This window comes from Ambystoma mexicanum, chromosome 6p (genome assembly GCF_040938575.1).
Source record: "Ambystoma mexicanum isolate Mex_15411 chromosome 6p, UKY_AmexF1_1, whole genome shotgun sequence".
Lineage (NCBI taxonomy): Eukaryota > Metazoa > Chordata > Amphibia > Caudata > Ambystomatidae > Ambystoma > Ambystoma mexicanum.
The window spans coordinates 804627327-805204042 of record NC_090935.1 but is presented as its reverse complement, the minus strand read 5'-3'; positions in this window follow the sequence as shown (position 1 = coordinate 805204042).

The window sequence follows — 576716 nt, the reverse complement described above, 5'->3', positions numbered from 1 at the left end:
GTGTGCGAGGTGTTAAGGTCAGACAATGGCCCACATTTCGCAAACGAAATGTTCCAGCACATCACATCCTTGCTGAACATCAAGCATAAATTTGCATGTGCATACCACCCACAGGCCAACGGTTTATGTGAACGCCTGAATGGCCTATTAAAGGAGGCAATTGCAAAGATACAGCAAACAACAAAGAAGAGTTGGTTATATTGCCTTCCATTAGCCCTATTTGAGCTAAGGAATAGACCAGGGTCCGACCACCACCTCACCCCTCACGAGGTGGTTACCGGACGTCAAATGCGCCTTCCCCTAACGCCAACATCAAGAGCATTTACCGACCACGAGAGTACTGCGAGTGTTCTTGGTGATGAAATGTACCAATATGTGTCTTCTTTGATTACTAGTGTAGTGTTTGTGTCTCAACAGCTCGAGCGCACACGGGGCGGGTCTAACAGCAATCAACAAGAAGACGTGGATAAAGAATTGGAAAAGGAAAGACTGTGTAAAGTTGCTAAAGGTGACCACGTACTACTTTGTAATTTCAACAGGAAATGGAACAGTCCACGATTCACTGGCCCCCATCTGGTAGAGGAGGTATCAACGACAGCAGTAAAGCTACAGGACAAGCGTGCCTGGAACCACCTACACGATGTAAAGATCTACAAACTCCAGACCCGCCCCAGCGCCACCGACAGGTCCATTGGGAGAACAACAACAACATCACCAACGGAGGAAGAGAGTTCTACCACAGCTAACGGCCTAAGTGTTCCCATACCCTGTCACTCCCCAGATTCCCCAGAGACAACAACTGAAGAAGAAAGGGGTGATCCCCATACTGCCCACCCCATGGTCACACGCTCAAAGAGTAAAGATACTTCCGCCAGTTGAGCCCCAAACCCCCTGCCCATTGACCCCTACCCCCACTGCAGTAATAACTGAACTGAAGGACATTGTTTGCACACGTACACATGTAAACACGTGAATGCTCTCTTTTCTTTTCTCTCGCACATGCAGGAACTGCGTATTATTGTACTGCTAAGAAAATAGATAACTAACAAATTCACTGCCCAGGAGTAGATGGTACCCTCAGACGATAACTACCCAGAAGAATTGTCACACCAATTTGTATATGAAATAAAAAGGCCAACGTACCTGAAAAGAAGAAGGGTACGTGTCTACTACACAGCATTCCTCTTGGCCATAGAATATTCAATGCCCCACCTCCACCCATACTTGCCTGTCCTAAGAGATAGATCGCTTAGATTAGCGTGGGAACAGCTCTTCGCCTGGGCACTGAATGACTATTTGATAGGGAGAGCTTAAAAAACAACAACTAACATTTAATAACCAGCATATTGAGAATTTTCAGGCGGGCAACTTTAACGTCGCAAGAATACGCTGCCGGACTGCAGCAAGGTAAGAGCAAAATGCCGGTGAAATTAGCATGTGTAATAAAAATAATAGGGATTTTGATGATCACCGGGTTCTTGGCTGCCTCTGTATGGCAGTACAGCTATGCTATCAATCTTATTGCTGTACCCAAACCTAATACACCCCCATCCCCAGCTGCAACAGGTATTACGTCAGGTGATACTAGTAAAATCGCACACAAGCAAAATAGAGTTCACCGCAGCACATACTCAGATAATAAAGGTATTGACAATTATATACAAGATTCAGCACACATCTCAAACAACATATGGTACCAACACATGACCCGCATCGGTAAGCAGACAACAGAAGACAGCTGCTACGTTTGCTCATTAATACCATACGCCATGAGCGCTTCTCGAACATTCGTTGCCACAGAAATAGATGAAAAGACAGCACGATGCATAATATACTTGGCACTGTTCCAAACGAAAGGAAGATTTCAAGGGACAGTGGTGCATCTGGTGTGGAAAACACGAGACTCATACCCATATGAAAACAATTTCCTCAAGACTTATTTGAGTTACCACAAGAGCAGTTTACATGCTGAAGCATACTGATACATAACAAGTGGTCCTGAAAAAGGGGAAACAAAGAAAGTAACACTGCAGTATTTACCATGTGATTGGTACGCCACTGAAGTTCCTGGTAAACCAGGATGTTGGGAGAGGCCACTGGTGACGATAACGGGGAAGGTGTACATGGACAACAAATGGGAGATAGGAGTGATTGGCAGCAACATGGTAACAAAAGAAACTATTTTAACTATCGATGCACACAACCACAGATGTTGGACGACTTGGATCAAGTACGTGCCCATGCTCACGTGGATAGAGACGGATGAAGACCCAATAACAATACTGCCGCTGACTGCGCCTAAGGTATGCTACCAACATAAAGGAGAGGTGGACGTAGGATACAACACCAACTGTGCAAGCGTGATGGAGTTACCTGAGGGGGGAGCAGGAACAGCAGTGATAATGGACCATTACTGGGCCTGTGGAGAAAAGGCATACCACACACTGCCCCCTCTGTGGAATGGGGTATGCATGATGGTGCACGTCAATGTACCATCACTAGTGGTACCCCAGAAGCATGTGAATGTGGCGAACTTTCCCAAAATGGATGAAGGGGACAAGAGGAAGAAGAGATCTGCACCACCTCAGGAGGGGCCAGGGAACAGGAACAACGGCAATAATACTGTCCTAAATAGAAGAAAAAGACAAGGAGAACCTCTGACAGGAAATTACCTATGGGGAAGGTCGGAAACGGCACTCACTTCAATTCCGCCAGAACACAGACTATTCAGCAGAGCAGCAATGTTCTTCTCCTCAATAATACATCCGGGACTGCAGGCTTACGCAAACGCAAAATGGCTCCAGATAACTAGATGGGAACTAATGATGACCATCAATTCTACAGTAAATGGATTTAACGCAATAAAAGAGGAGCTGCGAGCTATAAGGATGGTAGCACTTCAGAACAGATATGTATTGGACCTCCTCACAGCCATGGAAGGAGGAGTCTGCGCAAAGATAGGACAATCATGCTGCACGTTCATTCCTGCCAACGATGCTGACAACGGTACACTGACAGAAGCAGTTTCACAATTGGCCCAGATGCACTCCAAAATGATGGATGAAAGTAAAGGTGTGAAAAAGGATGAGAGCTGGTTTTCAATATTATGGTCATGGATGCCATCTTGGCTTTCAGATGGACTGAAAATTATAGTTGGTTGTACTATTTTGGCTGGAGCTACACTGATCATAATAAGATTTTGGAAGGCCCGGAAGGCACGCACCACTGACGAGTTGCTTGAAATGGTCGGTATGCACCCCTTGATGCCAGCAGATGACGGCCAACACACAGGCACAATCATACAAGAGAGAGAGAAGTTGCGCAACCAGATCATCACCAACCACCTGGACCCACCATCTGGGAAGATCGAGAACCCAAGAAACCCCAGGAGTTACATAGGGAAATGGGTATACTGTACTCCTGGAGGAACCTGTGAATATATGTATTGGTCATTTGAAGATCATGTGAACCACTATGGACATTTAGGAGGAATAACTAAGATATGGAGAGTAAGAGGAGATAACGAAAAAGGATATGTTTGTGGTCGACAAGTCGACCAGAGGGGAGACTGAAGTGGGAGAATGGAAGACCAGGCTCCCGTCCTTCCCCTCTCGCGCCTGGCCTAAAGGATCACGGCCCAGGCACCCGCCACGAGAAGAGTTTGCCCATCTACCAGACGACCAAATACCCTGGTACAGGAACATACGGATGTGTCCATCTGCCTGCCCAGCAGCCCGCCCTGTCCATGCCGACACCTGCGGCACGGATCAACTAGACTAAAACCTACACGTCGTTAGAGATGCCATGACGACCTAGCCAACGGTCAGCACACCTGTGCAAATATACACACCGGACACTCCCGCACCAATCTACACGAAGAATATACTCAGTGCTATGACGTAGGCGACAGACATACTCACGGACGTGCATCTTTATTATTTTCCACATAGGCTCTCAAAATGCAGAAACTCAAGACGCTTCATGAACCCATCTAAAGAGCTTGCTTACGCTTCTCCTAAAACCAGGTGCCATAATGAGAAATATAACGAAGACACGATACTGGGGATAAGACAATATGATACTATAACCTAAAGCGCCTGTGCACCAAACGGTTCCACCTATACACCAGGCCTAAGTAGGCCGCAAGCAAGAGCTTCCATGGACGTTAAAAGAACAAGAGTCAGGTTGCTGATCCTGCAGAATGAGCCCGGCGAAAGCAGACAGCCAAGGTCGCAATGTTGCAAACCCACATTCCGAAAGCGGACAATCAAGGGCACGATGTTGCAACCTTGCACGCCGCATACCAACGTCAAAGTCACACCTGCAAATTAAACCAGGCACACAGTGGAAAAACAATATTAATTGTGCAGAATTCTGCCTCAAACACGGTCCCACCTCACGTGACCAAGCCGAACCTGACAGGATGCCAAGGCCAGAAAAGGCGTCTGGATCCCTCGTTACAAGACACAGGCAGATACAATTAAAAGGCTCAATGGACATCTGCGACAGTGGGAGTAGTCGGCCTTCCAGCTTATGAATAAGTCCTCACATTGTCTGCACGTACTCATAGTGAAACATTGTTGCAAATGACAGGTGCACCGAGAGCTGGGAACAGCGATGGTCCCAGACTGGGAGGCTCGCGAGCGCACCAATCAGAACATGGGGCTCTTATCACTGACGCCATTAACATTAACCAATCATCAGGGGTCTTCATGTAACAATTCTCATGTATCTAATTGTAGGGACAACCCAGATCTATCACCTGACTAACCCTTGACCACTAACATTGTTCTCTATACGTATGCTATACTAACCCTACCACTCGAGCAACCAATTAAGAGTGGCGATAGGTTTTTTGCTAACTTTCCAAGGTGACGCAAGTAGCGTGTCATACTAAGGTAAAAAGGGCCTGCGAGCCCCACGATTGTGTGTGTGTCAGGACGGACGCGTACGATCCTTGACCCATCCCTGCCGTTTTTGTCTAATAAACAGCAGAGTCACCTTGCTTCTTGCGTGTGTCTCATACTCTATCTCTTTTGGGATATACGGGAGGAGTTGGGGCCTCCCTGCCCGGAGGTCTGCGGACGGCCCGGCCGACCCCGGCAGAATTTCCCCCCCGACAAGTGGGTGGCCAGGTAACCAGTGCAGTTGCTGTTACAACCAGGTGGTCAGCAGAGGAGAGGAGGAGAAAAGGCAGAAGCAAAGAGAAAGGTTTTGAGGTGCATCCGGAACCGGAGATGGTTCTCGTCAAGTTTCAGGGAGTCAGGGAGGCTGTTCCAGAGGGAGCGCCCAGCTTAAGAAAGAGATCTACCACCAACACTTTGCTTGGAGAAGCCACTGACCCTGAGGGAGTTGGACGCGGATGAGCGAAGAGCTCGAGTAGGAAGATATTTACGAAGATAGAGATGAAGATATTGAGCCCCCCAGCCCCCGAAGGCCTTCTAGACAATGCAAATGGTTTTGAACTTAATCCTCGCAGCCACTGGGAGCCAGTGCAGAGATTTCAGTCCTGGGGAGATAGGATCCCTGGGCTTGAGGCCAAGGACAAGTCTCACAGTCCTGTTTTGGATGAGTTGCAGAGGGCAGAGAGTAGAGGCAGGCAGATTTAGAAAGAGTCTGTTGCAATAGTCCAGCCTAGAGAGAACCAGAGCTCTGGAGACAGTGATCTTCTTGGGAAGGAGAAAAGAGGAAGAATACCTCTGAGGAGGTGGGGTTGGTAGTGTGACTTCTTAGAGACGTCAGAGATGTGAAGAGAGTGTGGAGTCGAAGATGACCCCGAGGTTTTTAGCTTCACAGGTCGGACCAGGAGGAGGGCCAAGGGAGGCCGGCCAGAGTGTGATAGAGCCGACCATTGACTCAGAATGCTCCCATAATTCTCCTTTTTCACAAATCTCTCAAACCATGTGCTTTTCACCAACACCTGACCAACGACTAATCCAACCCGCAGTACTGTGCCACTGTTCAAATATTGCAGCCCAAATGCTGGCTACACACACCCTGCACAGCACTCTGCTTCTCTCAAGCTGCATCTGCCCTTTAAATACCTAAATAAAAATAAAAAGCACACAAACACTAAATAAAATACGACCCCACCCTGGTGTCTGCATCTTTTAGCTACTAATTTCCCTCAGGTGAGGAGCCACTTAGCGCTTGCAGCCGGGCCCTGATTGGTCCTAGAGCTACACAGGAGTGCCTTATCAAGTTTTGTTTTTGTCTTTTTTGGTTACATCTATGGCAGGGTTTAGGCCCGTGTTTGCTACAGCCTCAAAGAGTCAGGACTGCGACGTGGTAGACAGAGGAGGAAGTAATGGTCCAATGACTTTGTAATAATCTTCATTATTCCGATAGAAAGTCCTCCTCTTCACATTCCTTGAGTTCCGTCGGTCTGAGACCCAGTGTGATTTTAAAGTACTTGGGAACCAAACAGGAAGTCCCGGTGAGCCAGAGGGGCCTATAGATCCAGCTGAGAGGAGTTTGTTTGGTTAAAAAAGAAACAATTGAGCATAAACAGTATAATTGGTTGTAAAGCACCTGTGTGTCCAGGTGAGGACTCAACTCATAGAGAAAGGGCTGTGAACAGGAAAACTAGTAATGAAAGTTACCAGTAAGTAAACCGGCCATCTCTGACGATGACGCTGAGGGCCTGGAGCAGGTCACGGGGGACACGACAGGCTCTGGGAGGGCCCACAGGGAGGAGCAGGGCACCACACCTGCATGAGGCGACATGACAGTCCTCACAAGCCCATTTTCCATACTATCCAAAATGAAAGGGAACCAAAGTGCATTCCCTTCTCGCTAGGACAAATCATTATCAAGATAAAAGCGACATTGCCCCTACCTCAGAGAAACAGTCCCATGCATAATAGTGCACTGGTTCAAGTTATACATACAGAAAACACGAAAAGGCTTTTGATCAGGCTGTTGGAGTTTTATGATCAAAAGAATCAGCTTTGGCTGGTAGGGGCCCGCCCACCTGTCACCTCGGTAGACATTGTGTGCTTAGTAGTGGAGCAACTGTTCTTTTCCTTAGCACACTTTCCTTCCCTGCACACGTGGGAATGCATTAAGGCCCACCTGCTTTTGGAAATGATATTTGTATTCATGTGTGATGTGATGTGTCATATGGCGAGTCCCTATTATCACATAGTTTCCTGAAACTCAAGGGCCTATCTCTCCCAGGCACTGAGTTGATTCCCATTACTGTTACCATTCTTTAGGATAAAAAATAAATGTCCGTAGTTTGACATCCCATATAATTGCAGGTCATGCTTAATTTGATGTTATTGGTGTGAGGAGAGGCCCAGACCCAGGTCGGGATCACCTGACATAGCTTTTCACACGACGCGGACCAAGGGGTGGGGGTCACCCCACCCGCTCCGGATCACCAGAGCGACCCACGTGGCTGGGGGCACCCAGCACACTGCGGCCCCGGCTCTGGGGGCACCCATGCGGGGGTCGTACTGGCAACCATGATCACATGGCCCTGCAGCAGAAAAGGGCGGCGTTGCCCAGCAGGGGCACCGACCTCATGGAGGGCCCCGTCCCTGGGCCTACTCCACGTGGTGGTGCAGCGAAAGAACGACACCCGAGCCAAGTTCGGAGTGACTGATAAACCAGAAGCGGCTCACATCTTTTATTAAGTTAGTCACGCCATTACAACATCATGGGAGCTACCATGCTCCCAGGAGGGGTGCCATGCAACAGGCATCATTGGATTTGCGATTCACAGGTATTTCTGCAGCAGGTGTCTTCTCATTTAATAGTTTATTTAATGCCTTCTTGGTCTCTGGGTCTCCCTCTCACGCGCTGCCTCTCTTTCTCCCTATCTCTCTCATTCTCGCTCTCCTTGTTCCTTCCTACGTCACATTTACTTAGCTACGAGAGTGCTTAAATTGGTCTGACTTTAGACTGTAGCCGTGTAGATGTTTTTTCTAAGAAAATGCCACTGTTGAATCACTACCACGAAGAACCAGCAAATTGGAGGAAACAATTAGCAACAAAGAGCGCTTGAAAAGAGTCGAGTGCATTTCTAACAAAAGAGCAAGCGCTCAACTCCCAGAAGCCCAAAGATTAACAGTTTAACGAAATCTGCTTCAGTTTTAGTCACCTTTATGTCTTGCTATTCATTTGATATCTCCCAACTGGGTATAGCCTCCATAGCGGCTCTGAGATTTTCTCTAATTAGGGCTTCGATCACTTCCCGCAAAAATCAATACTTCCCGCAATAAACAAGGCATGCATGCGCTGCTAAAAAGGATGAACTCGATGCATTTAATGTGCAATTTGTGATTCAGTCTGCAGAAATGTCTGTCACTGCTTCTCTACTTCTCAATCAATCCCAGATTATGATGCTTACTCATGTTTAGATGTTTCTTACTGCAGGGAAGCTTTCGACCATTTTTATTCATTCCAGTCTTTTGAATAAAGATCACCTTGTTAGGCAGTACGAAGCCCTTTAAAGTCATAAAGCAGCTGCCTCCTTCTCATTAACTGGCATCGCAGGAAGTCAGGGTTCCACGAGTTCAGCCCTCCAGAGTCCCACTAAAAGCAGGTTTTGAGGATAAATGAGAATACATTTTGGTACTGAACCAAATTCTTCCCGCCGGGACTCTCTCAGCGGCGAGGACTGTCTGGATGTGCCCTGCTTTGGATATCCTGACCATAGACTGTGGCGGAAAAGGCAAAGGGTGGAAGATGAGGACGAGGAGGGAAAAGCGGCGACAGGTGAATACGAACACCAGTTGGAGAGAGAGATTCTAGGAGAAGTAGGGGTTTGGTATATTGGATATGTATAGACTCAGCACAGATGGTTCAGAAGAGAAGTGCAGAAAAAAAGGATGGCCATTCCAGAGTTCCTATACCTAGTTGCAAACATTTTGTGAGAGCAGTTTTCTGGTGCTTAGTTGATAGTATTTGCAGTATGTCTGTGGCTTCTTGCTGGGATTGAGATGTTCTCAAGTGTTCCTTTGAAGCATGGAGTCTTCTTTGCAAAGATTGTGTTTTACTGCCCAAAGGCAACCCACAGGATCCTAATCTGAGGACTGACAAACCGAACAATCAGGGAGGACAGAGTCAAGGACTGACTGGAAAACGTGAATGCTGCAGTCAGCAGGAAGCATAAGGAGGGTAGGCATAGCAGGAGTCAGAATGGGAGCCCTATTGTGGGCCATAGCTGCGTATCCACATAGAGCTTGGTGATTGTTATTGTGTTTGAAGCATGTTAGGCAAGATTGTATGCAGTAACCCTGTGGGAGACTATGCCAATCTTCTCCTCTCGGTATTAGGTAACCCACCTATTGGTATAGGTCTGTACTACACAAGTTGGTAGAGTGACTGAGCAGCCAGACTTATCTCAAGAGGGGTAAGTGTGAGCTGTAGCATTGAAATCCACACATACAAGTATACGAATAACACTTAGGGCCTCATTACACGGATGGCGGTGGACCAAGGTGCTTTTAGCACCTTGGTCCATGCAGGTAAAATACCGGCACCGCCTTGATGGAAAGGGGAATTACCGCCCTATTCCAAGGTTGGCAGCGCGGTAATTCCCCTTTCCCCCATTGCCCTTCCCCATTCCCATTTTTGCCCCATAGGGCTCTATGGGAATGGGGAAGGCGCTAATTACGGTGCCGCAAATTGAGGTACCGTAATTAGCTCCCTGGTCCCTTTGCGGGTTGGTTTTTAACGCCTGCAAAAGCAGGTGTTAAATTCTTCAACCCGCAAAGGGACCTCGTAGTAAGGCGGTAAGGATTTACCGGTACCGGTAAAATACCGGTACCGGTAAACCCTTACCGCCTACCGTGTAATGAGGCCCTTACACTCAAGGTTTTCTAGTAAAATAATTATTTATTTATTTAACAGGCAGTTGTAAATAAGCCTTCTTTAAAAAGGGCAATGTGCGTCAATAAAAATACACTTCACAACAGGTTCTCAGAATCAAGATAAGCCAGTAAATACTCTTTAGAGAGGCTTCATACACACTTCCTACACCCTGAGGTGACTTCAATATTAGGACAGTATTGGCATTTATATATTACTTTTTGCACTTGGTAAAATTCTGAGGTTGTGGAAAAGGCAAAGGTTTTGAGAAAAAGGAAAAAGGTTAACAGGTTCTCAGAGCATGTGAGCACTTTTCAATCTCCATATGAAGAATAGATAGAATCTTTCCCATCAATATTAGTTAAACCAATGTATCACCAGTGAGGGACAGTTAGAATCAAAGTCAATAGGTCAAAAGAGTCTACAAGGAGCCAGGACAGCCAAAGTCAATTTGAACAATGTCTATATAACTGAGGCCCTTCTTAGATAGCACAAACATCTTGCACAAAGTTAAAGAGTTTGTAGAAAATCACTGTTGGGCCACAAGCTGTTAGCCTTGTGAAAGGTAGAGCTGAAATCAACTCTTCAAAATGCAGCTACTGCAAGTTTTAAGTGAGATAATGCAAGCTACAGACAAAAGAGGTAAGTACCCCTCAGTCAGCACAGTACCTTAGGTTTGAAGAAGAGGATGCAGCTGGCTTCTGTTCTGGTTGCAGTCTTGCAGATCCTGGGTTCCAGGGCCTAAGTCATGGGGACAAGAGGGAGGACGTCTGGAGGACTCCTGCACTGCAGTTCGAAGGTCAGTGGAGGCTACGGGCTCTTTTCAAATCAGCAGCACTTCGCGGTTTCAGCTACCGGAAAATAGCACCACTGCAGATGCTGGACACTTGACGGGCTTCCTTCACTCCTTGAGTCCAGCACTCTGGTGAGGTGACTCGAGATTGGGTCGTCCTGCTTCGGGAGGGTCCCCAGGATCTTCCTGAAGCTTTGGTCCGGCTTAAAGACAATGTACTCGACTACAGATTTCTCAACCCCTGGCACTCGGTTCCAGCAGCAGCAAAGAAGTACAGCCAGTTAGGGAAGGTCTTCCAGCAAAGTTCGTCTTTGGGTTGGTTGGTCCCACCAACCCAAGGGAAGAAGTCATCCTTTGCGGAGCTTCTCTAGTCGATTCGGAAAAGCAGTTTCAGCACAGCAGCAGGACTTCACCGGGCAGTTCAATGGACCAGGAGGATGCAGCAAGCTTCTCTTCACGATTCCTTCATCGGACGTTTCGTCCAGTGGTCGACTCTGTCATCAGTTCAAGAAGCCTTGCCTTTTATGCAGGTTTCTCCCATTCATGCACAGCCTAGCTGTCACTCACACAGCACGGTTGCTGTCCTGCAAGGACAGCCAGACAGCCAATCAGCACTGGGTGCATTCAGGTAGCCATGGAGATGAAGGACAGGGGGTTTTGGTCACCTCCCTCACTTCCTGCCCTGTCAGACACACTGGAGCCAGAGGCAGGTTTCAGTAATGAAGCCAGCCAAAGGCAAAATGAACAAAAGGGTTAAACCTGGTTTGGTGCACAGAGTAAAACCCAAGAAAGAACTCACAAACAAGAAATGGCGACAAAAGAAGACTGGGGCCATTTTGGCACAATGGTCACCCCTGGGTGCTCTACTGCAGCTGGGGATTCAGCCAGCGGTAGAAAAGCACAATGGTAGGAAAACTAAACTACTGCCATCAGCCACTAAAAGTAGTGAGGGTAACATAAAAAATGTTATATGAGTAAGTAGGAAAAGGGGCTACTGAGTAACCTCCCAGCATAACATGGTGTGTGCTGGACCTACATAGGAAAAAGGTAAACAAAGTCAGTGTCACTTTACTGCTCTTGGGAACAGTAGTTCACCCAAGAGGAGGTATTTAAACCTTATAAGAGATCCAAAGGACTTCTCTGTGACACTGCACTGACGGTGATGTGTGTCACCATACCAAAAGTAGATACGTATGGAGTTTGTCAGACTCCAAAAACAAAGGAAATACAGAATCCAAATCATTCAAAATACATGAGGGAGTCAGAAAAGGGTCTCACTCACTCCAGGATAAAAATTAAAAGTCCTAAAGTCCAGCAAAAAAGCTGGGGGCTCTCTACGGTTGAAGGGAATGAGCACGGAAATTAGGATTCTCCCTAACAAAGAATACAAACTGTAATTACAGAAATTCATTAAATAGGTTAATTGCATTTTGAGCACAAACATGTTGGCATATCTATACATGTAAAAAGGGGCACACTCAATATATATGTATTACAGGACCTGCGGTAGCAGCCCTGTAGTTATGGTTTAGTTGCTCAACCCATAGGAAGAGCACTTGTTGGCCGGCTTTTAATGTTAATGGATAATGAGTAGGAATAGGTGTAGGAGCTGTGCAAGGGAAATTCTGAAGTTGAAAGTTCCTAGATCAGTAGAAAATGCAGTTGTGATCGGTACGCGAAGCACATATTTTATTGTGAAATGTGGATGGGTTTTCAGACACTTCCTCATGCCGCGTGCCAGAGTATGGTCATGTGGCACTGTCCGTAAGGTCTACAATGAAGTCAGAAGTTCGTAGACGTCTACGGATGCAAAACTAGTTGAAATAGTTGCAAAAAGTGTATGAAGTGTTAAAAATGATTCTAGAAGCTGGGAAATGGCAGAGTTTTAAGGTGACACTTTGTAAATTGGGCACAAATATTGCTATATTGGGTAAGTATGATATTAGTAAATTGTAGGAAAATAGCATGCGCTGGTAAAAACCCACGAAATTCACAGAACAAAATTTGTTAAAGGGACGTTATGGTTAAGTTGCACTAATAAAAACCTATGCAATTCAATGAAAAAACTTTGTTAAGCGGACGTGATGGTTAAGTTGCACTAATAAAAACCTACGAAATTCAATGAAAAAAGTTAGTAAAAGGGACATTATGGTTACAGGTCAAACTGGAAAAACCCAGAAATTTGCCAGTTATGGTAAGCTAAACAACCATAACTCACGCCACCACTATGCACTGCTATGACTAACACCCAGGACATCAAAGGTGACATCACAAATGTCATTGATGACATCACATGTGAAATACATTTTGATAAAAAGTCCCTACACGGAGTTGTGTTTATATTGTTGGTAACAAGATGTCAGGGGTGATCGAGAGACCTATCATGAACTACTTAACCTATTAAAGAATGTACTCATCTAAAATCATTGTATTGCAGTGTTGTTGTTAATACAGAAACCTTATCATATATAAACATAGGCAATGACTGCAGCATGCACCATAGAAGTACACTATTTATAATCTTGTAATTTTGGATAGTACAATAATGAATGCTACCTTATCAGAGTTTTGAGTAATGTTAAACATGTAATAACTAGCTAACAATTCAAAACTTACAATACTTGTGCTGGTACAAACAATACATTTGAAGAACCGCAATGCATACAAATCAGAGGCACATACAGGCACAGTAAGGAAGAAAGAAACAGCATCATCAGAAAACGTTAATAACATTAAAGTTTATCTTCATGTATAAAAATGAATTGTGTGTTTGAGGCCTGCTCATTTCCCCATGTATGTGCACCATGAGCTGAGACCAAACCCTAAGGAAAGTACTTAAATAACATATGACAAGGTTATCGTCTATATATGTGGCACCTTTTCACTTTTAATATTCTGACTGTCAGTGAACAAAACCACCAGGCCTATAGATGTCAGTGAACAAAAACAAGTGGCTCAGATATGTGATATCATCAGTGATGTCATCAATGACATTTGTGATGTCATCTTTGATGTGCTGGGTGTTAGTTTTAGCAGTGCACGGTGGTGGCACGAATTATGCTTGCTTAGCTTACCATAACTGGTGAATTGCTGGGGGTTTTCGGTTTTACTTGGAACCATAACGTCCCTTTAACTAAGTTTTTCATTGAATATATAGATAATATTTGGCAAAAATCCATACAGCGGTTTGGGCTGTAGAGTTTTTCTCCATTCAGTCTATGGAAAAAAAGACATTTTGGGACCCCCCTATATTTTTGCCCCCCATTGACGAAACTGCACCAAACTTTGCAAAAGAATTCAAAGCATGCCATATACTTTTTTTAGCAAAGTTTGGTGAGGATTCATCCAGAGGGAGCGATGTTGTAAGCCGCCCAAAAAGTGCTCTTCCTATGGGTTTAGCAACTTAACCATAACTACACGCCCGCTACCGCAGGCTGTGTCATATATATTACAGGGCCTGCAGTAGCGGCCCTGTAGTTATGGTTAAGATGCTCAAGCCATAGTAAGAACACTTTTTGGGCGGCTTACAGCTTTGTCCCCCCACTGGACCAATTCTCACGAAACTTTGCAAAGAAAGTATATGGCCCTGTCACATCGATTTTGCAAATTTTGGTGAGGTTTGTCAGAGGGGGGCGGGATATTATAATGCGGTCTGAAAATGTGTGGTTTTTCCCATAGACGCAATGGGAAAAAAAATGTGCTCACTTCTAGAGCCCAAACTGCTGTATAGATTTTCACCAAATTTGCAGCAGGAGCAGCAGCTTGGTCCTGAAAGCATTCTTTTGCAAATTTGGTGTAAATCAGTCCAGTAGTATTTTATAAAATGACCAAAACGTAGGTAAAGGAAATATTACAATATCTGGGTTCGGTCCGCGGACTCGGTTCCCTGTTCGATCCGCGGATGGGCCTCCAATTGGCCCAGGGGCCAACATGTGGTCCACGGACATCGGACACGTCCGCTGATTGGATGGTGAAAAGCGTGACGTGCGTCAGATTTTTGGAAACGCCCACCATGTTGGATTCGCAGACAGGTGTCGGTGTCCGTGAAAATCACAGTAAAAACATTGCACTTATCAAACTTATCAAACAATCTCTGAGGAGCTGAGGGGTAATGAGGATGGGATATGGCCTTAAAAAGCCAAAAAATGGGTGTGTTTCTCCTCCAATGTCTGCGAACAGTGCGTGGCAGTCCTGTGATGTCTGTGAATAACTTTTATGTCCGGGGACATCTATGCTTATTTGTGCATTACAGAGTTGGTGAAAAGCAGTTTTTGGCTGGCTTATAACTTTGGCGCCACTCAATGAAACTGCATGAAATTATGGAATTACATTCTAGACCTGATTGAGAATGGTGTTGGAAAGTGTGTTGCTGTTTTGTCAAAAGGGAACAAAATTGGAGGCGGGTTCCCAAAATATTGTAAAGGCTTATAAATGTGGTGCCATCTGACGAATGTGCACAAAAGCTTGCAAAAAGATTTTAGATATAAATGTTTCTGCAAGTTTGGTGGAGTATTGTCAAGAGGGAGCTTAATTAGAGTGGGGTCTCAACATTTTTATGTGGCTTATAACTTTGTTGCCTTTTGACGAATGTAGACAAAGGTTTTCAGAAAGATTAGAGATCTAACCTTGAATGTTTGTGCAAAGTCTGAATGGATTTTGTCAAGTGGGGGCTAAGTTATATTACTATTGTATGTATGTGCATTTTGACACTTTTGAAAAAAAAACATCGGCAGATTTCCAGCAAATTCTTGTAAGGAGCATTGGCAAGGACCTGAAAGCATGGTTTTGCAAATGTGTCTGTGTTTTATTTGTTGTAGATACAAACAATAGTGATATACCTTTAGTGGCTGAGGTATAGCATGTGGCTATGTGCAGTGGCAAGATGGTCTGGGTCATGGCATAAAGTCATGACCCGGACAATCTGGCTATTGGCGATGACAACGAGGGATGACAAATGGGGATAAATTGGCCATGTCTGCCAGGAACTGGCTGTGTGGTAAAGGTTTTTGAACTTGGGATAGATTTGAAAGGGAAAATAAAATGTGCTTGTGGTAATATGGTCATAGGGTTCTCTCTTTGCCTTCTGCAGGCTGCCATGGAAAGGGAAGAGGGGCTTTGTATGGAGCCCTGCCTTCCCTTTCCATGTTGGCCATCTTGGAAAAGGATTTTCCTTCCTACAGCGGGATATTTTGTCAAGAGGGGTTTACATTAGAGGGGGGGTCTCAACATTTTTAGATAGCTTATAACTTTATTGCTGTTTGACAAATGTTGACAAAGGTTTTTAGAAAGATTAGAGCGCCAACCTTGAATGTTTGTGCAAAGTCTGAATGGATTTTATCAAGTCGGGGCTGAGTTATATGACTATTGTATTTATGTGCATTTTGACAAATGTAGACAAAAGTCGCCATTTTGGAAAAGGATGTTCCTGGTTTAATTATTATTATTATTATTATTCCTACAGTGGGACGCAGCGTGCGTCCCGGTGTAGGAAGAAAAATCCTTTTTTTTAGCACCCTGGATTACCGCTCGCTGCCCTTTGGCTATGGCCAGTGGCCATGGTCTTGGGCTATGCCTCCTGTTTATTTTACCACATTAAGGAGTCATTAGTCATGGCCTTAGGCCGTGTCCACTGTATATTTAAAAAAACTAACAAACCACTAGCCATTGCATTTGGCTATGGCCAGTGGCCAAGGCCTTCGTTGGTGCCCACTATATATTTTACAACCCTAACTGGACAGTATCCGTGGGCATTGGCCATGCCCAATGTATAGGTTAACACATTAAGGGGCCACTAACTATGGACTTCATTCATGGCTAGTGGCACTGGCCTTTGGCCGTGCTCACTGCATATTTCACAATACTGACCAGCCACTAGCCCTTGATTTCAGCCGTAACCCTGGTATATTTTAACACATTAAGGGGCAGTAGTCATGGATTTCAGACATGGTCAATGGCCAAGGCCTTCAGCCATGCTTACTGTACATTCTCAAGCACTAAAGGATCCCTAGCCATGGCCTTCAACCATCTGCCCATGCCCACTGTATATTTTACAACACTGACAGGCCAGTAGCCATGGCCTTTACTCATAGCTAGTGGTCACAGCCTTTGTCCGTGCACACTGTATATTTTAACACATAAAAGGGCCACTATCTATGACCTTTAGCCATGGCCAGTGGCATGGCCTTGCGCCATGGCCATTCTATGTTGTACAATACTAACTAGCCACTAGCCATAGCCAAGACAAAGGCCACGGCTAAGGCCACAACATACATTGTTATTTAGTTAATCAAAGCTATTATTAGCTAAGTCATGAATTATGTTATGCCTGATGTCATCACTGATGTATTCAGTGTTATCAAGATGACATAATTAGTGATGTCACCAGTGATGTCATAAGTGATGTCATCAGGGATGTCATCTGTGGGGCGCAAAGTTAAGGTGGCCTTAGCTGAATTTCAGGGTTTATTTTCATTAAGTTCTCACCTTAACGTCCCTTCAACTAAAGGGTGTTCCTTGAATTTCATTTTTTTTACCATGTATTGCTCACCTTAACGTCCCTGCAACTAAAGTTAATTTCACTGAAGTTCAAGGGTTTTGTTATTCTATAGATTTGTTCCGAGCCACTGACCATGTCCTTCGGCTATGGCCAGTGGCCACAGCCTTCAGAAGTGCACACTGTATATTTTAGAACACTACCAGGCCACTAGCCATGACCTTCAGCCCGGCCTTCACTGTGAGCACTGTCTATTTTAGAGCACTGCCAGAACACCAGCCATGCCCTTTGGCTGGGCCCACTGTATTTTTTTAAATCACTACCAGACCACTAGGCACTGTATTTTTTTAAATCACTACCAGACTACTAGCCACTGTATTTTTTTCAATCACTAGCAATGGCCCACTGTCCATCGTAGAGCACTCCAGACCACTAACCATGGGCTTCGGTCATGGGCAGTGGGCACAAACTTCGGACGTGCCCACTGTCCATTTTAAAACACTACGAGACCACTGTGCCACAGTATTTTTTAAATCACTATGTCGTCACTAGCCATGGCCTTCGGCGGTGCCCACTGTCCATTTTAAAACACTACCAGACCACCATGCTCACTGCATTATTTAAATCACTATCTGGTCACCAGCCATGATCTTCTACAATGCCCACTGTCCATTTTAAATCACTACCAGACCTCTAGCCATGGCCAGTGCGCACAGCCTTTGGCTGAGCCCACTGTATTTTTAAATCACTTCCTGATCACTGTATTTTTTAAATCAATACCTGATCTCTAGCTGTGGCCTTTGGCCATGGGCAGTGTGCCTGGCCTTTGCCCGGGCCCACTGTCGGTTTTAGAACACTACCAGACAACAAGCCATGGCCTACGGCCTTGGCCAGTTGGCACTATCTTCGACCATGCCCACTGTCCATTTTGAAACACTACCAGACCAATAGCCATGGCCAGTGACTTTCACCCCAACCTCACTGTATTTGTTAAAATTACTAAAAACATGTTGTATAATTTTTTGCCATAGCCAGGGGTATAATTATAATTAGGATTTCCTCTTTACAGAGTTTTCTTCTTACTTATGGGTGTTTTTCCAGTGTTTTCAAAAATGTTCAGGATCTGTGTTTATCAGTGTTTTCCTGTATGCCCCTTTCAAATCACGAATAACTGTTTTGTTTTCCAGTGTAAACACCAAATATTATTTTATTGTATCATTGCGTGCGTACGTAGGGTAATATCTCTCATGACCAGCTGCAAGAATAACATATGCCCAGGTTTGAGAGGTTAGCCTCAAAACCCACCCTAATGCAACAAGCAGTCAAAGACGTTCATCAACCACAGACTGATTTGACCTGTTTTGACAGTGGTATTGTTATGTATAAAAGATGGCAGGCTTTGAGAACTCACCATTTGTTTAGGCAGTGCACAGTGAGTTTAAATTTAAATATTTGCCAAGGATAAAACACTTTGGTTAAGCAGCGTGTTACAAGCCCCATGTTTTATTTCCGGTCTCTTAGTGACTGTTGTGATACATCGCATGACCCCAACTAACCGCATTAAAGCAAACCCGGATGCCTTGTTTAATATGGACTACAGATAGCTGCGAGTATATGTAGTTTTATAGCCACCAGGAAAGAAAATGCTTTTTTGTCCCCCCAGGCTCTCCAAGTGCCCCTGCTCATCTGTGCCAGCTCCCCCACTCACCTGAAGGCCTCCTCACCTCCCCTACCCTCTCCCATTCCCACCACAGCTCTCGATGTTTCTGTGACACAGTTTACTATGAAATGTCAGCTAATCGCGGCTATTCTGTCCAATAGCCGTGGTTACAGAAAAGCTTTGTGTTGCAAATTCAGTCACTAGAACCCTCCAACTCCCCAATTTCACTTGGTGTCCACTTGCCTCCCCACCACCTCTAGCCTGATGGCATTTGCATATTTTTTGACCTGCAAAAGCCTTTTTCTGCATTTCTTTTTTCTGATACCCTAGGCAATAACCGCGGCTATCTCTCACATTGAGAAAAGAAAAGATGGTGGCTGTTTCATTTATAAACACCCAGTTTCTTGGCAATTTACTCAAGCTATAGCTATCTATTTTGGAGAAGGGGCGCCCTTTTTCCATCAAATATTTAAAAAACCTACTGGACAGAATAACCCCAAACCAGAAAAGGATTGCGAGTCAATGCTTCGTGCCCAACTTGTTTCGGATCTGGTCCAAATTCATACAGCACTTTGGGCTCTGCGGTCTGACAAAAATTGACCTTTCTTGTCTATGAGAAAATAAATAGGGAGTAAGCCGAAACTGCGTTCTTTTGTTTTCGTTATAACTTTCTTTATTTTTTAATGAATCTTTCCCAAAATTGCTGCTGCCCTATGCTATATAGATGTGATTATTACAAGTGGAAAAATTATGAGTGAGGGTGGGATTTGATTTGTAAGTTGAGGCAGCCAGATGTTAACACATGCAATGTTAACACGTGCACCGGTCAAGAGGCATTGGCAATCTCAAACCATGGGTATTATCAGTATAGGGGTAATGGCCTAAAAAATGTTAATGGCACCAACTTATCCCCTGCATGCAATTTTAAACAAATTCAGAATATAGTTTAAAAGCGGTGAGCAAAAGTAGGCAAAATGTCCTTTACGCTTCACTTTTACTATCGGTTTTGTAAAAACTGGAAATGCTGCCTACGAATTACGATTTCCAGATGTCATTTCCAATGGATTTCTATGGAATCTGCAAGGTGTTAGTTGTAGGCAGATCCCATTGGAGCCCATTGGAGCCCATTGGTTAAACACCAGCATGCAAATCTAATGATTTTACCTGACCTGACAAACATTCCTGTTTTTGGTTTAATGAGGAACTTGTAGCCTTAAGACGCACAAAAAGATCACTTGAACACCTCCATAAGAAAAACAATACCCCAGAATCAGCATTAGCCCTTGCTGAAGCCAACAAAACATACAAATCAGCAATAATCACCCAAAAAGCCAATGCCTTTAACCTCTGTATTACTAATGTGTCCTCAGACAGCAAAGAACTGTTTACCATCCTTAGAGAGCTTGAAAACCCCTGTCAAACCTCAGCACCTACCAACTCTAGTAAAGACTGGTGCACCACTATACAAAACGCCCTCTCATCCAAAATATCCAAAATCATCCTACTGCAAAACAAAATCGATAGTAAAAAAACACTCCTAGCTGACAAAACTCCACCCACCATATCAATGACCACATCAAATATCACTCCTGGCCCCCCATTTCAATTCACACCAGTCTCTAACAAAGAAGTATTTGACACCATAACGAAACTCAAAGCCTCCAACCGTAAAGAAGACCAATTCCCTTCCCACCTAGTGAAACTCTGCGCCCCCACCCTTACACCTATCATCACCAAATTCGTCAATGCCTCTTCCCTCACAAACACAGTCCCCACCAGTATCAAAAAAGCTTGGGTGACACAACTTCTAAAAAAAACATCCCTGGACCCGTCAATACCCACCAACTAGCGAACTATTACAACGGTCCCATTTCTCCTAAAAATAATTGATAAAATAGCCTACTGCCAAATTCAGAACCATCTGGAACACCATCAACTGTTAGGAGACCGTCAGTCAGGATTCCGTCCCAACCATAGCACAGGGACAGCCCTCCTTGATCTGAAGATCCAAATGGATGCCACTAGAGAAGCAGGTAAACTCTGTCTACTAATGCTCCTGGACCTCTCAGCGGCTTTTCATCTGGTTGACCACGATAAACTCTGTAACACTCTAGCGAACAATTTCAACCTAGCTCAGAACGCCACCAACTGGATCTAATCATTCTTGGCAGACAGGACCTCCAGAGTATCCATCGGCAAAGAATCAGCAGACCCGGTGCCAGTCCCTGCAGGTGTGCCGCAAGTCTCCTGCCTATCCCCCACTCTGTATAATGCCTATAATAAGCTACTATTCGCAGCTTTGGATGCCATGGGTGTCAGCTATACTAACTTCACCGATGACACCCAAATCCTCATTCCACTCTCAGGTAATCACGAACAAGACTCACTCCTGGTCAACCAAATCTACTCACTCATTCAAAACTGGATGGCCAATAATAGCCTTTGTCTCAATGACGACAAAACCAAGCTCCTCATACTAGGCTCCTCCAGCAAAATCGATACCCTTGAGCCCGCTTTCAAATCATTCACCATCGATGGCACCATAATCCTCGTTCTTAAACAAGTCAAGACCCTTGGCGTTTACTTAGATGCAACACTATCAATGTCTAAACAAGTATACACATTAGCCTCCTCCACCTTTTACACTTCCAAACTCATCTCCCTTAGCCGCAAATTCCTATCAGCCAATAACTGCGTTACTCTAGCCAGAGCACTCATACTGTCCAGGCTAGACTATTGTAATATCCTTTTCCTTGGCACCTCCAAAGCCAATTTAGCCAACCTTCAACTCATGCAGAACAAGGCCCTCAGAGCAGCCCTAGGCATAAAAAAATCTGAACATATCTCTAACACCAGAAGAGACCACCACTGGCTCCCTATACAAGCTAGAATAGTATTCAAAACCTTGAGCATCACTCACAAATGCATGGCCAACAAAGCACCTAAATAACTCAACAACATAGTCATGAAGAAGCCCCAGACCAGACTCCTCAGATCCAACAAAAACGCATACCTTGAAACCCCTAGATACAAAAGAGAGAAAGCGGGGGGTAGTAGCTTCAAATTACTGGCTCCCAGACATTGGAACGCTCTACCCACCCACATTATGAACGAAACATCCTTCCCAAAATTCAAAAGCTCTTTGAAGACTTGGCTATTCAACAAGTACTAACTGAACCAGAGCACCAATCCACTCCAATTAACTGTACATAGCTGACTATTTTGTATATTGTTGTATATTATTGACTGTTATTCCTGTGTATTTCTGTGTTCGCATTTAAGATTGCATTCTCCCATTGTCTGTAACTACGCCGTGATACCCCAGGGTCTGGGCGTATAACAAATGTAATAAAATAAATAAATAAATAAAATAGAACGTGCTCTTTGAAGTCAGAGAAGGAAAGCACATCAACCATCTTAATTCCATCGTTTGCTTCTTCTCTGCCTCCATATGGCACTAAAATGTCCTGGAGTCTGAAAAAAGACATAAAATGGCTTGCCTTTACACCTTACCTTTCCACTCCACGGCTTGTAAAATGACTCCCCTATGGAGCACATGCCAGTTATAGCGTACTATAAAATGCATGCTTATTTTCCGATTGCCATGGTTGTGTATTGTGGATAAAATATTATAAAGACATAATTTTTTAAAATGCATGCATGCAAATTGTATGCCTGATTTTTAACAACGCCTTGTTTTGATTATTTGTATCATGCAGAGGGGGGCACAGAACGGAATTTCAGTTTCTCCCACCCCAATGCTCTGCGCCATACAAATGGAGCAGCATTTATGCCAGCATTGCTTTTTCATGCTGGCGTAAATTCTGTGTATCACAGGGAGTGATGTCATTTGACACAACCCCAAAGTGACATCACAGGAAGCAAAAGGTACACAACCTTTCGCCCCTTGGCAAAACAGGAAGGGGCATCAAATAGCATTGTTCCTAGATACACAACTAAAAATATGAATAAGAATTGATCACCATATCTATCGTTAATATCAGTTTGTTTAGGCCCATATTTCCACATTATTCTGAATGCAAGCAGATATCCAAGGCCAAATTAAAATGATGTGTTATTATAAAACACTTACACATAAGCGTATTATAAAGCACTTACACTTAAGCACTTTATATTGAACAAATATACATACAATATCACACAACCAGTATTGGTACTGATTTATTAACCTCAGAAGGATGAAAGTCTGAGTTGAGGTGTTTAAGAACAGACTAAGTCAGGGACTCACCGCCTGAAATACACCTTTAATTAGTCTAGCAATTATTGTATAGAATTCCAGAAAAACAAATTATTTGTCATTCCTATTCTTTCTTATTTAGGGTCACTGCTCAAAGTGCAACCTCCTGTTTTTTTTAAGAGGCCTTAACAAGAAAGCCAGCCACCCCAGAAACAAAGAGCCACATGGCACTGACCACAGCCAGCCCAGGGGTTTACATTTAAAAAAAGACACTTCGGCACTACAGCACTTGCCAGACTCTGCCGTAGTGGTATTAACTGTCCAGTGATGGCAGCAGGTGCAAACTGGTACTTGTCAAATGCCTAATACATATACAGAAGCCAAACGGTTGGCTTTGTCACTGCTTGTTTTTAACAACACTTCAGTGAAGGACACACATAGTACTTATAAATTGAGTGGCTGAAAGCAACCCTGATTAAGACATTTCTATTACACCAGTGCCCCGTTTACTGCTCCAATTAAGCCATTAACTCTCAGAAAAATGCTTTGAAGAACACTGCAGGGCACTTCGGGTGCAAAGTTGGATGGTAGGTCTTGTTTAAAACAAGCTCAAAGACTCACGAGGCAGTGTTTTGGGTGGAAAGGGGCAGAAACTGGGTGGGAATGGCCATAGGGATTATCATGGCCATGAGCAGTCAATGGACGGGCAAATAAGCAAACAACTCCAACAAGCATTGTGCCCATCCTTATATGACATTTCTTCCTATCTGTGCTCTAATGGAATAGTTTTGGTTTTTAGGTTGGCCAAACTAAAAATGTCTCACCCAATACCCTGAAGAGGGATGGGGAAGCCACCCACCCTAGCCAGAAAGCAACGCGATCACCCATTCTATTTCGGACGAATTCCCAACTGACCCATGATTGATAAGTATGGCGAGAGGTAGGCCTCAGCCAGCCATACCAATCAAAGGACATACAGATCTATCAATGTGTGGATGAAGTGCCACTGAACATGATTAAAGACACCTGTATGGACAGCTTGGACAAAACATCACAAAGCCATGTTGCTGACTTCATTAGAGACTCCACGATATAGCAGCATTAGACATGAAGCGCATGTGCCTTCCGCACTTCGGGACACAAACAAGTACTCGAATACATGAAGAACATAAACGTACAGTTCTATAGTTAGAGGACAGATCCATAGACATACTGTCATTTGCTTTTGTTATTTTGCCATTAGATAAACGCAGCAACACAGAAACCGCAAGAGACAAGAGATCCTGAGCAGAGCTTTCATATGCTCACACGCGAATAACCCTATGGAACTGCAGGAGCACCTATATGGCCTGACAGAGCCAAGTGTGATTAACCTATGAAAATGTAGTTTAGCATGGACATTGTAGAAACCGCATTATAAGGTTTAGGAAAATTACAACAGGCCTCAGGCCTATGAACAAGAGATGAGCTGAGCTAGTTCAGACTGGACATAGAGCAAGATGTGTGAAACAGGACTAGCAGCCAAGGTCAAAGGGATCAGCTGCAAACAATACTAATAAATCCTCATAATTCAGAGCTGCACAGCTCAAATTCATGGTCTCTGAACACGTGACGTGACCGAAGAAGACAATGGACAGCGATCAGCGGTGAGAAAGGAGAGCTGGTCCCAGGCCGCCAGACACAGACAGCGACAAGTATGCAACAATATGCAACAAGTGTTGTGCCCATCAGGAGAGCACTCTCATAAGCTAAGGTGGTACACACAAGTTACAATGCAGACACATAGTCACTCTTATTACCTTGAAGCGGTACACAGTGAGCTGAGAACCCTTGCGGATCCCAGGCCTGGGGACATCAGCTCTAGTCAATCACAGTTTAGTACTCTAAGGGTGGGGAGCAACCGGCAAGAACCAATGGTAAGTCCACTACACTGCAACAATGTTATAGTTAGTAACTTGGGGATAGAACAGGCCAGCCACCTGGCATGTGAGGGCCAGTAGAATAACATCTATAATATTCACTATAGATGGTAGAATACTCACTACCCAATCCCTTGGTCTGACAGGTCTTCTGGAGAAGGGCCCAGGTTGTGACATCATGCTGACGCCATGTGGAAGTAAAACCGGCCTGCGAGCCGAAGAAGAGCGAGATGTCCATGGATATTCTCTGTTCCTGTGCTCATCCCTGTTGGTTTTGCCTGTAATAAACCATACTTTGAACTTGTCGTTGACTGAGTCCTCCGTGTATCCTGGGGGAGGGAGTTGGGCCCTCCAAGTCTGCAGATTTCCAGTGTCCCTCTGGCATACATGGGGATCCTCCCCAACAAGTTGTTAGCAGATGCAATGGTTGGCTGCACCAGCATGGCACCAGGTCGTCTCCTTCACTGCCGAACTTGAGAGGCTACAGGACCCTTGCATATTTCAAGAAGACGGTGAAAATGATTGCCCATGTAAAGGTCATCAGGAGCCCCTTGTAAATCATCCTGCCCGAAGTCAGCAAGTAGGCAGACAAGGACGGGGAAGTGAGCGCCTTGAGGAGGAGTCGGCAGCCGAGCAGCACCAGCAGACCACGGAGTGTATGTATTGACCCAGTCTAACAGCAACTGTGGGTGAGGGGGAGGGTTTGGATATTGTTTAGTATCGTCAAGTATTGTCAAAGTATTGTCTAGTATTGTCAAAGTTAGTAGGGACTGGAGTGCAGGTAGAGTCCTTCTTCTATGTGTAAGGCTCAATCGGTCTTAGAGGTAAAAGGTTCTGGTGAATAACCTAGACTGTAGACTCGAGTGCACGGATGATGGAAGATATGTAAATAGGGGTATTCCTGTGGGTTGGGCATTTTAGCTTGTGTTATCGATGATGGTATCCCCATATGGGTTAGCAAGATAGCTGGCCTAGATTGCAGAAGGTGAGTCGACTGGTTAAGTCTCCTGGAGTGAGACTTTTCACATTCTAGGCGACGCAGCGGGTGCAGTTCGACCACAAGAGAATATTGGTATACTCTGCCTGGAGGCGGGAAGACAGCAGTGGGGGTTTTGTGTGATTTGGGAGTAACAGGCTATTATAGTGTGCACGCAGTATTCATTTTGCACAACCTTTTTTTAGTTTGGTGGCGTCACCCATTGGTTTGCACATGGGAAACAGAGAGCATGAGACAGTGAGGAGCTAGTATTGGAAACATGAAATTGACAGACGAGGTGAAACAGTGGTGGTGCGCAGAAGGCGCATGTGCAAGATTGTGGGTGTGCCTAAGGAGACAGTGATTGTGAAGGAGGGGCAGTGCACGGAGCATGCCTGATAAGTTGTGGAGCCAGAGAGGCCCATAGAAACTGAAAAGTATTGTGATTATATTGTGCCTTGTTCCCTAAACAGCGGACTATCGAAACTCTCGACTTGAGGTCAGGTAAAGTAACTGACTATGTATAAGGGGAAGTGCGGGGGGGATACACCCTCTAAGCACCTGAGTAAGACACTACCACCTTATCGGGAGACCATTTTCAAGTATAGCAGAGAATGGTCCAAAAGTACGAAAGGTAAGTTAACTAAAATAAGGCCACCTTGTGGAAGTTTCTCCAAAGACGTGCATAAATCACAACTGACACACATACAGGTACCTATGTGGGGAAGAAGCCGACAAAACGCATGGCCACATTTGAGTTGTGGTGCATGTTTCAGGAGGATGAGGAGGATGCCGTGAGGCGTCAGTGGAAGCGGAGCCAGCAGGAGGTGAAGGAGCCAGGGACTCATCCGTCCACACCTTCCCATGTCCTTCAGAGTGTAGCATCCGATGACCCACACAATGAGCAAGGGATATACCCAATGTGAGAATTAAGGGCAGCAGAGGGGTACTCAAATCCAAAATAGAAGTCACCACCATACACTAAGGAGGAAAAGCCAATAGGCACAGGACAGCAGGCCATTGAGCGAGAGGCAACCAGTGAGGCACAGGAAGGCGCGAAGGAGGAGCTTGGGGGCATTGCCATGAACTAATGGATGGCAGGGCAAATACTACTGAAACTGCAGGGGAAAACCAATGGAGAAGCCCAAGGGGTGACTAGGGCAATGGAGGGTCTGAAGAGAAGCAGCAAAGCAACAGACTGGGCAGAGATAATAGACAAGGAGGACAGGGAGGAGAAGAAATGAGAGGGGGAACTCTAGAGGGAGGAGAAGCAGAAGAGAGGAGAAGCTGGAGACGGTGGATAGGGAACAAAGGAAGGAGGAGAAGAAGGAGCGCATAGAAAGAGAAAGGCAGGAGAGCATCGAAAGAGACCTCAAGGAAAGGAAGAGAGGCGAGCAAGAGAGCAGGCTAAGGGGACAAGGGAAGTGGAAGAGATCGAAAGGCTAAAAGCAGTAGCAGAGCGAGAAAAATGCAAGTTACCTGAGTGGGAACAGAGAAAGTTACAGCTGGATAGGCTGGCAAGGGAGCAAGCATGCAGAGAGGAGGACAAGCGAGCAATAAGAGCAGTAAAGACACAAGGAGTCCTAGAGAAGGGAGGTGACAGACTCGAGGAGGACAGATGGATGTACATGATTTGTCTGTGGCGGAAAAATCTGCGACGGAAATGTTTGCATGATAAATGTACCCACCCCAAAGGTTCATACATTTCCTATGCAAACATTTCCATCACAAATCTGTACATGCATACACCCCCACCCACACCCACATAACACCGACAACACACCCTCACCCACACCTCCAAAATACCCCCACTTACCTTTCCTTCCTTTGCGTTGTCTCCCTGAGGCGCCGGTTCCCTTTCATTTCCATGATTCGGGACTGGCGCCGCAGGGTCCTTTTCTTTTTTTTTCTTCTTTTTTTTGTGCAGCTGCAGGGGTTTCCCCCGCAACCCCTGCTCAATATACTGTATGGTAAAGTGAGTGGGGTGTTGCGGGCAACAGCCCCGCAGCCCTTGTTATTTTTTTATTTTTTTTTCTTGGGTGAGCTGCAGGGGTGTCTCCCACAACCCGCGCTCACTATACTGTGCAGTGTAGTGAGCGGGATGTTGCGGGGGACACCGCCGCTCAGTATACTGTACAGTTTAGTGAGCGGGGTGTTGCAGGGGACACCCCTACAGCCCCCCGCTTTTTTTCTTGTATTGGTGGGTGCCTGGTAGGTAGGTCGAACATTTAGAAGTTAGAACTTTTGGGTCATAGATTTTTTGTAAAGTCAGACTTTTGGATTCAGTAATTTCTTGCTATTCCGGACAGATGGACAGAACTAGACAGCACAAGCTCACAAGGCAGGAGCACAATAGACAAGGAAGGAGCAAGTCTGGGGTCCTGGGGAGATGGAAGCAGGTACGATTTAAGGGATATCGACCTCAGCACCAGGCCCAACGCAGACTCAACATCAAGGAGGCTGAATTTCGCAGATAATTTTTGCAGTAACATGGATACAGAGTGTGATAATGAGGACAGGTACAGTGGGGACGAGAGGGGGGAGCAGTCCCAGCCCCAGTCAACGGGGATGGGGACAAACAAGCGGGTGGCTTGGGAGTTTAGGACGCACACACAGGGAGAAGGAGGGGTGGCTTGGGTGAGCAGACACGACTGGTGAATGACTTACACACCCTATATCACACCACTACATATATCAATAGGCTTAGAGATCTCCCAGGATGAAGGAAAGGGGAGACAGCAATGGCGTGTTCAAGGCGATAGTTAACAAGGAGATAGGACGACAGTACCAGACTACTAATACTAGAGGCAATAGATGTATGCACAGGCATTGAGAACGAGAGAGGGGACCAACAAGTCAGACTGACTAGAAGGACGCATGAGGAGGAGGCAACGTTCACGTAGAAGCCCTTATTGGAGAGAGGAGGGGTGTGACCTCAGTATGTACCATGGAAGCACACAGACAAGGAGAATGTGAACTGTAGGTTACCATTGTTGAGTACAGGGGCTGGGAAATGGATCTATGAGATGGAGAAGATGACAGCGGGACAGAGGTTAGCTGTGGGCGATGTAAAAGGACTCTTAGGGCCTCATTACATGGTAGGCGGAGAACCATGGCGCTATTAGCGCCATGGTTCATGCCGGTAAAATACCGGCACCGCCTTGTTGGAAAGGGGAATTACCGCCCTATTCCAAGGTTGGCGGGGCGGTAATTCCCCCTTCCACCATTGTCCTTCCCCATTCCCATTTTTGCCCCATAGGGCTCAATGGGAATGGGGAAGGCGCTAATTACGGTACCGCAAATTGCGGTACTGTAATTAGCTCCACTGGTCCCTTTGCGGGTTGGTTTTTAACGCCTGCAAAAAGCAGGCGTTAAATTCCCCAACCCGCAAAGGGACCTCGTAGTAAGGCGATAAGGATTTACCGGTACCGGTAAAATACCGGTACCGGTAAACCCTTACCGCCTACCGTGTAATGAGGCCCTTAGTGTCAATTTTAGGAGATGCAGCTGATGATTTATGGAAAAGGGCGAGGTTCCTGGGGTGATGACACAAAACGCAGCACACAATGGTTTGCCGTTTGCAAACTGCAGGACGGCAGTATGACAAGCACTGAGGACACAATACCCAGACATGTCAGACATTGAGGTGATTACGTCACGAAAAATGAGGGAAGACGAAGACCCTCTGCAGTACATTCAGGAGATTCAAGAGCTTTAACGCCTTGAAACTCGAGAACCTTGGGACTAAACAGTCGCAATATCTTATCACATATTAGTAGAGGGGCTACCATAGCCAGTACAGAAAGGTTTAAGGAAATTGGTAGGGATGGAGGCGAAAGGATTTCCAGAGATACAGCTCACAATAGTTCATCACTGTAGGCTATGGCAGGAGAAGATTAAGAAGAAGGCAGAGGATAGGAAGATGGACGAAGCAAAACTAGTACAGAGAAAACTATCAAAGTACACGATGGAAGGGGTGGTCATAAACAGCAACTGCAGCAGTAGCCACAGCCACAACAGTTCGCACCACCATGGGGGGAGGGTTCATGGGGCGGGCGGGCAGCCCACAGCAAGGGTTCTGAGGAAGGGGAGGCCAACATAGAGAAGTGGCTTCGGACCACAGATGCATCACAACCGAGGGGGCTTTCCAGGGGGTTTCGAGGATATGGCCAACAGATGCAGCAGAACCCAGTTTTTTTTGCGGGGTTTCCAAGTGCAAGGGAGGGAGCCACCACAGTGTTGGACATGTGGGCAGACAGGACACATTTCAAGAGTGTGTACGTACAGGGGTATGCAGAGGAAGTGGGGAGGGCAGAGGCCAACAGCCCTACCCAAGGGATCAAGATGATTATTATGCACAAGACAAAGGCAGGGCACCCATCAACAAATGCCACAGGCACAAGTATAAGCCCCACAAGCACAAATGCAAGCACTGCAGATGCCAGCACTGGTACCACAGTATGCACCAGCACCACAGGTTCGAAGGAACACATAGCATATAGCACAGATACAGAACAATGGCACAGACTCAATGGCTACAGTTCCAATCAGGCAACTAGGAGGAATTACCATAGTAGGGAGCAACCCCTTTACAGGGAATGGGATGTCCCTGTACCCTCAATAGGACAGCCTACAGATGAACTTGGTGTGTCCCATCCTGTCAATCACAGCCAACCCTGCGGAGGAACCTCGCATAGGGGCGGCGATAGGTGACAAAACTTTTTCCTTTTCTTGACACAGGGGCGACAAAGTCCTGCATTAGGGAAGGAGCATTTACATTGTCAGGTGATGCCATGATCACTCAAGGATTCTCTGGGGCTTGGGAAGTGGTTCCTTTCACAGACAATATCTCACTTTCTATAGGAGATCACAATCTATCTCTGCCTTTGCTTTACTCTCAACAGACACGTGTAAACATTCTGGGACGAGACATTATGAGCAGACTGAACATGACCATCTCTTTCACAGACAAGGGAATAGTGTGCTCCACACTAGGAATATACATGCTCAACATAAGACAGATTGTCCAAGCATACTGTGGACGAAAGATGCAGAGGGGGGTGCCAGTGGACCCAGAGATGCTCCAGTATGGAATTGACATTGCCATTGCACAGCTTCCAGGAATTGCAGGGAATATGTGGTGAGTTCCAAACGAGTACCTATTCAGGCCAGAACTATCAACGGACGAGGATGAGGGGACCATAGTGTAAATAGAAATAGAGGTAGTGGTTGCAAGAGAGGATTGGATTGCAGTACATGCAATGGATGATACAGGAAGGGCATAGAGAGCAGTGATTGGAGTGGCAGAAGGATGCCGGTTGTCCACAGTGACAGACAAGGAGCTTTTCAGGGAAGTGTAATGCTCACCTGGTATCCACGGGTACGTCACTCAGCCTGTTCTGACCTCTTACGACCTCAAACCCTTCCCTGGAGGCTATTCAACTGGAGACTGGGCCTGAAACACAGGATTGGTAGAGTTTAACTCCCTATTGTCTCTGTCTGCTTGAACCCCTTCTTCCCAGGGGTCCAACCCTTCCCTTTGATCCACAGCTCACCTTGTTTTCTTGGATAGTGTGCTCTCCATCCTGCCTTCAACGTAGAGGCACGTTGAATGATGCGGGCTCGTTGCTGCCTAGTTACTTCACTGGCAAGAGTCCGACAGGTAAGTATAATGAGTCTTTTGAACAGTTCTCTAACTTCGTTCCTTTCCTTCCTTAGATGATGGCCGGCTTTCGGGGATTGTGGCATGCTGCTGAGATGAGTAGCGCTGAAGGTGTGTGAGAGCATGATGCGCGATGCACCCCTTTCTTATTTGCATTGAACTGAGTTCTTTTTCTGTGTGTTTTAGGTGCTGCGACGTTTTCAGCATGGATGCCGGTTATGAAGAACAAATGCGGTTGGTAAGCGCGGTATGCAGCGCCTCTAGATTTTTCCACGCTAACCTGAAGTGTCTTTTCCCTCTTGCAGATGGATGAGAAGTTCCGGAGACAGAGTTCCCCCAGAGCGGCTGGGATTCAGGTAAGCGTTTGAAGCTCGTACAGTATTTAAAAATAAGCAAAGATTTGCAGAATGCTTACTAATGCCTTTTTTCTGTTCTTTTCCCTTTTCCTTATGAAGCGGCATGCCGGGATGAAAATGACACCGCCGAAGATGCCCGCAGAACAGAAGGAGCGATGACTGATGGGCAGAAGCGCTGCAAGGTAAGGCTGTTCGTAACGGTGTTCTTATTCTTGCAGGAGCTGAGCGCAGAAGAAAGATGCAGGCCTACTGGAGACCGATCAGAACACGGTGAGTGTCACGCTGCAGGTGCAGAAAACGCAAAGCATGTTTCTCAGCCTGGGTGTGGCTTAAATAGTCTCAGGGTATCCCAGGTGCCTCTGGGCTGAACCACACCCAAAAGACTAGGCCGCACATGCAGTTCTGGGAACCGAAATATGTGGGCGCATCCATCTTGTCCCCATCAATGCACTACAAGTCCAATCCCCAATGTTATCCTATGGGAGTGAGTGAGTCTGGTGCCACAAGCGCCAAGTCTGACTCCAAGTGGGTCTTTGGAGGGATGGATAGGCCCTTGAGGGCCATGTAGGTGATTGTGGCCTGGCTCCAGCCTGACATCTTGGAGGGCTGGGGACATGAGGGGCAGGAATCATGACAGCACTCCCCCCAAAGCCCTTCTCAAGGTGGCTCTTCTGTCTGGTCCTGGTTTGGTTGGATGGTTTTGATGAAATCGTCTAAGCAAGCGAGGTGCATGGATGTACTCACAAGGCTCCCATGTCCTGTCTTGTGGACCATACCCCTTCCAGTCTACTAAGTAGTATAATTTGGATCTGACGTACTTTGAATCTAGGATGTGGCCCGATCCCTGGACGGTGAGCATGCGGTCTGATTCAGCATCTTGACGAGGGTTTTGCAATCCTCAGTATTCACTCTAAGTGATATTGATCTGTTATTTCCTGTACTCCTGCCTGTTGATTTGTGGAAACAGAGTAACAAAGCAAAACTCCAAAACACTGTTTGACAGGCGCTCCACAGTCAATGTTTAATTAGTCTTTTTGTTGCAGAAAGTCTGTATTTTTTGTACATAATCAAAGAAAAAAAGTTGTTGCCCTCTACACGTGTTTCACCACTTTAAATTCAGTGGCTCTTCAGGAGGTATACATCTATGTCAAATGATCAGTGATCTTTCTCAAACTGTTGTGAACAAGAAGGGAAAAGGAGGGGGGGGGGAAAAATGGAAAGAGAATTTCAAAATTGTTTTATCAAGGGTATGGATAACCCATATAATGCTTATTGCCCAAGTATTAAAACAGAACAATCAATTGAATTTTTTTTTTGTTAGGATAGAAATAAGTGCCATCAATAATAAACATTCTATATATCTAAGATGTACATTATTATTATTCTGTTACACATACCATTTTTGTCCCAAAGAGTAAACTCTAAATTAAACAGGCGAGATTCCAAAGATAATAAAAACGGATATTTTTATATGTCAAAAAGAGAGTCTTACTCATCAGTGATCTTTCTTGTGGTTTGAAGTTAGTAGTTTAGTGGTTGGTTTCCTGTATCATTTTGGTAGGTAGATAGGTCTTGAATTGTTGAAGTGTTACATCTCGTTTGGTACTGGCCAGTCCCTATTTGATTTTAAAGAGAGAGACTAAGTTTGTCAATGAATATGGATAATCCATCCTTAGATTTAATAAATAGACTTGCTATGCTTAAGAAAGTCACCTTAGCATTCATTCTGCACCTCAGTGTTCTCACCTCGATTTCTCTGGTGCTGCGATTATGGCAGATTCAAGTCGGTATGTGGAGCTGCTCAATTTGGTCATCTAAGATGACCGCTATTTGAGTGCGTGAAGCGGCGTCGTGATGTCATACGTACAATCATGTGATGTACGCTATCACGTTTCAACGCCATTTTGAAGTGGCAATAGCCTCTGTAGTGCTGTTTGTTTGAAAGCTAAACATGGAAAAATGTTGTTTTAGCTTGGTAGGGGTACATCAAAGGAAAAATGTAGCTCTTTGAAATAACGAGGAGTATTCAGTCATGTGATGCATGCGGTCGCCTTTCCACGCCATATTGTAGTGGCGATAGAAGTCATATTTTGTGTGTCTGAAAGCTAAACAAGGCAAAATGTTGTTTTAGCTTGATGTGCTTAATGTGTTTAGGGGTACATCCGAGGAATAATGTAGCTCTTCGAATTAATGAGGAGTATTCAGTCGCGTGATGAATGCAGTCACGTTTCCATGCCAAAATGTGGTGGCGATAGAAATCATATTGATGCGTTATGTGTTATCAATTTCACCTTGTAAAAGAATGACCTTAATTACGTTACGGCTGCCATTTTCAAGCTTGTTATTTGTGACTTACAAGGTCACGCTGCCATGTCAGAAAAAAATTTGTTTGCTTTGTAAAGCACAACTGTATGAAGCACTATACATTGGAAGGTGGTGAGTATCATATATATCTTGTCAATGAACTCTCATAAATATTTGGGTGATGATCCTTTTGCATACTAATATTAGATTACCAAACCTGTTTGCAGAAACCATCTGGATAATCAAGCATTACTGTTCATTGCATAAGTTGTTAGCTGCTTGTTTAGATTAACATATATTAAGACAGGATATACCGAATATACATGATTCTATGTGTACACAAATCTGAAAGAAAAATGGATTATTATAAAAAGTGACAGAGTTCATGGTCCGTATTTAGGCCTCTGTTAGTGCTGTCCATAGAAAAAATCCAATATGCTTCCATTTTGCGTAGTTGCTTTTCTCTGTTTCACCTCTTTCCGAGAGGGATACTTGTTCGATGCCAAAGAATCTTATCATGGTGATGTCATCTGGTTTGTGGCTATCAAGGAAGTGCTTGCTCAGAGGATAACGTATATCACGTAGTTTAATTGTCCGGATGTGTTCGTATATCCTTATCTTGAGAGGTCTGATTGTACTTCCTATGTAGGTTTTTGCACAGGCGCATTTGATGACATAGACTGTAAATTTAGAGTTACAATTTAGAAAATCCTTAATTTTGTAAGTTCAGCCGTCTGCTTTTGAGCATTCCTTGAGTCCATTTGTGGCAAAGTTGCACATATTACAGTTGCCGCATTTGTAGAAGCCTTGTAGGTTATCTGTTACCCACAATTGTTGTTGCCCTTTGGTTTTCTTGTGTTCTAGGAAATGAGATGGACACAAGATATTTTTCAAATTCTGCGCCTTTCTGTAAGTGAGGCATGGAGATTTAGGTAGGTGCGGTTTTAAATCCTCATCTGTGGTCGGTATGTTCCAATGCTTGTTTAGAATTTGTCTCAGAGAGGTTGCCTCAGTGTTATAGGTTGTTATAAATCTTATTGTTTGTATTTTTGCATTGCCCATCTTGATTTGTTTCAGAGATTTGTCACTCGATAGATCCATTCTGTTTCGTTCCTGGCTTTTGTTTGTGGCTCTACTTAAAAGATCCCTTTTGTAGCCTCTTGTTAAGAATTTGTTTTTAGCTGTTGTAAGATGTTTATGCATTTCTTGATTGTCAGTGCAGTTCCGTTTGAACCTCAAAAATTCCCCATATGGGATGTTGTTCTTAATATGGGGTGGATGATGGCTTGCTGCATGCAGGATGCTGTTGCCTGCTGTTGGTTTAGTGTATAACGTAGTATTGATTTTGTTATTGTTAATATATAATTCTAAATCCAAAAAGTGGATTTTCTTGACACTTTCTTCCATCATTAGTTTTAAGTTATATTGGTTGTTGTTTAGAAAATGGTGGTATTCACTTAGTGATTGTTTGTCACCTTTCCATCTAACTAAGATATCATCTATGAATCTGCTCCAATAGACGATCTGGTTAAGTTCGCTGAAAGATGGGTGTTGCCATGCATGGTGTAGTTTGAAAGCGCCCATATGTAGATTGGCATAAGCCGGTGCAAATTTTGCCCCCATGGCTGTACCTCGATTTTTTGCTTATAGATGTCTCCATTGAATAAAAAGATGTTATTTGTGAGTTTAAAGTTTAACATCTCCAGTATCATTTCATTTTGATTCCTGTATGAGATAGATCTTGTATCCAGAAATTCTTTTGTTGTTTCCATTCCCTTTTGATGAAGAATGCTGGTGTAAAGACTAGTCACGTCAAAAGTTACTAATCTGTAGTCTTGTTCCCATTCTATTGATTCCAATTGATTAATGATGTCTGTTGTATCTTTGATAAAGGAGGCAAGGTTGGCTGCCAAAGGTTGTAAATGTTTATCAATATATGATGAGATGGGTTCTGTTAGAGAACCAATACTGTTAATTATTGGTCTGCTCGATGGAAGTTGTTGATACTCTTTATGGATTTTAGGTAAAAAATAAATACTTGCAAGTATTGGGTGTTGATTGTTCATATAGTTGTATTCATCTTCCATTAGTAGTTGTTCTTCCAAATAGTGTCTATTGAGTTGATGCCATTCCGTAATGAGGTTTGAGAGTGGATTGTTAGCGAGTTTCTCATAGGTTTGTTTATCACTCAGATGTTTTGCAGCCATTTTGATGTAATCTGCTGTATTTAATAGAACAATTTTTCCTCCTTTGTCTGCTTGTTTTGTTATCATGGTTTCATCCGTTTGCAGTTCAATTAGGGATTCTCTTTCCTTTGTTGTGAGATTGTAGTGGATGTTTTTAGGTTTTTATGATTTCAGATACCATGCTCTTAGGTCCTCTGATACTGCTTTTTCAAATAAGTCTATACGTTGTCACTGTATAGATGTGGATAAAAGGTTGATTTGGGTTTCAAATTTGTAGCTTCACTAAGATCCATGGTGATGCCCAGATCATCTGTGAAAGTTTCTAAAGTATGAACATTTTCTTCTTCCGGAAGATTTAAAAGGTTAACTGTTTGTATTGAGTGAGAGATAAATCTGAAGGGATAGGTTCCTCTTCTGGTCTAGTTTTAGGTGGTTTGAAGCTGGTAGCAAAATATTTTTTCAGTTTTAAATTTCTGCTGAACTTGAATAAATCCACTCTTGTTTGGAAGTGGTCCATTTTATGTGTGGGACAGGAGGAGAGACCTTTCTTTAAAGCAGAGTATAATGTTGTTGAGCATGCTTTGTTGGATAGATTTAAAATCAGGTCTTCCTTTTCCTTTGTTCTTTTAATCTTGTTTTGACCCTGTTTGATAATTCTTCTTCTCCTGATGCTACCTCTGCCTCGTCTACCTCTTTTGATGGGCCTCCATTTGTGGAAACATTTGTTTTGCTTAGAGGATAGTTTGTTTTCCATTGCTTGTGCTTGCGATACTCTTCTAAAAAAGGTCTAGTTTCTGAAGTTTCTGATTCGCTGGATGTATGAGGTAGGTTTTGTTCTTCTTCGCTACTCTGTTCAGTTTCAGAGGATTGTGATGACTCAGTATTTTTCGCTGTTTGTGAATTCGTTGTTTTGTCAGCTCGGGGGGTAAATCTTTTGGTTTCCTATTGGGTTGTTTCTGGAATGTATATACTCTTTTAAACTTATGATCCATCTCATCCCGATGGAAGGTTTGTTGTTTACGTCTTTTAATGTCTTGTTCAAATTTATCTAAATATTCATCAAGAATTTGATAGTTTTTGAAGGTAGCTTCTGGTACATTGAGGTCTTTAATTTTGGTTTTTATGTCATCTATTTCCTGTGTTAACTTGTCATGTGATCTTTTGGTATTGTTAATAATCCTAATCATTATTTCTTTTGAAGTATTCTTGAGAAGTTCTTCCCAATCCTTTAATTCATCCAAGTCTTTCCCATCAAAAGAGGGAAAAATGCAAATTCATAGTCCTCTTGGGATTCTTTCCACTTGTTAATAATTTTCTAAAGTTGTGAATTCCCACCATTTGGACAATCCCTTTTTCTTTTTTGATAAATGTTCAAGAATTTCTAAAACGTGTTTTAATGATTTGCTTTCTGTGTTTTGTTTATTTTGTTGTTGGGTTGGTAAACCAGAGAAGATTTGCTTAGCTTCTTGTTCACAAGCTTTATATTTATCGGTCATTGTCTTGGTACTTAGGTTGGTTGTTGTTGAATAGAAAATACTCCAACTCAGCCGAATCAAGACTCCTTTTTCCTAACCCATAGTAGTGCAAAATCAGCCTTAATATGGAGTGGACCAGGCGAGTAATAGGAAATGTGTTGAATTTGTTTGATTCTATATCTTGTTGGTGCTGCCTATATCTGTGTTTGGTAGCTCCCAAGGCTGGAGAGAGCTTAAAACATAGTAACAAAGAAAAACTCCAAAACACTGTTTGACAGGCGCTCCACAGTCAATGTTTAATTAGTCTTTGTTAGGGAGAATTCTATCTTTAGGCTGAATTTCCTAACCTAGTGAGTCCCCCAGCAGCTTTGCTGGATTTCTGGAGTTTTGTTTTTTCCTCCTGCCAAGTGTGAGACTCTTTTTCTCCCACTCTTGGACATGATTTATGGTGTTCCTTTGACTGGTAATGTGTTTTATGGGCTATGGGGTCCTTTGCTCCATAGGGTCTCATGTGTTTTTATTATGTGTGTTACACAGCACCCTCCGTGCAGTAACACAGGGTTGTCATAGTGACACCCCACCATAGACTCCATACCTTGGGACTGACTACTGTCTCCCAGGGCATGTAAAGTCACCATTGGCTTTACTAGTCCCAAATTATTAACAGAAACCAGTACAGACCATCATATTGTGGACGTACTGGTCGGGACAATTCGATTGCCCCGGGGTCTGTTAGTCGAGGGGGCACGTCTCCGTCTCCCCTAATCGAGTTTTGGCTGGTGGCAGTGGAAACTACTTGTTATATTCGACCGCAAATATTTTCCAATGGGATTTTCCCATTGTTTGAGGCTACCAACTTTAATTATTTAATTCTCATTGCCTCGAACATACCGCCGGTTTATTTAATTAATATTAATTTGCTGGTTGGTATTATTTGCCAGGACTCAATTCTAAAATGGCGTCTGTGTTCTCTTCTGTGACTCCAACCCAAGTCGAGCCCTTTGTTCCACTTTTTGGCGGGCTTCTCCACAGAAGCCTCCAAAAGTGGTGCCACTCTGTCTGGGTACCACAGGGGGTGTGGGAGGGGGTTTAGGCACCCTGGACTGAGTTACCTTAGTAACTCAAGTCGCACTCTTGTGTGATTGGCCCAAGTGGTGAGCCGTCCGGCTCACCACTTAGCATGTTTGATTGACAGCTAGGCTGAGTGAATGGGGGTATGCTGCATAAAAGCAGGGCTTTGGGGACTGTAACTTCAGAAGTCACCACAGGACCTGAGAATCCGATGAGGGAGAAGCTGAGCCGACCTACCACGACGACTCCACCGGTGGAGCCCTGCGGAACCGACTCACCACTTCCTGACGACAGAGAAGATCTCCCAGCTGGAGAGGCTTCATCCCCTGACTGGTGGGCACAACCAGTTTTACCTTCTTTCTTCGCACCCCAGACCGGTTTGTGGTTGAACTGCCCGTGCCAATCACCCCGGCGGCCGGATAGCCACTTACCACTGAACTGCGAATCAACGGACTGCTCCTTGTACCTGAGAAACTCTGCGGCTGGTTTCTTCCCTGGCAGTGCAACGGACTCCTGTCTTCCTCCACGACGAGCTCCTCTCTTCCCCCGGACGAAGCACCGACTTGCATCCGCTGCCAGGAACAACTGCCCCCGCTGGAGTGTTCTCACCACTTTAAGGTACCGTGTCCGCCAGGCCTCCCTTTCTAAAGATTGCTACAAGGTAATAATAACCCCTTGACCTTCTGGACTGGGCTGGCCGCCTTGACCCTCTAACTGGTCCCTTTCTTTGGTCCAACTCCTTTTTGAACCATTACAAGACTTTTTGTGTACTGCAACCATGTGACCTTGGACACATTTTGTTTCGATCATCTTAAAGCGGATCCAGCCTGACTCTGAATTCACGGTTTTACTTTGCCTTCCTCTCTTGTTATGTTCTTGTAAAAGTGTTGGGATCTGTTCCAATTTGGTCTCTGCTTTTCTCTCCCTTTTTAAAACGAACTATTAGAGTGCCATCTACGTTAAGCGCTCACCGCTGTCTGAAAATAAGTGGGGCTGTACTTAAGACTTGTCTAATATTCTTTTAAGGGAGTATATATCTTTTAGTGACCGTGTTTTTGAATTGCTTACTATTAGTGCTTGTATGTTTTTCTAGATGTGGTTTTAAATAAATAATGATATCTCTTTTACACCAAGCCCTGGTCAGTGTTTACTTGTTCTATTGTGTGCTCTTGACCTATTGTGAATGCTCTGTATACTGCCTAACTCTTCTTGAGGGAAGTCTGACTGCTCAGCCACAGCTACCAAGTGAATCTGTGTGGTACAGACTGCTACCAAGTGGGTTTACTGCCAAACACCTGTAGTCTTAAATCTTTTGCAGTGGTCCCAGAGGGAACATCACAGGTTTCTGCCTAACACTGGTGTACAGCGGTGGGATTTGTATTGAGTGTACACTTTAGAGTGCTTGTTGAACACTTTAGGACAACTAAGCACAGAGCTTAGCACTAAAAAGCTTATTTTCTAACTATGTCTGCTATGGAGAGTTATACCCTAGAATCATTGTCTGCCAAAACTGCTGATTGCTTACAAGTATTGTGTAGACATAAGAATCTCTTTGAGAAGGGCAAGAAAATGGAACTTATAGAAAGATTGTTAGAAAAGCAAAGTCTGAGTGGCACAGAGGAATCTATCCCCCCAGCAAATGTAGAAAACAGTGATGGTATTGATCTGAATCAAAGTCTTGATAATGAGTCAGAAGAGGAAAGTGAACCTAATGAAGTTAGCCACTCTGAGCATCTGTCTGCCTTACCTACTGTACGTACTGGGCCTATACCAGGTCCTACATGTAACCCTGCTTATTTTGAACTTGAAAAAATGAGGCTTGAATTAGAGTACAAACGTTTTATTGCTCAATCTGAAAGAAACCAAGAGCTAGAGTTCAGAAGAATGAATGCCCAGGCTGAGCAGAAGCAAGCTGAGTTAAGACTCAGAGAAATAGAGCTTAATCATGAATTAGAAATGAAAAAGTTGTCTGTGTAAAATGCTTCTCTCTCCTCTGGTTCGTCTAGGAGTTCCAGTCCCAAAAGACCCCGGATGCCTAAAGAATTAGTGGGTATGTATGAACCTAGACTAGATTGGATGTGTTGGATTGGTTGAAAATGTTTGAGTATAATCATGGGCTCCAGGACATCACAGGGAATGAGTTACTTCCCTGGTTTTTCTCTAGGCTTCCCCCTGTTGCAACTGATGTGGTAATGGAGTTGGGGGAGGTGGATAAGAAGGATTATGAATGCGTGAAACTAGCTTTGATAGCTAGATTTGGGAAGACCCCTTCCCAGTACCTTAAGAGGTTTAGGACCGTCAAAAAGCATGATGGTACCCCTTGGGCTACCTGGGTGAGTGAAAGTTTGAAAAACTTAGAGGGATGGATTAAGGGTTACAGGGTTAACACTTATGAAGGAATGAAGAATCTTGTAATGTTGGAGTCAATTTATGATGCCTGCTCTCCTGGGGTCAAACAGCACTTGGCTGATTCAAAGGAATTGGATTCCAGGAAGTTAGCTAAGGCTGCTGACTTGTGGGTTGCCAACAGGGCCACTCACAAGGATTCTGGGGCTACTCAGAAAAAGGATGAGGGAAAACAGCCGAAAAAGGACTCCAAAGAGAATTCGAATAATTCCAATTCCAAAGACGGCCCCAAACAGAACCAAAAGGGTAAGCCACCAGGTAAACCACAACAGGCTAGTGTACCTTCTGGTCACAAACCAGAAGGAGGTCAGGCCAAGCCACCCTTCCAGAGAGCATTTGGAACATGCTATCTCTGTGGGGCAACTGACCACATCAAAGGAGATCGCAGATGTAAGAGTAAACCTGCAGGGATCAGCACAATCTCCTTAGCCTTCACTCCTGAGGAGGAAGTCCAAATGGCTAGTGCTCACTTTGAAGTCTTTGCTGAAGAACCTTTGGGTCTTCAAGCAAGTGTAACAGTAGAATCCATGGGTCTGGTTAGTGATCAGAATAGGAGTGTGTACAACTCCATACCAGAAAACTCTAAAGTTTATTATATGGACAGTGTTCTTGTCAATGGCCAGGATACTCCTGCCAGGCGAGACTCTGGGGCCAGCAGAACAGTAGTGGATGAAAGCTTTTTCAGACCTGAGGATGTTGGTAAGGCACCCAAGGGTCCCACTAAGATGTCTGGAGGCCCTGTCCAAATGGTTCCAATTCTACCAGCCCTCATTCAGTGTAATGACATGACAGTGTTGATTCCTGTCAGTGTTCAGACTGAGATGCCTGGGAGAGTCCTGTTGGGGAATGATCTAAGAACTCTAGGAGTAGTATCCAGTACCCCCAGCCTCCCAGTATTGAGACCCAGAACCAAACCAAATTGGCTAGAGAGGCCACCTTAAGGAACCACTCTAAGCCTTTGGGAACCTCTACTGAGACCCCCACTACAAGCCCTTGTGTTGGTAAGTTGACCTCTAACCCAGGCAAATTTCAGGCTAACATGTTAGGGAAATGGGAGCCCCAACCAAGCTCCATCATTGTTCCCCCAGTTATAGAGTCTGTGACTCCCCCTGCTTCTGAGGAAGAGGTGGATAGACCTACTGGAACCCTAACTAGGCCTAAGAGAACTGGTAATTCTCAGTGCTGGTGGAAAACCAGAAAAGAAAAGTCTAAGGACAAAAACCTTCAGACTGTTGGGCCTTCCACAGAAGACTCCAACCCAATTCCTATACTTAAGGGGGAAACTCCTAAAGTAGGTAAAGGTAGATCTAAGAGGAAGGAGAAGCATGTACCTTGCTTATCTCCATCCCCTCCAACCAAGAGGCCTAAGACCCAACCTTCTCCCAACAGAGAGGTGGTGAGGACCTCTCGAGGCCCCTCTAGATCTAAGGGAATCCTTTATAAGGACCCCTTGAAAAAGCCTAACACAGGTTCAGAAGTTGTACCAACTTCTGAGGGACTGGTCAACCAGATCCCCTATAACTTTAAAAAGACTGATGTTCCTCAAACGGTTTGTAGGTCATACAGCTTACAAAGGAAACCCTTTGATTTGACCCTAGAACATAGGTCAGGGTGTCACCACCAAAATGCTGATGGTCTCTCTAGGATGTATGTCATCGACTAGAGGTATGAGATTCATCCAGGAGTGGATTAAATCCTCCTGTCCCTTAGTCTGGGGGGGGGGGGGCGAGTGTTAGGGAGAATTCTCTCTTTAGGCTGAATTTCCTAACCTAGTGAGTCCCCCAGCAGCTTTGCTGGATTTCTGGAGTTTTGTTTTTTCCTCCTGCCAAGAGTGAGACTCTTTTTCTCCCACTCTTGGACATGATTTAAGGTGTTCCTTTGACTGGTAATGTGTTTTATGGGCTATGGGGTCCGTTGTGTTTCTCCATAGGGTCTCGTGTTTTTACTATGTGTGTTACACAGCACCCTCCGTGCAGTAACACAGGGGTGTCATAGTGACACCCCACCATAGACTCCATACCCTGGGACTGACTGCTGTCTCCCAGGGCATGTAAAGTCACCATTGGCTTTACTAGTCCCAAATTATTAACAGAAACCAGTACAAACCATCATATTGTGGACGTACTGGTCGGGGCAATTCGATTGCCCCAGGGTCTGTTAGTCGAGGGGGCACGTCTCCGTCCCCCTGATCGAGTTTTGGCTGGTGGCAGTGGAAACTACTTGTTATATTCGACCGCAAATATTTTCCAATGGGATTTTCCCATTGTTCGAGGCTACCAACTTTAATTTTTTAATTCTCATAGCCTCAAACATACCGCTGGTTTATTTAATTAATATTAATTCACCGGTTGGTATTTTTTGCCAGGACTCGATTCTAAAATGGCGTCTGTGTTCTCTTCGGTGACTCCAACCAAAGTCGAGCCCTTTGTTCCACTTTTTGGTGGCAGGCTTCTCCACAGAAGCCTCCAAAAGTGGTGCCACTCTGTCTGGGTACCACAGGGGGTGTGGGAGGGGGTTTAGGCACCCTGGACTGAGTTACCTTAGTAACTCAAGTCGCCATTCTTGTGTGATTGACCCAAGTGGTGAGCCGGCCGGCTCACCACTTAGCATGTTTGATTGACAGCTAGGCTGAGTGAATGGGGGTATGCTGCATAAAAGCAGGGCTTTGGGGACTGGAACTTCAGAAGTTACCACAGGACCTGAGAATCCGACGAGGGAGAAGCTGAGCCGACCTACCACGATGACACCACCGGTGGAGCCCTGCGGAACCGACTCACCACTTCCCAACGACAGAGAAGATCTCCCAGCTGGAGAGGCTTCTTCCCCTGACTGGTGGCCACAACCAGTTTTACCTTCTTTCTTCGTACCCCAGGCCAGTTTGTGGTCGAACTGCCCGTGCCAAGCAATCCGGCGGCCGGATAGCCACTCACCACTGAACCGCGAATCAACGGACCGCTCCTTGTACCTGAGAAACTCCGCAGCTGGTTTCTTCCCTGGCAGTGCAACGGACTCCTGTCTTCCTCCACGATGAGATCCTCTCTTCCCCCGGACGAAGCACCGACTTGCATCCGCTGCCAGGAACAACTGCCCCCGCTGGAATGTCCTCACCACTTTAAGGTGCCGTGTCCGCCAGGCCTCCCTTTCTAAAGATTGCTACAAGGTAATAATAACCCCTTAACCTTCTGGACTGGGCTGGCCGCCTTGACCCTCTAACTGGTCCCTTTCTTTGGTCCAACTCCTTTTTGAACCATTACAAGACTTTTTGTGCACTGCAACCGTGTGACCTTGGACACATTTCGTTTGGATCCTCTTAAAGCGGATCCAGCCTACTGACTCTGAATTCACGGTTTTACTTTGCCTTCCTCTCTTGTTATGTTCTTGTTAAAGTGTTGGGATCTGTTCCAATTTGTTCTCTGCTTTTCTCTCCCTTTTTAAAACAAACTATTAGAGTGCCATCTACGTTAAGCGCTCACTGCTGTCTGAAAATAAGTGGGGCTGTACTTAAGACTTGTCTGATATTATTTTAAGGGAGTGTATATCTTTGAGTGACCGTGTTTTTGAATTGCTTACTATTAGTGCCTGTGTGTTTTTCTAGATGTGGTTTTAAATAAATAATTATATCTCTTTTACACCAAGCCCTGGTCAGTGTTTACTTGTTCTATTGTGTGCTCTTGACCTATTGCGAATACTCTGTATACTGCTTAACTCTTCTTGAGGGAAGTCTGACTGCTCAGCCACAGCTACCAAGTGAATCTGTGCGGTACAGACTGCTACCAAGTGGGTTTACTGCGAAACACCTGTAGTCTTAAATCTTTTGCAGTGGTCCCAGAGGGAACTGCACAGGTTTCTGCCTAACAGTCTTGTTGTAGCAGAAAGTCTTTATTTTTTGTACATAATCAAAGAAAAAAAGTTGCTGCCCTCTACACGTGTTTCACCACTTTAAATTCAGTCAAATGTCAAATGATCAGTGATCTTTCTCAAACTATACAATAACAATAAGGGAAAAGGAGGGGGGGGGAAGAGAATTTCAGATTTTTTTTTATCAAGGGTGTAGACAACCCATTTAATGCTTATTGCCCAAGTATTAAAACAGAACAATCAAATGAAATTATTTTTTTGTTAGGACAGAAAAAAGTGCCATCAATAATAAACATTCTATATATCTAGGATGTACATTATTATCATTCTGTTACACAAACCATTTTTGTCACAAAGAGTAAACTCTAATTAAACAGGCGAGATTCCAAAGAAAATAAAAACTGATATTTTTATATGTCAAAAAGAGAGTCTTACTCATCAGTGATCTTTCTTGTGGTTTGAAGTTAGTAGTTTAGTTGTTGGTTTCCTTTATTATTTTGGTAGGTAGATAGGTCTTGAATTGTTGAAGTGTTACATCTCGTTTGGTACTGGCCAGTCCCTATTTGATTTTAAAGAGAGAGACTGAGTTTGTCAATGAATATGGATAATCCATCCTTAGATTTAATAAATAGACTTGCTATGCTTAAGAAAGTCACCTTAGCATTCATTCTGCACCTCAGTATTCTCACCTTGATTTCTCTGGTGCTGCGATTACGGCGGATACAAGTCGGTGTGTGGAGCTGCTCAATTTGGTCATCTAAAATGGCCGCTATTTGAGTGCGTGAAGCGGCATTGTGACGTCATATGTACAATCATGTGATGTACGCTATCATGTTTTGACGCCATTTTGAAGTGGCAATAGCCTCCGTAGTGCTGTTTGTTTGAAAGCTAAACAAAGAAAAATGTTGTTTTAGCTTGGTAGGGGTACATCAAAGGAAAAATGTAGCTCTTTGAATTAACAAGGAGTATTCAGTCATGTGATGAATGCGGTTGCGTTTCCACACCATATTGTAGTGGCGATAGAAGTCATATTTTCTGTGTCTGAAAGCTAAACAAGGCAAAATGTTGTTTTAGCTTGATGTGCGTAATGTGGTTAGGGGTACATCTGAGGAATAATGTAGCTCTTCGAATTAATGAGGAGTATTCAGTCGCGATTTGTGGAAACAGGTTAGAACTATAGGCGATGTACCAGGGCTAGGAGATACATGGACTAACATAATTAGACTCGATGGAGAAAGGCCAGCTGGCGAAAGACCGCCTCAGGTGATACTAACTTTACCTGACAGAATAGTTGCGAAATTGAAAACTATAATTCCCGAAAAGAGAATTATTTGGGACAAGCTTACTGCCTGTTTCCAAGGGAAGTCTGAGGGTGCTACCGAGTTCTTTAATCGGTTCGAACAGGTATTTTCAGATTTCAGTGGACAAGAATTAGGCATAGAGTCTGGGTAGAGATTATTTGTAGACAAATTTGTGTGTGCATTGCTGCCTGACATCCAGTAGCAAATTATGTCTCCTGAGAGCGCTTGGCAAGCGAAGTCTCAATCAGAAGTACTGCACATGGCTCAGTACTACGAGAATCGTGTCAATCATGAAAAGGAAAGAGTCGAAAAGAGGAAATGTGATTTGAAGACAAAAGTATTATTGCAGCAAATTGTTAGAGGCCCTAGAGGGGGTAATTCACAATTTAGAGCTCAGTATGTTCCACAAGGTAATGCGCCCTTGGGTCCTGTAAACATTAACCAGTGAAGAGGGTCATTGGCGTGCACAATGCCCGATCCTCCGACAGAGGTCAAATAACACATTTGGGAATATGGGTAGACAATCCAGAGGTCGCCCGGGTGTAGGGGGCCCTGGTAGAGGTCAGTTTTCACAGGATTCACAGCAACCTTTTTCACAGGACAATCAGGCATCAAGTGTGGATACTATAAACATTTTTGACCATCCTTCTCGCTTACCTCTCTGAAGAACTTCCTTTCAACGACATTCTGTTTCGCTAGGATTGCCCGAAGCAGGATTTGGAACCAACGCCTATTCCCGTTAATCAGAAAGGTCCCTACGTTGAAATGATAGTGGGAAACAGGAAGCATCTATTCTTGATAGATACAGGGGCACAGAAGTGTTGCATTGATCATTCTCGGGTTCCAAACATTCCACTGTCAGGGCAAACTAACATTTCTGTAGGGTTTTCTGGCACACCAGTTGTCTGTCCGGTTTCTTCACCGGTACCTATTTCTTTGGGTCCATTTATAGACCATTGTCCATTCCTTTTGACTTCGAATTGTGGAGAGAATTTGTTGGGGTTGAATCTGTTGAAGGACTTAAATGCGGTAATTCATTGTTCTTCTGATGGAGTGCGTTTCGGTTGATGGTGAGCAAGCTTTGAAATGCATCGTCTCCGATGTTGTGCATCGAGGGGTGATTGAGGAGATTGCAGGTAGTTTGGGCAATAGTCAGATTTTGCCCATGTACAAAAAAGGCGATAATTCAATTTCTTTTTGTTTTATAATTGATCTGCGTGCCATCAACAAGATCGTCGCTCCACAATTTGCAATTGTGCCTGATGTGACAACGATATTAACTATGATCCCGGCTTCAGCTACTCACTTTAGTGTTGTGGATCTAATGAGCACTTTCTTTCATATTCCCATACACACAGACAGTAGATACTTGTTCGCGTTCACCTTAGGAGGACGTTTGTTTACCTTCACTCGTGCACCACAAGGTTACACGGAAAGTCCTAGCATTTATAGTAGGGCTTTGAAAGAGCAGCTCGATACCCTTGAGCTGCCCTCTACTTGTACACTGCTTCAATATGTTGATGACTTGCTTTTAGCTGCTGACTCAGAGAGCGCTTGTAAGGAGGGCACTGTGTTGTTACTTATTCACCTGGCTAAACATGGACATAAAGCTTCGCTTAAGAAATGTCAACACTGTTGTCAGGAGGTCGCCTATTTAGGCTATCTCCTGTCAAAGGAGGGAAGAAGGTTGACGCCTGAACGGATAAAACTAATTTCTAGCATATCTGTCTCAAATACACAGAAGGAAGTTAGAGCCTTGATAGGAATGGCTTCTTACTGTAGGCAGTGGATCCCCAACTTTTCACTAGTGATTAAGCCGATGTTGGCTCTGACGATGAAGGGCATTTCTTCGCCATTGCTGTGGAACATGGAGCACCAGCGTGCATTTGATTTGCTCAAGACTGCATTGTGCTCGGCACCAGTTTTGGGCACACCAAATTATGAAAAGGCCTTTGTGTTGTTTGTGCATGAATGTGATGGATATGCTTTGGCTATATTAACGCAGGAACATGGAGGGAAGAATAGGCCGTGCGGCTACTTTTCTTCCACTCTTGATCCTGTAGCAGGCGCTTTGCCAAGATTTTTGCAAGCTGTCGCTGCTGCTGCATCCGTAAAACAGAGTGAGGGAATGGTCCTAGGCCATGCTTTAACCCTAATGGTACCTCACTCTGTGGATGTTCTATTAAACAGAACTCAAACGGCCCACCTCACTTCCGCACGGTTAACGAGATATGAATTGATCTTGTTTGCACCACACATACAAATTAAGAGGTGTTGTGTTCTTAATCCAGCTGAACTCTTACCTTTCCCGCAAGGTACTGCTTGCAGTGACGAATGGTCACATGATTGCCTTTACACTACCGAACAAGAGACAAAGGGTAGATTCTATCTGAAAGATACTCCTTTGAACAATCCACAAGGGGAGCTGTTTTGCGATGGCTCCTGCTTCAAACTTTCGGATGGTACATCCACAGCTGCTTATGCAATCACTACATTGAGCACAGTCGTGGAAACCAAGAGAATCACGCATAACTCTGCGCAGGCCACAGAGATTATAGCATTGACCCGAGCCTGTGAACTTCCTGACGGGCTTACCGTGAATATATACACTGACAGTCAGTATGCCTTTGGGGTGGTTCACAACTTTGAGAGACTTTGGTCAGAAAGAGGGTTCTTGACCACACATGGTACAAAAATCCAGCATGGCTCCTTGATAGTACGGCTACTCTCAGCGCTCGCACTCCCTACTCAGCTAGCTATCGTAAAATGTGCAGCGCATCAAAAGAACGTAGATGATGCAGGAAAAGGGAACGCTTTTGCTGATCAGATAGCTAAACAGACTGCCACTGATCTCTCTTCAGACATGTATACTTCAAGGGAAGCCACAAATGCCTGTACTATGGATGAGGGTATTGATTCCATAAGGGATATCCAAGCCGATGCCACGTTAGAAGAATCTAAGAAATGGACTGAGGGCTTGGGGAAACTTGATGATGATGGGTGTTGGGTGGACAGAGTTGAAGGGAAGTGGCTACTTCCCGACGCGTAAATTATGATGATGGTTATTATGGCTCATGGTCCCACACACATATGTGCTCGTAAAATCACTAAAATGTTGGAAAAAGTATGGGTAAATGATAAAATCTCTAAAGTAGCTGAACGCTTTGTTCAGGAATGTATGATTTGTTTGCAGCATAATGTAGGAAGGGGCACATCAACTCCTAGGGGTAGTTTTGGTCCACCTTCTGTTCCCTTCAATGTCATCCATTTTGATTTTATTGAGATGGAACGTTGCAATAATCTAAAGTATGTGTTAGTCGTCATCTGTGCTTTCAGCAAATGGGTTGAGGCTTTTCCTGTTAAAGACGCTACAGCCATGACTACTGGAAAGACTATGTTAAAAGAGTACTTCCCGAGATTCGGGCTACCAAGAGTCATCTGGTCGGACAATGGTCCACATTTTATCGCTGCTGTAATTCTGCAGATATGTGCGGGATTGCAGATCGATAAACGGTTCCATTCGGCCAGACACGCTCAGAGTGCTGGATTAGTAGAAAGACACAACGGCATCATCAAAAACAAGCTTGCTAAGATGTGTGCCGGCACCAAACTAAAATGGCCGGACGCCTTACCGATCGTGTTGTTATCAATGCGAAGAACCCCTCAAACTAAGACTGGGCTCTCTCTCTTTGAGGTGGTTATGGGGAGGCCTGCTAATATTTGGAACATTCCAAAATATCACTCTTTGCGAGATGTTGAAAATGTACTTCTTTCAGATTACTGTAGCCAGTTGACTAAAAACTTGTATTGGATTTATCACCAGGTGCGAGAGGCTTTACCTGTAAGATACGAGGGTCCTGGTCACAGCATACGACCCGGGGATTGGATCCTCGTAAAAGTCTTTGACCCATCTTCTTGCCTCGTACCTCATTGGCGGGGCCCCTTCCAAGTCCTGCCATCACACAGACAGCGGTGCGGATGGCAGGCCGGAAAAATTGGATCCATGCGACGCACACCTAGAAGATTCCACACCCAGTGCCACACGATATAGAAGAAACAGAACCCCTCACCAATGCTGCAACCAACGATCCTGAAGCAGTAAACGGCATCGAAAGTGTGTCAGTGATTCTCCCAGATCCTGTGAGGTCTGGGGAAACAGCCATTTCATCCCCACACTCTCCAACCATTTTGTTTCCGGAAGCGATACCCAATTGTGCCTCTGACTTTGCTTCTGCTCATTCACCGCTTCCAGTGGGAAGTGACAACATGTTGTTCACGGATCAATCAGTACCAGGGATCACAAAGTATGATCTGCGTCCAAGGAAATAGACTTACGGCACGATTCGGCGGTGCGCTCAGAGAAGAAAAAGTCATCAAGGGCTTGCCTTTTTGGCCCGATCAATTGTTCATAAGGGGATTTTGTTGGCTAGGGTTTGTGGAAGGACTAAGAAGACGCTCGGCCTGGAGGTCGCCAGCTAAAAACACTGATCCGTTTGTTTGAAGAATACAATATCTGCAACCGTTTCCGCTCGTATGGAAAAGGGAAAAGACTGTATGACCAGCTAGGAAAATTAACATTTAACTGTTTGGGCCCGAAAAGGTACTGCTGCCTTGTGATTATGTTAATTGGTTTTATAATGGTTATTGTTTTAGGCTTCTGGTATCTAGAAGAAGTACATCCGCTTGAGAATTTGTTGCCGACTGAAAATGCACCTACTGTTTCTACTCCTTTCGTGCATCTGCACACTCTATCTCCTAGAGACTCTCAGCACAGACAGAGATATCATAATAATACACTATTACTCATTATGAATGCTACACATGCCATCTTTAACAAATCTAATTGTTGGGTCTGTTCCCATTTACTGCAACACGGGGATAAGGGGCTAGGTTAGTATATTCATCCTCTACCTTTGACAACTGCATGCAATGCTTCTCTTAGAGCACTATTCTTTGGTCATTTGAATGATAGCATCTCAGGGAACTTCGATGGGACTAATTTGAACCAGTTTGAGAAACGTGTTCTGACTCCCTTGGGATGCTCGCTCTTTGCAAACAGGAGTAAATTCAATGTTGCTTCTATTAGGCCTTCCGATATACTGTCCCGTCCTTTTCAATCTTTGATCTCTTTCAAGATGGCTCCTATAGGCAATAAGGACGCCACGCCTCCTTCTTACACTGTTAACCATAGCCCCGATTCAGTTTCTTTCTGCATACAGAGGAATGGTACTCAGTCAATGGGTGATTTTAAAGGTTGCGCCAACATTGCGAATTTGACTGGTGAGGACAGACCTTTGTATGTAGGCAAACCTGTCTACTTTGTTTGCGGTAATGTGGCATTTCCATGGTTACCCAGGGATTGGCAGGGAACTTGTTACTTAGGAATCCTGTTACCCCGGAGTATTCATAGCCAGTACTGTAGAGATTTCAAAGGCTTGTCCGCGGCGTGAATGGTGACACTTCAGCACAGATTCTGGATGATGTAGCTAAATCCTTTGGGGACAAATAATGAATTCTGAAGATATCAGGAGACTAGCGAGAGTACTGGAGAGTACCATCAACCGGACCACTGACATACTCTATAATATGACCCTAGAACAGAAAGCAATAAGGTTAGTGGTGCTTCAGAGTACCGGATGGCATTAGATGTCATCCTGGCTAAACGTGGAGGGGTATGTTAATTAGTGGGGTCCGCTTGCTGTGTTTTCATGCCAGATTCTTCCCCAACTATTTTCAAGCTAATACAGAATCTGCATGTCCTGAGTTCAGAAGTGCATGTTCCCGAGGGAAACTGGGATCTTAGAGCTTGGTTCTGGGACTTCTTGCGATCTTGGGGTTGGAAGCTACTTTCGGTCTTGCTGATCATTCTAGGAATTATGCTTTTTCTTTGTTGTTGTATACAATGGCCCTCATTACGATACTGGCGCTAAACCATGGCGCTATTAGCACCATGGTTGGTGCCGGTATCGTAACGAGTCCGCCAATGTTCAATGGGGAATTACCACCCCATTCCAGGGTTGGCGGGGCGGTAATTCCCCATTGAACATTGGCCCTTCCCCATTCCCATTTTTGCCCCATAGGGCTCAATGGGACTGGGGAAGGCGCTAAGTACGGTACCGCAAAGTGCGGTACCGTACTTAGCACCAAGGTCCCTTTGCGGGTCCCTACTTTAACGGCTGGTCTAGACCAGTCGTTCAGGTCGGGTCCCGCAAAGGGACCTCCTAGTAAGGCGCTAATGGGTTAACGGCGCCGCAGCCTTTTACGGCGCCGTGAACCCATTAGTGCCAGGGTCGTAATGAGGCTGAATGTCTTCCTGGTATATGTTCGATGTTAGGAGGATGTTGCGTACAGGCGATGGGTACATTAGGACGCAAGGTATACGCCCTAGACAAGAACTCCAATGAATATGTGCTGAAAGAAATCCTACTGACCGATCTTATGGCAATTGATATTTCTGATAGTGATTCAGGGTGTATGGACGTTGAGACGTGGAGTTGTTCGTAAAGCGACTGGAAGTAGTTTAGAGCTTGGCCTAGGCCAAAAGGAGGCTTTGTCAAACGGAAAATCATATTGTGCCTCCTATATTGTATGTATTGGCCTAAGCCAAGTTGCTCTGCGAAGAAATCTGCGTAGCAAGGTCCTGACCTTAGATCAGTTTTAGCCACTATTTTAGGTTCATCCGCCATTTTGATTCTCACTCCAAAGTCACCCTGTGTTCTAAGATGGTGGACAGTGTTGTTCTGTTTGTAACATGGCCGTTTCGACCTAAACTGCCTGCAGGCAAAATGTTAGGGTCATGTAATGAGACCTTGTCCTTCGTTGACCTGTGGATAGAGGATTACCTGTGCAAACGATACTAATCCATGAATATATATTATGCACAATACTGTTCGAGCATCTAAGATGAACACTTGTTTGACTATATTGTACAAGATATGTACGAAGGCTCAATGTAGAATCCAAAGACACACTGTTGCTATTGTAACCTATTGGAGTAAGTATTAAGGATAATCCATAAATGTATAGATGCATAAATTAGGAACAAACTCGGCATGAACCCCTAGCCCGAGAGAAATGGTTAACCCGCAAATGGGCTGGACATCAGATTATATATTGTACAAAAGGCACGAACATTCTGATGTACAGTCCCATTCACTTCACACACCGAACAGGATTGGTATTCGCTGTGTTGTACTGAGGGCCTGATAGCTATTTGTTACTTTGTCCTTTGAAAACTGTTCAGTTTTAGAATAAAGATCTGTGTATCTTTGTAAACCCATGTTGGTGTATTTCCTTTTGGGGTACTCAGCCTCAATATCTTCTTTTTGCTTTCGCAGGAGAGGTGAACTATCTGGTGGATTTAGGCAATCCTAAGGAGGCACCTAGAGTCTTTCACATCAACCGTCTAAAAACGTATGTCTCGAGAACAGAACTGGGAGCTTTGCTTCTAGCTTCAACTCAAGAGGAGGAGGAGAGTGAACCTCTGCCTGACCTCCTCAGAGGCAAACCTTTAGATTAGAAAATAGAAGGAGTTCATCTCTCTTCTAATCTGACACCTGAGCAACAGGAGGAGTGCAAAGTTTTGTTGAATCAATTTGCCTCCCTGTTTTCTCTAGCACCAGGCTTAACCCCTTGGGGCCAGCATGATATCCAAACTGGTGACTGTTTACCTGTCAAAATCAGGGGCTACAGGATGTCAGAAAATGTAAGAACCCACATCAAAGGAGAGATCAACAAGATGCTTGATCTCGGGGTAATAGAGCCCTCCACTAGGCCGTGGTCTAGCCCAGTCGTGTTAGTACCAAAGGCAGGATCCAAGGAGTTGAGATTCTGTGTGGACTATAGAGCTCTAAATGCAGTCACTAAGACTGATGCCCATCATTTGCCAAAGACAGATGAGCTGGTGGATAAACTTGGTTCAGCCAAGTTCCTCAGCACATTTGATCTCACGTCAGGCTATTGGCAAATAGCCCTGACTGACCATGCCAAGGAGAAAACTGCATTCTCCACCCCAGTTAGCTTATATGTATGTAAGGTTATGCCTTTTGAATTAAAGAATGCACCTGCTACATTCCAAAGGATGGTTAATCAGGTTCTGAATGGGATGGAGGACTTCTGCATGGCATACTTGGATGACATTGGAGTGTTCAGCCCTTCTTAGAAAGAACATGTTGACCACCTAGGATATGTTTTGCAGGCTCTTGAGCAAGCTCATCTGACCATAAAGGCAAGCAAATGCCAAATTGGTCAGAGTAAAGTAGTCTACCTTGGGCATGAGGTAGGAGGTGGAGAAATAAGACCTTTGCTCAGCAAGATTGAAGCTGTGCAAAATTGGACAACCCATTCTACTCAGACCCAGGTGAGAGCCTTCCTAGGCCTCACTGGGTATTACAGGAATTTCATTGAGAACTATAGATCCATAGCTTCTCCACTGAATATAATATCTTCTCCTAAGTTCCCTAAAAAGATCAAATGGAATGAGGAGTGCAATCAGGCCTTTGAAAGCCTGAAGAAAGCCCTTTGTCAAGCTCCAGTTCTCAGAGCCCCTGACTACCACCAACCCTTAATTGTACAAACAGATGCTTCCAATATAGGTATAGGTGCAGTACTCAGTCAACTGGATGAGAAAGGTAGGGAACACCCCATTTGCTTCATCAGTAGGAAACTGGAGGAACCTGAAACAAGGTGGGCAACTATTGAGAGAGAATGTTTTGCCACTGTGTGGGCTTTGAAGAAGTTTAGACCATACTTGTATGGATCTACTTTCATCATTCAAACAGACCACCAACCCTTGAGATGGTTAATGCAAATGAAAGGGGAAAACCCCAAACTGCTAGGATGGTCCAATCTGCCTCCAAGAGTTTGATTTTACCATTGAGCACAGGTCAGGATGTCACCACCAAAATGCTGATGGTCTCTCTAGGATGTTTATAACCGACTAGAGGTAAGAGACACATCCAGGAGTGGATTAGATCCTCCTGTCCCTTAGTCTGGGGGGGGGGAGGGGGCGAGTGTTAGGGAGAATTCTCATTTTATGGCTAATTTCCCTTACCTATAGAGTCCCCAAGCAGTTTTGCTGGATTTGAAGGGTTTGTTTCTTTTTACCTGCTAAGAGTGAGACTCTTTTTCCCACTCTTAGGCATTTTTGTTATGTGTGTTCTAGGCTATTTGTGTGTTTAATGCTTCTGGGACCTTTCTCTGCCCCAAAGGAACCATTTTTATTCACATGTGTTACACAGCACCCTCCGTGCAGTGACACAGGGGTGTCGTAGTGACCCCCAAACATAGACTCCATACCCTTGGACTGACTACTGTCTCCCAGGGCATGTAAAGTCCCCATTGACTTTACTAGTCAAATCCTATGAACTAAACCAGTACAACCCATCTTACAATGGACGTACTGGAAGGGGTTAATAGTTTTTCCCCTATGTTCATTTTCGACGGGGTACCGTACAGTCGCTCTCTCAAAGGTTTCTGGCTGGTGGCAGTGGTTACTACCATAAATAATCGACCGCAAATATTTCTCTATGGGATTTTCCCATTGATCGAGTCTACCACGTTTTCTGACAGCCTCTAACAAACCGCCGGTGTATTTTAATATTAACTTTACTCCGGTAGGTTTTATTTGCCGGAACTTAAATATAACTTCTTTCTCGTGTCTTTCTCTAAACTCCTAACCCAGGTCGGGGATCCTTTGTTCGTCCGTTTGGCAGGCTTCTGCCGAGAAGCCCTCCTTTCGGGGCCACTGAGTCTGGGGTGGGTCCATTGTGTGGGAGGGGGAGTAGGACCCCTGGACTGGGTTGCCTCAGCAACCCATGTCGTACTCTTTCCTGATAGGCTGGAGGGCGTCCCGCCAAGATGACCACTCCACTGTGTGAGTGACAGCTAGGCTGTATGAATGGGGATCTTTTTGCATAAAAGCAGGGTCCTGAGGACTGGAAGGGCAAGACGTTGCCACTGGAACTAAGAAGCCGAAGAGGAGAGAAGCCAAAGGCATCTGCAATGACTGAACCAACGGTGAAGCCTTGCTGCAGCGTCTCACCACTTTTCTCCACACGACGAGAGAAGATCTTCACCTGCAAGAGCCTTCTTCCCTTGAACTGGTGGGGCCAACCAGTTTGCCAATCACCTTCCCAGCCCTGCCGTGGTCGAATCTCCCGTACCCTGTATTTGGAGGCCAGATAGCCAGGCACCAGTCCACCTGGAGCGCGATTTAAAGGAGCGTACCTTTTATTCGTCGGGCAGCACCGCGACTGGTTTCATCCCTGGGTAGTGCAGTAACTCGAACCTTCCTCCACAACGAGAGCCTCTTTTCCTCTGCTGGATCACCCGAACTGCAGGAACTAGCAGGAACAACCGCCACCGCAGGAGCCACTTCTCCATATTAAGTTACATTGTTCCGCCAGGCCGCCCTTTCTTCGCGATAGTGCTAAAGGTGTTTTAAATCCTTTACCTACCTGTTGGGTTGGCTGCCCCCTCTCTTAACATTGTCTTTTCAACTTCTACAACCACCTTTTCAAATTCGTTAACCAAAGACTTGACTGCAGCTACAAGAACATTTTTCTCCTGGGCCCTTGCCCTGTACCACTGACTCTGGCACAGGCCTACTGGCTCTGGTCCCATTTGTTAGATCTGCTTTCTTTAGATTGATTCTCACTGAGAACTGTGTGGTGCACCTATTTCTTTCAACTACCCTTTCCTTCCCATTCTTAAACCTTGTGAAATGCCATTTTGCTCAGTTTTCATTTTAAGTATTGCCTATACTGATGCACTGTCTTGCTGAACTGGTTCACAAACTAAGGGGAAGTGTTGCTAGGGTGTAGGAGAAACTATTTCTTTATAACTTGTGCTTTCCCTCCATTGTGAGGAATTGTTAGAGGATCCCTTGTGTGTAGTCACTGTGCCATTTTGCTCAGTTTTCGCTCTGGTTCACATGGTCTACAATTTAACTTGGGAGTGTGTATATTTTTCCTTTGACTTAATTTAACTTGCTTGATGACTGTGATACATGTGTTTTCTTAGAAGTGTATAAAATAAATATATGACTATTTTTTTAATACCAAGCATAAGTCAGTGTTTCCTTGTGCCATGGTACAGTAGACCTATTGTGTAAACCCTGAATACTGCTCATCTCCCTCTTGAGATAAGTCTCACTGCTCAGCCACAGCTACCAACTAAATCTTTGCGGTACAGACTGATACCAAAGGGGATTTATTGCTCTTCTTGTAGTCCTAATCTGGTGTAGTGCTCCCTAAGGGAACTGCACTGGATTCTGCCTAACACACATTGGGCAACTTTGAGGACAACGAGATTAGGGCCCAAATAATATATAGCTGCAGTGCAGTCAAATTGAGGAAGAAGGTCCTCAGGGAGCATGGTTTCACCTTGGAAAGGATCATGTCATTGGGACAGTCCCAGGAGATAGCAGAGGTACGAGCATCCACCCTGTACATGTCCAGGCAGCAGATGAAACTAGAGGAGGTGTGCACCATTGGTAAGTGACAAGGTAGTAATCCGGCGACAAAAGGGGAGTGGCCATAGCAGGAGACAGGCACAATGCAATGCCGACAGAGTGGATGGGGCCTGCTACTCGCACATGAGGGCCTGACCAAAGGCCACACATGCGAGAAAGAAGACCATTTCACAAGGGTCTACCCAGCCCCATTGCCAGCTGGCCCAATTGCACCAGCAGTAGGGACTGCTGTGATGCTGGAAATGCATTGGAGGGACAGGGCCTCCATGCCCCTGTCCTATACTCCTTTTGTCATGTGTTATTTTCTGCACAGGAGTCCATGTGGGACTCCTGGCAGTGCAGCTCTTCCTCTTTAAGGGTTGTTTGAACAGACCCTTGGGATACCCTTATGGCACCCATGGGCAGGGGTAAAACCATGTACCCCTAGTGTATGTTTTTAGGGCACCTATGTGTGGCCCACGGAGCAAGGTATGGGCTAGTGGCAGCCCCATGCTGAATTTGACAGTTGCTCTGAGTACCCTCCATTTTAGGATACCCAGGCCCTGCTATTGGAATCAGTTAATTCCTGATAGGAGACAAGATGGCCCCTGTGGTCTCTTGCTTTCTATTGCCTGTTACCTTGTTTTCCCAAAGTCCTGGGAAGACCTGACTCTGTCCCTTCCCCTGACTGGCTGTTGGGTGGAAGTCCCATATATGATATTGTGGGGAACTCCAGGCCACACTGGCTGGAGCCTTCCCAATGACTGTATGTTGTGGGTAAGCCCATGGGGTCGGACCTGGTTGAATGGAGTGTGTGACCAATATATACTTCATATTATGGGTGTCTGGCTTCTAGTATGTGACACAATGAATGAGACAGCCCTACCCGAAACTGATATGAATGCAGTGTGGAGTGCTGAATGGTTGGGTACTTGCCCCAATCCACATTCCTTGTTGTGAGTGTCTGGATGGAGGAGAATGGCCTGAATGCACTGTGAGTCTAATTGGATGCCTGCCTGCCTGAATGCCCTTCTGAATGATTTGTTGCCTGAGTGTGACCCAGCAGAGTGAATGAGAGACCAAACAGTATATCTGGGGACCTCTCACTGATGGAAATCGTTCAGAAGCTGAAGTCGAAACTTGATGCTTACCTTGAAGTCCAGCTAGAAGAAGGCTTTGCTGCTGCTTTCCTTTGACACAGTCCGAAAGCTGTCGTGTCTCAAAGAACTGATACAAAAACCTGGTAGGAGACCTCTTCCCGAGCTACGAGGGAACATTGTATACCAGCTAACCTTTACCAAGGCTCCCTAGAAGTCAGTCCTTGAAAGGCTGCTGACTGGAGATGGGAACTGCTGAGGAATCTGAAGCAAAGCACCCGGACATTGAAGTCCATCACTGTCGACGACCATCATCGCCGACTGGAGCCGCAGCCCTCCATTGCCTCAGACATTTGAATCAAGGACTCCCTTGCTCATCACCGTCGACCACTTTGTCCCGCCAGAGAAAGTCAAGGTCGCTGACAAACTGAGGAGAATCTGCAGGTGGGTTTCCCGCAACCCGATGTCCTCAAAGACACTGACGAAGACCCGAAAGCCAGCCATGGTCGAGTCCCGATCGCAGACGTCAAACGCAGACAACCCGACGCCCTTGCTGGGCCTGCGTTGTTCATTGACTATTTTGCAGCAACAAACTATCGTCCTCGAGGTGCACCGCACGCCTCATCTTCGCAAGACATTCACGACTGATCATCGTCGAGCACCGCAAGAACCAAAGCTGCTGCCTCGATGCCATTGTTCAACTTTTCTTCGAGGGATGTTGACGAACCATGGCTCTTGCCTTAAAGGGAGTTCACCCAAGAAGGATCCATCGACGACCTGACTTCAAAGTCTGCTTAACCAGGTACATTAGGTGTGGGATGTTTTCACCCACGCATCCGAGCCCTACAACATCACTGTGCGTTGCTGATAGCATAAAAAGCAATGCTGCCCACTAGAAAAAGCGCAGTGAAAACCTGACAGATAAGCCACCATCCACTTTTGACAATTCGCAGACCCATCCTTTGGTTGCACCCAGAGCTGTTCAAAAATTAGTTTTATTAATGTCAAAAATTCCTAAGATCATGGGCACGAAACCACCAAACAAAAATCCAACTCTGGTTGAGTGTTCTACTTTACTCTAATGCAGATCCACATCAATGTCATGTCAAGTAAGGATCATATACTATCAAGTAAAATCCTTTCTTTTTGAAATGTATTAATTCAAGACAGCTTCCAAAAATAGGTGCAGTACCGGCATTGGACACTAACCAGCGCTAGCGGTCTAAACTCTGACAGGAGAACTGTATTTCAGTAGCTGACAAAGGAGCCTGAGGCAGCCTGGACTTCAAAGCCTTGCTGGTTAATGAAAATTCTTAACACCTGCTGTTCCCAGAAGACAGCCTGATTCAATTAACAGTCCAAGAGGCTGGGAAGCCTTCACACCTCAGAACTCCACACAAGAAGGCAGGAAATCACAGGTTTCTGTTAACCAAATCAGGGGTGTTGCTAGGTCTGGAAAAGACCCGGGGCTAAGCTGATGTCAGTACTGTTGGGACTCGGGGCTAGCTAGTCTTTTGGCTGTAGCTCCTGAGATTCTATCCGGGGCTACAACCAAAAGATCAGGGGCTATAGCCCCTTCAGCCCCCCCCTAGCAACGCCCCTGAACCAAATGCAGAGTGGCCCCCTGGTTTGCTGACCTCAGTCAACACAATAGACTCTTTCCATTGAATAGAATATGCTGATTTGAGCTGTGACTGTAAACAGTGCTCTGGGGGAAGGAGAGACATTTGATCTCTGACTCACCAAGTTCCTGGGGGCGGACCCAGACTGGATTGTGGATTTCATATTGCACCAAATGTATGTTTGATTAAATTGCTTATAAAATATTGTATTAAGCTCACAGAAATGTACAATTTGGGGATCCTTAAAATGAAAAATGCCCTCAAAATTTGAGACCAAACTCCATTCCGTATGATTTTCTGAGACCGAACCCCGCTATTTATTAATATTGCAGACACGGGGTTTGTGCTAGAGACATAGTAAATTACTGTAATATGCCCAGAAGGGGGGTGTACCTCTGTGTAAATTTGGGTAAAAGTCCAATATTGGAAAACCAACCAAAAAGCGCAAAATGTTGTCATTTCTTAACCCAAGCTCTTAGAAACATCAGAGTTGGAACAGAGACCTACCCGAAGTAATATATGTTGTGTATATGTAATTTCAACAAACTGTGTATCTGGGAAATATGTGTTTTGGGTCAAATTGATTTTTCTAAGTGAAACCAAAGGGGAGGATCTTCTGACCCATAAAACATACCTCATCACGATGACACTCCATTCCTTCCTCCAATCAAGGGAGAGAGGAGGACTTGGCCAATGATAAGTTGTGAGGGGCAGGCTTAGTTATGCCCACGCACACACCCATTTTCAAAACACATAAAAAGAGACTGCTTTGAACAGGCAAGGATTCACTTTCCACTTTCTTGTGAAGCATTTTACCGGACGACTTCAGATCCAGAACTTAACTCCAAATAGATCCAGAACCAAGCTAGAACCTAAAGCAGGGGCCAATCCACAAGCTGAATCCTCTTCAGCAGGCCTCCAAATCTTTTGCAACCAAACTATTCAACAGCCGGGCGAGCTGTTGGATTCTTCTCCAAGAACTTTTGCAGAACCGCTAGCAGACCCAGACCAGACCGCTGTGAGCAGAACCAGTACTAGAAACCGCCAGAAGTCCAGTCCAACCTGTTGACCAGATCTGTGACGAGGCCCATTCCTTCCAAAATTAGGAGTGAGTATCCTGAGGCCTGTGCAGAACCCATCTCTTAGTTTAAAATAATCTGATTCAAAACATTTGAACCTGTCCAGAACTGCATCATAGGAATCGTGTGTTCATTCTGTCATTTCAAAGCTGTATAAGTGTAATTTTGTCATTCTGAAGTTTACTTTAATTTCGAGAAACTTCCTCCACAAAATCGTCCGTATCTTTTGATCTGGGCGTGCTAGGAACGAGATTTAACTTTCATTTTAAAGCTAAGAATCTAAGCTTTCAAGCAAGCCTAAACCGACTCCTTATACCTTTTCCGTAATCGCGCTCGACGAACGTGGCTAAATTGCCGCGAATTGAAAAATTAGCTCCTGTCAAAAATAGCCGTCTTTTGCTCGCAACTGCTGAAATCGGTTTTCCCTCTGATAATCATTCCTGAATCATTGCCAGCGTGACTTGAACTAATCTTAAATAGCTATCACCTACCTTGAACCTCCTACAGGGAATTAAAATCATTTTTAGCATATTTTTCCCTTCTTTGCATACCACATTTAAAAGTACTTTTGCCTGTGTTTAAAACCATCCCTGTTTCTCTAAGCTTGCTAGGGGGGAACTGAAATTTGTATTGTATTGTGATTGTATTCCTGAAAACTGTGTGCTTTACTTCCATCTCCTTATATTGCATAGGGGGGGAGTGAATTGCCACAAGGGGAAAAGTGAACATATTATTTCTTGTGAAACCCGATCAGTTTTTTTCTGTACTGCATTTTTATTCATCATTGCATTTCCTTGAAATCATAAAAGTATTCTCAGCTACCTTATCCTCCCTATACTAACTCCTAAGTAATTAAATCAATGTGCTAGTGTAACATCATCCATTGTTGATCACTGTCATATGCCTAAGTGTGCTATCAAATATTAATTTATTCATAAAAGTGTGATATATATATATATATATTGTTTACTTTCTCAATAAACCTTTTAAATTGCAAAACAAACCTACTTCTTGGCTCAGTGAGGTCAGGGGGATTCAAAGAGAGGGGCGTTATACAAGGGTTTATCATCCAGATTATAACTTGTCATAAAAATATATAAATAAGGGCTTCCCTTGGGCATCCCAGACAAAGGCATTGACTTAGTGGGAGTGCAGAATTTAAGTCATTAACATGGGGTAGTAGAACATTTGTAGAAGGAAATAAGATTCTGCTTAACAATATATGGACGGGCTTGTGAGTATATCTTTATTTACAGGTTGCCCAGGTGGGGGGATCTTCACACAGAACTGTGCATAGTGGTAGGGGCCCAGTAGTCTGCCAATTGTTTAACCAATTTGTTTTCCTCCCATGTCTATGGTTGATACCTGTTGCTATTGATTTGTATGCCACTTGAAACTGTCACTGTTATTGTATGTGTATATAACTTGAACCTTAGTTATATAAAGAACATTGTTATCACTAACATAGTGTGTGGACATTCCTTTGTGGGGGCTTGGGGACTACACTGTACTTAAAAAACAGCCCCCATCACCTCCTGAGAGCTAAGCCTTGATTGCTCGTCTATTGCTACCAACAATAGAGAATCTTGGCTGGGGTGCTCTGTGCTTCTACTCTGCCATATAGAGGGCACGGGTACAGATAACTCCCCTCCAGTCTTTACACTTGTGGCATCGGTGGGATGCTTATGGTTTTAAGAATCAGTGTGTAACCTTACCACTTACAAAATATACACACTTTGTGAATTTGAGGTTTAGTTGTGTACTAGATAACTACATTACAAACAATGGAATCTATTGCAAATGGTACATTGACATGGATGAACTTAGAGGCTCTCCAGAGTGCTTGTGAAGCCAGGGAGTTGGACTTTGAAGATAAGTCTAGGGCTGAGCTGATAGCTGCCCCAGTGCACTACCAGACTGATTGTGAAGCTCTTAATGAAGTGGGGGGGCTTGCAACCACTGAGGACCCTCCCCCTTGTGGTTGTTACTGGATCTGTTGCTGGGAGTGCTACCACTGCTACTGCCTCTATTCCAAAACCCAGCAATGTTTCTTCAGGGAATGCCTTGGAACTTTAATTATTTAGCATGAAATTAGACTTTGAATATAAAAAGTTGGAAACTGAAGCTGAACTTAAGAAGGAGGAGTTGGCACAGCAAGTGATACTCAGAAAAATAGGCATCTTGAACTCAAAAACAGGGACCTTGAACTTAAGAACAAGGACACAGAGGCCCTCATTCCAAGATGGGCAGTAAGGGATACCGGGCACCGGTAAGGAGACCGGTGCCGATAATCCCTTACCGCCCTACTACAAGGTCCCTTAGCGGGTCCCTCCATTAACGGCTGGTCTGACTAGCTGTTGTGGACGGGACCCGTTAAGGGACCAGGGCGCAAATAACGGGCTTGACATTCGCGAGCCCGTTATTGGCGCCCTGGTCCCTTCAGCAAAACCAGTTGAGAGTTGCAGGTCCCCTGCTACCAAGTTTATGATACATTTGGTTGGTATGTATGTGGAGGGTTATGATATCCTCCAATGGATTGAAGCATTTGAAATGGCTTGTGGAATCCATGATGTTGCTAAAAGAGATTGGGCTATGTGTTTGTTAAGCAAAGTGCCTCAGACTGGGTATGACTGTATTCTGAAACTGAGTGTGGAATAAAGGGGTCAGTATAAGTGCATTAAGTCTGCTTTGATTGCCAAGTTTGGCAAGACACCTACCCAATACCTTAAATGGTTCAGGGAATATAAGAAAAGAGAGAATGTGTCTTGGATTGACTTGGTGAGTGCTGCACATATGAACATGATGGGTAGGATTTATGGTTACAACATGAAAACATTTGTTGAATCTTCACACCTTTTTGTTTTGTGAACATTTTTCTGAAGCCTGTTCACCAGAGCTACATCAGTATGTTACTGACCAGAACATTTTAGATCCCTTTAAGATGGCCAGGCTGGCTGACAAATGGGTCTCCCACCGGGTGTCCCCTAAGGAATGCAGTGGGAAGGACAAGGATAAAGAAAAGGGGACCTCTCAGAAGTATGAGGGGTCCCAGAAGCAATCACAGTCGGGTAAACCAAAACCTTCCTCTCCTAAGACCCAAAAATCTAGTGGGGATAAGTCCTATGTGGGTGGGAGTAAGAGTAGCGGCCCACCTGCTGCAAAGCAGGCTCCCAGTGGCTCCAATACCGTACCCTGCATTCCTGGCACTTGTTGGAACTGTGGGGCTCTGGACCACAAGATGGGTAACCCCAAGTGTAAAGGTAAGGCTCTTGGAGTCCAGGCTGTCAGCCTGACCTACCCTTACCCCATATCTGAGTTGGAGGTCACTGTCCTCCCCTCCTCTACAAGAATCAACTTTGGTGCGCCTGTAGAGATTTCCCTAGTGTCCCCTGGGGCCTGAGACGAGTATGGAGAAGTACTGGCTACAATCCCACAGAACACCTGTAGGTTTTTGAGAAGTGTCCTCTTGAATGGTCAGCCTTCTACTGGTTTGAGAGACACTGGGGCAAGCATGACAGTGGTGGACAGGACCCTGCTCAGGACAGAGGAATATGTAGGTGCTCCTCTGAGAACCACCAGGTTAGCTGGTGGGCCTCTCAAATTATCTCCTGTAGCCCTAGTCACAATCATGATTGGATACAAGACAGCAAACCTTCCTGTCCTGGTTCAAGACAATGTACCCGCTAACATGTTGTTAGGCAATGAACTAGTGGAGTTGGGGTTGATCTCTGATGGTCTCCTCCTTACTGCTGCTGCAGTCACTAGGTCACAGGTAACACCGGGTCTGCTTGCGAGTTAGGTACCCAAGCCGAAGGGGAAACCCAAGGCAAGAAGGAAGAGCAATAAGGCCACCTCTGTGAAGGGGGCTTCCTCTCTTTCTGCTTCTTCAGCAGCCCCCACTGGGATTCATGCTCTGGACAGGCTGGGTCCAGTGGTAAACTCAAACTCAATTCCTGAGGGAGAAGAGCCAGAAGACCCTCCTGCGGGAGAGGTGCTCAACTCATAGGATCACCTTGACCTTCCATGCCTGCTGGCTCTCTCTCTGGGACTCTCTCTGTCCCTTAGAGACGTCTCCCCTAGAGGGCCCCTCTAGGGGAGACGTCTCTAAGGGACAGAGAGAGTGCCACTCTCTCAAGGGTCTGAAGAAACAGGTCCTGGCCCTGTCATGGCCACAGGCCCCAGAACACAAACACCACACCACCTAGTGATGGGGGCAATGGGTCACTTGACTCACGTATGTCCCTTTGGGACCCATAAACACAGGGGCCCTGGCTGGACTCAGTCCTGGCGCCTTTGGCACCAGGCTCATATAGAGATGTGAGCAGGAACACTTTATTTCAGTGCAGGAGTGTTTTTACCTTATTTCAGTGCAGGAGTGCTTTTATTTTACAAGAATTTTCCAGGAGCTGAAAGCCTTTATTCCAGAGAACATCCTCATGTGCTGACTCATCGGGTGTGGCTCCATAGGCCTGGTCTTCATGTGCTGACTCATCGGTTGTGGCAGGGTGCGGCAGGCAGGCTGAACCTGGTGGGTGTGGCTTCCGAAGCTCAGCTATATAAGCTGCTCCATCCTTAAGGCTGGTGCTTCGTGTAACTTTGCACTTGCGTGCAACGTGACGCTCGCCGCCGCTTGGGCCAGTTTACTTACCTTTGAAACCAGGCGTTCTCCTGCATACTCACCTCCAGGAAACCGGTGCGTCATTGCTTCATCTGCAGACTCATCTCCTGACATCCAGTGTTCTTGATCCCGACGCTGCAGCACCGCACTCCGCATCCACGAACTCGGACACAATGAAGAAGAAGAAAGACAAGGTTAGGCTAGGGCCGTGCCGCATTTGAACCCTGCGTGCCCCCTAGTTAACAATTTACCAGCTACTGTACTGCTGCAGCTTCGTTCATCATTCCCTACGGCTGCCGCCTTGAGCTCTGCAGCTTCTGCCGGGTCGGCAACATCACCTGCAAGAGAAGAAAGCAAAAGAACAAACATCAAAAGTGGAACAGACAGCAATACAAGACAACAAACTTTACAATACAACAAAAGCAGATGAGGAAAAACAAAGGCAAACAGGAACACTTACCTGAGGTATAGTGGCTTAGTCGCAGCAGGACTGGACTACAACATGCAAGGGGCCAGTGAAGGAACTCCGTCCAGATCATACAAGCGACCCTGCCAGAAGCAGCAGGACGGAGTGCTCGCCAAAAATAATCAACAGGTGAGCTTTCCAGGGACAGCGCATCCCACGGTACCACGGTTTGGGAGAAGGGGTCTGGAAGGGGATTAGGCGCACAAGCTGGCATACTCATGCCCCCTATTCCCCAAGCAGGAGCAGTCCTGAGAAACATAACCTATTACCACCAGTCATCCCATAAGTGCAGAGGGCGAAGTCGGACCCGAGCGACCTCACCCCAGGAGGGCTGCAACCGTGCCCCAATGTCTCTGAAGAGACCAGGTGAGCTTAACAGAGCCCAAAGCCTCTTTGAATCTCTGCCTGGGCATTATGGAAACTTCTGAAGCGGACCAGTTGGCCTGATTACTGGGAGAGTTACAAGCTGAAGTTCATGCTTCAAGACAGGAAACCAATGTCCTAGGAGGGATCTAATTGTGAACCGGGAGCGGACAGATGAACTAGCAAGGCAAATGCTCTAGGCACAAGCAGGCAAGCTATGCCCCTCCTGCCTCGCCGCCACAGCCCACACCAGTACAGGTGGTTCTTCCAGGGGGGGGTTCTCCTGGCCCCACCAGAACGCTTCACAGGCGATCCGAATAAGTACGCCATCTTTATGAATCAATGTCGCCTACATTTCTTGTGCAGACCTGGGGCATTCCCCAACGATCGAGCGAGAGTGGCATTTGTACTCTCATATTTGGGAGGTAGTGCAGCGGACTGGTCAATACCCTTGGTAAACCAGGATGATCCTTTGCTTTGAGACTTCAGAGGTTTCCAGCGTGAAATGGAGAAACTATTTGCTCGGCATACTCAAGGGCGGGCTCTGGGCCATGAACTGTTATCACTACGGCAGGGTAATCAAAACTTACTAACATATATCACTTCCTTCAATCGTCTAATAGCACAAACCAACTGGTCAGAGGAGAAAAGAACTACGCTCTTTTACAGAGGCTTGCGAGGGGAACTTAAGGACGTATTAGCCCAAGTAGTAAATCCCCCGGAAAGATGTGCTGAATACATTGACCTGACTGTGCAGCTCGATCACAGATTGGAGGATCGGAAGATGGATCAGGCCAAGGCCAAGGGGCGGTCGGTCTACGTGCGACCCCGTGAGAATCAAACCACATCACACGATCAGTCCGAGCCAATGCAAATTGGAGGCTTACGGGGCCCACTCACCAAGGCAGAAAGGGAGAAAAGGAGACAGCAGCAGCTTTGTACTGTGATAACGCAGGTCACTATCTCCGAGAATGCCCAGTGAAACCACCCAGGAAAGCAGTTGGAGCAACTCATAAGGGTGAAGAAGAACAGGACTCTGGAAACTCCAATGCCCAGCAAGCGTAGGGGTCCACTTGTCGAGCGGTGAAAAGGAACCTATACAGACCTCACATCCAGTCATCCCTGTGCTCCTGGTAAACCACAAACAACCGTCGAAATTACATGCCTTGGAGGCATACATTGACAGTGGGGCTGTGGGAAATTACATGGACCAAGTTCTGACTACCCGGATAGGCCATCCTCTCTGACAGAAGCAGGTTTCAGAAAACGTCACAGCAGTGGATGGATCTCAGCTATCATCCGGGCCAGTGATGCATTACACCGAGAAGGTCACGCTTCTGTGCCAAGACGGTCAACAAGAGGACATCACCTTAAATCTCATCGGCGCTCCTCAGTTTCAGATGATATAGTGAATGCCCTGGCTGGAGACCCACAATCCCAGGATTGACTGGTGTAAACGAATTCTGAACTTTCGCCAAGACTGTACCGACACCTCTTATAGCAAGGGATTCTCATTAAAAGGTCTTACCAACCCAGGTTTGTCAAAGAAAGAAACCATACTGGGCCTCACCAGTTCATTACCACCTGAATACCTGGGTTACCAAGATATCTTTCAAAAAGAGCAAGCAAACACCCTACCTCCGCACAGACCGTATGACTGCCAAATTGATCTGGTACCTGGAGCTCAAGTTCCCTGTAGCCGGATTTACGCCCTAAAAGAACAGGAAAACCAGCATCTAAAAACCTACCTCGATCAGTATCTGGCAAATGGCTTCATTCGTCCGTCCAAGTCCCCTGCATCCTCGCCCCTCTTTTTTGTGTGAAAAAAGGAGGGAGACCTGAGAACTTGCATTTACGACAGAGCACTTAACCAGATCATGGTAAACAACCGGTACACATTACCGCTTATCCCCAAAACAGGAGACGAATGGAAGACGGCCTTTTGCACGAAATATGGCCTTTATGAATATCAGGTTATACCCTTTGGACTATGCATGACCCAGGGGCATTCCAATTTTTCATGAATGACGTGCTCCGCAAACTGTTGGACGTCTGCGCTCTTGTCTATGTTGATAACATTATTATCTATTCGACCACCAAGGAGGACCACGTCAACCATGTCTGAGCAGTTTTGGAGAAACTGTGGCAACACTGGCTATATGCCAAATTGGAGAAATGCTTCTTTCATGTAACAGAGGTAGAATTCCTCGGCTTTATTCTTACACCACGGGGCGTACGCATGCACACGAACAAGGTAGATGCTATCCTTAACTTGCCCTCACTGACATCTATAAAGGGAGTACAGTGTGTACTCGGGTTCACCAACTTTTATCGCCGGTTCATTCTCGGGTTCTCCCAGATCTTCCACCCATTAAGGACGGTGTTTCGCGTTACTGTGCACTCGCGTGCAACATGATGCTCACTGTCGCTTGGACCAGTTTACTTACCTTTGAAACCAGGCGTTCTCCTGCATACTCACCTCCAGGAAACCGGTGCTTCATCGCTTCATCTGCAGACTCATCTCCTGACATCCAGTGATCTTGATCCCGACACCACAGCACCGCACCCTACATCCACGTACTTGGACACTGTGAAGAAGAAGAAAGACAAGGTTAGAAAATCCATCCTAGGGCCATGCCACATTTGAACCTTGCGCACCCCCTAGTTAACAATTTACCAGCTACTGTACCACTGCAGCTCCGTTCCTCATTCGCTCCGGCTGCCGCCTAGAGCAATGCAAGACAACAAACTTTACAATACAACAAAAGCAGACAAGGAAAAACAAAGGCAAACAGGAACACTTACCTGAAGTATAGTGGCTTAGTCGCAGCAGGACTGGACTACCACGTGCAAGGGACCAGTGAAAGAACTCAGTCCAGATCATACAAGCGCCCCTACCAGAAGCAGCAGGATGGAGTGCTTGCCAACACTAATCAACAGGTGATCTTTCCAGGGCCAGCACATCCCACGGGTACCACGGTTTGGGAGAAGGGGTCTGGAAGGGGATCAGGCACTCAAGCTGGCATACTCACGCCCCCTATTCTCCACTCAGGAGCAGTCCCGAGCAGCATCACCTATTACCACCAGTCACCACATAAGTGCAGAAGGCGAAGTTGGACCCAAGCAACCTCACCCCCGAGAGGGCTGCAACCGTGCCCCAATGCCTCCGCACAGACCAGGTGATCATAACAGGCCCAGGCACAAGGTGAAGTCCCTAGGTCATTCCAGATTTATTGGGTGGGTGAGCTCATTTGTAGTGAGCCCACTAAGCCTGAACCTGGTGCCCTCAAGAGGTTGGTGGTACCCCATTTTGACAGGCCCTTCCTACTGCAGTTGGCACAGGAAGTGCCTTTGGTTGGTCATCTTGGGACCAAGAAGACAAAGCAAAGGCTCTCTGCAGATTTCTACTGGCGTGGATGGGAGTAGAAGTGTCCCACTGCAGGACCTGCCCAACTTGTCAGTTGTCTGGCAAGACTGGAGGCAGTGTCATTGCCCCACTGCAGTCATTGCCAGTGGTGGAAATACCATTTGAGAGGGTGGGCATCGACCTTGTCGGTCCCCTTGACCCTGCCTCTTCAGGTGGATTTCGGTCAATCCTGGTCTTGGTAGATCATGCCACCAGGTACCCTGAGGCTGTACCGCTTCGGACTGTTATTGCAAAGGTGTTTTCCAGGGCTCTCATGGGCATTTTTAGCAGGGTTGGATTCCCTAAGGAGGTAGTCTCTGACAGAGGATCCAACTTAATTTCGAGTTACATGAAAACTATGTGGAAAGAGTGTGGAGTAACCTACAAGTTCTCCACCTCCTACCATCCCCAGACAATGGTCTGGTTGAGAGATTTCATAAAACTCTCAAGGGCATGCTGGGTGCTTTGGAAGAGACCCTAAGGAGGAAATGAGATCTCCATCTGCCATGCCTGCTGTTCACTTACAGAGAGGTACCTCAAGAGAGTGTTGGTTTCAGCTCCTTTGAGTTGCTCTTTGGACATCCTGTGAGGGGACCCCTGGCCTTGATCAGAGAAGGTTTGAAAGCCACCCCTACAGGTCCTGCCAAGCAAGTGGAGGACTATGTGTTAGGCCTCAGATGGAGGATGACACAGATGATGGGCCAGGTGACAGCGAACCTTAAGGTAAGCCAGGAATTGAACACATTTTGGCATTACCTTAAAGCATCACAAGGGGATTGGACTCCAGAACAGGAGATCCTTATGATGGAGCCTACCAAGCCTCGAGCTTTGGCTGATAAGTGGACTGGACCCTTCAGGATTATCTCCAAGATGGGCAAAGTCAATGATCTGGTTGACATGGGAGTCCCTGGGGTAGTCCCTCAGGTATTCCATGTCCACAGGCTCAAGCCTTTCCATAGGAGAACAGAAGACTCATGTCTCTTGCTAGCTCCAGAGCAAGAAGGGGATGAGAGTGAACCCCTTCCTGATTTGCTGCATAGCAACCCTCATGATGCCTCAGTGGAGAAAGGGGAGGGAGTGCATCTCTCTCCAGATCTGACACTAGAGCAGCAGAGGGTCTGCAGGGCTTTGCTCCGGCAGTATGCCCCTCTGTTTTCACTGACACCAGGCCTCACCCCGTTGTGTAGGCACAAAATTGACACTGGTGCTACCGAATGTCAGACACGGTAAAGAACCACATCCAGGCTGAGGTCACCAAGATGTTGGATCTGGGTGTTATTGAACCCTCAACCAGTCCCTGGTCCCGTCCAGTGGTCCTTGCCCCCAAGGCAAGTTCCCAGGCAGGTACCAAGGATTGGTGGTTCTGTGTGGACTATAGAGGGGTCAATGCTGTCATCAAAACTGATGTGCACCCATTGCCCAGGGCTGATGAGCTTGTGAACACCATAGGTGCTGCCAAATTTGTGAGCACTTCTGTCCTTACCTCAGTCAATTTGCAAATAGCTCTGTCGGACCATGCCAAGGAAAAGACTGTGTTCTCAACACCTCAGGACGTTTACCAGTTTAGAGTCATGCCTTTTGGGTTCATGAATGCACCTGCCACCTTCCAAAGATTAGTCAACCATGCGCTCAGTGGACTGGAGGCCTTTTGAGTAGCCTACTTAGACGACATTGCTGTCTACAGTTCCACCTGGGAAGAGCATGTGACTCATTTGGATAAGGTGTTGCAGGCCTTGAAAAGGGCTAACCTCACTATCAAGGCCACCAAGAGCCAGATAGCTCAGGGGAAAGTCATGTATCTTGGTTATGAGCTAGGAGGGGGTCGAATCCAACCTCTCCCCAGTAAGGTACAGGACGTACATGACTGGGAGACTTCCACTACTCAAACCCAGGTGAGAGCCTTTTTGGGCCTCACTTGGTATTACCGTAACTTTCTGCCGGACTATGGAACCATAGATGCCCCTCTGACAGCTCTGACTTCGCCCAAACAACTGAGGAAGGTTAATTGGACAGAAGACTGTACAAGGGCCTTTATTGGGTTGGAGGAAAGTCTGTGTAGGGCACCTGTGTTGTGTGCGCCTGATTAGAGCAAGCCTTTTATCGTTCAGACTGATGCCTGCGACACCGGAATTGGAGCGGTCTTGTCCCAGTTAGACGACAACGGGAGGGAACATCCTGTCATATTCATCAGTAGACAACTCAAGGGTACAGAACTTAGGTGGGGTACTGTTGCAAAGGAATGTTTTAGTATAGTTTGGAGCCTTAAGCGGTTTAGGCCCTACCTTACGGTTTCTACCTTTATGGTCCAAACCGGCCATAAACCCTTAAAATGGCTTACACAGATGAAGTGTGAAAACCTGAAACTGCATTGGAGGTACAGGGCCTCCAAGTCTTTGTCCTGTACTCCTTTTATCATGTGTGCTCTGTGTTATTTTCTGCACAGGAGTCCATATGGGACTCCTGGCAGTGCATCTCTTCCTCTTTTCAGTTTGGTGAACAGACCTTTTGGATACCCTTATGGCACCCATGGGTGGGGGTACAACCCTGTACTCCTAGTGTATGTTTAAGGGCACCTGTGTGTGGCCCACATAGCAAGGTATGGGCTGGTGGCAGCTCCATGCTGAATTTGACAGGTACTCTGAGTATCCTCCATTTTGGGATACCCAGGCCCTGCCATTGGAATCAGTTCATTCCTGACAGGAGACAAGGCCCCTATGGCCTCTTGCTTTCTATTGCCTGTTACCTTGTTTTCCCAAAGTCCTGGGAAGCCCTGACTCTGTTCCTTCCCCTGACTGGCTGTTGGGTGGAAGTTCCATATATGGTATTGTGGGTACGTCCAGGCCAGCCTGGCTGGAACCTTCCCAATGACTGTATGTTGTGGGTACGCCCATGTGGTGGTACCTGAGTGAATGGAGTGTGTGACCAATATACACTTCGTGTTATGGGTGTCTGGTTCTCTAATTGTGACACAATGAATGAGACTACCCTGCCCGAAACTGGTATGAATGCAGTGTGGAGTGCTGAATGGCTATGTACTTGTCCCAAACCACATTCCTTCTTGTGAGTGTCTGGATGGAGAAGAATGGCCTGAATGCACTGTGAGTGTGACCCAGCAGAGTGAATGAGAGACCAAACAGTATATCTGGGGACCTCTCACTGATGGAAATTGTTCAGAAGCTGCAGTCGAAACTTGATGCTTACCTTGAAGCCCAGCTAGAAGAATAAGGTTTTGCTGCTGCTTTCCTTCGACACAATCCAAAAGCTGTTGTGTCTCCAAGAACTGATCCAAGAAAGGACCTCACTAGGAGACCTCTTCCCGAGCTACGAGGGAACATCGTGCATCAGCTAACCTTCACCAAGGCACCCTAGAAGTCAGTCCTCAAAAGCCTGCTGACCGGAGATGGGAACTGCCGAGAAATCTGAAGCGAAGCGCCCGGACATTCAAGTCCATCACCGTCGATGACCACCATCGCCGACCGGAGTCGCAACACTCCATTGCCTAAAACATTTGAATCAAGGACTCCCTTGCTCATCACCGTCGACTGCTTTGTCCCGCCGGAGAAAGTCATGGTCGCTGATGAACCGAGGAGAAACCGCTGTTTGGTTTCCCGCCATCCAAAGTCCTCAAAGATGCTGACAAAGAACCGAAAGCCAGCTGTGGCCGAGTCCCGATCTCAGACACCAAACGCTGATGACCCGACACCCTTGCTGGGCCTACGTTCTACATTGACTCTTTTGTGGCAACAAACTATCATTGTCGAGGTGCACTGCACACCTCATCTTTGCAGGACGTCCACGACCGATCATTCATGAACACCGCAAGAAACGAAGCTGCTGCCTCAACTCCATTGTTCACCTTTTCCTCGAGGGATCACAGAGATACGTGGCTCCTGCCTTAAAGGGAGTTCACCCAAGAAGGATTCGTGGACGACCCAATGTCGAAGTCTGCTAAACCAGGTACATTGGGGAAATAGAACATGTGTAGAAGGAAATAAGTCTCTGCTAAACAATTTATGGACTGGGCTTGTCGGTATATCTTTATTTACAAGTTGCCCAGGTGGGGGGATCCTCACACAGAACTGTGCCTAATGGTAGGGGCCCATTATTCTGCCAATTGTTTAACCAACTTGCTTTCCTCCCAAGTCTATGGTTGACACCTGTTGCTATTGATTTGTATGCCATTTGAAACTGTTAGCAGTTGGTGCATGTTAATGGAGTCAAAAAGTAATTGTGGTGCCAAATAGAAATTGTACATTTATCATTATAGAATTGCCTGAGCAGAAAGTGTGTTATTGTATGTGTATATAACTTGAACTTATATAAATAACTGTGTTATCACTAACATAGGGTATGGACATTCCTTTGTGAGGGCTTGGGGACTACACTTTACTTAAGAACCAGCCTGCATCACCTCCTGAGAACTAAGCCTTGATTGCTCGTCCATTGCTACTAACAATAGAGAATCTTGGCCAGGGTGCTCTGTACTTCTACTCTGCCATATAGAGGGCAGATAACCCCCCTCCAGTCTTTACAACTGCCCCAAAGGAAGACACTAGGCAAGCAGCGGGAAGGAGACCACCCAGACAGCCGTGGCCCAGCTGGCGGAACCAGAGTGAGGACACCCTATTTGTTTAGGTGAGGACGAGGGTGTGTTTTTCTTGTCCTGGCCCCAAAGAAGTGCCCAGGGGCGTCTCCAGCAAGTGTAGGAGGACTGTAACATGATTCCCCGTGACAAATAGTTTGATCCTGGAATCTAGGATCGCCGGCTGCTGAATGGGCCACCTGCATCCAATAACATAATGGATGTTGCGGACTGGAATACACCAGATGTTGTGCTTAGTTACATGGTTAATATTGTTGGTGGGAGGACTGGAATGCACCAATGTTAGTTGCCTCAGTTACATGGCTAATAGGGTTGTTATTGTTCTTTGGTCATAGAAAAGCAGGAGTGTGGTGTGGGCCCTTTAACATAAATGTGTTGCCCATTTAAGAACATGAGTCATGCCCTCGTCATGAAAGCAGTTAATAAAAGGGACCTCTCTGTGCACGTGCGGCATTGCAGCAGCAGACGACTCAAGAAGTGATCAGCTGGTATCCGTGCCAGATGCATTATGGTCTGCCGTGTGACCACGGACTGTATGAATGCCCTAGGCCACATGCCCATGGAGCCAGAGACTGTACAGTGGGTGATCCCACCATCATTTTTTGACCAGGTGAACCTGGTCACGCTGTGGTGCCCCCCGCACTCTCTAGCTGCATGATTGCAGCATCCACTGTCTTGCTGGGTGCCCCAGCAACAGTACGCCTAGACCCTGTGCCTGGGGATCCAGGCATAACACTAAGGTATATGGAGAACTGTACAGAATGATACAAAATATAAAACGCTTTACTGATACAACTAAAATGAAAACAATAATCTAATCAATACTAAAAAGATAGCAGCTGTACGTCCGTGCTTCTTTTGGTCTAGGGATGTTTACAAGGAGCAAGACCTGTCTTGTGTTTCAGATGATTTTGCTTCAAGGATATAGAATTGTATAGTGACTATCAGCGACAAGGAAATGTCTGATAGACAACGAGATAAGATAGAATTGTTTCTGATGTGACTCTGAACACAGAGGTGTATTATTTCCCCTTCATTTAAAGTCACCTATATACAATTTTATGTTGTACATGGGTGTTTTTCAACCCACTTCAACACTCTTAGAGGAAAGGTAGGGAACTTTTCTCTAATAGGGCATAACTTCCTGTTTCGGCACAGCAAGGGGTGCTGAAAGGAGCCAGCGGGGAGCAGCATGACTTGAGCGCGGTGTAGCAAGGAAGGTGTGGAGAGGTGTGACGTCACGTCAGCATGGCAAATCATGGTGTTTAGATTCTGGTATAGCTGCTAATCCATATACAACAAGTATGTTGTGGAGGAAATGGTTTTATAAGCTGGGCAATTTAAGTTAAATTGATGTAAGCCTTCAAAAGGAAGCCAGTGGAATCTGGCTAGAATCGGGGAATCATGATCAAACTTTTTTCCACCACCTACCAGGCGAACATCAGCATGAAAAACACATTGAAGAGAGCGCAGGGTACATTGTGAAACCGGCATCAACATGTTTTGCCACATTAACATGGGAGAAGACTAGTTCCTGCAGAATAGACTGAAATAATTCTGCAAGCAAATCAGGTTCAAATGCACACAATGCAGGCAAATGAACAGTTAGTGTTAGGGAGAATTCTCAAAATGTGCTAATTTCCCTTAACTTTTGAGACCCCCAGCAACGGTGCTGGATTTCTAGTATTTGATTTTTTACCTGGGAAGAGTGTGGGCCTTTTTTTCCACTCTTCCATGTATTTTGATGTGTGTTTTACTTTTGTGTTCTTTGGTTATGGAGTTGTAACACACCTCCATAGGAATCATCTTGTTCTGTGCGTCATACAGCACTTTCAGTGCAGTGACACAGGGATGTCTTTCAGACTTCCCAAGGTTTAAATACCTTCTCTGGGACTGACTACTGTCTACCAGAGCATGCAAAGTTAAATTGACTTTACTAGTTTCTTTAAATTTACAGACCCACCACACACTATCTTCCTATAGAGTGCTGGAGGGGTTGCCTAGCTTCCCCTGAGTCAAAACACACATGGAACAGTCAAATGTTACCCTTTCCTACTTTAAATGGCTGGTGGCAGTGGTTGAGATCAAACTACCATGATTTTTTCCGACCGCAAACAACGGTAGCTAAAAATCGGTTCAGCCATGTTTTTCAATATGGCACCCAAGACCTATCTGTAAAATCAGACTCAGGTCAACTTTTTTGCCATTTTTTTTAGGAAAGGTCCTTCTTGTGTTTGTCTATGCACGCCAAACCAGGTTTGGTCCCTTTGTTCTTTGGCCTTTGGCGGGTTTCAGTGCTGAAGCCCTCCTCTGGCGCCTGAGTGTCTGGGGTGGACAGGATTTGAGGGAGGTGCCCGAAACTTCCTGTGCTTAGTATCCTAGGAGAGCTGAATGCACTCTGGCGTAATTGGCCAGCTGGCTGTTCGGCAAAGACAGCCACCCTGCTGTGTGAGTGACAGCCAGGCTGGAATGAATGGGGGAAAACTGTTTAAAAGCAGGTCTCTGGGACATGGAAAGCAGAGTCACCACTGGAACTAAAGAACCGAAGACGAGCTGAAGGAAGAGGACTGCTGCAACTCCTGGATGACCAGTGAGGCCCTGCTGCAGGTCCAAATTGCCTGCAATTCTATCAACAGAGAAACCCTTCATGGTTAACTTCTTCCCTTGAGTTTGTTGGGAACAATCAACTCGCAAGCCACCTGGATGCCGTCCCCATCCTGGTCGAATATTCTTCGGAGTGCTGTTTAAAACCGGATAGCCAGGGGGAAGGAACCAGCTCGTGGACTTTAAGGCACTCACACCTTAAACTGACATTTTGCTACGCTTGTGGCCTCATCCCTGGGCAGTGCAGAAACCTCCCGACATCCTCCTTCTTGTCCCCAAGACTGAAGCTTAGGACCTGCGGGATCTGCTCGAACTGCCAGGACCAACTGCCTCAGCTACAGCTCTTCTTCACTTTAAAGGTACTGTGCAAACGCGGTCCAGAAATCTTTTCGGCCATGGAGAAAGTTTTTGAAACTCTCCCGACTTCGAAGGCTTTTCCTTCCCTAAACCTTTGTCTAACTTTTCGCCTAGCCAATTTCTCCTAAGAACCGTGGCAAAGACACACAGGCCGATTCATGGAATAATTAGCGCGGCGCAAGTGGGCAAAAACGTGCGAATCGCAGTGGAATAGCGAAAATCGCAGTGCAAGTGCGAAAATCACACGAAAAGCAGCGCACGTCGATTCATGGAAGGCCGTGCGCGAGAAAACCAGCGGATGTGCGATAAAAAAGTGCGCGGCGCACGTTGGCGCACAGGCCATCTAACAGCGTGCGCCAGGTCACAGCGAAAATCGCACAGGCCACAGCGAAATTCGCACATAGCGCGGCGCATGCAACAAAAGTAGGCGGAACACGGGCGTAACACTCGGAATGGGGAACAACTTGCCAAAACGTGGGCGTCACGGGGGAAGTACAGGGCACAAGTGCGCGGAAGGCCCACACGCTCGCCTACAACACGTATTCATGGAATAGAATAGGGGAAAAAAGCGCACGCTCAAACCAGCGCACAGGCACAAACACGACCGCCACAAGAAAGCAGGCGGTAGCGTCTCTGCGGCTGTAAGAAATGTGCGCCAAAAGGTGCGCCAACAAATAGCACCTATATACTGCCATGATGAATGTCCCATACTGTGGCCCTGCAGGAAAAATGACGTGCAAAGGGGTACCCACAAACACGGACACCCGCTGACAAAAAATACGTGTGCGTGTATACCGGGGTGCGCGGGAAGTCTCACACGCGATTTCAGCAGGGTACGTGCATCACAGGGGTTCACGTGAAGTTATTCACGCGATCGGGCCTGGGGGAGCGGGCTACGTGTATTTCAGGGGTTCGCGTGAAGTTTCTCACGCGATCGGGCCTGGGGGAGCGTGCTACGTGTATTTCAGGGGTTTGCGTGAAGTTTCACACGCGATCGGGCCTGGGGGAGCAGGCTATGTGTATTACAGGGGTTCGCGTGAAGTTCCTCACGCGATCGGGCCTGGGGGAGCGTGCTACGTGTATTTCAGGGGTTCGCGTGAAGTTTCACACGCGATCGGGCCTGGGGGAGCGGGCTACGTGTATTACAGGGGTTCGCGTGAAGTTCCTCACGCGATCGGGCCTGGGGGAGTGGGCTACGTGTATTCCAGGGGTGCGCGGGAAGTTCCACACGCGAATAGCCTGGGCGCGTGTATTTGAGGGGTGCGCGGGAAGTTCCACAAGCGAATAGCCTGGGCGCGTGTATTTCAGGGGTGCGCGGGAAGTTCCACACGCGAATAGCCTGGGCGCGTGTATTTCAGGGGTGCGCGGGGAGTTCCACACGCGAATAGCCTGGGTGCGTGTATTTCAGGGGTGCGCGGGAAGTTCCACACGCGAATAGCCTGGGCGCGTGTATTTCAGGGGTGCGCGGGAAGTTCCACACGCGAATAGCCTGGGCGCGTGTATTTCAGGGGTGCGCGGGAAGTTCCACACGCGAATAGCCTGGGCGCGTGTATTTCAGGGGTGCGCGGGAAGTTCCACACGCGAATAGCCTGGGCGCGTGTATTTCAGGGGTGCGCGGGAAGTTCCACACGCGAATAGCCTGGGCGCGTGTATTTCAGGGGTGCGCGGGAAGTTTTACACGCGAATAGCCTGGGCGCGTGTATTTCAGGGGTGCGCGGGAAGTTCCACACGCGAATAGCCTGGGTGCGTGTATTTCAGGGGTGCGCGGGAAGTTTTACACGCGATTTCTGCACGGTACGTGTATTTCAGGGGTGCCGGGGAGTCCCACATGTGATTTGACAGTGTGGGTCCTCCCAGGTGTACCCTGTACACCCTCCACGGCCCCTGCAGGCAGCCCACACCACAGGGGACTACCCTGCATCCCTGGTCATGTCCCGCAGGCAGCCCACCCAACATGGGCATGCCCCCCAGCAAAGGCACATGTCTCCTTGAACTAATGAACACCAACTCATGTCCCCTTGCACCCCCACCCCCCAGCACTGTGGGGCACCTGCCAGCAGGCCCCCACCCATGTCCAACTCATGTCCCCCACCACCCCCACCCCCCAGCACTGTGGGGCACCTGCCAGCAGGCCCCCACCCATGTCCAACTCATGTCTCCCACCACCCCCACCCCCCAGCCACCAGGGTCACCCTCCACCAGGCCCCCACTCATGTCACCCACCACCCCCACCCCCCAGCCACCAGGGTCACCCTCCACCAGGCCCCCACCCATGTCTCCCACCACCCCCACCCCCCAGCCACCAGGGGCACCCTCCACCAGGCCCCCACTCATGTCTCCCACCACCCCCACACCCCAGCAGTGCAGGGGCACCCTCCACCAGGCCCCCACCCATGTCTCCCACCACCCCCACCCCCCAGCCACCAGGGTCACCCTCCACCAGGCCCCCACTCATGTCACCCACCACCCCCACCCCCCAGCCACCAGGGTCACCCTCCACCAGACCCCCACTCATGTCTCCCACCACCCCCACACCCCAGCAGTGCAGGGGCACCCTCCACCAGGCCCCCACTCATGTCTCCCACCACCCCCACACCCCAGCAGTGCAGGGGCAGCCTCCACCAGGCCCCCACTCATGTCACCCACCACCCCCACACCCCAGCCACCAGGGGCACCCTCCACCAGGCCCCCACTCATGTCACCCACCACCCCCACCCCCCAGCCACCAGGGTCACCCTCCACCAGGCCCCCACTCATGTCTCCCACCACCCCCACACCCCAGCAGTGCAGGGGCAGCCTCCACCAGGCCCCCACTCATGTCACCCACCACCCCCACCCCCCAGCCACCAGGGTCACCCTCCACCAGGCCCCCACCCATGTCTCCCACCACCCCCACCCCCCAGCCACCAGGGGCACCCTCCACCAGGCCCCCACTCATGTCACCCACCACCCCCACCCCCCAGCCACCAGGGTCACCCTCCACCAGGCCCCCACCCATGTCTCCCACCACCCCCAGCCACCAGGGGCACCCTCCACCAGGCCCCCACTCATGTCTCCCACCACCCCCACACCCCAGCAGTGCAGGGGCACCCTCCACCAGGCCCCCACCCATGTCTCCCACCACCCCCACCCCCCAGCCACCAGGGTCACCCTCCACCAGGCCCCCACTCATGTCACCCACCACCCCCACACCCCAGCAGTGCAGGGGCACCCTCCACCAGGCCCCCACTCATGTCACCCACCACCCCCACCCCCCAGCCACCAGGGGCACCCTCCACCAGGCCCCCACTCATGTCTCCCACCACCCCCACACCCCAGCAGTGCAGGGGCACCCTCCACCAGGCACCCACACATGTCTAAATGCCCCCAGGTCCTGACGATACTCAATCATGGCAGTAATGGGCAGCATACCCAGCACAAACACCCAGGCAAGGATTGCATCCACCCACATAGTGAATGCAATTACATGATACAACCCCAATGGCAAGTCTGTAAATGAACACATGTCCGTCACACACGCATACACAATGGGTGCAAGTCAATGTCAAAACCCATATCATGACATGTATGAAACCAATGAGAAAATACCACAAGTGAAAGTTAAAAAGAACATGTATTAAAGATGAAAAATAAGTAAAAAATCAAACATACAACAATGGGGATAACAAAATAAATGGTCCATGTCCGAGAACAAATGTAAAAATAAAAAAAACAAAGTAATCCAAAAACAAATGTTGTCCAAAGCAAAATCATGTGGAAGTAAAATAATGAGAAACCATTTCCTCATGGTGAACACAATAATTAATAAAAAAAATGTTTCTTCAAAAAGCAAACTATATACACGAAAATTCCAGGGTCCATGAGCCCAACACCATAAATGAAACCTACTACTACCTAATGAAAATAAATATACAAAAAAGTGGCCATTGTCCGAGCGGTCCAAAAAAACAAAAATTAATAAAGGAAACCTAACACTAACTAACTAAATAACTATATACAAAGGCAGCGGGCAAGTCCTGCGGCTCACTCGGTGATGTTGCTGGCCAGGGCATCATCGAACTCCATGTCGATGTCCTGGAGGCGGGACTCTGTCCTGGCCCCGCGGTCTCGCAGGGATAACCCCATGTCCAGCTCAAACTCCCTGCGAGCTTCCTCGAGGCACTCAGCCCGCCTCAACGCCCGACGCATGGAGAACTCCGCCCTGACCATGGTGAGCCGCTCCTCTTCCGCCCGCTGCCGCTCCGCACCTATCCGCTGGACCAACTGCTCCCACACGGAAGACACCACCATCCCAGGGTTGCCCTGCCCTCCGGCCGATGCCTGCCCCTCTGATCTTGAAGGCCCCAAGCCATGATGCCTCCCACGTCGAGCCTGCTGCTGCCTCCGACGCCACTGCCTCTGCCAGCACGACGGCATCCAGGCTGATGGAAACCACCGACGCCGTCGTGCACGTGCCCTGCCTGATGATGCTGTCACATCTTCCACCTGCTGGGGTCCAGTTGCTGTGTTGTCCACCCCTGCTGGACCTCCGACTCCCAACTGTGGCAGGGATGGGATCCCCACCGAGCTGGCTGCATTGGTCGGGGCAGGTCCACAGGGGGCCCTGGTGGCATCTGGGCCGGAAGACGGCAAGGAGAACGACTGGTGTATAGCCTGCACAGAGGAGGAGAGGGCCGCCAGATTGGACAACACATGCAGAAAACCCCCGAACATGGCCGATCCCAATTGGGCCACGTCGGCACGGTGCACTTCGTGATGACGTGCGTCGTCCTCCCGGGAAGCACGCACGGCATCACGAATCACAGCCGTGCGCATCGCGACCCCAATCAGGACCTTCTCCACACGGCCAGGGGTTCCCACGTCCGCAGGTGGAGGGGAGTCAGGTGACATGGACATCCCCTCTACCTGCGGACGGGCCTGCGACGGGGCATCCCTGCTGGTGCATGGTGGTGCACTCACAGGGTCAGGGACAGCGACATGCACAGGCCCCTCCACGGTGACCTGTGCTGCCTCCTGCCCCTGGCCCTGGACTGCACCACTTGCACCAGCAGGGATGCCCCCACCAGGCCCCATGTGTGCCCCAGTGGCGGCCTCCTCCTCCTCTGTGCAAACCATCAACCTGGATGGCTCCTCACCGTCTCCCACCGTAGCAGGCCCCTGTGGGGGCTCACCCACCCCTTCCGCTGCAGCTGTGGGGGCATCCCCGCCGCCTTGCTCCACAGCGCCGTCTCGGCCCTATTCTTCACTAGCCGCTGCGTAGAGGGAGACAAAGAACACAAGCATCAGGGCACTGTACAATGGTCCCCTAGACAGGAAGCAATAGCAGATGAGCACCACTGTCAAAGTACACTTCCATCATGTCCCTCCAGAACACATGGGTCAGTCCAGGCAAAACACACACAGTAACAGGCATGGTGCATGCCATGGACATTTCCATGCATGTCCAATGGACTCTTGAAACATTCAATGATATGTAACTCACATGCATCATGGCTCATGCCTATCACATGCACACACTTCACCTCAATCACATCCATCTGGCCCCAAACACACCAAACACAGCGGATACAAGGGTAATTTGGCTGCTTCACTGAATCTGTGCATTGTCACACACATGTGTCATGCATCCATGGCATGCACAAGTCACAGACACGCAGGTCAGGCACACAGATATGGCTACCATATATGTACCTGGCATCAGCACCCATCCCTCACCCCCACCCATGTCCAGGTACAGAGACTGGCATGCTCTCATGTTCAAAATCTGCATAGGGCTCCCCATGCGGCATTTGAACACATGCAACAACCATGTGGGTCACACATCACTGGTCGCACATGCATTACCATGATGTCCCTGCACACATACATGCATACATGGCCTATGGCACACATACAGGCAAGTATCATAGAACCAGCACACCGCAACATGCCCTGTCTCACACAGTAATGCTTGGACACTTACCGCTCAACTCCAGACGGGCCTCCCTCTCAAGGATCTGGGCGTGGAGCGCTGGGCGTACGCGTTCCAGGACCCTCATCTGGATGGAACTCATGCGGCCCCGGCCCCCCTCCACGAGGCGCCGGGCCTTCACAAGGGTCATGGACCTCAAGTCCTCCCAGCGCTTCTTGATCTTCAGGACGTTGCGGGTTGCCACCCCCTCCGCGTTGATGGCAACCACACAGTCGGCCCAGATCCTCTCCCGTCCTTCCTTGCTGGCGCGGGACGATCCAAAGAGGGCATCATACTGCCCCAGGACATGCTCCACCAGGACACCAACTTCGGTGGCAGTGAAGCTGGTGCCCCTCTGCCCCTCTGGCCTGGGGTTGCCACTGGTGCCAGATGTGGAAGTGCCCGACATGGCAACCCCAGAGGCAGGTGTGGGTGGGCAACTGGGTCCTGGGGCTGGGCTGTGGAGCGATGTAATCCCAGTCAGGAGTCTTCAGTTCCAGCAGGGGTGGACACAGCAACTGGACCCCTGCAGATGGCTGATGTGCAGGCACCAAATGGCAGGGTACGGTGGCAGCAGGCAGGCAGACAGGCAGCAGCAGATGGCACGTGGGAGGCTGCTCGGGGCACTGGGGGGCAGTAACTCGGCCTTCTGGGCAGGAGCGTGGTCTTCCGTGTGTTTTCGCGTGGCCAGCTTGATACGGAGTGATTTGGCACGTGAAAATCCTGCACGTCAGCATGAAATCCGAGGAAAGGCCCTTAGCGCGTAAGCGCGTCAGCACGCATACGCGATTCTATTGGACCAGAGTCCCTCAGCGCGTAAGCGCGTCTGTGACGTGACCCGCACGGGTGTTCCCCACTCAGCACGTGATGACGGGGCACACGTGGAAATACTGCACGTCAGAGTGTCATCGCGTGTAATTGGACAAAAGTGCGCGTACACGCGATTGGCCTATGTACGTGTATTTCATGGGTGCGCGGCCACTTACACACGCAAGTACGTCAGCGAACCTGTATCCCGTGGTGCGTGTGAATTTCCACACGCTATTGGACTGGGAACTGGATTCCAGGGGTGCGCGGGTCACACGCTCGCCTAGAACACGCGCAAAGCATAAATTTGCGCACTTTAACAATAACAAGCTCAGACGCCAGGATGAACATACCGTTCCTAGCAGCAGTGGCAGTGGGCTACCAAAGGAGGAGGAGGAGGATAGTCAGGGCCAGAATATTCACACCCAGAACCAGCCTTTTCGGGATGCCTGATGACCAGGTGTATGGGAGGTACAGGTTTCCACCACACATTATACTGGACCTGGTGAGTGAGTGGGAGGATGACCTCACATCACCCACCCTGTGCTCCCAAGCACTCAGCCCCCTGGAGAAGGTCCTCAATGTACTGCACTTCTTAGCCACTGGATCATTTCAGCGGACAAGTGCCATAGTGGGTGGGGTGTCACAGGCCACCCAGTCACGCTGCCTACACCAGGTCTTGAACATCATGACTGCACGCCCATCAGTCCGCAGGCACATATACCTGCCCAGAACACATGCAGAAAGGCATGCTGCCGCCCTGGATTTTTACGGTGTGGCACGATTCCCCAAAGTGCTAGGTGCCATCGACTGCACCCATGTGGCTCTACGTCCCCCCAGGGCATCTGAGCACATCTATAGGAACCGCAAGCACTGGCATTCCATCAACGTGCAGGTAGCATGTAATGCCAAGGGAATCATCACCTCAGTATATGCCAACTATCCCGGCTCCACCCACGACAGCTTCATTTACCGAATGTCCACCCTAAGCCGGGACCTAGAAGCTGGGCGGCATGGCGATACATGGCTGCTTGGTGAGTATGTATGCCACTGCACATGCATGCATGTTGGATACTGAGCAAGGTCACAACCCCACCAATGATACCAATCACCACCTCCACAGGGGACAGTGCCTACCCTCTCAGCCCCCACATGATGACGCCAATTCGGAACCCCACCACGCCACCCGAGGTAAGATATAACACAGCCCACATTACGACCCGGGGCATAGTGGAGCGCACATTCGGAGTGCTAAAGTCACGCTTTCGCTCCCTTGACCGTTCTGGCGGGCAGCTGTTATACGCTCCCCCAGTAGTGTGCAGGATCATAGTGGCAGCATGTGTCCTGCACAACGTTGCAACACGCCGGGGCCTGGCCATGGACATGGTGGTGGCCCCACATCCCCAACCACATGCACAGCCGCTGCGCATGGGAGGGGAAAGGGCACGGGGGGAGGCAGCCCGTACACAGCTAGTGGCTAATTACTTCACATAGAAATCACACTGCTGTGGAGTGCACACTGCCCTGGCACATTCCATCTGACAATCAATGATGACTCAACCTGACACTGATCCTGAATGTCTGGAGAATGAACCGTGAATACCATATCAGCCTGAGATTGTTCACCTGGAAGTGTCACAATGTGTGCATCCCTACCCACACAGACACCACCAATGCAGTTTTGTGAAGTTACACATTCAAGCAGCTAAAATGAATACCCACTTGCAAAATGCAACAAGAGGACAGTGCCATGTCAGCCAACCCAACCCCAGCACCGCCACACGACACACCGTGCCATGTCATGCTAATTTCAGGTAAACAAAGTAATCCCCACAACATGACACTAGTCTCACTATGTACAGTGTCCCTATTAGAAACCTGCAACTCCTGAAATGCTCACAGCAATGCCAGACCAACAACATACTTGAGCACGTAGTACCATTAACATGACATCACAAATGTTACATATTAGTAGTCTCACCACCTGGAAATGCCTGCACTCCCACCACTACCAACTGTGCAGTGTTGGCGCCATGTAGAGTTGTAGGTGCACTGCTGCCAACATGGACCCCATCTCCAGACTAGAGGTCCTTGTGTAGACATGAGGAAGGGACCTGCAAATTGGGAGGTAGACACAGAAGAAGAGTTACACATCAATGCAACATGCAGTGTACAACACAACAGCAATATGCACTAGGAATGTATACACAGTATTGACTACAGACTGCCCACACAGCTCATGGGAGTCCAACGTCACTGTGTAATTCACTGTCACTTGGGCACACCCTTTGCAAGCCCATGGAAACGGGAAGCAGGAGGGGTGTGTGTGACTCAAACCCAAGCATCTGAACCAAATACATTACAAGCCTGCATGTGCCCAGCCACAATGCAGCGTATGCCCACAGGAACCACGGAAGCCAACAAATCGTCCCAAAAAAATTGGGAATAAAAAAAATAAAAATAAAAATAAAAATAAGAAACAATCAAAAATGGCCATTGATGGGCCCGGGGGGGTTGGGGAGGCCACCCAGGAGGTCCGAGGACAGGATGCACACCAGAATCCACCTGCGTGGATCCTGGGAAGATAAAACACCTCCATGGGCTCATGGCCCACACGGCTACCCTATTGTGGGAGTATCACTGCTGTCGCTATTATCACCCTGTGCAGCTGCATCCGGAGGTGGTTGCACTATGGGAGGCAGCCCACGCAAGGCCCTAGTCTGCTCCTCCATGGCTGCAAGCATGCGGGTGTGGTAGGTCTGGTTCTGGAGGATGAGTGTGCGGAGGTCCCCATGCAACAACTCACGGGATGCCCGGACCTCCGCCCTCGTTGCCTGCATCTCACCTGAGAGCGTACGGGTGAGACGCTCCAGCTGCTGTTCTGTCCTTTGGTGTGTTGAAGCCTCAAGCTCAACAAGAGTCGTCCTGAGGTGAAGGAGCTCCTGCCTCAGGGCTTCCCTGTGGCCCTGGGACTCAATGGAGATGGCCTCCTGCAGAGTCGCCAGTGCCGCCCGCCTGTCCCTGTTGGACCCCAACATGTCCTCCCTGTGTGACTGGCAGATGGAGTCGGTTGCCTGCTCTAGTCGCTCCATCAGCCTTTCTGGGGGGACAATGGAAGTGGCCACCCTATCCATGGCCTGAGGCATCATCTCGGATGATGCAGCCTGTTGGGTTGCCATACCGTAAATGGATTGCTCCCATGCGGTATTGGCGGTGGCGTACGGCCACCACGTCGGCGGGCACCACACCTGTCTGGGGCAAGGCGAACTGCGCCTTGCTGTGCCGGCACTGCCTGAGGCTGCAGGACTGCATTCCCCCTCTGATCTGCTGGCCCAGGAACAGGATCAGATGTCGCGGAGTGTGACCCTGCATCCGTAACCACCGAAGGCGTAGCTGCCAACACTGACATCCCCATGGAGGGTTCTGACCCTGGTGCAGGTGGGTGAGACAGAACAGAATCCCTCCCTGGAACACTCACCTGCGACGGCACGTAGGTCTCATCCGAATCAACACCTGATTACAGCTCGGGGGAGGTGCAGCCAGAGACACCCCTTGAGAGCACGACCTGCAGCACTTGTGGGTTCTCCCCCACCACCACACCACGTCCCTCACTGGTGGTTGGTCGGCCCTCGGACCCCTCCTGGGTCTGCACCATCTCCCCAACCCCAGCAGTATCAGGTGCGTCTTCCCCTGCAAAGACATGAAAACAAAGAAATGGAAACAGGCATTAGCACCATGGCACACAATGAGGGCTGAGAAGCAAGAGAACCAGTACTTGATTGACACATGTCCCACATGACTGAAACCCTCCCATGCATGCACCCTCACTGCGTATGAAGTGCAGGCAAATGGCACACACTGATGACACCAAGATGGAAGATGAACACATTTTCTGCATGCTGCCTGGCTGTGGCATCACACATTGGCCTGTGATTGCCAGGTGATACACACATGCCATCACACAGATGGCATGTACCATTGCTATTGAGTGAAGATGGAGAGGAGGGCAGCACCTATTCATTCAGTCCAGTTCCCGCATGTAATCGCTTTTCTAATTCTAACAGGTCAGATTTTTCACCTGGAGCTGCCAGTCTGAAATGGTCCAATTGCACAGGGACATGTGTGTACAAATGATATCCAGGTAACAAAGTCACTCCACTTTACCATAGCCATGTCAGACATGTGACTAGTGGACAGCGACATGCCTAGTGAAAGTGGTGGAATGCAAACAAACTGACTGAATGAACAGTGAAAAATAAGCAACTATGTTGTGGCAAGGTGACACTTCAAGGGCAACTGGCGTGCAGTTGGGCTAGATGTCTACTGTTGGCAGAAGGGATACTGCTATGGCCAAATGCAGCTGCGCAGGAAGTATTGCATGAAGCACATGGCTGACCCATACGACTCAGGCGCACACACTCTCACCTGGCACACAAACAGAAGCCCTCACACACACACCATGCACATGGATGACACACACATGCATGTGCACTCACCGGACAATGCCTCGTAATCAGCCAGATCTCCCACGCCTTGGATCTGTTCCTCCGTGACGTAGGTCCCAGCGACTGACTGATGTGGAGTGAGTTCCATGTCTACTACTGGAGACCCACCTCCAGTCACTAGAGTTGCGGCATGACTTGAGGCCAGCTTACTCTTTGCCCTGCGCTTTAGGTCATTCCAGCGCTTATAGCAATCATTGGCTGTGCGCCTCACGATTCCAAGGGCACTTACGATGTCCGCAACGGTCTGCCAGTGTGCCTGGCGTTGTGCAGGTGTGGTCTTGGATCCTGCAACAATGACCATCTCGTTGTCATGTCCGGACACATACTCGACAAGTGCATTCAGTTCGTCATCCGTGAAGCTGGGCTTCCTGGATGGGCCGGACTGTGTAGCCGTGTCTGGGGCATCAGCCTGTGCCGGACGAGCACTCTTCCTCTTCCGCTTGGAAGGTGGTGGTGATCCTGAGTGTCCTGCGCCGCTCTGGACACTAGGGGCAGGAGCCCTGGTGGACTCTGTATCAGGAGTGTGGGATTGCACACTCAGCATGGGAGTTGGTGCAGGCATTGGCTCTAGTGTGATGGTGTCAGGGGGAATGTCAGCAGCATGGACTAGGACCGACACTGTCCTGGCTGGGTGTGTGAGGGCTGGGGTGGATGGAGCCGCAGCTGCCCCTGCAGCCTCTCCGCCCTGCCTCCTTGGTGCAGCAGATGACCTTGCTGGCCCAGATGCACGTGGCATGGTGACATCAACGTGCACCAGCGCACGTGTCATAGGCCTGCTGACCTGGAAGTCAGCCATGGAGTCAGCCAGATCTGGTGCCACAATGGGCTGGTCCAACAAGGGCTGAGCATGGATGGTGTCAGCCACATCAGCCTCAACGGGAGGGGGGGGGGGGATTATGGGTGCCCTTGACTGGTCCTCCACACATGGGGGGACAGGCTCACCCTGCAAGTAACGACCACGTCCCCTACCGGATCCACCACGGCCACCACTTGTGGCTCTTCCACCTTTGCCACCCTTACGGAATCCTCGCCTCCCAGCCATGGCACTGATGTAAATGTGCGTATGGGAGTGGCTGGAAACTATTGTCCTGGGCAATTGGGGGTCAAAGGGGTTGGGTACCAGATGGTAATTGTACCCTAGTGCTCTTGCAAGGCTGATTGTAACCCCTGGGGAAAGATGACGGGTCACGCTATGCACAGGAGCCCCAAAAAAGGGAGATGACGTGCACGCAACCCCTCCTAGACCACGTGTGCAGAAAGAAAAACCTGCACTACGCTGTGGCACCCAGTGACACAAGAATGAACGTATGCGTGTCACACGCAGCCTAGAATGACCTCTGAAGGGGTAGGCTACACACGGGGCAAGCACAGATGTTAGATACGTGCGTGACTCACCGTCTGCCTGGTAAACGAGCGTGTAAAAGGAGCACGTTTGGTTGGCAACACCCCCGCCAAAAGAAGATTTGTACGCTGTCTGAGGAGACAGGACAACAGTAGAAGGGAACACTGTTTGAGGGAACAGGCCCAGGTAAACCAGTAAAAGCGAAAAAAGAGAAAAAGCTGTCAGAGGTAACAGGGAATACGAACTTGAAACGCCGTGAAGTAAATCGCGTGTGAAACGACAAGAAGTACAGAATTCACCCACTCGCTCTCCACGAAAAGCACGTACAAGGAAAACGTGTTCTACACATACCTTTTATACAGGGCCACACGTCCAGCGTCACTTACGCGGCGTGTACGCGCTAGGGCCATTTCCACCAATTACACGCTTTGTCACTTCTGCGTGTAGGGACATTTCCACCAATTACACACTTTGTCACTTCTGCGTGTAGGGCCATTTCCACCAATTACACGCTTTGTCAATTCTGCGTGTAGGGCCATTTCCACCAATCACACGCAATTACACTCTGATGTGCAGTCTTTCCACGTGTGCTCTGTCATCACGTGCTGTGTGGGAAACACCCGTGCGGGTCGCGTCACAGACGCGCTTACGCGCTGAGGGCCTTTCCTCGGTTTTCACGCTGACGTGCAGGATTTTCACGTGCAAAATCACTCCGTACCAAGCTGGCCACGCCTACGCACACGGAATACCACGCTCCTGCCCGGAAGGCCGAACTACTGCCCCCCAGAGCCCCGAGCACGCTCCCACCTGCTGCTGCCTGACTGCCTGCTGCCCCTGCACTGCTGGGGGGTGGGGGTGATAGGGGACATGGGTGGGGGCCTGGTGGAGGGTGACCCTGCACTGCTGGGGTGTGGGGGTGGTGGGAGACATGAGTGGGGGCCTGGTGGAGGGTGACCCTGGTGGCTGGGGGGTGGGGGTGGTGGGTGACATGAGTGGGGGCCTGGTGGAGGGTGCCCCTGCACTGCTGGGGTGTGGGGGTGGTGGGAGACATGAGTGGGGGCCTGGTGGAGGGTGACCCTGGTGGCTGGGGGGTGGGGGTGGTGGGTGACATGAGTGGGGGCCTGGTGGAGGCTGCCCCTGCACTGCTGGGGTGTGGGGGTGGTGGGAGACATGAGTGGGGGCCTGGTGGAGGGTGACCCTGCACTGCTGGGGTGTGGGGGTGGTTGGAGACATGAGTGGGGGCCTGGTGGAGGGTGACCCTGGTGGCTGCGGGGTGGGGGTGGTGGGTGACATGAGTGGGGGCCTGGTGGAGGGTGCCCCTGCACTGCTGGGGGGTGGGGGTGATAGGGGACATGAGTGGGGGCCTGGTGGAGGGTGACCCTGGTGGCTGGGGGGTGGGGGTGGTGGGTGACATGAGTGGGGACCTGGTGGAGGCTGCCCCTGCACTGCTGGGGTGTGGGGGTGGTGGGAGACATGAGTGGGGGCCTGGTGGAGGGTGACCCTGCACTGCTGGGGTGTGGGGGTGGTGGGAGACATGAGTCGGGGCCTGGTGGAGGGTGACCCTGGTGGCTGGGGGGTGGGGGTGGTGGGTGACATGAGTGGGGGCCTGGTGGAGGGTGCCCCTGCACTGCTGGGGGGTGGGGGTGATAGGGGACATGGGTGGGGGCCTGGTGGAGGGTGCCCCTGGATGCTGGTGGGTGGGGGTGTTGGGAGACATGGGTGGGGGCCTGGTGGAGGGTGCCCCTGGATGCTGGGGGGTGGGGGTTTTGGGAGACATGGGTGGGTGCCTGGTGGAGGGTGCCCCTGGTGGCGGGGGGGTGGGTGTGATAGGGGACATGGGTGGGGGCCTGGTGGAGGGTGCCCCTGGTGGCTGGGGGGTGGGGGTGTTGGGAGACATGGGTGGGGGCCTGGTGGAGGGTGCCCCTGGATGCTTGGGGGTGGGGGTGTTGGGAGACATGGGTGGGTGCCTGGTGGAGGGTGCCCCTGGTGGCGGGGGGGTGGGTGTGATAGGGGACATGGGTGGGGGCCTGGTGGAGGGTGCCCCTGGATGCTGGGGGGTGGGGGTGTTGGGAGACATGGGTGGGGGCCTGGTGGAGGGTGCCCCTGGATGCTGGGGGGTGGGGGTGTTGGGAGACATGGGTGGGTGCCTGGTGGAGGGTGCCCCTGGTGGCGGGGGGGTGGGTGTGATAGGGGACATGGGTGGGGGCCTGGTGGAGGGTGCCCCTGGTGGCTGGGGGGTGGGGGTGATAGGGGACATGGGTGGGGGCCTGGTGGAGGGTGCCCCTGGTGGCTGGGGGGTGGGGGTGATAGGGGACATGGGTGGGGGCCTGGTGGAGGGTGCCCCTGCACTGCTGGGGGGTGGGGGTGATAGGGGACATGGGTGGGGGCCTGGTGGAGGGTGCCCCTGCACTGCTGAGGGGTGGGGGTGTTGGGAGGCATGGGTGGGGGCCTGGTGGAGGGTGCCCCTGGTGGCTGGGGGGTGGGGGTGATAGGGGACATGGGTGGGGGCCTGGTGGAGGGTGCCCCTGGTGGCTGGGGGGTGGGGGTGATAGGGGACATGGGTGGGGGCCTGGTGGAGGGTGCCCCTGCACTGCTGGGGGGTGGGGGTGATAGGGGACATGGGTGGGGGCCTGGTGGAGGGTGCCCCTGCACTGCTGGGGGGTGGGGGTGTTGGGAGACATGGGTGGGGGCCTGGTGGAGGGTGCCCCTGGTGGCTGGGGGGTGGGGGTGATAGGGGACATGGGTGGGGGCCTGGTGGAGGGTGCCCCTGGTGGCTGGGGGGTGGGGGTGATAGGGGACATGGGTGGGGGCCTGGTGGAGGGTGCCCCTGGTGGCTGGGGGGTGGGGGTGGTGGGAGACATGAGTGGGGGCCTGGTGGAGGGTGCCCCTGGATGCTGGGGGGTGGGGGTGTTGGGAGACATGGGTGGGGGCCTGGTGGAGGGTGCCCCTGGTGGCTGGGGGGTGGGGGTGATAGGGGACATGGGTGGGGGCCTGGTGGAGGGTGCCCCTGCACTGCTTGGGGGTGGGGGTGATAGGGGACATGGGTGGGGGCCTGGTGGAGGGTGCCCCTGGTGGCTGGGGGGTGGGGGTGGTGGGAGACATGAGTGGGGGCCTGGTGGAGGGTGCCCCTGCACTGCTGGGGGGTGGGGGTGTTGGGAGACATGGGTGGGGGCCTGGTGGAGGGTGCCCCTGGTGGCTGGGGGGTGGGGGTGATAGGGGACATGGGTGGGGGCCTGGTGGAGGGTGCCCCTGCACTGCTGGGTGGTGGGGGTGATAGGGGACATGGGTGGGGGCCTGGTGGAGGGTGCCCCTGGATGCTGGGGGGTGGGGGTGTTGGGAGACATGGGTGGGGGCCTGGTGGAGGGTGCCCCTGGTGGCGGGGGGGTGGGTGTGATAGGGGACATGGGTGGGGGCCTGGTGGAGGGTGCCCCTGGATGCTGGGGGGTGGGGGTGTTGGGAGACATGGGTGGGGGCCTGGTGGAGGGTGCCCCTGGATGCTGGGGGGTGGGGGTGTTGGGAGACATGGGTGGGTGCCTGGTGGAGGGTGCCCCTGGTGGCGGGGGGGTGGGTGTGATAGGGGACATGGGTGGGGGCCTGGTGGAGGGTGCCCCTGGTGGCGGGGGGGTGGGGGTGATAGGGGACATGGGTGGGGGCCTGGTGGAGGGTGCCCCTGGATGCTGGGGGGTGGGGGTGTTGGGAGACATGGGTGGGGGCCTGGTGGAGGGTGTCCCTGGTGGCTGGGGGGTGGGGGTGATAGGGGACATGGGTGGGGGCCTGGTGGAGGGTGTCCCTGCACTGCTGGGGGGTGGGGGTGCAGGGGGACATGAGCAGGTGTGCAGGGTAGTCCCCTGTTTTGTGGGCTGCCTGCAGGGGCAGTGGAGGGTGTACAGGGAACACCTGTGAGGACCCACCCAGCCTAATTGCGTGTGATAATTCCGACACACCCCAGTAATACACGTACCTGGCCAAATCGCGTGTGATAATTCCCGCGCACCCCTGTAATACACGTACCTGGCCAAATCGCATGTGAGAATTCCCGCGCACCCCTGTAATACACGTACCCTGGCCAATCGCGTGTAGAACTTCCCACGTACCCCTGTAATACACGTACCAGGCCAAATCGCATGTGATAATTCCCGCGCACCCCTGTAATACACGTACCTGGCCAAATCGCATGTGAGAATTACCGCGCACCCCTGTAATACACGTACCCAGCCGAATCGCGTGTAGAACTTCCCGCACACCCCTGTAATACACGTACCCTGGCCAACCGCGTGTAGTACTTCCCGCGTACCCCTGTAGTACACGTACCCTGGCTAATCGCGTGTATGACTTCACGCGTACCCCTGATATGCACGTTACCCGCTTTGCGTTCCTTGTTTGGCAGCCCTGTAGACTGGTCCAGGGTTAGCGCAGCCCTTTGCGATGATTTAGCGATTTTGATGGCTTTTCCTTGCGCGAGGGCGTTCTTGGGGGCGTTACTGGCGCTGCTGCAGGGTCGCTGCGATACTCTGCGCCACTGCTGGTTTGGGAGCCTGAAATCCATGAATACGCTGTGCGCGGAAATCGGTTTTAGCGCACGTGCCTGGCGCAGACAATCGCACGCGGACACTCTGCGCCAGCCGCTTGCGACACTTTTCTGCAAAATTCTATGAATTACCCTGACAACTGTTTACTACCAGAACTGTGCTATCCTATACAAAGACTCTGAACCATTGACTTTGGCCCAGGCCTACGAACTGAATTGCACGTTGTAGTTAACTGGAACGCTATGCCCTGCCTATGAAAATATTTGTGCTGTTGAGTCTTATAACCTTGTCTTTTTACCCCTCTTAAAAGTATCTGAAGTGCCATTTTGCTCCCACTTCAGGGGAGCTGAACTTGTTCAGTAACTTATTGGTTGTGTATTTGTAGTATATTAGTATATGACATTGAGCTGCTCTCGCTAGTGTAATGTTTTCAAACTGACTGTGTAAAGAAATGTATATTCTTTTACCAAGAAACCTTGAGTAAGTGTTTGTTTGAACCACTGTATTTGCTGGTCCTTTGTGTAACTTGTTCTACTGCTCACACAATGCTTGAGATAAGTCTGGCTGCTCAGCCACTGCTACCACATAACTGTGTAGTACAGGCTTGTACCAAAGGTGAAATTGTACTGACACTTGTAGCCTTAATAGAATGTAGTGTTTCCAAAGGGTACTGCATGTGATTCTGCCTAACACTGGTGGCAGCAGTAGGATAAAGTATACTTGTTACATTTAGAATACTGCTTTTACCTTTGTTCAAATAACCCTCACAAGACTAAGCAACACTAGAGAAGCAATTGTTTTATCGTGACTGATATGGAAAGCTACAGACAGGAGACCCTAGTCACTTTAACAGTGGATCAATTGAGAGATATGTGTAAAGCTAGCAATCTCACTGTAAAAGGCAAAAGGTTGAATTGATAGAAAATTTGTTGGAATACCAAAGTCTGAGGAGCGGGTCTGAAACCCCTACCCCTGCAGCAAATGTGGAAAATGTTGAAGAGGATGATAATATGTCAGAGCCCAGCTCTAATATTATGGATGAGTTAGATGAGGCAGAAGAGTTTCCAAATGTAGGCCCTGTCTTACCTCTACCTGCTCATAGGTCTCAACCTTTGACCACAGGGACCCCATCAGGTCCAACACTAAGTCCTGGATTTGTCTCTTTGGAAAGAATGAGACTTGAGTTAGAATGTAAAAGAATACAAGCTCAAACTGAAAGCAAACATCAAGAACTTAAACTCAGAGAAATGGAGTTGAATCATGCACATGAAATGAAAAAGTTGTCTCTTGAAACTGGTTCTCTCCCAGAGTCCTCTAGGTCCTCCAGTCCTAAGAGGTTTGCATGCCCAAAGATGCAGTAAGTATGTATTATGTGTTAAGCTTGATATTTTGGATTGGTTGGTTGCTTTTGAATATGACCATGGGATTCAAGACATTAGAGGGAATCATCTGATTCCTTAGCTTTTTTCTAGGCTACCCCCTGTCGCAACTGATGTATATGATATGACATTTGTAACGCGCCTATACACAAGTGTTTCAAGGCACGACGAGGCAGGGAGGGGGGAACAAGGGGAAGACAGACAACGATCCTACTAGGCCAGGTGTCATTCAGACCGCGCAAGTGCAGGGGTAGGGGGAAGGGAAAAGTGCAAGGGGAAGGGGAGGGGGGAAGTGCAGTACAAGTAAGTAGAATAAGTAAATAAATAGGGCCAGCTGGTGGCAAGTGCAAGGTAAGTGCAAACAAGTGCTGGGAAAGGGGGTGCTGTAGGGATACAGAGACAGTCCCTCAGTGCAGGGGTTGCCAGGGAGGCAGTGCAAGTGGAGAGTGGCTGGGACCAGGACCGAGGTCGGTGAGAGTGGCCCAGTTGCAGATTCGGTGCAGATTCAGTCGAGACTTTAGCAGGGGAGAGGGAGAGAGAAAGCAGAAGCAAAGAGGAAGGTTTTGAGGTGCTTCCGTAGTAGTAATGGAGTTGGGGGATATAGACAGAAAAGAGTATGAAAATGTGAAGCTAGCTTTGATAGCTAGATTTGGGAAGTCCCCTTCTCAGTATCTTAAGAGGTTTAGGACCCTCAAAAAGCATGATGGCATCCCTTGGGCTACCTGGGTTACTGAATGTTTGAAAAACTTAGATGGATGGATGGGTTGAGGGTTACAGAGTTAACACTTATGAAGGTATGGGAAATCTGTTCATGTTGGAATCTATTTATGATGCCTGCTCTCCTGCACAGCTGAGACAGCAATTGGCTGACTCTAAGCAAATTGATCCAAAGAAGTTAGCAGAGGTGGCTGACTTGTGGGTTGCCAACAGGGCTACACACAAGGATTCTGGGGTAACTCAAAGGATGAGGGGAAGTAGCACAAGAAAGATACCAAAGAGAATTCCAATAACTCCACTCCAATAGAGGGCCCCAAACATAACAAGGTTAAGCCACCAGGGAAACCGAATCAGGATTGTGTACCTCCTGGTGCCAAACCAGGAGGAGGTCAGAACAAACCCCCATTCATAAAGACATTTGGAACATGTTATGCTTGTGGTTCAACTGACCATGTGAAAGGGGTCCCTGAGGTAAGGGTAAACCTTCAGGGATCCACACTGTTTCCTTAGCCTTCTTCCCAGAGAATGAAGTACCAATGGCAAGTGGAAGCTTTCACTTACTGGCTGAGGAACCCATGAAAGTCTCAGCCAGTGTTTCTTTAGTATCCCTGGGTCTGTAGGAACAGCTGAACTTAGATGTTTACAATTCCATTCCAGACAATACTAAAGAGTATTACAAAGACAGTGTTCTTGTGAATGGTCAGGAGACCCCTGCCATCAGAGACACTGGGGCCAGTATTACTGTAGTTGATGAATCATTTGTCAAGGTAGAGGACGTTGCTAAGGCACCTAAGTACCTAACTAGTTGCCTTCTCCAAATGCTTCTACAGTTGCCAGCTCTCATCCAGTGCAATGACATGACTGTCAAGATACCTGTAAGTGTTCAGAGTGAAGAACCTGGGAGATTCCTGTTGGGGAATGACTTAAAAACTCTTTGAGTTGTATCAAGCACCCCCAGGCCTCCCAGCAAAAGGAAACAGGAGCAGACTAGGGAGGCCAGAGAGAGTACCTTAAAAGGCTCTCAGGAGGAGATTACAGAGGAAACTATAACTCCCAGTCCACAGAACATACTGACTGCAATTTCAAAGAAGAAGGAGGCAAAGGGGAAACCTAAAACCTCCAGGAAGAAACCAGCTGTTAGGAAAGATTTCATAATTGTAGGTAATTTTCCTTCCATCTGGCAACCCCCAAACTTTATGCTGTTGTTTTACACCCTGATCTAGACTTTGCCAGAGAAGCGCAGCCTTACGCCGCACTCCTGTGGGCTTTCGCTCAATTCCTACGGGGAAACTGACATGCCCTTAAAACAGTCAATACCGGGAGACTTTGTTTCCCTTAGTCCTTTCCTCATGTTGCAGCTTTTGAGCAACATGAAACAAGAGTGCACCGTAACTTACATTACCGTGCTCTGGTCTCTAGTCATTCCAAAGGCCCTAGAAACTCTCGCTGGACTTATTCTGAAATGTGCAAGTGTGTCACAGATGGGACTGGTGGCAGCTATTGTTTCTTTGTGTTTTGAACCCCTTTTTGCCATGTTAACCGTGCTTCCCGCGTTGGGCCCAAATGGGTGGCCTGGCCTCCAAAATGGCCATGCCACGAGGTTCTTTGTCCTGTCCGCTGACCGTCTTGCCCCTTCACCTTCACCCAGGGCGAGCCGACCCGGGGCAGTCCTTATTTGGTCATACACTTTCCTGCAAAACACAACGCTTTCGCGGGCTTCTGCATGCCTTGTGTGTGCCTCCAGGATGTGGGCTGGGATGTCTGTTCCCAATACACATCCTGGGTGCCAGAGAGTCTAGAGTGTCCTGAATGCCTGGGACCACCGTGGTCCATGATAGGTCCACGTATGGTGTGAGTGTTTGTGAGCGGATCTCCCATTGGGCCCTCTCTGTTTTGTTTGGCGTGAAGGGAACTTTTAATAAGAGGAGGCTAAAAACACCACTACCATGTCGATCTCCTGAGTTCTCACAAACAAAGGATAAGGAGCCAAGTATCCTGCAACTAAGAAGCTGAGTCGAGGAATCGCTGGTGACCCGGTGAAGGTTTGGCACCCTGCACTGCTGTCGTCCTGCGAGACCACTCAGCCTCTCATCGAACGAGAAGGTCTGCAAAGGCGCTTCGACCCTTTAGAATAGTGGGAACAACTATTCTCGGCATCTTCACCAAATCCTGTACGTAAGCCTTCGGAAGCGTCCCTGGGCCATCCAGTGGACTGACCAGCCTAAACAAGAACCTTGCTGTGTCACCGTCATCTGGCTTACTGCTAATCCCGTGTCCTCGGCACTCTCACATGATTCGTACACTTGACGTTCCCAGGTCTGAAGTGAGACGTGTGCTTTGGGACCGGAATACACGCGGTTGCCGAGTTGCCATGCTGTGGTAACAACCCTGTGCATGTTCGCTGCATCGGGGACACCCTCGACCCTGACTCCTGCTGTCACGGAATCTACACGGCATTGAGACGTCCCTCTGATTGCATCCGAACCTGCCAGTACCGAAACTGAACCAGAGAAGCCTGGGTCTGCCTGCATCGGGTACCGGTGAGTAGTCAATAACCTAACTGGTCGCCTTACCGCAGGAGCCTGTGGCTTTCCATCGCTGTTTTAAACAGCAACCCTTTCCCGCACTCACGCCCTGCTTCTGCCCCCAAGTGGAGGCCTTGCCTGAGTCACAGGGATTTGTTCACCATCTTTTCGTCCACCTTTCTGAAAAGTCTGATTTCCCTGAAGAGGCTCTCCTTTACCCGTTGGCACCCGTCTGTGCAGGTACTTTTGAGCACAAGGCTCCACTCTTTGTAGGGCTCGGACTTCCTTCTAGTTAGGTGGCCTCTGATGTCGAACTGGGTCTAACGATTACTTGCACTGCCTGTTTTCCTCCCCATCTAGGTGGTCTGCATATTTCGTGCTTCTAACTCTTTAGACCCCTCGGTCTTGTATATATAACTGTATTGATTGTGATGTATTGGTTTACTGGAGTTTTACCGTGATTCTTTACTATGGTCGATGTTACAAAGGCCTTGTAATAAATGTGTCTATATTTTTAATATAACACCTGTCTGGAGTAATTTGTAAGCGTCCTTGCTTTGGGTGCTCATTGCGGGCTTTCAGTCACCCTCACCCCTCTTGAGACATAGTTATGACCGCCGCCATCGCTACCCTGATTGGTCTGGCTTGTCCAGAGGTTACCCTGTTCCAAGAAACTAGGCTGGCCTTCTGAACCTCTGCCCTTCCAGGACAGAGTTCAGAAATCCATCTTAACACCAGCCAGCACTCCTGTACTACCAACAAGGACATCCCCGAGAGGACTGTCCAAAGTCACACCTGTGGCTCCTCCACCAGCTGAGGCTGAGTGTGTGGAACAACCTTGTGTGGATGAATCAGCTGCTGAGGAATCAGAGCTGGAACAAGACCTTCCCCGTGTTGGAGATCTGGATCCTGCAGACCATCCTGAGCTGCATTCTTTAATGGCTGAAGGTGGACCCTGTAGGGCAGACTTCAGCAGAAGTTAAAGAGAGTGTCCTACTCTTGAAGGTCTTTGCCAACAGGTAGCTTCCCAGCTGGATAGGCAAGAGCCAGGGAAGCATAGGTTGCACTAGGAAGATGGCCTTTTCTGCAGTGAACCAACTGCGTCTATCCCAGGGAGGGGACTACAGAAGACATGTAGTGCCTCTTGAAAGCAGACTCCAGTTCCTACAGTTAGCCCATGAGATACCTTTGGCTGGTCACTTAAGTTTTAAGAAGACCAAGGAAAGGCTCTCTTTATATTTCTACTGGCATAGGTTGGGGTCTTATGTAGATAAATTCTGTAGGAGCTCTCACACTTGCCAAACCTCTGGCAAGAGTGGAGCCAAGAATGTGGCACCCTGGTGCCTCTCCCAGTGGTGGGAGTCCCTTTTGAGAGGGCAGGAATCAACATTGTCGGTCCCTTAGACTCTCCAACATTTTCAAGAAACAGGTTTATCCTGGTTGTAGTAGACCATGCTACTAGGTATCCTGAAGCCATACCTCAGAGAACTGTTACAGCTCAGGCTGTGGCTAAGGTCCTACTTGGTATTTTTACCAGGGTAGGTTTTCCTAAGGAAGTTATCTCTGAAAGGGAATCAAATTTTATGTCCCACTACATGCAGGCCATGTGGAAAAACTGGGGAGTAACTTACAAGTTCTCAACTGCCTACCATCCTCAGACAAATGGATTGGTAGAGAGGTTCAATGGTACAATGAAGAGCATGATAGGTGTTTTAGAGAACCCCCTTAGAAGAAAGTGGGACCTTCTACTGCCATGTCTTCTCTTTGCTTATAGAGAAGTCCCTCGGGAGAGAGTTGGATTTAGTCCCTTTGAACTTCTCTATGGCCATCCAGTTAGAGGCCCCTTGGCCTTAATTAAGGAGGGGTTGGAGAGTGTTCCTTCCCCCAAGCCGGTGAAGGTCACTGACCATGTGATAGGTCTCCGGAGGAGAATGTCACACATGATGGCAGAAGTATCAAATAACTTGAAAACAGGTCAGGCTCTGGTGAAGCATTGGCATGACCAGAAGGCCAACATGGTTGAGTTTTCTCAAGACCAGCTAGTTTTAGTTATGGTACCTACAAGGCATAGGCCCTTACAGGACAAATGGATAGGACCCTTCAAGGTTGTGTGTAAACTTGGAATGGTCAACTATCTGGTGGACTTAGGCAATCCTAATAAGCCCCCAGATTCTTTCACACCAACCGTCTAAAAGCTTACGTCTCAAGACCAGAAGTAGGAGCTTTCCTTCTAGCTTCAGCTCAAGAGGAGGTGGAGAGTGAACCTCTACTTGACCTACTCCAAGGCCAGCCTTTAGATGAGAAAATAGGAGTTAATCTCTCTTCTAATTTGGCACCTGAACAACAGGATGAGTGCAAGTTTCTGTTAAATCAGTTTGGCTCCCTGTTTTCACTATCACCAGGCTTGACCCCTTGGGGCCAGCATGATATTCTCACTGGTGACTGTTTACCTGTCAAAAACAGATGTTACAGGATGTCAGATCATGTAAGAGCCCACATAAAGGAGGAGGTCAGCAAGATGCTTGATCTCTGGGTAATAGAGCCCTCTACCAGTCCATGGTCTAGTCCAGTTGTTCTAGTACCAAAGGCAGGATCCAAGGAGTTGAGATTCTGTGTGGACTATAGAGCTCTTAATGCAGTCACCAAGACTAATGCCCACCCTTTACCCAGGACAGATGAACTGGTTGACAAACTTTGTTCGGCCAAGTACTTTAGTACATTTTATCTCACTTCAGGCTATTGGCAAATAGCACTGACAGACCATGCCAAGGAGAAAACTGCATTCTCAACCGCAGCAGGCTTCTACCAGTTTAAGGTAATGCCTTTTGGACTAAAGAATGCACCTGCTACATTCCAAAGGATGGTTAACCAGGTTCTGAATGGGATGGAGGACTTCTGCATGGCATACTTGGATGACATTGCAGTGTTCATCCCTACCTGGAAAGAACATGTTGATCACTTAGGATATGTTTTGCAGGCTCTTGGACAGGCCCACCTGACCATAAAGGCAAGTAAATGTCAAATTGGTCAGAGTAAAGTGGTCTACCATGGACATGAGGTAGGAGGAGGTGAAATCAGGGCATTGCCTAGCAAAGTACAAGCTGTACAAAACTGGGTCACATCTACTACTCAAACCCAAGTGAGAGCCCTCCTAGGCCTCACTGGTTACTATAGGAACTGGATAGAGAACTATGGGACCATAGCTTCTCCCTTGAAGGTTGTCTCATCTCCCAAATTCCCTAAAAAGGTCAGGTTCAATGAGGGCTACAGTCAAGCATTTGAAGGCCTAAAGCAAGCCCTTTGTGAAGCTCCAGTCCTAAGAGCTCCTTACTACAACCAAACCTTCATTGTGCAGACAGATGCTTCATATACAGGTATCGATGCAGTTCTGAGTCAGCTGGGTGAGAAAGGTAGGGAGCACCCCATTTGCTTCATCATCAGAAAGCTGAAGGAACCTGAAACAAGGTGGGCAACCATTGAAAGAGAATGTTTTGCTATTGTGCGGTAACTGAAGAACTTTAGACCATACTTGTATGGATCTACTTTTGTGATTCAGACTGACCACCAACCCTTTAGATGGTTGATACAAATGAAAGGGGAAAACCCTATACTACTGAGATGGTCAATCAGCCTGCAAGGGTTTCATTTTACCATTGAACACAGGTCTGGGTGTCACCACCAAAATAGTGATGGTCTGTCCAGGATGTTTGACCGACTGGAGTAAGGAGATTCATCCAGGAGTGGATTAAATGCTCCTGTCCCTTAGTCTGGGAGGACAAATGGTAGGGAGAATTCTCAAAATGTGCTAATTTCCCTTACCTTTTGAGACCCCCGGCAACTTTGCTGGATTTCTAGGATTTGATGTTAGTGTGAGCCTTTTTTCCCCCACTCTTCAGTGTATTTTGATGTGTGTTTTACTTTTATGTTCTTTGGTTATGGAGTTTTAACACAACTCCATAGGCCACATCTTTTTCTGTGTGTCACACAGCACCTTCAGTGCAGTGACACAGGGATGTCTTTCAGACTTCCCAAGGTTTAAATACCTTCTCTGGGACTGACTACTGTCTCCCAGAGCATGTAAAGTTAAACTGACTTTACTAGTCTCTTTAAATTTACAGACCCAGCACACACTATCTTCCTATAGAGTGCTCAAGGGGTTGCCTAGCTTCCCCTAAGTCAAAACACTCATGGAACAGTCCAATGTTACCCTTTCCTACTTTAAATGGCTGGTGGCAGTGGTTTAGATCGTACCGCGAACAACGGTAGCTAAAAATGGGTCAGCCATGTTTTTCAATATGGCGCCCAAGACATATTTATAAAAATAGACTCTGGTCAACTTTTTTTGCCATTTCTTTTAGGAAAGGTCCTTCTTGTGTTTGTCTCTGTGCACCAAACCAGGTTTGGTCCCTTTGTTCGTTGGCCTTTGGCGGGCTTCAGTGCTGAAGCCCTTCTCTGGCGCCTGAGTGTCTGGGATGGACAGGATGTGAGGGATGTGCCCGAAACTCCCTGTACTTAGTCACCTAGGAGACCTGAATGCACTCTGGCATGATTTACCAGCTGGCTGTCCGGCAAGGACAGACCCCCTGCTTCGTGATTGACAGCCAGGCTGGAATGAATAGGGGAAAACTGTTTAAAAACAGGTCTCTGGGACTTGGAAAGCAGAGTCGACCACTAGAACGAAAGAACCGAAGACGAGAGGAAAGAAGAGGACTGCGGCAGCTCCTGGAAGACCAGTGAAGCCCTGCTGCAGGTCCAAATCTCCTGAAACTCCATTGAGAGAGAAGCCCTCAAGGTTAACTTCTTCCCTTGAGTTTGGTGGGAACAACCAACTCACAAGCCACGTGGACACCGTCCCCATCCTGGTCGGACACCAGCTCGTGGACTTTAAGGCACTCACACCTTAAACCAACGTTTTACTATGCTTGTGGCCTCATCCCTGGGCAGTGCAGGAAGCTCCCGATGTCTTCCTTCTTGTCCCCACGACTGAAGCACAGGAACCGCAAGATCTGCTTGAACTGCCAGGAACAACTGCCTCAGCTACAGCTCTTCTTCACTTTAAAGGTACTGTGCAAATGCAGTCCGGAAATCTTTTCGGCCACAGAGAAATTTTGTGAAACCTTCCCAACTTCGAAGGCTTGTCCATCCCTAAACATTCGTCGAACTTTTCGCCTAGCCAAATTCTCCTAAGAACTGTGGCACAGACTTAACGGTTTACTACCAGAACTGTGCTATCCTATACAAAGACTGTGAACCACTGACTTTGGCCCAGGCCTATGAACTGAATTGCTGGTCGTAGTTAACAGAAGCCCTTTGCCCTGCCTATGAAAATATGTGTGCTGTTGATTCTTATAACCTTGCCTTTTTACCCTTTTAAAAGTATCTGAAGTGCCATTTTGCTCCCACTTCAGGGGATTTGAACTTGTTCAGTAATTTATTGGTTGTGTATTTGTAGTATATTAGCATATGATATTGAGCTGTTCTTGCTAGTGTAATGTTTTCAAACTGACTGTGTAAATAAATGTATATTCTTCTACCAAGAAACCTTGAGTAAGTGTTTGTTTGAACCACTGTATTTGTTGGTCCTTTCTGTAACTTGTTCTACTGCTCAATCAACTCTTGAGATAGCTCAGGCTGCTCAGTCACTGCTACCACATAACTGTGTAGTACAGGTTTGGACCAAAGGTGAAATTGTACCGACACTTGTAGTCTTAATTGCATGTAGTGTACCCAAAGGGTACTGCAGGTGATTCTGCCTAATTGTTAGGCATTGAAAGCCCCAGGTAAAAGCAAAAGCTGGTGTCTGAAAGTCGATAATTCAAATGTTTTATCATGTGGAGGGCTCAGTCCTAAACCGTCTGTGGTCTGCTTCAGACCAGGCTAATAGGGTCGAAGGTGCAATAGATGGCAAGGTGCCTACTAGAAAAAACAGTTGCTGGAGAAGGCCTTGCTGAAAGAATACGTAGAGTTGCCAGCAATAAACTTGAACCCCTCGTCTTCATTGTCTCTAAGGCACCCAATGCAGATGGCTAGCAGAGAAGGAGAGCTCACTGCAGTGCCCGAGAATCAGTGGCTGCAAATGCAAGTAATAAGGCTTGAGGAACTGTGTCCCGGTATGTGTGCCCCCAGCTCTCAAACCCTTTCACTTTGAAACGGCTTAATCTCCCTTCCTTAAACACATGGTGCCAGATCACAGAAACTTTGCACCAGTGCAAGTGCAAAATTGCACGATATTAGCACTAGGGCAATATCTTTTTTGCCCAAGGGCAATTTTTGTCCTCGTGCTAATACCATGCCAAACTGCACTTGTCATGGTGAAATAGTTTTCTTATATGTCCCAGTGTTTTTAGAAATAGCTAATGCCGTGCAACTTTGCACTTGCGCTGGTGCAAAGTTTCTATAATCTGGCACCACAAGGCCTGCAAAAACCTGTAAAAAGCCCCAGAATCTCTACGATTTGTACCTATCTCTCCGGAGACCAAAGTAGAAGGTTTGCGTGGATACAGTAGATGTTTTTATTTGCTCATTTATAGTTTTTTGAATTTGTTCACATCTATTGTGCAATTAAAACACATGCAAGAGCTGTCACATTGTCACAGCAGTTACAATCAGGCTCATTACGAGTGTGCCGGTCCGGAAAAAATGCCAGTAATTCCAGCTCCAGCATTTTTTCCGGACTGGCACTCTTCAAGTTTGCCAGTGGAGTGCACAGATCTCCCAATAGGCCTGACCTGCTGGGAGTTCAGGCCCCTACCAGCAAATAAATGCCTGAATCGCCGGCCCCTTTGGTAACGAGCCGGTGATTCAGGAAATCCCATCCCATGGAGTCTTATCGGACTTCATGGGAGCGGACTTCATGGGAATGGGAACTTACTGGCACTCCTCTGCCCGTAGTATTCTGGTAATACCAGGTTATCAGGTGGCAGAGACGATAAGGGCAGTTTCCTGGTATCCTACCAGAATTACCGGTGGGGTACGGGGAAACTCTTAATGAGGCCCAAATGTATACTTAGTGAAAAAAACTTTAGTTAAAACAGAGTTAAGAACACATGAATCGACAGGTGTGGGTAGCAGCCAGAATTTTAATTCAGAGTCCACCCCATTTCTGGCTGCACTACCAATGTTTGTTGCTTTTATTATTTATTTATTTTATTTTATAATTTATCTTTATTTTTATTCATTTTATTCCTTTGCTCAGCACTTTCCATTTTCTCCCCCTCCCATGCATGCTCCCCTTTTCTTCTCCCATGCACTTGCACGGTTCTCAATGTCAATGAGCCTAGTACGATCATTGTTTTGTTCTCCCTTGTTCCCCTCTCTTGCCTGTGAAACACGTGTGTACGAGCGCGATAAAAATAAAATATCAATGAATCAATCAATAGCTGTCACCCCTAATGTGATTTTTGATCTCCTTGTTGATTCCTGCTGTGATCTCATCTATGTGCTCATGGGCTGATCAACGGGGTGGGCCCTGAGGTAAGATTCTTGTTGTTAAGCAGAAACCTGTGCAGTTCCCTCTGGGACCACTGCAAATGATTTAGGCCTACAGGTGTTTGGCAGTAAACCCAGTTGGCAGCCGTCTGTACCACACAGATTCACTTGGTAGCTGTGGCTGATCAGTCAGACTTCTCTCAAGAAAAGTTAGGCAGTATGTGGAGTATACAAAATAGGGCAATTTACACAGCAGAACAAGCAGACACGGAACAGAGCTTGGGTGTAAAGATATATAATTATTTATTTTTAAAAACACATCTATGAAAAACACACTGACACTATTACGGCAAACAACTTCAATCACAATTACTATAAGTATATCAATCCCCTAACAATATTTCGACAAATCTAGGTTCAACGGCACCACTTATTTGCAGACAGAGGTGAATGCTTTAACCTAGATGGCACTCTAATATTCGTTAGAACGGGAGAGAAAAGGCAGGGTATGAAACCAACTCGGTACCAACACTTTTACGAAGCAAATGCAAGGCAAGTAAGGCAGGGTCTACTGTGGATCACAAAGTTCAGAGGCCAGGCCCACTCGGAGAGAGGCAAGGCGATATGTCCCAAAAAGTATCACAGTGGAAATGCACTTCGAGTCTTTGTAGCAAATTGTCACAGAAAGGTTGGACCAGTTTAGAACAAAAAGTTAAGAAGGTCTGGAGGCGACCCAAGGGAAAGGTAGGGATTAAGACACCCCACGCTAACCGTCACAAGGGAAGCCAGGCGGACACAGTATCTTGTAAGTGCAGAGACAGCTCCGGCGGGGGCAGTTGTTCCTGGTGGTGGATGCAAGTCGGGGCTTTGCCAAGAGATGAGATGGTCTCATCGTCGAAGGAAAGTTGAAGATCGTTGCACCACCAGGGAAGAGACCAGCCGCGGAGTGCTCTGTCACAAGGCACCACCTTTCGGTCACGGTACGGGCTAGTGGCTATCCGGTTGCCGGGGTGCTCAGCATGGGCAATTCGACCACTACGCCCTGGAAGTCAAGAAAAAGCAAAAGAACTGGTTGTTCCCACCAGTCAGGGGAAGAAGACTCTCCAGCCGGGAGATCTCCTCTGTCGTTGGGAAGTGGTGAGACGGTTCAGCAGGGCTCCACCGGAGGTGTCGTCGTTGCAGGTCGGCTCAGCTTTACCCTCGTCAGATTCTTAGGTCCTGTGGCGACTTCTGAAGATCCAGTCGCAAAAGCCCTGCTTTTATGCAGAAAACCCCCATTCATTCAGCCTGCTGTCAATCAAAACACGCTAAGTGGTGAGCGGGGTGGCTCACCACTTCGGCCAATCACACCAGAGTGCGACTTGAGTTGGCAAGGCAACTCAGTCCAGGGTGCCTAAACCCCCTCCCACACCCCCTGTGGTACCCAGACAGAATGGCACCACTTTGGAGGGCTTCTCTGCAGAAGCCCGCCAAAAGTGGAACAAAGGGCCATTTTAAAAACCGAGTTCTGGCAGAAAATACCAACCGGTAGATTTATTTAAGACAAATAAACCGGCGGTATGTTAGAGACTAACGGGAAAAAGTATTAGCCTCCAACAATGGGAAGAATCCCATAGAAGTATATTCGGGGTCGAATATAACAAGTAGTTTCCACTGCCACCAGCCAAAACTCGACGAGGGGGTACGGGACAGTGCCCCCTCGAACAACAGACCCAGGGGTAATCGAATTACCCCTACCAGTACGTCCACAATAGGATGGTTTTTACTAGTTCTGTTAGTAAATTTAGGTCTAGTAAAGCCAATGGTGACTTTACATGCCCGGGGAGACAGTAGTCAGTCCCAGGGTATGGAGTCTATGGTGGGGATCCTCTAGGACACCTCAGTGTTACGGCACGGAGGGTGCGGTGTAACACACATAGCAAAAACACATGAGACCCTATGGAGTAAAAGACCCCATAGCCCATAGAACACATTGACATTCAAAGGAATTAACCACATTCATGTCCAAGAGTGGGAGAAAAGAGTCTCACTCTTGGCAGGATGGAAAAAAAAAAACTCCAGAAATCCAGCAAAGCTGCTGGGGGACTCACTAGGTTAGGAAATTCAGCCTAAACAGAGAATTCTCCCTAACACTTGTCACTTCCAACACCCAGTGAATTTAATGGGCTTTGTTTCAGTTCATCTGTTTACCATCACTCTGTCTTATCTAAAGTTGTTTCACTAAATGTGAAAGGTTTTGTTAGTCCATAGCTCAGGCCCTCTCTGCAGCAATTAGGATAAAACACTGTTCGGCCCATGACCGCGACCCATCTCCACCTCACTAGTAAAGAACCAGGTACAACCGACCGTGGCCTTCAGCCATGGCGAGTGGCCATGTTCTTTGACCCTATCCATTGTATTTGTTGCACCAATCATGCTAAATGACCATGGCCAACAGGCCATGTCCTATGGCCATGGCCCATATCCCTCTTTCTAGTAGACGTGGGCAAGCCAAGAAATGTATAAGGAGAGTCAAGTCAGAGCTACGCTGGACGTTTGGCTTAGCCCTAAGAGCCAAAACACGAGACGAACCATTGGAGAAAAAAAATTAGTACATTAGGCATCCTAATATTTTTGAAATAACACAAGTGATATTATAAAACTTGACGCATTTATCATCCCCAGGATATATTATAAATAGAAAGTTGTTTTTTCTTTGTCTCCAAGCAACACTGAGCTAACATGTGTCTCAAGATCGAATCTCACATCATTATCATCATCCACTTGCACTGAAAAAGCATTCAAGTATTTTGCAGTTTTATAATTCTGCTGAAGGTTGTTTGTGGAAATTGTATTTATGTTAACACAATGTATGTCTTGGGCAGTGGGAGGGGTGCCCGTCGCCACTCTTCAATCATCCCAGGTTGCATACATTCATATCTATGAAATCATTCACTAACAAATCTCAAAGTGAGGCAAATCCAAAACTTCCCAGGGGTAGGCAATGGATTGAAGGAATATTTTGGGGGTCGGGGGGTGGGGGCTGTGGAGGTTGCAGGAAAAGAAAAGGGTAAGTGGAGAGTCATTTAATTAAAGATACATCAATGTTCATTGGACCCTTGACAAATGGGTAATTTAAGGACTGTAGTCAGAGGATCCTCATTTCAACTTCGATTGGTTGAGATATAGGCAGAAACCTGAGGTAGCCGAGGCATTGAAAACAAACATTGGCAATGCCAGTAGTTTTGGCGTTTAGTGTTTTTCTTTGCATTGTGCATTTTTAGGCACCAGAGTACAAGGAGGGGCATGCAAAGTTTTAAAGGAGGATGCATAAGAGGCACAGGTGTGCAAGAGAATGAGAAGGAAGGAGAATAGAGCAAGGGAGGAAATGAGTAAGAGCAATGATAGAAGTGTACCAAAAAATTAGGTGAACTGTGACTCTGGAAGGGGAAAGAGTAGGAAGGAAGATAGCTACGTACAACACATGTTTCAAAGGTTGTAGTTATGCTGGTGGACATCCGATTGAGTTGAAACAGATTTGAGATTATCTGTAACTGATATTCGTAGTAAAATGGAGAAGTGTGATTTAACTTCACAAAGAACAGTTCTGGAATGGTGAAGATGGTTACAAAAAGTAGTGGAGCTGTTAATAGTCAAACATAAAAGTAGTGCAATACTGTTCCCGGCCGTTCCCACTCACTTCATCCACTAATAAGAGAGGATGCCATCGATGATGAACAAGAGGTAATATGAGTGAGAGGGTGGGAAATAAAGCAAGTGGGAGAATCGGGTAGAGAGTGGGGGTAGGGTGGGGTAGAGAGAGAGAGTGGGGGTAGGGTTGGGGTAGAGAGAGAGTGGTGGCCTGGGGAGTGTAGAGAGAGTGGGTGGGGGTAGGGTGGGTGAGTGTAGAGAGAGTGGTGGTAGGTGGGTGGGGGTAGAGAGTGTGGTGGGAGGGTGGGTGGGTGTGGATAGAGAGAGTGGTGGTAGGGTGGGTGGGTGGGGGGTAGAGAGAGTGGTGGTAGGGTGGGTGGTGGTAGAGAAAATGGTGGTAGGGTAGGTGGGGTAGAGAGAGTGGGGGTAGGGTGGTTGGGAGTGGAGTCTGTGATGGTAGGTTGGGTGGGGGTAGAAGGATTATGAATCGATGATGAACAAGAGGTAATATGAGTGAGAAAGGTTGAGAGGGAGAGGGTAAGAAATAAAGCAAGTGGGAGATTCGGGTAGAGAGTGGGGGTAGGGTGGGGTATAGAGTGGGGTTAGGGTGGGGTTGTGGGGGTAGAGAGAGTGAGGTAGTGGAGGTAGGGTGTGGATAGTGAGAGAGTGGGGGTGGGGGTTGGGGTAGAGAGAGTGCAGGCCCGGGGAGTGTAGGGAGAGTGGGTGGGGGTAGGGTAGGTGGGTGTAGAGAGTGGTGGTAGGGGGCTGGGGTAGAGAGTGTAGTGGTAGGGAGGGTGGGTAGAGAGAGTGGTGGTAGGGTGGTTGGGGTAGAGAGAGTGGTGGTAGGGAGGGTGGGTGGTGGTAGAGAGAGTGGTGGTAGGGCAGGTAGGGGTAGAGAGAGTGGGGGTAGTGTGGTTGGGGGTGGATAGTGTGATGGTAGCATGGGTGGGGGTAGAAGGAGTGGTGGTAGGGTTGGTGGGGGTACAAAGTTTGGTGATAGGGTGGGTGGGGCTAGAGAAAGTGGTAGTAGGGTGGGTGGGTGGTGGTCAAGAGAATGGTGGTAGGTTGGGGGTAGAGAGAGTGGTGGTAGGGTGGGTGGGGGTAGAGTGTGCTGGTAGGGTGGGTGGGGGTAGAGAGAGTGGTGGTAGGGTTGGTGGGGGTAGAGAGAGTGGTGGTAGGGTGGGTGGGGGTAAAGAAAATGGTGGTAGGGTGGGTGGGTGTAGAGGTAGTAGTGGTGGAAGGGTGGGTCAGTGGGGGTAGAGAGAGTGGTAGGGTGGGTGGGGTAGAGAGAGTGGTGGTAGGGCAGGTGAGGGTAGAGAGAGTGGGGGTAGGGTGGTTGGGGGTGGAGAGTGTGATGGTAGGGTGGGTGGGGGTAGAAGGAGTGGTGGTAAGGTGGGTGGGGGTAGAGAGTGTGGTGGTAGGGTGGGTGGGGTTAGAGAAAGTGGTGGTAGGGTGGGTGGGGGTAGAGAATGGTGGTAGGTTGGGGTAGAGAGAGTGGTGGTAGGGTTGGTGGGGGTAGAGAGTCGTGGTAGGGTGGGTGGGGTAGAGAGAGTGGTGTAGGGTGGGTGGGGGTAAAGAAAATGGTGGTATGGTGGGTGGGTGTAGAGGTAGTAGTGGTGGTAGGGTGGGTTGTGGGGGTAGAGAGAGTGGTAGGGTGGGTGGGGGTAGAGAAAGTGGTGGTAGGTTTGGTGGGGGTAGAGAGATTGGTGGGGGTGGGGTAGAGAAACTGGTGGTAGGTTTAGTGGGGGTAGAGAGATTGGTGGTAGGGTGGGGGTAGAGAGAGTAGTGGTAGGTTGGAGGTAGAGAGAGTGGTGGTAGAGTGGGTGGGGGTAGAGAGAGATTGGGTAGAGTGGGTGGGGTGGACAGTGTGATAGTAGGGTGGGTGGGGGTAGAAGGGGTGGTGGTAGGGTGGGTGGGGGTAGAGAGAGATTGGGTAGGGTGGGTGGGGGTGGACAGTGTGATAGTAGGGTGGGTGGGGGTAGAAGGGGTGGTGGTAGGGTGGGTGGGGTTAGAGAAAGTGGTAGTAGGGTGGGTGGGGGTAAAGAAAATGGTGGGAGGTTGGGTGGGGGTAGAGGGAGTGGTGGTATGGTTGGTCAGTGGGGGTAGAGAGAGTGGTGGTAGCGTGGGTGGGGGTAGAGAAAGTGGTAGTAGAGTGGGTGGGGGTAGAGAGAGTGGTGGTAGGGTGGGGGTAGAGAGAGTGGTGGTAGGGTGGGTGGGGGTAGAGAGAGTGGGGATTGTTAGGGAGAGTTCTCAAAATGTGCTAATGTCCCTTAAATTTTGAGATCCCCAGCAACTTTGCTGGATTTCTAGGATTTTATTTTTTACCTGTGAAGAATGTGAGCCTTTTTTTCCCACTCTTCCATGTATTTTGATGTGTGTTTTACATATGTGTTCTTTGGTTATAGAGTTTTAACATAACTCCATAGGCATCATCTTTTTCTTTGTGCCACACCGCACCTTCAGTGCAGTGGCACAGGGATGTCTTTCAGACTTCCCAAGGTTTAAAAACCTTCTCTGGGACTGACTAGTGTCTCCCAGAGCATGTAAAGTTAAATTGACTTTACTAATCTCCTTAAATGTACTGACCCAGCACACACTATCTTACTAAAGAGTGCTGGAGGGGATGGCTAGCTTCCCCTATGTCAAAACACTCATGTAACAGTCAAATGTTACCTTTTCCTACTGTAAATGGCTGGTGGCAGTGGTTTAGATCAAACTACCATGGTTTTTCCCGACCACTAACAACGATAGCTAAAATTCAGGTAAGCGATGTTTTTCAATATGGCGCCCCAGACCTGTCTGTAAAAACAGACTGCGGTCATCTTATTTCGCCATTTCTTTTAAGAAAAGTCCTTCTTGTGTTTTTCTCTGCGCGCCAAACCAGGTTTGGTCCCTTTGTTCGTTGGCCATTGGCGGGTTTCAGTGCTGAAGCCCTCCTCTGGCGCCTGAGTGTCTGGGGTGGACAGGATTTGAGGGAGGTGCCCTAAACTCCCTGTGCTTAGTCTCCTAGGAGAGATGAATGCGCTCTGGTGTGATTGGCCGGCTGGCTGTCTGGCAATGACAGCCACCCTGCTGTGTGAGTGACAGCCAGGCTAGAATGAATGGGCGAAAACTGTTTAATAGCAGGTCTCTGGGACTTGGAAAGCAGAGTGGACCACTGGAACGAAAGAACCGAATACGAACTGAAGAAAGAGGACTGCTGCAACTCCTGGATGACCAGTGAAGCCCTGCTGCTGGTCCGAATTGCCTGAAACTCCGTCGACAGAGAAGCCCTTCAAGGTTAACTTCTTCCCTTGAGTTTGGTGGCAACAACCAACTCGCAAACCACCTGGACACCATCCCCATCCTGGTCAAATTTTCACAGAGTGCTGTTGAAAACCACATAGCCAAGGGGAAGGAAACCAGCTTGTGGACTTTAAGGCATTCACACCTTAAATCGACATCTTGCTAAGCTTTTGGCCTCATCCCTGGGCAATGGAGGAACCTACTGAGGTCCTCCTTCTTGCCCCCATGACAGGAACAACTGCCTCAGCTACAGCTTTTCTTCATTAACAAGGTACTGTGCAAACGTGGTCTGGAAATCTTTTCGGCCATCGCAAAAGTTTGTGGAACTTTCCTCAACTTCGAAGGCTTGTCCTTCCCTAATCATTTGTCACGCTTTTCACCTAGCCAACTTCTTCTAAACTCTGTGGCAAAGACTTAACTGTTATCTACCAGAACTGTGCTATCCTATACAAAGACTCTGAACCATTGACTTTGGCCCAGGCCTACGAATTGAATTGCTGGTTGTAGTTAACTGAAACCCTTTGCCCTGCTTATGAATGTATTTGGGCTGTCTGTTCTTATAACCTTGTCTTTTGTCGGTTCGTGCCCAAGAAAAAAACCTTGAGTCTTTAGGTTTTGGTTTATCTACATTAGCAGATGACAAAGAGGCTGATGGCTTTTTGCAATATAAGGAACCGACTTATACTCAAATGGAACAAATTGCACATTTAAGCTCCAAAACACTTGAAAATTCAGATCCAGCTTTGTCTTTAATCTCTAGCCTTCTCAACAACGGCCAGGATTGGTCGTGGTTGCAGCCAGCGCTCAAAACTCTGGAGACCCTTAGGCAGGGTCCAGGACGCTCCTAACATTATTAACATTGATGTCATTTCTTGGAATTCGTGTGGGGGCTTACACTTGAATGCATTTCTGACTAAAGGTTAGATCTATACTCGGCCCCGCATTTATTTATTCCAAGAAACTATGATGCCTAGTGAAATCTATATGGAAGGTTTTTATACTTTTTCATCATTAGCCTCTAGGGGGATAGCAGGGCGGCCTAGTGGTGGTTTGACTATTGCTGTTGATAAAAATCTGGGGTTTCAGGGTAGTGTGATCTTTACGAGTGAGTGGCTCTTGGGCATTGCCTTATCTTCTGGGAATGGAGTAGATCCAATCCTCTTGCTGAACCTATACTGGAATCCTCTAAGGGTGCCTCTCTACATAGTGGAGGAATCCCTGGGAGATATTCTGGGTGGATGGTTTGAGAAGGGGTTTGGTAACCGTATCATCATGAGAGGAGACTTTCACTCCTTGTGTGCAGAGGGTTCCATGTGGAATGAGAGAGGGTCTACCCCGAAAACGCATCACCCTAATCTTAGGAGAGGAATATGGTGGGATAAACTCCTGGAAATCTGGGATTTGGGACTCATAGATCACTCCTCGGACTGGAATTTACCCAAACACACTTGGAAAAGGGGAACTCATAGCTCTAGGATTGTTTTTTTTTAAATGTTTCTAATAGCTGAAAACAAGCGTGTGGCAAATTGACACTTATGGATGTAGATTTGGGTGATCATACTCCTCTACGTTTTTCATTGACATTAGCAGGTCCTGATCTTCATATAAGACCTGTGTTCATGGGCCTCAAGGTGGTGAATAATGGGAGAACGGTTACATGGAATGAGAAAACGGTCATGAAATTTAACGCCCTCATTCTAGAGAATCTGACCCTGGTCTCCCATCGATACTCAAGGGAGGAGATCCTCACGTTGGGGGGGTCTTACTACATCAATATCATGATGTCATGTGTCTATAAAATTAGTAAGGCGGGTGGCACTGCGATATGCAGACCTACAAGAAATGGTTGGGACTCCAGAATCCATAGATCCAAGCTTAACAAATGCAGGGATCTGAGGATCCTGAAGAACCAGCCTATCTCGTTTGTTGAACTGCAGTTTAGGAAAAAAAAAATTATCCTGAAATATCAAAACTTTGGTTAAGTCTTTGAAAATGGATCGATATCTTGTAACCCATCAACAAATGATGGAAAATCTATGTAAGGGTAGGGATGTAAAATTTTGGGCTACTGTTAATAATACCCTCACCCCTGTTAAAGATAGACTTGAATGTCCTATCCAAGCTGAGGCATGGTGTGCTTATTACAAGAAAAAAATTGAATTGCCTTCCAAATTTGCTATGGAACAGGACTTGGACTTAGGCCCTCCAGTTGTGGGTGAATGCTCTTGGGATCTTGGGGATATTATCTGGGCTATTAATAAACTCAAGTCGTCCAGAGCGCTGGGCCCTGACGGCATACCCCGTTTGTCATAGAGGCGGAGCCAGATATATGGGCTAAGTTGCTTAAACCTATATTTGATGATATTTTTGCAACTCATACTATCCCCAAATCCTGGGCCCAAAGTATTATAGTACCCATATTCAAAAAGGGCGATATTCTTAATCCTAACAAATACAGACCTATAGCCCTTCTGGACGCGGCTAGTAAGGTCTTTGGTATTTTGCTTCTAAGAGATCTTAACAAAGTGATAAGGAAAAATGCCTTCTTCAGTAAATTTCAGGTCAGGTTCAGAGAGGGCTTGGGTACTAATTTGAATGGGAACATCCTGGCCCACCTGAGAGATACAGTCCATCAATCTAACAGAGGAGCGATTTCTTTGCCATCTTTAGACCTTTCTAAGGCCTTTGATGGTGTTATTAGAACAAGACTTTGGACTAAAATGTTAGCTTTGAGTATTCCCCGAAGGATTATCCAACTCTTGGTTCTGTTCACGCCAACACACTTCAACCTATATGTGTGCGATGTGGAGGAGTTGTGGCAGGGCCCTTCCATTGCTCCGGTTAGGCCGGGGAGTTTGGCTATCGAGTGGATGGCCTTTGCTGACAATTTATTATTTTTGATCGTACCCCCCGTGGGCTCCGTAGAAAGATGGACATCTTTTATCAATATGCGATAGCTAATAATCTTTCACCTAATGCCTCCAAATCCCGGACCATTGTAGTAACAAATAAAAGATCTATTAAATCCTATAGTTGGAGGATGGGTGAAGACCGGGTGGAACAGGTCCAAGCTATCACATATTTAGGCTATAACTTTACTAATAGATCTAGCCTGAAGATGTGGAAATTGAGTCTGGAGGAGAAGGTGATTAAACTAAAAGTGCAAATGAAATTTTTGAAGGCCAGGGTATGTAAAATCTCATTGCTACCTTTAAGGAGATTTTATCTTGCAAAATGTTAGCCAGTCCTCCTGTATGGCCTTGATATTTGTACCAATGATATGAGCTTGAGCCTTAACGTTGTTCAGGGTAAAATGTGGAAAGAACTTCTTGGTCTACCGATGGCAATCCCCAATGTAATTATTCATCATGAGCTATGCCTCATATCACTTAAATCAAGATACCTTTGGAGGCAATTATCCTTGTTTAAGAAAATGAATGATCCACCTACTAACACTTTGTATGAAATCTTAAGTGAAGTTGTAAAATCTGCGTCAGTGGTATCTATTAGAAATTTTAGTTGCAAAATGATTTTGCTGCTAGGTACACTGGGCCTTTGTTTAGAGGATCTAGTCCAGCGTCCAGGGCTGGTTAAGAAACTTCTATTCAAGGCTGATTGAGTAGAGACGGTAAATGGGGTGGAATCTTATTCCACATATAAGGAGTATGCAAGTTTCTGTCATGCCAAGGAATGTGCCAACCTTTATCTACAAAGGTTCCCTTGTGACAGGGCGAGATCCATGTACATGCGATTTAGGCTGAATCAGATACCAACCTTAGAAAGGCCACGGTACTGGGGATACAATGATGTACCTAAACTTGAACAAATCGATTTCACATGTCGATTTTGTGGAGAAACCAGACTACTAGAGACACTTAAGCATCTTGTATTATTTTGTAAATATTTTGAGCCTAAACGCACGGTCCATCTGAAAGATAGATTTAACAAGGTTCTTGAAATGTCTATGCACCTGTTTTGGAGCCGTTGTATGTGGGGCATAAACATTTCATTAATTTTAGCTCTGAACTTATTATTGCAGGATATTACAGAGGAACTGGAAAAAAGAACTTAACAAGCAATGATTGCAAATTAAAAAATTAAGGGTTGTGATAGATTATGTAGGATAAATTGTCATTGGGGATTTAAGGATTTATTCATATGTAAGCTGTTGATTCTTTCTGTATTTGTATAATGTAGTTGTTTATAATGAATGGTATATTTTATTCTGTATTATGTTGTATAAGGTTTCCTGTAAACTATTAATGCAACAATAAAAAAGAAAAAAATAACCTTGTCTTTTTTACCCGTTTAATAAGTATCTGAAGTGCCATTTTGCTCCCACTTCAGGGGAGCTTAACTTGTTCATTTACTTACCGGTTGTATTTTTGTGGTTTATTAGTGTGTGATATTGAGCTGCTTAAGCTAGTGGAATGTTTTCTAACTGATTTAGTAAATAAATGTATATTCTTTTACCAAGAAACCTTGAGTAAGTGTTTGTTTGAATCACTGTATTAGTTGGTCCTCTGTGTAACTTGTTCTACTGCTCACTTAAACTCTCGAGATAAGTCTGGCTGCTCAGCCATCACTATCACTTTAATGTGTAGTACAGGCTTTTACCAAAGGTGAAATTGTGCTTACACTTGTAGTCTTAATTGCATGTAGTGTTCCCAAAGGGTACTGCATGTGATTCTGCCTAACAGGGATAGGCAGGGTGGGGGTAGAGAGTGGTGGGGGTAGGGTGGCTGGGGGTAGAGACATTGGTGGTACAGTGGGTGAGGGTAGAGAGTGTGGTGGTACGGTGAGTGGTGGTAGAGAGGGTGGTTTTAGGGTGGGTGGGGTAGAGAGAGTGGTGGTGGGGTGGGAGGGGGTAGAGAGAGTAGTGATAGGGTGGGTGGGTGTCGGTAGAGAGAGTGGTGATAGGGTGGATGGGTGGGGGTAGAGAGAGTGGTGATAGGGTGGGTGGGTGATTGGGAGAAGAGAGAGTGGTGATAGGGTGGGTGGGCGGGGGTAGAGAGATTGGTGATAGGGTGGGTGGGTGTCGGTAGAGAGAGTGGTGATAGGGTGGGTGGGTGGGGGTAGAGAAAGTGGTGATAGGGTGGGTGGGTGGGGGTAGAGAGAGTGGTGATAGGGTGGGTGGGTGGGGGTAGAGACAGTGGTGATAGGGTGGGTGGGTGGGGGTAGAGACAGTGGTGATAGGGTGGGGTAGTGAGAGTAGTGGTAGAGTGGGCGGATGGGGTAGAGAGAGTGGTGGTAGGGTGGATGGGTTAGAGAAAGTGGAAGTAGGGTGGGTGGGGTTAGAGAAAGTGGTAGTAGGGTGGGTGGGGGTAGAGGGAGTGGTGGTACGGTGGGTCAGTGGGGGTAGCGGTGGGTGGGGGTAAAGAGATCGGTGGTAGGGTGGGGGTAGAGAGAGTGGTGGTAGGGTGGGTGGGGGTAGATAGAGTGGGGGTAGGGTGGGTGGGGGTAGAGAAAATGATGGTAGGGTGGGTGGGGGTAGAGAGAGGTGGTAGGGTGGGTGGGGGTGGAGAGTGTGATGGTAGGGTGGGTGGGGTTAGAAGGAGTGGTGATAGGGTGGGTGGGGGTAGAGAGTGTGGTGGTAGGGTGGTTGGGGTAGAGAGAGTGTGGTAGGGTGGTTGGATGGCTGGGGGTAAACAAAGTAGTGGTAGGATGGGATGGGTGTGTGGGTGTAGAGGGCGTTTGAAGGTAATCCAGGTAGACAACCTCCTCACCCCTCCGGCAAGACTGAAGCAATCCCACAGATGGTCTGCGGCAGAGAGGGCGTTCGCACTGTGTAATGTGGCAGCCTGGCTGTGATAGCAGCAAGGGAAAGGGCCCAGGAATGTGCATGAGAAGCAGCTCAGGAAAGACAGCACAGTCACGATAAAACGAGCACAATGCAGATCTCCATAAACTTTATGCGCACGCTGGGGATGCCGGCAGCAGAGCCAGGCTGCAAATGGCTGCAGCTTTGGCTCGAACCGAGATCACTCCGCCTTAAACATAGTGCACAGGTGTTTAAGGCAAAAAAAAGTATTGGTGCATACAAATAAGAAAAGAAACACGGCATATTGTAAAGTGCACTCATTTTTGCTCCCACTTCGAAGCTGCACAGCTTCCACAACAACAGTAGCAGGTCGCCAGAAGTCAGTGAGATGATGGGCGAAATGGTGCTTATGCAATTTAATAGCCAAGCGTCGGCAAGCTGCCATGGTAACGCTATACACTGTTCCCTAACTCCCCTTTCTGCTTTTTTTTTTTTTACATTTTTACATTGTTTTAGCGATTAAGTGGCTTACGCCACCAAAGCGCCAAAACCAAAAAGGAGCGCACATTAGGCACCTTGGTATTTAATAAATAACAAAAGTGGCACAATACTGTGTGCTGTAATTACCATCACAATCCTGTACAAAAAAAATGCTACATTTTTTTAATCCAGAGAGTACAAAAAAGAGTATTATTCAATTACAGAGCACTGTACAGCAGTTACACAGGCTGGAAAGGACCCGGATAATAGAACAATATCACTTTCTATGCAGCATTTCATGTCAGACTCATTATAGTTCTAAGTACTGTAATAATCAGTGTTCTTAATCACCAATTTAATGGTACACCTTTCATCAACCTCAACAGAATAACGGGCTGAATAACCCTGCAGTGCTTAACCCACTGAGCTTTCTTAGCAGCCTTACACGTACAATAATAATTCACTGCATGCAGTTTGGCACTTCTAAACTGAAGTGTTTTTCACTAAGGGATGGTGGGTGGAGGATATTTTGCACCCTTTTCAGCTTCCCAATTTTCTGCAGGGCTGCTGAGATTTCCTTTACCTCTCACTTTTCACGCATTGGTAAATTGGATATTATTAGAGCTGATGCACTGCAATAAAAGGCTGTTTGTGCTGGATGGAAAGGTGACGGTTCAGAGTACAGTCTAAAGGCATGTTTCCATTAGTCTGTTGCGATATTAATTAAGTATATTGAATGAGTGCTGCTAGAGTCTTTCCTGAAGAGTCTGAGTACTAGGTTCTCCTTCTTTAACTCTGCACCTATTGTCTATCATCATCCTTTCCTGGAGAGTCCCAGTGCTGGTTTCTCCTTCTTTAACTTTGCACCTATTGTCTATTGTCCTCCTTTCCTGGAGAGCCCCACTGCTGGTATCTCCTTCTTTCACTCTGCAATTATTGTCTATCAGCCTCCTTTCGAGCCCCAGTGCTGGTTTCTCCTTCTTTCCCTCTGCACCTATTGTCTATTGTCCTCCTTTCCTCTCGAGCCCCAGTGCCGGTTTCTCCTTCTTTCACTCTGCACCTATTGTCCTCCTTTCCTTTCGAGCCCCAGTGCTGGTTTCTCCTTCTTTCACTCTGCACCTATTGTCTATTGTCCTCCTTTCCTTTCGAGCCTCAGTGCTGGTTTCTCCTTCTTTCACTCTGCACCTATTGTCCTCCTTTCCTTTCGAGCCCCAGTGCTGGTTTCTCCTTCTTTCACTCTGCACCTATTGTCTATCGTCCTCCTTTACTGGGGAGTCCGCGTGCTGGGATCTTCTTCTTTCACTCTGCACCTATTGTCTATCGTCCTCCTTTATTGGGGAGTCCGAGTGCTGAGATCTTCTTCTTTCACTCTGCACCTATTGTCTATCGGCCTACTTTCGAGCCCCAGTGCTGGTTTCTCCTTCTTTCCCTCTGCACCTATTGTCTATTGTCCTCCTTTCCTTTCGAGCCTCAGTGCTGGTTTCTCCTTCTTTCACTCTGCACCTATTGTCCTCCTTTCCTTTCGAGCCCCAGTGCTGGTTTCTCCTTCTTTCACTCTGCACCTATTGTCTATTGTCCTCCTTTCCTTTCGAGCCTCAGTGCTGGTTTCTCCTTCTTTCCCTCTGCACCTATTGTCTATTGTCCTCCTTTCCTTTCGAGCCTCAGTGCTGGTTTCTCCTTCTTTCACTCTGCACCTATTGTCCTCCTTTCCTTTCGAGCCCCAGTGCTGGTTTCTCCTTCTTTCACTCTGCACCTATTGTCTATCGCCCTCCTTTACTGGGGAGTCTGAGTGCTGGGATCTTCTTCTTTCACTCTGCACCTATTGTCTATCGGCCCACTTTCCTGGAGAGTCTGAGTGCTGGGTGTTAGGCAGAATCATATGCAGTACCCTTTGGGAAATCTACATGCAATTAGGACTACAAGTGTAAGCACAATTTCACCTTTGGTACAAGCCTGTGCTACACAATAAAGTGGTAGCGATGGCTGAGCAGATAGACTTATATCAAGAGTTTAAGTGAGCAGTAGAACAAGTTACACAAAGGACCAACCAATACAGTGATTCAAATATAGACTTACTCAAGGTTTCTTGGTAAATGAATATACATGTATTAGCAGTTCAATATCACATACTAATACACCACAAAAATCCAACCGGTAAGTAACTGAACAAGTTTAGCTAAAAAATGAAGTAGAAGCAAAATGGCACTTCAGATACTTAATAAAGTAGAGAAAAGGCAAGGTTTTAAGAATAGAGAGCCCACATACATTCATAGGCAGGGTAAAGGGTTTCAGTTAGATACTACCAGCAATTCTTCTCAATAGGCCTGGGTCAAAGTCAATGGTTCAGAGTCTTTTGTATAGGATAGCACAATTCTGGTATATAACGGTTAAGTATTTGCCACTGATTTTCAAAGGATTTGGCTAGGTGAAGAATTTGACGAATGTTTAGGGAAGGACAAGCCTTGGTAGTTGAGGAAAGTTTCACGCACTTTCTCGATGGCCGAAAAGATTTCCGGACCGCGTTTGCACAGTACCTTGTCAATGAAGAAAGCTATAGCTGAGGCAGTTCCTGGCAGTTCGAACAGATCTCGCTGTTCCTGAGCTTCAGTCGTGGGGACAAGAAGGAGGACGTCGGGAGGTTCCTGTACTGCCCAGGAAGAGGCCAAAAGCTGTAGGAAGATGTTGGTTTAAGGTGTGAGTGCCTTCAAGTCCACGAGCTGGTTTCCTTCCCTCTGGCTATCTGGTTTTCAACAGCACTCTGATGAAAATTCGACCAGAATAGGATGGTGTCCAGGTGGCTTGCGAGTTGGTTGTTCCCACCAAACTCAAGGGAAGAATTTAACCTTGAAAGGCTTCTCTGTCGTCAGAGTTTCAGGCAATTCGTACCTACAGCAGGGCTTCACCGGTCGTCCAAGAGTTGCAGCAGTCCTCTTCCTTCCTCTCGTCTTCGGTTCTTTCGTTCCAGTGGTCGAATCTGCTTTCCGAGTCCCAGAGACCTGCTTTTAAACAGTTTTCCTCCATTCATTCCAGCCTGGCTATCACTCACACAGCAGGGTGGCTGTCCAATCACACCAGAGTGCATTCAGGTCTACTAGGGGACTAAGCACAGGGAGTTTCGGGCACCTCCCTCACATCCTGTCCACCCCAGACACTTAGGCACCAGAGGAGGGCTTCAGCACTGAAGCCTGCCAAAGGCCAACGAACAAAGGAACCAAACCTGGTTTGGCGCGCAAAGACAATCACAAGAAGGACCTTTCCTAAATGAAATGGCAAAAAAGATGACTAGAGTCTGTTTTTACAGATAGGTCTTGGGCGCCATATTGAAAAACATGGCTGACCCTATTTTTAGCTACCGTTGTTAGCGGTCGGGAAAAATCACAGTAGTTGATCTAAACCACAGCCACCAGCCATTTAAAGTAGGAAAGAGTAACATTTTACTGTTAAATTAGTGTTTTGACTTAGGGGAAGCTAAGCAACCCCTCCAGCACTCTATAGGAAGATAGTGCGTGCTGGGTCAGTAAATTTAAAAAGCCAATTTAACTTTACATGCTCTGAGAGATGGTAGTCAGTCCCAGAGAATGTATTTAAACCTTTGCGTAGTCTGAAAAGACACCCCTGTGCCACTGCACTGAAGGTGCTGTCTGACACACAGAAAAAGATGATGCCACTGGAGTTGTTTTTAAAACTCCATAACCAAAGAACACAAAAGTAAAACACACACAAAATACACGGAAGAGTGGGGAAAAAAAGGCTCACACACTTCCCAGGTAATAAATCAAATCCTAGAAATCCAGCAAAGTTGCGGGGGTCTCAAAAGGTCAGGGAAATTAGCACATTTGGAGAATTTTCCCTAACACTGGGGTCTTCTTCTTTCACTCTACACCTATTGTCTATTGTCCTCCTTTCCTGGAGAGCCCCAGTGCTGGTTTCTCCTTCTTTCACTCTGCACCTATTGTCTATCGGCCTCCTTTCCTGGAGAGTCCAAGTGCTGGGGTCTTCTTCTTTCACTCTGCACCTATTGTCTATCGTCCTCCTTTCCTGGAGAGCCACGTTGCTGGTTTCTCCTTCTTTCACTCTGCAATTATTGTCTATTGTCCTCCTTTCGAGACCCAATGCTGGTTTCTCCTTCTTTCACTCAGCACCTATTGTCTATCGTCCTTCTTTACTGGGGAGTCCGAGTGCTGGGGTCTTCTTCTTTCACTCTGCACCTATTGTCTATAGGCCTCTTTTCCTGGACAGTCTGAATGCTGGGGTCTTTTCTTTCACTCTGCACCTATTGTCTATCGTCCTCCTTTCCTGGAGACCCCCAGTGATGGTTTCTCCTTCTTTCACTCTGCACCTATTGTCTTCCTTTCCTGGAGGGCCCCAGTGCTGGTTTCTCCTTCTTTCACTCTATGCCTATTGTCTATTGTCCTCCTTTCCTGGAGAGCCCCAGTGCTGGTTTCTCCTTCTTTCACTCTGCACCTATTGTCTATCGTCCTCCTTTCCTCAAGAGTCCGAGTACTGGGGTCTTCTTCTTTCACTCTGCACCTATTGTCTATCGCCCTCCTTTCCTGGAGAGCCCCAGTGCTGGTTTCTCCTTCTTTCACTCTGCACCTATTGTCTATTGTCCCTCCTTTGTCTTAACGACGATAAGACCGAGCTCTTACTACTAGGATCAAGCCTCCGCCTTAACAAATTAGATCAAATCTACAAGTCTTTCACCATAGACGGCAATGGGATCAAGGTTTGCAAAGACACGAAAACCTTAGGCGTCTATCTCGACTCCACGCTTTCCTTGAACAGACAAACAAATGCAGTAAGGGCTGCCTCAGCTTACACCTGTAAGCTCATCACCGCCTGTAGACCATTTCTAAACACCATCAACTGCATCACCCTCGCTAGAACACTCATTATGGCCAAAATCGACTATTGTACTGCTCTCTACCTAGGGACTAGTTAATCCAACCTCAATAAATTACAAACTGTACAAAATAATGCCATAAGGTCAGCCTTAAACATCCCGAGACGATCTCATATCTCCACCGTCAGATCTGACTTACGATGGCTCCCGGTAAAACAAAGAATTGCCTTGAAAACACTAGCCTTAACCCACAAATGTCTGAATAACAACTCCCCACCCTACCACTACGCTCGCCTTACAGTTCACTCCTCCACTCGACCTACTAGATCAGCACAAACTCATAGCCTCTTCTTGTCCATATTCAAGCTCCAAAAGGCGGGTGGCGTATGTTTCCCTGTCCTTGCCTCCAAACTGTGGAACACGTTGCCTACCCCTATTAGAACTGAACCGTCGTTCCAAACCTTCAAAAACAACACTAAAACCTGGCTGCTCTCACATGATTTATGAATCCCCTCACTCTGGCCTTGCTTCTTGTTTAATACTGATTCTGTGTATACACACTCTTATTGCACTTGTATTTCAATTTGCCAATGTTACTTCTCTGTACATTTTCTGTATATTTGTGTAAAGATATTGCGTATGTACTGATTATTGTAACCTGTTGTCAAGATTATGCGCCTGGTTGCCCCTGGGCCTGATTTGCGCTTTATAAATAAACTAAACTTCAAAATTCAAACTTTCCTGGAGGGCCCAAGTGCTGGTTTCTCCTTTTTTCACTCTGCACCTATTGTCTATCGTCCTCCTTTACTGGGGAGTTTGAGTGCTGGGGTATTCTTCTTTCACTCTGCACCTATTGTCTATCATCCTCCTTTACTGGGAAGTCCGAGTTCTGGGGTCTTCTTCTTTCACTCTGCACCTATTGTCTATCGGCCTCCTTTCCTGGAGGGTCCGAGTGCTGGGGTCTTCTTCTTTGACTGTGCACCTATTGTCTATCATCCTCCTTTCCGGGAGAGCCGAGTGCTGGTTTCTCCTTCTTTGACTCTGCACTTATTGTCTGTCATCCTCCTTTCCTGGAGAGTCCAAGTGCTGGTGTCTCTTTCTTTCACTATGCAGCTATTGTCTATCGTCCTCCAGAATTTGATTCTCCGTTGTTTGTAAAAACCTATTTGGTTGTTAGTTCGGATTGCGTCATCTTTTATCTCAAGTATGCACGTTTTACTTTTACATCAATGTGTAGTCGGATCCAAGCATACAAAGGGTCATACTTTAGATCTTATATATGCCCCATACTCGGGACATGGGATCTATGTGATCACTGCGACCACATATAATTGCGACGGTCCCCCCACATATATACATGGTGTAAAGGGGGTGTTTAAAAGGAAAAAAAGTCAGGTATTTCGGCCTTCGCAATTGTGAGGGCGACATTTTGGGCCATTGCCGGTACATGTGTTTCCTGTAACTTGGTCTGATCATTTTCTGATCCCGTTTGAAGATCTTCTACCACTGCCTTGTCCCCCCCTTCAAATTAAATTGTTACAGAGAAACTGGAAGTCTGCTGACTTTTCTACTCTGGCTCAGCAGGTTGTTTCTAAATATACCCTTTCTTTAGAAATGCCCTCACCACTCCCTTTGACCCTGCTTGTTACATCCTTTATATAAATTGCTGATAATTTGGTGCCACAGAAACTTGTGCGTAAACCCTCTCGCCCTTCAGCCCAATGGTTCACGCCTGATCTTTTTATCCTTCAATCTATATTACGTCAATTTGAGCGTAAATCGCTCCTACATTGTGATCCTAGGTCCAAAGCTGTCTTTAAAAAACCAGCAATTTGCTTATCATCTAGCTATAAAAGCTGGTAAACGTTCCTATTATGCAGAAACGATTCTGTCGGACGTAAAAACTCCAAAGATGCTATTTCAGATGGTGAGAGATCTAATTTCCCTGAGACTCCCACCATCTGTTCCTGCTTCTCAGACTTTGTGTGACAATTTATCAAAATGTTTTATTCTTGAAACTTAGACTATTAGGTACCATATTGCTTGTACTTCTTGCTTGGCAGTTACCTTGGTCCCCTCTCCTCTGCCTTTACAGAGGTGTCAGGATTTCCTACTTTTAACTCATTCCAGCTTACCGACCACTTGGCAGTTACACAAACTACTTTACGACCTAACTCTGCCTCGTCTCTGGACCCCACTGTCTTGTCTCTAAAAAATAATATGTCATATTGACAAGATTTTCTCTGAGGCTATTAATTCTTCTTTTCTATCTGACCGGATTCCGGAATCACTGAAACATGTGTTGCTGATTCTGCTTCTAAAGCAACCTCACTTGATGCTTTGATTTTTTCAAATTATCAGCCCATCTCCCTTTTCTTATGAAGCTATTGGAGGCCTTGGTTACACCTCAGTTAAGGTATTTTTTGGAAGCCTCAAATATTTTAGATCTTTTTCAATTAGGATTCTGTCGGGTACAGAGTCAGTTCTGGTATCTTTGATTGATGACCAAACTATCACCCGGGACCAGGGTGGTGCGTCTAGTTTAATTTTGTAGGATCTCTCCCCTGCTTTCAATACCATCAGCCATGACAGCCTCATGGCCAGGATGTGTGAAGCTGCCATTTCAGGCCCTGTACTTGATTGGTTTTTGTCCTTTTCTTTTGGAATGTTCCCAATCTGTTTCTCCAAATCATCCCTAGTTCCTATTACCTGTGGTGTTCCACAGGATTCAGCACTTTCCCGGTTGCTTTTCCCAATTTAACAGGGATAAGACTGAGGTGCTGGTGGAGGGCCACAGAGAGATCCTACAAAATTAAACTAGCCACACCACCCTGGTCCCGGATGATAGTGCAGTCAAGATCTAAAATATGCAAGGCTTCCAAAAAATACGTTAACTCGGGTGTAGCCAAGGCCTCCAATAGATTTATAAGAAAAGAGAGATGGGCTAATAATCTCAAAAATTTACCATCTTCTTGTTCCTCTCTCTGGACTTCTGATTTTTGGCTGGCAACACTGGGCTTGATCCTAGTTCCAGTTCAGCAAGTAAACAATCTCAGCAACAAGATCTCAGTGTCACTTTCACCTGATGCTCAGATCAGTGCCACCTATAGCTCAGGCTTTTTTAAGTTGAAGCAGCTGAAGAAAGCAATTCATTATATTCCTACTAGATTTCATGCTCCTGTCATTGCTGCCAGCATTAATGGCAGCCTTGAATATTGCAACTCTACTTCGCTGGCTCAGCCTTCCTGCCGCTTCATCGCCTGCAAGTGCTGCAAAAGGCAGCAGTTTATTTAATTACAGGTTTACCCTGTGGTGAACCTGTTTCTTCAGCCCATTGGGGCCTTCATTAGCTTTCTGTTGTCCATCGACTCTACTATGGTAAAGGTTGCCTATCTTTGCAGGAGAAGGTTTGGCCTTTTATCCTGCATGCACGTTAGGTTCTGCATCTTTAGCCCTTCTTACTGTTCCGCAGTATTGTTTAGAGCGTTGTGGTAGTCATGCCTTTTCTGTGGCTTTGGGGTTCACTTCCAGCCCCTCTCCGGACTATCCAGACTTTGATTTTTTTAAGACCAGCCTTAAAACATATTTGTTTCCTTTCTTCATCTTGCTGGTCTAATCCTCTTAGTGCCATGGTGCCTTTGGTGAAAGTTTGCGCCGTATGAAAGTGGAATGGAAGATTGGGAAAGATTTGTTAAGAAATGAAAAAGTTGTTAAAAAGCAAAGAAATGTTGCTTTCGACCTACTGCCATTCATTTTCCCATAGAGAAAAAGTCCCAATTTCTGTGCAGCGTTGGGCAAAAACTGCGGGACTGAATAACTTGGGCACAAAGCATTAATTACTTTCAGAGGCAGGGCAAATAGTTTCAGTTCACTACAAGAGGCAGTTCAATTCAATAGGCCTGGGCCAAAGTCAATGGTTCAGTGTTTTGGATAAGAAAGCACAGTTCTGGTAGTAAACAGTTAAGTCTTTGCCAATGTTTTTAGAAGTAGTTTGCCAGAAAAAGAGTTATATGTCAGATTAGGAGCGAACAAGACTCCAAAGTTGGGAAAGTTTCACAAACTTTCACCGCGGCAGAAAGGATTTCCACACTGCGTTTGCACAGTACCTTATGGATGAAGAAAAGCTGTAGCTGAGGCAGTTGTTCCTGGCAGTTCCTGCAGATATCGCTGTTCCTGAGCTTCAGTCGTGGGGACCTTGAAGGGTCTTCTCTGTCGACAGAGTTTCAGGCAATTCGGACCTGCAGCAGGGCTTCACCAGGCAAGCCAACGGTCCAGGAGTTGCAGCAGTCTTCTTCCTTCAGCTCGTCTTCGGTTCTTTCATTTCAGTGGTCGACTCTGCCTTCCAAGTGTCAGAGACCTGCTTTTAAACAGTTTTCTCCCATCCATTCCAGCCTAGCTGTCACTCACCCAGCAGGGTGGCTGTCCTTGCCAGACAGTCAGCCAGTGAATCACGCCAGAGTGCATTCAGGTGTCCTAGGAGACTAAGCACAGGGAGTTTCGGGCAACTCCCTCACATCCTGTCCACTCCAGACACTTAGGTGCCAGAGGAGGGCTTCAGCACTGAAGCCCGCCAAAGGCCAACGTACAAAGGGATCAAACCTGGTTTGGCTCGCAGAGGCAAACACTAGAAGGACCTTTCCTAAAAGAAACGGCAAAAAATATGACCGGAGTCAGTAGGGGCACCAGGCAGGGATGTCCCTGGTCCCCAGTGCTCTACATATTAGCCCTGGAACCACTTGCAATATACTTGAGACAGCAGTATGACACCATAGGCATTGAGGTAAAAGGGGAGAGACATCTGATGTCCCTATACGCTGATGACATGTTGCTGTACCTCTGATACCCAGAAGAAAATCTCCAGTACATTTTGGAAGTGATGGAGAGATTTGCTGGGTTGTCTGGCATAGCGGTGAACCCCCAGAAGTCCAGCATGTTCCCACTGGGGAGGTACATAGGGATCCCGGCGGAGTGATTGTCTGTATTGCAAGTACCATGGGCGGTTAGTACATTTCGGTATCTAGGGATCAATATATGCCATAATGTGGAAGAGGAACATAGGTGCAACACAGAAGTAGCCATTACAAAAATTGAGAAGTGCATGCAATTCTGGGCCAGGTTACCCTTAGCAATGATGGGTTGGGGAGCTATGCTAAAGATGGTGGTTCTGCCAAGGGTTTTACACTATTTTGGGAATATACCGTACCTGATCCCTAAGAAGTTCTTCACCAAACTGAATAGCATGTGTAGGGATTTTTTGTGGCATGGCACGCGGAATAGAGTGGCGTTATGGAAGTTACAGAATTTCCATGACAAAGGTGGGATAAAACTGACCAATTATGAGGGGTATTATGTGGCAAGCCAATTGCAATATGTTGCTAAATGGCTTTCTGATGAGGAAACCTCGGAATCTAGGCTGTTTGGGCGAGATTGTGCACCATTTTACTTGAAAGAAATGATGTGGATACCCAGGGCGGAAATGATGGGGCGCCCTAAGATGCTGCTATTAGGGTGGAAGATATGGCGCAGTGCATGCCAGATGATGGAGAACCCGTCCCCATGCTCTCCACAGGTGCCGCTGGTTGTATTGACGGGAGCAGATGTGCAGCTAAGAATGACAATCAGGAACCGCTGGGAACCGGTTGGGGTGTCAACAATGGGAGACATCTGGCGGGAGGGCTCTAGTATTACTTTCAAGGAGCTGCAAAAAGTAACGGGGTTGCACGAGGGTCAGTACATTACATAATATAGAATGGTGCAGCGAATTAAGAGGACTTGGCCTGAAACAGCGCTGGAGGAGGAACCAGATGCCACCATAGATATGATATATGACATAGCAGAAGGGGGTCATGAGACTTCCAGAATATATGAAATGTTGATGTCTAAAGTGGGGAAGGAAGTCACGCAGTTGAGGAAGGATTGGGAAATGGAAGTTGGTGCCCCGATGGAGGATGGGATGTGGGAACGGGTGCAGGGGTATCATAAGAAGGTGTCCAGAAAAGCGAGACTGAAACAGATACAGCTGTACATAACACACAGGGCATACATGACACCTTGGAAGATATCTAGGTTTGACAACGCAGGACGGCAAGCATGCCCCAAATGCGATGAGGAGAACGCGGGCATGGTTCATATGTTCTGGTCATGCCCGGTCATAGAACGTTTTTGGAGTGCAGTAAAAGAGAAACTGGAGAAAAAAGGGGTTAAGATCGTAGTGGACACAGTGTGGGCTTGTTTGTTGGGGGGGTTCCCAAGATCACGGAAGCTAAAGCATGTGAGTAAACTGAAGGACCTGGCTTATGTGCTTGCAAAAAGGAGAATAGCCATGGGTTGGAAGACCTGCCATATGCCAAATGTGGAGGTGTGGTGGAGAGGCTTACAAAAATGGGCGGAGGCAGAAGCCATGGTGTGGCAAGAGGCGAGGAACGTAGGGGGGGAGGAGGAGACGGAGTCCCTGATGGCCTGGAAACTAATGATAACTGAGCTGTTTGGGTCAATTGTAGTCCCGGCAGATGCTATAGAAGGGGAGACGGTACCACAAGATGCAGAAACAGAAGGTTAAAAGAAATAGACTTGTAATGGGGGGAGGGAAAGGGAAGCAGCGACTAGAAATCATGGATGTATAATGAAGCGGTTGATGATTGCACTGCTTGTTTGGTTTGTATTGTTTTGTTGTGTGAAAAAATAATTTAAAAAAAAGAAAGATGCCAGAGTTTGTTTTTACAGAGGGGTCTTGGGCGCCATATTGAAAAACATGGCTGACCCAATTTTTAGATACCAGTGTTCGCGGTCGGGAAAAATCATGATCATTTGTTCTAAAACCACCGCCACCAGCCATTTCAAGAGAAAAGGGTAATATTTGTCTGTTACATGAGTGTTTAGACATAGGGGATGCTAGGCAACCCCTCCAGCACTATATAGGAAGAGAGTTTGTGCTGGGTCTATGAATTAGCACAGTCAATTTAACTTTACATGCACTGGGAGACAGTAGTCAGTCCAGAGAAGGTATTTAAACCTTGGGAAGTCTGAAAGACATCCCTGTGCCACTGCACTGAAGGTGCTGTGTGACACACAAGAAAAAGATGATGCCTCTGGAGTTTGCCTAATAACTCCATATCCAAAGAACACAAAAGTAAAACCTGCATCAAAATACATGAAAGAGTGGGAAAAAAGGCTCACCAGGTAAAAATTAAAGTCCTAGAAATCCAGCAAAGTTGCTGGGGTTCTCAAAAGGCAAGAGAAATTAGCACATTTCTGAGAATTCTCCCTAACAGTGGGATCACCCACTATACAGTCTCTTGCTTCATGGGCACGCGGGCCATGACATTCATACAGGTGGTGATCAAACGGCAGACCATAAAGCAGCTGGCACGGACACCAGTTGATCACTTCTTGGTTCTGCTGCTGCACTGCCGCACGTGCACACAGAGGCCCCTTTTATTAACTGCTGTCATGACGAGGTCATGACTCATGTTCTTAAATGGGCAACACATTTATGTTAAAGGGGCCACACCACACTCCTCCTTTTTTATAACCAAAGAACAATAACAACACTATTAGCCATGTACCTGAGCCCAACAACATTGGTGCATTCCCGTACGCCCACCAACAACATTAACCATGTAACTAAGCAGAACATTTGGTGCATTCCAGTCCGCACATCCATTATGTTATTGGATGCAGGTGGCCCATTCAGCAGCTGGCGATCCTAGATTCCAGGATCAAACTATTTGTCCCAGGGGATTATGTTACAGTCCTCCTACACTTGCTGGAAATGCCCATGGGCACTTCCTTGGGGGCAGGACAGGAAAAACACATACTCGTCCTCACCTTCACAAATAGGGTTCCGCCAGCTGGGCCACGGCTTCCCGTTGCTTGTCTAGTGTCTTCCTTTGAGGCAGTTGTAAAGACTGAAGGGGGTTATCTGTACTCCTGCCCTCTATATGGCAGAGTAGAAGTACAGAGCTCCCCAGCCAAGATTCTCTATTGTTGATAGCAATGGATGAGCAATCAAAGCTCTCAGGAGGTGATGAGGGCTGGTTCTTAAGTACAGTGTAGACCCCAAGCCCATACAAAGGATTGTCCACACACTATGTTAGTGATAATACAGTTTATATAAATAAGGTTCAGTTATATACACATACAATAACACACGTTGTGCTCTTGCAATTCTATAATGATAAATGTACAATTTCTATGTGGTACCACAATTCTTCTTTGACTCCTTTAAAATGCACCATCTGCTACGGTTTCAAATGGCATACAAATCAATAGCACCAGGTATTGACATAGGGCCTCATTACGAGGTGGGCAGTAAGGGATTACCAGCACCGGTAAGTGCACCGGTAATCCCTTACTGCTGTACTATGAGTTCCCTTTGCGGGTCCTTCCTTAATGCCTGGTTTTACCAGGCGTTAAGGACGGGACCCGCAAAGGGATACCGAGGTCAATAACGGTACCGCAATTTGCGGTACCGTTATTGCCTTCTTCCCATTGAGCCCTATGGGGGCTCAAATGGGAATGGGGAATGGCTCTGGTAAATGGGAAATTACCGGTCCCGCCGACCTCGAAATGAACCGGTAATTGCTCCATCCACCAGACCGGAGTCGGTATGATTTTGGAGGCAGCCATGGCGCTAATAGCACCATGACTGCCTCCAACCTCGTAATGAGGCCCATAGACTTGGCAGGAAAACAAGTTGGCTAAACAATTGTCAGACTACTGGGCCCCTACCACTAGGCACAGTTCTGTGTGAAGATCCCCCCACCTGGGCAGCCTGTAAGATATACTGACAAGCCCAGTCCATGTATTGTTTATCAGAGTCTTATTTCCTTCTACAAATGTTCTACTAGCCCAATGTACCTGGTTCAGCAGAGATTGAGATCGGGTTGTTGACGGATCCTTCTTGAGTGAACTCCCTTTAAGGCAGGAGCCACGGTTGGTCGAGATCCCTCGAAGAAAAGGTGAACAATGTCATCACGGCTGCAGCTCCGGTCCTTGCGGTGCTCGACGGCAATGATCGGTCGTGGACATCCTGCGAAGATGAGGCATGCGGTGCACCTCGACGACGATAATTTGTTGTTGCAAAAGAGTGAATGAAGAATGTAGGCCCGGCAAGGGTGTCGGGTCGTCGGCATTTGGCGTCAGCGATCGGGACTCAAACACGGCTGGATTTCGGCTCTTCATCGGCGTCTTTGAAGACTTCGGGTGGTGGGAAACCCACCGGCAGATTCTCCTCGGTTCGTCAGCGACCCTGAATTGCTCCGGCGACACAAAGCGATCGACGGTGATCGACTTCAATGTCTGGATCTTCGCTTCAAATTCCTCAGCGGTCTCCGTTTCCGGTCAGCAGCCTTTCCGGAACTGACTTCCAGGAAGCCTTGGTGAAGGTTAGCTGGTGCACGATGTTCCCTCGTAGCTCAGGAAGAAGTATCTTAGCCAGGTCCTCTCTTGGATCAGTTCTTGGAGACACGACAGCTTTCGGATTGCGTCGAAGGAAAGCAGCAGCAAAACCTTCTTCTTCTAGCTCGGCTTCAAGGTAAGCATCAAGTTTCGACTTCAGCTTCTCAACGATTTCCATCAGTGGGAGGTCCCCAGATATACTGTTTGGTCTCTCATTCACTCTGATGGATCACACTCAGGCAACCAATCAATCAGAAGGGCATTCAGGCAGGCAGGCAGCCAATCAGGCACACAGTTCATTCAGGCCCTTCTTCTCCATCCAGCCACTCACAACAAGAAATGTGGATTGTGACAAGTACCCAGCTATTCAGCACTGCATACTGCATTTATACCAGTTTTGGGCAGGGCTGTCTCATTCATTGTGTCACATCCTAGAAACCAGACATCCATAACATGAAGTGTATATTGGTCACACACTCCATTCAACCAGGTCCCACCCCACAGGAGTACCCAAAACATACAGTCATTGGGAAGGCTCCAGCCAGTGTGGCCTGGACTTCCTCACAATACCATATATGGAACTTCCACCCAACAGTCAGTCAGTGGAAGGGACAGAGTCAGGGCTTCCCATGACTTTGGGAAAACAAGGTAATAGGCAATAGAAAGCAAGAGACTTCAGGGGCCATCTTGTCTCCTATCAGGAATCAACTCATTCCAATAGCAGGGTCTGGGTATCCCAAAATGGAGGATACTCAGAGCAACTGTCAAATTCAGCATGGGGCTGCGACCAGCCCATACCCTGCTCTATGAGCCACACACAGGTGCCCTAAAAACAGACACTAGGGGTACATGGTTTTATCCCCATCCATGGGTGCCATAAAGGTATCCCAAGGGTCTGTGCACCAAACCATAAAGAGGAAGAGCTGCACTGCCAGGAGTCCCACATGGACTCCTGTGCAGAAAATAACTCTGAACACACATGATAAAAGGAGTATAGGACAAGGACATGGAGGCCCTGTCCCTCCAATGCATTTCCAGCATCACAGCAGTCCCTACTGCTGGTGCGATTGGGCCAGCTGGCAATGGGGCTGGGCAGACCCTTGCGAAATGGTCTTCTTTCTCGCATGTGTGGCCTTTGGCCAGGCCCTCATGTGCGTGTAGGAGGCCCCATCCACTCTGTCAGCATTGCATTGTGCCTGTCTCCTCCTATGGCCACTCCCCTTTTGTCGCCGGCTTACTACCGTGTCACTTACCAACGGTGCACACCTCCTCTAGTTTCATCTGCTGCCTGGACATGTACAGGGTGAATGCTCGTAGCTCTGGTAGCTCCTGGGACTGTCCCAATGACAGGATCCTTTCCAAGGTGAAACCAGGCTCCCTGTGGACCTTCTTCCTCAATTTGACTGCACTGCCGCTATATATTATTTGGGCCCTAATCTCGTTGTCCTCAAAGTTGCCCAATGTGCAGGAAAGCATGATGTGCCAAAGCCTGCAATTAAATGAGTCTAAGCTCTCTCCTTCCTCCTGTCTTGCAGATCTCTTCCTGAACTGTTCGTTGTCACGGTTGATCACAGACATGAGGTATTCATTAGCGCTGCAATGGCAATTGGTCCCTGGACCGTAGTGTATTGAAAAACGTTTTTTACAGCGGGCCCACTAAATATAGCAAGGTTGCCCATTTCACCCTCTCATTAATTTCCACCGCCTCAAAGTCAAGTTTGAGATTTTCTACCCATGCAGTCCATTGGGGTCCCAAAACTGGCAGGTGCTCCCACCACATCAAAACCACACAGTGGCGCTAGCTGTCCGTGTTGATGCTATGCCCCACAAGCCGCCTGGGCGCCATCTCCGTCATCACTCGTGGAGTATGTTAGACGGTCGTGCGGCCAGCTCCTACGGGTTTGCCACTGTGAACCAGATTGTGTTGGCAAGAGGGTGCACAAGCACTCACTGGGAGCCCAAACCCTCCGGTATCCTCACTGCCACCCGCCATGGCAAAACGCAATCTCTCACTCTTCTCCAGCAGGCTACAGGAACTTTGTGCTCCCCAAGTGTGTCCAAACTGCGCCTGACACACCCCAGACACCTATACATGCAGCACCCAGAGTACACAAAGAAAAAAATCAATCCAGTCCCTTTCTGTAGAAGACCCTGACTACGTGTTCTGCAAACATTTCACTGCTCCTTCTTCCTTCACATTTTCCCCGTCTGCACCTTCTGTCCACAAAGAGCCACACCAAACCCAATAATAGTGTTCCATGGACACAGTATACTCTTCTGGCTTAAGAAACCCACTCTTTCCTTGAGGTGGCAGAGCTGGTGCAGTATACTGGCAGAGTGCAGGGCATCTTTGGAAAAGACCGTGCAGATGGCACTGCGACCTTTCCGTCAAATAATGCTTTTTTCTTCCACTCGCCGCCGACGGGCCCGGGATCTGCAGCAGGGGGCCATTTCCAATGTATGCGTTGCTCCAACACTCGGAGTACAGCAGAAACGCACCTCCACCACGGGATACTGTGACTGCTATATATACCAATATTGCCACTGATGACCTTGTTCTGTAAGAACGTTCCTGCTGTTCTGTCTTCTATATGCCAGGATGGCCACTGTAAACCATTTGCATACTGGCTGGGCACAAAATGTGCCAGCATGCTATTGTACACATATGTTCATGCTGCCTGTTACATTATTTGGTTGTACACTGTGATCTTGGCCAGTTTACATGGACTCTTGACACTGGCAGATCAGAAAGAGAGGGGTGTTGGGTTCACTTAATGGCACAGAGGGAGACGCAGGATAGCTTTGCTGTTGTTCAGTTTGGAAGTGCCCACGCACCTGTGCCCAGAGAAGAGTCTCATGTCCATAGTGGTTGGGCCTGTGATATATGAGTTGGTTGGAGTGGTATCTCATTATGATGTCTGTTGGCAGGGGTGCTCAGCTGCCACATGTAAGTGGCTTAGCTGGTATGTGTATTCTGTGTTCGTGCATATACTCTTTATGGGGTAGTGTGGGGAGGAGCAGTCAATGGAGAACTTGATGGGCCTTATGGCCAATCGTCCAGTGTGACCATGCTGACGTCCTGATTGTGGTGCACCTCCTAGGGGAGGGTAACTGTGTGAAGAAGTTCTAGAGCACACTACAATGGGCTGGTGTACACTGAAGTTGCTCATTATTCATGTGACACAAGCAGGCCCGTTTCTTGGCCCGGGCGAGGCGGGCTGCTGCCCGGGGCGCAATTGCCCCGGCCCCTGCCCCTGGCTGGAGGGGTTCACATGTCTGGGTTTGTGGCGGCGATTGCCGTGGGCAGAGAGTTCAGCAGCGCCCTAGCAGGTGCTGGCGCTGCCTCTTCTGACTGTAATGTCACGTAGTACAGAAGTACTACCTGACATTACGGAAGTCAGAGCAGGCTCCCAGCCCACCCCCTCCCTTGACTTTCACGCCACTTGGGGTGGGGGCATAAAAAGGCGCCTTTCCTGATGGCTGCCCACCTTTCTTGCTGGCTGTATCCTGTGCTCGAGACGGCTGCTGTCCTTTCTGCGTTCCTGGGTTCCCGGTGTTGGACCTTCCAAATCGAACACTTCACTGCTTTCCTTGCAGCGTTCCTGGCAGAAACATTTCTATGCAGCTTGCACTTGTTTGTGTGCACGTTGCACCGCTTCATCAGAAAGAAGGTAGGTGCCATGTTTATTTTATTATGCTTTGTTCTTCTAAGTCCTTGACCCCTTTGTTTGTGTTTTCCCTGCCGGAGCCCCATGATTGCTCTCGTGTGCGTGTACTGAGTGTGTGTTTGTGTCAGTGTGAAAGTATGAGAGTGTGTGTTTTCACTGGTCCCCTTTTCCCACTGTTTGCCTCCAATGTGTCCCCGTGTCCCAATGTGTGCCCCCACTGGTCCTCTGCCCCACTGGTCCCCTTTTCACACTGTGTGCCCCCACTGGTCCCTGTGTCTCAATGTGTGCCCCCACTGGTCCCTGTGTCTCAATGTGTGCCCCCACTGGTCCCTGGATCTCTATGTGTGCCTCCACTGGTCCCTGTGTCTCAATGTGTGCCCCCACTGATCCCCGTGTCCTAATGTGTGCCCCCTCTTGCCCCCATGTCCTAATGTGTGCCCCCACTGGTCCCTGTGTCCCACTGTGTCCCAATGTGTGCCCCCACTGGTCCCCATGTCCCAATGTGTGCCCCCACTGGTCCCTGTGTCCCAATGTATGCCCCCACTGGTCCTTGTGTCCCAATGTGTGCCCCACTGGTCCCCGTGTCCCACTGTTGTGACTCTTGGTCTTACAAATCTTCTCAGATGATAGAACATGGTAGGCATATCCAACTGTCCTGTTGTAGAGGTTAGTTATATTCGCAATCTCATTGTTGTGACTCGTCTCATGGCACACTGGAGGCCTTGAGTAACACCTGGAGATGGAGCTTTTCCTGCGGCCTGTCTTCTAAGAGAGCCCCAGAGCTTCTGGTCCTTTCCGTTCTAGCCTCCTAACTTTGACGAGGCCAGAACCGTACTGCTGATCTCTTGCTCCAGATTGGTGAAGACTTTTCATTTTCGATACATTTTTGATTACCACACACTACCGCCTAGAAACCTTTGTTTGTAGGAGCGGTAAAAAACAGGGCCCAGGTATGGACAGAGCCCCCACCCTAACTATCCCTCTTTATGCAAAACCAGCAATAATTTAGAAATCTTTCTTTGTATTTCTCGGGCGTGGGGACATGCATCTTAATGCCCAGTGGACATGTACTTACTCCTGACAAGGTTAACTCTGAATATTCTCCTCCAAGGCCTTATTAAGCAGCACACACATGTAAACACAAAAAGCGAAGCTTAGAACACTGCAGAGAGGCGTGAGCGACACACCAGTCAGGCCTGGACATGTTCCCTGACATGCAGCAGATGAGGAAAGCCAGGCTTAAAGAAGAGAACGTTTCATCACATCCAAACATGGGGTCTGATGAGAGCTTTATATGGACAAACTGTTATATGCATAGTGAGAGTATGTACTTTACGAATGTGCGTCTATGCACACATGTAGCAAGAGCCAGCCACATGGGTGAAATAGGTTTTTTTCATCCGTGGTTGTTTATTATGAAACCCTTAAGGAGTTCTGGTGAAATGATTATGAACCGAGAGGGCAATAGGTGAGATTTAAAGCAGGTGAAATGTGCTATACACTTATAATGTTTGTGGATTCGGTGATATTTGCAAGTCACTCACTCAGCCTTGGCCCTAGTGATTTATAATGTCAAGTGAGACGTACTCCTTGATGGCGTGTTGGACCACAGGTGACGGTTAAAAGCAGTCCTTTGCCATCTCCATGGACTGCAGATTTCGAAACCATTTTAATCATGAGTAGTGCCTAATGTTGGAGCATTTGGTAATTGGGAGGCACTGGAAGATAAAGTGTTATACCTGGGATTGCACAGTTCGGGTAGGCGGGCAGTCATAACTCAGTTCTACAAGATCATCAGTGGACAGCTTAACCATTAGACCCCCAAAGTAGGGAAGAGGAGGAGAAGGTGTGCACGTTGGTTGGTCATGGCCAAAGGGCTGTGGCTCATTCCCTGTGTCCCACTGTTGCAACACACCCCGCACGAGCAGCTGTTGCACTGGAACACTTTCCTTTCCCAGGTGCAAAGCACTGCCACAATTCCCCAGATACACAACAGAACATGTTCACGCTGCTCATCAAGCAAGTTGGCAAAAGTCAAGCCAACCAAGTTGCTTGGCAATCGATGCATATTTAAACTGAAAACCCTTTTTAAAAAACGAAAGAAAGAATATTCAAACATGGCTATCAGCTCTTGCAATGCTTTCAATTGAGTGTGAACTTGTTGAAAACATTGGTTATGCAGCAGCAATAAATGCTTTCGCAGCAGCAAAGTCGAGGAGAGTGCCCTTAACATAGACTAAAAATAGACACAAAACTTTAAAAGTAGTATATACTGTTTGTGTAGTCTGCTTCGTCCAAGGAGTTACTTCAAAGTTATTGACTCATGATGTAATAAAACCGATTTCATTTGTTTAGCAGTGTTATATTGAGTTTGGGAGTGGCGCGCGGTGGGAGTGGGGCGCGGTGGGAGTGGTGCGCGGGCTGAGAGGGGCGCATTCCTAGTGTTTTGCCCTGGACACCAAATGGGCTAGAAACTGCCCTGGACACAAGCTATATGATGTGTGTGTCTGTATCAAAACTCACTTGGGGCAGCCTTATACTGCAACAACTTACTAAAAAGTGTCTATTAGGGCCTTGCTTTATTGGGGAAAAGTTACATTTACCAAACTCAGATGAAAAACATGTATTTCTCTAAATGTCAACGTGCTTGTACAAATTCAGTTACACAAAGTGTGACATTGCAATATTGGCTTTCAGAAATATTGAGATCCAGATAACCTCCATACCTCAGAGGCCGTAGGCCGAAAATGCTTCAGTGCACATCCACACTTTAAATCAATAAGAGAGCCAGAATGCATGCATGCCTGGCATCAGGGCATTTCAAACTTTCTAAGAAAAATAAAGCTTAATAGTTCAATAAGGGATTCTGCATCCCTGACTTTCCTGCACTTTGTCTTTCTTTGTTCTGACATGCAGAGGCCAATAAGCTTGTTTTATGATCATTCTGCAACTACTCCCCCACCCCATCTATAACCCCCCCATCCACCGGCAAACAATGCTTTGTAGGGCTGGTGGTAGGTGCATTTTCTCTAAGGGAAGCATCAGTGTTCACAAACTAAAGGACTGGCCAAAGCCAGACCTCTCCAAGTTGTTCTATAATCATAGACATCTGTTATCCTATTTTAGAACTTTGGGGTGGCACGGCGAATATGGAAAAACTTAATGAAGTTCAAGATTGGGTTCAAGTTATACAAAACCCAGACAATCGCCCATTGGATTTTTTATTAGGAAACGTATTCTCCATATATTTAAAAAGTATGCACCCCGCCCAAGTTCTTTCCATACGAGGCGCTGAATTCACTCTTCCCAGTCAGTATATTATACAAAGATTATGAATTATGTGGAGCACATAACTGCACCAACTGTAAGTATGTGGGCCCCAAAAACCATTTAGTATTTTTATAGTGCCGTTTTGCATATAAAAACCTTTAACTGCACCAGCTCACTGCATCTGTTATCATGTGCAGAGCGTGTTTCTCAGCTGCAGTCACTGGAGCGCCCATGCACAATTCTGAAATGGGAGCCCACCCAGCACAGCACATCTGCCGGCCCTGAATGCATGGGATGTAAGGGCAAGTAGCGCGCTTGAAGTGAGCCTCGGGGTTGATGTGAGCCTGCCTTCAGAGATCCGTCGGAGCCCCAAAAACAATCCTCAGTAGTTTGCCCTGTCAGAATTAAATCAATACGCTATACAGCATCCAACAGGGAACTTGTGCAAGACCTCCCAAAGTACATGAATTCCTTTCCTGGTCCTGAAGCACACGGGGAAGTGCATAGTCATATGATGATCAGATCGTAGCTTTGCCAGGCCTTTTTACTCTAACCACTGGAGAGGTCGCGCTTATCTCCATCCACTTACTGCAAGCACCGTAATGCAGGTGGCGGGGGAGGGGGGTGGGGCATCGGTACCTTGGGTGGGATGGGGGTGGGGGGGGGGGGTTCCTTTGCCCCTCCCCTAACTCTCCCACTGACGCCACTGTTAACCACATCACTTTTATCGTCCACATCATCATCATCGCCGTTCACATCCCCAGCAACAAGCACATCAATAGCAGCTCCCATACCAGCATCTCCACCCAGATCAAGATAGTGTACTTAAGTATCACACACAAAGAGCTTCATGTGTGACTTGCCGCGCTAAAGTCTAGCTCTCGAACTCATGGTGTCCAGCACATGGGAGTGACAATGGAAATAGATTCGTAGAATTGGGCGTACATTGGAGTCCAGCCGCCTGCACCACGAATGAACCATGGCCCATGCCATGCAGGAGTAACTCGTATAGTCTGATAGGTCTTTGCATTGTTGGCCTTGTAGCGCTGCATTTACAATAGGAAAAGCAAACATACAAGTAGCATGATACTAATAAGCATTGCCAAAGCCAAGAGGGTGGGCTTTGCTTTGGGCAGACATATTCCCCCCTTCATATCTGTTTAACTCACAATTTTGATACATTACAACTTTCTAAAAATAAATTCCAATAAAACGTATAAGTTGTTATTGCGAGCCTTCGTCTTTCCTATGCGAAAGCAAAAAAGAAAGAAAACGGCTAAAAAAAGGGCCAATAACACATGTATTTGTCGACAGTTTGTTCTCATACATGTGTCCAGCGCGACGCACATGAGAAATAATTGCAGGTCTGGATGCGCTGCCACCATGACACGTCAGAGCTTTGCACGTAGGGAATTGGTGCATACTGGTGCAATCGTCCAACAGGGTGAGATAGTGGAATGAGAAACTTGAGAGAGGAGACTTTGTAGAGAATCAGAACAATGAGAATGACGAATATAGTGTTTCCGAAATAAGAGTCATAGGAGGGTGGCAACTTCAGAGATTGGCCTTTGGAGGTGCCGTCAACAACCAGGGAGGATAGCTCAGCGGCAACATACTGGAAGCAAGATGACACAAAGCAACCCTGGTTCGATCCCCGGGTCCGTGCTTAGAAACCCCTGGGTGTTTAAGCGCGTTATAAATACGCAACTAAGACAAATACAATTACGCAATTAAAAAACAGGCAATTCCTATAACAGCGCCTCGATGCCCGCGGGCTGTGTGAGCGCTATAAAAATGCAAAACAAAATAAGGGTGTGGCTGACTATACCCACTACCGAGCTCACTGGTCGTCCCATGTCAAGGCTGCTTTCCTTCCTTGGCGTTCTAGGAGTCGTAGTCCTGCATTTATAGTGAGGACACCAGAATGATAAGCCATCGAATCAAAGCAAAGGACTGGGCGGGCTGCAGTTGGCTAGCATGGGGCAACGCGGGAGCTCTCTGGGTGAAGAAACTTCTCACCTTTTGTGAGATTAACTGCCATTGACTGAGTTAGTCAAAAGACATCTGAAGTGGGACTACAGAACCTTGTCACTGGTGCAAGTGCAAATGTCCCTAGTGCACAAAACATATTCTTTCAATGCATGTTTGCCCTAGTCCTAATCCTTTGTCCTGGTGCACACATAAAGAATGTGTTTTGCACTAAGGAAATGTTTGCCCTTGTGCTAATTGTGCTTGCGCCGGTACAGTTTCTAATAATCCCAGCCCTGGTGCTTTTTTTGGCTCTCAGAAAATCAAAGACAATGGCAGACTCTTGCAGACTCTCCCGTGCAGCTTCAACACAAAACAAGCCTCAATCAATCTACTCTCTCCTGGTTGTTTTTGTTGCACTGTTAGGTGGAAGCCTGGGACAAGCTCCCTGTGACGCCCATTACCCCCACGTCCTCTTTGGCGCATCCCAGGACTTCCTCTATGAATTGGGCGAGTCCGATTTTTGGGTATTGGGTATGCTTCATAGAGTCGGTACAGTGACGAGGAAGAGTAGGACTAGGCATGATGAAGATTACCGCGAAGTAATCAGAACATTTAGTGAGGAACCCCGACGCTTCTTGGCATGCACAGAGGGCAACCGGGCAATGTCTTGCATTGCAATTTCGTGGGCCATTTAGCGCACATTAAACGTTCTAAACTCAAGTGCACAGGTTATTGATGTCCACATTAGGCTGGCAGTAATTACCCTGAATCGCCTTTCGTAAACTTTGCTTACCGGTTCCAGGCCCAAGATGTTATAATTACATTTCCCGCTCTTTGCTCCCATGTGCATACTTCTGAGTGTATCTGTAGTACATTATCTTCTAATGCACTGTGGCCTCGTCTCCTGTGCAGGTCTTTCTCCAATACTTGGCAACCGCCCGGCACACAGACAGCGCCATCCAGTTTAGAACCGGGGTTGAGTGTGTCTCACCAGGTTTCAAGTGTTCACCTGTGGCCACTTTTTTTATTCGACGCCGGTAACCCCGGAAAAAAATTATGTGATTTGGCTGAGGCAAGAGTACAGTCTCTCCAATCATTCAGGAGACAGACGTTTTCTACAACAAGCACACCAGGAAATCATAAATGCTTTCCAAATCACACAAGCAGAATAGAAGAAGCAAAGGGAAGGAAAACAGCCTATACGAGATAAAAAAAAATATCAGTACATCTGATTTTAAAGAGCTTCTTAAAGGCCACAGTTATACCGCAGAAAAGCAGTTCGCATTTTCCCTTCCCCGAGTAGCAACAGGAAAAAAAAACAGAGGGCGCACAGCATGCAGGTGAATAGCGCCATCTAGCGGCAAGTATTAAAATAAACTGATGAAACGTGAAGGTGTATTTCAGCTTAAAAATAAGGAAAACAGTTAAAATAGTAGCAAGCTGTAAAACTGAAAATGTATGAGCCTAACCTGTCAAAGGTTAATGGCTTCTCCGCCCTGACACAATCATATATACACTTAACTTTTCACCTGGTGCTGCTTGAGAATCCCAAGCAACCCTTGAGTCGAGGACACAGACCAAGGAGGGTGGCAGGAGTCAAATCAGCATTGCGAGCAGAAAGAATAGTCTTCATAGAGATGGAGTTTATTGGTAAGTAACCAGAGCATGTGTTGCTCATCTTCTTCGGAACAGTCCTGACATCATAAGAACATGCGGAGCAGTTATTTATTTATTTAATCTAATTTATTTATAGTGCACATGGACAAGGCCTGGAGGCATGATAGCGCAGACAGACAACACAAAACAGAAACAGGGGGGCAAGGGGCACTTAAATGTTAGTCAGGGGCATCAGATGAAAAGAACCGTTTTAATATTGCGTCTGAATGTCCCGAAACTTATGCATGCTCTTAGGTAAGGGGGCAACTCATTCCATTGTCTATGCGCTGTGTGTGGGAAAGATCTATGGGCCACCAGAGAAAGTTTTCTTCTAGTAATGGACAGCAAGCAAGAGTTGTTTGAATTGAGATCTCTCCTTGTGGGTAGCCATTCAAGTCTATCAACCAAGTAACTTGTGCCTGTCCCATAGAAGCATTTGTGTGCAATGCAGAGGGTCCGATAAGTCATGCACCTTTCCACAGGGACCCAATGCAAAGCTCTTCTGGCTTTTGTGATGTGGTCCGATCTTTTGAGACCTTCTACCACCCTCACAGAGTTATTCTGGACAACCTTTAGATGGGCTAGCTCCCCCTTACAAGTTCCCTGGAGGAAGCTAGCACAATAGTCAATACGAGAGCCAGACCACAATAAGAAAACATTCCAAACTGGCTGCACAATGTGGGCCAGTCTAGACACATAGTATGCTTTACTCTTAATAATGCCAAATAAAAATGCCATAGCAGAGTAAGAAATAGCTACACTGGCTCCACAAAAATGCCATTCTAGCCACATAATAACACTTATCGCACTTACTTTACCATAGATGCCCAGAAATATATGCCATGTGACCGTAAGAAAAGGCTCGACTGGCCTAAATGGCAATCTAGCCATTCAATAGCACTTATCATGCTTACTTTACTATATATGCCCAGTAAAAAATGTCCTGCCACAGTAATAAACGTCTAGACTGGCTGCCCCCCAAATGCCAATCTAGCCAGATGCCTGCTTTATCTGAGATTCTTAGTATAATGTGTCTAAAGCTCAGTAAGGAAAGGCTAGAGTGGCTGCATCAAAATGCCCGCCTAGCCACGTAATAACACATATCCTGCTTACGTCATTATAGATGCAGAGTAAAAAAAAAATTGCCACAGTAATAAATGATTAGACTGTCTGCACCAAAATGTCAGTCTAGCCACATAACAACACTTATCATGCTTGCTTTCTCATAGATGTCCAGAATAAATTGGCATGCCACAGTAGGAAAAGGACTGCACTGGATGTGGCAGTATAGCCACATCATAAGACATATCATGCTTACTTCATTATAGCTGCCTAGTAAAAAGATGTCATGCCACAATTATAATAAAAGAGACTGGCTGCATTAAAATATCATTCTAGTCACATAATAACACATATCATGGTTGCTTTATCGTGGATGCCCATTCAAAATTGCATTTGTTATGAACCAAACCCACCACCATCTATAATTTCTTTTTGAAGTCCAAGAGGCCACACCACAAGACATGTGGCAGCGAACCCCTGCACTGCGGAAACTGTGGGAGACCCTGATACCACACTGGAGGAACTATGGAAATCAAAACAAGCTCTATAAGGCAAGGACACAGCCAACTGAAAGACATAGGTCAAGCAGAAATTCATAACAACAAATGCCTCAGAACACTTTAATAAAAACATAAAGTCTCTTATTTTCCCAGTACCAGGAGCATAAAGAAAGTGTGCACAAACCATGCTTAAATGTGTTATTCATGTTTTTATGCACTGTATGATATTGGCCCAAATGCCCATTTGGTGTGGACAAATCCTCTGAAAATATGTGTGTATAACCACCTGAGTAAATCAATTAAACTGTGGTGAAATTGAATGTATTACATGAGCGATTTCTCCACTCCCAAATGCACAGCCATGCAGCTGGCTTGCAGTGCTGGTAGAGGTTAGTGGCTGGGTGGTTATAGTAGGTGGTGGAAGGATGAATGGTCGAGCATCAGTCTCTTCCCTTGTGTCTTGGCCAGGTTCTTCCTCGCCTTTTTCTTCCTCATCGTCCTCTTCTTCATGATTGTCGTCATATCTCCTGTGTGTGAGAACAAAACGTTAGTTGGCACCTACATGACACAAGTGGAGTATGTAAGACATGTACTCTACTTATATCAGCATCACTTCTTTCTACATTGTTCATGTTCCACTTGGCAGTAGGTTGTGGGGGGGGATGTGATCCACAGAAATGGTAACATTATCGTGTGAACGTTAGGACTCATTGCCTGTACTGACTATGGACATTAAAGTGCTGTAAGAAACATCTCCCTTGAAAACAGAAAGACTGCACATGCAACGGGTGCATTGCATACACAGGAGTGTAAATGGTAGGACACTGAAGTCCTTACTTTCTAATGTGCCATGACATCATCTTGTGGTACCCATACCTGTGGGTCACATTGCTTCAGCAGATAACCTACACATGTGTCTATGAGATCCTGTATATCAACGTCGCCCTTATGTTTTTATGGTCTTGGCCACATCCTCAAATAGATTTTGTCTCAGCACTGTTGTGTTGCTGACATGATTGACTCCATCTAGTTGGGTGGTGTGATGTCATGCCATAGATGGGCTTGCATTTCAAAAAGCAGACCCTCCAGCATGGCCCCATTTCTATCTCCGAATGTGATTTTATGTTGTTTCACAATTAAGTAACTGAATGTTGTCAAGAAGTCAGAATGTTGCAAAATTGTGCATGTTAAATGGCAGCTTCTGACTCTTGCTTGCCATCTACTATGAGTTGTACTCCAGCTCATAGCATGCAATTTGGGATAATTCGTCAGTGTTTGGACCTGGCAGTAATGGTGACGTTTTCTCCCCTCCCATGTGTCTCCGCAGGCATGCCAACAGAGAGTTGATAGGCCACTGTATCCTTTTCCTCTGTCCCCCGGCCCCCCTCGAGCACTGGTGCATTAATTAGACTGGGCATTAGGTGGAGGCGGTCTACAGTGCTTGCTATGTGCATGTTCAGGGGAAGACGCTAATGAAGGGATGCATGGTATAGACTCCAGAAATATATTGAAAATAATATTTTACACGATCGTCAGTCAGGATTTCGTCCTGGACATGGTACAGAGTCAGTTTTGTGCGATCTTCAGTCACGGATGTTTGACATCATCGACAGAGGCAGGGTGGTCATTTTTATGTTGTTGGGTCTTTCATCAGCATTCGATCTCTTGGACCACAAGATTTTGCTGAATACATTAAGCGAAAATCCCGGGTTCTCTGCCAGCGATGTACCATGGACTTCATCATTCTTGCCAAACAGGTTATCTAAAATCTGCTGGGGAGGTTAAATCTCAGAGGCGGAGGTGCTGACTTGTGGCGTTTCCCAGGGTGCCTTTTTGTCACCATCTCTTTTCAATGTTTATGAAGCCACTCTTTGACCTATTGTGCGAACATAATCTTTAATTTGCCAACTTTGCGGTCGAAACGCAGCTATTGATTGAACTGTCTGACAATTTAATTACCAATAAAGATAAGATCAATACCACTTACAGCCTTATTAAATCTTGGATGGGTTGCAACTGGATGCGTTTAAATGGCACTAAGACAGAGCTGATGTTGGTGGCTTCTGCACAGAAATGAGTGAGGATAAAACAGAATCACAACCAGTTTGGTATTGATGGCTGTACCATCAATACTCTTTGGAAGGTCAAGACCCTGGGGGTAAAATCAGACTATTCCCTGACTATGGATTGTCACACTAGTGCACTGGGAGCTCCTTATGCTTTCACTTAAGATTGCTCCGGCAGATTCGTCCTTATTTGTCTGGAAAGAACTGTGCCACAATTGCTAGAGAAGTTGTCCTCACTAAATGTGAATATTGTAATAGCTTGTTAGTTGGAACCTCTGCCAAAAACATTAAAAAACTGCAAGCTGCGAAAGATTACGCCATTTGAACCATTTTCTGCATTAATCACATGCAAGATATTTCTGATCATAGGAAGGCCTGGCATTGACATCCGGTGAAGGCAATAGCTGCATTTAAAGTGCTCTCTATGGTTTACAAATGCTTGAATGCTGAGGTTCCTAGGTATTTGGCCGAATCTCATAAACCGACTCGTTCCCTCTGGTCCAAATCTCAAGCTCTGCTCTCTTGTCCCAGAGTTTGCTGAGCAAAGGTGCAAGTGGGAATCCTTCTATTCCATGGGTCCTAATCTTTGGAATTACCTGCCATTTGGATATTCGGCAAACATCCAGCTCCTTAGAGTTTAGGAGGCTGTTTGAAAGGTATTAATAGTATACAAATCTGACTCAGTGTCTGATTTGGCCTCCTCTGCTGTCCCTTGGACTGATTTGCCTTGATTTCTGTTGTTGTTTGTTTTATGTGTGGTGGTGACTTGATGCCGTGATGCCTGCGGGCTCCGGCGCTTGATAAGTAAGTAAATACAAAAATAAATTCCATGAATTCAATACATGCACATCCTGCCTTTGCACATCACTGTTCATATTCAACTGTGCATGCAAGCACATTTTTGAATTGGTGCAGGGTCTACCATGAGTACATATTCTGTAATGCTCCTGGGGAGTACATTTGGCTCTTACATGCAGCAGACCACCCTCCTGGTGCATGGTGATGCCAGCCACTACACTGTGTTGCTGGAGGCGTACTCATAGTCATGCTTCCTGGTAAAGTACATTTATGTGTTGACGCCATGTTGCTGAGAAAACTACAGAAGGATTTTCTCAGTGGGCTCAGTTCCTTACAGTGATTCTCCAGATGCTTGCATTTCAAAAGGAAAAAGGACAAATGTCCTGATGATATGATGTGGCATTTATAACGTGCCTGTACACAAGTGTTTCCAGGCACGACAAGACAAGGAAGGGGAAACAAAAAGGAGGACAAAACAATGATCTTACTAGGCCTTGTGCCAGTTAGATCGCGCAAAAGCAGGAAAGGGGGAGGGGAGAAGTGCGGTGGGTAGAGGGAGGATGGAGAAGTATGGTACAGAGGAGAAAACATCATAAGTGCAGCCAGTGGGTGGCAAGTGCAGGAACTCATAAGTTCAGCCAGTTGGTGGCAATACGTGCAAGGGAGGGGACTGTAGGGTTACAGATACAGACTACAAGTGCAGGGGAGCCAGGGGCGAGTGCGGGATTGCAGCTGGGTAGGCAGGGACCTGGGCCCAAATTCAGAAGATGACCAGGTGACCAGTGCATGGATGAATTAGCCAGCTGGTCAGCAGGAGAGAGGAAGAGAGAAGGCAGAAGCAAAGAGAATGGTCTTGAGTTGCTTCTGGAAGTGGAGATTGTTCTGCTCAAGTTTCAGAGAGGCAGGGAGGCTGTACCAGAGGGAGGCCCCAGCTGAAGAAAGAGATCTTCCCCCAACTCTTTGCTTGGAGAAGTGAGTGAGCGGCCAGAGAGTGAGGGGAAAGGAGGGAGCTGGTGTTCCGATGAGGGGGATCCCAGTCTTAGTGACATTAAGGCAGAGATCATTGGTGGCCTGGATTGCAGAAAAACAGTCTGGAATGAGAAAAGGAGTAGAGGTGGCTGAGGGGAGCCTGAATGACAGCTGAGTGTCATCCGCATAGCACTGGAATTCGGAACTGAGGGTGGCTATGCGATGGGCAAGAGCTGCCAGGTATTGGTTGAACAGCCAGGGAGCTAGATTAGATCTATGGGGAACACCACAGGTAGAATTAGAGATAGAGGAGAGGAAGCACCCAAGTTGGACATGGGAGGGTCGATCAGTGAGAAAGGAGGACAGCATTGCCAGGGCCTGATCAGTGACTCCCAAGGTATCATGGAGCCTGTTGAGCAGGATGGCATGGTTGACCGCATCGAAAGCAGAGGACAGATTGAGGAGAATGAGGACAGAAGGAAGGTTAGAATCGAGGTTTGAGAGCAGGTCTTCACAGGTGTTCAGGAGAGCAGTTTCCGTGCTTCTGGAGGCTATGAAGACAGACTGATGGTCATGAAGACAACCAATAGATTCAGTGTGAGGGTTACGCTGGGAGATAGCCAGCTTTTCCAGGAGTTTTCCCTGTAAAGGAGTAATGGAGATCGGGCAGTAGTTGGCCGGACAGGAGGGAAGGGGGTGCACAAGGGAGTGCTTCAGAGGGGAGGGGAAGGTTCCAGTGGCAAAAGAGTGATTGCAGAAATCGGCCAAGGTTGGAGTGAGGGTGTCAATGTGGCCCATGATGGCTTTGGAAGAACCTGTTTTGACAAGACTTTCAAAGATCGGAATTGTCTAGAGACATCATCAGGGGTGAACAGAAAAAGGAGGAGAAGGGAGGAGGAGCGGTGGTCGCAGGACGGCCAGGAGAGGAGGAGGAGGATGGAGAGGAGGAGAGGGTGGACAGAATGTCCTGAGTTTTAGTGATGAAACGAGAAGCCAGTGCCGTGCAGAGGGCCTGGGAGGGACAGGAGAAGTAGAGACTGCAGCAGGATTGGCCATTTCCCTGCAGATTTAAAAGAGTTCAGCCGAGTTATTAGATGCTTCATAGAGGCGGGCTTGGATGTGCGCTCTCTTCTTGGCAAGGACAGAGTCTGTTTTGCCTTTGGAGAAGGCAGCAGGCCAGTTTGTCAGAGGGTGTACCTCTTGCCCTCCACTTCCTCTCAGCCACCCTACACTTCTGTTTAAGGGTGACAAGGTCTGATTCATACCAAGAGTAGCACTTGGATTTGGGTTTTCAGGCCATCCTCACGACAGGGGCAAGTACACCAAGAGTGTCAGAGATAGAGCAGTGAATGTTAGAGAGGGCTGTGTCAGGGTGTGCGTCAGCCAAAGGTGCAGAGGGAGGAGCGAAAGTGGTGGCGAAAGTCTCAACTGACACACGCTTCATGGGTCGGATGACCGAGAAGATGAATGGCAGAGCTGGAGTAGGTTTGGCCTGAGGGGTAGAGAGAGGGAGATGAAAGAAAAGGAGAGAAAAGGAGAAAAGTGATCACTCTAGGAGAGAGGAGTGGTGAGAAGGTTAGAGAGGGGGAGGTCTGAGGAGATCAGAACATCCAAGATGGGTCCTGCAGAGTGAGTCGATCCAGAGGGGTGAAGAGAGAGAGAGAGAGAGAGAGAGAGAGAGAAAGAGAGGGGGCAGAGAGGGACAGAGAGAAAGAGTGAACCAAAGGTTTCTTCAGTCCTTCTGCACATTTGTGCAGCAGAGAAATGATCTTTCCCACTCATAAATGTGACAATTCATATGACTGATGTTTGGCATGTATGCATGCAGTATTATTTCCTTTCACTCTAGTCTTCACGCCTCCTTTTCCCTCAAAACTGTTGAAGCCAATAATGTGCAGTATATGCACCTCCCACAGCCACGGCACCAGCGTATGGCGGTGGTGCAACATGTCCTGTGGCGAGGCACCTCTTTTTGGGTCCTGCCAGCACTTCTGTATCTGATCACCCTGCATGGGGTGGGTCCCCAGTAAACAGAAAGGCAGGAGTTCCTGTCGTCCAGATTCAGGGAACATTAACAGCTTTTTCTGAAAACGTGAAATCTGGAACAATGGATCAGCAATAAATTCAACTGTTGACTCAAACAAAATTAATTAAAGAAAATATATTTCATAAAAATGTCATCAGGGATACAAACAATGACACAATATAATTACTCATCCAAGAATTAAATTCATTCAAAGCATACAACACACCCAGTCAAGCCAAGTACATTAATGAACCATAGACTCAATAAAACTGTGTACAAAAACAATTACATCATGGAGGGAAAGTTGTGAGAAGCACAACACAAAAGACAAAATAAAACTGCTTTTGGAATTATATAATTTGATATGCATCTATGAGGAAACTGAACAGCCCAAGTTTGCTGGCATTAACTTCCTGCTACTCCAAAAAAACACACTAGCCGGTTTTTACATCGAAAGATTGTTTCTAAAACGTCTTCATCAGGGGAATTGGTAGATATTCTGGACCATCTAATTCACATACGCCAGTCAAACATGGCAACAGGCACCTATATAGCATTAGCAAACCTTCAAGAGATGGTATCAAACACTGCACCACTGGAGGCCATCCACGTAAGAACTGCACCAAGGGACACACTCAGTGGCCCCACCACTCCGGGTCCCAATGGAGTTGGTGTTGTTAGATCAACCGTGGTTGCAAGCAAGCAGCTGCAATGATGGAAAACACCTCAACACGTGTGGCAATCAGTACACTAGACACGATCATGCCCCGCCTATTTCATTTAATTTATCCATCAGGACTCGTAGTGCCTCTGGTCTCTTGGCGTACTAGGAGTGCAGGAGCCATCCGGATGGTAAAGAAATCCATCCGTGCATGTGCGCTTGACGGGCCTGGTGGTTACTCCAGCATTAAGCTTAGATAGGAGATCACTGGATGCTGTAGTCCTATGAGGCACATCTCCTCCTTCATGACGTCATCCACCAGGACCTTCAGCTAATCATTAAAGAACTGTGGGCATCGTCTTCTTGACTTGAAGAAGGAGTCAATACGATCAAACACAGCAAGGGCCGCAGTCTCTGGCCATGGGAGCAGGGAATTGGCAGAGACTCAGTGGATACCCAGACACGTTTGGGGCAGCAGGTGCCAGATGGATGGTGATGCTATCAGCAGGGTGGGCACAGGAGTAAGAGGGGCAGGAGGGTGGGAACAACAGGAAGCGAGAGGCAATATCAGTCAAAAGGACGGAACAACAATCAGGGAGAGGTCGGAGAGAGTTGTACAACAGTCAAAGAGGGGCAGCAGGGGAACTCGGTATGGGGGAACCAGCAAACAATGATGGGGCAAATAGGGTAGGGAGTCAGAAGCAGTCAGAGGGGGGGGACAGCGATGCAGCAGCAGTCCGAGGGTGCTTCAGGCAAGTACTTGTTGTAACCCTATCTTAAGGAAGGCATACAACTAGGCTCTAAATCATATGGACCATTTCTGTTTCCACATCCGCGCCGTATGAGGTAACATTACACAGGTTTGATGCTATTACCTTGGGTAATACCTCCAAACTGTCAATGACATCATACATTCCTAAGATCTCATGGACCCTAAAGAACCATTTGGGCCAAAGGTGAGCAATCAACAGCAGAGCACATATTTCACAACCACTGTTAGGATTCAGAGGTTACCCAAAATGATTACTCAAACAAAAAGGGAACATGGCACAATAAGAGAGATCAATTCAATTGAGAAACTTAGAAGGGAACCAAGATAGCTCTGTGACAACACTGAGCAAACAGGTTTGAATCCCACACCTGCGCTTGGAGAAAAAAAACAAGAAAAAAAACAAGCATGTTATGTTATGTTATGTTATTTTGCACTTATATAGCGCCTTATATACCATTGGTATGGTCTGAAGGTGCTGGTAGGTCGAACGCCCTTGGGAACCGAAGTTCAGATCAGTAGAGAGAGTAGAGAGAGTCAAAGGTGCATGAGAGCACCGGGTATGTGTGCAGCTCGTGCGGTATTCGTGTAATAGCTGCTTCTTAGCGGTAGGTGTGGTGGTTGAGAGATCAGGAGAATGTGTTAGTTCTGGTGGGTTTTATCCAGAATGGCTGTGGCTGCGTTAGGCCTAAGGAGAACGCTTGGCTGGGGGGTGTGAAACCAGCAGTGTTTACTTAGAATGATGTGCAGTGAGCGGTGGATGTTGGTATGAGAACAGTTATACCGAATGGTGTCATAGTATCTCTGTGTTCTAGTTGAGTGGTGATGTAAAGAAGAGAGTAAGCATGGTGATGTGATATGATGGGTTATATGCTCTTTAAACGCTCTCTGCATTCTAAGCCATGCTATATATGTCATGCAATTCTACGTGCTCCAGTCCGTCCAGTACGTTATTTATGTTATAAATAACCTGCCCTTCCACAATGAAACTAGCGCCTAGATACCTATGAGTTATGTGCACTGTAAATAAATGCAAAATAAAAATGTTTTTTAAAAAGAAGATTGGTACATTATACAACTTACTCAAGGTACAGCAAACAAATACAGTCACTGATTAAGAAAAAATGGCATCTTTTGGAGCTATGCCTGCTTGACCAAGAGACTCCATTATTTGTGTCTGAAAGATGACCAAATCAAAAGTGATACAATTACGGGATATATTGGTGCATTCACGCAAGAGAAAGGAAACTGTAAACTCCTCCTCCAGCAAGTTGGAGTTTGCACCCTATAGTTGTGCATTTTCCATGTGGCAAGTGCACATCATGTGCCTTGACTAATAAGACAGGTATTCTCAGTTGTCAAGAATTGTATGAAATGTTCTAACCACACACATTACCTCATCAAACATTGCATTTACAGTATTCTGTGTCTGTGCAGAAAAGTGTACATAGGTAAAAGAATGAGACCAATAACCAATGTGGGATGTATTGACCCACTTTTGCACAGCTATGCTGCATCACTCTGTTATGATGGTGCCAGAAACAGCAAAATAGCCGCAAAACCCTTGTGCGAAACAAAACCCCTGAAAATTGCACTTTTTTCCATGCGCAAAAAGATGGCTGCCCAATCTACCACGCATGTTGTTGGTGGTGGAACAGAGCTCACTAATGAAATGTGTCACTGGGCCCCACAACAATTGAAAGTGGCGTGCTCAAGGAAAAAGCAGTGTTTTGCTACATGAAACTCCAATCTTGCTTTAAATCACCTTTTCTGTGCTGCTGAAACCTCAGAATGCTGGTACAGAACACCTTTCAAATATTCAAAATTCTCGCTGGGTGCTACAATTCACTTAGTTATGAAATCATTGTGAACTTACAAGGTCCTGAAAGGCTGAAAGCATAAAGAGATTTCCACAGCAAAAGTGGCCTGCCTGTGGATCTGTCAAAAATCTCTGTGCAGCAGAGGGCTGCTGTGATGACAGCTGTCAGGGGCCTGCCTGATTAAACTTTAACATGTATAAACTGAAAATCAAATGTTTGCAATCCAAGAGGCCTGTACTGATAGTAACCCATATTGTAATTGTTTTGATCCCATGGTTTAAAATCGTGAAGGAGAATTCTAGCTGTTATTTGATAACAAGTTTGTTTTGTGCTAAGGAAAAGGCCACAGAATTTAACAATTAAATTAAACCTGGCTGAAGCTGCAGAACTTGAATGACAGGTTTTTCTCACAGAAGGAAGGTCTTTCCCCCAGCAGGAAATCACACAGACGTGTTAATTACAGGGTAGGAAGGAACCTGGTCTACAGAGGCAAAAGGAACAATGACAAACTGCAGAGCAGGAAATTCGAAGTGTGAAGACAGTCGTAAAAGGCCTCTGCAAGGAACAAACTTGGGGGATGGCTCCTGGGCTTCCAGGGAGAGACCAAGGGGTGGAGCCAAACAACCATTTGTTGCTTAACAAGGACAAAGAACACATTTTAAAAAGACTGATAACTTTCTATTTAAAATTGTGAAAAATATAAAAATAACTGAGTGTTAGTGTAATTTCTGGCTGCATGGATGAAGAGGCGCCAGAACTATGTGACATGTTCTGGACAGCAATGGCAAGAAATGTGATTGTACGCAAATGTATTTCCGCTAGAATTGTGAAACTTTATACACTTATTCCCATGTTAAACATGCACAGTTGTAGAAATTTGCTTAAAAATTGGACATTTGTGTAGCTAGTGAAAAGGGCAAAAGGCGGAGACAAGATCCCACAGCTACGGGGTTTTGAGGAGTAGCTGCTATGTAAGATATGTAATCTGTATATGTGATTTTTATAGATGTTGCACATGTGGAAATATGTATTTTGCCAAAAGTAGATTTTAGGGGTGGATTCTCAGCCTCATAAAATCACACCATAAAGATGACACTCTGTTTCTCTCCTCCTATCAAGGCAGACAGTAGACTCTAATCCAATCACTGTTTAAAGGGGCAAGCTTAGGCTAAACCGGCCCACACACCCCCTTTATGAGGTCATGTCATAGCATAAATAGAGACAGCTCACCACTCATAAGAACAGACAGATTCACTCACTATCCTGATGCTGGCGGAGCACCCTACTGCTGAACTCTACATCTTCCTTGTTCCAGACTCCAGAAACTTGGAAAAAGCAAAGTCCCATTGCACAGCTGAACCATTTTCAGCTAGGCCTCAAATTCCAGAACAGAACCCCACAAGGGGAAGCAACATAATACAGCCGGGCTGTGCTGTTACTGCTTTCCTGCAGTGAAATATCCTCAGAACCAGGAAGTGCTGAGCCAGTCCAGACCTGTGCCGTGCTGTGACCAGAGTGCCTTGCTGACCCAGTCCAGTCCTGTGCCGTGCTTTGACCAGAATGCCTTGCAGATCCTGCCAATCCGATGTGCCAAGCTGTCTTTCCTAAACTAGATCCAATTCCCTGACCAGAATTGATGGTCCCATTTAAAAACTTATCCAGTGAGTATAAATAAGAAGAATTGTGTCACTAGCATATGTACTTTGCATAGTCTTATCCATATTTTAGACCCATCATATCTTGTATTCAGAACCTGTATTGTTAGGAGTGTCTTGGCATTGTCTGAAACCTCTCTCTAAACCATCCTATCTTTCTTCCAGAACTAGTATTGTTAAAACTATCTCTGCACTGATACTTTTCTCATCTGAAGAAGGCGAGTTTCCTTAGCAGGCAGTCACCCTGATCAAGTGACTGTGTTCCTGTGTGGTATTCGCTTTGTTCATAGTCATCCTCTAGTGTAAGCAACCCATTTGTCAATTTGAAAAGTGCATTCCTATTTTCCCTTCTTGCGCCTATCTCAGAAAATCGACCTCTACTAAAACGTCTGTAACTTCCTCAGTTTTTGTGATAGAAACAAAATGTGCTTGTAGCTAACATCCATATCTATCCAACGCACTTAAAACCGCATTCCAAATCAATTCGATTCTCCCTTTATTGCGAATATCGCGAAGTGAAAAGTTTGCAGCAAATGTTCATTTTAGGAAATTTGTACACATGTAAAACAGCTTTTAATTAATAATAAATGTTTTCTTTGGATTAAATCATTGATTGTGTTTGTGTGCAACTATCCAAAGCGGCTCCCATAAGAATTTATAACAATTTCAGCAATTTTGACCATATATGGTGTTTTTGCCCAGTCCATTCTAAAGATAACTTGAACGCCATTTTGACAGCTTGACAGTCAATTCTGTTTTTCTCTTGTGTTGCTGGGGGAAAGTGGGATTGATATTCTGTCTGATTTCTGCCATTCCTGAAAACCTGTTCTCTCCTCCTATCTCTTTACATTACCTATTGGGGGTTGAGGGGTGTGCAGGGGAACCTCTAACCACAGTGCTATCTGATCTTTACCCACAAAAAAGTAATATTTTCTGTGCTGATTTGTTTTGCTCACTACTTACTCCTTGTGTATTAAAGAGATTATTCAGTGTTACATCACCCCATTGGTGATTGTTGTGTACCTCTTAAAACATATTGTGATTAATTTTTAAATACATAAATAAATATTTACCTTTGCAAACCAGCCTGATTCCTGGTTCAGTGGGACCGGGGGGGTTATAGGAGAAGGGCGTGATATGAGTGGTATATCGTTCAGAATAATGAACTTTTAGACAAAAATAAATAAGGATTTCAGTTGTGCACTACATGCTAGGCATTGACTTGGGTGTGTGCCGGATTGAAATCACTTACATCTTGGGGGCTCGTCACGAGATCCTGAATTAGACATACCACTTGTGACAGTCTAACACAGTGTGCTAACTGACGGGGTACATAAACCTTGTTGGGCTACCATACTGTGCTACACTGTAAACACACCCTTCAATAGAAATACTCAAAGGAGTTAGGCCTGTTTTGCAAAAGTAAAGTAACCCTGAGATAAGTCAGAAGGAATTTAATATTTCCGGAATGGCAACCCTAGTGGAAATCAATATTGCAAGTGAATACTTACTGCACAAATTGTTTGTCAGGGGTGAATGGGTAGAGCAGGATGAGAAAGTCTGGCTGCAGGAAATCAAACAACAAGTCACTGCCACAGAATTAGATACATGGCAGGACCAGGGTCCATTACATCAGGCACTTAGTGAAGTGTATATGGCCCCAAAAGTAAAAGAAGAGCAATGTAAAATTGCCAAAATAGCAGCTTACCTGTACCTCCACATTGGAGTAATACAGGAAAAATATGCCGATAACCTAGATCTGGTAAAGAGACAAGTACAATCCCTAGAGAAAACCCGAACTGATCTGCACTCTGCAGAGCAAAGGCTACAAAAGAGCCAAGAATCAGAGAGAGAAACCAGACAGTACCTGACAAAATTAAAGGAAGATCTGGATCTCCTGCAGCAAGAGAAGGTAGAGCAAGATACCAAAATACTGACACTGCAAAAAGAGTGTCAAGAAAGGTTGGATTCTCTACAACAGAGCCAACAAAAGCTGGAGCAGCAATTAAATTATAATAGAGCCTGTGCAGGGCAGATAATTGCCCTAGAAAGTTAGATTGATGAACTAAAGGAGGAAAACAATAAATTAATAGTGAAGGATCGCCACACTCAAACAGATTTTGATGAGGCGCACCAGAAATTATATGCCATTAGGAAAGAAAGGGATGACCTGGCTGAGCAGAGGGGAACTCTATGTCAAGAGAGGGACGCCCTAGGCCAGGAAGTCAGCCATTTAAAAACCAAGCTAGAAGAAAATCACCTGGCCCTTCAGGGACTGGGTGAACTCAAAATGGACTATGAAAAGCTGTTAGTGCATACCAGGAGGGTGGAAGATGCTCTGGCAAAGAATAATCAGGCCAGTAAGGACCAAACTCAGGAGGTGAGTCTCCTGCAGCAGAAATTGGCCCAATACTCCCAAATGCAGGCAGGAAGCACAGAGAGACAATGAGGCTCTCTGTTAAAAGAATGACAGGCTCCATAGACAGATAGCTATGCAGGAACAACTCATAGAGGCCACTACAGCCTTAATAGAGGAAAAAAGGGGTCAGATCTTGGCAGGTTATCAGGGAGTAGGGGCTGAAAGAGATGAGGTCAGATGGGAGAGGGAAACCCCTGAGCATAACCTCAGGAACCCTGGCATCAGGGACTTTAATCCCTTCAATTCCATGGACTCTGCCACCCCATGTCCATTGGCTCATATGAACCAAGGGCCACGGGGATGGTAGACTTCAACCCAATGGGAAATATGGGACTAATAGGTCAGCGCCTCCCAGAAATGGATGGGCGGGCATCTATGTACAGGTTCCCAAGTGCTAGGACCATCTTCTCTGATCAGGGAGACTCCAGTGAGGGGAGAATCAGAGAACTGGATCCTCAGAAATATCACATACCTAGGGATCAGTCAGTGGAATTTGGTGGGGAATTCCATGAGACTAGGCCCACTAAGAGCATACTAAAAACCTCTTCCCAGCTAGGAGAGTGGGGGGGGGGGGTACTCAACCAATCCTGGGAGCAAGGAAGAGTCAGAAGACTCTTCTGAGTGCCAGAGGTCCCAAGAGGCTAGGCCCCCACATTCTGCCAGCCATTCCCAAGCTGACAGAATCCGGGAGAGTCTAGAAGATCAGACAGCCACCTCTGGTAGCAGTGCCTCTGAGTCAGAGGATGAGTGGACCAGGGTGACCAGAACTAAAAAGGCTAACAAATTTAAGAGAGCTTTACTCAAGGACCCCCTGAAGCAAATAAAAGCTATTAGGAGTGTCATCACGCCCTCCCACAAAAATGCCAAATATTCGGTTTGGGAGCACCTTGAATTATTTGAGCAGATGATGGAGACCTTCCACCTGAAGGACAGCCAAAGCTGTATTCAGTATGTAAAGTGGACATTTTCACCTGAGTACTCCAGCTTCTTTGCGGGGCTGGAGAATCAGAACCATTCCAGACGGTCTACCTATAGAGCGGCCATTCTGAAAATTTTTCTATTCATAGAAACCCTCAAGAGGCCCGCAAGGCAGCCTACAACCTACAATGTGGGGAAGACCAGGCCCCACAGGAATGTGTCCAGTAATTGAAACGCGCCTTTGCGCAGAACACTAGAAGGGTGAGCACCGACAGTAAGGAATTTGTGAACTAGTGAGGGACTTTCATGAGAAAAGATCACTAGACTGGGTCATTGAACAAGCAACGTGCATCTATGAAGTGCAGAAGCCACTAGAAAGTAAAAATATTAGCAAAAACGCCAAACCAACCAACACCCCTGCTGCTGCTAAGGTGCCGGAGGTGATGGTTGTCCTCATTTTAGATCTGGAGATGGGGGGCCTAAAAACCTTCCCGTGCAGAATCCAACCAACCCCAGACCCAGAAGGCCCTCGGGCCAATCCCAAACAGGGAGTCAGGGAGGTAACCCCACAAATGGGACCCCTAACTCCCCTGACTACATCAGCCCACGCTACAAGGGCAACAGACCAATCCTGGGCTATGTGTGGACTCGCCCAGCCCAAGGGGCGGGGGAATCCAACTAGACAGCTAGAAACCCAGGAAACGTCCCTCCTCACTTTCCCCAGGAGGGCAGTAATCCCTCAAATGCTGGACCAAATTTCTTTCCCCCGTACTCGCCAAACCTCAACCCCCAAAACAACCCTTCTTTATTTCCCCACTTTCCTGAGCCCAGACAGCCCAATCCAGGAGAGGGGAGGCCAAGGTTGGAGGGGTACCCAAACTATCCTAACCAGGGGTATTATGCAAGAAGGGATAGTTACCATTCCCGGGATCAACCCAGGGTAGACAAAAGGACCCTGTACCAGCCAGAACAGGTGTCCCAACTGGAGTGCCAGGTCCAGAACATGGCACAGGATCTGGGTCACATGCTGAGGGCTCAACAGAACCCTCAGACGAGCATGGCGGCCCAGAACCCGTCAAATCCAGGGTCTGGTGCTCTAGAACAATGACGGGGGAAGAACCCCGACAACCCACCGGTTCCCAGGGTGGAGGCACAAGGGGAAGGGGAGTGTAAAGCCTTAGAGGAAGCTCCCTTCCCCACTTGTAGAAAGCCCCTGGAAACCCAGGAACCAGAACCAAAATCTCCTGCCCCCGAAAGTCTGCAACCCAAGGAACAGAGGGTGGGTAGGAGAGATAAAGAGCATAAAAAGGCCCATTTTGTGGAGGAGGTGCAAATCTTCCAGTTTGAAGGAGAGGGGTCCTCAGAGGATCCTGGGAAAATAATCTTCTCCTTCAGGGATGGAGGAACTCCTCCCAAAGAAAAATGGGTCCCAAAGGATCCCAATCCAGACTGGGTAGATGTGGGGACTGAGTTAAAACCGCCCATCATCAAACCCCAGAATGACCAGCACGAGAATCCCCTTGTTCAAACCCATTCGGGTGACTGACTCCAAAAAGGGGGTGGGGCAACCCAGAATCAGAACCAGGGGAGTCCAAAACTTCCCCGATATCTAGCTGTCACCTTTTTCTTGCAGGTTCCCAAGTTCCCAAACAAAGCCTAGCCCAAATCACCTCTCTTTCAGTATTCAAAGCAAAGAAATTAACCCACCAATTAGCCAAAAATGTGCTGTGCATTATCTGTGCCCCCTTGAGGAAAAGGAGAGAAGATTTTATGCCCCGGTCCAAATACAGAGGCAATGTACAATGTACAGTGTCAACCTAGCTGATGCCTGTGTGACTCTGGAGCAGAAGCAACAGTTGAAACAAGTTTTCTTGGATTTTCAAGATCTCTTTGCGGTGGACTCATATGACTGTGGTCGCACCGACATCCACACAACAACAATTCCCACGGACCCTGGCATGACCCCAGTGTTTGTGAAGCAATATCGCTTGCCTCTCGCATCCATGGAGTCCCTTACTGAAATAATTAAGAACCTTGACTCCCGGGGGATAATCCGTCCAGTACACAGCACCTTCCATAATCCGGTCCTGGGAATATTGAAGCCAAACGGCCAGTGGAGACTCTGCGCCGACCTTAGGGAGCTCAACAAACGGGTCCATATTTCTTGATGGCCTCTTCCCTACATTGACCAAGGTCTGGCCCAGATGCAGGGATCACAGGTATTCACTGGAATAGACCTGACCAATGGATACTGGACTGTGCATGTCAGTAGGGAGGACCAACACAAGCTGGCTTTTACCTTTGGGGGCCAGCAGTACACATGGACCAGGACTCCCTTCGGATACCTCAACATCCCGCAATGAATTCAACATTTTCCTACACAAGGCCATGCCTGACCTGGGTACGAGGGGTAACCTGGTTTATGTAGATGATGTCCTCATGAAAAGTTCATCTGTGGAGGAACACATTGCGAGATCCGTTACGTTCTGACACAGTTGATGGCCGCCGGAGCAAAGCTTTCCTTTCAGAAAGCACAGTGGTGTAGAACCTGTGTTAATTTCTTGGGGCATGAGATTATTCCTCAGGGTCTCTGTCCCCAGGAAAAGAAAGTGGAAGCACTTCAGAAATTGAAGGACCCCACAACTCTGCGGAACTAAGGAGCCTCCTTGGACTGATTAATTACAGTAGAAAGTTCATTGAGGGCTACGCAGAGATCACTAGACCCCTGATTCATCTGTTGAAGGGGGGTCAAGTGGGAATGGGGTCCAGAACAATCCGAGGCAGTAAGACAGCTCAAAAGAAGCCTCTCACAAGCGCCTTGCCTAGCTTACCCTGTCAGAAACAAGGAGTTTTTCTTGGAGACAGGGTTCTCTAATACATGCTTGACTGCAGTATTATATCAAACACATGACAAGGTCAATAAAGTAATCTCCTATGCGAGTAAAACTTTATCCTCTGTGGAGGAAAAATTCAACGATTGTGAGAAGGCACTCCTGGCAACGGTGTGGGCATTGAAGAATTACCGCCCGTTTATCCAGGGGGAACACATCATAGTGAAGACTCTACACCAGCCTCTGCAATATCTCCAAAGTGACAGAATCCGGGCCGGAAATGTGAGTAATTCCCGGATTACTTCCTGGATTCTGTCAATGCAAGGCTTTCCTGTGGAGGTCAGATATGGCCAAAACAAGAAGAGTCCCCTCACGCAAGGTCTGGCTGGCTTGCATGATTGTGCCAGAGAAAACTGTCTCGAGGACGAAAGTCTAAAAATCAAGGACAACATGGAGGCATACCTTAATTCCCCACACAAAGTCTTTGAAGAAGACAAATGTGAGGGAATGCCAGCTGTCTATGTGGATGGATGCTCTTACCATGTTGACAACAATGGGGAGAAAGTGCTTGTGGCCGGCGTAGGGAATGCATGGGTGAATGAGTCCCCAGAACCATCTGCTGGGTACAAGATTGGTCCCCGAAGTAGTCAGGTGGCAGAGTTGATGGCTGTGCATCAAGCCATCCTCACTGCTTTCCAACATCAACTCCACGAACTGGTCATAATCACAGATTCGGATTATGTACATAACGGGTTCGTGGAGCACCTGGTTAATTGGAAAACCAGAAGCATGTTTTGTGCTAATAACAAACCCTTAAAACATGGGAAGTTAATCCAAAATATTGATGATCTGGTCACCTCGAATGGGATGACCATCTACTGGAAAAAGATCAAGGGTCATTCCAAAGTAGAGGGACCAAACAAAACTGGAAATGACTTAGCTGATCAGCTGGCCAAAACCGGGGCCATCCAAGGGGATCTAATAGAAATTGAGTCCCTTTTGGGGGAAATCCAGGTCACTGCTATCACTAGGTCCCAGACAAATGCTCACAATGATCTTTCAACGGCACAATGGAGTAAGGAGAACCCAGATGCTGATTTGATTACGGCTCAGAAGGGGGATCCAATAATTGGTAAGTTTTACCAACGCATTGAGGACACTGAGAACTTTCCCCTGACGGATACCGATTACATTGGGAAAGAGGACCTTAGAGTGTTGATGAAATGTCCAAAAATGTGTAATCCAAGACGGTTTGTTGATAAGGAAATCCCAAGCTGGCCATGATCAGTGGGTGGTTCCTACCTCATTCAGAAGCCTGATGTTAAGTCATGCCCATGATGCGGCCACAGCCGGTCATAGGGGGTTTCATACAACACTTGAGATCTTAAGAGAGGTTGCATACTGGCCACACATGGGGCTGCACCTCGACCAATACTTGAAGGGGTGTCTTGTGTGTGCACAATTTCAGCCAACATCCCTCACACACCGTGCGCCTCTCCAAAAGAGGGGGGTGACACTGCCATGGTCAGATTTGCAAGTCGACTTCATAGGCCCCATGATTCGCTCCTCTAGGGGAAATAAGTACATGTTGACTGTGACATGCTTATTTACTAAATGGGTGGAATGTCTCCCGGCCCCAAACTGCAAGGCAGAAACAGCAGCTGCCCTGATGATCAACCACATCTTTTTGCGTTTTGGACTACCCCAAAGGATTGAGTCAGACAGAGGTAGCCATTTCACCAGCGAAGTAATGACTAAGATGTGGGAGATAAGGGTGTTAAAAGGAAGCTACACATTGCTTACCGGTCAGCCTCTTCTGGTGCAGTAGAATGTTACAACAAAACCATTGTGAGCATCTTGAAAAAGTTTGTGGCAGATTCTGGGCCAAGTTGGGATATTCGCTTACCTCTTGTCCTAATGGCCATCAGATCTACCCCTTCATCTGAAACTAAAATGTCACTGTTTGAGTTGATGACTGGACGCAGGATGGTGCTTCCCCAGCATTTTCTTTACAGGACCCAAGAGCAGGCATTGATCAATGCCTCCACAACTCATGAGTATGTTGAGAATTTAAGGAAACACCTTCAACATGCTTTTGCCTATGCTCAGCAAAATCTAGAAAGATCAGCCGATAGCATGAAGACCCACTATGACCTGAAGACCACCAGAAAGGAATACAATGTAGGAGACCGGGTCTATCTATTTTTTTTTAATATTTTTTTTATATCAAACCGTTGTTTGTTAGTTCGATCAACAAACTTTTACAACTTTTATACATTAATCATTTCTTCATGTAATACAATTTAAAAATGTATCTGAATGCAGTTTTTCTTTCTGCATAGCTATATTATTAGATGCTAAGTACAATTTAACATAAATTTATATAAAACAATTCATAGTTCAATCAGTCATGCCTTGTTCACCATAGGGCCGTTGTTTGACATCTTTTCTACGTGCATTTTTTTTTCCAGAATAAAAGTACTGTAGTATACTGTTGATGCAGTTTAAATTTAGCCCTTCTATCGGCTAGCATAGTTATAGGCGCGCCTCTTGTTGCACACGTAACAGCAGGAAACATCACTTGCTAATCCCAATCATCTATAATTACATCAACAGGCCAACAGCATTTGCAAACCAAAAAGTAGTATACATTGAGTTTTAGTTCCACCAACAACTACTTAACAACTTGCATCTTATTAAACATATTTTCAAGCTCAAAATTAATGATTGTTAAGAGTCTACAAAAGGATAATATGAAACTCGTTCTAGTTCCCCACATACAGGTTAGCCAAAGCCATTCCCTGGTTGCCTCAGAAAGTATTCCTTCTGTTGCGATTGTTAATCTACGTGTAGTCTCAAAGTGTGGACAAAATATAACTAGATGTTTCAGCGTTTCCTTGATAGCGGCATCTTTACAAAATCTACAACTCAAATCCCCATCTGCTTTCAGGAGAGGGTGCCAGCTACCAATTCCTTCTAAAGTCAGAGATTGGTTCATTTTGAAACGATAATATATTTCTCTGGCCTTACCACAGGGAAACTGAATTACATATTGTTAGGAAAGATTTCATAATTGTAGGTAATTTTCCTTCCATGTGGCAACCCCTAAACTTTTTGCTGTTGTTTTTCACCTTGTTCTTGACTTTGCCAGAGAAGTGCATCCTTCTGCCGCACTCCTCTGGGCTTTCGCTCCTTTCTTACGGGGAAACTGACATGCCCTTAAGACAGTCAGTACCGGGGAACGCTGTTTCCCGTAGTTTCTTTTATCGTGTTGCGGCTTTAGTGCAACATGACACAAGAGGGCACTGTAAGCTAAGTTACAGCTCTCTTGGGTCTCTAGGCTTCTACAGGCCCTAGATACTCTTTTAGGATGGTATTTGATCGGTGCAAGTCATTCAGGGACTCGAATGGTGGCAGCGATCGTTTTGTTTATTTTGAGCTCCTTTTGGCGTTCTGAGCACGTTTTTCGCACTGAACCCAAAATGGTGGCCTGGCTCCCAAAATGGCCAGACCACGAGGCTCCTTTGTCTTGTCCACTGACCGTCTTGCTCCCTTCACCTTCCCCAGGTCTAGCGACCCGGGGCCTTCCTTATTTGGGCATGTACTTTCCCGCGAAACGTGGTTGCTTTCGCGGGCTTCTACATGTCGTTTGTGTGCCTCCAGGGTGTGGGCTGGGATGTCTGGTCCCAATACACATCCTGGGTGCCAGAGAGTCTAGGGTGGTGTGAATGCCTGGGACCACCGTGGTCCGTGATTGGTCCACGTATGGTATGTGTGTTGATGAGCGGATCTCCCATTGGCTCCCCTCCGTTTTGGCGCGAAGGGAACCGTGGATAAGAGGGAGCTGGAAACACCACTACCAGGTCGATCTCCTGAGTTCTCACGAACGAAGGAATACAGGAGCCAAGTATCCTGCAACCACGAGGCTGGACCGAGGAATCGCTGGTGACCCGCTGAAGGAATCCTCCTTTGCACTGCTGTCGTCCTGTGAAACCCTTTCCTCCTTGGATCGAACCAGAAGGCCTGTACTGGTGCTTCGACCTTTGGAATAGCAGGAACAGCTATTCCCGGTGACTTCATCAACTCCTGCCAAGTAAGCCTTCGGAAGTGTCTCTGGGCCATCCAGTTGACTGACCAGCTTACAAGGGAGTCCTGCTCTGTAACCGCCGCCAGGTTGTGTTGTATTTCGAGTCCTTGTCACTCTCCCACGCTTCGTACGCTTGGCGTCCCCAGGTCTGAAGGGAGGAGTGTACATTTGGCTTGAATACACACGGCCGCTCCGTTGTCCTGCTGCGGCAACAAACTGTGCTGGTTTCGTCGATTGGGACGTCTTTTTGCTCTACACGACTACGAGGCGTTCCCTGCTCTTCTGAACCTGCCAGCTGCTGAAACTAACGTGGAGAAGCCTGGGTCTGCTTGCTTCGGGGACCGGTGAGTAGTTTAGCTAGGATCTGGTCGCCCTCCTGCAGTATCCCATTGCTTTTCCCTGCTGTGTAAAAACAGCACCCTTTTGGCCGTACTCGCGCTCTGCTTCTGCCCGCTGTGGAGGCTGCGCTTGAGTTGCGGAACCTGTTCTCCTTCTGCTGTGCACTAACCCGAACTGCCTGACTTCCTCCAAAGAGCTTCTCCTTTTGCCCGTTGGCACCGGCATGGCAGGTACTTTGAGCACAAGGCTCCACTCTTCGCAGGGCTCGGACTTCCATCTAGTTAGGTGCCTCTGAAGGCGAACTGAGTCTAAAGCGTTATCGCACTGCCTGTTTTCCTTTCCTTTCAGGTGGACTACATATTTCGTGCTTTAAACGCTTGCGACTGTGTATTTGTATATATATTGTGTTGATATGGTATGTGTTGGCTTAGTATTGTGATATTGTGATTTTCTCGCTACGGTCATTGTTTTAAAGGCCTTAAAATAAATGTGTATCTATTTTTGATATAACAACTGTTTGGAGTAGTTTGTAAGCGCTCTTGCTTTGTGTGCTCATTGCGGGCTTTCAGTCACCCTCACCCCTCTTGAGACCTAGTCTTGATCGCCGCGATCGCTACCTTGATTGGTCTGGCTTGTCCAGAGGTTACCCTGTTCCAAGTAATTAGGTTGGCCTTCTGAACTTCTGCGCCACCAGGACAGAGTTCAGAAATCCGTCTTAACAAATTGGTGTACAGCGGTGGGATACGACTGAAGGTATCCAGTGTTGCGCTCGAACTAAGGCATTTCAGGTTATTCCAAACAGTACACGTAGTGAATTGTTGTAATATAACTTTAAAAAGGCCATAGTCCTATCAAACAGTATGGAAACAAATACCTTGTTAACTTTAAATGCTTCAAAATCAGAAACATTGAAGAAGATGTGTGCGGAGAGAGGTGTTTCCTCTCAAGGCACTAAATTGGAAATGATCCAGAGAATCGTGGCGTGGCAGGAAGCGCAGCTTGACGCTATAACTTCCGAGGACAGTGCAGAAGGTGGTGGGGCTGCTCTCACTGGCAGAACCGACGGTTCTGCCGCTGCACTGATCCATCGCGACCACGAGGACAGGGAGGACGAGATGTCTAATGTTTCCTCTGCCAGTGTTGATGGGGAGGCTATGCTTGAATTCAAGAAGCAAGAGCTGCGGTTTAGGCAGCAGGAGCTTGAATTCAGCATAGCCAAACTAAAAATCGAACAGGCAGAAAAACAGAAAGACAGGGATCACCAGTTGGAACTGGCCAAGCTTCAGGTTGCAAATGGATCCAAGGGTCCTGGACATGGGTCTGGGGCTTCCTCTCATCCACGGTTTCCGAAAGATCTGCTCAGTGTGTATGAAGAAAGGAATGACATTATGGACTGGCTGAATGCGTTTGAGTATGCATGCGAGGTTCAAAAAGTTGACAGTGCTGATAAGATTGCGTGGTTGCTCAGTAGACTGCCCCATTCTGGCTGTAGTGCCATTATGGAAATGTCGAAGGCTGAGCGGGCTGATTTCGCAATGTTAAAGCAAACTCTCATTTTAAAGTTTGGGAAGACTCCGGCCCAATATTTAAAGCGTTTTCGAGAGTATAAGAAAAAGGAAGGTGGTACTTGGGTATCTTATGTCGCTGAATCTTTGAAAAACTTAACTGGCTGGGTCGAAGGTTATAAGGTTTCTACCTTCGAAGGCATGATAAATCTTGTCATGCTGGAACATATTTTTGTTTCTTCTTCCCCGGAGCTTAAGCAGCATTTGGCCGATTCGAAGGAGATAGATCCTAAGAAGCTGGCCATTGCAGCAGACTTATGGGTGTCACATCGAGTGTCCCATAAGGACAAAATTCATCCTGGTAAGCAGGAGGAAGGGAAAAAGTCCAAAGATATGGAGGGTGGGGAATCTGCTAAATCTTCTTCCCATAAGGGCCACAAAAAGAAAAACAAGGGTAAGACACAAGAGAACTCACAGGGCAGTGGAGGTCCGCCTCCGAAACAGAACTCTGGTTACAATAAGCCTCCCTACGTAAACAGACCCAATGGGGCTTGTTTTTCTTGTGGAGCAACTGACCATGTGAAGGGGGATCCCCGTTGTAAGGTTAGACCTTTGGGGGTCCACTCCGCTAATCTGGCCTTCTCCTCCTACGAGGAAGAAGAGATTACAGGAGCATCCTTCTCCTCAGACTCATTTCCCAGCGGGATAGAGGCTGAGGTAGTTTTAGTGTCCCTGGGTTCCTGGGAGCCTAAAGTCGCAGAGGCTTATGCTAGGATTCCGGATAATACCAAGCACTACTTTAAAGACAGTGTGCTGATCAATGGAGTGGATACTCCAGCTCTTAGGGATAGTGGGTGCAGTCGAACTGTAGTGGATTCTACCTTGGTAGACTCAGAGGAAGTTGCCAGAGCTACTCTGATGCCCACTAAGTTGGCTGACGGCCCCCTCCGTATGTTTCCAGTAATACCTGTAAATCTTACTTTAAATGGTACAGCAGTCAGGATTCCAGTGAGCATTCAGAGAAACGTCCCGGGAAAGGTCTTGTTGGGTAATGATCTCAGAGCTTTAGGGCTCGTAGGAGACACTGCCGAAAGACCCTACACACGGTCTCAAGCACGGGCAGCATTGGCCAAGTCCAATACACCGCCCCAGCCGAAGGGGAAACCCAAGGCGAAAGGAGTCTACAAGTCAAAACGAGGGAAAGAGAATATTCCCCCGAGCTCGCCTACCACTGCGGTGGAGGAAGTTGGTCAATCGCCCGGGCCTGACGAGGAGGTGGCGATGCCTGAAGTATTCGACCCCAACGATCATCCTGAACTAAAAGACTTGTTAGTTGAAGGAGGTCCTGATAGGGACGAATTCAGTAAAGGCCAACGTGAGTGCCCATCTCTGGAAGGCCTAAGGAGACAGGCCTGCTCCCAGATTGAGGGTGAACCTCCTGGGATGCATAGGATTTACCAGGAAGGTGGACTCCTGTATAGTGAGCCCACAGAGTCTACAGAAGGAGACCATAGGAGGTTGGTGGTTCCCCTTGCTGTTAGGCCCTTCCTCCTGCAGTTGGCGCATGTCGTTCCCCTTGCTGGTCACCTTGGTATGAGGAGGACCAAGCAAAGGTTATCCATGCACTTCTACTGGCCCAAGATGGGGGAGCAAGTAGAAAGTCACTGCAGGAGTTGTGCCGCCTGCCAGTTGTCTGGTAAGGTTGGCGCGACAATCCAAGCTCCGTTGGTACCGCTCCCAGTTGTGGGGGTACCATTTGAAAGGGTAGGGATCGACATGGTTGGTCCCCTTGACCCGCAAACATCCTCAGGCAATAGGTTTATCCTGGTGCTGGTCGACCATGCAACCAGGTATCCTGAGGCCATCCCATTGAAAACTGTAACTGCCAAGTCAGTTGCAGAAGCTTTACTCGGCAGATTTACTAGGGTTGGCTTCCCTAAAGAAGTTGTGTCGGATCATGGCAGCAACTTTATGTCGAAGTATAGGCAGGCTATGTGGAAAGAATGTGGGGTCACCTACAGGTTCTCTTCTGCATACCGCCCCCAGACCGATGGTCTGGGGGGGCGTTTCAACAGGACGTTAACGAGCATGATTGGGGCTCTGGAGGAGCCTCAGAGAAGAGAATGGGATCTTCTTGTTTCATGCTTACTGTTTGCCTACCGAGAGGTACCACAGGAGGGTGTTGGCTTCAGCCCCTTCGAACTTCTGTTCGGTCATCCCGTACGGGGACCCTTAGCCATCGTCAAAGAGGGATGGGAGATGCCCACTCCCCCTGTTACTACCAATGTAGTTGATTATGTGCTAGGGCTCAGAAAACGGATGGTACTTCTGGTGGGCTTGGCTAGTGATAAATTGAAGGCAGGGCAAGCGCTGGTGAAACATCGGTACGACCAGAAAGCTTCCCTCATCAACTTTACACTTGGTCAGCAAGTCCTGATCATGAATCTCATAAGGCCTCGAGCTTTACAGGACAAATGGTCAGGCCCTTGCCCAGTGGTGGAGCCCCTGGGTGAGGTTAACTATTCAGTGGACCTTGGAAGGCCTGGACAGGCTCCAAAAGTGTTTCACGTGAATAGGCTGAAGGCTTTCGTCCCAAGCGGCGAAATCGCAGCACTGCTATTGGCTTCAGACGTTGAGGAAGAGGAGTCTGAACCTCTCCCCGACCTGTTCAAAAGCAGTCCTTCAGAAAGCTCTTTTGAGGGTGTCCGAGTGGCCCGTCACCAAAATGGACAAGGCTCAGTGGTTTACCTTGGACATGAAGTAGGTGGAGGGAGGAGACAGCCTCTACTCAGTCAGGTACAAGCAGTACAAGACTGGCCTACCCCCACTACGCAAACCCAAGTGAGAGCCTTTTTAGGACTCACGGGGTTTTACCGCACTTTTGTGGCAGACTATGGTACCATAGCTGCTCCTCTGACTGCCCTCACAACTCCGAAGAAACCCAAGAAGGTAACTTGGACCGACGAGTGTGAGAAGGCCTTCAATGGCTTAAAAGACTCCTTGTGCCAGGCCCCTGTCCTTAGGGCCCCGGATTATCAAAGACCTTTTATCGTGCAGACGGATGCCTCTGACACTGGGATAGGAGCTGTACTATCACAAGTAGATGAGAAGGGTAAGGAACACCCTATCGGTTTTATTAGTCGCCAGCTTAAGGACAGAGAGCTCAGATGGTCCACGGTAGAGAAAGAATGTTTCTCTGTTGTGTGGGCCCTAAGGAAGCTGAGGCCCTACCTCTATGGGACCCACTTCACTGTGCAAACTGACCATAAGCCGTTAAAGTGGCTAATGAACATGAAGGGGGAGAATCCAAAGTTGCTTAAGTGGTCCATAAGTCTACAAGGCTTCGACTTCACCATTGAGCATAGGCCAGGTGTCCAACATAGCAATGCTGATGGGTTGTCCAGAATGTTTAACCAACCTGAACAAGAGACTCATCCAGGGGTGGATTAGTTCCCCCTGTCCATAGTCTGGGAGGGGCGAGTGTTAGGAAAGATTTCATAATTGTAGGTAATTTTCCTTCCATGTGGCAACCCCTAAACTTTTTGCTGTTGTTTTTCACCTTGTTCTTGACTTTGCCAGAGAAGTGCAGCCTTCTGCCGCACTCCTCTGGGCTTTCGCTCCTTTCTTACGGGGAAACTGACATGCCCTTAAGACAGTCAGTACCGGGGAACGCTGTTTCCCGTAGTTTCTTTTATCGTGTTGCGGCTTTAGTGCAACATGACACAAGAGGGCACTGTAAGCTAAGTTACAGCTCTCTTGGGTCTCTAGGCTTCTACAGGCCCTAGATACTCTTTTAGGATGGTATTTGATCGGTGCAAGTCATTCAGGGACTCGAATGGTGGCAGCGATCGTTTTGTTTATTTTGAGCTCCTTTTGGCGTTCTGAGCACGTTTTTCGCACTGAACCCAAAATGGTGGCCTGGCTCCCAAAATGGCCAGACCACGAGGCTCCTTTGTCTTGTCCACTGACCGTCTTGCTCCCTTCACCTTCCCCAGGTCGAGCGACCCGGGGCCTTCCTTATTTGGGCATGTACTTTCCCGCGAAATGTGGTTGCTTTCGCAGGCTTCTACATGTCGTTTGTGTGCCTCCAGGGTGTGGGCTGGGATGTCTGGTCCCAATACACATCCTGGGTGCCAGAGAGTCTAGGGTGGTGTGAATGCCTGGGACCACCGTGGTCCGTGATTGGTCCACTTATGGTATGTGTGTTGATGAGCGGATCTCCCATTGGCTCCCCTCCGTTTTGGCACGAAGGGAACCGTGGATAAGAGGGAGCTGGAAACACCACTACCAGGTCGATCTCCTGAGTTCTCACGAACGAAGGAATACAGGAGCCAAGTATCCTGCAACCACGAGGCTGGACCGAGGAATCGCTGGTGACCCGCTGAAGGAATCCTCCTTTACACTGCTGTCGTCCTGTGAAACCCTTTCCTCCTTGGATCGAACCAGAAGGCCTGTACTGGTGCTTCGACCTTTGGAATAGCAGGAACAGCTATTCCCGGCGACTTCATCAACTCCTGCCAAGTAAGCCTTCGGAAGTGTCTCTGGGCCATCCAGTTGACTGACCAGCTTACAAGGGAGTCCTGCTCTGTAACCGCCGCCAGGTTGTGTTGTATTTCGAGTCCTTGTCACTCTCCCACGCTTCGTACGCTTGGCGTCCCCAGGTCTGAAGGGAGGAGTGTACATTTGGCTTGAATACACACGGCCGCTCCGTTGTCCTGCTGCGGCAACAAACTGTGCTGGTTTCGTCGATTGGGACGTCTTTTTGCTCTACACGACTACGAGGCGTTCCCTGCTCTTCTGAACCTGCCAGCTGCTGAAACTAACGTGGAGAAGCCTGGGTCTGCTTGCTTCGGGGACCGGTGAGTAGTTTAGCTAGGATCTGGTCGCCCTCCTGCAGTATCCCATTGCTTTTCCCTGCTGTGTAAAAACAGCACCCTTTTGGCCGTACTCGCGCTCTGCTTCTGCCCGCTGTGGAGGCTGCGCTTGAGTTGCGGAACCTGTTCTCCTTCTGCTGTGCACTAACCCGAACTGCCTGACTTCCTCCGAAGAGCTTCTCCTTTTGCCCGTTGGCACCGGCGTGGCAGGTACTTTGAGCACAAGGCTCCACTCTTCGCAGGGCTCGGACTTCCATCTAGTTAGGTGCCTCTGAAGGCGAACTGAGTCTAAAGCGTTATCGCACTGCCTGTTTTCCTTTCCTTTCAGGTGGACTACATATTTCGTGCTTTAAACGCTTGCGACTGTGTATTTGTATATATATTGTGTTGATATGGTATGTGTTGGCTTAGTATTGTGATATTGTGATTTTCTCGCTACGGTCATTGTTTTAAAGGCCTTAAAATAAATGTGTATCTATTTTTGATATAACAACTGTTTGGAGTAGTTTGTAAGCGCTCTTGCTTTGTGTGCTCATTGCGGGCTTTCAGTCACCCTCACCCCTCTTGAGACCTAGTCTTGACCGCCGCGATCGCTACCTTGATTGGTCTGGCTTGTCCAGAGGTTACCCTGTTCCAAGTAATTAGGTTGGCCTTCTGAACTTCTGCGCCACCAGGACAGAGTTCAGAAATCCGTCTTAACACATATGGTTTGTGGGGACGTCTTGGGGAGCAGAAGAGGGCTGCTTCCTTGTAACCTTTAAATTCAGCTATTCGATTTAATGTTATGCACCAGTCATGCTCAATAATACGCAATTTTACATGATTTGGTCTGTGTTCTAAGTCTGCTGGTTCAAGAGCAATTTCGTTCAAAAGATTAAACATTTGGAGGTAGTAGATCGTGATGGAGGATCGTTCAGGGGCGACCATTAGTTGACCTAGATCTTCGTACAGAGAATTATCTGGAGGATATAGCATTCTGGCAAAGTTAGAGATTAAGCGCCAGTTCCTACGTGCGGACAATGCTGTTAGACCAAGTTCTTGTCTTATTATCACATTAGGAATGGATTGGGCCAACCGCAATGCACCCTTCTATAATCGTCCTTGTAGTTGGTCTAAATAGGTGTTTAAATTCGCAAGACACATGTCCAGTGCGAAGAGGAGCACAGATTCCACTTTCAAGATGTAGAATTCTAATAGGGGGAGCAGTGAGAATTTACCGAATTTTACATAGACCATCCTCATTTGAGTGGCAAGGGGGGCCGCTTTCTTTTGTAGTATCTCCTTCCACATTGTCAAGGAATTGGAATCATAAATTGTATATCCTAGATAGCGGATGGCAGGCACAATAGTTATAGGATAATTTTCAATTTTCCAATTGCGGGTGATGTTTTTTCTCTTAAAATTCCTAAATACAACAATGTGCGATTTTTCCACATTACATTTTAAGTTATGGGTCTGGCAATAGGAGGCACATAAATCTAATTTTATTTGGAGCCCTTTGAGCGTTCGATCAAAGATTACTATATCGTCGGCAAAGGCCAGCCATTGTATTTTTAGGTGGCCAAGCCTTGCTGGATAGGAAATCTCTTCATCCCAAATGTCATTAATAGCACATAAATAGAGATTAAATAGCGTGGCCGCTAAGTTGCATCCTTGCTTCACACCAACATCAATCCTTATCGGATGCGTTGTTGCACCTTCTTTGTTGACTCTTACCAAGTAGGTGGTGTTTGTGTGAAGCTTGGATATCAACTGTAGGATATACTCAGGTATATTCAAAGCGGCCATTTTTTTCCAAAGTAGTGCGCGTATGACACAATCAAATGCAGAGGTGAGATCTATTGAAGCCATATAGAGTGGGCCAGAGTTCCTTGATTTAGTTTTCGCTAGTAAATGCACCATTATGGTTGCATTAAGAGGGGTACCCATCCTTGCCCGAAAATCAATTTGATATCTGGATAAGATCTTAATTTGTTCAATGACTACTTGTAATTCTCGCAAAAGGAGGCTAGCAAACACTTTCCCAGCCGTATCAATTAACGCAATTGGTCGAAAATTGCTTGGCTCAGACCTCACTCCCTTTTTATATATCGGCACAATGATGGAATTTAGCCATGAGGGGGGGTTATCGGCACTTACTAGAATATTGTCGAAAAGTTTCTTAAATATCTGAGCCCACATGGTTGGATTCCGTTTGAGTACACACGGTGGAATTCCATCGGGGCCCGCTGCTTTCAAGTATTTTAATCTGATAATCGTGGTTTCTATGCATTCTATTTCCCATAGGGGGAAATATGGAGCAGCTAGTGTGGTCCATTTGTACTCGATTTTAGCAAATGCTGTGGGGAGGGCAAATTTATTTTCAATAAAAGACTTCCAGACTTGTGCAGAAATCATGGAAGACTGATCAGTGGTGAGTGTAATAGTTCCCGCCCTCAACAATGCACATGTTGATCGTCTATCCCTATGACATAGTGTACCAAACATTTTCTGATTTGCCAGGTTGTGAATAAAATGCTTATGATCTCTGCATTTGTTCCGATAAGTATTCAGGACCCTTTTTTTTCCGCCAGTAGGACCTCCCATGTAGGAGGAGTTTTACGAATTTCACGAAGAGCCATATTCTTCGATCTTTTGGCTTCAAGAATAAATTTAGAATTTAGGGAGGTACAACCTACAGGCGGGTGTAAACTATTCGACTGCAACGAGTTTATTACTCCAGTTATTATTCTGGATAAACCATCAAGTTCTAGCTCTGGGGAAACCCTATGATGGTGCGAGTTATAGTAAAGTATTAAGCGTGCAGAGATCATATCATTTGCCTTATCACAAAGTCCGGTTGCCCATCGAATTGATAATCCAGGTCGATCCCCTTCTAGCAGACCTTGGTATGTATCCTTGACTAATAGTGCCACATCTATCTGTAGAGTTAGATGAATCATGTAGTGGTCACAATAGCCAGGATCAGAGATTTTGATGTTATTTGAGCACAACTGCAAGCCCCGAGATATGGCAAAGTAATCAATACAAGTAGAATGGCCACCTCTCCTCCAAGTAGAACACCCATTGGCAGTTTCAAAGGGGAGGATATCCAATTCCCAGGATTCCAAATACTCTTTCCATAAACGACCTCTGTGTGCCCCTTGCCTCGCAGCCCCACAATTCATGAGAGCAGTGTTTATTTCCATGCAATACGCATTGAAGTCCCCTACTATTATAATGTCTGAGGTAGGATGCACTGATAGAACTTCATCAAATAGGTTATCTAGCTCTTGAAAGGCAATTGTCATATTACAAATTGCAGGATTGTGATATAGACATATAATAAGAAATGGAGTTGATTGTTTCCCCTTGAGCATGATCAATACGGCCAATATTGTAATTGCATTATAAACATTTAACACCAGTGCATTTAGGTTGGTGTTTAAGCATATTGCTAAACCACCATACGGTCTACCACATGTGCCTCATTTCGCTTTTGTTTGTATGACATTGTATCCAGGTAGCAATAATTGGTGGTCACACATGGTTTCCTGGCATAACATAATATCACATTTCATACATTCATGTGGATTGTTAAACCACTGCTTTAAGTTGTTAAAACCACACGAATTCTAAGACAACAAGGATACGAAAGCAGTCCGGTTAGTGGGCAGTGTTATTCACAGCAGGGTTCAAAGTGTTGTGTAGGGCAGCTAACCATGACCAATCTTTACTGGTGTTAGATAGGCCTACCAATTGGGCAATGACTTCTGTATTCAACCCACTCTGTGCAGAACCAGAGGTTAAATTTGGCAGATGTTCAGGAGTATGCACTATAGGAGTTTCATTAAAGGAGATTGCATCGTCAATGGAGTCGAAAGGGTACAGCATCAGGCCAATATAACGGAGCTCTTCCATGTATTGCATTAAGAGATTGGTAATAATGGCCGATTGCACCTTGCATACCATGCAATTGTTCTGGATTGGTGGTAGGGTAATCCACTCAATATCAGTCGTGTGGAGAGTGCGAAGACCAGGAATACGACCAAAGGCCTGCAAAAGTGCAGACCGATTGAGTCGCTTTATGCCATTCTTAACTGAGATGATTTCCCATCCTATAATCGTGGTAGACTGGGGATTTCACCCATTGTTTCAAAGTCCTCCCCGGCATATAACGGATGTGAGTCTCTGTGCTTTTCGCCCACTCCCTTTGATTCTTGTGTAAGTGAAAGCTTATTGGCAGACCCGGTCTGGTGTCCCAAGACGCCAGGATGCTGACAGACATCATTTACTAGGATATCCCTAGAGGCTGTCTTCATGTCTGACTCCTTCTCATTTTTGGTGGATGCATTCTCTACGGTCTTTCCTATTTGAGTGATTTTATTATCAGCAGGTTTGAAAAAATTAGGTAGTTGGGTCTGTGACGATGAATGTACTTTCTCATCAGTGGGGGCCTGCCCTTTTTGAAGTGGGACTTTTTTACAGTTTTTAATGGCGGAAGTTTCCCTTGTGTCTATACCATCTTCAGTGATTTTTTCTATTTCTGAATCCGTTACTGATGGTGGTATGTTGGTAGTTGTCAACTTTTATTTTTTGGGGGGGTTTTGTCTGATTTTCCTTGGACAGCTAGTTCCTTTGTGGAGATTTGTGTCGCCTTTTTATGATCAGCTTTCCTTTTCAAGGCACGGAAAGTCTTTTTTCTTTCCTTGAAATAAAGGAGCGCTCCACTTGGGGGGGGGGTGGAGAATTTTCAACAACTTCAGGTGGATGGCTGTCAGGAGCAAATTCAATTTGGTCATTATTTTCAAATAATTTAGTTAGTACTGAGGGACTGTCTGGGTGGAATATCTGATCTCCCTCTGCAGAGTCCAAAGAATCTCCCGATTTCTCATCCCCAGGGCCAGATTGTAAGAAAAATAGCACCTGTTCAAGCTTTTCAGCATGTGAAGCAACTTCCAAACATAGTTGGGCATGCGTGAGAATATTGCAGGAGGTGGTAGATCTTGGAGCAATCACAGTTCGAGCAAATGATTGCGGGAATGCATACTCAATACAGGGAGCATTCGTGGTACTTGATTCATTCAAAGGAGTAACCAGACCATCTGTTTCCGTAGACACAGAGCTATTAAGAGGTGCGTCCATTTTCAATGGTCTTTGCTCTAATGGAGCCCGTCTCAGGTTGTCTGCAAATATGAAACCCTCCAATTTATTAATTTTTAATAGGATTTCTGTCAGCGCTGATTTGCAGTCCCTCAATTCATAGTGTGTGTACTCATGACCACGATCCAATAGATTGAGAATTCTTGTTAATACGAGGTAGGATGCTTCAAGAGATTGCATGTCCTCAGTGGGTTCTAAAATATCAAAACCCAGTGGGTGGTTTGGTAGATTTGTGGCAGGGGAGTGCAATGGGTCTGTGTCAAACTTTGTAGTGCCACTTGGTGCTTGAGTTGGAGAGGAAGGCCATGAGCTAGAAGTGGGGAGGTTGGAGGGTTGAGATTCATGCAAAGGAAGTGTTGGAGAGATGTTTATATCCTCCATATGTGCGACATCTTTGCAATGAATGTACACATCCGCTCTCTTGCAGTTAGTTGAAGTAACTGTGGTGGAAGGTCCAACCGAGAGCCGTACATGTTTTTCGAGTGCAGCAAGTACTACTGGGGCTAATATGGAGTTATCAGAGGGTGAGGAAGGTGTATCCTCGATGTGGTGTCCATGGCCAGGAGGTATGGTATCCATATGCATGCTAAGGAAGCTTTTGCAGGGTGGTTTAGGAGAGCTCTTACTAGACGTCGGGTCAACACTATGGGAGGGAGACCCCTTTGCTGCAGCTGCGTGTGACTGAGCACGCATGTAAGAAAATGCCACCTCATGCTTTATTAGGTCCTGGTCAGTTACCGGACCCCATTGTGCTGCCAAGACAGCGCCTTCACATGACATAGTAACATCGTTCCTCATGATTTCCTTTGAAGGAAGCATTTTTTTGTTTTTCCGTGTTTTTTTAGCGTTTGTGGGTTTAGAAGGAGACGATTTAAGGGGATGACCACTACGTAAACAAGAAACCATTTAGGCCTGGCGTGCTTCTCTCTGTTGCGAGCAAGCGTAAGGTCCCACCAAAGTACTACTCAAAACAAGAAGATCCCTAATTGGGAATTAGCCCAGGTGCCCGTGCTTCTCGCCTTAGCACCCAGCAACTCAGCGGCCACTTATAATCCACTTCAAATTTCGCCTATTTAGATTGTGTCAGTATTGTAGCAGCGACGCAATTCGCGGGTCTATCTATACAATTTCCAAAGGAACCAGGCCAAACAGCGGAAATGTCTGCCTACCTGGAAGGGACCTTTTGAAATTGTAGACAAGATCTCACCAGTCGCCTACATGATCCGCATCCCCAAAGGCAGCTTGGCGGAAGGGGAAGACAAGTGGGTCCATATTAATCAGCTAAAGTGTTGCCATCCCAGGCACACTCTGCAGAAACTGGAGGAGTCCACTGCAATCCCAGAGGGGGCCGCTCCAGATCAATAAATTTCCAACCCTAAAATATCCCACACATAGTCGATAAAATACAATGATAAGAATGCAAATGTCTCCTGATTTTAAAAAATGTATATGTTCACCCCACTACATTAATAGTGGTGGGGAAATGTCTACGAATATGTTTCTGGCGCTTTTTGCTCATCCTAGGAGAGATGAAACCATGGAGAATGCCCAAGTAGGACAACCCGGGGACCGGGAGCAAAGATCCGAGGGGTCCGGAGTACCACCCAATATTCCCATCAGGACCGGCGAGGAGAACCGATCGATCCACCCCTGATGGAGGAAAAGATACCGAACTTTGCCATCTGTGGAATCAGAAGAAGATGAGGCGAACATCCCAGTCTTGCGAGTTCCATTGATGGAAAGTCAACGCCATCGCAAGAGGGGGGCTTGTGGGATGTTTCAACCCACTCATCCAAGCCCTACAACAGTACAACATCGCTGGCACCAGAAATATCATAATGGCCGCCAGAAAACATGCTGCTCGCCAGAGATCATCCAAAAATGCACAGTAAAAAAAAATCTGAAAAATAGGCTGCCACGCACCTTTGCCTATATTAGTGAGCACAGGAGGTCACTGCCTAAAACCACCATTGGGCTACACACACATGAAACCATTTCAGAATAACAAAACTGATTGCTAAAAGCAACCCAGAGCTGTGGGGAATTCATTTTTTTGATGTCAAAAATTGCTAAAATGAGGGCTCACCAAAACCACTAAAAAGATCCCGTCTCCGTGTTGGGGGGTCAACATCATTCTCCCGCAAGAATCTACATGAATCTGAGGTCCACAGAAGTGCATCTATATTTGAATAAAGTATATTTTGAGGATTGCTTACTGGTAAAGCAGCTGTCAAAAATGGGTGCAATACCGGTGCTTGACACTGACCGGCGCTAGCGATCTAAATTCTGACAGGAGACCTGTATTTCTGAAGCTAAACAGGAACCTGAGTTAGCTGGGACTTCAAAAAGCTGGCTGTTCATGGCTGTTCATGGGAAGCCTTCACACCTAGCCTTCTCAGCAACAGCACAGGAAACCAGGAAACCACATGGTCCTGTTGATTACGAGGAAGGAGAATTTCCCTGCAGCCTGGAGAAACAAGACAAAGGATTTTTTCAGCTGAATAGGATATGCTGATTTGGGTGTGCCTGAACAACACTGCTCTGGGGGAAGGCAAGACATCTGATCTCTGAGTCAAGCCAAGTTTCTAGGGGCGGAGACAAAAGACTGTGGATTCAGAGAGTCCAGCAAATATATGTTTTATGAGAATACTGATAACTAGTTATACCAAGCGGACAAAAATGTACAATTTGGAGATTCTTAATATGAAAAATGCACTCACAATTTGAGACTAAGCTGGACACTGTGGGATGTTCTGAGGCCAAGCCCCGTAATTATTAATATTGTGGGTGCAGTGTTTATGCTAGAAACCTAAGAACTTCCAGTAATATGCTCAGAGAGGGTGTGTACCTCCGTGTAAGATTTGATGCAAAATTAATATTGCGAAACCCATCAAAAGCACAAAATGTTGTCATTTCTGAACCCAAGCTCATAGAAACACGTGACTTGAACCGAACTGTACCTTAAGCAATCTGTCATGCAATTTAGGTAACATTAACGAGTGGGGTATATTGTAAATATGTGTTTTATGAAAAAGAAGATATGCTGTACGGACACAAAGGGGAGTGTCCTTTCCTTGAGCCATAAAGATGATACCTGATGACTCATTCTGACTCACAACTCCGTTCTGCAGTCAGAGGACAGTAAATCCTTTAACCTAACAGGATTCTCAGAGGGTTGGGCATAGGAAGTCAGCCTCCACACCCCTTTGAGAATACATAAAAAGAGACTGCTGAGACCCAGATAGGGACACTCATTTTTCCACTACTCATCGATTCCGGCGCAGCACGCTGCCCGACCATATCCAGACAAAAACTCCAGACTCCTGAGGCTCCAGAACTTAGACTCCAGATAGACTCCAGAATCAAACTCTAGAACTAAACTCTAGAACCTTAAGCAGGGGCCAAACCCAAAAGCTGAACTCTTTTCAGGGGCCCGAGAATCCAGCAACCTAACCAAACTATTCAACAGCCGGGCGAGCTGTTTGATTCTGGCAAGAACCCTGTGCCAGAACCATATCCAGACCCAGAAAGCAGAGGTGTACGCAGAACCCGGCAGACCCAGACCAGACCGCTGTGCCATGCCAATAGCAGACCAGAGGCCCTGCTGTGAGCAGAACCAGTGCCATCTGTCATTCTGAAATCTTGACTTTATTTCTGAAAATCTACCGCCACAAAAACGTCCGTATCTTTTGAACCGTTTGTTCTAGAAGCAAGATTTAACTGTCATTTTAAAGCTAAGAACCTAAGCTTTCCAACAAATCTAACAACTCCTTATAGTTTTCCCGTATCGCAGTTTACGCATTCGGGAAAAGTGCAGCGAATTGCAAATGGGCTCAATTTCACCACTTGTAAAAATCGCTGCTTCTTGCTTTCCACTGCTGAATTTCGTTTTCAACCTGATAATCACTCCTGAATCATTGCTAGTGTCCACCTGAACTAATTCAAAGTAGCTATCACCTACCCTGAATCTCCTATAGGGAATTAAAATCATTTTTAGCATATTTTTCACTTCATTGCAATCACATTTAAAAGTATTTGGCCTGTGTTTTAAAATCATCCCTGTTTCTCTAAGCTTGCTGGGGGGAACAGGAACTGAACTGCTTCTGATTGTATTCCTGAAAACCTGTGTGCCCTCATTTCCATCTCTTCATATTGCAAAGGGGGGGAGTGAGTTGTCACAAGGGAAAAAGTGATCATATTATCTCTTGTTGAATCCATATCAAGTTTTATTTCTGTGCCTGCATTCTTTTCCATCTTGCATTTCCTTGAACCGTAAAAGTATTCTCTGCTACTTTATCCTTCCTATTCCTACTCCTTTCTGATTAATGAGTGCGCTATTGTAATATTACCCAATACTGATCACTGTTCATATTCATAAGTGTGCTATCAAATATTAATTTATTCATAAAAGTGTGATATATATATATTGTTTAATTTTTCCAATAAACCTTTTAATTTGCAAAACAAACCTACTTCTTGGCTCAGTGTGGTCAGGGAGATTCAAAGAGAAGGGCGTTATATAAGGGTTCATCATCCAGATTTAAAAACTTGACATAAAAATCTATACATAAGGGCTTCCATTGGACATCCCAGACTAGGCATTGACTTAGTTGGATTGCTTGATTGAAGTCACTTACACACGCTTGTAGAAATTTGCTTAAAATTGGACATTGTGTTCCTAGTGAATAGGGCAAAATTCTGTGAAAGGCGTAGACAAGATCCCACAGCTACGGGGTTTTGAGGAGTAGCTGCTATGTAAGATATGTAATCTGTATATGTGATTTTTATAGATGTTGCACATGTGGAAATATGTATTTATACCAAACGTAGATTTTAGGGGTGGATTCTCAGCCTCATAAAATCACACCATAAAGATTAAACTCTGTTTCTCTCCTCCTATCAAGGCAGAGAGTAGACTCTAACACAGTCACCATTCAAAGGGGCAATCTTAGGCTAAACCGTCCCACACACCCCCTTTACGAGGTCATTTCATTTCATAAATAGAGACAGCTCACCACTCATAAGGACAGACAGATTCACTCACTATCCTGATGCTGGCGGAGCACCCTGCTGCTGAACTCTACATCTTCCTTGCGCCAGACTGCAGAAAGTTGGAAAAAGCAAAATCCCATTGCATAGCTGAACCATTTTCAGCTAGGCCTCAAATTCCAGAACAGAACCCCACAAGCCTAAGGGGAAGCAACATAATACAGCCGGGCTGTGCCGTTACTGCTTACCGGCAGTGAAATATCCTCAGAACCAAGAAGTGCTGACCCAGTCCTGTCCTGTGCCGTACTGTGACCAGAACGCCTTGCAGATCCTGCCAATCCGATGTGCCAAGCTGTTTTTCCTAAACTAGATCCAATTCCCTGACGAGAATTGACGGTCCCATTTAAAAACTTATCCAGTGAGTATAAATAGGAAGAATTGTGTCACTAGCATATGTACTTTGCATAGTCTTATCCATATCTTAGACCCATCATATCCTGTATTCAGAACCTGTATTGTTGGAAGTGTCTTTGCATTGTCTGAAACCTCTCTCTAAACCATCCCATCTTTCCTCCAGAACTCGTATTGTTAAAACTATCTCTGCGCTGATCATTTTCTCATCTGAAGAAGGCGAGTTTCCTTAGCAGACAGTCACCCTGATCAAGTGACTGTGTTCCTGTGTGGTATTCGTTTTGTTCATAGTCATCCTCTAGTGTAAGCAACCCATTTGTCAATTTTAAAAGTGCATTCCTATTTTCCCTTCTTGCTCCTATCTCAGAAAAACGACCTCTACTAAAACGTCTGCAACTCCCTCAGTTTTTGTGATAGAAACAAAATGTCAACTTCTGCTTGTAGATAACATCCATATCTATCCATCACACCTAAAATGCGATTCTCCCATTATTGCAAATGTCACACAGTGAAAAGTTTGCCACAAATTTTCGTTTTGGGAAATTTGTACACGTGTAAAACAGCTTTTAATTGCTTCCGACTTGTTTTTTAAGATTTCAAATGATTTCTTTGGATTAAATCATTGCTTGTGTTTGTTTGCAACTATCCAAAGCAGCTCCCATAAGAATTTACAGCTTGACAGTCAATTCCGTTTTTCTCTTGTGTTCCTGGGGGAAGTGGGATTGATATTCTTTCTGATTTCTGCCATTCCTGAAAACCTGTTCTCTCCTCCTATCTCTTTACATTACCTATTGGGGGCTGAGGGATGTGCAGGGGGAGCCTCTAACCATAGTGCTATCTGATCTGAACTCACACAAAAGCAATATTTTCTGTGCTGATTTGTTTTGCTCACTACTTACTCCTTGTGTATTAAAGAGATTATTCAGTGTTACATCACCCCATTGGTGATTGTTTTGTACCTCTTAAGACACATTGGGCCTCATTACGACCCTGGCGGAGAGGGGTTTACGCCAGCGTAATGCATGGCGTACCTCTCCGCCAGATTAAGACTTTCCGTAGCGCCATGGTGATTTTTACGCCCGGATTTTCCGGGCGGAAAAATCCATGGCGCTACGGGACCTCTTGTTAATTACGCCACCGTAATCTACGGTGGCGTAATTAACGCCTTCCCCACTCCCATTATACCCTATGGGGCAAAAATGGGAATGGGGAAGGGTAAATGGGGATTGGGGACTAACCGCCCCGCCAAGGTCGGAATGGGGCGGTGAGTCCGCCAACCCCCATGGCGGAGTTGGCAGCTCTGCGCCATGGACCATGGTGCAAATTGCACCATGGTCCTCCGCCAGGGTCGTAATGAGGGCCATTGTGATTAATTTTTAAATACATAAATAAATATTTACCTTTGCAACACAGCCTGATTCCTGGTTCAGTGGGACCGGGGGGTTCCAGGAGAAGGGCATGATAGAGTGGTATATCGTTCAGAATAATTAACTTTTAGACAAAAGTAAATAAGGATTTCAGTTGTGCACTACATGCTAGGCGCTGACTTGGGTGTGTGCTGGATTGAAATCACTTAAACCAACCCAAGATAAAGAGTAGAAATAATCAAGCACCATTAAATGGGATGGTGGTCTGTCCTCAGTTACTGTAAACCTCTGTTAGAATGTGGGTCTGAATCAATAACAGATGCGGCGTGAATGGCAAAAGAGCAAAGAGACTTGGAAACAAGCACCCAATTGATAAATGACTACAAAGGATGGAGTTGCTTGTGAAAACCAGATAAAAGAGGATTTAATCAGTGTTCCTATTTCTCCTTTTCAAGGTTGATGTGAAGCAAGCTGAACATTATTTGTATATATTGCAACTAATTACACATTGTCATGTGTTTTTAACGAAATTACTTATTCAAAGAAAGCTTCTATTTTGATGATTGGTTACTCAATAGCAAACATAGGGCCTTCGAACAAGTTTGGAGGTGGGGTAAAAAGGCACTTGTGGTGTTTGTTTATTTTATTTTATTTATATGGCGCGCCTGACCCAGGGGTATCTGGGCGTTTGAGGTGAGGATAATGGTTACAAGATACATTCTATGCAGTTTATACATTATATACAGACAGATAATACATTCAAATATCAATGGAAAGGTATGGATAAAGAGATATACAGATAGGGGAAAGGGGGTACAGAATGGAGATATCAAGTGTAGGGTACGTAATGTTATTTTGTATTCAGTAACCATGGGATGACGTGGCTTCTGAATATTTGAAAGGATGGAATAGTTTTGATGTCCTGTGGAAGTGTGTTGCATAATTGTGAGGCTAGAACCGGGAAACTTGTTCGGCCAGCTCTTTTTAGGATGTACCTGAGCACCAGCAGGCAAGATGTGTTATTAGATCTGGTAATTCTGGCTGACGATTTCAGAGTAAATTTGTCCGTGAGATATGGCGGGGCTTGGTGGTTCAAAGCTTTGTAGGTAAGGCAGATCGTTTTTAAGTCAATGTTTTCTTGTATGGAGAGCCATTTGGTCCTGGTGCATAGTCTGTTTTCCTTTTTAGTGATTACAGCGCAGCGAGTGATGTGAGCAGGGTATCATGAGAGAGAGGGCATGCACTAGAAGGGAGCACGAGAAGAAGTGGGATCCAGAGTGGCTGCTCGGATCTCCAGCTGCAGTTACAACTGCGCCGTCGATGTCTTGTAGGTAATATATGTGTGTTATCTTCATAGATAAAGAAAGGAGCTGGAAAGCAGTACAGCGTGGTTGGTGTTATTTACATGGAGTCAGCTACCAACTTCAATTACCACAGTATTCATGGAGGACAATGGCAATGGAAGAAGCATGCAGAGCCGTCACTGAACCATGAAAGAGCAGGTATGGACATGCAAGGGGCACAGCCACCACCAGCATTCCTGAATAATCCAGGAGCTCAGCCCATATCATGGAGCAGGTGGATGAAGCTGTTAGATTTATAGAGAAGCACTAGCTGGAAGGGCGGGTATGCAGATGAGAGACATAAGGTCATGCTGCTGAACGATCTAGGGCTACAAGGGCACAGCATATTTGAGATCGCACCCATCATCCACAGTAATGGAGGACACTGCGCTGTATATTATGCAAGAAGCAAAATTGTGCATGCAAAAGAGGTTTGCCGATGTGCAAAATGGGCTGTGTGCAAAGGTTGACATTTTATCCCAGGAGGCAACCAGTATCAGAAACAACTAATGGCTTTGCAGTCACTCTTCAGGAACTGGTCATTCTTTGTGACTTTGGCACCTCCAGTGAAGACAGAATTAAGGACATGGTCCTAATCAATTGCAGGGATCACAAGATCCAAGGGAAAATGATCAGTGCAGAGAACCTCACATTAAATGAGGCACTCATGATTGCACAGGCTGCTGGGGCAACGGCGAAGAGGCGCAGATACTGATAAAAGAAAGACCATATGGAAGTAAAGGCAGTAACAAGAGAGAAGAGTCAGTGGCAGGGAAAAGGTCATTCATTCAACAGAATCACAAACTGTAAAGTCTGCAAAGAAAACTGAAGGTGAGTCACTGCATGAAGTCAGAGCATGATGAGAGGTTAGTGTGATCGTGTACTCTCCCAACAAGACTAAGATCCCCCTGTCCAATTAACTTGCGGTTCTAGCATTACAATCAAAGAAAGGCATTCCCAGGTCAAGTGCATGATCTCCTTGCGAAGATGCCAGCAGACTTCGGATCAGATCTCACATTCTACTGATTTACACCTTGAAAACCTGCATAGGGGAGGAGGAGCTATGCTTAACACCTTCAGATATCTGACCTGCAGTGCATGGAGGCAGCAACATCTCTTTCATGGGCTATTCCCAGGGCAACCGGAAATTCAGGGTAAGACATACCCAGGGTAAAGTATATGCCATGGGTGCAGGCAAACCGATCCTCGATTGGCATGATCAAAATAACCTTAAGATTTACTTGGATCAATGGAGGAAGTAAAAGGTGTATGTCCAGAGTTAAAAGTCATTGGAAGACATACTCTAAAGTCATAACGAGATATGTGACAAAAAACGGAGTTGCGTTAAACGCTATGCTCATCGCATCATGTTGTGAGAAGGTGCAGTACCCACAAAACATTGGGTGTACCAAGTCCCGATCATAGCTAGAAGGGAACTAAGGAAACTGTAGCAACAGAAGCAGTTGGAACCACCAGTTGGCTGAATCCCTCGGTTCTCACACAAAAAAGAAGACTGGCAAGCTGTGCACATGCATCGACCTATGCAGTCTCAACGAAAATCTCATAATGGACAAATATTCACTCCCCAACATTTCGGAGCTGCTGCACCTTCTGGACAATGCTGAACTATTCACTAAATTGAATATGTGCAATGCATATCATCAAGTTGCTTTACACAAAGAATCAAAAGATCTCACAGCCTTCATAATGCCAATGGGCGTCTACTGTTTAAACAGGATATCTTTTGGCCTTTCTTTGGCTGCTTTTATCTTTTATCATTTCATGTATACCATACTAAGCAAAGTGAACAGCGTGATTTTACCCTCAAGATGATGTGCTGGTCTACGGAACAGATATGGCAAAGCAGAACATAGCCCTAGATGCAGTGATGATTAAACTGAAGAATGCAGGATTAAGGCTATATCATAGGAAGTGTCATATCGGAGACAACAATGTTGAGTACTTGGGATGCACAATATCAAAAGATGGCACCAGGCCAAACGAAGACCTAGTTCTAGCAATCAGACAGGTGTCTGCCCCCAGAGGAAGAAAACAGCTCAAGTTGTTTATAGGACTAACCGAGTACTATTCTAAATTCATGGAGAACTTATTGAGAAAGACTGAACCTCTGAAAAGGCTGGTAAAGAATGGAATGCTCTTTTTCTGAACAACAAAGTGTTAGGAGTCCTTTGGTGTCATCAAGCATGAAATTGTGAATGCACCATGCCTCAAACCCTTCGACAACAAAAACGTGAAAACATGTGTCAAGTAGATGCTAGTACTTTTGGTATAGGAACTATGGGAACTCAGAAGAAAGGAGATTGAGAAGCATCCAAATCACTCACCAAGTCGAAGTGAAAATACTCGGTAATCGCAAAGGAGATGCTAGCATGTACATGGGCAGGTCAACATTTCAGATACTACCTGTGGGGCCAGAAGTTTTGTTTACTCATGGGTCATACGTCACTCATGAATTTGCTGCAACCAAGAGCACCCAAAACGTTCACATCGAGACTGGCCAGACTGGCAGTCAAGAGTTCTGAATGCACATTTGAGGTAGAGTATATCCCAGGGTGGATGAACAAACAGATGATTTTTTAAATGATAATTGCTTAATGGCATACATCCACACACATTCTCAGGGACGTCTGGGATGATACAATCAATAAGGAGACATAGATGCAACATGATGATAATGATTTTAGACATAGAACAGATTTCAATGTCACTGGGTCCTAAGAACAGGAACGTGCCACAATCTCTCCAGCCATCCCGCAAGGTAGCCAACCAGATAACAACTAAAGGGAAGTTAATCGTGAGGGATCAGAGGTTTATGTCAGCGAGAGTATTGATGAATGGCATCACCTAGAAGGCACATGGTGGACACTTAGGACACTTATGTGCAACATTGACAAAAAAGAATAAGGTTGGTATACTGGTGCCCAGCCATGGATGTAGACATAGAGTTTGGAGTGCGCAGATGTCATGCCTGTGTTACGCTCCCCTGGTCTCTGTGGAGGCGTTGGGGCACGGTTTCAGCCTTCCCTGAACTTTAATCACCCCCTTCAGGCCTCTCCCTCAGTAGAAAAGCTGTGAGCAGTGGTACGTGGTGATCCTGCTCCTGCGTAGAGATGAGTGTGTTAGTGTGCCAATCTGTGATTATTGTACCTCTTGTTAGGTAAGATTTCCACAGGGCTGTTAAATCTTCCTTTCCTGGCCTGGTTCAACCCCAGAACTTTTCGCTTTTCTAGTGGGATATTTTTCATTAATACCTCAGTGAGTGGGAGTCTTTTTCCACACTCACCTAATCTTTAACTCTTTCTATGGGAGTCATTTTTAAGACTCTCCATAGTGTCTTTTTAAAGTTATCATGTTTAACAACTTATTGGCAATAGTTGCCTGTTGTTGCTGGGTTGCCCTAGGGCTCCCCATTTAACTTTCTTGTGCTAACCTTGAGTGAACTACAGTTCCCAAGGGTAGAAAGGATCTTTGGATCCCTTTTACATTTTGTTAGGTGAAACTAGCACACCCCACCTAAGTGGAGTGCTGGGGAGATACAATATATCCCCTTTCACATAAAAACCGTAACAATTCTGTTACAGTGACAAGCTTACCTTTAATGGCTGGTGGCAGTGATACCTTTTACTAATTTGGTGCACCTCTACCGTGGGCTGTGATCATAGCTGCAGTAAAGGCACCTAAGGGTGCTCATTTTATCAAATCCAGGGTGGGAAATTCCTTTGTGTGATTTTTGTCTTCGGGCGGTAGTGCCCTGGACACCCCTCCCAGGCTCCAGTCAGTCTGTAAGCAGAGGAAGTGAGGGAGGAGTCCAAAAAAACTTCCCCATCCTTTGTCTTACACGTTGGGCTTCAGAAAAACTGTCCTAACACCTCTCAAACCCTTCACCCCAAAGTACGGTTTCTGTGAGCATACGCCGGCCCATAAAGCTCACCTGTGAATTATGGAAGATCAGCTCTCCGTCCTGCTACTTCTGGCAGGGGCGCGTCGAATGGGATCTAGTTCCTTCACTGATCCCTGATAAGGTTTAGTCCAGTCCAGCTGCGACTATGCTTCTCCTTATGATTGGTAAGTCTTTCTTGAGCTCTCGTGATGCTGTTTGTTCTGTTTAATGTCTTTATATGTTGCTCCTATTTATGCCTGCAATAATGTCTCTCTTCTGTTTTCTTCCCTTAGATGGAAATGCGGCCTCAATGCAGCTGTGAGACGCGAGACACGGCCGGATGGAAGATGGATGCTACCGCAATCTTCAACAGCAGGTAAGTGATGGTTTAAGGAAAAGCGCAAAGTATGGCAAAGCGCAAACTTATACTGACTGTTATGTCGATGTCTAACCTTGTCTTCTGTTTTTCCTTGCAGGCGCTGCTGTCGACGATGGAGGGTGTCGTGCTGCAGTACCAAGATGAAGATATCGGCGTTCGGGAAAGTGTAAAGATGAATACTTGGTTCGCCAAAGAGATGTACAGGTAAGAACAGCTTCTCCCAGTTGGTAAGTATGCTGGCAGGAAGCAGGATGTCCAGGAAGCAGGATCTTCAAAGGTAAGTCTGACCTTAGGTGACGGTTAGCATTACGCTGCTTGCAAGTGCAGAATAACGTGAAGCATCTGTCTTGAGGATCGGGGCAGCTTATATAGCTGAGATCGTGGGCACGCCCATTAGGGCTGGTTTACCAGCCACACCCTGCCACTCCTAGGGAGTGAGCACGTGCGAAGGCAATCCATTAGCAGCCACACCCAAGAATACACTTGGGGCTGCTTAATGGATGGAATGTTCAAGTTTAATGCATCCTGCTTAATGGATGGAATGTTCAAGGTTAATGCATCTGAAGTGCTATGTCCATAATAAATGCTTTTTGGTGTTAAATGGATGTTCTTGTTTACTTTTGTTCATGAGCCTGGCGCCAAAGGCGCCAGGACAGTGTCCACCCAGGTCTCCTGTGCATGCGACCCCTGCATGCCTGTACCTCTGACATCATGACCATGTCAGCCTGTGCAGTGAGCGACAAAAGATTACCATCCGTCAAGCATCATTTAGAACCATAAATATCCCTGAACAAACTTAGCGCAAACTGGGTCTAGACTTCATTGGAGTGTTGGGTTGCATGGGTGATGAATGCAGATATTGCATTGCTGCTCTGGATTCTATGTCCAAGTAGATTGAATTGAAATGTGTACAGGACATAACAATCAAATCTATAAGTGAGTTCATGGAAGAACTGTTCCAAAGTGGTTGTTGACAATGGCATACAACCCATGGCACCTGAAATGACTAGTTATTTGCAAAAGGGCAATATCAAGCAGTGTCTAGCAGCTTTCTATCACCCTCAAGCAAATGGACCAGTGGAGAGGGATATCTGTTTGTATCAAGGAAGGTTTTCAGTTAGCAGCAGCTTCAGGAATGGATGCCAGAAACACAGCACTGGGAGGAAGAGCCGCACATAGAGGCACACCCAACTCCACCGCAGGGCTCTCTCCCTTTGTGATTATGAGGAGTAGGAAGATGAAGACAGGCTGGTGTCCAATTATCTGTCTGAGATCAAAGACGGGCTGCATGAACTGTATCAGGACATTCAATATCGAGTAAGGAACAAACAAAACACTAGGAAACCAGGGTATGACAAGAGGAAATCAACTGCAGGTCCAGTAATGCAAGAAGGTGATTTGGTAAAAGTCAAAATGGGCAGCAGAAACAAAGATCACAAAGCATGTCTAAGTCTGAATAACCTACTCCTAAACTGAGTGAACCCTTGTAAAAATGTCACAATGAAGTTACAGAAAAAGTTCATCAGTATCAAGTTCATCCGAAGTCCAAAAACCTCTAGGCAGTTGGAAAAACAAACCCTGGTCTTATGTAATTACTTAAAAACCTTTTAATGATACATAAAACATTTCTGACCTGGTTCGTCAGACAATCGTTGTGATAGTTGTGACTCCATTAGTACATAGGAGTTTCTGATGTGAACTAAATACACAGGAGCTCATATTCCACTAATTTGTAATTTGATGTCGGGGAGCTGTTACGTGTTGACAGATACATAGGCGGCTCCCTGCCGTCGCATTTTGGTCATTTGCACAGCAGAGTGCATATGTGCAGGGCAAAAGGCAATGCAAATGTTTGTACAGCGCCTTTTGCCCTGCACTTTTGCACTCTACCGTGCATAGTTAGTAAACGCTGCCTGGCATGCTTGCACACCCGGCAGCATTTACTTTTATTTGTGAGCAACAATTGCCATGCTCGCATGGTGGATGGCTCTCACAATTACAATCAAGCGCATGGTAAGCAGTGTTCACATTTACAATTAAACCCCACCCGATATGTGAGTATTTCGGGCACAGTTTCATTGTAATTGTACACTTTGACTGCCATGTGAACATGGCAGGCAGCGTGTACAATGGATCCCTATGGGGCCCGCCTGCTTTATGATTCCTTTGTATGGTGGAGAGGAAAGGTGGTGGCTGAAACGCAAGTTGCGTTCTGTCCATCCTCTCCACCACACAAATGGGCCAAGGCTTTTAGGCCTTCCATTTCCACGTCGGCTCATTGGAACATGAGTTCCACTGTGTTTCTTGGTCTACACTTTAGTTATATTAGTGGTGCCCACTCTTTTCCCGAGTACAACAAAACAAACTCATAAGACTAGAAACGACAGGAATAGACTGTGGAGTAACTAAAGGCGGAAAGAGATGGAATGTGGAAAGAGTGGTCTTATAGAAAAGGACAAGCTAGAAAAAGGCAACGTGTAGGTGAAAAGGCAATGACAACACATGAGTCAGTATCCATGCAAGAAGATGAAGCGCTGAGGGGAGTGACAAGTCCACCAGAAGAGGAGGAACAACAAAGCGCCTCTGAAGCTTCTGCATTGGAGGTAGCAGAGGCAGAAGAACCTAAAAGAATTTCTGGGCAACCCAGAAGCAAGGGACTGCCAGCAAAGCTAAGTGACTGGGACGAGTACTATCATGCGCCTCTGTTTTCCATAGGTGCGGAGGTATCTGTGTGTCATGTTGTCTCTTTTCTTTTTTGGTGACTGCAGCGCAGTGAATGACGTGAGAAGGGTGTCGCTTGAGGAAGTGTGCGAAGAGGAAGGGAAGGGTCGAAGCGATCTGGAGTGGCAAAATCTTGCAAACAATGTCTGCATGTTATCTTTATAAATAAACAAAGCAGTTGGGAAGCAGTTCAGCGTGGTTGGTGTTATTTATTTGGAGTCAGCTACCTTCTCCAATTAACTCAACATTGCCTCTGTAGCTCCAGCACGCCCATATTGAATGACATCTCCCATATCTATATACATGTTTGGATACCGCGACTGAGGCACACCTGGGGAGGATCAATGAGCTGCTGTCGAGGCACAGCGCACCAATGAGGAGACCTGAGATGGTCGACCGGGCTGTGCAGACTACTAGCACCCGCCTTGTGTGCCACAACCTGCACGCAGGCCAACCATGCGTTACAGTACCACTCAGGCCGGAGGCAGCCAAGCTATTGGGAGGAGAACAGCTTGTCCTCCCTGGCATCCTACGTCATGCCACATGCCTAACAGCAAAGTGGGAGGCCCAGGAAGTGGCCCCCACTCTCACCTCAGACTCATTCCTCCCCTTCCACAGCCCCAGCTCCCCCTTCAACACATGCCACCGAATCCTGAACACCCCCCAGAGCACAGCACCATCACAAACACCCCAGCACATCCCCCACTGCCCTATGCACAGCATCACACACTTACACCCAATAAATGTATGTACCGCAAGAAATAAAAGTTATCCTCACTACCAACTTGTCTGTCATGACTTGCAAGATGCAGAGACATGGGCTGTCTATTTGTGGATGGAAGTTCTGATTGTGTTAGTGGAGGCCTGGGGCCAGACATATTTTAAACACAACACATCTATGCACGTCCATTGCACATACAACATTACCACACACATCTACCGGCACATAGGCAAAGGACCATGTACCCATAAGTTGTTCCAGCAATTGCCATGCGTCCATCCAAAACATCCCTGCATCGGTCCAGTGACATCAAATGCTGAGCAGTATTGCAGGCCAATCCCATGTGTAGCAACATCAGGATACTGAAGACCCACATGCCTCACACACATGGGCTGTACTAGATCAATCTCACATGCAGTAGTGGTGCAAAGTGTCCACATTCACCTCAAGCAACATTTTCACCTGCAAGCCAGCATGGCATACAGTCACATACCACTTGTGCCACATGCACCTGTTCCTGGTCCATGATGTGTGTGCAGACATGAAGCTGCAGGTCATGCCATGTATAATATGCACACATCCAACACATATAGCTGCAAAGTCACATATACATGTGTCATGCACACGTAGAGCCACAAGCTGTGCAGACCGGACACGTAGATATTCAACAGGCCAGGCTTCAGCAAACACCGTAACACCTAATAATACTCAAAGGAATTGTTAGGAATTTGAACATACAGCAGCCTGTAGTTGACACATAACCATTATGTAAACGACATTTGCAGTCAAAGCCAACACACTCAGCCAATGCTAACAGTCTGCCCCCTGGATGGATGCAATGGAAATCATGGCAGGCATGCACACCAGTGGACAACGGCTACTGCACAACACTCATCAAGGACAGATGATGCTTGATAGTAGGAGTCACAGGTACCCATGTCACATGCAGATACATGTGAGTCATAGCATGTGACACATATACACTGCATCACATTCCTGACTCTGATAATCAAGCTGACCCTGGCATGTGGACAGCTTGCCTAAGAAATAGTACGGTTCTGTCTGTTCAATGTGTAGAACATCAACCACTGGCTCCCAGTAGAGGCAGGAGGTACAGCAGGAAGACGGACATGCCAATGAATGGTTGCATGCCCTTGGGCATCTGCATGTGTGTGTTTGTCTATGCAACCATCCTTGAGAGTCAAGGCTCCCTGCATGCACCACACCCGGTACAAGTGTGAAGGCTGCAAATGCACACATCAAGGCGTGAATTGCCCACCAACACTTAGCGTATCTTCCAGCTCAGCCGAGCACCAGTGAGCGTGTCTTGCAACCATAAGCCCCCCACATCACATGAAGGGAGACTGTGCCAGTGCATGTTACCGACATCTGAAATGTGAAGCGCAACATCCTGTGAGGGGTCAGAAATTTAATCTAGATACAAGGTTGTCATATTCTTGTCAAAGATATTTATTAAATGAAAATGGGTTGGAAAAATGCCTCTCTGTCCATATGGTAAAGAGGAGTTCCCCTAACTATAAACCAAAACTAAGGAGTCTGTCTGCGTCAGGATGTCAATGACTGAAAATCTGTCCTTGTGTTCAAAACATCCTATCCTGACCCTCACACTACAAACAAAAACAATGAAAATGTGAAGGAAGTATCTTCAACTTGATAGAAAAGTAATCACAACGAAATAGCACAGTGCTATTTCATAGGTGTTGGATTTCTTTTGCTTCATTCAATAGACTGCTTGACACCTAAAGCCTGTAACAAGCAGTCTAATAAAACTAACAAAATGGTGCACCTTTGAAATAGCACAGTGCAATGTGACCCTGGTTTGTCAGGTTCAAATCCAACCTGAGCCATGCCGGTGCCAAGCCAGAGTCACATCGCACTGTGCTATTTCTGAGATGCTGTATTTCTTTTGTTTCATTCAATAGACTGCTTAACGCATAAAGCCATGTCAAGCAGTTTATTGAATGAAACTAAATAAATAAAAAAAAATTAAATAGCCCAGTGCAATGTGTGGCTGGCAGTGTTCGGGTTGGAATCCCCAGTGTAGGACAATGAAAAAAAAGAAAAAAGTAACAACTTTTTTGTTTACTGTCCCGTTCTGGAGACACTTCAGGTTACGCCCATCAATTAGGGCACACACCCCTAATTGAAGCCCCCTACCGCCTCAGTGTCTCACCCTACTGAATGCCTCTGAGGAGCAGAAGCTGAAAGTGGGCTTTTTTGGTAAGGTCAGCGATGGGAGGAGAGAAGGAGAGAGAGGAGTCGAAGATGACACCACAGTGTTTTGCCTCATGTGAGGGTAAAGGGGGCTGGCCCAAGGAGGGTGGCCAGAGAGTAGAAGGGAAGGATGGAAGCATGTCACTGATGAGAGCTTGTGCTTTTCAATAATAGGAGTTTGTGCATTTAACTAGATGGAATGTGTGCATTGTTGCATTTCACTGTGAAGAAGTTGTGTGTCTCAATGAACATAGTTTGTGTTTCCATCTAAGGGAGGTGCGTGCATTGAAAATAGCATGTGTACCACACTGAAAGGAGAAACGATGTCACACTGAAGGGAGAGTTTACTTCATACAGAGGATCATGTCTAACTTTATGAGAGGAGCTTGTGCACCTCAGTGATGGGATTGGTTATATCTCACAGAGGGTCTATACATCTCACTTGAAGAGGCTGTTGGGATGCAATTTCAACACCCAAACGTGAGAGAAAGTACAAATTATGGAAATCCCTATAGAATGGACTATGGGCCTGTTGGAATGTCAATGGCCTTAGTTACAGGTACACCTTTCCAACTCTATGCAAGCAGCAAGGCGGATAGGTGCATTTCTGAGAGCACTCCATGAAGAAATGTAGGGCAGCAACACATAGTAGAAATCACATTTGAGATGTATCACTTATGTGACGTAATGTAGTATTGAAATAGTGTGCAGTAATGCATTAGGCTTGAAACAGGTTCATAAGTAGAGAAAGGTGTAACGGGCACACACTGCACAGAATGTAGATTGCACATACGAAAAAGGCCCCAGTACCGAAGCAGCTCCTTGGGCCATTTGAGATAATTAGGCCACAGTGACATAGATTCTTTCCTGCAGTAAAATGCACTTTATCCATGCTCATTTTAGACAGCGAGCAGACAAGGCCAGAGACCCTGGGGGCAGGGTGAAGAGATGCACAGGGATTGGTTAGGAAAGAGCGGCACAGCACATTCTCAGGACTCAAGCGAGAAACGTCAATACAAGTAAATATTGCAACTCAGAGCTGAAGTGTAAGCAGGCAAAGGACACAGGTCAGTAAGAACACTGTGATACGGAGTGAGGGGCTGAAAGAGTAGATCCGGTTGTGAACACACTGCCCCCTGGGGGAAAATGGTCACTAGGATGGAACCACAGACAGGCAGTTGGGAACGTGGTTGATAAATGAACAGTGGAAGTAGGAAACATGACAGTAAAGAGAAATAAGTATATGAATGAGAAAAGGGATTACATAATGGGTCATGATAGGGAGAGAAACACTTCTGCCCCACAATTATTGCTGTTCAGAAAATTGAAGTAAATTAAAGCATGCACACCCACACAGACACATACTAAAGAACCTATTCCTCAAGCAAGCAGTGTCCAGTAGTGCTCACTGGGAGATCATTGATTCCCATTGGAAGAAGGAAGATGGTGCAACATATGTTCAAGGAGAAGTTGCAAATTAAACTGTTAGTTGTACAGTTACAAGGCTGAGAGCCATCAGCGGATGCCAACATTCTGGTCACATGGGAAAAGAATGAGGTATTAATTTCTTAAAATGTCACACTGCATCTCACAGAGATTTGTTAAGAATGAGGGGTGAAGCACACCATGAGCCACCACAACCAATGGAGAAGTGGCAGCAAATAGCAAATATTTATCACCCAAGTTAGCCAATGAAAATAAAGATCTTACCTAAAGTCGTAATTAGAGGGATGGTACTGGTCAGGTCACGGGGGAAAGGTTTGAGCCAACAAGGCACATTAATATCTATAGGCTATGTCGGAGACCTAAAATTGTTAACCAATCAATGCACAAGGATTTACATGTGGTCGAAACAATGTGAAAATCATGGCATGTCTTTCTTCCTATACATACCGCCATTTAATTATGATTCATTGAATGAAGCTTGCGTTTTATTCCTGGCCAGAACAGTGTGTACTAAACTTCTGTTATTCTCGCAACTTTGTGCACTCATTTTTGCTTCTTGGGTTGATTTTTTAATTGTTATGGGTTTTTGGGCCTAGCTTACATTTTGGTGACCCTGAGATGTGATTCAAGGCCCTTCAGAGGAGCTGAGAGTTCTCCTGCCACATGGTTCTGGGCTGCGGCGCCTACCTGCAGAGAAAATAATAGGTGCACAAAACTGAACAGGCCAGCAGGCTCACCTAATCGCTGGAGGGTTGACGCTGCACATAGTCATGCAGGCCCTTCCAGGGGAGAAACGGCATTGAAGTACTGCAGAAGAACAACCGGAACGTGAGTGCCTGTGTACAGGACCAACAAAATGAGTGTGTGAGCATTTGAGAATGAGTGGAAAAGAATGTGGAAGGGAGAGCCATGTAGTGACTTTTGGAATATTGAAAAAAGAGAAAGCAGACTCCCGAAGAGTGGAGCGTGACGTCACAGTATTAGTATATTTAGATAAAGTAAAGTGGAGATTCCCTCGAGAGGGGAGTGTGGACACAGCTGCACAATAAGAAGTGAATGTCCTGTTGTGGAGAGGACTGGGAATCCCTCTGTCCCGAGGTAAGGGAGTGAGAGGAGGCAAAGTAAACCATTGTGTAGATAAGTGTTTTTATTTTACTTTTGCTGTAAAAATTGTGTATAGAGGTGTTTGGAGTGGAGCAAGAGGAGCCCGGTGTGCGTGTACAGAAAAAGGTGATTCTGTTCATGAGAATTTAGATTGGGGACTGCAATTGTGGGGAGGAGTATTTTTTGTTGGTCGATGTCTACTAAATGGATTGAGTTTTTTTTTATCATAGTGGGAGCAGAGCACTGGAGGGGCGACCCGCTAGACGTTCTGTGGTTGTAGTGGTTTTTATGTGTTGAAATGGTTTTTGTTTTGTCACTATTACATCACTGGCATTATTGTGATAAATGAGTACGCAAATTGAACATATGGGTAAAGAGTTTCCCATATTCAAGGATAAAATCTTTAACTAACACAAGGAATGGGTGCAAGGTACAGAGGGGGTGATGTTTATCGTGTGGCCCCTGGAGGGCTTGCATGATCGGCAAATACTCAAACACATGTACACACACTTGGTGTCAACTTGAAATGGCAAACAATTGAAGAATAGACAGAGCATACGTGAGCTTGTTCTATGTGATTATATAGAACACAATTTCAGAGAGGCCATTTTAACAAAACAAAAAACTGTGAAAAAAAAACAGATTTATTTTTCTATTGGGGGGGTCCTTCTCCCAAGCCCTCTGTTTCCCTATGTGATTACGCCTACCCTAACCCCCTCCCCACCTGTTTTATCCCCTTAGCCCACCCCCGTTTATGTTTCCACAAAATTTCAATGTGTTTTTCACTGTTTTTATTTCATTATGAATTCGCTCTCTGTAATTGTTTTCTCTGTAATCACTGGATACCACTTGAACTATGGAAAGTGTACAATGAGGTAGAAGAAGCTCCTGAAGGTAGAAATAAAGAAGAGAATAAGGCACCTCTCCAGGCCACTGCACTATCCCTCATAACAGAACGTCCCAACTCGTCACAAACTCAGACGCCTGTGCAGCCGAGTGACCCAGCCACAATCGGAACATATGCTTTACAACCTGCCGCGGGGTATACAAATCCCTGGTTCTTGCACAACACAGACCCCAAACCAAGAAGACTAGAAGAGAGCATAGATAAGGATAAAGCGTGAGAACCATACATAATAGAGATAGAGAATAAGGCGTGCAGGGAACTAGAAGCGGCCAAACAGAGAACAGGGAGGAACTGACAAGAGCAAAGCGCAGAAGCGAAGGGGGAGAGCAGTGCCCAGCAATAGACACAGATTAATGGAAGGCAGGGCAGATAACCCTCAAAATGGATAGCGCTGTCATTTAAGATGTTAAAATAGGGATAGACGAAGGGTTCCTCTCAGCAAGGGGGAATCAAGAGGGCATGCAGATTGCAGAGGGATGGACATCACCGTAGTGTACATTATGACATAGTGTTCTCCGAGGGAGAGGGAGAACCGGAAGAAGAATAGTGGGAGACGGACGAAGAGCAAAGGGGGGTGATGCCATGGGGAATGAAAATTGGGAAATCCCCCCAGAAGAGGAAGAGAGGGACACATTTCCCCTTGCTACAGAAAAGGGAGATCCCATTATGTGCCCTGGACAGGAACAACTTAACAAAGACATTACCGTCGCCACATCAGTAGCAGATAAATGGATTTATGCCCTCGAAAAACAAACGGCAGGGATCACGTTAGCATAAGGGGACATGAAGAATTTGCTTGCAGCTCTAATAGAACAGACCAACACAATTTGGGAGAAGGCCGTGTACCCAGGGGTGTGATTGAAGAGTGACACACAAAATGGCACTCCATTTAATAATTGTCGAGCTTGTGTGTGGAATGCACTGAGCGACACCTACCCAGACAAGCCAGAAATAGGGTCGATTATGGTACGTACAATGACACCTGATGAAGACCGAGCACTATATAGTCACTTGATTCAGGAGATGTGGCAAAAGGAGACAGGGGAGTCATGGGATAAGAGTATAACTGTGTTCTACCACATGCTACGCAGTGGACTCCTCGCTGAAGCCCAGGCATACCTGCACAAGGTATTGGGCATGGAAGCGAAAGATTGGGCCGAGATACAGGCACACATAGTACATTTCTGTAAAAGGAGGTGAAAGAAGGAAAGGGAGAAAGCGGAACACTCATGTGATTTGTAATAACTTTCTATGTAACATTTCCTTATAGATACTAAAATTCAAGTTGCTTTTTATTATGTTCTCTTTCACAAAACAGTAAACATGCAGAAACTCCTTTACATGTTTTTATACTTTTATTAAAGGCTACAACTAAACATGTTATTCCTGTAACTGTATTACCTGTTTAACATTAATTACTTGATATTTCAGTGAGAAACCATTCTGACTTTGCATTGTATAATGGAGAGCATTGAATTCAATGAAATCATACTCTACAAATTAAGGATAGAGTTACAGCTGCCATACCCCAACACTGTCACATTGGTCCGGACACATCCGGACAAAACGCGTGATCCAAACCCTACTCAACCCTCTGATCTCAGGGCTGCAGCTGTCCTCTGACACAGAGAGACACCAAGCTGACATCAATATCACAATCCATATTCACATCATTGTCAAAATCTCCAACACTATATGCACCCACAACATGCACATCGCTGCCCTCAGCCACATCATCCTGGTCCCTTTCATCATCCACATCATAGCCCACAGACGAATTCAAATAGACCACATCCACAGCCACATCCATACCTATATCCACATGCACTTCACCCTCCACCATCCACATGCACATCACCATCCACATAAACATCACCCTCCGTATACACATACAAATATGCACACCCACTTCACCATACATACCCATATCCGCACTACCCTTCTCCTTCATAGGTCTCCGAAGTTTGCAAAGACTGCCAATCCTGGGAGAGCAAGCCACACTCCCCAACAACTCTAGCAAACAAACTTTCCTTAATAGTCACATTCACGTGGTGCAGGAAAGTGTAAAGCCTGACTAGCTTGATATTGCAAGCCACACTCATTACCCTTGCAGAAGATAAAAAGTCTTCCGGGTCTTTCAGCAGATCACTCTGATGATTCCTTTTACCCACTTAAACAATAACCCGAGGTGGGGGGCATTATTGGAAGGTAGTGGTCAGGGCCCAAATTACAGGCCCGAGCAAAGCCCACGAGGCCATTACCTGCCAGAAATACCCTCCAGAGAGAGAGGTTTATAGCTATTAGCATTCAGTGTGATTTTCGGAATGCTAATTGTTGTTTGTATTTTATGTTGAGAAAACGCATTATCGCTATTTCTCAAGTTTCAAAATGTGCACAAGAAAAGGGTCCCGATGAAAAGCAGAGAAGGGAACTACCCCTAGTATATTCTGTGTTTCTAGGGCAGCCTTTGGAATCCGGACAGCAGCAGGTAGGCGAACATGGCTGGTGGTGTGTCAGAGGACAGAGAGGTAGGTGGGTACTGGGGAGCAAAAAAAGAAATCTGTGCATTCATATGAACTATCTCTTTTTCAAAGTTTACAAAATGTATGTTTCTAATGTTCACTTCAGTATACAATTTAGCCATAATAATAAAGTTGTAGTTCTCTTACTGTGCAAAGCCCAATATCAAAACCTACAATATCAATAACATTATTTCATGATAGAAGGTTATCATTACAAGATGGAGAGTCTAGTAAACGCCTATTACATAATTTTTAAATACCTCTATGAACGGATATGAGGGACAAATAGCACCATTGAGGCTTCCAGCTGCTTCTGCATAAATTCAAAGAGCATTTTGGGAACAGTAGAATGTCCACAGAACTTTATAGTTGTCAAATATGTTTTCGATAAAAGTGTTGTAGGCTTGAATCACTAAGCATGTAACACACGTCGCCAGGTGGTCATTTCCTTTTTATAACTCATACCCTAACATTACAATGTGTCTAATATTGGACTACATATACTGATTCTGTTGTCTCAGCCGGTGTTAATGTTTTCTTTCTCCAGGGCAGACTTTTAGCCAGGTCTCATGGTAAGGATGGCTGTGCGCATGCTCAGCTGCCAAATGCACAGACATCGTAAGAGAATTACATAAATACATTCATATTTCACATTCATCCTCACTGTGGCCATGCTCATGAAAGCAGATATTGCAGATCAATCCTAAAGGTGGGATTATTAGATATTTTGAATGTATAAACTGTACACGAGGATGAACGCATGAAAGTTCAGTTCTATACGTTCTATTTGTAGAAGTGTAAAATGGCAGCTGTAACGTGGACCATGGACAGGTATTCTCTCCTCGGTGCCATCGTCGGTAATTATAAATGACCGCAATGATTGTACGGGCTAGACAGTGAACGGGGTTAATGAGCTATGCCACTGTGCAGGCTGTCTGTCTTCTCTCGTTTAAGGTTAGCTGCTTGCATTGCGGCGCGACCTGCTCACGACAGCTCCACAAATATAAAAGGAGTTATACCCCGGGAAAATCATTTGTCTGAAGGATAGGTACATTGCTTTCGTTTAATTTAAAAACAGAAAGGAATTTGTTTTAAATTGAAACTGAAATGGTATTTGACAGTCTATTGCGTGCAGCAACCTTTCGTTGGAGGCAATAAGACGAGTGTAGCATTCAGCAAGTAAGGGAGCGTAATTGATGGATCACACCTGCTGCTTTTTAATTTATCTTGCCTTCCTGGTTCATCAGGGCTCCTGCAAGCTATTCGCTGAGGTACAACCTTTTGACGCCATATCATAAATGTAGACAATTGGATTAGTTTGTTTTTGCTGATTAGCAAACCATGTCAGTATCATTATTGTAAAACGACACATGGAAGATTGTTAATGTCATCGGTGTAATTGCTCTAGAGTTAGCCATGTTAGGTTATGAATGACAGAGGATGGGTAGAATTCAGTATTAATATCAATTGCATGTATGTGATCAATTGTCCCTCTTTTTCACCGGCATTGCTTATTGTGTGTTCCTTCTCATTGTACAGGGAGGTGGCAAGGCAGATGATGCCACCTGAGACAAAGTGGCATTGCCCCATCATCCAACATTCCCTGCCTCATTAGTCGTTAAGGCATTCCCTCACGGAGGCAGGCATCCTTTCCAAACCTTTCTTAGAATCGCTTAAGTATATGGTCTGCCCATGCCTCCTCTGTTCTGAGGGAGGAGTATAAGTGGCCCACACGTCGCTCCTTCATCCTATTTTGTCATGTCTCCACACAGAACGGGCATTGGGTGTGGTCTACACTCATGCGCAACTTCATTTTCTAGATACACTGCAGTTCTCAGGTTCCTGAAGGCGGCAACGAAACTACAGACGGCGACAGGCACGTGGGTTGACTGGATTTGGTTACATCAGTTGGTACCCTCCTCTGCTCCTTCCTCCCAATCTTCCGGGGCAAATCTCTGCAGCAGGTAACGGATCGTCGTAGCACGTGCTATGCGGCATGGCAGGTAACATGCCAGACCCTGGACCCATCTTATTCTGGTCTGGCATCTGTCTCTAGCAGGGAGTAGGGACGGATATGTAGCTGACAGCCTCTCGCAATGAACAGAGCTGCACCAAACCAGAAAGAACATTCAGGCACCCCTAGAAGGACCCCCCTCGAAGAGGCAGGTAAGTGCACATCAGGGGGTACTGTGCATTTTTTCACAACGGAGCGCCAGAAACACAGGACCACTGCTGAGGGAAGTTCTGAGAGACAGAAAAAGTGGGATAAGTGACCGTAGGGAAGGTCCAGATCAAGATCTCCATATAGAAGGCACCATGATCACAGATTGACCACCTCTCAGCAGCCCCTCATTACCCACTATGATCACCCTCACAAACACCAAATTGAAATGGATGATCGAAGCTACAGTGAACAAGACTGACATTTACCCTAAGGGCTATCCCCAGCCACTACAGCAGCCCCAGTCATGATCAGTGAATCTCCCTACACAATGCCTACCACTGTGCACACCTATCCTCTGCGGACTGGGCTGACCGATCCAGACCAGCAGGATCAAGAGGATGGTGACCGGAGAAGCCGTCCTCCAGTTGTTCACCTCATGCCTAGCCTGCCATTGGTTTGTTCAGGTGGATACCTCCATTTCACTCCCCCTAGCTGTCATCTGTCGTGTCCCACAAGGATCCATCCTCTTACCGTTGATCTTCAACCTCTACATGGAACACCTGGGATCCCTTCTTACCAGCCAGAACTTCACGTCCACCAATACACAGGAGAAAGTGAAACCTGCTTAAAAAATGTCTTCTATCAAAGACATTCACCTGCTTGTGGCCTGCCTCGCCTTTATACAAACCTGGGTACCCAGTGCATACCGCAGACTGAACCTCACCAAAACAGAACTAAATACAATTACATCCAGACCTGGCTGACCATCATAAACCTAGCAAGCTTCACCAAGCATTTGACACTAAACAAAACCCAAACAGCTCGGTACTAACTATCTCTCCTGTGGAAAATCAAGCCCTTCCTACCAGAAAATAACTTCAGATCAATGGAACAGTACAGGCCCTCATCCTTTCCCACCTGGATGGTGGAAACCCCCTGCTCACCGGTCTACCCACTTACACCCTGACACCAAGTAGAAGCATCCTGCACGCTGCAGTCTGACTCATCAAAAAGCCTCTACAAATGTGACTTTATTATACCAACACTCATGAAACTACATTGGTTGCCCCTACAAGCACTCATTGGGTCTCATTACAAGGTTGCCAGTCTGGACACAACAGTACCAATAAGCTTACTGGTACTGTTGTATCTGGAATGGCAAACTACGAGTTGTGCCGCGGGTGCCTTTCACTCTGCCAGGTCTGTCCTGGCAGAATGAAAGGCACCTGCGAGCACAGCATGCCTGTAGCACCATTACCGTTTTAAACGGTGCCGGTGCTACAGGCATCCCCATCCCCATTGAGCACTATGGGGATCAAATGGGAATGGGGATATACTGGCTCCGGAACCCACGAAAGGGCAATTACCAGGTGCGGCTGGTCCGGAATACCCGGTAATTGCCCATTCGCGGGTGCTGGACTTTCTTGTCGGTATGGAGGTAGCCTTGCCGGTGTTACCGGCAAGGCTACCTCCAACCTCGTAATGGGGCCCTTTGTCTTTAAATGCAGATGAATAATTTCCAATGTCATCACCTTTCATGTGTCTTCCTATCCAGCCTACAGGATCACAATGTTTTTTTAGCCACACTCCACAAGAAACCAAGACCTGGCTAGATTTGAGCTGTAACAAATGCAAAAAAAGAACAAACCAGGAAACTGCCATTTTTGACCTATGGCCCCAGGCTGTAGAACCTGCAACCCATGAACAATAGACTTGCCCCCACCCTCATGTAATTCAGAAATGACCTCAGGACCCACCCCTTCAAGGAGCACCTTCTTCACACACCATAGACACCACTAGCGCCAGCCCACTGGCCAGCCCTACAGCACCGACAATTACTTCTTCTGTTGCTTAACTGTAATGTAATTCAACCATGTTACCTGCATTCCTGCTCACCCACTGATGCACAGTGCTTTGCTGCTTCTCAGAGATAGGTCATGCCCAATAACTACCCCAAATAAAATACATCAAGCAGGCTAAGGATGAGAAGTATCTCAGGAAGTGATAATTGAAGACGTAGCCGAGTACTTACGGTCCAACATAGTAATGATAAGTCACCCTACAGCAATGAAGCCACCACAGGGGAAAGACTCATACAGCCAATATGTGCCTACCCTAAAGGAAGACCCCCCCCAGTGCTCCCGAGTGTCAAGAACATTCTTCTGTCAGAGTGGAAGGAACCTTCAGAGTCCACAGTGCATAAATATTGCTAGCAAATTCAGAAACACTTCAAGTGGACTTTACCACCTTCACAGGGAATATGGCAGAAGCATAGGAGGCAAAAGCTATTTGCGATTACACTTGAGGAACTGGTAACACCGGATGCAATACTCAGCAAGCTGTAGACCCTGACAGCCTGGCTGTACCTATCCCTGTAAATACAGGAGATTCAAGGTCTTCTTTGCTCCCAGGAAACAGGCCAGAGTGGCCATCAGAAGACAAGTGGGGGTTCTTCCACAACAAAATAAGACTGACTGAATCGACCCCACCATAATCTTCATGAGTGGATTCAGCTCTCCCTTGGTAGGGGATGACTGGGAGACTTCATAAATATCTTTTCAATTTAGGTTTCAGGCTCCTGGATACGGCATGCAGTGGAGTGAGGCTACACCACTGAATTCCATGCTCAATGGCCCAAAAATCAATATAAGATGGACGATGTAGATATGTCGATCTAGGAACTCCTCCAAAATGGAGCAGTAATCACAGTCCCACAAGCGGGACTAGGACAAGGGGCCTTCTCCCATTATCTTCCTTGCCAAGGCATCATCAGGGAAATACTTTGAGCTTAGGAGTGTCTTCAGAGTCATTGAGACCATCCTATGCAAGATGGCGACTCTCTAGGATGACTTACCCTGGATGGCAGAGGGGAAATGCCCCGACTCTCCGCACATCAGGGATTTCTGCGATTTGTGACACCCAAAAGTCAGTTCCCATTCAGAGCCCTCCTATACAGCCTAGAATCCATACCCATGGTTTTCATCAAAATTATGGCACCATTGTTGGAACTACTTCATGCAGAAGGAATACTGGTACACCTGTATTTGGATTATTGGCTCTTCCGTGCAAATGCCATAACCGAGATGAAAGTGGACAAAAGGAGGCTTTGATCTCTATTCCATGACTCTTTGATCACTGAACATCGAGAGATACTCCTTGGTGCCCGAATTGAGATTATCCTATATAGCAGCCTGTTAGACACAGCTCTCTCTCAGAACAAAAGGTGAAGAAGCTCCAGTCACCCCGGAAGTCCCACCTGGACGAACAGTCCAGTGATGGAGTCAGCAGTATTTTAGTGGCTGCAGATAAAGAAGGGAGATGGCCTAATTTGGCATCCATAGATCCTTGGGCAAGGACCCATCACAGCTCTCTTGCACACACAGCCTGAGACACTGGTACCCAAATTGATGGGACTGCATTGTTACAGTGCAACTCTCTCCTCCATCAAGTGTATCCCTACACTGGTTGCTGCACTCCATCACCTCCTAAAGGGCATATATTCTCCACATATCCTCCTCTCATTGTAATAATATATGCCAGATCTACAAGGTTGGGTGCCATATTGGGAGGGATGGCTATACCGAAGACCCTGTCACCCCTCAGTGTCGGCAAAGTAATAGAACTGAAAGAAACCTATGCAGATTTCCATGAGACGATGGATAACATAACCTTAATCTTCTATATGAACGAATGGGGCTAATAAATTCACTCTCCCTGGCAGAGATTACACAGGAATTCTTTGCCTCACCCGAAAATCCACATCAACTCCATAAGGGCCTTCCAAATACCAGGTGTGCAAAATAGGCTGGTGGATATCTGAGCAGTGTCTTCTCTCTCCCCCTCCCAAGAAGACTCCTTGAACCCAGCCCTGTCGTTTGAAATATGTGCCCCTTATAGAAATCCAACAGTGTATCTGTTTCGGTCACAGAGGGGTGCACCGCTGTCCAGTACTGCTCGGCATCCGGGACCCACTTCCTTGTACAGAGGATGGACGCTCCTTCCCTTGGCCACTCAAAAGCTCCATAACTACATCCCTTTCCCCATGTGCTGAACATAATAAGGATTATCCAGGAGGAGAAGATGAGAGTAGTACTTATTGCACCAATATGGAAAGGGAAATCGTGGTTTCCACCCCTCTTAAACATACAAGATTACCTTCCTACACCCCACAGCTGCCGGTAGTACCCACACCTTTCTACCAGCCTGACCTGTCCAGCTTTGACACTAATAAGACTCCATTTGACTGCTTAGAATCGTCTTGAAGGGGCATGCAGAGGAAAGGGACTTCTGGGCTGTGGCGATGGCACTTCAGGGTTCCAGAAGATCATTCACTGTTGCCCCAGTCCTTTAAGACCCTTTAACCTACTCCACAAGACATATTCTTAGACAATGGTTTTGGACCTTGGAGCCCTACTTTGTGTTGACCCATTTCTCAAGTTCCTTTCCAAATGGGGTGTAGTAGGCCCTTTCAGTCAGACCTATGGTTCTGTCAGAAATCCCTCTTAACCAGGATCTTTTACTCAGTCTTTAGCCTCTGGCATAGGTCCCCAGTCCGACTTAGGCACTTTAGCTATTGGTAGAGGGGTCATAGTTTATCTTACATGCATGTTCTCTTTCTTTCCATGATTGATTCTTCTACCCTGCACCCCCTCCCCAATTCCCCACTCCAGCCTACTTCTGCAGGAGTCTGTCCTGATACATTCTGGTTTCACCATCACTGTCTTGTGGCCAATGCTGGATTTGACTTTTATGGACTTCATTGATTCATGCTGCCTCGCCCTTTCCCAACTCTCATGCGGGACTTCCTTTGCATCTTGTACTCATGGTGGCAATGAATCATGCTGTTCCCAACTTCATCTTGTATCCTGTCTTGCAACAGTATGTGTTACTACTGACTTCTGCAATTGTATTTGCTCTTCCCTCTTGCTTCTCCACTCTTTTCGACTGCTTACTCTCTGTTCTCTCCTCCTCTCCCTTTTCCTATCTCCTCCCCTCCTCCCCTTACTTTCTTCTATGCACTTACTCTATCAGAATTGTCCCTGGACCTAGTATGATAGCAATATCCTCTGTCTCCTCCCCCATCCCCTTACTTGTTCCCCCCTCCAGCACTATCTGAAATGTCGTCAGACCTAGTATGATAGTCGCTCGTTTTGTTCCTCCCCTCCCTTTCTGCACCCCTCTCCCTCACTTTTTGTTGTCAGGACTAGTACCGTAGTCGCCTGTCTGTTTCCATTTCATTCCCACTCTCCCCCTCCCTTCCTTATCTATGTCTTAGCTCTTACACTATTTGAAATGTCGTCAGGCCGAGTACAATAGTTAATTTCACATCCTTACTGTTCATGGCCTGTAAGAAGATCATTGTATTTTCCCTTGTTCCCTCCCTTGCCTTGAAGCGCATTGAAACACATTGTGTATAGGCGCTATATAAATAGACTATAATATAATATCATATCATGTAATGAGATGCTGTGTTTGTTAACCTGCGTTACAGGGCGAGAGGACAGAAACCTTTCACTGCCACCCTGAGCTAGGTGGATCAGGATGGCTGTTAAAATGGATTTTCAAAATCAACCCTGGGGGTTGATTCAGAGAGGCCAACCTATTATATTGAACAGAAAAGACACTGATGGCTAACCAAACCCAGACAGAGCAGTAAGACTTGGATTTGGGAGGGGTGTGAGAGTGGTCTAGGGCTACAATAAGATACACAAAGAGCTCTACAATAATTCCAATTATGTGGAAGGCATACAAAATGATATAAACAATTGTTTAAGCCTTTCAGATGCACTCCAAGCAATGAAAACCTCAGGCATTATCACACATCTACTATTTTTTTTTTTTTTTTTATTTATTCGCATTTGTTTAGCGCACAGGCAGCCCAGAGGGCATCGTGGCGCTTGTTTCAGATATGAAAACGACTTGTTGTACACACAGTGAAGTCATTACTTAGTTGCAGGAGAAAAGTAGTAGATACAGGAGAGGAGGAGAAGAGAGTAAACGACACGAAGGAAAAGGAATTAGTTAAACAAGGTGGTTTTCAGTTTTTTTCGGAAGGCAGTGAGAGAGGTTTCTGCTCTGAGCGTGCTAGGTAGTGCATTCCATAGCTTAGGGGCAATGTAGGGGAAACTTATTCCACCTGCTCTAGCTCGTTTGATGCGTGGGACCCTAAGTTGGTTGGTGTGTGTTAGGCAGAAACCTGTGCAGTTCCCTTAGGGACCACTGCAAAAGATTTAAGACTACAGGTGTTGGCAGTAAACCCACTTGGTAGCAGTCTGCACCACCCAGATTTACCTGGTAGCTGTGGCTGAGCAGTCAGACCTCCCTCAAGAAGAATTAGGCAGTATGCAAAGTATACTCAATAGGCACTCAGATACAATAATACAAGCAAACACTGACCAGAGCTTTGGTATCAAAGTATATAATTATTTATTTAAAAACACACAGTTGAAACACTCCAGCACTCTTATTGTAAAATATTCTAAACACAGTTACTATTATGATATATACACCCCTTTTTCCCTATTAGAAAATCACAGTAAAACACCATATTTTCATACAGAGGTGAGCGCTTAACTAGATTGCACTCTAATAAGTTTGTGAAAAAGGGAGGGAAAAAGACAGAATAAGCAGGGGTACACCACTCTACGATTCCAGAACACTGTTAGCAAGGCAGAGCAAAAAGTCACTGGTGAGCCAAAGTCCAAAGGCTGGGCCCACTCTTAGAGAGAGCAGAGCACAAATGCGCCCAAAATCACACAGTTACACTAGGCTTAGAAAGTCTTGCAGAGGGTTCAGCAAAGCGTTTAGAGAGGCTTAGAAAAGTTTAGCCAAGGTGTCCCAGGCTAACCCAGGTTCGAAAGCCGGGGGCTAAATCTACCCCGTACATTCGGTAGCAAGGGAAGCCAGGCGGGACACGGTACCTGAAGTGGGAAGGATCCTCCAGCGGTGGCAGTTGTTCCTGGTAGTGGGTGCAAGTTGCGTCCTCGTCCAGGGGAAGAGAAGATCTCGAATTGGAGGAAAGATGAAGGTCGTTGCACTACCAGGGCAGAAACCAGCCGCAGAGTTTTCCGGTTAAAAGGTGGTACCTTGGTTTCGCGGTCATGGTAAAACGTGGTATCCCGGTTGCCGGGGTGCTTGGCACGGGCAAGGCGGCCACGAGATACGTCAGAAAAGCGAAAAGACGGTGAAACTGGTTATCCCCACCAGTCAAAGGAAGAAGACTCTCCGACGGGAGATCTCCTCTGTCGTTGGGAAAAGTGGTGAGGCAGTCCAGCAGGGCTCCACCGGTGGTGGTGTCGTGGCAGGTTGGCTCAGCTTCTCCCTCGTTAGATTCTTAGATGCTGTGGTGACTTCTGAAGTTCCAGTCCCAAAAAGCCCTGCTTTTATGCAGCAAACCCCCATTCACTCAGCCTAGCTGTCACTCAAACATGCTAAGTGGTGAGCCGGCTGCTCACCACTTGGGCCAATCAGGACGGAGTGTGACTGGCGTTGTCTAGGCAACTCAGTCCAGAGTTCCTAAATTCCCCTCCACCCCTCCTAAGTACCCCAGACACAGTGGCACCACTTTGGAGGGCTTCTGTGGAGAAGCCCGCCAAAAAGTGGAACAAAGGGCTCGACTTGGGTTGGAGTCACAGAAGAGAACACAAACGCCATTTTAGAATCAAGTTTTGGCAAAAAATACCAACCGGAGAATTAATATTAATTAAATAAACCGGCGGTATGTTCGAGGCTACCGTAAATAATTAAATAAAGATAGTAGCCTAAAACAAAGGGAAATCCCATAGGAAAATATTCGCGGTTGAATATAAAAAGTAGTATCCACTGCCACCAGCCAAAACTCGATCAGGGGGGGCGGAGACGTGCCCCCTCGACTAACAGACCCCGGGGCAATTGAATTGCCCCAGCCAGTACGTCCACAATATGATGGTTTGTACTGGTTCTGTTCAGAATTTAAGACTAGTAAAGTCAATGGTGACTTTACATGCCCTGGGAGACAGTAGTCAGTCCCAGGTTATGGAGTCTATACTGGGGGGTCACTATGACACCCCTGTGTCACTGCACTGAGGGTGCTGGGTAACACACATCACAAAAACACATGAAGCCCTATGGAGTAAAAGACCCCATAGCCCATTAAACACATCTAGATTCAAAGAAACACACTCAAATCATGCCCAAGAGTGAGGGTAAAGAGTCTCACTCTTGGCAGGAGAAAGAAATAAACCCCAAAAATCCAGCAAAGCTGCAGGGGGACTCACTAGGTTAGGAAATTCAGCCTAAACAGAGAATTCTCCCTAACACTCGCCCCCCCCAGACTAAGGGACAGGAGGATTTAATCCACTCCTGGATGAACCTCATACCTCTAGTCGATGTAATACATCCTAGAGAGTCCATCAGCATTTTGATGGTGACACCCTGACCTGTGCTCAATGGTGAAATCAAACCCTTGCAGGCAGATTGACCATCTCGATAGTTTTGGATGTTCTCCCTTCATTTGCATTAACCATCTCAAGGGTTGGTGGTCAGTCTGAATGACAAAAGTAGACCCATACAAGTATGGCCTAAACTTCTTCAGTGCCCACACAATAGCAAAGCATTCTCTTTCTATTGTTGCCCACCTTGTCTCAGGATCCTTCAGCTTACGGCTGATGAAGCAAATGGGGTGCTCCCTACCCTTCTCATCCAGTTGGCTTAGAACTGCACCTATACCTACATTGGAAGCATCCGTTTGTACAATGGAAGTTTGGTGGTAGTCGGGAGCTCTCAATACTGGAGCTTGGCAAAGAGCTTTCTTCAGTTTTTCAAAGGCCTGATTGCACTCCTCATTCCATTTGACCTTTTTAGGGAATTTTGGAGAGGAGATTACATTCAGTGGAGAAGCTATGGTCCCATAGTTCTCAATGAAATTCCTATAGTACCCAGTGAGGCCTAGGAAGGCTCTCACTTGGGTTTGAGTAGTAGGTGTTGTCCAATTTTGCACAGCTTCAATCTTGCTGAGCAAAGGCCTTATTTCTCCACCTCCTACCTCATGCCCAAGGTAGACCACCTTACTTTGACCTATCTGGCATTTACTTGCCTTGATAGTCAAATTGGCCTGTCCAAGAGCCTGCAAAACATGTCCTAGGTGGTTCACATGATCCTCCCAGTAGTGGCTGAAGACTGCAATGTCATCCAAGTATGCCATGCAGAAGTCCTCCATCCCAGCTAGAACTTGATTTACCATCCTTTGGAATGTAGCAGGTGCATTTTTTAATCCAAAAGGCATGACCTTAAACTGGTACAAGCCAACTGGGGTGGAAAATGCAGTTTTCTCCTTGGCATGGTCTGTCAAGGCTATTTGCCAATAGCCTGACGTAAGGTCGAATGTGCTGAGGTACGTGGCTGCACCAAGTTTATCCACCAACTCATCTGTCCTTGGTAAAGGGAGGGCATCAGTCTTGGTGACTGCATTAAGAGCTCTATAGTCCACACAGAATCTCAAGTCTTTGGACCCTGCCTTTGGTACTAACACAACTGGGCTAGACCATGGACTAGTAGAGGGTTCTATTACCCCGAGATCAAGCATCTTCTTGACCTCCCCCTTGATATGGGTTCTCATATTTTCTGACATTCGGTATCCTCTGCTTTTGACTGGCAGACAGTCACCAGTGAGTATCTCGTTCTGTCCCTAAGGGGTCAAGCCTGGTGAGAGTGAGAACAGGGGGGCAAACTGATTTAACATAGATTTACACTCCTCTTGTTGCTCAGGTGTCAGATCTGAAGAGAGATTGACTCCTTCAATTTTTTCATCTAAAGGTACACCTCTGAGGAGATCAGGGAGAGACTCACTCTCTTCTTCCTCTGCTGCTGAAGCTAGAAGCAAGGCTCCTACTTCAGGTCTGGAGATGTAGGCTTTCAGTCGGTTGGTGTGGAAGACTCTAGGAGCTTCCCTGGGTCTGCCCAGATCCACCAGATAGTTGACCTCTCCAAGTTTTCCCACAACTTTGAAGGGTCCCATCCATTTGTCTTGCAAGGCCCTCTGCCTTGTTGGGAGCATAACGAGGACTAGCTGGTCTTGAGTGAACTCAACCATGTTAGCCTTTTGATCATGCCAATGCTTGACCAAAGCTTGTCCAGCTTTCAAGTTATCACTAGCTTCTGCCATCATGTGTGACATTCTCCTTCGGAGACCTATCACATAGTCAGTCACTCTGACTGTCTTGAGGGGAGGAGCGCCTTCCAACCCCTCCTTAGTCAGGGCCAATGGACCTCTGACCGGATGGCCATAGAGAAGTTCAAAGGGAGAATAACCTACTCCCTCCTGAGGGACTTCTCTATAAGCAAAGAGAAGGCATGGCAGTAGAAGGTCCCACTTTCTTTTCAGGGGTTCCTCTAAAGCACCTATCATGCTCTTCATGGTTCTGTTAAATCTTTCTACCAGGCCATTGGTTTGGAGGTGGTAGGCGGTTGAGAACTTGTAAGTAACTCCACAGGTTTTCCACATGGATTTCATGTAGTGGGACATAAAGTTTGATCCCCTGTCGGATATTACTTCCTTTGGAAACCCAACCCTGGTAAAAAAAAAACAAGGAGGGCCTTAGCCACAGCCGGAGCTGTAACAGTTCCCATAGGGATTGCCTCAGGGTATCTAGTAGCATGGTCTACTACAACAAGGATAAACCTGTTGCCTGAGGAGGTAGGGGGATCAAGGGGACCAACAATGTCAATCCCTACCCTCTCAAATGGGACTCCCACAACTGGCAGAGGCACTAAGGGTGCCACATTCTTGGCGCCAACCTTACCAGAAGTTTGGCAGGTATGGCAGGTCTTGCAAAACCTATTTTAGGCCCCCATGTTTGGCCAATAGAAGTAGAGGGAGAGCCTTTCCTTGGTCTTCTTGAAGCTCAAGTGACCAGCTAAAGGAATCTAATGGGCTAAGTGCAAGAACTGTTGTCTGTTTTCTTGAGGTACTACAAGGCGTTTGTAGTCTCCAGGTTCAGACTCAGTTGGTTCACTGTAGAAGAGGCCATCTTCCCAGTGCAACCTATACTTCCCAGGCTCTTGCCCCTCACCCTGAGCAGCTGCCTGTTGGCGGAGACCCTCCAGAGTTGGACATTCTCTTTGTCCCTTACGGAAAGCTGCCCTGCTGGGCCCACCTTCTGCCAGTAAAGACTGCAGCTCAGGATGGTCCTCAGGGTCTAGATCTCCAATAAGTTCTTGGCCTCCCACTAGCTCTTCTTCAGAGTCTAGTTCAACCATACAGGGTTATACCTCCCTCTCAGCCTCAGCTGGAGGTGGAGTTACAGGTGTAACTGTTGGAAGCACTGGAGTGCTTGCTGCTGATTTTTTCCTAGGAGCCTTGGGTTGCCCCTTTGCTCCTGATCTGGTAGTTACTGCAGTGAGTTGCTCCAGTGGTAAAGGAGTGATCTCTGTCATCATCTCCTGAGATAACCCTCGCAGGGTTTTCTCTCTTGCAGGTTTGGTGAGCTCCTGTAACCTTTTACTAGGTGGTCTGGGGGTATGTGACACAACTCCAAGAGCTTTCAGGTCATTACCCAACAGAACCCTACCTGGCACTTCACATTGTACACTGACAGGTATTTTTACAGCCATGTCATTACACTGGATGAGAACTGGTAACTGGGGACACATCTGCACAGGCCCTCCAGCTAACTTGGTGAGGCATTTGGGTGCCTTAGCAACATCCTCTGCCTTGAAAAAAGATTCATCCACCACAGTTATGCTGGCCCCAGTGTCTCTAATGGCAGGAGTCTCCTGACCATTTACCTGGACACTGTCTTTATAATACTCTTTAGTATTATCTGGGATAGAATTATACACATCTAAATTCTGTTGTTCCCACAACCCCAGAGAGACTAAAGAAACACTGGCTGAGACTCCAATGGGTTCATCAGCCAGCAGTAGAAAGTTTCCACTTGCCATTGGGACTTCCTCTTCTGGAGCGAAGGCTAAGGAGGCAAGTTGGATCCCTGAAGGTTTACCCTTGCATCTGGGATCTCCTTTCACATGATCAGTAGAGCCACAAACAAAGCATTTACCAAATGCATTCTGGAATGGAGGCTTGTTCCGACCTCCCTCTGGTTTAGCACCAGAGGAGACACTATTCTGTTGTGGTTTCCCTGGTGGCTTACCCTTCTGGTTTTGTTTGGGGCCCTCTTTGGAATTTGCAGTATTAGAATTCTCTTTGGAGTCCTTTTTAGGCTGTTTCCCCTCATCCTTTTTCTGAGTTACCCCAGAATCCTTGTGAGTGGCCCTGTTGGCAACCCACAAGTCGGGAATCTAATTCCTTTGAATCAGCCAAGTGCTGTCTGAGCTCAGGAGAGCAGGCATCATAAATTGACTCCAACATAAAAAGATTCTTCATACCTTCATAAGTGTTCACTTTGTAACCCTTAATCCATCCCTCTAGGTTTTTCAACCCTTCACTCACCCAGGTAGCCCAAGGGGTACCATCATGCTTTTTGAGGGTTCTAAACCTCTTAAAATACTGGGAAGGGGTCTTCCCAAACCTAGCTATCAAAGCTAGTTTCACACATTCATACTCTTTCCTATCCTCCTCCCCCAACTCCATTACCACATCAGTTGCAACAGGGGGAAGCCTAGAGAACAACCAGGTGAGTAAATCATTTCCTGTGATGTTCTGGAGCCCATGATTATATTCAAACAGAGACAACCAATCCAACATATCCAACTTAGGCTCATACATACCAACCAATTCTTTAGGCATCCGGGGTCTTTTAGGACTGGAACTTCTAGAGGAGCCAGAGAGAGAAGCATTTTCGACAGATAATTTCTTCATTTCTAGCTCATGCTTGAGCTCCATTTCCCTTAGCCTTAGTTCTTGATTCATTACCTGCTGTCTCTGTTCAGCCAGAGTATTCAGTCTCTTGAACTCTAGTTCAAGTTTCATTTTCGCTAATTCGAGATATTGAGGACTTAGTGTGGGACTTGGTAAAGGCCCAGTAGGTACAGCAGGTAGAGCAGACAGAGGCCTAGGGGGGACAGTCACAGCAGCCTCACCCTCCTCTTCTGACTCTTCCTCAAGATTATCAACATTTGGATCAATATCAATTTCTATACTGTTATCTACATTGTCTGGCATGGTAGGTTCCTCAGACCCATCATCCAGAATTTGGTTAGCTAACAACCTTTCTATTAACTCTTATGCTTACACAATACTCTTAAACAATCAGAAGTTTTTGTAGCAAGGGACTCTTGACTATAAGTTTCCATAGTTGACATGTTAGAAAGATTACTTTTTCAGTGCTAAGCTTTGTGGTTAGTTGTACTAAGGTATCCTCAAGCACTCTAAAGTGTATACTCAATACAAATCCCACCGCTGTACACCAGTGTTAGGCAGAAACCTGTGCAGTTCCCTTAGGGACCACTGCAAAAGATTTAAGACTACAGGTGTTGGCAGTAAACCCACTTGGTAGCAGTCTGCACCACCCAGATTTACCTGGTCACTGTGGCTGAGCAGTCAGACCTCCCTCAAGAAGAGTTAGGCAGTATGCAAAGTATACTCAATAGGCACTCAGATACAATAATACAAGCAAACACTGACCAGAGCTTTGGTATCAAAGTATATAATTATTTATTTAAAAACACACAGTTGAAACACTCCAGCACTCTTATTGTAAAATATTCTAAACACAGTTACTATTATGATATATACACCCCTTTTTCCCCTATTAGAAAATCACAGTAAAACATCACTTATTTTCATACAGAGGTGAGCGCTTAACTAAATTGCACTCTAATAAGTTTGTGAAAAAGGGAGGGAAAAAGACAGAATAAGCAGGGGTACACCACTCTTCGATTCCAGAACACTGTTTGCAAGGCAGAGAGCAAAAATTCACTGGTGAGCCAAAGTCCAAAGGCTGGGCCCACTCTTCGAGAGAGCAGGGCACAAATGCGCCCAAGATCACACAGTTACACTAGGCTTAGAAAGTCTTGCAGAGGGTTCAGCAAAGCGTTTAGAGAGGCTTAGAAAAGTTTAGCCAAGATGTCCCAGGCTAACCCAGGTTCGAAAGCCGGGGGCTAAATCTACCCCGTACAGTCGGTAGCAAGGGAAGCCAGGCGGGACACGGTACCTGAAGTGGGAAGGATCCTCCAGCGGTGGCAGTTGTTCCTGGTAGTGGGTGCAAGTTGCATCGTCGTCCAGGGGAAGAGAAGATCTCGACTTGGAGGAAAGATGAAGGTCGTTGCACTACCAGGGAAGAAACCAGCCGCAGAGTTTTCCGGTTAAAAGGTGGTACCTTGGTTTTGCGGTCTTGGTAAAACATGGTATCCCGGTTGCCGGGGTGCTTGGCATGGGCAAGGCGGCCACGAGATACGTCGGGAAAGCGAAAAGACGGTGAAACTGGTTATCCCCACCAGTCAAAGGAAGAAGACTCTCCGGCGGGAGATCTCCTCTGTCGTTGGGAAAAGTGGTGAGGCAGTCCAGCAGGGCTCCACCGGTGGTGGTGTCGTGGCAGGTCGGCTCAGCTTCTCCCTCGTCGGATTCTTAGGTCCTGTGGCGACTTCTGAGGTTCCAGTCCCCAAAGCCCTGCTTTTATGCAGCAAACCCCCATTCACTCAGCCTAGCTGTCACTCAAACATGCCGGCCGGCTCACCACTTGGGCCTAGGCAACTCAGTCCAGGGTGCCTAAATTCCCCTCCACCCCTCCTAAGTACCCCAGACACAGTGGCACCACTTTGGAGGGCTTCTGTGGAGAAGCCCACCAAAAAGTGGAACAAAGGGCTCGACTTGGGTTGGAGTCACAGAAGAGAACACAAACGCCATTTTAGAATCAAGTTTTGGCAAAAAATACCAACCGGAGAATTAATATTAATTAAATAAACCGGCGGTATGTTCGAGGCTACCGTAAATAATTAAATAAAGATAGTAGCCTAAAACAATAGGAAATCCAATAGGATAATATTTGCGGTTGAATATAAAAAGTAGTATCCACTGCCACCAGTCAAAACTCGATCAGGGGGGACGGAGATGTGCCCCCTCGACTAACAGACACCGGGGCAATTGAATTGCCCCAGCCAGTACGTCCACAATATGATGGTTTGTACTGGTTCTGTTCAGAATTTAAGACTAGTAAAGTCAATGGTGACTTTACATGCCCTGGGAGAGAGTAGTCAGTCCCAGGGTATGGAGTCTATACTGGGGGGGTCACTATGACACCACTGTGTCACTGCACTGAGGGTGCTGGGTAACACACATCACAAAAACACATGAAGCCCTATGGAGTAAAAGACCCCATAGCCCATTAAACACATCTAGATTCAAAGAAACACACTCAAATCATGCCCAAGAGTGAGGGTAAAAGAGTCTCACTCTTGGCAGGAGAAAAAAATAAACCCCAAAAATCCAGCAAAGCTGCTGGGGGACTCACTAGGTTAGGAAATTCAGCCTAAACAGAGAATTCTCCCTAACAGTGTGGCATTGCCTAGTTTGTCTGGTGGAGTGAGATCTGGCTAGCGTATCAGACAGGTATGAGGGTGCAGACAGGTTGATACATTTGTGTGAAGTGGTAAGTATTTTGAATGTAATGCGCTCTTTGACAGGTAGCCAGTGTGCTGCCTTTCTGGCTTGCACGATGTGGTCCCTTTTTGGTATATTGAGAGCTGCTCTTAGTGCATTATTCTGTGTTGTTTGGAGTTTATTGAGATTGGAGTTGGAGGTGCCAGCCAATAGCGCATTACAATAATTTAGTTTGGCTCCAATGGTGGCTCTGGCAATAGAAAGGCAGTTATCTTTGGTTAGGAAAGGTTTGATGGCATTAATGAGCTTAGTGCTCAGGGCAGAGGCAGAAACAATGGGGTTGACTTGCTTGTCCATGGCGAGTGAGGCGTCAATGTGGACTCTTAGTGTTTTAACAGAAGGTAGAACTGGGATGACACAATTGTCCATGGAGAAGTTGGTGTAGAGTGGGTCGAGGTTCGTGAGAGTGGATTTTTGACCAAGGATGAGAATTTCGGTCTTATCTCCGCTAAGACATAGGCCGTTCGTGGCCATCCATGCTTGGATGGTGGCGTATATATTCTGGAGGGTGGCTGCGTCCTGATGGTAGAGTCCTGTGAGCGGGAGGAGCACTTGGGTATCGTCAGCGTAGTTGGTGTATGTGATCCCAAGTGCGTCCAGTTCATCAAAGAGAGGTTTGGTAAAATGATTAGAGAGGGTAGGAGCCGTACATGAGCCCTGAGGGACTCCATACCTGATGGTGGTAGGCTCTGCGTTTGCTATATTGGAAAACACTTTCATCACTCTTCCTTCAAGGAAGGAGGTGATCCAGTTTGTGGCTTGTTTGGAGAAATGTGCGGCCTGAGTGAGATGGTTCGTGAGGATGGCATGATCGACTAAATCAAATGCCGCAGAGAGGTCTAGGAGGAGCAGAAGGGCCGGCTTGCCTTTATCTAGAATTAGGGTAATTTGGTTCTTCAGATCTAGTAAAGCGGTTTCAGTGCCATGACCTTTGCGGAATCCGGACTGTCTTTTACCTAGGACAGAGTTGTTTTCCAGGTAGGACTGTATCTGCATGTGTGCAGCTTTATCTAAGGTTTTTAGAAGAAATTGAACCGTTGTAATGGGCCGGTAGTTGTTAGGTTGGGCAGGGTCCAGGGTTGGTTTCTTTAAGAGCGGGCACACCCACGCGTCTTTAAGGCTGTCAGGGACTTTGCCCGTCTTGAATGAGGCGTTAATGAATGCTGTGATGATCGGTGTGAGGGGTGCCGCACACTCTTTAATGATGTTGGGGGGGCATATATCGCCTTTGCATTGAGATGGTTTTTGCTGTTTGAGGATGTGGAGAGTATCTGATTCGGTGATTGGAGAAAAATTAAATTTGGAGGAGTGCTTATCTTTAGAGGTATTGACGGAGAGGGTCTGTTGGGGGTGCAGAGCCTTGAAGTGTTCTGTTATTTTGTTTTGAAGAAGGTCTATTTTCTTTAACATCGCCGTTTGGATGCTATTGCACCAGGCTTCATCCTTAACAATCTCATCTGTACAGATTGGGGGAACGGTGAGCTCTTTAAAGATGGTGAAAAGCTCTTTTGAGTGGGAGTTGGCTTCCATGATACGTTTGTTGTAGGTTTCTGACTTCGCCTTAAATATGGCACTTTTGTATTTTTTAGAAATACAAAGAAAGTCTACTTTGGTGGCATCACAGGGATTGGCCTGCCATGTTTTGAGGGCTTGGCACTTGCATTGGTGTAGATTTAATAAATCCTCCGTGAACCATGAGTTGGAGTGAAACAATTTTTTTTCTTTTTTGTTTTCAAGAGGAGCTGCAGCGTTGATGGCATGGGTGAAGGTGTCTTTGAAGATCTCTGCTAGAATGTTGGGGTCAGAGGAGAAAGTGAGAAAGGGACGTATATTGTCTGCTGTAAGTTTTTTGGCACTTCTGGCTAGCTTGGCCGGTGCGGGTATTAGTGGTTTGGAGTATAAGGAAATGGGGATGCAGAATTGAAGGCAGTTGTGATCAGACCATGGAAGGGCTGTGTTAGAGTTGAGGGTGGAGCCACAGTTGTGATCTGCCACCCAATCTAAGATGCAGCCTTTATTGTGGGTCAGGGCAGTAACTATCTGTGTGAATCCTAGATCTGTGATGTTTCTGGCGAGAGTGGTAGCTGCTTTGTCAAGTATGTCATTGTATCCAAGGTTTAGGTCTCCTAGGAGCAGTGTTTTTGAAGTTTGTTTGATGTTTTTTCCAAGGAGATGGTTGACTATGCCTGTGAAGTTATTGACAGGGCCTGGGGGTCTATATATGACATGAATGTTTACTGTATCTTTAGGGGAGAGGGTAAGTTTGGCTGAGAGGATGTCAGTGGTGTCTTCCCCGGTGGTGGGAGTCTGTCTTAAGGCTAGGGTGTCTTTAAAAATTAGTGCGACCCCACCTCCCGTTTTAGCTATTCTGTCCTGTCTTAAGATCGAGTAACCTGACGGTACAGCTAGGCTGATAGTAGGCCCAGAGGCAGAATGCAACCATGTTTCTGTTATGGCTAACATATCTAAGGCTTGGCTGTTAATAATATCATTGACTTCTAAAACGTGGGCGTTGAGTGAGCGAACATTTAATAGAGCACATTTAAGGTGTTGGAGCTTTTTAGATTGTGGTGGCTTGAGGTTGGTAATTGGAATGAGCTTTTTGGTAGTGTGAGCAGGCTTATTGGTCATGTGATGTCTGGGAGGAGAAAGCGTCATAGCCCTGTTTAGGCGCTTGTGAGTAATAGTGTATGGCGGGCGGCAGGTCTTAGCGTGAGTGCGTGATCCTAGGCGTGAGTTCCTAAGTGTTACCTGCATGGGTGTGGAGATGAAAGCTAAAGGGAATGTGCGTGTTCTGAGTCTGAGCTGCCTGAGTATGATCTGTAGCATTTTGGGGGGAGTAGCGTGTGTGGTGGTGTGCCTTAGTTCCATGATATGGCTGTTGGGTTGCCCTTTGGGCACGAGGTTGGCAATACTAATAGTAAGTATGATGTAGACTAAACCTATGATGATGTACAGTGTGTGGGCGGTGTACATATTGAGATAGGACAGGGAGTGCTGGGATGCTATATGGGTTAGGTGAGGCAGGTGCCTGACGGTGCAGCTCACAGAGAAATCTGCTACGAGCTAGGTAATGTAGGAGGGCTGCCTAGGGGTCAGATAGTGTCAGTACGAGGGTGAGAAACTCACAGGAATTAACTAGGTAGTTATAGAGCAGTTATAACCATGGGTATGAGTCTAAAGTACCAACATAGTACAGAGTACTAACACAACGCACGGAGGGTTTCTTCCCCATATGGCATATATACCTTTACATATACGTTTAGGAAAACATGCATTCTTGTGTGAGATAATCATTCAAAGATGTTAATAAACTTAAAGGGTACAGGTGCATTGATGGAGCACTTGCAGATTGTGAGCAATGAAATGGGTTCATAGACATAGGCTACAGCGGGTGCATAGGAGAACAAGTAGGATGCAGGGAGGCGGCTACTATCTCATTTAGCGTGAAGGTTCATGAAATGGATCGTCCGTGCAGGAGATGAAAGAGTCATACAGTTCCTTATAGAGTAACGCACCTAAGGTGTGTAGACTCTTACCTTCTGGCAGTATGGAGATAAGAGTTCTGGCTCAAGGCTCCTTCAGGTCAGACAGGCTCGAGACAGGGGCAGCTTGCCTTTGTGTTTCGGGCTTCATGTTGAGGGCCGGCTCTCGCCTGCCGGCTCTCATTGGGTGATGAAAAGGAGGGCAGCGGCCAATCGGGTGCCGCGTTGCTGCTCCTGGGCAGTCAGGAAGCTGGAGGAGGATTACGATCCTCGGCGGGCGGCCATCTTTGAGAGGGGTTTCCTCCTTGTCGGCTATGGAGATCTGCAGCCGAAGTAGCAAAATGGGTGCTGGTGGGTTGATGCACCAAAATCGAATCTAGGTGCTGGGATGCGGGTGGCAGTCACGGCGATTCCGTGATTCTTTGAGCAAACACACTTCTACTGGCATATGAAGTGTCGAGGGGCCATCCGGCTTACCTCGGAGAAGGATGTTGATTGGGCCATGTGCTAGTCTGCTCATGCAGTACTAGGGAGGTGAGCTCCTGCTCCACCACGGGCATATAAATATATGCATTTACCAATGGGTAGTTCTCCTAATGTAACACCAATAGTTTATCTTTAAACAGTTATGCAGTTACTGGCTAGAGTCAAAATACAAATTGTGGCTGTGTGTAGTAAAGCAAGTGAAAATAGAACAACAGTAATTTAGAACCGGTTTGGGAGGTAACTCAACTAGAACACTCACAGAAAGACCTAAAACAAGGTCCCTAGTCCTTAAGAAGTCACAAGTTTCACTATATATACTTTGCAGGCTGGTTAACTATTGATTGTGAACTAGAGTTGCCAAAACCAACAGCTGAGACCAAATGTTACAGAAGATGAATTAAAGGATAGGTAAAGTTCTTACAATTTTCTCTCCCAATCCCATCACACTAGGGGAAGCCCGAAGGGGTATCCTTGACCAGACTATTGCTGATATTAGTAATTCAAAATAGAGCTGCGGTTAGGACTTTACCCCATGCAACCCTATGTCAGAGAGGGGGATGGGAATACCTATGCCAACTCATCCTCCCCCCCTTACTATGATTTCTTCAGAAACCACTTCAGGGGTTCCTGGATCTGCTAGGCCCACTTACATCCGCATTGTGTCCAATGGAGGGAGGTCCAGGGGCCGTGGTTGCAGAGGTCACTTTTAGCATCAGGATTGAGTCTGGTAGTCTGCGGTTCCATACTCTGGTGGTATGGTTCTGAAGACTGACCAGATGGATACCCATGGCACGATATGATGCATATCTCCATGGGTGATTTCAGGAGACCTCCAGGGCACAATGACGATAGTTTGCAGCTGGTGTAACCACAATGTGGCTGCGACAGGCGATCCTCATGGTGTGAACAAAGGAGCAGGCCCTGCATGACTTCTCTTCAGTCAGGAAGGCTGAAACTGAAGGAGTAGGTATTTTGTTACACAAGGTGCAGCAAGGTAGCCCCGTAGACCCGGTCAGTCCACTGTTGGGTCCAGGAATACCTCTGAAAGCTCAGCAGGCACTGACCCTTGAGCAGAGGTTGTCGGAATAAAAAGTATATTGTGCCTCCTAATGTAAAGTCGTGCCGTGTGTTGCAAGGTCCTGACCTTTAATCTATGTAGGCCGCCATATTAAGTCAAACCGCCATTTTAGGATTCGTAGTGGAAAAGTCACCCTGTGAGCTAAAATGGTGGACGATATCATTGCAAAATACAACATGGCCGTCTTGACCTCTGTACACAGCTAATGTGTAATTTGCCTGCAGGCCACTTGTTGAGGTCATGAACTGAGACCTCGTCCTTTGTTGACCTATGTGTTAAGGGATCACTTGTGCGATGAAACTAATCCACGAGCATATATTGAGATAATGTGTTTGCATACTGAACGAAGAACATCTGTCTTACTACATTGTATTTATGTTTAAGAAGACCTACATGCGAAACTTTAGAATACACAGTTAATGCATATGCTTGTTGTCACATGTATTAAAGGCAAACCAGTTATATGCGGTTATTTGAGACTCGGCACGAACCCTAGAATTGGTGATGTATAAAGTAAAATATGAACCCGAAGTGGGGCTGGATATGGTGCCCACAAAATGGATAAAAAGCTAATGCATTCTAATGTACAGGGTCTCTCACTGAACACACTGAACCACGCTGGAGTTCGTTGTGTTGTACTGAGGGCCGATAGCTATCTGATTTTGCACTGTTTTTTGTAATTGAATTCAGTAGAGAATAAAGTACTTTGTATGTTCCACTGTAACCCGTGTTCGGTGTATTTCCTTTTGGGGTACTCAGCCTCGATATTTTATTTCTGTTATCACAGTTGGCACCCGAATAGGGACCCTAAAGATTGATGCCGGATTGTTGAAGGTTGACACACGCTATCAGACCGGGATCGGACGGTGTGACAAAAGGAAGGGGCCCCTGGATGAGACGCGACACCTCAGCAGCGCTGCACGACCCGATCCCTGCACGATTAGCCTGTGGTCTGAGACGGCATCTTGATGAGGGTCCACTTATCGAGGTGGGCAGATTTGCCGAAATCACCATACACGAGGTAAGATTAGTTAGGTAAGATTCTTAGAAGTACCGATCGGTCCTCCTTAGGTTTGGTCAGGTGAGTCGTGACCCGATTCTTAATTCAACCCTAACAATTTGAATTTTGGCGCATTGTATCTGCAGACACAATTATTGACCAGGTAACACCAAGAATTTGAGATATGCCTGGTAAATTGTCTACCTACTTTAGGGCATTATTCCGCAGTGATAGACAATCATTGGAATTTAGCCGTCCGGCACCACAGGAGGGGTCACCGGCATGTACTATGTACTGTAAGCATGGCATTGGAAGTATAGTATTTAATGATATTTGGCACAGACAAACCAGACATGCCTCCGAACTTCAGTGGCCAATCAATGGTAGTTTTGAGATCCCTCACATTGAATATTTGGAGTCAGTCTTGTTAAAGAAAAAGGCTAGACCTGCAGCATTTCATGTTTTGCAGAATTGGAAAAAAGAAGCGTTACAACAGCTTAAGAGTAGAGAGAAACATGCGCGCCGTCATAAAACTAATGCCGAAAAAGCGTTGTTATATGACCAGGATAAACAGTCTGAGTCGGCTAAAAATATGGAAATGGCTTTCTCACTTGGTATTCAGAAAATCTATCCTTCCAAAGATCTTCATGTTTCTGATGAGTTTATTGATAAAATATTAAATGAACGAAGGCCTGGTGCCTCTGCGCCACGACCGTATCCTCCTCTTCCCGCTGCTGTACCTCTTCCTGCTGTTATTACTGCTCTTCCTACTCAACCTGTTGTTCTTACTCCCCCGGTTTTTGTCCCTCCACCTGCTCCTCTGCCTCTTTTTATCACACCAGTTATAGCACCTCCATCGAATTTGCCTGCTCCCTCTCTTCCAAGTGGTTCTGAGCCGCTTGTAATTGATCGTGATGCAGGGTCAAAGGTTGTCACTCGCAGTACTGTACCACCGGAGAAGAAATGTGAGTTAATTGCATGGGCTAAGCATTGTATGGAGAAGGATGATCAAGCTAGCGTTTTTTCCACACTTTTTAATACGGATAATTTTCCTAAGAAAAATGTTTTTATTGAAGGTTTAGGGATTCAGTTATGTATAATGTGGGGAAGATTAAATAATGCGGATGTTCCGCAAGGGTTAAGGGATCTAAATACTTTAGCACTTTCCAGAGACACTGTGGAGAAGGTAAATAAGCATGTTGAAAGGTTATTTGAGTATAGAAAGGAGTTAGAAAGGATACAGAATGAGGATGATGAAGAGGAAAATATGTATGTACAGAAACGGTTCCTTCCATGTCGTAAACCGATATCAGAGGAAATGCGAATTTGTAAGAAAGATGCGATTAGATGGATTTCAGACATATCGATAACTCCAGTTGAGGGATATGACACATATAGCCAATATACATTGGAAATGCAGAGGAAAGTGATACAGGTAAACGTAGAGTACCTGCAGGATGAATGTGTAAAAAGGAAGATTATTTGTCCCACAGAGTTATTGAACATTTATAAGAGAGCATTTTCACTTGACACTTCTTCAACTGCTTTAGCACTCGACTTGGCTCTGTTGCTTAGTAAGCGCTCGGAGTTGCCTACATCTCAGTTGCCTATGAGAGAGGTTCCTCCGACATTTGTCCCGAAGGTTGAGGTTGTGGCCGATGCTGTAAATAATATAGTCGCTGTGAACATTCCTGCACATTATGTATCACAGTTTGTTCACGTCCCGTTTTCACGACAGGAAGTGAACACCAGTCTATTCCTGATATTAGGAAAAATCCGACAGGATTTTATAAAGAGATGGAATCTGTTTTGCAATCCTCAGTGTTCACCTTAGGTGACATTGATTTGTTGTTTCCTGTACTCCTGCCTGTAGATTTATGGAAACAAGTTAGAACTATTGACGATGTACCCGGGTTGGGAGATACATGGGCGAATATAACTAGACTCGATGGGGAAAGGCCAGCTGGCGAAAGACCACAACAGGTGATACTAAATCTGCCTGATAGAATCATTGCTAAATTAAAAACCATAATTCCCGAAAAGAGAATTATTTGGGACAGGCTTACGGCCTGTGTCCAAGGAAAGTCTGAAGGTGCTACCGAGTTCTTTAATCGGTTCGAACAGGTATTCTCGGATTTCAGTGGACAAGACTTAGGCACAGAGTCTGGGAAAACATTATTTGTGGACAAATTTGTACGTGGATTACTGCCTGACATCCAGTCACAGATTATGTCTTCTGAGAGCGCTTGGCAGGCAAAATCACAATCAGAAGTACTGCACATGGCTCAGTACCATGAGAACCGTGTCACTAATGAAAAAGATAGGAGTGAAAAACGGAAAGGTGATTTAAAGGTGCGAGAGACCGCCAGGGGGCGCGGAGCATGCTGGACGTGTGAGACCAGCGCTCCTCCACCACCGCAGGGCCTAGCACTCTGAGCCAATCCCCGGCTGGGAGTTTGGAGTAACCCCGATGGGAACGTGCACCCCCGCGGCAGCAGCCCAACCATTCGAGCGCTCCTCCGAAAGTGGATACAGCCTGGCCCCGATCTGAGGCCCCGCTCACCGAGCAACAGAGAGGACACCTTTTCGGATGCCGTGCAGCGGAGCCACTGGGGGCGTCACATCTCGCGGTGCCCCAGGCCTCGGCTGGACCCACCGCGGAGCCTGGAGCCACCAGTCGTCACCTCTGCGGCTGCGGCCCGCACCCATAACACCGAGAGGAGGCTGCCGGAGCACGCCCCCCACTGTGCACAGATGCCGAGCAGGCCCCGGAGCTCTGCCCCGGTGGTGTGTGGACATCGTGCGGAGCCAGGGACGAGAGGGGCGTCCTGGTGGGAGCCCCCCACCACCAAGAACCACTCCGGTGCGGACCACCAGCAGCAAATCAGGACTCTGGGAGCCTCCCGACCCATCCCCCGCGCACGGAGGCCTACTCGAAAAGGAGCCTCCAGTGAAGGGGTCCGAGCCCACAATGGACGTGTGACGGCCCTCGACGGGCCGAAGAAGGTGAGGAGCGCAGGGGGAGAACTGATACTTGAGACTCGGCGGACTGTGTTTGGCCCCCCCTCCAGTGCCCTCCGGGCACGGACCAGCACAATTCACCCCGTAAAAGCTGGCACGGCCTTCCCCCCTGGAGTACATTTCAGCTGTGACGCATCGGGGGAAACAGGCCCCAATCACAATCTTAGCCCCCCTCGTGAGGGACTGAGCCATCCCTGGGTCCCCCCCCCCACATGCGAGCTTGCCTCCGCGGAAGCGGGGAGGGCCCAAGACGACCAGAGGAAACCTCAAGGCATTAAGGCAGGGTGAGAGACGCCCCCGCCCCCACCCAAACTCCAAAGGGCACCCAGAGACCAGAGCCCTGGAACCGACCAAGCCCACGTGCGCAATCCGCTCCCTCCAATGCTTCCGCCGGTCCAACGCACCCCTCGGTGAACCACACAGAGTCACCATGCCTTCAAGTGCCGACCCCCCCCTCCGCAGTGCTAACAAAGGACGACCTGAAGGACATCCTCCAGGAGATAAAAGCGATTTGAACGGACATACAAGCCTCTATAGTTGAACTCAGGGGGAGAGTGGAGACGCTCGAGGAAAAAATGGAGGGACTGGAAAACAACCACCTCCAAATGGACCTGTTAGACATGAAATACGAAGCGAGGCTAACGGACCTAGAAATCAGAGAGGAGGACATAGCCCTAACAATGGACGACCTAGAGAACAGAGAACGCCAAAACAACTTGCGCATTATGGGTGTGACTCAACAGAGAGGCGAGACTGCCGCAGACGTGGGGAGAAAGGTTCAGGGTCTCATCAACCAACTCTTCACACTCGAGGGGGGCAAGGAAGTCCAGCTGGAAAGAGCCCACCGAGGGGGAGGTGGAGTGAGGGGCGGCCCAAGGTCCATAGTTGTGCGCTTCCTCCACTACAGTTAAAAAATGGAGGTCCTCGAGAAAGCGAGAAGGCTGGAGAATTTCTTGTTCGAAGGAGACACAGTGAGGATTTTCCAGGATCTCTCGGCTTTCACTCTTACCCGCAGGAGAGAGTGCCGGCCACTCACCCAGTGGCTCACCAGCCAAGACATAAGATACAGGTGGTCCTTCCCATTCGCCTTGTCTTTGAAACGCTCAGGAGTGGACTATAGAGTGACCAGCGGCAAGGAGGCATCCCAAGTGCTGCAGGTACTCAAAGGGGATACCCCAGAGGAAGGAAACGAGATGGAGGTGCAAGAGCCTCGGGGGCCAGGAGGGAGCCGGAGGGCCCCTGGTCCACAAAGAAGAAGATAAAGAGCCGAAAGAAATTCAAGAAACTAAACACCCCACAACGGAAGCCGAAGTGGTCAGAGGCTCGCTATTAGAGAAACTGAGAGATGGAATCAAACAGCCCCAGCCGGGGACGCTGAGCTTAACAAGGGGACTGAGGTGGATGGACTTGCATTCACCCTGGTGGCTTGCCTGTTGGCAGGCGTCATGATAAAGAGGGGGAGGAGGGAGGAGGGAAGGGAGGGAGTTGGGATTGGGGATTTTGGGGACCCACACAGTCTCAAAACCACATTGGGAGGCGGCAGCAAGCACAGATCCGGGAAGACGGTACACAAAAGACAAGGACCCAATGGCAGACAATAAGAATAGGGGCCGGGCTGAGTCACTGAGAATTGGTTCACTCAATGTAAAGGGTCTGAACTCCCCAGCAAAGCGCTCCCTCTTGGGGAGGGAAATGAAGAATGCTAAAATAGATATCCTCTTCGTACAGGAAACTAGAACGGTCACGGGAGAGGAGAGGGCCATCCCGGGAGCACACGTGGGCCAGACCTTCTGGGCATCCACTCCCACGAAACGGAGTGGAGTCGGGATCATCCTGCAGAGAAACCAGAGACTCACAGAGGTAACCAGGTGGGGGAGGGAGGACGGTAGAGCCATGATCATATCGGGTGACTTGCACAACTCCAGGGTCTCCCTAGCAGCAATCTATTGTTCTAATGTGGGCCAGGTTGAATTTCTCAAAGAGGCGATGGGAGAAATAATGGCCAGGACAGAGGGGCTCCTTATACTGGGTGGAGACTTTAACATGTGGGCAAATCGGGAATTAGATCATAGTGGAGGGGCCATCCCGCTAGGCAGCCGAGGGGGTAGACCCCAGGGGAAATTCTGTGAGCTGATGTGGGGCTACGGGCTCGTGGACACACGGAGGGAATTGCATCTGGAGGGAAAGGGATACACCTTCTACTCAGCGGTCCATGGCACCAGAACGAGAATAGATTACCTTTTCATGGGGCACCAGAACATGAGCCGAGTGGAGTCCTGCATTATCCGCCCGGTTAGCTGGTCGGACCACGATATGGTCTGGGCAGATATTAATGTATTGGGTCTGAAGCCCAGAGAATCCCTGTGGAAATGCAAAGACTTCCTGCTAAGGGATGTGGTTTTTAAGGAGGAGATGGAGAAGGCGATCAATTAATATTTTGAACTGAATAACACGGGTGAATTCAACATAGAGACAGTTTGGGAGGCAGCAAAGGCGACCTGGAGGGGTGTTCTGATTAGAGAGGGGGCTTCCAAAAATAGGACCAGGACTCTCCTGGCTCATAGGCTACGGGCGGAGATAATAGCATTGGAGGGACCTGAAGGGAAGAGTGATGAGGAGAGGGAAAGGGACTTGGGGGATGCAAGAGCGAAAAGGCAAGAGCTGAGAGCATTGGAGATGGGGAAAATTGTAGCGGGCCTCCAACACCTGCGTCAAAGGTATTATGAAAAGGGGGATAAGGCTGACGCCATGCTGGTGGCCAAACTCCGGGGCCAACGGAGAGATAGATGGGTGTCAAGGATCTCATGCAGGGATGAGGGGAATAGTGGAGGAATTTGCGGGGTTTTATGAGACTCTCTACGGGAGGGAAGGGGAAGTGGAGGCGTAGGCACTGGGAGCATACCTCAGAGGAGTAACATTACCTGTGATGGACCCCCCAGAGGCATCAGCCTTAGACGTCCCAATAACGAGCGAGGAGGTACTCAAGGCAATATCGGGTCTTAAGCTGGGCAGGGCCCCCGGAGAGGACGGATTCACCGCAGGCTTCTATAAGGCCTTTGGAGGCCTACTAGCGGGGTTTTTGGCGGGCCTATTCACAAATATCATGAGGACCGAGAGTGCGCCTCCGTCTTTTGGCAAAGCACTGATAACAGTGATCCCGAAGGAGGGCAAAGATCCAACAGACTGCCGGTCATATAGACCAATTTCCCTCCTGAATGTGGACGCTAAACTGTTCACCAGGATCATAGCCACGAGACTAGACAGCCATATGCCGGTACTCATCCACTCTGACCAGGTGGGCTTCATACAGGGGAGACTGGGGGCGGACACCCTCCGAAAAACCCTGCACCTGATGATGGAAGCGGCCCCGAAGGAGGACAACCCTGTCCTGGTGGCCATCGACGCCGAAAAGGCGTTCGACAGGGTGGACTGGGAGCTTTTACACGGAGTCCTTGTCAAACTGGGCTTTGGCGAGGGAATCAGGCGAGCTGCTAAGGTCGTATACACAGACCCCTCTGCTAGAGTCACAGTAAATGGTCGCCTTTCACGAACATTCAGCCTTCAAAGGGGGACGAGGCAGGGCTGCCCCCTCTCACCAATCCTGTTCGCCATGACCATGGAAATACTCGCGCAGTACATTAGATGTGCCCCGATGGTCCGCGGTATTGACGTTGGAGGTCGGACCATCAAGCTCAGCCTCTATGCAGATGACATACTGCTCCACCTGAGGGAACCCACTAGTTCGGTCCCGGCTGCCGTTCGGGTTATTGAACGGTTTGGCCAATTCTCAGGCTTCAGGATGAACATAGGAAAGTCAATGATCTTCCCCTTTGCCCCAGATGCAGACAGGGACCTCACGGAACTGTCCCCCCTGGGGTTTCAAATTCGTACCGAAGGGATTAAATACCTGGGGATCAACATCGTCCGGCCCCACGAAGATCTAAGCCAGGCAAATTACCCCCCGATGTTTGACAATTTATTCAAAGATATGGAAACATGGGGTAAGGGGCAAATCTCGTGGATGGGAAGGATAAACGCTGTAAAGATGAACCTCCTCCCCAGGGTCCTTTACATTTTCCAGATGCTCCCTTTAGAAGCCCCAGAAGCACTCCTTAAAGAAGCCAAAAAACGCATAACGAAATTCATATGTCAAGACCAGAGACCCAGAATAGGTTATGAAATACTCACCCTCCCCAAGGATAGAGGGGGGGTCGGCTTCCCAGACTTACGAACTTACCACAGAGCAGCACATCTCACAACCCTGGCCCCCCACCTCAGAGAGGACCCCAAAAAACAATGGGTCCTTCTTGAAAACTCCCTCCTGAGCCCTGTCACAGTGGGTGAGTGGTTATGGGTCCTGATGAAAAAGCTCCCAAGGAGAATTAGGGATCACCCAATACTAGTAACAATGTGGAAGGCGCTGGAGGGTAAGGGACACGGTGAGAAGGTAACCACTTGGCCCTCCCCCATGAGTCACATCTGGTCCACACCAGTCTTAGAGGAAATCCCAGGCCATGAACACTATCAGCCCTGGTTTGACACGGGCCTATGCAGAGTTGGTCAGTTGGTCAGGGAGAAGTCCTTTATAAGTATCCAGGAGCTTGAAGAATCCTTGGGAATAGGTAGGCTCTCCCCACTCCTTTGCCTGAGACTTAAGGGAATCCCAATGAAACCAAAACTAAAGCCCAAATTACAAAGAAAACTCACCCCAGTTGAGAAAATCTTAGATACCCATGTAGAAATGAAAGGCCTCATCTCACTCCTTTACTCGGCCCTTTTAACCCCCCGGGAGGGACCCACCAAAAGCCTCAGAGGGAAATGGGAAAGAGACTTGGGTTGTAGGATCGGAGACTGTCTCTGGGGGGGACTCTGTAGTAGATCATTTAAGACCTCGATTTGCTGCCAATACAAAACCCATGCTGTTAAACTCCTGCACAGATGGCAGTATGACCCAATCACACTCTCTAGGATGTTCCCAGACGTAATCCCCCTTTGCTGGCACGGGTGTGGGGAAAGGGCAAACTATTGGCACATGTGGTGGACATGCGGGAAGGTCCAAAGTTATTGGGCCGAAGTCCTCAGCTGGCTGAAAGAGGCGGGAGAAGGTGTGCTCCCACTGGACCCGATGTTGATACTGTTTGGCCTGCAGCATAAGGATGACCACTGGGAAAAATTACTGGACCTCTCACACTCCCTACTGCTGGCAGCCAGAGCGGCTCGCGCCAGAATGTGGAAGAGGCCCGCCCTCCCCACGAAGAAAGAATGGGTGATGATTGCCAAAGACATATTCCTTATGGAAAGACTTACAGCGGCTTTACATGGTTCTAGAACCCAAATAGAGACAGACTGGCTGCAATTTCAAGAGGTGTTTGGCAATACATAGGCCACGTCCCGAGACCCTCAAGCGTCCTTGGCCCGGCCCAAAAACAAGCCCCGGCATGGAACGAATGGCCCTTGAACTTGGGAAGCCGGTTGACCACTGGCGGAGAAAACCCGGATTGACGCTGCCCTATGACGCCTCATTTCTATAATTAGACTGTACCGCTTGAGATACTGCGGGGGTGAGTGGGAGGCTGTGGGCGGGAGAACAAAAGAGGGAATAATGGCCTATAGTTTGATTTGTTGAGGGCGATTGCCCAAATCTTGTATTTTGTGTACCTATGCTGTTGTTTCCCAAAAATCAATAAAAATTGAATTTAACAATAAAAAATAACTAAGGTGCTACTGCAGCTAATTGTTAGGGGCCCCAGAGGGGGTAACTCTCAGGTTAGAGGTCGGTATGTCCCACAGGGCAATGTGCCCTTGGGTCCTGTGAATATTAATCAGTGTGCTTATTGTCGTCGAGAGGGTCATTGGCGAGCACAATGCCCCGTCCTTCAACAAAGGTCAAATAATACATTTGGTAATATGGGTAGGCAATCCAGAGGTCGCCCGGGCGTAGGGGGCCCTGGTAGAGGTCAGTTTACACAGGACCCCCAACAACCTTTTTCGTAGGACAATCAGACTCCGAGTGCGGACACTAGGAATATATTTGATCATCCTTCCGCTGCATATTTATCTGAAGAGCTTCCTTTTGATAATATTATGTTTCGTTAGGATTGCCTGAAGCAGGGTTTGGAACCTACACGTATTCCTGTCAATCAGAAAGGTCCCTACGTTGAAATGATGTGGGAAATAGGAAACATCAGTTTTTGATAGACACTGGAGCACAGAAGTGTTCCATTGATCATTCACGGGTTCCAAACATTCCACTGTCAGGGCAAACCAATATTTCTGTAGGGTTTTCCGGTACACCAGTTATTTGTCCGGTTTCTATGCCGGTACCTATTTCTTTGGGTCCCTTTACCGACCAGTGTCCTTTTCTGTTGACTTCGGATTGCGGAGAGAACTTGCTGGGGTTGCATTTGTTAAAAGAATTAAATGCAGTGATTTATTGTTCTTCTCATGGAGTGCGCTTGACGATTTCACCACAGCAATCTTCTGCCTCGCAATTTTTGACTAGACCTTTGTCTCCAGAATTCATTGATGTACCAGAGAGCTTGTGGGCTGTCGACGACAATGATGTCGGTGTTTTACAGATTGAGCCTGTTAAGATAGTTTTGAAACATGGAATTGAGCTGCCTCGCATTACCCCAATATAAGATTTCAGTTGAGGGCGAGCGAGCTTTGAAATGTATTTTTTCCGATTTTGTGCATCGCGGTGTGATTGAAGAAATTTCAGGAAGTTTGTGTAATAGTCCGATTTTACCCGTGTACAAGAAAGGCGATAATGTAATTCCATTCCGTTTTGTAATTGATTTATGTGCCATTAATAAAGTTGTGACACCACAATTTCCAAATGTGCATGATGTGACGACGATCCTAACAATGATTCCAGCTACAGCTACTTACTTTAGTGTTGTGGACTTAAAGAATGCGTTCTTTAGTATTCCTATACACAAGGATAGTAGATATTTGTTCGCGTTCACCTTAGGGCGAGGCTCGTTCACATTTACCCGTGCACCTCAAGGGTACACAGAGAGTCCAAGTATTTATAGTAGGGCTTTGAAAGAACAACTTGATACCCTTGAATTGCCCTCTACCTGTACTTTGCTTCAGTACGTTGATGATTTGCTTCTGGCTGCTGACTCTGAGAGTGCCTGTAAGGAGGGCACTGTGTTATTACTTATTCATCTAGCTAAGCATGGTCACAAAGCTTCGCTTAAAAAATTTCAATATTGTTGTCAGGAGGTCACCTATTTAGGCTATCTCCTGTCAAAGGAGGCAAGAAGATTGACACCTGAAAGAATAAAACACATTTCTGGCATGTCTGTCCCAAATACACAGAAGGAAGTTAGAGCCTTGATAGGTATGGCTTCTAACTGTAGGTTGTGGATTCCAAATTTTTCACTAGTGATCAAACCGATGGTGGCTTTGACGAAGAAGGGCATTTCTTCGCCGTTGCCATGGACCTCGGAACACCAGCAATCTTTTGACTTGCTTAAGACTGCATTATGCTCTGCACCAGTTTTGGGCACACCAAACTATGAAAAGGCCTTTGTATTGTTTGTGCATGAATGTGATGGATGTGCTTTGGCTGTATTAACATAGGAGCGTGGAGGGAAGAATAGGCCGTGCGGTTACTATTCCTCCGCCCTTGATCCTGTAGCATGCGCTTTGCCAAGATGTTTGCGCGCTGCCTCTGCTGCTGCCACGTCTGTAAAACAGAGTGAGGGAATGGTCCTAGGCCATGATCTAACCCTGATGGTGCCTCACTCTGTAGATGTTCTATTGAACCGAACTCAAACGCAACACCTCACTTCCGCACGGTTGACGAGATATGAATTGATCTTGTTTGCCCCTCACATTCAAATTAAGAGGTGTTGTGTCCTTAATCCGGCTGAACTCCTACCTTTTCCGCAAGATACTACTTGCGGCGATGAAGAGTCACATGATTGTTTGTATACGACCGAACAAGAAACAAAGGGCAGAAGTGATTTGAAAGATACCCCTTTGGATAATCCGCAAGGAGAGCTGTTTTGTGACAGCTCCTACTTTAACCCTCCGGATGGTACATCCACAGTCGCTTATGCAATCACTACATTGAGCACGGTTGTGGAAACTAAGAGAATTACGCATAATTCTGCGCATTCCGCAGAGATTATAGCATTAACCCGAGCTTGTGAACTTTACGAAGGGCTTGTACTAAATATATATACTGATAGTCAGTATGCCTTTGGGGTGGTTCACAGCTTTGGGAGACTTTGGTCGGAAAGAGGGTTCTTAACCTTGCATGGCACCAAGATTCAACATGGCTCCCTAATAGTGCAACTACTCTCAGCGCTTGCGCTCCCTACTCAGTTAGTAGTTGTATAATGTGCAGCACATCGAAAGATTGTGGATGATATTGGAAAAGGGAACGCTTTCACTGATCAGATAGTTAGACAAACTGCCACAGATCTTTTCACGGAAATGTATGTTTCAAGGGAAACTGAAAATGCCTATGTAATGGATGAGGGCGTTGGGTATGTATGGGATATCCAAGCCGATGCCACATTAGAAGAATCCAAAAGGTGAGCTGAGGGCTTGGGAAAACTTGATGATGATGGGTGTTGGGTGGACGCGGTTGATGGAAAATGGCTACTTCCTGATGCTTATGTGATGATGATGGTTGTAATGGCACACTGTCCTACGCATGTGTGTGCCCAGCAGATGACGAAAATGTTAGAAAAAGTTTGGGTAAACGACAAAATTTCAACAATTGCTCAGCATCACGTCCAGAACTGTATGATTTGCCTACAACATAATGTGGGAAAGGGGACAGCAACCCCAAGGGGAAGTTTTGGGCCACCCTCTGTCCCATTCGAAGTAATCCACTTTGATTTTATTGAAATGGAACAATGCAACAATCTAAAATATGTCCTTGTGGTCATTTGTGCCTTTAGTAAGTGGGTTGAGGCTTTCCCTGTTAAAGATGCTACAGCCATGACCACTGCGAAAACCATGTTAAAGGAGTACTTTCCCCGGTTCGGTTTGCCGAGAGTTATGTGGTCGGACAATGGTCCACATTTTGTCGCCGCTGTAATCCTACAGATATGTACAGCGCTATGAATTGACAAACGGTTCCATTCGGCCAGACATCCTCAGAGCGCCGGACTAGTAGAAAGACACAACGGTATCATCAAGAACAAGCTCGCTAAGACGTGTACCGGCACCAAATTAAAATGGCCGGACGCCTTACCGATCGTGTTACTAGCCATGCGTACAACCCCTCAAACTAAGACTGGGCTCTCTCCATTTGAGGTGGTAATGGGGAGACCTGCCAATATCTGGAATCTTCCAAAATGTCGAAATTTGAAGAATGTTGAAAAGGTACTACTTTCAGATTATTGTAGCCAATTGACTAAACACCTGTATTTGATTTACCACCAGGTACGAGAGGCCTTACCTGTGCGATACGAGGGCCCAGGCCACAGCATACGACCGGGGAGCTGGGTGCTCGTCAAATCATTTGAGCGCACCTCCTGCCTCGCGCCTCGCTGGCGTGGGCCATTCCAGGTCCTGTTGGTCACCCAGACAGCGGTGCGGGTAGCTGGGTGAAAGAACTGGATCCACGCATCACACATCAAGAAACTTCCTCACCCTGTGCCACATGCTACAGAAGAAGCAGAACCCCTCGCTGATACTGCAATTGATGATCCCAAAGCAGTAAGCAGCACTGAGAGTGTGTCGGAGAATATCTCTAAGCCCAGGAGGCTTGGGGAAGCTGCTATTTTGTTTCCACACTCTCTGCAAATGTTGCACCCGGAAACAAATTTTTCAAATTCAGCCTTGCCTCTGACACTTTGCTTCCAACGGGAAGTGACGACACATTGTTTCCTGATCAATCAGTACCAGGAACAGCCAGGTACCACTTACGTTCGGGAAAATAGACAAAAGGCACGGTTCTGCTGTGCATCTGATAGACATACGGCACGGTTCGGCTGTGCACTCAAGGAAGGAAAAGAGTCATCAAGGGATTGCTTTTGCCCAAATTTGAGAAAGGGGATTCTGTCGGCTAGGGTTGTGGAAGGACTAAGAAATCGCGGGACCGGGGGGGTCACCAGCAACGAACATTGGGGTTTCCATCTGAAGACTGCAATGCCTGCTACCACCGCCGCTCGTTTTGGACTTGTAAATAATGGGGTGACCAACCGGGACACTGGACAAAATGCCTGGGCCCCAAAAACATATTGCTGTATTTTTGTAATGATATTTGGGTTTCTTATAGTCGCTGCCTTAGGATTATGGTACCTTGAGGAAACTCATTCCTTAGAACTTTTGTTACCTGCTGAAAATGCACCCATTGTTCCTACTCCCTTTGTACATTTGCACACTTTATCCCCTCAGGATTCCCAGCACAGACGAAGGTACTATAATAACACACTACTACTTATCATGAATGCTACACATGCCATTTTTAATAAATCCAATTGCTGGGTCTGTTCGCATTTACCGCAACATGGGGATAAGGGGCTAGGTTGGTATATTCATCCTTTACTGTTGACAACTGCCTGCTATGCTTCTCTTAGAGCACTGTTCTTTGGACGATGGAATGATAGCGTCTCAGGGAACTTTGATGGCACCAATTTGAATAGTTTTGAGAAACGTGTTTTGCTCGCTTTTTGCAAATAGGAGTAAACCGAATGTTGCTTCTATTAGGCCTTCTGACAAACTGTCTCGTCCTTTCCAATCTTTGATTTCCTTTAAAATGGCTCCGATAGGCAATAAGGATGCCATGCCTCCTTCCTACACTGTTAACCATAACCCCGATTCAGTTTCTTTCTGCATACAGAGGAATGGCACTCGGTCAATGGGAGATTTTAAAGGTTGTGCCAACGTTGCAAATTTGACTGGGGAAGACAGACCTTTGTATGTAGGCGAACCTGTCTATTTCGTTTGCTGTAATGTAGCATTCCCATGGTTGCCCAGGGATTGGCAGGGAACCTGTTATTTAGGGATCCTGTTACCTGGGGTGTTTATAGCTAGTACAAAAGAAGTTTCGAAGGCTCGTCCATTGCGGGATGAGAATGGTGACACCCCAGCACAAGTCTTGGGAGCTATAGCAAAATCAGTTGTGCCATTTTGGGGGCAGATAGAGAATTCAGAAGATATTAGAAAACTAGCGAGAGTACCGGAGACAAGCATCGACTGGACCACGGACATACTCTATAATATGACGTTAGAACAAAAGGCGATAAGATAAGTAGCACTTCAAAATCGAATGGCATTAGATGTCATTCTAGCTGAGCGTGGTGGAGTATGCAAATTAGTGGGGTCCGCTTGCTGTGTTTTCGTACCAGATTCCTCCCCAACTATCTTCAAGGCAATACAGAATCTGCACGTCCTTAGTTCTGAAGTGCATGTTCCCGAGGGAAACTGGGATCTTGGCGCTTGGTTCTGGGACTTCTTGCGATCTTGGGGTTGGAAGGTACTTTCGGTCTTATTCATTATTTTGGGAATTCTGTTGTTTCTTTGTTGCTGTATTCAGTGTCTGCCTGGTATGTGTTCGATACTAGGGGGATGTTGCGCACAAGCAATAGGTTCGATAGGACATAAAATGTATGCCCCAGATAAGACTGCCAAAGAATACGTATTGAAGGATATTTTAGCAAAAGACCTAATGGCAATAGATATTTCTGATAGTGATTCAGGGGGCATGGACAATGTTGCATGGAGTTATGTGCAAGGAGATCCAAAATAAATTTTAGCACTTGGCATAGGCCAAAAGGAGGGTTTGTTGGAATAAAAAGTATATTGTGCCTCCTATTGTAATAAATATATTTATATTGGCCTACGCCAAGCTGCTCGAAAGTCGCTTGCGAGAGAAATCTGTGTTGCAAGGTCCTGACCTTTAATCTATGTAGGCCGCCATTTTAAGTCAAACCGCCATTTTAGGATTCGTAGTGGAAAAGTCACCCTGTGAGCTAAAATGGTGGACGATGTCATTGCAAAATACAACATGGCCGTCTTGACCTCTGTACATAGCTAATGTGTAATTTGCCTGCAGGCCACATGTTGAGGTCATGAACTGAGACCTCGTCCTTCGTTGACCTATGTGTAAAGGGATCACTCGTGCGATGAAACTAATCCACAAGCATATATTGAGATAATGTGTTTGCATACTGAACGAAGAACATCTGTCTTACTACATTTTATTTATGTTTAATAAGACCTGCATGCGAAACTTTAGAATACACAGTTAATGCATACGCTTGTTGTTACATGTATTAAAGGCAAACCAGTTATATGCAGTTATTTGAGACTCGGCACGAACCCTAGAATTGGTGATGTATAAAGTAAAATATTAACCCGTGGGGCTGGATATGGTGCCCACAAAATGTATAAAAAGCTAATGCATTGTAATGTACAGGGTCTCTCACTGAACACACTGAACCACGCTGGAGTTCGTTGTGTTGTACTGCGGGCCGATAGCTATCTGATTTTGCACTGTTTTTTGTAATTGAATTCAGTAGAGAATAAAGTACTTTGTATGTTCCTTTGCAACCCGTGTTCGGTGTATTTCCTTTTGGGGTACTCAGCTTCGATATTTTATTTCTGTTATCACAAGGTCAGGTCTGGTTGTTCTCACCGGTCATGGGGTCGAACCACTAACAAAGGCCTTTTTGAGATCAGTAGAGAGGAGCAGGAATTCACCAGGACTTGGCTCCAGGCAATGCTGGTCAGCTGCATCCATTGCCCTCAGAGGATCTGCACCATTCAACCTGGCAGGGGCGGTCCAATCATGACCAAACATGCAAACATCTTGTCATATGGCCATTTTAGAGTTCATACTACTCTTTATGGCACTATGCAGCAAAATGCAAAAGTGCATGAGTAAAACATAGTAGAAACATATCCATTGCCACCAGCCCATCCTGGACACATTGTAATTGTACCCACAAAGTTGCAAAAGAAAACATTAAAATGATGCAAAGTATCCTTACCTCACTTAACATTTTTAAGGTGATGTGTGTAGCTTTAAAAATACAAGAATTCCATTAAAGGAGACTGGGTCCCACAGTATTAATAGTCTTAGGGATTGATCAGTTTCCCCATAGAAGTGAGCAAAAAGCAAGGAAGGTCAAGCTGATGGCTTTACTTACCTCCAAAAAGACAGGTCAGGAGGCAGAAAACAGCACAAAGAAAGGGTGTCCCTTACAAGTTGATTGGAGGAAAGCAGTAAAAAGAAAATCTTTCCTAACTGTGCCAATTCCATAGCCTATTAATCCGCACATGGGAAGTTCCCTTCTGTTATACAGAGAAAGTCTACAAGGAGTAAGGGCACTTCATGGGCAACTCGTTGCAGCGTGGCTCTGCCGGATATCTGTAGGGCAGCCATGTGGGCATCTCTGAGCTTGTTCATTAAGCATTGATATAATATGGCATTTATAACATGCCCATACACAAATGTTTCAGGGTGCGACGAGGCAAGGGAGGGGGACCAGAGGGAAGACAGACAGCGATCCTACTTGGCCAGGTGTCGTTCAGATTGTGCAAGTGCATGGGAAGGGGTTAGGGAGAAAGTGCGAGGGAGAGGGGCAAGGGAGAAGTGCAGTACATGGGATAAAGAATAATAACAATAAGTAAAGTATGGCCAGCTGGTGGCAAGTGCAAGGGTAAGTGCAGAAATGCGGTGTCAAGTGCTTGTAGTAGGACTGTGGGGATATAGACAGTCACGAGTGCGGGGGGTTGCCAGGAAGACATTTGCAGGTGTCTGACTGGCGGTGGAGGGGACCTGGGCCGAGGACAGAGGGTGGCCAGATAACCAGTGCAGGTTTAGCCAGGGGATTCATCAAGGGAGAGGAGGAGAAAAAGCAGAAGCAAAGAGAAAGGTTTTGAGGTGCTTCCGGAACCGGAGATGGTTCTCCTCAAGTTTCAGTAAGGCAGGGAGGCTGGTTCAGAGGGAGGCCCCAGCCGAAGCTAGAGATCGACCACCAACTCGTTGCTTGGAGTAGCGACTGATCCCGAGGGAGTTGGAGGCGGATGAGCGAAGAGCTCGAGAAGGAAGATATTTCGGAAGAGAGAGTTGAAGGTATTGAGGTCCCAGACCCCAGAAGGCCTTGTGGACAATGCAGAGGGGTTTTATCTTAATCCTCGCAGCCACTGGGAGCCAGTGCAGAGATTTCAGTACTGTAGAGATACGGTCCCTGGGCTTGAGGCCAAGGACAAGTCTTGCAGTCCTGCTCTGGATAAGTTGCAGAGGGCAGAGAGTAGAGGCTGTTGCAATAGTCCAGCCTAGAGAGAACCAGAGCTCTGGAGACAGTGAACTTCTGGGGGAAGCAGAGGAAAGGAAGAATTCCTATGAGGAGGTGCAGCTGGTAGTGTGACTTCTTAGAGACACCAGAGATGTGAGGAGAGAAGGAGAGTTTGGAGTCGAAGATAACCCCAAGATTTTAGCCTCACAGGTGGGAGCAGGAAGAGGGCCAAGAGAGGCCAGCCAGAGAGTGACAGGAAAGGAGGGAGTGGGTGTGCCGATGAGAAGAATCTCAGTCTTACTGGCATTAAGGCAGAGATCATTGGCAGCACACCACTCCTGGATGGCGGACAGACAGTCAGAGATGAGAGAGGGAGAAGAAGTGGCTGAGGGTAGCCTGAAAATGAGCTGAGTGTCATCCGCATAGCACTGGAAGTTGGGGCAGAGCGCAGCAATGCGGTGGGTAAGAAGTGCCAGGTATTGGTTGAACAGCCAGGGAGAGAGGTTAGACCCCTGGGGAACACCACATGTAGAGATAGTGGAGAGGAAGGACCCAAGTTGAACCTGGGAGGGGTGATCAGAGAGGAAAGAGGTCTGCCAGGCCAGGGCCTGGCCAGTGATCCCCAGGTTATCACAGAGACGATTGAGCAGGGTGGCATGGTTGACCGTATCAAAGGCAGAAGAGAGACCAAGTAGGATGAGGACACAGTGGGTATTGGAGTCAAGGTTTGAGAGCAGATTTTTACGGATGTTCAGGAGAGCAGTTTCCATGCTTCTGGCAGCTCTGAAGCCAGACCGATGGTCATGGAGGCAACCAACAGATTAGGTGTGGAGATTAAGCTGGGAGATGGCCAGCTTTTCCAGGAATTTGCCAAGGAAAGGAGTGATGGAGATTGGGTGATAGTTGGCCGGACAGGACCGGTCGGCAGAGGGCTTCTTAAGAAGAGGGTGCATAAGGGAGTACTTCAGGGGGGAAGGGAAGACTCCAGTGGCGACAGAATAGTTGCAGAAGTCGGCCAGGGCAGGAGCCAGGGAGTCGATGTGGTCATTGATGGTTTTGGAGGAGCAGGGGTGAACCTGTTTTGACAAGACTTTCATAGATCGGACTTGTCTGGAAACCTCGTCAGGAGAGAACAGGGGAAAGGCAGAGAAGGAGGGAGGAGAGGTGGCCGAAGAAGGGCCAGAGGAAGAGCAGGGCGCGGAGGGAGGAAGGAGAGAGGAGGAAAGAGAGAACAAGATGTCTCGAGTTTTAGCGATGAAGTGAGAGGTCAAAGCCGTGTAGAGAGCTTGGGAATGGAGAGGGGAGGTAGAGACTGCGGCAGGATTGGCCAGCTCCTTGCAGATTTTAAAGAGTTCAGCCGAGTTGTTGGATGCTGCAGAGACACGGGCTTGGATGTTAGCGCTCTTCTTGGTGCGGACAGAGAGTCGGTATTGCCTTTGGAGCAGGCGGCAGGCCAGTTTGTTAGAGGATGCACAAGAAGCACAGCATTTCCTCTCAGCCATCCTGCACTTGCGTTTAAAGGAGACAAGGTCTGAGTCATACCAAGAGTTGCACTTGCCTTTGGGTTTCAGGTGGATCCTCATGACAGGGGCAAGAACATCGAGCGTATCAGATATAGAAGAGTGGAGGATGGAGAGGGCTGTGGCAGGGTGTGAGCCGGCCAAGGGGGCAGGGGGAGGAGAGAAAGTGGCGGCGAAATCCTCAACTGACACGCGCTTCACGGGTCAGATGACCAAGAAGGTGGGTGGCAGTGCTGGAGTTGGCTTGGCCTTGGGGGTAGAGAGGGTGAGATCAGAGGAGAGGATACTCCCGTGGTAAGGAGTTGCAGCATGGGTAATCAGCCACTAGCTGTCCAATCCAGTATGAATGCTGGGCTGACTTCGCCCCCGCCTATCGCATACATGCAGGCAATAGCAGGCTCCCTGCTTGAAGGGACAATGCCACATTTATATATATTTTTTTTATTGTTCGATTATTAGGCACTTATACAGTAAATACATTCTGTTACAAAGCACCCACAGGGCAACAGGGAGGAAACATGGGAATGAAACACATTAAAATACATACAAATATTAAATGCAGTGAACGGAAAAAAGGACAAACCTACTATGCCTTGTGAGTATTCAGAACGTGCAAGTGCAGCAAGGAAGAGAGGAGCGGGGGTCGGTGCTGGGGTGTCCATGCTTGTGGGTGTACCACAGATGAGGTGCAAGGTATGGTAAGTGCTACATGTCTGGAGCCGCGTTGGGTGGAAAGTGCAAGCCTCCAGGGGGGAGGGGGAGCCGAGGCAAGTGCTGAAGGTAGACAGAATCTGGGGAGATTGGGTGTGGGAGGTAAAGGGCTCCGAGGATGCATAAGGGCCCAGGACACAAAACACAGCAACTGTGAGAATAGCAGAGGAGAGAAGAATGGAAGGAGGAGGCAAAGAGGAAAATCTTGAGGAGCTTCTGAAATTTAAGAAAGTACTGCTCAAGAAGCAGAGGGAGGGGGAGGCTGTTCCATTGGAGGGAGCCAGCTGAGGAAAGCGATCGACCTCCTGCCCTCTGTTTAGCAAAATGCTTTACACACAAAGAGTTGGTGTCAAAGTAACATAGAAGTCTAAAGGTAGAGTATTTAGTAAGAGAGAATTGCAGATAGTGTGGCCCCCAGCTCCAGATGGCCTTGTGGATGATGCAGAGGTACCTGAATTTAATCTGTGCAGCAACCAGGATCCAATGAAGACTTTTTAGGGCAGGAGAGATGTGGTCCCTGGGCTTAAAGCCAAGGATAAGTCTCACTGCCCTATTCTGGATTAGCTGGAGGGGACGCAGAGTGGAAGAAGGAAGATTCAGGAGGAGGCTATTGCAATAGTCACGCCTAGAGAGTACCATGGCTCGAGTAACATTGAGCTTCTGGGGGAAGTGAGAAAAGGGAGAATTCATTTGAGAAAGAAGAGTTAAAAGTGGGACTTCTTGGCAGCATCCTGAGTGTGAGGGAGGAAGGAGAGAGAGGAGTCAAAGATGACTCCAAGGTTTCTGGCTTCAGAAGAAGGAGCAGGGGGAGAGCCCATGGAAGAAGGCCAGAGTGAAGGGAAGAAGGAGGAAGCAGGGGTCCCAATGTGAGGAGTCTCAGTTTTGCTAGCATTAAGGCAGAGATCATTGGAAGTGCACCAGGACTGGATGGCAGATGGGCAGTATGGGATGATGGAAGGTGCAAGAGGTTCAGCAGGAAGTTTGAAGAAGAGTTGTGTGTCATCTGCATAACAATTGGAGTTGGGTGAGAAGGAGGAGATGAGGAGTGCCAGCTGAGCAAGGTAGATGTTAAAGAGCCAAGGGGAAAGGATAGAGCTCTGAGGGACACCACATGTGGAAAAGGAAGTAGGAGAGGAGAAGGTGCCCAGGATGTCTTTGGAAGAGCGGTTAGTTTGAAATGTCAGCCAGTCCAGTGCCTGTTCCAAGATGCCAAGGGTATTGCAGAGCCTTTGTATGAGGATGGAATGGTTGACCATGTCAAGGGCAGAGGAAAGATGGAGTAGATGAGGACATCTGGGGAGCTGGAGTCCAGAGATGTGAGCAGTTCTTCACGTATGTTCAGAAGAGCAGTTTCCGTGCCTCTGGATGCTTGGAATCCAGATTGATGGTCGTGGAAACCACCAACAAGTTCAGAGCGGCAGTTGAGTTGGTGCAAGCCAGCTTCTCCAGCAGTTTACCCAGGAAGGGGGTGATGGAAACAGGGCGGTAGTTAGCTGGACAGGTAGGGTCTGCTGAAGGGTTTTTCAGGAGGGGGCGCACAAAGGAGTGCTTGAGGGAGCAGGGGAAAGATCCAGTGGCAAAAGAATTGTTGCAGAAATCAGCTTGCGCGGGGGCAAGAGAGCCCCATTCATGTATGTACTGCTTGGATACACTCCCTGAGACCAGTTAAATGTTTGAATGTATGTTGATTGATAGAATTGTTTTCATAAGCACAATAAAATCAAACAGGAAATAATGATATAGTTTGAAAAATCGAAAATAACTCATATAATGCTATTTTAAACACATATTGAATCACCTTACCCCCACATAATGCTTAAACTAACCCTGACATGTGAATTGCCTACTCATCAGGTGTAGGTCACTACTGGCACCATTGGCATAATACAGTAATCAGAAAACATCCAGAATTTCATATAAAGAAAGAAGGGCATTTTATGTTTTGGTGGAGATCTCTCTTTATCCAGAAATATTCCAGCAACAGAACACTATGGCCCTGCTATACACCACGCACTGTGTATCCACCTGTCTGGTAGTAGTGTCATGAGGACACAGCAGCCTGTGCAAGGCTCTTAGGAAATGACACTTGAAAATATCAAATATATGAACACAAGTTTTGTTACGTTACAAGTCTTTTATATTCTGCACATCTGCACCGTAGTAGCCTTATAGCACACAGGCTTGTCTGAATAATGTTGCTGTGTGCCCCACCAGGGAAGAACCAAAGCTTGGTCTGAGGGAGAAAAGGGAAAAGAGAGTTGAGATGGAAGGCAGAATAGGGGTACACGAGAGACAAACAGATGGCTGGCTAGAAGGGTGTTGAAGGGCAGTGGTCGCAGGGTCACTTGTGTAGTCAGTGGTCTCTGGACTGCATGAAAGATGATTCACAGAAACTGGAAAAGAGCGGCCCGTGACATGGAACAACTTTTCATGAAAGCCATGTCTATTACACTGCAGCTGTGGTACTGCGGCTAATCAGAGCATGGTTGAGTTATGGCCTTGAGATCTGTTAAACTGTGCCCCAGGACCAGATATGGTTGTTAAACTTCCCTCATGTTGTAACCAGAGAGTAATCTGGGAGTGCCTAGCAATCTGACAAAAGATGCCAGTGCCAAGATTGGCAGTGTACAGGTGAATACAGGAACATAAATGGGAAACAAGGGAAGTGGGACATCCCCATTCCTGTTCCAGCAACCACATCAATCCTCTCCACCATGGGATGACATGTCTTGCCCTCTTATAGGTTGCTCAGCAACAACCTGAGAAGCCCCCACAATTGAACACAGGGGTTCCTTCTGTGCCTACTGTTCTTCACATGCATTCTAGGATCAGTGCCATACCACATCAATACCGGACCAAGGAGACCCACCCTGGCAGGCTATAGCCAACAGAATTTAGTACAATACAGAGATCAGAACAGGAAGCAGTGGCTTGTGGAAAATCTCGACCCCGCTCCTAAAATACAGAGAGTACATTCCTTTCCAAGATTGCAGGGAGGTTCTTCCATCCTCTGACATTGCTCCATCCAGTCCGAAGTTGCAGGCCTTCCATTTGTGTCCAGTCTCCTCAAAGACCATGCCATCCGCATCAATGGAAGGGTTTAGACGCGTGCCTTTTGGTGCCAGTCTAAGTGTATTGTGCTTTTATTTTTAAGCTCTTAAAATGATTAACTCATCATATCCAAACTTCATATTTTGCAGTCTACTTTGAAAAGACTATTCCATTGTGCTCCGTTTTGAGGTCTTGGCCAGTGACCTTGCTAAGTACATCCTATCTACAATTCGATTCATAAATGTTGCCTTCTCTGTCTGGGGAATCATCCAGCCCAGGACTCAGTGCATGGTCAGCAGCAGGACCACTAGATATTCGGTGCTTTCCCAGGTAAATGTATCACGTGGACAACATGGCATCCACCATCATCTCTAGGCTAGCATATCACGTGACGTAGCAGTCATGACCGTTTTCTTTCAGTTCTAGATGCGCCACCAACATGGGGCTACATATCTGTTATCCTACACATCACTTTACTTCCTTTAGTCTACCTTTCAACAACTGTGCACATTCCAAACATGTAACACACGTGTTTGGGCACCATCAGAGCCCTCCTGTCTCCCCCACCTGCAACATAGCCACATGATGTCCTTAACAATGTGTTAGAGCATCACAGCCACATGATGTCCTTAACAATGTGTTAGAGCATCACAGGTGCATTACATCATTTTATTCAAACATTCTAGCCTGTCTTTTTGTTGTTTAGCTCTTAGTAATCGAAACAGATTCTCCACGTAATGCTTAGGATAAATGGGATACAGTAGTGTGTGGACTAATGTTCATGCTGCTAGTACATAAGGGCTGGTTAAAGGGGAAATAAGTGCATCGTCCCATGTCGCAGAAGCATCTTTGTGTGCCTTTTCATATAGAGCATGTCCATCAGCAAAATGTGCTTGTGCTTCTATAATATGCAAAGAATATTTTGCACATCTTTGTCGTTGTCCTATCTTCTCGTGAATTTTAGCAAATATGTTGTTTCAAAATTAATCTTGTAGCGTTCTCTCATTAGCCTCAAGGACATACATATATGTATCCCTTGTGACAGCCCATAGGAAATGGCTGCCTAATTGGAGTCTACTCCCAGGGTATAGTATCACCAGCTCACCCGCTGATGCCAGTGTGATGTTTCTGTCACCACACTTTGAGTGATAATAGCTCATATTAATAAATAGTTAAAAAGGCACATGTATTGCTCCATCAATGAGCAGTATGTATTGTCTCACAGTTAACAGTAATCATCAGTTACCAGTCTTCCGGACAACTTACCCACATTTGTCTTTGAGGGATGTTATCAGGAATAGGTCAATGTACTGCCCTGCCATATCCCCAGGTGTCTGATCACTATTATTGGCCCTCCGTCCTTTTCCCTTAAAGGGCACCCTTATTATACCCTATAATCGGTTCCAGGCAGTAAAAGGCCCAAATGAGGAAAGAGTAAGGCTTCTGCGCGGCAGACAACACAAGACACCTCACAGAATTGAAGTAGTGCTGCAACTGGTGTCACCACGTTTAGGCAGCAACAGGCGATCTTCAAGGGGGAACACATGAGCAGGCCAGAACAGAACAGCTTCCCTTAGTGTGAGACGGCTGGAAATGCAGGAGCAGGGGACTTGAGGCACAAGCTGAAGATCTGAAAAGGCTCTGCTCGGAATGGCGATGGCTGCAGCAAGGTAGCCCAGGAAAGAGCTGGTGAGTCCACTGGTAGGTCCAGGGACACTTCCGAAGGCTCAGCTGTTAAGATAGATTTCTGAACTCTGTCCTGGAGGGGTAGAGGTTCAGAAGGCCAGCTTAGTTTCTTGGAACAGGGTAACCTCTGGACAAGCCAGACAAATCAGGGTAGCGATGGCGGCGGTCAAGACTAGGTCTCAAGAGGGGTGAGGGTGACTGAAAGCCCGCAATGAGCACACAAAGCAAGGAGGCTTACAAATTACTCCAGACAGGTGTTATATTAAAAATATAGACACATTTATTACAAGGCCTTTGTAACATCGACCATAGTAAAGAATCACAGTAAAACTCCAATAAACCAACACATCACAAGCAATACAATATATATACAAGACCAAGGGCTCTAAAGAGTTAGAAGCACGAAATATGCAGACCACCTAGATGGGGAGGAAAACAGGCAGTGCAAGTAATCGTTAGATCCAGTTTGACATCAGCGGCTACCTAACTAGAAGGAAGTCCGAGCCCTACAAAGAGTGGAGCCTTGTGCTCAAAAGTACCTGCACACGCGGGTGCCAACGGGCAAAGGAGAGTCTCTTCAGGGAGATCAGGCAGTTCAGAGAGGTGAACAAAACGATGATTAACAGTTCCCCGCTACTCAAGCGCGGCCTCCACTTTTGGGCAGAAGCAGGGCGCGAGTGACGAAAAGGGTTGCTGTTTACGACAGCAGTGGAGAGCCACAGGCTCCTGCGGCAGGGTCACCGGTTAGGGTATTGACTACTCACCGGTCCCCGATGCAGGCAGACCCAGGCTTCTCCGGTTCCGTTTCGGTACTGGCAGGTTCAGATGCGATCAGCAGGATGTCTCGACGCCATGTAGATTCTGCGACAGCAGGAGTCAGGGTCGAGGGTTTCCCAAATGCAGCAGACACGCACAGGTTTGTTACCACAGCACAGCAACTCGGCAACCGCATGTATTCCGGTACCAAAGCATACGTCTCACTTCAGACCTGGGAATGCCAAGTGTACGAATCGTGTGAGAGTGCCGAGGACACGGGATTAGCAGTAAGCCAGATGGCGGTGAAAGAGCAAGGTTCCTGGGTAGGCTGGTCAGTCCACTGGATGGCCCAGGGACGCTTCTGAAGGCTTACGTACAGGATTTGATGAAGATGCTGAGAATAGTTGTTCCCACTATTCTAAAGGGTGCAAGCGCCAGTACAGGCCTTCTCGTTTCGATCAGAAGCAGAGGGGTCTCACAGGACGACAGCTGTGCAGGGTGCCAAACCTTCAGCGGGTCACCAGCGATTCCTCGACTCAGCTTCTTAGTTGCAGGATACTTGGCTCCTTATCCTTTGTTCGTGAGAACATGGTAGTGGTGTTTCCAGCCTCCTCTTATCCAGAGTTCCCTTCGCGCCAAAACGGAGAGGACCCAATGGGAGATCTGCTCACAAAACACTCACACCATACGTGGACCTATCACGGACTACAGTGGTCCCAGGCATTCAAGACACTCTAGACTCTCTGGCACCCAGGATGTGTATTGGGAAAAGACATCCCAGCCCACATCCTGGAGGCACACACAAGGCATGCAGAAGCCCGCGAAAGCGTTGTGTTTCGCGGGAAAGTGCATGATCAAATAAGGGCTGCCCTGTGTCGGTGCGACCTGGGGGAAAGTGAAGGGGCAAGACGGTCAACAGACAGGACAAAGAACCTCGTGGCATGGCCATTTTGGAGGCCAGGCCACCCATTTGGGCCAAACGCGGGAAGCGTGGTTAACATGGCAAAAAGGGGTTCAAAACACAAAGAAACGATAGCTGCCATCAGTCCCGTCCGTGACACACTTGCACATTTCAGGATAAGTCCAGCGAGAGTTTCTAGGGCCATTGGAATGACTAGAGACCCAAGAGCACGGTAATGTAAGTTACGGTGCACTCTTGTTTCATGTTGCTCAAAAGCTGCAACATGAGGAAAGGACTAAGGGAAACAAAGTCTCCCGGTACTGACTGTCTTAAGGGCATGTCAGTTTCCCCATAAGAATGGAGCGAAAGTCCAGAGGAGTGCAGCGGAAGGCTGCGCTTCTCTGGCAAAGTCTAGATCAGGGTGTAAAACAACAGCAAAAAGTTTAGGGGTTGCCACATGGAAGGAAAATTACCTACAATTATGAAATCTTTCCTAACATCAGGCACGGATCCTCAAGCAGGGATTGGGACTGATTGTTGCCACTGGTCCAGCATCAACAAAGGCCTCTTTAAGATCAAGACAGAAGAGCAGGGCTTCACCGATTTGGGACCTCCCACCATTCCCCTGTCCTGGGGAGACACTGAACACACAGTCGATGCTGTGTATGCTAAAATAGCCGCCGCCATAGAGGAGAAGGCAGACTGCAGCTGCAGGGCTCCTTTGGGCCCCAAAGATAATTGGCCAGTGCTTGTGATGAAGGAAGCTGGCCACCACCCAAGGCCCACACTTAAGTCCTTGATACCCGGTGCAGAAGATCCATGACCAGGGACTCTCCCAGCCAGAGTAGAGCCTGCTGCAGGAAACCTCGCCCTCACATGCCCACAATATAGCGATTTAGCAGACTCATGTGTTGCAGTCCCTCTGTTTGGTGCTGTTCAATGCCTCTGCAGCACCCCTAAGCAGACACCAGGTGGAGGATTTAATTTTAATACAAGGGGTTCAACCGATCAGGTCCAGATGAAGGCAGACCACTTCCAAACCTGCCGAAATGTCTAAAGATGGGACAGGACCCAACACACATCTAGCCCTGCCCACACCAACAGCTAACAGATAGTGACATCGACCCACGTAGCGACACCTAAGCTTCATCCTTAAGAGGCCCACCAGGAGCACAGGTCCACTACAACGCATGGGCGATAGTAATATACAAATAGTAGAGGCACTATTGGATATATTTTAGATTCACACACACTGTGAAATATCTATGCTATGTACAGTTGTTCATGAATCTCTTTTCATGTAATGTTGGGACAGAATATCCCTTATCTGACTCTATGTACATTGAATTTATGTAGATTGATTCTTGTTTCATCACTTGTTTCATGTACTGTTGCATCTAGAATATATTAAGACATTCACTTGTTAGATAGTATCTTTGTCCTAGGTCCTAATATTGACGGTAAGCCCTCTAGTTAACCTTGAGTGCTCTGAGCCTCATCAGTTGAACAGCAGACATCTTCAGCACCCCCAAGCAGCCCCTGCCCCTGGGAAGACACTGAACACACAGTCGATGCTGTGCATACTAAGATGGCCACTGCCGTAGAGGAGAATGAGCTCCAAAGATGATTGGCCATTGCTGGCAGTTGTGATAAAGGAAGCACCACCACCAAGCAAGATGGCACAGCTAGCACCCACCCAAGGCCCACACTTAAGGCCTCGAGAGTGCTCTTAGCAGCTCTCCACCGCACAATCCTGGTAGATGAAACCATTCCTGGACTCAAAAGCAGCCTGCAACCTAGCATCAGGGTGTCATTATAAGGTGAGCAGCGCATTCAGGATCTAGACCTATGCCGCTATATCTAATAATGTACCCTGAATCACTGTGCCTGCATTAGTATTTGAAAGCCCATCTACCTTAATGTGAGCTCCCCCTGCTCGCCACACTCTTTACTGCACTCTTCAGCCTATGATTTGCCCAATGCCTGCCTCTCCATGACCTGTGCACCACTATGCCTGCCAACAAACCCCCACTTGGCTCTCCCAATCTCATGTTCAAGATCGCAAAGTCTGCTGGCAACCCCAGCCTAATACGCCTGCTGCCCCACTCCATATCACCATGAAGACCGCAAGGTCTGTGAGGTCTGCTGGTAATCACAGCCCCTCTGGCACTCAGACTGATACGCCCGCTGCCCCGCTCCATATCACTATGAAGACTGCGAGGTCCGCTGGTAATCCCAGCCCCTCCGGCACCCAGTCCAACAATCCTGCTGCTACACTGTCCCTTTCAATGAAGACCACAAGGTCTGCTGGCAACCCCAGCCAAGCAGGAATTAGGCCCGATCAGCCCTTAGCACATACAACTGCTAACTGCTAGGCATTTCAAGGGGAATCACACCACACACCACTGCTACAGGGAAGATAACTCACCTCTAATAAAGCCCACAGGCACCTGGCATAGCTGCCTTCCTCTAAGAAATAAGCTTCTCTTCTAAGAACAGCACACCAGATAAACTCTACCTACGTCCAACCTGTGATGATCAGGAATGTCTGATTACCAGACCGGTTCCTTGCTTACTCAGCCATGAGGCCCTCCTGTCACCTACTGGCCCCAAATACCACTCCTACTCGGCTACACCACACATCACCACTCAACTTAGCCACTTCAACTACCAATTTACCCAGGACTGTGTCATAACACAAGGCTAACGCAAAGTCCTCTAGTGGCAGTCTACCCACCCTACTACACATTAAAGGTGCCCTCATTAATGCTAGATCTGTCCCTGCTCACGCCCTGGACATCAGTTACCTCATTACCAATCTTAATCTGGACATCCTGGCCATCAGTGAATCGTGGCTTCATGCTGCCTCTGGCCCGGCGCTTTCCCTATCCATCCCACCCAGGCTCTCCATTCTAAGAGCAGACAGACCGGATGCCAGAGGAGGTGGAGTCGCTCTATACACAAAGACTTCCTCAAAATCAGACAATGCCCCACTAATATGGAGGGCAACTGTGATATACAATACGCTAAATACACCACATCCTATACCAGCTCAGTACTAAATGTCATTGATAGGCCACCTGGACCACCTGGCGCATTTGAGGAAGAACTTCTGCACTTACTCAACACTAACATTAAGCCCACTTCCAAAATCCTCCTCCTAGGGGACTTGAATATTGGCCTCCATGACCTCACAGACCATCAGGCCACCTCCCTAGCCAACTCTCTATGCTTACTCATTGGGTCAATGCCCGGAACCACACCAAAGGTTGCAAACTGGATTGGCTTGCAGACCTCAACTGCAAGCTAGGCATCAATGCTATCTCCCTATGCCCCTGGTCGGACCATTTTGTGGTGACCTTCAACCTCCAAAAGTCCCAGAACACCCCACATGCCAACACCCCCCACCACGCACCTGGGCTCACAGCTCACACAAAATTACTAAAGACAGTATCGCACCACTGCTATCTGACTTCCAACCTGACCATCTCCACCACCTGACCAACAACCCAGTTGCTCTTGCTAATATTTATCTCAAGTCAATAGCAACAGCAGTGGATACAGTCACCCCACTAATGCTCTGTAAGGCTAAAGCTCTGACCCATGCCAACTCTTGGTTCACAAGTGACTTACATGAGGTTAGGGCAAAGAAACACCATGCACAAGCATCCTGGAAAAAATCTCAATCAGATGCCCTCAAGGCACTGTTCAAGTCTGCAGCCAGGGATTGCAAGCAAGCTATCAGACTGGCCAAAGTCACTTATTATAACAAAAGAATTGCCAATGCTAACTCTAACACAAAAGAACTGTTCAACATTCTAAGGGAGCTGGAAACCCAAGCCACAACTCCGCTAGGCATCACCAAAGATGAAACTTGTTGTGTGAACACACAAAAGACCCTACTCGACAAAATAGCTTCCTTACAGGAGAAAAACCTTGCTAAGCAATCCTCAATCAAATGCCACCTTCCCCCACCACTTGCCACCCTCCTCCCCACCAACCAGCCACCTTCCATTTCCACAAGGTCACGGAAATAGAAGTTGCAGCCTTACTCAAAAGTCTCAAGCCCTCCAGATGCAAAGGTGACACCTGTCCTGCTCCTATTACAAAGGACTGCACTGAAACTCTCATCCGCTTTATCACCTGCTTTATCAACTCCTCTTTCTCCTCAAGCATAGTCCCCACCTCCCTAAAAGAAGCCTGGGTTCTCCCACTGATAAAGAACCCGCACTAGACCAAGCTATCCCAAGCAACTACTGTCCCATCAGAACAGTGCCATTCCTGCTAAAAATACTAGACAGGGCCACCTGCACCCAAATCACCCTGCACACAGAACTGAATATGCCCTGTTGGACCTCAAAACTTGATGCACTCAGAGATGATGGCAAGCCTGCCCTCCTTCTCTTATTAGACCCCTCTGCTGCCTTTGACTTGTTTCACCACACAATTCTGTGTCATCATCTCTCTTTGGCTGCTCACTTCTCACACAAAGCCACATCTTGGGTAGAATCCTTTCTGGCAGGCAGATCAATCAGAGTCTTCTTGGATGTTGCCTGTGACCCTTCCTCCCCCATCTCATGTGGAGTGCCCCAAGGGTCCTGCGTTTCCCCCACCCTATACAACATATTCACCAATCCCCTCTTTAATATTCTGGACTCCATCAGCATCTCTAACACAAACTATGCCGACGACACACGAATTCTGTTACCCCTCGTTGGCAACCACCATGGCAACTCGCAGACCCCAAACACCATCTACCCATCCATCCAAGCATGGTGTCACGATCCATTCCCCTGACCCCCTCAGGTATAACAGCCCCCTGGCAGCAGTGGGGCTGAAGCCCTTCACACTGGCCCCAAGGGCCTTAAAACTCCATCAGGCTCATTATCAGAAATAAAGCAATACAAGTTTTGGACCTTAATCCAACATGGAGGCTTATTACACAGCTCAGTTCTTTATAACCAAGCCATGCGATCTAGTGTTTTGGGTGTGGATGGGCCTGGAACTACTTGGCCTGGAACTACTTTACCTGGGCTATTTAAACCACACCCAAACAGCAGAGCACGCTTCGCGTTATTCTGCACTCCTGCAGGGTAATGCTCACAATGTCCAGCTCCTGCTCATCTGCTTCTCCGGCGGCCCGATCCTGAAGCCTTAGATCTGGATTCCATTAATAACCTGGAAGAACAAGAACAGCACTAGCGAGCAAGAACAGTTACCTGTGCAGTAACCGGTCTTGAATCCATCCTGCGCTTCGTCTACCTCGCCCATCTCCGGAGTTCGCCGAAGCCTGCAAAGGTAAAGAAACAAGGACAGCATTAATAAAAATTCTTACCTGGGCAAGCAGCAAGTCCTGGCAGCACCCTGCACTTCTCTTAACTCGCACATCTCTGGGTTTCACCGCAACCTGCAAGGGAGAAGGAACAAGGTCAGCATTAACAAAGCACTTACCTGGGCAAGCAGTGCTTCGATCGCTCATCACTCCGGAACATCACCGCAACCCGTACAAAGAAGGGAAGAGAACACAGGTTAACAACTAATACCAATAAACAGTGCAGCGCTCAGCGCATCAATAACTCACTGTGTTCTTCGCCATCGGCGCGGCAACTCCGATATCGCAACCATCCCCGTGAAAACAAAAAGAGACATTGTTAGGGAACAGCGTAGTGGAGCAAGATGCCGAAAAGACAGAAAAAACAGAGGGAAAGAAAGAGACAGAATAAAGACGAAAAAGACATTATTACTCACCTGAAAGACAGCAAGCAGAGTCGGAGTCACAGCTGGTCTGGACCCGGCATAAGGGTACACGGACCAGTGAAGCAAGTAGGTCCACGGAACGCCCTCACCAACCACGCACCCCTGCACAGAGACGCAGGGCGGAGAGTTTGACGCACAAAAACCTAAGGCGCTACCCAACATCTGGCACATAACCAAGCAGAGAGGGGTCCGGGATAGTGCTTGGACCTCCATACAGTATCGTGTGGCGCTCCCGTGGATACCAGGTGAGCGTAACACATGGATGGCTGCAAATGGCCTCTGTCTAAATGACAAAAGACAGATCTTGATGGTTGGCTCACCATCTGTAATGAAGAACCTCAGCCCCCAATATGCCAACTTCAGTATTTATGAGCTTCTGATTCCCGTCTCTGCCTCAGTAAAGACCCTCTCTAGGAGCCGACAGGTCAGTGCAATCGCAACTTCAGCCGCCTACATTACCAAGTTAATCAACACTGCCAGACCATTCATAACCCCAAATAACTGTCTCACCATTGCAAGAGCCATCGTAGGGGCTAAGTTAGACTACTGCAACAGTCTCTTTGTGGGCACCTCAGCACACAACATCCATAAACTCCAAGTGATACAGAACAATGCAAAAGTAAAATAACACAAAAATGGTAAAAAATATCCCTGTTGCCACCAGCATATTGTAAAACTAACAACAAAGCCATTATATAAAATATACAATGTATCCTAACTGCACTTCACTGTAAGCTGATTTGTGCCATTCTAACAATACAAGAATTCATAAAGTATTAGGTACTAGTCACTTTCACCACAAAAAGGAGCAAAACAGGCAAGGAAAGTAAAGCAGAAGGCTTTACTGACCTCCCAAAAGTTAGGACAGGGTTTCAAAACAAGCAAAAAGAAAGGGTGCCCCATAGAAATCTATGCAGGGAAAGTTGCAAATAGAAAATATTTCCTGACACTTTATTATGTTGATCAATGACCATAAAGGTAACAACATTTATAAAATATATTTCATTTAATGAAATGGTAGCACCATTAGCTGTTACTTTATATACACCAGTCAGAGACGTGTTCATGGGAGAGCAAAGGGGGCAATTGCCCCGGGCCCCCACCTTGGTAGGGAGCCCCACATGGCTGCCTGATCTAAAGAAGTAAGATTCCATTGATCACCAGACTTAAATACAGAATGTCAGGATATTTTATAGCATGCTGCTGAGGCTCTAAACCTATTGCTGGTCTGTTTTGATCACTGCATCATGTAATGCTTTCTGTGTTCACCATGGTATACGTAGTTTGTGTGTTCCTTACAACACAACTCCTGTAGTATCCTGTGAGAATTCTGTTGAGCCAAAGTTCTATCTATCTATGACAATTTCAGAAGCCAGTGTTTTGGAAGTATTTAAAGCTTTAAAAGACAAAAGACAAACCCAGATTAAATCGTTTAAATCACATTGACTGGTATGCTAGTACTTAAATACTTCCCTTGATGATGGAGAGAATGAAGCGAAATTTATTCCCATTTTACGTAACAGCCTTCTATAATATTTTGTTTTTAAAAATTGTCATGTTTGGTAATGTGATTTGTGTACTTTCCAAGCCAGTTTTATAAAATGAGACTATTTTAGTACATGGAAAAGAAAGAAAGGAAAGTGGAAAAGAAAGTGTTCAAATGCAGAAATTACAGAGTTGGCACAAATCCCAGCTTCACTGCTTAACCAATGTGTGATCCTGGGCATCTAATTTAATCTTGTATTGCCTAACCTCTCACAATTGCCAGTCCCTAAACCTTTCAAAACTGTCAGACCTTCAGAGTGATTTCCTTCTCAGGGTATGATCTTCAAAAAAGCTTCACTCATGGTTTCACTGGCTATAGTGTTGATTCCACTATAATAGTGATTGTTGATATATTGCACACCACAGGCGCGTGTTCCTTTGATATCTAATGGCAACACTATTTGAAAACCATGTCCCACCATGTCTAATCTCACTCTGTTTGGATACAGACACCTTCCTGGTAGCTTTGAATATGCATCCCCTATCTCTGCTATGATATGTGTAGCTTTCTCATTCTTTCCAATTGGTCTCCTCTATCCATGCTTGAGCACTTTTGCATTCTGTGAGGCAGCTAATGTGAGTTATCTGTCTATTCTGGCTTACTTGTACTTTTTACATAAGGTCCTGCATTAATACTATAGGCTGCATACTTCCTGGATGCCTTTAATAAAACGTATCCTTTATCTTTACAAGAACAGAAGCAACTTTTTCATGGACTGCTAATGTTGGCATTCAAATGCTACTTATCACTCTGATCACAGCAAGAATGAAGAGGGTAAGGGGCAAGGTAGCAGATCAACCTATGGGTTGTGATCGGGGCGAGTGGGGGTGTGTGACCAGATATTCTTGATCACTTAATTCCTTTGGTTTGGTGGAGGGGCCCCAACGATGTCTGTGGCCAGGGCCCCACAAGTGCTCTGACACCAGTGTTATCATACCATTTGTAAAAATTGATCACTCTCAGCCTCTTAAAATAAACTAACTCTGTAACTACTACATACAAAACGATGTCTATATAACTGGCAAGCCATCCCTATTACCCTTCTAAAGATTTGAATAACCTTTTTAGCAATATTTTTTTTTAGTGGAGCCATTTGAATGGCTTTTGCAGGCAATATTAATAGAACACTACTAGAAGAGGGAATAATAGCCATTCAATTAATAGTCTACAGCCTTTGGAAGCTTAACATGACGAGAACTTTGTGTTGTGAGATGCAAATATTGCCAGCTTAAGCCGACATCCCCAAAAACCGACATCTTAGTTTAAAAGGCAAACTATTCAAAGCATAACATTGAAAATCACAATATCTACTAAAATGTAGCTCAACAGCTTTAAACAGTTTTAAAAACGTATACCAATGTAAAATCAGCAGTAGCAATTTCTACAACACACGGCTAACTTTGTAAAAGTAATCATGCTACGTAAATAGTGCTTTCAATCAAGATTCATGAGGAGAACAAAGGCCGTCCTATCATTTCTTAGACCCATGTCCCTGATTGTTGGAACCAACACCTCCACCTTTAAAACTTCAAAAAGCAGGCAAAAACGCAAGACATTGACATTATCTTGCCTGCATTCCGCAGAGCACAGGCAACATTTGACTCCTCTTTATCAGGTTGGTTGTCCATACTTGCTCTTGTGTACAAGAGTATATTGGAGCCACTTGTAATCAAGTAAAAGTAGGCCAAAGGGCTAACCATAAGTGTATGTGCAAGGTAGATCCTCACAGTACATTTCTGAAATGACTCTGACCTAGATTTCAATGCTGACTGCATTGCTATATTCAGATTCGCAGATGTCATTAAACCACAGCATCAGCCCTAACTGCTTAAGAGCTTTACTCATATATTCATATCCCTAAGCCATCTAACTTTGCATCCCAAAGGTAAAGAGTGCAGCTCTCTGACTAGTGCCCACACAATGGAATTTCGTCAATACCCAGACCCTTACCCATACCCATAATTTCAATATTTTGACCAGGAGCATATTCTCTACAAATCCCTGTGAATGTACACATTTGCTACCACCTTTGGTGCATCGCGTAGGCATTTAAAAAAGTCATCTTCAATGGTCATGAAGCTCTTACCACCATAAATGCCTGTTGTTCATCCCAAATATTACCTGTGCCACAGATTTCGGGGTCAATCCATCTGAGGGCCCGCCTAGCCTGCGGAATAGTAAGAGAAGTAACGGAGAAAACCAGCAATAAATAAATAAGTGACTGAAAATAAAGCAAATTAAATCGCTTGAGATCATTACCCATGTGCTGAATAAAGTTGGCCCGACACCTGTTACCCAATATCCCTTGGGGTTTTTCTTTTAGCAGACCTTTTACATAATCCCCAATTCCATTCGGCTTTGCATATTGCCCTATGGGTTTGCTTGAGCATGCGATCTGTGGGCTGAACTGGACAACACTGACCAGCGGAATGGCAACTGCAATACCTTCAATAACATTCCTTGGCCTTCCTGCAAAACTTGTCAAATCATCGTTTGGGGCTTGTGTTCCCCTTAACATTACTAAAGGAAATCGTTCTAGATAACTCCGTAGGATTTTCGCAGAGCTCTGGGTGGTGTTAGCTTGCTGCCATTGTATACTGTTCTTGGTCTCCATAAATTCTCTGGGGTGCAAATTCTCATTCTGGGTTAAGCTACATCTACACTTAGATTGATATCCCCATTTTACCTAAGCCACAAGAGGGTCATGATCACTCTCCATCCTACGCGTGACTTTGAAAATTCTAACAAACCTAAAGATTGAAAGTCAATACATATATAGTCAATGATTGGCTCTGCCTTTACAATAGAGAATGTATTCACTGTCGGATAAACCAATTTTGTTCTACCATTTAGATCTCTGATCCTTGGTCTATGTAGAGGAGAAAAAGCCCTCCTGTTGCCCTTCTCAAAATTAGATATTGTCACAAATGTTAGGTTTCAAAGAATAATCTATTTTCAATTTGAAAATTTTAAGTATTGACACATGCAAGTCGAAAATTCTAAACATAAAAGTTAGAGTACATATGCAAAAAGAAAAAAGAAGAAAAGTCTTCTTGTCAAGACGAAATCTGATGAATGAAGAAGTATAATGTCCTTAGTTATTTTCACTAGGTTTGTGTTAGAGTCCAATTAATACGAAATTATGATGTCCTTAGTTACTTTCACTAGGTCTTGGTATTCAAATTAAATTTCCAAAAAGATGCAGGTGAGCTGAGGTCTGAGTTGTTGTTACTTTGGTTGAAGTGGATCCTTGTTGGGATTATGACCTTTGTTAGATGCACTAGGTCTTATGGGTTGAAAGTCCTTAGTTAGATTCACTAGATCTTTTAGGTTAAGAGGAGCAGTATTGTCCTGTTGATAACACAAGGTTCCAATTTGAGCTTGCGAATATAATTAATTCTTTAGTTGAAATGGTTCCTTAAAACAGCAGTCTTGTGATGGTCTCAACCTGATGGTATAGTGAAAAAATTCCTCAAATTAGAGGTGTAGCAAGCAACAGTTCCTCACACGTGTTTCCCCGCCGCAGGGTCGCAGCGGTTCTTCAAGAGGAGTGTAAGGTATATTGACAAGAATGTAGATTTGGTGGAGTCAATAAGGTAATTATTGTTAATTCAGCTAGGTCAATGGGACATAAATTAACTCTTCCATGTGGTCAAATCGCTGAAGTTTAGAAGGTCCTTCTCGTTCGAGTGTCCTTGATCTATGTAGGATATCGCACAAATGGTACCTTGTTTTTTCCCATCTGCCCTTCGTGATCTTCATCTCCTGAACTCCCCAACACTGCTCTTCAAGTAACATTTCTTCATTGTCTGTTGGAGGGGTGCCTATTTTAGCATAACAGTCACCCAAATCAAAGATATAGTGCATTCATTCAATGCATAATCTAAGATTTTGTTAAAACCCTACAATATGAGCCTTAAATTATCAAGATTATCCATTTGGCAACCATGCTTTCATTCACTTGGGGCAGTATAAAAACCAATAAGCAGCAGACCAGGTATTGTCAGAGCTATTCCCTACACATGTCATATTTTAGGCACGTCTACCTGTGTTTCCAACCTAGCCAAAGGCAATAATACTGACACCCACAAAACCAGCCGCCTGATGCTTAACATCCCTTGTTCTTTTGGTCAAATATTTCAAAAGCAACAAATCCACCCACTGCCAACGGCTTCTCATGCCATGTTTCCTTCAAAGAATGATATCTGTCTTCCTTAACCAGTCCCACCAATCCCCAGTTTACTTCCTATGCCACATAAATTCCATGACAAAATTAAAATATCATTTGCAGATGTTTTCAATCTTGTGATATGCATTGGACAATGTTCTACCCCATGATGCAATGTTTTCATTATTGCCACCTTCCCCGCACATGCCGGTGAAGGAGCCCCCCCCCCTTTCTCTTCCCCCTTCCCTACCCTAGTGTAAGATCAAGCAAGGAATATCGAGGCTTGGTACCACCAAAAACTGGATCCGCCAGTCACAAAGTCAAAAAGTTATGAATATAAATTTATTCTGCGCAGATTCAAATATCAAAGCAGATAGCTATCTGGCTCCCAACACCTCGCAGTGTGTACCAGAAAACACTGTGAGGGGAGTGAGTCCTGGTCATCACAAAACATGCAGTATTTATACACAGTCCTGGGCATAGCTCAGCCCATCGCCAAACAAATAGGTTATAAATTTGGGTTTGTGCCCAGTTCACATAACAAATATACAATATTGGTTTGTACTTTTGAAATGTTGTCCAATCCTTGAAGACTCAATGGTGTTGTTGGTTCTCCAGGTTAGGTTGATCCTAGTTTCAAGAAACAAATTCAATAGCTTATGGCTAAGGTACATAGTTCTAGTTTGTCTACCATTCAGTTCTTGTGTTTGAATATGGCTGAGGCTATTGATGCAGACAACACTTTAAATTGAAGTTCACTTTGGCTTCAAGGTTCCTTAAACATACTGACAAACTTTGTTGTAGTCAGCTGTGTGGATCTTTAGCTTTTTAGAGTAAATCCTGTTTCAAGAATTGCACAAAGGATTCCTTCAAAAATACACAGCATTAGTTTACATGCATTGTATATCACTGTTTGAGGGAGGATGAGTTTTGTAGACATAGATAACACTTTGAATGAGAGTTCATTCTGACTACAAGGTCTGTTTGCACAGGCCAAATAGTCTGCTCTGCCAGCCCTAGTGTTGACATAGGCTCAAAGGTTGTTTCTGCTCTGGCAGCTGAAAGCATGGTTAATCATTACTGAACTGAGAGCAAGAGTCAAAATCAAGATGGAGGATATTTTCCAAAATGGCACTTGAAGTCAATTGTAATTAACTGCAGGTTTTAATACAAATGCGAAATGGCTTAGGACAATATTCATAATCAGATGATATTTATGCAAATATGGATTAACAAACCCTGAAACAGTCTGACCTTACGATGACCATGTGTCATAATCAGAACACTCTGAGTTGTTGGATTCAAAAACATCAATTGCCTCAACTCTTTAAAAGTTATTTCCTGCATTACTAAGGCATTGGTTGCTTTTTCAGGCATGTGTATCCTAGGTCCTAGTGTACCTACTGCTTGTGTACAACATCCTCCTATCATGGAACATATGACAGGCAGGCATTGTACACAACAACAACAGAACAGGAGAATACCAAGAGTCACCATTAAGACTGCAAAGATCTTCCAACCCCATGATCGTAATAAGTCCCAGAACCAAGTACTAAGATTCCAGTTTCCCTCTGGGACATGTACTTCAATACTCAAGGTTTGTAGATTTTGAATTGCCTTGAATACGGTAGGGGAAGAGTCAAGTAAAAAACACAACAAGCAGATCCCACCAATTTACATACTCCACCATGCTCAGCCAGGATGACGTCTAACACCATCCGGTTCTGTAGAGCCACTAATCTAATTTCTTTGTGTTCTAACGTCATATTGTAGAGTATGGCAATGGTCCGGTTGATGGTTCTCTCCAGTACTCTTGCCAGTCTCCTAATATCCTCGGAATTCATGATCTGTCCCCAAAATGGTACACAGGATTTTTCTACATCACCCAGAACTTGTGAAGGAGTATCACCGTTCTCGTCCCGCCTTGGACGAGCCCTAGCGATCTCAGTGGTACTAGCTACATATACCCCCCGTAGCAGGATACCCAAATAACAAGTTCCCTGCCAATCGCTAGGTAACCACGGATAAGCCTCATTACCGCAAACAAAGTAAACAGGTTCGCCTACATACAAAGGTCTGTCCTCACTGGTCAAGTTTGCAACATTGGTACAACCCTCTCAAAATTATCCATTGTCTGAGAACCATTCCTTTGTATGCAGAAGGAGACACCGTTGGGGCTATGATTGATAGTGTAGGAAGGTGGTGTGGCATCCTGGTTGCCTACAGGAGCCTTCTTGAAAGAAATCAGTGATTGGAAAGGTCAAGCTAGTCTATCAGAAGGCCTAATAGAAGCAACGTTAAGCTTGCTCCTATTTGCGAAAAGTGAGCATCCCAGAGGCGTCAGGACCCGCCTTTCAAATTCATTCAAATTAGTCCCGTCAAAGTTCCCTGAGATGCTATCATTCCAACGGCCAAAGAATAGTACCCTTAGAGAGGCAAACCATGCAGTAGTTAAAGGCAAAGGATGAATAAACCAGCCCAACCCTTTTCCCCATGCTGAGGTAAATTCGAACAGATCCAACAGTTCGTTCTATTCAATTATATTCAGAATTGCATGAGTTGCATTCATTATTAACAGTAGTGTATTGATATGATAGCTCTGTCTATGTTGGGAGTCCCTAGGAGATAGGGTGTGCAGGTGCACGAAAGGTGTAGACATAGTAGGAACACTTTCAGCAAGCAAAAATGTTTCAAGTTGGTGCACTTGTTCTATATACCAGAACCCAAAATCAATCAATACTGTAAGACTGGTTAACACAATTACGAGAAAACAATACGTCCTTAAGGGCCATGTATTTGATTGTCCAATATCTTTGTTGGCCACACAATTGTTTGGTCACTCCGTACGAGTAGAGATAACGACAGGCATTGTTCCTCAAAACTCTTTCCTGAAAAGTTCCTGCGAAAAACTCAGTAGTCCGTTTGCTGGTGATCTCCTGATCATGTGATTTCTTGATTGAAGACAGTTTTTCCCAGTCCCCAGCCATTTGCTTATACTTCAGCGCAAAAAGTGGCAAAGGACAAGCTCAACAGTTGTTTCCAGTGGACACAACCATGCCGTAAGTCTAGTGCTGTGGACGCAGATTGTACCTTGAGACTCCTGGTAATGTGTGATCTGCGAACAGTGTGTTGTTGCTTCCTGATGGAAGTGGTGAAATAACAGCAGGATCATGCAAGGGTGCAAGAGCATCCGCAGAAGAGTTCAGAGACAAAGCAGCAGTCTCCCCAGGCCCTGCGGGCTCAGGAAGTGTCTCCAAAACACCCATGATGCTGTTCAAGACTGATTGATCATAGGGAACAGAGCAAGTAGGTTTCTTCTTATCTTCTCTGTCATGTGGTAAAGGAAAAGGTATCCTCTTGACATGCATAGCATGGATCCAGTGTCTCTTTCCAGCTACTCGTACGGCAGTCTGTGTGGCCAATAGGACCTGGAAAGGCCCTCTGCAGCGCGGTGCAAGATTGGATGCTCTCTCAAATGACTTTGTGAGCACCCAGTCGCCGGGTTGTATTCTGTGACCTGGCCGCTCGTATTTAACTGGGAGGGATTCTCACACCTGTTGATAAATCAAATACAAGTTTTGGGTTAACCGATCACAGTATTCAGAAAGAAGTAAGTGCTCCACATCTCTTAAATATCTAGGCTTGGCGATGTTCCAAATGTTAGCTGGTCTCCCCATAATAATTTCATAAGGGGAGAGGCCATTCCTAGTCTGTGGGGTCGTGCACATTGAAAGGAGAGCTATTGGTAAGGCGTCCGGCCATTTCAAATTGGTGCGGCGCAAACCGTAGCAATTTTATTTTTCAGAATACCATTGTGACGTTCTACAAGTGCAGCACTTTGAGCATGTCCAGCCTCGAACTCGGGTCAAAACACCACCAAATCTGGTACTGGTTAACGGAGAACCTGAATTTGAAGTCAAGGAAATCCTAGATTCTAAGCTCACCAGGTCCAAGTTATATTACTTATATTACTTAGTGGACTGGAAGGGATACGGCCCTCACGACAGAACATGGGAGCCTAGCGAGCACGTACATGCGCCACGCCTGGTAAGACGATTTCATCGGAACCATCTGACAAAACTAGGGCCATATGAAGGAAATACCTTGAGAGGGGCCTTAGGGTGGGAGTGTTGTCACGAGTCATGCCCCTTACCCCCTCAGGTGTAACAGCCCCCTGGCAGCAGTGGGGCTAAAGCCCTTCACACTGGCCCCAAGGGCCTTAAAACTCCATCAGAAACATACATGGAGTCAGTCCTGGTGCCTTTTATTTTTCAGAATACCATTGTGATGTTCTACAAGTCCAGCACTTTAAGCATGTCTAGCCGAATGGAACCATTTATCAATCTGTAATCCTGCGCATACTTGCTGAATAACAGCAGCGATAAAATGTGGAACATTATCCGACCAGATGACCCTCAGCAAACCAAACCTAGGAAAATATTCCTTAATCATGGTTTTCACCGTTGTCTTTTACAGGGAAGGCTTCACCCATTTACTAAAAGCACAAATGACTACCAGGACGTATTTAAAATTGTTACAGTGCTCCATTTCAATGAAATCAAAGTGAATTACCTCATAAGGGACAGAAGGTGGACCAAAACTACCCCTTGGTGTCGATGTCCCCTTCCCCACACTATGCTGTAGACAGACCATACAACTCTGGACAAAACGCTCAGCAGTTTTTGGGATGTTAACATTTACCCAGACAGATTCTAACATTTTGCAAATCTTCCTAGCGCATATGTGAGTGGAACCATGGGCCATTGAAATCATCATAGTAACATACGCATCTGCCAACATCTATTTTCCCTCTGAGTTATCCACCCACCACCCATCTTCATCCAACCTCGCCAAGCCCTCAGCCTATTTCTTGGTTTCTTCTAGAGTGGCATCTGCTTGAATATTTCTTATGGAGTCAATCCCTTCATCTATAGTACAAGTGTTTGTGGCTTCCCTTGCAGTATACATATCTTAGTAGAGATCAGTACCAATCTGTTTAGCTGTCTGGTCAGCAAAAGCGTTCCCCTTTCCTACATCATCTACTATTTTCTGATGTGCCACGCACTTCATAATTGCTAGTTGAGTGGGAAGCGCAAGTGCTGAGAGTAGCTGAACTATCAAGGTGCCATATTGAATCTTTGTTCCATGTGAGGTCAAGAAACCTTGTTCTGCCCATAGTCTACCGAAGTTGTGAACCACCCCAAAGGCATACTGGCTGTCAGTAAATATATTCATCTAAGCCCTTCGGAAAGTTCACAAGCTCGAGTCAGCGCAATAATCTCTGCGGCCTGTGCTGAGTTATGCGAAATTCTCTTGGTTTCCACAATAGTGCTTAATGTAGTGATGGCATAAGCAGCAGTGGATGTACCATCCGGAAGTTTGAAGCAGGCGCCATCGCAAAACAGCTCCCCTTGTGGATCGCTCAAAGGTGTATCTTTCAAATTAATCCTGCCTTTATTTTCTTGTTCTGTTGTATAAAGGCAGTCGTGTGACATTGTTTCATTGCAAGCAATATCTTGCAGAAGAGGTAACAATTCAGCCGGATTTAATACACAACATCTTTTAATTTGAATATACGATGCAAACAAGATTAATTCATATCTCGTTAATCGTGCAGAAGTAAGCTGTTGTGTTTGCGTTCTATTTAATAGAACGTCTACAGATTGAGGTACCAACAAGGTTAAAGCATGGCCTAGGACCATACCTTTGCTCTGTTTTACAGACGCAGCAGCAGCTGCAACAGCTCTCAGACATCTCAGCAAAGCGCATGCAACTGGATCAATGGTTGAGGAAAAATAACCACACGGTCTATTCTTCCCCCCATGTTCCTGTGTTAACATAGCCAAAGCACATCCATCACGTTCATGCACATACAATTCAAAGGCCTTTTCATAATTTGGTGTGCCCAAAGCTGGTGCTGAACACAGTGCAGTCTTGAGCAGATCAAAAGCTTTCTGGTGTTCCAAGTTCCACGGTAATGGCAAAGAAATGCCCTTCTTTGTCAATGCCAACATTGGTTTGATCACTAGCGAAAAGTTTGGGATCCACTGTCTACAGTAAGAAGTCATTCCTATCAAGGATCTGACTTCCCTCTGTGTATTTTGGACAGACATGCTAGAAATTATTTTAATTCGTTCAGGTGTCAATCTTCTTTCTTCCTTTGACAGGAGATAGCCTAAATAGGCGACCTCCTGTCGACAATACTGAAACTTTTTCAGTGAAGCTTTATGTCCATGTTTTGCTAGATGAATAAGCAATAACACAGTGCCTTCCTTGCAAGCACTTTCTGAATCTGCAGCTAAGAGAAGATCATCAACATATTGTAACAATGTACAAGTAGAAGGCAACTCAAGTGTATCGAGCTGCTCTTTCAAAGCCCTACCATAGATACTTGCACTCTCCATGTACCCTTGAGGCGCACGGGTGAATGTAAACGAGCGTCCCCCTAGGGTAAATGTGAACAAATGTCTACTATCCTTGTGTATAGGAATGCTAAAGAAGGAATTCTTAAGATCTACAACACTGAAATGAGTAGCAGATTCTGGAATCATCGTTAGCATTGTCGTTACATCAGGCACAATTGGAAATTGTGGAGCAACAATCTTATTTATAGCGCGTAAATCAATAATGAAACGGAAAGGAATTGCATTATCCCATTTTTTATATACAGGTAAAACCGGACTATTCCACAAACTTCCTGCAATTTCTTCATTTACCCCACGATGTACAAAATCAGAAACTATACACTTCAAAGCTTGCTCACCATCAACTGAAATCTTATACTGTGGAATTCGTGGCAACTTCACTCCTGTTTTTAAAATGATTCTGACAGGCTCAATTTGTAAAACACCAACATCATTATCATCAATTGCCCATAAACACTCTGGAATTTCACTAAATTCCGGGGGCAAAGGTCTAGTCAGAAACTGTGAGGCAGAAAATTTCTGTGATGAAATCGTCAAACGCACTCCATCCGAAGAACAATGAATTACCGCATTTAATTCCTTCAACAGATTCAACCCCATCAAATTCTCTCCCCAGTTCGTTGTCAAAATAAACGGACAGTGATCTGTGAATGGACCCAGTGAAATCGGTACCAGGAAAGAAACTGGACTAACCACTGGTGTACCAGAAAACCCTACAGAAACGTTAGTCTGCTCTGACAGTGGAATGTCTAGAACCCGTGAATGGTCAATGCAACACTTCTGTGCCCCTGTGTCTATCAAAAAAAGATGCTTCCTATTTCCTACCATCATCTCAACGTAGGGACCTTTCTGATTAACGGGAATAGGCGTTGGTTCCAGACCCTGCTTCGGGCTGTCCTAACGAAACACTATATCATCAAAGACAAGATCTTCAGAGAGATAGGCAGTAGAAGGATTATCAAAGATATTTCTGCTATGAACGCTAGGTTGCTGATTTCCTTGCGAAAAAGACTGGGAATTTTGAGCAAACTGGTTTCTACCAGGCCCCCCTACCCCAGGGCGGCCTCTGGATCGTCTACTCATGACACCATATGTGTTATCCGACCTCTGCTGGAAGATCGGGCATTGTGCTAGCCAATGAACCTCTTGTCTGCAATAAGCACATTGGTTTGCGTGTGCAGGACCTAACTGCACATTACTTTGTGGACCATACTGTCCTCGAAACTGTGTACTACCCCCTCTAGGCCCTCTAACTGTTGCAACAATACCTTAGTTTTCAAGTCTCCCTTTTTCTTTTCAATCCTTTCCTTCTCATTATTGACTCGGTTTTCATAATACTGAGCCATATGCAATACTTCAGACTGTGACTTAGCTTGCCAAGCGCTCTCAGAAGTCATAATTTGTGACTGGATGTCAGGCAACAATCCATGCACAAAAGTATCCACAAATAATCGTTTTCCAGACTCGGTGCTTAAGTCTTGTCCGCTAAAATCTGAGAATACTTCAAATCGATTAAAGAATTCGGTAGCACCTTCAGATTTTCCTTGGGTACAAGCAGCAAGTTTGTCCCAAACAATCCTTCTCTCAGGAATTAAAGTTTTCAATTGTGTCACTATTATATCAGGCAAAGTCAGTATCGCCTGTGGTGGCCTCTCACCAGCTTTCCTTTCTCTATCTTGCGTAGCCAAACTATCCCATGTGTCACCTAACCCCACTAGATCGTCTACAGTCCTAATCTGTTTCCATAAATCAGCAGGTAGGAGCACAGGAAATAGCAAATCTATATCACCCAAATTGAATACTGACCATTGCAAGACAGATTATATCTCTTTATAGAACCCTGTCGGATTTTTCTAAATATCTGGGATGGATTGTCTAATAGTATTCACCTCCTGTCTTGAGAACGGGACGTGAACAAACTGTGATACATAATGTGCATCAATATCATAGGCGGCTACACCCGTTGCGGCATTAGCCAGGACCGCAACTTTAGGAACAAATGTCAGAGGAACCTCTCTCATAGGCAACTGAGAAATAGGCAACTCCGGACGCTTACTAAGCAATAGAGCTAAATCGAGCGCTAGAGCGGTGGAAGCAGTGTCAGATGAAAAAGCTCTCTTATAGATATTCAATAATTCTGCGGGACAACAAATCTTTCTCTTTATACATTCATCCTGCAGGTATTCTACCATTACCTGTATCACTTTCCTCTGCATTTCTGGAGTATATAGACTATATGTGTCATACTTCTACGGGAGATATCGACATGTCTGAAATCCATCTAAGTGCATCTCTTGTGCAAATTCATGTTTCTTCACTCATTGACTTACAAAGAGGAAGGAACGGTTTCTGCACATAAAAAGTATCCAAACTATCACCATCTATTTCATCATTCCATAACTTTTCTAACTCCCTTCTAAACTCCAAAACACTCTCGACATGCTCATATACATTCTCCGCAGTATCTCTTGAATATGCTAAAACATTCAGATCCCTCAACCCTTGTGGGATATCTACATCATTCAGTCTGTTCCCCATTACAGTTAAATGGATTCCCATTCTTTCAATAAAGACATTTTCTGAGGAAAACATTTTAGATTAGAGAGTGTAGCGAAAACATCAGATTGTTCACCTTTCTCCATGCATTGTCTAGCCCATGCATTCAAGACTCTCTTTCTCTCTTTAGAAACTGTATTAGGAGTTACAATTTTTGATTCAGCACCCGCTCCCTTATCAACTGCAAGCAGAGCAGAACCGCTTGGAAAGGAAAGTGTAGATAAATCCTGTACAACAGGCAGTGGAGATGCTATTACTGGCGCCAAAGACAAATCTACTGAGACCACAACAGTCGGTAAAGGTGGAGGCACAGGCAGAGGAACAGCAATAGGAAATGGAGCAATGACTGGTGGCAGAGGAGCAATAGGAGGAACAATAGAAGGAGCAGGAATTGCTACAGCAGGAGAAACGACAGCAGGAAGAGGTAAGACAACAGGAATAGGTACATAAGGAGGTGGAGCAGTGGCACTACGTTCATTTAAGAATTTATCAATTAGTTCATCTGATACATGAAAGTCTTTAGACAGTTATATCTTCTGTATACCAAGTAAAAAATCCCTATCTATATTTCTAACAGACTCTGACTGTTTTTGTTGGTCATATAATAATGCCTTTTTGGCGTTTGACATATGTCGACGTGCATGTTTCTCTTTACTTTTAAGTTGCTGCATAGCTTCTCTTTTCCAGTTCTGTAGTGCATCGAATGCTGCAGGTCTAGCTTTTTTCTTTAACAATATAGATTCCAAATACTTTATACAGGAAATCTCAAAGCTTCCATTGATTGACCACTGAAGTTAATAGTACATGCCGGCTCTGAAGTAACTCCAATCAAGCACTCCCACTAAGTCAGCGCCTTGTCTGGGATTGCTCAAGGGAAGCCCTTATTTATATATTTGTATAGCAAGTTATACCCTGGATGATATACCCTTGTATAACACCCCTCTCTATGAATCCCCCTGATCTCACTGAGCCAAGAAGTAGGTTTGTTTTGCAATTTAAAAGATTTATTGGAAAAATTAAAATATATATATATATCACACTTTTATAATAAATTAATATTTGATAGCACCCTTATGAATATAATGTTGATCAACAATAGATAATCTGACACTAGCACACTTCTTTACAATCAACGAGGAGTTAGTATAGGAAGGATAAGGTAGCAGAAAATACTTTTATGGTTTCAAGTAAAAGCAATGAGGGAAAAATGCAGCACAGAAATAAACTTGATATGATTTCAACAAAAGATGATATGATCACTTTTTCTTTGACAATTCCCTCCCCCTATGGAAGATAAGGAGATGCAAGGAGAGCACACAATTCTCAGGAATACAAAATGCAATACAAATTTCCAGTTCCCCCCAGCGAGCTTAGAGGAAAACAGGTATGATTTTAAAGCAGGCAAGATACTTTTAAATGTGGTGGCAATGAAGTGAAAAATATGCTGAAAATGCTTTTAATTCCCTCTAGAGGTTCAGGGTGAGTGAGAGATACTTTAATTCAGTTCAGGTCAGCCCTACCAATGATTCAGGGATGGTTATCAGGTTGAAAACGGGATTCAGTAATGGAAGCAAAAGACAGATATTTTTACACATGGTTGAAATGAAGCAAACTGTCAATTCGCGGCACTTTATTCCGAGTGCGTTGATCGCGATTACAGAGGAACTATAAGGAGAAGTCGGTTTTAGGCTTGTTGGAAAGCTTAGAATCTTAGCTTTAAGATGAAAGTCGAACCACGTTCGTAGCACCTACGATTCCAAAGATACAGATGATTTTATGAAGTTAGTTTTTCAGAAATGAAATAATGATTCAAAATGGCAAAATTACACTTTTACAGGTTTAAAATCGGAGAAGGGACACATGATTCTATGATGCAGTTCTGGACAGGTTAAAATGGTTTGGATCAGATTATTTTAGACTAAGAGATTGGTTCTGGCACAGTTCTAGCTGAGTACTCACACTCTAAAGTTGAAATAGGCCGTCAAGGACTGATCAGGTTTAGACTGGACTCCTGGCGGGTGGTTCTGAAGTCAAAGCTCTCTAGGTCAGGTCAGCTCTGCTCTGCACTTCACAGCGGTCTGGTCTGGGTCTCTCTGGTTCTGGTTTCTCTGGATACAGCACTGCTTTCTGGGTCTGCTACCGGTTCTGGCAAAAGTTCTTGGCAAAGCATCCAACAGCTCGCCCGGCTGTAGAATAGTTTGGTTGGATTGCTGGATTCTGAAGGCCTGCTGAGAAGAGTTCTCAGCTTGTGGGTTAGGCCTTTGCTTTAAGTTCTGTAGTCTATCTGGAGTCTAAGTTCTGGATGTTCCTTCTAGATGTTGTGTGGTCCGGCAAAATGCTCCTCAAGAAAATGGAAAATGAATCCTTTGCCTGTCCAAGCAGTCTCTTTTTATGTGTTGTGCAAGTGGGTGTGTGTGAGGGCATAACTAAGCCTGTCCCTCACAACTTATCATTGGCCAAGTCCTCCTCTCTCCCTTGATTGGGGGAAGGAATGGAGTGTCATCAGGCATTAATTTTATGGCATACAGAAAGAACACTCCCCTTGTCAAATTGCCCACAAATCTATTTTTGATCCAAATACATATTTATCTATGTACCATTTTTCTAATATTATATGTCCAGTTAACATATTTTCTGTAGCACCAAACCATCCGATCCCTGTCTTTGTAAGATGTCGTGTCCACCTATGACAGAATTCTGCCCTTTTCATCAAGAACACAACCTCTAAACTTTTCCAGAATTTACACAAACATGCACAAGGAATATGGGCATCAGATGATAAAGTGTCAGATTTTTAACATACAGACATTCGGAGTAATACCTTATTTTCTGATACTACCCCCCAGAACATACCACAGAGTCCTAACACCTCTTAAAATGTGCACAGAAAAATCACAAGAATAATGATATTAATTGTATAACTTTGACAAGTCTGTACTATGAATTATCCATCTTTTTAAAATTATGCTCTGGCCCAGAGGGGTGTGGTTTGCCAAAGCACATGGTGGAATTTCTGGTTTGTCCACTTCCTCCAACTCAAGTTGCTCACAGAGGCACTGCCCCTCCCAGTTTCTCTCAAGAGGAAGCCATTTATGACCCCCCCTAATTTAACATTTGCCTGAGCCAAGGAAGGCTCATTGTTCTGTTTCCCTGCTCCCAGGTGCTCCTCCCCTGATTCAATCAGAGAGGTGTAACCTCCTTTTGGTGGGAACAGCAGAAGGCAGCGAGGCCTGCGAATGCAGTGGCTGAGCAAGTTTCAACTCCTGTCGGGGGTAGTTGCCGGGCAGAATTCGCTCTTTTTAAGCCAGGCTTCAGCCAAATGTCACTTTTGTTCCCAGTTTTTCTTCATTCAAATCAAACTTTGATTCTAAGTTTTGATTTGATTCTAAGTTCAAAACTATGACCTTTAAACAGTTGCAACCTATGTGACACTCAAAGTAGGTCACTCATTTATTTTAAACATTTCGATTTTAGTGTCTTTAAGTCCAAATTCACTTCAGCTGCTGACATCCACAGCTCAGCCAGTTTTGTTATAAACATTGTTTTGGGCTCTTCATCTTTCCAGATTTTGTACGCACACAAGACTACATTCTGCCAAATGTTTGCTGGTGTTCAGTGAGATTTTTGAATATCTTACAATGTTTAAAATAGGCATTTTTAGCTTGCATTTCAGAGAAACAAAGGTGATTTCAAAGCGCTTTTTGATCTAACAGGCAATGCTGTTTTTCCTTTGGCACCACGTTTCACTCATGGCGCTTCTGGCCCACCACGCTCGCACTGGTGGGTGGCAGGTTAGGCGACCATTTTTGTGTGCGCAAAAACTGTGCGGTTTTCCTGGATTCTGGCACAATGTGGGCTTTTTCGGCCATCTTGGATTTTCTAAGCCCACAGCACCAAATGTTGCATCATAATAGCTCGAACGTGGGGCAATACACCCGACAAAGACCCCCGCCCGACTGCACTTTGATTTCGAGTCGAGGGGGAGTCGGGTGCAAAAGATGTTTTTATCCACACGCTGGGATGTCCACATCATCTTCTTCCGATTCCGCAAATGGCAATGTTCAGCATCTTTTCCGATTCCGCAAATGGCACAGTTCAGCATCTTTTCCTTCATCAGGGTGGATGGATCAGTTCTCCTTGCCGGTCCTGATGGGAGTATTGGGCAGTACCCAGGGCCCCTCAGATCTTTGCTCCTGGTCCCCGGTCGTCCTCCTTAGTCAGTCTCCATGGTTTCATCTCTCCTAGGATGATAAAGCAAAGCAGCAATACCTATTCATAGACAGTTCTCCCCCACTATTGCTATAGTGGGGGACATATACATTTTATAAATCAAAAGACATGAACATATTCATTTTCTTTAATCAGGATACAAGAACATATACATTTTTTTCATCAGGAGACAATTTGCATTCAAAATCATAGAATTTTATAGCTATATGTGGAATATTTTAGGGTTGGAACTGAATTACTCTGGAGCGGCCCCCTCTGGTATTGCAGAGGACTCCCCCAGTTGCTGCAGAGTGTGCCTGGGATGGCAACACTTTAGCTGATTAATATGGACCCACTTCTCTTCCCCTTCTGCCAAACTACCTTTGGGGATGCGGATCTTGTAAGCGACTGGGGAGATCTTATCTACAATTTCAAACGGTCCCTTCCATGTGGGCAAAAATTTTCGCTGTTTGGCCTGGTTTCTTTGGAAATTGTATAGATAAACCCGGTCTCCTACATTGTACTCTTTAATGGTGGTTTTCAAATCGTAATGGGTCTTCATGCTATCAGCTGATCTTTCTAGATTCCGCTGAGCATAGGCAAAAAAGCATGTTGAAGGTGTTTCCTTAAATTCTCCACATACTCATGAGTTGTGGAGGCATTTATCAATGTCTGCTCTTGGGTCCTGTAGAGCAAATGCTGGGGAAGCACCATCGTGCGTCCAGTCATCAGCTCAAACGGTGACATTTTAGATGCAGATGAAGGGGTAGATCTGATGGCCATTAGGACCAGAGGTAATCGGATATCCCAACTTGGCCCAGAATCTGCCACAAACTTCTTTAAGATGCTCACTATGGTTCTGTTGTATCTCTCTACTGCACCAGAAGAGGCTGGCCGGTAAGCAATATGTAGCTTCCTTTTAACCGCCAGTATCTCCCACATATTAGTCATTACTTCGCTGGTAAAATGGCTACCTCTGTCTCACTCAATCCTTTGGGGTAGACCAAAACGCGAAAAGATGTGGTTGATCATCAGGGTAGCTGCTGTTTCTGCCTTGCAGTTTGGGGCCGGGAGACATTCCACCCATTTAGTAAATAAGCAAGTAACCTTCAACATGCACTTATTTCCCCTAGAGGAGCGAATCACGGGGCCTATGAAGTCGATTTGCAAATCTGACCATGGCAGTGTCATCCCCCTCTTTTGGAGAGGCGCCCAGTGTGTGAGGGATGTTGGCTGAAATTGTGCACACACAAGACACCCCTTCAAGTATTGGTCGAGGTCCTGCCCCATGTGTGGCCAGTATGCAACCTCTCTTAAGATCTCAAGTGTTGTATGAAACCCCCTATGACCGGCGGTGGCCGCATCATGGGCGTGACTTAACATCAGGCTTCGGAATGAGGTAGGGACCACGCACTGATCATGGCCAGCTTGGGATTTCCTTACCAACAAACCGTATTGGATTTGGAACATTTTTGGACATTTCATCAACACTCTAAGGTCCTCTTTCCCAATGTAATTGGTATCCGTCAGAGGAAAGTTTTCAGGGTCCTCAATGTGTTGGTAAAACTTACCAATTGACCTAACTGGGCAGAGGTTTTTAGGATGCCCTTAGTGGGCCTACTTTCCTGGGGTTCCCCACTAAATTACACTGTGTTTGGGTACCCATACCCAGATGCCCGCCCATCCATTCCTGGGAGGTACTGGCCTATGAACCCCATACTTTTGGCTGGATAGTAATCTGCCATCCCTTTGGCCCTGTGCTCATATGCGCCAGGGGACATGGGGTGGCAGAGTCCAAGGACTGGGAGAGATGAAGGCCTCTGGTACTAGGGCTGCTGAGATTATGCTCAGGTGTTTCCCTTTCCCAGCGAACTTCATCTCTGTCATCCCTACTCCCTGTTGCAATGCAGGAGCCTGCACTTTCAGTTCCTCAGTTAAGGCCTTACTGGACTCTATCAGTCTCTCCTGCATGGCTACCTGTTGCTGGAGCCTATCATTGTGCTGACAGAGAGCCTCATTTTCTCTCTGCGCTTCCAGTTTGGTCCTGGAATACTGGGCCAGTCTTTGCTGCAGGAGGGTAACCTCCTGAGTCCCATCCCTACTGGCCTGTTCCTTTCTTGCCTGAGCATCATCCACCCTCCTGGTGTGCTCTAACAATTTCTGGTGCTCTTTTTGGAGGTCACCCAGCCCCTTGAGGGCCAGGTGATTTTCTTCCATTTTTCTTTTAATTGGCAGACTTCCTGGCCTAAGGTGTCCCTTTCCTGACGAAGAGCCTGCATCTGTGCTGCCAGGTCGTCCCTCTGCCTTTTAAGGGACCCAGCTTTCTGGCGCTCTTCTTCAAATTCTGTCTGGGTATCCAGGTCTTTCAGGATCAGTTTGTTGCTCTCTGTCTTCTCCCTATCTAGGTGGCTTTGCAGGGTGACTACCTGCTCTGCGCATGCCCTATTGAAGTCCAGTTGTTGCTCCAGCTTTTTCTGGCTCTGCAGTAGGGCGTCCAAACCTTCTTGGTACTCCTTCTGCAAGGCCAGAAATCTGTTATCCTGGTCAGACTTTTCCTGTTGCAGGATATCCATATCCTCCTTTATTTTAATAATATACTGCCTACTATCATTTTCTGACTCCTGGCTCCTCTGCAGCCTCTGCTCAGAAGAGACCAGGTCAGATTGGGCCTTCTCTAATGCCATCAGTTGCCTATTTGCCAGATCTTGGCCTTCAGCACATTTGTCCTGTTTGGCTGCCATATATAAATATAAATATGCCGCTAACCTGGCAATCTTGTTGTGCTCATCCTTGGCCTTAGGGGGCATATATAGTTCACTCAGGGCCACATGTAAGGGACCCTGATCTCTCCATATATCTGACCCTGTTTCAGTGATCAGGGGTGCGATTGCCTGCGATTGCCTGCAACCAGACCGCCTGGTCCTGATGAGCCCACTCACCTCTCACAAATAGCTTATGTAAGAGGTGTTCTCTGGCTATTTTGATATCTACCAAGGTCGTCATTCTGGAGATTGATTTCCTTCCTGACTTACAGAAGTTTTTATTTTATTTTGCAAAACAGACCGTTTCCTTAGAGCGTTCCTTTGAGGGGTGTTTTTACAGTGTAACACGGCGCGGTGATCCAACAGGATTATGTATCCTGTCAGTTAGCACACCATATTAATCTGCACAAGTGATAGATCTAATCCAGAATCCCCGGCTCGAGCCCCCAATCTGTCAAGTGACTCCAATCAAGCACTCCCACTAAGTCAGCGCCTTGTCTGGGATTGCTCAAGGGAAGCCCTTATTTATATATTTTTATAGCAAGTTATACCCTGGATGATAAACCCTTGTATAACACCCCTCGCTATGAATCCCCCTCATCTCACTGAGCCAAAAAGTAGGCTTGTTTTGCAATTTAAAAGATTTATTGGAAAAATTAAACAATATATACACACTTTTTTAATAAATTAATATTTGATAGCACCCTTATGAATATAATGTTGATCAACAATAGATAATCTGACACTAGCACACTTCTTTACAATCAATGATGAGTTAGTATAGGAAGTATAAGGTAGCAGAAAATACTTTTATGGTTTCAAGGAAAAGCAATGAGGGAAAAATGCAGCACAGAAATAAACTTGATATGATTTCAACAAAAGATGATATGATCACTTTTTCTTTGACAATTCCCTCCCCCTATGCAAGATAAGGAGATGCAAGGAGAGCACACAATTCTCAGGACTACAAAATGCAATACAAATTTCCAGTTCCCCCCAGAGAGCTTAGAAGAAAACAGGTATGATTTTAAAGCAGGCAAGATACTTTTAAATGTGGTGGCAATGAAGTGAAAATATGCTGAAAATGCTTTTAATTCCCTCTAGAGGTTGAGGGTGAGTGAGAGATACTTTAAATCAGTTCAGGTCAGCCCTACCAATGATTCATGGATGGTTATCAGGTTGAAAACGACGGGATTCAGTAATCAAAGCAAAATACAGATATTTTTACACGTGGTTGAAATGAAGCAAACTGTCAATTCGCTGCACTTTTTTCCGACTGCATCGATCGCGATTACGGAGGAACTATAAGGAGTAGCAAGTCGGGTGTAGGCTTGTTGGAAATCTTAGAACCTTAGCTTTAAGATGGAAGTCAAACCACGTTCCTAGCACCTACGATTCCAAAGATACGGACGGTTTTATGAAGGTAGTTTTTCAGAAATTAAATAATGATTCAAAATGGCAAAATGACACTTTTACAGGATTAAAATCGGAAGGGACACACAATTCTATGATGCAGTTCTGGACAGGTTAAAATGGTTTGGATCAGATTATTTTAGACTAAGAGATTGGTTCTGGCACAGTTCTAGCTGAGTACTCACACTCTAAAGTTGAAATAGGCCGTCAAGGTCTGATCAGGTTTAGGCTGGACTCCTGGCGGGTGGTTCTGAAGTCACAGCTCTCTGGGTCAGCTCTGCTCTGCACTTCACAGCGGTCTGGTCTGGGTCTCTCTGGTTCTGGTCTCTCTGGATACAGCACTGCTTTCTGGGTCTGCTACCGGTTCTGGCAAAAGTTCTTGGCAAAGAATCCAACAGCTCGCCCAGCTGTAGAATAGTTTGGTTGGATTGCTGGATTCTGAAGGCCTGCTGAGAAGAGTTCTCAGCTTGTGGGTTAGGCATTTGCTTTAAGTTCTGTAGTCTATCTGGAGTCTAAGTTCTGGATGTTCCTTCTAGATGTTGTGTGGTCCGGCAAAATGCTCCAAAAGAAAATGGAAAATGAATCATTTGCCTGTCCAAGCAGTCTCTTTTTATGTGTTCTGCAAGTGGGTGTGTGCGTGGGCATAACTAAGCCTGCCCCTCACAACTTATCATTGGCCAAGTCCTCCTCTCTCCCTTGATTGGGGGAAGGAATGGAGTGTCATCAGGCATTAATTTTATGGCATGCAGAAAGAACACTCCCCTTGTCAATTTGCCCACATATCTATTTTTGATCCAAATACATATTTATCTATGTACCATTTTGCTAATATTATATGTCCAGTTAACATATTTTCTGTAGCACCAAACCATCCGATCCCTGTCTTTGTAAGATGTCGTGTCCACCTGTGACAGATTTCTGCCCTTTTCCTCAAGAACACAACCTCTAAACTTTTCCAGAATTTACACAAACATGCACAAGAAATATGGGCATCAGATGATAAAATGTCCGATTTTTAACATACAGACATTCGGAGTAATACCTTATTTTCTGCTACTACCCCCCAGAACATACCACATAGTCCTAACACCTCTTAAAATGTGCACAGAAAAATCACAAGAATAATGATATTAATTGTATAATTTTGACAAGTCCGTACTATGAATTATCCATCTTTTTAAAATTATGCTCTGGCCCAGAGGGGTGTGGTTTCCCAAAGAACATGGTGGAATTTCTGGTTTGTCCACTTCCTCCAACTCAAGTTGCTCACAGAGGCACTGCCCCTCCCAGTTTCTCTCAAGAGGAAGCCATTTACGAGCCCCCCTAATTTAACATTTGCCTGAGCCAAGGAAGGCTCATTGTTCTGTTTCCCTGCTCCCAGGTGCTCCTCCCCTGATTCAATCAGAGAGGTGTAACCTCCTTTTGGTGGGAACAGCAGAAGGCAGCCAGGCCTGGGAATGCAGTGGCTGAGCAAGTTTCAACTCCTGTCGGGGGTAGTTGCCGGGCAGAATTCACTCTCTTCAAGTCAGGCTTCAGCCAAATGTCACTTTTGTTCCCAGTTTTTCTTCATTCAAATCAAACTTACAATTTCTACACATGCAGCTAGAACGCTGATTCTAAGTTCAAAACTATGACCTTTAAACAGTTGCAACCTATGTGACACTCAAAGTAGGTCACTCATTTATTTTAAACATTTCGATTTTAGTGGCTATAAATCCAATTTTACTTCACCTGCTGACATCCAGAGATCAGCCAGTTTTGTTATAAACATTGTTTTGGGCTCTTCATCTTTCCAGATTTTGTACGCACACAAGACTACATTCTGCCAAATGTCTGCTGGTGTTCAGTGAGATTTTTGAATATCTTGCAATGTTTAAAATAGGCATTTTTAGCTTGCATTTCAGAGAAACAAAGGTGATTTCAAAGCGCTTTTTGATCTAACAGGCACTGCTGTTTTTCCTTTGGTACCAAGTTTCACTCATGGCGCTTCTGGCCCACCACGTTCACACTGGTGGGTGGCAGGTTAGGCGACCATTTTGGTGTGCGCAAAAACTGTGCGGTTTTCCTGGATTCTGGCGCAATGTGGGCTTTTTCGGCCATCTTGGATTTTCTAAGCCCACGGTACCAAATGTTGCAGCATAATAGCTCGAACATGGGTCAATACACCCAACACGGCGACCTCTCCTGTGGTGCCGGACGGCCAAATTCCAAAGATTGTCTGTCTCTGTGGAATAACGCCCTGAAACAGACAGACAATTTCCCAGGCATATCAGATCACTGGTGTTTCCTGGCAACGATTGCGCTCGCTAGAACAATACGACAACCAAATATCAGGATACTTAGGAATCGGGGCACGACTCACCTGATTCAAAGTACTAATGGAGGTCTGATCGGATTACACAGGATCGACGTGGCTGGCGATTCCGGCAAAAATATCCACCTCAATATGGGGACCCTCGTCAAGATGTCCTCTCGAACCGCTTGCTTACCGTTCAGGGATCAGATCGTGCAGTACTGTCGAGGTGTCGCCTCTCATGCAAAAAGGGGCCCCTTTTCTCACGCTCCGATCCCAGTCTGGTAGCCGCGTCCTTAATCAGCGAGGTGACATCAATCTTGAGGGTGCCTATTCGGGCGCCATCTTGTAAGATCAAGCAAGGGATATCGAGGTACCACCAAAAATTGGATTTGCCAGTCACAAAGTCAAAAAAGTTATGAATATAAATTTATTCTGCACAGATTCAAATATCAAAGCAGATAGCTATCTGGCTCCCAACATCTCGCATTGTGTACCAGAAAACACTGTGAGGGGAGTGAGTCCTGGTCATCACAAAACATGCAGTATTTATACACAGTCCTGGGCATAGCTCAGCCCATCTCCAAACTAATAGGTTACAAATTTGGGTTTGTGCCCAGTTCACATAACAAATATACAATATTGGTTTGTACTTTTGACATGTTGTCCCATCCTTGAAGATTCAATGGTGTTATTGGTTCTCCAGCTTAGGTTGATCCTAGTTTCAAGAAACAAATTCAATAGCTTATGGCTAAGGTACATAGTTCTAGTTTGTCTACCATTCAGTTCTTATGTTTGAATATGGCTGAGGCTATTGATGCAGACAACATTTTAAATTGAAGTTCACTTTGGCTTCAAGGTTCCTTAAACATACTGACAAACTTTGTTGTAGTCAGCTGTCTGGATCTTCAGCTTTTTAGAGAAAATCCTGTTTCAAGAAATGTACAAAGGATTCCTTCAAAAACACACAGCATTAGTTTACATGCATTGTATATCACTGTTTGAGGGAGGATGAGTTTTGTAGACATAGATAACACTTTGAATGAGGGTTCATTCTGAGTACAAGGTCTGTTTGCACAGGACATATAGTCTGCTCTGCAAGCCCTAGTGTTGACATAGGCTCAAAGGTCGTTTCTGCTCTGGCAGCTGAAAACACGGTTAATCATTACTGAACAGAGAGCAAGAGTCAGAATCAAGATGGAGGATATTTTCCAAAATGGCGTTTGAAGTCAATTCTAATTAACTGCAGGTTTTAATACAAATGCGAAACGGTTTAGGACAATATTCATAATCAGATGATATTTATGCGAATATGGTTTAACACTAGTAGTCAACCTCCCCACAGGATATCTGCAAACATCAATATTACTGTTCTCAGTGGTCTTGGGTAGTAGCAGGTCCTTTTAAGCAAATGCTTAATTTACTGATATGTGAGTGGGTCTTAAACTCCAAATCTAGCTTTTTGCTGCATTTGCCATTCCAATAGAAGCAAACTCGTGTTCTACCTCCCCAGGCCCAGCCAAATATCAGTCAATATCTTCCATAGTGCTCAGAGCTTCACCATTATTTTCCAGTGTGATATTTCTATAAGCACCATGCTGGCTGGACCACAGAGGGGGGCAGGATGCCCTTTTCCAATCTCGTTTTGGGGTACTAATAGGGTCCGAAAAGGATCTTAACTGGTGGTCAATGGAGGAAGAACATGGTTGAAACGTGTTTGCATCACAAGATCAGCATTCCTTAAAGAAGGAACCAAGCAATCACCTTGTCCCTCACACACTCTAGTTCCCAGCCACCCTACCTTGCTCACCATCAACAGATACTGGGTGTCTAGTGTCCCTCTTAGCCTTCTGATGTCGAGCCAATGTGACACTTTGTTGATCAAAGACTGTGTACCCTCATACTCGCACTGGTACAGCGATGGCACACCCATCATAACCACGATCAGCGGACTGCCTCCGGCAACAGATGTAGGAATTGTCTCTCAGTGGGTTTTCGAAGATTGAACATATGTTGGAGTATGAGACCCCATTGGCTCCTCAGACGTGGTTCAGAGGGGCTGCAATCATTCAGTGTCTTCTGTTTGGAGTCTAGTCCCAGCCCCTTCTTTAATCTACATACAACAGATGATTCAGCGGCTGGACGGAAGTTCCTCCAAACTGCAACAGCTGTGGGAGTGCAGACCCTGCTACTGCATGTAAATCCTTCTTGTAGTGTTTTCCGTATGCAGTTCTGGTGGAGCCATATCATCATCCCCCTTGTCTGCACGGGTTTACTCATCATTACATTCAGATTATCAGAGCTCCCAACCCCTCCACACACTCCTGGAGGTTCAAACCTATCTTTATCTGCCTCCACTGTATCTGTAAAAATTCAGTACTTGTATTGGCCTTGTCTAATGCGTTTTTAAGGAGGTCATTTGTCAGTCTCATTATGTGGAGCTAGGTGGCACAAAGCCCCAAACTTACCAAGCATTTACTGTAGCCAGCCATTACAAGGTCACTGATTGGTTTCATATCAGTAGTCCTGGTGTGCTGCTGCTTCTCATTACTCAAATGCCTTGATGCAACCTTTTGCATATCTTGGCATAACCTAAGAGGCCTGCCCCTCTGTCAGGTTGTCACATCAACCCGTTGGTCACTGTGGCATCGCTGGTGTAAAGGCCGGTGGGCACTCCATTGTGGTGCGAGCGTTCCATCACGTTGTCCATCTATCTGCTGCAGCTGTCTAGTTGTAATCCAAGATGGCTGCTCGCATCCCAGCATTCACTCTTTAGCCGACAAAGAACCAACACGCATTGCGTTGCAACCCTGATCGCCTCGCTGCTTGGGTACGCTAGTACCTTTTCTTCGGTGCTCTTTTCTTTTCTGCATTCTTGATACCTCCTCGATTCCTGGATTCTCACTGTGACTTGCTCTCCTGCCTCCAGTGTTCACCCGCTCCTTGTCCTGTCCCGTTGGTTGCTTTCTGTTGCTTCCATCCTGTGCTCTCCTGTGTTCTCTTTTCCTATGGTTCTCTTCTCCAACCCTCCATGTGCTCTGGACTTCTTACCTCAACATCCCTTATTCAAGCCTTTAAGAAGCCATACTACCTATTGCATTCTCCTACATAGATAGAATTCCAATAGAATTTAATGAGACCAAACATAGCTCACTTCCCTTAGCAACAACTGTTTGGTCAGCCTGGATACATTGCTGACCCTCAGCCCTACAGAGACATTAATGATTAGTGACTTTAGATCGCCTCTTGCCTCCCGGCTAATTTTTTCACAGGTTCCAGATAGAGACATAACTCCTTATCTTTTCGAGTGCCTCTGAATTTGCTTCCGTTCAGATGTGCGCTCTGTTTATAGTTTTCAAAAACACACCTATCGCCTTCTTCCTTATAATTGAAGTTGGGGGTAGCCACATAGACGCCTTTCTTTTAGTCGACTAAAGTTCTTACACTCCCTGTCAAAGTACCTTCTGTGCATTTTGTTGGCACCTAAATTGCAAACTATTATCCGCAGCAGTGGAGGGAAATATTATAACTCCCAGTGTAGACCTAGCTAACAACTAGCGGAAATATTATGGGAACACACAAAAAAGAGGTACCTCAAGAATTCAAGTGATCGGATCTCAATATCTGAAGTGGCAGCTGGTGCAAATTGGTTTTGTAAGTATCCTAAGCAGTATGACAATTGCCTCATCCAGTAATCACAATTCCCCTATCAACTCAATAACAACTGATAGATAATAATGGTAAATAGTAATAATTAATAATTTAATATTATTGATACCTAACTTCTAAATTGGGCGGGTCTGGCAACCTCCAGCTAATTCGCCAGCACCATTTCACCATTGGAGTGCTGTAAAGAATGTTCATTGAGTCTGCATGGAGCCTCAGTGCCTCTAAGCTCTCAGGCTGGAGAGACCAGTGCAACAACCCCCTCAAAAATACAGGGGGAAGGTGGGATGCCAGGCAACTGCATGCAGTACACGCGGCTACATGCTAGGCTTGACAAAGAATTGAAAGTGGGACTTGGATGCACCAGGTAAAACCCCTGAGCTTCCACTAAGGATTGAGTTACCTGGCCTTATTTCTGCCTCTTATTTACCCCTAATTTACTAAATCAGCTCCCCAAAGCCGCATCATTGTCTTCCTCCTTGAAGCAGTCTTATTTCCAAGAAGGCCTCTCCGTTGTCTCTGTGTACTGTCTACTCCATGTAGCTCCACCTAACCCTCTTGCCCGTCCTCCTGCAACTTTGAGGTTCATCTCCATTAATTCTAGTTTTCTTCTCCTTCCTTCCTTCTTCTGCCTCCATTGCACTCCTCTTTGTTTCCCTCCTGATCTTCCACGCAACCCCCACCTTAATGTTCTCTTCTCCTCCCTCTACATGATCTTCCAACTCCTCACAATTCATACCAGTCTCTTCTCAGATGCTATTTCAACCCTCTCTTCATAACTTCTGCCAATCTCTTTGTCACTGCTTCTGACCACCTTATCCCAACTTTAGTCAACAGCCTCCTTTCAATTTTAGACCCATTTCTCTTTCAACTTCGACTCACATCTTCCTCCAAGCTGCTTCCATCCTCCTAGGTGTTCCCTCCTCCCTTCCTCCTGTAACTCTCAACTTGCTATTGTCTGTTTCTGTAGCTGGCCAGCTGACACCAGCCTCCTTCTGATTCCTGTCTCCTTTCCATCATCATCTCCTCTCCAACACAGGATCTGGACCTATCTCGCTAGTTCCTAAAACCCATGCACCGACTAAGTGGTTAGGGGCTTTTATGGAACCATTTTTCCTTCCCCTCGGCCACTATTCCACTAAATTGGTTCACCGGTGAACCATGGCAGGTCCATGATTGGGATTGTCTTAAGAGACTAGCTGAATGGTGCACATCTTCAAAAATCACAATTAATGTGGACTGATTATTCAAGATGCTCGCCCACAATTTTGGAACTGACATGCAATGTGAGTCTTGCCAGCACTTGCACAACACTCCCTCACCAGACCTCTGCAGCATTAACACTGCCCTGTCCCAATAATTCTGCAGCAATAGTGTGTTTTGCAGTCCACATGGCTTATCCGGATACCTAGTGGTGACATACTGGTGTCAGAAGAGCACTGCATAGTACACACTGGGGCATCATTTAAAGAGATCAGAATAGGCATGCTTCATGTGACAGTTCTCAGCTACATTGCTGGTGCATGGTCAAGTGGTCCAGAGTATCGCCCATAAACCACCTCTGGACACAGCATCATATCCCACGTGGCTGTACCCAGCCCATTTGACAACCCACTGCAATACCCCCACAGACAGGCAGGGACTTCATCAAACACAACAGCACACACTAGGACTGGGAAAGTGTCACACATACAAGACATTCACAGGCAACAACAGACATACAAGAATGACTTTCTAAGTAGCTGGTTACTGAAAGTCATCAACAATGTAAGACTATGTCCACCTCTTCAGTCAGTTGCTATGTAGTGACAGAACATCTTGTACCTCTATTCACAAAAAAGTAGTCCTCCATTGACCAAGAAGACACCACCAGTACAACTGGCACCACCATGCCTTCTGCTGGCACCTGAATGGTAACCTCCACTTTTGCTGCATCTGTCTGAGTGCAAAAAGCAAAGTCAGTGTTCCCCCTGAGGGCATCTACCTCACCCACTGGATGTCACTGAAGACGCGCTCCGGAACATGCTACCATGGCGTTTTAGCCAGTGAATGTTAGAAGAACATTGTCAGCAGCAGCCACAGATCACCAGGAGGAGTTGGGAATTACAGTCAACCCAGGATGTGTCAGCAGAATAGCAACTCGAAGATATTCATCATCATCGTATTTCTTTTTTTTATCATTTCATGTATTTCATGTTAGTAGGTTAAAACAACGAAATGTAACCTTTAAAATATAGGAAAAAGAAAAGGTAGTCCATTAAAAATCCATGAAATCAAACAGTACAAGATTCATTTCCAAAACAAAACATACTAAAATCTAATAAAATCAGTTCTTTAAAAGAAAGGAAAAACACAGATCACATCAACTACAAGATGACCACTTTTACCCAACAGACTTTTTACCCCACAGAAGGCAAAAACCAACAACACTCACAGGAAATACAGGCACTACAGGGTGGAAGACTCTTGCATAATTGAGCTGACAGATGTGTCAGTCTGTAATTCCAGCTTCAATGATTTTAGGAAGCTTGTTACTGCCAGAACTGTGGATTTAGTATGTCCAGCCAGACAGCTTCTCCAAACTAAGTCCTCATCCCCCAAAGCAAGCAAGCCCAAAAATGTGTATGGCTGTTCCACCATAAACCTTGTATCGTAGAGCACAAAACCAAGAGATGTTTTAATGTTTCACATTGTTCTTCATCATTACAATATCTACACACAGCTTGCTCAGGAAGCAACTCACCATATCTGACTAAGATTTGTTAAGTCAACACAAGAGTCCATCGAAAGTGCAAAAAGAGGTGCTGGGTATTCTTATCCCGGTATATTGCAAGACAGGGAGCAAGGATACACAGTTTTTTATGATCCTCGTTCAAGTGCCCCAGTGAGGCATATGCATGCATATCCTCTGTTGTGTGAATCCATGTTTTTACAGGGATAATTTATCCTTGGTTGGATTCCTATTAGGTCAATTACTAAGCTGTCAATTTTAATAAGGATATCACGGGCAGACTCATGAAGATCTTCCATGAACCTGCAACCTTTCTCCACCAAGGCAACCTTGAGATCTGAAAACAAAGAGCCTGCAATGGGGCACATGATCTTCCTAAAAGAGACAGACATTTCCAATGTGCTCTTGCCTTCATTGGGACAATGCCCAACCCATCTCTTATGGCAGATAAGGGAACCAAGCCCTGAGTATGAAGTACTTTCCTCCAAATTAGGGCCTCAAGAAGGGGCAGATAATCTAAAATACATAAGGCGTACACTTGCATTCCATATAGAATCTCCGGGATGACTTTCCCTTCATAACATCAAACGGCTGAAAATTTGCTGTAGCGTGCATCGACCATAGATAGTTGATTTGCAAGTTATTAGCACTGATACTGAAGATGAGTATCATCCAGTGGGTATCTCTGGGTGGATAATCAACCACTTCCAAAAACAATCATTGCTACCCTGGATCATCCAGGGGAGCAAAGTTGTTGCCCCGGATGAAGAGCAATGTGCACAGCATGAGGACATAAATGAAGGCTCTCCAAGACATGGAGGACCACTAGCCACATGACAAGTCCTGTTCCAGGAAGACATTTGAAAGGTAATCACAGACCTCAACAAGGAAGTGGAGCACCACAGTGCTTATCTTTGGTGTCCAGTCATAATATCGAATACAAAATTTCGAATGGCAAAAAAGTCGAATCAAAAATGTCGAAAAAAAAATGTCGAATTATTTTTGTTTTCCGATATTTTTTTTTGGGCTCTAGTTTATATAAAAAAAATAGGTAAAAACAAAAAAAAAAAAGAAAAAACGGGGGTTGGGGGGGAACCCCCATTTCGAAAAAAAAACGTCATAAAAAATAAATTCGACATTATTTTTTTCGACATTTTTTTTTCGACTTTTTGACTTTCGAAATTTTTGATTTCGAAATTATGACTATAAACCCTTATCTTTGTACCTTAATTGATGGTCTACTGAAGGCCATAGCACTTGACGGCCATAGGGTCCAGGAGGCCACTGAGGGCGCAAATCATGGTTTCATGTGCAGTCCACCTTAACCTGGGAAAAGGAAATGTTTGATGAACCATAAGCCAGTTATTGCTAACTGGCACCCCCTTTAGTACACTCTTAAGGGGTGAATAACCCACTTTTTCTAAAAGTGTAACTGAATTCAAAGGAAGTTCTTGGATGATTAGTTACGTACAATAGATTGGTTACATATAATAGATTATATTATATATGTGCTTTGAAACCAGAGAAGTAAACAGAAACACATGAGAGTCTGTATTTCATAAGAAAAAATCTATTTAAATACAATTAAAGAGTCATGTTGCCCTCAAAACACAAAAGTTGAAATTAAGCATTCAAAATAAAGTATGTTGCATCACAATAAGTGGTTCTATCCAAATAAAATAAGAGAACAGTAATGTTGCATTCACATGTACATTTCTATACTTTTGGAAATGGTTGGTACATTCATTAAATCAAATATAGTTGTATCCCCTAATACACTCAAATGATTGTAACAAGAGTTTGCTGACGCGTTTCAGATAATAACAGAATCCTTCTTCAGAGCTTGAGCGTACTCAACATCCTAAGCTTGATACAACGTGTTTCAGCAATATGTCTACAAGGTAGTGTAAAACAATGTACATCAGTATGTATCTCAAAAAATAAATGCTTAACAGTAGATATTGGTAAATATAAGGCTAGATTTGAAACTGACCTCATTGCCATTTCCTAGTGACTCCAGGTCAATCACTGGACCTGCAAAATACCGAAAATTACCCAATGAGAGGTGTAACTCCTCTTAGAAAATCAGAGGATAGGATATTAATGTGTCCATATTACGTGTATAGAGTAGAACTTAGTAAATTAAACAGCACTTACCCGACTGGTAGTCGGAGAGGAGGGAATTGGGTCTGTATGGATGTTGACAAAACTGCTCTGAACTGTGGGAAACAACATGAAATAAGTCAGACTACTCAGTAGTCCACGTTCAATAAGCAGAAAATACCACTGGGGATGCATGTGCCCGATGGTATTTATGCTATGGGCTACAAGGGAGCTATCCGATATTCTAGGACACATAACTCTGCATCGACTGGTCCAACCCATGTAATCAAACAGTACAAACTCTTCTGTACACCACTACAAACGCTACACACTATATAGCATACACGCGGAGAAACCGGCTAAAATGCATGAGCCCTATGTTCTCTATGGGGAGAGTGAAGGGCAGGATTAAAGAGTTGTGCAACTCTGCATAAATAGGTCAAATCCATGTGATAAATCCATATGGACTCATCTGTACTCTACTTCAAACGTTGCATGTTAAATTGCATACGCGCGTTGAAGCCCGCTGAAATACATGAGCCCTATGTTATATATGGCGGGAGAGAAACGGGTCAAATCACAAAGTTGCAGTTGTGTGCTAACTCACCTTCTGCTCAGTGCAAGTGCCAGACGCAGACCAGGGTCCCGATCGCTGCTCGATCGGACCCTCAGGAGTAAATGTGTTGTCAAGGACGCCCGTGCATGCGCGTAGCGTCCTCCAGACGGCGCCGACCATCTTGGTGTGGGCAATACGAGGAAGTGTTGCCAGGGCAACACAACCCTCGTTTCCCGACACTGAGATGCACGGGACCGCTTAGTGTTAGGAGGGAGCCCGGAAAGGGCTGAAAGGGGAAGGAGAGTGATGAGTGTGCCCCGAATACGGGGATAAGGGAAGTGATTCGTAGTGCCCAGGAGGGCGCTGTTGAACAATTGAAGAGGATAATTGCCTACAACAATGGCATGAGGAAAAGGTACCTGGGGCGGAGGGAGTGTAAAAAGACAATCCATACCACCTGAAAATTAATAGGGAAGGGGGTGGAGCATCTCTACCGGAGTGATATCCGGTCGGGTGCCCCAAGAACCCCTAACCTAATTCATTGAAAGTATACGGGTCCCTAGGAAGATGGCAAAGAGGACAGTGTCTGAATCTCGGACATGAATAACATTAGAAGGTCATAACGGAATTGTCCAAAGCATACATTTACAGTAGAAGGGTGTTATGGGTGATGACACAACATATTAATGTACCACCTAAGACCGCTAATATGGACCTAACTGTTATGTAGTGTCAAGGGATATTACATCCATTACATTCAATCAATTTGGTGGCAATCAATTATACAAAACACATTAGATCCATTTCTGTATTCATGCCTATTGGGTGTATGGAGTCAAGCAAGTCTATCCATAACACTTCCCTCTGTAAAAGTTTCCTATGTAAATCACTGCCCCTAGGGCCTAGTTTGACCTGTTCTAGAATAACACACTTCAGTTGGGCTATCGTGTGTCTACTCTCAATAAAGTGCATTGCTACTGCCGATTTCAGGTCACCTGTCCGAATATTGGATTTATGTTCGTTCCAGCGCGTCTTGGCTTTTCTTGTGGTGATCCCTACATAATAAAAGCCACAGGGGCATTTCAATGCGTACAACACGTTAGTTTAATCACACGTAGCCGAATGTCTCAGTAGTAGAGGTTTGCCAGATTGAGGATGTGGAATACTGTTCCCCTGCAGAATATTGTTTCAAGAAATGTACAAAGGATTCCTTCAAAAACACACAGCATTAGTTTACGTGCATTGTATATCACTGTTTGAGGGAGGATGAGTTTTGTAGACATAGATAACACTTTGAATGAGGGTTCATTCTGAGTACATGGTCTGTTTGCACAGGACATATAGTCTGCTCTGCAAGCCCTAGTGTTGACATAGGCTCAAAGGTCGTTTCTGCTCTGGCAGCTGAAAACACGGTTAATCATTACTGAACAGAGAGCAAGAGTCAGAATCAAGATGGAGGCTATTTTCCAAAATGGCGTTTGAAGTCAATTCTAATTAACTGCAGGTTTTAATACAAATGCGAAACGGTTTAGGACAATATTCATAATCAGATGATATTTATGCGAATATGGTTTAACACTAGTAGTCAACCTCCCCACTGGATATCTGCAAACATCAATATTACTGTTCTCAGTGGTCTTGGGTAGTAGCAGGTCCTTTTCAGCAAATGCTTAATTTACTGCTATGTGAGTGGGTCTTAAACTCCAAATCTAGCTTTTTGCTGCATTTGCCATTCCAATAGAAGCAAACTCGTGTTCTACCTCCCCAGGCCCAGCCAAATATCAGTCAATATCTTCCATAGTGCTCAGAGCTTCACCATTATTTTCCAGTGTGATATTTCTATAAGCACCATGCTGGCTGGACCACAGAGGGGGGCAGGATGCCCTTTTCCAATCTTGTCTTGGGGTACTAATAGGGTCCGAAAAGGATCTTAACTGGTGGTCAATGGAGGAAGAACATGGTTGAAACGTGTTTGCATCACAAGATCAGCATTCCTTAAAGAAGGAACCAAGCAATCACCTTGTCCCTCACACACTCTAGTTCCCAGCCACCCTACCTTGCTCACCATCAACAGATACTGGGTGTCTAGTGTCCCTCTTAGCCTTCTGATGTCGAGCCAATGTGACACTTTGTTGATCAAAGACTGTGTACCCTCATACTCGCACTGGTACAGCGATGGCACACCCATCATAACCACGACCAGCGGACTGCCTCCGGCAACAGATGTAGGAATTGTCTCTCAGTGGGTTTTCGAAGATTGAACATATGTTGGAGTATGAGACCCCATTGGCTCCTCAGACGTGGTTCAGAGGGGCTGCAATCATTCAGTGTCTTCTGTATGGAGTCTAGTCCCAGCCCCTTCTTTAATCTACATACAACAGATGATTCAGCGGCTGGACGGAAGTTCCTCCAAACTGCAACAGCTGTGGGAGTGCAGACCCTGCTACTGCATGTAAATCCTTCTTGTAGTGTTTTCCGTATGCAGTTCTGGTGGAGCCATATCATCATCCCCCTTGTCTGCACGGGTTTACTCATCATTACATTCAGATTATCAGAGTTCCCAACCCCTCCACACACTCCTGGAGGTTCAAACCTATCTTTATCTGCCTCCACTGTAGCTGTAAAAATTCAGTACTTGTATTGGTCTTGTCTAATGCGTTTTTAAGGAGGTCATTTGTCAGTCTCATTATGTGGAGCTAGGTGACACAAAGCCCCAAACTTACCAAGCATTTACTGTAGCCAGCCATTACAAGGTCACTGATTGGTTTCATATCAGTAGTCCTGGTGTGCTGCTGCTTCTCATTACTCAAATGCCTTGATGCAACCTTTTGCATATCTTGGCATAACCTAAGAGGCCTGCCCCTCTGTCAGGTTGTCACATCAACCCGTTGGTCACTGTGGCATCGCTGGTGTAAAGGCCGGTGGGCACTCCATTGTGGTGCGAGCGTTCCATCACGTTGTCCATCTATCTGCTGCAGCTGTCTAGTTGTAATCCAAGATGGCTGCTCGCATCCCAGCATTCACTCTTTAGCCGACAAAGAACCAACACGCATTGCGTTGCAACCCTGATCGCCTCGCTGCTTGGGTACGCTAGTACCTTTTCTTCGGTGCTCTTTTCTTTTCTGCATTCTTGATACCTCCTCGATTCCTGGATTCTCACTGTGACTTGCTCTCCTGCCTCCAGTGTTCACCCGCTCCTTGTCCTGTCCCGTTGGTTGCTTTCTGTTGCTTCCATCCTGTGCTCTCCTGTGTTCTCTTTTCCTATGGTTCTCTTCTCCAACCCTCCATGTGCTCTGGACTTCTTACCTCAACATCCCTTATTCAAGCCTTTAAGAAGCCATACTACCTATTGCATTCTCCTACATTAATAATCCGGAATGTCTCCTGAATACTGCCATCCATCCGTGTGCCTGAATTCTTCCATCATCTACTTACGGAGGGTTTCTGTGCCTTTGGGCTTTTCCCACATATCTCAGGGTGCGTCCTGTCTGACTGCTGCAGTGCCCTACATGTGGTTACCTACACTGGGTTATTGTGGTGAGTCAGGATAGGCCTTCCTCTTCCAGGAGCGATTACGTGACAAAACAAAGAGCAAGAAAGGGAAATCCAAGTCTTCTCGAGAGGACGTTGACACATCAGAATCCGAAGATTGCAAGAAGGAAAAATCCCAAACGACCCGTAAGGACTCCGTCTCAACTGAGAAAGGTGAGACAAGTGCTCTCAAACAGCACAATATCTCTGTTGAGCTGAACGAGCCTAGATTCTGAGCCCCTCTGAATTATAGGAGCAATTGTTACCTTGTGTGCTACTTTTGTTACTTTTCTCACTTTTTCCACTAGTACCATCCATATGGATCCTCTGCCCAAAATTAAAAACAGTCAGCACATGCAGACTTGAGAAAATCGCAATATCCAAGGCTGGGATAGCTTGATGATGAGGACATATCTCAGCTGTTACTAATGAATTACATCTGGCTTCTTGCTCAGGCCTTCTTGGGATTTCCAATATTGTGGCTGGATCCCTCCTCTGTGCTGGTCTCTAATTGAACCTGCCAATAGAATTTAATGAGACCAAACATAGCTCACTTCCCTTAGCAACAACTGTTTGGTCAGCCTGGATACATTGCTGACCCTCAGCTCTACAGAGACATTAATGATTAGTGACTTTAGATCGCCTCTTGCCTCCCGGCTATTTTTTTCACAGGTTCCAGATAGAGACATAACTCCTTATCTTTTCGAGTGCCTCTGAATTTGCTTCGTTCAGATGTGCGCTCTGTTTATAGTTTTCAAAAACACACCTATCGCCTTCTTCCTTATAATTGAAGTTGGGGGTAGCCACATAGACGCCTTTCTTTTAGTCAACTAAAGTTCTTACACTCCCTGTCAAAGTACCTTCTGTGCATTTTGTTGGCACCTAAATTGCAAACTATTATCCGCAGCAGTGGAGGGAAATATTATAACTCCCAGTGTAGACCTAGCTAACAACTAGCGGAAATATTATGGGGAACACACAAAAAAGAGGTACCTCAAGAATTCAAGTGATCGGATCTCAATATCTGAAGTGGCAGCTGGTGCAAATTGGTTTTGTAAGTATCGTAAGCAGTATGACAATTGCCTCATCCAGTAATCACAATTCCCCAATCAACTCAATAACAACTGATAGATAATAATGATAAATAGTAATAATTAATAATTTAATATTATTGATACTTAACTTCTAAATTGGGCGGGTCTGGCAACCTCCAGCTAATTCGCCAGCACCATTTCACCATTGGAGTGCTGTATAGAATGTTCATTGAGTCTGCATGGAGCCTCAGTGCCTCTAAGCTTTCAGGCTGGAGAGACCAGTGCAACAACCCCCTCAAAAATACAGGGGGAAGGTGGGATGCCAGGCAACTGCATGCAGCACATGCAGCTACATGCTAGGCTTCACAAAGAATTGAAAGTGGGACTTGGATGCACCAGGTAAAACCCCTGAGCTTCCACTAAGGATTGAGTTACCTGGCCTTATTTCTGCCTCTTATTTACCCCTAATTTACTAAATCAGCTCCCCAAAGCCACATCATTGTCTTCCTCCTTGAAGCAGTCTTATTTCCAAGAAGGCCTCTCCATTGTCTCTGTGTACTGTCTACTCCATGTAGCTCCACCTAACCCTCTTGCCCGTCCTCCTGCAACTTTGAGGTTCATCTCCATTAATTCTAGTTTTCTTCTCCTTCCTTCCTTCTTCTGCCTCCATTGCACTCCTCTTTGTTTCCCTCCTGATCTTCCACGCAACCCCCACCTTAATGTTCTCTCCTCCTCCCTCTACATGATCTTCCAACTCCTCACAATTCATACCAGTCTCTTCTCAGATGCTATTTCAACCCTCTCTTCATAACTTCTGCCAATCTCTTTGTCACTGCTTCTGACCACCTTATCCCAACTTTAGTCAACAGCCTCCTTTCAATTTTAGACCCATTTCTCTTTCAACTTCGACTCACATCTTCCTCCAAGCTGCTTCCATCCTCCTAGGTGTTCCCTCCTCCCTTCCTCCTGTAACTCTCAACTTGCTATTGTCTGTTTCTGTAGCTGGCCAGCTGATACCAGCCTCCTTATGCTTCCTGTCTCCTTTCCATCATCATCTCCTCTCCAACACAGGATCTGGACCTATCTCGCTAGTTCCTAAAACCCATGCACCGACTAAGTGGTTAGGGGCTTTTATGGAGCCATTTTTCCTTCCCCTCGGCCACTATTCCACTAAATTGGTTCACCGGTGAACCATGGCAGGTCCATGATTGGGATTGTCTTAAGAGACTAGCTGAAAGGTGCACATCTTCAAAAATCACAATTAATGTGGACTGATTATTCAAGATGCTCGCCCACAATTTTGGAACTGACATGCAATGTGAGTCTTGCCAGCACTTGCACAACACTCCCTCACCAGACCTCTGCAGCATTAACACTGCCCTGTCCCAATAATTCTGCAGCAATAGTGTGTTTTGCAGTCCACATGGCTTATCCGGATACCTAGTGGTGACATACTGGTGTCAGAAGAACACTGCATAGTACACACTGGGGCATCATTTAAAGAGATCAGAATAGGCATGCTTCATGTGACAGTTCTCAGCTACATTGCTGGTGCATGGTCAGGTGGTCCAGAGTATCGCCCATAAACCACCTCTGGACACAGCATCATATCCCACGTGGCTGTACCCAGCCCATTTGACAACCCACTGCAATACCCCCAGAGACAGGCAGGGACTTCATCAAACACAACAGCACACACTAGGACTGGGAAAGTGTCATACATACAAGACATTCACAGGCAACAACAGACATACAAGAATGACTTTCTAAGTAGCTGGTTACTGAAAGTCATCAACAATGTAAGACTATGTCCACCTCTTCAGTCAGTTGCTATGTAGTGACAGAACATCTTGTACCTCTATTCACAACAAAGTAGTCCTCCATTGACCAAGAAGACACCACCAGTACAACTGGCACCTGAATGGTAACCTCCACTTTTGCTGCATCTGTCTGAGTGCAAAAAGCAAAGTCAGTGTTCCCCCTGAGGGCATCTACCTCCCCCACTGGATGTCACTGAAGACGCGCTCCGGAACATGCTACCATGGCGTTTTAGCCAGTGAATGTTAGAAGAACATTGTCAGCAGCAGCCACAGATCACCAGGAGGAGTTGGGAATTACAGTCAACCCAGGATGTGTCAGCAGAATAGCAACTCGAAGATATTCATCATCATCGTATTTCTTTTTTTATCATTTCATGTATTTCATGTTAGTAGGTTAAAACAACGAAATGTAACCTTTAAAATATCGGAAAAAGAAAAGGTAGTCCATTAAAAATCCATGAAATCAAACAGTACAAGATTCATTTCCAAAACAAAACATACTAAAATCTAATAAAATCAGTTCTTTAAAAGAAAGGAAAAACACAGATCACATCAACTACAAGATGACCACTTTTACCCAACAGACTTTTTACCCCACAAAAGGCAAAAACCAACAACACTCACAGGAAATACAGGCACTACAGGGTGGAAGACTCTTGCATAATTGAGCTGACAGATGTGTCAGTCTGTAATTCCAGCTTCAATGATTTTAGGAAGCTTGTTACTGCCAGAACTGTGGATTTAGTATGTCCAGCCAGACAGCTTCTCCAAACTAAGTCCTCATCCCCCAAAGCAAGCAAGCCCAAAAATGTGTATGGCTGTTCCACCATAAACATTGTATCATAGAGCACAAAACCAAGAGATGTTTTAATGTTTCACATTGTTCTTCATCATTACAATATCTACACACAGCTTGCTTGGCAGGCGAAGAACGGTGGTCTGGAGGGTTGCCCAGAGCATTGCCAGTGGTTAAGATTAAGTCTAAACCTTCCAGCCATCACCTCTTTGTTTTTGCTATGTCACCCCGAGTGGGACGGGTATGCCCAGACGTGGGTCCCGTGCCTGCTGGGCCTAGAGACCCGAGCTACTCCTCACTGATGAGCCCCAACAAGGGCGAAACATGTTTGGGGATGCTTGTGGTCTCGTGCAGAAGGGATGTGGCCTAGCAGTTCGGGCTGGACTTCCCCTTTTGGGGTGGGGCTAAGCCTGATTTGCATATGGTCTTTCCCTTCTGTAATGGCTTGGCAGGCGAAGAACGGTGGTCTGGAGGGTTGCCCAGAGCATTGCCAGTGGTTAAGATTAAGTCTAAACCTTCCAGCCATCACCTCTTTGTTTTTGGATTCCTATTAGGTCACTTACTAAGCTGTCAATTTTAATAAGGATATCACGGGCAGACTCATGAAGATCTTCCATGAACCTGCAACCTTTCTCCACCAAGGCAACCTTGAGATCTGAAAACAAAGAGCCTGCAATGGGGCACATGATCTTCCTAAAAGAGACAGACATTTCCAATGTACTCTTGCCTTCATTGGGACAATGCCCAACCCATCTCTTATGGCAGATAAGGGAACCAAGCCCTGAGTATGAAGTACTTTCCTCCAAATTAGGGCCTCAAGAAGGGGCAGATAATCTAAAATACATAAGGCGTACACTTGCATTCCATATAGAATCTCCGGGATGACTTTCCCTTCATAACATCAAACGGCTGAAAATTTGCTGTAGCGTGCATCGACCATAGATAGTTGATTTGCAAGTTATTAGTACTGATACTGAAGATGAGTATCATCCAGTGGGTATCTCTGGGTGGATAATCAACCACTTCCAAAAACAATCATTGCTACCCTGGATCATCCAGGGGAGCCAAGTTGTTGCCCCGGATGAAGAGCAATGTGCACAGCATGAGGACATAAATTAAGCCTTTCCAAGACATGGAGGACCACTAGCCACATGACAAGTCCTGTTCCAGGAAGACATTTGAAAGGTAATCACAGACCTCAACAAGGAAGTGGAGCACCACAGTGCTTATCTTTGTACCTTAATTGATGGTCTACTGAAGGCCATAGCACTTGACGGCCATAGGGTCCAGGAGGCCACTGAGGGCGCAAATCATGGTTTCATGTGCAGTCCACCTTAACCTGGGAAAAGGAAATGTTTGATGAACCATAAGCCAGTTATTGCTAACTGGCACCCCCTTTAGTACACTCTTAAGGGGTGAATAACCCACTTTTTCTAAAAGTGTAACTGAATTCAAAGGAAGTTCTTGGATGATTAGTTGCGTACAATAGATTGGTTACATATAATAGATTATATTATATATGTGCTTTGAAACCAGAGAAGTAAACAGAAACACATGAGAGTCTGTATTTCATAAGAAAAAATCTATTTAAATACAATTAAAGAGTCATGTTGCCCTCAAAACACAAAAGTTGAAATTAAGCATTCAAAATAAAGTATGTTGCATCACAATAAGTGGTTCTATCCAAATAAAATAAGAGAACAGTAATGTTGCATTCACATGTACATTTCTATACTTTTGGAATTTGTTGGTACATTCATTAAATCAAATATAGTTGTATCCCCTAATACACTCAAATGATTGTAACAAGAGTTTGCTGACGCGTTTCAGATAATAACAGAATCCTTCTTCAGAGCTTGAGCGTACTCAACATCCTAGGCTTGATACAACGTGTTTCAGCAATATGTCTACAAGGTAGTGTAAAACAATGTACATCAGTATGTATCTCAAAAAATAAATGCTTAACAGTAGATATCGGTAAATATAAGGCTAGATTTGAAACTGACCTCATTGCCATTTCCTAGTGACTCCAGGTCAATCACTGGACCTGCAAAATACCGAAAATTACCAAATGAGAGGTGTAACTCCTCTTAGAAAATCAGAGGATAGGATATTAATGTGTCCATATTACGTGTATAGAGTAGAACTTAGTAAATTAAACAGCACTTACCCGACTGGTAGTCGGAGAGGAGGGAATTGGGTCTGTATGGATGTTGACAAAACTGCTCTGAACTGTGGGAAACAACACGAAATAAGTCAGACTACTCAGTAGTCCACGTTCAATAAGCAGAAAATACCACTGGGGATGCATGTGCCCGATGGTATTTATGCTATGGGCTACAAGGGAGCTATCCGATATTCTAGGACACATAACTCTGCATCGACTGGTCCAACCCATGTAATCAAACAGTACAAACTCTTCTGTACACCACTACAAACGCTACACACTACATAGCATACACGCGGAGAAACCCGCTAAAATGCATGAGCCCTATGTTCTCTATGGGGAGAGTGAAGGGCAGGATTAAAGAGTTGTGCAACTCTGCATAAATAGGTCAAATCCATGTGATAAATCCATATGGACTCATCTGTACTCTACTTCAAACGTTGCATGTTAAATTGCATACGCGCGCTGAAGCCCGCTGAAATACATGAGCCCTATGTTATATATGGCGGGAGAGAAACGGGTCAAATCACAAAGTTGCAGTTGTGTGCTAACTCACCTTCTGCTCAGTGCAAGTGCCAGACGCAGACCAGGGTCCCGATCGCTGCTCGATCGGACCCTCAGGAGTAAATGTGTTGTCAAGGACGCCCGTGCATGCGCGTAGCGTCCTCCAGACGGCGCTGACCATCTTGGTGTGGGCAATATGAGGAAGTGTTGCCAGGGCAACACAACCCTTGTTTCCCGACACTGAGATGCACGGGACCGCTTAGTGTTAGGAGGGAGCCCGGAAAGGGCTGAAAGGGGAAGGAGAGTGATGAGTGTGCCCCGAATACGGGGATAAGGGAAGTGATTTGTAGTGCCCAGGAGGGCGCTGTTGAACAATTGAAGAGGATAATTGCCTACAACAATGGCATGAGGAAAAGGTACCTGGGGCGGAGGGAGTGTAAAAAGACAATCCATACCACCTGAAAATTAATAGGGAAGGGGGTGGAGCATCTCTACCGGGGTGATATCCGGTCGGGTGCCCCAAGAACCCCTAACCTAATTCATTGAAAGTATACGGGTCCCTAGGAAGATGGCAAAGAGGACAGTGTCTGAATCTCGGACATGAATAACATTAGAAGGTCATAACGGAATTGTCCAAAGCATACATTTACAGTAGAAGGGTGTTATGGGTGATGACACAACATATTAATGTACCACCTAAGACCGCTAATATGGACCTAACTGTTATGTAGTGTCAAGGGATATTACATCCATTACATTCAATCAATTTGGTGGCAATCAATTATACAAAACACATTAGATCCATTTCTGTATTCATGCCTATTGGGTGTATGGAATCAAGCAAGTCTATCCATAACACTTCCCTCTGTAAAAGTTTCCTATGTAAATCACTGCCCCTAGGGCCTAGTTTGACCTGTTCTAGAATAACACACTTCAGTTGGGCTATCGTGTGTCTACTCTCAATAAAGTGCATTGCTACTGCCGATTTCAGGTCACCTGTCCGAATATTGGATTTATGTTCGTTCCAGCGCGTCTTGGCTTTTCTTGTGGTGATCCCTACATAATAAAAGCCACAGGGGCATTTCAATGCGTACAACACGTTAGTTTAATCACACGTGGCCGAATGTCTCAGTAGTAGAGGTTTGCCAGATTGAGCATGTGGAATACTGTTCCCCTGCAGAATATTGTTGCAGTGCTGACAGTTGTGGCATGGTTGTGTGCCTTTGTATTACTGTGTATCATCTCTCTTAGTTGTTCCAATTTCTACTTTGATCAGACTGTTGCGTGAATCCTTGTTATTGCGGTAGACAAATGTAGGTAGCTGGCGAAAGAGTTGCTGGAGTTGGGGGTCCATTTGTAACATCGGCCAGTATTTCTTAATGATCCTCTTGATGATGGGACTCTGGATCGAGTGGGTTGTTACATAAAGCAAAGTTTCCTGGTGTTTCACTGGTTTAGGTACCAGGAGAGAATCTATCTCCAACAGTTCCACTCCATTTGCAGTGCTTGTTACCTGTTTATAAGCTCGGAAATGTTTGCACACTGTTCTGAAAGTTGGAGCAGGGGGTGTCCAGTTTCTTGCAGTGGGTGGGGTTGGGGTGGAGGGGCGTGTAAGGATTCTTGCAGTGTGTACAATGTGTGTGGGCAGAGGGGCGTGTTGGAGTTCTTGCAGTAAGGGGGTTTGGAGGGATGAAAGGTGTGTTCAAGGGTCATTGCAATGGTAGTTAACATGTCTATTAATAATGATGGTAGGAAAAAACAGTTGGACTTATCAGCATCATTTTGCAATACTGAATGCATTAACAGCATATGAGCAAGGTGAAGTTAGATGAGTAGGCAGCCCTTCCCAATTTCAGAATATCCACATCGGTAGAGATAGAACAGCAATTTTCCATCTTGTATTGCCTACACTAGAGGAGCATCATGCATATCATACAATTGGTTATGGGGACACACAAAGTACTGCAGCATCCTCTCTACTCAAGACCGTGTCCGTAATACATTTCTGTTGCACTGGCACTCTGCAGCAGTCAGTCGGCATTGTGAACTGTTTGTCACAGATCACATTCTCAGCTGTGCTTGTCCAAGTCCTTAATGCCCTCACCCTCTCTGCCCTAGACCACATTGCACTTCCATCCATCTCAGATGCCTTCAATGCCTTTAAAGTGCGATTGTACAGCATCGCCCACTTCGGCAGTATGACAGATGCCCTTGATGGCACACACATCCCCTTTGCATAACATCATGCGAGGGAGGAAGTGTACTAGAACTGTATGCAGCAATACATCCCCACTGTGATGCCGATTTCACAATCACCAACTGCTGTGCAAGATTTCCCAGATCCACCCACGATGCCATGATTCTCTGGATTAAAATCCTATCAGCCTACATGGTCAACCACAGGGGGACAACAGAGTACCTACTAGATTGGTAGCGAATTATGTGTGATGGGGGGCTATACATAAGGGAAGTGTGTTAGATAAGACAGTGGGGGTGATGCCAAGTGTCCCTGCCGTATCCTCCTTCCCTGCAAAGCACCCCAATAAATGTATGTAAAATTACATCATAGTAAGGGGCACCCTGACACCGTTGTTATGTTTGAACTCACAAGAAAACCCTGCATGTCCCCCATTAGGTTAGAATAGATCCTGATTTACCTGGTGAAAGGTTCTGAGTCTTACCCACCTGAGAAAATCATCTGTTAGGCACGATTGTATGCAGTACCCTTTGGGTGGACTACAACAAGCTTGACATCCTGGCAATAGGAACCCAACCTTTGGTATCAGTCTGTACTACACAGGTTGGTAGTGTGGCTGAACAGCCAGGCTTATCTAAACAGGGGTCAATGTGAGCAGTAGGGGAGTTACACAGAGATTCACAGTGACAAGTATCCAAATAAACACTTACACTCAGAGTTTCTTGATTACACAAATATGAATTTATTTAACAGTCAGTGTGAATAAGCTTCCTTCAGAAGGGCAATATAATAGTAACACACAAATACACTCGAAAATACACACTATTAGTTTCTCTAAATCAGCAAATACCCAGTTGGGATGGCACACAGACAGTTCATACACCCTCCGGTGACTTATATAGCTAGGACACTGTGAACATTAATATATCACTAGTACATTTAGAGCAATACTGAGATGAGTGTTAAAGTAAAAAGATTACAGAATAAAACAAGAGATCACACAAATATTCTGAAGCAGGTAAGTACTTTTGAACCCCCCAATGCTAAGTAACTTAACCCTTTCTTGGAGGGAAGGTAAGACACAAGCAGAGGAGAGAATCGTCATTCAGGGAGCCAGGCCAGCCAATGTCAATTGGGCTAAAGTCTTGGTGAGCTGAAGCACTTCTTGCAGGTAAGTAAAAGTCTTGCACAATGTTTTAGAAGTCTTTGTAGAAAAAGTAGAATCAAAGAAGGGTCACAAGCTGGGAGGCTTGTGAGAGGTAGAAGAGGCAAGCAACTCTACAGAAGCAAACAATTCAAGTCTCAACTGAGATCGAGTAAGGCTACAACAACAAGAGGTAAGTCCTCTCAAACTTTATAGTTCCTTTGGTTAGAAGAAATGGTTCCAGCTGGCTTCTGTTCCTGTGCAGCTCTATAGATCCTGTTATTCCTGGGCCTCAGTCATGGGGATAAGAGGGAGGATGTCTGAGGACTCCTACAATGCAATGGGGCGGTCAGCGGCAGAAAAGGAAAAAATTCTATTCAGCAACACTTCGTGGTTTCTGCTCCTCGCGTCTCAGCAAAGAGCACCACTGCGGACTCTCGGATACCACTCTGGATTTCCTCGCATCTGAGGTCCAGCACACTGTTGAGGTGGCTCAGGCTTGGTCAGTCCTGCTTACTGGGAGTCCACAGGATCTTCCACAAGCTAGGGTCCAGCACTCTTTTTGGTGTTCCTCTCGCTGGCACTTCGGTTCCAACAGCAGTGGAAGTGAAGCAAGCTCTGAGAGGATGTCCAATGTAAGTGATTTCAATCCGGCACACACCCAAGTCAAAGCTCAGTGCACAACTGAAATCCTTAATTTTGTCTAAAAGTTCAATATTCTGAACGATATACCACTCATATCAGACCCTTCTCCTGGAACCCCCCCCGCCCCCCGGTCACACTGAACCAGGAATCAGGTTGGTTTGCAAAGGTAAATATTTATTTATGTATTTAAAATGTAATAGGTACACAACAATCACCAATGGGGTGACAGAACACTAAATAATATCTTTAATACACGGGGAGTAAGTAATGAGCAAGACAATTTCAGCACAGAAAATAATACTTTTGTGTTGGTTCAGATCAGATAGCACTGCGGTTAGCAGTTCCCCCTGCAACACCCTGTAACCCCCCCAATAAGCAATGAAAAGAGATAGGAGTAGAGAGCAGGTATTCAGGAATGGCACAAATCAACAGGATATCAGTCCCACTTTCCACCTTTCAAACACAAGAGAAAACAGAATTGACTGTCCAGCTGTCAGAATGGCTTTTGAGATTGTCTTTAGAATGGAATGTGCAAACACCAAATCTGGTCAAAATACTGAAATGGTTATAAATTCTTATGGGAGCCACTTTGAACAGTTGCACACAAGCACAAGCAATGATTTGGTCAGCAGAAAACAATGGAAATCTCAATGTCTAAGTCCGAAGCAGTTTAGAGCTATTTTACACGTGTAAAACTTTCAGATTTTTTAAATTGCAGCAAACTTTTCATTTCGCGATATTTGTGATAACTGGTGAATGGGTTCTATGGCTAGCTATGGAAGTTGGCTACAAGTAGGAGTTGAAATTTCGTTTCTATCACAACAACTGAAGGAGTTATGGAGGTTTTAGTAAATTTTGTTTTTGGAAAATAGGCGTGAGAATTGAAAACAGAAATGCACTTTTAAAAATGACAAATGAGTTTGCTTACACTAGGGGATGACTATGAAGAAGCGAATACCACACAGGAATGTTACAGCCACTGGATCAGGGTGACCCACCTGATAAGGAAACTCAACTTCTCCAGATGAGAAAAGGGGCAGCGCAAAGATAGTTCTAACAAGACTGGTTCTGAAGGAAAGGGATGGGTTGGATAGGGATAAGACCAGGCAAAGATACTCGTAACAATACTGGTTCTAAATGAAAGATAGGATGGGTTGGAAATAGGGATAAGACTATGCAAAGTACATATTCTATGTGACACAGTTCTTCCTATTTATACTCACTGGATGAGTTTTATATGGGACCGTCAGCTCTGGTCAGGATTGGGTCTGGTCTAGGAAAAACAGCACATCAGGCACAGGACTGGATCCTCTGGGCTGGTTGCCGGATTGGCACAGGATCTGCTCTCCTAGTCTGTGGGTATTTGGATAGGCTGGATGGCGTGTTCCTCAGGCAAGTCTAGTGGTGGCAAGCCAGAGAATTTCTGGATACTAGTTCAAAATGGCCTTCTCACACCACACAGCGCTTTACTGAGTGGAGAGAATACAGTTGAGGAATGGGGCCTTGCTGAAAATCAATAGTCTCTATTGCTGGCAAGAGATTTGGCATCTGGATCTGGAAGGATATTTACAGCTGGATGTAGAAAGCTGGATCAGAGTGCTTCGCCGGAATCAGGAAGGTGGCTGGATCAGTCAGTCCCTATGTGCTCTCAGCTGTCTCCATTTGTGCCTTAAAAATGACATCACAAAGGGGTGTATGGGCTGGCTTATCTAAGCTTGCCCCTGTGAAAGGTGATTGGGTCAGAGTCTACTCTCTGCCTTGATAGGAGGAGAGAAACAGAGTGTCATCTTTATGGTATAATTGTATGATGCTGAGAATCCACCCCTAGCCACTGGAACACAAAGTCTAATTTAGCAAAATACATATTTATACATGTGCAACCTCTATAAAAATCACATACACAGATTGAATCTTTTATGGAGTATCTGCTCATCAAAATCTCACAGCTGTAGGATCAGGTTTCAACTTTCTACAGAATTTTGTCCTTATCGCTATGAACACAATGTCCAATTTTTAAGCAAATTTCCACAAATGTGCATGTTTAACATAGGGATATGCGTGTACATTTTCAGAATTCTAATAGTAATACATTTTGCGTAAAATCACATATCTTGCCATTCCTGTCCAGAACATGCCACCCAGTTCTGCTGCCTCTTCACACGTGCAGCTGGAAATTAAATTAACAACTCTATCATTTTTATATTTTTCACCATCTTGAATAACAAGTTATAAGTCTTTTAAAAAGTGTTCTTTGTTCATGTTCAGCAACAGATGGTCACTTGGTTCTGCCTCTTTTTGTCTCCCTGCAGTCCAGGAGCATGCTCCTCCTTGTTTGTTCCTTCCAGAGGCCATTTACGACCTCTTTTCACACGTCTAGTTTCCTGGCTGCAGCTTGTCATTGTTCCTTTGCTCTCTGTAGACCAGATTCTGTCCTACCATGCAATTAACACCTCCCCATGAGTTTCTGCTGGGGGAAGACCCTCCTTCTGGGAAAAAAACCTGATTTATCTGGGTTTTTCCAACTTCTGCCAAGCTAATTACTTCTTAAACTTAGCAAAAACCACCTGGTTGCATCACATATAAATACATTTCTTCCTTGGCCTTAAAATCTGTGGAATCAAAAACACAACTAAAATCAGTATTCCTTTTTGGCAACAATCCTGTTTATGTTTGCTAATTCAGCAGCCTTTTGAATTTTAGGTCATTTTAAAGCTGCCTTAGTACTCCTCTGACAGCTGTCATTGAGGTCGCCCCGGGCACTGCACCCAGATTTTGGCATATAGGCTTTCAGTGTTCAGATTTTGTATGTTTCACAATGTTTCATTTGATACATGGAATTTAGCACCAGGAAATACTGAAAATGTTGAAAAGTGTTGTATTATGGGCATTTTGGAGTTTTTGGCAACAAAGCCATTGACAATTGTAGGCACATTTTTGGGTCTCCCTTGCAAAGTGCTGCTTTTCTCTCTGCACTCTGTTTGCTGGTTATGGAACCCATTGGCACATTTCTGAAGGGTGTGCTCCATTACACCGCACATGCACCATAGGTGGCTGGTTGTGCATCCCTCTTTTTGTGTGCTGAAGCACACGGTTTTGGTAGGTTTTTGAAGGTTTTAGGCGCACACAAGAGTTTTGCCGCCAATGTGGCTGTTTCTTTCCCCACAACTGGCAGGATGATGCCGCATAGCATAGCGGAGTGGGTCAATACATCCCACAGAGCCCCCCTCCCGACTTGAGTTTGACCACCCGTCAAGGGGAAGTTGGGAGATTGGGATGTTCTTTTCTTTTGACCATGTGGAGAAATTCAGCTGCTTCTCCCCTCAGTGATGAAGCAACACACTCTCCTCGTCGGTTCTGGTCAGGAGTATTGCTGGTTGTGGTTGGGAGTTTGGAATGGCACTCCGGACTCCTTGGGTCTTTCCTCCCGGTCCTCGAGTGGTCCTCCTTGGTACTCCTTTGGATAATTCTTACTCCAGATGCTAGAAGATAGAATAGAGCATGGTTATGAATATTTTCCCACTACTGTGTCCACACGCCATTTGGGGATGTCAGCAGTGGGAAGGACACTTGCATTGGTTCTAATTGGCACTAATCCCCATCTGGGTTTCCGGTTGGTTCCTCTATTTGCCGCAAAGTATGCCTGGTATGGCAACACTTCAGCTGGTTTATGTGGACCCACTTGTCTTCCCCTTCTGCCAAACTGCCCTTGGGGATGCGGATTCTGTAGGCGATTGGTGAGATTCTGTCTACAATTTCAAAAGGACCCTGCCAAGTTGGGAGGAATTTGCGCTCATTGGCTTGGTTCCTTTGGAAATTGTCCAAGTAGAACCGGTCTCCTACTTGGTATTCTTTTTTAGTTGTCTTAAGATCATAGTGGGTCTTCATACTGTCTGCAGATCTCTCTAGATTCCGCTGAGCATAGGCAAAAGCATGTTGAAGGTGTTTTCTCAGATTCTCAACATACTCATGGGTTGTGGAGGCATTTATCAAGGTCTGCTCTTGGGTTCTGTAGAGCAGATGCTGGGATAGCACCAACCTTCGTCCAGTCATCAGCTCAAATGGAGACATTTTTGTTGCAGAAGAAGGGGTAGATCTGATGGCCATCAGGACAAGGGGTAATCGAATGTCCCAACTTGGCCCAGAATCTGCCACAAATGTTTTTAATATGCTCACAATAGTTTTGTTGTACCTCTCAACTCCACCACTAGAGGACAACGGTAGGCAACGTGTAGTTTCCTTTTGACTCCAAGTATCTCCCACATCTTTGTCATCACTTCGCTAGTGAAGTGGCTACCTCGGACTGACTCAATCCTTTGGGGTACTCCAAAACGCGAGAAGATGTGATTGATCATCAGGGCAGCTGCTGTTTCTGCCTTGCAATTTGGGGCCGGGAGATATTCCACCCATTTAGTGAACAAGCATGTTACGGTCAACATGTACTTGTTCCCCCTAGAGGAGTGAATCACGGGCCCGATAAAGTCAACTTGCAAATCTGACCAAGGCAGTGTCATCCCCCTCTTTTGGAGGGGACAACGGTGTGTGAGTGATGTTGGTTGAAATTGTGCACACACAAGACACCCCTTCAAGTATTGGTCGAGGTCCTGCCCCATGTGTGGCCAGTATGCAACCTCTCGCAAGATTTCTAATGTCATATGAAACCCCCGATGACCGGCTGTGGCCGCATCATGGGCATGACTTAGCATCAGGCTTCGGAATGAGGTAGGGAGCACCCACTGATCATGGCCAACTATGGATCTCCTTACCAGCAAACCGTCTTGGATTCAGAACATTTTTGGACATTTCATCAACACTCTGAGGTCCTCTTTCCCAATGTAATCGGTATCCGTCAGGGGAAAGTTCTCAGGGTCCTCAATGTGTTGATAAAACCTACCAATTATTGGATCCCCTTTTTGAGCCATAATCAAATCAGCATCTGGGGTCTCCTTACTCAATTGTGCAGTTGAGAATTCATTGTAAGCATTTGTCTGGGACCTAGTGATAGCAGTGACCTGGATTTCCCCCAACAGGGACTCGATCTCAAGTAGATCCCCTTGGATGGCCCCGGTTTTGGCCAGCTGATCAGCTAGGTCATTTCCAGTTTTGTCTGGTCCCTCTACTTTAGAATGACCCTTGATCTTTTTCCAGTAGATGGTCATCCCATTCGAGTTGACCAGATCATCAATATTTTGTATTAATTTTCCGTGTTTTAAAGGTTTATTATTAGCACATAGCATGCCTCTGGTTTTCCAGTTAACCAGGTGCTCCACGAACCCGTTCCGTACATAATTTGAATCAGTGATTATGACCAGTTTGGGGAGTTGGTGTTGGACAGCAGTGAGGATGGCTTGATGCACAGCCATCAGCTCTGCCACTTGACTACTTCGGGGACCGATTTTGTACCCAGCGGGGGGTTCTGGGGTATCATTCACCCATGCATTCCCTACGCCGGCCACAAGTTCCTTTTCCCTGTTGTTGTCAACATGGTAGGAGCACCCATCCACAGAGACCGTGGGCATTCCCTCACACTTGTCTTCTTCATAGACTTTGTGTGGGGAATTAAGGTATGCCTCCATGTTGTCCTTGATTTTAAGAGTTTCGTCCTCGAGACAGTTTTCTCTGGCACAATCAAGCAAGTCAGCCAGAACTTGCGCGAGGGGACTCTTTTTGTTTTGGCCATATCTGACCTCCACAGGAAAGCCTCGCATTGACAGAATCCAGGAAGTAATTTGGGAATTACTCACATTTCCGGCCCAGATTCTGTCACTTTGAAGATATTGCAAAGTTTGGTGTGGAGTCTTCACTATGATGTGTTCCCCCTGGATAAACGGGTGGTAATTCTTCAATGCCCACACATTTGCCAGTAGTGCCTTCTCACAATTGTTGAATTTTTCCTCCACAGAGGATAAAGTCTTACTCGCATAGGAGATTACTTTATTGACCTTGTCATTCTTTTGATATAATACTGCAGTCAAGCGTGTATTTGAGAACCCTGTCTCCAAGAAGAACCCCTTGTTTTTGACAGGGTAAACTAAGTAAGACACTTGTGAGAGGCTTCTTTTGAGTTATCTTACTGCCTCGGCTTGTTCTGGACCCCACTCCAACTTGACCCCCCCTTCAACAGATGGATCAGGGGTCTTGTGATCTCTGCGTAGTCCTCAATGAACTTTCTGTTGTAATTAGTCCAATGAGGCTCCTTAGTTCCCACAGAGTTGTGGGGTCTTTTATTTTCTGGAGTGCTTCTACTTTCTTTTCCTGGGGACAGAGACCCTCTGGAGTTATCTCATGTCCCAAGAAATTGACACGCGTTCTGCACCACTGTACTTTTTGGAAAGAGAGTTTTGCTCCAACAGCCCTCAACTGTGGCAGAACATAACAGATCTCCGCTATGTGTTCCTCCACAGTTGAGCTTTTGACTAGAACATCATCTACATAGGCCAGGTTACCCCTTTCACCCAAGTCGGGCATGGCCTTATGCAGAAAGATGTTAAATTCATTGCCGGAGTTGATGCAAAGGGAGTCCGGGTCCAAGTGTACTGCTGCCCCCGAAGGTAAAGGCCAGCTTGTATTGGTCCTCCCTACTGACAGGTACAGTCCAGTACCCATTGGTCCGGTCAATGGCAGTGAATACCTTTGACCCCTGGATCTGGGCCAGTCCTTGGTCAATGTAGGGAAGAGGCTATCGGGAAGTATGGACCCGTTTTTTGAGCTCCCTTAGGTCAGAACAGAGTCTCCACTGGCAGTTTGGTTTCAAAATCCCCAGCACCGGATTATTGAAGGTGCTGTGGACTGGACAAATTATCCCACGGGACTGAAGGTTCTTAATTATTTCAGCAAGGGACTCCTTTGATGCGAGAGGCAAATGATATTGCTTCACAAACACTGGAGTCATGCCAGGGTCAGTGGGAATTGTTGTTGTGTGGATGTCGGTGCAACCACAGTCATATGAGCCCACCGCAAAGGGATCTTGAAAATCTAAGAAAACTTGTTTCAATTTTTGCTTTTGCTCCCGAGTCTCACAGGCATCAGCTAGGTTGACTCTCTCTTCAACCATCTGCCTGAAGCCTGGAAAGACTTCTGGTTTGGCTATCTTAGTGGCCTCCTCCAGCTGGGTGGAGAAGTCCCTGGTCAAAGTACTGACTTGGACTGATGGCTTCAGGTGCGGAAGGCAGTCCTTGTGGACTTGAAGGATCACCTCATCCCTCCTGAAGTCACAGGTAAGATCTTCCTTACCATAAGGGCAGGAAGAGTACACAAGGAAATTCCCCCCATGCCGGGTGAAGATCCTGTCTGGTGTTGTGTCATTGTCGCTATCACTGTCAAAACAGTCCTTGGGGATTGGTCCTAACAGTTCATTACCTAAATCTATGGAAAAATGTCGGTCATCAACCGCCATTCCAATAATGGTGCCTGCGCCCAGAGTGATACTCTTTAGGTCGCTGGTATCCACCTATATTGGAATGGTGTTGTGTTCTATATTGACTAGTGGTGTTGGGTTTATCGCCAACACTTGCTGTTGGAAATGAGCATTGAGATGAACATAGGCGTCAGGGTTTTTCAGTTTCTGTCCCCTTTTAATTTTTACTTCCAGTGAGAATTGTCGGGTCCGTTCTGGGATGGTGACTTCCTCTCCAATCTGAATTTCAACTGCATATGGCAGCAGTTGAGCTGACCAAAATGCTTTCTCCGGGTCATCAAAGTCCATGGGATTACCCGCTAATCAGGACCAGGCTTTGAAGTTTATTAGGTCCAAACTAATAGCAAAGCGATTGAGAATGTCACTGCCTAAATAAAATGCAACAGGGACATTATGTACAACCCAACAATTATGGACTATGCTCTTGTTGCCTATGGAAAGTTTGACCACACTTTTTTTTTTTTTTTTTTTTCACACACACTTGGGCGAGAAGAGCCCTTCCTTCATTTAACTGAATAGGGATGAACTTTTTCGGGATGAACAATTTTCTGAATAGCAGCCAAGCTTTGAGCTGATTTCTCATCATTTTGGACTATAGAAGTAGGATTTTCTGATTGTGAATTTATATAGAATTTGAGAGTGTTTCCATCCAGTGTGGAATGCCACCTCAGACTGGAAGGAAGGTTGATTTTCAGAAATAGAGAGGACTCCCCATCACCAGTTTGTTGTCCTACTGCAATTACTGTCACATCTGGGATTTGGTTATTCTGGAAGTGGAATTCAATTTGGTCAGGTTTTTGTTCAACCATGTGGCATGTGGCATTTAAACTAACATGGTTGATACTATGTTTTAATTTTATTGGTCGGTTAGTCTGAGCCCAGAGAACCTTGTTTACACAATATATGAGGGGAGACAATCTACGCAGGATGTAATTCCCTAGTAAACATTGTGTGCCCTCTGGAGTCACAACTATGACCGGGTGCTTCACCTTGTGTCGCCCAATTTTTATGTCTAAATCCGCAGTTCCCTCGACAGGACTTTCATTCCCATCGAAGTTCTGAAGTTGCCCAGGAAGACGGGTGAGAGGGATTTAGTATTTCTCCCCCCTTCCCGAATTCAACTGATCAAAGGCGCTTTTTAACAGAAGGGTGGCTTGGGATTCAGTGTCCACCAGTGGCAGAATAGTACATTACCCCTGTATCTGGACAGGGGCATAAAATCTTCCCTCCTTTTCCTCAAGGGGGCAAGGATAATGCACATTTTTGGCCAATTGGTGGGTTAATTTCTTTGCTTTGGGTTCTGACAGACGGGTGATTTGGGCAGGATTTTGTTTGGGATCTTGGGAACCTGTAATAAAAAGGTGGCAATTGCATATGGGGGAAGTTTTGGGCTCCCCTGGTTCTGATTCTGGGCTGCCCACCCCCTCCTTTTGGTGGCAGTCACCAGAATTGTTTTGGACAAGGTGATTTTCTTACCTGGTCATTCTGGGATTTGAAGATGGGCGGTTTTAACTCAGTCCCCACATCTACCCAGTCTTGATCAGGATCTCTTGGGACCCATTTGTCTTTGGGAGGAGGTCCCCCATCCCTGTAGGAAAAGATCCTTTTCCCAGAATCCTCTGAGGACCCCTCTCCTTCAAATTGGAAGATTAGCACCTCCTCCACAAAATGGGCCTTCTTAGGCTCTTTATTTCTCCACCCACCCTCTGTTCCTTAGGTTGCAAATTTTTGGGGGCAGGAGATTTTGGTTCCGGTTCCTGGGTTTCCAAGGGCTTTCCACAAGTGGGGAAGGAAGCTTCCTCTAAGGCTTTACACCCCCCTTTCCCCTGTGCCTCCTCCCTGGGAACCGGTGGGTTGTCGGGGTTCTTCCCCTGTCATTGTTCTGGAGCACCAGACCCTTGATTTGAGGAGTTCTGAGTCGCCATGCTCATCTGAGAGTTCTGTTGAGCCCTCAGCATGCAACCCAGATCCTGTGCCATGTTCCTGACCTGGCGCTCCAGTTGGGGCACCCGCTCTGGCTGGTACGGGGTCCTCTGGTCTACCCTTGGTTGATCACGGGAAAGGTAACCATCCCTTCTCGCATAACACCCCTGGTTAGGATAGATTTGGTACCCCTCCACCCTTGGCCTCCCCTCTCCCGGATTGGGCTGTCTGGGCTCAGGAAAGTGGGGAAAGAAAGAAGGGTTGTTTTGGGGGTTGAGGCTTGGCGGGTACCGGTGAAAGAAACTTGGCCCGGCATTTGGGGGATTACTGGCCTCCTGAGGAAAGTGAGGAAGTTCCCTGGTTTGGCAGCTGCCTGGTTGGCTCCCCCCCTTGGGCTGGAGGAGTCCAAACATAGCCCAGGATGGGCCTGTGAGCCCTTGTAGTGTGGGCTGATGTAGTCAGGGGAGTTAGGGGTCCCATTTGCAGGGTTACCTCCCTGGCTCCCTGTTTGGGATTGGCCCGAGGGCCTTCTGGGTCTGGGGTTGGTAGGGTTCTGCGCGGAAAGGTTTTTAGGCCCCCCATCTCCAGATCTAAAATGGGGGCAACCTTCACCTCTGCCACCTTAGCAGCAGCAGGGGTGTTGGTTGGTTTTGGGCTTTTGTTAGTATTATTACTTTCTAGTGACTTCTGCACTTCGTAGATGCGAGTTGCTTGTTCAATGACCCAGTCTAGTGATCTTTTCTCATGAAAGTCCCTCACTAGCTGGGTAATAATGTATTTAGGGAGGGCATGAAAGAAGTTGTTGACAAATTCCCTACTGTCAGTGCGTACCCTCCTGGTGCTCTACGCAAAGGCACGTTTCAGTTCTTGGACAAATTCTTGTGGGGCCTGGTCTTCCCCAGAGTGCAGGTTGTGGGCTGCCTTGTGGGCCTCTTGAGGGTTTCTATGAATAGAAAAATGCTTTAGGATGGCTGCCCTATAGGTGGACCATCTTGAATGGTTTGGATCCTCCAGCCCCGCAAAGAATCTGGAGTATTCAGGCAAAAATGTCCACTTGACATACTGAATACAGTTTTGGCTGTCCTTCAGGTGAAAAGTCTTGATCATTTGCTCAAACAATTCAAGGTGCTCCCAAACTGAATATTTGGCATTTTTGTGGTAAGGTGTGATGACGCTCCTAATAGCTTTGATTTGCTTCAGGGGATCTTTCAGCAGAACCCTCTTAATTTTGATGGCCTTTTTAGTTCTGGTCACCCTGGTCCACTCATCCTCTGACTCAGAGGCACTGCTACCAGAGGTGGCTGTCTGATCTTCTAGGCTCTCCCTGATTCTGCGAGCTTGGGAATGGCTGGCAGAATGTGGGGGCCTAGTCTCTTGGGACCTGTGGCGCCCAGCAGAGTCTTCTGTCTCTGCCCTGCTCGCCGGATTGGCTGAGTACCCCCCCACCCCAGGATCCTAGCTGGGAAGAGGTTTTTAGTATGCTCTTAGTGGGCCTTGTCTCATGGAATTCCCCACCAAATTTTACTGACTGATCTCTAGGTAGGTGATATTCCTGGGGATCTAGTTCTCTGATTCTCCCCTCACTGGAGCCTCCCTGATCAGAGAGGCTGACCCTACTATTTGGGAACCTGTACATAGATGCCCACCCATCCATTTCTGGGAGGTGTTGATCTGTCAGTCCCATATTTCCCATTATGTTGAAGTCTACCATCCCCATGGCCCTTGGTTCATATGAGCCAGTGGACATGGGGGTGGCAGAGTCCATGGAATTGAAGAGATTAAAGTCCCTGATGCCAGGGTTCCTGAGAATATGTTCAGGGGTTTCTCTCTCCCATCTTACCTCATCTTTTCCAGCCCCTATTCCCTGATGACATGCCAGGATCTGACCCTTTTGTTCCTCTATTAAGGCATTACTGGTCTCTATGAGTTGTTCTTGCATGCCTATCTGTCTATGGAGCCTGTCATTCTTTTCACAGAGAGCCTCATTGTCTCCTTGTGCTTCCTGCCTGAATTGGGAGTATTGGGCCGATTTTTGCTGCAGGAGACTCACCTCCTGAGTTTGGTCCTTACTGGCCTGATTATTCTTTGCCAGAGCATCCTCCACCCGCCTGGTGTGCTCTAACAGCTTTTCTTTAGCATTCAGCATGTCACCAAGTTCCTGAAGGGCCAGGTGGTTTTCTTCTAACTTTGTTTTTAAATGACTGACTTCCCGGCCTACGGTGCCTCTCTCCTGACTTAGAGAGCCCCTCTGCTCAGCAAGGTCGTCCCTCTGTTTTTTAAAGGCACCAGCTTTCTGGCGCTCCTCATCAAACTCTGTTTGGGATTCTAGGTCTTTAAGAATTAATTTATTATTTTCTTCTTTTAATTGGTCTATCTGGTCTTGTAAGATGACCATCTGCTCTGTGCAGACTCCATTAAAAGTCAATTGTTGTGCCAGTTTTTGTTGGCTCTGTTTTAAAGAGTCCAACCTTTCTTGATTCTCTTTTTGCAGTTTCAGTACCTGGGCATCTTGCTCTGCATTCTTTTGCAGTAAGAGCGTCAGTTCTTCTTGCAGTTTGGTGGCATACTGCCTAGCCTCTGTTTCAGCTTCTTGGCTACTCTGGAGCCTTTGCTCTGCAGAGTCCAGATTAGTCTGGATTTTCTGCAGTGCTTCCCCTTGGCTCTTTGTGAAGTCTACATGGTCTGCATACTTTTCCTGTATGACTCCTATGTGGAGGTACAGGTATGATGCTATTTTGGCAATTTTGCATTGCTCCTCTTTTATTTTAGGTGTCATGTACAACTCACTGAGTGCTTGATGTAATGGCCCCTTGTCCTGCCAGATATTAAAATTGGTTTCAGTGACTTCTTGTTTTATTCCCTGCAGCCATACCTGTTCGTCCTGTTCTACCCATTCACCCCTTACAAACAATTTGTGCAGTAGGTGTTCCCTTGCAATGTTGATTTCCACTGGGGTCGCCATTCTGGAAATATTCATTTCCTTCTGATCTCAGGGTTACTTTACTTTTGCAAATAGGCCCAACTCCTTTGAGTATTTCTTTTGAAGGGTGTTTTTACAGTGTAGCACAGTATGGTAACCCAACAAGGTGTATGTACCCCGTCAGGTAGCATGCTGTGTTAGACTGTCACAGGTGGTATGTATAATTCAGGATCTCCCGACGAGCCCCCAAGCTATAAGTTATTTCAATCTGGCACACACCCAAGTCTAAGCTCAGCATGTAGTGCACAACTGAAATCCTTACTTATTTTTGTCTAAAAGTTCAATATTCTGAAAGATATACCACTCATAGCACACCCTTCTCCGGGAACCCCCCCCCCCCCGGTCACACTGAACCAGGATTCAGGCTGGTTTGCAAAGGTAAATATTTATTTATATATTTCAAATGTAATCACAATGGGCCTCATTACTACCCCGGCGCTAAACCATGGTGCTATTAGCACCATGGATCATGCCGGGGTCCGCCATGGTGAAAGGCGGAATTACCACCCCATTCCAAGGTTGGCGGGGCAGTAATTCACCATTCACCATGGGCCCTTCCCCATTCCAATTTTTGACCCATAGGGCTCAATGGGAATGGGGAAGGCGCTAAGTACGGTGCCGCAATTTGCGGCATCGTACTTAGCACCAAGGTCCCTTTGCGGGTTGGATTTTAACGCCTGCAAAAAGTAGGCGTTAAAATCGCCAACCCGCAAAGGGACCTCGTAATCAGGCGTTAAGGGGTTAACGGCGCCGCCACCTTTTGCGGTGTCATTAACCCCTTAACGCCAGGGTTGTAATGAGGCCCAATATGTTTTAATAGGTACACAACAATCACTGTCCAGCTGTCAGAATGGCTTTTGAGACTGTCTTTAGAATGGACTGGGCAAACACCAAATCTGGTCAAAATACTGAAATAGTAATAAATTCCTATGGGAGCCACGTTGAACAGTTGCACACAAGCAATGATTTGGTAAGAAGAAAACAATGGAAATCTCACGGTCCAAGTCGGAAGAAGTTTAGAGCTATTTTACACATGTAAAGCGTTCAGATTTTTTAAATCACGACAAACTTTTCATTGCGCGATATTCACGATAACGGGAGAGTCACGCAGATTTGAATGGGTTCCTTGGCTAGCTATGGATGTTGGCTACAGTAGGAGTTGAAATTTTGTTTCTATCACAAAACCTGAGGGAGTTATGGAGGTTTTAGTAAAGTTTGTTTTTGGAAAATAGGCGCGAGAATTGAAAACAGAAATGCACTTTTAAAAATGACAAATGTGTTTGCTTACACTATGGGGTGACTATGAAGAAGCGAATACCACACAGGAATGTTACAGCCACTGGATCAGGGTGACCCACCTGATATGGAAACTTGAATTCCCCAGATGAGAAAAGGGTCAGCGCAAAGATAGTTCTAACAAGACTGGTTCTGAAGGAAAGGGATGGGTTGGTTAGGGATAAGACCAGGCAAAGATACTCCTAACAATACTGGTTCTAAATGAAAGATAGGATGGGTTGGAAATAAGGATAAGACTATGCAAAGTACATATGCTATGTGACACAGTTCTTCCTATTTATACTCACTGGATACGTTTTAAATGGGACCGTCAGCTCTGGTCAGGATTGGGTCTGGTCTAGAAAAAACAGCACATCAGGCACGGGACTGGATCCTCTAGGCCGGTTGCCAGATTGGCACAGGATCTGCTCTCCTAGTCTGTGGGTATTTGGATCAGCTGGATGGCGAGTTCCTCAGGCAAGCCTAGTGGTGGCAAGCCAGAGAATTTCTGGATACTGGTTCAAAATGGCCTTCTCACACCACACAGCACTGAGTGGAGAGAATAAATTTGAGGATTGGGGCCTTGCCGGAAATCAATAGTCTCTATTGCTGGCAAGAGATTTGGCATATGGAACTGGAAGGATATTTACAGCTAGATGTAGAAAGCTGGATCAGAGTGCTTCACCGGAATCAGGAAGGTGGCTGGATCAGTCAGTCCCTAAGTGCTCTCAGCTGTCTCTATTTATGTCTTAAAAATGACATCACAAAGGGGTGTGTAGGCCGGCTTAGCTAAGCTTGCCCCTGTGAAAGGTGATTGGGTCAGAGTCTACTCTCTGCCTTGATAAGAGGAGAGAAACAGAGTGTCATCCTTATGGTATAATTTTATGATGCTGAGAATCCACCCCTAGCCACTGGAATACAAAGTCTAATTTTGGCATATTTACACATGTGCCACCTCTATAAAAAATCAGATACACAGATTGCATCTTTTATGGAGTATGTGCTCATCAAAATCTCACAGCTGTAGGATCTGGTGTCAACTTTCTGCAGAATTTTGTCCTTATCTCTATGAACACAATGTCCAATTTTTAATCAAATTTCCACAAATGTGCATGTTTAACATAGGGATATGCGTGTAAATTTTCACAATTCTAACAGTAATACATTTTGCATAAAATCACATATCTTGCCATTCCTGTCCAGAACATGTCACCCAGTTCTGCCGCCTCTTCACACATGCAGCCGGAAATTAATTTAACAACTCTATCATTTTTATATTTTTCACCATCTTGAATAGCAAGTTATAAGTCTTTTAAAAAGTGTTCTTTGTTCATGTTCAGCAACAGATGGTCGCTTGGCTCTGCCTCTTTTTGTCTCCCTGCAGTCCAGGAGCATGCTCCTCCTTGTTTGTTCCTTCCCAAGGCCATTTATGAGCCCTTTTCATACTTCTAGTTTCCTAGCTGCAGCTTGTCATTGTTCCTTTGCTCTCTGTAGACCAGATTCTGTCCTAACATGCAATTAACGCCTTCCCGTGAGTTTCTGCTGGGGGAAGGCCCTCCTTCTGGGTAAAAACCTGCTTTCCCAGTTTTTTTTCAACTTCAGCCAAGTTAATCACTTCTTAAATTTAGCAAAAACTACCTTGGTTGCATCACATATAAATACATTTCTTCCTTGGCCTTAAAATCTGTGGAATCAAAAACACAACTAAAATCAGTATTCCTTTTTGGCAACAATCCTGTTTATGTTTGCTAATTCAGCAGCCTTATGAGTTTTGGGTCATTTTAAAGCTGCCTTAGTACTCATCTGACAGCTGTCATTCAGGTCGCCCCGGGTACTTCACCCAGATTTTGGCATAGAGGCTGTCAGTGTTCAGATTTTGTATGTTTTACAAAGTTTCATTTGATACATGGATTTTAGCACCAGGCAATACTGCGAATGTTGAAATGGGTTATGTTATAGGCATTTTGGAGTTTTTGGCAACAATGCCAATGACAATTGTAGGCACATTTTTGGGATTCGCTTGCAAAGTGCTGCTTTTCTCTCTGCACTCTGTTTGCTGGTTATGGAGCCCATTAGCACATTTCTGCAGGGTGTGCTCCATTACACTGCACATGCACCATGGGTGGCTGGTTGTGCATCCCTCCTTTTGTGTGCTGAAGCACACGGTTTTGGTAGGTTTTTCTAGGTTTTAGGCGCGCACAAGGGTTTTGCTGCCGTTGCAGCTGTTTCTGTCCTCACAAGTGGCAGGGTGAGGCCGCATAGCATAGCGTAGTGGGTCAATACATCCCACACCAGACAAGTTCACTTTGGAGTTGATTGGTCCCACCAGCTCAAAGGGAGAAGTCGTCCTTGCAGGGCTTCTATAGTCGAGGGGAATTTGGAGCTTCAGCACAGCAGCAGGACTTCACCGGGCAAACCAACGGTCCAGGAGTTGCAGTAGGCATCTCTTCCAAGGTCTTCTTCGGATTCCTTCGTCCAGTGGTCGACTCTGCCTTCCAAGCCAAATAGCCTCGTCTTTTATGCAGATTTCTCCCATTCATTCCACCCTAGCTGTCAATCACACAGCAGGGTGGCTGTCCTTGCCTGACAGCCAGCCAATCACCTTTGGGTGCATTCATGTAACCAAGGGGATTAGGCATAGGGGGCTTTGTGCACCTCCCTCACTTCCTGCCCCTGCCAGACATACTGGAGCCAGAGGCGGGCTTCACTCGTGAATCCCGCCAAAGACAAAATGAAAAATGGGCCAAACCTGGTTTGGCGCGCAGAGTAAATCTCAAGAAGGACCTTTCCAAAAAAGAAATGGCAAAAAAAGAAGACCGGGCCATTTTGACAAAATGGGCACCCTTGGGTGCTTTATTGCAGCTGCGAACGCAGCCCGCGGTAGAAACTCCCAATGGTAGTTAAAAGTAAACCACTGCCACCAGCCATTAATTGTAGAAAGGGTAACATAAAATTGTTACTTGAGAAACTAGACAAAGGGGATACTAAGTAACCCCTCCAGCACCCTATTGTAAGATAGAGGGCCTGATTCATGGAAGTATTTTATAATGTTGCAATCCCGTGGGGAAAATGTTCCATGAATCAGGCCCAGAGTATGCTGGGTCTAGAAAGCTATAAATGTATGTAAAGTCAATTTCACTTTACTGCTCTTGGAAACCATAGTTTTATACAAGAGAAGGTATTTAAACCTTTTGGAAAATCTACGAGACTTCCCTGTGCCACTGCACTGAAGATGCTGTGTGTCACAATGCAAAGATGATGCCTATGGAGTTTGTCAGAATCCACAACCAAAACAAACACAGTGCTAAATCATAGAAATGTACATGAGAGAGTGGGAAAAATGTCTCACTCTCTCCAGGTTACAATTTAAAAAGTCCTAGAGTCCAGCAAAAGTGCTGGGGACCTCTAAGGTAGAGAGGAATTGGCCCATTTCTGAGAATTCTCCCTAACACCATCTCTATGACTTCCAGGTGGAGAGAACACTTGTTTGGGGGCATAATGAAGATTGTCCATGCTTATAGCGCAGGGTAGTCTTAATTCTATTAAAGAAACAGAGACAAGTATTATGCTTAGCTTTCTTTATTACTGCAACTCACAGCACTTCAATTTTTTTGTAACGTTTTAAACTCAACACATTTCGTTTATTTAGGAGCTTAGGAAATAAAAAAAGGTCCAAGAGTTTAAGAGTACCACTCAAAACTACAAATCCCCATAAGTCTCTTGAATCTAGTATCAGTGCTCCTATCAGTGCTTGATCCTCTGTTTAAATAGCCTCCCACCCAGGCCGTCTCCTTTCTTTTAACAACGAAACACTGCCTGACTTTTCAACATTAACTTCCAAATTCTGAACTCTTCTGCCACGTAGCAACTCTGTCTTCTCTCAGCGGCTAGGGCTATGGCTTTGCAGGCAATTCTAGCGAAGAAGGCTGGTGGAAACGTACTAAACTGCTCAACCTCACTCTCCTTCTGTCTCAAGTTGTCTTCTGCTCTTCCCTTAGGAAAAGACGAAATTCCAATCGTGAGGGTGGGAATACGCTTGAGTGTTTACACTCCATAAACATACTTTCAATCAGTGCTTGTTTGTGTATTCTGGGTGGGATTTAATACTCACCTCCGTGTCTTTTTTCGAATCAAGACTACCCTGCGCTATAAGCATGGGCAATCTTCATTCTATGTCAAGCATTATGCTTGTTCAAATAGGTCCACCACCATATTCGCTATCTGAGAGATAGGCTTAAAATAAAAGGTCCTAAAGGTCGATTCAGTAGACCGGTCTGCTAATTTCATAATATCTTGTAAGGATACTCCTGCTGCAAAGGCTCTGGAAGCCATCGAGCCCCATGCAGAATGCGCGCCAAACTTGGATAAGTCTATACCTGCCTAATGCATAACTTCTCTGACCCATCTCGATATTGTGGCTGTAGCAATTGTGTGGTATGGCTTCCTAAACGCTATGAGGAGCTGTGTTACTCCTACAGGTCTCACGCGGGTAGTGGCTAGCTTGTAATTCTGTATACATTGAGCCACACAAAGCTTCTGATTGTCTGAGAAATAAGGATAAGAGATGATTCTTGAATCGCACTTTGTCCATTTGGTCACACTGAAGGCTACGCCCTTCGGGTAGAATATCTTCCTGTCTACTTCTAGAGTTTTGACATCGGAAACTCTCGTAAAGGCTACTAAACAGAGTAGCATTGCTAGTTTCCCAGAAAGTTGAGATCATGAAACATTGGAATTCTCTAGCCATCCAAAAAAGAACTGGAAGACATCTTTCATGTCCCAGAGAATGTAGTATTCGGGTTTTGCTGGTTTCCTCAACTTAACTCCCTTGAGTAAGGGCACTAGTGTGGGATGCTCTCCTATCTGTTTTCCTTCCGCCTTATCATGCCCCGCTGATAGGCGCACCCGTCGTGAAACCTATCTGCTAAGAAATTGAGCACCTGAACTAAAGGGGCTGAAATGGGATCAATACTGTGAACTGTACAACAGTCGGAACAGCGTCCCCAAGCAGCACCATAGCTCCTAATGGTGGAAGGCGAGCTGCGAAATGCCCAGCAGTTCCCATCGCTTCCTGAAACCCTGTATGCAATCAGGTGAAGATTGCCTTCTTCTACTAGCGGGTGTGATTGGCCGCTGGGACCTAGAAGATTGTTCCGACTGCGTGGAATCATCCACGGGAAATCCGAAGAAAGTTCCATCCCTACTGCAAACCAGGGCTGAGACTTCCATAATGGGACTACTAAGACCAGTTCTGCTAACAATCTGCGGACTTTCGCTAGAAGTCTCGTCAGCATGATGAACGGCATGAAGGCATAATGGACTGCTCCAGTCCATTGATGCAAAAATGCATCTGTTTCCACTGCTCCCGGGTCCATCCTCCAGCTGAAGTACCTAGGAGTCTGTGCATTCAACCTGGATGCAAAGAGATCGATGTCTAGGGTACCCCAAATCCTCTGTAGTTGCACAAATATTTTCAGGTGAAGTTTCCATTCGGTGGAGTCCATGAGATACCGCAAATTACAGTCTGCTACAACATTCTGCTCCCCCAGTAAGTATTCTGCTGTTATCGATATGTGGTGTTGCAGTAGTGGTGCCAGAAATCCTTTCCTAATTTGGCTAGCATCCTGGATGTGGTCCCTCCTAACTTGTTTATGTACCACACAGCTGACATGTTGTCCATCTTGAGTAAGACCCAACAGTTGGCTTTTCCTTTGGTGAAGGCTCGCACGGTGAAGGACCCTGCGATAAGCTCTAGACAGTTTATGTGTAAGAGAAGTTCTTCGGCTGACCATTTTCCTCCTGTTTCTAAATTCCTGCATCTCGCTCCCCATCTGGCTCTGATGGCATCTGACTCTATTACCAGGCCTGGGGTATCACCGAAAATTGCTTGGTCGTTCCAAGCTTCCATGTTCTGAAGCCACCAGTGAAGTTCTGTGAGAGCTTCCTGCCGTAGGGTAATCAATTGATGGTAGCCTAAACCTCCTCTGAGGTGTCTGATTTTGAGTCTCTGAAGGGCTCTGTAGTGAAGAGTTCTGGGAAAGATTGCCTGAATCCAGGCTGCTAACAGACCCACTATCCTGGCTAGATTGCGAAGCGAAATAATCTTCTTTGCAACGACTGACCTGAGCTCTTTCTTGATGGCTTTGTCAGTCGGGAGCTACAGAGAAACTTTTCTGGTCTCTATTATGAACCCCAAGAACTCTATTCTCTGAGTGGGGCATAGCTCTGCTTTGTCTACGTTTATAATGAAACCGAGGGAGGATAGTAGGTTGCATTCCCATGTTGTCTGGTTCTGCAGAACGGCTGCACTCTGGGCTTCAATAAGGATGTCATCTAGGTAGATGATGATCCTGATCCCCTTCTCTCGTCTGGCTGCTGCTACTGGCCTCATTATCTTGGTGAAGGCCCAGGGGGCTGACACTCAACCGAACGGCAGACATATAAAACGCCAGATCTCCTCATTCCATAGAAAACAAAGGAATCTCCAATGGTCTACTGCTATCGGAATGGTAAGATACGCGTCTTTTAGATCTAGACGTGCGAGCCAATCTCCTGTTCGTAGAAGGTCTTGGAGGAGATGTATTCCCTCCATCTTAAAGTGTCTGTACCTCAGCCACTCATTCAGCCTCTTCAGATTGATCACTGGCCTTACCTTCTCTCCCCTGGGCACTAAAAACATGTTGCTGAGGAAGGCCAGACCCCTTTGAGTAACACGCTCTATCGTGGCCTTGCTCGCTAAGCTGCATAACTCACTGTGAAGTAACGCTCACTATTCTAAAGGCATATGAATTTGCTGGGGACTCGCTCTCTGTGTGGGAATGCCTGTAAATTCTAGGTGCATGCTGGCTACTGCCCGAAGCACCCATGCATCGCTGGACACATTTTGCCATTCGTGCCAGCATACGAGCGTTCTCCCTGCCACTTTCAGGATGTTCGCGCCATGGGTACGCACCACCTGCTGCACTTTGCTGTCTGTGAGCTCCTCTTCCTCTACCTGCTCTGGGAAATCACGATCTGGCTGGGAAGAACGTGTCCTGTTGCCTATTCTCACACTATTGAGCTTGGGCCGCTGGGGTTTGTGCTGCATACTAAAACGACCAGACGATCGACCCTGATGTCGTCCAGTCCCTGCAAAAACACGCCCCGGAAATATTTTCTGGATCAAGCTTTGAGCTTTTTCTAAGGCAGAGTATGTACCTACAAATTGAGCCATCTCTTCGGTGAAGGCCTCTCCGAAGAGTGTAACCCCTTCGCCCCTTCCCTTGCTTAGTATGAAGCTATGTCACTGAGCTTGCTGTCGATTTTAAGAAAGACACCTCTTCTCCTCTGTGACGGGAGCGCGCAGTTAATGCTGCCTAGAAGACATACTGCTCGTTGAGCCCAACTTCCTAGGGCTTGCACGTCAACTGGCGTCCCGGTGTCTTTGGCCCTTTTCGGGTAGATCCATAATTTTTGCTAGAGAACCTACCAGATCCAGCAATTTGTCTTGGCAGCCTTTCCAGGTGTGATCTATGCCTTTATGAATATCCCTGGCTGTTTTAGTGACAAAAGTCACCATTTTAGGGTCGGGATCTGGGGTATCCATTACCTTGCCTGGAAGATCGGGTCTAGGGTATTCTGCTCTCATCTTGGAGCAGACATCTCTGTCTAGCAGCTTTCTAATATGCTGTGACATGTACATGGACACTCTAGGCGACGACAAACATTTGGTGGATTTGGAGTGCTGGATAGCCTCTGGGTCGAACATGTCCTCCATATTCTCTTCATCTTCTGGAGGATGTTCATTTCATTGTTGCTAATTTCTATATGGATCTCCTCTTCCTCATCTCCTCCTTCATCATCAGGAGAATAGCCGCTGTCTTCCTCCCCTTTATTGTTCACCCCTGGGGTAGGGGGCCGTGGGTGTGGCACTTGTTAGATCTGGCCCCTAGAGCCCACGCAGGCATACGCACACAAACACTGACCAGAAGAACATGCGGGACGCGATGCTGCTTGCTCTGTGTCCCGGCGGCAACTGCCGCACGGACGCCCTTTATTTAAACACGCATGCGCGGGACCATAACGAGGCCCGCGCATGCGCAACAACCAAACTGGGACGTCACATCCCTTTTTAACTTTAATCAAAACAAATAAAACAGTTAAGCGTGCCTCCCCCTGCACGCTGGGTACCCGGGGCGGACATATGACCGCCTGAGAGTCTCACCTTTCATCGCTCAGCTCAGTCACGTGAGTCCAGGACATAGTCATTGAGATGTCCGGGCAATCGCCGCTCGCGGCGGATCGGGTACCTTGGTGAGGCGGGAGGCGGAGTAGAATCCTCACGTTCAGGTCTCGGGGTTTCCTTGCCCTGCTCGCTCTCCTGATCTCCTGGCGGACCAGCCTGCCCTGCGCCTTCCTCTGATGTCCCATTTTCAGCCAGTCTTTCAATGCGTTTGAAGAACGACCGGTTGCGCGTGACTGTTCCTCGGTTGCAGGCTGCCGTCACCATGGTGCCCTTAACATGCGTTACCTTCCACGGGCGCGGCTCGAAGGGCAGGGACAACTTCCCCTCGGGGTGCCTGTTCCGGACCAACACTGTGTCACCCACTCGTACCTCCTTTTCCTGCAGACCCCTTCTTTCACTTTCTTTGTCATTGCGCCTGGCCCGTTCTTCCCTGACACCATCATCGTCTATTACTCCGGGCAGACGGCCATCCTCCTCCGGTAGCATTCCCCTCGGGCATCGCCCAAATAGTGCTTCGGCTGGGGCCACTCTCGTGGACTGGTGGGGCATCGTACGGTATTCTCTCAGAAACTCCACGAGCTTCCTCTCCAGGTCTTCACCGCCGCAGGCGGAGATCCTCAGGACCTTGTTGAGAGTCTGCATCATTCTCTCGGCCTCTCCGTTGGCCCGCGGCCAGAGCGGGGACACCCTGCGATGCCGGATCCCCCTTTCTCGGAGGTAGGTTGCGAATTGGCTGCCGGTGAACGGTGGCCCATTGTCCGAGCACAGGAGGTCTGGGAATCCATGGGTGGCAAACATTTTGTCTAGTGCCTTCCTTGCGAACTCTGTCGCCGTCGACTGTACCACCTCCACCTCGGGGTACCTGGACCATTGGTCAACTGCCACCAGAAAGTACATTCCCTGACCAGTCGAGCCAAAATCCACATGGACAGTTTCCCATGGTCGGCAACTACGCTCCATCGACCTTATCGGCGGAGCTCTGTCTCCCGGGGCAGCCGCTTGACATGCGATACACCTCCTCACGAAACTCTCCACTCGCCCCTCCAAGTCCGGGAACCATACTTTGTTTCTCAGCCGAGCCTTCATTTTGACAATCCCCTGATGGCCGATGTGGGCAAGTTCGAGGACCCTTGACCGCAGTGCCCGTGGGATGACAATTTGCCGCCCTCGAAGTATAAGCGCTCGGAGGTCGCTCTGAGCCTCCGCTTGACGGCGGGAATTGTCCTGCAGCACTTCCCTCCACTCGCCGCTCCTCACAGCATTCTTGACAATGGTAAACACCTCGTCCTTGGAGCATTCCGTTGCCATCTCCAGTCTCGATATTGCCATTGGAAGAGACCCTTCCACCACCTGACACAAAAGCCCGTGGCACTCATTCGCCCCAATGTCGGTGACAGAGTTCTCCTTGTTGGGATGGCGCGACAGGTAGTCGGCCGGGTTGTTCGTGCCTGGTCGGTATACGAGTTTCACCCCGTACTCCATCAGGGCTAGCATCCACCTTTCGATCCTGGGGGGCGGCTTGGACGACCCCCCAGCCAGTATGGGCAGGAGCGTCTTGTGGTCCGTTACCACCACTACAGGTTTGCCCAGTATATACAACCGGAAATGGCGACAGCCCCACAGGATGGCCAACGCTTCCCGTTCAATCTGTGAGTATCTCATTTCCGTGTCCGAAAAGGCCTTACTCGCATAGGCGATGGGGCGCATGTTCCCACGTTCGTCAGGTTGCATTAGCACCGCCCCCACTCCACCGGACTAGCGTCACCCACCACCTCCGATTCCACTTTGGGGTTGAAATATGCCATGGTGTCCCCATCGGATAGGGCATTTTTCAGAGTCTGGAATGCCTCCTGCTCACTGGCTCCCCATTTCCACACAGCATTGTTCCTCGTTAGCACTCTGAGTGGTTTCGCCAGCGACGCTAGCCCCTTGATGAAACGCCCACAATAGGTTACCATCCCCAAGAAGCTCCTCACTTCCGTAGGGGACTGGGGTGGGGGGCGGCTTCCTTAATGTCCTTCACTTTGGCTGGGTCGGGCGACACAACGGCCGCGTAGAAAATGAACCCAAAGAAGCCAATACGGTCCGTGAAGAACTCACATTTTTGTCGATGAAGGGTGAGCCCTAAGTTCTTCAACCTCAGGAGCGTGTCTTCCAGCCTCTTCATATGCTCCCGTTCGGAGTCCGCAAAGACTAAAATGTCGTCGCTCATGTTCAGCACCCCTTTAAGGCCAGCCAAAGCTCCTCTAATGGTGTTCTGGAAAACATCGGCGGCTGATGAGATGCCGAAGCTCAGTCGTTTGAATTGGAAGAGGCCGTCATGCGTCGTAAAAGTAGTTATGAACCTGGAGTCCGGGTGCAGTTCGAGCTGGTGGTAGCCCGCTCGTAGGTCCAACTTCGAGAATACTCTCGCCCCCTGAAGTTCTCCGATGATGTCATCCAGTGTGGGTGTAATGTACCTCTCCCTCTTAATTGCGGCGTTTGGGAGGCGCATGTCTACGCAGATTCTCACTGCCCCAGGCTGCTTTGGCTTGGGGGCCACCACTATTGGGGACACCCAGGGCGTCGGCCCCTCCACTCTCTCAATGATGTCCATCTCTACTAGTGATCGGAGTTCCTCCTCCACCTTTTCCCGTAGGTGAAACGGGATCCTGCGGTGCTTGAGGGCCGTCGGTCTGATGGACTCGTCGATATGCAGGCGCACTGGGGGTGCTCTAAGTTTCACTATGCCTTCGAAGATGCCCGAGAACCTGTCCAATAATGTCTCAATGTCTATCTGGTATACACCATATGCAAAATGAACCAAATTGAGGGCCTCCGACGCCGCGCAGCTGAGAAGCGAGTGAGGGCTCACGTCTGTAACAAAGAATTTTGCTTTGATGCTACTATCCCCCTTCGACACAGGTGACACGAACACACCCTTGAGTGGCAGAGGGGTGGTTCCTCCAAAAGTAAATATCTTCGCCGTGGACTTGTCCAGTGTCGGCGGGCCTGGAAGTTTCTGGTAAACTTCCTCTGCCAGCACGCACACAGAAGCACCTGTATCTATGAGTATCTGAGTCGGCACACCCAATATGTCCACCACACACCTGGGCTGCCTCCTCCTTTTGTTCTCCGAGGCAATTTAGAGATGAAGAATACCTCTTCTTCGTCCTCCTCCTCATCTTCCTCTTCCTCCGCGAGTTGTAACCTCCGTATCTCCTGTTCGAGGGCTGCAATGCTGCGTCGTCTTCTGAATCCGCCGCCTCTCGCTCTCGTGGGGCCTCTCTGGGTGGGTACAGGGGCCGGTGCGCGGCACATGCGAGCATAGTGCCCTAGTCCATTGCACCGTCCGCACAACCTCATCTTGGCGGGGCACTCCTCAACATGAGGCAAGTCATATCCGCAATCCGGACACATCGACCCAGGTGTGGACGGATGCCTGTTCTCCGATGCCTTCGGGGCCCACTTCTCCTTCAGCTTTGTTCTTTTGGAAACGGCAAAGGCCTCCTCCCTTGCATTCGGCCTGACCGCTGCGTCCATACTCGCACCTCTTTATTTCGCTAGCTCATATGTCCTCCCACTGTCAAGTATCTGCTGCAGTGACCATCCCGGCTCCCTCAGCACTTGACGCCGCAATTTGCCCGAGCTGCAGCCCTGGAGCACCTGGTTCCTTATCATCAGCTCGTCGTTGTCCCAGCGACACGTGCTGGCTATCAATCGTAGTCTCGCACAGAATTGATCGAGAGATTCTTCCTCCCTTTGCTTCTCTCTGCAGAAAAGGAACCTTTCGTAGTCGACATTCGACTGTGGGATGAAATGGTTTTCCAGCGCGGTCTTGACCGTGTCATACGTGACCACCGGTAGGGCAAGCGATTCATAGACGCGCATGACGTCCAGGCCAGCTGAATATAGAAGGGTCGCCCTTTTTGCGTCGTCATTCGAAGTCCCCGTCGCTGTAAAGTACATTTCCAACTTCTTGACCCATAGGAGCCACCTGGGACCCAGCTTGGACGGGGGCCCTGACATGTCGAACTCCTGCATAGGCAGCAGCGATCCCTGTTGTGTCCTCACCACTCTTGTCGCCACTTCGGTTTCATCCTCGCTGCTTGTCATCTTCACAGGTCGCACAGGCACCTCTCGGTGTGATAGAGGCCGCTAACCTGGCTGAAGAGGCCGCTCACCTGGCTGATGTGCTCTTCAACGCACCTTCCGCTGTGGCCAGTCACTAGCCCCAGGTTGCTGGGGACAATCAAAAGTTCCAAAAATTTCCCTCGTGGCAGCGCACGAGCACCCTTGCAGGCCGCGTCGTGCCTCGAGGCGACAAACGTTCTCGCTCGATCCGCGTCGTGCACTCGCGTGCCGACGATGTGTGTAGTACGCCCACGTCCGTAGGGCGAACGCTGTGGCAGCGATCCCGCCTCGTCGCCAGTTGTTAGATCTGGCCCCTTGGGCCCACGCAGGCATACGCACACAAACACTGACCAGAAGAACATGCGGGACGCGATGCTGCTTGCTCCGCGTCCCGGCGGCAACTGCCGCACAGACGCCCTTTATTTAAACACGCATGCGCGGGACCATAACGCGGCCCGCGCATGCGCAACAACCAAACTGGGACGTCACAGCACTGTCACCTACAGCAAAAAGGACTGCTGATAGGATCAACCACCTTTTGGGGCCTTGCATCAACCCCTTCTTTGTGGCTCAGCAGGGTCAAAGAGGGTGGCCTCTTACAAGCTTTTTTACACCCCTCATGATCAACCCCTGATTCGGGGTGTCTGCTGATGTTCCCTCACCTGGGCTATCTGCCCTTCTTTTCCTGGAGGCCTCGTGGTCTAATTTCTGCTTGCCCAACAAAGCCTCTAACATGTCTACTCTCTGTGCGAGGAGCTGCACTCCCTGTGACACTGCTTGGTAGAGGGAGTCCCCAAGGACTCTCTTAAAGCTGAGGGATAAGTTAGTGTCCCCTCCTGTAGGCTCTTCTGCCCACTCTTTTGAACGCCACTCTGGAGAGGTACTCTGAGATACCTTGGAGCCCTCATAACGTGCAATGGTGTCTCAGTTGCTTGAACTGCTGGGGAACTCAGCCTGTGCAGCGGGCTCAATAAAAGAATCTTTGTTTTTTTTTTTTTTTCTTTTTTCTTTTTTTTTTATGTGGATTTGAATTCCGAGCCTTCTGTTACTGCGTAGTATGTACATGGTGGGAGCTCTGTTGAAGAATAGCATGGGCTCAACGATGCCGGGATGGAGGCTCCGCGCCAAGCTCTCTTCAGGGTCCTAGTGCTCTGGTGTTCTGCCGACCGTGATGCGGTAAGTAAATATTATCATGCGAAAGAAAGGAGGTAGGGCGGGACCGGCTGCCTAATGCGAGCACATTCGCTTGCGGCTCCAGTCCCAGCCTCCCACAAACTCAGTGAGTGAAAGTGCTAAAGCCGCCTGCTGCGCATGCGCACTACACTGATGGGAAAACTGACGAGAACAAGAAATTAAATGTATACGTTTAGCGGCCCCGCTCAGGGGAACGCTTTATCTAACTATCCTTCTTATGGGGTATTATGCGCCCAGACAACGCTTCATCTAATACACATACAGTAAAAGAAAAGTCCACTTAACTGAGTGTAGCAAAAAGAAAGAGGAAAGGACCCGGGCTATTTATACAGAGGATGGATCACTGATAGGAGCACTGATACAGCTTCAGGGCTACCAGATTCAAGAGGCTTATGGGGATTTGTACTTTTTAGTTGAACTCTTAAACTCTTGGACCTTTTGATTTCCTAAGCTCCTAAGTAAACAAAATGTGTTGAGTTTAAAACGTTATAAAAAATCTGAAGTGCTCTGAGTTGCAGTGATAAAGAAAGCTAAACAGCTTGCCTACTGTCTTGATATAGAAGAACAAGTTAATTTCATATCTATGACATGTAATCACCACAGCTGTGCTGCTCCGGAAACTTTTTTCCTGGCGTCTGCGTCCTGCGTCGATGACGTCGATGCGCCGTCGTCGAGTACCTCCTCCGACGTCCGACGTCATCCGATGTGATAAGTAGGACGCACGACGCCCGTAGCCTCAGTTGTAGTTTTTTCCCCCAGAACGTATGACATTAGTCAACTGCCAGTCAGACACAAAGCCTTGCGGAACGTAAGATGCAATCGCAAAAGAAATTCTGCAGCGGGGAAGGCAGGGCAGGAGCGATATGGAATACGTCGTCGGACCATCCCATCGAAAGAACGTTACCAGGTAAGAAAGTAACTTGTTCTTCGAGGGGATTCCATATCTATGACAGACTCCCAAAGCAGTACCAGAGCAAGGAGGAGGGAAAGAATTTAGAATCAAAATTTTAGAATAGCCAATCAAATAGCAGAGCAAAGGACCACCTTGCCAAAGGCCAGATCCTGCCCTCGGATGGAATCGAGGGAATAGTGACGTACAAATGTATGTACTTAAGCCCAGGTGGCTGCATCACAGATGTTGCGAATAGGAACACCCCTCTGCAGGGCAGTAGATGCAGCCACACCCCTGGTAGAATGGGCCCGCAAGCCAGCCGGTGGGTCCCTACCCGCCAAGTGGTAACACTCCGAGATGGCTAAAATAATCCAGCGAGACAAAGTCTGTTTCGTCACAGCTTGCCCCAAACGCTTTCCAGCGTAACCAATCAAGAGTTGATCGTCCGCTCTGACCCGGGACATGCGTGAAACATAAAAGCTTAAAGCACTCCTAGGATCAAGCCTATGGAGCCTCTCCTCTTCCTCACCAGGATGCGGAGGAGGATAGAATGCCAGAAGAACAACCTTCAGGGCCAAATGAAATTCCGTCACTACCTTCGGAAGAAAAGAAGGACGAACTCTAAGGACAACCCTGTCCTTGTGAAATACAGTGAAGGGTGGCTTAACTGAAAGTGCCTGTAACTCACTCACTCTGCGAGCGGAAGTAACCGCAACTAAAAACACAGTTTTCAGAGTTAACAGCCTCAAAGGGCAAGAATGTAAAGGCTCAAACGGAGCACCCATAAGAAACCTAAGAACAAGGTTTAAATCCCAACCGGGCACCAGGAAAGATGACGGAGGGAACACATTAGTGAGCCCTTTCAGAAACTGTGAAATTAAAGGGATTTTAAAGTAAGAACACTCTTCAGACGAGCGCTTAAAGATGGACAGCGCCGCCAGGTAACCTTTAATGGTACCCACTTGCAAGCCCCTGTGGGCCAAAGAAAGTAAAAAGGACAGAACCATGGGGATGTCACATGCAAAAGGATCCACATTCGGAACCCTGCACCAGTCGCAAAACTTACGCCAACGGCAACGGTACAGAGACTTTGTTGCTGGCCTTCGGGCCGAAAGCAACACCTCCATCACGTCTTCAGGGAGGTCCCAATCCTTATACCTCAACCTTTCAGAAGCCAAGCGTGAAGGTTGAGGGATCTGACCTCTGGATGGAGAACCTGACCCCCCTCCCGTGAGAGCAGATCGTCTCGGTAGGGAAGACGACGTGGAGGGCAGATGGACAAGTCGAAAAGGTCCGGGTACCACGTCCTCCGAGCCCACGCCGGAGCAATGAGGATCATCCGGGAACCGAACTTCCGTAACCTCCGCAGCACTTGCGGGATGACGGGGACTGGAGGAAACGCGTACAGCAGCGGGAATGACCACTCCACCACGAACGCGTCTCCTAAGGCTCCTTTTGGAGGAAATTCCCGCGAGCAAAACCTTTCGCACTTTCGGTTGACACTGGAGGCGAAGAGATCCACTTGAGGGGTCCCCCAAAGGGCGAAGATCTCCAGGAGAATCTCCTGAGCCAACTCCCACTCGTGAGAGATCGCGCTCTGCCTGCTCAGAGCATCCGCCGTCACGTTTTCGTCTCCGGCCAGATGAACTGCCGAGATCGAAACTTCCTGCTGGATGGCCCAGAACTCGAGCTGCATCGCCTCCCTGCACAGAGGAAGTGACCCTGCCCCCCCCCCTTTTTGTTGAGGTAGTGCATGGCCACTGTGTTGTCCGTCAGGATCAGGACATTCTTTCCTCGCACAGTCGGCAGAGAAGCCTTCAGGGCTAGCCTGACGGCCCTCAGCTCCAACAGATTGATATAGAGTCTGGACTCCGACGGAGACCAACGACCGCTGACTGTCAGCCTGTTGGCATGAGCTCCCCATCCCATGAGGGATGCATCCGTCACGATCGTCACCTCCGGCCAGGGAACCCAAAATGGAGCCCCCTTCATCAAGTTGCCTTCGACGGCCCACCACAGAAGGTCCCGGCGACCGAGGGCGGCACCTGAACCGAGTCCGACATCCTGCCGGAGGACTGCGACCATTGCGTCTTGAGTGCCCACTGCAAAGATCTCATCCGCAGGCGAGCCTCTGGCACCAGAAGAATGCAGGATGCCATGAGGCCGAGCAACCTCAAGAACTCGAACGCTGGGAGCGTCTGGGCATGCTGAAACTTTTGTGCACCATCTGCTGAATGTGAAGAGCCCTCACCTGGGGAGGAAAACACTGCCCCAGGGAAGTGTCGAGCACTGCTCCGATGTACTGGAGCCGCTGTGTTGGCGTCAAATGCGACTTCTTTAAATTGAGGGAGAAGCCCAGCCTGTGAAGGGAGTGGCAGGTGACGGACAAATGATCCAGGACTTGCTCGGGAGAGCTCCCCCTGATCAACCAATCGTCCAGGTAGGGGTAGACGTGAATCCCCCCTTGCCTGAGATGCGCTGCCACCACCACCATGAGCTTGGTGAAAACCCTCGGGGCGAAGGTCAATCCGAACGGCAGGACCCGAAACTGAAAGTGCGAGTCACCAACTGCGAACCTCAGGTACTTCTTGTGCTTGGAATGGAATGGCACATGGAAGTAAGCATCCTTGAAGTCGAGAGACACCAACCAGTCCTGAAGCTGAAGGGCCTGGAGGACTTGAGAGAGAGTAACCATCTTGAACTTGTCCTTCCTGAGGAGTTTGTTCAAACCACGCAAGTCCATGATGGGTCTCAATCACCCGTCTTTCTTCGAAATCAAAAAATAAGGGGAATACCATCCCTTGTTCCTCTCCGCTACAGGCACCAGTTCTATGACGCCTTTCTCCAGCAGGGCTTGAATTTCCTGCGCAAGGAGTGGATCCGGGCTCTGCAAAGAGAGGTTCCCCGGAGGATTGTCGCGAGGCCTGTGCCGAAAAGGAAGACAGTAGCCGTGGGTTATGATCTCCAGAACCCACACATCTGAAGTAATGGCTTGCCACTCTACAAGATGCTGCGCCAGCCTTCCCCCAACCGGCGAACCATGGGACATGGCCTCATGACTGAGTGGGAGCGGCTGCGGCGTTACCTGAGGGCAAAGAGGCAACTGCCCGAGCGGCCTTGGCACCACGGGTACCCTGTCGTCCACCTCTGGTACCCCTGCGTAGGCCCCTTTGACTGTCAGCTCCTCTCGCTTTACTGAAGGACGAGTAATAGCGAAAGGAACCACCCCTCCACTGCTGTCCCCTAGGACGAAAAGGCGGAGGTTGGCGAACTGCAGCGCCCAACGACTTCGCTGCAGCTTTTGAGGTCTGCAACCTCTCAAGGCTCTTGTCAGCCTTGCTGCCAAAAAGGTGTTCACCGTCAAAGGGCATGTTGAGGAGCCAGGACTGCACATCAGGAGCAAACCCCGACTTCCGCAACCACGCAAACCTGCGTATCGCGGTGCTCGCCGCCATGGACCTACTGACGCATTCAGCTAAGTCCAAACCCGACTGAACGGACTCACACATGGCATCCTTACCATCCTGGACCATAGCAAGGAAACTATCCCGTTCGTCCCCTTCGGGAATATGTTCAGCCGCTAACGCAACACAGTTCCACAGAGTGTGCGTGAAACGAGACAAGGCACAAATGGAGTTGGCCGCCTGAAGCGCCATACCACCAGAAGAAAACACTTTCTTTGCCCAGCCATCAAAACGTTTGTCGTCCCTATCAGGAGGGATGGTAGGGTACGACGCCTGCTTTGCCGGGGCCGTGGCCGCCTGCACCACCAAACTCTCCGGAGTGGGGTGCTTGGTCAAGTAGCAGGGGTCGCTACTGGCTGGACGGTATTTTCGCGACAAGGATCTGCCCACCGCCGGGAGACTCTCTGGAGCAGTCCAAGCCGCCGCCACCCTTCTCTGTAAAGCCATATGGAACGGCAGTACCGGGTCAGTTGGGGGACCAACATCAAGGATGTCCGTCAGATCATCCTGCACAAACTCCCCTGGGGGAGCAGACCATCCCAAGTACTCAGAAACCCTAGCCATAAGGCGCCGGTACGAGGAATTGGCATGAGAGCCAGGCTCAGGCCTACAAAACTCCACCTCCGGAGAGGTGTCCAGTCCACTGGCATCATGCAGTGACTGCCCAAATCGTCAAACTGACTATGGCCCGAGACAATTTCATCTGGAACCTGACTAGGAACCAGGCCATCAGAATCCTCATCCGCCTCTGAAATATACTCCAGGTGGCGGAAAGAAGGCACCTGAGAGTGCTTGCTCTTAACCAGAGCCTTCCTAGGGGGTTCTCCCGTGCCACGGGGTACCTCCGACACGAAAGGCGTCGATGGCGTCGAGCGAATCGGCGCCGGCGTCGAGAGAACCGGCATCGGCGCCGAGAGGATCGGCGTCGACGTCGAGGAAATCGGCGTCGACGTCAGATGCAGCGCCTCCAGCATCGGCGGCGTCGACACAGCCCTTGAAGCCGGAGCCCCGAGCGTGTCCCTTGACGACCTGAGCGTCGGCGGCTTCGACGACTTCCTCGGAGCCAGAGCCTCGAGAAAGCCTGTCGACGCCCTCGACGCCTCAGACGTCGATGTCTTCCTCGAAGACCTCACAGGTGCACACAGTCTCGAACGCGTCGAGGACCGGGACCTGGAACGGGTACGTCGAGAACGAGTCTCCTTGTCTGAACGGGACCTCTCCCGTGACTCGTGCGGACCACTCTTGCGAGCGGTGTCTCTTGACCTCTCACGGCCGACCCCACTCGGGGGCGCGGACGGCTTAGTACCCTGCGACTCAAGAATCGCAAGCATTTTCTTCCCGAAGGAAGCCCATTCCTCCGGTGTCGCACGGCTGGTGGGGTAAGCGACGTGCCGGGCAGAGTCCTCCAAAGAGGACCTGGAAGACGACCGGTGTCGGCGCTTCCGAGAATGCCTCGAAGAGGCTAAGGAGTGGCGAGACCGACTCCTAGAAGGAGACCCACGAGACTTCCGACGATGACGCAGAGAGTCACCCCTTGAATCATCCGTCGAAAGCCCCGCAGACTTCGACTTCCGGGGCTTGGACACCCGACCTACCGACAACTTCTTCTTACGTTCGCGTAAGGCTTTGGACGTGAGGGACTGGCAGTTGATACAGTCATCCATGTCGTGGGCCTCCCCGAGGCACCAGAGGCAGGCGTCGTGCGAGTCCGTCACCGACATCTTGGACCCACACTCCCCGCACTTCTTGAAGCCCGGACGCGGGGTCGAAAACGAAGTAGAAGACATCTTCACACGAACGATTTTCACAAAACGAACAGGTTCGAAGAACCGAGAAGAACAGAACTCCAAAGAGTCGAGGCGTTTAACCGAGAAACACGAAGCAACACGTTCGCGGAAAAAACGGAACTGAGGCTACGGGCGTCGTGCGTCCTACTTATCACATCGGATGACGTCGGACGTCGGAGGAGGTCCTCGACGACGGCGCATCGACGTCATCGACACAGGACGCAGACGCCAGGAAAAAAGTTTCCGAAGCAGCACAGCTGTGGTGATTACATGTCATAGATATGGAATACGTCAGAGGACCCAATCCCCTCGAATATGACTTTCAAAGCCACTCATTTGCAATGTTCTCTGATAACATATAACCACAATAGAAATGGACATGGGCTGATTCAGGGTCCAGAACCACATCTGCACAGCAAACTGACAGAGAAGATTTGAGTTATTGACACCTTAATTGCCGACCTAACGCATATTTTTGTGGTAACTAGCAAAAGTTAATCTACAGTTTGCAGCGCACAGTGCTCTTACACCTATATCTGAGTTTATTGGCTTGGATAATTTAGCATTGTGGTATGACATTTTAGATGTATGCAGACGACAGACATCAATCAGTTTGGTTTTGGAACTCACGGTAAGCGGGCCTTGACCACTCCGAGATTGCGTTTCCAATGGATAGAGCATCCTTTTGGATTGCTCTCAGTGGATCGATGATGGAGATGTGTAAACCAGATTAAAATCATCGTGGCCCACGGTATTGCCTGTCTCAACTGTTATGATCTGCCAGCAATGTTAGAAATAGCTATGCCTGGCTTTTAAGGGTGCATTTGCAATCAGATCCAAAGTAAAGTGGATCACAAAATGGCATGTATCTTTACCAATAGGGGGCGCAGACCCACTGACACGTGTCATATGCAAAAGGGGGCGCAGGCCCACTGACACGCGTCATATACAATAGGGGGCGCAGGCCCACTGACACGCGTCATATGCAAAAGGGGGCGCAGGCCCACTGACACGCGTCATATACAATAGGGGGCGCAGGCCCACTGACATGTGTCATATGCAAAAGGGGGTGCAGGCCCACTGACATGCGTCATATGCAATAAGGGGCGCAGGCCTACTGACACGTATCATATACAATAGGGGGCGCAAACCCACTGACACGGGGCGCAGGCCCACTGACACGTGTCATATACAATAGGGGGCGCAGACCCACTGACACGCGTCATATACAATAGGGGGCGCATGCCCACTGACACGTGTCATATGCATCATATGCAAAAGGGGACGTAGGTCCACTGACACGTGTCATATACAATAGGGGGCGCAGACCCACTGACACGCGTCATATGCAATAGGGGGCGCATGCCCACTGACATGCGCGCCTACTGACATTTGTACATTGAGGACACCCTAGGTTGAAATAGAATAGGAAGGAATTCACTGTCATTTCAGAGATAAATGCATTTGCCATTATCTGTGCTGTATATCAGGAGATACCAGAAAAGTGTTTATTAAAAATGCTGACAAAGTCTTGTGGTTAGGTGCATAATCCCACAATAAGATGTGTTTGCGTCCCAGTAAAATATTAGGGCCCTCTCTTTTGGGCTTTGGTTGTGAAGTTCAAACTTTTTGGACCATTGGTGATGCGTGTTTCTTCTTTGATTTTTGCTGTTATATTGTTCTGTACAGTATTCTAGTGTTAACTCATTGTATTGTAGGTTGTTAAAAAAATATGATGAATGCGTACTGTGTGTGTATTATTTGTTTAATGCTCTTTATTACTTTTTTGTCAGACTGCCTGGGAACAGCCTGTGCAGTATACTCAGTGCCCAGGGCCAATGGGTGAAAAGTTCTCCTGAGACTGACCGCAAATAATGCATCCAGGTTGGAGGAGGAAATGGTGGCTGGTGGGCATTCCTCATTGATGGTAATTCTCTCCTGAGTGCCAGCTTTCACCCCAAGCGTCTTTAGCACTACAACTCCCAGCAGACTGACCCTACACCTGTGCTTGAAATGGAAACACAGAAGTGCAGGTACTCACTATCCCAGACTACCTGCTTACTGTTGACAAGTGCCGGTACTCCTCCATTAAAAGCATTGGCCTCCTGCTGAGAGGTGCTGGTACTAGGACTTTCAAATAAAAGAAGTGCAGGTACTCAGGACGGGCAAGTCCCTGCCCATTTAAAGCACTGCCTTACACCATTCATGCACATTAGCATCAAGCAGACTTTAGGTAATTTTTCAGCTGTTTTGATTTGAATCCAACTGGCTCCCATGCTTCCACATATAAACCCAGCGTGTACGCTGCTCAGCCCTCCCCAATAAGCGTCGAGCTTGTGGTTAGTAGTTTTCACCTTGAACAGTTTGCCACTGTGTACTGTGCTGATGGCCCAGGGATCAACGCTGACTCAAAACCAACTTGGAGTTCACTAGAAACTATATTTTTGCTACTAAGGGATAGTGGTTGACTGAACCATTGGGCATGGAGGTATTGCGGTCACAAGCCCCAGAAAGCCTTGTGGACAATGCATAGGGTCTTGAACTTGATCCTTGCTGTGACTGGTCGCCAATGAAGAGATGTCAGCGCTGGACAGATACGATCCCTGGGCTTGAGGCCAAGGACAAGTCTTGCAGTCCTGTTCTGGGTGACTTGTAAAGGATGGAGAGTAGAGGCAGGTAGTTTTAGAAAGAGGCTGTTGCAGTAGTGCAGCCTAGAGAGCACCAGAGCTATGGAGACAGTGAGCTTCTAGGGTTTCCAGAACCAGAGATGAGGCGCAACGGCCGAAACATGTGTCTCGGATTCCTGTTGCCACTCTGGTTCAGTGGACAATTGCCTAGAATGTCAGTGCTGGACAGCCCTTGTGGGTGGGACCTCACTGGTATGCAAATGACAATGTCTCCACTTTTAAAGGTACAGTGAGTTAGACAGTTGTAGACCCTCCTGCGTGGGAAATCTCCAACAGAAGAACAGGTAATTGTATCACTCTTCATTCTCTTTAGAGTGGCTCACACATCTGTGTATCTTTTTTGTGTGATAACACTGGCGCTCACAAGAAGTTGCTGTGGTCTTTGTGCTGGGTGCACAATTTCTGCACAGGAACACAAGTCACAACCTAATATAAGGAGTTGTCGGCCAAGAGTTGCTCTCTATAATGTACGTGCAGTAGTTTATTTTGTTTCCAGAACACAGTCCCCTTTTGTGCGTTTTTATGAACCCAGCAAACGTTACTGAAATGCTCATTAAAAGAAAGTCACAGCGAATGCTGCAGACTGGCTCCATGGCTTTCAATATGGGTGAAACATGGCAACACAGAGCCTTAAATCAGTGTGGATTTCACTTTGTAGTCTCGGTTCATAATTACTGTTTGATTTTCATTATCATTATAAATTTACCAAACTCTATACTTTCTGCAAAACATGGATTAATAGCTTTTTTTCGGTATAATTTTGCTCCAATGGCAGGCTCATGTTTCATACCTAGCGGCAATCTTTGTCAAAGAGAAATGCTGCGAAGCATGGACACAGACAGGTCAGATGCATTGTTATATTGAAATGTATATCACAGCACTGCAATTTCATACAGAAAATGTTATGAGTCATTAGAATTAGCTTTCGCTTCATTATAATGTATTGGGAATGGAAATAAAGTATACACACAGTGCAGCCTCACTTCCGCTGCCTCGTGCTTCTTTTTCCCTCTCTAGTCACAGCTGCTATTGATTCATTCTTTCACAGCGCCCAGAATTTGCATAATGGGGTCCTTTCTGCCATAACTCCTTTTATGCGCACGTCCCTGCACAATATGAACCATGGCAACTCTGATGCTACGCCAAACTGCAAAGGCCAGCAAACTATAAAGGCTAACTGCACATGGAAAGCGAACTTTACTAACTTGCTTGGGTTAGCAGTGATAAAATCGCGGCAAAAATGTCGCCTGTACAAAAAATCGTGGCAAAAATGCTGCGGTTTGACCTGTTAAAGGTCTACCAAATTACACCATTTCAGAGGAGCCGGTGTGTTTCCCCCGCTCCCCTCAAATGGTATAATGGGTCAGCGGGTTGCGGGGGTGTCCCCCAATCCTTTACATGGATTGCGGCGGCAAAACCACGGCCTTTTTGCCACGATATTTTTGTCCACGGCCATTTTTGGCGCGATTTTAACACATGGAACCAAAAGAAGCTTGTTGGTATTTATTGGATATTTGTGAATATTTTGTATATTTGGATTATATATAAAAGTTCTTGTGAGTTGAACACAATAAAGATTGGTATTATTGGTTGCATAATGTAGTCAGAAGTGGATTCTTTTTTAAATGTAGAAGAGAGAAGTGTGTGAGTAGTTCTAATTGTCCTTGCTCCACTGAACCACGGTATGTGAATCTGGGTGAAACACTTCCATGCATCGGCTGCTAGGAAACAGGCTACATAATAGAAATTGTTATATCAAAACATTGTAGGCGTGAAACAGGACAACATTTCACTACACAATTCAAGCGTTTCCCCCATGTTTACCATAGATATTTCTTCTCTGTGTTGCAGAATTGGAATACCTGCTTGTGGCGTGTGCCGAACTGTTTCACTTGTGCATCTGCCTACCTACGGGAGACAGGTTAGTCCTGTTGAATTTAGAAGTGTAAGTACCGATTTCCCTGCACACCAACCTCACACTGATAATGTTGCTAGGTGGAGTCCCACGGGAGGTTCGGTCAGGGCCGGCAGCCACTTACGGCTGACATGGTGGATTGTGCAGCACCCGTGATCCAACACGGGGGAAGGCTAGATGTGGCACCGCAGTGCTGGTCAACTCTGCCGAGGACGGTGATTTGCATGCAGTGTGAAATGCATGCTTTCGTGGGGTGTCCTTCTCCTACAGTGCAGTGTGTGTGCTCAGTCTGTGGTCTGTGCAGTTCCCAGATCCCAGACTGGCACACTTCGTGACGGTGGCAGGGACAGCCATGTACAAATATATCACAACCTGGCATAAGACAAAGCTGTTGTTGACACAAGATTTGAACCGGTTCAATTCAATTATGTACCCATTCGGCCCAGGCTATAGTTTTCCATAAGGGTGCCCGATAAGGCAGCTTAAGATTTAGGAATGAGCACTCCAGCCCCCACATGCATATGGAGTGCATGAGTGCACTGCATGGATACTCATTAGAAATGGCAAGTTTTATGGCACATGTGCATAGAGTACTAAAGCAATCCTCGGCAGACTCCTTATCTGCCCACTCCCCTTCCCTCTAGAAGGCTCCCAGTCCTGGGAGCAGTGGCTCTCGTGCTCTAGGAGCCATCACCGCTAGTGGCGGGTATGAGGCATGCTCCTGCTGCGCCCTGGGTGTCAGTGGCACTGGGTGGGCCTGGATTGGATTTGCCAAAGGTGACAGCCCCTTCTATTTCTTCAGGCCTCTTCTGTGCTCTTGGAAATCAAACAAACTCTATCTGGTCTAGCACAACATACACACCTGAGCAAATACCTAGCAATTACTTCTCACTTTCAACCTACCAGCCTGTCATTCTTTTACTTATTACACTGGACACTGCTAAGCCCTCTGTAAGGAAAGTCCCACAAGCGAGTAATAAAAATCAATCCAATGATCAAAAAACGAATGCACGAGAAGTGTGAAAAGCAAAGGTTTACTACACACAGCGCAGGCTGGGGAATAACCAGAGAAGACATTCAACATTGCTTCATAAAATCACTGCATTTATAGTAACAATCACAGGTGTAGTGACAACAAATGTTACAGGTTATTCAAAAATCCCCAGCCTGTGATTGGGCAACGTTACTTCCACTATAGGTGAATCTATGCAATGCCTAGCCCTATTGGCTTATCCCACCCTCGTGACCTTGTGATGACTTCAGTTGATTAATTAATTGGTGATGGGATCATCTCGCTTCCCATTATGCTGATTGGATGGTAACCTTTTTTTTACCTTGTGTCATATAGACATAACTTATGATTGGCCATATCATGTGGCGTATCCTTGAAGTGAGTGACTTGATGGGTTTTAAGTAATCCTTATCTGAAGTCCCCATGTGAGGTGTGACAGTGTGGCAACAAAAATGATAACTTAACATCCTTTCCCCGACATTCATTGGTTGGCACCAAATTACCGTTCCCACCATTATAAACTGTTCACTGACAGTTACTATTGCAACTCGTCCTCATTGGAAACATTACTTGCTTCACCATCAACACTTCCTTTCCCACGATTTGTGCATTTATTTTATTTTATTTATTTATTTTAGCATTTATTACAACACACAAAACCCTGAGGCATCTAGCCGCTAGTTACAGAAAGTGCATACATAGTACAAGGCAGGTATACTGGGAAAGCTACTCCTCATGTTACGGGGAGCTACATCAGGTTGCATACAGAGGTCATAGTAGGCACAGCTACACAGACCTGGAAAACTACTTCTCATGTTGCAAGGAACTAAATCAGATAGTATACAAAGGACATGTTGAATGCAGGTAACAGTGCAGTGGAGGTGGTTGGAACATAAACAGATACAGTGTAACAGGCAGGATGTCTTTCTTGTAAGGATAGATGATTGTCGTTAGTGATTGGGTAGGTTATCACAGATTTTGCAGCTGAGTAACTCGATCTAGATCCTGGAGGTTGAATCGACGCTGATCAGTGTGGAACAATGGCAGAGAGCATGCAAGTGCGAATGTGTGAGGGTCTGACCCAAGGTTTATAGGCAGGGCATTGGATGCAGCAGTGAATCGTCTAGTTGCGGTGAGAAGACAGGAAGAGGACAGGGTGAGGGCAGATTAACATAGGTAGGGTGGTGATTGCATAGGTCGGTAAAATAGGGTGGGTTTGGCCATGTGATCAACTGGCGTAGAGGCAACAATCCAGGGAGTGGAGCAGAGTAGGGAACGGTTGCAGGGACATGGGAGGGGGATGAGCGATGTGATCACATGAACGTAATGCTGAAATGGATATAGGCATGAGTGGTTGGTGGAAGTCTTAGCAGCATGTAGCAGGGGTTGAGCCAATGATGATTACAGCCACAGCAGGTGGCAGGATGGAGCCGCCAGGGCTCTCCAGGACCCAGACAGGTCCAGGCAGGAGTCAACTAGTCCCTTAAGTGCGGCCTTTAGGTGGAGGCCGGCGTTCGCCATCCGGCTTCATTGGCTGCTAGGTTTTGAAAGTAGGTGGACCAATTACATCTGCCTCCAGGCGATGGGATCAGGACAAGGTCAGGCAGTGGCGGCCATGCTGGAATCGGCCTTGCCAGGCTAGATTGCCCCTCCATGTGGTGCTGGGTCTGCAGGCTGGTGGGATGAGCCTCGCACCCAAGCAGGATTATAAATGCATGATCTTGCTAGCTCTGCCTTTGACCTTATGAATTGGGGATTCAAGTGTCTAGAGACTTCATTTCTTTGCAATGATATATGTGTGTATAAATCAAAAACGGTATGCCTGTAATTCTAAATAGGACTTTGTGTGTATGTTGTTAGGTTCATTCATAAATCTTCTTAAAAGGCTGTCAGTGCCTCTTCGATTCTGTTCTATTTGCAATGGTGTCTTATTTAGTTCTTGTCTGGGTGGTTGGATCTTTTTCAGAGAGGTTTTTCCTACATGGGGCAGTGTTGCACCTTGATCATACTTCCTTAACGCACATGCTTTTCACTGCTTACCAAAGTGGGACCTTCACTGTGTTATGTTTTGATGTTCCAGTTAGGAACATCATTTGTTATATTTCTTTTGAACACAGGCTTGGGAACGCGGCTGAACTGATGTGTCTAAACCAATCTGTGTGCAGTGTGTGTCTCCTAGCTCAAGGGTCTGTTACTTCTTTGTTGCCTTTGCATGAACTCACTGCTGAAATTCAGGGCTTGAGACGGTGTTGACCTGCGTGTCTTGACCAATCACTATGTGGCATTCAGCCCTTCTGCTGAAGGCTATGTCTTAGTGTATGTGTGCTTTTTGTGCAAGGCTTGGCAGATTACCACCAGGGGATTTCAATCTAGTCCTATCTGACCCTAACAACCCACTAGCTATATCCCTATCTGATGCACTTGACACACTTGGATTCAACCAGCGGAGCACCATACCTACCCATTGCAAGGGGCGCACGCTAGACTGGATTGCCGAACATAACTGCCAGATCACCAACAGTACCACCACCCCTTGTCTGTGGTCGGATCACTACATCATCCATTTCTCCATTCCACACAATACCAACCCCACTAACTTTCTTAATCCACTTCCACCTGGCATAACAAGAAGTTCACGGAAGCTCACTAGAGAAAACATCCTGCTTCTACTAAATACTCCTGCCCTCCAGCCACTGTTTGAACTTAACCCCAATTTAATAGTGGATACTTACACTTTCATACTCTCTAAGGCAGTGAACAACATAGCCCACATAGCCTACCACAAAGCCACAAAAGTCAGACATTCAAATTCTTGGTTTACCCCTAACCTACTTGAACTGCGCTCTCAGAAGTGAAAAGTGAGCCAACATGGCTAAAAGACCCAACCGACGTTCACAAAAAGGACTTCAGTACAATTTCCAAACTCTACAAATCTGCCACAATTGCTGCAAAATCCCATTCTTTCAACTCTAGAATAAGCAACGCTAACTTTGATGTGAAAGACATTTTCAACATTTAAAGAGAACTTGAGGCACCAGCCCAACAGCCCACTACTCTCACCAAAGAGGATTTGTGGTGTTTTTACATTCAGGCAGAACTACTAGGCAAAATTGATACCCTTAATGCAAAAATGGTCACTCAACAAGCTTTATTGGGCACCCACCCTACATCCACCACTCTCAGCTGCTCACCCCTCACGACATCCTTCACACAATCTGGAACACAGTTCCACTTCGAGATCTCTCTGAAAACAAAGTCATCAAATTAATGAAAAGCCTAAAGCCCTCTAACTGCAGAAGCAACATCTGCCCTGCTACTCTCATTAAAGAGTGCTCCGATATGATAGCCCCAGTTATAACCACCTTCGTAAATGCTTTTTTTGCAAAGAGCATTGTCCCAGCGAGCCTGAAAGAAGCCTGGGTCCCCCCTCTCCTAAAAAAACACCCGTGACCCCGCTAGTCTATCAAATTACAGGCCAATTACTACAATCCCCGTCTTACTGAAAATCTTGGACTGCGCAGCCTATCTGCAGGTCCAACATTTCTTGGAAGACAACCAAATTCTAGGGATGCGTCAATCATGTTTTCGCCCAGGCCATGGAACAGAATCTGCCCTTCTCGATTTAAAAAACCAACTTGACGAGATTCGAGACAAAGGGTAATTCTGCTCTGCTCTTTCTCTTAGAACTGTCCGCAGCATTCGACTTTGTCAACCACCAAATCCTTTGTCACCACCTCACTACCAACACCAACTTCTCCACACCTGCCACTGCTTGGATTGCATCCTTTTTGGAAGGGAGAGTCATGCAAGTTTTTGCAACACCGCAGACTAGGCGCCATCTCCAGTCACTTGCGGCGTACCACAAGGGTCCTGCATTGCACCAACTCTTTACAATATCTTCACCAGGCCACTCTTTAAAATCCTTGATTCATTAGGTATAGCCTACACAAACTATGCTGACAATACTCAAATCTTGATCCCTCTATCAGGCAACTACTCAGCCGATTCCATCACCCTCAACAATATTTACTCGACCGTACAATAACCCGTCCCCTGAAACCAATTCTGGTGAATCCCCACCCTTTGACTTCAATGATTTGAGTGAACCGGAAGTCATTGCCCTTCTCAACTCCATTAAACCTTCCAATTGTAAAGGGGACGCCTGCCCAGCTCAGCTAATCAAAGACTGTGCCCCTACCCTTGCCCCTTTTCTCACTGCATTTATTAATGCACCCTTCCAGTCTGGCCATGTCCCAACTGGACTTAAGGAAGCGTGGGTACGACCGCTTCTCAAGAAACCCTCCCTAAACCCATCAGTCCCTGGGAACTATAGACCCATTACTACTGTGCGTTTTCTACTAAAAATCCTGGACAAGGCAGCTTACCTGCAAGTCCAAAAATTCCTTGAAGATAACCATCTTCTTGGCCTTCGGCAGTCTGGTTTCTGGCCACGACACGGCACTGAAACAGCACTGTTAGAACTTAAAAATGAAATGGACGACCTCAGAGACGCAGGCAAACCTGCGCTCCTTCTGCTCCTTGATTTATCTGCCGTTTTGGACCTGGTGGATCACAAGACACTCTGCCATCATCTCTCCTTTGCGGCAAATTTCTCCCCTAAGGCCGGTGCTTGGATCACCTCATTTTCACAGGAAAGGGCTATGAAGTTCTTTTCTGACTCAGCATGTGCCAATCCAAGTCACATTAAATGTGGAGTCCCACAGGGCTTGTGCATTGCGCCCACCCTTTATAACCTTTTCACAAGGCCTCTGTTCATCATTCTGGATGCACTGGGCATCTCATACACCAACTATGCTGATGACACCCAGGTGCTTAGCCCCCTTTCTGGTGATTACAAGTCTGACCTGAACACCCTGAACTCCATTTACTCAACAATCCAGTCTTGGATGGCAGAAAACTGGTTATGCCTCAACGGTGAGAAAAACAAACTTCTTTTAATTGGATCCCCGGCAACTTCACTGTCGATAACATACCTGTCACTGTGTCCCATTCAGTCAAGACCGTAGGTGTCTATTTGGACTCTAACCCGACTATGAACAGACAGGTTAATGCCATTGCCACCTCCTCAGCCCACCATTCCAAACTGCTTAATGCAGCCAGACTCTTCCTATCCCAATAGAACTGCCTCACCATTGCTAGGGCAATAAATGGGTCAAGATTGGACTACTGTAATGCCCTCTTTGTAGGGACTTCTTGCAAAAATATCTCTAAACTCCAACTGATACAATACAATGCCCTTAGGGCCACCAAAGGTATCTCTAAAAGGGACCATATCTCTGAGGTGAGGAGGCAGGTTCATTGACTTCCCGTTAAAGAGAGGATTGTTTTTAAAACCCGTCCATGATTTGGCACCCCCTTACTTGGTCCAAAGAATTTCTAAGCCAACCTCAGCCAAGCCGATCAGAATGGCCTACACCAACAGAATATCCATTTCTAAGACCCGCAGAGTTCGTGCTGGAGGTACCAGTTTCCCTACCATGGCTGCTTTGCACTGGAACTCCCTACCCTCTCATATTAGAGGATTGACTCTCACATAGCCTTCCACAAAGAAATTAAGACTAGGTTATTTGTATGACTCTGCACTCTGTACATACCCCCTTTGCATCTTTGAACTCGCATATGTGGCTGTATGTTATCCCCATTGAATATGAAACCTTCATGAAATTGTATTATATGTGAAATACTTAAATTACCCATTTATTATGAATTCTATTCAACCACCTGTAATTGTAACCAAGAAAATGACTGTTGGGCTGTCAAACTATATTCGCATAATACCATCTGATTATAAACAATTGGCCTAAGCACATTCGCATTTGTACTGAAAACTGCCTTTAAACAGACCTGAATAGAGTTGACTTTGCCGCCATCTTAGAACCATCCGCCATTTTGATTCTAACTCCTGCTTTCCGTCCTAAAATGTTAAACTATGTTTTTGGCTGCAGTAGAGCAAATTGAACTTTGAACTATGTCAACATTGAAGCTGCTGAGAGCAGAATGTTTATCTTGTGCTAAGAAACCTTGGAGCCAAAGTGAACCCTCAATTTAGGTGTTGTCTGCACCAATAGCTTCATCCTCATTCAAACAGTGGAACTGAATGCTGAACAACTAAAACCGTGTGCCTTTGCAGAAACCCATTGTGTTCGTTTTTTGAAACTGGACTTACTCTAAGCTTGAAAACAAGAAAGAACCAACATGACTAGACAGAACAAAGTTGTAACCATTGTATGTTATAGACTGGAAAAACATTTGAAGTACTTCAGAAACAATATTGTTGTATTTGTCATGTGGACTGGGCATGAACCCTTGTAAAATATTAACTTGGAGAAGGGCTGGATGATGTGGCATGCTTCGTGATGTCCAGGACTCTCTTCCCTCACAGTGTCTGCTGGTACACACTGCGAGGTGCTTGAGAGCCAGATAGCTATCTGTACTTTGATTAAAAAGTATACTTGTAACTCTGAACTCGTGATTGGCGTATTTCATTTTGGTGGTACTAAGCCTCAATATTTTCTTTGGTCTTTCAGGGCCACCTTCATTGTAACCCTGAATTATGCCTACCTACATTCTCCTGCAATAGCGCCTTGATGCCTGTGGGCTGTAGTGCGCTCTACAAATCCAAATAAATAAATAAATACAGGCATGGATGGCAGTCAACCACCTGTGCCTCAACAGTGATAAGACGGAAGTTCTAACTGTAGGTTCTCTAAATGCCCTGAAGTCCCTGGACAAACAGTACCGGCTTTCAAGATTGATAACTGCTCAATTCCTGTCTCTTCAACAGTGAAGACCTTAAACCCCTAAGAACCCCTAAGACCTCGACAGCTCTCTTACTATGTCCAGACAAGTGAGCGCCATCACCTCCTCAGCTGTTTATTCCACTATGGTCCTGAACGCAGCCAGACCCTTCCTTACCAAAGAAAACTGTCTCACAATTGCCCACAGGATCATTGATTCCAAGATCAACTATTGTAATGTCCTATTCACAGGTACTTCAGCAAACAATATAGAAAGACTACACGTGATATGAAACAATGCCTTGAGAGCGGCCCTCCACATCCCAAAAACAGATCACGTTTCTCAAGCCAGAAGAGAAGCACATTGGCTCCCTATACAGGAGCGCATCAGATTTAAAACCCTCTCCATCGCCCACAAATGTTTATCCAACACAGCTCCCCCATACCTCACTTATAGAATCACCAAGGTTCCTATCACCAGACCTACGATATCTCCCTACACTGACTGCCTAATCGTGTCTAAAGTCAAAAGATGTAAAGCAGGAGGTTCCAGCTTCCCATACATTGCTGCAAAACTTTGGAACATCCTCCCCCTGCCTTAGAGCTGGGGAATCATACTGGCTATTCCGCGAAGTGCTCAAAACACAGATGTTTGCATAATTTGCATCCTCTCCCACTGCAACACTTTCCTACCAACCCCCTAAACCTGTATCTGCCAATTGTACGCTATCAATAACATGCATGATAATTCTGTTGTTTTGGTATTTCATCCTATGCTCTCACCATTGATGTAATTCACCTGAACTGTATGACAAACTACGCTTACCTGACTTGCCAGCAACAGCACCTCAAAGCCTCCAAAGTCACCTGTCACGTGACCTTGTGATAGCAGCTTGTTTGTCTCTCCACCCTCCCCTCCTTGTCTCTCTTCCCACTTCCCCCTCCAGCACTACTCGGACTCGTCGTCAGACCTAGTATTTTAGTTGCTTGTTTTGTTCCTCTCCTTCTCCCTCAGTCCATAACCCTCAACCCCCTTCCCCGCCTCTTGTTACTTCCCGGCACTATGTCAATTGCCGTCAGGCATAGACTGGTTGTTTTGTCTCATTTCCCCCACCTCCCTGATTTGTTACTTGCACTTGCACTATCCAAAATGTCGCCATGCTGATTAAGATAGTTATTTTTCACATTCAGAATTGTTTCAAGGACTTGTAAGAATGTAACTGCATTTCTCCCATGTTCCCTCCCTCCTTGAAGTACTTCGAAAAACATTGTGTATGGGCGCTATACAAATAAACAATCAATTCAATTCAATTCAATTACTGAAGACGGCCTGTTGTTACAAACAAATCTTAAAGTTCCATTCCTATTAGGATTTTCACATGCACAAGTTCTCGCTTCTGTTGGGAAGGGGGCAGCTCCGTCCCACCCTCCTAAGCGCTTTAGAGTGAGGCGAGATGCATTTGAAGCACTATGATGGGCCAGGGGGGAAGGGGGATGATAAAAGGACCACCTCCCAATATAAAGGACCCCACTTAAATATAATCAAATATAATTAACCCACATAGTGTAGCGTAGGGCGCAAGCAACATTGCTATTTTAGGTAGATATTAGTAAGCATAGGTAGAAGGTAAGGCTTGCGCAGCTAATGCGGCATTGCATGCACTAGGCCCAAAGTGTGAGACAGGGGAAAACCTCCTGCGAAGCCCGAGCTCCCATAAGGACAGCCTACACTCCTAACCTCCAACCGCTTATTCATTGTTCTGACTATATTGCAAAAATATGTTTTTACTCAAGAGGAATGTGCCCTACAAGCCTGTGATCACAGACAAGCACCTGGTGTGCATGTTATCTCACATTGGCCAAAACATGACCCAGCCCATCCACAGGCGACCACGAGTTATAGCCCATATAACTGACTAAACCTTAAGATCCCTGAATTCCATGGCACCAGGTGCCCTTTGAATGCCAACCCCAAAGTAGCAAGTCCTGAAATGGTCAAAGGAGACGGACAGGGCACATTGTTGAGCGACAATCATATGATTTGAATTGTGAGGTGCTGGGAGGGATAATAAATGAGGGTGGAGACTTGGAGCCGGATGGTGTGGAAGGGAGTGAGTGAAATGTGTGTGTGTGAAGGTTAGAGTGCCCCAGATCCTCCTTTGTGCCCGTGTTAAGGCCTGCCATGTGTTCAGTACAGTGATAAAGTCGCATTAGGTCAGCAGTGTAGTTAATTTGTGTAGTTAATTTGTTCTATGACTTTTGACATGAGAGGATGATCACTGCAGCACCCACGTGATGGAAGACGGATGGACTCGGCTGGAACCAATGACCTGGGCTCTCTTATGAAACAAGCGGATTATGTATAGGCACACACCAAACAGCCACACAGGTTTTTACTGTATGTATTCGTCATCTATAACAATGTTTTCTTTGATAAGATTCTGCTTGTACTGCTTTTTGGCAGAACGTTCTTAGCAGCAGAGTTCTTTGCTGTTGCTCTCATTTGCGTGTGAGATTAAAACTTGTTATCCTTACAAGATTGACTTGGGCCTTTTTTCTCTAGCTGGTTGTATTCTCTCTGGTATGAGCATTCAGGGACTTGCCTTCAATCGGTGACCCTGACATGACTGCAGCACCCCCACTATTTGTGGAGGCTTCCAGGCTGCTTCTCCAGAAGGAGCCGCGCCCACCTACAGTGATCGGTCCCAAAAAAACACATTTTCCGAGTGGTTTAGCAGGAGCCATTTTAACAGAAGTCCTCTCTGCTCTTTGAAGTGGGACACGGCTCTGAGGAGAGTGCAGGGCGGTGTTGGAACCCCATGACAGAGGAGATTGGGTGAGCACACACATGTGAGTAGACTCTTGTAACCAATAACAAGTAGCGGACAGATGCATGGGGAAGTGTGAGAGATGTAAACACATGGAAAGCCAGGTCTTTGATGTGACGTGGGTGTGTTTTGTGTTATTTCATATTGGTGTTAGTGCTGGTAAGATATTATAAGGTAAGACAAAGGTAAGGCAGGGAGCCTCTCCTCGGAAGGGGATGGAAGGTGGCAGCACAATAAAATATATTATGTAAAGGAAGAATAAGGAAATAAAAGTAATGGGCTCATAAAAGGAGTAGCCCTGGAACCAGTAGTGGTTGTCATTTTAGCTTGTTATTTTAGTGGGTTGTATCCGTGTTCTATTAGATAAAGAACTGGCCCTAGGACGGGCGGTAATTGTGTGTGTTGCGGTGTGGTGTGGCATTGGATGGTTTTGTGGAGTGGTGTGTGTGTGCGCAAGGAAGGGGGACAGAAAAGGGTGGGAGTTGATTTTCTTTTTGTCACAGGCAAGCAGCTGAGTGTGCAGCACGTTAGCGGAACTTGGCGGGTTCTGTAAGAGATAGCTATCACTAGCATGGGGGGAGGAACACCAATACAGTATATTTATAAGGCCCTGCCACTGTATCATGACAGGGTAAAGAAATACCATAAGCAGTAGATCACAGAGACAGGAGGAAGAGGGATGCCCTGCCCGTGGCCAGAACAGGGCTCACACAATAAGAGCATCTTGGAGCACATGTCCACATTTTTAGTGGGTAATTATAAAAAGAAGCAGCTACAGAAGAGAAAAGACATCTTAGACCTCTGGTGCATGTTTGAAGATGCAGAAGACCAAGGGGATGGGGTAGGGGCACATAGACAGAAAGATGGAAAGTGCAGGAAGGGAGAAGCAGAGGTCATGACAGCGTGTCCTGTAGAATGGTACACAAATCCAACCTATATACCCCCTGTGATAGGGACCCCTTCAGCACCAGTAACAATAGAGGCCAATGCTCCCCCACCCCAATACGCAAACCCACCTGAAGTATTGGCATCCACAGGTGTCAGTTCAAGAGAGTTTGAAGACAGGTTGTCAGAGTTGTTAGGAGAACTGGACAGGATATAAGTATCCTCAAGAGAGGTGAGGGATATAGGGGCATTGGAAGATGGATCAGGAGATTTCTTCCTTATAATGGATAAGGGATAGATAAGAAATGTATGTGTCAAAAAGGAAGGAGGTGAGGGTAAGTGGACACTCTTTGGGAAAGATACGGTGGTGGGAAATGTTGAGAGGGAGGACGATAGTGACTCATTTACTGAGAAGAAAGAAGGGGTGAAGGGGTGGCTGAGAGTACCCCCCCCCCCAAGCAGCAGGCACGTGGGGGAGGGGCAGGTTGAGGAGTAGGACCGGCCAGATGGCATTAGTAAGGAAAACGAGAAGTGTGAAGAAGGGTATGGGAAGTGGGGTAAAGATGCAGATGCCCCTGATACATAAGTCAGGGGGAGAACACAGTATGTGCCCTGTTCCCAGATGGATAAGAATAATGTAATTAAGTCCCTCCCACAGCTCACAACAGGGGTGAGAAAGTGGATATATGAGTTTGAAAAGTAAACAGCCAGGGTGCCACTGGCAAAAGGGGATATCAAGAGCTTGATGGTTGCTATAATTGGGGACCAGCCTGGGGACGTGTGGGTTAAAGCTGGGTATCCGGGAATAACCCTGGGGGATGATGACCATGATGGAGCATCATTTAACAAAATTAGAGCACAAGTGTGGGATGCGTTTCAGAGGGCTTTCCGAATACTCCTGATTTACAGTCCCTGATGCAGCGTACAATGGCTGATGATGAGGATCCAGATACATTCATTCTCAAATTTAAAGAGATGTGGAGAGCTGAAACGGGAGGACCATGGGATCGTTCAATATCGTTCTTCTATTTTATTGTTAAGAGAGGCTTGCCAATGGAAGTGCAGAAAGCGTTAGACAAGATTAAAGGTATTGAAGCAAGGGTGTGGCCGGAGATACAGAGTATAATAGTACATCATTGCAAGAGGATCAAGGAGCAGGAGAGGGAAAAACAGAAAGGGCGTCAGGCAGAGGAGACGAAGTTGGTAGAAAAGAAATTGGCAAAGGGTGTTGTTCAGGCACCTGTCTCGACACCCATACAGGTGGAGGGGACAGAGAGCACCCAACAGGTTGTGAGCGCCACTATTGCTGAGCTCTGGGCTGAAGGAGGACAAAGACAGTGGGGGCAGAGGGCAACAGTATCCCGGCCCACAGTGGCAAGAAGGAGGACCACTGCAAGGAAGAGGGGGATTCGGAGGAGCAAAAGGGGGTGGGTTTGGACCATCATAATGTTGGAATTGTTTAAGGTGGGGCCATTTTGCAAGGGAATGCAGGAGCATGTCTGCAATGGGGTAGAATTACGGGTTGCAGAAGCATGGCCAAGGGCATCAAGGGCCCCAAGGGCCCCAAGGACTGGGGTATATGCAACAGGGTCAAGGATATCAGAACCAAGGTATCCGCAGGGGCAACACCAAACATATAATCAGCAGCCTCAAGCAGCCGACATGCAAGTGCAGCTTCCACCACAGCAGCAGTAGGTGGGGGTGCAGCAGATCCATAGGAGTGGCGAGGTGCCTGTACAGGGGTTTCATGTCAGAATGGAGGACTTGTTATATTTTATCATTGCAACCATTAAGGGGATGGCTGAGCGTCAGTCGAAATCTGACAGACTGTAGGCGGTTCGTGAAGGCAACAAAGATGTACCTGAAGATAGGAAACCTCACAGACAGGGATGTGCACAGAATGAGGAGTGGAGGTAATGCTACCCATGATAGACCATGGGTATGAAAAAATGGCAGTGGAATGCCAGAAGTTGATTTTGTGAATGGACAAGAGCTGAAGAGAGAGTTACTGAGAGAAGGTGATATGGATATTGTGTGTATATAGGAGACTTGGTTGAGAAGCGGTCTCAACGTTCACTTTCCAGGGTATGTGTTGTATCGGAAGGATAGAGTATTAGGTAGAGGGGTTGTGTTGGTATTCTTGTTAAGAGTGGTATTCAATGTTCAGTAGTTGAGTTTGATTGGGCCTTACAGCTCACACTGGGTCAAGGGGGAAAGTTGAAATTCTGTCGTGATTTCAATAGTCATAATACCTTATGGAACAGTCCTTTGACAGATATGAATGGGGAAAGACTTGAGGTGATAGCAGAAGAGTGTGGGCTTGTATTGTTGAACTCCAAAGAATATACAAGGACGGATGTGACTACAGACAAGGGGTCCTGCCTTGATTTGACATGGGTTTCGGTGAGTTTGGTGCCTAAGTGCATGTGGAAGGTGAGGACGGATGGGGAGATGGGGAGTGATCATGATCTATTGCACTGGAGGTAAATGTCGGTGGGCCTCATTACAAGTTTGCCGGTCCGGCAACTACGGTACTGGTAAGCTTACCGGTACCGTAGTTGCCAGACCAGCAAACTACGAGTTCTGCTCGCGGGTGCCTTTTCGCCCGCCAGGTCAGACCTGGCGGGTGGACCAGTACCAGCAAGCAGAGCATATCGGATGCACATGCACCATTCTGAATGGTGATGGTGCATCTGGGCTCCCCATTCCCACTGAGCCCTGTGGGGCTCAAATGGGAATGGGGAGCATTTTTTTATCCATGCCCGGGAATGAGCAAATACCGAGTCTGGCGGGACCGTAATGACCCGGTAATTGCCCATTCCCAGGCGCCGGTAGGATTCGCAAGTTCGGCGCCAGCCTGCCAGTTTTACCGGTATGGCTACCGCCGAACTTGTAATGAGGCCCAGTATGGTAATAGCGACCAGTTCTACCCCCCAGGGCTGTAACATTAAAAGAATTGACTAGGTGAAGTTTTGTGCGAGGTGCACCGATTTAATGGTTCACAGTGGAGAAGGTGGAGGCCAGACTTCACACTTGCCCTTCACAATAGAAGAGTTGGATCAAGCGTTAGTGATTTGTTTCATAGTGTAGTGGAGGAATTGGCATCAGCTCAGAGAAAGCAATTTAGGAAACCAGAGGTCCCGTGGTGGTTGTCAGAATGTTCGGAGGCTGTAAGTGGTAGGAAGCGGAAACGGCTGAAGGCCTTGCGCTCAAAGTGTGCAGAAGATGTGGTGGCATATAAAAAGGCCAGGGCTTTTGCCCAACGTGTAATCAGGTCACATAAATAGATTATTGGAGGGAACATTGCCGTACTCTTTCTGAGGATACGAATATGGCGCAGGTATTGATGAGATTTAAACGTATGTCAGGTCAGGTGCAGCGGTTTTATCAGATTCCACTCATTACTGTCGACGGGCGTGAATTGGTTGATTATTGTAGTAAAGCGAATACTTTAGGGGCCCATTTTACTGGTGTGCACAGTAAGTGTAATTATTCTCCGGCAGCTAGACAAGAGATGTCAAATTTTATGATTGCAGACGTGAGTGTGTTGGAGAATGTGCAGGTGTGGACGTCCTGTATGGAAGTGCCTTTCTCTAAGTGGGAATTATGGAGAGCCTTGAAGGGTAGTAGGGACTCTAGCCCGGGAGAGGATGGTGTGCAATATGTCTTCCTGCAGAAGTTACCGAATAACTGCTTGGAGGTAGTGTTGAGAATGTATAATTTGGTGTTGGCCAGTGGGACGATGCTGCTTGGGTGGAATAGGGCTATCATCCTCCCGATATTAAAACCAGAGAAACCAGCCAATTCCTGTGGTACTTATGGACCCATAGTCCTGACACCTGTTTTATGCAAAGTAATGGAGAAAATGGTATGAAAATACTGGTATACTTTCTGAAGTCGGAGGGTAAACTGGTTGTTTTCTAGCATGTATTTCCGAAACATAGGTCAGTTATGGATGTTGTTATTGATCTGACATTGGACATTGAAGAGGCCTTGAGCTACAGTGAAATGGGGGGCTCAATCTTCATAGACATGGAGAAGGCTTATGATGTGGTCTGGTTAGGAGGTCTGCTCTACGCTTTGCGGGAAAAAGGTGCCCAAGGGAAATTATTTTCCTGGGAGAAAAACATTTTGGAAAATAGTGTTTCATGTGAAAGTGAGGGATAAGCTATCCCAGAAATATCTGATGGAGAATGGGACTCCTCGGGGTAGTGTTATTAGTCCTGTCCTCTTTAATGTAGCAGTGGATGGTCTTATAAGAAATGTCCATGAGTGTGGATGTAAAGTTGGGTTCTATGCGGATGATGGGGTGCTATGGGTGAGAAACAATTGAGGTGGTAATATTCAAGAGAAGTTGCAAATTACATCGGATGTCATGTAAAGATGGTCCATGAAATGGGGTTTTATGATCTCTAGCTCCAAAACAGTTTGTATGATGTTTAATAGATGTAGAACAGAAGTAAACCTGGACCTTAGACTGCATGGGATTGTGTTGGAACAAGTGACAGAATTTAGGTACCTGGGAGTGTCTCTGGGTGAGTGTTTACACTGGAATACACAGGTGGACAGGACAGTAGCAAAATGTAAAGGACGCCTTAATCTTCTAAGGGCGGCGTCGGGTCAGGAGTGGGGGGTGTCAAAAGAGCATGAGACTGCTGTATAGTGAAATGGTTAGGAGTGTGTTGGAATACGGGGTTCAACTGCAGCTTAGTTACAACAAGAGTCAGCTTGGTTCACTGAATAGAGCTCATGCAAGAGCATTGAAAATTGTGACAGGCACAGTAAGGTCTTCACCTACTGAAGCCGTGCAGGTGCTGGCAAGGGATTTGCCCTTGGACCTGAGGAGAGTGGAATTGTGTGCTAAATACTTGTTGAAATGACACTCTTACAGTGAGTGGCACCCAGTGAAAAAGTGCCTGGAGGTTAAGTGGATTGATGTTTACAAAGGTGAAAGCTGGGAGAGAAGAGGGGGTCCTTTGGGTTTCATGGTGATGGGTTAGTGAAGCGTTTGGCAGTGGAATGCTGATAGAGTGTTGTTTTCCATATGGATGATGCATGAACCGAAAGTCTGTTTAGAATTGAGAAAGGTAGTGGTGAAAAAGAGGGGTGATAGAGGGGAAATAAAAAAATGGCTGCTTGGTTATGTGGAGGGTAAAGTAGATAAACATGTGTATACAGGGACACCGACAAGCACAAAGTAGGTATGGCCTCCTATTTTAAGGAGGAAGAGGAGTTTAAAAAGGTGAGATTATCAGATAATGTCTCCATATGCATGGCAGAGTTGATGGCAGTGCATTTGGCAGTGGGTAGACCTATGGAGAAGCGGCTGGCAAAAGTAGTGGTGTTTGTGGATTTGTTGATTATGTTACAAGTTATAAAGGACTGGAACGACGATAGAAAAGGCATTGTGTTGCATATTAGACAGCAGCTGGAGAAATGCCCACTGGGTGGGATTGGGATTGAGTTGGCATGGATCCACAGTCATTGTGGGATTTTGGGAAATGAGTTGGCAGACAGAGCTGCGTATGAGGCCACGACAGGGGAGGTAGTGGCTACAGAGATCCCATTAAGTGTCTCTGAGGTCCAGGTTGTGGCGAAAGGTGGAGGTAAGGGAGAATGGCAATGTAGGGGGGTACGAGCAGGAAAGGGAGGCACTTGTATGCGGTACAAAGGAAGGTTCATTGTAAAAGATGTTGGGGGAATGCAGAGTTGGCACGCAGAGAGGAATCTATTCTGAATCGGCTAAGAGTGGAACATGCAGGTTTGAAAGGATGGAAGTTTAAGATGGTTGGAGTCACTTCTGTGAATTGTGAGGCGTGCAGAAGCCCAGAAACAGTGGATCACTATATGATAGGATGTGAAAAGTTCAGATTGCAGAGGGAATTGCTAATAGCCAAGATGAGTAGTATCGGGTGGCAGTGAAGAGTGTAGCTGACTTGCTTCACCTCAAAATGGGGTCTGGGGATAAGCAGTGCAGGTTCCTCCTTCAATTTGTTAGGGACACTGAGAAGTGGGAGGAGCTTTAGCAGAGTTGCGTGACTGACAAGGGTGACTAATGGCGAACATCATCTCTCCAGATGGAAATCGCAAAGTTTCTGCCTTTGAGGAGCCAACCCAACAAGAAGAAGAAGCATCAATAAGCAGCCAGCTGATGCCCAGTATTGCTCCCTGCATCTAGCAGGTAGACAGACAGCAAACTAAGAGATTACAGACTACAGTTTGATAATGTGCTACTTTGTAAACAAAATTAGGTGGCTGCGAAAGCATGAACCCTGCAGGTCGCTTTCAATACTATTTTCAATATTTTTCTTACAGATCACTTCTACTACAATAGGCTCTCGGCTGAATACCTGCTCTCATATTACACTCGTCTGTTCAGTTTTGACAAACCAAGTGTCAAGGTATGTTTTTTAACTGCACACTTATGGTATTTAGCTAGTGATTGTGCACAGCCATAAACAGAATTTGAAAGCATGCTTTTTTACCATTGCTTCTTTGCTTCCAGTAGGACTGATATAATTGAACATAGAGGACATTATTCACACACCCCCTTACCTCCACGTCCCTGTTCCTCGTCACAGTACTCACCTATGGGGGCACGCCTCCCCTACAGGAACTTTTTTTTCCTTGGAGGTATAAACCTCCTACTTACCCACAATCCACCAGTTCTTTTTATCCTGTCTCCAACAGGGACTGGATTCTCCTGGTGCGGAGCTCTGGGAGGCAGTTTCCTCATTGGTGACGTCTCCTGCGGTGTGGCGGCGGTCTCACAGTAATTTGTGGGTTCCCTGCTGGACCTGGGGCCTGGTTGAGTGGTTCTGGCTGGCTGGGACCTCCTGTAGTGCTTGGGATCCTTTAGCACTTTCTCTACCCCCACCAATTCACCCTACCGCCCAGTCCCTCTACCCCCAACCACCCTACCCCTACTCTCTCTACTTTCTCTACCTCCAACCACCCACCACACCCCTATTCTCTCTACCCCACCCATATATCCCACTCTCTCTAAGCCCACCCACCCCACTCTCTCTATCCACACTCACCCCACCCCACTTGCTCTACTCCCACCCATCCAATCTACCACCACGCTCTCTACCCCAACTCACCCACCCTACCCCCTCTCTCAACACCCACCCACACCTACTCACACTCTCTTTACACCCACCTACTGTATCCCTACTCACTCTACCTCACATACTCACTCTACCCCCACCAACCCGCTCGCTCAACTCTGACCCACCCACCCAAAGCCCATTCTCTCTACCACCACCCACCCCACCCAAACTCTCTCTAGCCAAACCCACCCCACTTCCTCTCTCTCTACCCCTTCCACCCACCCTACCCCTTCTCTCTCTTCCCCATCTACCCTCCCACTCACTCTTCTCCCACCCATCCTGCTCTCTGAAGTATCCAGGAATCGGTAAATAAGATAACAGTGTTTATTTACATCAATAAAGATAGCCCGGGGCCCGCACTGCGGCTCTCACAGACCCACTCCTGAGCTCCGTCTCTCACTCCCAACCGCCGGATCGAATTCCCTTTGAAACCCAACATTCCACACGCTCGTGCAGGCGGGGAGCCAGGGCAACATATCAAAGCAACATAAACAACTTAGAATACAACATCATCCCCCCTTCTAATATAGAATAGAAGAAGAATTGAAATACAGAATAACACATTTCTGTGCATACAGAATTAAACTATGTAACAGCTCAAAACAACAAGTAGGGTAATCCCCATGCATATTAAACATTCCTTAACTCTCCATGATGTAATCTCTGGAACAAATTGGTAGCCTCTTCTCTCTTGAACTACGCAAACTCCTAAGTTCTGTAACATCATTCCCATTATTACTTTGTTGCATGTCCACTTCCCCAACTTGTTTCACCATGTCACCATTCACATTCTCATTCCCAACTTGTCTCACCATGTCACCATTCACATTCTCATTCCCATCTTGAATATGATCATCTCCAAATAAATCAATCGCTCTTCTCTCATATCTGAATTGTCTATCTCTTTCATGCTTACCTTTCCACATCCATTTACTGACCCTATCCAAATTCCACACCGATCCACCACTAACTCTGACCGCTCTCCTGAACACTTGAATCACCTTAACAGGACTGCTGTATTTAGAGTCACCCTTTCTCACATTACGCCCAAATGTTATTCTCACAAAATCTCCTGGTGAAATTCTCAACCTAGACTCTTCTGGAGACAACTTATACTTGTCTTGATATATGTCAGAACCTTTTCCATCTAAACTTCCCCTCTGATTGACCCATTCCGGATTAAGTAATGTGTTGGGGACTCTTCCCCTCATTAATTCGAAAGGAGAGACATCCATTCCCCTCTTAACAGACATCCTAGTACTCCATATCCTCTCTGAGAGCCTCATCCACAGGCATATTATTACTCAAAGCTAATTCCACAGTCTCCACAATCACACGGTTACACCTCTCCACTAACCCAGTGGTTTGTGGATGATATAACGCTGCAAATCTCCATTCAATTCCCAATCTCTTGGCAAATTCCCTCATTTCTCTACTTCTGAATTGAACTCCATTGTCACTAATAATTATTTTAGGAAATCCTTCCCTTCTGCAAATCTGCATAATGAATTTAATTACTTCATCAGTATCAATTTTACTCACTGTTTTGACTTCAAGCCACCCAGAGTAATAATCAACCAAAACTATTAGAAACTTCTTTTCGCCAACCAACCTCACATATGGCCCAACAATATCAATTCCCACCATCTCCCATGGTTCTTCACCCTTGCAGATACTGATTGGCTCTGACTTAACACTCCTGCAGCTCTTGGCCAGCAATTCCTAATAAAGCTCTCAATCATCAGATCCATCTCTGGCCACCAGTATTTCGACCTCACATTGCTTTTTGTGCCAGTGATGGCAGGATGGCCCTGGTGTGCCTTTTCAATAAGCTCACCACATAACTTCCTTGGAGGAATCAATTTATCTCCCCTCACTAAGAATCCATCCTCCATAGACAACTCATCCTTTACTTCCCAGAATCTCAAACATCCTTCACTAACTGCCCTCTTTTCAGGCCACTCCGATTCAGTGTATTTCTTGATTTCTTGTAACTCTCCATCTCTACTGAACGCCTCAATCCAAGTATCCTTGGACGTAACCTCAAAAACAACTGCCACCATATCTTCATCGACATCCACCACTGTCTCATCATTCTTCAACGGTAACCGTGACAAAAAATCAGCAACAACATTCCTTTTCCCTGGCACATATTTCACTAAAATATTATAATCTTGCAGTTTAAGACTTAATCTTGCTAACCTCGGTGATGCCTTGCACATTCCTTTCACCGTGAGGACTTCAATCAGGGGCTTGTGATCCGTCTGAATTACAAACTTGCTACCCCATAGATACTTCCGGTTCCATGTAATAATGTCGCCACAAAAATCTCGCCATGCAAAAATATTGCAGAAAAATGGCCATTTTTTGTGGCGACATTTTTGCATGGAACATGAGGGGGACACCCCCGCAACCCCCAAATGTTTTTTTTTCTTTTTTTTAAAAAACATTTTTTTTTTGCCCCTGTCCCCATATATATGGTCACCCATATAATATCGCAGCGACCTTTTCACGGCGACATTATTTACGGCGACCATATATATGGGGATAATATTTCCTGATACCGTACTTCCTAAAGTAATTTACCGCCCATGAACAACCTAACAACTCTTTCTCAATTACCGAATACCAGCTCTCTGTTTCTGAAATAGCTCTTGATGCATGACTGATTATCTTCTCATTGACATCTTCATCCACTTGTGATAAAACTGCCCCTAATCCACTCCCACTAGCATCCACCGTGATCTTGGTATCTATTTATAGCTACATTCGTTTCTGGAGCATATTACTTGTCCAATTGTCTTATGGCCCTGTCATGCTCATCAGCATCACCAGCTTCATCTCCTGGCAAATCCGGTAGCTCTCTGAATTTTCTTTGACCTTCTAACCCAAGGGCATGTAGCAAAAGTAACTTCTTCTTATGAGACGTGCGCCCCTCCTGCTCTACAGCTTGAATATAATTTAACCAGAATTCTTTCCACTCCGACCATACAACTGCTGGTTGACCTGGAGTCAGTAAAAAACTTGCCGGTGGTTGGATACTGATACCTTGCATCTTAGTATCTCAATGGCCACGTGAGGATCTCTATATATATGAACAGTCACAATTGTCTTGTCCAATACTGTATTAAATTCTGTCATATAATTGACCTTTCCAGGGTTGCACAGTGGAGGAGAGAAATATATATATATATATATATTTTTTTTTTTTAACTGGGATGAGGATGAAGATGCTCCTTCTTCATCCTCCCCAGGCTTCCTGGAATTGAATACGCTCGTGTCACGTGACTGCGAGGTGTTTAGGTGGTCCTTTACTCTAACACGAGCATTACCGTGTGTGGAAGAAAGCAATCCCAGCGTTACCTTAAACGCAATCCTTGCTTTCTCCGTTTCCGCTCTAAACCTCCACCTCCTTATTGATCCTCATGCAGGGCAGCACAAGCAAACGCCGAACTTGCGTTCACTCGTAGCATCTGCTCTCTGTTCCGGGTTCACTGGACGCCGGGCTCATCCTACGTCGCCAAATGAAGTATCCAGGAATCGGTAAATAAGATAACAGTGTTTATTTACATCAATAAAGATAGCCCGGCGCCCCGCACTGCGACTATCACACACCCACTCCTGAGCTCCGTCTCTCACTCCCAACCGCCGGATCAAATTCCCTTTGAAACCCAACATTCCACACGCTCCTGCAGGCAGGGAGCCAGGGCAACATATCAAAGCAACATAAATAACTTAGAATACTACACTCTCCTTTCCATACCCCCATCCACACACCCAACCCCATATCTGTCTACCCAACCTCATCACTCTCTCTTTACCCCAAACCATTCACGGTAACCCCTTTCTCTCTCTAGCCTCACATACCACACCCCTACCTATTCCCCGACCCACCCACCCTACCCCCTCTCATTCTTCCTCTCACACTCTCACTTTATTTCTTATCCTCTCACTCTTTCTCACTCATATCTCCTCTTGCCCATCATTGATGGTGCCCTCTCTCATTGGCTTCCTCTCTTGCTCTATTTCCCTTCTCATTCTCTTGCACACCTACATCCCTTATTACATCCTCCTTTGACACTTTGCAGTCTCCTCCTTGCACCCTGGTGCATATAAATGTAAAATGGAAAGAACAGCACTAAACTCTGTTTTCTGAGCTCGGGCCTTAGGACTCTGGCACTGAAATATTAGCATCAGTGATTCCAACCAAAAGCTCAGTACAACCATGATCTGTGGGTAAACTAGGGTTCTTAATGTTTTCCTCCCCAACCAACTACCATTATGCACCAACCCCACGCTACTCTCTCTACCCCACCCACTCACCCACCCCACCACCACTGCCTCTACCCCATCCACTCAAACACCCACCCACCCCTATCTGTCTATCCTCACTAACCCCCTACCCTGTCTCTACCCACACCCACCACCCACTCTCTCTATCCCCACCCTACCCGCAATCTCTCTATCCCCAACCACCACCCTACCCCAATCACACTACCGCCACCCACTCACACTACCCCCACTCTCTACCCAATCCCCACTGTCTGTACATTCCCACTGTGATGCTGGTAATGCCTTGGAGGTACAGGGCCTCCATGTCCTTGTCCTGTACTCCCTTATCATGTGTGTTCTACAGTGGGACCCCTAGCAGTGCAGCTCCTCCTCTTTTTGGTCATGGTGAACCGAGACCCTTGGGATAACCTTATGGCACCGATGGGAGGGGGTAAAGCCCTGTACCCCTAATGTATGTTTTTGGGCACGTGTGTGTGGCCCACAGAGCAGGATATGGGCTGGTGGCAGCTCCATGCTGAATTTGGCAGGTGCTCTGAGTAGCCTCCATTTTGGGATACCCAGCCCCTGCCATATGAATAAGTGTATTCCTGATAGAAGGCAAGATGGCCCCTGTAGCCTCTTGGTTTCTATTGCCTGTTACCTTGTTTTCCCAAAGTCATGGGCAGCCCTGACTCTGTCCCTTCCCCTGACAGGCTGGTGGGTGGATGAACCATATTTGGTATTGTGGGGAGGTCTAGGCCAGACTGGCTGGAGCCTTCCCAGTGACTGTATGTTGTGGGTACACCCTTGGGGTGGGACCTAGGTTAAGAGAGTGTGTGACCAACAGACTGGCTGGAGCCTTCCCAGTGACTGTATGTTGTGGGTACACCCTTGGAGTGAGACCTAGGTGAATTGAGTGTGTGACCAATATGCATTCTATGTTATGGGTTTCTGGTTTCTGCATGTGTGGCACAATGAATGAGACAGCCCTGCCTGAAACTGACATGAATGCAGTGTGGTGTGTGTAAAGGCTGGGTGCTTGCCCCAATACACATTCCTTGTTATGGATGTCTGGCTGGAAGTAAATAGCCTGAATGCATGTGTGCCTGATTGGTTGCCTGCCTGCATGAATGCCCTTCTGTGTGATTGGCTGACTGAACCTGGCTCAGCCAGAGTGAATGAGGGACAGATGTGTATAGCTGCTTATCCTTGAAGCCCAGCTGGAAGAAAAAGAATTGCTGCTGCTTTCCTTCGATGAAATCTGAAAGCTGGCGAGTCTGCCGAATACTGATCCGAGAGAGGACCTGGCTAGCAGGCCTCGTCCCGAGCTACGAGGGAACATCATGCAAAAGCTGATCTTCATTGACTTACCCTGGAAGCTAGTCCTGAAAGGCTGTCAACCGGAGAAGGGGCCCACCGAGAATCTTGAAGTGAAGCACCAGGACATCAAGGCCATCGAAGTTCATTGCCATTGACCAGGATTTGGAGGTTTTCCGTAACCACTGGAAGCCAGTCGAGTCGTGTTGCCCAGAAGTGGGAAGAGCTCGATTCTGTGCTGCTGCACGACCACAGCCGCAACGCTTCACCTTTGCCTAAGAACATTTGAATGAAGGGCTTCCTTGCCATCACCGTCAACCGCTTTTTACCGAGGAAAGTCAGCTTGTGGGTTTTCTGCTGCCAGAAGCTGACAGAGATGTCCCTAGGACACTGACACAGTGAAGATCCGAAGTCCAGCCCATGATCGAGTCCCGATCGCCAAAGCTATCCCAAGGTACATGCTGCAGCCGCAGCACCAACAGAGCAGAGAACCGCCGAAGCATCTCCCGACACCTGACGCCCGCTGCTGGGCTACATCCCTCACTGAGTCTTCTTTGCAGCACCAAACTCTTTGCACTAAGAGTGGACTGCCCGCCTCATCTTCACAGGACTTCCGCGATCGATTGTCGAAGAGCTTTGCAAAGGTCGAAGCTGAAGTCGCGACGAAAGTGTTCACTTTTCTTCGAGGAATCTTGACGCCTTGTGGCTCCTGTTTTAAAGGGAGATCACTCTTGAGGGAAACATCGACGAACCATTGAAGAAACTCTTCAATCTCAGGTACATTGGAGTGGTTGAACATTTATGACCAGGAAACAAGACTGATTAAACATTTATGGACTGGGCTTGCTAATACCTCTATTACAGGTTGCCTAGGTGGGGAGATTCTCACTCAGAATTGCATCTAGGTAGCTGGAGAAAGCATTCTGCCATTGTTTAACCTAACCTGCCTTCCTTCCTATGATCTATGCTGTTACACATTGCTGCATGGTTTGTACGCCCTTTTAACTGTCAGCAGTTGATGCATTTTAAAGGAATCAATAGCTAAGTGTGGTACCACAAAGACATTCTATATATTTGCCATTTTGAATTGCCACAGTACAAAGTGTGTTATTAATTGATGTATATATCCTGAACCTTATTGTTATATAAAGAACTGTGTCAGCACATAACATAGTGTGTGGACATTCCTTTGTGGAGGCTTGGGGTCTCACTGTACTTAAGAACCAGCCCGCATCACCTCCTGAGAGCTTAAGCCTTGGTTGCTTGTCCATTTACTACCATATGGAGAACTTTGGCTGGGTGCTATGTGCTTCTACTCTGCCATATAGAGGGCAGAAGTACAGACACCCCCCTCCAGTCTTTACACCCACCCCCTCTCTACCCACTCCCACCCATCCTACCCCCACTCTCTCTATCCATTTCCCCTACTCTCGCTATATACCAACCCTCTCTCTAGACATTGTGAGGATGCTGTATAATGCACAGGGCGATACCCTGCCAAGTAATGCAGAAGTAGTGATCTATCTCACACTTTTTGATTAAAGCAGAACATACTTAGATTTTTATTTGACTTATTTTTTTACTTTATTGTTTAAAGCGCAGGCCTAGCTCGAAAGGGATGATACATGGGATTGATACATGCTGTCTTGAACAGTATACTGGCATGGAGAGGAAGCCAATGTAGCATGAGTAGGATGGATATGATTCTGGTAAATTACTGTGCACCCATAATTAGACGCGCTGCAGCACAGTGAACTGCTTTCAGGGGAGTCAATTGAGCAGCTGTGAGCCCTGTCAAGGGGGCATTTCCCCCAATGGATGTGCGAGACCTCAGGGGCCTGCACTACGATCGGAAGTACTGTGCAGGACAAATGGTTTGATTTTACAACGTGTTCTTAAGCCATGCATAGACAAAAAAGAACAGAGTGGAGAAAGTGGTGTTAAGCACACTCACACCAAGTTGTTCACAAGGTGTGGATGGTGTTGCACCTAACACATTCAGATTGCCTGTTATGGAAGAAGGTGGGAGATGATTGCTGAGCAACAAAGAACAGCACTCTGCAGGATCCCACAGAATAAGAGGGCACATGATAAAACAAATGACTGTTGCCAAGTAACGGTGCATTTTGTGCATGAAGTCATTGTGATATGGTTGTGTCATGAGTGTTAATGTAAAGAGGGTTTGTGACTGCGTGGGAAAGCTTACAAAATAAAACAAAGAATCAGTGCAACAACAGCTCATGCATACAGAAATAGGAAACTTGGTTGTTGTTCTAGCCATCCTACAATGTAACTCTGAATATCTGCAGGTACAGTGAAAGGAGTATATACCTTTGCCAGCCAGCATGATGACACTTGCAGATTTCAGCAACTCTAGTGATGAAACTACTGTGACAGTGTCACAAAAGTGCGTTGGCGCGATGGCAAGGTTCGCTGTCGCGCATGCGCATCAATAAAGGGGGCAGCCTGCTGTGTGTCAGAGCGTGCCGGGAACCCGTAACGAGCAGACCTGTGTCCACGTATTTCTTCAGGTACGGGAGGGCTGGGCCTGCTCACGGGGAGGACCTGGTGGCAGACTACCATCATAAAACTGGCGACAAGGACACCGCAGAGTAGGGGAGCCAACTGCCGATTCCACGTTTGGTGTTTAAAGGGTTGTCCCTCTGCCTACTAGGTGCGTCACCCGCGCTCTGCTGATTTAGCCACCATTTTTTGTCGCAGACGGTTGCGGCCCCTCACGGGGTGCTTGTACGTCGTCCGGGGCAATTTGTGGAGCCTTCTATGGCTGAATGAGGGCAATAGCTGCTGGTGCCATCAGGAGGGGCTGGGGGCACTTGATTTTTTTTCTTTCAAGAAAAAAAAAGGGCAACAATTTTTGGAGCCTTCCATGGCTGAAGGAGGACAATCGCTGCTGGTGCCACCAGGTTGGGGTGGGAGCAGCCCATTTTTTTTTCAAGAAAAAAAAAAGGACAACAAGATTTCTAATCAAGGGACTTCAGAAAACATGGTGCACTACAGGGAAGAAACTACATTGTATTGGGGGATTTCTCTTTTTCCTCAGTGTTGGACGTCCCAACGTCCCTAGTTTAGGGACATTTTGCATTCCTCTCATCCTTTGCCACACCTGCTAAGGAAGAGTGACGCCATTCGCAGAGCCTGGAGGTACAGCTACACCAGGACATTCTGTGGCCTCAGGAGGTCATCTGTCATGAGCAACAATGCAGCTGACGCCCAAGGAGCGGTTGCACCCCCTCAGGTCAGGATAATGCCCAGACAACAAGGCACGCTGGCCCCTATGCCAGAGTTTGATATGTCGGGCCCTCCATCGAAATTAGGCCTGAAGTGGCTGCTATGGGTCAAGAAGCTGGAAATGTATTTCAGGGCCACAGGGGAGACGGAAGATGATGCCAAGGTGGTGACGCTGCTGTATGCTGCAGGTTCTGAAGTTCGAACAGCATTGGTGCACAGCGGGACCTATTTCTCCCAGACGGTTGGCCTACACTCAAGTAAACATACGAGTGGTTGCTGACACCTTGAGTGTGAGACACTGTTCACATCCAGTGTTTTTCTTTGGGCAAGAATACAGGGATCACTTGTCGTTGGCTCCATGTCCCCAAACTAATTGGCCTGCAATTTTTACAGCGGGGAGGAAACAACATTTCTGCGGTTTAAGACATAACAACACTGCAACTAAGAAGGAAATTTAGCCTTGGCTGGGTCCTGCTAACAATACATGAGGAGACTAGATCTGAGGCCCTTATATTTTGGAAGCGGCTTTCCGAAAAAACACAATTGGTTCACTACTATTGAACACCTTGCGAAGCGAAAGAAACTAGCTCTTTGAAATTGAACGAAAGTTAATTCACATCAATTTGAATTCTCTTTTTAGAAACTGTGTTTTTGTTTGCAATGTACATGTCCTTATGAGGTGCACCAGATGGAAGTTGTGTAGACCGCTCAGGCAGCCCAAAACTCGAGTCGACAACACCATAGAGCCTACTCCTCCCAGAGTTGGCTTTAACTTGGGTTTACACAGATAAAATATGGGGATCAATATGTGTCCATAAATAATCACTTTGGAACATCCACCCAGGAACAAAATGATCAGGATTGCGTTTTCTTGCACAAGTATGAATGGTATTTTTTGTATGCATGGGGATGAAAGAGTATGTAAGGAATGATATGTGAGATGTGAGCTTTTTTTGTTGATGTGATAAAATGTGTGTTCTTGACAACTGTTTTTTTATAGATGTGTTATTAATTTATTTGATATGCTCTTTTGTAAAAAATTTCTACAATTCAAATATGATCAAATAAACCTTAAACAAATAGGGTTGCTGTCTTCAAGGGGATTATGCAGCGTCTTTTACGCATGAATTTACATGAATCAAGAATATGAGGATGTGCACATATCTACAGATAACTGCAGTTTTTGTTTAGGTTCTGAAGTTCACTGCATCTTCGAGTCACTGAACAAAACGGCTGTCTCATACCAGGCCGTGAAAGATGCCCTCAAAGAACATTTCCTACCCCTGGCCAACCAGGACTTCGAGCGCTTTGTGATGTGTTGCGAGAAGCAGCACGAGGAAGAGTCGCTTGACCATTTCTGCGGAAGACTACGTCACCTGGCCAGCACGTGCCAATGGGAAAATGAGGAGGGGATGATCCGGAACCAAGTCATGCAGGGCTGTCGATGAGGGAAGCTATGGCGACAGGTACTCCGGGAACCGGGGCTCACGCTGATGCAAATCCTTGACATGGGCAGGTCCTATAAACTGTCTGACAGCCGCGCTACCAGGATGGATGCTGCAGTCAAATCAGTGAAGGTGGAAGAGGCGTATGCCATTGGATGGGCAGCTAACACCGGCCTGTCACGCCCGAGGTGGTCCCAGAAGAAGAGTGACACAGCACAGCCATGCCTGAAGTGTGGGTATGACCTGCCACACTCCAGTGAATGCCCTGCAAAAGGGAGGGTGTACAGGCGATGTGGGACTCTGGGCCATTTCGCCAGAATGTGCCGAGCTGACAATCCAGTCGCCATCCCTAGAGGCCCGAGTAGAGCTGGCATCGTGGGGCAGTGCAAACCGAGAAATTTAGCCATGGTGGAGCAGGAGTTCCAGGAGCTGTATATTGCAAAGGAAGAAGAGGAGAATGAAGAGGTGTTCTTCATATCCAACATTGACTCAAAAACCAAGAAGAGAAGGCCGTGCATGGTGGACATTTGTGAGACTCCGACTCCAGTGTTAATTGACAAAGAGGCGTCAGTATGTGTGCTGACAACAAGACATTACGAGTCACTACCAGGACCACCAGCGCTGGCAGAGACCAAAGCAAAGATCTACTCATTTGGAGGTGACCATCCACTTCCACTCCAAGGGGTGTTCGTAGCACCAGTCACTCACGCCAATAACACCATCAGGGCAAAAGTCTTTGAGACCGACGTCAGCCCGCACTCGCTCCTGAGTTGTGCCGCATCCGAGGCGCTGGACATTGTGCACTTTGCGCTCTCAGTGTACAAAGCTGACATCAAAGACATTATCAACAGGTCCACAGACATTTTTCAGGGAGTAGGGAAGCCTAAAGGGGAGCCAGTCAAATTGCACATAGATGAGTCGGTGCGCCCAACAGCAGTTAAGCACAGGCACATACCTTTTCACCTATGAGCGCAAGTGGAGTGAGAACTGCAAAATCTAGTGGACCCGGACATTATTGAGAAACTTGACAGCCTTACCCCATGGGTATCCCCCATCCTTGTGTGGCGGTCAAGCACAAGCAGCCGGGAGCCGTACACATTTGTGTGGACATGAGGCTACCCAACCTCGCCATCAAAAGGGAACGCCACCTCACGCCAACGCTGGACGATGTAGTAGGTGAGCTACAGGGTACCCGTTTTTTCTCGAAGCTCTCAGTATCACCAACTTGAACTGCACCCGGACTCCTGGTATATAACTACGTTCACAACCCACAACGGCCTGTACCAGTATAAACATTTGAGTTTTGGGATCTCCTCGGCCGCCGAGGTGTTCCAAAATGTCATATTGGTGTACGCGACATCCGAAACAGAACACATGATGAGGCTGGAAAAGGCATTGGAAAGAATCTGTGATCTGGGTTTGACTCTACATCACGAAAAATGCGAATTTCTGAAAGGAAGTATTGAATTTATTGGGTCCATTTTCCACTCTGGCGGGATCTCACCCGACCCACAGAAGGTGAAAGATATTCAGAACGAAGTCCACTAGAAAATCCCTCCAAGTGAGGAGTTTCCTAGGGAGGGTGAACTATTGTGGAAGATTCATCCAAAATCGGGCCTCCCCCTCGGAACCCCTCTGGGCCCTCACAAAGAAGTATACAGCCTAGACTCTGATCCCTCTGAGGGGATTAAAAACCAATAGTGCATTGGGATCATAATTATGATGAAAGGCGCTATACAAATAACAAATGAATTAATGGACTCAACTCTGAAGCTGCTAGGTATGTTTAACGCACCACTCCAGTGGACACTAGCTGCAAGCATGGCTACCCACACACATCAGAATACATCGAAGACTATGACAAAATTTGATTGTGCTGGTCACATAATTTCCGCCTACTTACACAGGTCTATGCCTCAATACCTCTGACATCAGTATTCAGCACAGACCTATGACAAATTTGGGCATGCTGAACATATAACAAGTCACTAGCCCTCACACCATCTCCTGTCTCCTCTCCTCAGCATCCATCTACATGCCTGACCTCATGGGTTGCTCTTTATATGAGCCTGGCCAGCCTTATTTGACTGATTGCACACTCGCATTGTAATCTTACTCCATGACCTCAATCATTTTGGACTTCGGTCCCTGAGGGCATTCCCACCACAAGCGCATTGAGACTATAATAATGGCAAAAGTCACTATATAAATAACAAGTACAATACAATACACACTCACACAGCAGAACCACTTTTACTCCTTAAACAATATCACACCTGCTCCACAAATTACCTCCACACTCCGCCTCTCCTTCCTTCTTATTATTAGGGTATTTATTTGGCGCAGACGTAGCTTCAGAAAGCAACTGAGCACTTCAAAAATCATAAGGGGAAAGACATGTTGAGGGAATCAGACATACAAGGGAGCAGGGAGATGACAATGGGGGTGGGAGAGGGTGAGCAATTTGGCAGCAAGTGATCTACAGGCACCAGAGGAGGAAACAAGGGTCAGTCGATTACTCAGTCTTAGGTGTTATGTAGGAGCCAGCCATTCCTTGAAGAGGAGGGTCTTGAGCTCCTTCCTGAAATGTAGAAGTGAAGGGGAGTCTGGTGCCCTCCTTCTGGTCTCTTGGTCATCCTCTACCTCCACCTCTGACATCAGCCGGAAAACCCACACTTTCTGCTTCCTGTTCCCGGCTTATATCCCTCTTTGTCTGCCAGGATTGGACCTCTCTTGTTGGCCAATTAGGCCCTGCCTTCCCCACTCGAGGCAATCATAAGTAGAGGGATATGTCCAGTACACTTTCTCCACACAGGTCATTCATATTGAAGCAAGCGGCTCGGAATGGCCAATGTTCATGTTGGTACCTCAGGACCCAGGTTTGTGGGGTCTCCGTGTATGTCTCTTAGGGGAGGGTGGGTGATTCTCCCCTTTAATTTCCTGGTGGTCTAGAGGACCTTGTGTGGGCTGCTCAGTTTTTTATGGCACCACTGCAAGGTCTGCTGCATTGCCGCAAATGGCAGTGGAATCTCTCTCTCTCGTCGTAGTTTGTGGCAGTGTTGTGTTAGCTCCCTTTCTGGGTGAATTTTTCCCACTTTGACATTGATCCCTGCTGCGGTTGAATGGTTGTGCAGCTCTCTTCTCTGTCTCAGGCACAGTATTTATAGAAAAAGTAAGAAAATACTACCAAGCAATTTGTTGAGGCACGGCATGAGGTAACAGTGGTCTACACAGAAACAGTTTGGCACAAGGGGGGACAGAAATTGGGGACCTCTCAACTGCCACTGTCCACCTCAGGGGTAGAACTAGCTCTGGATTTCTCCTTGTAGGCCACCCACCCGCAGATGAGAGCGCTTCCTGTCCTTCTTAACAAGGCTATACTACTTGTCTTCTGATATACACTGCAAGAATACACTCATGTTAGCACTGGCTCTTACACCACTGGGACTGGACACATCTCCTGTGTGTACATACACTCAATGCAAACACACACATGCAAATATATGCACACATGAACACTCAAACACTTGCTCAAATTAAATCACACATTCACACATTTGTGCATGCACAAAACAGTCTATTTTTGTGAGATGTGCCTTACTTTGAGAATGGTCCTTCAGTTTCATTCAACTATTGCCTGCATCCAGAGCAACAACAGGAAACAAGACGGGAATGTTATTGACACTCCCACTTCCACCATAGCCCATATGAGAAAATCACCAGAGTGTATAAATAGATGCCCTCTTTGAGTCCTATGGATCCCTTGCTGCTAAGGACTTTGAAGCCCTCTATTCATTCAGGAAACAAACAATCATTCTGTCAATCATCAGCTTAAAACATATCTTTTTGAGTAACCTGTAATATGAATTGTGCCTTGTAGAATTTTCAAACTTGATCAAATCTGCACCTAGATGTGGCTTGTCACTCGGTTCCTTGGTGGATATGCGCTATATAAATCTTCAAATCAAATCAAACCAGTCAGGCAAGCACTCCTGAGTTGGCGTGCTGTGCATGACTGAATGAGCAACAGCCTGTGCATACTGGGTGGGGGTGTGCCCCAATGCCCAAAATGCCCCAACCACTACTGCTTAGGAGCTATCGCTGCCACAGGATACCTTCAGGCAGACAGGTTAGATGTGAACAAGTCCATACCTCTTTGCATCAAGTCGAAATGCTCTGGTCAGTGGAATGTTTTTGTTCAAAGGTTTGGGAATCGAGAGCTTGCAGAATGGGTGGTATCAGGACTCCATCTGGTAAAGGTGTAGAAGTCCTGGCTATTTACATTTTTTTTAAGAAGAGTGCACAGAAATATATGGTGAGTCTCATCCTATCCTCTTTCCTAGATAGGCACCACACCAACATCCACTAATGAGAGGGCACACTCACGTTGGAAAGTAGAGTCTTTCCTAGCGGGTAAGATAGTGACTTTTGAGCACTTATAGATTTAAAGGATTCTTTATTGTGTGTGTTATATATTCAGTTATGGGTCTTGAAAGAATCAGATTACCTGATATGGCCTCATGGTAATGTGTGGTTAGTCCTCTAAGACTGGGGCAGCCACACCATCAGCCCCCAGATGCTGCTTGCTGTGTGGAGATCTGACACATGGCTAAGCTTGCAAGGTGTAATCGCAGGCAGGCCATAATCAGTGCTGGTCTCATCATGGAAGATGAGGCACAGTCAGTGTCAGCATCCTAAACAATGAATTCTCACTAGGCTAGGGGCTGACAGAATGTTCCCTAGTGATTGTGAGTGTAAAAGGTATTGCATCTACAGCAGAGGCCCAGATTCCCATGAATACTCAGATCTTTTTGGAGCACGTCTTCACAAGTGGCAACAAAGTCCCAGCACAGTGTGATATTACTGCGGCTATCACTGCTTTCCAGCAACTGTGAATGCAAGGGAATCAGATAATTTCTAGTCCTAACAAGTTAGTCAAAGGGTTTGATAGCCTTATCCGATGCCCACTGGCATTCATTGGATTTTGGTTGGAGAGGGGAAACCTCTCAGCTCTGTGTCACTGTCAAGCACACAATTATATTGGACTGTCTGTTAGGGAATGACATGCCTGAAGCTTAAATGATTGGCGCAGTCACTAGATCTAGGGCCAAGGAAGCAGCACGGGGAGCAGCACTTGACGCCATAGTCCCAGGGGCTCTTCCATTTGGAGGTCACGAAAGAATGGAGACCCTGGAGCAACCTAGTCCAGATCCCAGGCTCAGAGAGAGGGGGAGCTCCTGCCAGAGGGGACCTAGTGGCCACTGAGGTACCTACTGCGGTGGCACTCAATTCAGTGGTCTCAGAGTTGCCTACAGGCTAAAACCACATGGTAATATCAGACCTCAAGGACCTGCCAGAAATGAGCGAGTTGTCCTCAGCTGGAGGCTCAGGTCAGGCTGACTTTTGCAGGGTGCAGAGACCCCCATCTCCGGCTTATCTGTGAGAGCATGCAGAGAAACAGGCTGAAGGGGAAGCCACTAGGATGTTTAAGTTATCTAGGAGAATTGTGTCCTGTGCAGTGAGCCTACCAACAATTGGTAAGGGCCAACCAGAGGTTGTTTTGGACCCCAATGCCCGCAGGAGGTTCCTAATGGACTTAACTCATGACATGCTTTTGGTGGGTCACCTAGAAATGACTAAGACAACTGACAAGATGTCTGCCCATTTTTATTGGCCCCAGATGGGTGTACAAATTAAAGAATCTGTGATATCCTGTCATACTTGCCAAGTGTCTGGTTAGTCTGGTGGGGCAACAATGGCCCATCTAATTACACTACCAGTGTTGGGGCAGCCTTTCGAGAGAATAAGCCTGGGCATTGGGGGTTCTTTGGATCCTCAGACCACCTCAGGAAATGGGTATATTTTGGTCGTGGTAGATCCTGCTTCCCAGTGCCCAGAGGAAGTGCGCTTGATAAGCATCAAAGCCCCAATGGTGACAGAGGGTTTGATATGGATAGTCTCTCATGTGGGGTTATCTTATGCTGTGTTATGTTAATGCATATTATATCATGCACTGCCATTTGCATGGTATCCAGGCACGCTGGCGGATCTGAAAATAAGAGGGGAAAGGGTGGGCATGTTAATGGGAGGAGAGGAAGAGTACACCTGTTCTTTTGTTGGTGTGTTGATAGTTTCAGTTCTGAAAATCTGTCACTGTTTGTGAGTTTGCTTCTTTGTAGTGCTTGAGTCTATATGTGAGCCGGTGTGTCGCAGTGGGGTACGGCGCATTGACCATGTTGAGATTGTGTGCGTTATTGGGAGAGTTGTGATGTTTTGCTGTTTGTGTAAGTGTGGGATCAGAGTGTTATAGATGCAGTGTGCAGGTGGCCTATTTGGTTAGCATGTGGTGTGATCGAGAATTTTAGTATGGGTTAGTGGGGGAAAAGAGTGCAATCCTCATGGGATAGGGTTAAATCACTGTTGCACAGGTCATGCCGTGGTCATCTGATTTCTGTCTCTCTTTGACAATGGTCTATGACTTACGAGTTAGCTTGGCATGTCAAAGAGCCATGTTTTAACTGCTTTCCTGATGGGGAGGTGTCCCTCTATTGTGCATATTGTGCATATTCTCTTGGGTATTGAGTTCCATAGTTTCATTTTGATGTTTTAAAAACATCATATTTCTTGTTGAATAACATTTGGTTTCGAGGCATATGTTATTGCTCGAACTTAGGGTTCTTTTTGATCTCTAGAAGGAGATCTTCTTGCAGGAATTATGCTCCTTGATCATGGATTACTCTGGCAACAATGCAACACATTTTGAAATAGATCCATTTCTTCTTTGGTAGTCAGTGTAGCGATCTTAAATATGTTCTCTCTTGCTGAGTCTTAGAAAGAGCACTGCTGCTCTGTTCTGGCTCCATTGTAGCTTTTTGGTGAGGTAGTCAAGCATGCCAAGCTAAATGCTGTCAGCATAGTATAATCTTGAGTGAGATAACTACAAGGGTTCTGTGGGGGAAAGGCTGAAAGGGTAATATTGGTCTGCTAGACTGTAGGTGTAAGAAGCATTTCTGAACTACTGTGTTAACTTGAGAATCCAATGTTAGGTTATTGTCCATCAGAATTCAGAGATTTCTAACCATGTTGGAGGCTTCCGTTGTAGTTGCCATTTCCGTATGCCATGGTGTAGGCGATTGCTGGGGGTGATTATGATTTCTGTTTTATCCGAGTTGAGTTTAAGGTTGTTGTTGCTCATCAATGTGCTGACATGAAAGAGGCAGTTACCAAGGGCTTGATCTATGTCCTTCTTGGTGGCGATTTTGTAGATGATTTGGGTATCATCTCCATAGTTGTAGCATGTATGTCTGTGTCCCTTGATGAGTTTCATGAGCGGAACCATGTGTATGTTGAAGAGCAGTGGTGTGAGAGTTGAGTTTTGTGGAACACCACAAGTGATTATGCATGAGGTTAATCTGAAAGGGGGTAGCCAGGTAGTTTTCGTTCTTGCTTTCAGAAAGGAATTCATCCATTGTAGTGTCATTTTGGTTAGGCCTGCTTCTACTATCTTTTTTATGAGGGTTGACTGGTTGACTGTGTTCCCTAAAGAAGTTATTCATGACAGGGGTTCCAACTTCATATCCACTTATATGAAGGAGGAATGTGGTGTGACTTATACGTTCTCTACAGCTATCCAACCATAGTGTTACGCTAACCTGGTCTCTGTGGAGACGTTGGGACATGATTGCAGCCCTCTCTGAACTTGTATCACCCCCTTCAGGCCTCGCCCTCAGTAGAAAAGCTGTGAGTGGTGGTATGTGGTGATACTGCTCCTGCGTGGAGATAAGAGTGTCTGAGTGCGCCAATCTGTGATTGTTGTACCTCTCGAACCCCTCACCCCAAAATACGGTTTCTGTGAGCATACGCCGGCCCATAAAGCTCTCTTGTGAATTATGGAAGATAAGCTCTCCGTCCGGCTACTTCTAGCAGGGGCGCGTCGAATGATAAGGATTAGTCCAGTCCAGCTGTAACTATGCTTCTCCTTATGATTGGTAAGTCTTTCTTGAGCTCTTGTGATGCTGTTCGTTCTGTTTAATGTCTTTATATGTTTCTCCTATTTATGCCCGCAATAATGTCTCTCTTCTGTTTTCTTCCCTTAGATGGAAATGTGGCCTCAATGCAGTTGTGAGACGCGGCCGGATGGAAGATGGATGCTACCACAATGTTCGACAGCAGGTAAGTGATGGTTTAAGGAAAAGCGCAAAGTATGGCAAAGCGCAACCTTAAACTGACTGTTTTTTCGATGTCTAACCTTGTCTTCTGTTTTTCCTTGCAGGCGCTGCTGTCGACGATGGAGCGTGTCGTGCTGCGGTGCCAAGATGAAGATTTCGGCGTTCCGGAAAGTGTAAAGATGAATACTTGGTTCGCTGAAGAGATGTACAGGAAAGAACAGCTGGTAAGTATGCTGGCAGGAAGCAGGTTGTCCAGGAAGCATGATCTTCAAAGGTAAGTCTGACCTCAGGCGACGGTGAGCGTTACGCTGCTTGCAAGTGCAGAATAACACGAAGCGTCTGTCTTGAGTATCGGGGCAGCTTATATAGCTGAGATCGTGGGCATGCCCATTAGGGCCGGCTTACAAGCCACACCCTGCCACTCCTAGAGAGTGAGCACGTGCGAAGGCAATCCATTAGCAGCCACACCCAAAAATACACTTGGGGCTGCATAATGGATGGAATGTTCAAGGTTAATGCATCCTGCTTAATGAATGGAATGTTCAAGGTTAATGCATCTGAAGTGCTATGTCCATAATAAAAGATTTCTGGTGTTAAATGGAAGTTCTTGTTTACTTTTGTTCATGAGCCTTGCGCCAAAGGCGCCAGGACAGTTTCCACCCAGGTCTCATGTGCACGTGACCCCTGCATGCCTGTGCCCCTGACTTCATGACTATGACAGCACTCTCCCTCAAGGCCCCTCTCAAGGGTGGTTCTCCTCCCAGTCCTGGTTTGGTGGGATTATTGCGATGGAACTGTCTGATTCAACACAGAGCATGGACGTGTTCACTGGGTTACCAAGTTCAGTTTTGAGGTCCGTAACCTTTCCAGTCAATTAGGTAATACAATTTTGATCGAACCACCTTGGAGTCCAGGATGGATTTGACTTCATATTCTGGTTCTCCATCTATTACTTCGGGCTCTGGCAGAGAACTAAGCCATGTATTGGACTTCATTGGTTTGAGGAGAGAGACATGAAATACGGGATGAATTTTCATGTGAGAAGATAACTCCAATTTCATGGCGACAGGGTTGATTATGGACTTTATAGTATCGGGGCCCAGGTATCTTGGGCGGAAAGCTCTTGGCCCCTTCAGGGGAATATATTTGGATGCTAACCACACCTTTTCTCCAATCTGGTAGGCGGGATCTTCCTTCCGATGTCGAGCAGCAAACAATTTTTGTCTTTCCTTAGGCTTGGGCAGATGCTCTGGCGCCTCCTTAAGAACCTAAGTGATGGTTTTATGCAAATTTGTTATGGCTGGCATTTCCAGGGTATCGGGTGGATCAAATACTGATGTCCTTGGATGTCTTCGGTGCACAGTGTAGATTGGAGTTTGCCCTGTGCTTGTGTGAACTGAGTTGTTGTATTCATACTCATCTATCCAGAATATATTTTTCCAAGAATCCTCAGACTGTTGCAACATACACCTGAGATATTGCTCTAAAGTTTGGTTGGTTCGTTCAGTTTGCCCATCAGTTTGAGGGTGATGGCTTGTGGACAACCGGAGATCGATTTTGGCAATCGTACAACACTTTCTCCAAAAGGCAGAAACAAATTGTGTTCCGCGATCAGATACTAATACTGATGGAAATCCATGCAATCGAACGATTTGCTCTAGGAACACAGAAGTGAGAGTTGACGGAGTTGGGAGTCCCTTCAGAGGGATGAAATGGGCCATTTTGGAGAATAAATCCACAACGACTAATATGGTGTTGTATCCATTGCAGGGTGGAAGTTATGTGATGAAGTCCATCGACTGGGTATGCCAAAGTGCTGACGGTACTGTTAGGGGATGTAGTAAACCAGCGGGGTTCTGTTTCTGAGACTTGTGTTGTGTACAGACACCGCAGTTTTCAATAAAGTGGGCAACGTCTTTTCGCCAGGTTGGCTATCATTAGTTTTGTTTTACCTTAGCCTCAGTTTTGGCTATTCCTGGGTGTCCTTCCACTAATGGATCGTGGTAATTTGTGATGATTTGCTTTTGCAGTTCTTGATCTTGGACATATAACTGTCCTTGGAAATATGGTAGATTGTCTTCAGTGGTGTACTGGTCACCTTTTAACAGCCATTCCTGTTGTGTTGATTGATCCATCAGGGATTGAAAACCTGGTCTTTGGTCATCCACACACCTGGTGGCAGCTATTCTGGTTTGAATCCTTTCCTCAGGAATTATGGCCACGGGGTCGGATGCTGTAAAAGCCTCTTTTTCTTCACTCATGCGTGATAGAGCGTCTGCTTTTCCTTTGCCTACTCCAGGTCTATAAGTGATAATAAAATCATATTCCATGAAAAAGAGAGCCCAACGAAGTTGACGCGAGGATTGTGCTTTGGTGGTTTTCAAGTATTGCAAGTTACAGTGGTCCGTGATGACAGTGACCGTATGTCTCGCCCCAAGAAGGTAATGTCTCCAGGCCTTGAATGCTGCTTTAATCGCCCGTAATTCCTTATCTGTAATTGCATAGTTCAACTCAGGGGCTGAAAATGTGTGGGACCAGAATGCGATGGGGTGTAGTTGTCCTGTTTCAGGGTGTTGTTGTGACAATACTGCTCCCATGGCTATTTTTGAAGCATTTGTCTGAAATATGTAAGGTAGGTCTGGTCGTGGGTGTTGAAGGACTGGTGCTGTAGTGAATGCTAGTTTCAACTTCTGGAAGGCTTCTTCAGTTTCTGTTGACCAATGGAACTTTTGATTTTTCTTTAACAAGGAGGTAATTGGATGTACAATTTATGAATACCCAGGTATAAACCGACGGTAAAAGTTGGTGAATCCGAGCACGCTTTGCACTCCTTTCGTGGATGTTGGAGAGGGCCATTGGAGGATTGCATCCACCTTTCGTGTATCCATATGTACGCCTTGGTGTGAGCATGAAACCAGGAAACTCAACCTCGGTTACATGGAAAAAACATTTTTCCAACTTGGCATACAATTGGTGTTGTCGAAGCTTCTCTAACACTGCCCGGACATGGCCTACATGTTCTTCCATGGAATTTGAGTAGATAAGAATGTCGTCAATGTAAACAAGAGCGCAAACGTCCAGTAGTTCACAGAGTACATCATTCATAAAGAAATGGAATGCCGCGAGGGGCATTGCATTGCCCGAAGTGCATGACCTGGTATTCAAAGAGGCCATACTTCGTAAAGGATATCGATTTTTTACTGTGATCTGATTGTTGTCTCTATATTCGATGCAAGTTCTTAAATCCCCCTCCTTTTTAGTCATGAAGAATAAGGGTGAGGAGGCAGGTGACTTGGAAGGGCGAATGAAACCGTTCGCCAGGCACTGATCCAGGTAAATTCTAAGATGCTGATTTTCCTGTTCTGTCAGAGCGTAAATTCGGCTGCAAGGGATCTGGGCTCCGGGTACAAGATCTATTTGACAATCGTAGGGTCTGTGCAGGGGCAGAACGTTGGCTTGCTCTTTTTTGAAGACATCCTGGTAATCTTGGTATTCAAGCGGTAAGGAGCTGTTGAGGCCCAACATGATTCCTTTCTCCGGTTTCAGATTGGTGTAATCTTTTTTGTAACATGTGTCGGCACAATCATGAGGAAATGTCAAAACTTGTTTTCGCCAGTCGATCGTAGGATTGTGCGTCTCCAGGTAGGGCATTTCCAATGTCATCTGCAACTGAGGAGCACTGATGAGAACGAAGGTAATGTCCTCTTGATGCCCGGCCTGACACAGAAGCTTGACTTTCTCGGTGTATTGTGTCACCGGGCCGGATGATAGCTGAGAACCATCCACAGCAGTGATGTTTTCCGATTTCTGCTTCTGTCGGAGAGGAAGGCCTATTCGGAGAGCCAAAACTTGGTCAATGTAGTTACCCACAGCTCCACAATCAATATATGCCTCCAAGCCATGTATTTTTGATGGTTGCTTGTGATTCACCAAAAGCACTGGAAGGACTAGATATGAGGTCTGTACGGATTCCTTTTTCATGCTCAACAAGCAGACCCCTACACTTGCCGGTCATTGGCGTTTCCCGAGTTCTGTTCTCCTTCTTCATCAGTTTTGTCTGTTGCCCCAACCGTTTTCTTGGGTGGTTTTACCGGGCAGTCACGGAGGAAGTGACCTGCTTGTCCACAATATAAGCAAAGCTGTTGTGTTTTTTTCCCCCTTTCTGCTTTGGTAAGGGGACTTCGTAATCCACCAATTGACTCAGACTGTTCATGTGGTTTAGTCTGATTCTCACAAGGTCGCACGTAAACTGACCGTCCCTCTGATCTAGCTCGATCCATTTTCCGATTCTGCAACCTATGATCGAGTTGCACCGTCAAGTCTATGTAGTCCGCACACCTCTTAGGGCGATTCACCACTAGCGCCAACACATCCTTAAGTTCTCCACGTAACCCTGGGTAAAAGAGTGTAGTCCTGTTTTCTTCTGGCCAGTCAGTCTGGGCTATGAGACGATTGAAGTTTGCAATATAGGTTAATAGATCTTGACTCCCTTGTCTGAGTGACAATAACTCGTTGTCCAGAGCTTGTCCTTGAGTATGACAGGCAAACAATTTCTCCATCTCATGCTGGAAATTCACAAAGTTCCGGAGTAAACAGTCATCTTGATTTACCAAAGGTATAGTCCGCCAGTCCGCCGCACTACCTCCTAAATAAGAGAGTACAAACGCCACTTTGGCTTGGTCATTAGGAAAGACTCCTGGTCTGCACAAATAATGAAGGCGACATTGGTTCATAAATACAGCAACCTTGTTTGGGTCGCCGATGAAGTGTTCGGGAGGGGCTAGACGCACTGCTCCTGGAAGAACCACCTGAACCGGTGTTGATTGTTGTGGTGTGGAAGAATGAGAATAATGGGTTACTCCAGGCAATGGGACCTGTCCTGCTTGTGCTTGTAGCATTTGTCTTGCCAATTTGTCAGTTCTTTCTTGAGTTACAATAATATCCCTCCGTAATGCATTGGTTTCCTGTCTTGAAGCATGTACTTCAGCCTGCAATTCCCCTAGTAAGAGGGCTAACTGATCTGTTTCTGAAGTTTCCATAACGCCCAGGCAGAGAGTATTAGAGGCTTCGAGTTCTGTTACGCTCACCTGGTCTTTGCAGAGGCGTTGGGGCACGGTTGCAGTCCTCCCTGAAATTAAATCACCCCCTTCAGGCCTCTCCCTCAGTAGAAAAGCTGTGAGCGGTGGTACATTGAGATACTGCTCCTGCGTGGAGATAAGAGTGTGTGAGTGTGCCAATTTGTGATTGTTGTACCTCTCGAACCCGTCACCCCAAAGTACGGTTTCTGTGAGCATACACCGGCCCATAAAGCCCACCTGTGAATTATGGAAGATAAGCTCTCCATCCTGCTACTTCTGGCAGAGGAGTGTCGAATGGGATCTAGTTCCTTCACTGATCCCTGATAAGGATTAGTCCAGTCCAGCTGCGACTATGCTTCTCCTTATGATTGGTAAGTCTTTCTTAAACTCTTGTGATGCTGTTTGTTCTGTTTAATGTGCCTCATTACGAGATTGCCGGTAAAAATCCAAAATTACCGATATGCCGTAGCCACCGATACCGGCATGCTCCGTGTGTGGAAACAATGGCTCATTCCGAGCATGCGATGCCACACAAATCGGCATGCTGGTAACGGTAGTATTGGCATACCGGTAAAGCTGCCAGAAACCCACTTAACGGCACCATCGTTGCGGTTAACAACAACACTGGCATCAACAACCCATAAACAACGGTACCGTCAACACCGGAACCGGAAGTAACATAATCACGCCGGAACGGGAATCTCACCGGCGGCCATCTTTAAAAACACAATCCATTGCAATCCTCCACACACAGGAGTTGTCCAGTGAATGAGCACCAAGGAACATGTCTGCAGCATGTGGAAACATCTGACAACACAAACCAAGGTTCAGGGACCCTGAACTAAACATGCTCGCCGACACCATTGTTGAAAATGCGGAGGAAGTCTTTGGAGGGGACATGCGCAGGCCTGCACTGCTGCGCAAGAAAGAAATATGGAATGAAGAGGCCAATAAAGTCTCAGCAGTGGGCACGACACTGAGGACTGTGAGGGACTGTCAGAAATGATGGGATGACCTGCGCCTCAGAGTGCGAAACCTATTGTCAGCAGAGCGCAGCCAGGCGCAGGCACTAGAGGCGGGCGATGTTCACCAATTAAACTGCACACATGGGAAGAAAAATGTGCCTCCATCATGAACATACAGCATAGAGGATGTTGGAGATGCAGAGCATGGTGCCACAACCTCTGGAGAAGCAGCTGAGTGACCATAACTAACATTCCATGTACTCCATTTGTCCCCTCATGGCCAATAGTGCCTCGTGCATGACTGTCCCCAGACACCTGCCGCCCTGCAACACACCGACCTGACCCTCCAACAGAATCCAATTCCTACCATGAAGAATGCCAACAATCAACAAAGGCACACACCACATGTCATGTGCATTGCAGACAGACACACCGGCAGCATGCGTCAACACACATCACCGAGTCCCACATGTCCCCTGTGCATGGAACAATCAACCCCAGTGCAAGAACCATGTACCATTGCCATCATCCATAAAGGCCCACCCTTGCCCCTTCCCGCTGACAACAAACCAATGACCACACCTACACAAGCATACCACTTCCCCCTCACAGGCAGCCCACATACGTCCACAATCCAGGGCAGCATATACATGACATCCATCGCAAAACCCAACTGCTACCCAACCAACATGCACATCCCACAACGTGCACACACATCAGGATGCGCCAACTCTGCTCCCCCCACACATTTGTGCTGCAGGATAGGGCCCCCACCATGAGCATGAAGATGCACATGTCAGAAAATTGGACATAGTGCGATGGCCGTCACATGGCTGATGATACAACACCAATTTACCCCTGCATTGTCGCCCACAGGCACCACATCAGATAGTGAGGGCGAGCTTACCACTACACCAACCACCACTGAACGGCGCAACACGCAGAAGAAGACCCCCAGCATCCAGGAACCTGGACGCAGCGACAGCAGACATGGGTCTGCAGCCTCCACTTCACGTACCCCCAGCCAACCCTGCACACCTGCCAGCCTCAAGAAGAAGGCAACAACATCTTCAGGCAAGTGCCAGCAGCAGCAGCACGGCCATACTACTGTTGCAGACCTGCCATGCCGGGCCAGTACACCATGCATGGGGCAAGCGACAGAAGAAGCTGAAGCGGCATCACCGCAAATGGAAATTGCGGATCTGCCACAATCACCAACACTAAGCATGCCCCCCGACCCCCTATTGCCGATACATAGCATGCCTGAGCTGGAGGAATCAGGTACACCCACACATACTCCAGACAGGTGTAGCACAGGGCATTCAACAGCTGCACGTGGCACCGCAGAGGCCACTGCTCATGCAGATGATGCAGATGACCACCAGGAGCCAGACCCTGTATTCACCACACCTGGCCCCTGCAGCCCACCACCCATGCCCCTTGCCGGAATACGGCACATCCGCAAAATTGAGGCCCGCCTCACCCGCACCGAGCAGCGCCAGGAGGCGACTCATGCCCTACTAGAGTGATACATCACCGTGGCAGAACAAACGAGGCAGACCATGCAGGACAGCACCAGGAACACATCATGGATGCTAGGGCCGGCAACTGCGGCGGTCTATCAACTGGCTAGGAGGGTGCGTGAGGGCAACGAGATCATGTCCTCCATGGCTGAATCAATAAACCTGCTGTGACTGCCATCGCAGAACAAAGGCACATCATCATGCCTCTGGTTGATTCTGCCAGTGCCACACCTAGCACATCAACACAAGGGAGCCCCGTGCGGTGCTCACTTAGGTTGACACGTCGGATGGGGGCCCATCCACCTGCAGAAAAGAGGGGGCGGAAGTAGGCCTTGGTCTACAGTGTGTGGTGTGGGGAATCAGTTGGGGAAGGGATGTTGGGGCGATGTTTGTTTGTCAGTGGGACTTTGGGTGTAGGATGTGTGGCGGGTTGGTGGATGCAAATGTGTTACACAGGGAAAAGGCGTGTTGGGGAATATTTAGAGGACCTTTTGGTGCTGGTTGTTCACCTGGTCACGACTGGACAGATGTGCATGTTCAACCTGTTTCATGATGTACATAGTTCACTTTTCATTAATACACTAGTGTAGGCAAAAAATACAGTTGTCTGGGTATTTCTGGAGTGTTTAAGTATTTAATGTTACACAGTGCACATCACCCAGTGTGACCACCTCCATTCCCATGTGTGATGAATTTATCAGAAAATATTTGCAACCAGTGCTTGTCGTGTAGCCTGTCCATCATGGTCATGGTGATGTTGAGGGATCCCAGCTTCCTCATCATCATCATCATCATCTTCCTGTGGCATCATGTCCATGTCCGGGGGCAGGGGTACATTGTGAGGGATGCACATGTTGTGCAACATTGCACAGACCATCACGATATGGCCCACCCTCTCAGGACCATAGATGAGTGCCCCCCAGACCTGCTTAAGCAGCAGAAACGACCCTTCAGTAGTCCAAATGTCTGTTCCATTGTCACGTGAGTCTTTGTATGGGTTCGATTGTATGCCTCTTCATGTCGGTTACGTAGACGCCTGATTGGGGTCAGCAGCCAGCTCATCAGTGGATACCCAGCGTCACCTGCATGTTGGCATGAGAAAGGGTAGATGTGATGTTTTGCATCTATTGACCAACATGGTTGTAACAATTGTGCCCTGCCAGGATGCACAGGGTTTCCAATCGTGCAGTGTGCACCTGTACCCCAGGATGGTGCACTGATGCGATATGTAGACATGCCCAACGTGGCCCACACAGCAGGCTGGTTCACAGCACTGGAAACATACCCCCCCAATCATTACCCCACATGGCCCACCCAGCAGGCAGGTTCCCAGAAGTGGCAACATACCCCCCCAATCATTGCATCCTCACCTTGCTTGATCTCTCTTCTGCCTATGACACTCTCAACCATGCCATCCTGCTCAACTGTCTCTGTGAAAACCTGGGTATCACCGGTCAGGTTCTGGCGTGGCTGACTTCTTTCCTCTCCGACCGACCTTCCCAGGTCCAACTTGAGTCCTTCCTCTCTGATATCTTTTTCTCTACCTGTGGTGTCCCCCAGGGATCTAACCTCTCTTCAAGGCTGTTCAACCAGTACCTGGCACTCCTTGCTCACCGCATTGCTGCTCTCTGCCCCAACTTTCAGTGCTATGTGGATGATACACAGCTCATTTTCAGGCTACCCTCGGTCTCCTCCTCCCCTTCCTGCATCTCTGACTGTCTGTCTGCTATCCAGGATTGGTGTGCCACCAATGACCTCTGCCTTAATGCCAGTAAGACTGAGATCCTACTCATCGGCACACCCACTCTCTCCTTCCCTGCAGCCCTCTGGCCAGCCTCTCTTGGCCAACTTCCTGTTCCCACCTGCAAGGCAAAAAATCTTGGGGTCATCTTCGACTCCACACTATCCTTCTCTCCTCATATCTCCGACATCTCTAAGAGGTCACACTACTAGCTGCACCTCCTCAGAGGTATTCTTCCTTTCCTCTCCTTCCCCCAGAAGCTCACCATCTCCAGAGCCCTGGTTCTCTCTAAGCTAGACTACTGTAACATTGTGAGGGATGAGGGGTCTCTATCTAAATCTGCCTGCCTCTACTCTCCGCCCTTTGCAACTTATCCAGAACAGGACTGCGAGACTTGTCCTTGGCCTCAAGCCCAGGGATCGTATCTCTCCAGGACTGAAATCTCTGCACTGGCTCCCAGTGGCTGCAAGGATTAAGTTCAAAACCCTCTGCATTGTCCATAAGGCCTACTGGGGCCTCGGGCCGAATTACCTTCAACTCTCTCTTCCCAAATATCTTCCTTCTCGAGCTCTTTGCTCATCTGCCTCCAACTCCCTCACTGTCAGTCGCTTCTCTAAGCAATGACTTGGTGGTAGATCTCCCTCTTCGGCAGGGGCCTCCCTCTGGAACAGCCTTCCTGCCTCCCTGAAACTTGAGGAGAACCATCTCCGGTTCCGTAAGCACCTCAAAACCTTCCTCTTTGCTTCTGCTTTCTCTCCCTCTCTCCCCTGCTGAATTCCTGGCTGAATCTTCACTGGTCAAAACTACCTACCCACCCAGTCTGATTCGGGCACAGGGACTGCCAGTTGCACACCTGCACTGCCTCCCCTGGCAATCCTGCACCTAGGGACTGTTTCTGTCTAACTACAGTCCCCCTATCAGCACTTATGTCTGAACTTACCTTGCACTTGCCACCATCTGGCTGTCTATTATCTTATTTATTCTACTACCCCTTGTACTGCACTTTCCCCTCTCCTTTCCCCCCTTGCACTTTTCCCCTTTCCCCCCCTCCCCTGCACTTGCGCGATCTGAATGACACCTGGCCTAGTAGGATCGTTGTCTGTCGTCCCTTTGTTCTCCCCCTTGCCTCATCGCGCCTTGCAACACTTGTGTATAGGCACGTTATAAATGCCATATCATATCATATCATTACCCCACATGGCCCACCCAGGAGGCAGGTTCCCAGCACTGGCAACATACCCCCCCCCATCATTACCCCACATGGCCCACCCAGCAGGTAGGTTCCCAGCACTGGCAACATACTCCCCCCCAATCATTACCCCACATGGCCCACCCTGCAGGCAGGTTCCCAGCACTGGCAACATAGCCCCCCTCGTCAATGCATGTGGCACTGTGGTCAGGCTCACCCAAAAGCCAGGTATGGGGTCCAGCATGTCGTTCCATGTAGCAGGGCAGCGTCGAGTTCCGCAGGACCATTGCGTTGTGTGTGGAGCCTGGGTACCTGGCACAGCAGTGTGTTATTATTTGGATAGCATCACACACCATCTGGACCTTTAGCGAATGGTACTGCTTCCTATTGCGGTATACGGCCTCAACCGCATGCCACACCACTATCTCAACATGTGTGCAGTCTATCACACCAATTACATTCGGCATGCCTGCTATCACATGCAATACAACTTTGGTAGCGTTTACCTCTGCTGCGTTCCGTGGCATGCTGATGTGGTCACGTACATGTTTGAGGAGTGCCTGTAGTACCTGCATCAGCACACGGGAGAAGCAGGGTTGTGATATCCCGTGGAGTTGGCCCACTGTATGCTGATAACTTCCTGTCGCCAAAAAGTGGAGCAAACACACTACCTTCAGCAAGGGGGGATGGCTATGCGTATGTTGATGACACTCACGAGGTCATCGTGTATGAGGTCCACTATTGCCATTATGCTGTCCCTGTCCAGCCGGTAGGGGGTGTGGATTTGTGCTGGGGTTAGGGTAAATGGGCTCACACGTTGCTGGGGTATTGTTGGCTACCTGCGGGGCTCAATGGCCTGCACATTGGGCATGTGCTGTGCCCTTCTCGCCATCCGTCTCCTCCTGCGCATTTGTTGCATGGCCTGCCCCACTGCCTTCTCATAGAGTAGCTTTTCCTGCATGTACTCCTGCTCCAGCAGTGCTAGTGGTAGCATTTTTCCTTTGGGAGGGGTGTGGTGTGTGCGTGTGCTGCCTTTATGCTGTGCCTGGGTTTCAATGGTGTCCACCTGTGCTGATTTTGTGCTCCTGTGGCTAGTTTCTGCTCACCTGATCCCTGTTAATGCCAGTCCTGCGATGCCGGTATTTAAGGCATCATTTGTGGCCTTATTTCCGGTATGTCCATGCCGGTATTTGCATGTCCGTCCACCTCGGAATGTGCACTGCTCTGCGGCATGCCGGTGTCGAGGGTACGGCAGGCGTCTGTCAAGGCTCCTGCTGGTATCAGGGATGCCGCTCACGGAGCGGCCAGTGCCGGTCAGGGCCATCTTAAGCTTTTTTGGGGCCCTGGGCATGGACATCGTTGGGGCCCCCCTCAATCAAACCAAAGGAATTAAGTGATCAAGTATATCTGGTGGCACCCCCGCCCCACCGTGAGCAAAACCCATAGGTAGACATGCCGCCTTGTAGCATTCAAAATAAGCATCTTTACTCCCTTTAAGACCCCTTACCCTCTTCATTCTTGCTCTAATCAGATTGATAAACAAGTAGCATTTGAAGGCCAACATTAGCAATCTACGAAGAGGTTACTTCTCTTCTAGTATAGAAACAGGATACATTTTATCAATATCATCCGGGAAGGTATGCAGCCTGTAGTACTAATGCAGTACTGTATGTAAAAGGTACATGTAACCCAGAATAGGCAGAGAGCACACATTAGCTGACTCAAGATAATGCAAAAGTGCTCAAGCATGGATAGAGTAGACCAATTGTAAGGAAGGAGAAAGCTACACATACCATAGCATGGATAGTGGAGGCAGATTAGAAGCTACCAGGAAGGTCCCTCTATCCAGACAGACTGAGATTAGAAGTGGGACATGGTTTTCAAATAGCGTTGCCATTAGAGATCAAGGGAACAAGTGCCTGTGGTGTTCACTATATCAATGCTCACTATTATAGCGGTAGCAACCCTATAGCCAGTGAAACCATGAGGGAGGCTTTTATGAAGATCATACCCTGAGAAGGAAATCACACTGGGGGGCTGACAATGTTGAAAGGTTTGGGGACTGGGAACACTGAGAGGTTAGGCAATACAAGATTAAATGAGATGCCCAGGATCACATATTGCTTAAGAGGTGAAGCTGGGATTTGTGCCAACTCTGTAGTTTCTGCATTTGAACACTTTCTTTTCCAGCTCTTACCATGTACTAAAACAATCTCATTTTATAAAACTGTCTTGCAAAGTACATAAATCACATTTCCAAACCTGACAATTTTTTAAACCAAAATATTACAGAAGGTTGTTACGCAAAATGGGAATGATTCTAGCTACATTCGCTCCGTCATCAAAGGAAGTATATAAGTACCTGCATACCAATCGATGTGATTTAACAGATTTAATCTAGGTATGTCTTTTGTACTTTTAAGATTTAAATACTTCCAAAACAATGGGTTGTGAAATTGTCATCCATAAATGTGCAGAAAATCCTTTGACTTTTATACAAAAAGCAAAATGTTGTTTGTGTCAAACGAACAGACCTTAAAATATGCTTGCCCAATGCCTACAACATCTGGTCCGCGCTCTCCTGTCTACCACCCCTTCCACTGAAATGGCCTACATAAGAAGAAAGATCAAGTAATGAGCTAAACGATGCCACCAGCATGCAAGAAGGCAAACCACGCAGAAGACAGCACAGTAATGCAAGAGATATATGATTTGACCAGGATCACTGTATCGTCTGCTGGCAAAGCCAGGATACAAGCATGAACACTTTGGTTCCACAGTCTTTTATTCACCTTTTGGTCTAATAGTTTATGCTCATCTTTGGAGGGGATTGCCTAGGTTTTAGAACGCCCCATCTGAACAAACCAATTTCTAGACCTTCACCATACGAATGACATGTTAGTTTATATAGCAACCCCTATCTGGTGCAGGAGCATTGCTGATAATAGCACCTCTTATGTTGCAAAACCAAGTACCTATGCAGGTAGGTTTATAAACTTCAGACATAAAAGGTTCAGCCAGCATTGCTGTAATGTGCTCTTCTAATCTTTCATATGAACACACATCTCTGCAATGCGTGCTTAACACGCTGAGCTAACGTCGGAACCATTGTGGCACTCAATTTATCAATATGGATTTCAACTTTGGCTATTGCACATGGTCAACATAATTCCCACAAGAAGGAAAGAATGCTACAGAAGTTGTGCAGTATGGAACACACAAACTATGTATTCCACAGTGAACACAGAAAGCATAACATGATTAATTGATCAAGGCAGAATGAACTTGTCAAAACAGACAGGCAATAGGTTTAGCGCCTCAGCAGCATGCCATAAAATCTCCTGGCGTCTGCTATTTAAGTCTGGTGAACAACGGAATCTTAATTTAGATCAGGTAGCCTTGTGGGGGCCCCCTCCAAGGTGGGGGTCCTGAGCAAGTGTCCCTTTTGCCCTCCCACAAAGACGTCTCTGGTTCTGGTGCTGGTAACTACTCCCTAAAGGGTCATAATTATCCAGTTCGGTAAACGATGTTTGTTTGTTTATTGATTTTGTATGGTGCGCCAAACCCAAAGGTAACTGGGCGCAACAGAGAACAGAAAAATATGAGTACTTAAAAGCTTAGTTACAGGGTAGGGCACAATATAAATATAAAACATTACATTTTGGCAAATCAGTTAAAGAATGTACATATATACAGTCGGATTGAGTAGGATCTGTTGGTGTAAATAGAGGCATAGTTAATCTAGGGGGTCGTTAGAGCATATCCATGTGAGAGTATTCCGCCTAAAGCTATAGTAGGATTGGTCTGTTCTAATGTTAAGTGGGAGAGCATTCCAGTATTGGGCTGCCTTCATTGAGTAGCTGCTTCCGCCCGTTTTTTTGTGTCTAAATTTAGGTACCTGTAGGGAGTAAGAGTTGACATTTCTGGTGGGGCGGTTTGAGGTTTTTCTTACTATTCTAGCTGCCAGGTAGGGGGGGCTGCGTTGTTTAGACATTTGAAGGTGAGTGATGCCGTTTTACGTGAGATTCTGTCACAGATTTTGAGTCATTTGTATTCTCTTCTTTAATTGATAATGGCCCTCATTACGACCCTGGCGGAGAACCATGGTGCAATTTGCACCATGGTCCATGGCGCTAAGCTGCCAATTCCGCCATGGTGGTTGGCGGACTTACCGCCCCATCCCGACCTTGGCGGGGCGGTAAGTCCCCAATCCCCATTTTGCCCTTCCCCATTCCCATTCTTGCCCCATAGGGCATAATGGGAGTGGGGAAGGCGTTAATTACGCCACTGTAAATTACGGTGGCGTAATTAACAACAAGTCCCGTAGCGCCATGGATTTTTCCGCCTGCAAAAAGCAGGCGTAAAATATCACCATGGCGCTACGGGAACTCGTAGTCAGGCGGAAAGGTACGCCATGCTCTACGCCGGCGTAAATCCCTTTCCGCCAGGGTCCTAATGAGGCCCAATGTGTTCCTTGGCGTGTACGTTTAGGGCAGTTCTAAGGGCGTTGTTTTGCAGTGTTTTAAGTTTGTCAGTGATGTATTTATTGGCTCCCAAATACAAGGCATTGCAATAGTCAAGTTTGGAGAGTATTAGGGCGTTAGCTATAATGATGCAGCTGGCTTGGGTGAGGAAAGTTCTACTTGCCCTGATAAACTTGCACGTGTAGGCGGTAGAGGATGCTAATGAGTTCACTTGTTTCTTTAGGGTCAAGGCTGAGTCAAGGTAAAAGCCTAGTGTTTTCACTGTTTTGGCTACTGTAATAATATTGCCATCAATATTAAATGCTGAGTAGTTGGAGTTGAGATTTTTTGGGTTGCGTCGGAACCGAGGAGCAGGATTTCGCTTTTATCATTATTCAGGCATAGGCCGTGCGTGGCCATCCATGCCTGAATGATGAGGTATATTTTGTTTACCAAGGCCGTGTCAGTCGAAATTGCCCAAAAGGGGTATGAGGATCTGAGTGTCATCAGCATAATTAGTATATGTGACACCCAGTCTTTCCAATTTGTCAAATAGGGGATTGGTAAAGATATTGTACAGAGTTGGCGAGACACAAGAACCTTGGGGTACACCGCAAGTTATTTTAATGGGGTCTGCTGATGCCAATGTGGAGAAGACTCTCATTGTGCGGTTGTCCAGGAATGATTGGATCCAGGCTATGGCCTCATTTGAAAAGTGGGCCGCTGAAGCCAGGTGTTCACACAGGACCGTGTGATCCACCAGGTCAAAGGCTACCGACAGATCAAGGAGGAGTAGCATAGCGGTGTTTCCCTTGTCATTGAGCTCGTCGAGCTGTGTTTTAAGATCAATTAAGGCTGTCTCTGTACCGTGCTGCGGTCTGAATCCGGATTGGCGAGCACCTAGGAGTTGGTTGGTTTCAAGATATTGCTGAATTTGTAGGTATGCTACTCTGTCTATTATCTTTAGTAGGAACGGTACAGTGGTGATAGGCCTGTAGTTGGTGGGGATAGCAGGGTTTAGGGTTTGCTTCTTGAGGAGAGGCAGAACCCAAGACTCTTTTAGATTACTTGTGATGGTGTTGGAGGAGAAGGATGCATTAATCAATTTGGTTATGAAGGGCGCTAAATCCCTGGCAGCATCCTGAATTATCTGGGATGCGCAGCTATCGCCTTTACAGTTGGATGGTTTGAGGGATGCGATAATCCTTTCTGTTTCCAGGATGGAGATTTTGGTGAATTTGAAACTTTAGTGCAAACTTTTTGGGTTAGGCCGTGTTCAGCTAGCATGGTGGCTATAGCCTGGGCTGATTTGTCATCAGGATCATTAAAACCTAGATTCAAGTCACCTAATAGTAGGATTTGGGAGGTTTCTTTTATGTTATTGGCTAAGAGGCTAGATAGATCTTCCTCGAAGGTTCCAATGGGGCCAGGTGGCCTATATATTAGGTAGATGGTTAAGGTGTTGCAATTGGAGATAGGAAATTTGGCGCTGAGGAGTTCGCATGATTTGAGGGGTGGTTGAGCTAGTAGTCTTAGAGCGAGGTTGGTTTTTGCTATAATGGCCAGACCACCTCCTCTACTATTAGGTCTGTCCATTCTGATTATTTCATAGTTTTCAGGAATTGCTAGAGAGAGTGATGGACCTGCTGCTTCATGCAGCCATGATTTGGTGACTGCCAGGAGGTCAAGGTTGTCAGAGGATAAGGTAACAGCTATTTCAGTGGCGTGGGCCACTAGGGACCTGGCATTGATCAAGGCTCCGGATAGCATGGTTGCGTTAGGTATATTCTGGACTGTTATTGGGATGAGTTTAGGTTGAGTAGTATTGTTGCAAGATATAGTTAAGTTAGGCCATACCTTAGGGTGCCGTGAGGTAGGTTTAGTTGAGTGTAAGGGACCTTGTTGTTGTAACATATAGGCTCGTAAAGGCGTGGTAATCTAGCTCGAACTCTGCTGTTTCTGTCCATGGTGGGACAGGGTACGTTTTTAGTGGAGGACATGATTAAGGCAATGATAGGTATGGTAAGGCACAATAAAGGTATGTTAAGGCGCAGTAAAGTGGCCACCTGAGTCTTGTTAAGGCACATCGTAAAGAGTGGGTAGGAGGGGTGGGAGAAGCAGTCTAGCTCAGCATAGGCAAGGGGCGTATAGGGGAGGCTGGTCCGAATGGGTTGTTCCAAATAGGCACACAGTAGCCGGCAATAGGCAATTTCAAGGGGTGCACAGTGGCTGACAATTGGCTAGTTCAGCAGGCCACACAATAGTTTAGCAGGCAGGCTATTTAGGCGGGCTCACAGTGACTGGCAGTGGGCAATGGGTAATTTCACAATAGTTAGCAATTGGCTGTGACAGTGGAATACACAAGATCTGGAAAAAAAAATGGCAGGCAGTTTCAAGTGGGCGCACCGTGGCTAACAGTAGGTTTTCACACACTTTGGGCCTCATTACGACCCAGGCGTTAAGGGGTTAACGGCACCGTAAAAGGCTGCGGCGCCGTTAACCCCTTAATGCCTTACTACGAGGTCCCTTTGCGGCTCCCGACCCTAACGGCTGGTCTAGACCAGCCGTTAAAGTAGGGACCCGCAAAGGGAACCGGATGACAATTACGGTACCGCAATTTGCGGTACCATAATTGCCGCCTTCCCCATTACCATTGAGCCCTATGGGGCAAAAATGGGAATGGGGAAGGGCCATGGAGAAAGGGGGAATTACCGCCCCGCCAACCTTGGAATGGGGTGGTAATTCCCCCTTTCTCCATGGCGGACTCCGGCATGGACCATGGTGCTAATAGCACCATGGTTTAGCGCCGAAGTCCTTATGAGGGCCTATGTCTGGTAGTAACAATAAGCAATTTCAAGTACACAGAAGGTCAAATAGTGGTAAGTACTTTATTTAAACTAAGTATATTGTGGTAAGTACCGTACTTTATCGTGGTTATGGCACTAATAGTATGGAGAACTGTAGGCTAGACCACGGCAACAGGAGTAAAGATATCAAAGCATTTCGTGAGAGAAAGGGCAGGAATGGACAAAAGCTATAAGGATAGTTGTTAGACCGTGTCACTGTAGCGGGCATAACATCACAACACATTCAGCACGTAAAGGCAACTGCAAACATTACAGCACAGTGCATAGTGGGCAGGAAAGTGGGCAGCTAAATTCAATTTGGAATACCCGTAGAAGGCAGCTAAGATTGTGAAGGCGCAGCACGTTAAAAGGCAGCAGAAACGTTTTGCCAGAACACGTGTAAGGCAACTGCACAAGATTAGGATTAGGACAGCATGTGAAGGGCAGCAGATGCAATTTGGAGTAGCACACAAGAGTAGGCTAACGCATGATAACATAGCACGTTCAAAGGCAGCAGAAACGGATTAGCAGAGCATGTGATATGCAGCTAAATTCATTTGGAGCACCATGTAAAAGGAAAATAATTTAGGGATTACAAGTATCTAGTGCAACTAATAGGCAGTTGGCCAGCTTCAGTCATATGGTGGAAAAAAAAAAGTCTCACAAAGCCATACTTGCCAACATTATTATGTGACCAAAAAGATGTAGGATTTTTCACTTTTCTAAAATAATACTTTGCATAACAATTACATCACAGGAAAATAAAAAACATACATTGTTGGCACCACTGGAGAATTCTAAAATACACAACCCATCACACAGCACAACATGGAAAGATGTTCAAATGTTTAAAATGTATAATTCTGAAGGGTAAGTTAACACCAAACTAAATTACTTAACTACACAGAAGGTAACCACACAGAGCTGGTAGGCAACGTTTGCTACTGTTCTGAAGCAGCAGCCTGGGCAATACATACGTGTTCCTGCAGTGCAAGATGAACAACTGAAACCACATGGAGACTGATACCCTCCTCAGGCTGATATGCAGATGCTGTGTGATGGTGGCACGCTCTGCCACTTGCCTTCACTGATGGTTCACCCAAGACCTGTCCCGTCCAGAGTGCAATGCGTTGCATGCTTTGTCCCTCTCAATCAGCCTGCCTTAGAGTCACATACATTACCTGCCCCTATAAAAAGCTGTAGGATCTGTCACCCAAATCTGTAGGCGATAGGATTGTTTAAAAAGCAGTAGCCTACTGCCTAAATATATAGGGTTGGCAAGTATGCAAAGCATTCGGTGAAGGCAAAGTTTGCAGCTGGAAGTGGTGATTGGAGGTGATGCAAAAGAGCCACAGAGTGGATGTGGATTGAAAAACAGGTGGAGCAAAGTCAGTAAGTGGGGAAATGACGGCTTACCAGATATTGGCAGGAGCGCAGCACCGGGAATAGAGAATCAGCAATGGTAATGGAACATGACTCTTGGAACTCGGCTCCAGAAAGGCACACGACAGGAAAGGTGCCTTGGTGCTTGTGCCTTTGTGTGAGGGCCAGCTTGAGCCTGCCGGCTCGCGATTGGATGAGAAATAGAGTCTGACAGTCAGTCAGATCGGATTCCTTGGTCTGTTGTGGTTCAGGGCAATGATATGGATGAAAAATAGCGAGCAGCCATTTTGGAAGGGCTTAAGCCTCGTGGCATGTAATGGAGAATATTACACTAAAGTGTAATCGAGGCCAATTTCAACAGAATTAACCTTGTGGACAGGCATCCGGGGTACATAGACGATTAGTGCAAGGGATCCGGCGAGAAAGGTGATTATTTCCCAGTAACATGGTGCAAACTTCAAAATGCAGCTAAAATAAGTCAAATGGCCTACCTTTGATTCCCTTACCGGCATCGTTATTACTGGACCGCCAACCTTGTAATGAGGCCCAATGTCTTTATATGTTGCCCTTATTTATGCCTGCAATAATGTCTCTCTTCTGTTTTCTTCCCTTAGATGGAAATGCGGCCTCAATGCAGCTGTGAGACGTGGCTGGATGGGAGATGGATGCTACCACAATGTTCGATAGAAGGTAAGTGATGGTTTAAGGAAAAGCGCAAAGTATGGCGAAACGCAACCTTAAACTGACTGTTTTTTCAATGTCTAACCTTGTCTTCTGTTTTTCCTTGCAGGCGCTGCTGTCGACGATGGAGTGTGTTGTGCTGCGGTGCCAAGATGAAGATTTTGGCTTTCCGGAAAGTGTAAAGATGAATACTTGGTTCGCCGAACAGATGTACAGGTAAGAACAGCTTCCCCCAGTTGGTAAGTATGCTGGCAGGAAGCAGGATGTCCAGGAAGCAGGATCTTCAAAGGTAAGTCTGACCTCAGACGACGGTGAGCGTTACTCTGCTAGCAAGTGCAGAAAACTGCTAAGCGTCTGTCTTGAGGATCGGGGCAGCTTGTATAGCTGAGATTGTTGGCACGCCCATTCGGGCCTGCTTACCAGCCACACCCTGCCACTCTTAGAGAGTGAGCACGTGCGAAGGCGACCCCTGCATGCCTGTGCCCCTGACTTCATGACCATGACACATAGATGAATGAGCTTGGTAAGTAGGTCAGCAAGACAGTGAAAGGCATGATCAGTGGCTTGGTAGAGCACCTGAGGAGAAAGGGGGATATTCTCCTGGCATGCCTTCTGTTTGTCCACTGGGACGCTTGTAGTCCACACAAAAGTAGACTTCAGTGTTCCCACTACTAGATGTTTTAGGTACCAGTTCGATAGGGCTAGCCCATGGCGTATGGGGAGGCTCAATCACCCCTAAGTCAGGTATCTTGGAGGCTTCCTCCTTCATGGTGTCCTTGACCTTGTCAGACATCTGGCAAATTCTGCTTTTCACCAGCTAACTTCCTCCAGTGTCAATATCATGGATGCGCCAAGCAATTTTTCAAGGGGTCAGTAAGAACAGACTCATGCACCAGTCCAGCAGCTGCCAGTAGTCCTGCAATCTCCGTTGCCTTGCAGTGACACAACTGTGGACTCTGCGTGCAGAAAATCTGTGAGGGGATCTATCTCCTGCTCAATATCGTTGTCTGTCACAAGTGGCAAAAGCAAGTCATCCCGGCTGTAATGAGGTTTTAGTTGGTTGAAAGACATGAAAGACCCTGTGTGTCTGCCCTGGGGCCTTTGAGGTAGTTAACCTATCTTATCTCTTCTAGAACCACAAAAGGCAGTCTATTTATGATGAAGGGCTCTGAGCCTGACAGGTTCCATAATCCAGACCATCTGCCCTGGAGTATTTTCTGTCACTCTGGCTCTTTGATCATGCCAGTGATTCATGAGCTCTTGGCGGACCTTGGAATTCTGGGTACTGTGTTCTCTGTACTTGGCCATCTTGGATCTGAGACCAAGTACAAAATCCATTAGTTCGAGAATGAGTTTGGGGTTCACCCGTCCATCCTTCCCACGCCAATCTTAGGCGATCCCAAAAGAATGGTCAACAGGAGCGCAAAATGAATACTCAGATCAGTAGTACCTCCCAGTGGACATGTTATATGCCGTATCTTGGTCTTCTTAATATTCATGAGTAAGTAATTAGAGGAAGTATAATTTTGGAAGGCAATGAGAAATCTCAGTAATCCTACTCAGGTACAGTCCAGCAGGATTACATCATCCGCATAAAATAACCAAAATAGTTTAATACCAAAGATGTTCGGAGAAATAAAAGCCGATTTAGCTAACTCTTCACCCATATCATAAAGATATAAATTGAAGAGTACAGGGGCCAGAATACATCCTGGCCTTAATCCTGTATAGGTGTTCATTTAAATCCGCTGGGATACCGCCAACGCAAATAGCGTTACCGCAACTCAATCCGGTGCTATTAGTGCTGGATCCCGAGCTGTGCTAAGGCTGTTATATGGACTCTATGGGGCAGTATTTGCACTGCAAATGGGTGGAGAGTTTTACCACCAGCAGAATACTGGAGGTAAACCTCCAACTTTCCGCCCAAACTCAGGATTTGGCAGAGCGGTAATGCAGCGGTAATAGCATTGCTGCCGCATTTTTTACGCTCGGCCAAACCCCTGATGAGGCCTTTAGTGTGATTTTTAAATTTGTGTCAGTATGGCGATATATGAAAATATTGAGTAATTGATTTTGAGTCCCCCTTAACTTTAATTTCGACCAGAGAAGATTTCTGTTGACTTTATCGAATGCCAGTGAAAAGTCTATACTCGGAACAAAGTGTGGTAAACCTTTATACCAAAATGACTAGCTATTTGAAACAATGCTAACCCAGTTAAGTTAATTCCAACTCCTCTGCAGAACCCTGTATGATTTTTATTTTTAGAATACCCCTTTTCTGGTCCCATTGATTTAATTCTTCAAGGACCAATGATGAGAAAAACTTTTTGCATCAGAATCTAATAACGCAATGGACCTATCATTCATAGGGTTAATTTTATTTCCTCTCTTATAAATTGTTGCCACATGCAAAACATTTTTATGTGGTTGCAGTGTGTTTCTCTTTTAATGCTTTCTGAAATAATATGCATAAGATGTTTTCCCACAGTTCAGAACTGTGCTGAATGAGTCTGTCGCATAAACCATTCGGACCTGGGACATGGGAAATCCCACTCTTAATAACAATTGTAATGTTATCTTCTACATCAAAGGTCAAGTGCCAACTTCAGCAGATGTCACTACAATGATTTCTTCAGGGGAATCTGCAAACAGGGCTGAATAGTGAACTTCCCATGTCAATTCCAAAATAGGATTTTCCTGAATGAACAATTGAGAGCGACCAATATCACTAGTCATTCTGCAATAATTAATATCCGACTTCTATATCATGCATTTCAGCATCTTCTCCCCTTCCTGTTTGAGGAAGTTATTCTGCATAACTTTGACACTAGTTTAATATTTTTGCTGAACCTCCCAAATTGCTTCTTTTGTCTCCATTCAGTCCATCTGGATCTCGTTATTAAATACATGAGGATGTTTGGGTAGGTTTTCGCGTTTGAGCGATTGCTCTCTATTGTGCTGGAAAGAAAGGTTGGAAAATGTAATTGAGTGAATATTTCCAATGTACTCTCAATCAATAATAGATTGAGTTTTGAGCTCATCTTATTATTAAACTTGTTCATGTTTTTACGATGCCATATCAATCTTTTCCTTCCCATGGAAACTATGGGCCTCATTACACGGAAGGCGGTGAACCATGGCGCTATTAGCGCCATGGTTCATGCCGGTAAAATACCGGCACCGCCTTGGTGGAAAGGGGAATTACCGCCCCATTCCAAGGTTGGCGGGGCGGTAATTCCCCCTTCCACCATTGCCCTTCCCCATTCCCATTTTTGTCCCATAGGGCTCTATGGGAATGGGGAAGGCGCTAATTACGGTACCGCAAATTGCGGTACCGTAATTAGCTCCACTGCTCCCTTTGCAGGTTGGTTTTAACGCCTGCAAAATACCGGTAAACCCTTACCGCCTACCGTGTAATGAGGCCCAATGACTTTTGGGGCTACTACCTTTCTTACAGTCTTGCTCCCACCATTAAAAATGGAGCAATACATTTTATGATTGCAGGGCTCGCCATTTTGCACAACTAAGTGATGACACTTTTTAAAGAGCATTTCTGCTACGAAAATATAATCAACATTTGGTGTCCTTTCTGCCAGGTTTTACTGACAAGTCAGCCACAGTGTTAGTAAAAAAATTGACCTAGGCTGGTTAGCCTTCGGTGTGGGCTGCACTCCCTTATTACGACTCAAGTGGTTACATCAATTTAAGATAGTTGGTCGTATAAAAACTCGTCTGAATTCCTTTTGAAACTTGTTGTTTCTTAACAAAGTTTGTTCTGAAAAAATTAGTTGTAGATATGCCAAAATGATTAGATTATTTCTTTGCGGATGCAAGAGGATGCAGATACATTTCGGACTACGAAGAGTCCTTTGTCAGGGCATTTCTTATTGAATATGTTCAAAATATACACCAGTTTTAATTGAATCATCAGGTCACCAAGGACCATAAATTCACATTTATGCATGTAGTGAGATAATCATAATGTGTTCCCATTTTATCTTTGCAAATTTCCTCCATGGTATCAGTGATGGTTGTACAACATCGATTTGTCACATTGTGGTAGGACGAATGTATCAAAGCATAGGTCATGGTTCAATTACATAGACAGAAATTCAACGAACAACAGTTAAACAACATTTGGAGAAAGAAAGAAAAAAGAAAGCAAAAATAATCAAGAAATAACACAATGCAAAACAGTCATTAACTAAAATAGATTAAAATCCATCGGATAAGTACATATGTTCATTTTGCATTAATATGCCCGTGCTATGGACAGTGGGCCTCATTACACGGTAGGCGGTAACCATAGCGCTACTAGCGCCATGGTTGTCGCCGGTATTTTACGTGTCCGTCTTGGTGGATGGCGGAATTACCGCCCTTCTCCAAGGTGAGCGGGGGAGGTAATTCCCCATTCACCAAGGCACTTCCCCATTCCCATTTTTGCCCCCATACGTCATAATGGGAATGGGAAAGGCGCTAATTACGGTACCGCAAATTGCGGTACCGTAATTAGCACCAAGGTCCCTTTGCGGCACCCTACTTTAACGGCTGGTAAAACCAGCCGTTAAGGTCGGGTCCCGCAAAGGGAACTCGCAGTAAGGCAGTAAGGGTTTACCGGTACCGGTGCCCTTACCGGTACGGTAAACCCTTACCGCCTACCGTGTAATGAGGCCCAGTGTTTCTTTCTTGCGACAGCTGACTCAAATGGTTTTAATGGAGGTCCTTATGCATAAAAACATATTGTTGTCTAAATGTGGCGTGCAGACCTGATGTCGGTGATCTAACATCATGTTGGTGATTTGCCCCTCAATTATGGATCGAGAACAGCAGTCTCATGCATGTTACACACTGTTTGTATGTGCTCTCAGTGGTGGCATAAACCTACTACTAGTCCTATGGTCACCCATGCAGTGCTAGTGGCAGGTGGAGAAAATTAGTCATTACTGACCTTTACTGTAGTGCAATGGCACATGGAGTAACGTCGCCACTGAGTCATAAAGATGTGTTATCTGTATGAAGAAATGGGTTAATTTGCACAATAAATAGCCTAATCTCTCTTATATCATAATCACTGGTCTTCTTACTTCATTCGCACGTGGCTCATATGCATTGTGCCGTGATTGTTACTATAACTAATCTGTAATGATAGAATGCACCGAAGTGGGATGTAATGCGTGTCAGTGGTTGGGGATTTCTATCACGTATCTTGTCAGACTGCAGTTTGCTTACCTGTTCTGCTCGGGCAGTAGTGTCTAAGTTTCCGCACTGACAGCATTACAGACTGTACAGTGGTGTGTGAGTGCGTGTTCACAGGTAAACATATGGTTTCTATGACAACAGTATACAGCCAAGACATCATCAGGCCAAGCGTTTGGATAGTTAAGCAGGCGGCCATGTTTGAAAGGAGTGTAGGCAATGCAAAGTACTAACATCTTTGCTGTGTACAGATAAAACAGTTACTATTATGGGTTCATTGTTTCGCATCATCTGTTATTACAGCCATGATAATGAAAGGATATATTACACAACTCATCATCTATTATAATTCACAAACAAAAGATACAAATTGCAACTGCAACTTCAGTGTCTGTCATAGCGGCTAATGTATAATGTTATCTGATGCTGTCAAACATGTAAATACATGGAGGAAAAAAGATACCTTACAGAGGTAATCAATTTTGGGTGGTGAATATAAAAGGAAATACAATCCATTGCCGTTGCAATGGTACAATTAAGCTTCATTGCTCCATTGCGCGTCATTAGTTCAACCCACGCTGTAGTTGTATTTTATAGCGAGTGGAAACTTATAAGGTATTTAACCATGTTGGTTTCATCTGTAACTGTTATCGGATGATGAAAAAAAGAAAGAAAAAGGAGAAAATAAATAATGTACGGACCATTGTCATTGCGATGGTGCAATTAGGATATATTGTACTCCTGCGTATCATAAGTGAAACCCACAATGTCAATGTGATGTTTATCAAATGGAAGATAATATAGTATTCTACTGTGTTGGTTTCGTCTGTCACTATGTTAGTCAGAGCTGGCCATCTAGGATCATTCATATAAATTGTTAATAATGAGAAATCAAAAGGACCTAAACTTAGTTTATTCAATGTGTCTCTACATGAGTTTATCACATTTCCTGGGTTGAACTCCAGCAATATTCTGTCGAGACTAATAAGAATCGCATTGTTCTTTCTTCTTTTAAGGCTCAGTGGGGTCCCCGATGTCTCATAAAAAGCAGTTGAAGTCGCCCACTATGTTGTCATTCAATCATACCAAGTTCGATTAATTAAATAATAGTAAACATTGTTTACCCCTCTTCCGCTGATTAATATTATAAGCAATGTCTGGAACTACAGTGTCAGAATGTACTTTATCATAGATTACATCAAAGTTCTTTAATTTATTTAATTTATAACAGATATTTAAATCATATAAGAGAGGAAAACGGCCTCTCGAGTTCCATGATACAACACCCATTGTTGGCATTCTGCTAAAAACCCAGACGTTTAATCCTCTCCTATGATGAAAGTGGATTGAGTGCATCAGGGAGCCGCGACCACTGCCTAATGGAAAGGTCCTGATTTACAAAAGAGTCCATTAGGAAGACTTTACGGCTCGAATGACTACCAGTTTGCATGAGATTTCCAAGGGCAACACAGGGGACAGTTTATCTGACGGACCTGCCTCCAGTATGGGCATATGATTCAGATTTATGTCCCTTAGTTTCGTTAGGTCATAACCCCTTTGCCGTAGGTCATCGGTTGCTGATATAGAAGATCACTCACAATCTGAGATGGCACATCTATTGCCACAATATCAGTTCTTTGATTTTCTACAAACTCCACTCACTCAATATTCTTAGAAGTAATCAATTGCAACAAAGAGACTTTGTGGAACAGAGTCAAGATATTTCTCTTGTTCAGGACTTCGGTATCCTCCACAGGAAACCTAGTTTTGTTTATAAATCGAGGATTAAAGGTGCCATTTTCCTTCTTGTAATTACAATTTGGCAAGATTTTAAATGGCTGAATTCCATGCCCTTTTGGCCTGTGTTACCCCCATCGTCACATCCGTCCCAGACAATGCCATTGATCCCTGACCCATTTTTGAAGAGCAAAAGATCCACTGCTCGATTTTCATAATTATTTCGAACCTATTCTACGTTTCCAATAAACTCAAGCAGGAGTCAACTGTAGATTGGGTCTTTTGAGGTGACTGATCCGCCTTTGCTGACTGTCTGTTGCATTCTTTCCCTTTTCATTTATTTTCTTGGCACTTTTTGTCTTCCAAATATCAGAATGTACTTTATTATGGTGATTAGGAAATGACTCAGGCTTCTTCCCCTTTACTAATCATGATTCCTGTTGAAAGTGTTCTTTTTCAATATGTGTTAATATAAAAAATGTCAGCACTTTTGGTAATTTTTTTATTCCTTTGATTTTTTGTTTTCTTTTTCTGCTTCACTTTATTAGATCAAATATTTGTATTCATGTTGGTATATTTACTCTCTTCCAAGCAGATTAATGAAGGCAAAACCGAGTTATTAAAATGTTCACTATATGGATGTTTACTTAGTCAAGCAAATTGATTCATAAACTCCTTTAATGGTGGAGTATCATATTATAAAGGAGGAGTATAACGAACAACTGTCTCCAGTTAAAGAAATCCCAGGTTATGGGTAGGAATTCATCATTGAGACAGATGCTCGTGTATTCATAATTGGTGCAGTGTTAGGAGACTCTGGGGGGCTCAAGCAACCTAGTGCATTTCTTAAAGATGGGTCCTGTATTTGACCTCACGGTCACAGGATTGAATCCCTGCAGGTCCAATCAGCCCTTCATCCTTCTGAGGTCGATAGCATGCGCCACAAATACACTTGTTAGAAGGCTCTTGACTCAATGGGAGCACAGCCCGGCAACAGTCGAAAAGAAGGCATTTTCCGTGGTATGGGCGGTGCGCAAGTTGGAACCCTACATTTATGGGTCTCACTTCAAGGTTCGGACTAAACACAGGACACTTTGGTGACTAATGGCCATCCAAAGAGAGAATCCCAGTTGTTGTGTTGAGCCATACACCAACAGGGATTGAACATGGACATCCAACACAAACCTGGTTTGCAGTACTCCAATGCAGATGGGCCCAGTAGGTAATTTTGCCATCAGGATAAGCCAGACCCGTATAAGGGTGAGGATCAACCTTTTTGGCTAGTGGGGGGTGTAAAGCATTACCATCTGTTAAGGGTTTGAAATCCCTGATCTTTTCATTTATATTAATAATAAAATAATGCAAGTAATCCATCTCAGAAAAGTCGGTCTGCTAACCAGACCCCCGTTCAGAAAGCTCCATGCCAAAAGCATAGTGAACACCTGTGCCCTGCTGCATCGGTTGTTATGATTTGCAGCTCCTGCTCCTCAGTGGCAAAGAGCAGGTTCAAAGGTAACAGGTACTCTAGTTGATAGATTTTGTAACACCAAAAACTCTCCAGATAGAGGTTGCATTTACATCTGCACAGCTGAACCAAAACTTAAAAGTTATGAAGAAATATCCATCTGGTTGCAGAGTAATCTCTCATAATAAGCCATAACCGGGTTTTGGTATGGTGACTGATAGTTCACACAATTAATAAAGCCACATCAGATTTGCATCATACTCATGTCAACCATGTGAGCTCAGGCCAGCTATAGAAAAGATATGTGGATTCTAGCCAGACTGCCTCTCTCTGCTGCAGCCAGCAACACAATAGGCTGGAAGGCTGTCTCTCTTGGAAAGTTGGCTAGCACCTCTATAGCCCAGGAAACTCCTAGTAGTAGGGAATGCCTCAGATCAGGGTGTTGCATACCAAAGAGACATTGAAGCTGCAGGATGTGAAGGGGGCGGAGTTTGAACAGTCTGACAGAGCAAAAGAGAGTATATGAAGGGTTCGTCCACCATGTTTTTCTGTGGGATTCTCATTCCTCCCTGTCTCCTCCACTTACTGCAGAGCAAAGCACTTTGGGTATGATTCAAGAAGGTAAAAGTCACCCAGCACCTTGACAGGAATTGGAACTCTTAAAGAAGACTTGCTTTTATCCAATCTGCTGTGGCCATTTACCTTTATAAGAATTGGGGTTTACCACTTATTTCTTGATTCATTTGGGACTTTTAAGAAGAACAGAAAATTCATTTTTAACCCTGTTGGGAAAGTGTTTTTTTTCCAAGGTGAGCCATTTGTGAAGTGAAAGCAGGTGTTCCAAAGCAGAGGCAAGCTATGTCCCCCAAAAATTCCCAGGGAACAATGGGGGTGACTGCTTTTGGGCCAAGACCTATACTCTGACAGCTTCAGTGAGTACCCAGGCTTGTCACTGGAGGCGATCCACTCCTGTACGTGCCAGCTAGCCTCCCCAGACTTGGAGTGAAGAGGAAAAGGACTAATGTTGCCCCCGAACCCCTTGCACTAGAGACACAACACCAGAGAATCCAAAGCAGCTGGATTCATGTGTTCTGTCACTTTAAACCATCTTTGAACCATTCAAGACCTACAGTGCTGCCTGTGGCACTCAATAAATATCTTCAAACCACTGTCTGCTTCTTCAAACTAGTTCACCACTGCATCGCACCAGCAGAGTCCTTTGCTGCTCCAGCTGGACCCATATGCTTGCCACTCTGGAAGCTTTTCAACTGCTCTGAATTAAAACAGCACCCTGACTACCAGGATCTTCGCATCGAGCTGACCCGTACCATATCCAGTGGTACTTATCACAGCAAACCTGATCGACCATCAAACCCAACCTGGTGGCTCATCAACCTGCACCCGCCCGATGCTCCATTGAACCAAAAGAGCTCCTGGTCGGACCTGATTCATCAACAACTCACTGCCTGGATCAAAGAATCTCTCGGCACTCGAACCCAGCTCGACCCACAGGCACAGTGCAAAGAAGCCCAGTTCAATGCTATTGAACCACCAAGCAGAAGAACACATTACTAACCTCTGATAATGTTCTTTCTATGGATAGTGACCTCCCACGGATTCCTCATTTTTGATAGACTCCCATAGCAGTTCGTAGATGGAGGTGGGATCAAGAATTCACTATTGCTTTAACACTGTAAAGAACAGCTTTGCCAAATGTAGCTTCCTGACCCAACACAGAATCAAGGCAATCATATTTTGTAAAGGTGTGCAGCGAAGACCAGTTTGCAGTATTGCAAATATCCTGCACTGGTACCCCTCTTTAAAGGGCTGAAGATGTAGTCACCCCTCTTGTAGAATGCACCATTCAATTATCAGGTACATCCTTGCCAGCTAAACTGTAACATTCAGAGATACATAAAATAATCTATGGGGATAAGGTCTGTTCGGTAACAAACTGACCCAGCCTATGTACAGTATATCCAGCAAAAAGTTGGTCGTCTTGTCTGACCTTAGCAAGCCTGCTAATGTAAAAGCTTAATGAGGAGGTGGATAAAAGGCTGGCAGAACTATCTTTTGTGTCAGCTGAAATTCCAACACCACCTTAGGAAGAAATGAAGGACGAAGCCTCAAGACCACCATTTCTTTATAACAAGTACTAAATGGCAGTTTGCATGATACTTACTGCAAAAACTCCCAAACAGACACCTCCAAACAGGAATTTAACACTGTGGCCAAACAATACAAACACGCCATCACTGCAGCCAAAGCCTTCATGTATAATGCTATAATTTCCAATGCCAACTCTGACACGCGTGAACTATTCGCCATCCTCAGAGAACTGGAATCTCCTATCCCTCAAGCCTCATCCAAAAACAAAGACCTGGCCTGGTGCACCAATATACAAAACGCCATGCTGCAAAAAATTGAAATGCTACAGAAGAAAATAGCCATCAAACAAGCCAACGCTAAAATCACACCAATAAACACCACTATTAGCCCAAGTACCATTAGTGAACTATATGACACCCCTAACTTCACATTTCACACTATAACCAAGCTTGACACACTGCACATCCTAAAAAACCTAAAAAGTCTTAAGCTTTCGAGATGCAAAGGAGACGCATGCCCAGCCTCCCTAATCAAAGACTGTGCAGAAGCATTGGCTCCATTCATCACAACTTTCATCAATCCTTCTATCTCAACAGGGATAGTCCCATCCCTGCTAAAAGAAGGTTGGGTTCTAACGCCATTAAAAAAAAAACTCCCTAGACCCTGCCATGCCAAATAACTATAGACCCATCACCATAGTCCCATACCTCCTCAAAATCTTAGACAGAACTGCATATATCCAGATTCAACGACATCTAGAATCTAACAAAATCCTAGGTATCAGACAATCTGGATTCTGTCCAAGCCACGGCACATAGTCAGCACTACTGGATATAAAAAACCAAATGGACGATATTAAAGACAAGGGAAAACCGGCTCTGCTGCTCCTCTTACACCTATCCTATGTCATCTTCTCACCTCTGCAGCGGTCTTCTCACACGCAGCAGCAGAATGGATCACCTCCTTCCTTGAAGGTCGAGTAATTAAAGTATTTTCAGACCAAGCCAGCGCAGCACCCGCTCCCATCAACTGCGGAGTACTTCCAAGGCTCCTGTGTCTCTCCCACCTTGTATGACATCTTTACTAAGCCACTTTTCGACCTCCTAGATGCTCAGGACATCATCTACACTAACTACGCAGATGATACACAAATCCTCCTACCACTATCAGGTAACTATTCTCAACACTCTGCCCTTCTAAACACCACATACACCACCATCCAGGCATGGATGGCAAACCATGGCCTTTGCCTTAACGTTGAAAAGACAGAACTACTTCTGGTCAGTCCACACTCAATCCTAAACAAACTGAACACAGACTACACTGCCTTCAGCATAGACAGCACTAGGATCACAGTATCACTGGCTGTGTAGACCCTTGGGGTCTACTTAGATGCCACCCTCTCTCGTCAAGTCAATGCCATATCTTCATCTGAAGCTTATGCCACTAAACCCCTCATTGCAGACAGACCATATCTATCGAAAGACAACTGCTTAACTGTAGCACGAGCAGTGATATGTGCTACACTGGACCATTGCAATGTCATTTTTGCAGGCACATCCTCTCACAACATACATAAGCTCCAAACGATTCAAAATAATGCCTTTCAAGTGGTTATGAACTTGCCCAAACACCACCATATACCTGAGTCTGGGAAAGCGGTATACTGGTTTTCGACACGTCAAAGAATCCTCTTCAAAACACTCACCATTACCCACAGGGGCATATCCAAAGTGGCTCCACCATACCTAGCTCAGACAATTGTTCCCCACCTAACTGGTAGGCCCACCAGAACTCCCTTCACGTATAGCCTGATTAAACCAAAATTCAAACGTACCAGAGCAGGAGGAGTACGCTTCCCCATCCTTGCTGCAAAACATTGGGACACCCTCCCCCAATCCCCAAGGGCCTAAAACTCTTATTGGGCCTTTCAAAAAGACCTTAAAACCTGGCAGTTCGCATGATATAACTAACGAGAGCCATCATCACCTACATCAGTAGTCCCCAGCATGGCAACAGTACTATCTCTGAATTTTTTGATAAACATTGCCTTATCATTACCACTACGTTAAATGTCTCAAATGTTCTAAATATGTATGTACCATTCTATATGCTTGTACCAAGTACTCCCCAGCTACTGGGACACATGTAACTGGATTGTTGCGCCCTAATGCCTCAGGGCTTGTGTGCACTATATAAATGCAAAAATAAATAAATAAAGCTGGAAGTTCACTCACTCTGCAAGCAGAAGCGATGGTTACAAGAACAATAGTATTCAAGGTTAGCAACCTTAAGCGAAGATGAGAGAAATGTAGTAGTAAATTAAGGTCCCAAGCCGGATCTATGAAAGGTGTTATGGAGATGTATCAGTTTTATGCTTAATCCCCTCTCTTACTGAGACCCCAGCACTTTTTGCTGGACTTCTAGAAATGTTTCTTTCTGTCCTGAATGAGGGGAGCCTTTTTCCCCCTCATTCATTCTTATGGGCTCTGACATTTGGAACTCTGTTCTCTGTTTTGTACATTTCTATGGATTCTGCTTTCCTCCATATCTCTTTAAAGGCATCTGTCTTTAACTTTTGCAGCACAGAACACCCTATGTACATACATACCTTACATTGCACTAATAAAAGCCCATGAAATTCACAGAAAAAACGTTGTTAAAGGGAGGTTATGGTTAAGTTGCACTAATAAAAGCCTATGAAATTCAATGAAAAAACTTTGTTAAATAGACGTTATGGTTACAAGTAAAACCGAAACCCCCCAGAAACTCGCTAGTTATGGTAATTTAAGCAACCATAATTCAAACCACCTCCATGCACTGCTAAGACTAAAACCCAGGACATGAAAAATGACATCACAAATGTCATAGATGACATCACTGATGACATAACATATTGGGCCTCATTATGAGCATGGAGCTAATGAAAATAGGAAGGCGGAATGGTATTACCGGCATTGTTAACGGGTCCGGGCCATTACTACCTGACAACCCGCCAATACCGCCACCGCCCGTACCGTGCCCCTTCATACCGGCATGCACGTGTACACGCGCCCCTTCGCGGAGTAAATACCGGGATGCCGGTAATAGGAGGACATCACAAGTTACGCAGGCAAGCACTCACCAGCATCCCGAAGGCGGTAATTAGGGCCTGCATGACGGCGGCTATATAGGCATTGCGGATCACCCATAAATAGCAACCTGCAGTGAAGGCAACTGCCACAGGTGCACACAATCACCACAGGTGGAGTCAATGGAGCCTGCCTCAGTATAAAAGGAGCACACCCACACACCATACCCCTTCCCACACCAAAATGATACCCCCAGCTGTTGCAATCATGGGGCTGGAGGACATGCCTGTACTGCTACAACTACAGCAACAACAGCAACTACAACAACAACTACAGCCACAACAACAGGCAGCACAGAGGAGACGCAGGAGGAGAAGGAGGGTGAGACAGGCCCAGCAATTACCACCAGTGCAGCCAGTAGTACCTCGTAGGCAGCCACCAAACCTTTGCATCAGACCCAGTCCATTCAATCTAACCCCTGAGCAGATCCACACCCTGTACCGGTTGGACCGGGACACCATCACCACCATTGTGGACATGATACAGGATGACATCATCAGCTTCATTGAAATACGCACTGCCATCCCCCCGCTACTAAAGGTGGTGTTTGTGCTCCACTTCCTGGCCACAGGCACCTACCAGCACACAGTGGGCCAGCTACATGGTATATCACAACAACTCTTTTCACGCATACTGACCTAAGTGCTGGAAGCCCTCTTGAAGCATGCTAGCACCCACATATCACCCACATATCGCTACCACGGACTGCCCAGGAGCTTGCCGACACTAAAGGAGGCTTCCATGCACTGGCAGGTATTCCCAATTGCGTTGGTGCCCTCGACTGCACCCATGTCGAATTGGTAGTCCCTCATGCCATAGAGGCGGTGTACCGCAATCGCAAGCAATACCACTGCATCAATGTGCAGATGGTATGTGACTCCAGCAAGATCATCACACATTGTTGTTCCCGATATCCCGGATCGACACATGATGCCATGGTGCTGCGTAACTCCACGCTACCCCGTTACATGAAGCTACCACGCTACATGGAGCGACATGCTGGATGACGTGCCTAGTTGCTTGGTGAGTTGCCTGACTGGCCCATGGCAGTACATCGGGGTTGTGATGTGGGAGGAGGATGCATGCTCCACCTGGGTGGGAATGTGGGGGGGATGCATACTCCACCTGGGTGGGAATGGGCGGTGAGTGGACAATGCACTCAGAGCTAAATACTTCTGACCTGAACCTCCCAACCCGACACATCACTGCCACATATTAGACCAATGCCGTACATCAATGACAACATGCAAGACGCACAACCAGGCCACCATGGATATATCAAGCGATGCATGACTAAACATGATTACAACTGTGCCAATGTTGCTAGTGTGATTAGGCACAGAGTAGCATACACTGCAATTATGGGAGGTAAGTCATTGTTCTGCATCCACAGTACATCCGCATCAGCATGCAAGTGCACAACCTGCATCATCTGTACAACGCTATCCAGACTAGCAGACCATATTGCAGTACAGAATGCATCCAAATAATCTGTGTGCATACGTACAGGGACATGTGCATGTCAACACCAAATAGCTGTGGCCATGGCCGTGAATCCTAAAGGTGGCAGCTCAGAATGACTCACACAGACCTCTTTGTACTCCGATGCAGGTGATGGAGGCTATCCCTTGAAGCCCTGGCTACTTACCCCTGTGCGGAACCCGCGGAACAGGCACAAAGAGGAGTACAATCGGGTTCATACCCGTACCAGTGTCGTGATTGAGCAGACCTTTGGTTCCGCTGCCTAAGCAGGTCTGGTGGAGCACTCCTTTATGGGCCTGAGAAGGTGGCAAAGATCACCATAGCCTGTGTCATGCTGCACAACATGTGCATCCAGAGAAATGTACCACTGCCACCTGACATTGACATGCATGCACACGGTCAGGATGATGGGGATGATGATGGAGGAGAAGCACCACCTCTGCCAGTATGTGATGCACAAGATGGCCGTGCTGTACGCCAATCACTAATTGATGAATACTTCTGAACCACAGGTACGTTGATGGATATGTGTCAGTGCTCCACTGAGAACTGGGTCCATGTGGACATGTAGAAAGGGTATGTGGGGAGTTGGGCACTGTGCACTGTCATGAATAAAATGAATACACATGAAATGAACAATGTCCAGGCATTAAATGATTTTTCACACAATGGGTGTATTAATTAAATCTACAGAAATGTGCCTCACCCCCTCCACCACTCACACGTCCTCCCCCCTCCCCCCAACACACCCAAACTCCCCATACCCCCAATGAACTCCCCATACCCCCAATGAACTCCCCACACCCCCAATGAACTCCTCATACCCCCAATGAACACCCCCTTAATCCCCTATACACCACCAACACCACCTCCCCCACTCCCATTGTTATCCCACACTATTTGCGTGCTTTCTTGGTGTCCAGGGGCAGCATTTCGGTCTGCCTCACACTCCGCCTTGTCAGTTGCACAGGGCTGGAGGGTGCAGAGGATGCGGGTGTGGAGGATGGGGTGGATGCCATAGGGATTGGCACGGCTGGCGCAGGTTGTTGTTGCTGCATGTGTTGCAGGTTGCCGGTCAGGACCTGCGTGACCGCCCCCAAACTGTCACGGATCATTACAGCACAGGCATTGATTGCGGCAGTGTTCCCAGCTATGGCCTGATGCTCTCGCGCCTTGTCTCCTCCCCGTCAGCCACATATTGGCGCACAATGTCAATCATGGTGTCCTGCCTTGCCTCCACCCTTGACAGCCGTGCCTCCAAGTCAGTGGGAGCAGCAGAGGTTGATGTTGCTGCGGCAGGGCATGTCATTGCAGGGCTGGCCTCTGGGGTGGTACTGAGGTCGGGTCTGTGCAGCAGAACTGCATAATCCAGCATGGGGCTGGAGAGTGAGGCCTGAATGGCGTGTTGGGGGGTGGATTGGGGCTTGGGGTGTGTGGACATGCCACATGGATTGTACCTTCTTGGTCCACGTACTCCTTTGCTCCTATGTCAACATCACTGCGTGGGGCTGTGGCTGCTGCCTCACCCACTGAACTTGTTGCAGCAGAATGGGTGCCACTGGTCTCCCCTTCCACTGTTGTTGGCAGCTCTGTGGTTGCAGTCTCATCCGCTGCTGTGGGGCCCTCATGTGCCGGCATGGCCTGTGCACTCGCCCTGGCTTGTACTCTGGGCCGCAATGCTGCCCCGGAGGTGGTTTGGCCAGTGCCAGGTGGATTGGCCCGGGACGTGGATGGCCTTGTGGATGGGTCTTGACTGCCATCTTCTCCATCGGTGACTGCATGGAAGAAGAGATGCAGGGCATCAGTGATGGTGTTACATGCAAGATGCATGAGATGGTGCTGTGGAGTTTTTCATTTCTCATGCATTGATATCTTACAGGTAGGTAGTTTGAAGGGGGGGGCATTTTGGCATTAGCCGTGACGTCTCAATTCGGCAATGATGCATGCCAGGTGGTATGCCGTTGTATTGGGGTTTGTGTGATATATGACATGGGAATGGTCCCTGTGTGTTGGCTGTATGTTGGTAATGGGAATGGCACTCAGCATGCATTTCAGTGTGGCAGGGTTTGGGCCTCCATCTGGACATGGATATGTTAATGTGTGTGTGATGGGCCATGCATTGCCTTTCCTACGCTCTATTCCACATCACTTGTGCTACGTCAGGGTTTGCCCTACTGGGGTTTGCAGGGTCACTCACCTCCATCTCCTGATGTTGCGGCACCTGCCTCCATCTCCCCGAAGCCCTCTATTGACTCCATCTGGATGGTTGTGCTGCATGTCTCCTCCCAGCGCATGAGTTTGACCGGGGAGTGGGCACCCCCGCCTGTGGCCATGGCCTCCCGACGATTGCTGGCCAGGACGTTGCGGACCCTGAGGCGGAGGTCGTCCCACCTTTTTTTGCAGTCTTTGACTGTGCGTGGGGTGGTGCCAACTGCAGACACCTTGCATGCTACCTCCTCCCATATCTCCTTCTTCCTCTGCTGCACCTCCCTTTCGAGGTTATGGGTGAAAACCTCCTCGACATGGGCAGCAAGGGTATCTGCCAACATGTTCAATTCCTCATCTGAGAAGTGCTTCTTGCGCAGACGGGGGTTGGTTTTTCGGGTAGCCTTGGACATGTTCTATTCAATGGCCCTGGTCTCTCCCATGCAGCACTGGTGGACTGGGAGGATTGCAATGGATTGTGTTTTTAAAGATGGCCGCCGGTGCATTTCCCGTTCCGACGTGATGACATTACTTCCGGGTCCGGTATTACGAGCACAGTATTTACATGATGTTATTACCGGGTCGGTATTAAGGGGTGCCTCCTAGACGGAAGCGGTATCGGAGGGTCCCGTGATGCCGCTATCGGGGGGTTCGAGGGCCTTTAGCGGCATGGTGGTATGGCCATTACCGGCATGGGGGTTTGCACGTGCTCGCGCACTCGTAATCAGCCGCTATTAGCAGCGTCAAACGAGCACGGACCCGCTACTTCCTCGATGCCAGTAATGGGCCCGTTTTTAGCGGGATTCTCGTAATGAGGCCCATTGTGTTAATTTTAATCAACAGTCACTACAAGTGGTTGCATTCATAATGTTGGAAACAAGGTGTTAGGGGAGATTGGGAGACCTATCATGAACTACCTAATGTATTAAAGAATGTACTCAGTTTTACTTGTAACCATAACGTCCCTTTAAAAATGTTTTTTCATTGAATTTCATTGGTTTTAATTAGTGCAACTTAACCATAATGTCCCTTTAACAACGTTTTTCAGTGAATTTCATAGGTTTGTATTAGTGCAACTTAACCATAACGTCCCGTTAACCACGGTTACAATCATGCTAGACATACAGGCGATTGCATTGATTACAGAAGGCATATACATATAAATACTGAGTCTATCAGTAAGTTAAATATTTACAATAGAAGGTACGATAAGTTAGACAATTGGTAATTAACAGTCATGAGATATAGGCAGATCTATAGATGATGCTGTAAGTTAATAGGTGCAGGATAATCGCTGAGGTGGTTAGTGGTCATTTTCCCTGAGCCAATTAATGGTGTTATATCTAAGTTTAAGAAATGTTTGGTCTGCCCTCAAGGTAGGATGGAGGGGGTTCAATAACTGCGCTGCTTTGACAGGGAAGCTACCCCCGCCTGCTTTAGTTCTTTTGAATCTGGGTATGATTAGGCAATTAGCGTTGGCAGTTCTGGTAGGACGATGAGAGTTTTTTTTAGTAATTCTCTGCACAAGGTAATGAGGGGCAGCATTGTTGAGGCATTTGTGGATAAGCGACACAGTTTTTAGCCGGATTTTATCATTGATAGTTAGCCATTTGGTATGACGCCTTGCTGCGAAGATGTGTTCTCTTCTGGCAATGCCCAGGGCCGTTCTCAGGGCATTATTTTGTAGGATTTGAATCTTATTTATAATATGTTTGCTGTCACCCAAGTATAAGGCATTACAATAATCAAGCTTAGATAAAAACTAAAGCTCGGGCAAGTGTAATGCAGCTTTCTTTGGATAAGAAAGGTTTACCAGCTCTGATTATCTAACCGTGGTCGAAGCCATGGCATTGACCTGTTTGGCCAAGGTGAGGGTTGAATCGAGGTAGAAACCTAAAGTGTTTACCTCTTTAGCAACTTTTATGATGTTGCCATCTATGTTGAAGGATGAATAGTTATTATAGTTTATTGAGGTCGGCTGTAGTTCCTAGGATGAGGAGCTCAGTTTTGTCATCATTCAGGCATAGTCCATGGGCAGCAATCCATGCCTCAATGAGGAGGTAGATTGTATTTACTAAGGCCATATCATTATCATAATCCCCAGAAAGTGGTATAAGGATCTGGGTGTCATCGGCATAGTTGGTATATGTGACACCTAGGTGGTCCAGATCATCGAATAGGGGCTTAGTAAATATGTTGTACAACATGGGTGAAACACAGGATCCCTGTGGCACAACACATGTAATAGGAATTAAGTCTGCTGCTGCAGTCGTCGAGAAGACTCTCATAGTCCTGTTACTCAAAAAGGATTGGAACCAGATGATGGCATCCTGAGCAAAGTGGGCAGCTGAGTTGAGGTGGCCAATGTCTCTTTAACAAAGTTTTTCAGTGAATTTCATGGGTTTTTTTCAGTGCACGCTAATTTCCTACAATTTACTACTATCTTACTTACCCCAATATAGCAACATTTTGGCCAATTCACAAAGTTTCACCTTGACACTCTGCCATTCCCCATCTTCTAGCATAATTTTCAACTCTTCTATACACTTTTTGCAACTTTTTCCACTGTTTATGTGTTCGTCGAAATTCTGGCATCATCCTTTCCCGACAGTGTCTCGTGACCAGGCACACACGCGCGGCATGATGATGTGTTTGCCAACGCGTCTGCACTTCACGAACGGGTCCGTGGTTCGCAAACATTTCAGTACTGCATTTTCTGCTCATCTAGGAACTTTGAAGCTCAAAATTTACCCTTCCACAGCTCCTACACCTATTCTTACTCATTATCCATTAACAATCTAGCACACAGCACATACTTGGAAGAATATTAGCCAAACTGCTATTTATCTTAAAAATGGCATCAGCTATTGCCATCCCTCCTTTCCAAGATCCACCACCAACCACCACCAGCTGGAGGACCTACACAACAAAAAAGCACATTACTTCAAAAGACAATGATGAGCACCAAGAAGATGAGATAGAGGAAGGGAAGTGCTTGCCGCTAGCACCCAAAGAGAATTATGGATGTGGAAGTTCTGTACCACTGTTGGGAATGTACCAAGGGCTAAAGCTACCAGAGTGAAATGCAATGAGTGCAATGCTGTACTCAGTCGCCGACTACATGGACAGTACTCCTATGTGACAACCTCGATGCACTGCCACACCAAATCCAACCACCACAATGCTATCAGAAAGAGTGTTCCTTTCTTAAGAAGTAGTAGGCTGTCTTCCTCCACCTCATCTTCTTCAACCAATACTGTAACCACACAGCCTACTTGCGTGGGACACAACATCCCACCAGCTACCTTCCAAGCGATAAAAGAAGCTGTTGATCTATATCTTTCGAAAGCAACAGTACTCTGTTTATACTGCAACACACCACTCTGCAGGGGGGAGCCATTTCAACGTGCTTTTGAAGCTGTAATCAAGGAGCATGAGAAGCACTGCCCCCTACCTTAGATGTAACACACGTGCAACATCTTCGCCGGTCCACCTGCCCCTCCATGTTTTTGGTTGGTGCCACTTCCCTCATTTCCCTCCCCACGTTACCTTGTGACCTCTCCTGCAAAGGTTTTTTTTAAAAAGGTTCCGTTAGGAACCACCCTTCACAGTTAAAAAATAGAACTAAACAAAGTAAAGTAGTTAGACTCAAAAAGATTCTCCAACGTTTCCATTAGCATTTTGTATCATGCTAATGGCAATAATGAACAATTGCATACTAGAGAAAAATATAAAAAGACAGAAAGAATTTTCGATCCCAAATACTTTTCACTAGCATACAATAAGGAACATAATTGATGGACCTTTATAACTATCTGCGGTCTCCACAGTCCCCTTTCCAGGCTATGGATCATTAAAAAACCTGGATGGAACATGCACACTATCGCACAGTGCAGCCCTTCTACCCTTTTTAATTTTATATTTGCAACACTCCCTCAATGTCTGCTTTCAAACAGCCACACATCCATCCACCAATCACTTCCAAAAACTGTACGTATAACCGTATGACCATATTAAGCTTCCAAACAAGAACTGCCACTTAACAAACTTCTACAAATCTTTTGCATCTGCATTTCCCTTACTTATACAAATGAATTGCACACAGTGCTCCTATAAATGCACATGTGCATAAACAGAAGGGGCAAGTGCTCATGAGAAACCAGGAGGGAAATGCCAAGGGATGCCAAGGTGTGACACCACTGGCTAACTACTGGAGCAGAGGAGTCCCAAGGGTGGGATGCATCTTAACCCTAACATTCCTTTAACAAAGTTTTTTCTGTCAAAAATACAAATGAAAAATAAATAAATACATTTAATAGGTTTTTAGAAGTGAACATGTTTCATGGTGATACATCACTGCATATAAGTTATTCATAATTCCTCTTTTCATATATATAAAAGAGATATAAACCTACTTTAAGAAATGTATTTGTTGCAACACATACTTATGTCTGTCGTTATCAGCAGCGCATGCTCGGGATGCAAGTCATCGTTCATCTGTGATGTCATCATTGTGGTCATAGTCTGCTCAACAGGGGCACATAGCTAAGATGGCTTTAGCTGAATTTTCAGGGTTTTGTTGCATTAAATTCTCAACTTAACGTCCTTGTAACTAAAGTGTTTTAATTGAATTTCAAGGGCTTTGTTACAATGTATTGCTCACCTTAACGCCCCTGATACTAACGTTTTTTCCTTGAATTTCAAGGGTTTTGTTATTCCATACATAATGAACATTAATAATACAGACAGGCTGACTAAATAAAACAATCTATTATGTCTAGAAAATAAAATAAAAAGCAATTGTGCAACCACATTCCCCCCCCAAATAAAAATGTTGTTACAAAAAGTGTGTTTGCATATGTACTTAACTTTTTAAAGTATTTACATGTATATGTACTATTCATGAACCGTTATTAAAGTGTTACAATAACTGTGTACAAACATACACTCAATATATTTTAAAATAAATATGTACAAGACTACTGCCCATACATATGTAGATATATATATATATATATTTTAATGGTTTTATAGCCATGTCTGCTAAGGATGCATGCGCGCCTACATGCAGCAATGACTGGCGGTTAACCGCGTGTGCAAAATGTGCCAAAGCCGTTGACATCCTTCAATGCGGCTACGTATCTTCACGTATAATACGCCAGCCAATCATATCACGCGATGCGGCTCCACGCCTACACATGACTTTTATGCGCATCAACGAACGATCCAATCAAACGTTGGGATATATTCACACGAATACGCCCATGCCATCTGACATAACCCACAAGTGCAAAATGAGCTACTAGGATGTCAACTCCTTTAACAAGTCTACCAATCTTTGTGCATGATCCACCAACCAATGAAATCATGTCCTGCGGCTCCGCGCCTACACATGACTTATACACATCAACGAATGATCCAATCAAATGTTGGGATGTATTCACACGAGTCTGCCACTCTTCACACATGATCCACCAACCAATGAAATCACACTCTGCAGCTACAAAACACGTGACTTTTATGCGTGTGAACGAACAAGACAATCAAACATGGCATTATATTGACGCAGCTACGCACGCGCCATTTGACAAAATTGGTGCGTTTGAGACTGTCCAATCATACAGCCTGTAGCAGCGAATAATCACCACACCCACAAAAAAGAAGTTCACATTTATCATTGCTTTTTTTACTTGCTACTGAAAGGGTTTCTCAGTAACTTCAAGCACTTTTGGCACATCAACCCTTAAATTCCTGATCCTTTTTACCCACATTTCCCCTAATCCTATTTCCCCTTGTACTGTGATTTGTTCAGTTTGTGTATTTGTTTTTACTTTTTTCTTTTTTTAAAAAAAAACACTGTCCCCAACATGCCTCCTCATAGTCCTCCTCCACTCCTCTAGTCTCTTACAATCCCCCACTCAATTCATATAAGATGTCACCCCACCCAAAATTTGGGATAGCCGCGGCTACCACATGTCCACAAAAACACATGTCATTTGCCTGAATATAGCTGTGGCTGCAGAAGGGGTGGGGGTGTGGGTATCTAGCCATGAATGGCAATGCTGCACGCTGGGTGGCTGCGTTATAGCCGCAAATAATGTCAACAGCACCATTAACCAATTAGAAACTACAAAACACACACTCATCATACATACCCTGCTCATACAAACTACTAGAAATTCAAACTAGGAATAATTTTCCTGGAAACAGAGAAATACTACAGATATCAATGCTGGTTTGAAAACTGTGTGGCTGATTGAAGACAGTTGGCTGTTTTGGTTGTTGGCTTTTTGTGAGAAACTAAATATTAACATGTACCTAGGTTTGAGAGATTTTACAATTAAATTGTTTGGATTGCGGGGAATGCGTTGGTTCTAAGTTTTTCCAAAATTGTTAAGTCTGAGAAGTACAGGGCACCCAGACGTCACACTAATTCATTGTGGAGGCAATGATTTGGGGAATGTACGAGGGGTGTCCCGTACTTTAATGATAAAGCAAGACATCGGAAAACTAATGGAACTATTGCCTCACACCATCTTTATCTTTTCCATTCTCACTGAAAGGCAAAAATGGAGATGGAGCACCAGATTTAATGGTAAAATTGAGGAATCCCAGAGAAATGGTAATAAAGCAGTTTCAGCATTCATGATAGACCACAACAAATTATGGATTTCGAACAACAACATACAGTTCAACATGGCCAATTTCTATAGACATGATGGAGTACACCTAATCGATGAAGGAAATGCAGTGTTCCTTCATAACATCAATACAGTACTCCTGATGTGCTAATGTTCTACACTCAGTGTACCCCAAAACAGTCCTCTTAAGGACTACTCATCATACATGAATACACAAATACAATAAATAATAAAAAAATAAAAAAATGTATTATACCCGCAGCTACAGTTTATTGACTTTTACCATAACCGCGGTTACAAAAAGTCAGTTAAAAGGGGGACTGACTTCACGTTTTATACTACAATCCAACTTAAATAATCAATCCAGTCCACACTACTCATGCACCTATGTAAAGTAACTGCAAAATAAGAAAGCATAGAAAAATACATAAGAATAAACTAGATAGGCAAAATTTCACAGCCACACAATATAATACCATAATTGACAATACACAACCTAAAATACATTGGGCCTCATTCCGAGATTGGTGGTAGTCATGGCGCTATTTGCGACATAAGTATGTGCCACCAATAACAGGTCCGGCACTGGTGTAGTTCAATGGGGACTTACCGGTCTAGTCCGACCCTGGCAGGACCGGTAAGTCCCCATTGAACATGCCAGGGCTCATTGGGAATGGGGAGGGTGCTAATAACGGGCTCGCGACGTGCCAGCCCGTTATTAGTGCCCCGGTCCCTTAGCGGGACCACAATTTCTTTACGGTCCCCGCCAAGGGACCTCGGAATAGGGCGGTAGGGGATTACTGGCACCGGTCTCCTTACCGGTGCCCGTTATCCCTTACCGCCCTACTCGTAATGAGGCCCATTGTATGGCGTTTCTAAAACTAGACTACAATTGCTCCTTTTTATATTAATTTTGTTAAACTATTTCCTTCTATTTTTCTCCAAAGTCTCATATGCTCAAAAGTCTGAAAACACACATCCAAAATGAAAAATAATCTCTAATACCTACCAGGTTACTGACCATGGCTTTTGGCCATGGCCAGTTATGTTTCACCACTGACGTCACTATACCTATACAAATAACTTTCAAAAATAAATTAAACACAGACACCCCCAAAAATATAGCTGCCAATACAGCACTACTCTTACCCGTGAGTATCTGCAGTCCTCCATGGCCTAGGAAATAGCCACGAATATCGGCAAAACAACCTGAAAAAAATGCTTCCCTGGCCCCCAGGCCATCACCAAGTGCCCCCCTCATCTGTGCCAGCTCCCACCACTCTCCAGATGACATCCTCACCTTTCCTGCTTCTCCCTTTCACCCCAAAACACTCACTACTTCTGTGACACAGTTTGCTTCCAGATGTTGGCTATTTGCGGCTTCAGCCGAGGCAACAGACAGCTTTGTGTTGCAAACTCAGCCCCTGGACACTCTCCAACTCCCACATTTTACTCAGGGGCCTCTAGCCATCCCCCACCTATACCCTGATGGCTTTTGTATGTTTTTTGACCCGCCTATAGCTTTTTATTGTGTTTCATTTTCCCATAACCTCGGTTATAGCCGGAAAGATCTCTCGCATCGAGAGAAAAACAAGATGTATTAACTAATCTTTATGAAACTTTGCAGTCTGGGTCGAGGGGGTGGGGTGTCCTGCAGGCTTTTAATAAAATCTGTTACTCAAATCAAAAGTTATTAACAATAGAATTTTGAGGGGTTCCTATGTGTATCCGACTGACCTTAACTATAGGGCGGCTATCGCTGCCTTACAATATATATAAATATATTACACGGCCTGCGGTAGCGGCTGTGTAGTTATGGTTAAGTTGCTGAACCCATAGGAAGACCATTTTTTCGGCGGCTTATAACTGCGCTCCCCCTGGAGGAATCCTCACCAAACTTTGCAAAAAAAATGGAAGGCCTGCTCTGTATTTTTTTGCCAAGTTTGGTGCGGTTTCATGCAGGGGGGGAAAAGTTACTGGGGAGGGGGTCCCAAAATATATATATTTTTCCATAGACTAAATGTGTGAAAACTCTGTGCACGGCTACAGGCCGAACGGCTGGACGGATTTGCACCAAATTTGTAGCAGGAGCAGGGGGTTGGGTCAGAAAGCGTGCTTTTGTGTGTTTGCTGGAAATCCAAACAGTACTTTTGTTGCAAAGAAGTGAAATGTATGTCTCAAAAAATGTGTGATATCTGGCTCCGCTCCACGGTCCCATTTCCCTGTTCGCTCCGCAGAGCGAAGGCTCATTGGCTTGCAGTATGCCGTGCTGTCGGCGAACTGTGGACGTGGCCAGTGGTTGGCTAGAGGGAAGCGTGCTGTGCGTATGATTTTTTGGGAAATACTGCCATGGTATATCGGAGGATAGTGCCGCACCCTAAGGGGTTGCAAAACATGGTTTGCAGGATTGGGAGGGTAAAAGAGGGGATGAAAAGTTTGGGGTGGTGAAAAGTGTAAAATATGATATATTTGTTCATTAGGTCGAAGAACATGGTGATGTGTGAGTGGTGTACGCGAGCACTGCAGCAATTTCACCGCGCCGGAAGGGGTTGCAAAACATGGTTTGCAGGATCGGGTGGGTGAAAGAGGGCATCAAAAGGTTGGGGGAGTGAAAAGTGTAAAATATGAGAAATTTGTTTAGGTCAAAGAAAATGGTGGTGTGCGAGGGGTGTATGCGAGCAATGGGAACGTGGACTGCATTGCAGATGATGTGAAGAAATTGATAATGTATTATACTGTTGGCTAGGGGTGTCGGTGCTTATGTTTTCTTTGTGGGTTCCCATTGTGTTGTGGCGGGGGTAGGGGTGTCGGTGGCAGTGGTAGGTTTGGCAAGTACAGTACGTGGACAAATGTTCCCATGCATGCCTCCATTGGTGTGTAGTGGTTGTGGGCAAGGGCTAGGCTTTTGGGTGGATGGTTGGAGGCCATAGGCCTCCGCATGTCCCCAAGAGGCTAGGGCTTAGGGCCAACCTTGCTTCAAGGAGGGTAGTAAGAAATTGCCACATGGAAGGATTTTTTACCATCACAGTTTTACGATATGCACCATTCACGCAGCTACTCACATATACTTCACTGGCGGGTAGATGCACAGGTGACTATCATTCTTTGGGGAGTGCAGGCAGACTCCATTGGGGATGGGGGGTGCTTAGGAGGCACTTCGAGGATATTTGTAGTCGTTGTACTATGTTATGTTGTGCCTGCAAAGCCCCTACTGCCTTGTTTGCATGGCTAGGGCCCTTGAAGGTAACAGTCTGGCCACTGGTTGGAAGTAGGTTTGAGAATGTTGCCTTGTTTGGGTTCGTTACTATACCCATACGCACCTGTAGTCAAGAAAGCTACGTGGCCACATGTTCCCATGCATGGTTCTATTGCCTTGTAGTGGGTGTGCCCAAGGACTACGCTCTTGAGTGCATGGGCAGAGGCTGTAGGCCTCCGCATGTACCCAAGAGGCAAGGCCTTGGGCACAACCCCCGCAACGCAATGCGGCCATGTATGGGAGCACAGTGCTATAGGTATGTGCATTGCACACATATGTATAAAGATTGGATTACTTTTGCCTTAACTCTGGGGTGCACAACATACGGCCCGCGGGCGAAATGCGGCCCTCCATCCTGCGATATGTGGCCCGCCAAGAGTGTTTACTTTTGTAATGAAATACGGCCCACTTCAAGCAGTTGGCTGCATTTCATTACATAATTAAACTGTTTGACAGGGACTGTCTGCACTTCTATTAAAGCGGCTATTAATGTTATCTTTATCTCCATTACAATGTATTCCCCCCCTCCTTTGTTTAGAATGAAAAGCAGTCTGAGTGACCCCTTGGGGGGCATACATGATAATGGAGATAAAGATACAGTTAATAGTCGCACATTATCAAAAGACAGCAAGCCAGAAGTTTCCCTTTTATTAATTGTAATTGGTTATTTATAATGCCCTTAATACCCGAATGTTTCTAAGCGCGACCCAGGAAGCATTGTCTTGCTTCCAAGGCAAGCGTGTTGTCCCTGAGCTATCCTCCCGAGACAAATAAAAACTCGGTTTTATATCTATAACACCCAATGCAACATCCTGCATTGTTAACACAAAATATGCAACCGAACGGTACCCAATCAGGATGAAGCCTGCAGGCTGTGTTTGGATTCAGGCATGAAACAAGCAACTTACAGATTTGGGGAGCAGGCGCAGTGCTCTGCTCATCGACTTCACCAGCACTTTGGGGGCAGCAGTGTGCTACCCTAACACGGAGGCTGCAATCCCCAGAGCCCCCCAAAGAAGCAGCACTTATTGCAAGACTCAGTCCCCTCTCAAAATCTCCTCCACCCACAGAGGTCCAGTGCTTCATGAAAGGTTTAGAATAGGCTCAACTGAGCACAGCCTTCTGAAAGTCAGCAAACGACGTGTTCCCTCAGAAAAGTTATTCAGCCGCAGTAAAAAAAAAAAACAGCATTGCCAAAGCCAACAGTCTTTGCTTTTGTGCAGGCATTGGGTAAGCGTTTGTCCAGTGCTGTCTTCATGAGCCCAGGTAGTCGCACCTTTTGCCACCTGTAGTGCCAGGTAGTGTTATATTTTGCCACGTGTTGCCAAAATATGCCCAGTGCTCATCTACTATGAACGTTGTTCCTATCAGGTATGCCCGTACCTACAAGACCCAACAACTATGGTATCCCACAAGGGGTTCTCTTCGTTATAAACATGGCCCATATCATGAAATTAATTTTAAAAGGCATGGGTACACATGGTACAATTATGCAGGTGACACTACATTTTCAAGATGACTACAGGTACACACTCAAACCCCTCGCTCAATCATTTCTTCAATGAGATAAGTCACTGGGTGACCAACAGCAACCCAAAACTAAACCCAAACAAAACAGAAATACTGATCAGCCCTCGCATCCCACTCACAGGGCACTGCATGGACAAAGAGCGTAACACTTCAATCAAAAGTCACTGCCTTCCATCCAATAAAGACATTAAGGTGTGTGTTCGGGTATGCCTGAATGTTTGTTTTAGTGTGCACGTTCAGTGTATGTTGAGATGCGGGTGTGGGTGGTCCGGGTCTCTATGGGTGCATGCTTGTGAGTTTGTTTGGTGAGTTGGGGGGTGGGGGATTGAGGTCTGTATGGATGCATGGTGTATGTTTGTGAGTTTGTATGGTGAGTTGGGGTGGGGGTCTGTAAGGGTGCATAGTGTATTGGTCTATGCTTGTGAGTTTGTGTGCTGAGTTGGGGGTGGGGGGTTCGGGTCTGTATGGGTGCATAGTGTTTGCATGAGGGGTGGGTGTCTTGGGGCATAGTGTTTGGTTGGGGAGTGGGTGTCTTGGGGCATACCGTTTGCATGAGGGGTGGGTGTCTTGTGTAGTACAAAATGTAAGTTTGAAATACAAATGAAAATCATTACACCTCAAAAAGTATTCTTTTTCCATGTGTTTAATAAAAATTGGAGGTTGAAAAAGCCTCTTGCCACGCAACGCCCCACCGCGCCTACCGCCCCACCCACATTTACTTTTTCGGCCCACTATAGCCATCATGTAAGTTACTTTCGTCCCTGTGTCAAAATCAGTTGTGCACCCCTGCCTTAACTCATTTGGATAAGTTATTATAACCATACAATCTTCCATCCCACACAATTTTAAATATGTAAGTGTCCACGTTTGTAGAATCATTGTGGAGGGCATGTTAGACTTCCTACAGCAGCAGTGGTGAGACATGCCAGTGTTTCCCTTTGGAATGTTGTGACCGTCAACAGAGCCTTGCCTCAGGGAGTGCAGTGTGGTAAGACATTCGGACATGTAAGGATTTTTTTACCATTACTGTTTTGAGATATGGACCATTTACCCAGCTACTCACACATACATCATTGTTGGGTACCTGCACAGGCGACTACCTTCAGAGACCATTGGGGATGGGCAGAGTATTGCAGATGATATCAGGATATTTCCATTCTGTGTACTATGTTGTGTTGGGAGTGGCAAGCCCCTACTGCATTGTGTGCATGGCTAGGGCCCTTGAAACTAACAGTCTGGACACTGGTTGGAAGTAGGTTTCAGAATGTTGGCTCCTTTGGGTCTGTTCCTATACTGATATGTAACTCTAGCGTACACTCTTTGAGGTATGCATGTCTCCTGTGGGTGGTCATCGTTACAGAATGGGTGTGGAGGACATTTGCAGTTGGTACACCACCAGAGGTTGCGTGCAGTCCCTGCACTTGCATATGGTGTATGTCATTGGACTTGTTGCCGTTCACGGACTGACATGCCACAATATCTGATGGCAAACAAAATCCAGTGTGCAATGCCATCAGTGCACTTCTGTACTTTTGTTGTCATCTGGCAAACCATCGCATCAGGCACTGGCATGGCTGACTTCAATCGTGGAGAATCGTTGTTCACGGTGTGCACACCAGGTATTTTCGTTACGTGCATGCCAAGCGTAGCACACTCTGTCATGTGAGCACCTCGCGCCGGAAAGGAGCAACATAAACAAAAGCAAAAGCACGCATGCGCACACAGAGCATACGGGTCCAGAACATTCCAATACTGTACGACCAACACTGTGAATTGTTGCAAAAGCTTTATTTTGCTACAGAATGATCACAAGAACGTGTAAGGTGGCTGCTATCACTGCTCTTTTGTTTTGCAAACAAAATCTAGTGTGCACTGCCGTCTGTGCACTACTGTACTTTTGTTGTCATCTGGCAAAGTGGAAAAAGGAATAATGTATGGTCCTTGGTGGCCCGTGTGGAAGAAGGCATTTTATTTGCAAGGTAAAGAAGGTACCTGTTGTTGCCTCTGTGATGCCTTATATCAAAGATGTTTGCAGGTTGGTTCGTATGGCCGGAACCGCAAATGGACATACAGGCCATATTGGTCGGTCCAGATAACAATGACGGAAATCACACCGCTTATGGTAATCGTGATATGCTTGGTCCACCACCCGTCTGTTGGAATGTGTAAGTAGTGGCATGCGCAGTAAGGTACCAGGTATCTAAGAAGAAACAGGAATAAGAATAGATGTAAGTAGGCATTATTAGTGGCAGCGTACAGGACAAGAGTTTGCTGGAAGGATGTCGTTATAGGTGGCTGTCTCATGGACCATGTACTGTGTGTTACTGAGTAGCGGCATACATTAAACCACTGCCTTGCTCTCTGTTGTGTAGGTGATACTGTCCTTGTATGGCTCCACACAAGCAAAATGTCTTTGAAACGTACCCAACAGACGCTCCTTGCATGTCTTTCCTTTTTATAAAAAATGACAGTGCTAGCGAGTGTTGTGAGACAAATGCCACAATGTTGCTGTGTGTGTCGAAAGGAAAAATGTTTTTAAAAAAAACCTCATGGGGGACCCTTGGATTGCAGGAGAATGCAGGAGCTGTTTTGCTAAAACTTGCAACATTGAAATGTGACCTGTCCAAGTTTGTGTGCCGATTGACTGCTGCATGCACCTCTGGCCATTATAACTTGCAATACAATAAGGGTGGGTAGAACTGGTAATTGTGAGAAAGGGCATAGCAAAGGCAATACAGGGAATGTAGCATTGCAGAAGCGAGCATGAGGGGTGCTGCTTTACAGCACAAATTGTGTTACCTTTTCATCTTGTCCTCTCTGTGTGAATTTCAAGGGCTGGGGAAGAATGGCAAGAAAACAAAGTGCAATCACAGTTGCAATGTACGGGGAATGGTGGAGACATGGCACTGTAACGGCGAGAGAATACTGCCATTACAAACCTCTGTACAATGCACACAGAGAAAGTGTGCAGTAAAGTAAATTCATAATTATGCATACAGAACTGCAGCCTAACAAATTTTAATCCTAATACACATGTGATGTAAAGTTGTACTTACATAACTTCGGCAAATTCCATGCTTGTATTGAGTGCACAACAAATTGCAGTGTACGCCGTATTGAATCATTGCAGACTACCTCTGGGGCACATGGGCAGAGCAACTGCACTGTAAGTTATCTTTCCTTTTTTTCTACTATTCCATACAATGTCTGCCCTTGACGCTAATCATGCTTCCCACTCATGGTTGTTTTACAATGAGCATTTGTCCTGTTGAACGAAAGGTATGTTAGGTTTCGCTTTCCGGAGATGATGCTGGAAAAAAAAGGATCCAGGCACGAACGTGTTTCGATTGTACCATCCATTTCCGGATGTTGGTAGTGTTATTACGGTGAAGTTAGTATGATTTATAAGGAGAAATTATGCTGCCGTCCACATGCTGCACTGAATGCACAGATGCCAAAATACATAAAATGTGCATTACAGTCCCTAAGGAACATTTATATGTGCAGTGTGTTAGGAAGCAAAGGTGGATGATGGCAGACTGTGTGTGCGCTGGATCAGTGTACGTGGGTGCTGGGCCATCGTAGGCAGATTGGTATCTTGCAGCATGAACATTTTTGGGACTGTAGTCAGTTGTGGGCCGGGTCTACAATATTCAGTGCATGGCTGGAGTCCGTACACTGTACTGGGTGTAGTGAAGCGTGTAGGGTGTAGGCACAAGCTGCGTATTGTCCTATAGGTGTACATTGCAAATTGTGGCATTGCTATGTGCATTGTGGAAATAAGTGCACGCATTGCACTGTGGACATTGTAGAGAAGTATGATAGCAATGCTTTCATACTTACTGTTAGATTGGGGAGGGCCTGTGCTGTTTTTTGTGTATGGAACGTGAATTGTTGTAGTACTCATTGCTGCATTGTCTGTTGGGAAAGAGAACAGAACATGTTACAGCAGGTATTTTGTTACTTTGCAGTCCACAACATTGCATATATTTATTTACTTTGTGGACCTTTATAACAAGTACTTCCTTAGTACCACGCTTTGAACCAGTGTACTGCGCAATGTTTGCAGTTCCTGTGTTTCTTTGCATAATCACTGGGTCTGTGGGGCAAAAAAATCCATGCTGGATTTAAAATAACCCTTCCAAATGTCTTTGCTGCTATGGTGCACAATGATTTACAGAAACGTTTGCAGTGGTTACAGCAATTTTTAAGGTGTGCTGTTGAAGTAGGAGGTAATGTAATGGTTTACAATTGCTGGCATATACATGTTGGTAGGATGGGTGGCGTTGTATAGCAGTTGGTGTTTTGTAAATGTTTACCTGCTTCCTTTTGGCAGCACTGTTTCTTTATGCGTTTGGTTGCTGCTGGTGTTTTCGTCACGACACCAGTGCGGGTACAAGACAGATGGGTCAGGGCCACGAGGATATCCTCCCATGAAAGTGTAGGGAGCCGATGGGTTTGTGGAATGGCTGGCTGGCAGAGGCGTATATGGAAAAAGGCGAAAACCCATCCCAACATGGCTGCCAAAAAGGAACCCACTGTGGAACTCAAGATGGCACCGATAGATACATGATTCTGACATCATTGGTGGTCTGCTGCTGACAGGATGCAGTCCGTGGCTATAAAACCACACCCCGGACCACACCCTGTGCTTAGGGTTTCCTCTGCTTCCTCACAGAGCAGTGTTACGCTTACCACTCCTGTTTCTTTTGCACGTGTGATCGGCACGTACGCAAGTTTGCAGCATTCTCACCGGAATTGAAGAACTACTTGCCCCAGCGGCCTGCTGCTTTGTGTTAGGTCTTGATTCTTACCTTGATCTCGGAAGACTTGTGGCGTCCCATTCTGGTAACCCTCTGTCTCCGGTCCTTCGTCTGCAGTCCACAGTAATCACAGCTCCTGGGAACCTCAAATCAGAAAACGACAAAAGTAACAGACTGAAATACCACGTACCTCCCAGTTCCGTACCCAGTTTAACTTGGACTCAGTTGCATACAAGTTCCAGCTTCTTCGCTCTGCTCTGAGTCCAGACAGCTTGCCGGTGCTTCGCCTATAAGTGAAGAAATAAAGAGACTATTAATATTCACAGCATCAACAAAGACATTGTACATGCAAGCTACGTTTTACATTGAGAAGCGGCCAAGAGCTAGAATAACGCCTCGCCAGACCTTACCTGCTCATCATCCATATCCAGTGCATCGCAGCTGGTCTAGACCACTAGTCTTCAGTGAAGTAACTGTAGTCGGATACCTACCAGATAACCTTGGCCTTCAGTCCTCAGTTCATTACGGTGAGCTAAAGCCGCAACGCGCCAGTCTCCCACCTACCTTAGGGAAGGGAAGAGACGGGAGGTGGGAGAGAAAGCAATAGAAACCGATATTAAATACGACACTTACCTTTAGGTTATCCAGATCCCTCAAACACCATTTTCCAGAGGAACCAAGTTCATCCAGGTCCCTCCCAGCCTGACGCTCCTCTGGAGGATAAGCTACCAGCAGAGTGCTGTGAAAGAGAGTGGCTGGGGTGTTCTTCAGTGCAGAGGTAACCCGAGTGAGGGGGCAATGCGTCAGAACAGGCCAGACCAGGCACTCCTGTAGGGCACCAAAGGTAAGTGTTACAATTTTGCAAGTATTGTGGCATTGTACTGTGCTTCTGCAGAATTGTGCCGGTAGTAACGTACCTGTTGGTGTACAGTAACTGCTCATACTTTGGAAGTGTTTGAGGATATGTTTGTAGCACAGTGGTTGTTGAAGTTTGAGTTGGGAAGTGGTAATGCTGCAAATAACCTTGTAGTATTATGATTTAAGGTACATACCAGGTGGCGTATTGTAACTGTTTACAGTGTCCCATTCCTGTAAGGTAGGTTTTCAAGCTTGTGCATTCATGTTGCTACTTTCATAACTGTGTACATTCTGAAGTGATGGTGTACCACTATGGGTTTACGTAGTGATAGTTTCATATGTATAGCATTTGTATGCATATTCTTAGAGAAGCAGTGACTCATTTGCGTACTTAGTGGTTTCAGAGGTCACTGAGGATAGTTTTGAACCTCCATACTTAGTACTGTCCGTTTTTTCCACTTAGGTTGTATTAAACATTTTACTTATGACAAATCAATCAGTAAATCACATAAAACAACAGCAGATTGAACAGTAATCCCCCCTCCCTCCCTTTCCCACCCCCTTCTCATAATTAACTGGGCCCAACCGGGCCCTGGGGATTTCAGAAAGTTCAACCACAGGAACCTGAGCTATAGATAGGCTGACTGGTTGGTTTCATTTGTAGCAAAACCCTGGGAGTGATGGGGAATGGTTCTCAAGGAGACCATCAGATGGGCTAGTTCTGGACAGGGAACATCAAAGTCTCATTGTGCCACAGTCCTCATGCAGGAGCACCACTGTCTAATCCAGTAGGAAGTGAGTTTGTCATGAGTCGGAGCTGATCATTTCTAGTAAGTGAAGATAGCACAGAGTTTTGCCAGCCACTCTGCCCTCGAGGGTACAGGCTTGCTCTTCCATTTCTGGGCCAAGGCCGGCCTCCCCGCTCTCAACATGGCTTGGACCACCATGGGGAGTTCACTCGAATCTGAAGTCGGGGAGGTGAGTACTGTCCCTTTTTAGTATCATGTGGAAAATAGTGCTACTGTCCTTTGTGTAAACGTATTGTTTGTCTGAGTGTACTCATTGGGTTCATTGGCGATAAAATTATCCAACACACACTTTAATGCATTTCTTGAATGCGTGCTTTATGGAAACTTACTTAGGGGTGATAGTGTGAAAGGTAATTCTTTATCTGTGCCTTTACGAGGGTACTGGTTGGTGTTGGGGAGTAAGGTATAGTAGGTTTGTACATCAATGACTATATTTTGCCTTCAACAATATTAAGTAGTCATTTGTAGATGTGCAGGTAATCTCTGCTTTGGAATGATGGAAGTATTGCATTCCCACCACAAGCATTGCTTTCTAATGTATGTGTTATAGTGCCTCCACTGGTTGTGTCGCCTGTGTGGTAGATTATGGCTACTGTTGTGAAGTTTTCTTGCCAAGTGACACCTGGCCATGTGTGAAGGCCGTACATTTGCAGGGTTTTTTGGTTGTATCTTAATTGTATCCTAAGAGCATTACGATTACATATTGACTATGTGAGAGCATATGTAGCTTTGATCGATTATCAGAATTGCATGATGTACACAATATGCTATACTTTGCATTGTGCAACAGTTGCTGAAATGGAATGCAATGACAGTTAGGTATTGGTATATACACAAAGCATTTGTTTAGGACTTGCAATGGTTGCACAGACTGCATGTCTGTTTCCACATGTAGGAAATGTGAAAGATTTCATTTATGAGTATATTTTTCCTTTCCAGTATTTGCAGTAAGGACATTGCACATTCCTGTGGATCTTCCTGTTGGTTTAATGTGAATTTCACCATTCCAGCACAGTAGTCGAACTCTTCCCTTACTCATGAGACACTGTAAATGTTGGCAGGATTACTTACTGCATTTCTGTGCAGGACAAGCATTTGTAAAGACATCTGGTCTGCGCCATTTAAATAAATGTTTTGCACAATTGCTGGCATTTGGAATAGTACATTTATTGTAACATTTGCATAGCAATTAACACCTGTTGTATTAGACAATTTGCATGCACCAGTTCCTTCTGTGTCTCAGTACTTTGATGAAAGGGTACGTTGTGTGTTTGAAGAGGCACTTTTTTGTGTGTGACATAGGGAATGTGCTGTCTTTTTTACTCCTTTTGTCTGTGCTTTTGGTAGTTGATGTAGTATGAGCTCATTTCAATTTCTTTGGTGGCACTGTTGCCAAATCATTTAGCGCTGTGCCTTTCAGAGTTTCAATGGGGTTCTTAAAACAAAGGAAAAGGGACATATAAATTACTTTTCACACTGCGTTCTCTACCTATGGGGTTACTATGGTCATATGTGGCTTTAGTTGTTCATGAAAAGTCTGTGCAAGGGATTGGCATTGTAATGTTGCCAGAAAACTATCAGAGATCATTGGAAGAACTATTATGAGATAAACAATTTATTAACCAATGCATTTCTATAAACAGCATTACATTACAGAGTTCTTTCCAGTACATGACCCAACTGATGTAGAAATGTAGGCACTGTATGCAGCATGCATAATACATGTGCACTATTCAAAATCTTCCCATGTTGGATAGGGAAATGATGAATGCTTGCTTTTCAAGGTTTTGTGTACTGTGGAACATGTAATAAGTAGCTAAGAATGCCTCACTTACTACATAATGGTACTACTATACACAAAACATAAAGAGACAACAACGCATACAAAAATTAGCATATACAAGGAAAGTACAGTTAGCAAAACAGTAGCAGTACTGCCAGAAACTGTTCATACCCTAACTGATTATCTTCATGCAAAGAAATGATTGCTGTCTTTCGGGCTTACTTCTTCCCCAATGTATGTGCATCATATAATGTGCCTGAACCCTAAGGGAAGTAGTGTAAGACCATATGAGAAGGGTAAGGTCAACAAAAATAGTACCTTTTCCATTTTTAGTTCCTGCCTCCCAGTGAAGAAAAGCACCCAGTATACATATGTCACTGAACAAAAAAAGAGGAAGCCACACGTGATGTCATCAATGGCATTTGTGATGTCATCTTTGATGTCATGGGTGTTAGTCTTTACAGTGCATAGTGGTAGCGCGTTATGGTTGCTTAGCTTACCATAACTGGTGAATTTCTGGAATTTTTTGGTTTTACCTGAAAACCATAAAGCCCGTGTAGCAACGTTTCTCCATTGAATTGCATAGGTTTTTACTAGTGCAACTTAACCATAACGTCCCTTTAACAATGTTTTTTGTCAGTGATATATAAATATATATATATATAAATATATATATATATATATATATACATATATACACATATATATATATATATATATATATATATATTTAAAGAACTTTGATTGGACGACATGCCTTTATTTTTTATTCTTGTACTATTGCTGTTTGTGTTGCTATTGTTATCACATTCACACCCCGCTTAAGAATATAGCTGCACTCAGCCCACTTTATCACAAAAGACGAAGGAGGTATATCTCTTGACTGTGTCCGTTTAGCCTTTATGATTGCGATCGCTGTTGCTTTGTAGTAGTGTAAGGACATAGGAGAAGGTTTTGCCCCTACTTGTCTTTATAGTCCCGCAGAGCAGTAGTAATTTCATCACAGACGTCTACCTCTTTGATGGTTTCACAATCTCCCGTGTGCATCATTCCCTTTCCCTAGATACCACTGGTGTTGGCAAGAGGGCAGTCATTGCATCATTTTGTAGCTCCTTTTTGGCTTTGCTGGTGCTGGTACCCTCTGTTGATTCATATGTCAGTAGCCCCATTGTTGACAATTCTGAATTACTCTATGATGTCCTGGGTGTTAGACTTAGCAATGCACGTAGATGGCGCGAGTTATGGTTGCTTAGCTTACTATAATGGGGGAATGTGCAGTGGTGTTTGGTTGCACTATGAAGTATAACATTTCTTGAGTGAATTTTTTTTACTGATTGTACATATATATGTATGGCAGGGAAGGGAAAGAAAGGGGCTAAACAAGTGATGTTGTCATTGATGTCATCATTGACATTTGAGATGACATCTTTCATGGTCTGGGTGTTAGTGTTAGTGCTGGCAGTGCACAGGGGCGGTGGCAGGGCGGGTACTCAGGGTACCATAACTGGCGAATTTCAGGGGTTTTTAGGGTTTCATTTGAAGCATAAAGGAGAGGAGGGACGTTTTTTTTTAGTGAATTTCACTGGTTTTTGGGAGGGCAACTTAACTGTAATGTCCCCGTAACAAGGTTTTTTTTGTAGGGAATTGATTAGGTTTTTGGAAGGTGGAACTCAAGCATGAAATTGTGGCAATGAAGTTGGTGAGCAGAATATGCACTGTCATCATGTGATTTTGAGAGATATTTAGTATAAGCCATGTAATTGCCATAGATTTAACATAGAACATTCAGAACCCCCTCCCTATTGACTTTAGAAAGGGACGGACTGAGCGCCTGTTTGCGGACGGGGGCGGACGGGATCAACATGACCCAAAGAGGCGGGGGTATCTGAAAATGTACTATTGTCTTACACAAAAAGTGGGAAACTGTGAAGAAGGGCAGAAAGATATTGTAAGTACTAATAAGTAAATATGGAAACCTGAAAATGGGAAATGGAAATTACACATTTAATAACGATGTAGATTGAAGATGATGGTACCACAAAAAAAAGAAAGGATGGCACCACTGTAATTACTTCACAGAAACTCGGAAGACTGGAAGGATAGTGGACGGACGCATTTCGACAAAGGGAGATTACAGCAAAAGAGTGAGTGCAGGTCATTTTTTTCAAGTGGCTGTGCTTTCTTTTGGTATATGGTGCAGAAATAATAATTTATTTCTGTTGTTTTGACTCAGAAATGGCTAGTACTTTGGAGTGGCTGGAGGAGTATTTCCCACACGGGGAAATGTATGAAGACAGTGACAACAATGGTACATATTGGTCTGCATATGGAGAATAGTGACCAGTATTCTATAGGCATTTAACTTGGAAAAAGAAGAGGAAAGGGCAACAGAAGAGGTAGAAGAAGACAGAATAAAAAGGATAGAGTCGAAAATGGATGTTTTGAATGACAATTTTCAAAGTTTACGGGAGTTTGTGGAGGACGTCGTGAGAGGGAAAGTTCGGTACCATTGCCCCACCCGCCCTGCTTCTCCATTGCCTAGTGACCCATCCCCAAACCTGCAACAGGAAAATAGACGTTTCAACAAAGTATCCATCCCTTCTTCACCTCACAAGTCTTCCCCTCAGAACCAGCCTGTGTTAAATCCAAATTCCCCCATATTTGTTTCAGCGTCCGCTTCCCCTGCTTTTTCATTAGAGTGATGTGTGTTTTTGTGTGAATAGTAAATGGTTTTGTACAGTAGTTGTAGAGATAGAGTATGTGTTTATTTTTTTTTTAAAAAGATGTAAAAATTTCGCGAACAGTGCGCCTGTTCGACCGATCCACAAGCAACGGAGTGTGGGTGCTGTCTAATGCCAAGTAAGACGGATGTGATGTGTGACTGCAACATCTTTTCACAAGGTGCGTACATAAACAGAAAGGGGTGTCCAAACGATATACTAACTCGGCGTACCGTTTGGGAACAAGATAATACATGGTCGTAGAACATGGGTGTAAATTAGTAGAAAGGGAGTGTGTGAAGGATAGTATAGCGGGGGGGCGTGGCTAGGAAGCCATGTGAAAGGACGTGTCTGTACGGGGGCTCCCGAAGATCCGTACATTATCCGACTGAAAACCGTGCAAGGACCGATGTAATTTGGCTGAGACTGATATGACTGCGTACATGAATCTCAGGTGAACGTGTGGACACGTTTCGATACGAGCCTGCACCGTGAGAGCGCAACGAGAAGCTAAAAGAAGACCAGGAGGCGAGAGCGCGACGAACGAGAAAATGGCCGCCACCGCCTAACGAAGGAACAAAGGGGTGCTTGATCTGGGCGCCTGACGGTCACACTGGAGCGTGGTGGTGGTGTAGGTGCATGATGCGGGTGCTTCGAGGTCATTAAGGACACCTAGTCCTGCGAGGCTGACGGCGTGGACCTGGCCGAAGATACTGTGTAACCGGAGCGTGCGGTGGGACCGGGAACTGTGCCCAGGGCCCTTTATGGCCTAAAGTGCGCCTCATAGGGTGAGACGCGACCCGGCTTGGTTGGATAACAGACAAGATGGCCGGGGGGGCTGGAGGACACAGCAACTATGTGTCAGAGATGTGGCAATAACGACGGGGCACCCGAAGAGTGCACTGTGACACCCTGCCCTAGATCCGAGCGGGGGTAGAAGGACGGGAGTTATGTCTAACAAGCCCGTGAGAGCGAAGACCAAACAGCACACGCTCGACGAATACGCCAAAACGCCCCCCGGCTCAGACGGAGCCAAAAGCAAAGACAAAACGCAAGCCAAGGAAATGGCGGCCGGGGGCGCGAACCACGAGGTCCTCGCCGCGATCGCAGACCTGAAAGCGACCTGGGAGACCAAGCTCCAGCTCGCTGTGGCTGAACTGAAGACCGCAATGGAACTCCAGGTTGGGGCAGTGCAGGAGGACGTGAACCTCCTAAGGCAGGACGTGCGTGCTCTGGCAGAGCGCACGGGGACTTTGGAGAAAGAATTGGGCCCTACCGCGACGGACTGCGCTGCGCATAAGCGCGAACTCCATGCCCTGGTGCAACGTGTGGGCAATTTGGAGAGTAGGGCGGAGGAGGCAGAAGGACGCGCCCGGAGGAACAACATCCGTATCGTGGGCCTGCCGGAGGGAACTGAGGGCCACAATCCAACGGAATTCGTCGAAAACATGCTACTGCAGGAGATCACGGGAGGCACTCTGTCGCAGGGTTTTGCGGTGTAGGAAGCCACCACCGGGACACCCGCCCAGGCCAGTGATAGCCAAGATCCTTAATTACCGGGACCGAGAAAGGATCCTTGAACACTTCCGCAAGGGAGGCACAATACAACGAGGAGCGGCGAATATAACGGCCTATCCCGATTACACCTTGCAGGTACAGCGCAGTCGTATGAACTTCGGATCGGTGAAAAGGAGACTGCGGGAAGCGGGGCTTAAATACATGTTGCTCTACCCGGCCAAACTGAAGGTTTTCTTTCAGGGCAAGCTGCTGTTCTTTGTCACCCCGGAGGATGCTATGGAGTGGTTGGATGCACAAAACTGCCCTCAGGAGTCAGAAGCTCAGACGGCCGGCGAGAAATAAAGAGCGAGATAAGTAACGCTGTAGGCCCGGTCGGGTCATAAACATTGGGACTAGAATATAGTCATTGAACTCACTTGAGAACATGCGCGCGTCAGGGGTTATGAAACGTGGTCCGTGCGCGGACATGGTTGCGAAGAAGAGGAGCCGCCAGAAGCCGCCCTTTACACCCCTTTTTTTTTGTGTTTAGTGTAGTCACTGTTAGTGGGGTGACACCCTGTCGGGTTCTCTATTGGGGTTCCAAGGAGGACCGAACACAGGGATGCCTGAGATCCAGGGATGGAGCTGGGCAGTTGTTGGGGGTAGGGGTTTGGGGGGGAGTTTTAGTTTTTGTACGAGCCTGGGGGTGAAACCGGGAGCGGGTGTTCGCAAAGTGGGGAGGGATTGCCTTGGATGGGGGGAGGAAACTACGGATAGGCCATGGGAGACCTCAGGATATTGACGTGGAACGTTAGGGGGCTTAACAATTATCTTAAGCGGAATAAAGTCATGTTGTATCTTAAGAGGCAGAAGATAGACGTAGCTCTGCTACAGGAGACACATCTAAAGCGAGAGAAACTGGAGCTGGTAGGGAGGAAGTGGAAGGGAACAGTGGTAGGATCAACGTACTCCGCCTACGCCAGAGGAGTGCTGGTGTGGGTGGCGCCACATGTCCCATTCAAGCTAATTGAGGAGGTTGTGGAGGAGGATGGGAGGTTGGTTATGGTGAGGGGGCTGGTGGAGAACAAAGTAGTGTGCATTGTAAACACATACGCGCCTAACCAGGATACGGCGACATATTTTCGGACGCTGTGCACCAAGCTCAGTGTTGGGATGGGGGGAACGGTGATATGGGGTGGCGACTTTAATTGCGTGTTGAATCCCAAAGAGGATAGGTCGGATGATAAGATGGCTAAGCCCAGTCCGGCGGCTAAGGTATTGCAGACGCTGCTGGCGGATTTTGGCCTAGTAGATGTGTGGAGAGCGAAACACCCGGGCGCGAGGCAATACTCGCACTACTCGGCTCCGCATCTACTGCACACGAGACTTGATTACTTTTTCACTACGCCAGACATAGTCGCGGAGTGCGACCATATAGACTACAGGGCGAGGGTCCTCTCTGACCACTCGCCCCTGGTCATGCGATGGCAACTGTATTCCCCACGAGCGCGTATACCAACATGGCGCCTTAGGGCGGAGGCGCTCAAAGACCCTGCTTTCAGAGAGGATATTAGGGAAGAGATAACTGCTTATTTTGAGGTGAATAAAGGGAGTGTTAAGTCGGCTGGCACCTTATGGGAGGCCTTTAAGGTCGTAATGCGGGGGATCGCCATTGCGAAGTCTAAGGGATTGATGGGGGGAGTCCTGGCGGATTTGCATAGAGCAGAGACTAAGCTGGAAGAGGAGTTGGATGGTGGTGGGACAGATGTGGAGGCGGTCACCAAATTGCAACAGGAGTGTGCGGAACATTGGGACAGGCTCTGTAATCTGAACTATAGAAAGTATATGGAGAGATTGCATGCGGGGGGAGATAAAACGGGCCGACTCTTAGCTTGGCTGTACAAGAGTGAGACCCCACGATCCCCGATCAGATTGGTAACCAATGAAAAGGGGGAGGAGGTAGACACCCAGGAAGGCGTGAACAGGGCATTTGTGGAATACTATAAGGTCTTATACGAAGATCGCGAGGGGGGCAGCCAGGAGGAGATAGACGAAGTGCTGGAAGATGTAGGCTTGCCCAAGGTCAGCGATGAGGAGCGAGAGGAGCTGGATGCTCCGATCACCCTGGAGGAGCTGAAGGAGATTGTGAGACAGTTGCCCACTAGCAAGGCCCCAGGGGCAGATGGGTTCCCCAGTGAGTTTTATAAAGTTTATGCAGAGGAAGTGCTCCCGCCCATGTTGGAAATGCTCAACGAAGCGTACGAAATGGGACGGTTGCCGGAGTCACTTAGGGAGGCGATTATAATTCCGCTCCCCAAGCTAAATAAACCGGGACATGATTGTGGCTCCTACAGGCCCCTGTCGATGCTGAACCAAGATAGCAAGATCCTGACAGCTGTCTTGGCTACTAGAATGCGTAGAGTGATCGGCAAGTTGATCCACCCTGACCAGACGGGCTATGTCCCTAATAGGAACATTACTCATAACCACAGGCGCCTCCACAGGGTGGTCGAGTGGGGTTGTAGCGATGACGGCGAAATGGCGATAGTGGCATTGGACGCGGTTAAAGCGTTCGACTCCGTTCGGTGGCCTTGGCTGCTGGCGGCTCTGAGATGGTACGGGATGGGACCGGGTTATGTGAGGTGGGCCGAGATGTTATACAGTGCACCACTAGCCAGGGTCCGCACGGGTGCAGTGGTGTCAGAGAGATGGCAGTTGGGCAGAGGCACTAGGCAGGGGTGTCCCTGGTCCCCAATGTTGTACATCCTGGCCCTAGAACCCTTAGCGATTTACCTCAGGCAGCAATATGACCCGGTCGGCATTGATGTAAGAGGAGAGTGTCACCTTATATCCCTGTATGCAGATGATATGCTGCTATACCTAAGATACCCAGAAGAAAATCTGCAGTATGTCTTAGAAGTGATGGGGAGGTATGCCTGGTTGTCCGGTATAGCGGTAAACCCCCAGAAATCCACTTTATTTCCGCTAGGGGGCTATGTGGGGACTCCGGTAGAGAGGTTGCCAGTGTTGCAGATCCCGTGGGCGACGAGATCTCTTAGATACTTGGGAATTGACGTGTATCACACGACTGTGGAAGAGCACAAGCATAACACTGAACTTGCTGTGGGGAAGATCGAGAAATGCATGAGGTTCTGGGAAAGATTGCCACTAGCGATGATGGGCCGGGGAGCTATGCTTAAAATGGTGGTACTGCCCAGGCTTCTGCATTATTTTAACAACATCCCCTACATGATTCCTAAGAAGTTCTTCGTGAGGCTACATAGTATTTGCAGAGAATTCCTGTGGCACGGCACGCGAAACAGAGTCGCACTGTGGAAGCTACAGAACTTCTATGAGAAGGGCGGAGTCAAACTGCCGAACTTTGAGGCATATTATGTGGCAGCGCAGCTACAATATGTGTCCAGGTGGCTCTCTGATGAAGAGACCCCTGAAGACAGGCTGTTTGGGAGGGATTGCTCCCCTTTTTATCTGCGAGAGGTGATCTGGGTGGCTAATGCATGCATGAGGGAGAGGCCTAGAATGCTAGCTTTGGGACGGAACATGTGGAAACGGGCCTGCCGGATGATGGGTAGCCCCTTGCCGTGTGTGTTGCAGTTCCCATTGGTCACACTGGCGAAGGGAGATGGGCAGCTTAGAGCAACCATTCGGATATACTGGGAGTCAGTGGGGTTGGTCACCATGGGAGATATCTGGCAAGATGGGACCATCTTGGAGTTCGAAGAATTAGAGGCAGGGTCGGGATTGCACAGGGGTCAATATATGACATATCACAGGATAGTGCAGGAGATCCGGAATAGGTGGCCCGAAACTACCCTGGCCGATGAACCGGACGCCACGGTGGAGATACTATATGACACATCGGAGGGCGGACATGAGGTCTCTAGGTTGTACGAGATGCTGATGACGAAGGTTGGGAGCGACTTAGTTCACTTGAGACTGGAATGGGAAACGGAGATGGGGGTCCCGATGGCAGATGGGTTGTGGCAGCGAGCCCTGGGGTATCATAAAAAAGTATCGAGAAACGCCAGGTTTAAGCAAATACAGCTTTATATAACGCACAGGGCATACATGACCCCCTTGAGAATTTCCAAATTTCGGGACGTTGGACGCCAGGCGTGCCCCAAGTGTGACGAGGAGAATGCAGACATGATACACATGTTCTGGGCGTGCCCAGTAATTGCAGGCTATTGGGGTGAAGTAGCGCAGAAGCTGGCAGGAAAGGGCGTCACGCTCAAAGTGGATTCAGCCTGGGCCTGCTTACTGGGGGGATATCCCAGAGCGCGTAAACTTAGACATGTCGAGAAATTGAAAGATTTGGCTTATGTGCTTGCTAAACGTAGGATTGCCATGGGATGGAAGAAGTGTCATAAGCCACGAGTGGAGGTCTGGTGGAGGGATCTCCAAAAATGGGCGGAGGCCGAGACGGCGGTGTGGCGGGATACCAGTATGGCGAGGGAGGAGGAGGAAATGTGCTCCCTTGAGGCATGGAAATTGTTGATAGCTGAACTGTTTGGAACGGGGTCGGCCCCAATGGAATCTGAGAGCGAAGACGCCCCCCCATTCACAGCGGATACCAATAGCGAACACCATACAGGCTCATAGGGGGGAGGGATGGGGATTGCAGTGCTGTTTGTTATCAAATGTGTTTATTTATGTTCTAGTTGTAATGTTGTGTGGTTTATATATATAAAATAAAAATTATTTTAAAAAAAAAACTAAAAAAAAAAAAAAAGGATAGTATAGCGGTTCGTATTGTGCGCAGTCAAAATGTTGACGTCCGTAGAACAGGGACCGTGGGAGGCAAGGTTGTAGGCAAACAAAATGGAGTTGTCCTAAGGACAATGGAATTGTCCGTACAGTGAACATAGCATGCGAGCACATGCGCAGTACAAACAAAAGGATTGCCAACATTGCGCCAGTTCCTAACTGACCGTCTCACTTGTGTCGCACTTTCAAGTACTTTGAGAACCCGAACACTGTCCGTAGGACACTTGGGGGCATGCGCATGTGTGATTCTTTGCATTTGCTGTCCAGGGGACTTTCATGAAGGGGGCAGATGTGTTGAGGACGTCATCTTGTGACTGCACCTACCCTGAGCGTTGGGACCAGTTTCCGCGTTTGTGTGCTTCCGCAACCCTAAAAATGAACTTGTAGACACAAGGCAAAGTATTGTGAAGTGGAAAAATGTAATTTCACACATCCCAAACAGTAGGCCATCTCAGGAGATGAGGTTTAAAAGTGAGTGAACCACTTTGTAAGGATGAAGACAGCCACGAGGCACACCCCTGCACCCCTTCAAAATGCAACACCCCGGAGCGCATCTTCATTGTCCTTCTAGCTATAGCAGATAGAGGTACATTGCCTTTACTGCTGTAGTGACGAAAAGGAAACAAATTGCTATGGCTTCCATGGCTGCTGTTGGGTTGTTAGCCTCTGTACCTCCCCAAAACCAACCACCATCACCACCTCACCAAGGGCCTGCAGAGAGATATTTGGGTGAGGATGTAGAGATTGAGGAAGAAGAGGAGGAAGAGAATGTAGTGGAGGAATTGCGCACTAGGAGCACTCGGCGGGAGTCGTGGGTGTGGCGGTTGTTTTCCGTTTATGGGAACATACCAAAAGCACGTGCAAACCTGGTGAAGTGTAACCAGTGCGATGTGGTGTTGAGTCGCGGGAGATGTGGAGCGTACAGTTTTGCTACGACAACCATGAAGCGCCACCTCACTTCGTTCCACACTGCTGACATTAGCAAGGAGGTGATATGTGAAGAGCGTAGTCGTTTGAGTTCCTCCACAGCATCCTCGGAATCCGATCCTCCCACCACAAGAGACACTCCTGTGGGGGAGCGCCTCCCTCCAGCTGCATCACAAGCCATTTGCAATGCTGTGGACCCTTACCTTTCGAAGGTGACAGTAGTGTGCACGTATTGTGATGCAGTACTGTGCAGGGGATGAGAGTCTGTGAAGTGCTTTTGAGGCTGCAGTCAGCGAGCACCAGAAGATTTGCTCCTTACCTAAATAAAGATCACCCTTAACATTTCTCTGTTCAGTTGCCCTTTCTTATCCCCATGGCTGGTGTTCATTCCTTACCCTCCTCTCGCCTCTTCTCCTAGTGTGTGGAGTGCTCTTAATCAATGAACATAAAAACAGCAAAAATGACAGAAAAGGCTCTTTTCAGAGCCACCTTTTTCAGTGTAACAATAGAACTATGAAGAGAAGGCCGTAGAGCCAGGCGGAGTTCAACAAATGTTCGCGGACAGTCGTAGAGGGCAAAAAGGGAGTGTGCAAGAGGAGCAAACGCAATAAAGTGTACGTTGGAAGTAAGTGGTGGCTCTGAAAAGAGCCTTTTGGTGGGGTGTTGTGTGGGTTGAAAAGCAGTGGATTGGGAGAAACAGATTGTCAGATAGGTTAGTGTGATTGCAAAAGCGGGTGCAATGCATTTTGTATATTGTGAAGAAACATCTGATTGCCTGCATGTGTGAGGTGGACTCCATCTCTGCGGAAAATGAAATTGCTACGAAACAAAATGTTTTCATTGTAGAAAGAGGACATACCAACATCTCATAAAAAGGCACACACAGCCTTATTTACATTGCGTCTCGCTTTCTCCATTTGTGGACCAAATGCAGAAGAATGCAACCATATTTGTCTTTGGGCAATACGGGAAAACAGTATTTGACAATTTGGAAACATGTTCATGAGCTTCGCGAGTCGAGATTTCTGGATAAACTGCAGCTTTGGGCATGCACCTTCAACCAGTGGATCCATGAGTCTCCCACAATCCAGACAATCTGTTTTCCAGCACGGAAAGCCATGGCTGGGTGGTGTCCTGTGAGGGAAAAGACGGTCTTACCAAAGTACGTCGGGCTGAATACACCTACTGAACTTTGTGGACCAATCCCTAGGTCTCCGCTCATTCTCATTTACATGCGGCTCCACCCTTCAATCCCCGGTGGTGATATGTGCTGGCAGTTAACTACCGCCATGTTCGCGGACATGTAGAGGAGCAGAGCGTGACGACGGTACATTAAAGTACTAGTCCCCTTTTTTCCCCTTTAAGGTAGGCTCTGAGAAGAGCCGTTTTTTTTTTTATTTTTGGCCACATATCGTACAGCCATGCAGTATTTTATGCATTTTTTTTGTAGTTTTTGTCCTTGCTTTGCTCTGGCAAACATTACAGAACATTCTCTAAAGCAAGCCTTATGTTCCAAAAGAACATCACATTTCCCAAAGAGGATAGTGCAACGCCATCTCCTTCAAAGTAATGCGCATTGCTGGAAGCAATGTTTTCGTGGCTACAAAAAAACATACCAACTCGCAGCATGAAAGCATGCATGCCGCGATTGATGATGCACCACCCGGTGCTTTGATCTGGACAGAAAACAGAAGTGTTGGTCCATTGTAGTCTGGGGAGTAAAGCAGAAAAAATTACTTTGGATGTTAGGAAGATGGCCATGATTGCTTCAACCAACTGTGCCAAAATTGCCAACAAAGTACGCAAAGTCAGGTAACCCAAGTGGCAAGCACTGTAGTGCAAAATTACCACATGAGGAATGGTTATTGTACGCATATCTCTGCAAAACTGTTAAAATTGCCGCAGCGTTGGCGTCATGGTCAGCGCTCCAGCGCTCCAGACCACCTCTACTCTGCGCACATCAAAATGGTGTGCCACATGCCTACTCTCGGCATAGTGTTGTAAGCCTTGCATAAAAATGTCTCTGAGCAGCAAAACCCCGACCCTCTGCACCTCTGCCATTTTCAGTGTGCGCACCGTCTTTCGACACAAAAGACTAATGTGAACATCTGATTGGCTCATGGCTACAGTCGTGTTTCCATGCAGGATTAGCTGTAGAAACCCGTATGTGACACATCCTACCAGCGGACAAGCCTATGTGCGGCACGTAACTCTTACCCAGTCCTTCCACCCTTTCTAAAGCGGTACCAACGCGAGTCCATCATTGGACACAACTAAGCGGGCGCACAATCAGCCACCAATTACATTCAACCTTGCCAATTTTAACTCCGTCATCAACATTGCGCACTTCAAAATTACTGTCGATGATTCTTAATGGAAAGCGCATACCATTGCAAAGCACCTACTTCACAAAGTACTGTTCAAAGATTGGAAATTTCTACGTAGAGCTCCATGCATGACCACATGCATCAGACTACAGGTATCTTCATTCTAATCAGAGTACATGTGGAAGCCTTATAATTTAAAATAGACAAAATAATGCCAGTAAATTTCCATAGGAAGCACATAACAACGCTCCCCCTTGTAAAGTGCAAGACTGTTGATTTGCCATTAACAAATTGCACGACTGCTGACTTTCTTCTGCATAACCTGTACATACGTTGCAAGCATGCCTATTTAGGCATAGCTCTCAACCATTTTTGTGTGAAGTGCGGGTGAAATGAGCTGATTTTGTTTTTGGCGGGTGACACGGCCATTTGAACGAATGGCCGTGCAGGAGGCTTGGCGGGTGAGTTTGCCCTTTACAAGGCGGGTGACACCCACCAAAAGCTTGTGAGTTGAGAAGTATAATTTAGGGCAGTCCTTAATTTTGTATCTGAAAATGCCGCAGTTCTGTCCTCTGTACTGCCAACAGTAATGCTACTTGCAATGTGATCATATGGGAATAGTAATCGCTCCCGATTGTGGTGCTGACATGTCCTTCGGAGGGTCTCCTGATTTTTGGACATCGTGCTTTTCATTAAGAATTAGAAAATGTTTGCCCATCTACTACATTGCCTTATCGCTTAGAAACCTCTCGCCTATGCATAGTACACTTTGTAAAGAACAAGGCATTTCCAAACCCCTAAAAAGAGATTGTTATTTTGAAGGACTTTGAAGTACCATATTGAAATTAGTATAGAAAGAATGCGCAGAGAGAAGTGAAATGTGGACGTGGATTGGGTTGAAACATGAAAGTTGATTCGTATAACGAAATAAGTACAAGGGAAGGCTGCAGTATCATGACGGCCGCAAACACACAAAGTAATTGATGTTGTTTTTTTAATTCACAGTGAAGACTACTCTCCCGAGAATCAACAACATCTGCACTGCAGACGACATATCCGAAGAAAGCTTGTCATTTTGCACAAAAACGTAAGTACAGTACAACCTTCATTTTGTAACTTCTCCTTAAAGAGGCTGCGTAGGTTATTTGTTTATGTTGGGCAGCAAAGGAAGCAGGCATTTGTAAACCATTCTGCATAAAAATATCCATTTATAGGACAAAGATTAACAGGTGGAATGGCTGACAAATGGCTGTGTGTTTGGTACTGAAATGAGATAGGAAATCCGTAGAAGGTTAGATTGCGAAAATAAGTGGCGGTAGCAAGTTTTTGCCATTTTGGTTATTAATAATGGTTCTCGACACAAGTAGGGCACTGTGTACTCTCATCTAAAGCACATTGTACTACTATTGAAACAGTAATGTAGACTTACCAAATGATAGTTAGAGGTCACCGTGTGTTTACACACCATGCCAAACAGTTTCCCCATCACACTTGTGCACACATGCACACAGCACACATACATTGGGCAACAGACCAAAGAATATTTTTTTTCTCAACAGCCACCAAAGAATGCCTACCAAAAAGCAGCTACGTAGAAAGGAATGCAGAATTAGAGCAAATAAAGATAAAGGTACCCAATGTAAGCATCCACCTGTTGTAGAGTTAGGGGAGAATCTTGGTACAAACCACCTAATGCAATTGGGTAACATAATAAAAGAAGTCTCAACTGCCGAAACGGTACGTCCTCCATCAAACACAGAAATGATGTCAAAGAAATGGCTGCCAGTACAGCTAACAATGTTCCTAATAATCCTGATAGTGTAAGAAGAACCCATAGTAAAAAAAATATTTTAGCACAAAATGTTTCGCTACAGAGTCCTTCAGAATCTACTAAGAAGAGGACCAAAGTCATCCTCACCCCCTAAAACGTACCGTAGATAGTTAATTGTGCAAACACTTGTGGACAGTGCAATCCTTCTCAAAAGGAAGTTGTTCATATTAGTGCTAAAAATGATCAAAGCGCTAACAAAAGTAAGTACCAAACTACAAATGAAACTTAGCAATAAACGGAATGTGAACAAAAATAATTTTTTACATGTTTATGGTGGTGAATGGAGTCACACAACAACCACAGAGCCATATTTCAATGAAGAAGCATACAAACAAAATCAAACAAACACAATTGCCATCCATAGCAGTGGACGTGGGTATGAGAAAATCAATGCTACCATTAAGGAACAAGAAACACTGCTTACAAAACTGTCTTCTGAAAACTAAGAATTACCTCTCGATTCAGCAGAACCACACCGTCCAGTATACAAATGGCCTTGCACATCAATGTGTGCCATTCCAAGTAAAGCTTTCAAATCATTACGTGTGTTTCTCAATCAATACGTAAAAGGTAAAGACAAAAGTAAAATCAAAATGCTGCAAAATATGGATATATGTGTAGTGCGAAAACACACAGGACTAAACAGAAATTCACTAGCCTGCATTTCTGGGCCTACTTGCAAACGTACCTTCCATGATATCAAAAGAATATCAGTACATCATTCTAAAGGAAGAAATTTAGTGTATAAAATATATTGTGCAAAAAGTCCAGCTTCAGAGTTAGGCAACTTAAATACCACTCTTCTGCATGGTACACCCAAATACTTACAAGAAGAAATGGACTGTATTCAGAAAAAGTATTTTAGAAGTGAGAGCCACATAGAAAATGCAACAGTTTCAGAGCTTAGTAGCGACAATTCTGCACATAGCAACCTTCTATTACACACGTACAGAAAAGAAATACTAAAATTTAAAAGGTCTTCGGCTGAAGTACGAAACCATGTGTGTGTATGTTGCTGCAGAACGTTTTACAAAATTAACACAAAAAATGTAGATATAGCATACAAAATAGAAAACAATGAAGACTCCAAATGGTTTGAATTAGCTTTGTACCTTTTAGCTGAAAGCAAATATGAAGTAACTGAACGTGTAATATGTTGCACTTACTGTACTGCAAAATTAGACAACAACCACACTCCTTCACGTGCAATTACAAATAATTTGGAATTGTTTCCATTACCAAAAATCCTGCAACAGCTTAATTTGTATGAGAGCATAATAATTCAAACAGTTCACCCATTTCAAGCAATTATTCGCCTTCATCCAGAAACAGCAAATTTACCTCCCTCTGAATTGGTGAAAGGCATCCGTGGCAAAGTTGTGTTCTCGCCATTAGATCTAACGGAAAATGTGCACAATCTAGGAGTGGAACCTTCAATAGAGCATTCTTTAATAGTCTTGGTAAATGGAGTAGCAACAAAGGACAAAAGAATTTGGCAACAATTAGTAGACTTACACAAAGTTACACAAGCATTGCAATATCTGAGAGACAACAATGAGCACTACAAGGAAATAAATATTGATGAAAGTTTAAGACAAACAACAGAAATAATTCAAGAGCCATCAGAACCTGGAGAATTCGAACTTCTGGGTCTCGCTATAGTATCCACTCTCTTAGACCATTACACAATTCATCCATTGCATTCCAATGAAAGTATAGATGATGCACTAGAAACTTACCAAATGCGACAAGCCAAAGGGTCACCAATTAGTATTTGGGAAAAAAGTATAGAAGCACGTGCGTTTCCATTGCTATTTCCTACTGGCAAAGGTGGGAGGAACGATGATAGACCCACTCAGATTGGGGCATCAGAAAACCGCTCATTAAGAATGTATTCCCAAGATCCCAGATTTAGACAAAATGTGGAATACATATTCCACCTACTCTACGAAAGTGAATTAGCAACACTATGTTATGGAGTTGCACACATTCTTAAATCTGGAACGCACTTTCAAAATATGTCAGCTATGCAGTTAATACAAATAGTACAAGAAAAAGATGAGGTTTTACAATCAAGTATAACAAATTTGTTTGCAAACATGCGCGGTACAAAGGAATACTGGTTTAGACGGCACGGAGACGTACGTTGCATGATCAGAAACCTTGGACCACCAACTTGGTTTGTTACGCTAAGTTGTGCAGAATACGCAAGGGAAGATTTGCATGAGTTTCTACGTATAGCAAACAGTAACAAAAACAACATAGATATATTAACACCTGAAGAACTTTGCTCTCTAGATCCAGTTAATGTCTCAAGATATTTCCATCATCATTTCATTGCAATGCTACACTTTATTTGCAATAAAAGTGTTCCTCCCTTTGGAGAAGTGCAACACTTCTTTTGGAGAAAACAATATCAAGCGAGAGGAGCGCCACATATTCACATGCTGTAATGGATCAAAAGTGCTCCAAATTTTGGGCACGACAGTTATAGCACTGTTTTGCAGTTTATTCACAAATATGTCACATGTGAAATCCCTTCACAGCAGAGTCATATTGAGCTGCATGGGCAGATTTTACAATTTCAAAGACACAAATGTGGCAAATATTGTCACCGTAAATACAAAAACAAAGATAAATACTACACCAAATGCCACTTTGGTTTCCCCAGACCAGTTACAGAAACAGGTGAAGTAAACAACTTCATGCCTTCAGTTCGACATGTACACGTATTACATAAAAAGAAGGGAAGAATCCAAATATATCAATGAATATAAAGCAATCATTGCCCTATTATGGAATGCAAACATAGATGTGCAATACATTGCAGACAATTCAACTGCTGTTGCAAGATATGTTACAGCCTACTTAACAAAAGCAGAAAAAAACAGAGCTTCAAGACCTCTGGGATGAGCTAGCATTAGACAAAACATTATCACAGAAATTGTACCGCCTAGGCATACAAATGCTCTCTCATAGAGAATGTGGGGCCTATGAAGCAGCAGATCGTTTAACCGGCACTGCTTTGTACGGAAAATCAGACAACATAGTATAGCTCAGTCTTGGTCCTGCAAAATCTAGAAAAGGAGTGCTAAAATCATATGAGGACATAGAAAGTATTGCCAGAAATGATCCCAACAGCCAAGACATTCTGAAAAACAATGTACTGGACACATACTATCCGAACAGGAGTACCACTCTGGAAAGCATGTGTCTGTATGACATAGCTCAAAACCTTGCATACAAAAATAATGTAAAACCCGATGAAAGTAAACGTAGATATAGAGTGACCGATTGTGAAGGGAACTTAGTGAAACATAACAAACAAAGCTTAATTAATCATGTGAAGTTGTCATTAAAAACTCCTCAACAGAAAGAACTATATTACATGTCTCTTTTGCAACTTTTTAAACCATGGAGATAAGAGGAAGACATACTAGGTAATTATGAGTGCTATGAAGATGCTTTCAAAGCAAATGAAAGCACTATCACCGATGTTAGCTTTACACAGTACAAAACAATGTTACACAATGAGCAGCAACAAGAAGAATAAATTGAGGCCCAACTAGATAAAGACTCTTCTGACAGTAGTCAACCTTCTGTAACAGGAAGTCAAGAGCCATTAGGACAACCACTGATAGCAAATGAGGCTGAAGTTGCTATGGCAGAAGTAGAAAACACCATGTATCAGTATCAAGAAGATGCAGAGGACTTAACTGTGCAACAAGGAAAACTTAACGATCCACGCACCATTTTTGAAGAGGTAACAAAACAAATTGTGCATGGCGTACAGCACGAAAATAAAGAATGTACCTGCCAAAATTACAAACCTATACTGCTGTATGTCAGTGGTGAAGCTGGATCAGGGAAAACATTCTTAATCAAAATTATTAGCAAGTTCCTGCAGCAAATGACAAACAACAAGCTGATCAGCAGATCTCACTTATGCCAACATCTTAAAAAGTATTAGAGTTAGTGTATTATCGCAAGAAGCACAAGCTGTATTGAATACATGCAGTTTATGGCGATAATGCATGCGCAACTGATATTATGGAACAAATAGCGCACAAAAATGTCAATTGTATGGCCTTAATGCCAACTCTTGCAAGCTGTTTTAAATTCAATGAAACAATGCTAAAGAAAGAAAGGCAAGCAATAGTAGAAATTAGCGCCACAGACAAACTAGACGTACATGGTTTGACAGTACCCATGTGTGAGCAAGCCACAACAAGACTAAATACTTTAGAACATTCAATCTCCAACACAGCTGGGTTGGAAAAAGTATTGAAATTAGCATTAAATTGTAGAGTAATGCTTAAACGTAACCTTGACATAGATCAAGGGTTAGTTAATGGAGCACTGGGCACAGTTGTTGGCTTTCAATCATACCCATGTGATAACAGCATTCAGTTTGTAAATATTCGCTTTGATAAAGTTTCGGAAGTTAAAAGGATAGGGCGCTCAATGGCTCGATTCCTTCTCTTCAAAGACATGTATGTACGTAGAGAGCAATTTTCTCTAACTCTTGCATATGCAGTTAACATTCATAAATCCCAGGCTCTGACCCTAGATAAAGCATTGATAGATATAGGAAAGACAGTGTTTAAGGAAGGCATGAGCTACGTAGCATTATCACGCTTACGTACACTTGACGGTCTTTTGTTAATAAACTTTGATTCAAGTAAAGTCAAAGCTGATATTCCTTGCATTCTAGAATACAATAGATTGCGTTCACTGTACACCCCTCATCTAAAACAATACCCTGTTCCAGATAAAGTGAAACGTGGTAAAAGAAAAGTAAATGAAACAGAAATGCAACAGAATGCAACAGGAAATTCTGGAAAAAAAAAGAAAAGAAACTAAAGTATCATCAATTGCCACAAACATAGAACAACCTATTAAGGAATCTAAACCAGGCACGTCGGCAAACAAACAACAGAAAAACCGAAAAATGCACTCAGATACAGAACTTGCTGGCCCCTTCAAGTTTACAAATTAAAGTTGGGTAAGTTGCTATGCAAATGCAGCAATGAATAGTCTATTTCAATTGCCACCAATTGTTAACAATATTTACCTGCACAGCACAGACCAATTGTGTTTGCAAATGTTAGTACTGCATAGAAATTCAACAACCAATCCTGACAGCACATACCGTGTTTATGGAGTAAGGCAACAATTGGACAACTGTGCTGGAATGGTGAGATTGACTATGAACTCACAAGAAGATCCACACGAATTTCTAATGTACATACTATTACTATTGGAAAACAAAAGTATACCTGTAAATGAAATCTTCCAAATTTCGTACATGTGGAAACATACATGCACTCTCTGTAACAAAGTGATACAGGAAGAAATCCCAAATGAGCGATTTGTGTATATTTCCATACCAAATTGTGAGAGCATTTCTTTTCAGCAACTTGTACAAAATGCAAACCATGGCAGATTATGTAGTATTTGCAATTCAGACAATCGCTGTACCTTACTGATACAATCACATAGTGCCTACATAATACTTATGCTTCTACGTTATAATGCAGAGGGCACCAAAAACAACTGCACACTAACTGGATTTACACACGGTCAAGTGTCACTTGGAAAGAAAACCTTTACAACAGTAGGAATAATCTACCATGCAGGAGCTACAACCAATGCAGGTCAGTACACTGCATACATTAAAAAGAATTGAGGATGGTTTGAATGTAAAGATAGCACCATTACTCTAAAGCAGAGGTTGCCAGCTAACCTAACAAATGCGTATTTAATGTTCTTGAAGCCAAAATGTTAGAAATAATGTGCACTTCAAAATTGTGAACAAAGTAAGTGAAAGACTACAAATAGTTAGAATACGCCCACAGGTATCTAACTACCCAACAGGATGGAAGAATGACACAAATAAATGGTTATCACAGATCGTTGGAAACAAATTCACAGGTAGAATATGCCTATAGGTATCTAAGTGGTGTTAAAAATCGGCAGGAAGGCAACCAAGAAAACATTAATGGGAAAGATGAAGGAAACGGGAAACAAACAAACAACACAAATGAATGAGTATCGAAAATTTGTAGGAACAAATGCACAGTTTGAATACACCTACAGGTATTTAACTGTTGATAAAAATGGCAGGAAGGCAACAAACATAACATTGATCAGAAAAATGAGGAAAACACTGAAAGGAAAAAATGAAGTACTTAGTTGCAAATAGAAATGAAGGGTTTTTTCAATCCGACAAGGATTTTTTTCGCCAGACCCAAGGATTAGATAAGCAAACACAGAAACTGAGCGCCTAGGCATAAAAATGCTCTCTCATAGAGAATGTGGGGCCTATGAAGCAGCAGATTGTTTAACCGGCACTGCTTTGTACGGAAAATCAGACAACATAGTATAGCTCAGTCTTGGTCCTGCAAAATCTAGAAAAGGAGTGCTAAAATCATATGAGGACATAGAAAGTATTGCCAGAAATGATCCCAACAGCCAAGACATTCTGAAAAACAATGTACTGGACACATACTATCCGAACAGGAGTACCACTCTGGAAAGCATGTGTCTGTATGACATAGCTCAAAACCTTGCATACAAAAATAATGTAAAACCCGATGAAAGTAAACGTAGATATAGAGTGACCGATTGTGAAGGGAGTTTAGTGAAACATAACAAACAAAGCTTAATTAATCATGTGAAGTTGTCATTAAAAACTCCTCAACAGAAAGAACTATATTACATGTCTCTTTTGCAACTTTTTAAACCATGGAGATAAGAGGAAGACATACTAGGTAATTATGAGTGCTATGAAGATGCTTTCAAAGCAAATGAAAGCACTATCACCGATGTTAGCTTTACACAGTACAAAACAATGTTAATCAATGAGCAGCAACAAGAAGAATAAATTGAGGCCCAACTAGATAAAAACTCTTCTGACAGTAGTCAACCTTCTGTAACAGGAAGTCAAGAGCCATTAGGACAACCACTGATAGCAAATGAGGCTGAAGTTGCTATGGCAGAAGTAGAAAACACCATGTATCAGTATCAAGAAGATGCAGAGGACTTAACTGTGCAACAAGGAAAACTTAACAACGATCCACGCACCATTTTTGAAGAGGTAACAAAACAAATTGTGCATGGCGTACAGCACGAAAATAAAGAATGTACCTGCCAAAATTACAAACCTATACTGCTGTATGTCAGTGGTGAAGCTGGATCAGGGAAAACATTCTTAATCAAAATTATTAGCAAGTTCCTGCAGCAAATGACAAACAACAAGCTGTCAGCTGTTGTAACAGCCCCCACAGGTTTAGCTGCCTACAACATAGGTGGTGTGACTTTACACCGATTACTACTGCTTCCAGTAGAGCATCAAAATAAATTAGACTACTACAAACTTTCTGCAGAAGCTGCAATGGAGAATATTGAAGCAAATGAAAATGCTACTTATAGATTAAGTCAGCATGGTCTCAAATCTAATGTTGGCTTTGATTCATCACAGATTCCAAGAACTACTTAAAAGTAATAAGGAAGAACTCTTTGCTGGGAAACACATTATCGTTTTCGGATATCTTCTACAATTGACACCAGTAAAAAGTGAACCGATTTTTAAAACCTTAGGCCACAAACTCTGCTGGAAAACTGTTGGTAGCATAGATAATGTTAACCTTTGGCAACATTTCCAATACAGAGAATTAACTGAGAACATGCGGCAATCAGCAGATCTCACTTATGCCAACATCTTAAAAAGTATTAGAGTTAGTGTATTATCGCATGAAGCACAAGCTGTATTGAATACATGCAGTTTATGGCGATAATGCATGCGCAACTGATATTATGGAACAAATAGCGCACAAAAATGTCAATTGTATGGCCTTAATGCCAACTCTTGCAAGCTGTTTTAAATTCAATGAAACAATGCTAAAGAAAGAAAGGCAAGCAATAGTAGAAATTAGCGCCACAGACAAACTAGACGTACATGGTTTGACAGTACCCATGTGTGAGCAAGCCACAACAAGACTAAATACTTTAGAACATTCAATCTCCAACACAGCTGGGTTGGAAAAAGTATTGAAATTAGCATTAAATTGTAGAGTAATGCTTAAACGTAACCTTGACATAGATCAAGGGTTAGTTAATGGAGCACTGGGCACAGTTGTTGGCTTTCAATCATACCCATGTGATAACAGCATTCAGTTTGTAAATATTCGCTTTGATAAAGTTTCGGAAGTTAAAAGGATAGGGCGCTCAATGGCTCGATTCCTTCTCTTCAAAGACATGTATGTACGTAGAGAGCAATTTTCTCTAACTCTTGCATATGCAGTTAACATTCATAAATCCCAAGGTCTGACCCTAGATAAAGCATTGATAGATATAGGAAAGACAGTGTTTAAGGAAGGCATGAGCTACGTAGCATTATCACGCTTACGTACACTTGACGGTCTTTTGTTAATAAACTTTGATTCAAGTAAAGTCAAAGCTGATATTCCTTGCATTCTAGAATACAATAGATTGCGTTCACTGTGCACCCCTCATCTGAAACAATACCCTGTTCCAGATAAAGTGAAACGTGGTAAAAGAAAAGTAAATGAAACAGAAATGCAACAGAATGCAACAGGAAATTCTGGAAAAAAAAGAAAAGAAACTAAAGTATCATCAATTGCCACAAACATAGAACAACCTATTAGGGAATCTAAACCAGGCACGTCGGCAAACAAACAACAGAAAAACCGAAAAATGCACTCAGATACAGAACTTGCTGGCCCCTTCAAGTTTACAAATTAAAGTTGGGTAAGTTGCTATGCAAATGCAGCAATGAATAGTCTATTTCAATTGCCACCAATTGTTAACAATATTTACCTGCACAGCACAGACCAATTGTGTTTGCAAATGTTAGTACTGCATAGAAATTCAACAACCAATCCTGACAGCACATAACGTGTTTATGGAGTAAGGCAACAATTGGACAACTGTGCTGGAATGGTGAGATTCACTATGAACTCACAAGAAGATCCACAAGAATTTCTAATGTACATACTATTACTATTGGAAAACAAAAGTATACCTGTAAATGAAATCTTCCAAATTTCGTACATGTGGAAACATACATGCACTCTCTGTAACAAAGTGATACAGGAAGAAATCCCAAATGAGCGATTTGTGTATATTTCCATACCAAAGTGTGAGAGCATTTCTTTTCAGCAACTTGTACAAAATGCAAACCATGGCAGATTATGTAGTATTTGCAATTCAGACAATCGCTGTACCTTACTGATACAATCACATAGTGCCTACATAATACTTATGCTACTACGTTATAATGCAGAGGGCACCAAAAACAACTGCAAACTAACTGGATTTACACACGGTCAAGTGTCACTTGGAAAGAAAACCTTTACAACAGTAGGAATAATCTACCATGCAGGAGCTACAACCAAAGCAGGTCAGTACACTGCATACATTAAAAAGAATTGAGGATGGTTTGAATGTAATGATAGCACCATTACTCTAAAGCAGAGGTTGCCAGCTAACCTAACAAATGCGTATTTAATGTTCTTGAAGCCAAAATGTTAGAAATAATGTGCACTTCAAAATTGTGAACAAAGTAAGTGAAAGACTACAAATAGTTAGAATACGCCCACAGGTATCTAACTACCCAACAGGATGGAAGAATGACACAAATAAATGGTTATCACAGATCGTTGGAAACAAATTCACAGGTAGAATATGCCTATAGGTATCTAAGTGGTGTTAAAAATTGGCAGGAAGGCAACAAAGAAAACATTAATGGGAAAGATGAAGGGAACGGGAAACAAACAAACAACACAAATGAATGAGTATCGAAAATTTGTAGGAACAAATGCACAGTTTGAATACACCTACAGGTATTTAACTGTTGATAAAAATGGCAGGAAGGCAACAAAAATAACATTGATCAGAAAAATGAGGAAAACACTGAAAGGAAAAAATGAAGTACTTAGTTGCATAAGAAATGAAGGGTTTTTTCAATCCGACAAGGATTTTTTTCGCCAGACCCAAGGATTAGATAAGCAAACACTGAAACTGAGCGCAATGCACAGTACACTGGTTTGTGAAGTAAAAATGAGGGTCCAAAAAAAAAAATAACTGTCTATTAAGCAATGTGGTAAATGTGGAAAATCTGCAAACATTAACACACCTTTTTCATTTATCACAGAAGTGGAAAAAGTGATACTTCCGCCAAGTACGAAAAAGCAAACATAAAAAAAGTTTCTGGATTGTGAACAAAGGAAGGAGTAAGTATATTGGCAGGCATTTTCTACACATGGGAATGTACTCGCCTAATGTGTGGTAGTAATATTCTGCAGTGCCTGTAGGCTGGCCTTTCATCTGCAGTGAGTAACCTACCACCTACGCCTTACAAACAAGTTGCAAGGAGTACAGGTCCTATCCACAACCATCACTGCATATGTGAAACATGGTCGTTGTAAATTAGCTGCTTTTAAAGTTACTTTTCGGACCATCGTCTGCAGCCATGAAGTGAAGAAATTAGGGCATCAAAAGAACGACCAGAATCCACCACACCCATATTAACTTGTAACTCCACTGCTTATGACTTCTGTATTACATGCATGAGCTTTAGCTATGCACCCAAGACTGCAGGGTCTCCCCACAACTACCTTGGTGATGTGTGGTAGTGGGGGTTATTCTATAGGTGTGTTATCCTGCTGTACCTCTGCCCAGAGGCTTCCATCCTAGGTGTATGTCTGTAGATTTTACATGGGATTGGTGTGCAGTGTCTTCCAAGTGTAGTACTTACCACTTTCTTGTTGGGGGCATGGGCTTCGGCCATGGACCCAACACTGCACGCACTCCCCACAACTTGCCAATGAAAATGCAATACAAGGGGTGTAGGCATGGTTGGCATATGCAGTAGTGGTTGTGGCCAGGGCCTAGAGTCTTGGAAGTAAGGCCTTCGGCCTTCGGCCGACGGCCATGCATCCAAGACTCTAAAAAGATTTTAAAGTATTTAGAACATTTCTAAAACCAAGTGGATTTGTTTAAGTTTCAAAATTCAAGTTTTAAATAACTGTGGCTTGTATCTTTTTTAGCTACAAAACTAGAACAACAGTTCTGATACATTGTGCATTAAAAAAAAACAAATACCACTAAAAGTTAAGATCATTAAGATTAGAATATTCATTTAATGTAATCACAGCAACATGTATTTATGCAAAAAGGACAAAGATTCCAAACCGTGCATGAACATTGTCTTTGCTTTTGAAGTGGATAATATGGCATGGCGAGCAGAAAGACAGTCAGCCTTTTGCACCAAAATAGAAACTTCATATGTCCATATATAGCAGTAGAAGGATGAGACATGGCATGCATTCCTGCAGATGGTAATTATTTGGAAAAGCACATGACATTGTGAGTGCTTTAAATTTGCATCATGCATGCAAATCAATCATCAAAGCAAGTTAACATGTGTTACCTTTCTTTGATGAATTATGCCGTTGCATGTTTATTTATTTTTTTCACATTTTTTTTGTTAAAAAAAAAATGGGGTTGTTTTTAAACAAAATAAATTCTCCAAAACCGGCACGGGGGTGGGCAGAAACCGGCCCCCACTCCACAGGGATGATTTCGGCACGGCCACGGGCCGAGAAGCCGAGGGGCTAATCTGACCCTGATTAAACATTCTTAGACAGGGATCGAAATTGAAATTGAATAAACAGGATCTAAAAGCAGCTCCTGGGTGGCTACTACTGGGTAATGAGGAGCTAGCCCATAGTTTTCCACAAATCAAACTTCCACATAACCTGCAAACATATAATTATGTCCATTATTTATAACCCCTCACACTTCAAATATCATATAGATGTGTCCTGTTTATTTATAGATTATTCCAAACTCAGCCAAATGTACATTGCTGTGTTTGTTCAGCATCAGTTGGCCTAGGGAGCCAAACATAGCTCCTGGTACCTGTTGGTGTCAAACTAACCAGGCTCTTCTAGGCTACAAGCAGAAGCTAAATAGCTCCTAGCTCCCTTCATTTTCGAACCCTGTTACAGCTTTGAAAATCATGCTTAAAATGTCAGTTTATTCAGCAAAAATGTGGTGAAAGGGCTTGGCCCTGTGTGCATTGTGTATGTGGGCTACGGCTTTTTTCAACATTTGTAATTTAACTTTTCAGTACACTTGTGAACCTGGAAGCCAGACAAAAATGTAATCCCCTTTGCCAAAATATATAATAATGAATACAGGCAACGATCAATAATGTTTGGCTTTTATTTGCCTCTTGCCTATTTTTGTACATACTATTAGAGGTGCAATCACACCTAAACCACCATAGCAAATATTTAGTTGGTCACACAGTGGATCGAGTTAAGAGCTTACTTCCGTTTTAGGTTTTTCACCTTGGGTAAAAGTAACACCTGCCATATACACTGCAAAAACCGTGGTAGTAAGAGCTACACATACATAAAACAAAGTATGTTTTATTTTATATTTATAGCCATTGATAACCACAGTTTATTTTGACTTTACTCCTTGAGCCGAGGTGAATGCAATTCGTTTGTGAGGCATCCGACCCCATTTTGATCCCCCCGATTCCCTTTGCAGCCCGTTCTCCCACCCACATCCCTTCCTGTTTTCTTGGTCCGCCCTCCTACCTCCACGCCCACCGTGCCGTGATTGGCTTCTCTAGTGTTGCTCCCCCTGCCTAATTCGCACTACAGGCCCCAGCCCCCTCACTTTACTCCGTGACCCGAGGTGAGTGCAATTCGTCTGTGAGGCATCGACCCCATTTTGATCCCCCCGAGCCCCTTTGCAGCCCGTTCTCCCACCCGCATCCCTTCCTGTTTCCTTGGCCCGCCCTCTTCCCTCCACGCCCACCGTGCCATGATTGGCTTCTCTAGTGTTGCTCCCCCTGCCTAATTCGCACTACAGGCCCCAGCCCCCTCACTTTACTCCGTGACCCGAGGTGAGTGCAATTCGTTTGTGAGGCATCCGACCCCATTTTGATCCCTCCGAGCCCCTTTGCAGCCCGTTCTCCCACCCGCATCCCTTCCTGTTTCCTTGGCCCGCCCTCCTCCCTCCACGCCCACCGTGCCGTGATTGGCTTCTCTAGTGTTGCTCCCCCTGCCTAATTCGCACTACAGGCCCCAGCCCCCTCACTTTACTCCGTGACCCGAGGTGAGTGCAATTCGTTTGTGAGGCATCCGACCCCATTTTGATCCCTCCGAGCCCCTTTGCAGCCCGTTCTCCCACCTGCATCCCTTCCTGTTTCCTTGGATCACCCTCCTCCCTCCACGGCCACCGTGCCGTGATTGGCTTCTCTAGTGTTGCTCCCCCTGCCTAATTCGCACTACAGGCCTCAGCCCCCTCACTTTACTCCGTGACCCGAGGTGAGTGCAATCCGTTTGTGAGGCATCCAACCCCATTTTGATCCCTCCGAGCCCCTTTGCAGCCCGTTCTCCCACCCGCATCCCTTCCTGTTTCCTTGGCCCGCCCTCCTCCCTCTGAAATCCAGGAGCTCGGTGAGTGTGCACCTGCAGCAGTGCCTGAATTTCGCTGGCATTTTGTTTCTGTAATAGCAACTCTCAGATCCGCCTTGCGAGCCCCGTGCTCTCCTTCCCTGCTGCTCCCGCTTCCTAGTCCACCTCCCTCCCGCCTCCCGACCCGCCCACAGTGCCCTGATTGGCCCTCGCACCATCTAACCGAGACCATTACCGACCGTCCCCAGGGCAGCCCTCTGCCCGTGCAGCCCCTGCGGCTAAGGACCCGAGGCAAAGGACGGCTCATACAGTGGACGGCTCCTGATCGTATCTGCAGGTATCTGCAGGAGAAGCAAGAAGCCAACAACAAGCAAGTGTGGCAAGGGCGGGGCCAGAAGCAACTACTTCAGGCCATACTACCCCAGGCCATACTACCCTACCACTCATCTAACAAAGCATCACCACTGTAAATTCATTATATCTCCACTATATTTGCATTTGGAAACTGTCCTTTACATGTGAAAGTTGCATTTAGAAGTGTACCCAATAGCCTATGTGTGTATTTAGAAGTGTGCCCAATAGCCTCTTCGTGAATATAGAAGCTGTGTCCAATGGCCTCTCTGAGAAAAGTTGCATTTAGAAGTTGTGCCCAATAGCCTCTCTGAGAAAAGTTGCATTTAGAAGTGTACCCAATAGCCTCTCCGAAAAAAGTTGCATTTAGAAGTGTACCCAATAGCCTCTCCGAGAAAAGTTGCATTTAGAAGTTGTGTCCAATAGCCTCTCTGAGAAAAGTTGCATTTAGAAGTGTACCCAATAGCCTCTCTGAGAAAAGTTGCATTTAGAAGTGTACCCAATAGCCTCTCTGAGAAAAGTTGCAATTAGAAGTGTACCCAATAGCCTCTCCGTGAATTTAGAAGCTGTGCCCAATAGCCTCTCTGAGAAAAGTTGCATTTAGAAGTTGTGCCCAATAGCCTCTCTGAGAAAAGTTGCATTTAGAAGTGTACCCAATAGCCTCTCTGAGAAAAGTTGCATTTAGAAGTGTACCCAATAGCCTCTCTGAGAAAAGTTGCATTTAGAAGTGTACCCAATAGCCTCTCCATGAATTTAGAAGCTGTGCCCAATAGCCTCTCTGAGAAAAGTTGCATTTAGAAGTTGTGCCCAATAGCCTCTCTGAGAAAAGTTGCATTTAGAAGTGTACCCAATAGCCTCTCTGAGAAAAGTTGCATTTAGAAGTTGTGCCCAATTGCCTCTCTGAGAAAAGTTGCATTTAGACGTTGTGCCCAAATGCTTCTCTGAGAAAAGTTGCATTTAGAAGTGTACCCAATAGCCTCTCCGTGAATTTAGAAGATGTGCCCAATAGCCTCTCGGAGGAAAGTTGCATTTAGAAGTGTACCCAATAGCCTCTCCGTGAATTTAGAAGTTGTGCCCAATAGCCTCTCTGAGAAAAGTTGCATTTAGAAGTGTACCCAATAGCCTCTCTGAGAAAAGTTGCATTTAGAAGTGTACCCAATAGCCTCTGCGTGAATTTAGAAGTTGTGCCCAATAGCCTCTCTGAGAAAGGTTGCATTTAGAAGTGTACCCAATAGCCTCTTTGTGAATTTAGAAGTTGTGCCCAATAGCCTCTCTGAGGAAAGTTGGATTTAGAAGTGTACCCAATAGCCTCTCTGAGAAAAGTTGCATTTAGAAGTGTACCCAATAGCCTCTATGAGAAAAGTTGCATTTAGAAGTGTACCCAATAGCCTCTCCATGAATTTAGAAGTTGTGCCCAAAAGCCTCTCTGAGAAAAGTTGCATTTAGAAGTGTACCCAATGGCCTCTCTGAGAAAAGTTTTAGAAGTGTACCCAATAGCCTCTCCGTGAATTTAGAAGTTGTGCCCAATAGTTTCTCTGAGAAAAGTTGCATTTAGAAGTGTACCCAATAGCCTCTCCGTGAATTTAGAAGTTGTGCCCAATAGCCTCTCTGAGGAAAGTTGCATTTAGAAGTGTACCCAATAGCCTCTCTGAGAAGAGTTGCATTTAGAAGTGTACCCAATAGCCTCTGCGTGAATTTAGAAGTTGTGCCCAATAGTTTCTCTGAGAAAAGTTGCATTTAGAAGTGTACCCAATAGCCTCTCCGTGAATTTAGAAGTTGTGCCCAATAGCCTCTCTGAGGAAAGTTGCATTTAGAAGTGTACCCAATAGCCTCTCTGAGAAGAGTTGCATTTAGAAGTGTACCCAATAGCCTCTGCGTGAATTTAGAAGTTGTGCCCAATAGTTTCTCTGAGAAAAGTTGCATTTAGAAGTGTACCCAATAGCCTCTCCATGAATTTAGAAGTGTACCCAATAGCCTCTCTGATAAAAGTTGCATTTAGAAGTGTACCCAATAGCCTCTCCGTGAATTTAGAAGTTGTGCCCAATAGCCTCTCTGAGGAAAGTTGCATTTAGAAGTGTACCCAATAGCCTCTCTGAGAAGAGTTGCATTTAGAAGTGTACCCAATAGCCTCTGCGTGAATTTAGAAGTTGTGCCCAATAGTTTCTCTGAGAAAAGTTGCATTTAGAAGTGTACCCAATAGCCTCTCCATGAATTTAGAAGTGTACCCAATAGCCTCTCTGATAAAAGTTGCATTTAGAAGTTACCCAATAGCCTCTCTGAGAAGAGTTGCATTTAGAAGTGTACCCAATAGCCTCTCTGTGAATGTAGAAGTTGTGCCCAATAGCCTCTCTGAGGAAAGTTGCATTTAGAAGTGTACCCAATAGCCTCTCTGATAAAAGTTGCATTTAGAAGTTACCCAACAGCCTCTCTGAGAAGAGTTGCATTTAGAAGTGTACCCAATAGCCTCTCTGTGAATGTAGAAGTTGTGCCCAAAAGCCTCTCTGAGAAAAGTTGCATTTAGAAGTGTACCCAATAGCCTCTCTGAGAAAAGTTGCATTTTTAAGTGTACCCAATAGCCTCTCCGCGAATTTAGAAGTTGTGCCCAATAGTTTCTCTGAGAAAAGTTGCATTTAGAAGTGTACCCAATAGCCTCTCCGTGAATTTAGAAGTTGTGCCCAATAGCCTCTCTGAGGAAAGTTGCATTTAGAAGTGTACCGAATAGCCTCTCTGTGAATTTAGAAGTTGTGCCCAATAGCCTTCCTGAGAGAAGTTGCATTTAGAAGTGTACCCAATAGCCTATGTGTGTACTTAGAAGTTGTGCCCAATAGCCGCTCTGAGAAAAGTTGCATTTAGAAGTGTGACCAATTTAGAGCATGTAACCCATCATATCCCACCCCACGCTTACTCTCTTCTTTACACCACCACTCAACTAGCACACAGAGATACTATGACACCATTCGGTATAACAGTTCTCATACCAACACCTCCCGCTCACTCCCCATCACTCTAAGTAAACACTGCTGGTTACACACCCCCCAGTCAGGCGTTCTCCTCAGGCCTAACGCAGCCACAGTCGGTCTGGATAAATCCTGCCAGAACGAACACATACCCCTGATCTCCACAACCACACCTACCGATAAGAAGCAGCTATGTCACGAATACTGCACCAGCTGCACACATACCCGGTACGCACATGCGCCGTTGACCCTCCCTACTCTCTCTACTGACCTGAACTTCGGTTCCCAAGGGCGTTCAACATACCAGCACCTTCAGACCATACCAATGGTATATAAGGCGCTATATAAGTGCAAAATAACATAACATAACATAACATTAAATCACTTTTTCATATAGCCCTTCATGATGGAGATGGAGCCTGCCTGTTTCCAAGCTCTAAAAAAATAGGTGTTATTACCCATTTGAATGATACTCAGTAATGGTGAGATGGAAACAGAAGGAAAGACAGAAAATAAAATCAAGGGAGAGAGATAGCAAGAGTGATGGGTTATGTGCATATGGTACAAAGTGACTTAAAGGGGGAAGAAATAGGAACTCGATGGAGCTGAAGAAAGTAGGATGGTAGAAGTGAGAGGGAAATGGAAGCGGGAGACTGAGAAATGGTGAGTGCTGAAGGTTATTTGGTGTTTTTTATTGGTTTATTTCAAACCTTTAACAAGTGACAGCCAAAAAACTCAACATTTCATACAGTTCTAGATCAAAACATTCCATACGTTTAGGGACCTAAGAAGAAGAGGAAAAAAATCAAAAAGACAAAAACCATAAACTATAGGTCCCCAGAGACAGCCAGCAATAGTACCAAAATGCAGAAAACATAGTAGAAAAAGCAAGAAGAGTAAAAAAAAAACACAGGAGAGCAAAACGACTTCCCCGTGCTTCTTGACCGGCTCACACTTTAAAACACACATATTTCACTATTATTCAAGTTAAAACACCATTCAGGAATTTGACAATAGCAAAGGCTACCTGGTGGTTTTCCCCCATTAAGAATTTGGGCCACCATTCATCTGCAGAAAGTGTAGGTGCTGTTGCAAATATGGCACCCAAAAACAAAGTATGGCGGTCCGTCAAACCAACACAAGTAGTTAAGATATGTTATAAGGTTTCTGCTTCCATGTGTTTTAGGCAAAATGTACAATACACCTGCTTCTCAATCAGCTACTTACAAGCAGCTAACAGCTCCCGAGTAGGGTATTCTAAGCAAGTTTCCTCTAGTATTTGAACACAGGACTTTCTTTAAGTATTTTGGCACCTGCATTGGTGACCTGCATTCCAACCCATAGTTTTTTATCAATGTCAAGTTGTTCCTTTTGGCTTGAGTCAATATCCAATCCTGCTGCCAGATTTACTTTTTAACCAGTGCAGGGTTGGATGTTAAGGTCAACACTGAGGAATCCAAATTTTCATTTGGTTTATACATTTGTCCTTCCAGGCACTAACATGATTGGTGTTCACCAGCAGATTATTAGTGCCCAAGATGGTCAGCTGGGGTGCCATGGGAACTAACAGGGTTTTGCGGATAAATATTTCCATAATGATACAGAATATAGAGAGAATAGTCCCAATTCTAAGCGAATACAAGCCACAGGAAGGCTCCTCGGCAGTCCTAGATTTCTCTTCCAAAAGGCACCCTCCAGAACATCCCATATTTGCCAAGTAAGATTTAGAGAAGATTCTGCTCCGTAGGTAAGAATTGGAGTTACCTTTTGGTTATAAAAGGTAATCAATTGAGTCATGGAGAACTTGCCAAATCTTCAGTGCAAGATCATTCCCTGGGCAGTTAGATGTTTTACTTTGGATCTTAATAAGTTGGCCCAGGGTGTTTCTGCAGTACTTTGATTGAAGCAGACTCCCAAATAAATAATCGAGTCAATGCGTTCCAATGGCTCCCGATTTAATATCCATCGGGATCCTGGATTTTGTTTTCTTTCAGTTTCCCTATTAAACACGGTCTTAGATTTCTTTACATTGACTTGTAATTCATATGAGGTCATATAGGACTGCAAGGTGTCTAGGCGCCTTTGCAGTCCTATTGGTGTTCTGACAATCAGAAGGAGGTCATCCACATAGAAGATCCAAGGTATCAGACTCCCATTGATCTTGACCAGGAAAGCATGTACCTTCTTTTGAGCTGTTTTCATGTCAGAAATATATAGGTTAATGAGGATGGGTGCCAAGGCATAGCCTTGCTTTATTCGTCTGTTAACCTTTATTGCCTCCGATAGAAGCCCCTGGGAGTTCAAAGGCACCTGGATCGTGGTATCAGTGTAGAGTGCTTTCACAGGCTCTAATAGCTCAGCTGGGCAGTGCCTGCCCCTCAACTTGGACCACAGGCATCCCCGGTTTAAATTATCAAACGCCTGCTCGAAGTCCACAAAGGCGACGTATAGCTTACTCTTTCCCTTGATGGCCTGAAGCTTAAGCAGATTTAACAAAAATAGGTTCAGACCGGGTGCCTATGCCTTTAACAAAACCAGTTTGACGGGCATCTTAAAGTCCTGAGTCACTAGCCTATTTTGCCAGGTGTTTTAAGATGAATAATGCGAACGTTTTCCCAAAACTATCAAATAAAGCTATCGGTCGATAGTTGCTTTGTTCTTAACCTCTTTTTGAAAATGGCTATGATCACAGCCCTTTTTCAACTAGGAGGAATTCGTTTTTCCTCCATAATCTGGCAAATTAGGAGATAAGCACACTGCCCACTCTTCAGGAGCCTGCATAAGAGCATAGTTCAATAACCCATCAGGTCCGGGGGCTCTAGAGGTACTTAGTTTTAGAATGGTCTTCAAAATCTCCTGTTTGTCTAGCTGCCAAGCCCGCACAGTGGTCTTTGCAGGCAGACAGACCAGAGGGTTGGTCAATGTGTTTGTCACTAACGATTCAAAATGGTCAATCCATGTTTGTTCATCGCCCATTTGGGTTTGTAGGGTTTGTAGGGCTTCCCGAGGCATGCTTACTTTGTTTATCCATTCCCATGTAAGTCGGGCGTTCTTTTTGCACAGGACATCTAACTATTTTCCCCTTTCTCCTGCATGCGTTCTGCTCTAGAGCTGCGCAGCCAGTTTTTATATTGTTGCTGACGCTTTTCTTTTGCAAAGGCTCAACTAATTAAGGGCGTGGATCTCAAAGCCTTGAGGCCGGCTCTATACCTCTAATGTTCTTTCACCAGTCTACTGTTAAATGTTTTTTACATTTTTTTTTATAGTATATATTGGTTAATAAAACCTTAACCACTTTGTAAGAAATACATAATAGAACATAACACCATAAATACGTTTCTTATAAAACTTTAAAATACACATTGTTTAAAATCATTCCTTCTAATGCAATCTAAAATTCATTTAACTTCACATATAGTCTACTTTTTAAAAAATATATATGTTTATTTTTTAAACAAGCAGAGCGGTAACAATACATATTGAGTCAAAACATGTAAAACCTTATTGAAGAATCATCTAACATTTCCCTCTGTCCACCCCTCCCCCATAATTGGTTATCCCGACTGGGTGTCAAAATTCCCTGTTCTCTCCCCCGGCGCCTAAGACATGAGTCCGCCCTCGAGGATCCTTCTGACCAGTTGCGGTTTGTAGGTCAGGGCCAAAAATTCCTGGTCATAATCGATTATTGGTCCCCAAATGTTTTGGAAGTGATGGAGCTGGCACGCTCTGGCTGCCGTTACCCACTCCTCTATCAGCACGTCCCATATTTTTGTCCACCAGAGGGGCATGCCCTCAATGGATTTCCATGTGCGGACAACCACTATTCTACCCGCTAGGAGGCACTGGGATAGTAGCTTGGCTTTGGCTCCTGATCGAGGGAAGATTCCTGGGACGGGAGACCCCAGGAGGATAGGTTCAGGTTCCAGAGGGAGTGTTGTTTGGGTGATCTCTGTGATAACAGTTAGACATTGTTTCCAAAAGTTCTGGACCTTAGGGCAGGTCCACCACATATGAAACAAGGATTCCACTTGGCCACACCGTCTCCAGCAGGTTGGATAGAGGGTTTGGTTCATGTGATGGAGTCTCAAGGGGGGATAATACCAGCGTAGCAGGATCTTGTAGGAGCATTCTCTGTTAGTGATACATGTTGATGCGAAGTGAGTGCGAGTCCAGATGTCCACCCAGGCTTGGTTCTCTATTGGGTGACCTAAGTCTGCTTCCCATTGTGCCATAGATCTGGTTCTTGAGGCTAGGAAATCTGTTTGGAAACGCCTGTACAGAGTTGATATTTGCCACGGGACGGGAGATCTTTGAGAGTTAGTTCCAGGGCTGTGGGGGCTCGGGTCGCTGCTTGGCGGGTTTGCGGGTGGGAGCACCAGTGACGCAGCTGAATATAGGTGAATCTGTCTCTCTCTTGAAGCCGGAAGGATTCTTTTCATTGTTCGAAGGTGTGGGGTGAGCCTTCTTCGAAGAGCTGTCCTAGTGCTTCTAGGCCCCCCTCGATCCAGTTTTTAAAGTTTTGGGGGTGTGCTCCAGGTGAGAAGGCCAGGTTCAGGAATATTGGAGAGGAGGGGCTTAGTCCTCTCAGGATCCCATTCTGTTTCAGGGCTCTGTCCCAGATGTTCACTGTATGTTTGGTGGACATGAAGAGACCCTGCCAGCGCTTCCGCATCAGGGGTGGGATGTGTGGGAGGAAGCGTAGGGGGAAAGGGAGGCACGATTGTTCCAGCACCACCCATCTGGGGCAGTTCGTAAGGGTCTGCCATGCTTGTGTGCATGCTAGTTGCGCCACCATTTGGTATCTTTGCAGGTCCGGGACCACCAGGCCGCCAAGCCTTGCACCGCCTAGCATTGTTCCCCTAGGTATCCGGGCTTTCCTCCTCCTCCAAATGAACTGTAGCATTTTCCTCTGTAGGCCGCGAAGGACAGGTGACGATATCATGGTTGGGAGCGTTGAGCAAGCGTATAGGAATCTGGGCAGCAGATTCATTTTGCAGGCGGTAATTCGGCCCATCAGTGATATTTCTTGAAACGCCCAGCGCTTTAGGTCGGCTTCCAGTTCTTTAAAGAGCGGGGGGAAGTTTACTTGGTAGACCATCTTTGGCTCTTCTGGGATTTGGACTCCCAGGTAGGCGATAGCCTTCATTTTCCATTGGATTGGACACATGGCGGCGAGGGTCTCCTTGTCTGCCGAAGTTAAGTCTATCCCCAAGGCCGCTGACTTGTTAAAATTGATAGAGAATATGGTTACTCTACTGTAGCTGCCTATTTCTGCCAGGGCGTGTGGCAGCGAAGAGTGGGGCTCAGAGATGGTCAATAGGACATCGTCTGCATACAGCGCAATTTTGTGTGGGGCAGACACAGGGGCCCTTTATGAGGTTGTTTAGCCTGACCCGCTGAGCGAAGGGTTTCATGATCAATGCAAACAAGAGTGGGGATTGAGAGCAGCCTGTCTAGTGCCACAGGTCAGGGGGATTGGGGTGGAGAGGGAGCAGTTGATTCTAAGGAGGGTTTTCGGTGCTTGGTAGTTGGCTAGCATCATCGTTCTAAACTCTGGCCCAAACCCAAAGGCTTCCATGGTGAGTTTCATGAAGGACCAGTCTGCTTTGTCGAACGCTTTAATTGCATCGAGAGCCATGAGGACCAGTTTTTGAGAGTTTTGGGAGGTTAGATCCACCAAATTCAGTGCCCTACGGATGTTGTCGTTTGTGGATCTATTTCTGATGAAGCCTGTTTGGTCGGGATGGATTATGTCAGGCATCACCTGAGATAGGCGTGTTGCCAACATTTTGGAGTAAATATTGGCATCGATGTGCAGCAGTGCAATTGGCCTGTATGACGCAGGATTTCTTGGGTCTTCTCCTGGCTTAGGCAGGAGGACGGTGATTGATTCCTGCATAGAAGGGGCTATGTTACCTGTGATCCTAAAGGAATTAAAGAGGCCTACTAGTGGAGCGAGCAATTGTGGTTTAAAGATCTTGTAAAAACTGGTGGAGAAGCCATCAGGGCCCGGGGCTCTAGGTTTGAGGGATTTTATGGCTTTGTCCACTTCCTCACCTGTGATAGGCGCATCTAGGATGCCTCGGGCAGCATCTCACAATTGGGGGAGGTTTGCCTTCCGTAGGTATTCTGTCTGTTCTGCCAGGTCCCGTGGTGGGGCGGACATCACCCGAATTAGGTGGTCTGCTGCTTTGTCCTATTCGGCGTAGTGTAGTTTGCCTTGTGGGTCTCGTAATCCTATGATTGTGTTTCTCCTTCTGGTTTTAGCAATTTTGGCCAGTAAGAGTTTATCTGCTTTATTGCTATTTACATAATAAAACTGCTCGGTCTTTGCTAATGAGTGGGCTGTGTGTTCTGCGTAGTGTGCTTCGATCTTCTTTCTTGCTATACGGATCCCCCGCTGAGTTTTTGCAGACCAGCCTCTCTCCTTTTGGGATTCTTCAGCTTTTTGAAGGTCTTCTTCGAGAATTAGGCGTGTTTGCTTTCTGTTGTTATGGAAGGCGACCCCCTGGGCGAGGGAAGTGTCTTTGTTGGGGTTTTCGTCAAAAAAAAGTTTAATTGCTGTTGCTATTGAATCCCGTAGCAGCATCTCATTGAGCATCGGGTCGTATAGCGACCATCTGCGCCGGGCCTCTGGGGCAGGGTCTTGCACCCGAATCTCCATGGATACTGGTGCATGGTCCGAAATTATTCGGGAGCCTATGGTTAGTTTGTTGGTGAATGCCAGCAGTCGGCGTGAGGTCAGGAGGAGGTCTATTCTGGAGAGAGTTCTATGCATATATGAGTAGAAGGAGAAGTCTCTTTCTGAGGGGTGGAGTACTCGCCATGAGTCTACCACCTCAATGGATCTGAATAGCTGTCAGAGAGCTAATGCCAAAGTAAAATCCCCCGCGGCAGGCGGGTTGGATTTGTCTAGAGTTGGGTCTGGGACCCCGTTGAAATCTCCCCCTATCACTATCTGGCCCTCCAAGAAGGAGGAGAGGCTGGTGCTCAAGGTTTCATAGAGCGCTGCTTGGCCCATGTTTGGGGCATATACTGCTAAAAACTAAAATAACTGTCCCAGGAGCAGGCACTTTATTGCTATGAATCAGCTGCCAGGGCACTGTTTCTTGTCCAGGATCTGGGGGTTTAGCCCTTTCTTGAACAGGATTGCTGTACCTCCTTTTTTGGTGCTGTGTGTCGGTTGCTAATAGGTGAGTTTCTTGGAGCAGGACTATTGCTGCATTTTCATCTCTGAGTCTTTGCAGAATTGATCTGCGCTTAGTGGGAGAGTTCAAACCGTTGACGTTTAAGGAGAGTAATTTCAGCATGAGGTGGTCCTGAATGGGAGGAGCGGCTGTTAACAGGTGTGGAAGGGGGGGAGCAGGGTCGGTCTGGGTCAAGCAACATGTAAAACGATTAGAGGCACATTACACTCTGCATGTGAAATTTTTAGCTTAGTTCCCCAACGGGCGAGCCAAGCGTTAACTGGGGGGGGGCAATTTCGTAAGTCTGGCTCCACCCCTGACCAACTGGGCTGAATAAATGGTCCAAGCCAACATGGCTAAGACTAGGAACAAATCTTGCATAGCGTTCCGAGGACTCATAGCTGTATTGTGCCTCGGAACTGGGCATGGGCCGTGGGGGTAATGGCCCGCTGCTTCTGCTGTATAGATTTCTTTGTGTTTTCCTGGGTGGTATAGGTTCAGTGGGCAAACCGGGTAGTTTAAGTCTGTGTCAATTCATTGACTCGACCTATGGGCAATCAGGGAATTGTCCTGGGCTTCAAGATGTTTGGAGATTAGGGTGGCAGCATACCTTTATGTTTCTGCGTAGGTTCATCTTTTCTTCCTGTACCTTGGGACTTTCGACTACAAATTTTGGCTCGGTTTTTGAGGTGATGTGAGGGCAGCTTTCGCAGTTTGTTCCGAGGCTGCGGGTGATTGGGATTTTGGTGAGGCTGGCTGAATGATTTTTTCAATCTGGCTGATCCTCCTCAGAGTGCCCTTATAGGTAAATTGTAGGGCTGTAGGAAATAGCCATCTGTAGTGGATTTGTTGATCCTGGAGGAACAGCGTCAAGGGTTCGGTGTGATCTCCTTTTTTGTAAGGTAAGGAGGTATAAATCCTAATAGATCTAGAGGGGAGAGCCCTGAAAGGAGAGTTTATCCCTAGAGCGAGCAATGGCTGAAATGGCTTCTTTCGTAGTAAAGAAGTGCACCCTAGTGATTACATCGGCGGGGTGTCTGATTCCACCGCCCTGCGGGGGCACAATCTGTGGGTTTCGATCAAGGAGCAGTTGTGGTTTGTCCAATTATGGGAGCAGATACTGGAAGAGGTCACCCACATAGTCCGTCAACTTGTTATCTGGGACTGAGGACGTGACATGCTCTATTTTCAAGGTCCTCCTGCTTGAATTCCAAGATCTTGCATCTGACCTGTAGAAGTCTGACTGAGCGTTGAACTTCATTTAGGGTAACTGATTGATCATGGGACCAGTCTTCCAATTCCCCCAGGCATTGCTCAGCTTCAGTCACCCTTTGATCGGTGTGTTCTAGTTTTGTGGAGAGTTCAGTCATACAGGATATGAATTCGGCTTTGATATCTGCCATGAATGCCTTAATGTCATTTTTGGTTGCAAGGGTCCCTCCTTCTTCCGAACTTTTTGGCGAGGCGGGGGCAGGAGGCTCCTGTTTCTTATTTCTATCAGCTGATAACATCACAGCGATGTATGGGTTTTTGCCAGATTTTTGTTGTTTAGCCATGGTATTCTTTGTGTGTGGCAGAGATGCTGTAATGACTTCTGGGTGGGATGCCGTGGTTGGGCCGTTGGTCCGAAGATGGATGTCTGTGTCCCGTTTTACCGTCGGTCTAGTTGTTCGGGGAGCAGAGGTTTGTTGGCCCACTGAGGCACCGCTGGCAGAGAGGAATTTTTCTCCCTTGGGGAGCGAGGGAGATGATGAGGCTCACTTAAGTTCCCAGGGGCTCACCTGAGAGAAGAGCGGACCAGGATGTGGGCCGGGGCGCCCCAGGAGCTGGTCAGGAAGAGGGGATTGAGGAGGGAGAGCCACCAGGAGTGCAGGGTCAGGAGGACCGTGAGTGTCAATCACAGCTATTTATTCTTCTTTTTTGTGAGAGTGCTGGATTCCATCCGCCCAGCGTAAGCTCTTGGGGAACATGAGATCTTCCAGCTAGGGTAAAGCGGGGTGCCCAAAGTTGTGGAGCTGGCTGGGCTGTTTCATTTGGGCTACACAGTTCTTTGCATGGTCCAGGGGCAGGGAAGGAAGAGCCACCCAGGGCTCCCCCCGCTGTTACGCCAGGCTCCCCCTGTCAAATTGAGCCCCTTGGCCGGGGGGGTCCCACCTATATTGTTAGGTGGAGCCAAGTTGAAGGTGCAGGTAGAGCAGTCCCCCGCCTGGTGCTGGCCCCAAGGTGGAGATCCGGGGTGGGCTGGTCTTCAGTTGGTGTTGGAGTGGGGCGGCGGGAGAGCCACAGGGCTCCCTACCCCCAGAGTTTCACCCGCACTCCTGGCGTCCCACAGGGGCCACGCAGGCCGTCCGTCGGTCTAGGAGGGCTCCCTGCCCTCCGAAGCAGAAGCTGGAGATGTGGAGCCAGCAGCAGGCTCCGGGAGGGCCCAAGGCGCAGGTTTCTGGAGTTCTGCCACAGGGGGTCCGGAGCACAGGGCCAAGGGCGGTGCGGGTCCTCAATAGTGTTGGAGTGGGGCGAGGGGAGAGCCGCAGAGCCCCCCACTCCCAGAGCCTCACCTGCACCTCCGGCACCCCACAGGGCTCATGCAGCCTTACTGCTGGTATAGGAGTGCTTCCTGCCCTCCGAGGTAGGATGGGGCCAAGGCGCAGGCTATCCACAGCAGGGTCCAGATCGCAGGATCAGGGGGGCTACCTCCGCACCGGGGCGGGCATCCTACTGGGATGTTCTCGTTGCTTTCCGCGCAGCGGAGGAGCCCCCCAGGCTTCGGGCGGCCACCTAGCTTCAGACCGCCGGCTCCACGCCACTGAGCGGGACACAGCTCGGGCGGTCCAGTGCAGGGAGAAGGCTGGTCTCGGATGCTCTGTCCAGCATTGGGGGGGGCTACAGGGTGGCTCCCAGGAATCAGCATCTCGTCCCCTGTCCCCTCACTCTCCCAGCGGCCCCGGACCCGGCGCTCCGTCTGCCATCTTGGAATCAGTCCAAGGTGGTAGCGGGGCCCCGGGATGGATTTCTCCCGGGTTCTGTTGGTGCGGCCTACATTAAATGGTACCGGAGGTGCCTCTGGAGTTTTTCATTGCCCCAGAAAGTTGACTTGGCTTGTAAAATGCTAAGACCACCATAAAGGAGCAGAAGACAGCAGGCGTCCCACGGAGGCCATCAAGAGAGAGACCGCATCCCCAGCACTACAGGCCACGCCCCACATATAGTCTACTTTTATACTATCCAAGTTAAATTGGAGAAAGACGTCATATTTAAAAGATATAATCAGCACATTGCTCATCACTGAACTCCCAGTTTATCCCACTCTGATGTAATTCTCTTCCATATATAAAAAGCAGCCCCTATAAACACCAATGGATCTACCATGAAAATGCAAGGCCAAAACTGGTCTGATTCAACCATTCTATTAAACCATACTAGAACTTTATACCCTGCTTCATACCAACCACTCAATTTATAACATGCCATGAGTAGATATCTTGTAGTTTCCACCTCCGCTTTACAGAATATACATAGTCTTTTTTTCTCTCGGTATTCTCTTCCAAGAGCCAACATATCTAGACAAGGTAGCATATTGAACCCCAGCAGCATAATAAATCTACTGAACTCCCTACTTCTCACCTTTAGTAAATATTTGCAATGCTTGTTAGCAATCATCCCTTGGAGACTGTATGTGAAAAATCTACTCTTTTCTCCCAGACTATCCGAGTTCTTAATTGAATCCCATTGGATAGCTTTCTTACTGAGTTTACTATACCAAGGATTTAAGTTATTAAGGTATGAAGAAGTACGGCCGTCTACTTTGCGAAGAAATGGGCTTACAAGAAGTTCTGGACGCCATTAATCTGGCTAAACAGGCCTCAGAGGTAAGAAGTGTGCAATACATGGACAGGTTTCTAACTAGTGATGGTTTCCAACATAAGCCATGGCTATCTAACCAGCTGGATGTACCCCCCGTTCACCCTATTGCGATCCTGGTTACCCCCTCCTCCCCTCCTGCGGAGGATATGAGGAAACACCTGATAAAATCGAAACTTACTCATAAAAACACCTCAGTCCCTGAAAAGAAGAGGAGTAAGGAGACTGATAGTTTGAAACCTAACACTCTTCAACCTATTCCGATCCTCTGCGCTCCCCCTTCTGTTATTAATATAGACAACCATGATCCTATAATATACATCAATCCACTGGAACTAAAGTGCTGTCATTTGAACACCCGTTCTCTTGTCAAGCACTCAGTGGAAATTGGAGATAAAATCTTGGAACTGGACCTCGATATTCTATTCCTCACAGAGACTTGGATGTCTGAGTTTACACATCATGCTATGCTCCTCGCCATTCCTGTGGGCTACCTTACTATGCAAACCATACGAGAAAATGGCAGAGGAGGGGGAGTGGCCATTATTTCAAACAACATCTGAAAATACATTCTACTAACCCCCCCAATTTAGAGAACTGTGAAGCTCTCATGGTTAAACTAAATATCAATGCCAGCTTCGCCATCAGTATACTATTGATTTATGGTCCCCCTAGAGCATCTATTGATTTTGAAGAACAACTATTGGCCACTATTAGCAATATATCCAACGACTCTACCCCTTTTCTTATTCTTGGAGATTTTAACCATTGGTATAACAATCCCCTTGATGAAGTCGCCTCAGACTTAATTCAATCTTTGGAATCCATTGGTTTCCCACAAAAAATTGATAGTGCCACCCACAAATATGGCAACATACTGGATTGGATTGTTACCAAGAACTTACCAACTAGTGTCTCTGCCATCACGGAATGTATCTGATCTGATCACTATCTTATTAACTTTGAATGTGCAATTCAAAGTCCAGTAACTTGCTTTAAGAATAAAAAAATTCCTCTGAAAACCTGGCGTAACCAAACAAACGTGAGGCATGCTGCCTTTAAAGATGTGGTTATTCCTCTTCTTCCTTCTCTTCAAGAACACCTCCCTCTTGATGATTTCACAAAATTGTTTAGGCTAGCTAATAATACAGCCTTTAAAACACTTGCCCCCCTTAAACCTGCAAAAATGAATAAATCCACCAATCAGAATAAGTGGTTTCCCAAAGACATTTTGATAACAAGACATATTAAACGTACTGCTGAAAGATATTGGAGAAAAGCTCCATCCTTGGAAAAACTAAAGTGTTATAAACAAGCTGCAAAAAACTATAAAAAACAATTGTTGATGCCAAATCCAACCACTTTAACGATAGAATTCATCAGGCCAAATCTCAAAATAAAGAAATCTTCTCCACCTTGGAAGAGCTTAAGAATCCCTCGATCACCAACCAGCCTCAAGAAAGCAATGCCTGGTGCCAAGCCATCCATGATGGTTTTCATATCAAAACTGAAAAACACCAACAGGCTATCAAAGAGCAACTTAACACTCTTCCCAATGCCCCTGTGGTACAGAAGAAACCCATGACACCAAATTACCATTGGAAATGTTCTCGTTCAAATAAGTATCAGAACCGGAAGTTCTGGAGATCATTCATAAATGAAAGCCATCTTCCTGTAAAGGCGATGCTTTCCCCGCAAATCTCTTCAAAGATTTTGCTGTCTCCTTAGCCCCTTGGGTTACATATTTTGTCAATCGTATCGTTTGATGAATCATACATTCCTAATAGCATCAAAGAGGCCTGGATTACTCCTTTAATAAAGAAAGAGAACCTTGATACAGCAGTTCCGGGTAATTTCAGACCTATTACTAATGTACCATTCCTGTTGAAGATCATTGACAAAGATTGCCTATAAACAATATCAGAACGTTGTAGAAAGTAATAATATCCTTGCGGAGGAACAGTCTGGGTTTCGGGCCAATCATGGTACTGAGACAGCCCTTTTGAACCTTCAGAACAACATTGCGTCCATTTTAGAGAATGGAAATCCGGCTCTCCTCCTTTTGCTGGATCTTTCCTCGTCTTTCGATCTGATCAACCATGAGCTTCGGGCAGAAAGACTTACCTCAGTATGCAGATGCTCCCAGGCCACAGCGGATTGGTTTAAATCCTTTTTATGCCCTAGATCAGCAGCTGTCGTCAAGGGGAATTTCTCCTCCCTTATTATTCCACTGTTATGTGGCGTTCCGCAAGGCTCTTGCTTGTCGCCTCTTCTATTTAATATTTTCTCCAAACTTTTATGTGACATGTTACTTTCCATGGGTGTCAGTTTTACCAATTACACTGACGACACACAGCTGGTGTTCACACTGTCTGGAAACTGTCTGGAAACTATGAACAAGATGCATTTAGAGTTAGAGATGTTTTCTCAGTGATACAAATCTGGATGGCTTCTAACTCTTTGGCTCTCAATGAGGCCAAAACGGAGCTAATGATTGTTGGTACCCCCCAGAGACTTAAACTCCTTGAGGACAAGTACCTTAGTTTTAAAATGAACAACAGTATTATTAAGGTCTCTGATCATATAAAGACCTTGGGGGTCTACATGGATTCTCATCTCTCTTATAAAAGACATACATCCTATCTCAAATCTACCTGTGCGTTCTTCTCTAACCTGCTTTGGCAAAGTCGTCCGTACCTATCTAAACCCAACTTGGCCATAATAGCTGGTGTAATTGTTAATTCTAAGCTTCACTATTGCAACAGCCTGATGACGGGTACCTCCAAGTCCAAATTAAGTAATCTACAGACTATCCAAAATGGAGCTGTTAGAGCCATTAACGGATTAAGTAAATTCTCTAAGGTATCAACAGGTAGCAGGAATCTGCACTGGTTACCAGTTGGACAATGAATCCAATTTAAAAGTGCTGTAACTGTTTTCAGGTGTCTGTCCGGGATGGCCCCGAAATACCTCTCCGACAAAATACAGGAGACACTTGCAATCTAACAGCAACCTTGATCTACTACGACCTCGCCAAACCCTCAAAAGATCCGGTAGCACCAGGCTCACTTTTTGGGCTCCTAAGATTTGGAATTCACTTCCACTGTCTCTAATAACTGTGGATCTATTAGTATATTCAAATAACAACTCAAGACGTGGTTGTTTGATGGCGGCACTGAGTAATTTTTGTCATCTGCCTTTGGTTTCGCGCCCTGTTTCCTGTTATCTGTTCTTTGTTATGTTTCGTCCATGTGAGCGCTCTGAGGCCCTGAGGTGATTTTGCGCTATAGAAAAACCATTATGCATGGATCTTTCAGTTTTAGAACTATCCAGCGTAACTCCAAAATATTTGAATTCAGTTACATTCTCGATGACGCAACCTTCCAAGTACCATTTGGACTTTTCATTTTTTCTTGGATTTTTTTCCAAGAACATGATCTTAGTTTTGGATGTGTTGATTTTCAAGTCATTAGAGAGTGTGTACTTAGATAGGTTATCTAACTGTCTTTGTAGCCCAATGGCAGTTTGGTCGAGCAAGATCAGGTCATCTGCGTATAACAGTCTGGAGACCTTCTCTTGGCCGATAGACGGTGGAAAAGATCTTATCGATGTGGCGAAGTTCTTGTAGTCCCCCAAGTAGGCCAGGAAGAGTGCAGGAGCAAGCGGACAGCCCTGCTTTACCCCTCTCGAGGTGGGGATTTCAGCCGAGAGGAGGCCTTGATGGTTTAGGCGTACTTGTACCATGTTGTTTGTGTGCAAAGCTTTTAACGGCCCTAAGATTTCATTTGGGCAATTCCATGCTGATAATTTCTGCCACAGTTTGTCTCTGTTTACTTTGTCGAAGGTTTGTGTAAAGTCTACAAAAGGCCAGGAAAACTCGAGGCCCGCCTTCGCTAATCTTTGCTTTTATAACACTCAAGAGCATTATATTCTTCACTGGTTCCCATATTTTCTTTGAAGCCAGACTGGAACAGATCAGCACATGGCGCTTGGGCTGCCCAAGTTTGGAATTTAGTCAGGAGTAGAGATCCGTAGACTTTGCCAATGACATCCAAAAGGGCGATTGGTCTAAAATTACCCAGGTCTTTTTTACGGCCCATTTTAAATATGGGAACTATTATCGAAGAAGACCAAGAAGATGGGAACGCCTTTAGTTCTGCACATCTTTTCAAAACAAGGCTGATGAAACTTGCCCATTCGTCCGGGTTTGACTTTAGGTCGATGTTGCTGATCCCGTCCGGACCTGGCGCTCTTGAGATTTTTAGCTTGGAAATAGTGGATTTGATAGTCTCTGTATCGTGAAGATTGGCCCAAGTCCCTCGCACTCATTCAGAGGCAACGAGGTGATTGATTGGGGAAGTGCAAAGAGGCTGGTGTAGAAGTTCACCCAGGTATGTTCCGGAATACTGTTCGTCAGTGCATCGGCTGTAGGTCTTGCTGTAGATCTAATTAAGGTCTAAAAGTCACGAGAGCTACGATTGCTAATGTACTTTAGCATGTCCTCTGAGTCGCGTTGATATAAGGTCAATCGATATCACATTAACCAAGCTGTATAGGACTTCTGGGTTACTGAAGCAGATTCTCTGGTAGTGTCTGTGTTACATTGGGCGGCTAGCCTTCTCGCCTTGCGTACTTCACTTCTTTTGGCCACCAGGAGGGGGTCATAAGCGTGGATCGGTTGTCTCCGTGGATGCCCCTTTTTGTTGTTAACAGAGGGATTCTTTCTGTAATTTACTAAAAGCAAGGTGTAGTCGACTTGTTTGGGTGCTGATTGTCTCTGCCCTATTTGTTTGTCCCCTTATAGATTTTAGTTAAATCACTGATGTTTTTGGCAGATAACTTTAAGTGGTTTCCCTGTATGTTAGGGTGCAGATCAACTGGGAAGAGGGGGTTTGTTGAGTGCGCTGATGACAGTTTTATCGTGAGCAAGTTATGGTCACTTGCTATGGTTTTTGTAACGTTGGCGTCAATCAGAGCTGGAATTAACAACTTGGATAGAAAAATGTAGTCGATAATTGCAGATGAAGTCCCTCTCTTCCAGGTGGGAGTGTCATTAGACTCACGAACGGTAGTAGCTGTGTCTCGAAGGTTTCTTGAGTCCATTAATTTGAGCCATGTGTTGCCCCACTCATTTGCAGGATGCACTGAAGACGTTGGTATATGCTGTGCGGCTGATGTCTACAGGAAGCTTTTAAGTTGCCGCAAAGGAACAAATGTGCATCTTGGTGTTCCAGGTAAGTGCAGTCGATTTGGTGGGCTATCACCTTCAAGAAGACTTCAGTTTCGATTGTGTGAGGGTTCTAGTAGATGTTCATAACTGGAGTTAGGAGTAGAGCAACCGTGTTTTTATCAAAATGAGTCCATGTGAGTAGGACTGTCAGAAGTGATGAATTAGCAGTCACTACTCTTTCAATCTGGAGACCACCACCTGAACGCACTGCCGTCAGTAGGCCGGAAGAGGGGCAACCTTTCACTCCTTTCACAGCCGGAGAAAAGGCCAGTTCAAAGCCATCCAAGCTAGGTTTGTCAACCAGCCAAGTTTCCTGAAGGCAAAGTATGACGAAAGACCCCAAGTTGATTTCGTCAGGTGCAGTCAAATGCGAGAAGCCCCACGTGTTCCAGGAGCCCACCGTCAGTGGCACAAAGGTTGGTGTTGAATGTTGGTTAAAGATGGGTTGCTACTTGGTGAGACGGGCTGATAAGGCCTTAGGGATACAGGCCCATAGTTGGAATTCTGAGACTGAGTTAGCCGTTTCCTTGCCAGGTGCGCTCCGGGCTGTCACGTTCTGAGTCGTTGTTCTTGTTATTGCTGTTATGGCCCGGTTGGACATCTAGCCGGGTCAGGTTTGGTGACAGAGGATGTAGAGCTGTTGCGTCGAGGGTTTGGTTTGGAGTTTGCTGGGGATCGAGGGCGTCGACTTTGCAAGTTGGCAGTCAAGGAGCAAGTTGGTAGATTTACCCCTCTCTTCTTTGGAGAGCCATTCGATTTGGAAGAGTGACCCGGATCTCGATGAAGAAAGATTTCTGTTTGCTGGGTCAAGCAGTTTACGTTCCTTTTGATGTTTACCGGCTCCAAACGTGATGGCAAATCGTTTAGCCTTTTTATCTTAGTCAGCCCGAAACCTTTCCTTCGTAGATTGTCTAAGGCGTTCCTTAACATTGATTCCACTTTGTGCGAGGCGATGTAGAGGTGGGAGATTGCTTTTTTTCCTTCGTGGCTTTGCTCTACAATTTTAAGATCTTCAGATTTTAGTGAGCGTAGACTCGAAATGCCCAATAAGAGCATTAGGACCATGCGTCTGTTCAGGACAATGTAGTCTCTGTTGTCCATGTGTTGCTTCAGTTTAATTGTTGGGCTAGTTTTTTCTTTGGTAGCGCCTCCATGATGGATTTTGGCCCCACTGAGCTCTGGATCTTGAGCACTGCTTAGGGATGGTGCCGGCCTACTACTTTGGGGACTGACTAAGGATCTGGAATAGGCCTGTTTTTTGGAGCACTTTTCACTTGTTGCCGGCAGGGTCTGGGTGAAGATCTTACCTGTGAACGATAATTAGTTGAGTTGGATTTATTAGACTTTGGTTGGCCGTGGGGTAATGTAGACCTGGAGGCCCTGTTCTTTTCCAAAATTAAAATTTTAAAACGCTCGCTGACAGTAAGAAAGTTTGTTGTTTCCTCTTGGTCCGTTTGCTCCTTTGGATCTGTGGGTGGAACTTGATCCATGGAAGAGTGTTCTTTAATTTCTTCAGGGTGTTCACTGAGATCCATCAGGTCGCTCGAAGCTAAGAAGTCATCCACTGTTCTTGGTGATGCAGATTGATTTGTGTATGCTGTCATAGTGGGAGGTGTTACTTAATTTCGTTTCAGGGGGACTTCCAGAAGCCCAGCGACCAATGGGTGCTTTGGAGTGGTCGATGCACTCGCCCCGGCTGCTTAAGTTCATCTGCACGGTGTAATCGGAAGGCCAACTGTTTTTTTGTTGAAAGAATTGCCTTTGATAAGGGCTTTGATTGATCAAAGATGGCAAATTCTTGGTTTAGAGTCTCCTGGCTCTGTTTCCTCGATGCTTGAGTGTCGTCCCGTTCTTCTACAAGGAGAATCTCATCCTCAGCGATTGGACATGATCTCCCTAGAGCTGTTTGTCAGATTTATTTTCCTTTGTAAACATTTGTTTAGGAATTGACATTCTTTTAAGTGTGCCAGAGTCGGATTGGGTGGAGACCTCCGATTTATGTGATGAGTGATTGGGATGTGGCTTGTTTAGTAATTGGGTAGCTGTATTTGACGTTTGTGTTTCTTTCTCGACAGGTTGCGAAGATGGCATTGTCGCTTTCCAGGGCTAAATTGGCCATATGGCTGCGCTCGATGGCACTGATGTAGCCTTCCAAGAATATAAGTTTGGAGTGCATCATAGCGATGATTGAGGTGTGGTCTTTAAGGGAATCATTTATAGATTCGTAAAGCTTACAGAACAGGGCCAGCGCAATGGTGACCATTGACATTACAAAAAAGATGTCTGTTTTTTTAGCTGGAAGTTCTTTTGTAGTGATATGGGACAGGTCCCTTTGTCTGCACGGCCTGAAAGGTGGAGATAAGGACGATGGCAGAGACGCCCTTCGAGATGGTAAAGCTTTTGATGGCGTACTGGCTGTCGGTTTAGGTGAATCAAAAAGCTCGAAGGAGGATAATTTGTGTCTCTCCAAGGTGAGAGGCTTGTCAAGGTTTTTCAGGGCCTCGACATTTGATAGCACAAGTCTTGGTTTGACGTTTTCATGAGTGGTTTCTTTGTACTGCGTCAAAGGTCGAGCCAACTGAGGGACCTAGTTGTGGAAAAGATTTCTTAGGCGCCTCCAGGCTGCAGGGAGGAGCTGTGACCCCAGAAGGGTGTGCAGTGTCGCCCGGAGGCAGGATCTTTTGAGGAGGCTGGATGTTAGTAGCCACCTCCTTAGCTCTGGGATTTTGCTTATCGTTGGTCAGTAAAGTTCTGTCTTCAGGTGGCAAAGTTTGGCGAAAGCTGATTGCCGTGTCTGGAGATTTGCTAAAATGCCATCTGGGCATTGTAGGTAAGTCTTTTTTAAGCGAGCTTATGTCGCTGTCTATTTTGTGTGTTTTGCTTGGTAGTTGTGAGTCCTGGACTGCTCTAGCATATCCGCATCCGAGACTTCTCCTATAATGTCGAGCTTTCGTTTACATTGCTTTTTGAAGAAGTCTTTCAAAGTGTTTGCGAGTAGAAGATGGCCCGTGGCTGTTTTCAGTAAACCCCGGTTTGTAGAAGATGATTTGTTAATGGTTTGGCGAGGCTCCTTTGAACATTTTGTAACTGTTTCAGAAGGGTCTGTCTTCTGTCTTGACAGCCTCTTTTTTTGTGTCATTATTAAGCTCTGGGACTTGCTTTGATTTCTCGAGCCCGATGATTTTAGTAAGGTTTTTTTTGTTTTTGTTGTAGGTTTTGCTGCACATTTTAGTTTTGGGTTAAGGCACTTCTGTGTGGGTTTAATGGCTGGCAGAGGTTTGACCACTTGTGTGTCCTCTTCGTAGAAGTCTGACTCAGATGATAACAGGGGGCTGTCCCTTGTGGGAGCCCTGTGAATCTGCGCCCGTGTTTGCACTGGCGTTGTTGGTACGGGATTTGGATTGGAATCCTGTGTGCCCGCTCCCTCATTGGGGCCAGCTGGCATGGGCGCTGGCTCTCTAGGAGCCTCACTCTCAGGTTTGCCGTTTTCGCTTGTGTCGCCACTCGCCCGGAGATCAGCTGCCAAGTCAACTGCCAGTAGCCCCCCTGCAATGAAGCGTTGCATCTCTCCTCCGAGGGATGGGACCACCTCGCCGTTCACAGGTGAGACACTGGGAGGTTGCTGGGTCTCTGGGGCTGTGATACAGGCGGGGAAGCCACGCCGATAGGTGTAGTTTTCTACGGGCGGTCTGTAAAACGCTGGTTGCTGGGGGGAGCTTCCTCAGGAGAGATAGTAGTTCTCATGGAGGTTTTCTGCTGTCAGAGCCGGGGCACACTCCCATCGCATCTGGAGGGAGGAACTCCCTCCAGGCAGTGATCTGAGTTAGGCAAGTAGAGGAAATGCTCCTTGCTATCTTTATTCGCGGAGACACCCTTGTTGGGGGGAAAAGGTGAAACATGTCCAGACTCTCAGGTTAGTTGAGTCCTGCAAGGGCGGAAGCACTTTTATGGAGGAGCATTTTATTAGGGGGGCTGATTTTCCGATGTTAGTGTCGCTTTCAGTGTTACCTTCTCTCCTCGGGCGCAAGCTACGAAGACATCGACACTCCTCCTCAAGAAATGCTCCATCTCCAGCGCCGGCTCTGGCGGGGGGGTCGGCGCCCCAGCAGCCCTGTCAGCCATAGACTGCCCAAGACTGCCACTCTAGTATGCTCCTCCTTCAATGCAGGGGAGTCAATGGAAACAGCAGACAGACTGGAAAGGAAAAGAGTGACTGCCTGAGACTGCCACTCAATTGGCACTCCGCGGCCGCTCCGCTGTGTCAGGCAGTATTTGTACTATGCTCCTCCTTCAATGCAGGTGAATGAATGGAAACAGCAGACAGACTGGAAAGGAAAACAGTGACTGCCTTGGACTGCCACTCAATCGCCACTCTTTTTACTTATCATTCCTAGGTCCAACTGTGTCTCACGAGGAGATTGTAGCTTCTCAGTCGCTGGACCAAGAGTATGGAACAGCCTCCCATTTAACTTAGGAAGGGCAGATTCCCTATCAATCTTTAGAGCAGGCTTAAAAACCTACCTGTATAAGTAGGTTTGGCTACCCTACAGTTCTCCATGAATTGTATTGGCATCTACATTATTCACATCACTGATTTTTGTTTTCTAGTTCATGCTCCCAAATGCCCCAGGATACGATTTAGTTTGTTGTGTGCACAATACAAATAACTCAAATCAAATCTAATGGAGCCATGCCTTTGTTCTTAAAATACTGGTGTGTTGTGAGTTGGTCCCAGAAGGGAACCGCCCCTTGAGGTTGAGACATCTGATGTTCAAATCCCCCACCAAAATAATGGAAGGGTCTTCCCACTGTACTCTTGCTTCATCAATGGCTTCCTTGACACTATTCATGAATAGGTCACAGTCCACTTTATCAGGGTTCTAGAACAAGTTAAGCAATACGATCACTGCAGGTTCCCTCGAATCAGGATATGACTCTTGAACGATTACTATTTGCATCCAGGGTTTAGGAGTGCTATGTTTCAAAATTTCGATTGGTATGTTCCTTTTGATTAGTGTCAGGAGTCCAGAATAGGGTCTACCTTTGGGACCCTTCCAAGCTGTATTCAGAATAGGATGGTATCCTTCACAAATGGGTATCTCACACAGCCATGCTTCCTGAAAAAATGAAGCATATGGTTGGGACCAGTAAATAGAGCTTTCATTCATAAAATGGACAAAATCCCTGGTGTTCCATGAGCTGATCTGTAGATGAGATCTGGCGCGGCTCTTTATGCACTAATGGGCTTTGGATGGAGCAAGCGCTGCGTGTATCCAAGACCAGTGCTCAAAAACTCAAAATCCTCTCCCATGTGTGTGTGAGATTCACCATTCTTAATACCGTCATTCCTGTGGCAAAAAAGGTGAAAACCCTTGGTGTTACTTTTGACTCTGAGCTAACAATGAAGCAACTTGCTGCGCAGGTCCGGAGTTCTTGTGAACAAACTGCTTGTAATTTTTTGACCTTTTGTGTCCCATGAGAATGCTGCCATCCTTGCCACTTACCTTATAAACTCGCGCTTAGATTACTGTAACAGCCTCTTGAGTGGCTGTTCTCAGACTATTCGTCTTCCCTCCAGGTAACTCAGAATAGCGCAGTTCGTGCCATCACTGCCATGTCCAAACGCGCTCATGTCACATTGGCTAGACGGGATTTGCGCTGGCTTCCCGTCAAGCACAGTGACCCATATGATTCTCATTCTGACGCACAAATGCATTCTTGACACTGTCCCTAAATACCTCTCTGCTCGACTCAAGCACTGTACTCCATTTCAAAACCTAAGATCGAAGAATCAACTTAAACTTGTACAGCCCTGTTTCAGACTGGCCACAGCAGGCAGGCTTATCTTTATTGTGAGAGGCCCGACTGCCTGGAAATCCCTTCCACTGACGCTTAGAACCATCACTACAACGGCTGATTTTAAACAAGAACTGAAGACGCTGCTATTTAATCACCCACCTGATTAAACCCCTTGCATCTTCTGTCTGTTTTCTCTGATTCATTCGATCCTGATTTGTTTTCTTTTTGTTTCTCTCCACCTGTTTGTCTTGTATTGTTTCTTGTACGCCCTGAAGCCTGCCAGCGAGTGGTGTGTTATTGTCATGATTCCTGCCCCTCATGTCCCCAGCCCTCCAAGATGTCAAGCTGGAGCCAGGCCACAATCACCTACATGGCCCTCAAAGGCCTCTCCATCCCTCCAAAGGCCCACTTGGAGTCAGACTTGGCGCTTGTGACACCAGACTCACTCACTCCCATAGGACATCATTGGGGATTGGACTTGTAGTGCATTGATGGGGACAAGATGGATGCCCCCACATATTTCTGTTCCCAGAACTGCATGTGCAGTCTAGTCTTTTGGGTGTGGTTCAGTCCAGAGACAACTGGGATACCCAGAGACTATTTAAGCCACGCCCAGGCTGAGAAACATGCTTTGCGTTTTCTGCACCTGCAGCGTGACTCTCACCGTGTTCGGATCGGTCTCCAGTAGGCCTGCATCTTTCTTCTACGCTCAGCTCCTGCAAGAACAAGAACACCATTAGGAACAGCCTTACCTTGCAGCGCTTCTGCCCATCATTCATCGCTCCTTCTGTTCTGCGGGCATCTTCGGCGGTGTCATTCCCATCCCGGCATGCCACTTCCTAAGGAAAAGGGAAAAGAACAGAAAAAGGCATTAGTAAGCATTCTGCAAATCTTTGCTTATTTTTAAATACTGTTCGAGCTTCAAACGCTTACCTGAATCCCAGCCACTCTGGGGGAACTCTGTCTCCGGAACTTCTCATCCATCTGCAAGAGGGAAAAGACACTCCAGGTTAGCGTGGAAACATCTAGAGGCGCCGCATACCGCGCTTACTCATCGCATTTGTTCTTCATAACCGGCATCCACGCTGAAAACGTCGCGGCACCTAAAGTACACAGAAAAAGAACTCAGTTCAATACAAATACGAAATGGGTGCATTGCGCATCGCGCTCTCACTCACCTTCAGCGCTACTCATCTCAGCAGCACGCCGCCACCCCCGGACGCCGGCCATCATCTAAGGAAGGAAAGGAACGAAGTTAGAGAACTGTTCAAAAGACTCATTATAATTACCTGTCAGACTCTTGCCAGTGAAGTAACTAGGCAGCAACGAGCCTGCATCAATCAAAGCGCCCCTGGCTTGAAAGCAGGACGGAGAGCACACTATCCAAGAAAACAAGGTGAGCTGTGGATCAAAGGGAAGGGTTGGACCCCGGGGAAGGAGGGGTTCAAGCACACAGAGACAATAGGGAGTTAAACTCTACCAATCCTGTGTTTCAGGCCCAGTCTCCAGTCGAATAGCCTCCAGGGAAGGGTTCGAGGTCATAAGAGGTCAGTACAGGCTGAGTGACGTCCCTGTGGATACCAGGTGAGCGTTACAGAATGCAAAGCCTCACATCAAAATCCACCTGGGCGTCATGTAAACGTCAGAAACCGACCAGTTATCCCACATGTTGGGGCAGCTACGTTCCGAAGTACATGCAGCCAGGCAGGAGACCAACAACCTGAGGAGAGAGCTGTTAGTAGCCAAAGAACGCACTGATGATTTAAGCCGGCAACTTCTCCAGTCACAAGCAGGGCATGCACCATTGCCGGGAAGCGTGCCCCAGATGCCAGCGCCATCAGCCAATCCCGTTCAGATAACCCTTCCTGGCGCAGTTCCCTTGGCCCCGCCCGAACGATTTACGGGGGATCCCAAGAGGTTTGCAACGTTCATGAACCAGTGCCGCCTATACTTCCTTTGTAGGACTGGGGCCTTTCCGAATGACCAATCATGGGTCGCTTTTGTGCTATCCTACCTGAGTGGTAGCGCCGCGGTCTGGTCTGTACCCTTTGTGGCCCAAGACGATCCTTTGCTGCATGACTTCAGGGGCTTTCAGCAGGATATGGAAAAGCTGTTCACCCGTCATACTCATGGGCAGGCATTACACAACGAACTTCTGTCCCTATGCCAAGGGAATCAAGACCTATTGACATACATAGCCACATTCAATAGACTCGTAGTTGAAGCAGAATGGCCAGTGGAGAAGAGAACCACGTTATTTGATCAGTGGTTGCGGGGGGAGCTCAAGGATGTTCTCGCACAAGTAGTGAACCCCCCGAAAGACTGCTCAGAATTCATTGACCTTGTTGTTCAACTGGATCATAGGTTGCAGGACCGAAGTGCAGATCGAACCAGACCGGACCCTCACCCTATGAATGTGCGTTCAAAGGACAATACTGCCCGAACAACGGAAGGTTCAGGAGAACCAATGCAAATCGGGGGGTCAGATCCCCCTTGACTAAAGCGGAAAGGGATAAAAGGACACAGCAGCAGTTATGTCTGTACTGTGGAAGGTCAGGTCATTTCCTTAAAGAGTGCCCTGTGAAGCCACCGAGGAGGACGGTAGGGGCCACGGACAAGGAAAATACCATCAAGGAATCGGAAAACTCCCCAGCCCTGCAAGTGTAGGGGTCCACTTGTCGAGCGAAGAAAATGAACTACAGACCTCCCATTTTGCACTATCTATAGTCTTGATCAATCACCAACAACCATCTCGGATGCACGCAGTAAGAGCGTACATAGAGAGTAGAGCCATTGGGAATTACATCGACCAGGATCTTGCGGCAAAGATGGGGCTTCTGTTACGCCCTAAATCAACCACCGACACTGTCGACACCACGGAAATAGCTTCTGGTCCAGTATCCCAATGCACTGCAGCTTTAACCCTTCTGTGCCAGGATGGACACCAAGAATCTATCGTTTTCGACCTCATTAAGGCACCACAGTTCCGGTTGATTTTGGGAATGCCATGGTTGGTAGCTCACAATCCTCGAATGGATTGGCGAGCAAAAGAATTGGACTTTCCCCCGACTTGCGCCCACACATGTTATCGCCAAGAGAAACAACCAATAGACACCAGAACCTCCACGCTTGCAACTGTGGCAATCGGCACCCTACCAAGGGAATACCAGGACTTTCAAGATGTCTTTGAGAAAGAACAGGCTAATACCCTGCCACCGCATAGACCATACGATTGCCAAATCGACCTGATACCCGGCGCACAAATCCCTTGTGGGTGAATTTACGCACTCACGGAACCAGAAAACCAGCACCTGAAGGCCTATCTTGACCAATACATGGCCAACGGGTTCATCCATCCCTCGAAGTCTCCAGCAGCCAGTCCTCTATTCTTAGTACCGAAAAAGGAGGGGGACTTGAGAACGTGCATCGACTATCGCGCACTGAACCAGATTACCGTAAAAAACTGCTACCCCCTGCCACTGATCCCTGAATTGCTCGATCAAGTCAAAGATGCCCAAATCTACACAAAACTAGACCTGAGGGGGGCATATCACCTTGTTCGCGTAAAACAGGGGGACGAATAGAAAACCGCTTTTGCACCAAATACGGCTTGTGCGATATCAAGTAATGCCCTTTGAACTTTGCAACACGCCTGCTGCATTTCAATACCTCATGAACGATGTCCTACGGGAATTGATTGTCTGTCTTCTAGTGTACATCGACGATATCCTAGTATATTCCTCATCAAAGCAGGACCACGTTAAACACGTCCTATCTGTATTGGAGAAACTCAGTCAACACCAGCTCTACGCCAAGCTCGAAAAGTGCTCATTCCACATCTCTGAGGTGGAATTCCTGGGCTTTATTCTCAGCCCGAATGGAATCCGAATGGATGTACACAAGGTAGATGCTATCCTGAACTGGCCATCCCCAAATTCATTTAAGGGGGTTCAAAGTATGCTGGGTTTTGCAAACTTCTACCGCCAGTTCATCCCAGGATTTTCGCAAATCGTGCATCCCATCATGTCATTACTAAGGAAAAACAACAAAAAGTTCCAGTGGACAACAGAAGCCGAGGAGGCTTTCCAGGAACTCAAAGCAAGATTCACATCTGCCCCAATCTTACGCCACCCTCGCCCTGATCTCCCATACCTGGTGGTAACGGACGCCTCAAGCATGGCTATGGGAGCCGTCCTCTCACAAAAGGACCCTGAAACGGGCCAGTTACACCCTGTTGCCTTCTGGTCGTGTAAATTCACACCCCCTGAACTCAATTACGCTATCACAGACAAAGAACTCCTCGCCATTAAGTCAGCCTTTAAGGCATGGCGGCACTACCTCTTGGGCGCCAGACACACAATCACCACAATAACTGATCACCGGAACCTCCAGTACTTAAAAACGGCGAAGGCCCAATCCTCACGACAACTAAGTTGGGCTCGTTTTTTTTGCTGAATATGACTACGTGATTACATTTTGACCGGGGGTGAAAAACGGGAAGGCCGATGCCCTTTCCCGTATGGGGGTGGAAGAGCAAGGGTATCAGACCCCTGACCCAATAGCAATCATCCCGAGTGACAAGCTCCTAGGAATCACAGCAACCATAACTCAGAAAGAATTACATGAAGAAATCCAAAACCTGATGAGAGTCCGGAGCAATTACAAGCGTGGAGTGCGCAAGGAGAACATTACATGATAAAAGATCAGTTGCCCTACTTCAGGAATCGTTTATTCTTACCAAACCAAGAACTACAAGAACAAGTCATGTCTGGTTATCATGGTTCCTTGATCGAGAGCCACCCCGGAATCGCTAAAACCCTAGCCAAGGTAAAATGAAATTATTGGTGGCCCACGTGGCGTAAAGACATTATCCAATTCATCCTATCTTGTGGAGTGTGTGCTCAAAACAAGTTATCCAAGCAGAAACCGGCTGGGCTATTACAACCATTGGAAATCCCACCAGCACCCTGGCACACGTTGTCCCTCGATTTTATTACTGATTTCCCACCCAGTCAAGGGTTTAACACTATTCTTGTGGTCGTGGACCTATTTTCAAAAATGGCACATTTCATTCCTCTTAAGGGGCATCCAAATGCTTCCACTCTGGCAAAGGTATTTCTTGAAGGCATTGTACGGCTCCATGGGTTTCTTTCAGTTTTGGTCTCAGACCGAGGTGCTCAGTCCGTATCTAACTTCTGGAGAAAATGCTGCTCTATGGCCCAGATCGACATCCGGCTATCCACCAGTCACCATTCCCAAACGGATGGTCAAACTGAGAGACAAATCAGATGCTCGAGCAGTATCTGCGTTGCATGTTACACCAAGCTGAAGGAAACTGGTTCGACCTATTATGGATAGCTGAATATGCTTATAATAATTCCCTACACACCAGCACTGGGCAGACACCCTTTTATACCATTTATGGCAGGCACCCACATACTTCTGAGTTGGACGTTCCTACAACCGTGGAAATGCCAGCAGTCAAAACCTTGCCCACGACCATTTCTCAAACCTGTAAAAGGGCAGCTGAACACGTACTTCAAGCTAAGAATCGCCAAAAGAAGTTTGCTGATCAACACCGAGCAAAGGCCCCCAACTACCAAGTGGGAGACAAAGTCTGGCTGGCGTCTAAACACGTGTCCATTAAAGGAACCCGAACTTTCCGTCCAAGATACCTGGGTCCATTCGCCGTCACCTCCGTGATAAATCCTGTGGCGGTCAGACTAGCTTTGCCGTCAAACATGCAGATTCATCCTGTGTTCCACGTGTCTCTCCTTAAACCTGTTCAACCTGGGACCCGGGTAGCAACGGCACCGCAGCCAGTAGTAGTCGCCGGGGAGCCAGAATTCAAAGTCAAGGAATCCTATATTCAAAGTATGTCAGATCCAAATTATACTACTTAGTAGACTGGAAGGGGTATGGTCCACAAGACAGGACATGGAGCCTTGTAAGTACATCCATGCACCTCGCTTGCTTAGACGATTTCAATAAAACTATCCAACCAAACCAGGACCAGACAGAAGAGCCACCTTGAAAGGGGCCTTGGGGGGGGGGGTGCTGTCATGATTCCTGCCCCTCATGTCCCCAGCCCTCCAAGATGTCAGGCTGGAGCCAGGCCACGATCACCTACATGGCCCTCAAGGGCCTCTCCATCCCTCCAAAGACCCACTTGGAGTCAGACTTGGCGCTTGTGGCACCAGACTCACTCACTCCCATAGGATAACATTGGGGATTGGACTTGTAGTGCATTGATGGGGACAAGATGGATGCCCCCACATATTTCGGTTCCCAGAACTGCATGTGCAGTCTTGTCTTTTGGGTGTGGTTCAGCCCAGAGACACCTGGGATACCCAGATACTATTTAAGCCACGCCCAGGCTGAGAAACATGCTTTGCGTTTTCTGCACCTGCAGCGTGACACTCACCGTGTTCGGATCGGTCTCCAGTAGGCCTGCATCTTTCTTCTGCGCTCAGCTCCTGCAAGAACAAGAACACTGTTAGGAACAGCCTTACCTTGCAGCGCTTCTGCCCATCATTCATCGCTCCTTCTGTTCTGCAGGCATCTTCGGCGGGGTCATTCCCATCCCGGCATGCCGCTTCCTAAGGAAAAGGGAAAAGAACAGAAAAAAGGCATTAGTAAGCATTCTGCAAATCTTTGCTTATTTTTAAATACTGTTCGAGCTTCAAGCGCTTACCTGAATCCCAGCCGCTCTGGGGGAACTCTGTCTCCGGAACTTCTCATCCATCTTCAAGAGGGAAAAGACACTCCAGGTTAGCATGGAAACATCTAGAGGCGCCGCATACGCGCTTACTCATCGCATTTGTTCTTCATAGCCGGCATCCACGCTGAAAACGTTGCGGCACCTAAAAGACGCAGAAAAAGAACTCAGTTCAATACAAATACGAAAGGGGTGCATCGCACATCGCGCTCTCACTCACCTTCAGCGCTACTCATCTCAGCAGCATGCTGCCATCCCCGGACGCCGGCCGTCATCTAAGGAAGGAAAGGAACAAAGTTAGAGAACTGTTCAAAAGACTCATTATACTTACCTGTCGGACTCTTGCCAGTGAAGTAACTAGGCAGCAACGAACCTGCATCAATCAAAGCGCCCCTGCGCTGAAAGCAGGACGGAGAGCACACTATCCAAGAAAACAAGGTGAGCTGTGGATCAAAGGGAAGGGTTGGACCCCGGGGAAGGAGGGGTTCAAGCACACAGAGACAATAGGGAGTTAAACTCTACCAATCCTGTGTTTCAGGCCCAGTCTCCAGTCGGATAGCTTCCAGGAAAGGGTTCGAGGTCGTAAGAGGTCAGAACAGGCTGAGTGACGTCCCCGTGGATACCAGGTGAGCATTACAGATATATAAGAATTCAAATAAATAAATAAGTCTTCATCGGTTGAAGAAAGTAGGCTGCCTGAGTTGGTGTCCTCGACAGTTCTAACATCTTTGGGCTTCCTGGAAAAGGTGATCTTCAGCGATTGATCCAAATTAAAGGATGACGTCACTGATTTGCTAGGGGCTTTAACCGAGTGCATGTTCTTCCCCTCCTCTAACTTACCGGCTTTGGGCTGAGCCCGGTTAGATTTTTGGAGCCTGCTTGAATGACCTCTTTGTTCGCGCAAGGGTTCCCTGCATGGTTCCTCATCATTTATATCTTCCTTTAGTTCAAAGCCCATTGACCGGAATGTAGGGGCAGCTTCCAAACGCATTTTTTACAGAGTCTGCTCTTACATGTAGTAACACCCAGTCCGTTCTAGCCTCTTTTACAAATTCCACAACAAGAATATCCTTAGACGCCAGTGACCGGAGTGCCGCGATATGTTGCAACAGGATCATTATGTTGGACATATTCAAAATGATCCCATCGTCCTCTTAAAATAGGCATTCAAGAGAGAAAGTTAACGAGTCAACTTTATTCCTTGTGTTTTTCTCTGACTCTTTTCTACGGTGTCGTCAAACATTGCTGTGGGTTGTAATAAACGCAGGAAGATTCTGTTTTTTCCCCACCAAGACCATGGGGTCCTCTAAGGTGCAGGGATAATTTGGGTGATTTGGCTTTGGTGTCAGCAGAGGGACCCCAGGCTGGGATTCAAAAACCACCCCCCGATGCTGAGCCTCCCTCTGTGTTTTTTTCATTTGCAGGGTCTCCTCAGATGATTCAATCGAGTACACTGAAAATTCCATGGAGGAGACGGAATCATCAGTGTCCACTTCAAAGTAACCTTCTCTGCAGCCTTTTAATTTAGATGCATCACAATGTATGGATAAGTCTTTTGGTGGCAAAATGGTCTCAGATCCTCTATTCCCCTCTTCATTCCTCGAAGCTTTGGATGGTAAAAGCGGGACCTCAGGAGGGCTCAACTTGCGTAAGAACGCTATGGAGGAATTTGATTTTACCTTCTTTCTCAGTGGCAAATGTTTTGATTTTTTACATTGGCTCAATGAACTTGACCGTTTGGATTTCCACTTTTTGCTGAAGATGGAATCATTTGAATTTGTCGAGTTTAGATTCCCAGACTGCACAGGAGGTTCCTTAACCAGTTGAGCTCCTGTGGGACCTCGCAGGGCCCCACTGATGTCACAGTCTCTTAATATTTTCTGAGTCAGTTCTTGCCTCGACTTCAACTACTAGAGGACCCTCGACTATCTGGACCGGCAGATTCTTTAGAGGGATAGCTTCACGTACCTGATTTAGCTTTCCATGTTTCTTCCTTTTTTTCCGATCCAGTCCATGAGATATCTGCATCTGGTTAAGTTCCCTGTCCAGCAGTCTACTCGAAAGAGTTCTCTCCAGAAGCCCCTCCCCGCTTGAGCCCTGTTTTCCTCTCTGGTCAGCACAACTTCTGATCCATTTTCAGGAGTCCATGATAGCTTCCATCTTGGCTCTTTTATCAGACTGTTCTACACTCACTAGGAGGCATAGCCTACTTTGCCATTTATTAGATCGTTCGGCTTCATGATCAAGCATGGCTTAGTTTTTTGTACATAATGCTTTGAGGTAGAGCATTTTTGAATGGACCATAGCAAGGAGACTTGCTTGGTCTTTAAAGTCTTCATTTATAGATTCATATAGTTTGATAAAGGGCGCTAGGGAGATGGCAAGTGCTGACATAATTAGTGGTTGAATTTGTGAGATCGTTGAAGCTCCTACCTGTGACCTCTGAGGATCAGTGTTAGTGGAGAGAACTGAGTCATTTAAGGTAGAAGGGACAGAGTCTTGCGTAGAATTCAGTTGAATGATGGACAGAATGGGCGACCATATAGGTTTTGTTATTACTGGTGTTTACGGCTCCAGAGGGGAAGAATTAGCCAATGAATCCTTCTCCCCCTTTTATTAGCTGTTTCACTCATAGCTAAACCCACATTCGTCCCCTGCGATTCCTAGGGGGACTGGGTTACCGGATTTAGGGGTCCATTTGGTTCACTCTATCTTTTGTAATGGGGGAGGCGAGTTCTTGTTCATTTTACAACTTGCTTTGTTTTTAAGGGATGCTTGAATACGCGCAATGTACTGGGATAGGCACAAAGCCAGCATAGACGTTGATAGCACCATGGGGGACTTTGAAGGCCCCTCTCCAATGGTCCTGAGGATTTGTGACTGTAGTGAGCATCTGGAGGTTGTAATTGATTTGGGTAAGGATTGAAAAGCCTCCACCTGAGCCGCCATGATTGGCTCTCTCGTCACCCGAAAATTGATGTTGCCACAGCCCTTCTTTAGCTGGCTATTGGCATTTTCAGATGCACTCAGTGAAGATTGGAATAAAGGGACAGGATGCTTGTGTGCGTTTATCATAGATGAACCAGGCGCTTTGCAACATGATTTCTCAGAGCTTAGCACATCCTTGGGGACCGGCGAGATTATAGATGAGTGATTACCACCCTCCACTCCTGACATCTCATCATCAGTGATATCAAGTCTCGAAAAATGTGGTCGAGTGATCAGATGTGATAGGGGAGTATTAGTAGGCTTCAAGAGACTGCCTTGGACAGAAGGCGAGGTGAGAGCAGAAAATTCACTCACATTGCCCAAAGCAAAAGAGGAAGAGAAGAGGGATTCATTGCCGCAGAAGGGAGCAAGAGAGGGAGCTGACTCACCTTGAATGCGAATCTGGTATCTTGTGCGGCCTCACGCTGTTTCTCCCTCAGGATCTGTCATTTCAAGATGTTGATCTAACAGCAAGCAAGAGTCAGAGTAGCTGATCCGGGAACTCGCGTGAAGCAGCAGCCACCTCCTCCTGCAAACTGATGACAACTTAAAGAATCTGCAGGGGTATTTAGCCTCCTCCTCTTTGGAATAGGCAGTGTAGAAAGACTCTGCCAAGAAACACAGCCACTGTTTCTTTCGACAACTGCAAGACTCTGCAGACTCTGCGGTGCTCTGCGCCTCACTGGGGTATTTAGCCTCCTCCTCCTTGGAATAAGCAGTGTAGAAAGATTCTGCCAAGAAATACAACCACTGTTTGTGCCGACAACTGCAAGACTCTGCAGACTCTGCGGCACTCAGCGCCTCGCTGGTGTATTTAGCATCCTCCTCCATGGAATAGGCAGTGTAGAAAGACTCTGGCAAGAAACACAGCCACTGTTTATGCCGACAACTGCAAGACTCTGCAGACTCTGTGGCGCTCCGTGCCTCGCTGGGGTATTTAGCCTCCTCCTCCTTGGAATAGGCAGTGTAGAAAGACTCTGCCAAGAAACATAGCCACTGTTTGTGTTGAAACTGCAAGACTTTGCATACTCTGTGGCGCTCCGCGCCTTGCTGGGGTATTTAGCATGCTCCTCCTTGGAATAGGTAGTGTCGAAAGACTCTGCCAAGAAACACAACCACTATTTGTGCTGACAATGGCAAGAGCCTGCAGACTATGCTGCGCTACGCGCTTCGCTGGTGTATTTAGCCTCCTCCGCCTTGGAATAGGCAGTGTAGAAAGACTCTGCCAAGAAACACAGCCACTGTTTGTGCCGACAACTGCAAGACTGTGCAGGTTTGTGTGTTTGTTTATTCCAATTCAATAACACCTACTCCTAAGTGTTTTAATATTATTAATGAGTTGGTACAATTAGAAAAATGATGGCAAAACACAGCAGAGGACAGAAAAGACAGTGCAAGACCAAATGAAGCCATCCCACCCCAACATACAAAATGTACAACATGAGTGTGAGGCAAAGTCTAAAAATCAAAAATCAAGAGACATAAAAATGCTGGATGCATCACGTACAGCCAACCGAGATGAACAAGAATTAACAGACCATCAGTGAAAACCCTGAGCAAAGTCCCCGAAAAGTTGGGTGCCCGCTCCTCTCTTCATTACCCACACACCCACGGATCTTCAAAGGCTGTCAGCGGTGACCACCACCAGCCACCAAGCAGTCAAACATCCAAATTGTGTGGATGTTGCAGCAAGACAACACAGAGAAGCAGTCAGATTCGTGGAGCAACATCCCGGGTCAGGGACGAAAAGATCCCAAGCAGAGAGAGCCGCCTGTCCCATGCAGGAGCCGGCAGATGGAAGAGCCATGCTCCCACACTGGCGAAGATAGCGGGGTTTATCAGGGGCTTCTGGGCAGGGAAACAGTGAGCAGGCAGGCCAACCTGGCAGCAACGACCCGCTCCATGGCAGTGGAGGCAGCACCAGCACTCCCTCCTTGGTTGCCTCATCTCGATCCTCTGATTGCCGGTAGAGATGAACATTCAGAATGAAGCTTTTATCATGCTCCCTACAGTGGTATGTCTGTACCCCAGTATAGATTTCCTCATGCCTGATACACTCTGAGCTGCATTTTAAACCTTTCTCACACTCTGGGCCATCTCGAGGGGGAGCAGAGGGGTCAATCTGCACCAGGCCTCGCTCTTGGAAGGGGCCTTGCGGCACCCCCCTGCACCGGATTTGAAGGCAGCACAGTCCACCCATGTTCTTTATTCACATGGGGGACGGTGCTGCCTGCCTCTCAGCGGGGTCCTGTCCCTGTATGCGGAGCCATTTGGCCTCTGCAACAAACTGAGAAATAATGAGAGACGGCGGGACTCAGAAGTGAGCTCTGCCACCTCTCATTTCTGTGCTGGCAGCTCAGACACAGTGAATGACAGGGGAGAAGGCCTCTCCTGTCATGTTCACGATGCGAAGACCAGCAACATAAACACGCTGGCTGACAAGAGAGGCCTCCTCTCCTGTCAGGCAATGTGTCTAGGTGCTGGAGAGGAGGGAGAACAGTGCACTGAGGTAAGGTGTTTTGTTTTAAAAATAAGTGTGTGTATATCTGCGTGTGTGTGTGTATTTAAATTAACTGTGTATGTATGTGCGCATGTGTGTTGGTGTCAGGGGTGTGTTTGTTTATATGGTGTCAATGGTGTGTTTGTTTTAATGCATGCGTGCATGCAAGGACTTGTGTGACTGTAAGTGAATGCATAGGTGAACGTGTTATATGTATGTGCTAGCCCCCACACCTAAATTTACTGGCCCAGGGGGACACTAAATTTAGGGGTGGGGGATCTGCTGGGTTGCTTTATGGAGGTAAGTGTTTTGTTTTCAAATTAAATATGTGTATGTGTATATATGTATTTAAATTAACTGTGTATGTATATGTGTATGTATGTGCGCATATATGTTGGTGACAATGATGTGTTCGTTTTTATGTATGCATGCATACAAGGAGTTGTGTGACTGGTGGATGAAAGTGTTGGATGCGCCAGTACCCACCGCTAAATTAAGGGGTGGAGGCTGCTGGGATACTTTATGCAGGATGCATTGAACCATGCATCAAGGGTAACGCAACCTTAAGGGTCCATTGAAAGGGGCCACGTGGTGAGGTGTGTTCTTTAAGGGAATCATTTATAGATTCGTAAAGCTTACAGAACGGGGCCAGCGTAATAGTGACCATTGACCATTACAGAAAAGATGTCTGGTTTTTCTTTTGTAGTGACATGGGACAGGTCGCTTTGTCTGCGCGGCCTCAAAGGTGGAGATAAGGACGATGGCAGAGACGCCCTTCGAGATGATAAAGCTTTTGATGGCGTACTGGCTGTTGGTTTAGGTGAATCAAAAAGCTTGAGGAGGATAATTTGTGTCCCTCCAAGGTGAGAGGCTGCTCAAGGTTTTTCAGGGTCTCGACATTTGATGGCAGCAGTCTTGGTTTGACGTTTTCATGAGTGGTTTCTTGTACTGCATCAAAGGTCGAGACAACTGAGGGACCTAGTTGTGGAAAAGATTTCTTAGGCACCTCCAGGCTGCAGGGAGGAGCTGTGACCCCAGAAGGGTGTGCATTGTCACCCGGAGGCAGCATCTTTTGAGGAGGCTGGATGTTAGTAGCCACCTCCTTAGCTCTGGGATTTTGCTTATCGTTGGTCAGTGAAGTTCTGTCTTCAGGTGGCAATGTTTGGCCAAAGCTGATTGGCGTGTCTGGAGATTTGCCAAAATGCCATCTGGGTGTTGTAGGTAAGTCTTTTTTAAGCGAGCTTATGTCGCTGTCTATTTTGCGTGTTTTGCTTGGTAGTTGCGAGTCCTGAACTCTCTCTAACATATTCGCAACCAAGACTTCTTCTATAATCCTTGTACCTTCCACCCGCAGAGTGAAAGCGGGCGGTACAAGCTTCCCTAACATGGCAGCCACGCTGTGGAACTCTCTTCCCCCTCCATCAGAGGGATTGACTCCCATGCAACCTTCAGGAAGGCCATCAAAACTAGACTCTTTGTCTAAACAACCTTTGCTATGTATACTCTAACATGATTTTGACAATGTACTGCTTTCTTGCCTAACGGTCTTGAAAATGTCCGCTGTTAACCGTAACGAGTCTCTGTTTTCAAGTCTCTGCTGGGGCCGCAGTCTTGTAACCCTGAATCAAGCCTCCCTAAGCCTTCTCATAGCGCCTCAATGCCTAAGGGCTGCAGTCCACTTTACAAATGCAAATAAATAAAATAATTTTTAAAAAAATAATGTCGAGCTTTCGTTTACATTGCTTTTTGAAGAAGTCTTTCAAAGTCTTTATGAGTACAAGATGGCCCGTGGCTTTTTTCAGTAAACCACGGTTTGTAGAAGATGATTTGTTAATGTTTTGGCGAGGCTCCTTTGAACTCTTTGTAACTGTTTCATCAGGGTCCGTCTTCTGTATTGACGGCCTCTTTTTTTGTGTAATTATTAAGCTCCGAGACTTGCTTTGATTTCTCGAGCCCGGTGCTTTTAGTAAGGATTTTTTTGTTTTTGTTGTAGGTTTTGCAGCACGTTTTAGTTTTGGGTTCAGGCACTCCTGCGTGGGTCTAATGGCTGGCAGAGGTTTTACCACTTGTGTGTCCTCTTCATTTTGTTGAAATCCAACTCAGATGATAACAGGGGGCTGTCCTTGTGGGAGCCCCATGAATCTGCACCCGTGTTTACACTGGCGTTGTTGGTATGGGATTTGGATTGGAATCTTGTGGGCCCGCCCCCTCATCGGGGCCAGCTGTTACGGGCGCTGGCTCTCTAGGAGCCTCACTGTCAGGTTCGCCATTTTTGTTTGTGTCGCCACCCGCCCAGAGATCAGCTGCCAAGTCAACTGCCAGTGGCCCCCCTGCAACGAAGCACTGTGTCTCTCCTCCGAGGGTGGCGGGACCACCTCACCGTTCACAGGTAAGACACTGGGAGATTGCTGGGTCTCCAGGGCCATGATGCAGGGCGGGGAAGCCACGCTGATAGGTGTAGCTTTCGTCCCGTCTACGGGGCGGTCTGCAAAATGCTGGTCGCTGGGGGGAGCTTCCTCAGAGGAAATAGTCCTCGTGGAGGTTTTCTGCCATCAGAGCCGTGGCGCACTCCCGTCGTAGCTGGAGGGTGGAGCTCCCTCCAGGCAGTGATCTGAGTTAGGCGAGTAGAGGAAATGCTCCTTGAGCTCTTCATTCACGGAGACACTCTTGTCGGGGGAAAAGGTGAAACCGGTCCGAACCCTCAGGTTAGTTGAGTAGTTGGGTCCTGCAAGGGCCGATGCACTAATAGGGAGGAGTGCTTTATTAGGGGGGTTGATTTTCCGATGTTAGTGTCGCTTTCAGTGTTACATTCTCTATTCGGGCACAAGCTATGAAGACAGCGACGCTGCTCCTCAAGAAATGCTGCATCTCCAGCGCTGGCTCCGGCGGGGTGGGGGGGGGGGGTCAGCGCCCCAGCAGCCCTGTCAGCCATAGACTGCCCGAGACTACCACTCAATCATCACCCCGTGGCCGCTCCGCGGTCTCAGGCAGTATTTGTAGTATGCTCCTCCTTCAATGCAGGTGACTCAATGAAAACAGCAGACAGACTGGAAAGGAAAAGAGTGACTGCCTGGGACTGCCACTCAATCGCCACTCTGGAAGGGTAGATTCCCTATCAATCTTTAGAGCAGGCTTAAAAACCTACCTGTATAAGTAGGTATGGCTACCCTACAGTTCTCCATGAATTGTACTGGCATCTACATTTATTCACATCACTGATTTTTGTTTTCTAGTTCATGCTTCCAACTGCGCCAGGATACAATTTAGTTTGTTGTGTGCGCAATACAAATAACTAAAATCAAATCTAAAGGTGATGCGTTTTTCTTAAAATACTGGCGTGTTGTGAGTTGGCCCCAGAAGGGAACTGCCCCTTGAGGTTGAGACATCTGATGTTCAAATCCCCCACCAAAATAATAAAAGGGTCTTCCCACTGTACTCTTGCTTCATCAATGGCTTTCATGACACTATTCATGAATAGGTCACAGTCTACTTTATCAGGGTTCCATAACAAGTTAAGCAATAAGATCACTGCAGCTTCCCTCGAATCAGGATATGACTCTTGAATGATCACTATTTGCATCCAGGGGTTAGGAGTGCTATGTTTCAAAATTTCGATTGGTATGTTCTTTTTATTAGTGTCAGGAGTCCAGAATAGGGTCTACCTTTGGGTCCCTTCGGAGTTGGATTCAGAATAGGATGGTATCCTTCACAAATAGGTATCTTACACAGCCATGCTTCCTGAAAAAATAAAACATATAATTGGGACCAGTCAATAGAGCTTTCATTCATAAGGTGGACAAAATCCCTGGTGTTCCATGAGCTGATCTGTAGATAAGATCTGGCGCTGCTCTTTATGCACTATTGGGCTTTGGATGGAGCAAGCGCTGCGTGTATCCAAGACCAGTGTTCAAAAACTCAAAATCTTCTCCCCTGTGTATGTGAGATTCGCCATTCTTAATACTCTCATTCCTGTGGCAAAAATGGTGAAAACCCTTGGTGTTACTTTTGACTCTCAGCTAACAATGAAGCAACACGCTGCGCAGTTCTGGAGCTCTTGTGAACAAACTGTTTGGTAATTTTTTACCTTTTGTGTCCCATGAGAATGCTGCCATCCTTGCCACTGACCTTATAAACTTGCGCTTAGATTACTGTAACAGCCTCTTGAGGGCTGTTCTCAGACTATTCGTCTTTCCTCCAGGTAACTCAGAATAGCGCAGTTCGTGCCATTACTGCCATGTCCAAACGCGCTCATGTCACATTGGCTAGATGGAATTTGCACTGGCTTCCCATCAAGCACAGTGAACCATATGATTCTCACTCTGACACACAAATGCATTCTTGACACTGTCCCTAAATACCTCTCTGCTCGTCTCAAGCACTGTACTCCATTGCGAACCCTAAAATCCAAGAATCAAATTAGACTTGTACAGTCCTGTTTCAGAATGGCCACAGCAAGCAGACTTATCTTTATGCTGAGAGGCCCGCCTGCCGGGAATTCCCTTCCACTGACTCTTAGAAAAATCACTACAACGGCTGATTTTAAACAAGGACTGAAGACGCTGCTATTTAATCACCCACCTGATTAAACCCCTTGCATCTTCTGTCTGTTTTCTCTGATTCATTTGATTTCTTTCTGTTTCTCTCCATCTGTTTGTCTTGTATTGTTTCTTGTACGCCCTGAAGCCTGCCAGCGTGTGGTGTGATATATAAGAATTGAAATAAATAAATAAGTCTTCATCGGTTGAAGAAAGTAGGCTGCCTGAGTTGGCGTCCTCGACTGTTCTAACTTCTTTGGGCTTCCTGGAAAAGGTGATCTTCAGCGATTGATCCAAATTAAAGGATGACGTCACTGATTTGCTAGGGGCTTTAACAGAGTGCGTGTTTTTCCCCTCCTCTAACTTACCGGCTTTGGGCTGAGCTCGGGTACATTTTTGGAGCCTGCTAGAATGACCCCATTGTTCGTGCAAGGGTTCCCTGCACGGTTCCTCATCAGTTATATCTTGCTTTAGCTCAAAGACCAATGCCCAGAATGTAGAGGCAGCTTCCAAATGCATTTTTTTTACAGAGTCTGCTCTCACATGTAGTAACACCCCGTCCATTCTAGCCTCTTTTACAAATTCCACAACAAGAATATCCTTAGAGGCCAGTGACCGGAGTGCCGGGATATGTTTCAACAGGATCATTACATTGGACCTATTCAAAATGAGCCCATCATCCTCTTAAAATAGGCATTCAAGAGAGAAAATTAACGAATCAACTTTATTCCTTGTGTCTTTCTCTGACTCTTTCCTAGGGTGTCGTCAACCCTTGTTGTGGGTTGTAATAAATGCAGGAAGATTCCTGTTTTTCCCCCACCAAGATGATGCGGTCTTCCAAGGTGCAGGGATAATTTGGGTGATTTGGTTTTGGCATCAGCAGAAGGACCCTAGGCTGGGATTCAATAACCACCTCCCGATGCTGATGCTCCCTATTTGTTCTTTTCATTTGCAGGGTCTCCTCAGATGATTCAATCGAGTACACCAGAAATTCCATGGAGGAGACGAAATCATCAGCGTCCACTTCAAAGTCACCTACTCTGCAGCCTTTTCATTTAGAGGCATCACGATGTATGGATAAGTCTTTTGGTGGCCAGATGGTCTCAGATCCTCTATTCCCCTCTTCATTCCTCGAGGCTTTGGATGGTAAAAGTGGGTCCTCCGGAGGCCTCACGTTGCATAAGAACGCTCTGGAGGAATTTGATTTTACCTTCTTTCTCAGTGGCAAATGTTTTGATTTTTTACATTGGATCAATGCACTTGACCGCTTGGATTTCCGCTTTTTGCTGAAGATGGAATAATTTGAATTTGTCGAGTTTAGATTGCCAGACTGCACAGGAGTTTCCTTAACCAGTTGAGCTCCTGTGGGACCGCGCAGGGCACAACTGATGTCACAGTCTCCTAATATTTTCTGAGTCAGTTCTTACCCCGACTTCAACTAGTAGAGGGCCCTCGACTATCTGAACCGGCAGATTTTTTTGGAGGGATAGCTTCACCTACCTGATTTAGCTTTCCGTGATTCTTCCTTTTTTTCTGATCCAGTCCATGAGATGTCTGCATCTGGTTAAGTTCCCTGTCCAGTAGTCTTGTCGATAGAGTTCTTCCAGATGCCCCTCCCCACTTGAGCCCTGTTTTCCTCTCTGGTCAGCACAACTTCTGATCAATTTTCGGGAGTCCAGGATAGCTTCCATCATGGCCCTTTTATCAGACTGTTCTACAGTCGCTAGGTAGTATAGCCTACTTTGCCATTTATTAGATTGTTCAGCTTCATGATCAAGACTGGCTTGGTTTTTTTGTACAGAATGCTTTGAAGTAGAGCATTTTCGAATGGACCATAGCAAGGAGACCTGCTTGGTCTTTAAAGACTTCATTTATAGATTCATATAGTTTGATAAAGGGCGCTAGGGGGATGTCAAGTGCTGACATAATTAGTGGTTGAATTTGTGAGATCGTCGAAGCTCCTATCTGTGACCTCTGAGGATCAGTGCTAGGGGAGAAAACGGAGTCATTTAAGGTAGAAGGGACAGAGTCTTGCGTACAATCCAGTGGAATGGTGGACAGAATGGGTGACCATATAGGTTTAGTTATTACTGGTGTTTACGGCTCCAGAGGGGAAGAATTAGCCGTACAATGAATCCCTCTCCCCCTTGTATTAGCTGTTTCACTCACAGCTAAGCCCACATTTGTCCCCTGCGATTCCTAGTGGGACCTGTCATGACCACTGCTTCCAAAGAGTCAGGACCTACCCAACATCCTTGGAAGCAGGCTCATAACATATACTATCGGCACTTTTGGACCTTGTCCTGGCACCGGTGGTGCCTGGCTCATAGCATGGACCCGTCCCGGCACAGGAAGCGCCGGGCTCATAACAAGTGTGAAAGTGCTTGGGTGGACCTACCTGCAGCAGACCATGCTGCTTACTTACCAGCAAGATGATGTTTCACTCTCTTCTGGCAGGGACTACTTTTCCTTCTGGGTGGGGCAGGTACCACTCCCTGGATCATTGATGCTGGACCCCTTCTGGAAGCAGGAACTCTTTTGCCTGGGCGAGGCTGTGGAAGAAGACACCTAAGCACTCCTATGGACTATTTAAACCACACCCGATTGGTGCAATGTGCTTCGCGTTATTCTGCATCTGCAGCAGGACGCTCACCGTGTCAGCTCCAGCGAATCTTCAGTTCCGGATCCTGTGAATACGAAAATTACCTGCTGGGAACCAATCCTCAGTCTTCAGCAGCTCCTGCAAAACAAAAGGCACAGGTTAGGCAAAGGCAAAGTTAGCGGTTCAACTTACCCGATTCATCGGCAGCATTCAAGGCGTTTTTTCTGCATATCTCGTCCGGCATCGGGCCTGCAAAGACAAAGAACATTGGTTAGTAACGCTTAGTTACAAAACTGCTTACCTGTGTTACGCTCGCTCCAACTCTGCTTGCGCTGCATTCCGGCACCTGTAAAGACAAAAGAGACATTAAGGTGCATCCAACAGCCCTAGAGCAGCCTTTCTACTTACGTGCCTTCGTATGCACCATCTTCTTGTTACGCTCTCTGCCACGAACCTGGGGGGAGCATCTTCTTCGGCACCGACAGCATCTGAAAGGGAAAAGACATAGACATTAGGGAGATAAGACATTTGAAGAGAGCAATCTAAAGGGAACTTTAATACTTACAAGTCACGCTCGTGCAGCACACGGCGGCATCGCTCTCAACTTACCCTCTGCAATTAAGAGGCTGAACTCATATCCAGTGAAGTAACTGGACCCAGCGCCCCTGCATGAGACGCAGGATGGAGAGCCCAGCATTCACCTATTTAAGGTGAGCACAACAATCGACCGAGTACCACGGGGAGAGAGGGAGAGAGGGGCTTGGAACTTCTCCCAACCTTCCAGCCACTAATACCTTGATTTTCTACTTGCAGACATCTCACCCTTCAGGTCAAACTTTCGGTGAGAAAAGGGCCAAATCCGGGAGCCAAACGAATCCTACGCCTGACATTGAAGACGGTTTCACCGCCCAGTCAAGACCCGCGCCTCCGAGGGAACCAGGTGAGCGTTACAGAACGCGAAGCCTTACCACATATTTCCCGCCCAGGCGCAATGGAAACTTCAGACACAGACCAATTGGCCCAGTTGCTCGGGGAGTTGAGAGCAGAAGTACACGCAGCGCGCCAGGAAACAAATGCCCTAAGTAGGGAGTTAGTGGTTTCTAAGGAACGAACAGACGATTTGGCTAGACAATTGTTGCAAGCCCAAGCGGGACAAACTCCTCTGCCTACCCCTGGGGGGAGCCATGCTCCCAACAACTTCCTCTAATCCGGTGCAAAATAATCTACCAGGAAATGTACCTTTGGCCCCGCCCGAACGCTTTTCAGGTGATCCGAAAAGATATGCTGTGTTCATCAATCAGTGTCGTTGGCACTTTTTGTGTAGACCTGCCGCTTTTCCAACAGACCAGGCTAAGGTGGCCTTCGTGCTCTCATATCTTAGTGGCAGTGCCGCAGATTGGTCTATTCCTTTAGTGACTCAGGATAACCCAATTCTTTACAATTTCCAGGACTTCCAAGCTAGTATGGAAAGATTGTTCGCAAGACATTCTCAGGGACAGGCCCTGGACAATGAACTTCTTTCACTACGACAGGGCAATCAAGATCTTCTGGCCTACATTGCATCATTTAACAGACTAGTGGTTGAAACCGGATGGCCTGAGGATAAAAGGATCACCCTTTTCTACAGAGGCCTGCGTGGAGAACTCAAAAACGTTCTGGCTCAGGTGGTGAATCCTCCACAAGACTGTTCCGAATACATCGATCTGGTGGTTCAATTGGAATACAAAATCGAAAAGCCGATCGTTCCAGAATTGAGACTCGAACTTTGTCAAGACCACAGAGTTCCGCTAAAGGAAATGATACCGTGGAACCCATGCAGATTGGGGTTGTGAAAGGACCTCTAACCCAAAAGGAAAGGGAAAGGAGAAGACAACTGCAATTGTGCCTCTATTGCGGAAACTCAGGGCATTTCCTTCAAGATTGCCCAGTGAAACCAAGGAAGAAGATAGTAGGAGCTTCCGATAAAGGTGCCAAAGGTTCAGAGTCGGAAAACGACCTCGCCCGACAAGTGTAGAGGTCCGCTTGTCGAGCGTTAAAACCAGTTCTTTGACCTCGCATTTCATCATGCCCATGGTCCTCGTGAGTCCAGAACAACCCAATCGTATGCATGCCATTAAAGCATACATTGATAGTGGTGCAATCGGCAATTACGTGGACTGTGAATTGGCCGCCAGGATGAATCTATCTCTTTGTCCTAAGACGGTGAAAGACGTCATCACCACCGTGGATGGTACGGAAATAGCTTCCGGACCAGTAACTCACACCACCATGGAAGTGACGTTGGTAAGCCAAGATGGACATCAAGAGAAGATCGTGTTTAATGTGATCAAGGCTCTGCAGTGTCAAGTTATCCTGGGAATCCCTTGGTTGGAGAAACACAATCCCCAAATCGATTGGCGAGCAAAGACAATCCGGTTTCCAGAATGCGCTCCTACCTGTTATCCTCAGCCTACCACTAAGCTAGTAGCAACTACTTCTGAGAGTCATCACCTGCCTCCTGAATACCGGGAATTTCAGGATGTCTTTCGGAAAGATCAAGCTAATTCGCTGCCTCCTCACAGATCATACTACTGCCAGATAGACTTGGTTCCGGGATCCACTCCTCCGTGCAGTCGAATTTATGCCCTCACAGAACCTGAAAATCTTCACCTGAGGCAGTATTTGGACCAGTGCCTGGCTAATGGATTTATCTGTCCTTCGAAGTCCCCAGCCTCTTCAGCTTTGTTCTTCGTTCCAAAAAAAGAAGGAGACCTGAGAACATGTATAGATTACCGTGCCCTGAACCAGATTACGATTAAGAACAGATATCCGTTACCATTGATCCCTGAACTTCTTGACCAAGTTAAAAGTGCCTGTATCTACACAAAGCTGGACCTCAGAGGAGCTTACCATTTAGTACGAATAAAAGAGGGCGACGAATGGAAGACGGCCTTTCGTACTAAATATGGACTGTTCGAGTATCAAGTAATGCCCTTTGGGTTATGCAACGCACCGGCTGCTTTTCAGTATTTCATGAATGACGTCCTCAGAGAGCTCATCGACGTATGTGTAGTTGTCTATATTGATGACATTCTGGTCTACTCGTCCTCTGAGGCGGATCATCGAAAACACGTCACAGCAGTACTGGAGAGGCTCCGAAAACACAGACTTTTTGCAAAGCTGGAGAAATGCGTTTTTCATGTCACGGAGGTCGAATTTTTGGGATTTATTTTGTCACCTAATGGAGTCCACATGGACTCAAGAAAAGTGGACGCTATCATTAAGTGGCCCTCACCAACGTCTGTGAAAGGAGTTCAAAGCATGTTGGGCTTCGCCAACTTTTATCGTAGATTTATTCCTGATTTTTCTCAAGTAGTCCAACCCATTACTGCCCTTCTCAGAAAGAATAAACGTTTCGAGTGGTCTACGGAGGCTGAACAAGCATTTCAGGAACTAAAAACAAAATTCACCTCGGCTCCAGTTTTAAAACATCCTCGCCCGGAACTTCCTTATATCGTGGAGACTGATGCTTCCAGTCTCGCAATGGGAGCAGTGCTCTCGCAAAGAGACCCAGAAACAAACCAGTTACACCCAGTAGCATTTTGGTCCCGCAAATTTTCGGCTCCCGAAATCAACTATACCATTACAGATAAGGAACTTTTGGCTATTAAGTCCGCCTTTAAAGCCTGGCGGCATTATCTCCTGGGAGCCCGACACACAGTCACCGTCATCACGGATCATCGTAATCTACAGTACCTTAAATCAGCCAAAGCTCAATCCTCTAGACAACTTTGCTGGGCATTATTTTTTGCCGAATTCGACTTTGTGATAACTTACCGACCAGGCAACAAGAATGGTAAAGCAGATGCTCTCTCCCGAATTGGAGTAGATGAACTCACGACCAATCCTGAACCAGTACCCATAATTCCGGAACAGAGAATCCTGGGTTTGATAAGTGCACAATCCATTGAAGACATTGAATCTAAAGTTAAAGAACTTCTGACTCCAGCAGAAGTGCAAGACTGGCAACTCAAGGGAAAAGATTTCACAATGGATAAGAACTTACTATACTTTCGAGGAAGATTATATCTACCATGTACCGATTTACAAAGACAGGTGATCTCTTGTTACCATGACTCCTTAATGGAAGGCCATCCCGGCATTGCCAAAACGTCGGAAAAGATAAAAAGCCATTTCTGGTGGCCGTCTTGGAGAAAGGACATTAAGGATTTCATAAATTCCTGTGGTGTGTGCGCTCAAAGCAAAAGCCAGAAGGAGAAGCCAGCAGGTCTCTTACATCCAATAGACATTCCTCCACACCCATGGCATACTCTCTCCATGGACTTCATCACGGATTTACCAACATGCTCCGGATTTAATACAATCTTAGTGATTGTGGACCTATTCTCGAAGATGGCTCATTTTATCCCATTGAAAGGGTTACCTAAAGCTTCAATTCTGGCCAGAGAGTTCCTCGAAAACATTGTTCGGTTGCACGGCTTTCCTTCAGTTTTAATCTGAGATAGAGGAAGTCAATTTATTTCCCACTTCTGGCGGAGTTGTTGTCGCCTAGCCCAAATTGACGTAAGGCTTTCAACCAGCCATCATCCCCAGACCGACGGGCAGACCGAGAGGACCAACCAAACCCTGGAACAGTATCTGCGCTGCATGTTACAACAGTCGGAGGGCACTTGGAAAGAAATTCTCTGGATTGAGGAGTACGCTTATAATAATTCAGTCCATGCCGGAACCGGAAAAACTCCTTTTTTTCTTTTATATGGACTCCACCCTCGCACTTCAAATCTTGATCCACCTCAAAATCTTGGGACACCCGCTGTAGATCATCTGCATTCTACAATCACTCAAGCCTTTAAAGAGGCCACGTCTCACCTTAAGCGGGCCAAGGAACAATACAAGAAGTGTGCGGACATACATCGAAAGGAAGCTCCTCAATATCTTGTGGGAGATCAAGTCTGGCTATCCACCAAACATTTACCTCTAAAAGGACCGCGTACTTTCAATCCGCGATACCTGGGACCTTACCCAATCACTGCCATAATTAATCCAGTGGCAGTTAAATTGGGCCTACCTGCCCATATGAAAATACATCCAGTTTTCCACGTTTCTCTACTGAAACCCTTGCAACCTGGAACCCGTTTGACGAAATCTCCAGACCCTATTCTTGTGAACGGAGAACTGGAATTCGAAATACAAGACATCTTAGACTCCAAGATTTCCAAATCAAAATTATACTATCTGATTGACTGGAAAGGTTATGGCCCCCAGGAACGATCTTGGGAACCGTCGGAACATGTTCATGCACCCCGTCTGGTTAAGAAGTTTCATCGAACTTTTCCTGATAAACCGAAACCCCCGGAGAAGACGAATTTGGGAGGGGCCTTGAGGGGGGGTGCTGTCATGACCACTGCTTCCAAAGAGTCAGGACCTACCCAACATCCTTGGAAGCAGGCTCATAACATATACTATCGGCACCAGCAAGTCCCAATAGGGACCTTTTGGACCTTGTCCTGGCACCGGTGGTGCCAGGCTCATAGCATGGACCCGTCCCGGCACAGGAAGCGCCGGGCTCATAACAAGTGTGAAAGTGCTTGGGTGGACCTACCTGCAGCAGACCATGCTGCTTACTTACCAGCAAGATGATGTTTCACTCTCTTCTGGCAGAGACTACTTTTCCTTCTGGGTGGGGCAGGCACCACTCCCTGGATCATTGATGCTGGACCCCTTCTGGAAGCAGGAACTCTTTTGCCTGGGCGAGGCTGTGGAAGAAGACACCTAAGCACTCCTATGGACTATTTAAACCACACCCGATTGGTGCAATGTGCTTCGCGTTATTCTGCATCTGCAGCAGGACGCTCACCGTGTCAGCTCCAGCGAATCTTCAGTTCTGGATCCTGTGAATACGAAAATTACCTGCTGGGAACCAATCCTCAGTCTTCAGCAGCTCCTGCAAAACAAAAGGCACAGGTTAGGCAAAGGCAAAGTTAGCGGTTCAACTTACCCGATCCATCGGCAGCATTCAAGGCGTTTTTTCTGCATATCTCGTCCGGCATCGGGCCTGCAAAGACAAAGAACATTGGTTAGTAACGCTTAGTTACAAAACTGCTTACCTGTGTTACGCTCGCTCCAACTCTGCTCGCGCTGCATTCCGGCACCTGTAAAGACAAAAGAGACATTAAGGTGCATCCTACAGCCCTAGAGCAGCCTTTCTACTTACGTGCCTTCGTATGCACCATCTTCTTGTTACGCTCTCTGCCACGAACCTGGGGGGAGCATCTTCTTCGGCACCGACAGCATCTGAAAGGGAAAAGACATAGGCCCTCATTACGACCCTGGCGGAAAGTGACTGACCGGACCGCAACAGCGTAAATAGCGTTTCCGCCATTGCACGAAGGAGCAAAGAGCGGTCCATTCCGACCCATCGGGCACGAGCACCACGCCATGGCGGAAGTACAAAGTCCGCGATGGCGGAAATGACCCCAAAACGGCCCACACCGCCGCCGTACGTCGCCCTAGGTGCAATACCGCCACCCATCACAGCGGACACCGCAGAGTGCGCCTACCGGAAAGTACGGTGACCGGAAATATACGGAAACGGAAGTAAAAACATGGGCCCGGAACGGGAAACATCCCGCCGTACACCTATAAAACCACACAAACCACACAACCACTAAAAACACTACCCCGAGACACACCCCAACCCGTCATCCACCCTAGCGAAACCAAGAAAAATGGGAAAAGTAGCGAAGAAAGCGTGCGACCGCAAGCGGCAGGTCCACTTCTCCCGTGAGGAACTCACCGTGCTAACAGAGACCCTCCAGGAGAATGCTGCCGTCGTCTTCTCCACGCAAATGACCAGGACGGCACTTGCGAACAAGAAGGCCATATGGGCTCTGGTGGCACAGCGGGTAAGCGCGGTGGGGACCGCACCCCGCACCCCACAGCAATGCAGAAAGCGGTGGGACGACCTGCGGATACGCGTCCGCAGCATACTCTCTGCCAACCGCAACATTGCCACAGCCACCGGGGGAGGTCCTGAATCACCCATTAAGTTGACCCCCTGGGAAGAAATCTGTGCCTCCACCATCGGAATGGAGAGCATTGAGGGAGTCGGAGGGATGGAGAAAGGAGTGCAGACATCAGAAGAATCAGGTAGGTGGGCCAGATAAAACAATGCTAAATCCACAATGTCCAATAATGTGAAGTACCATGTGTCCACATAGTGCAACAGAAACACATGTCCAGGAGAACGTCCACACACATCGCCCTCATAGCGCACTTTAAAACCACAATAAATACATAAATAATTAAAAACCCCTAAAACACCCACCACACGTCCAGCAGGCACACCCTAACTGCAGGCTGCCAAACAACTGCACCCTCACCCCACACACAAATGAAAGCACCTCCAAGGCCCCGACCCAAATCACCCTCATGTACCACCCCAATGCATGTGATACAATGCCATTCCAATACCCACAGACCCATTAATAACCCTCGCCCTCCTTTACTCCACCACAGGGTCCGATCCAAACGACGAGCATCAGGACACCCCTACCAGCACACCTGCAAAGAGGGCCAAGACCAACGGCCAAAGACCCTCCACCTCAGCTGCACGCATCAAGACACGGCAGCAGCACAAATCAGGTGGCAGCACAGAGGAGGGAACATCAACAGGCACCCCAGCAGCCAGCATGCCCACAACACCACCACCACAGGTCCCCCCAACGGATGCCACAGAAGGCACTGCCTCTGGTGGCAGCAGCACCATAGGTGACACCCCATTGATGGCAGCATGCTCCGACACAGAAGACGGGGATGTCGAAGTCAGATCCATCCATGACCTGTCCCAATCCCCCTGTCTGTCCCATCCCGTACAACATGAGAATACCACGCAGGGGCACCCACAAGACGACGACTGGCCATCCCCCCCAAGCCCTGTGGCAAGGCAACATGAGGTCAACAGCCCCTCTGTGACACCCCCGCAAATGGCCATGGCCCAGCAGAGGCAACAGTCCCTCAACCAGTTAATCGGGCAACAGCAGCAACTGGCCACGCTCCTCAAGGACCATGCCGATGAATGTGGGGGCACTAAGGCAGACATAGAAACATCAACTGAGACACTTAGGGCAGAAATGGAGAGAGGTACAGAGACACTAAGGGCACAAATGGAGAGTAGCACCGAGAGCCTGAGAGTCCAAATGGAGAGAAGCACCGAGAGCCTGAGGGGGGAACTGCATGCGACGTCCAAAGACGTATGTGCCGAACTTGCCGCAGTGCGCCGTGTGCTCACGGAGCTCTCACAAACCCTTAGGGACATGCATGGACGTGAGCAAGCAGAGACATCATCCGTTGCAAGTTCCGTCCAGGGCAGCCCCCAACGTAGATCTGGGAGGAACCTGCGCTCCACAGGCAGGGGTGCCCCTGACACCCGCAGAGGGGGCTTGCAATAGCGACAGCCCACTGACAATGAGCATCTTTGGACACTGGTGTTCGGGGGGGAGGTAGGAGGGTGGAGGGGGTGTGTTGGGCTCACTTGGGTGGCGGGTCGATAGGGTGTTCAACATGATATCACATATGCCATAAACAAGTGCACGATCAACCAATGAGATGTGTGGACAATGATCTTTGTGTACTAGGCCATCCTAGGCGTACAGTCCATATTGTGCATGTACCAGACACACACAGTGCCACGAGTCCCGTGTCCATGTATCAGCCACCAGGCGTGAGTGCTAGAAGCATGCATCAATGAGATGCTGACGAATGTCACGGCCCTCCGGTGCCTCGCAGACTCCTTGAGGTGCTACCACATCCCCACCCTCATCATGACCATCATCAGGTGCTTGCAGTTCTGCGTCAGGGGGCATGGGCACATTTCTACGTACGCACATGTTGTGGAGCATGACACATGCCATCACCATCTTTGCAACCTTCTCATGGCGGTACAGGAGTGCCCCGCCAGACCTGCTGAGGCAGCGGAAACGAGTCTTCAGTAGGCCGAATGCCTGTTCAATGACTACACGGGTACGTGAGTGGGCATGGTTGTAGTCCTGCTCTTGCTGGTTCCGTGGGTTCCGGACTGGTGTGAGGAGCCATCTCTTCAGTGGATACCCAGCATCACCTGTATGTGGACGATAAACGTATGATGTGGAATGCCATTGCTAAGTACGCACACCCCCCCCCCCTTCCTGCCAGGTCATTGCCGCATCACAAACCCCACATCATCATGCATGAAAAGAGACTCACCGAGTAGCCAGGATCTGTTCCCTGCGTGTCGCTCCATGTAGCGTGGTATAGTAGAGTTCCTCAAGACCATAGAATCATGGGTTGATCCAGGGAATCTGGCACAACAATGTGTAATGATCCTGTTGGAGTCACACACCATCCGTACATTCAGGGAATGATATTGTTTTCGGTTGCGGTGCTGGGCCTCCATGGCATGTGGGACGACCAATTCCACATGGGTGCAGTCGATGGCACCAATGCAACCCGGTATGCCGGCAAGTGCATGGAATCCCACTTTTGTGTTGGTAATTTCCTGCTCCGAGCGTGGTAGAGAGATGTAGTCGTCTGCGTGCTTCAGGAGGGCATCGAGCACTTGCAATAGTGTCCGTGAGAACAGTGGCTGAGAAATGCCATGCAACTGTCCGACTGTGTGCTGGTAGGTGCCCGTGGCCAGGAAGTGGAGTACAGACACCACCTTCAGTAGGGGTGGGATGGCGGTTGGACTGTCTATCATGCTGACAAGGTCAGCCTGTGTCATGTCCACTATTGCGGCTATGGTGTCCCGGTCCAAACGGTAGAGGGTGTGGATCTGCTCATCAGTGAGGTTGAACGGATGTGCTCGGAGGCGTGGGATTGCGGGCTGCCTGCGTGGTGGTAGTGGCTGTGCTGGCGGCCCTTGCGGGCCCTGCCTTGGCCTCCTCCTCCTCCTGCGTCTCCTCCGTGCGGCCGGTTGTAGTTGGTGTTCGTCTTCTTCTTGGAGTTGGAGTACTTGCAGTGCTATCAGGTCCCCCAGGGCCAACATCGCGAGTCCTGCCGGTAGCATTTCGGAGTGGATGTGGTTGTGGGAGGAGACTGGGTGTGCACTTTATGTGTTTTCAGGCTGTATGGCCTCCACCTGTGGTGATTCATTCCACCTGTGCAAGCTGCTCTCCCCTTTGGGCGAGCACGTCCCGCACACAACGCTGCTATTCGAGGAATGGCATCTTGCTATTGCAATCATGTATTTGTACCCGATGGCCGTGTAACATTTGTAGATATGTACATTCGGCTATGGTCCCATTGTTTCACATACAATCTTTGCAGTCGCGAACAGACTTGTGATGGGTCAGTGGAACGTAGTACTCGAGTAACGGTGGGCCCTCATGCATCACTGTACCGAGTTGCAACGACGGGCGGGGCGTCACATTAGTGGGTGATGGCAGTTGACATTTTCACACACAGCCGCACTGGATGGATTAATTTGTGATTTCAAACGGCCACAGATGCCTTTTCGACGTGATGTTGCAAATGAGGAATTCGAAGGCCGGCGCTTTCGGTTTTCGGCTAGCGGAGAGGAGATGCCCACAGGTCTGACTGCAAATATAACGTTCTATTGTTCGATGTCCTTGAGACAGAGGCCATGGCGAGGAAGCAATGATTGATATGAATAGTTTGGGATGCGCAATAGTGACGTGGCCGATGAGGCCGCACGTTCCCAAATTCATGTAACTTCACAACACTGAAATTACGGGCTGGGACACTGTGGATTTTGCAGGCTGCATAACGCACAGACTCAATGGAAATTCTGAATGTTTTGTGAGTAAATTTTCAGGCGTTTTTATAACGGGATAAGGGAATGATGAATGGATGCATGGGCAGGTGATTTGATACAGGGTTTGCCATGTACAGTGCTTCTTGGAATCTATCCGCCTCCCCTGCGCTATGTGATGCAGGGCTGCCATAGTGGGACCATCGTCTATCTGGCCTTGTTGAGCCCTCCCTGTCTCGACGCGCCTTCAGACACTTGTGTCCATGCACGTTAACATTCCCATCTGATGGAATCTGTTTTGACAGACGCATGCACAGGTACACTCGTTTGTGATGGTGTTTACACCTCGATATAGATAGTTATGAGTCGCAAGTGGTTTTGGGGTGGTGATGATCCTTTGGAGTGGGCTAGCATGCATATGGCTGTGGATTTAGTGTGATCATTGGAGTGAGTTGTTCGAATGTAGTTCTGATGGCCATTCTGTTCTTTTTCTTTTCTTTTGGTTGACAGGTATCTCCTCCCCTTTTGCCACTGCCATCTGTATGCCACTCCTGCAGATGGCGTTTACTCACGACACCTGCTGCTTCGTGTAAATCAGTGGAGCAGCATTACGATCTTATGGGACGATCGCCAATGGCCCACATGCCCTTACGCAGTACTAGTGGCTCGGAGCAACATTTTGGCCTTTCAGTTGGACTAGTGCCTCCCCATTGGGACGGGCCTGCGGTTCTGTGCGCTTCCATGTTGCCTTTTCGTACGTGAATGTGGCTCTGTGTACCATGATGGAACAGGGCGTCACACAAGTAGTAGCTGGTCATTCCTTGCGGATGCAGCCCACAATGGTGATATGTGTTTTGTAGTTCATGGACTAATGGCTGTATGAGCTTGGTGATTTAGTTGTGCATTAAATTTCTATTCTGATATGGGACGTGTAGCGTTCTTCTTTGCGAGTGATGTGGCATATTCCCATTTGGGGAGCGATGTATTGTGAAGAGATCTGCATTGGGTTCCGGTTTCGGAGTATAGTCGCGTGGTACTGTGCTGGGCGTGTTTGCCTACGGAGCCCAGTGAGGTCAGGGATGGGGGCTGCCAATATGACTATTTGAATGTTGTCATGCTCAGGGGCAGGGGATTGGGTTTTGTATAACAGACGCCGGTCAGCCAGGTGGACTGGTGGAATGTTGTGATTTTCGGAATATTGCTGGTCACAGGTGCCTGTGTTTGCGTGCGTTTCGGGGGGGGGACTGTGGTCATGTCCATTGGAATGGCTTCTGTATTCGTGCCATCTGTGCCCTGCAGCTCCCATTGGCCCCTCTTGTGAATCTTTTGTTCGTTGGCATGCATGGGTGACTTGTACATTTCACTGGTTGCATTGTGACTTCATTGCACCTACGAGGAGTTGTACTTTGTGGGCAGGGAGCGGTGTACAGACACTCAGTGGGGCCGTTTACGGTTGATTCGCGATGCCGTACTTCTCACCATGGCGGAATGGTGCTTTCCGCCATGCTTGATGGCGTTAGGTACATGTCCGCTAGGGTCGGAATTCGCGTACCCTTGCGCCATGGTGGTATTTACGGTTTGGCATGGCGCGCGCGCGCGTACTTGGTGCAGTTAGCGTTGACGTTCACTACGGTGTCGCTAATGGCTTCGTACTTTGCGGTGGCGGGTCATAGTCGCACCGAGCGCTATTCGATGGCGGTATTGCATCTCCGCCATCGTTTTCCGATTTCCGCCAGGGTCGTAATGAGGGCCATAGACATTAAGGAGATAAGACATTTGAAGAGAGCAATCTAAAGGGAACTTTAATACTTACAAGTCATGCTCGTGCAGCACACGGCGGCATCGCTCTCAACTTACCCTCTGCAATTAAGAGGCTGAACTCATATCCAGTGAAGTAACTGGACCCAGCGCCCCTGCATGAGACGCAGGATGGAGAGCCCAGCATTCACCTACTTAAGGTGAGCACAACAATCGACCGAGTACCACGGGGAGAGAGGGAGAGAGGGGCTTGGAACTTCTCCCAACCTTCCAGCCACTAATACCTTGATTTTCCACTTGCAGACACCTCACCCTTCAGGTCAAACTTTCGGTGAGAAAGGGGCCAAATCCGGGAGCCAAACGAATCCTATGCCTGACATTGAAGACGGTTTCACCGCCCAGTCAAGACCCGCGCCTCCGAGGGAACCAGGTGAGCGTTACAGGACCGGGTTAAGGGGTCCATTTTGTTCACTCTCTCTTTTGTAATGGGGGAGGCGAGTTCTTGTGAAAGTTCAGAGACATGTGCAGAGTGGTTGTTCATTTTACAAATTGTTTTGTTTTTAAGAGATGCTTGAATAAGCACAATGTCCTGAGATAGGCACAAAGCCAGCATAGACGTTGATAGCGCCATGGGGGACTTTGAAGTTCCCTCTCCAATGGTCCTGAGGATTTGTGACTGTAGTGATCATCTGGAGGTTGTAATTGATTTGGGTAAGGATTGAAAAGCCTCCACCTGAGCCGCCATGATTGGCTCTCCCGTCACCCGAGAATTGATGTTGCCACAGCCCTTCTTTAACTGGCTATTGGCATTTTCAGATGCACTCAGTGAAGATTGGAATAAAACGATAGAATGCTTGTGTGCATTTATTATAGATGAACCAGGCACTTTGCACATGTTTTCTCAGAGCTAGGCAGGTCCTTGGGGACCAGCGAGATTATAGAGGAGTGATTACAACCCTCCACTCCTGACATCTCATCATCAGTGATATTAAGTCACGAAAAATGTGGTTGAGTGATCAGATTTGAAAGGGGAGTATTAGTAGGTTTCAAGAGACTACCTTGGACAGAAGGCAAGGTGAGAGCAGAAAATTCACCTGCATTGCCCAAAGCAAAAGAGGAAGAGGAGAAGGATTCATTGCCACAGGAGGGAGCAAGAGAGGGAGCTGACTCACCTTGAATGCGTATCTGGAGTCTTGTGTGGCCTCAGGCTGTTTCTCCCTCGGGCTCTGTCATTTCAAGATGTTGATCTAACAGCAAACAAGAATCAGAGTAGTTGATTCGGGAACTCGAGCGAAGTAGCAGCCACCTCCTCCTGCAAACTGACCACAACTTCAAGACTCTGCAGACTCTGAAGCACTCCCCATCTCGCAGGGGTATTTAGTCTCCTTCTCCTTAGAATAGGCAGCGTAGAAAGACTCTGCCAAGAAACACAGCCACTGTTTCTGCCGACAACTGCAAGACTCGGCAGACTCTGCAGTGCTCCGCACCTCGCTGGGGTATTTAGCCCCCTCCTCCTTGGAATAGGCAGTGTAGAAAGACTCTGCCAAGAAACACAGCCACTGTTTGTGCCGACAACTGCAAGACTCTGCAGACTCTGTGGCGCTCAGCGCCTCACTGGTGTATTTAGCATCCTCCTTCTTGGAAAAGGCAGTGTAGAAAGACTCTGCCAAGAAACACAGCCACCTGTTTGTGCCGACAACTGCAAGACTCTGCATACTCTGCGCGCTCCGTGCCTTGCTGGGGTATTTAGCATGCTCCTACTTGGAATAGGCAGTGTAGAAAGACTCTGCCAAGAAACACAACCACTGTTTGTGCCGACAATGGCAAGTGTATGCAGACTCTGCGGACCTACGCGCCTCCCTGGTGTATTCAGCCTCCTCCTCCTTGGAATAGGCAGTGTAGAAAGACTCTGCCAAGAAACACAGCCACTGTTTGTGCCTACAACTGCAAGACTGTGCAGGTTTGTGTGTTTGTTTATTTCAATTCTATAACACCTACTCCTAAGTATTTTAAAATTATTAATGAGCTGGTACAATTAAAGAAACAATGGCAAAACACAGCAGAGGACAGAAAAGACAGTGCAAGACCAAATGAAGCCATCCCACCCCCAACATACAAAATGTACAACATGAGTGTGAGGCAAAGTCTAAAAATCAAGAATCAAGAGACACAAAAATGCAGGATGTAGAACAAACAACAGTCTGCATCACATACAGCCAACCGAGATGAACAAGAATTAACAGACCATCAGTGCAAACCCCGAGCAAAGTCCCAAAAGTGTTGGGTGCTTTCTCCTCTCTTCACTACACACACACCCATGGATCTTCAAAGGCTGTAACCGGCGACCACCACCAGCCACCGAGCAGTCGAACATCCAAACTGTGTGGATGGTGCAGCAAGGCAACACAGAGAAGCAGTCAGATTCGTGGAGCAACATCCCTGTTCAGGGACAAAAAGATCCCCAGCAGAGAGGCGGCAGATGGAGGAGCCATGCTCCCACACTGGCGAAGATAGCAGGGGTCATCAGGGGATGCTGGAAAGGGAAGCAGCGAGCAGGCAGGCCAGCCTGGCAGCAACGACCCACTCCATGGTACTGGAGGCAGCACCAGCACTCCCTCCTTGGTTGCCTCATCTCGATCCTCTGATTGCCGGTAGAGATGAACATTCAGAATTAAGCTTTTATCATGCTCCATACAGTGGTATGGCTGTACCCCAGTATAGATTTCCTCATGCCTGATACGCTCTGAGCTGCATTTGAAACCTTTCTCACACTCTGGGCCGTCTTGAGGGGGAGCAGAGGGGGCAATCTGCCCCAGGCTTTGCTCTTGGGAGGGGCCTTGTGGCACCCCCCTGCACCAGATTGGAAGGCAGCACAGTCCACCCGTGTTCTTTATTCGCATGGGGGACGGTGTTGCCTGCCTCTCAGCAGAGTCCTGTCCCCTGCAAAATGCTTTTTTTTGTTTGTATGAGGAGCCATTTGGCCTCTGCAACAAACTGAGAAATAATGAGAGCCGGCGGGGCTCAGAAGTTAGCTCTGCCACCTCTCATTACTGTGCTGGCAGCTCAGACACATTGAATGACAGGGGAGAAGGCCTCTCCTGTCATGTTCACGATGCGAAGACCAGCAATATGAACACGCTGGCTACCAGGAGAGGCCTCCTCTCCTGTCAGGCAATGTGTCTAGGTGCTGGAGAGGAGGGAGAACAGTGCATGGAGGTAAGGTGTTTTGTTTCAAAATTAAGTGTGTGTATATCTGCGTGTGTGTATATTTAAATTAACTGTGTATGTATGTGCGCATTTGTGTCGTGTCAAGGGTGTGTTTGCTTTTATGGTGTCAATGGTGTGTTTGTTTTTATGCATGCGTGCATGCAAGGACTTGTGTGACTGTAGGTGAATGCGTGGGTGAACGTGTTATATGTATGTGCCAGCCCCCACACCTAAATTTTGTGGCCCAGGGGGACACTAAATTTAGAGTTGGGGGATCTGCTAGGTTGCTTTATGAAGGTAAGTGTTTTGTTTTCAAATTTAATGTGTGTGTGTATATATATATGTGTATTTAAATTAACTGTGTATGTATATGTGTATGTATGTGCGCTTATATGTTGGTGACAATGATGTGTTTGTTTTTATGTATGCTTGCATGCAAGGAGTTGTGTGACTGGTGGATGAAAGTGTTGTATGTGCCAGTCCCCACTGCTAAATTAAGGGGTGGAGGCTGCTGGGATACTTTATGCAGGGTGCATGGAACCATGCATCTAGGGTAACGCAACCATAAGGGTCAGTTGAAAGGGGCCTTGTGGGGACCACAGCAAATGCCATCATGTTGCCAGTCATCAGTCTTGTAATACAGCAATATATTCCTTTCATTCTGGGGCTGGAAGTGAACGTGTTTAAATGCTCAGCTTACAGCTGCGTTTGCAGGGGCACTTTCAGCTTTGACTTCCCTGTGATATACAGAAATGTTATCACCTCGTTGCCTTTTAACACTGGTTCCTCCACGTCAGCCAACTTCTGACATAGGGGATTTAAAGAATTTCAGTGGGCTATTAACTCCTGGCTGTATTTCTTTGCATCCATTCTAATTTATGCACCCAACGGGTGCTTCAGTCTGTTTTCCAGTTTAAGCAATTGGGGGCCCCCAAATGTCATGTTGAAATGCGCCCCAACTCATCTTCAGTCTGGCCTAGGTAAAGAAAACATAAGTGTTATGAGCTGGCTAGACTGTCCTGCATTGAATGTTGGCTGTCTAGCCAGTAATAACACTTATGGGGCATAGCCAGTCTGGATATACTTTTCATGGCATGGTATTTTCTACTGTCTGTGAGCCGTTTTATGGTAATACTGGCATATATTGATGCAGCCTGCATGGACATGTATGGGAACAGCCAATATGAACATTTTCATACTGGCATATGTTGTGGGCAAAGGCGGCATCAAATGCAATGGACTTAAAGTATTGTTTTTTTTATGTGCTATCATACAAAACGAATTGCAAACTCTGTGGCTTTTAACCTAATTTTTCAAGAAAGTGCTGTAAAATGCACCATTTTAATTTGATTCAAAACAATTTTGGGTCGAGAAACCCTTTCAAGCACCCCTTGTTTGGTTTGGGCTCCTTCCGATAGATAGGCGGGGCGTAAAGTCCCTGTCACTAACCCCCCCCCCTATCTATCGGAAAGGATCACCCTCAACTCCTCATCCAGACCCACTAGAGCGCACCTCTCTAGCCATATCTATGTCCCCTCCTTCAAAAGGTCAAAGGCAGGAGGCTCCAGCTTTCAACACCTAGCTCCTAACAACTGGAAGGCTCTCCCAGCGGCACTCAGAAATGAAAAATCCTACACAGTCTTCCACAAAATGGTAAAAACCAAACTGTTCAACTAATCATGTCATTGTTCTGTGTAATCTGCATTTGCAACACTCTCACAGGACCGTTATGCTGTTCCTCTGTAACCATTGAACACGCATCCTTTCTACGGGTGTCAATACTGTTTTTGCATTTTGGCTACTCTTATGTAAGTCTGTACTAAGCAAGCATTCTGTAACAGCGCCATGATGCCCCACGGCCGCTGTGCGCTATATAAATTTAAATAAATAAAAATAAATTCACTGTGCTCTGTCAATCCCACATAATTAGTGCAAACATTTAGGCCTCTCCAGTTCAAAAATGTATCAGCCACTACTGAACATCATCTACCTCTCACTATGTGTGATGTGTGTTTTAGTGCGCACAAAGGGGCAGGGCGCTCCCTAAAGCTGGTGTCACGCACCACACGTCCTCACGCCATCTTATATATATTTATGCATGTGACAAAATTATTAGTCTGGACTGAACATGTCATCAGTACAGAAACATAACTTTGCTGTAGTTGATTTGCTGTCATAATAATTAACCATATTTGGGTCCCGGCCCACAAACTCAATGGGAGATTTCTTGTGTCTCCTGTTTGCGGCGGTGCCTCTGGCCGAGTGCAAACAATTATGAAGGGGCCTCACCAAATGTTTTGCCCCTGGCCTCACCACACCATGTGACAGCCCTGCTCACACTCCGTACAATGATTGCCGCTTCCCGGTACATCTGATGCACAGACAGTGCAGAGCCCTCCGTGAAGGATGTCTTACACTCCTTGCATTGGTATGGTCACTGTTCAGTATGGCTCTTCTGATGGTGGTACAGTTGACAGTTATGAATGAATCTTTTCCCACACTCTGTACACTGGTATGGTCACTTCACAGTGTAAGTCTTTTCAGTTGTGATGCCGTAGGGGGGAGGCGCAGCAGGTAAGTGGGGAGACAGTAGGGTGGGGAAAGGGTATGCTTTATTTTGGTGGTGGGAAAGAGGATTGGAATGTGGGGACATTCTCCCTGTTGCCTCTGCACAATCAGGATGGCACCACTCAGGGAAGAGCCTCGTGTGGCTGGAAAGCGGGAGGTACACAGTGTGTTCTCGCCCACTGTTCCAGCCACCTGATTGGCTTAACGCCCTTGCCCTGGTGCGAATATGGCAATGGAATCTACATATGGCACACTAATTCATCTCTGTCAACCAGCTTCTAGTTGGTTAACATCTAAAAAAATATCAGGACACCCCAACCTACAAAACAATGTCCTGTCATACACAAAAAGTGTTACTCGTATGCGATTTGACAGAGTGCATATTCTTATATAATGTTGATGTGGTAGTCTGCTTTACCATGGCTCACTCATGGCATCATCACTAGTAGGCCATCGTACTATCCTGACACAAGATTGAGGTAAATTATATACTTGAGTTTTTGGTGGATGTGGTGGAGGGTGTCTGGCTGGGCTTGGCCCGGACTGAGTGGTAAGTCACTGCCCATGCAATTGCTTTCCAGCCTTGAGGTCTTTGAGCCTGTAGCTGCAAAGGGTGTACTTTCCACCATGTCTGTGCCTGAGGCATTAAGGTTATGGATGATATGTATGAAATAGGGGTCACAACAATTGGCAATGAGGAGATGACCGACCCACGCATCTGATGAAAAATAAAAAAGAAAGTATGACACAAGGAGCTGGCTGGATAATAAGGAACTAATGATCAGCCTACAGAGGTGGCTGAAAGGACGAAAAAGAAAATATGACACACGGAGCTGGCTGGACAATAAAGAACTAATGATCAGCCTATTGAGGTGGCTCAAAGGACACTAATGAGCCTATGGAGATGGCTGGAAAAGGGAACAAAGAAAAAAAGGTTGCCCAAGGAAGGGCCAAAGAAAAAAAAGGTTGCCCAAGGAAGGGCCAAAATAAAAAAAGGTTGCCCAAGGAAGGGCCAAAGAAAAAAAAAGGTTGCACAAGGAAGAGTCAAATGAAAGAAAAGGCTGCCCAAGGAAGGGCCAAAGGAAATATTGCCAAAGGAAGGGGCCAAAGAGTGACCTGAGGAGGGGGTCGAACAAAAGAAAAAAAGAAATACACAAACAAAACAAAAAACAAAAAAAAAAATCAAGGAACAAGCAAAATAAAGATAACGGGGAAAATTGAAAGCGACATCATTTGGGAAAAGAAAGTGCAACTGGTAAGAGGCGCTGCGCTTTTAAGCTTATAAAGTAAACAAACTCCAGGGACAGGATGAAAGAACTTGTATAGCAGGGTTTGTGTATATGATATGAAAATTGAGGAGTGTTGGTAGTTGGTATTATGCGAGCTGATGCATCAGAGAAGCATTTTTTTAGATAAGGATTGGATATAACGGACCTCACCGGAGCGCGAGGTGCAGGGTTCAGGAGCGGTGAAGAGTCGCTGCGTAGCATCGCAGGTCAGAGCTTTGTCATAGCAACGTTGATGAATGCAACCAAACGATGTACGGAAATGAAGGTGATTTCAGTGTTGTGGCAGTGCGCAGCCAACTTGGACATTATAATATGAGGCACTGCACAAAACAGTTGAAAAAATGCTCTGCTCACCAGTGATTTAATTGACATAGGCTGTGCTGCTGTGTATGCAACCGTGGACAAAAGCAACAATTGTAAAGGAGGCATTTTACGAAAACTTAAGGTTTGGGTTACTTACTGAGGCGCAAGCTACAGGATTCTAACAGAGTCGCTGCATAGCACCCGGACATTAGAGGAAAGGATCTAACAACACGGCAAGTGCAAATAAAGAACACGCTGCATTATGAGCAACACGAAACAAAATAAACAAAGCTATTGTTATGTATTACATTATGACGTGTTCATGGAACCCCGTGAAAGCATCCCTGCTAGTGAAAGTTAAACATTCTTTAGGTTTCGAGTTATTGTGGGTCCGTCCTCCGGGGGGCCTTGCATTAAAGTTCCTGCTACTCAACTCGCTGCGTCTCGCCTCCTTTACTTCAATTGGCGACGAGGAAATCCATCCGGCGCCCAGAGCGCACCGGACTGCACTGCCCGTCGGCCACAGCCCCGCAGCGACTGCAGCACTGCCCGCGCTGCTGTGCGCCTCTCTCCACCCCCGAGAGAGCGCCGCTGACAACCCCAGCCCCCCCCCCCTTCCAGCAGAGGAAGCGGAGCAGAGCCTTGCCATCCCCTCTTCCCAGCGCTTTCCTCAGGTACCGTTTTTTTTTTCTTACTTCATGGGGGATTTCAGACGAATACACTCATCTCGTGGGAGTGTCTTATGAAGCTCAGCAGACGGTGATTCGAGGAAGGGCCCTGAATGCGTAAGATTACGCGCACCCATCTTGGTTTCCTGTGCTTTGTCACCATGACAACAATGTCGCCGAGCTCGCTCTCCATTGAATACTAGCTTCCATCTATCCTAGCAGAATCAAACATAACTGTGACTCACTCCAGAGGGCCATCAACCAAGACAGCCCTCCCAGCTATGTCTACTGACAGTTTGACACCCTTGTGCCAGCAACCTCTAATTCCAAAGTGATTGCGATACCACAGCAGTTTACAGAACTGTGCCCCACCATCATTGTTTGAATCCAGTCCCTCTGCAACCACTTTTGCGCCAAGAGTGCCTGAAACCCCCACCTCTACCACTGTGACTGCAAAATCCCCTAGGAGCCACAAGTGTTACACCCCACTGTCCCCCAGCACAGAGACTTCCCCTCAACCCCCCACCTCCTCTACAGTCATGCAGAACATTCCTTATCCCACCAAGTTCCTCGCCTGCCCTGGAACCCCACCCTTCCCCTGGGAGCAGTGGATTGACGGGTTCCATGTCTACCTCAGGGCCATTGGCGGCAATAAGTTTAATGATGACCTTAAGGAAGCAACTCTGCTGAATTGTATTGGAGCCGAAGCACTGAGACTATTTAGAGCGCTACCAGAACCAGACAATGCTGGGGGTGATGGCAACCACAAATTTGACACAGCTCTGGCCAAACTTTCCAGGCATTTTGGGAATAAAAGCAACATAGTACTAGAGAATTACAGGTTCTTTGCCAGAAAACAATTGAAGGGTGAGTCAATTGACGCCTACATCGCTTCATTGAGAGTCCTGATGATCAACTCGTCCTCAATGTGGCTGACCCACGTATCCAGCAGAAGCTGTGGCAAATGAGGAACCCTTCCTTGGACCAAGCCACCCAAATGGCGAGGAGCATGGAGTTCGGTGACCACTGCATGAGGGAGAGGCTGGCCCAAAGAGAGAACATCGAAATCAAGTCCGTCAAAAACGACTCTGAAACCGACCCCACCGACAATCTGCTAGCCCTAGTGAGAAGAGCCCCCCCCTTCTCGAGGCTCGAGATTTAACACCAGCAGAGGGAGGAATTCAGCTAACGAGATTCTGCTCACTGCCAAAGGTGTGGATGGTTTAGACACGAAGATGCTGACAAGACTTGTCCCGCCAACAATGCCGAGTGCTACAAATGTGGCCATTTTGGACACTTTGGGAAAGTCTGCAGAAATGTGCGGGGAAGACCTAATAGACCCAACAAGCACTCCAGGAGGCCCTTCAACAGAACGGGGTCTGTGAGATCCATAGAATACGAATCCAATCACGACGAAATGTTACTCATTGACCAGGCCTCCCCGTCAATACAAATGCTGACCATCACCTCTCCACAAGAGCCCAGTGGTCCGTGGGTTGACATGCACATAGATTAGACGCCCTTGCGAGTAATGGTGGACACAGGCTCCCCTTATACGATGGTGGATGTCCAAGACGCTAACCAAGAAAAGCCAAGACCTACGACACACTCCAGTGAGAGCTACAGGCTATGGGAAAACTCCCATTGAAATAATTGGATATACATGGGTGAGACTCAAATGTCATGACAGAGAGACATATTGCAAGCTTTTCGTCGCCAAGAATGGCTCTTCAGTTGTAGGCTGGGAAGAACAAGCCGCCTTGCAAATTAAGATCCACCCTGGAGAAGTGATTCCTGTATTGAGTGTGCTCGCCGATGCTGCCAACTTGGAACCCACTGACAAAAAGTCTACCCTGGCAAAAAAAAATCCCAAAGTCTTCACTAATAAGGTGGGACTCCTTCAAGGTTTTGAACATAGGATAGTATTGAAGAAGGGCGCCATTCCTGTAGCTCATCGTGTCAGAGGAATTCCTTTTGGTACCAAGGAGGCTCTGAGAAAGGAACTCTCTTGCCTTTGTGAAGAGAAAATCATTCAGCCCATTGAAAGCTCTGAGTGGCTCGCCCCTATTATCCTGGTAGGAAAACCTGACAACTCCATAAAAATGTGTGTTGACTTGAGAGACTTAAACAAGAACATATGGGTGGATAGACACCCTCTTCCTAACATATCCGAGCTTTTATCGACCATGAAACCGGCCAAGTACTTTAGTACCCTCGACCTCTCGTCAGCCTACCACCAGATCGCATTGGAAGAATCTTCGAAGAACCTCACCGCATTCGTCATGCCTTTGGGGGCGTTCATGTTCAACAGGATGCCCTTCGGCCTCGCCTCGGCCGCGGTAATATTTCAGAGGCTAATGTCACACTTATTTGGGGGTCTTGATGGGGTACATTGCTTCCAAGACGATATCCTCATATCAGCCAGTAATGAAGATGAACACGATGCCAAACTTATGGGTGTCCTCCAAGTAATCCAGAAAAGCGGACTTACTCTCAAATTGGAAAAGTGCAACATAAAGTGCAACCAAGTATCCTATCTTGGCCATTCTATCGATGCCAGGGGAATCAGTCCCAAGAAAAAGCTCATGGATGCCATATTAAATATTGCTGAACCCGGGAACAAGGACCAGCTCAGGAGTTTCCTCAGCATGACCGAATACTACTCCAAATTCATAAACAACTATGCCAACAAAACGAAACACATGAGAAACCTCATGAAAAAAAACACCAAGTTTACTTGGACCACAGAATGCAAGAATGTGTTTGAAGAAGTTAAGAGCAACATCAATCAAGCACCTGCCCTGGCGATGTTTGACTGCAAGGCTAAAATCATAATTTCCGTAGACGCCAGCAAGATAGTCCTAGGCGGCGTTCTTGAACAACAACAGAATGGGAGCATCGTAACCATCGCCTTCGCCTCGAGGGTACTGAGAGGTGCTGAACTAAATTATTCCACCATTGAGAGAGAGGCTCTAGGAGTGAAGTGGGTTCTACAACACTTCAGGAACTTGATATGGGGCATACCTATAATACTCAAAACGGATCACAAACCACCAGTGAACGTTCTTCAGTCCAAGACACCTCACCTCATCTCGCCTAGGATTAGAAGTTGGTTTCTCGATATCTTACAGTACAATCTCCAAATATGCTACACCCCAGGTCCCTCGAATCAAGTGGCCGATTGCTTCTCCAGGTTGTCTACCAACCAAGAAGAAGAGATCAAGCACTCCGATGAGGACATCATAGCCATTGTCAATCCTGCCATTCCCAAAGATGATTGGATGAACATCACCAACTCTGATGTAGAGCAACGAGAAATCAGGAAAGCCATACTCAATGATTGGATTGGACATAATCAAGCCCTGGCGGAATTCTTACCTATCAAGGATGAGATAACCATGGATGAGAAACATGTCTTCAGGGGTGACAGGCTGATTCCACCTATACTACTCAGGAAAAACTGCTTGAACTAGCCCATGAAGGTCATTTAGGTTGAGGTCTGACCAAAAATAGGCTGAGGAGTAACTACTGGTGGCCCAATATGTGGAAAGAAGCAGAAGAAGTAGTTAAAAATTGTCCCGCCTGCGCCATGAGTGACAAATCTAAAATCCTAAGGAAGACTCCCCTTCAACCCGTAGAGCCACCCAAAGATGTGTGGTCAAAAATCGCTATAGACATCATGGGTCCCTTCGAAAACATTGAAGCCGTAAAAATATATGTAATGGTACTGGTAGACTACACTTCAAAGTGGTCTGAATGGGGAATTGCTGAAACAAATGTTACCACCAGTAAGGTCACAGAGTACCTCACGGAAATCTTCAACAGAGAAGGAGATCCCAAGGAAATAGTTTCGGATAACGGATCTTAGTTTATATCCTCCGAATTCCAAGAATTTCTTAAAAACAGATCTATCAAACATGTGACCAGGTCCTTGTACCACCCAATATCCAACGGACTAGTAGAAAGAATGAACAGGCTAATAAAAAGCATAATCCAATTAGCCACTGCTAATAACCTCCCATGGAGAGAAACACTCAACGAAGCCCTGTGTGCGTACAGAACAACACCACATACCACTACCAACATCGAGCCGTTCACCATGATGCGAGGCAGAGCGGCAACCAACCGTTTAAGGCCAGCGTGGATTTTCATGGGCAGCGGAGAAGCCAAACTAGACATGGAACAAATTCGGAAAAGAATACATGAGAAACAGACAAGGTATAAAACATATTATGACTCTAAAAATCCTGTGAAAGAAATGCAAATTAGAGAAGGTGATTGGGTCTGTATCAGAAAGCCAAAAAAGACACTTAAGGGAGAAACCATTTTTAGATCTCCGCAAAGAGTCATTCGTTGCCAAGGCAAATCTGCTACACTAGATGGTGGAAAGAAGTGGTCGGGAGATGATCTAGTAAAGATGACGACAGACATTTACAGACCCAGTACATCTGAACGCAGACCCAATACATCTGAGAACCTTACACACAGTACCACATCAGAGAAAAACTCCACCCTAGGAGGAACACTCCATCACAGCCAAACCTGAAGCAATGAAACTCTGAGACATCGACGAAACCTCCAGTGGGAGACTCTCGAAGAAAAACAGAAGAATCATCCGGAACTTCAGCAACGACTACATTTATTACTAATTCATCACTGTTTACTTAACCCCCTTCAGTTCCCCTGTTTCCCCCCCTCTCCTCCTCCCTTTCTTTTCTGTTTCTCCCAGGAAGGGAGATGTTATGTATTACATTATGACGTGTTCATGGAACCCCGTGAACGCATCCATGCTAGTGAAAGTTAAACATTCTTTAGGTTTCGAGTTATTGTTGGTCCGTCCTGCATTAAAGTTCCTGCTATTCAACTCGCTGCGTCTCGCCTCCTTTACTTCAGCTATGAATCAAATATGTGATGCTGCTTGTTGAGTCTACTTATTTATGTGTTACTTAGGTAAGCATACATTGAACAATGAATCATAATGTAACATAGTTCTGAATGTGGATCCAGACCAATCACAATGTTCCATTCATGTGTTTATTACAGTGTTCCACTGTGAGGTATATGTATTCTCAGAGTGTTATTATTTGTGGAGTTCTTTATGGAGTTCTGTAATTTTCAGTTGGGTTCTGCCTTCATGGGTGGTGCCTGCTGTCGCTTGAACTGGACTTAATTAAACAAGTCTGAACTACCTATACTGCCCCGAGTCACTTTTAACACTGCTCTAATCTGAATGTACGGTGGAACTAGTCAAGCACTATAGATGCTGTGATGGTTGAATGTGCACAGCAACCTTAAGGCTGGAAGCCGACGATGGAGTGCACCAATGCATGGCTAGTAGAAACTTTAAGATGTTAAAGTTCGTAATAGTAACAAGTTAATTACATCATAAATGGTGTCATGGTAGCGCAGTGAATGCAGACATGAAGACACACAAGATGACACACAAACGGAAATGCTTTTCAATATTGCAGTGCAATGTTAAGGATATATGCGAATAGAAGTACTGCACAGCAAAGCCAGCAATGCCACGATATCTCAACACAGAGCAAATGATTGCTAAAGCGGCATCGCAAATACCAGGAAGTAAGGGGTTTGTGCAGTGTTGTTATCATTTTATGAGTGAAACTTTAAACCGTGAGTGACAGGATTAGGCCATACATATATATAAAAGTTAAAAGTATAAATTGGGACACTATACAAAGAATGCATTTTTTTGAATAACAAAGTTTGAAGCAATAGAACTTACGTAGCGCACGGCACAGTGCTCCTGATGATGAAGACGAAGCCATTGCATAGTCAAGAAAGTTAAATTAAAGGACTCATCTGCGTAGGAAAACGTGCAGCCATACTTGTTTGCCTGAGAGAAGAGACAAAGTTGTCATAGCAACGCTTCGAAAATAAACACACAAACCGGCATCTATGATATGAGAGGTGTTTCACGGCAGCGCGAAGGGGAGTAAACTGAAGTGAACAGAACGAGTAAAGAACAGAATGAATGAAGAAATTGCTGGTGACCCATTTGCAGCTCCTCAGTCAAAACTTAATTATTGTTTGTAAAAAATAGAGAAGCATGCAGTGGGATAATAAGTGAAGTAACACCATGCACTTAGGATTATCAGCACAAACATTTGCAACAAAATCGCTTCAACAGAAATATCAAGATAACGTAACAAATGAGCATTTGAGTAACCGTACAGACAATTGAAATAGCATTTAGACATGCACGTCAACATCATTTGGGAAAGGTGATAGTGGCGAGCTATGAATGAGGACTTGGCGGCATTGATGCAAAATGCTGTGACAACATTTCTATTCAACCTTAAACACCAAAGGGTATCAGCGCAAAACACAAAACTAGAGCGATAAAGAAAGATAATAACAGACTGCAAAGAAATATAACAAGGGACTGCAGGTGCATCGGTATTACCCAAATTTTTCATTTACAATAGTTCGAATGAAAAATTGACCGAATTTAAAGGGTCACAATTGACCTTTTCACAATTGACCGAATATATATATATATATATATATATATATATATATATATATATATATATATATATGGATGGGTTTTGGGGGTTTGGCGTTGGGTGGGGGTTGTGGGGGGTTTCCCCCCACATATATGGTACAATTGACCTTCACAATTCGGTCAATTGTGAAAAGGTCAATTGTCATTCGAGCAGTTGTAAAACGAACAATTCGTATACAACCGGTGCATCTGGATATGATTTGGGAATGCATATCTGAATACTGCACTTCACTTATGAGCCACTAGCACAAGGTCTTACTACAGGATTATTTCCCTATAGCTAGCTGCAATGTAACTGCTGCCGTGCCCTGAATATTTCACATTGCAGGTGAACCAGCAAGGGATCAACATCTAAGCAATAAAGTGTCCACATTGGTATTAAGTCTTAAGGTGTGCTACAATTGCATTCACATACAGACGCATATAGTAACCTTACACTGTAACGCTGTTTTGAAGAGGTCATAGTTCTATTTATGATTATCCTGGCGTAAGAGCAACAAAATAGAATTGGATGCGCAGGTGAAATAACTTATCGAACAATAAAGAGACTAACTTTATGCAATCAAGCAACAAGGGCAAGAACAGTGTGCACGATTAGGTAGTTGCTGATAGAGGAAAAGAGTGAAGCAACTGCCAGAAGTGAGTAACCATGTCCCTGAGTAATGCAGGTGAGGATACAAGAAAACACTGCAGATATGACACGTCAACATAAAAAGGGGGCAATAATGCTGGAGTATATGTGACACTCGCTGGGCACCATTTCAACTCAAGGCCCACTGGACTCAATAATCTGGCAAATACTAAACTAGGTCAGTAAGGAATGACAGTGATGAAGGGTCAGAAGGTGAAGAACAATAATGAAAATGACAGGGATCACATGATTAGACCCTGGAATGGCTTTAAAAAAAGGGAATGGTCTGCAGTAATACAATATGGAAATACGCAACAGGATCAACAAGATATCATGATGAAGCAGCCAAGTCAAGTCTAAATTAATACTCAACGGAAGTAACTCAAGCTCACTGAAAATAATGAAGGAATATGAATATATGAATAGCAAGCTGCAACAAACTGCAATCTACCTTCATGAATACAAGACATTCGGCACAGGTTGGAGGCTAAAAAAAAATGAGAAAAATGGAAAGAGGAGATATGTCAAATGACATGGTGAGGAGGAGATTTGACAGATATGACATGTGGAAAATGTAGAAGTGTACAGTGGGGATGCAATAAAAACCAGGTATGAACTACATGAGTGAAAATAAAATGCACGCAGAACTGGAAACAGGCAGTATCCTAGCACAGTACTTGTTGAAAAGCAGGATGAAAGACAGACACATGCAATGTTCTTAGAAGAGGACTACCACTGTAGCTGGGCATGGGTTCACATAATAGAGATCTGGTACAGTGTAAAGGAGAGCTCGTGATTTTGGACGCTTCCCTGTTTGTTGCTTCCACACAGCACTGCGAGCGTGCTCTTGCTGCTGAAGCGTTTCTCCGTCCCCTGCTGACGCCCTGCTTCCTGGAGGAGGCGGGCCCGATTGCCTGCACGTGACCAATCACGTGATTACACCCAGAGCTCAAAACCACGCTCGAACCACCCTTGCGGCGTTAAGCCCGACAGGGGTGAAGGCCGTTGACTGTTGTGCGGCTGTTAGGCGCTGGTGGTGCCCTGAGGGAGACTGCGGAGATAATCTTCTCTTTGATCCCTCTAGAATACCCAACCAAGCCACACACAATCTGTAAGACCTACTCATCACGGTGCTCGTGCAGGTAATCAGTGTATACTTTCTATATATGCATAATTACGAATGTCTTTTTATTTAACAAAAAAAAAAATAAATAAAAAAAAAAAAGGGGGCTAACATTCAGAACACCAATTCTAATTTTACATAGTTAGGTGCTTCTTTTATTGAAACTACAAATTTTGAGAGTGCCTACTTTTAAAAATTAAATATGAGCTCCATTTCTCAATCGTATAACATCAATTTACCACCAGCACTGTCAGACATCAACTCCGCATCAAATGGGATCTCATCAAGACTAAAAAGTAGTCTTAAATAAATTTCATCTACGACGTCTATCACTTTGACTCCGCGTGCAAAAACACGAGCAAAAACTCAACTTGCCAGTAAAGACATCAGAAATTTTTGCCCCGTTGTAAAAAACATTGTGCCATCATTGGTTTTACCCGCTACTCAATCCAAAGACGTGACAAATAATAGCCCCTCTGCTGATTTACTTACCCAGGCAGTGCAACTTGTGCAAGATGAATTATTGACCAGGTCCACAGATCCAATGTCTGTAGAAAGTCTACCAGTACATGACAATGAAAATTACTCAGATACAAGATTACCAATACTGACTGTCATGCCGTCAGCCATTCGAAATGCTCTTACTAATCCTGAGCCACAAATTCCTCATGACTCACCAATATCAGATAACACTATGACTCAAGCTATAAATCAATCTGAGCAAAATAAAACTGTGAAAACACAACTAAATCAAATATTAGAAAATCAAGAGGATGAAATTGAGGAGATCAGTGAAGATGTCTTTCCACAACATACATCGGCTACAAAAGATAACCTATCACCTAATAGGTCACCAATTGATTATCATCAACGTTGTTCTATGGACTCCACAATTTCTGAAGTCGTCTCATATATACTGCCAACCCCTCGACAACGAGAATCATCCAGAGAAAAAGAAAGGGCCAATACCAAGGCTGGTCTATTGGAAGTTACCCTCGCGGCAGTAAACCAAAGAATCCAAAGTTTGTTCAAATTATATGAATCTCTTGAATGTAAAATCAACTCACAATCAAGTAAAATAGATCAGATCTCGGTTTGGACCCAATCATACCCAATCAATATAGTGAATGCTTGCCAACATGAAGAAGCCAACAACGATCTATCAAAAAATGTCGAAATTATAACTATTCCAGCATTATCACATGCAAGTCTTCCTGCCTTTGAACATATAATCTGTCCCATTGAAGAGGAGGGTCAGGAAAACAGACAGCAAAATTCCTCATGGATCAGTGTGGATCAATCTCCTAAACGTACAAAACAACAAATTAACACAACTCAATATGACCTGTTCAATAAGCATCCAAAAAAATGAGGACGAGCTGGACATTTGATGTCGAAACCATTTCATTTAGCAAAACGAAATAATAAATTAACTAACCGTATTGAACAACCACAACTGGTCGATTTAACTACGACAGTGAAACCTGTAGATAATCAGAACACAGGTCAAGTGACAATGTGCAGAACTCCAGTCGTCCCAATTGCAATTCAGAAATATGGGGATAATCCAACTTCAGGTCAAATGACTATGAATGAAACATCGATCCTAAAACAGCCTATACCATCAATACATCAATCTCCATTGAGTCAATTGGTATCAGTTCTGGACAAAGTTTCTCTATCTGTACAGGGTCAAAGGAATGCACAACCTGTTTATAATGCTAACTTAAGGCCTAACACAGCGCCCCAAACTGCAGCAGATCAACCTTCAACTCAATCAATAATAGACATGTCTCAAGTTGATCATCTAAAAGCAGTAGTTGACTCATATATTCTTCGTCGAACCCACGAACTAAAAGACATGGAATTTAATGTATGCATGCAGAAAATAAATGCGGAGCCCATTTTAAATCAAGGCCATCAAAATCCACTTAAAGTTTGCTCACAGAACATAAATGTGCAACCTATTTCAAATCAAGACCAGCAAAATGTATATGACACAGAAAATATCTGCTTGAATCCATCTGAAAATGGAGTACAAACATCCACAAAGTCTCCAGAAACGTTAGATGGATTAAAAATTGCCAATACAGCCAGTCCCAGCCATGAACAAGATGACAAGATCAAACTAATAATTGAAACATATTTAGCGACTCGCATGGACTTGGCTATAAACAACCCAAGATTTACGTCTGAAAATCAAAGAAGAGTTACTTTTGCCGAGCAACCGGCATTACGGAGTAATAATAAACAATCTGAAAAATCAAACAAAATGATGAGCGAATTAAGTCATAAGAATCTTTCTAACCCTAAAGACTCTGTAACGAAGTCACATGAAATGGAGCAACAGCGTAAAAAGAAATTTGTAAGCTACCATACTTTAATCTTAAAATGTCGTGCTGCCCCATATCCACAATATGACCTGTCACGCGCTAGCATACTTAACATCTTTAGTGATGTGCCGGAGCTAGGCGATCTATCGTCATCAGATATAGATCAGGTCGAATTTATTTGTGATTCAAACTTGGGAATTGTTCGATTATGGATAAAATCAGGACTAGTCATGAATTCTTTGTGGCAAGTTAGATTAAAGCTCTTCACGATGGGCTTTTTGTTAGCACAAGACCAGGAAAGAAAAAATGCAAACATCGACAATGAAGAATCAGTCTTTACTAAATCTAAAAATGCCGGGTGCCAGTGTTCTAGTTGCAACCTAACTGTCTGCGAGAGTGAACATCATCCTACCTCTCATTTATAACCATCATTGTTACAAGAAGTCGTGGAGAGAAAACTCAAACCTATAAAATTATTAAGTTGGAATTCGAGAGGATACTCACATTTACTCACAAATCATAACCCAACCTTAGAAGACGCGGATATCATAATGTTACAAGAAACTTGGATATCAATGATCCCAGTTTGGGACAATCATGACATTGTAATTAACCCAGCGATCACAGCGCAAAAGGGACGTCCGATGGCGGGGCTTATGGTTGCCATCAAGTTGGGATCTAAAATGACACTTCAACCATGGGAAAACCCAAACAAACATATACAAATGGTGAAAGTGTCATATGACCAAGAATCATTGGCACTAATTAATATTTACAGAAATCCAGCGGCAATTACAGACGAGTGCTTTTATAAAACCTTAGCGAAGATGTTTGAACTCATTGCCAAAACAAAAGAAATAACAGATATTGTATTAGCAGGAGATCTTAATTTAGACGCCTTTAATTGCAACGTTGTGAAGAAAAAACAAGAATTCCATAAATGGAACAGCTTTATGTAACAATTTGGCATGCGAATGACCAATGGATCTCTCCCTGGAGATATCCCTGCGCAAGCTACGTGGCAAAGAGGTTCCTCGGCAAGCACTATTGATTATCTATACTTGTCTAACAAGAAATTCATGACAGCAAAAGAACTCAAGATAGTGAAGCAAACTTGCAGTGATCACCACATACTCTTACTTACTTGGTCAAGAGATAAAGGTGATGTAGACACTAGTTCCCTATGGATGTCTCAAGAGTTAATTATTAATCATGCTAAATCACGATTTAAGTGGAATCCATCGCGACTTGCAGATCTAAATAATAAGTTGTTACGACAGTTCGAGTTGCAGACTGCAACATCATATGTAGAACTACTGTCTGCCTACAAAACCTTTTTTATTCCAACTGTTAAGGCCCGAACTCATACATATGATCATTTGGTGTCTCAAAAAAAAAAAGATTTACACAAAGAATTAAGATATGCAAACCGATTTCCTTGGCCAGAAAAGATTATCATGTGTAAAGCGCTAAAATCACGCTACAAATACTGGTTGCGTTCCCATAGAGAACAGATGTTTCAACAAGATGGAGAAACTTTCTTGGCAGCTACACAGAACAAGAACTCTGCTCAAATCTGGCATTTACTTAATCTGACATCAAACTTATCCAACCAAATAGTTCAATTAAATGGTGTTTCTGAGAACCAATGGATATTGCACTTTTCGAAACTATACATGGATAGATCCTTCCAAACATATGAATATAAACGTCAGGGTTTATCAACCTGGAATCTAGAATGCTAAGAAGAAATCATTGAGGCACTTATCATCAAATCCTCATCATCTAGAGCGGCAGGCCCTGACGGTATTAGCAATTTTATGCTACAACAATTTCCACGGTTTTGGGCAAAAATCTTGAATACCATCTTTAGTCAGGTTTTGCAAACCCAGAGAATACCAGACTCATGGCGTACTTCCATTATTGTTCCGATATTCAAAAAAGGAGACCGAAGTATACCATCAAACTATCGTACGATAGCGTTATTGGATGCACCAGGAAAAATCTTCACTCGATTGGTTCTATCAGCATTTAATAATTGGACAAAAGAAAATAAACGACGAGACCCACATCAAACTGGTTTTGTTCGTGGGTTAGGGACGTCAATCAATCTTATGACTCTTAACTCACTAAAAATGCAAGCACGCTACACCAAAACCCCTTTATTCTTTGCCTTTGTCGATTTAAATGCAGCATTCGACTCTGTCTCCCGTATAAAACTATTTCAAAAGCTAAGTAGAGACAATTGTCCACAAGACATAGTAGACATAATATATGCCTTACATTCAAACACGTCCATCCGTGTTCGACTCTCCACCATCGGCTTACTATCGACAATAATAGAAACTTATAGAGGATTGAAACAAGGATGTATTTTGGCCTCGGCACTCTTCAACTTCTTCATTTATGATGTCCGACAAGTCTTTTCCTTAATCTCAACAGATTCACCCAAAATGAATGGCACAGTAATACAAGCACTGTGGTATGCCGACGATTTAGTTTTAATATCTAGAACACCTACAGGTCTCCAGAAATTGATATCTGCGCTTTCAATTTATTTTGAAGAAAATGAACTCTCTATGAATGTCAAAAAATCCCAGATACTAGTGGACATACCAAGACGTTCACCAAGCTTTAAGTTTGTATGGATGGTCAAAGATATTATTCTAGATATTGTATCCAACTATAAATATCTGGGAACGCAGTTTGAATCAAATTCAACAACCATTGAACACCAACTGTCTCAGCAAAATAAATTGATGGTTGCCACCTCGCAATCAAAAATAATCCTTCATAAATACGGCAAATTTTCCATCATCCCTGTTTTATGCTATTGGCTACAAAAAGTGACTCCTAGACTTCTTTATGGGTTGGAAACACGAGATATCATCGATGCTAAAATTCTTGATAGACTGGAAGCTAAATATTGGAGAAGCCTATTACATTTGCCTCAATCAACTCCAGTCTCGTGTATCAGATACGAATTGGGCCTTACGTCACTCCACGCCAAATACCATTGGCAACTTTGTGCATTATTCAGAAAATGCTTAGTAAACATAGCTGCGGATACTGTTATAGCTACCCTGTCCAGCTATTTATTTTCATCTAAACATAACTTTGTTATAAGATGGACTAACTATGTGTATCAAATCTTAGCTGCAGCGGATGTAGACGTTGAGACCCTAGTTCAAAATCCTGAAAGAGCGAAGAAAAAATTTTTTCTTAAAGATTGGCTGATTAACCGTGAGATCTGTTTAGGTTATAAAAATGTTAACATTCTTATCCTCCCTGATAAAAAACTGGGAATTGTGGCAAATTATTTGATCAAATCGCCCTCACCATACGTTCGTATGGCGATCATGAAATTGCGCTTCAACTTGTGGCCTACACGAGACATTTTGGCACAGCGTAGGCAACTAGCTGAATCAGATAATGGTTGTAGATTTTGTAACAAACCGCTTCAAAAGGAAACTTTAGAGCACTTAATTGTTGAGTGCGCTGCATTATGTTCAATAAGAAACAACATGTTTAAAAGACATTTAGCCACTGTTGCTAATATCCAACCTAATCTGAGATGGTCTGCTCTACTAAACTCACCTAACATGAGTATACTTATTGCCTCTGTCAATTTCATGAATAACCTTTGTTTGCCTATGACAATAGATGATTAATTCTTCTATTTTTTAACATGAATGGATACTTGATGAATTCTAATTCCATGAAAAATTGTACATATTTTGAATTATTGTATAAAAATTATTTTTGTATCATAATCTTGTAAAAAATCATAAATGATTAAAAACAAGTAAATAAAAAAAAAAAGAATAGAGATCTGGGAAGCTGTGCTATGTTGGTTGACTGTCACACTGTACATCGCAATGTGCATGGTGATGAAGGAACATTCATAAGAGAATAACAAAGAACAGAAGCAATCCATGGACACAGGAAGGTGAAAGATCAGCACGTGCTGGAGTATTCTAGTCACAGAGCACAACCCGTGCATTGTCCAACAGACTATTAGTGAACAGAAGTAGACTGTGAACTGTGGAGACATTGAACAGATGTGTATGATGAGCTCAGATGATAAGTAAGGGGGGGGGGTTGTAGCTGAATAGAATGTGGAATGTAGGCAAGGGGGCCTGGAGAATGGAATGTGGAATGTAGGGCTGTGGACAGCTGAAAGTCAGTTAAGATGAGACATTAAAAGAAGTAAGACCTAATCCATGTCTCTGAGTCATCATTAAGGTTATGGGTGACATGTATGAAATAGGGGTCACAATATGGGGCACTGTTATTGAACACTTCCTACACAGCAGTAACGAAGTTCACGCCAGACGTACACGTGTGCGAATGGTGTATTTTCGTGTTCTGCCCTCGGCACCTTATTTCCTAGAAACTGCCCTGCCTGCCGTCAGAAGACCTGCAAAAAAAGTAATGAACGCATCACGTGCCCTTCTTCACGGCCAAGAAGATTTCCCGCGCAGCTAAAAACAGGCGTTACGGACGGTGTTTCCACATTACAAGATTGTTTTGTCAACAACGTTTCCGCCGGTGCACACCCTGGACAAAGAGGACATCTAAGACAGGCAGGGCGAGTGACGGGTAAGCAGTTCGAAATGCCTAAATTTGTCGAGCTTCACAAACGCGCCGGCTGAAGGATAATCACAGGAAAGGGGAAGACACACATAGATATAATGAGAGAACTCGCCTTCGGGTATATGATGTATACTGCTCGCTTGTATTTATGCTCTTTAATGAAAGCATTAAAAACAATGACGCACGTACTTAAAAGATTTTCGTACACTTCTATAAGGAGTCCTACTGAAGGTAAGTGACCACAGGAGGGCGCCATATATTCATACATGTACTTGTGTGTTATTTAATGTAATAGTGTCCTGGGCTATTTGTTGGGCAGCTGCCTGGATCAGAAGGGGGAGGTGCGCTGCAGTGACAGGAGATACAGTCGTTTATGTGACCAAGGAATGATGAGACGGATAACTCACCGACTACGCAATCGCACGAGTACAAAAGGCTGCCATCTTGATATGTCAGCTTCACCGTCTCCTCCTAAATCTTTTTTTGTATTCTTTTGCGGACGTGGCTTAAATGAGCACCGTTCACGATACAATATCCAAGAACACTTTTTGAATTCCAGAAGCATTCCCATGTCCCTTAAAAAGCAGAATGTAGAGAAATACTGTCCTACTGAGTAATGGAAGAGGAGCTCAGTGGGAGCATAGGAGTCAGACAGGGGAAGAGACCAGACAAGAAACTACAGGAAAGGAAAGTATGAGACATGGAAATAAGGGAATGCTGTAGAGAGGGGAAGAGGCTATCAACAGAAAGGGGAAGCAAATGGAGGAGGTTCGGGAAAACAAGGGAAAGAAATAGGGCGAGTGTAAGAAAATGAAAGTAAGGGGTCTAGAGGGAGGGAGAAAGAAAATGTCAAGTGAGAGAAAAGACTGGGAGAGGTATAAAAAAACAAGGAGAAAGAAAGGAGCAAAGCAAAAAAGGAAATAAAAGAAACAGAGGGAAAGAACATAATTACAGAAAGAAAGACTGAACACAAACTGGTAGAATGCAACAGAAGAAGGGCACCGTGGAAAAGCTGACCGTAGCGACGCTGTAGAGAGATGGAGGGAAGAAGATATCTACCGATGGGCAGACAAGGAGGCGAACGCTGGGGAAACGCTGTGAAAAAACATAATGAAGATGCTGAAAAGTTAGTAAAAGAGAGATGGGGAGAGGTGAGAAACATAGAAAAATAGATTACGCCGCAGCAAAGCCCATGAGAGTGCCCTTTATTTGGAGAATTTACATAAACACGAGAGGATGAAAATTAACTGTCTACTTATTACATGCAAGTAAACGTCAATTAAACTGTATTTAAATTGCAATGATTTCATGATGCTGGCTAGAGATTGCAGTTCAGTGTTTGTGGTATGGGGGCAAGGCATTGGGGAGCCCATTCCAGTTTTACGCCCTGGACCCATAATGTCTAGAAACTGCCCTAACTGTCCCCAGAGCTCAACATAAGAGAAGCATATTTCTAATGTGGGGTTTTATGGTATATTATTTGGACTGATACTGCACACCGTTGGCATTTCTATTGTCTGCAGCTGGTCTGGCGGATGTGAACGTGAAAGGAGTGGGTTCGTTTGAAGGGGAAAGAGGGAAATCACAAAATAGCTTTGCTGTTGTGCTGATGCATGCAGACCAGAAGTACCCTGAGCTCTGCGTGCAGGTGTGTCCGCAAGCATCATGTGACGAGAGCACAGAGGCTTTTGTAGCCAGAAGCGAGCCTTGCATGCCCGGGGTTCTAGAATGTATTGGCTGAAACTGTGATGTGTACGTTGATTGTAGAGGTGTAGAATTCTGCTGGTTGATGTTTTCCAGGTCATCAAAGTGCCTCAGACTGCGGTACTCGGGCAGTGTTGGTGTACGTATAGTATGATTGAGTATAACCTTTGAGAATGTTAGTGCAGGGAGATACGTTGCCGCTGCTGGGGTGGTGGTCCTGGTGGGCATCTCAGAGCAAAACTCTGTTGTGGGCATGACGCTGTCTCTGTAATGGTGCCCTAAAGGGAGTGGTCCCCGAAGTGGGTCCAAAGGATGGCTGGGAGGGGGAGAGGCCCTTCAAAAAGGGAGTACAGTAACTGCTTTCAATAGAAAATATAAGCAGCTTTGCGAACTAGCGAGGGGGGGGCAAAATAATATTTTTATTCAAGGGGTTCACCATCAAAACTTTTGAAGGTCACTGCTTTAAGTTAAGGTACTTGCAAGGATAGGTCCTGAGGCAAGCTTCAGTAGGATGATGTCTCTGGCAGTGGACACTGGGCAGCCGCTAGTCCTGGATGAGACTGGCAAACACGTGGCGGAGTCGAAGCCATAGGGAGCATGCTACAGTGGGTACCAAGTAGACAGCGGGTGAGAATAATTCCAGAGTGAAGTTCACAGTAGGTGTTCCAGAGAGTAATGGTGGGGTCCATAGGAACACCTCATCATGCTATGAGGGCAAGGAGTGATATCCCAACGCCAGTCATGTGAAAAACATCGGGCATTGTGAAGAAAGAAGATGGTGGGGCATTTATTGCACTGGGCACCAGATGGCCGATTCACAGAAGGGCACCAGGGAGCACAACCTCAGAGGGACCAAATTGCACTGCGACCCATGGGAGCAAATCCCAGGGGGCAGAATCATAGTAGAGCGCCTAGGAGCAGTACAGTATAAGGTAGAATGGAGATGTTCAAGAGGTTAGAGAGGGGCGCACTCAAGCTCCACATAGCAAGGGATAACATGGCACAGCAAACCACAGTAAGGGCATTAGAAGTCGTAGCAAAGCATGCAAAGGCCGAACATAGCAAAGCGGCCTGGTCTCATGCCCACACTGCTACGACTGGCCTCTGCAGATGGCTCTACATGATTGCAACGATGTCAATTACTTCATGGTGATTCACTTCCTTGCAATCACTTCTTTTTAAGAAAAAAAAAATATTTGGGGGGGGTCACTTACACCCCTACCCCATGCTCCCAAACCCCTGTTCTAACCCTTAACCCTTAAAAACATGTACACATTTCAAACTAATCAGAAGTGTTTGCAACAAATTAAATTATTACGAAGTAATTTACTTTGTTGAAGCAACGGGAGACCCTGCAGATATCGGCCATTTCACTTTCCCTCTTTACCACTGTTAAGCTCCCCGTCTCTCTGCCTCGCTCTCTCTCCCTCAATATTCCTCTCTCCCTCTCTCTCCTGCTCTCTCAACCTCCTCATTCTCACCCTCTCATTCTCTCTAATTGGTACAGCGTGTATAATACTGATCTGGGCATTTGCAGATGAGGGCATGCAGGTGTGCTATTGGGTATCATTCTGTAAACTCTGGAATTGGGCCAGTCAGCGAGTGAACACATGGGTGTGTGGGGCCTTACTAGCATTTCAGATACCCCAATCATGCTCCTGGGTTGGTGCTTCGATTTGAGTATTTCTTTCTTGGAAAGCTTTAAAATTGATGAAGAAGGACAGTTCCAAAAGGTTAGACTTCGCTTTCCGGTTATGATGGAAAGGTGCTTTATCAAAGGGTAATGTTTAATTCTTCCAAAATGAAGACCTGCATTTACCAAACTTATGTTCACCTGCTGTGCGTGTCTTCCTATGAGGTTAATTTTAGCCAGGGGGTAGAATATCATAAACTGTGGAGGTCAATATGGTCAGGGGGTAATGTTGAAACATGTCATGTTTCTAAATACTGCCTGTTTTACCGCTCCACTTGGTTACATGGTATGAGGTATGTTCCTAGGAACACGTGATGTTTCTCGGAATACCACATGCATTAAAAGCCACGTGATTATGAGTCCAAGGCATCATAAAGCACGTCCAAGTTTTACCCACACACAAGATGTGGAGCCAAAAAATGCGAAACCTTCCCAGAAATGTTTTAATGTGTTTTCCTGCCGTGAAGGGACAGCGGTAATGCACTGTCACGCTTATGTTCTCAGCATACTGCCAAGGAACACAGCAAGTACCAAAGAATGTATGCTATGATGTTACAAGAGGATTCAAGCACCATGCCTCTATCCTCAGGACCATCCAATCATTGGTGTGTTTTGTGCCTGCACTAGAAAGGGGTGCTTTTTTCACCATGCAAGCTATAAACGAGAAAGGCACAAGTAATCATATAAAAAACAGACAGAGTAGACAGCAGCTGCGGTAGCAGCGTGTGTATAAAAAGGGGCATATTTTAAGGGTTGACAAAGGTTATGTTCGGATTCACGATAATAAGCAAGAAAAATCTAATTTCGTTCTCATAGGATATTTATTTCACACAGACAATAGCCAACTCCTCAACCATTCATAAAGCAAAAGGCACAGCTGCCATTTGCCTCCTCTATTGAGAAAGATAATTATACTAACTTAAAGAGCCTCGATAGTCTGCTCTACAGTAACATGTTTACATTAACTCTGCTATGCAAGGGTGACTTTCCATACTTAAACATGTTCCTTCTTGGGTAGGCACATTTCATGTTCAGCCTCTCCTGCTTTAGCAAACTCCTGCAGTGATAACATTACTCTATAAAGTGAGAGCAACATTGCAATATCATTTGCTAAGCCTGCAAAGGATTATGGGAATTGAAATATTCTTGTCACTACTCACACATAATATTAGTGCAATATATATATATATAGACTTTAATGAATACTAGGCAGCTCTCTCCTATACATGAATGGTTTCACTGAGCACTTGTATAATCCTAACTAACACTATTCGGGGACCAGATGTTACAAACTATCTTTTTTGCACTGCAAAATATTTGTTTGCATGCAGATTTGTAACATTGTCTAAATTGCCTATAATATCATAGTGAGGCTTTCCATATTTATTTACATGCACAGTATTTTGGAAAGTCCAATATACCAGTGAGTATTTTACTGCTACAATCCCCAGAGGAGCCTAACTCACTTTTCACTAAACCCTGTCAATTAGTATTGGAGGCCAGCACATTAGACATTGGGGCTAATATAAAAAAACAAAGACAGATGTTTGGGCAGTACAGTGTGTGAAACGTCATGTTTTATTTGTATTAAAGAACACCAGCCTCTAGTAACAGTCTAGGAATCTGCACCTTCAGTTTCTTTTCTGTGTTCAGATTCTGGGGGCTTTTTATTACAATCATGTAATCTGTGTTTAGACTAGAGCCTCTTGCTTCCGCTCCATCTTGTATAATTGCTAACAGTAAATTGCAGAACAAAGAATCATAGGCAACAGATGAAGGCCCTTCATCAGGTATACTTCCAATCAGTGTTGTTATTAACTTATGAGGCAAACCTGCGTGATTGATTTTTAAATGATCTACCTAAGGAACCTAGGTGAGGCTCTCATTTGTTTAATTTTGGTTTGACTTGGGTGTGGAAGGGTAAAAAAACACTAGGCTAGATATTGCTCCAAGTCATTTCACTTTCGAGGACAGGATGACATGCATGGCTTCAATAAGATTTTACTCCATATTTCTGGAAGTTTGGGCGTCAAATTATTTTTCTGGGAGTAAATATTAATTTGCATAGCTGGGAGGATAGCTCAGGGGTGACACATTTGTCTTGGAATCAAGACACTGCACAGCGTCACGGGTTTGAATCCCAGTCCCGCGCTTAAAGGCCGATCTCCGGCACGAAGTACAATATAAATCCTCAATTCTTTGCCAAATAGCATACTTTTTAGGCAAGTGAAAATATATTTCAACTCTAAAACACAATTCATTCTTATTAAACATTTTTTTTCATTAATGTTCCTTCTCAGATCAGACAGTAATATTATTAAAACTCCTTCCTGTGCCACAGCTTTGCTGGTACCAATGATCCGACAATACCAGTGGGACTCTGTGGGTGGATACGGAGGGGAGACTCCCATGTGTCTTTTGTTTCTGTGATTTATTTTTTAAACACATTTTATAGGTTTTTTTTACAAATGCCTGGAACATACAGATAAAGGTGAAAAGAAGGCAGTTAAATTGGTAATGCTTACAATCATGCTGCAGCGCGTGCTGCATTATGTGTGGGCAGAGGGCTACCACAGTGCGGAGGGGGGAAGGAAGGGAAGCAGGAAGGGGGGAGGAGGGAAGGGAGAGGGCGGCGGTCTCACTGAGCATCCATCCATTTTCCCCACACATTTTGAAACTTGCAGGGGCAGCCTCTTGCTGTATACATTCGTCGCTCCAAGGAAGTGCACCTGGTAACTTCATTAGACCAATGGGTTAGGCTCATTGCTGCAGCAGATCCCCAATTTGCAGCGATCAGTCTCTTGCCCGCCCCCAGTGCCACAGCTGTGAACAGTTTTTCATGCTTGGTGAGGCCCAGTTCTCCCCATATCCCAAGCAGTATCAACTTTGGGTCTAGTGGTATTTGGGATCCCACCGTTGCAGAGACTGTGTCCGTGCATCCCACCCAGAAAGTCCTTACCACTGTGCAATCCCAGATTGCATGGAAGAAGCCTTTCGCGCTTGCATCGAAGGCAGACCTCCACGCCTGCCCCACTTCATCTAGCCAGCATGGTGCGGGAATAATAGGATCGGTGTAATATCCTGAGCTTGATCATGCATAGTTTTGCACCCAAGTCTGCGCTGCTAGGTAATATGTGTGGATGCATGATAATCCTATCCCTCCCTCCCAAATTGAGCATTGCAGTGTTGTAAGAACAATTCTAGGTTGTTCCCCCACCCCCATAGGAGAGTCCGTATGTGTTTGTATATTGATGTGAAGATTCCACGGGGGATGGGCAGTGGGGCGTTCTGTAGAACATATAATAGTCTAGGAAGTGACATCATCTTAAATAATGCGGCCCTGCCCATTAAGGAGAGTGGTAAGGATTGCCAATGGGAAATGTCTGTGGCAAGCCTGTCAAGGACAGGTTGCAGGTTCAGTTGAAGGAACTCCTCTAGCGAGGTGCTGATTTGTATGCCTAAGTACATGAAACAACGGACGGAAACTGGGTATGGACAAGGGTCAGGGATTGTATTCACTCCCCCTTGGATTGGGAAGAACACTGTTTTCTAGGTATTCACCCTGAGGCCGGAAAACCGTTAGTAGTCGTAATGATTTCAGACACGCCAGGACATGAGGTCACAGGTCTGAGGAAGAACAACAGGGGAGAGAAGGGGCAGCCTTGTCTGGTCCCGCGCCTCAGCGGAAATGACCGTGGCTGCATGCCTTTCACCCTAACTTTTCCAATGAGAGATTCAGATAAGAGCTTGGTCCAGGAGATGAAGCCATGCCCAAAGTTCATTTGATCTAAGATGTCCCACAGAGCTTCCCATGCCACGGAATTGAATGCTTTCTCAAAATCAACCACTAGTAGAGCTAGCGGGTCAGTATCTCTGAGGCACGGTGTAGGGCGACTTGGAGTCTGCGTAAATTCATACGGGTGGACTTGTTAGGCATGAATCCGCACTGGTCGGGATGGACCAGAGACTCGATCGCTCCTAGTAACCTGTTCGCTAGGGCTCGGGCGAGAATTTTGGCTTCCCCGTTTATCAATGAAATGGGCCTATATGAGGCACACTGCTCTGGGTGCCGTCCCGGCTTAGGCAGCACCACAATACAGGTTTCCCAAAGGTCCCGGGGGAGAGTGCCTAGTTCTTTGTTCCGCAGGAACATGCGGTGCATATGTGTAATTAATGAGCCACCGAGGCGTTTCCAAGTTTCCACTGGGAAACCGTTGGGTCCCGGAGTTTTCCCAGTTTGGAGCTGTGTGAGTGCAGATTGTAATTCGTCCTCCATCAATTCAAGGTCAAGCGCTTCCCTCTGTTGCGTGGTGAGGCGCGGGAGTTCAATCGTATCAAGTTAATTCGAGTGATCAGTCCCGGAACTCCCACTCGGGGGGGAATAGAGGTGCTCGTAATAGTTAGCAAGGCTTCCGCTATGTCGTAATCTTCCGTCAGCAGGTCCCCGTTCAGCGTTCGAATTACTTGAACATACCCCTTGCATTGTTCCCGCCTTTCCAACCAGGCCAGCGCTTTTCCCGCCTTGGCCCAGCGTTCATAGATCTGGCTCCGGATCGACCAGTGGGCGGTCCAAACGTTGTCTAGGGCGAGGTTTCTTAGGGTCTCTTGTGCTGTTTCCCGGGCCTCTTGTGAGGCCTCAGTGCCTAATTCCAAAAATTGTGACTCCCGTTCAGAAACCTGTCCCTCCTCCTTTATAGGCCTCCCAGGTCATAATTGGACAATCAACGGAACCCTCTTAAGTTCAAAGTATTCGTTGGATTTATTTGTCAACCCTTCAGCTATCTCGGGGAACCCCAAGTAGTATGTGTTCAGATGCCAGGTGGTGTCTGGCTTCTGATGTTTGCTCTTTAGGGTCACCAGGTGGGGAGAGTGGTCTGAGATCCCTCTGGCCAGGAGGGCTCTGGCCAGGAGGGCCGCGGACATGAGTCTGTGGGACGTGTTCCGGGGGATGAGGATGTAGTCGATTCTAGACATTGTTTTATGCGCGTGGGAATAGAACAAGAAACCAAACTAATTTGTGTGTAGAGCCCTCCAAGTGTCCAATAGCCCCGTTGAGTCAGTGAATCTGTAGAGTGCAGTCAGCCCCTCCCGAGTTGTTGCACCCCTGTGTGATCTATCTCTGGCAACCTCCCTTACTTCGTTAAAATCCCCTCCCATGGCCCATACATCCGCACCTTTCTCCTGTAATATCAATTGTAGGTCGTAATAGAGGTCCTTCGTGAGAGCAGGGGGTGCGTATGCTGCAATCAGGCCCCACCGTTCTCCCCATAGGTCACCCATCACGGCTACGTATTAACCGCCAGGGTCGGTTCGGACCTTTTTTACCTGAAAGGGGATGCGCTTGTGGAAGAGTATCATTGTGCCCGTAGCGCCCCTTGAGAATCTCGACTGGTATGACTACGGGTAGTTGGCTCTCGTAAAAAACCCACATTCTGTTCCAGCCAGGTGGGTCTCTGTGAGAAAGGCCATGTCTGGGGAGTGTCTTTTAGGATACTGCAATATTAGCTTCCGTTTGATGATTGAGCCTAAGCCGTTCACATTTCAGGTCAGCAAAGACAACTGACCAGTTTGTGGTCCGTTAATGTGTTGAGTTCGGTCGGCACTCAAGGAGGATCATGTGGTCCATGGGCCCCCCACTCCACCCGTCGAAGCCACGCCAACATCTGCCCCATAACCGCCAAAGGACTGCACTTCATGAACTAAAACATTTTCCGGTATCCGAAACGCCGGATCCCACGTCCCAGCGCAACTAGCGCCCACAACAACCGCTATCATGGCATCTGGTTCGATTCTCGTTAGCCAACACCCGTGAACTCCCCCACCCTGTACTTCCCCCCAACTGGAAGCATCTGTCACCCAAACCTACAACCATAAAAAGTAAGAACTTATTCGGGGGGCCCCCCAGGGGGTTAGGTCGCTGTTCCGCTTACCCGTTCTGGGCTGCCAGTTAGATACACGTGTCCCACAAGTTAGGCATATCTCGCTTATGCGGGAAGGGAGAGCAAGGGGGACTATGTGTGCCCTCACCCAGAGCGGCTCAGACCGTTGAGGGTCTTCCTGTGTCCCTTTAGCTCTCAGGTCTTTCCATTTCCACCAGGCGAGTTATCTACTGTGCTGTCCATGCTTGGGATGGGTGTTTGTCCCCGATCTCGGTGTGTGGTCTCTGGATCCTGGAGAGCATAGAACCTGGGTTTCGAGCCAGTCCCATGCTTCTTTCGGGTTTTGAAACACGTGGACAGTGCTGTTGTGGTACAGGTTGAGAGTGGCCCGGTAAGAAAAGCACATATTTAATGTTCAGTGCTGCCAGCTTCTGCTTAATGGAGTCATAGGACTGGCAGGCCTTTTGGACCTCTCGTGTGTAGTCGGGGAAAAAACCCTACCCAGTTCCCATTGTATGTGATTGGGCCTTTTGAGCACACCATGTAGATAATTGTGTCCCGGTGTCGGTAATTCATGAGTTTGGCAATTACCGTTCGTAGGGGAGCTGCCTGTCGGGACTCTATGCACCCTTTCAATAGAGAAGAATTTTGAGAGTTTTTTGGGAGCCATTAAATCCGCAAGCCAGTCTTCTAGCAAGAGTTCCATGGACGGTCCCTCCTCCTGTTCCGGGAGCCCAAGTATGCAAAGGTTATTGCGTCGGGATCGGCCTTTGTTGTCTTCGGCCCTGGCCTCGAGGGTGGCGAGTTTTTTCTCCACCTGCACTAGGCGTTCCTCCACTCTTTTGGCCATGTCCTCGGCATCAGAGATTCTCTGCTCTGTTTCCCCCACACGAGATGTCAGGTTTCGCAAGTCTTTGCGGAGGAAGGAGACCTCTGAGGACAGGCCATCGATTTTTGTTTACACGGACATCATTGACTCCCCAATGGCGGACATTATGTCCGTCAGTGACAGTGCTTGACGTATTTCGCTAGCTGGGGTGCCTTTTCCAGCGTGGTCGGCGGAAGTGGGGACATTTGCCGGGACAGACATGGTGTATCTGTCTATTTTGTTCTGTGCTGCGGTTTTACGGAGCATGTGTCGCCCCATTCGGGTCTGGCGGCGGTCCAACCCATGGGGGGTGGGGAGTGCCACGTCCCTCAGGTCCAGGGGGCAGAGTCTGGTGTTCAGCGGAGCCGAGCCCAGGGTATTGTGAACGCGGTGATGGTGACAGGGGAGCCTGGGGTCAATGTTAGTGGTCGCCACTTGTGGTCTTGGCCACTTTCAAGTCAGTAGAGGGAAGGTTTCCCAGAACTATATGCCATCTATGGTCTCTTTGTGCTAAGGAGTTCCTCTTGTTTGCCCAATGGCCCCCCAGGTCCAGTCCTCCACCTGCCCTGTTGTGCAGTCGCTGTCTCAAGGGCGCTGAGCCCCCTCCCAGGTCCCGGATTGTCCCCCCTTACTTGTGTGCAGCTGCTCCGGTTCTCCCAGTCTGCTCCAGTGCTTGTGTGTGTCCCAGTTGCCAAGGAGGTCCTCCGCCGCCTCTCCGGAGGCTAGGGGAGGGCAGGCGTCCTCTGTCTGCTGTCACTATGGCAGCCTGGAGGGTCGTGGCAGCCCGGGTCTGCCGCATCAGGATCTCTCGTGGGCGGTGGGGAGTCTGCTTGTGGCTGCTCGTTCCCCTCCTGTGCCGCGCCTCGCACCCTCAGAGGCTGAGGCTTCCTGGCAGCAACCAGCACAGTCTGCTGGGATCAGAGGAGGATGGCAGCCTGGCGGGTTATGGCAGCCCGGGTCTGCCGCGTCAGGATCTCGCATGGGCGGCGGAGAGTCCACTTATGACTGCCCGGCCTTCTCCTTTGCCGCGCCTCACCCCCTCGGAGGCCGCAGCTTCCTGGCAGCCACCAGCATGGTCCGTTGGGGTCAGAGGAGGATGGCGGCCTGGAGCGTCGTGGCGGCCCGGGTCTGCCGTGTCAGGCTCTCTCCTGGGCAGCGAGGGTCCGCTGTGGCTTCCTGGTCTCTTCCTGTGCCGCGCCTCCCTCCCTCAAAGGCCGCGGCTACTTGGCCGCAACCAGCGTGGTCCGCTGGGATCAGAGGAGGGAGGGGGTCCCTGACAGTATTCCCCACCACATGGTAGGAGATGGCGGAGCTACCTCCCATGGGAGTCTCAGTCCTCCCGCGCGTCGGCCTGCAGGACTGGTGTCGGGCCTCCTTCCCGCGCTGCGCCGCCGCGGATGTTAGTTGGCGTTTCAGCTGCAAGCAGCTCCGATTTTCCCCCAAACTTTGGTGGTTTGATGCCGGTCCTCTCTGCCTTCGGCAAGTCGTTTCCTTCTGAAATTAATTTTGGTTTGGATCAGGATATTTCCAGGATTACGGGCAGCCCAGACAGAGCAGCAGAGAACTACGTCTGAATCAATTGGCTGCACAACAGAGCCCCCCCCCTTTCTGTGATTAATTGACTTCTATCCTGCAGGAATACAAGGGTGAACAGAGGCTGAAGCGCTTACTCAACCCTCATACTTCTGCAAGCCAAGTGTCAGCCCAATCATAAAGTGGAAACAGGCACAGTTAAAAAATACACCTCCTTTGCCTTGTATAGTAATGTGGACCGAGGCAAGACTATACTCTCACGAGAGGTTTGAAAGTGAAACAGTAGCACCCCAAACAGCAAAGTACAACAGTGTCTATAAAAATATATATACTTTAAACACACAATATGCAATAATAACTTTAGTAGAAAACACAGCAAAAACCCAACACTGTAGAAAGAACAAAGAATATGCAAGATAGCAAGATGCAGCACTCTGGGTAATGAGACAGGGGGAGAACGGTAAATAAAAACGACTATGTTTTTGTAAATGATATGTTCTTGAAGTTTAAACAGGGTTAAAGTGACTTAGCCAGGCCCTAGGGACCTAAATGGGTGAGGGGTGGGGGCAGTCATCAGGCAATAATAACTTTACAGTGTCTTAGTGGTTCGACACCGGGACACCAGGCTTCTTAGCGCTCTTCGTAGGCTCAATTCGGTTAGTAATGCAGCACTGCAGCAATCCAGTGGCAAGTTGATGTCAAGGCAGGGTCGAACTGAAGAAGGCTGCAGTTCAAAGCGATGTTCAAACGATGGGAATTGTGGATGTTACCAGGTGCGGGTGAGTCAATTTGATGCTCTGCTCAAAGGATGCGCTTCTCAGGGTCGCCAGGGTCGGTTCCATCATGGATTGGCGATGAAAAGCCTAGTGGTTCGAATGGCGGTTCGAGCATTGGAGATGCAGTGATGCTTCTTTGTTCAAGCGGAGGCAATGACGCACTTCAGCTGGCACAGTGCAGCGTTAAACATGTTTGAACGTGTAGTAGTAGTAGTGTGGTACGATGGTCAGTGAGTGCCAAAGGCAGCTCCAGAGAGTCCTATTGGTTCGAATGTGGTCAAACACGCTCAAATGAAGAGACATATTGCAAATTGTTGTTGAATTTATACATATCATAGTAAGTATTGGGATATGTTTAGTATTTTGTACCAGGTAGTGCTGCTTATGTGTCAGGTGTCTAGTATGCATTACCAAAATCGTTTTCCTACTGTCTGTATTGCCTATATATAACTTACAGAAATGATTAAATCCACAGCATTACATTTGTTGCTATAGTATCATTGACTGTTTAATTAACCTGTATTTATGAAACACATAGGCTTTAATTTGACTTCTGAAACCTAACACTCTGAGTAGATGTGAGGGTAAGGAAAGTGCAATGGGATCCATCCACAGCAGAAGACACAAGCAATGTGTTAGGTGGAGGTAATTGGTTTTCAAAAATCAGTAACAAAAATAAGGACAGTTGGTTGAGAACAGTTAGGACCTGGAGTCGAGTGGAGTGGGAGGAGAGGGGGCGCCAATCTGACAGTTTGCCTAGGGTGGCAAAATTCCTTGCACCGGCCCTGGGTTGTGGCAGGAGAAGGACTGCGTATGAGTCTTCTCCGTGGGCTAGTTTAGACTCCAACCTTTTGGTGTTTTTTTCATACATGAGGTACGAGATCCCTGTGAGTTGTGGAGTTTATCTGGCAAGCATGCTGTTGTTCCAGTCTAGGCTTCTTTGTAGGTAATAGATGCAGTTTTGAAAATGAATCTTGCAAGGAGGGGGAGCCAGCGAAGCTTGCACAGTACACAAAAGCTACAGTAAAATTAGCAGGTGTCCGTGATGAGGCAGGCTGTGCCGTGGCGGCCTGCCTTGAGGAGAGCCATGTGCCTAGTTGGAAGCCCAGTAAGAAGGCATTTCCCCTGTCAATGTGTGAGATGACAAGGGTTTGAACTAGGATGCAGAAGTCATGTGGGGGGGTTGGGGATTTGAGTTTGTGGATTATGGGAATCTGTAGCCATGTGGTCTGCACATTTGCTGGCTATGCGTTTTTGGAAATAAACACAAAGAAGTAGTGTGCTCACTGGGAATTATTATATGCTTACTTATAAATGAATTGAAGACTAAGCTCCCTTTATCTCCAAATGGAGGTTACGTAGTTGCAACCCGATGTTATACCATATTTAAGAATAAATCAAAAGCAGTAAGCAACCAATCATGAAATAGCACCAACAACTTGACATATTTGATGTTACTTATTTACATGAATACATGCAATTTTGAGAAATTCAATCAGACATACAGTAGCAATAAATAGTAATGAATACTTTCCATCCAAAAGTAGAAAAAGTTAAATGAATAGGCTGAACTTCTAAAAAACATGATTAAACATAACAAAATATACAATGGAGTGACATTTACAAATTATGTGAAAATAGGATAGCTAACAAAGACCGTCTACTCGAGGGAAAGAATAGACTGGCAGGCAACTGCTATGTATCTACTGCTGGATAACAGAGGCCAACTGTGTAATCTAAAGAAGAGCCACAAACAAGTAGGATTAGGGAGTTTTTGTAAGATTCCCACAATAATGGCCTTGCATACCCAGTTCATTAGAAGATTATTAACATTCATTCAATTTGTTTAGTCACAGTTTGTTGAAAGAGGGAGCACACTTGCTCTAATATTGTGCCATTAGGTCTTTATTGTCACTTAGAGTGCCAACATGTGTTTCGACCACACAAGGGTCTTTATCAAGGCAAGTTTGAATGTTCAGGGGGAATTGAATGATGCAGCGTAGTGCCCAGAATTGTTCTTGGTAAGGTGCACTGAATAGTGCTTCTAAGGAGGCGGAGTACCTCAATTGTAGACATTCTCCCTGGTCAGTGATCAGTGTAGCGGCTACGTGCAGATGCCATCTCGGATGAAAGGCCAACACAAAGGTTAGGTCGGATATGGCAGCGCACGTTTCGGTTCAAGCTGATGTGTGCAACACCTTTGTCAGGACCAGATAAAACCCTGTTTTAAAATATAGAATTGATATATATCATTTCTAAAGCCAACTATGATAGAATACATAATAGACATCAAGCACTATTCCAAGGTTGGAAGTGCAGATGAAGAGAAACATGCAGGTGTGCAAACCAGCCCCCTCACTAAACCATTGCAATAAAGATATGCCCTGGTGATAAAATCTCATTACTCCAAAACAAAATCAATACCAAAGAAGCCAAACTAGCCTCAGCTGCCCAGAACAGTGACATCCCACACTGCCCAATCCTATGCCTCGATTCAAATTCACCCCGGTAACTATCACAGAGACTACCAAAATTATCCATGGCCTGAAACTGTCCAAATGTCAAGGAGACATCTGCCCAGCCTCCCTCATCAAACACTGTGCTGAAGTGCTTGCCCCCTTCATCACAGCCCTAATCAACTACTCATTCTCCTCCAGCAATGTACCTGAAAATCTCAAAGAAGCATGGGGACTCCCACTTCTCAAAAAACCCACTCTGGACCCCGACATCCCAACCAACTATCGCCCCATCACCACAGTACCCTTCCGTCTGAAAATACTAGACAAAATCCAAATGGCTAAGATTAAAAACAAGGGCAACATGGTCATACTCCTCTTACTTGAACTCTCAGCGGCCTTTGACTTGGTAAACCACAATATTCTCTGCAAACACCTTGCCACAACTGCCCACTTTTGGGCCAATGCTATAAAGTGGATCGAATCCTTCCTATCTAACCACACCATGAGAGTATTCGCAACCACTGCGGCTGCCCCTTTCGCCCCAGTCACCTGTTGAGTCCCCCAATGCTCCTGTGTCTCCCCAACACTGTACAACGTGTTCACCAAGCCACTGTTTGACCTCTTAGAAACACTGGGGGTCACATACACCAACTACATGGATGACACGCAAATACTCCTCTCCATCACCGGCAACCACCAGACGGATTCCAATGTCTTGAATTAAATCTACCTAACTAGTCAAGCCTGGATGGCGCAAAACGAGCTCTGCCTTAATGATGAGAAAACTGAACTACTCCTCATTGGCAGTCAATCTCGTCTCAATAACCTCTCCAAAGACTATAAATCCTTTACCATTGACGCCAACATTATCACCACTGTAGAAAAGGTCAAAACCCTAGGGGTTTACCTCGACTCATCCCTGACCCTGACAAGTCAATGCAATTGCGGTGGCAGCGGGCTACACCGCCAAACTGATCACTGCCAGTCGACCCTTCCTGACCACTAACAACTGCATCACATTGGCCAGAGCACTTATACTGTCAAGGATTGACTATTGCAACTCCCTCTTTGCATGATCCAACTCCCGGAACATCAACAAACTACAAATGATTCAGAACAATTCTGTAAGAGCAGCACTCAGCATTCCAAAAAGAGATAATATCTCAACAGCTAAACGCAAGATCCATTGGGCCTCATTCCGAGTATGGCGGTAAGGGATAGCGGCCACCGCTAACGAGAGCGGTGGCGGTAATCCCTTACCGCCATACTCCGAGTTCCCTTAGCGCCATGGTGCTTTTAACACCTGCTTTTAGCAGGCGTTAAATACCATGGCGCTAAGGGACCTTGATGTTAATTACGCCACCGTAATTTACGGTGGCGTAATTGACGCCTTCCCCACTCCCATTATGCCCTATGGGGCAAGAATGGGAATGGGGAAGGGTAAATGGGGATTGGGGAATTACCGCCCCGCCAACCTTGGAATGGGGCGGTAATTCCGCCAACCACCAAGGCGCTGCCGGTCCGGGTACGGCGTCAACCAAGGCGTTAATAGCGCCATTGGTTAGCGCCGTACTCGGAATGAGGCCCATTGGCTCCCAGCCTGTGAGCGTATAACATTCAAAACGCTATCTCTACCACATAAATGTCTCTCAAAAAGTGCCCCAATTTACCTAACTCGTCAAATATCCAAAGCACAGTCGAACAGACCCACCCGATCTGCCTACTCCTTCTGCCTCGATATCCCTCACTACAGATGCCAAAAAGCAGGTGGTTGTTCCCACTGACAGCAGCCAAACAATGGAACTCAATGCCCTTATCACTAAGATCAGATCCATCCCTCAGGTCTTTTAGCAAAGGCCTAATAACTTGGCTCTTCTACAGGATGGCTTTACAGGCAATGTCTCAAGTCTGTATAGGGCCACCCAATCATACACCACATCCAGAAACACTATGAAACAGAAGTGGGAACGGGATCTTGGTGTCACCATAGAAGAACCCCAATGGGCCAAGTACTGTCAATGCACAAAGGCAATTTTGATCAATTCCAATTTTAGACTGATACAATTCAAGATTTTAAATCCCTTACACATAACCCTGAACAAGATCTTTAAGTTTGACCCTACACGGCAGGCATCCTGCCCCAAATGCAATGCGCAATCAGAAAATTCCATACATATGTACTGGGAAGGCCCGACTGTCAGAGCCTTTTGGGAAGAGGTGGCCAAGCTCATAAGCGATATTGTGGGAATACATACCCCAGCTACCCCGCAAAAATACTTGTTGGGCGACATAGGTAAGGCCTCAGTTAGGACCCGTTGATTTGCTGCCGTGTCGGGAGCAGTAGCCAAGAGGAACATACTAAGGGCATGGAAGTCCACACTGGTTCCTACCCCACGCGATTGGCTAAGAGACCTGATATATGTACAAGAATGTGAAGAGAACTATGTTAGGAGTGTAACAACTACATTTAGGCCAAAGGACATATGGGCCCCACTCTGTGCTTACCTCAGAGACAATCAAGGAAATTATACTGGAGAAGAAACAGTAGTGGTCTGAAACACTATTGGATTAGCTCTACTATGTACGAATATGACATTGCAATTCTAATATGTAACCATAGGCACCACACTTGATGTGCCATGTATTCATGTTGTATGTCAGCAATAAATAAAAATGTAATAACAAAACTGAAAAAAAGAATTTTTTAAAACTTGGCTCTTCTGCCAAGCCATCTAGAAACTCAAGCAGTATATTAATGCTTTCACCGGATGCAACCTTATCCTCTATGTCTTATGCAATCATTGCAATCTACACCCTACATCTTTCTGATCTGCCAAATATCCGCCTTGATGTAACCGTGTGCAATAACTGTGATCTTAACTGTGACCTATAACCTATAACCTGACCTGTCACTTGATGTAACCTAATGTAAATATGCAATGACTGAAATCACTACAACCACCACTTTTACGTAACAAGCGCCCAGATGCCTCCGGGCTTGGTGCACTTAACAAGTGCCAAAATAAATAAATAAATTGACAGGAGGGTAGGGCAGACGTCACATGACCTAGGTCCACTTACACCAACTGACCAACTACAAAGGAACAGAGGCTGGAAGGCTGCTTAAGTAGGGGAAGAAAGGTTTGGACGAAAGAAAAAGCTGCAAAACAAGAAGGCATCAACAGATTAGTAGTGATTGACAGGTGGGTGGGGCAGAGACCTAGATTTACTTGCACCAGCTGACCAACTTAAAAAGAAAAGATGCTGAGTAGCTGGTTAAGCAGGGAAATTCAAACAATGGATGTAGGAGATTCAAATATTAGCACTCAACATTATTACATCATTTGTGACATACATTGTAACTGAGTATGGCATCTTCAGTTATTTATTTATTTATTTATAGCATTTATAGAATGCCCAAACCAAGAGGTATAACAGCGTTTGTTACAACATTTTCATTCCGTTACAGGACAGTAATCAGTTACATTGAGGACTTAGTCATATTTGTCGAAAAGACAGGTTTTGACACTTTTTTTAATGCTGCGTACGACTGTTCATTTCTAATAGATGAAGGCAAAGTATTCCAAAGAGTAGGGGCAGCAACTGCAAAGGTGGAGCCTCCCGCCCTTTGCTTGTGTATCTCAGAATGTCAATCGTGATGCTGACACTGGATCTTCGTTGTGGTGATTTTTTGGAGAGACAGTCATTGAGGTACGTTGGAGCATCATTATAAATACATTTGTGTGCCAGCGTTAGGGTCTTGAATTCAATCTGCGCTTTTATGGGCAAGTAGTGGGCATCTCGTCTGGTGGATAATATGTGGTCACTGTGTTTTAGGCAGCTTGTAATGCTTTGTTTTGCAATAGTTGTAATTTTGATAGGTTGGTGGCCGAGGTTCCGAGGAGGGCATTGCAATAGTCCAATTTGGAATGGATCAGTGCTCGCACAAGTTTCAGGCAATTGTTGGGTGATAGGAATTATCTACTTAATGAGATGATTCTGGATGTGTACGCAGTGGAGGATAAGAGAGCATTGATGTGCCTGGACATTGAGAGATCAGCTTCTAGGTAGACTCCTAGTGTTTTTATTTGTTTCAAAACTGGGATAGCTGTACCATAAATGCAGATGGCAGAGTAGTTATTGTCGAGAGATTTCAGACGGGCGGGGGAGCCCACAATGATAATCTCTGTTTTGTCATCATTGAGGCAGGGGCTGTGTATAGCCATCCAGTTTTGGGTGGTGCTGTATAATTTATTGATTGGGTCAGAGTCCTGTATGTAATTGCCGGAGATAGGGATAAGAATTTGGGTGTCATCAGCTAAATTTGTGTAGGTAATGCCCATGGAATCCACAACATTAAAGAGGGGCTTTGTAAAAGTGTTGTAAAGCATAGGTGAAAGGCAGGATCCTTGGGGGACCCCAAGTGGTGCAGAGAGGGGATCCGCTGCCAAATCAACAATGAAATCTCTAGTGGTACGATCAGATAGGAAAGAATGGATCCAAAGGGTGGCTTCTGGTAAGAAGTGAAAGTCGTGGCTGAAGGTTTTACAGAGTTTTTCATGGTCGACTAAGTCGAAGGCAGCCTATAGGTCAAGAAAGAGGAGGATGCTAAGGTTTCCTGCGTCACGGATGGTGTCCATCTGGATTTTGAAGTCCAGTAGGGCAGTTTCCGTGCTATGTTTCGGTAGAAAGCCTGACTGTCTCGAGCCAAGGTGGTGTTTGCGCTCAAGGAAGGGTTGGATTTGAGAGTAAGCTACACAATCTATTATCTTCAACAGAAAGGGGACAGTGGTAATGGGATGGTAGTTGGTAGGAATGGTGGGGTCGAGAGTGAGTTTTTTTATGAGAGGAATGATCCATGCTGCTTTGATGTTGATAGTTACTGAGTTAGTGGTGAAGGAGGCGTTGATGAAGTCAGTGATGATAGGGACCAGGGTGGGGGAACAGAATTCTACTAGGGGAGCCGGGCAGGAGTCTCCCTTACAGTCAGAAGGTTTTAAGGCAAGGATGGTGGAGAGAACCTGATCTTGAGAGATTTTATTGAATTTGAACAGGAGAGTTATGTGAGTAGAGATGTGGTTGGCATGATCGGTAGTGATTGGTGTAGTGTGTTTGCTGGCAAGGGAATCTCTTTTACCCTTGATTTTATACTGGAGGGATTCAATTTTGTGTGTGATGGCATTTTGGTTGACCGTGCATCATGCTTTGTCTACTTGCATGGGGGTGGTGGGTGGAATGGGCGATTCCATTTCCCTAAGCATAGAGAAGAGTTCTTTAGTGTTAGAGGCTGCCTTGGAGATGGGAGTATTGTAGGAGTTAGAGTGGTGTGCTACAACTGCCGATTTATAGATTTTGGTGGTTGTGGCTAGTGCATTGCAGTTGGTAGTGGAAGGATTTTTGTCATGTAGATGTTCAGCTGGTCTTTTCTTGCGGCGTAGGTTAGTGAGTTCCTGATCAAACCAAGAGTTAGCCAGTTTGTGTAGTTTCAGGCTTTTTAAGTTGGAGCAGTGCTTGTGTGTCTAGGGTAAATTGTAGGCACAAGTGATAAAATCTGGCAATATCATGTGGGTTGGTGTTAGTGGGGTCATGGTTTTTGAGCGAGGCTTCAAGGGTGGAGTTCAGGTTGTCGAGTGTGATTTTGTGGATGTTTCTAACCAATATAGGGTTGGGTTTGTGAGGAGTGGTGGCATGTAAGCTGGTGATATTGAGGTCAAAGTCAATTAGGAAGTGATCCAACCAGGGTATTTCAGTCAAGAGTTCTGCCTTTGTTGTGTGTAGGTGTGTTGATAAGTTGGGTGAAATTCATGTCTTCAAGGGCTGAGGCTAGTGCAGTGGCTTTGGGATCATTTGTGTCATTATAGCCAAGTTGATGTCACCTAGGATATTGAATTTTGTAGAGGGCTTCAAAGGAGGAATGATAAGTAGTGGGATTTCGATGTCTGGTTGATTGGCGTTATTAGGTTGCCGATAGACTAATAGGATGTTGTTGGTGGTTTCGTACATACAGAAATCCTGGTCAATCTACGCTAGGATTATTACATTCCAATATTTGGGCACACCCCTACAAGATCAATGCCCAAGACAGGAAGTGTCTCCCTAAAAGGCTTTAAGGGTGGAACCCAAACTTTATCTGGATATTACCCACTGTATGCATACAAAATGACCAACTGGATGCATTAACCAGTCTTATCAATTTATAAACTATTTTTTTAGATGTTGGGAGCATCTAGGCCAAAGAAATACACCAATATATAACTATATACATTGGTACAGTGTATTAATATAAAGACAGTCCCTTATTATGGTTGGGAATGCTATCTTATAGCAAGGTGAATTAATGATATTATATTTGTAACCCATGTACCAATTATTGTACCACAAAAACAAGAAGATTTTTTAATAGCTGAATATTTTGGATAGCCATAGTTATTGAAATCATATATTTCCCATTAGATGAGTTGTTAATATCCCATCTTCATTGCCTGCAGTCAGACCTTATTAATAGAACGCAAATGAGTTAAAATTAGTATAGATTGCACTCTGTTCCCCCTTTCACCCATAGACTATATCTATGCTAGATATAAAAAAAAAGCCCTAATTCCACCTTTTAATATTCTCATTGGTAAATTTATGGTGGATGGTCATTCATCAAATAAAAGTTAATGTAAGAGATTATAGATTTCATTTTACAATTTTAGCAGAAAATGCTTCCTTAATCTGTTGTTTCCTGCTCGGGCAGTTTGCTATCCTACACTCTCATCATAGCAAGTTAAAGATATAGGGCCTCATTACGAGTCACCCGGCCTGAAAATAACGGTGGCGGTAAACACGCCTCCACTGTTGTTTCCGGACCGGGTGATCTCGAGTTCTGCAGGCGGGAGGTGTCATTCCTGCCAGGTCTGACCTGGCGGGTTTAACACCACCCGCCTGCAGGCGGACGTGGAAACACCGGCACCATCACGAGATGGTGCCGGTGTTTCCACTTCCCCATTCCCATTGAGTCCTATTGGACTCAATGGTAATGGGGATTTACCGAATTCCGCTTTCGGAATTCCCGGGTCACCGTGGTCGTAATGCCCTGGTATTTCCGGGAATCACAGAGGCGGAATGGTACTGCGAGTCCGGCGGTAACCTGCCGGAATTTCAGGCACGGTTACCGCCGGACTCATAATGAGGCCCATAGAATTTGTCTTTTCTTTCAATCTTTTTAATCAGGATCACATATCTAGCTCACTATTCTACTTTAAGAGAATGCAAATATTCCATTCAATGAATATGACCTTTTATTCATGAATGCCTATTCTCTTTGTGGTAGTATAATTTAATGATGTTCTACAAGACATGCCTGTGATGTGGAAAGAGCGAAATGGGAGGATTAATAATAATATAAAGTTTCATAGAAACATTTCATGGGAACAGCAGCAAAGCCTTCCTTGCATTGCCTCCCCATCCCCCGCTATTGGTCCCGAAGGAATCTATTTACTCTCGTTTGTGTGTACTTGAATATCAGTTTTAACTGGTATGTTGCATCTTTATTGTCTTGAACCATGGATTTCCAGGTTAGGTGCCATTTTAGAGGAAATGTATATGTATCTTCGCATGTGAAATGAAGCTGACTGCTTCTCTATTGATATTGATATTGATATTTTATTTGCATCGTGCTCATACACAAGTGTTACAGAGTGCGACTAAGCAAGGGAGGGGAACAAGGGAGTACAAAACAATGATCTTATTGAGAACGTGCAAGTGCAGGGGAGAGAGAAGGGGGTAAGTGCAAGAAGGGACAGGGGAGAAGTGGAAAGGGCTGAGCAAAGGATAAAACAACAATAACTGGTAGTGCAGCCAGCAAGGTGGAAAGTGCAAGGTTTAAAGCGCAGGCAAGGGGTGTCTGATAAGTGCAGGCAAGGGGACTGCAGGGATACAGATACAGAGACAAGTGCAAGGGTTGCCAGGAGGCAGGGCAGGTGTGTGACTGGGTGGGCAAGGACCTGGGCCAGAAATCAGAGGGTAACCAGGTGCACAGTGCCGAAGCAGACAGATCAGCATGGGAGAGGAAGAGCAAAGGCAGAAGCAAAGAGGAGGGTCTTAAGGTGCTTCTGCTACCCAGAGATGGTTCTCCTCAAGTTTCAGAGTGGCAGAGAGGCTGTTTCAGGGGAGCCCCCAGCCAAGGAAAGAGATCTGCCACCAACTTGTTGCATGGAGAAGCGACTGACCCTGAGAGAGTTGGAGATGGAGGAGCGAAGAGATCGAGTGGGAAGGTATTTACGGAGGGAGAGTTGAAGGTATTTTGGACCCAGGGCCCAGAAAGCCTTGTGTACAATGCAAAGGGTCTCAAATGTAATCCTTGCAGCCACTGGGAGCCAATGAAGAGATTTGAGGGCTGGAGAGATAGGATCGCAGGGATTGAGGCCAAGGAAAAGTCTCGCAGTCCTGTTATGGATGAGTTGCAGAGGGCGGAGAGTAGAAGAAGGCAGATGTAGAAAGAGGCTGTTGCAGTAGTCAAGCCTGGAGAGAACCACAGATCTAGAGACAGTAAGCATCTGGGGAAGGAGAGGAAAGGAAGAATACCTCTGAGGAGGTGCAGTTGGTAGTTTGGCTTCTTAGAGATGTCAGAGATGTGAGGAGAGAAGGAGAGTGTGGAGTCAAAGATGACCCCCAAGGTTCTTAACCTCGCAGGTGGGAGCAGGAAGGGGGCCAAGGGAGACCGGCCAGAGAGTGACAGGAAAGGAGGGTGCAGGTGTGCCAACGAGGACAATCTCTGTCTTACTGGCATTAAGGCAGAGATCATATGCAGCACACCACTCCTGGATAGCAGACAGACAGTCACAGATAAGAGAAGAAGAAGAGGTGGCAGAGAGGAGCCTGAAAATTAGCTCAGTGTCATCTGCATAGCACTGAAAGTTGGAGCAGAGAGCAGCAAATGTGGGGGGCAACGTGTGCCAGGTATTGATTGAACAGCCAGCGAGAGAGGTTAGACCCCTGGGCAACACCACAGGTAGAGAGTGAGCTAGAGGAAAGGAAGGACCCAAGTTGAACCTGGGAGGGTCGATCAGACACGAAAGAGGTCAGCCAGGCCAGGGCCTGATCAGTGATATCCAGGTTATCATGAAGATTATTGAGCAGGATGGCATGGTTGACCGTGTCAAAGGCAGAAGAGAGATCGAGTAGGATGAGGACAGAAGGGATGTTAGAGTCAAGGTTGGAGAGCAGGTCTTCACGGATGTTCAGGAGAGCAGTTTCCGTGCTTCTGGCAGCTCTAAAGCCAGACTGATGGTCATGGAGACAGCCAACAGAGTCGGTGTGAAGATTAAGCTGAGAGATGTCCAGCTTTTCCAGGGGTTTGCCCTGGAAAGGAGTGATGGAGATTGGGCGATAGTTAGCCGGGCATGAGGGGTCGGCTGTGAGTTTCTTGAGAAGAGGATGCACAAAAGAGTGCTTTGGAGGGCAGGGGAAGGCTCCAGAGGTGAATGAGAGGCTGCAGAAGTCGGCCAGAGCAGGGGAAAGGGTGTCAATGTGGTCCTTGATGGTTTTAGACAAACAGGGAAGAACCTGTTTTGACGAGACTTTCATAGATCGGACTTGTCTAGAAACCTCGTCAGGGGAGAACATAGGAAAGGAAGAGAAAAAGTGAGGGGGGCTGTAAAGACTGGTAGGGGGTGTCTGTACTTCCGCTCTCTATATGGTAGAGGAGAGGCACAGCGGACCCCAGGCAAGATTCTCTATAAGGTAGCAATGGACGAGCAATCAAGGCCTAGCTTCTCAGGAGGTGATGCAGGCTGGTCCTTAAGTACAGTGTAGTCCCCGAACCCCCACAAAGGAATGTCCACACACTGTATTACTGAAAACACAGTCTTTATATAATTAATATTCAAAGGTATGTACACGATCACAATAACGCACTTTGTAGTCGGAAGTCAATAATGATAAATATATACAAGTCTAAAGTGGTACCACTAATGTTATTGAATCTCATTAAAGTGCATCAACTGTACGGTTAAAATGTCACACAGATTAATAACGAGGAAACCAGCAATAGAGATAGGCAGGAACGTAAGATGGTTGGAACAATAGGCAGAACACTGATCCCTACCGCTAGGTGCAGTTCTGAGTGGAGAACCCCCCACCTAGGCAACCTGTAAATAAAGATATATAGCCCAGTCCATATAATGTTCGATAGTCTTACTTCTTCCTATTAAGGTTTTACCCCCCCCCCAATGTACCTGGTGGAGTAGAGTTCTCCGACGATGCGCCGACCGATCCTTCTTGAGTGCCTCCCTTTCAGACGGGAGCCACGGATCATCGAGAGGTGTCGGGGAACTTGGCGTTCGGTGTCGGGGAATCGACGGCCCTTCTTGAGTGCCCTCCCTTTAAGGCGGGAGTCACGGGTCGTCGAACGTCCGACGGTGAACAGGGTGAACTACTGCAGGGAAGTGACAGCTTCGTTCCTAGCGGTGCTCGTCGATGACAGAGCGTCGGCGTCCTGCAAGGAAGAGGCGTGCGAGGCACCTCGGTGACGATAGTTCTGGACCGCAAAGAGATGATGAAGAACTATGGCCCAGCAAGGGCGTCGAGTCGTCGGCGTCTCTGCGGTCTGTAGGTGGCGGGAAACCCACCGGTGGATGCTCCTCGGCGCGTCGACGGTCAGGCCTTCTCCAGTGGGAGACAAGCGGGTGACGATGCAGACGAGAGCGTCCGATGATAAAAGCAAGTTCTTAGGCAAACAGGAGCACGGCGGCTCCGGTCGGCGACGGCGGTCATCGACAGTGGCGGACAACAGTCCGGGTGCTTCTCCTTGGAGTTCCGCAGCAGTCCCCGTATCAGGTCGGCAGCCTGTCGAAGGTCTGTCTACCAGGGAGCGTTGGCAAAGATCAGCTGTGCACGATGGTCCCTCGTAGCTCGGGAAGAGGGCGCCTTACCAGGTCCTCTCTGGGTCAGCCCTTGGAGGCACAGCAGCTTTCGGATTGTGAAGGAGAGCAACAGCAATTCGTCTCGTCCAGCAGGGCTTCAAGGTCAAGCGTCAGTTAATCCAGTTACTCGTCGTAGTGGACTTCAGCTTCTGAACACGATTCCTAGCAGTGAGAGGTCCCCAGATATACTGTTGATCTCCCATTCATTCCGCTGGGTCACACTCAAGCATCCAATCACGACTACGGGCATTCCTGCAGGCAGGCAGCCAATCAGGCACACGAGGTATTCAGGCCATTCACTTCTCTCCAGACACTCACAACAAGTTATGTGTATTGGGACAAGTACCGAGCCATTCAACACTCCAAGCTGCATTCATACCGGTTTCGGTCAGGGTTGTCTCAGTCATAGTGTCAACCACCAGATACTAGACACCCACAACACAGAATACATATTCGTCACACACTCTATTCACCCAGGTCCCACCCACAGGAGGTACCCACAACATACATCACCGGGAAGGCTCCAGCTAGTCTGACCGGGCCTTCACAACAACACCATATATGGCACTTCCACCCAACAGCCAGCCAGGGGGAAGGGACAGAGTCAGGGCTTCCCAGGACTTTGGCAAAACAAGGTAATGGGTAATAGAAAGCAAGAGGCCACCGGGGCCATCTTGTTTTCCATCAGGAATCAACTGTTCCCAATGGCAGGGCCGGGGTATCCCAAAATGGAGGATACTCCGCGCACCTGTCAAATTCAGCATGGAGCTGCCACCAGCCCATACCCTGCTCTGTCGGCCACCCACAGGTGCCCAAAAACATACACTAGGGGCACAGGGTTGTACCCCCACCCATGGGTGCCATAAGGGTATCCCACAGGTCCGTTCACCAAACCAAAAGAAAGAGATCTGCACCGCCAGGAGTCCCACATGAACTCCTGCGCGGAAAACACGACAGAACACACAATGAAAAGCAGTAAAGGACAAGGATACGGAGGCCCTGTCCCTCCGATGCATTTCCAGCATCACAGGGGCCGCAGCAGGAGGGCTACATTTAGCGGACAGAGAAAGGGTAAGAGGAGAAGAGGACGAGAGGGTGGACAGGATGTCCTGGGTTTTTTAGATGAAATGAGAGGCAAGGGCCGTGCAAATGGCCTGGGAGGTGACAGGAGAGGTCGAGACTGCAGCATGGTTGGCCAGCTCCTTGATATGATATGATAAGGCATTTGTAACGCGCCTATACACAAGTGTTTCAAGGTGCGACGAGGCAGGGGGGGAACAAGGGGAGACAGACAATGATCCTACTAGGCCAGGTGTCATTCAGATCGCGCAAGTGCATGGGTAGAGGGGAAAGGGAGAAGTGCAAGGGGAAGGAAGAGGGGAAGTGCAGTACAGGGTTAATAGCATACAGGAAAATAACAAGGGCCAGCTCGTGGCAAGTGCGAGTAAGTGCAGACAAGTGCTGGGAAGGGGGGCTGTAGGTATACAGACACAGTCCCGTAGTGCAGGGGGTGCCAGGGAGGCAGTGCAGGGGAGAGTGGCTGGGCCAAGGATCGAGAACGGTGAGTGGCCCAGTTGCAGATTCAGTGCAGTTACATTAACTTTAGCAGGGGAGAGGGGGAGAGAAAGCGGAGGCAAAGAGGAAGGTTTTGAGGTGCTTCCGGAACCGGAGATGGTTCTCCTCAAGTTTCAGAGAGGCAGGAAGGCTGTTCCAGAGGGAGGCCCCTGCAGCGGAGACAGATCTCCCACCAACTCGTTGCTTGGAGAAACGGCTGACCCTAAGGGAGTTGGAGGCGGATGAGCGAAGAGCTCGAGAAGCAAGATATTTAGGAAGAGAGAGTTGAAGGTATTTTGGCCCAAGGCCCCAGAAGGCCTTGTGGACAATGCAGAGGGTTTTGAACTGGATCCTCGCAATCACTGGGAGCCAGTGTAGTGATTTCAGTCCTGGAGAGATACGGTCCCTGGGCTTGAGGCCAAAGACAAGTCTCGCAGTCCTGTTCTGGATGAGTTGCAAAGGGCGGAGAGTAGAGGCAGGCAGATTTAGATAGAGGCTGTTACAGAAGTCTAGCTTCGAGAGAACCAGGGCTCTAGAGACAGTGAGCTTCTGGGGGAAGGAGAGGAAAGGAAGGATACCTCTGAGGAGGTGTAGCTGGTAGTGTGACTTCTTAGAGACGTCGGATATGTGAGGAGAGAAGGAGAGTGTGGAGTCGAAGATGACCCCAAGGTTTTTTGCCTTGCAGGTAGGAACAGGAAGAGGGCCAAGGGAGGCCGGCCAGAGGGCTGCAGGGAAGGAGGGAGTGGGTGTGCCAATGAGTAGAATCTCAGTCTTACTGGCATTAAGGCAGAGGTCATTGGCGGCACACCAATCCTGGATAGCAGAAAGACAGTCAGAGATGAGGGAAGGAGAAGAGGAAGCCGAGGGTAGCCTGAAAATGAGCTGGGTATCATCCGCATAGCACTGAAAGTTGGGGCAGAGAGCGGCGATGCGGTGGGCGAGAAGTGCCAGATACTGGTTGAATAGCCAGGGGGAGAGGTTATATCCCTGGGGGATACCACAGGTAGAGAAAAAGATGTCAGAGAGGAAAGACCCCAGTTGGACCTGGGAGGGTAGATTGTAGAGGAAAGAGGTCAGCCATGCCAGAGCCTGACCAGTGATACCCAGTTTATCATGGAGACGGTTGAGCAGGATGGTATGGTTGACAGTATCAAAGGCAGAAGAGAGATCAAGCAGAATGAGAACACATGGAATTTTAGAGTCAAGGTTCGAGAGCAGGTCCTCACGGATGTTCAGGAGAGCAATTTCCGTGCTTCTGGCAGCTCTGAAGCCAGACTGATGGTCATGAAGACTGCCAACAGATTCAGCATGGAGATTCAGCTGGGAGATGCCCAGTTTCTCCAGGAGCTTGCCCGGGAAGGGAGTGATAGAGATTGGACGATAGTTAGCTGGGCAGGAGGGGTCGGAAGAGGGTTTCTTAAGAAGATGGTGCACAAGGGAGTGATTGAGAGGGGATGGGAAGACTCCAGAGGCGAAAAAGTGATTGCAGAAGTCAGCAAGGGCAGGGGACAAGGCATCAATGTGGTCATTGATAATTTTGGAGGAACAGGGGTGGACCTGTTTTTTCCTTGCAGATTTTAAAGAGTTCAGCCGAGTTGTTTGATGTGGCAGAGATGCAGGCTTGGATGTGGGCTCTCTTCTTAAATTGGACAAGGAGCCAGTATTGCCTTTGGAGCAGGCAGCAGGCCAGTTTGTCAGAGGATGTACAACAAGCCTGCCATTTCCTCTCAGCCACCCTACACTCATGTTTTAAATGTAGCTAGGTCGGAGTCGTACCAAGAGTTGCACTTGGCTTTGGTCTTCAGGCAGATCCTCATGACAGGAGCAAGAACATCCAAAGTATCAGAGATAGAAGAGTAGAGCATGGAAAGGGCTGTGTCAGGATGTGAGTCAGCCGGAGGAGCAGCAGGAGGAGGAGGAGGGGGAGAGAAAGTGGCGGCAAAAGCCTCCACTGACACACGTTTCATGAGTCAGATAACCGAGAAGGTAGGTGGCAGTGTTGGAGTTGACTTGGCCTGAAGGGTAGAGAGCAAGAGATGGGAGGAAAGGAGGGAGTGATCACTCCAGGAGAGAGGAGTAGTTAGAGGGCTGGAGACAGGGAGGTCAGAGGAGATCAAACCATCCAGCGTGTGCCCTGCAGAGTGAATCGGGCCAGA